At 30.3% G+C, this 576,716-nt stretch overlaps 9 protein-coding genes and 2 pseudogenes across 13 annotated transcripts; 6 read left to right on the forward strand and 5 right to left on the reverse strand.

Moving 5' to 3' along the window:
* The first annotated feature begins 2,954 nt into the window (after positions 1 to 2,954).
* Positions 2,955 to 6,412, forward strand: LOC132948047 (uncharacterized). The gene is made up of 5 exons (XM_061018312.1): positions 2,955 to 3,125; positions 4,519 to 4,833; positions 5,449 to 5,835; positions 6,143 to 6,211; positions 6,338 to 6,412. The coding sequence occupies exons 1-5, from the start codon at positions 2,955 to 2,957 to the stop codon at positions 6,410 to 6,412; spliced, it is 1,017 nt and encodes a 338-aa protein (XP_060874295.1).
* Positions 6,413 to 15,393: 8,981 nt separating this feature from the next.
* LOC132948234 (GTPase-activating Rap/Ran-GAP domain-like protein 3) lies at positions 15,394 to 400,953 on the reverse strand. Of its 4 annotated transcripts, none has more exons than XM_061018621.1 (23): positions 400,602 to 400,953; positions 360,663 to 360,959; positions 121,011 to 121,080; positions 107,271 to 107,357; positions 95,064 to 95,145; positions 94,783 to 94,901; positions 89,527 to 89,591; positions 58,831 to 58,897; positions 58,665 to 58,767; positions 50,335 to 50,433; positions 49,997 to 50,100; positions 49,717 to 49,828; positions 48,907 to 49,059; positions 46,848 to 46,966; positions 35,432 to 35,729; positions 25,847 to 25,945; positions 25,537 to 25,697; positions 23,243 to 23,356; positions 20,911 to 21,145; positions 19,728 to 19,811; positions 18,846 to 18,964; positions 18,599 to 18,716; positions 15,394 to 15,675 (listed from the first exon to the last, which is right to left on the reverse strand). In XM_061018621.1, exons 2-23 carry the CDS (start codon positions 360,914 to 360,916, stop codon positions 15,440 to 15,442), a joined length of 2,898 nt encoding a protein of 965 aa, XP_060874604.1. In that variant the 5' UTR covers positions 360,917 to 360,959; positions 400,602 to 400,953; the 3' UTR covers positions 15,394 to 15,439. The 4 variants fall into 4 exon arrangements, with proteins under 4 accessions (XP_060874604.1, XP_060874603.1, XP_060874602.1 ...); XM_061018620.1 differs by lacking the exons at positions 360,663 to 360,959; positions 400,602 to 400,953 and adding exons at positions 128,413 to 128,934; positions 154,019 to 154,391; XM_061018619.1 differs by lacking the exons at positions 360,663 to 360,959; positions 400,602 to 400,953 and adding exons at positions 128,413 to 128,934; positions 140,905 to 141,888.
* Positions 174,371 to 180,499, forward strand: LOC132948235 (uncharacterized). The gene is made up of 5 exons (XM_061018623.1): positions 174,371 to 174,541; positions 175,503 to 175,817; positions 176,840 to 177,226; positions 180,138 to 180,206; positions 180,338 to 180,499. Exons 1-5 carry the CDS (start codon positions 174,371 to 174,373, stop codon positions 180,497 to 180,499), a joined length of 1,104 nt encoding a protein of 367 aa, XP_060874606.1.
* Positions 232,990 to 240,216, forward strand: LOC132948842 (homeodomain-interacting protein kinase 2-like). Its single transcript, XM_061019502.1, has 3 exons — positions 232,990 to 233,844; positions 236,542 to 236,948; positions 239,986 to 240,216. Exons 1-3 carry the CDS (start codon positions 233,430 to 233,432, stop codon positions 240,214 to 240,216), a joined length of 1,053 nt encoding a protein of 350 aa, XP_060875485.1. The 5' UTR covers positions 232,990 to 233,429.
* A 4,661-nt stretch (positions 400,954 to 405,614) lies between the features above and the next one.
* On the forward strand, positions 405,615 to 406,077 carry LOC132949161 (uncharacterized; annotated as a pseudogene).
* A 9,411-nt stretch (positions 406,078 to 415,488) lies between these two features.
* Positions 415,489 to 480,341, reverse strand: LOC132948490 (uncharacterized). The gene is made up of 6 exons (XM_061018978.1): positions 479,890 to 480,341; positions 422,046 to 422,302; positions 421,777 to 421,914; positions 421,539 to 421,678; positions 419,076 to 420,848; positions 415,489 to 417,785 (listed from the first exon to the last, which is right to left on the reverse strand). Exons 2-6 carry the CDS (start codon positions 422,292 to 422,294, stop codon positions 417,263 to 417,265), a joined length of 2,823 nt encoding a protein of 940 aa, XP_060874961.1. The 5' UTR covers positions 422,295 to 422,302; positions 479,890 to 480,341; the 3' UTR covers positions 415,489 to 417,262.
* On the forward strand, positions 425,889 to 427,191 carry LOC132949554 (zinc finger BED domain-containing protein 5-like). The gene has a single exon (XM_061020500.1). The coding sequence runs from the start codon at positions 426,298 to 426,300 to the stop codon at positions 427,189 to 427,191; it is 894 nt and encodes a 297-aa protein (XP_060876483.1). The 5' UTR covers positions 425,889 to 426,297.
* LOC132949485 (uncharacterized) lies at positions 427,275 to 429,481 on the forward strand. The gene is made up of 3 exons (XM_061020400.1): positions 427,275 to 427,652; positions 427,720 to 427,908; positions 428,002 to 429,481. The coding sequence occupies exons 1-3, from the start codon at positions 427,604 to 427,606 to the stop codon at positions 428,310 to 428,312; spliced, it is 549 nt and encodes a 182-aa protein (XP_060876383.1). The 5' UTR covers positions 427,275 to 427,603; the 3' UTR covers positions 428,313 to 429,481.
* A 19,750-nt stretch (positions 480,342 to 500,091) lies between the features above and the next one.
* LOC132949162 (replication protein A 70 kDa DNA-binding subunit-like) lies at positions 500,092 to 501,902 on the reverse strand. The gene is made up of 7 exons (XM_061019934.1): positions 501,870 to 501,902; positions 501,600 to 501,772; positions 501,233 to 501,498; positions 500,918 to 501,119; positions 500,741 to 500,847; positions 500,392 to 500,656; positions 500,092 to 500,309 (listed from the first exon to the last, which is right to left on the reverse strand). Exons 4-7 carry the CDS (start codon positions 501,030 to 501,032, stop codon positions 500,092 to 500,094), a joined length of 705 nt encoding a protein of 234 aa, XP_060875917.1. The 5' UTR covers positions 501,033 to 501,119; positions 501,233 to 501,498; positions 501,600 to 501,772; positions 501,870 to 501,902.
* A 14,028-nt stretch (positions 501,903 to 515,930) lies between these two features.
* Positions 515,931 to 564,469, reverse strand: LOC132948277 (innexin shaking-B). 2 transcript variants are annotated; one of them, XM_061018688.1, is made up of 6 exons: positions 564,265 to 564,469; positions 553,880 to 554,567; positions 532,039 to 532,258; positions 528,334 to 528,622; positions 525,763 to 526,081; positions 515,931 to 516,444 (listed from the first exon to the last, which is right to left on the reverse strand). In XM_061018688.1, the coding sequence occupies exons 2-5, from the start codon at positions 554,237 to 554,239 to the stop codon at positions 525,841 to 525,843; spliced, it is 1,110 nt and encodes a 369-aa protein (XP_060874671.1). In that variant the 5' UTR covers positions 554,240 to 554,567; positions 564,265 to 564,469; the 3' UTR covers positions 515,931 to 516,444; positions 525,763 to 525,840. The 2 variants fall into 2 exon arrangements, with proteins under 2 accessions (XP_060874671.1, XP_060874670.1); XM_061018687.1 differs by lacking the exon at positions 564,265 to 564,469 and adding an exon at positions 561,287 to 561,788.
* A 7,607-nt stretch (positions 564,470 to 572,076) lies between these two features.
* The window catches only part of LOC132949616 (uncharacterized), a 5,094-nt pseudogene continuing 454 nt past the window's right edge, over positions 572,077 to 576,716 (reverse strand).

A 576,716-nucleotide genomic window follows, 5' to 3' on the forward strand; every position in this document is an offset into this window, starting at 1 on the left:
TTGTAAAATATATCCATTTTTTGAACTTATGGTACCTATGATATCAACAAACTGTGCAATTGGAACAGAAGTTTTAAGTTTTAAGTAGCTAGTACATAATATTATATAATATATAGGGGTCACTAATTAATATTTTTGAAGGTCCAAATTAGGAATCTGGACGTTGTTGGCGACCATAAAAATTTCAGACGTCAGTAACACCCAATGAACAAAAATAATAAATTGCAACACTTTCAATTATTGTCATTAAATAATTTTTTTTTGCTGAATCAAAAAACTTTAAAATTTACCCATAGACCATAAGTCATTTCATATTAGAAGTTCAAAAGTAATGAACATATAAAAATTAATGGCACACATTTTTTTACAAGCATTTTAAATCCAAATTTTGACAAAATCCATCATAATCGCAAACATTATCAAATTATTTTGTACTCAAAAATGTATATAATGGTCAATTTTTATAGAAAAGTTTAAAACAAGGTTAAAATATTTATAAATATAAGTTATACCTATTTAACTATTGCAAATAATAGGTAACAACTTGGCAACAAAAAACAGCAGTAAAACAGAAATATTTACACGACACCAGTTTTGAATTAAATTTATTTTGATGTTTTTGTTGTAACTAAAATGATTAGGTAACTCTAATGAGTTAAAATCTTAATCAAATACTTAAAGTACATACATTTTATATTTTTATATAGACCTGATCTTATAATGTCTAAAATATTTTACATTTTGTAGAGTCCTGCATAGTACCTACCTAATAACTTATTATCATAGCAAAATTACATTAAAAATACAACATCTAGGACGTTACCAAACAGGCATGTGATTTTTATTTATTAGATTTATCGTTACCAAATGTATTCATTTATTCTTTCCATTATTAAGTTGTGTTTTGCTACTTTTATAATGTATTATGAATTTTTTTCCTTTTTTTTTTATTATGATTGTGTTTTTATAAAAAAATGTTTATATTATATTAGCACCAAATCGAACTCGACAAGAAGAATAATATGAGTTCTAATATTTACTACAATAACCATAGGTGGTCTTAGGATTTGAATTTTGAAAGGAATTTAGTCTCGTATACATTTTAAACATAATATAACAAGCACATATTATAAAGCACACAGCTTATAAAATCCATCCTAAGTGCTCCTATAATTGTATGATTAATTTTGATTAATGCATTCTAAACAACGACCTGCAGCCACACCTTAATTGGTTGACGGAATATAACTTCACGCGTGAAACTTATTAGCACGGTAAGTACTGTGTTGGCAGCTATTTTAAGTCGAGGAAAAATAATTCAATTAACTGAAAACATTACTTTGCTTCACTTTAATTTAAACACTATACATAAATATTAAATACCAAACTTAAAAAAAGTTAAATGCTTATTGGAAACAATTTACTGCCAAAATATTACACTATAAATAAACTAATTCTATTCGATTAAACAATGTATCGTCGTCAACAATACTAAAGCCAACACAGTATAATATCAGTATTATATGCGACATAGTGTTTACTGTTTATACGTCATAATAATATAATAATAATAATAATGGGGGACGGAGTGGCCGAGCGGATTAAGGCGTCGGTTGCGACGCACACCGGTTCGATGCCGGCCGCGGGTGGCATTTTTCTTCGGGTAAGTCACGGTGTTCGGAGAAAAGTGCCGCCATCCCCCACCCGGGCACGGCAGATACCTACATGTACCCACTAAAAAATCTGCCAAAACCAAAAAACACACGTGTTTAAAATTTACAGTATATTCACCCTCACGGTGGAAACCACCCAATGGCCTGAGTCGCCAATAAATTATTACTAAACTTTATAATATAAAAATGTTTGGTTTTAATAACACTATAAGACAAAAATGTCAATTTTTGACTTAAGTCATTTATACCATACGCCAAAGATTTATCTTATTGACAATTTGTAAATTATTTTGCTGTTAAAAATTTATAAAATGTTCAATTTTTGTAGCTAAGGATTGAAAAGTTTAAAACAAGGTTCCGCGTAAGTAGTTCAAACTGTAATCAAAAAATCTAAAAAATATATTAACACAGTTTTTTTTTTATAATTATTTGAAATTCAAGTTTTGACGAAATTAGATATTTAAGCGAAGAAAAACGATTTTGAAGAAAAAAACAAAATTATTTTATACGTTGATAATATTATAATTTTACTATATTATAGCATAATACAATAATTGTACTATATTAAATGAAACAGAAAGCCGGATATTAGTTTTTTCTAGCAGTACCGGAATCGTTAGAAATCCATTACCTAGTGCGAATTACAAAAACAAAACAAATCTTACTAAACTAGACACACACCCGACTTGGTTCGTTGGGGCGTTGGTCACATATATAGTAAACTACCTACACATATCGACACACTAAAAATAAGAAAAAAGTGGATTTGATGATTACACGAAAAAAATCATTTCATATATTTTATTATTGTGTAAAGAGTAATGAGTAATGACTCATATACAAATGAACACATTTTAAAGGCAATTATTTATTAGTAAAAAAATATGTTATAATTTTCTATATGTGAAAGTAGGTACCTACTTTATACTAATTGAGTAAGTTCTATACCTATTTCGATTTCAGCAAAGTATTTTCAAAATGTATTATTCTCGGTATAATATAAAACAAATAACCTTCCACAGTATTTGTGAGCCACTTCAACGATTGTTCTAATATACCCACATTGCAATATAATAATTTCACTAAGAAAATGATTAAATTATTCATTCATATATACACACATTAAAAAAATTAGTTTTCAATTGGTAAAATCATTACAATCGTTCAAACGTGACAAACTCAGAAACACTATATTATTTATTTATTTCTAACATTAGACAGTGTTGTGCCTAGTACCTACCCACTAGATTTGTGAATAAATAAAACATATAATCAACTATTATGAGTGTACGATCAATATTAAATACTTTTAACCAGTTATTTTTGATCTGCGGTTTGGGTAGTATCAAGTACAATCAAAGCGATCCAAATACGACAATGGTGTTTTATACCTGGCGATGTACAATAATTTGCTGTGGATTCAAAACATTTTACGACGCAAACCGTTATTGGGTAAACTATATATTGAATTTGATTCAAATTTTTACATACCATAGTACAAATTACATCATTCACACAAATATTTACCATTTTTAAATTTTTCATCGAGGTACCTATGCTGCAGTTATTAGTTATTACCATTATTATTATAATAATATTAATATCTTTTATTGTTATATACTTATATCCATTACTTTGAAGATACCCTAGAGGCCTAGACTTTATAAATAACAATATTTTTGGACTGTACATATGAAGAAAAAAAACAGCTTCATATATATGTATAATTTGTACCTTATATGACCTGTACAAGTTGTCGATGATGATGACGTAGACCAAATTATAACATGTTTTTTTAATTTAAAATAAACCCTTTTATTTAATTTAGTTTTAATTTTTTGTTGAATAAATAAACTATGTCATTTAAATTAATTTTATATTGATGCAAAAAAAAAACCAATAAAAAGTGGCCGCAACATAAAAAGTAAATTTTAATACAATATAGACGACGACGCGTATGAGTGTAAGACGTGAAAGTTATAACACTTATATTAGCTGTGCACGATGCACCTCGTTACCCGTTTAAAATGCCAAATCTATATAATTCAAACATTGTTCAATTCGTTATTTAATATTCAGTCTAATGATGTTCAAAGCTTAAAAATCGTCTGCTATTTCTATTATAATCTTTAACCAATGATAACAATTATTTATAAACAAAAAAAAATAAATTAAATTTCGATTTTTATCGACCACCGTGTATCTCAAAATACTTGTGCAAGCACCACTTACACTTACATAGTGGTACAAAGATACCATGCAAATTTCAAGACTCAAGCTATCATTGTCTAGGCTCTACGCGTTAACCAGTCAGTGAGTCAGTCAAGACACGTTCGATGTTATTATACTATAGGTTTAGAGTCATCCAAATAGGGGACCACGAGGGGCGTACGTAAGTGTACCTATAACGTCTAACTCTAAAGTTTCACGGTTATACCGAGTTTGTAATTTTTACCTAATTCACTTACCACGGATTGGATACAATATTGTGCCATAGCTTGTCCGATGGTTTTCGACATAGTTGTAGATATAACCGGCTGACTTCGCACGGGAAAAAATGATTAATTAATACAGAATACGTCAATATATCGGTTTTGGTGTACCTCGGTTGTATCGTGTTTTAATATGTGTTTGCGGCTGTCTCGTATGATGTCAGTGTCAACGCCATAGCGCCATCACTGGCAGTTTTCGAATATTCGTTGATTGGTGTGAATTCTTTGTTGCGCGGGTTAGCGGTGTTGCCGTGTGTGTGCGGGATCACACTATTCACATATATTCAATATTATATAGAATTTTGTAATATGTACTAATATGTATAATAATAAAATAAAATTATATGTTGCAGGCCAAAAGATTTGATAAAGACATATTCGACATTACGTCGTTTGTAATGATTTGTTTTTATGAGACGTCATACATTGGGCGAATCTTATCCAATATGTGGCGGCTATTTTTTGATAATAAACTATCTGCGGTATTGATTAAACTTGAAGGAATTCACGACAAATTGATACGTCTGAACGTGATCAGGCCGATGAAAGTTAAAATGCATTGGCTTTTATGTTTTGGTATTCTTGTCCATTTTATAGCTTATAATATGCGTACAATGTACTGGATTATAGTTCAATTAAGATTCCCAAACATGATTATATTATCTTCGGTAACCATCAACATATGAACATATTTTAATAATAATTATATTTATACACGTTAAGGTGAATGTCACATTCGCCAAAATGTCTGGTGAATGTCAATTTCTTCTTAGATGTAAACATTCACTGTTCAATTTTGACATGTACCTATACTATCTGTTTTTGAGGAATGTTAACATTTTTTTAAAGAATATGAATAAACTCAAAAAGGAACTTTTATATTAATATAAACTTAAAAGATAAACTATACGGTATCATTAGGTATTTAACGTTAGTCTAGGTTAGGTACTAGCTTTTAGTTTATACTAACTAATAATCTCTAACGTGTCTCTCTAACCTTCATCTCTAACCTCCACCTGTGAGTGTTGGTATGTTTTTAATATTCATTCAAAATGTTAACATTTACCAAAAGTTGACATTCACCAAATGTCCAAATGTCTATATTCACCTTGACATATACGTAATAAAAAATAAATTGTTCGTTCTTTATTTCTCAATAATATCTTTGTCTTAACTATATAATTTTTAAAAATTTTAGGGTTTAATTTAAAGTTTAATAGTATATACTTTAAATTATACACATTTAATTGAAATTCACTCATATCGTTTATATATATTTTTAGATCACTTGGTTGATTTCAAATATTTGTGCATGCGTTGCGTTTTATGAATACATATTACTTATATCATACATCAAGTGGATGGTGTACATAATAAATGAACAAATTCCGAAAAATATATCAACCATTAGTACCTTCAGAGACTTGTATATGGAAGTTCTAGAATGTTTAAACGATATAAATAGGTCAATATACGGTTTGCCGGCCATAGTGTGTCATGTTGCAGCAAATGTTGGGTTTATCGTTATACTATTGTTCTATAAAGTTATATTTGCTGATAAATACGGCAGTGGAGACGTTAGTCTTGTAACCATCGAAATTGTAACAATAACTATAAGAACAATCAGTGTTATACTATTATATGGAATTGGTCACGCCACGGAAAAAGAGGTTTTTATCATAAAATATTAGATTTATACAATGACTCTTTACAAAAAATAAAAATATTGTGTGTTGCAAGTACGCGCGGATGAAGTGATACTTCTTTTGGAGTTGCGTGTTGATGAATAACGCGTGTGTTCTATAAAAAATATTAATAATAAATAATTTAGGCTTCTTCAACAATACCTATATTTTTGAATACCGATATCGTTTGGTTTCGTGTGATATGGAATCACGATACCGAAAGAAAATAATATTATTAATATTATTTAAATTATGTATTCATTATTTTTTAAACTTATTTTTTGGTTTTCAGATAAATCGAATGAGCCTTGTTTTACATCAACGGTCCTTAATAGAAAGAAACCCTAGAATAAAACGTCAGGTAAGTTCATTGCATTTATCATTTTCGTAATACAATTTAATATTAAGTTTCTAACTATACTTACTTAAGTGGCTAAGCCATTTCTTAAATAATTTATTTACCTATATTATTTTTATTACTATTTAGATCAAATTTTTTATTTTACGAAGATATCACGAGCACTTTCATTTTGAGTTGTTGGAATATTCAAGATTAATCTAAGACAACTACTCATTTTATCACAAAAATCATTTGCTTACTTGGTCATTCAAATTCTGTTTGAATTGAATAAAAATAAAAATCAATAGTTAAATGGAATTGTAATATAAAATATTTCTAATGAAATAAAAACACGGGATAACTAATGACGACGGGCCATACGGGATGTGAGATGATTCTATATTATATTACATTATACATACACATTACACATTTATGTACGCATTCCTTATACACACCGTACACACGCGACACATAAATTATAATCCACAGCCTTCCGAACGGAAGCCCTGTAAAAACAACACGATAAATTACCATCCGAACCTTTGTCACACCACACAAAATAAGATCATAAACATGTCATAGCTCATCAGTACTTTAACATTACGCTTAAGCTACTACACACGTCAAAGATAAAGTAATTCCACCAAAATTGCCCCATTTAAGGATGTGACAAAATCGACACAGACCCCAGGCTCTAAGTAAGAAGCCGCATGACACAACGTCCACGGCAGGTGTGCACTACGATATATTTTTGGTATTTGTTTAAATGCATTCACACTTGTACCTATGTATTAATATTGAGTCATTCGAACATCCGGTATGATCTTTTGACTACTTATCTTCTACTATACTGACCAAATAAAATTGTTAATTACTTCATTCCACGTAACTTAAGACTGTCTACCATGTATATTACAAATCATCAGTCGTAACATTAAATAGCAGTAGTTCACAGGTTAGATTACACTCGAATAGTTATCAATGTCCGTATGAGGTGCTATATGGTGACCACGATCGTAATAATCTCAAAAAACTACACATGTAGAAGCATTACATAGGGATATTATTTCGAGTAGTTTACAGCTTGGTTCACGTTAGAGTTGTTATCAATGTCCGTGACAGGAGCTATATTATGGTGACCAGTGATCTCTACTTTTCCCCTAAATACTCATGTAACTTTCTTGTGTATTTAAAATGTGATTGGAATTTATTCCGTAATAAATAATATTATTATTATTATACATATTATGTTTTTGAATGAATAAATGATAAATATTATATTGTTTCACATTTAAAAAAAAATGTTAAATCATTAAGATTAGTTGATATCAACACAATAGATATTATATAGCAATCAAATTTGAAGTTCTTTGGATAAAAATACTAATAAACACATTAATATGTACAATGAATGCACAACGATAATATTATATTATTATGTACCTATACAATTCATTTGAGAAAAAATCTGTGCTAAAATTGAAATTTTAAATAACTACTTTTAGATTCTGAGCGGTGAGATGAATGTATTGATTTTACAAAGTTGTGTATTCTTATTTTAGAGTTATCACTACTTCCGAATAGTAAAAAAGCTCTATTACCGTTTTATAGCTCTATAGAATGCAAAAACGTCACATTCAATATCATTTTTCATTTACCCACTAAAAATATGTGTCAGTATTGATTATCTATATTTAGTCTTTAGCTAATTTTTTAAGTATAGAGAGCCATATTTACTTAAGGCAGTATATTTATTTTAATTTATTCAATTAATCACTGAAATAGTGAAATAATAATTCAAGACTGCCTTATTTCAATTTGTGGCGTTCTTGTCATAGTAAAAAAAAAACTATATTTATCGTGAAGTTGAGTGAATAACAACAATATTTTAAGTGTTGGTGGTATTGGATTTTATAATTTGTGATATATTTTAGTATATGGCTGTTCTTAAAATAAATTTCTGTATGCAATACAGTCACATCTCAAAGTATTGCAGTCCTGCATTTACTTAAAAATTGTAAAATGCCACAAGTCTAACTTTTTGGGTTTAAAAGAGTATTTCATAATATTTAAAAAAGTTATAATGTAAAGTATGTTTATAAGTATTTGAGTTTTTATTTTCAAGCGCATAGGTAAAAAGCAGTTTAAAATAGCTTAGATTCAAACTTAAAATCGCATTTTCTCAAAACCATAGGTGTAAATAGTGTTTGAAATTTGGGGGGGCTAGATAGGGTAGATCAGGTCAATACTTGATACTCTTATGATGCTTTTAAATTATAGTAATGCAATCATTAGTTTTGGGGGGATTATAGAAATTCTAGGGGGGGCTAAGCCCCCCCCCCCAATTTGCTACTATGCTCAAAACTATACATTTTGTGTTGTGACATTTTTGTTCTAGAGGTGCGAATTTTATGATCACTTCGGAGTTTGTTGATTGTGCATCATTGATCACTTGACATTAAATTGTATGTGAACTATATCCATAATAGTCATAACTAAACAGCTGATATACTTGTTCGATTCAATCGATTCAGAAACCTGCTTAGTGCATTTTTTAAGCCAGATATCTATTACACGAGTACACCTACCTAAGTAGGTATATATGATCACGTAACGTTTAGCAAAACTGTATAAGAATAACGCTTGCCAAGTCAGGGATCGGCATGTAAACTTTCTTGATTTTTAATTTTTAGAAATGTATTAACTGATATCACACCCAAGTGGTATAGAAATTTGAATCCAGAAAAATGTCGGCGTGAAAGGCCCACACAAAAAATCATTTTCATTTTCATTTAGTGAGATAGATCCCCGAAACCAGAGAGCGTATTTCGTTGTTTAGGGTCTTGTTGGATTCACATTAGTTAGGAGAAGTGCAGTGAAGATTTTCAGAACTTTATCTTTAATAGTTAATTCACTACAGAACATAAAAAAAAAAATTAAAACAAATTTTATTGGGCGTTTTTTTTATGTTTTTCAGCATTACAGCTTTGTAGTGAACTAACGATTGGAGATAAAGTTCTGAAAATCTTCAATGCACTTCTCCTAGCCAATGCGAATCTAACAAGAACCCAAACAACAAAATCAGTTTTCCAGTTTCGGAAATCTACCTCGCTAAATGAAAATCTAGCGAAAAATAACTCTTTTTTTTATCTGTGTAAAATTAAATAATTTAAAAATATTTTAATTCCACATTTAGTATCTACTTAATAATTACTTTTTAATGAGTTATCAACTAACTTTTTAGCTATCATAGTTTAGGAGAAAAGTAAAAAAATAGAAATTTTTGGACTGGTCACGCCGACGTTTTTATGGATTCAAGTAGTTATACCGCTTGGGTGTCATATCAAATTTCTCTCATTAATATTTTATATTATAGCTAGCTAAATTACCCACCTACTTATCATTACTGAGTCACATATTTATTATTTTCCCATTTAACACAAATTCTTGAAGTTTTCAAAATGCAGACTTATTTCATTTCAATTACCATACTTACTTGATTAAAAATCAAGAACGTAAAAACCATCGTTAATCGACGAGTTAATGAGTTAATGTTCAAAACACGCATAAAATCAGCTGAAAAATTTCGGTAATACATATAATATACGCTTTTTAAATTTATTTTTAATCATAATATTAATACAATATTTATATATATATGATTTCATGATACATTTATAATAGTGTTATAGGTATATAATATAATATAATAGTTACCTAATCATTCCTCAATAATGGTATCGTTATTGTTTTAATTTGATAACATGGTAAATAAAATGTATACAAATCATATTCAATAACGTTTAAGCGGTAGGTGTACATAACATAACAAGGTTCATAAATTATATAGATACATAACTCGAAATAACAACCGGTATAAATTAAAATTCTTTTATATTTTAATAACGATTATGCTGTATATACTGTCTAGCGTGACGCAAGTAATATCGGTTAACGCCGATTTATACCTGCGATTTACAAATTATAGAATACATATACACGTTAACAAACATCGGTTCGAGATAAATGTTATCATCGAATGAAAAAAAAAAATCGTATATCGGAATATAATATAAGTAAAGGTAAAACTATTTATTACAATAACACTATAGTATAATTATTATAATAGTCTATAATAGGGAAAAAATTGACATTCATTTTGATTAAAACATAATATAATATGTATCTTATATTACCCCTAAACACGTAAACACACAATAAGTAAAAATATATCGGTTATAATATGTATCTAAAATTTCATGACGTCGAGTGGCTGCTGCAGGAGCGGGATTGTTGAATTATAATAATTTTACCGGTAAAATATTTAGAAGGCTACGTGAATTTACGTGTGGTATTCACACGTCGTATGTACAATATAGAAGGCGATCAAGTATACTCATCTCCATTTTTTCTTTAATAATTAACTCACTAAAATTCTGATTATTGAATTTTTTGAGTATACCCACTTTTATACCATATTTTCAAGATTTATTACCTATGCCATTTGAGGATTGTCTAGTGGTGATCAAAAGTTTTTTTTTTGTCATATTAGAGCCACTTTTGTTTTTCATTGTACGTTGTTAAGCAGATTTTTTTTTTATAAACTTTGATGTTTACCAATTGAAACTCAAACGAGTAGTTTCTACATTATTTGACTGCATGTGGCCATGTAGAGGCACCTACTAAGAACATCATAGTCTATGGTAGTAGGTAAAAGGCATGGGAGTAAGACGATTTAAATATAATGATAATAAATTTACATTTTATAATTTGTAAAAATTGCTTGACTATAATTAATAAGTACCTATTAGACTCAATATAGCATCCATTTTACATTTGGTGTAAAACTATTATTTAGGCTTATTGTCCTTGGTGCATAAAGTATAATATCTCAGAAACTACTCGTTTGAATTTTGATTAAGATGTAGATTTTAGGTATCAATATATTTTAAAAAAATCTGCTTCGAAGTAAAAAAGTGTGGTTTTCATATGAAAAGTGAGTATGTTTCGTCACTAAACACTCCTAAATATTATACAAAAATATAAATATCATAAAATATTGTGTATAACTACAGGTACTTAAAAGTTCCAAAACCAGAATTTGAGTAATTAGATTATTAAATGATAAAATGGGGGTGTCATGTCGGGTGTACATGATTCGTGAATCACTCTGTATATATTTTCAAATGTCATTTGAAATATGTACTGTTGTGGAAATAATAAATTAACATAATCTGAAAATGTCTATGTACCGATATCGGAATATCCCGCTATAAGTATCAAATATGAATATAAATCTGAAATAGAATTTATACACTGCCACTCGATGCGATAATAATATGTACGTTTATTAAATCTTAACGGCTTTATACTTTATATTTTCGATTTCAATATTGTACCTACTCGCATTTTTATCGATACCGCTAAATTCTATTCGATAGGAAAGGTTACAAGTACCTATACCGCCATTACTATATAGCTACTTGAAAAACGATATGATAATTTTTCACACATTTTTATTTTCATAATAATAATATTTTATATTCGTTTTATCAGGACCCGTTCCCAACACTATGGCTGGAAAGATAGATTTTCATTTAAAAACTAATATTGTTTAATAATAATTATTATAATATAAAATATATTATAAATGTTCGACTACTGCGCTGCATACTCGACGGACATGTCGCCGACAGAACAACAACGCATAGATCGTGTAAATATTAACATATAATTTTAGTATAATATTGTATATATATATATATAATAGGTAACTCAAAACGTTAAAAAAAAACATCGAAATCTTTTAGGTATAAATGTACATTTAGGTTGAACCCTGTGTGGAGATACGAAGGATACGGATTTATGTGTGCCGGACGTGTATTATAACGATTATCTGTCGAATGTTGATTTCAACAAATGGAATGAGTAGTACCTACGTGGAGAAATTCAAAATTTTAGAAACGTGTGACACGTGACTTATATTGTCCGGTTCCGTCGGATAAAACCGTATTTTATCCATTTAATCCATCAAACGGGAAAAGCCACGGTTTTATATGGAACCATAATAATTATTAAACGCCTTCAAAAGTGGTTGGATGTGGATCGATGGTTATATTTCCACTATAGTAATATATACAATTTGGGTAAGTATACTTGATAGCAGTTTCTCTGATAAAAGCCGTCGCTGAAACTCTGAAAAACCGCGGTGGTGGATGGCGGACGTTCTTTGAGAATTATTTTATTTTTCCGGGCATTGGGTTTCTGTTAAAATACACTGTTTCCTATATAAACACGAATCGATATATGATGGTTTTCGGCTAGAAAAAAACGAAAAAGGCTTCTGAAATTTGGGCAGCGGCTCAATCCACACCCTGCGTGTACGGTCACCGCAGTTTATAGATACATTATAACCACAAACTTACAATTGTTATGTATGACGACTGCGTAAATAATACGTGAACGTTCAAATCATGCGTATGATATAATATATATTAATGCATAATATTATAATATATAGAAGAAGTACCTGTATACAGTTGTATTTAGTATTATAATATGTATAATAATAATAATAATAATTCAGTCGGATGAAAAATAATAATGTAACGCACTCGAGATATCAAAAAAAAAACGAAAAATAAATAATGTCAACATAATATTGTGCGTGTAATTTTGGCGGTTTTTGTATTTTTGATCATAATATACCTTCCGACGATATTATTTCGTCGCGGACGAATAGAGATACGCGATCGCGTCTATTCGGTCCAAATCTAGCTAGGCTCAACTCGAGAGTTGTGAGTAGATAGTTCGAAAAAAAAAATTGAATCGCGACATCCGGAGACAGAGACTTCGTCAGGAGAAGGGCGTTCCAGTGCGACGCATGTTCTGGAAATGTTGTGCAGGTGGTTAGGAGGGATGGTGGGATCATCCACGGATGGGCTGTTGAAAATAATTAAAATAACTGTGATCCCGAAAACATAATGCCGCACTTACAACAACGCTTGCATGTTTAATACCTGACATATAGTGTCGATTCCATATTAATTCCCGACAACATATATTGTGAAGTTGTAAGATGTCCTTTTTATATTCGGATAAAATTGGTGTATATGAGTGATTATATTATTTTTCCAAAGTAAATTTCGTCGTAAAATCGATCAGTGGCGCATTCTGTTAGCAGATACCATAATAATATAGGTTTGACCGTTTGGGTAAGTTGTAACTTGTATGTAACAGGGTACGACTATGAGAAAAAAATAACAGCGTATTCAAAATGTACGTGCACTATTATACATACAGTCAATTAAATTTTATGGACATTGAGTGCTTTTGACATTTACTTATTCTTCTATCCGATTTCATAAATGTTTTTTTATTTCTACTACAATTAATATTAATATACTCGCGCGTTGTTAAGAAGTTGGGCACCGGAAGACAGATCACAGACAAGTTTTCATATAATACATTGGTAAGTATAATAATACCGTCGTATGGAATATATAGTTTAATTTAATGTTTTTGAAAATACACTGTTGTTGCATTTAAACAAAAGATGTTAATTCACGTGAAATAGTATTTTTTAAGTACCAAGGAATTAAAAAATATTGAACACGGGCGTTAAATATTTTCCACCACGTGCGAAATTTAACCAAAAAATAACGATCCGAATTCACGAGTCCCGAGTCAAACGATGCGCGCGTCCAACATTTGCGACTGGAACTCTATATTATATTCAGAAATTATGACACAAATTTAAAATTAAACCTTATGAATATTATAAGAATTTTTAATTTTATAGTATTTTTATGTGTTTTATTATACCTACCTATAATAATATATATATATAGGTATAGGTATTTGTGGCTCGATGTCGAGTAATCCGATGACAAAATGAAAGAATAACGGTAGGTAATTAATAATTTAATTAAATATTACTAACTAAACTAAATGTATAAGATTTATCATTTAATTGACAAAAATAGAAAATTGTTTTTCCCATAATCTTATATAGTACAATATAAAGAACGGCAGAACGTATGTACCTATAATAAATTTATTTTTATGCGGTATGTATGATAATATACGTAAAAGATGGTAATTTTTATAGTTTTTATTTCAATATTAGGGAGAGGGGGCTACTTTGTAATCCAGAAAATAATATTTAAGTATAATTTTTAAAGAAGACTATAGGAGATGTGCCCTAACTTGTTGAACATAACTTTTCACACAGGTTAGTATATAGTATAACACTCTATAACATTACATTTTAAAATTTTAACAGTATTCCAATCATAAATTAAATAATAAAAAAAATATATCTGATCACGTTTTTAAAATTAAAAATAATGGTTGACATTTAAAAACCTAGTCAATAAATTTGATTTAGGGTACAAAGAGAGGTTTACTAACTACGAGACTTTCAGAATATTCATGAATTTTGTGTATTTAAAAATACCAAAACATAACATTTTACACAAAGTCAATATTTTAAGGTATTGAATAATAAATAGCCTAACCTACTTATCGGAATAAAATATTATTATGCACTTAAACATTTCGATCACCATATTGTACTACATACCCTTAAATTATTGTAAAATAATGATCAGAAAACGTTCGCGCTTTCGATACACAGTACTGGAAAGTATGTAGTTGATTATGGGTCGAGTCAAGTTATTTTCGTAAGTCAGCGATTCGCAACGATTCAATGTAATAAAATTTAGTAAATGTTTATTGATTTTATGCGTTGTTTTGTGTTTTCTATTTTCAAACGGTAAATGTGTATAATATTTGTATTTATAACATAGAAGGATTTTTAAGAGATAATATACAGTTAATAATAATAATAATTATAATAGTTTTAAAGGACTGCAGTAGGTAGCGTATCTATACGGTTTTGGCACGAATGCACTTATTGTGCATTTAAACCGCATTATGATATGGCGCGCTCCTTTTCCGCTATCACGGTAGTATAATATATTATTATAATATAGGGGTATACGGTATCCGTATGGGTGTCGGGAATGGGATTAATCTTTTTTTTTTTTTAAATTAAATCATTAAAATCTTCCCACCGGGTCTGTGGACAACCACGGCTGGTCAATGGCGGTGGCGGACGGCCGCCTGAATATGCCACCGAGTGATGCGTGGTAATAACAATTTTTTTTAAAAACATAATATAGGTACGCGTTAAAAAGTATTTTTGCATTATTTTTTTATTGTGAGTAACCACCGGCGGAACGTTTATGTCTTGTGCAGCAGCAGATTAGTCGCGTTCAGACCTGTCGTCGGCGATGCTGTGCAGCTCCTGCTCGCCGACGTCCGGGACTTGCTCTCCGACAGTTTGAGGTTCTCGACGGTCTTGTTCTCGTTCGAGTCGTCGCCCTCGTTGACGCATTTCCGGTCGTATGGACCGACCACGCCGGTGAGCGCGTTCAAAGGTATCCGGTACAGGCGAAGCGGTTTAGTTTCCGGAGACACTGAAAACAAGAAGCGTCTGGCATTATGATTCGAACGTCGTATCTACATTATTTACCTTCTACGGAAACTAATAGTAAAGTAATATAATAATATTTTACTGTAGACACCGCTGATAGTGTATTCGGATGTACTCTACAGGTGGTGGAGTCGGATCTGTCGTATATCCGAATATGATTTAGATTTTCGTAAGTGTATTTTTCGATTACCCCATTGTATTATATTGAATTATTGTAATGAATATTATAATGAGTTGCAATGAGATGATAATTTCATACGCTGTCATCAAGATTATAGGCATAGTAAATAATTGATTAATTTTATTACTATTTAGTTATAAAATTATCATTATACGAATCGGTATTTTCAGAAAATCTATGTTTTTCTGGCTATCTTTAAATCCAAAATCCAAATACCTAATTTTATAATATAAATGTATTATATATATCCCGGTATTATAGTTTATTTACTCAGAACCACATACGCGTTTAGTCACACGGGGATGTGCCAAATCTGTGGTATTTACGAGAAGAATATGGTATTCACCCAAAATTCTTCCCTATCGATAAATGTATTTTTATAGTATAATATAACTTATAAATGCACATGTGAAGTATATGATTTTCACAGAGGAACAGAATAAGGAACAAAAAAAAAAAATGCGAGTAGGGTAATGATAAGTTAGTCACAGGTTTTCGTTACACATTTAGATGATGAGGAAATTATTCATTAAAACTCTGGACGTAGCATAAGTTAGCGGGAGTTAGGTTGAGTTAAGTTTAGGCTGCGTTAGTTAGCGGGCAATTCAAGTACCTATTGTTGTTATGCAGTCCTGCATTCAAAACGTTAAGTTTTAGCTCCACATCAACGTTTTTAAGTATCTAAAGTTGATCGAAATCCCATATGCGGCTGTATTTTGCACGTATATTTATAGGTTAAAAATGAATTGGAATAAAGAGAGTTATTTTTTTTTTTAAAGTTATTCTGTATCTTTTTAAAATATTCAATATATTATGGCTTTGCATTTATGGTAATATTTATCTTTAGGTCATGTTGATTAAATATATGTTTGATAGTATAATTAATGCAGACTGCTTTCCCGAATTGTTATCGCCATTGTGCCCGAGATGTACTTATTGCTTCATATAATAATGCCGGTATATTATTATAAGTATAGGTACAATATGAACGTCACCTCATCCCGATAAAGCAATATTTTGTATAATATATACACTTTTGATGTTAATCGAATAAATATAATTGAGAATTTGGTTGCATTGTATCTTCTATATTATGTTAATGTTATGTTATACTACCGAACAATAATTATTGAAGTAAGGTGTTAGGTACGACACGTACGTGTATCTTCATTGGAAGTGCGCAGTATAGTCTCTCGCAAATGAGCCATCGCTGTAACTGGGGAAATCAAATGAATACATACAGGATTTCCCCGTATGAACGTGTACTAAAAAAGTACTATTAATTGTCCAAACATTAATTGCTCCGATTGGCTAATACCATTCATAATTTTTCGTTATAATATGATGTGCAACAAACAAATTGATAACCCGTAAAATATGCACTGTTCTTTAATCTCGGCCGTGTACGATGTACCTACTCAAAAATATAGTCTCTGAATGCCCTTTGTCGTTTTTAATTGAGATACGGTAAAGCACTGAATACAATGTCATATACATTTGCCTGTTATACCGCGGTGTGCTAATAAAATATTTCCATAATACCTATAACTAAAATAAAATATGCTAATATTAATTGTGTATTCACTATTGTTGTCGAAACGATTTAATGACGTCTTGGCCGCTATACACAGTAGTCTTACAATATTTCGATGAAAAAATTCTAAATTCAACGGTACCTATTGTTTTTTTTTTTTTAATATTATTATTATTTTATCAAAAGCATAATAACTAAATAAACTTCGCGGAATAAATCAAACATGGCAAATTAATTGAAGTCAATTTTGAATTGAGTTTCTACGAGTGCGTATACAAATCGAAATATATTTTCGCTAGACCCTCGAAACGAAGACCTACCGTCGCCGTGGGTCTTTAGTTATCGATCAAATAATGTTAATACAGAATTTTATAAGTATGTTCAGCGGTATTAAATCAATTTCAAAAACAAAGAAATACTCGTTTGATACTTCTGATTTAAATAAAGTATACAGAGAGATGGAACGTAATACAGCTACTGTATGATTTTCCAACCTTTGATGTTAAAATGCACGTTTTCTTACATGGCCTTTGATTTACCTCATTTATAAGATTCGTATATTATGTGTTCAGTAATAATGTTGCTTTTTCAGCCTTCCTTCTCTACCACTTAAACTTAGACCATACAATTAAAATGTTAAGCATTGTTTGTTTGTTAATCGATTACGTTTATATTTTATTTAGACAAACTTATGGAATTATTTATTATTTTATGTTGAAAACCTGAAAGTGTAGATAAGGATAGATTATATGTAATATACAATATTAAGTTCATTGTTTCGTGAGAATATGAGTCTTAAACCTACTTTACGGTTAAAATTCCGCTGAATATAGTGTTTATTCAAACGACCCAAGTATATTGTAGTCTGTAGGTACTTATAACTATGGTGTATATCAAGTTATATATTTTTCACCATTTTTGATATAATTTATCACGTGTCAAAACTTCAGTACCTAATGGCGTAGCCAAGGAGTGGCTGGGGCGGAGGAATTGCCCCCCGACCCATAGACCATAGATAACAAATATATTAATATTTAACGAAATTTTAAATTTAAGAAGTAATAGACACTAAAATAATTTTTGATAAATGGTAGCCCCTCCTCCCCCATGAAATTTCTAGCTACGCCCTTGTGACAGCACCTATATTATATTGAACTGTACCTAGCTGCATAATCAAATAAACATATTTACAGTGTGGCGAAGCAGGCGGTGACATGCTTTCTCGTTCTGCTTTCTGTTGGTCCATTTGCAGTCTCTCCATTTTCCCATGGAAAAATTCTGGAGCAGTAGTTGCAAAATATATGTCGTTCTATGTTAAAAAAAAAATAATTACAAAATATAAAATAGAATACCAGTTGTAATACGTAATTGGAAAATATATTATCCGAAATGCGAGATTTGATAAAAAAAAAAATTGATGTAATCGATGACTCGGTACCTTGGAACAAATTAATTTTAGTTTCGGCATAGCCATAGTCTGAACAAGATTGCCATTGATTATAAGTCTGATTTCCATTGTATCCGTGGTAAATGCTATGATGTACGGGAAGGAACACACTGTGGAAACACAAATAATTATATTTTTTATAAAATATCTAAATATCATATAGTAAAATTCCTTGTGAGGTATATGTTTATTATTTAATAATATTATTACAGTATTATGTTATGGCTATGACCAACATTTTTGGAAAATTTCTAATTCAAGTTGGTTCAAACAGTATGATCGCCATTGATCGGTATTGAAAAATATTATAGCAATTAAATAACAAAATAATAATAATAATAATAATTATTATTATTAAGTTATAGATAATAATTTGGTAGGTAAATTAAAAATATACACCTATTTGGATGTCGGTTTGATGTATCCAGATTTTTCATTCTAAATTCAAGTCTAGGTATTAGAATAAATTCACTGCACTAAAGTGTGATTAGAGACCGTGAATCGGCAAGTCGATTCCGTACTAAAAAGCTGTTCTAAATGGAAAATTATTCTTAAAAAAATGATAGGTAGAGTACTATAGTATATAATATGATCGTTCAATATATGTACTTATAACATACTTTTAAAATATGTATAATAATATTATGTAGCTGATAAAACGTAAAAAAAAAAATTGTTGTCTTGTCGTTAAAACAAAACTGTGTAATGTCACGTCAGACGGATGAAAAAAAATATAAAACCGTCAGACGTTCGACTAAACGATTCTGCGGTCTCGTAAAGTTTGATCTTTCACCAACACCCCAAACCGCAATGCTTAATTAAACGGGTCTCTTATACGTACGGTTCATCACAAAAATGATTCATTATAATTACCTATGTCTTTCGGAATGGAATTCCAATGGAAATCAAATTCGGTCGTATTGTTCGTTTCGCTAAGTTTTTGAAAATGACAAGTGTCTGTAAAACACGAAGAGCGATATTAATTATAAACTCATTATACAGCCAACATTAATATACTAGAAAGAAATCGAGCGTGAATAGATCATATACAGAACCTGTAATGAATTTAAACACGAGTAATTTCATCTAAATTTATACGTGACGTATGCGAGTGTATGATAATTTTTGTGTGTGCTTCCATATATGTATGAATGTATGTATGTATGTATGTATGATGTATGTATATAGGTACTATTTTTTATACGTACAAAGGCATGTGTGGGTGTATATATATTTTTTTTAAAAATGGTAGCCTAAAGCAGATTATTACTAAAATGTTGGTTTAAAAAATATCGAACATTGAAAATCGAATTGTTTTATTTTTATTCATAAGCTTTTAAAGTTTAAATGAGTACCTTCAGGCTACGACTACTATTAATTATTATTACAACAACAGTGGACAGTTGTTCGTAGAACACCTCTGCATTTTCAATACGTTCTGCATGGAAACTATTTGATATTCCCCAGAATATTTAGACTGAACAAATTAGCGTATTCGGTTAAACTGATTATACTGCATATTATAAAATGCAGTATAATCCTATTCATGCCTATAATATTATTGGTTTTATCGATGCTTTTTTTACTGTAGCGTGTGCGTGACATGATCAGGACGAGCTGTGTTGTTGCCGTGCGGAAGGCGAGACGGGTAATTGACACGCTATATACAGCACCTCCGATATATAATAATGCACGCCCACCGATAAATTATATTTTATCATTATAAAGTTTAAGCGAGTTTTTTTTTTATTTTTTTTCAAATTGAAAAATATGACGCACACTGGGGGGTATAATTTTTCCATATAAATCGACATATTGTACTGGCAGAGCCGTTCAAACTTTTTCTGGATGAGGTGGCTGTAGTGTACACAGCTAAATAATGCGAACTGAATAAAAAACCTATACTATAACCTGTATGTATATTGTATATATATTACATTTTTAACCGAGAACGGGCGTTGTACTACCTATGTCCTATATAATATACGTTTCCAAGTGTAAGTATGTGTGTGTGTGTGTGTATGTGTGTTCACGAATGGAAATAAAAAGTCGTTACTGTTATAGCACAACAGCAACTCAGGTTCCTCGTCCTCGTAGAGATCGGTGGCCGACACCAGGTGAGCTTTGGTGCCCTCCTGGACGGCGAACAACCGCCGGGCGGTGCCCGATCCGTCGGTTATGATGTCGAATTGATGTTTGTATCCGACGCATATGCTGCACGCGTCCGAGTTTCCACCAACGGCCGACTCAATCAGCGTGATGATCGACGGCTGTTCGGCGATTTGGAATTCCTGTAAAACATGTCAATAATGGTTGTATTATCGATCATCCAAGTACGCCAGATCTCCTTTTTTTTTTTTTTTGTTTTAAATATCCACTGCGTGTCCGCCCTCTTCTCCCTTATAGAAGTAGAATAACCAAACTTCAACAGCCTTACCCAATGACTCGCCCCTAACAGTGAAAGCATTCCATAATACCTATTTAGTTCCTATACAAAACCATCGAGGGTAAAATTAATCTAAACCACAAACCATTGTGCAGAAAAATCTAATCAATAATATTAATATAACTGTATGTATTTTATTTTTCTATTAGTAATGCAGGGGTTGAATTTGAACTAGTTTATGACAAACTCATCGCATATCAGCGTATAAATTTGATATTATTTATTATTATAGTATTATATGATAAAATATTTTCATTAATTTTTTTAACTAATTGGTCAATACCAACGTACTGTAGAATGGTAAAATGGATTCAAATTAGTCTGAATATTTTTAAAAATTTATTGTATGTACACAAACACAATACTAGTATATGCCTTTATGTATACAACTAATTTCTACAATAAATGTATTTTGAATTACAACATAATAACTACAATCGTTGAAGGATAAACGTTGTTTAATGTTTAAAATGTGTAAATATTCAATTTTATTTCATAAATTTATCTTCAAAGGCTTATAATAAATGTGACTATCTTTTTTCAATATTTGTAAATAAACTGTTTAACTGGTTAAAATATATGAGAAAACATTTATGTATTTCCAATATATTTCTAGTTCTTACAGATTATTTTGAAAATTACTTACAAGTTTATTTTTACTCCTTTTATTAGGTTTTTATTCTAGTGAACTCGTAGTAAGTATATGTCCATTGGGCTATACAGTGTGTTCAATTAGACGCAGAAAACCTCTTTAAATATTGGCTTAGTGAGCTGTATAGTATAATTAATCGTATTCAGTATTTACACGTATTCTGGCAATGTGGAATATACCACTAGCAGAGTTTTGGGGACACCTAATAAGGTCGTGAATTGAAAATGTACGAGGCCTCACCATATCATATTACATACGGATATGGGACTCAAATTGCTTTATTTTGTTTCCGTGCCTGTGGCGGTCACAAAATCCTAATTAAGTCTACAAAGATATACCACAATTGTAAAAATTAATAACCTTTAAGCACGACCAGTTGAAAACACGAAGCAAATAATTTCTGAAAAAGAAAGCGTGCGTGTTCAATTTAAAAACTAGAAATAGGTACTATAAAATTACAGAATGCTGAATGATGCATAACCATATTATTTTTTTATATTATCAATTAAAATAACACAATTACTGAATTACGAAATAAGTGTAGGTAGTACCTATATTGTATTATTTTAATAAAGTCTTTGAAATAAAATAAAAGTGTTGCGGAATCTATTAATAATAATATTATAATAAAAGTGTCAACAAATATAAATCAAATCAAGTTTTAATCCGGTTTACTTAAAATCGTTAATCATACTTAATAATATTTAGTATTTACCCTATAGGATATAATTATTCATTATGGCATTATAAATAGATCCCTGGGGCCAACGCCATGAAGGCTCTTGACAAGGGAAGTTGACTTTGTACGGATGTTGCAGCACTGACTTTCAAGACAATGCAGTGGCATTATCAGAATTTTTCAAAATGGGGAGGGTTTTGTAATTTTAATTAACTGTAAATTGTAATAAAGTCTTATAATTATAATTATAAAGGTACAAATGTAAAGTGTAATATGGTTGAATATTAGCTATCAATTATTATGTATATCGAGTGAATTGGACAAAGATAGAGAGCTAGTGTGAACTGTGAAGTTTGCTTTCCGAATTAATTTTGATCACAACTTCGTGCTCGTTAACTAACGAACTTCACTTCTACATAAATGTCAATGATTAGTAAAATATATTTGAATAAAGATAAGACGTAAAACGAATTAACCCGTACAACATTTAATATAAATTAGTTTGTTTGACTTATTGTTGTTATTTTCCGAACACCCGAGTCCCGACTATATTATCAGTAGTACCATACCTGTATTTATACGTGTATTATGCATAACAATATTATATTTACCCTCAGATACATGAACCCTTCGACCGTGTCCGTGTCGCTGGCCGGGCACCAAGCTGTCCAGGCGGCCGAGTGTTTCCACTGCATCAGCGTCAGTTTTCGGTTCACACAGATTACCTGTCGAGCAGAAAACCGAAATATTACAAGGACCACCTACCAGGTATGGTGGCGATAGTTCGAGTTGAAAACGCGGCGGGTCGTTACCATGGCGGTTTAGACACATACATATATATATTAAATTATATCAGATGAGTACCACCCGTCCACCTACCTACCTATCAAACCGGCCTATGATATACGATAATTATGTACCTGAACCATATATCATAATACGTGATGCTGGCAATATACGAGCAACATCGGCGTCCGAAGGCCGAAATTCACGGTGTATAAACTTTTCTCGACTTCTCTCTCCGCCTACCACCACCCGCACTCAACACCACAATAATTAAGTGATTGTAGTCACTTGCTGTAACGTCGATGTCGTGCAGTTTAATGTGTATATACGTACTTTTTAGTGAACAGCATTGGTCACGCAACGGGATAAGAAGTTTGCACGGTCTGTATATTTTATGTAAACTATAATAATGCCGAGTTACACACTCCAAACAAGGTTTAGTTATCCACGACCGCTTACGTGCATCTTGACGATTTAAAAGTTGTATTTGTCATCGAAGTTGTGATGAATGGACGTGGTACAGAAACCGGGGAGATTTAAAAACGGAGACGCAGATCTCAAACTCGGGACCGTCCTTGCAACACGAGGCATGCCACATGTCTGCTTAGATCAGTGGTTCCCAACCTTTTTGAGACTATTACCCATAAGTCAGGTTAGATATTAACAAATACCCCTCCCTATCAAAAAAAGGTTGAGTAATAAAAAAAATAATGATCATTTACATGAGTAAACTTAAAATGAGTACTTAAAATAAAAATAAATAATTTAACTTTTACCCCTCAAAAAATCGTGTTTTTACCCCTTAGGGGGTAATTACCCCCAGGTTGGGAACCGCTGGCTTAGATATTATATAGTACGGTCGAACGTGTGTATATAGTGTTTAATAATTATTATAAGACGTTTATTATGTATATACACATATTATATTGGTGTGCGAATTATTGAATATGGTGCAGTATTCGTTGAGAAAAAGGGATGTTGACATCAGAAATAATATATATGATTAATAATGAATAAGTAACTATCTATATTAAAGCAATTATTATCCTGTCTTCAGTTGCAAACGTATTAATAATATATCTTCAGTTTTTAATTGATTTTTAAAATCTTTTTCTATATTTAACAGTGATTATAAGTTTGAAAATCGTTCATGTGTCATGCAATCCTGTAGCCATTTTTTTATTCATCGCATTATACGAATGAATACATTACTATAAGTACATTATCAATCAAGTTATTTGGGAATGGGGGGGCTTATAAAATATTTGAGGATACTAAGTGCACCGTAGCCCCCTCTTGTGCCTATGGTCCAGTGGAATTTTCCCTACAGTTCAACCTGCAGTGTACGGTTAACGCGGTAAAACACCCTACCCCTACACTATTAATAGTGGTCGTATATTAATGCGTGTATAATACAGTTTGGGTATAAACAAAAAATGTTTACTTTTAATTAACCAACATAAATATTAAAACCGTTGTTGTTTTCGCTTCTGCCGCAGAGATTAATTCCGCCGAAAAAATAAATGCGTATTATAATATGCATTATAGCTATAGAAATAACTACTATTACACAGTGTATGTACCTTATGAGTTATGGCGAACGCGGTTCACCGATTTTACGGTAACCCTGTCCATCACTGCAATTTGATCGTACAATGTTAAATACTCGCAAAAACTAAACTTACACTATTATCATTATTATTATCATTTGTGTTTATACGTTAGCGGTCTGTGTATCTTTACGCATTTACGCGTTATTATATATCGCTCCAAATAAAATATGTTGTTGTGTTTCATTATATGGAAGACGAGTTTTTTACCTTGTACTAAATATACTGTATACTGAATATATTGTATAGGTACAATTACTGTACTGCAGCGTACAGGGTGTTTTTTAAATGAAATAATAAAAATGTATCATTTATATTATATGCTTTTTCACTTTTAACTTTTAGGTGAACCTCACATAATATTTAAATCCTGAAAAAATCTAATATCTATTTAAAGTATTTTATACCAGCTATTAGATCCTTAAAACTAAAATCGAATAAGATGTTGTCTTGTAAACGAAATGTCGCAGTAAAACAATAATAATAATAATAATAATAGGCGTTATTACCATTTTGAGCCTCGAACCACCGGGCTTACTAATCGCGTACATACTGCAGCCCCTCGTGCGTTCTAGTTTATGATCTTTGAGGTCCGGTTTGCTTTTTACTTCCGTCTGCATGTCCGCATCGAACTCAGACAGTCTGAACACGTATATCTTGCTGTCGCGCCCTGCAACCGTATAACAAAACAAAGTTTAACAACCGTAAACGACGACGACATTATCCGACCGGTGATAACGCGACGCGTTTTCGAAAGGACAGAGCTACTCGTCGGTCGTCATCGTCACCACTCACTACTATAATAATACACATACGAACCTTTTTCGGTCCTGAACAGAAGGATACCGTGGGCTTCCACGATGTTCAACTGGTTGGCTTGTATCGTCTTGTCGAAGATTTGCCTCTGGGACACGCTGTCTGCGGACCGATATAAAAGAAATGCAAATGTTATGGATTGCAGATCAAACACGCGAATAATAATCAATATCTACTTATATATTGTCAGAATCTAGAACATTTTTGTTTAACGACCGATGACCAGTTTTTAGTGGTGCCATAATATTATGTATAATTTGTGTGCGTCATGAAAACCACAGAATGTAAGTAGGAATATAGATAGGTCAGTGCGTACACTGTGCACTTCGAAGAAAGGTTCATATGCGTTTAGCGCAGAACAGTTTTGCAGACATAAGTAGATCGATAGCGTATAATTCTATAATGTATTAATGTATATATAGGAGTGAGGTTTAATGATATATAATTAAATAAACTTAATTCCCGCGGCACTCAGATCCGCCGGACTACCAGAGAAAATCGAATTCGCGCAGTCATAAACCATTAAAATTAAAGGTGATACAATGGCTCGCAGTTGTAATAGGATTTGTATTTAAAAGAGTTAAAGGCTAGTATAAATTTGGTAGATTTTTAAAACGTATATAGAGGTATTTTTGTATAAATTGTATAAATTATATAATATTTAGTCGAGAAAACAATAACTTCTACCGAATTTCCAATAAATTAATAATTCAATTTACAGCCATTGTTGTATGTGGTTACAGTGGGAGAATAATAACTTATATACAAATAAAATAAATTCAAATTTAAACGAAATATTTTTAATTAATTTTATGTTGAAACCACTACCAAATGCTTTTATTCTGCGATAAAAAAAACATCTTCCGTTATGATTTCGGTAATTTAAAACGAAATATTCTAAAAATATATTTCAGAAACCTTTATTTTCTTTTGTGTTGAATAATGAAATCAAGAGTAATTGGTTTTAGTTTAAGTTATATTTCTAAATATCATACAACAAATAAACACCGAATAATACGTTTTACCTTTCAACAATAACACCAACTATTGTATTAAAGAAAACGAATGCATTTTCGTCATCGAAGTAAATTTTCATTGTCACGCATTGCAATACAAAATTATTATAAATGATTAAATTGTTGCACAAATCATATTATCACTTATTTTGTTTCTATTGTTTTTCGAATCAAACATATCTGACACGTATATAACTTGAGCTTTTGACCTAAAAAATAATTTTGATACGTGTGGGCCGCTGGCATATTATCATATACGTTTGTTTTCCTCAATTATGTTTTAGTTGTACTGTTTCTGAAATTTCATAAATACACAATAACAATGTCGGAGTAAAATGTTTGTAATCAAAATCTGAACGCGAACATTCAATCATGTGAAATTAATTGATGTCGAAACTATTTTGACCATATTATTAATCAAGTTATCCGGCATAAACATTCGAGTTACAAACGTTCAATATTTTACTTATACGTAATACCTAATCTATGAACTCAATTATAACGAAATATATCTAACTCAGAAGTCATAATATTTGATCATATAAAAAATAATAATATGATAATAACTCTATCTTAAACCTCTGTGTAAAAAGCCATGAAATCATCTGACACTAAACAATACATTTATTAAATAAATATATTTTATATTTTAATGTTATTTGCGGTACAATTAAATAAGAAAATAACTTTCGTATAGAAAATACACTCACGCTTAATAGTATGATGGTACTTATCAAAATGTTGATGTTTCTCACGCCTTATTAACCTAATAATATTGAATTATGCAATTAAATACTAAATAAAAATAAGTTTTTGTAATTATTATTGTCAACTGTAATATCATAAAGTAAAAAAGTAACTACCTACTATAATTTTGTTTATTAATTTATTATAAAACAAAAATTTACTTTTACATCGGTAGGTAGTAAAAAAAAAAAAAATTGAATCTTTATTAAAGTCATATTACTGTGATATGTATACAATATAAAATAAAGTTAAATTAATTTTAAAGTATTTATTAATATAATAATAATAATAATATTTTTTTCTCAAATTATTAAATTAATATCTTATAATCTAATCAAAAATATACATTTCACAAAATTGAAAAACACTTTATTTTTATAAAGTTTTCTAAACGAACAAGGGTTTTGAGGATAAAAACTTAAAAGATTCTTGTTAAATTAAGGTTTACATGAGAAAAAAAATTGAAATTTTAAACTGTAATATTAGAAATAAAAATTAAGAAAGTTTTTAATATAGCTGCAGGTATAAGACAAACAGGGGACTTAGCTGCTCAATTTTTCAATACATAAACTTTTTTTATAATATACTACATGGAAAAAATAACAATATTTAAGATATGGTTTTGGTGAGGACGAGAGAGAGCCGATCTTATCTTTTGATGTATCGCTATTTATTTTTGAACGAGTGATTTAGGCTAGAGACACTTGGTTGATATTTATGGGTAGGAGAAGGAAGTGTCTTCACCAGTATAATTTATTATCATCCATTTAATGACAGCCCACTCAGCTCGTTCACCCTTGAACCACTTGTTCGAAAAGTGGACAGAGATTAATATATATAATATTATAATATATATATATATATTATATCTATATAATAAACTGAAGGGCGGGCCGCCGTGTTTTCTTATAACAAAATATAGATTAAATAGGTAGTATATACGTCGAGAAGCTAAAAATAATGTATTACTAACACTTTGTTACAATTACAAATATATAAAATACCATTGATAAAATAACGCCACAGTATACTTCTCAGTAAAAACTTTACTAAAAATAAATATTATGTCTCCCATAATGTTGAGAAAACTTAATGATTTTTTTTTTTTTTTTTTTTTTTTTTTATTGAGTAACCCGCGGCAACATAGGCCATTGGGTGTGGGGAGGGTACTGTAGGTTTTATATTGGGTAGGTTTGGTAGGTTTTATATTGGGTAGGTTGGTACACGTGTGTGTTGTGTTTGGCAGAATTTCTAATGGGGCACCCGTAGGTTTCTGCCGTGCCCCGGGGTGGGGGGATGGCGGCACTTGTTCTCCGGACACCGTGACTTGCCCGAAGAAAAATGCCGCCCAGTGGCCGGGAGTCGAACCCGCGACTGCCAGCGCCGCAGTCGACGCGTTAGACCGCTCGGCCACCTCGTCCCCCCTTAATGATTTTGTTATACTTACGCAAAACATGTTATAAAAATACACGCGATTGTATTAAATCACTTGTGTTATTTGTACGTAAATAATAATACTAATGTCATTATAACAATACACTCGTAAGTCGTAACACGGTTGAATGAACAAGTATTTCAATGTCCATTATGAATTACAAAATATTGTAAAATCGTATTTGTTGAATTGCCTACTAGATTTACTAGCCAATGGATAGGGATGAGAAAAAGACAAAAAAAAAAGTGAATATTAAAAGCATATTATTATTCTTCTTTGAATTCAACGTCTCCGCAGTCGTAAGAAGTCTTAGCCTCGGATGAAATGTAAAATAATTAAACAGTAGTGTTTATTAGTTCATCGGCAGTTGTGGACGGATTAATTTAACATACGACCAGTAATAAGTAAACAAAACAAAAACCCAAGCTAACGGTTAACTTCTGTGAATAATTTACTGTTAAACTGTAAGACGCGTTGGTTATAGTTACTAATAAGACTTTAAAAATATATAATCTTACAGTGTAAGACTTACACTACATTATTATGTATCAATAAAACGCTTTATACTGAAGGATATATACATATATAGATACATAGATTCACTTTTGTATGAAACTGTTAGTTACATTTATTATTGTTTAAATTGGTTTCCTCGTGTTTTTCAATGTCTGACTCAACAGTAGTTGCTTCAATGATTCGATACATGTAAATACATTTACATTATAGTAATTTATGGTATTCAAGTCTTAATAGTATTTCTAAATATGATTTAAAGGCTAAACTTTAAAGTTTAATGATTGCTTGTACTAAAAATTATTCAACCAGGAGTGAGTTTTTTGGGCCATAATGTAAAACAGTTGTTTTTGTTTTACTACCTTTATAACAAAATAATAATATATATATATATACAGCTTTTATTATTTAATATTATGGCATCGTTTCAATTTTGATTTTATAACATAAATTTAATTAAATTTTATGATTGTGCACCTCGTTTATTCCTGGTATCGTAAAAGTATGATAGTAATATAATGTATTTTAAATTATTATATATTATTATAATAGAATATGCACTGACTGATTAATCAACGTACATAAACTAATAACTACGATAGCTAGAGACCCGACATTTTCATGGTAACTTCAAAGCAGTAAATATTTTATCTCGTGTATCATAAATATAAATATTATTTAAATTGAATTTGATGTGAATTCGACACTATTAATTAATATAATATTCCACGAAACGCGCACATATACGTTTGGTTGTCTACATGTCTGTATGTCCAGGAAAGACCGAACAATGGTTGTAACGATTTTGAGAAAGTTTTAACAGATATTGTATTGCATAACAGAAAAATGGAAAATGTTTAATAATATATTTAACTTATTTAACTAATTAAATAGTTTGTAATAATATAGAATATTATGTCGATCCTAAACATTTGATAACACGGCTTTTTGGATAGGCAATTTAGCTACACCGCGGTATTGAGTTCCTATTTTTCCTGTATCGCTAATATCGGGTAGTATGAACAATCACTAAACATTTAATGATTCAATAGTGAGTTAATTGCCCCTTAAACATGTTTTAGTGGCCACCGATTGGTCCATTAATTTTTATTGAACAATTAAATTAATATATTTGCATGCAACCCGTCACATTAGAGTACCTATTATTAACTTTTGATACCATTTATATACATCTGACTTATACCTACAAATAAATTGTTCATGTATATCACAATAATAATAATATACAAATTTATAAGTAGGTATAGAAGTATCAAAATATCATCACGGAGACTTATTTTACAGTTATTCCTAAGAATAGTATTTGACCAGACGACATTACGGATGTAGTGTTGCAGATCGGCGAATATCTTCAAGTTTTGAAAACACGTTCGTTTAAATAAAATTATTTCATAGTTACAAAAGAGATTCACCCGCATAGAACAGATAAATTGGTTTTTATTGATAGTCGATGAATTCTGCGTCTTCATATTTATAATTGTATTACACTTGTCGTAGTTTTAGGTAAATGCTAGGCCAAATATTAAAATGAATAAAACGTACAGTGGCTACGGTTTTTTCCAAATGAAGTTGCACGATTTTGAATTTTGCCCGTAACATGTTAACATTACGTGTACAGTTTTATTTATTTTTTGCTGTTACTGTCAAAGAGAAGAATTTGGTATTATACATTATTCAAACATTTTTTTGAACAGTACACCTTCTAACTTAAAAAGTATAAACGTTTTTTGAAAATAATTTGAATCTATGACAAAACAATGGTTTAGAAAAAATATTTTTTATTCGGTACCCCTATCGTTAGTTTTTAATTTTTATCAATGACGACATACATTTTTTAATTATGTGTTTATAATATTTTACTAAGAATTTTAATTTTAATTTAAAAATCATGTATTTCAACACGAGATGTTAATTATTTATCACTTATGAGTATTTGAGTGAACACTTCACAGGGTATTCTTGTGCTATTCCAATCCACTCGTCAGCACTAATCAAATTATACAAAAAATAATATGCTGTGGAATATGAAATTAAAAGTGTATGTTATATTTTAAAAAAGTAAAAATAACATAATATAACAATATAAACATTGTAAGAATATAGAAACAAAAATGTTGTTTTGTAATGAATTAAAAAATATTATGTAAAAAAAATATTTTCAAAATCATTTATATGTTTCTATACCATAATGTGTGTTAGCTGATTGTCAGTATGTTGTGTCGTATAGTTAGTCGATCGCCGACTTTAATGTCCAACTCGTCTATATAGCTAGTAAAGTAGTTACACGTGAAATTCCGAAAATCGCTATGCACAATAATTAATATGTACATATACTACATAGCACAACCGTTGCGGGCCAAGTCTAGTAATTGCGTGCAATGTGTACAGAACGCATAGCGCCGGTAATATGGGAAAACATAAATCGATAATAGCAATAAACGGTTTTTATCGTTCGTCGTAAGTTTGGCACACCGACAAATTATTATGTGTTTGCAAACGAGCTGCAGCCGACGGACGCGTGGCGTGGTTCTCCGAAATTCACGATAACTCAAATCGAAACGCCTTCAGTCGTTATCGTGTCCAAACAAATACAGACGACACATAAATTTATTTCCACTGTAAAACCTGTATATCGTCGTAAGCATAGACGGACGCACGGAGTGTGTCGTAAGCGACCAGCGCGGGTAGAGTGTCGAATCCCCGTAACGTCACACGGTTATCAGATTCGATTCATTCATCCGGCGGCCACAGGGCCATTTAACGATTCAACGCCACACACTGTTCCGACAATGTTTACCCTCATTGACCCTTTAACGAAAACAAAAGTTACCCCATACAGTGCGCTAATGGTCTAGTTGCTAAAGTGTGAATATAATACACGTATATTGTATTTATTCATACAATATATATATATATACAATATACATTTTATGTACATACATATACAATATACATACAAAATATATTATTATTTTTGTGCTGCGATAATATTTTATTTCACCCAGAAGGGAAAAGTGTGAGAACTTATTTACAACACATTTTTCCTTTCTCACAATTATAACCGCGTATGGTTTAATGTGAAAATAAATAACTTTGTTTATCTACCGGAAAATTAGTGATATAAATTTAAATGAAAACCGTGCTTTTTTTTCGTAATTTGCCCACCAGTGCAATTAGTGCAATTAAAATTAGTAAAATTTGCGGAATCTGCAAGTGTCTTTTTTACATTTTCATTTAGAATAATTAATTATTAATCTCGAATCACAATTTATTAACATATATTTTGAAATATATAAATAATATGGTGTAGATATATAATTAAAATATATTAACAATTACCTTATACGCTCATAATTAGTAACTAAATTCTGCCGAATTTTTCCATATGTTGGTCGCTTGCCTATTAGTTACGCATTGACGCATTGTGTCATACGTAAATACATTTTACGTACGTCTTGGTATTAACTATTAAGACTGATAATATTTTATAACTCATGTAAGTAATATATTGTGAACAACGAGTTAGGTACCGTTTATTTGATTTATAACGTATGGTTTGTATAATTTATTCTAAATAGAAATTATAAAATATGTTTTGGTAGCCACCTGCGGGCTTGTATTATACGAGGCCACTGTATCGTAGGTACCGCACTATTGCGATATTAATAATTATATTACACTCTATGTATTCTCATTTCTACAGCTGCAGGGACTACACGATTGGTTTACTACACGACTTTCATGTTAATTAATTTTCAGCAGATATACGTGTTATATGTATAATATTATAGTATTATAGTTATACTGTGTACACGTATTTTAACCACTGATTTGCATGGATCAATTTATTATTACAAACAAAACATACAATATATTTTTACGAAATCGAGACGACCGATGATTTCAGCACACATGAACTAAGAAAGTATAATAAAATATAATAAAATAAAAATGACATCAATAAACGAAATAAAGTCGACCTCTGCATATTTCGACGGATTTTGCACCATTATAATATAATACAGGATGATTTATACGTCTTCTTCCAATTTTAAAAATGTATATTCATTTTATAAACGAAGATACAGTGATGGAGTGAAGAAAAAAAATTGTTCTTAAAATAATCAAATTGTAACATTTCGTGTTAAACATTTTCAATATGACCCCACTGGCCACCTGACACATGCGTCTATATAGTATTTTTTTTTTCATCCATCTCAACAATAACTGGTGGCAGTTCGTCGATTTTATACAAACGCTCACAATACAAGTTTGTCAGCAATGCAAATAAACTTGACCATCTTATTTTTACAAAGGCATGTATATAGGTCGTTTATCTGCAATAATCTACGGTTGCTCAGCTATATAAATTGATAATCGGATGGTGACTTTTGATTCACTCTGTACAGCATGCGCATTATAATACAAGTTGTTGTACACCCACAGCAGTATACACTGGTATTTTAAAAATATATTTCTTGAGTAGGGTAATAATGCGCGCAACTACTCGGTATACTGTAACAAAGTAATGATTAGGATGAGGGACATTTGCGACACAATTAGATATTATACGTAGCAGACCTGACTATATTATGGCGGAGAGCCGTCGTTCGTGTACATTATGAAACGCAGTCCGGCGGCTAATAGAATAAATGGTTTTCTTTGAAAAGAAAAAAAAAAACGTTAAGCGCAGTCTTAACAATTCGTCTCGCCGTACTTCGAAAGTTTTCCGGGCGAGTACCAGTTATTAAATATTATGACCGTCAATTCGAGTCGTTGTCAAAAAGTCGCGGTGTAATGTGTGCTGAGGGTCGAAAGATCAAATGTGAAGGCGTCAAGTTTGTTGAATCAACGAATCGAAAAATATTTTAAATCTAGAAATCCCCGACAACGTAAGACGAGAGCGTCTATTTGTACCGGTGTCCATAAAATATGACTTGTGTTTATTTTTGAGTTGACCAAATTCAACGAGATTTTATCAATGAGATAATTTTGCACCAATCTCCACGGAACCAAAGACCAACCATTTCAAAGTCAGTAGCAGTAATAACCGGTGTGCAACCGTATATGTCTTTAAGTAAATTCCAAAAATTGTAAGCTCTTTGAGCAATACAAAATTAAAAGAAAATAATGCACCTTAATAAATGTAAATTATATGTAACCATGTAAAATAAAGTAATAGATGATTACCTACAAAAAATGAGAGTAATTCATTCACTTACAATCTATATACAATATACCTATAGTAGTAGTAGTAGTATATACAATATTATAATATATAAATCGAGATAACGGACAACTTATTTGTTGTATACTTATAAGTTATAATATTTTTGCTCGAGCACGCCTACCAACATGTTGCATAAAACCATAGCGTATAGGTATTATAGTACATTATATAGTAGCTGTACCTTATATTATATAGTTGACCGATTTTTCTGGGGACTGTGTAACATCGTAGGTATTAAATGTCTAACCCAATTTAAATATTTTGTTGAACAAAACTATCAATATTGTCTGCCCGCAGTAGTAGACATTAGGGTAATTTTCTAGTCATAATAATTGTAAACTATGTATTGATAAAATATTTAAATATTAAATTTTTACAAGATTGCAAGATAATATTATCTACGTTATTGCCGCCTGAGTTGCATCATTGACGGTGACGTCATAATATTATAATATATAAAATATATTATATTATTGAACAATTAATACTGTAGCCAATTAAAAAATGAGAATTTCTTCCATTTTTAGTGGTTAACAATGGTGTGATCGGACGTCTACATCATCGTTAAGTGTGCGCACGCATTACCTAACACAACTATTACAATATACTGCGCAGTTTACACTTGCCTTCGATTACGAACACGCCGCTGTTCTCGGTGCTGATGACCAGCCGGGTGTCGGCCCACGAGTCGCCGCACACTATATCGTGGCCAAAGTCCGGGTAGAAGCACTGCGGTTCCCAGGGCGCCCGCTTGAACAGCCCCGTGGTGGCCAGGCTGGTGGGCGCATCCCCTTTGACGATGGTGTCCAGCTTGAGCGCCTGCCCGATCCGTACGAACTCCACCTGCCGTGCCTCCTCTTTGCGCCGCGAGCTTCGCGGCGGGTCCGGCAACACGTCGCTGAACGCCCGTCTGTTCAACATTGCCTGCGACAAACGCATTTTCGTTACGATATTTTTTCGATACGTCCCAATGTATTGTATATTGTAATATTATTATGAGCATTTGGGTGTGATATGGTTCGCGATAACCGTTGGCTTTCGAGGCACGGTATAATGTACATTTTTTCAACACGTCTTTTTTTGCGATTCAACACGCATCGTCAAATACATATTTCGTCACGGTGACAACTATAAAACATGTATAGTCCTACTACTTACGTCCCCATCGTGCACGACCACCTCGTACCCGATCGCCGAAATGTTCAATACCTCGGGGGCATTAAAAAAATCGTCTTTGCGCTACCACTGCGCGTTTAACTCGATCTATCAGCAAAAAGTCGCTAATGCAGTGTCTCAAACGAAAACATTTGTTTTTGTTATCATAGAGCAATGACGATTATCATTGAGGATTTCCAAATAAAGACTACGATTTGAAATACGGTGTAAGATTTGATGAATATTGTATGCACTTATGTTATATTATAATATAGTATATTACCGATAGATATAGTTTAACTAATTTTTTTTTAACGAGAATGATGTAGTAAGCCAGTTACTACTTAACAACACCATTGTAATATAATAGTAATTATACTATACTATAGATTAGCTATACTGTACTTCGGCATAAATCGGATATTAGAAACGGAAATAGGATTTCCTCCTGTTTAGTATGAGAAGACAGGCTCACTGAATAATATAATTACTCGGGGAGTCCTGTGTACGACAATAGTCAAATATAAAAATATAAAATGGTTAATTTAATTACGACGCGGTACGCGACAAAGTTCAATATAGAAACATAAAAGAGTAGAATGATTATTCAATTGAATCATAGATTAGCATTTTTAGCAATACGTAGAAATATAAGGAAGTCATAAAATGCGTGGGCCGGAACGCTGGTCACACACATCACATCCGTGAGCCGAGATACAGTATCTATAGGCAGGGGGTACGGGGAACTTCATATATAAGGGAGCCCGAATCGGCCTGTTTTCAGACGTGTACTACCACCCATTAGTGCAAGCACCTTCACGCCACTCTGTACGAGCATATTTTGGACTTAGAAAAATTATCAACAATATAATAAAATTCACAATAAAACACAACTGTCTTTTATTTATTATCAACCACGACTACAACATCGAACAAATTGTCTGCGACCCGCAACTATAATATCTCGGCAGCCACTTATCTGCTATTAGAACTACGATAGTGGGTACCAAACTGTCGAGAACATTACAATGACATAGATGTAGCTCTAGCATATTATAATTAATCAATCACCAACCTCATAAAAATTATTAAGTTATTTAGTACAATTATTTAAAAAAAATAAATAGCAATTCAATTTTTTAGATTCTGAGCGGAGCGATGAATGTATTTTTATATTATATTTATTTGTCTAGATTTATTGTAGTAAATCTAAAAATTGAGTGCAATGGAAGTTTTTAAGATCGTAAAAAAAATCCTATAAATAATATTCACTAATAATTGCAAAATTTTTTTAAATCTTGTAGATAAATGTTCTTATTTAAAAACCATTTACGTTATTATAGGCTTAATCTTTAACATATCGATGTAGGTAAGGAAAATCCAAGGAATATAATACAAAATATCGTCAGTTCAAGATTTCAAGTGCATTATTATACTAGTGATGAGTAGGTATTTAATACATTATTATATGACAATAGTTTTGATATTTCTTACAACTATACCTATTACAAAAGTACAAAACACATATAGCTATCGGAAGAGATATGAGTCTCTAACTTTACGAAAGAGAAGCCTTTATTTTTTTTTCTTATTTGACAGTCGCAGTATTGTATAATAATATTATTATTGTATAATATTGTGATGAAATCCACTTATTTATTATATAATAATATTATACGAATGACAAGCAGAACGTAATACTAATACATAATAATTATTTTAACGAAATAACTGTTAGTGTAAAATATTAAATTTGTAGGTAGGTTAAAAAGTGAATTCAGTATTTATATGATGGTGTACCTATATCAAATTGATTAAAAATGGATAAATAATAATTTTTACTGTCGCACTATATATGCTAATAATTAATTGGTTAATTGTTAATTTTTTGACAACATTTTTTTTTAATGCAATAAAATTTTTGTTTTTTTTTTTTAGGTTGAGCCTTTGACAACTGAGTTCATTAGCCGTGGAACTGTGGGGGAGGGTACTGTGAGTTTTGAACACGTGTGTGTTTGTTTTGGCAGAACTTTAAAGTGGGCATAAAAGTAGGTATCTGGTATCTGCCATGCACGGGTGGCGGATGGCAGCCTCTCTCTCCGGACACCGTGACTGCCCGAAGAAAAATGCCACCCATGGCCGAGTTCGAACCGGCGACGGTGTGCGTCGCAACCGACGCCTTAGTACGCTCGGCCACTCCATCCCCCACAATAAAATTATTTTCTTACTTTCTTTCAAGTATACATTATTTTAGAGCGGAGCGATGAATGTATTGATTTTACAGTTATATAATTATATGTGTGTTTTGATTTTTTTTTCTATTATCACATTTTTGGGCAGTAAAAATGCTTAGGTTTTCAACTTTGCGGGTGATTTCTGATAGAAAATTGGACTTAATTGGTACCTACTTAGAGGAGGGGGGGGACTCAAAAGTAAAAATGCCCAGTTCTCTTGAAATTGATAAGAAAAAAAAATAAGGAATATCGGGAATTTTTACGCAAAACCGGTTGTTTGACAAAATCTATTATATTTTTCTGATGTATGTAACTCATAAACGAATAACCTTATAGATACTTAAGCTTGTACTAAATGTTTGTATTATAATTGTCTAAATTATAATATCATTGAATTTAAATTAAAAAAAAAAAAATTATAAAAGTTAATCATGGACCACAAGACAATTTCACTGAGGGAGGAAAAAAAAGTTGCCTAGTAGTGGAAATTTTGAAAAATCCGTCTCTGTGGTGTGCAATATATAATATTATATCACACGCCAGCTGCTCAACACGAATCGAACAATATTATCATCATAATAACCACTGTTCGTTCGGTAGAGCGTGTGGTTAACCTACCTCTACGTAAATATAATACTATAATTTATAATACATAACAATATTACACCAATATAATTATGTACCGTATGCGTATCGCGTTGTCTTCGCCCGCATGCTGTGTTCGTGGTCGGTCGTTCGGTTATCGCGTTACTACACCTACATAATATTATACAATATACATATTATTCTCATCCACCGGTGAGTATTTATAGCCGACGGCGAGACGGGCTCTACCCACGTCCCGTGAAAATTATACGATCAGCAGGAAAAACGCATTCAACGATATCACGCTATATAGTGTGCCGCCGACGGTGTCGGTTTCGAAATAATATTATTACCTCAACGTCCAACAAGGAAATAAAATATAATATTAAAAAAAAATCCGTCTTAGATAATACAATACCTATAAGATACAATACTATTTAAAATATGAGGCTATATCATAATATGATATATTATGATATTATATAGGCAAGCACCCGTTATAGCTTGGCAACCAGAATTCGAAATGTTGTATTACCATCCATCATACTGAAGGATTTGGGTAACCAATCGACATACTCAAGGTACTAGGCTGACATTTTCGTTACAAATTGGTTAGGTACTATCACGATTGAAGATAGTATGGTTGCCCAACGAATCTAGAAAAGTGTCTACCGAAATGAATCTCCATTATCAGTATTAAACAACTGGAGACTTACGCAATAGCGCTTATTTGTTGTAGTGACTATAAATGCAATTACCTTTCAAATGTAAATTGTAGTTCTGTGATAGCCACTATGACATTTAAGCGCTAGTGCTTAAGTCTCCAGCTGTTTAATTTAACTTTAATACTGATTATAGAGATTCATTTCGGTAGACACTTTTCAAGTATGGGAATCGTGGGTCGATGGGCAACCATACTATCTATAGCCGTGGGTACTATTAAAACCTTATAATATTATGGGTATAGTTCAAATACTCAATTCGGTATGCTAGGTCTATGGAGCACAACAGATTTCTAAGTGTTAATCGAGCAAAAGTAATACTAAGGAATTGTGAAAAAAAATTGCCTAAGAATGTGTGCATTAGTTTTTGGTAGGTTGTGCATGGTAAAATTACTAAAATGTAATCACCACATTACGATAACCTATTTATTTAAAGCTGTAATTAGCGCTGATAATGGTTCAAATAAGTACGTACTATATAGAAGCAATTTACCAGTGTTGTAGGTCTTCGAGGGTTAACTTCAGCCAATTCGAAAATTAATCAAAACTTCACCTTTAAGAACTTCAAGGCTTTGAACAATTTCTTTCAATTTCTGTCGATATATATTTTAGATAGGATTGAGTTTTCACGATACAAATGGAAAACTACCTAATTATTTTAGAACATGTACCTAATACTTGTGTCCTCTAGAATTTATAATAATAGTATTATGTATGTAAAACTTACCACGCTATATTGTGTACGTTTTCGTAATAAAAATTGAAACACATCGAATACAATTGAATATATATATATAGATTGTGTGGTGGAGTATACTCCATAGAGCATCCAATGTCTATTAATCCAATTGAATTTGGTAATTACGGTGATATATTATTGATTAAACCGAAAAAATGGGTATAAGTAAATTGTGTCCAAACGACTTTTTTTATGTTAACTGCGATCGGATTATTGTCTTGGTTGAAAAGGTATAACGTTAACTGAGCCCCACTTCTTATCATCGTATCGGTAGAAAATGGGATTGTAAACTGCGCATGAAACCAATATTTGAAAATTATAATTCAATAATAGTCAAAGTTAAAAATAAGATAGTTTAGTAAATAAATATAAAATGGTAAAACCCCAATCAAACAATATGTACCAACAATATTCTATTATAATATTAGCCTGTATATTTAAATATTTTTTTATAATCATTACCTAATTAAAATATAATTATTTTATTACTAAAACAAGTGTTCTGTGACAGTCTACAAGAATGTAATTTGTATTTATTTATATATTTATTTTTTTTATTGATCGTAAATATTTATACATAGTCGATAATTGTACGTTTGTAAACTCCCAGCTTATGAGTTATTCACGCGTGAACTATGGCGTATAATATGGCGACTATGGCGTATATACATGTCATAAGTATCACCATTTTTACTAATTTTAATTCATGACCTTATTAATTTATTTTTATTTTAGCTGGTGGCGCAAAAACAATTTTATATAATTCGTTGGTTACCTATCGTTTGTCGAATAACGTATTCCTAATTAAGAACTTGAATGTTTACCAGTTGGTTATAATAATATATTTTATATTTATAATAAAAATGTTTGTTTAAAATATCTATATTGGTTAAACAAATGACGCTTTTAAACACTCAATCGTGGACGGAAAAACAATTTAACGAGAGGGTAACAATTGTGTAATCTGTCTCTGCAATAGGTACCCTATTATGTATGTGCGGCGAGTCGCGTATATTGAGGAGACACCATAAAAGAGTCCATCGATGACGCAGTTATTATTGGTTTCAATAAAACTAAATATAATACAATACTATTATAATATATATATATATATATTGTAAATTTACATATGCCTGGTACCATCACTGCAATAAACGAATAATTATAATAACGTAATACATATTATTATGTACATACATTACACACATATATATACATAGGTATACGTATATTTTATAAATAATAAACACTGGAGCAACGCGTTCGTTAGCAATTTATTCGCTATGGTGAACTGTCGAAACGTTCCTCGAATTTTGCTACGTCTATATACAATATTTGGTGTTATTTCACCGTAGTGGTTATAATGAAAATATCTAATTTGACCGACCGACATGTCGATAACGCTCGCGTAAAATAATATAACATCACATGACCAACAAATGCCGACGAGTGGTCCACTTTAAGTGCCCAAGCATAAAGGTGTAATCACCTCATTCTAAAATTGGATATATTTTCAACTATACTTTCATGGACGCACAAAGTCATAGCGCAGTAAAAAGTTTCAATCGACTATATTATTTGTATTGTAGTATCACAATATTATCACGAGATTTTAAGGACATTCAATAATAATAATTTATTTATTTAAATATTTATTTTATTAATTTATAATTTTGTAACTCAAGACATTACGAGGTATTTTATCTAAAAGGAAATTATTAAGATTTTGTACAGAAAACTTTTCAAAAAAAAAAAAAATAGTAAAATTCTGTAAAATATTTTTGTAAAAAATTAATATATTATAATATGCATTTAACAGCAACAATGACTGAGAGGTCAAAAGTTGTATGTCCAATTTTTTTTAAATATTTTTATAAGTCCTTTGGGTTAGTTTGGGTCGTAACTTTCTTTTGGAAAAATATTATAAGTCTATACCATTGTTAAACATGTTTTCAATACTTAAATTTTAAGCACACTTACAACTAGACACCTATAATGAGACATATAATACATATTTTATCAAGGTCTAAATATAAGCAGATAAATATAACAAGTCCGGACTTGATACTTTTGTCTAAATCAACTCATTCAATTAATTCGAGTTTTATTAAATTAGCGATTCTTAATAATATGTCCATTAAAACCTTTTATGTCTACGGTAAAAATACATTATTATAATTGCCATTTATAACAAATCCTATTTAAATTTAAATAAATGGAATAATTATTCATATTGATCATATCTACAATATTATAAGGAAGTTTTTTTATATTTTTAGTATACCAATAGTAATATTTTGTCACCTGAAAATCTTAAAGTGGTAACTTTTGTGAGCTTGGTTCAATATATTATTAGCTATGGTGGTTGCCTTTATGGAGAAGCGCATATAACATTGATGTAAATAAATTAAAAGTTACAACCAATAGAATTTTGAAATTTATATTTTCAAGAAAAGGTTATACCCTAGCAATAATATTTATAATAATTGTTGTCTAATTTGGATACTTTGAATTACAAAAATGTATGTCTGTTTATGTTTTAATACAAGACATTAATTAAATATTCCGTACATACTTATGCTACTAGATATAATAGTACCAATGGGATTGTAATCCATAATGTGAAAACTGAGTTGAATAAGTTTTAGTCACTGTTATTGTTTTATTTTTGCGAAATTTGTGTTTGATTATAAATTATTTTATCTGTTTTTAGTACCTAATAAGTAGAGCGCGGATTTCTATGCAATTGCATATTTGTTTCCTTTTAATATTTTTGGATTTTTGTCAGTATTCTCTACGAATCATCATAATTTGAAGCAAATGGTGACATTTTTTTTTGCATATTTCTGCATATTTCAATGTTTTTGCATAATTTTGCATATTTACGCAAAATTCAAAATGTATTGCATATTTATTGCATATTGAAGCAAAAATTTAAAAAAATGTATAAAATAATATTTTGTCAAGTAGAAAAATTAAAATACATTTTATGGGCACGACGTAAATTTAATACCTCTTGCTGTATCAGTCAACTATCGACATACCACCGACTCAGTAAATTCAGTTTCATCGTTTGTCGTTGTCCGTAAATTGTTAACATTCCGAAAATAAGTAGTTCAATTTGCAACAAAATTCGAGGATGGATTTCTTCAGCAAACCAAGACACCGAAGTTTTCACTACAGACGGAAAAGTAGTATTTTGTAATCCTTGTGGAAAATCTATTTTTTGTGAGAGGAAGTCTCAGGTAGATCAACACTTAAAAACAGTTTAGTACTTATACAAATAGAAATAAATTTTGTTTATTTATTTTCTATATTTTTTATATTTTTCAATAATTGACGAAATCAAAGAAAAAATTAATTCTATTCCTGGGCCAAAAGGTGCAACACTTACTACAAAATTAAATGAGCTTTCCAATAAAAATAAAGGTCTAGAAATTCTACGAAAAATAAATGCAGTACTATCAGGCGAAAACGTTCAGCTCGAAGATGTTTATCAAGACCCGAAAATAATAAGTTGCTTCAAATATGCCCCAACAACTTCGGTTGACGTCGAACGTTCGTTTTCAGTATTTAAAAATATGTTAACTGATAAACGTCACAGCTTCACTGAAGAAAAACTTGAAATGCATCTGATCATTCATTTTAATAGTAAATAAAATTAAAAAAATTTAAAGAGAAATTTATATAAGTATTTAATATTTTAGTATTTAAGTAATTAATTGTTATAAGAAGTTTAATTTGTAAAATTTTAAATAAATAAAAAAAATGAATTTCATGATTTTTACTGCATATTTTTGCATATTTTCATGATTTTTACTGCATATTTTTTGCATATTTTCATGATTTTTACTGCATATTATATGGCATATTTTGATACTTTTTAGTGCATAAAAATCCGCGCTCTACTAATAAATAATAACTATGTCAAATTTAAACACTTCATTTATGACATAAGATTTAATGATTAGAATATAATATTTATATTTGATACCTATATCGATTGTAAAATAATGTTAGAATATAGTATTGTATATTTGTAGTTTATTTTAACATAAGTATTTTTTTGGGCTGGGTACAGATATTTTTATTTTCTAACCGACTTTGCATAACACTTTAATTTTAACCATAAAACCGAATAAAATGCAAAAATTACATAATTCCCACTAGGTAGGTATATATACAATTAATGGTTATCTACTTATTAATACATATTTATAAATTTTCTTCAAAGTGGAAAATATCGAGTAGTTTCTCAAACTTATTATATATTTTTTTTGTTTTGTTTTAGCTACATCATAGCCATAGTGGATAGACAAAATATGTAATTTTTGTGTGAAACTTTATTATATAAACCTTTTGTTATTGTTAAAGAAGTATATATTGATGGCGACAATGCAAAAGGGCTTAAGCGACATTTTTTATGAAATCGACTTTTTGTTATTAGGGCATAAGCGACGTCATTCTCTATCGATAGCTCTTACTCATTTATCGATACGATTATTATTTACAATATAAAACGAAAATTTAGATTTAGACATAAGCGCCGAAAAATGTAAATTAATTAACAGGTATGTGTATAAATAGGGAATAAGCGACATTTAGTTTTAAATGTTAGCATAAGCACCATAGGATTTTACTTTATGGGGCCTAAACGACAACATCATTATTATAGTTAATAATAGATTTTATATAAAAAACCATTTTTTGTTATCTGTTCGGTTGACGATAAATAATCTTAATCTTAAAAATGCAATATCGTATGAAGTTATTTTAGATCATATACAATGGATGGAGCTATGTGTGTGTTTCTCGTATACCGAGCTGTGTCCAACATAACCCCCCACCACCCATTTAATTTCAAGGTACAACGAGTTTTAAGTTTAGGTGCTTATGTTATTAATATAAATTTTTTTTTTATTAATTACCTACCTATAGTATATTATGTGATACACATTTTTGGTAACAAAAAATGTTTTGATATTAGAATAATTATAGGTATTAGTATGTATTAATATGATTACTTATATGTAAGATTTAAAGAAGATGTATTATCAGTTTCAATCATTTGTATTTTTTTTAAATCTAAGCAATGCCTATTTTACTATTTAATATCTATCCCTCAATAATTACGTAATTACCTATAAGAAATCGATTTATTTTATAATAATATTTTACATTTATAATTTAAGTTATATAAGCTTATTTAAAATATTTTTAGGTGGATATGGTGCAATTGTTGAAGTATTTATTTCCACGACAGAATTCAAGGGAATGAGTATGGTAAAACAGCACCAACTTATTACCGAAGTATATACCTAACTATTATTTATATAAATTATAAACCAAGCATGTATACAGAAATTAATTCTAAGAGGGAGGCGTGTGTATATAACTAAATTAAATTTCAAATTAACCATAAATAGCCTTGTTAAGAAAAAAAAAAAAAATATTTTTAAAATATTTCGAAGGATTGAACCCTTCCCTATCTATTCTGTTTATGATGAGCCTGTTATTAATTATAATTTATAATCATATAGAAACCTTAGGTAGACAAACTTATGAGGAATCTTATAATCAGGGCTCGGGACTTATAGCACTTAAAATCATTAAAATAAGCGCTTGAAAATATCATTATAAGCACTCAAATAAGCATTTAAAAAACTTAAATTCAAGCAAAAATATTTCATCAAAAAAAAAAAACTTTTTTTTTACATTATGAAGTAGGTACTATAGACATAATTTGTACAACTGTGCTAAAAATAATGATTAGGAAAAGTTTCTAACTAAAAATTCAAAAAAAAAATAAATAAATCTTCATATTATAAAAAAAATTAATTATCACTGTCGAGACAATTTGCATTATTATTTATAATTTTTTTGAGGGATTTTCCGAAAGTTAAAATGTAAACGATATTTACAAATAATTGAAAAAAAAATTTAATTAATTAAATCTTACTATCATTATTGCATTAAATGATTTAATTTTAATTCTATCAAAAACAACTTTGCAGTAAAAAACCATAAAAAAGTAGAAAAACTGGTAAAAAATTTTATAATTGAACGTGTCGTAACACGACATACACTTCCTTGCACTCTGCTACATTTTAAGTTAATCCATAATAATAAACAAATGCTTTAAGTTCCGAGCCCTGCTTATAATACAATGTAAAATCTTAGAATTGAAAAAAAAAATTTTATGAATTTCTTAGTCAAAATAATTTGCACATTTTCGTGATTTTTGTCAAGATTTGAACTTTAAATGATTATAAAAAAAAAATTGTGACTAGATTTTTAATATTTTTCAAATGTCATTGTAACAATATATTAAGATCCTTGTATTAAATGTTCAAACACCAAAACTAATATAGTAATGGTTATGTCTGTAATCGATCGGGAATGACTGTTATAAACCATTCCTCAGCTGCAGAAATAATCTAAGTCTGTACCATTTACACGAAGACATTACAAAACACACACGTGGTATGCACACTCGTATATCGATTGTCATATAATATTATACTGAATACTCATTATTTAAATAATATAACCTAACATTTCACATGGGTACATAATATTTATTATAGTAGATTTATCAAAAACTTACCACTTTACTAGAATCCGACATGTAGTCTGAGTACAGGTCTTTGATGAGCATGTCGAGTGTTCGCTCTCGTTTTTTCGCAAATGTGGGTGTATTGAACGTTGCTTTCTCACCGTTTATCACTGGAATGGAAAAAATATAAATACAATACAATTTCGCAGTTAATGGCATTTTTATTGCAACAACAGCTGCAATTGCGACGAAATGGATAATTGAATCCTTAACGTAATTGCAATATCTTATTGCATTAATTTTTATGAGATTATAATACAAGTATAAACCTATTTTTTTTCACAAGAGGTGTTCATTACTATAAACTAAAATCAAACGGGCACCAAAAACTAACGACATTAGTTGTACGTGTCTGCGACAACGTTATAGTATTTGCCGTATCGGTTCATACTTTTAAATCGCCTAAATGTGTTGATTTTATCAATAGTGGTGTGAAAAATGTATCATTGAAAAACAACTCAAGGAAACCGAAACGATAACAATAAAAATGAATTTGTCTGCATTTGAATATTTCTAGTAATTTTTGGAATATTACTTTTGTAACGATCAGAATTTCTGTTAAACATGCAGTATTCCAACTATTGATAAAAGTTCGGAATCTTAATACTTTATACAATGTACTATTAGAGAATAATACATGAGTTATTTTTTATTATTTTACTTTTGTTTTTGTCAATTTTAGTGTTTTTGAAGTTAACAAATTATTTACAGTTATGTTAATTAATTGTACATAATATATACGATTCTGCAAAAGATGTTTGACAAAAATTAAGACAATTATTTTGAAAATGTATTGATACTTTTTTAATAACACTAACATCAACTTAAAAATAGGTATCTATTATAACTGTCCTAAATACTATTTGTGTATCAAACAAATACTATATTTATATAATAATATTATAATTATTTATAATATTAATCCTGAACCTCAAAATTTGAACAAATACATTATATAGAACTATAACCACAAAGTTAAGTAATATTAAGAAAACAAAAACTCAATTAATGTCTTAAGTTGTAGTTTGTTCCTTATGTGGTCTCAAAATAACAATAAAACTTTATGAATATAAAATATTACTTATAAAATATCGTAACAAGCAAAAAAAATATTAACGTCCATTGTACATTTTTATTTATCGGAATATTTGTATTTTAAATAACGTATGGGAATACGAAACTTATTCTCGACAAGACGTCATGCTACAGTTTGTACTAACATTTTTATATATAGCACGTTAGATTAACATGACATTTTTATCGTTTATATGCCTTTATGGTAATGATTTTGGATTTGAATACGTTAAGGTATATTTATATTCCTTAAGCAATACAATCACCTATTTGAATATTATATTTTCGTCACAGCTATAAACGTATATATATATATAATATAATACCAAATTATGCAAGAATAATTTGAAAAAAATATTTAATTGTAAATAAAAAACCCTTTGATTTAATATACTATTTTAGTTAATATACAAGGGGTATTCAAAAGTAAGCTTCCTTATGGCTATGAAATATAAGAAAATATATTGAAATCGAAAATATATATTTCCTTACATCAGGTTGTATACTATTTTCCACATATATTGTCACTGTACTTCTAAATATATTTTTAGTAGGTTTTTAACCGGTTGGTAACCTCGATGGCGACTTTGTTTCACTCCCGAATGATTTTCTACCAGAAAAAGTTTATAATTTCGAAAAATATAAAAACATAACGAAAGTTGGCTTTTCCTGGTATTAAACACATTTATTGGAGAACAGTTGTTCAGGAGTGAAACTGTAGTCACCATTGAAGTTACTCACTGGTTCTCACCCTTTACCCCGAAGGTTTGAAGAAACTTGTGCCACATTACAAAGAATTTATGTAGAAGAACGGCGATTTTTCAATTCACTTTTTGGTTTTTCCTGACATGCTGAAAATTACTTTATGGATAGTTATGTATCCTTCTTAGAATAAATATAAAATTAAATTTATTTTTGTATGATAATTATTTATTACGCAGTATAAAAATCTTCTCATAAAACAATCATCGCTTACTTTTGACAATGAGAAATTCTCTGAATTCTTGAGGCACTTTGAAGACTGGAGGACACGGTAACGATGGACCAAAGAGTGGTACAGATTCTTCGGAGTAAACCACCAACTTATAGCTGTTGTCCGACGAATCGTACGCGACCAGCGCAAAAACATCTGATGCGAAAAGTTCATAGGAAAATCACTATATATGTGGTCTTGTATCAATCTCCTTATATTGTGTGTATTTTTTCATATAAGTTATAACGAACATTTATTAATATATAGGAAATGGTATGAAATTATATATTTGCTTATCACAAATAACATAATATTTTTTATGGTTTTGAGATTTTTTTGTTAATGTGCAGGTTTTATAACAGCATATACATAATTTATTATTATTACAATATACTTTTAATATTAATTGCGTAAGTACCTCATTACTATACTCCCGTCTTCAGTTTTTTAAATTTATCTTTCACTTTAGCTTATCGTCGTCACCAACATAATAGACATATTAATCTCCTTTCCTTTTTGCACTTATAAATATAAATTTGTTTAGGAACCAATAATTCGAAACACCAGCAATAATTCTTGTTTTGTTATCCCACACCACTCAACCGCAATCACTAACGAAGATCCGTCATTCCTCTTCTAAACTAAATTCGTTTAATGTAATTTATTTCACTTACATTTTTACTATGTACTCATAACCTATGTCTCTGTGTATATTTTTTATAATTGGGCTCTTGCCCGTAATTATTATAAACTAAAATAAAATTTTATTTATTTCACCAAGGCTTTATAAAGATTTAAGTTTTCAAAGGATACGTGTAAACTGTGACTTGATGAACGCGGGGTTGAACTGAGACATTTGCGTCGCACCCCCGTCCACGTACACAATGTTGACGATGTCGTTTCCAATGTGACGTTTGCGTTCCACCTGTTTAAATTGACGGGACGACAACCATTATAATATTATTATTGTAACATACGGGGTAGCAGTTGTGTGGTTAGTGTTCGTTTCTTAAATATATATTTTTTTGTTTTTCCTTCCCATTAGTTCGATTTTCGTGATATAGGTACCATAATATTATATTATTATGTTTACCTGCTGTCGGTTGTCCTTGGAATACGGCAACATTGTGGACACGTGAAACATGATTTCGTGCCCTTCGTATATCGTGTACGCCGAATATTCGCCCGTCATGTCTCCTGTGTGTAAAATAAATAGTTATATATAATATATTGTCATAGCGTAATGTCTGTATAGACGTACAGTGTACACGTTTGGGAGGGGGGGGGGGGGGAGGGGGGACGATAGCAAACGAAAGCCGTAGAAATTATTATGGTCATCGCTGGTGGCTAAGGCATATAGTAAGGTATATATTTTATATTATGCATACGACTTGCGAAAAACACACCCACTGGGGTATCACGCACACTTACCTTTTACGTCCAATCCTCCCCGGTACTTGTCCCATCCTTTCAGTCGTACCCTGTTGCCCAATAACGATACGAATTGATTGAATTCTTCGCTGCCGTTTTCTACGAAACAAAATACGATTATATTAAACATATTTTATATACTCAATACATACTGGTTAATGTATACAGGCTCTAGCAATATTATTCCGATTTTCATTTCGCATTTTATAATCCGGTGTTGGAAACACAATTATACAATGTTCAACGGAAGTGTAGCTGGGATCGTGGGTAATTCTGACAAAGTGGCTAGACACCTAAACTATATGATTCACCAAATTTAATTAATTTATTATCATCAAATTTCAAATAATGCAGGTTCTCTCTCACTACCTCTCTCTCGCCACACAAAGTAGAAACGAAATATAAAAATAAAAACATTCAAACTATTTACCCTAAATTATTAAAATATTTGGGCCCCAATATGCACGTGCCAATGTGTCTACCTATGCATAAATTCGTTTAGGTTACATATTATATCATTAAATTCGTTGTGTACGATTACACGTAATTATTAATATTTATATATGTTGTTTTCAGCAGTGATAAAATACACACTAATGTTCGAATTTTAGCCTACTGATCGCTTACTAGTTACTTTGGTGTGTGTGGAGCCTAAATTAGGCTAATTAAATTTACTAATTTAGATTTAAAATATACATGGACAATAAAGTGGATGATATGATAAGCAGCCGAGTATTAAACAAACGCCACTGTTTTTTCATGATAAAATAATAATTAACAAATAATGAACTATCAAAAAAAATATTTTGAATATTTTGGAATTTGTTCTCTAAAATATGTACACTGGCTTGGTATTTACACACCTACACCTACACACACACACACACACACACACACACACACGTATATATATGTGGATGATTTTATTGAATTGAATTTCCATTACTTTTGTATACATACACTTAAATACACAAACATATTATATTGAATACATAATCCTCAGTAGAAATGTTTCATGATAATATTAAAATATTACCATCGAAGATACTTATCGAAATGCGCTGGTTTGAGTTTTTGTATGGTGTATAAAATACTTGTGCATGTATGTATAATATGCGTATTTCGTATGAATAAAGTATAAACATTAAACATTAATTTTAATAAATTACTTATACGCGTTAAAATATGTTCATCGAGTATCAATGTTAATGTACAAACGTTGTATAATCGGTTTGTAGAATAATATATCATGTCCGCGGATATTATTTTAATATGAGAAGTTCGCACAATATTTACTTATATATAGATACGTGAATAGTTTTAATAGAAACGACGAAAATGTGTAATGTTAGATGACAAAATATGCAGTGCATTAAAATAACATTTTTATCGTAGAACGTATTAGTGCTTTCTGACCGTGATAAAAAAAAGTAATAGTATAGTAACAATTAGAATGATGAAGTTTTTCTGTTTTTTTGTTTTATTGACACTCGAATACGAGTCTCGTTTCTGTTGGCGAGAAAATACCAATAACTCGACGTTTAAATTTCAATGGATATTTTTATGAATGTTTAGGGGTGAACATGGTCGAGTAAACTATCACAGAAGGGTTAACGACACAAAAACGAACGAATTTCATTCAAAAGTACTTTAAAAGGATGAAAAATAACGTGTTTATAATATATATTTAAAAAGAGGATCAGAAATATTACGTCTTCGGGGGTAAGAATTTATTTCGAGGAAGTGTATGTTTCCACTTTTCAGTTGTAAATCCTAGTTTTTATTTTATGGCGTCGTCACATTTATCACTTTTTATATAGTTTTTTAATAAAATACTTATTGGAATATATTATCTGTATAACAAGCACCTATTGGGGCAGTATCATAACATATCAAAATATTTTTGGTTTTTTTACCCTTCATTTAGCGATGATCGAAGTATATGCATTTGATACTTGAAGATTTACTTCGACACGATTTTTTATTTTTAAAAACTGTTTATCACTATAATATTCACTATTTTTCGGTCACCCAAATAACTGTCAAATCGAATTTTTTACACCTCGAGATTCAGAACGTTTTAGTCACTCTATCGAAAGATGATATTATATATTTATATTTAATCCACCAACTTATTTCATTCCGATTACTTTTGATAGTTATGCGTGCTGAAATAGTAATGCTAAATGAGATTTAGACGTTAGTAAAATATAAACGCTTGCCAAGTCAGGGATCGGAATGTAAACTTTCTTGATTTTTAATTTTTGGAAATTTATTAACTGATATAACACCCAAGCGGTATAAAAATTTGAATCCAGAAAAATGTCGGTGTGAACAGCCCCACAAAAAATCATTTTCATTTTCATTTAGTGAGATATATCTCCAAAACCGGAGAGCGGACTTCGTTGTTTGGGGTCTTGTTGGATTCAGATTAGTTAGGAGAAGTTCAGTAAAGATTTTCAGAACTTTATCTTTAATAGTTAATTCATTACAGGACATTAAAAAAAATTAAAACAAATTTTATTGGGCCTATTTTGATGATTTTCAGCTTTACAGCTTTGTAATGAATTAACGATTGGAGATAAAGTTCTGAAAATCTTCACTGCACTTTTCCTAGCCAATGTGAATCTAACAAGACCACAAACAACAAAATCCATTCTCCAGTTTTGGAAATCTACCTCGCTAAATGAAAATCTAGCAAAAAAAACTCTTTTTTTTATCTGTGAAAAATTAAATAATTTTTTTAAAAAAATTTCAATTCCATATTTAGTATCTACTTGATAATCCATTTTTAATGAGTTATCAACTAACTTTCTAGCTGTCATAGTTTAGAAGAAAAGTTAAAAAATAGAAATTTTGGGACTGTTCACGCCGACATTTTTATGGATTCAAGTAGTTAGACCGCTTGGGCGTGATATCAAATCGCTCTCATATTAAAAATCAAGAAAGTAAAATAATATTAAATGGATATTTATTATCAAAAAATATAAAAAAAAGTATAACCTAACCAGTGTTTTCCAAACCAATTCCGTTAATGACGGTTTAGGTATCCATTTCATGAAATCATAGGTTGGTAATTACGTGAAGTGGAGAAAACGCGGTTCCATTTCTTGAAATGGATCCAAACTTTGTACAATTCACGAAACGTACAATAACGCGATATGGATGTGACATAATATATAAAATGTACTGCATAATACGATGCAAGTGGAGGATAAAAAGATTTTTGTTTTTACATAATAAAATAATCTTTGATAAAATATATTAAATATATAATATATTTTATCAAAGATCATATATATTATATATATATACTATACATATAGGTAAATAGGTTTATAATTAACCTTAGTAATATACTATTGTTCTTAAAATTGAAATTATATGTACTCATACGTTTAATTTTTAGATTCTGAGCGGAGCGAGGAATGTAATGGTTTTACAATGATGTTTATTTCTTTTTCTTTTTTATTCATACACTTTTTCTCCCTCTAAACTTGCTCAAAAGTATCAAGTATAGCATCTTTTCTGAAAGGTAATTTTCTTGAGCTGGTACTTTAGAGAGATCATTTTTCGATTTTCGCAACGCTACTCGAAATAAAAGCGGTTAAAGAAGAAAAAACGTACGATTTCATGATTTTATAATATTAAATAATTACGGACGACGTTTTTTACCAGGAATATTGCTTCAAATGAAAAATGACAAGAGATATTTTTTGTTGTATTTTGGATTTTGTTCCTTACGGCTTAGTTCGGAAAATTTTAGCCATTTTTGAGCTATTTAAAAATATTTTAATTTTGGTAGTTTTTTAGTTGTAATTCGGTTAAAAACATTCGTAAAAACTTGAAATTTGGGTTGTTTACTTATATTAGCCTTACCTAGACATGGTAAAATTTTCAAAACATTTGAGCGACTTATGAGCTTTTTCTTTTCTTTTATATATTTTTTCATTTTTATGATATTTCATAATTATAAATTATAATTATAATTATATAAATTACATATTTATATAAATCGTTCTTAAGCTGTTCTTAAAACGATTTATTTATCACCATAGAAACGAATAAAATTAAATAAAAAAGATTCCCTCGTCCGCTCAGAATCGTTTTTTTATCGAATGCAATCATTGCATTCAAATCGAATACAGTAAAATTACACTATCCTGTCCGAGGCCCGAAGGGACGATGGACAAACATCCACCACCGAAATGCGCTGACCTACTTATTTCAATATTATAGGATAATATATTATATATTATAATATCAATACCTCTATGTAAAAAAAATTGTTAATTATTAATTATATTTTATAGTACATCCATTGTATTAACTACTGAATTCTGATGAACTATTTAAGTTATAGTCACTCACAGCAACATGAAAACATGATATTAACTCAGAAATCTAACATTTTCTAGCAAAATGTAGTGTTGAAATCAAGGATAACTTACAGGTTCGAGTAATTCTCTCGTAGTTCCTTTGTAAGTACCGTTAAAACCATACACAATATACAATATCATATGTTATAATTTTAATTGCTTATAATATACATAGTTAAATAATAGATTATTCTTAAGTGCATGCAGTAAACACTTATAGTGTTATATTCCATTTAAGTAACAAATGATTTTCATTTGGAATTAAATCAAATTAATTTAACTCCGGATTATTATTTCTATTATAATGTCATTAAATAACATATAAAAATCCATGGAATCTAGTAGTTAGGATTATGAAATATTCAACTGCAGGTACATAACCTTAATACACTTTATAAATGTTTTATTATATTAAACAAATAATAAATCGATTTAATAATTATCATGTCTTATGATGATTTTACGACTGTTACATCAAAAATTACAATAAAACCAGGGCCGATACTCTTGGTTGGCAAGTATAGGTATCACCACAATTCATAAGCAATATGAGGAGTAATCAGTTTTTTTTAGCTAATAAGCGAAGTGAAAAAAGCGTTTAAACATATAAAAATAAATGTTTAATTTTATGAGGTACCTAGTAAAAATTATTATTTTTGAATATTGAATAAAATCCGGTAAATGTATTATGTCAAGTTACATTATATATTTTTAAATTCCACACAGCTTTGTCAGTTTGGAATTTTTAAAATATTTTTTGTACAAACTACCATTTACAATCGACCGACGTTATTGCTTATTAGTGCGTATACTTGTTGAGCGGAATGTTTGCCCCTATAATGCATACATCGAATTGAAATATCATGACTCGCTATACCGTATATACCTACGTTTGATTAACAAAATACATATATGGCTGTATAGTTTATTTTATATTTTATATTTTTTGTTACGTTATTGTATGATCTTTGAGGTACCTATGTGTGTCACTTTAAATTTTTACAAGTACCTAAATGAGTAATACTAAATGGTCTATGAGTTAAAAATATATAATACTTCACCCAACATTTCAAAACTCAGCGAAGTACAGATATTTGAAATCACTAATTGTTTTTTATTTTTAGTTTGGGGTGTATTAAAAGTTAAAAAAAAATATTTGATGGATATCAATATTATTAGAAAATAGACATTAAAATATCAAAATGGTGACAATTTATAGTAGTATACAACTACGTACTTTGGCTGAATCACTAAACGCTGAGTTAGTCCATCGATATTATAATAATATAGGATAGACAATAGTTGTAGACTAAGATATAATGTACGAAAATGTGTTGTACATTAACTTAATTAATTAAACGAATATTAAGGCGTCTTAATCGGAATCGAAATATAATTGATGTGTTCGAAAATAATCGTCCTATAATACACATTTGGTACAAGAACGATCACCTCGAAGGCCAAGCCTTAAATTTGATAACAAGAAGGGTACGGTGCGTCATAATATGACGAAAATGGTATAAAAAGACGGTCGGAATGGATGATGGAGAAAAAAAGGTCAAGAGAAAGACTCCGACGCAGATGGTTGGACAACGGTCTATATATTATGTATACATGAGCACGTCGTGAGGGGACATAGTCCGCAGCCGATGAACTGAGTGAGACATAACATGTCATATAGAAGGAAGGCAAGTGTGTGAATGGTGTTGTGGGCGTAAGCCTATAAATAGTCAGCGAAGTGTAAAACAAAGTTTTCCCGAGAAAACACATAAGTAGCACATAATATTAATATGATATAAAACCGGAAAACTTTTCCTTCAACTTGGAACATAAATTCTTGATATTTTACTATATTACATTACACGTACATCGTTATATATATCATCATACATATTTTAATCTTTAACACATTTTTTTAATCATTTGATAGTCGCAATATTAGGTTTAGAAATTAGATACCTAGGTATATATTATAATTTGTTAAATGCAATTGTAAAATTGTTCTCCATTGTCATACCTATTACATACATATCTACCTAATAGAAGATTCGTCAAAAATGTATAGACACAAATTTGGTTGGATCAATTGGTTAGTCTTGTGTACAAATTATAAGTAGCTACAATAGACATATTATTTATTGATCCAGTTCTTGGTAGTGTTCACGAGATTTGAGAGCGCTGGCTGTTAATTTTTATATTATCTTTACTCTTTAGGTTCATTGGTTGATAATTGTATATTGCGCTACTTTAAAATATAAAGTTATTATATAGTTTGAAATTAAACACGACCGGCAAAACTTATGCCGGAATATTGCTTTTTTAGGAACATTTTTGATTGGTAAAAGACATAAATTAGTTGTCTATGTTCAAACTTTAATTATAGTGTTAAAGAAAATATCATTGTATTTTAATCCAGTAAATAATTAATTTTAGTACAATATTTAACTGGGAGTTTTTAAGTAGGTAGTCAAAAAACTTATTCGGTTACGTACATTAACATATTATATATTAATAATAATATGATATACCTAATAAATGTATTAACTTTATATGTCTTTAATATTACTTATGATTTTTAAGTTTAGAAGTGTGCCCTATGGAATATATTGGTTACCTATCGTATGTTTGATATAAGATTGTACCTAATTAGTCACTTTCAGATTAACGAGGAAAATTATTGTTTATATTTTATTGGAAAATAATAACGTTTTAGAAATCATCTAGTTTGATATATTACTAGTATATTATAACACTATAATATAAAGTGCATTTTTTTTTTAGATTTAAAATTATTATAAACTGAAAAACCCAATTATTATTATATTGAAAAGTAAAAAAAAAATCACAAGTCAATTATTATTTGGAGCTGTTGACGTGAATAGAAACTTTTTTAAAAATATATATAATATACATAATTTAGTTGTTAGGAAATAACTTTGGACCGACACACGTGTATCAAGTCCATTAAAAGTTTACAACGAGCTTATAACGAGTCCGTACATGCAGAATCTATATAATAATGTATTCCCTGTATTTTTATGTTGATGTATATAATATTTCCACAACGTTATTGAAAAAACATATGTGAAATATCACACGTATTAAACACGTAGACGAAGTGTGTCAAAGCAGCAGTGCGGTGAAAAAATAACTTTGCAAAATGACATATTTCATTTTACAGTCAAATAAATTTATTTTATTTTTTCTTATATTTATTTATACTTTAAAAATCTCAACTATAATTGCAAATTATAACATTTTAATATTTGCTTATATTTTATAATTTATTTTATATAGATATTCAGAACAGGAATTTTTATACTTGAGATGGTATTATTTTTAAAGTTAGGACCTCAAAAGTCGTTCGGTCGTAAATGGAAACAGAGATAAAAAAAACTTTTACGTTTCTTAACTGTTACACGTATGTCTAAACTTTAAGTCACTAATAATTAATGATAAGAGTTTGTTCGATAGTAATTTTATGTTTACATCAGATTTAAAAAATCACGTTTATCGCAAAAAATGTAACGGCAATAAAATAATATGTAATCCAACGACGAAAACAGCCAATTTCAAAAGTCTGTAATAGTTTTTTCAGCCTTCTGCAATCAGTATAAATAAATATTGGACGAGCCTTAGACGACACCAAATTTATTGAAGTAAAATCCTTTGATGTGATAGTGTTGTTTCACGAAGATTTGGTCAATTTAATTTTATGATCGAAAAGCACAAAAAAAAAATTAATACCACGTTACAGTGGTGTAGATAAATTGCTGAATATCTATGACGCCATGCTAAAATAACCGTATCATTCAATTGCATTGAATACAAATCATTCTAATTTCCAACGAGATGTTTTCTGGAAAAATAGATTTAATGGGGATACCAACGCTAGGACGAAATGTTTTATTATAAGAGAGCTTAGGTTATTTCAAATTCTCGGTCACTTACCGTTGCTTAACATCTCGTCGTCGGTTAGTTGACAGGGTTTGGTGTACAGCACGCCGAATTTGAAATTCACCGATCCTTCTTGTTCTTCCAAAAGCAACAAATCCTGCAAGCATAACAATTTAAAAGGTTATAGATTTTTCAACATTTCACGAATCATTTGCTTTACCTTTTGAATTTCTGGTGAAAATATTTCTTTTGGACCTTTCTCTAACTTATCCATAGCCGGAAAATTACTGTAAACACACAAATGCATAATAATTAATGATACGTTTTATGTGTACCTACAAATTACAAGATAATTGTTCACGTTTATGCGTAATATTTATTTGTATCAAACTACGGTATTTATAGACTCTATTCTAGATTAGCGGTTCCATCAAACGTAATTAATGTTTAACACTTCGTGGTTAGATTTCATATATTTAGTCAAAGTGGTTACCAATCAGATTTTTCTCGTGGTGCATTAGAATTATTTACTGAAAGTTTCGACACACTGTCGATTAACATTTCTTACTTTTTAATAATAAGTTAAATCAATCAATATCAAACTCAGACAAAAGTTTATTCATTGATAATGATTATTAGGGGCGGTTATAGATCATTTTTTCATTTTTTTTTTTGGTACTTAGAGAACGCGTTTTTAGTTAAAATCATGTCTCAATAACACGCAATTACGCAAATATAAATTACTTATTTTAATTTATATTCAACTATTTGAGAAAAATTAATATTTTTCTGTAGAAATTTTATAAATTTTTATAAATTTGATAGGACATCGACATGCCAGCTCGAATGATTATTATTGTTACCATTGCATTATAGTATCTTAGTGTATGTCGGGTAGTGGGTACCTTATAGACGTCTTTTGTTCTCATAATTGATGATCATACAAACATGACATATATCGAACTAAAGCTTTGCGTATAGTTAAGTTGAACTTTTTTGAGTGTCAGGACGCAATAAAATCAATATATATCATTCGAAATACTCGAAGAAAATTGTAAGTTCGTATATATTAGATATATATAAGATGTACCTTCCGACGGTAATTAATGGTGAATGGTGATAACACTGTAGATTAGGGGATTCAAAACAGGTTTATATAGGTATGTTAAAAATTGTAAATAATAATTATAATTTTCACCTAATCAATCAAACATACGAGGAATGGATTAAAAAAAATATTAAACCGTGTAACTGTTACAATTTTGTTTTTGAATCAACTACGCGTAAATTCAATAGTATAATGTTGGTAGCACTGTAGTCTATGAAGCAGATAAAACTGGTGAGTGGAATTATTATTTTTTGCTCAGCTGTCATTATTCACTTAATAATTGATTAGTAGCTCGATTCACAACGTGAATTTGCCATGGAGGTATTTAAGGTAGTTCCCACTTCCCAGAGAGATGTTACAAAGACCGGCTATAAGCACAATGTCAGCGTACTTCATAAATGTACAACATCTTGCGCCAATTAATTAAAAGCATAAGATTTTTAATCTCGAGATACTTAATGAGGAATATTACTTAATTTTTGTATTCAATAATAACTTGCAAATAAAAAACAATGAAAAAATGCATAAAGTTCGGTTATTTTTCAAATAAATTCTTTTAACATTTTCGTTTTCAATTATGTACACCTGTCATCGGTGTAAAATGTAGATGGTGTATGTTCACTTGCCTAATCTAATTTTCGAAAAAATGAAATAAAAAAAGTACAGTGATTAGCATCGCGAATAACTCAATAACATCGATACTCGATAGATATAGATAATAAATAATAATACAATATGCATATTATTGGGTACCTATTATATTCTCACGCGTCATAGCGAATACATAGAAAATACCATAATCATAACTAAGAATAACATTTTAATGCTACGGAAGTCACAAAAACAAAAAAGACATAAAAATCAATTAAATAACTAAAAATTGTATTTTATTCAGTTTAAAATAGTGAAGACTTCAAGATTCTAAAACCGCAAAATTGCACAATATTATATCCTATGATAATGTTTGCTTTATTCTTTTTTTCGCATTTTTTTACTTGTTCGTTAGAGGTCTAATAATAATGTACAATTTCATTAGTGTCAATTATAATATATATAGGTACTATACCAATATATCTTTTTTTAAACCATTAAAAAAACGCTCTGAAAGTTGAAAAAATTATGCAAAATATATAACTTGAAACATATTTTCCCTTGAGTAGCAATATTTTAACTCGTTAGAAAATCAAATTTAAATCGCAATAAAATTCCGGTCCTGAATAAATATTATCGTATAGCCATGTATTTCAAACAAATATCGTGCCACAGAATTTTAGATGATCACAGAGGATGTCTTAATATATCATGGCATGTATAAACAATAAAATAATAATTGTATATCTCTACAGGTGGACGTCCTCGCAGGTACATCACATTATATTATATTACACTATTATCATATAAAATACATCGCAAAACAGCCGTCTACAACGATCACCGCGGCAGCAATAATAATACGTGTCGTCGTCGTTGTTGTCTTCGTCATTCAATTACTTCACTTCCGACCGAATCTTTTCCCACTTCGCGTCGCTGACACACACACACACACACACACACACACACACACACACACACACACACACACACACACACACTTACTTACGATAGTTTCAGGCCGATCGATCAACACGTTGTCGTCCGTTTATCGTTCGCGTAATCCGTCTTTGCGTTTGTCGCGCACTCGGCTGGTTTCCAGAACGGATGTATCGAACGGGAAATTCAACCCCGACACCGTGAACAGGGTTGAAACAATCCATTAATACACCCAGAAAAGTCGTCCAAAAAAAATATTACACCCAACGTCATTTTATACGACAGGCGATGACGTGGGCCGGTAGTATTATAATATTACTATTGTATATAATATATATGAATATTTTCCTGTATACACGGTGTATGTTTGCACACTACACGATGATACAACAATGATATTATTATACATCGTTATTATTTTTATGATCGAAATTTTTTGTCCCAGCTCGATTTTCATTTCAGAAAAAAAAATATTTAGTTTCCCTACAACTATACATATTGATCGAAACATATTTCCAAAATTATTTTTTGTTGATCATTTCATTCATATCGTACACGGAATAGGACTTTTTGTGATAAAACATATTTTATTTGTCGAATGACTCAATAATCATTAATCAACTGTGTAAAATTCGTAGGATTATAATTAATAATCAATTAATAATAGAAATGCCAAATTTATTATTATCTACGCAATATTAAGTTCTCTTTTGTATACGCTTATCATGCTAAAAAGTATCTCGAATCTGTTTTGTAATAGTATACTATACAACAGGTGTCGATGGCTCACAATAACACACTGCTTCGTGTTTATGTACCGCGGTAAAATATGCCAGTAGATTGTAATTTTTCCTTCTCCTCGTCTATTTTTATTCCACTCTCTCTTCTCTATCCATCTCAATAATATCGTAGGTTTCAACGACAACGCTTTATTGGCGAAATTATATAATATTATACTTGTATAATAACTTTGCAGTCTTGGGTCGCGAGTCACGACGAGATTATAAAATAATAACACAATGGAGGACACGGGGTATGTATAATGACATTAGTCGGGATTTCTTCTTACCTTTTGTCTCATATACCCCCACTGCCCCACATAGTAATATCACACGTATTATATTCTGTACCATAAACACGTATTTTATTATAATGCATCAATGGTATTAATATTGTTTAAAATCATGCCGGGTTTTCACGCTAAACACCGTGATAATGAGGAGAAACGTATATCTTATACGTATTCTATAATAACATATTATAGCATTAAGTATTGTTATAATAAAAACATTTATCCCCACGTTTCTGCAGCAAGAGATCAGAATTTCAGGAAGACAATATTGTTGCGTGAAATTGTCAGATATCACATGGATATTTTATCACCCTTTATCCTATTTGGCTAGAGTAAAATAATCATTATACTCACGTTAGAATACACTTAAAAAAAAGAGTAAATTTAAGTATTAAACTAGCACAATATTTATAATAAATTACAAACTAGATTACTTCACAGTTAAAAAATGTTCTAAGACGGTTTTATAACTTAGTTATTATAAGTTAAATGTATAGTAAGTACCTATTTTATAAGAACTGGTTCGAGATTATAAGTCCCAACTAGTTATAATAGTATAAGATTGGCTCTCGTAGTCTCGTGAAATGGTGGTCAAGTTGTCGACCACCAGACGACCAGACTCCGTTATATTATGTAATATGTACAACTATGGTTGTTCGCCAAGATAAAGGCTACTTTTTCCTTGGTTCACCCGATTTCTCAATTTCGTGATATTCGGCTGACGTCGATAATAATATGTTTTACACGATTTTTAAAAATTAGAACATTGTTATCATTCAATTATATGATTAATGTATCCAATGATAATAATTGCTCATCATATTTAGGGTGACGTTAAAGTGATTGGTAATATATTTTGCGTTTAACAAAAAAATGTAGGTATTATTTATATTGATAAAATATGATTTTGTAGTCCATAATTACTGTAGATACTCCGATTTCTCCTATTGGTCATATACGATATTTTTATAGTATTTTAATTTAAAAAAGTTTTTTAAATTATAAAGTACAACAGTATTTTGAAAAAATAAAAGACTTCATTATTTTTTTTAATCTTAAGTAAAACATCTAAATTGTAAACATATTTTCAAAGGGTTATGTCGTCTATATTATTAAAAAAAAGAATTCTGAAAACAGATTTGAATTTGTTGTCAAGTAGTCTACTTGAAATCGACTTTCCCACATGTATGATATTATATTCCCCAAATTCCTACAAATGTCATATTAAAAAAGAGTATTTAAAAATTTTCGTATTTTAATTTTTGGAGAAGTTAAAAACAAAAAATCAAAAAGTGGGGAAGTCAATTTCAAGTAGACTTAACGACAAATTCAAATCTGTTTTTAGAATTCTTATCGCTTCATTAGATCAATTGGTATGATTGACCAGTCTAAAATCCTATGTCGCGTGTGTTAGACAAAAACAGAAAATCACGGTATCGAATCCCCTTAACTGTGATAAATCATTTAGATGTACACCAGGTACCAACGGTTTTGTGATTCCATTGGAAAATTATAATATTATTGCGTATTAATACCATGATTGATCGTACTATAGTAAATGTATAAAAACCATACGTACGATATTGCAATGAGTATATTATAATAATAAATTAGCACTGGAAAATTTCAAAAATCACAAACATAAGTAGGAGGTGCCACTATTGTATACGATGATTGATATTATGGTTTCTAAGCTCGTACACCGTTTAAGAAGTTTCAAATTAAATAAACGAATGAAGCGAATGTAACTACAACGAGATGCCGAAGCAGCGGCTGTCGCGCGAGGTTTGATGGTACATGACATATTATTTTATTATCTTATTCGCCGTGAAATAATAAAACTATATTGTTAAAATTTACACCGTGTTGCTGCGGTGTTGGCATATTATAATATTATTATGCTCGCGATTAATTGCGCACCGTATCGGAATTCCCGTGATCATAGCAACTGGGATAATAATATATAATATTATATTGTAGAGTTGAAGTTTAGGCAATATGAAAATTTTCGTCAAGTGTGAATGGGCGTCATTAACGCACGCGCCAGTAGGTATTATATTATGTGCCGCCGCAGCACTTCAAAGCTTTCTGAGAGTTCGGGTGATAATAAAGTCTTAGTTGACGGCCCTCGGTGGGTGGATAATGTTTTGCGATTCACCGTGTATCATGCACAAGGCGATTAAATTGATTTATGGAGACGCGCTTGTCTTTTTTCACATCACCTCGCGATTCGCTCGACTACGCCTATAGCAGCCATGTATAGGATCTCGATTAAATCGGATCGAGCCGCAACCCACTCGTCGTATTCGAATGAGCTATTATAAGCCGCGACGATAATATTTTGCGATAAAATGCAGTTACGTTCGTGAAGTTGGCCTAAAGTACAATTCATATTTTTTGACAACGCGTTTTTAAGCAGTGATGAAAAAAAATAAAGATAAATAAATAGAAATGGAATTTAAATTTAAATTTAGCATTATTTGTTTTGTGCAGACTGCTTTTGTACTTATAGTTTTATATTATACTAGCTGATCCCGTGCACTTCGTTACCCGTTAAATGTACTTTGTTCAATGCCTTATTTAATATTCGGTGTATGATGTTCTAGATTCATCTTAACTTTTCTGTTAATAATATTAATAAAAATTCTTATTCGTAGCAGTATATTATCAGGTAGGCAATCTATCTGCGGTAGATCGCGGACCCCGTGTTGTTTGTACGTAAGTGTATGATTTAACTCTAAAGTATCAAAGTTATACCAAGTTTGTCGTTTTTACTTAATTCCACCTATGGTGGATTAACCACCGTTACATATAATATCAAAACACAGCATACAAAAAAATTAAATGCATTGAATGAATACACTGATTTCACGGCAACCAATAATTATTATTATAATAGCTTTAAAACCCATGGCAACCATTTATAAACAAAAATGTCCACCGTAAATCTCTAAATCCCCATTTCAGCACATCTCCTGGTTGGACCTAGGGGGATGATTTGAGAATCCAAACCATCCGAGGCGTCACCCAAACGCATACAAAAAAATTCATTCAAATCGGTCCAACCGTTTAGGAGGAGTTCAGTCACAACACACGTACAGTAGAATTATATATATAAAGATAACTTATTATTTGATAATAATATAATAATAATAATAAATATTATAAAAAAATCGTATGATCTCAATACTTCGAAAGAATCAATTCAAATACATTTTTTTGAGTAATGTTAAATAGGTAAGTGATTATTATTATTATTGCTATAGTTATTATCTATGACATACATAATTTTTTTTTCGCATGATAATATGGTTATTGGTTAATTACTCATAAATCATCGTTTTTGTATTTAGTTTTTTAGACTTTTTTTTTAAATTTTTAAATTTTTCTCTCTGTAAAAACCATCCGCGTACTTCAAGGAATATTATAAAAAAAAATTAGCGAAATCACAATATTTGCATTATAAATGTTTTTCTGTATAAATACAACACGACGCATTGTTCATCCTTCACAAGGCAGTACCCAAGAAAATGTGCCCGTTGCTCTTAAAATCAAACCATGGTTTTTAACAGCAATATCGTGTAGAAAGTTAAAAAATAGTAATAATAATACTTAACATTTCGGGGGGGGGGGGGGGGGGGTGGCGTGTGCGTAAGAATATCAAACTCACTATATAATCTCCGATTTGTTATAGAGGCCGTCGAGGCGATCCATGAAACATAATATACACTACATACTCAGTACATAGTATACATAATTGAATTGTGATTCACCAAGTATGTTCACCCCCATTTTGCTCGTTAATAATAGATTTAATCAAATTATGATTTTCAAATCTTTTAAATATACTTCGTTAGATTTATGATAATGGGTTAGGTAAATATAGAACGTATCATGTTTTTAAATGTTTAGTAATATTAATATTAATCCAATAAAATGTTATGATTTTAAAAAATGATTCAACCAAGTATATAAATACTCGATTCAATATTACATCTATTTTATATTTTCTTAAACCAAACTATTGCCTTGAGTACCTATATGTATTAAAATCTAATTTTAGATACAATTTTATAATTGTATCTAATTTAATAACTCAACAAATACCTGTTTTTGATTTAGATACATTGACATTTTTCGAAAAAATCGTCTACCTAATTAAAAATTTACAGTAAATAAGGATGGTTCTCATTTGAAAATAATTAGTTTTTATCGTCACGATAAAAACTAATAGATCAACTGTAAAGTGTTGACGAAATTTTCAAAGTAGGTGCTGTGGTTCAGTAGCTGTATAATGTATAATAGGTACAACATTTAGGCGTATATTGGATTTCACTGAAATTATAATTATAATCATATTTTTTCTATGACCACAGTACATAGAACACGTCATCGACAATATGGATTCTGAGTATATAATTATGCTGGTTTATAATAATAATAGTCTGATTCTATATATTACATAAATACATAATATGGGCGTAACCCGTTACCACAGAAATTATACCATACTCCGTTATCCACCGAATAATGACAAACGATTCCAGTTTTCGATAAACCGACTAAGCTCCAACCACGGATCAAATTCATAATATTCGCACGTCTGAAACTCATCATCTCGATTCTGCCAATCCAAAACACCCATATACTGGGAGTGGAAAACAACGAAAACCATATACCTAACTTATTATACACCACATTTTGAGTCTTCAGTAAGTGTTATTAATTTAATTAGATTTATACAATAAGTAGGCAATTTAGTTCTAATAAAGTTAAACCTCTAAATGAAGAGTTGTTATAATGTTACGTAGAAGGTAGTAGATTAAATAATATACATTTTTCATATAATGATTATTGCGATATTCGACATCATTGTTATAGGAAGTCATTGCAAAAAATAGAAGTATGTAATTATAGAAGTATCTGTAAATACTGAATAATCCAAATTAAACTGACTTTTTAAAGTTTCATATTACTTTAGTTTATATTTCCAGCATTACGACGATAATAATATATTATTATAATATCTACGCTATATACTAGGAAAAAATGTTATTTTGTTTTAAAAGTTTAAAAATGAATATTAAGTATTAAGACTGTGGAAATTATTTGAGAGAACGATCAAACGCGAGTTTATTATGCTTCTGTGCACAGAGACGATTTTCTAGAATACAGGGTGATTTTTTAAGCATATGCTTACCCTATATATATATGCCTAAATTATAAATATCTTCAAATTATATTTGAAATATTCTATTTAAATTATAAATATACATGGAGACCGTATTTTCGAATACTTGAGATTATTTGTACCACTTAAAGATTATCCTGTGACAATACAAACTCCTGTTTTTCAAATAAGAACCCTTTTTTTCACTTTTAATTATGCAGTAGATATTTTTTTTGAGAATTTTGATGTATCCAAATCAAAGTTTGAACGGGGTTAGTAGATTTGGGGGTTTAGATGATTTGAAAATTTTGGTAAACATTATTGATTATCAATATAAATAATTTGTAAAAATGATCCAAGTGTAATGTATACTACATTTAATATTACATATAGCTTATATTTTTGTAAAACCATATTTAAGGATTATTATCCTTAGTACAAACATTTTGATAACTTAGAAACTACTTATTTGAATTTTGATTTAGATACATCAACATTTTCCAAAAAAAATATCTGCTGAATAATTTAAAGTGAAAAAGAGGGGTTCTTTTTTGAAAAAACAGGAGTTTGTATTCTTTGCTCCCGGGTAAAAAGGGCTTAAGTCAATTTTTCACAAAAAATTTTTTTTCCGCAAATGTAAAGCTTAATTTTTGCCGAATTTTTTGGTACATTTGGTATAAGCTAGAGACGAATATTACTCATATCATTGAAGAAATAAATAGGGCATATCTAAACATAACCGTTTCTACGTCTGGTAGAAAAGGCGTAGGTATGATGACTTATGCCTGGACAAAAAGACATAAGTCAAAATAAGTGAAATCAAAAGAGCATAACTACAGTTATCTCGTTAAATATTCATAGTAACAAGAATTTTAATGGTTACATGCATTAAGAATGTAATATATATAATATAAAAATACCCTAAATATGTATGGATATAATGCACTTACAAGTAGGAATTTTCAAACTTTGATACTGCTGTCGCAAAAAGTTGGTAAAATGTACTTAAGCCCTTTTTACCCGAGAACAAAGTATTATTATTTGAAAAATAAATGTTTGTATCGCCACAGGACACTCTTTAAGTAGCACAAAGAATATCATGAATTTGAAAATATTGTCTTTAGGTATATTTAAAAAATCTAAAGATCATAATTTGAATAAATTTAATATTAAGGAAAAAATTGTCGTGAGCATGTTTAAAAAATCACCCTGTATAATGTATACATGTATACTATACATATAGGTATATATAAAAAAAAATAAGGGTGGCTGACCTCATATAGTTGAGAGCGAAGGGCGACGAGGGAGAGGAATTGCCCGTAGCATCATTTTTTCCACTACCTTATTCGTTTAGGTACAAGACAATCTCGGATTATGGTAAAGGAGGAGATTTACCATTTACCCAATACACCGCTGTATATAAATTTATAATAAATTACACCTAAACACGCATTTATAATGAGTGTCATTCAATTTGTGTTTCAACTTACATAAAAAATGTTCCGTGGCGTACAAACAAAGTGCTTTGGATAGGTACCTATATTTATTTATTCATTTTCGCATTACTGCAGTTGTCCCGCTACAGATTTTCCGTTAACAAACTACAGAAACCGTACTTCAAATATAAATTATACGAGGTCGTTATATGGTGGTGCAACAACAAATATGGGGGAAACTAATGAACGTTTAAAATTCAAAGTAGGTACAATACAGAATAAAAGTATAGTTAAACCGTTAACGCAAAATATCTATAATTGAGATTTGACAAAATACTATAAATAAATCAATGATTACATAAAACCTAGCTAGTTTTTTTTATTAGTTATTAGATAGTATATATATATTACTACAAATATTACAGTAAGATATGTTTTATTGATTTAACTTATAAAACAATGTATATAAATAAAAATATAAAAATAATGCTTTTAAAAAGATAGTTTAATTGTTATTGTAATTGTTCAATGTTCGATAGTTTTAACAGAAAATAATCATTCGATACTCAATAAATTAAAGTTGATACTTTTTAGTTCTTTTAAAGTCAGGTAATTAATTTTAAGTGAAACAAAAACTTAAAAACAACCTAATTTGATATAATATATAAAAAAAGTTTTCACTTAATGAATTGAGGTGAAAGGAAAGTTTAACTTTCATGAAAGACATTAAACCTCATATAATATTTAAAATAAAATAATAAATTATAGAAATCCATTTAACTTTGATAAGACTATTAATAAAGCATAATGAGCACTTCAAGTTTTATAGTCGAGTTTTGAAGTATAAAAAGGTTTACGTATAGTTTTGTAATTGAAATAAATAAATAAATAAGTATAGGTGCCTGCTACGAGTTTTCACTATTTTAACCTGGAAATATATTCAACGTCAGAATGAGTCTTTCGACGAGTTGATAACATTTTGCGACTTTACGTAAATTTGATTCAATCTTTTACTTTTGATCCACCTATACATATTACTGTTTTATCGTGTTTTTAATTCGATATCGGTAACGCAAAATAGCAAGAGGGGACTTAAATAGCTAGAGCTTTACTACAAGGTTGGTCGTGTTTTCATAACTCAAGTATGGGTATGGTAATTGGTAAATTATTTTAAATCAATCCTTACGTCTTTCTCGATTGTCAAAATTCAAAGATATTCAATATAGGTCGTAGTACCCTTGCTTCACGATTTTAGATGTATGACATTGTGTTTGAAAACCGATGATGAAAGAAGCAGAATATTATGGATAACGAAATGAAGTAGGTAAATTATAAACTATAATAATGAAAATAAATAAAATGTTTCGAATTCAACTATAAAACAATGTTATTGTGGAAGTCTATACACAATACATTTATATTGCTATTTAGGCGGACGCCTAGGCGCGTCAGAGCCATAGAGTAATACTGTTTAACACTAGGCAAAAATTAAAAAAATACGCCCCTTCCTTATCTAAACAAATTGAACATTATATTATATTTTGATATCTTAAAATGAATCAAATAAACTCAACTAACTGAATTTTTAAAATGTTCTAATATAATATTAAATAATATATGTATTTAAATAATAAATAAAATATATATTTAAATAGTCTAAATAATATTTTTAATTTAGCTTTTTATATTATGAGTTAGGACTATATAAATTTTTATAATCACTATAAATAAAACATTAATTGTTTTTGCCATTTTAATTATTATTTAATACAAATTAAATAAATATTCAAATTAATTTCCGTTGATTTAATATTAGTGAAGTTGTCAATGGTATCATCATAATTTAATTTATTTTAAATTTCCGTTTCAATTGAATAAAGTATGTTCATACTAGATAATCTTACTTAGCTCATTATAAATCTTATTAAAGTAATCTTTTAATTAATTTAAGTTAGCTGAAACTTCTTTCATATGTCTATTGTAATTCTGTACGCACTGAGGCAAAAATCCTAATAGAAATTTCAATGTTCTGATAAGATTATCGAAGTTTATAATCATGAATCATTCGTAGTAAATTCAAAAACGAAGTTGATTCAATACTTGTAAAATATACTGATAATGCTTCATGTTTAAAATATATTATCTTCTCAACAATTTCATCTTTATTATATTTTATGCTTAAGTCGGCAGTTGATTATTTCAAGTTGCAACGCACTTTCATTTTAGTAAACGGAGATAAATCCGAAATCATTTAAGATATCTATACTACGGTTATCTAGAGTAGATAACTGTGGCCTATACAAATATATTGATTTAGATATTATATTTGATTAATTAAATAATTAATTACCCACTAAATTTTAAAGACGTGTTTACTAAACTATAGTTAATAACAACGTGTTAAACAATATGGTACGTACCTGCAGCTAATAATAACAATATAAAAAATATCTAATTAGGTAATAGTTTATTTAATAGGAACACTTGTAAATTATACGAACTATACGAGTCAAGTGCCTAGCTCGCCTCACCGTATTGAGCAGCTCTGTCAGACTATCAATACTGACAATAATATAGTGATGATCGCGGGAAACTGTGAAATCGGCGTCGGATTGAAAAGAAAAATAATAAAAACCCAGAGACGAACTTTTATTGCATTTAAAATGCAATTAATTACTCGCCGTACCAATTATAACAGCGGCGCTATTATACTATCGTGGTGGCCACTATTCAGTTATCTATAGGTTCTGACGCATCGCATAGTATTATAACATAACATATTATTACCCTGGTACAATTATACGTATTATTATTATTATTATTTTTATTTTTTTTTTTATTAGATTTTAAGGCTTTGATGACTGAGGTCATTAGCCTGTAAGGTTGGTAGGGTTGGTGCAGTAGGGTTGGGACTGTTGGTACGGTCGGTTAGGAACATATACGTATTATTATAACTATGTAAAATGTAATATGTGACGCGCGAAAAAAAGCCCAATCCAACTAGTTGCGCCAATGCACTTTAAAACGATACACGTATGTACAGGCAGACGATATAATACCTACGCTTTTAGCCAGGATAATCATATGTATTATGCACGTATGTGAGTGGTGTGTATATATACGATGGGCACGCTTATTCAAATCGGATTACACAAGAATACCGGATCTACGCAGTTTTTAAAAAAAAAATCTATTTTCAGTGTGTGTGTCCCCGGTAAGCTCGACGACGTCCTCTCCGGATGCATATAATATTATTATGTATTGTAACGTCATCTGCTTATTACGTTACCGCCGCCCAGTAAGATACTGTATAATATAATATGCATATTTTATTCAACAACCGAATATACAGCGCAGGTCTGAAATACAATAAACGTATATATGGGCTGGCAATATACGTTGTCATCAAAGTATAGGTAGGTACTTTTAAAAAAACGCCTAAGGTTATACATTATTTCTCATATTATTATGTATTGTACACGCCATATAAAATATAAATTATAAGACCAGATTTAGTATTACACAGTAGGTAACGCACCCTTCCTCATTCCTTGGTAACCATAGTATTATCTACTGGTAGTGCCTACTACCCAACTGCGATAAACACAGCTCGCGGATATCATGTCATTGAGTAATTTTATGTTATAAGTCCGACGGTTTTTAGTAACACACGGTTTTGAAACTCTTTTGTCACTTCGATATTTAGTACTTACGAATGTTTTTTTCATAAAATAGAATTCACCACCGAAGGAAAGTTAAATCGTATACTTTAGTTGAATTATTTTACTAACTATTAAAAGATTATATACTACACCAAAATGAAAACCAACAGCTACACCTAGTTCATGATTAAAATTCTGTGGAGAAGATTTTAAACGTGACTAAGTTGCACTATTCGAAAATAAACACCGCTCAATATTGTACGACTTTTCAGTTTTTGAATATTAGGCATGACTTTCATTTTAACTCATTTTAAGCTCTATTTCTAATTTCTATAGATTTTTACAGTCAGTATTGTAATAGTATATGCATATGCAGTTTTTTTCGATATTTATAATTTTAAAAACTGTCATTAGTTTATAATAAGTAAAATGCATGGTTAGTAATTACTAAATATTAATAGATGGTGTATAGTACACGGGTATAGAAATTGCCCATTGAACATTGATAATACAGCACAAAATAGTTAGTTTTTATTTCTGTTTTAATTTGTGTGATATTTTAGATATCTGACACCAACGTCGCTTCGATCACATCGGGTGGTAAACAGGTATAGGTACCTATTTTTAGAGTAGTATAAAAATATATTTAATTTGTGAAATGTTGTAATAACGTTGGTCATTAGTAATTATACACAAAATAGCGTATTATAAAATGAGTATATAATTGGTATATATGTAAATATGTAATAAATAATTTAAATTTAAAAACTATTTAAAATGTTTGATATTTTGAGTAGGTGTACAAAAATCAATTTAGGTAACATGACATTTATAAACTAAACGATAGCTTAATTTTAAAACTAATTTTGAATCATATTGTACTAAAAAATGGGTAAACTTCAAAAGTAAAGTCAAAATGTACTTGAAAATGTATTTTATGATTAATTCAAATTGCAAGGTATATTGATTTCAGACTATCGAATATTTGTTCAAAAATAATACCAAACCACGTTAAGTAATCAAAAAAGATTCTGTTGAATAAGAATCACATCAGAAATTGTTCAGAATCAACCGAATGGGGATTTAATTGTATGTTATTTTAGTATCCTTTACCCGGGCGCTTATACATTTACTCGAATTCGGCTTAAGTGCGACACTCCAGCTTTTCATACAAATCCTGTTCAGACTTGACATATTATTTCGACGCAATTATTATATGTGACCGACTCGCCTGCAGATTACAGTCTAGAGTCCAGACATAGACACGCACGCACTCGAGGGCTGAGAGCTAATATTATATATATGTATTATATTATTATATCAGATCCAATCGGATAACTCAGCTTTAATCCTACGCATATGATCGTTACGTCTTCTTTATTTTATCCAACCAGTAATTACGCTAAGGAAACATGCTCTGCAGGCTATCCCGTTTTATAATGTGTCTTTTCAGCGACTTATGAGCGGGCAATCAACGTATAAGATAGAATGACGAAATCTTCTAACAATCTTCTAAGCCATAAAAACGTTTCGGAAACTAAAACACTTGAGGTTCAAACGAAAACGATTACAACTCCGAGTGAAAATATAATTAACGATACAAAATAAACGAAACCAACCCTTTTGTTTTCGAGATTTAGTACATGCGCGAGGTATGCATAAGATATTCAAAATTGTAATGCATCCGCATTGGTCCAAATCAAAATGTATTCGTCACAGAATATGAAATATTAATGTAATTTTTATTTCAGACGATAACCTGCCACTGAATAGCTTAAGTTTAAATTGATTGAATGCCTAGTGAAATGTAGGTAACTACACTTTAATCGCTGTTATGAATAATTTTGATACAGCACGATTATATTTTATAATGAAGCATAATATCATATGTTATTAATATAATGCGTGTGGGGTGGACACTTTTAGATAAGATTAATACTAAAGATAATTATTATAAATATGATAATTTATCATCACATGACCACGGGATGATATACGTTTTAATAGGTGCACGAGTTATGTATATATTATTTTAGATGTGTAAAAAAAAACGAATTTATATAATTTAATCGTATTTATGACCATTATATTTCATGATGAATACTTCACTGGGATGTAGTAAAAATAAAAATCCTTTAACAAGGATTGTATATATATATTATGTATTTTTTGTTAAAGTCATTAATTAAAATCATTTTATAACATTTGCGTTTGGGGCGTGTAATATTATATTATATAGGTACAAGTACTACAACTATGTTCAAAGCTATAACCGCGTGATTAACACAAACACAACGACGATATCGACGGGGGATTATTATAAATGAATATTATAAAAATGTAGGATACCACATGTAACATAAATGAGATGATCACTTTCATGATTACATCCATGAATTATCATTATTTATTGATACAATTTAATGCTATTTCATAGTAATTAAAATCTTTATTTTCGAAAACATCACTCCACTCCTTAAGGGTAGACGAAGGGGAATACCTTTGAAATAATTATTCTATAATACAACGAATAAACGTTATATTAATATGTACCTATAATTTATTAGTTTTCGAAAAAAAATTCTCATAAATCGAACTCTTGTCGATCTCGGCAAAGACGATACGATACAATATGTATTATTCAAAGAAGAAAAACGTTGTGTGTTTATATTTACGTGTAAGGTAGATTTAATCATTGTGCCAAATATTATAGGTCAAATAAACAACTGTTTTATATTCTTTTTTTCTGTTTGCATTTAGGATATTGGGATATTATAGACTACACGTATTTTAGTGTACAATTATAATAATATGTTCTAATAAATTTTACATTGTACATTATTAATTTACAAAAATATTTAGCTTAACTTAAACATAAGCTGCGCAATTAAAACTTATTCAGACTTTTTGTTTTTTGGTAAAAATTAATGAATAAGTTATGACTTATGAACCACCTACCTATTGTTGTGTTTCAGAGAAAAAGAATCTTTTATGAGCCAATATTAATATCGAATACTACGATGTCATTATATTGTATTTTATGACTTATTGTCTTATTGTATAATATGTCGTTTATTATTGTATTTTATATTATTGATATTATTTAGTCAACAATGTATATTTTACTATCTATATTATGAAACATTGTACAGGTTATGCTATATTATATATTTTAAGCGGAGCGAGGAAGCTAGTGGTTTTACAATGGTGTTTATTATTTTTTTTTTAAATATATATCCTGTATACAAAATGTCTACCAGAAGGAGTTCTTCGATTTCAAGATATAGTACCTTATCTTTTAGCAAATTGAATCAAGATGGTACTTTAAAGAGGTCATTTTTCGACTTCGATAGTTATTTAATGCCACGGAAAAAACTACTGACAAATTACAAATTACCGCTTAAAATGAGATTTTAATTTCTAACGCTTTATTTATGACCGTAGCAACGAATAAAAAAATTGTAATATTATAATATTAATTTAACTTAAAGGCTATAATAAATAATAAAAATTTAATAAATCTAGACTGATAAACCGTCTCCGCTCAGAATCGTTTTTCTTATACAATGATATTATATCATTGAATTCATGTTTAATACAATCCATTATACATTGACTTACTTGTAACCTATTGTACAGCAGAGCGACATCCACTTACTTGGTTTTTTTATACACTTTTACTATCATTATTTTTATAACAGTAAACAAGAAATTAACAGCTTCTCATACGTCTACCAAAATCGTGTTTGTCGATAACTGAGAAGAAAATGAATTTCGTCTTATCCCAAGTCCGTTTTAATTAGAGAAACAAAAACACAGGTACCAACACTAGCTAATTAAATTGTATTTATCTTCATAGAAAATTTATAATCAAAATCAAATTAATTCGATACCAAAAAACCAAATTATAACACTATTATTATTATAATTAAAATAAAATCAAATATATATATTAAAACAGTACTGTAAAATGTGTTGTTTGTGACAAACCAACATTATTCGATGTTTTAGCCATACAATTTTAACCTATATTTCAAAGGTGCGTGATCACAACACGAAAACAGCTTATGTACGAAACAACTAGCCTATTTCGAGTCCGTATTTCGTCTATAAGCAAACGCATCGGAGAATCTACTGAAGTCTGGTGCTTACAATATAGTTGTACATAAAATTCGGAAGTAAAACAATATTATTATGACATCATTTTATGACCGACTATAATTTTCTGCTTATGAAAACCAATATTTTAATATTACAATACTGCGCGTGCATCACTCGTTTGTGTAATAGGTATTATGATGTTCTACAAGGTACCCATTCCACTAACAATATTTATTCTTAAATCGTTACCAAATGGAAATTATTCCATTCTTTTAATATTGTCTGCTTAAAAATCTACAGTAAAAAAATGGTGGTTCTCAATTTTAAAAACAAGTAGTTTGTACCGTCACAGGACATTTTTTAATTGGCATATAAAAACTAAATGCAATCTATAGTTTATGACGTATTAAAATGTGGATAGTCATTTCCAGAATAAAGTATCATGAAGACAGTAAAGAGTTTTTTTTATTTTTTCCGATCATATTAAATCGTCTGTCGCCAGCAGCTTTATACGACGAAGCAATTTTTTTTAATCAAGAGACAGTGATTATAATATCTGAGAAGATTTTAAATACATTTTATTTTAGATTTTTTGCTATCATAATGCAATCATTGTAGAATGATGCTATTTAGTATTAACAACGAACAAAATTATTACATTTAATAATGGTGTTTTTTTTTTAGGTTTTGAAAGTTTGGTTAATCAATGTAAAATTATTTTGGATAGTTTAATTCCCTAAAATCCCCTTAAACTGTACCGAATACACAAATATATAGACCACCGCAGCGTGTTATAATAACGTATTTTTGACATATTATAAAGCCTAACGGGAGACTTTTGGGCAAAGAGTAGCATTAAATTCCACGTCGAACCCAACACTACCCCCGAACTCTACCACATACCGAGAAATATTCATATATTTAAACCATAATTCATTTTTGTTAAGTACCCGCAGCTTGAGTTTCAACCGTAATAGCATTTTAAACATGAACAATATACTCGTTAAAAGTACTATTGCACTTTAATGTTATATTCATTGGATAATATGTTTTTTTTTTCGTAGATTTTTATGCAAAAAAAAAAATAATATATTAAAACTAATAAACAATTTATAAGAAGGGCTAAAATATTAAATATCACCAATCAGACCGTACATATTCGACAAAACCTGGTGATTCATTCCTATAAGATATTAATATTATAGTCAAATATATTAAGTTTTTATGTCGACACTGATTTTTTATCAACTCTATCGGTTAAAACTGTTAAAACTATACTACGATTCTGACGAGCTTTAATTTTAATACTTAAAATTATAAGCTTTTAAAATGTTGGTAGTTGGTATTTGGTAAGTTGATTCGTTCTATAACATAATATACCTTTATCATATAAAATATAAATCATAATGTAGTTATTTTAAATAAATAGTATGTTTGAATACAGTATTCAGTACTAATTGAATACCTACATTTGATAATATGAGTTATAATATTATGTTATAAAATAATTGTTTTATTAAAAAATTCATAAATAGATATAAATATATTCATGCAATCTTCTAGTCTGTTTCTATACCACTTTCTTTTTATAAATTTAAGACTCGGTGAAGTCAATAGTTAGATAGAATGAACAGTGTAGGCCCTTGTATCAATAGTCGGTGGAATTTATAAATAGTTAAGTTTCTATATAAAAATGAGACAATATTTAGTTTCCGTTTTTGAAATCAACTAAATAATAATGTAAAAGATTATTTATTAAGCACATATATGTATATAACTATAGTTGCCACGCTTATCAATGATAATGATTTGACGGAATTCTTACAATGAGATTGTAACCAAAGAGTAGTTAATATAACCACATGGCAAACATTTTCATCTGCCATATTCTATGTTAACAATTACAGAAGTATACAAAAACACCGAATAAAGTTGTAAATCACTTGTAATACGTTTTAATTTATTTTAAAATTGATTAATTTTTTTTTATCACGTAATCCACGCATACCTATATTTATTAAATGTAAAACGTATTAAATACCTTCACGTTTGATTAACTACGAGTTTTAACAGTTATAATATGTTATACAATAATACGGATAATAATATGGATTTAAATTTAAAATTTAATATACATTTAAATTTGTATAATATCAGCTGTCATTACAATTACGTAAATAAAATATCAATACCTAATGGTTTTCCAAATTTACTGTAGGTATTATATAATATGATTTACTGTATTTTCTAAAAGTAATTTAAACCTTACCAGGAAGTGTAATTTTGAGAAGCAATGTTGGTACCCAGAAGGTGGTGTGTACATTTGTACTAATTGATCCATATTTCTGGGTCCGGTCCACACAATTTAGTTTGCATACCAAATGTTGTAGGTACCCAATTAGAAACACGACAAGAATAAATTTAATTTATTAAAAAACAACGTATGCTTGAATTTAAGCCCAATCTCCAAAAATGACACAACAAGTATAGAAAAAAATAAGTCAAGATCACACAGTTTATATTGTTAATACTTTATAATGGTTTCATCGGGCTTAAAAATAAATACGTACCTTCCTATCCCGCACTTACCTAGTTTTTACAATACGCATCGTTTGAATACTGACTCAATTTGTTTTAATAATATTCAAATTTATTAATATATGGAGGACAAGTAAACAAGTAAACAATGTTTATATTACCGCTTATAAACAATTATGAATTGCTGTTTAAAAAATTACCATCTTTAATTTATAGTCAAAAAGATAAACTTGGAACAAAATCAAAATGGTTTAGCTTTTAAAATCAACTAAAATTTGAATACTACCTGTTAAAAACAAACCATTTTTGTATTTTGATTCTTAATGTATTTGAAATAATATTCATACATTTATACGGGTGATGTTGGTACCGTATACATTGCTTACCTACCCTAGTACCTACTAAATTTAATTTTCAAAAATATCCGTATGAAAAATAATTTTAAATCAAAAAAATATGTAGTTTACATATTTATACATATGCAATTTTAAATGTACTAGATATCAGTTTAAGTGATTAGGTTAATTGAAAATAACATTCAAAACAATTTCGTAGATACAACACATACCTAATGTATCTATAGCAAATGTTGTTATAACAACAAATTTAGCACTATAATAATATATGCTACCAATTATTTACTATGTAGCTTAAAGGCCGGCTTAGGTGTTTGACCATCAAGAGTCGGGACGACATTTGTTTGCCGTCCTGTAACAAAAATTAAATACAAACTTATAGTGAGTAGTGACATAGGTAATTATAGGAAGAATCCGAGCTTCACCTCTAAAAAAATTTAAATCTTCCTCGTTCACTGTCCACCAGATTTAACCGAATCAATTCATGGGGCGCAATGACACCCAGATTAAGTTTATCAAGATTACTCTTAAATTTATCAAAATTATTTTACTTTAGACTGACATTAAAAATAACACTAATAACTTTCTCACTAATAATAAGTACATGTGTATATGCATATACCTACCAATATTTTAGATTTAAGGTGGAGTGGTTTATTTATGAAGTTTGCATTTTATTTACCAATATTTTTTCTAAATATGATAAAAACTAATTAACTATATTATGTATAGGTATTATAAAGTATATAATACAAATTTATTAAATCTATTTTAAAACTATTTAGGTATAACTATAAATAAAAATAAAAATAATTAATTTAAACATAAATTATAGTCATAAATATATTTTCTGTATTTTATTTTCAGTATAAAATAGGGTTTTATTCGCTTTTTTATTAGTTGAATTATATTAATTTTATAATTCTTATCTATCTACTAAATGTCTTATGTATATATTTTTATATTCTATTTGTGCGTCATTTTTTCACATACATTTTTCTGTGAATTACTTAGAATAAATTGACTTTTCACCTCTAACAAATGCGCCTAAGTTGTCAACACAACACTAACTTTTAGAAAAAAAAATATTCAACTCGTATAAATCCAAATAAATTAAATCAAATTCACGATTATGGTTTATGACATGTCATTATGAATTTATTTCATATTATTATTGTTTAAAATAATTTAACATAATATCTAATACTAACATATTTTATAAGAGATTTAAGATCGAAATTATTACACGAGGATGAGATGAACATTAGTCTAAGATTATTGAAACAAGTAGCATATTCACATAATACATGTACCATAACAGAATATAACAAACGGTTAAGTAATCAATTCATGTATAATGCATAACCTAGTAATTTGCATAATTCTATACGATATCAAGCGATGTGCATTACACTAATTGTTAATAAATTAAGATTTTCCTAATAACAATAATAATTGTATAGTAATAAACAACATATTATGAAAAAAATTGACATCTCATATAATACGGAATAATTAATAAATTATTATTTCATGACAAAATGTTGGTGCTTATCCTATCTCTCTGCGAACAATGATATTGTGTATGACTAAACTTGTAATAACCCTACAATAACAAAGAATAAATGAGAAAACAAATAGAGACGGAGACTCGAGATTTTTAGCGTAGTATAAAAAAAAATTTAAGCAAAAAGTAATTAGTAATTACAGTGCTTTGGTTGGTTAACTATTGTACTGTTGTTGAAAAATAAGAACATAAGGTCCTAGGCATAATGTAGGTAACAGTTTTTAAAATAAAATTTACATAGCCATACAAAAGTTTTAAATTATAATAATAGTGGTAAAATAGAGGATTAAATACAATCCAATTAGAAGTTTTCTTTCTCTTGACTTTTACTAGATAGGTTTCAAACAAAGATTTCGTACCTATTTTAATTTAATCAAAAGTCTATTTAATTTTAAAGACTGTTATGGGTGGCTTTAATATAATTATTTTCCAAATACCACCAAGAGAACGAATTACAATTCTTAAGCTTAAATATTCAAAACTACGGACTGTTTTTTATGCTAAAAAACCTATTTTAATTCCATCTATGCAGTTCGATCTAATTACGTGACATGGGTTTTGAAAACAAGTTTGGATTTCTCATATTGTCTTCTTTAGATCCTACTAATACCTACATTTTAAATAAATTTGGACATAAACTAATTAAAATTAAAAAATGTAATATAATTTAATATATATTTTTGTATATTTAGCAGTAAATTAGATAAATAAATGGAGAACATTTTTCATTGGATCCAAAGTAAATATTAAACGTTGAGACGTTCAATATCAAAATCACATAATTGGTATGATGGAATGAAAATTGATGTATTTAGTAAAGAAAAAATATGCGATTATACGTGACATGCCAAAATGTTGACATGATGTGCGAGAACAAGACGTGTCCCTTTTTTAAAACCACATCTAAACGCATACACGCTGATGATTATTTACTATGCACACACTACCACGATCAGCATGCAGAAAATCTTATTATAACAGAACTCTTTACTGACAGTGCCATTTTTAAAATCCCGATAAATCAATTCTTCCTCTACCCCAGATGGTGCAAATTATTGTAGTATCATATTATATTATTTTATTTTGTACAGTTTGAATCAGATAATATAAGATGCCAGACACTATCACTATAATACTGTATCGAATTATTTTATTATAATTCATATTCATTACCGAAACAGTTATTAATTATAAGTTATAACTATAGTTAAACAGCCTAGTATTTGCATTTGGTATTATAATCAACATTTCTATCAAACGTTACAATCAGTGTTGTGATTTAAATTTCAACAGATTAAATAAAAGCTTATGAACCATTGTCATGAAATCATTTTGCATGTATTAATGTTTATTTCAAGACAGTTATTGATGCTGCAAGCATACAATTTGTTTAAGGGACCCTGTAGAATTTTAGAATCCGATGATGTATGAATTGAACAAAATAATTTAGCATCATCTGCAAAAAGTAATAATTTTATAGAATTATCAAATATTCGGGAAAAATCATTTAATAAAAACTAGAAAAAACAGGGGACCTTAATGTGAACCTTGAAGAACACTTGGCGTATGTTAAATTCATTAGAAACTTGGAATGAAAGTTTAACGGCTTGAGAACGGTTTTGTAGGTAGGAAGCGATTCATGATAAAAATGAACCATTAAAACCAAATGCCTTTAACTTATGTAATAAAACACCATGGCTTTTTGTATCAACTTGACAATTTTGATCATATATGATTCTAATAGATATTATGTTTGATAAGTTAAAAGATTCGTTAGAATGGAATGTTTAAGTAAAAAATCATGTTGATTTGGACTTAAGTAATTATAGCCAATAGGGTTGTTAATTTTTTTGTAATTATTGCCTTAAATAATTTAGGAATAACCGACAATTTAGAAATAAATAATAAGCGTATATTACTTCTATCCCCAGATTTATATATTGTTGTATTAAATGATTTTTCCAAATATCCGGAAAATTCCTAGTAGTGAGTGTCAAATTAAATAAGTAAAACAAAGGTTTAATTAATGATGATTTACAAGCTTTTAAAATGACTAAAGGATTTCATCTGGTCCTGTACCAGTTTATACCTATACTTAATGAACTTAGAATACCAACAATCTCAATCTCCAAAATAAACCAAGAGTTCAAATTAAGATCATAATTATTTAACAAAGAATCCTCATAATACATCAGTATTTTTGGAATAATCAACGAATACGAAGGGAAAATAATCAGCAAATAATTTAGTGGTGTCATTAATATTGTCAGAAACAATATTATCGAAATAGACAGTAGCGCAGGAATGTTAGTTTTGTTTGACCTTAAGGACTGGATATATTTCGAAAACGATTTTATATTACTATTTATATTATTTTAAATTTTTAATATAAAGTTAACTTGGACATGGATATAATACATATATACTAATATGAGTTTATTGGTCGGTGGAATATGTTTTGTATATAGTAAACAAAAAAATACAGATAAAGAGAATAAAGTAACATATTTTTATTCATAAAGGGAAACCTGAAAACGTATTAATATGTAAATTTCCATTTTGTTTTTCTTGGGCATACACTTGGGAGAAGTAAAACTAAACATGTTATATGGTCTTTTTTTATTATTATTATTATTTCGTCAAAATTTCCTAGTTAATCCCATGAGTGGATACCAGACAAGTTGTTTATAGAGTATATATACATTTTTCACTATAAGGTGAAAGAAAATTTTTTTTAAATAAAATGAAAAATAAACATCGACTTATTTTCTTGGTCAAAAACGTATACAATTTCACATTGTGTTTCATATATTATTATGAATATACTTAAGTATCTTAATACCTAATACCTGTTTTGGGCATACCTAGAAAATAATATTATACTTGTATATACAATCATCGGTGTATAAGTTAAATATATACCGCATTGGAAAATCAATAATAGGTCTACTATGTTCAATCTAAATATTAAAAAAAATTACAAATTGCTTAAAATGATAAACTCATTTTATTAGTAATTTTTTTCTCTCAATCATTAACTGACATTTCTATTACACAGTTTTCCCTCGTACGAGTTGTACGGTACAGTAATTGTAAAATGATTATGTCTGTCAGGTCATTGTATGAAACAAACCCGAAGAACAAAATGTAAATAAAATATAATCTCGACCATACACAGTACACACAACAGAGTATACATGGGCGTTTCCAAAGTTTTATTTCGAGGAGAGACTGGTGAAATTAATAAACATGTACCTATACCACACATGTCTGACACTGCAGTCACACAGACAACATATTGAAAACAAATTGTATAAGCTGGGTGTTATAAAAAACAAAGGTAAATATATAGATATATAAGCAAGGGAATTGATAAGGAGTAAAACAATATGTTCAGTTTTGGATTTTAGTTTTTTTTTAATTTTTTAATTACCAGATGATTAAAATAAAAAACTAATTAAACCACATCAATGTACGCAAAACTGTTAACTAAAATCATGTGTCACTAATTTTATGTAATTGAAGGCACCATAATGAAACTAGGTGGTGCTGATTGTAGTGTTCCCCTTTTTTTACTCATTCGGATTTTGCGATTTGTTTCTTTATGTTTAGAATTTTAAGTTTGAAAAAGAATGTTGATGATAGTGTACCTTTTTTTTTGTTTATATATTATTTAAGTCAAACCTTAAGACTTAAACTGAATTTATTGTTGCTATAAAATAAGTAAGGACATAGTTTTTAGATTCTGAGCGGAGCGATAAATGTACTGATTTTACAATGATTTAGGTTTTTTTTTTTTTGTGACGATCATCACGGTTTGAGGCAGTATAACTGCTTCGATTTTCTTCAACAGTATCTTTTCCGATGGGAAACTGAATTTAATTGGTGCATTTAGAAGGTCAAAATTTAAAATTGACAATAGTTTTCAAAAGCGCCGGGAAAAACAACATAAAAATTAAGAAAAAACGGACATTTTACGCAAAATAAGTTTTTGTCAAATCGATTTTAGTTTTCGGTGTAACTCTAAAACAAATGAACATAAATACATGACATTCTCACTGGTTGTTTATATTCGCATTTTATATACACGATATAATTTTCAAAATATTTTGACATGTTTTGAACTGTTTAGGAATATTTTCAGTTTCTAATTTTATTAGACTTTATTTTCTATAAATGTCAAAACTTTATTTGTTGGGAAAAAAAGCGTTAAATGTAATACAAGGCTCCTGATATAAAGTTACAATAGCAGTAACTTGAAAAATATTAAAAATATATAGGCACAATTTTTTTTATAAGCATTTTAAATTCAAATTTAAAATTTAATAATTATTCTGTAGCAAAAATTTATAAGATGTACAACTTTTATATCTAAGTATTGAAAATTTAAAAGAAGGTTCGACGTAAATAGATTTTATTATATATCTAAATCACTTTATTCACAATAATATCATCAAATATACCTCGAAATATACTTAGTAATATTATAACTGACTGACGCTCTGTATCTTCGCTCAGAATCGTTTTTCTTATTCAATGATATTATATCATTGAATTAAAATATTACACCATCCATTACAGTGAACCACTTGTAACAAACTGTACATTAGAGCGACACCCGCTTGGCAGGCTTATAGGCAGGCGCGTCCCCAAGGGGGGGGGGCGAAGGGGTGTTTTCCATAACTATAACAGTTTTTAATGTATAAAATTACTCTCATTGTCGTCAAAATAATAATGATCAACATTTTAATTTACCGTTATACCTATAAGTAAAAAACTAATCACCACAAAGATAATAAATAATAATTATTATCTATGGATAACCATACTGTTTAGATAAAAATAGTAAGTAATTGTACTTAATTATGTTAACAACACTAAAAATTAAACATTAAAGGGGAATTTATGAAACAATACTTTGTTACGTAAACTTATTTGTAAAGTAGTCACATTAAAAAAATAAATTAAGTCAGTAAAATTGATTTAAGTTCGCCCAAACTATTGAAAAATACGCTAGAGTAATTATTGATTTAAAAAATAAATTCGCTTATTTACAATTACTTATTTGTATTAAATTGAATATAATATTATTACTGTATATTATTGCCTGTTTGATCCCCCTAAGTACCCAATAAATTTTTTTCATTCTTACACGAGAATACAAATCTAACTACTATATTTTTTACGTATGTATATTTATTGCAATAAATAATATTTAATTATGATCGATATTTTACTATGCCATTGTTACTATTATTTTTACTGTTGACGTCCAAATAACGGCTATAACTATTCTGTAATGGCAACGTACATTTGCCCTAGATCGGCGGACTACGGCGGCACACGTGTAATAATGTTACGAAATATCGACGAATCGCACGAACGATGTGAATAACTTAGTTTGGAAGATAAAATATAATACAATATACCTGTTGATTTTGCATACGTGTGGTAGGGTGGCCAAAGCACCGCGGGGACTCATGGTCGTTACGGCGGCCATCCCTGCGAGCACACCTCCACGACGGCGTGGCGTTAGATTGATGAAGAAACGCATTATTATACGACCCAGTGAGGATTTCCCATTGATATAACGCTGCGGCCTGTGATTTAGTTTGTTTTTTTTACGCTTTTCGTTATTATGATAATAATATAAATATATACGTAAAATAAAATAAATAATATTATTATTATCTCAGAGAAATGGTGGTGGTTTTCATTTTTCATCGTAAAATAACCATGGAACCACAATTTTCACGCAAACGTTCGCGTATTATTAAAAACCATCAACATTTTACAAATTCAACTCTATTCTACTTCTTGTTATTATTGTTGTTGTAATGTATTTTATGTGGTTTCTACCAAAATAATAAGTATAATAATAAATCTGCCAGTTTATACAGGTATTTTGTGTATTATGCCAACAGTATGACGTTCCTAGGAAATATAATATTTGATAAATCAATTTTACGGTACGTATTACTGGGGATCGTAAAATAATGGACGTTTTACACATGTCATATACATCACATGAAATAGGCGCGCATAAATAAAACTTCTAATCATAAGCACGTTGTCCGTGAAAAATCATTTATTAACCGCATATACCTTCGCTTAATTTACGTTCCTTCAAAGTACTTACAGAGTTCCGATTTTGCAATATATAATAATGTATTATTAATAATTGATGAGTAGCTACAAAATAATTATTAATACTATTTTGTTTTGTCGGGAAAAAAGAGCTGAAAAAATCACTAGAGAATTTTTCAGCGGCTAAAGACTTTTTTCATGATGTGAGTGAAAGAACATGGAAAACTAAAAAATGTGAGTTATTTCACACAGGTAGGTAGGTAATAACTAATGACAATGGTTTATGTGGAAGTATAAAGAAATATAGTAATAATATTTACAATAATAACGATTCTTCAAGATTGAGAATTCTTAAAGGTAAAAACTAGATGCACGAATATATTTTATTTAATCAAAAAAAAAACCATAATCGAATACAAGATTATATTAAGATAAGTTCCATTCTATATTATAGATCTACGAAATATAATATCGATAGTTCAAATTGTTATCAAAAAAAAATCGGTATTTTTATGTGTTAATCACGATTATTTTGTATTATTCACATTGACTATTACAGGCCACATAATTCGAGAATCACAACGAAAAGTAGACTGAGTATATTTTGTTTTTATGTTTTAACAGAACATAAATTTATTAGATCCTCTCTAGGGACAATGTTAAAATGTCACACCCCAATTAAAACCTAATCACGGCCATGTGTGATTCTATAAGGTCTCCTGGGACCACCAATGTTAAACGTTCTGAGTCGTAAAGTTTCGTATGGTTTTACTATATAGGTTTAGATAAATAGTATATTATTATACGGTATATATACTGTATAATAGCGTATGATCTTTGATCACATGAATAGTCCACTAAATTTATTAGAATGTATCATGGTAAAACATAAATGTGACGGTTAGAATGAAAAACAATTATTCATAAAACAGAAAAATTGTAGTTTATCTAGAAAAGTTGTAGGCGAGAGAAGTAACCTAACATAATATTGGTAAATGTATGGTTCTTGTTAGTAATTTTAAAATTAATTATGAACTACAAACACATTATTTAGTTAATAATTTATTATTTTAACAGAATAAATAAAATATACATCAAAGAAATCATTTTGTTAAAATAAAAAAAAAAAATCCTAATATGTATATAAATAGTATTATATTATTTTATCAGTACTTTAGTAGGTACACAGAACATAGGCAGTACTTTACTGTATAACTTGTCAGTTTTGACGAAGGTATTTGAAGTTATTTTTAAGAGAAATTGTTAAAAATCCTTTATATTTGTCAAATTAACATAAATAATTTATAACAATAATTATAAAACATAAACGACATTAAAATATACGTAGGTACCTGCCTACACATATTGTTTTAGAATGGGTACGAATTAAACGTCGATGTAAAAGCTTTTTGTTTATTTAGCTTATACATGTTTTTTCCAATCGATTAATAATAAATAATTATCACATATAATTAAAAATAGTATTCAATAAAATATTTATAGAATAACATCATAATAATATAATGTTTTTTTTGAATTAATAGTATTTGTATTGAAAAATTATACTACTTAACTAATTTTGATAAAAAAATCAATTAAATTTAGTATGAATTGTTATAATAATCTATTCTTTAAATTAGAATAATAGTATTGATAAGTAGGTAATAATATTTTAAGATTAGATAAATCGTGAATTAAAAATTTTAATTGTTAAATTTAAAACAGTTGAATCTGAACACAATGATAATAATGATCATACACGTGTTGCCTATAACAAATTGTTTTCCAAGTACGTGATTTGTAAAATATTTTTTTAAAAGGTTTCTAAGTTAATACCAAAGTTAAAATTCTATGAATCAGTACTTAAGTTACGTGATAAATACAAATGATACTTCTTCATTAAGACTAATTTATTGGTTCTTATAACTAATAAGGAAAATTAAGGACTAAAATATTAATTGTATTTTATTAATTTATCATCGTAGAATACAAATTAATTCAGAATTATTGTAACAGTATACAATACAGATTTACTACAATAATTAATTACAAATTTACTAAAATTAATTATCATTGCTGAATACCAACGAATACTTAAATTTTTACTATTTAGTGTTATCTAAATGTTCATGTGATTAGTGAACAACACAATTTCTGAGTATATACTTTCCGAGTATTTTTACTCATATAATTGATGCTAGAGTTGTTAGAATGTAGGGCCTCGCCCAAATGACTAAATAAAACTGATCTTCGTGCCAATGTAATAATCGTATAATATATTATGCTTACCTCAAAATTTGCTTGACTGTCATTGGCTTGTGTGGAGTATGAGGTAACAGGATTTTTTGTGCTCCCTAAAAATAATTATAAAAACCAATTCACATTACTTTTTGTTTCCATAATGATAATAACATATCAGGGAGAGGTGTCATTGGTTTTGTTGACTGAAGTTATTCTTATAGTTAATAGTATATAAGTTATTTCTTATACAGTTATACCTTAGTTATTATTTAATGGTACATTACTCGAAACAATTGGTTATTAATACCAATACCTTTCATACACGTGAACCCCACCTATTTTACTTGATTTTTGATATAAACAGTAAGTTAATTATCTTCGTTTCTATTGACATATCTATGTTTATCAAAAATCGGTCATTTGTTCTGTCAATTTTAAAATAAATTGAAAAAGTATAAGAATTATTAATTCATAGTTTGTTAAATATTATTTCTTTTTTGACATGTATAGTTTATAATAATATGTAGATGATATAACTAAGTATGTTAATAAACTAACTTTTCGGGATTAAAAACAGTTTATATTATGTTGGTCAAAAATACCAACGACACAACACATTAAATATTTTAACATGACATCTCTCCCGTGTAAATACTAAGTCATAATACAAAATACGAAATATTATATTATGTTATATTCGACGGTTGATTAGATGTTATTAACGTTTTCATACGTTGTTATAAGTATTTTATATAATTACAATTTACAACCATATTATATTAAATATACCAAAAGGTCTCATAACTTGTTTAAATGCTATATTATAAGCTTTTAAGTAAATTTATTACGTCTTATAAAATAGGTAGGTAATAGGTACTTACACCAGTTTCTTAAATCAGTCTAGATATAACTAAATACTTATCTGTAATTTAAACGGAGAAATTCTAGAATGGTATCTATACCAGAATAGAAACAGTTTAGTATGTTCTAAGCTAAGAAAACGAAAAATGGATATTCTGTAATCAGAATTCCTATTGATGTTTAACATTTTTTAAATTCATTACATTTCAAAATTCTTGGATAAAAGTATCAAACTTTGTTATAGATGAAGGATATACAAAATGATCCAGTAATGTATCGAATATTGTTCAGTATTTACTTTTTTATGGAACATTGAATGATAAGTACCTAGGCATTTATTGATTTCGTATTATTATTATTATTATTATTATTATTACTAGACATAATATTATTGTTGTAAAACCGTAATAAGTATTCAGTATTATCGAAAAACGTAACATAGGTAAGAATTATTCATATTTAAAAAAGTATGGATAAGTATAATATAAGTAGTACATAAAAAAATTAAATATTTGTATAAAATATGTTCGTAAGACAGAATTGCGTTTAAAAAAAACTTTTATTGGAGAAATCAAAGTACTTACAATATTTATGTACAAAGTTATTTCGATCTTAATTCAATATCGTGTAGATTTGTTTTTAAAATAGTGGACAATTTGTCGAATAATTACCACAAAAAAATAATTAAGTAGGTATACCTACCTAGAAAAAAGCTTTATCTAATGATCGTACTTCGTCAATTAAAACATTATACTTGGTATACAATTTAACCATAAAGTAAATTCTAACAAAAATGCTATAAATAATGACATAATATTATATTTTCATTTTCTATAAGTACACCATACAATTTTGAAAATATGTTAACTCATTTTGAGCTGTTTACAGACAATTTCAAATTTAAATTTTAGATTCTGAGTGGAACGATGAATGTATTGATTTTACAATGAAGTGTGTTTTTTTTTATTTGTTTTTTTTTGTGTCTGTCATTAACTTTTAGGACAGTAAAAGTGCTTGGATTGTCTTCAACAGTATCTTTTCTGATAGGAAAGTGAATTTAGTTGGTACTTTGAGGGGGTCAAAAGTAAATTTTTTCCAGTAGTTTTCAAAAGCGCCGTGAAAAACAAAATAAAAATTAAGTAAAAACAGGAATTTTCACACAAAATCTGTCATCGAAAAAATCTATTTTTGTTTTTGATGCAACACTTAAATAAATGACCGTAGGTACATGAAATTTTGACTAAATATTTATGTTAGCATTTTCTATACACCATAATATTTTCCAAATATTTTGAGTTGTTCACGGACATTTTAAGTTTATATTTTTTAGTTTTTTTTTCTATAAATATCAATAAAATTTTATTTGTTGGTTAAAAAAATTTAATAGAAGGCTCTTAGTATATTATTTCAAAGGCAGATGAAAAAAATTAAAAATCCATAGTCACAATTTTTTTTATAAGCATCTAAAGTTCAAAGATTGATAAAATACGTAAAAATTACGAAAATTTGCAAATTATTTTGAGTTGAGAATCCATAAAAATTTTTCTTATTAAATCTAAGATTTGAAAATATAATACAAGATTCCCCAAGTTTGTCTACCTTAATCGAAAAAAAAATGTCTACAAGAAAGTCAAATTAAATTTTTATGAGCGTTAGAAATTCATATTTTTACAACATTTGATATTCACTCGATTTTTCATGTAACGATTTTCTTATTTTGTTGTAATTAAAAAACGAATGACTGTAGATACTTCAAAATTTCACTGAATGTTTATATTAGCATTTTCTATACAGGATAAAATTTTGAAAATAATTTGACTCTTTTTGAGCCGTTTACGGACATTGTCAGTTCACAATTTTTTTAGTTTTCTTTCCTACAAATATCTATAAAATTTTATTTTTGTGTAAAAAAGCGTGAAAATGTAATGCAAGGCTCCTGATATATTGTTACAATAGCAGTTGAAAAATATTAAAAATACATAGGCACAATTTTTTTTTATAAGCATTTTAAGTTCAAATTTTGACAAAATTTTTCAAATAATTATTATGTAGTTAAAAATTTATAAAATGTTCAACTTTTATAGCTAAATAGGTTATATATAAATTACTTTATTCACAATAATATCATAGGCTGAGTGACTGTTTTCGCTCAGAATCGTTTTTCTTATACAATGATATTATATCATTGAATTCAAATTTAACACCATCCATTACACTATTACAGTGACCCACTTGTAACCTACTGTACAGCAGAGCAACATTCACTTACCCACCTTTTTTTTTGGTTTTTTTTCTATAAATATCAATAAAATTGTACTTGTTGGGTCAAAAATCGTGAAAAATTAATACATGTCTCCTGATATATTTTAAAAATACATAATATGCATGTTTTTTTTTTTACAGTGACCCACTTGTTATTTACTGTACAACAGAGCGACACCCACTTGCTCGCCTTTTTTATCATTAAAGTAGGTTTTCATTTTAAATTGAATCAAGTAAATTTATTTATTTCAGATTTATAGTTTATGTATAAAAATGTATTTAAACTATACGTATATAACTTTCAATATTAATTTTTTTCAAGTGACTGTCATTTCGTTAAGATATGTAAATTTAATTTTACTATCCAATAGTAAATCTATTCTAGTTCAGTACTGACAGTCATTTCAGTTTACTTTTAATTGATTTAAACGCATCTTAAAAAAAAAACAACAAAAAGAGCTTTTGTTTGTGCTTTTGAGTGGCATCTTGAACCCGAGCCACTATCATATTGGCAATCTAGTTTAATCATAAAAACCTATCAGCAATCAATCGGAAAATGTAGTATTTCAAAAAAATACACTACTTAAAGTGTTTTCCAAATAATGCATCAAAATAGCATATTTTAAAATATATATGATCTATAAAATATATTCTTATTTAAAGTGTTTAAACTTGTATAAAAAAAAATATAAGTATTAAGTTTAAAATTTACAACATTAAGCCAAAAGTGTAATAAAAATGTATCTGCAGGATCAGGTATACGTTTTATAGGCCTATATACGATTTAAGTGTTGTGCCGTCATCGAGAATATGATTCATAAAGGTTAAGTACAGTAGTTAAAGATGCATTTAATATTGAATTTACAAAAAAAAAAATATATAATATTAGAAACATTAACTTAATGCTTGATATTATGTTTAATACTTTAATAGTAAATAGTTCGTATAATGTGTTTTAATAGATTAAAACATATTATCTATATTATGCTTGCGACTTTAGAGGACTTCTATACAATATTTTATCACAACAAATTAACATTTGTTTTTAATTTAATATATTTAATAAATATAAAGTCACTTGATAATTTTGTATAATAATGCACAATTTAAATTGGTTATATTACTTTTACGATTCAAGTAAGTTTTAAATGTTTTAAAATTAAATATATATATTATTTTAAAATCCGAAATCAACAATAAATACATAACATTATGTAAACTTTAACGTTTTAATTATAATTAATCCTAGGAAAATAAGTGATTAAAGTTGTTTTCGAAGGTATTTATTACTTTGTATAATTATAGTGTTAGAAGTTTTTCTTAGCTGTTAGGCTACACTGAAGATTGATGAAAAGCCAAGTAACTCAATTCTCAGGCGTTTTTTTTATACTTTACCTATCATTTATAAATAATTTATATCATAATAACTATAGGTAGGCCTATTAACCATTTGACATTTATGAGACAGGATTTAGAATTAATTGAAACAAACAATAATAAACGTGTCAATGTTATTAGGTTAGTCATTGTTATTTAATAATATTTAATTTTTTTTCGTATATTAAGTTATTTTACAAATTGTAAAGCAGTAATTAAAATGAATCAGAAACAAATTAATATTAAATATTTGAATGTGAATCATATTAGGATGATTTTGGAACATCTAGAATTGTAGACACTTATCTTTTATATTTTATAATTTGTGTTTCAAATCCACAAAGTTAATTCCATATTCTAAATATAAAAGTAAAAATATATTGTTAATAAGTTAATTATTATTTATGAATTGCTGAAAGTTTCTGTTGTTAGTTTTAAATATTATTTAGTGTATCTATTGATATTTATCTTCATAATATATCACCTACGCTATGTTATTCACTTAACTAAATTATTATAATGATACGTTGATACAACATAATGTAAACAATAAACATGACTAATTTAACAATACATATTCTATTCTACTTTGCAAAATGATTTACATGCCAAAAAAAAATTATAAAAATTGAAATATTTCATAAATTATTATTTATTTTGAAAATTGTAGGTTCCATGAATTTTTCAAACGTTGTATAATAATATTATTATAACATCTTAGTAATAAAAAAAATGTTTTGGAAAACATGAGTTTTAAAAATGTACACAATTTTTTTAATAATAATATATAATTGAAATAATTACCGTTTTGCGCCATAATATCGCTCTATATTGAGGCACGCACTGATGATTAGCATCCGTCAGCACAATGGATAAAAAAAATGGAAACTTATCCACATCCGATCCAACATAATTCTGGTGCACTACGCAAAAGTATTAAAAATATTCTTTAAGTATATAAATACAACAAACATTTAAACAAATTTAGGTATGGCTTTCGAAATGTCAAACATAATTGAAAAAAACAACAGTTGGTATGTTAAAATACGTAAGCAAGCAAAATATGATTTAAAATGTATACTTACATTTTCCCAAAAAGTATTTAAAGTACCATCTTGTCTGAAATTCTGGATTTTCCAGAACTGGAGTACAAGGTGATCCAAATATCTGAAAAATGTATTAAAATACAAATTGTTATTTCTAAAAAAACATAATTTAAAATAGAGTGAAAGAGAAGTATTATTATAATGTACCTATTCATGTAGATTTTCTAATATATAATATATATATTTATAAAACAGTGATTTTACAAAAAAAAAAAGTTTATTCCAACAAACAAATAATAAATGAAAAAATCTTATTTTAAATTATTTCTTTTATAGAACGCTTAATTATAATAGGGATATTAATATATATAAATACATTTAAGTACATTATATTTTTATTGTCACTGAATTATTTTGAATAACACAATTTGTATAAGTACTGAAATATTATTAAAAAGAACACATCATAATTTCAATTATTATATTTATTATATTATAATCACCATAATATTATAATATTATTATGATTGTTGTTTATTAATTGTTATTGTTAGATTCAAATATAGAACCAAATTGTCCAAATGGAACAATACTTAATTAACATAATTTACTCACAGACCACAATCGTAACTTTTGTTACGTAATTCTTGAACGTGTTAAATATGTCTTATTAATGATATATTATAAAAGAATCATAAAATAACTGTCCATATTTCATAATAAAATACAGAATAATATACTTAACATTGTTAATTATTATACGTCGGAACGCAAATAGTAAGAACAATGGTATAACAATGGTATAACAATTTAATTTTGATTATCAAATTACGCCATGAATGTACCTATCTGTAGTTTTTCTTATTCATTTGTTTTAAAATAATCAATATTGTATTACTCTTCATCTTTATCAAAAGCTTGCTTAAAAGAGATAGATATTCATATAAATAATGTACTCATAAAATATAATGTACTATGTTAAATTTTTATTGATGATAAATAAAAAAAAAAAGAAAGTAAAACGACGGATTAAAATTGTTCATAAAATACTCCATATATGACCTTATTGTGTAATTTAGTTTTCATTCTCGATAGGAATAAATATATCATTTTGCACTTCAATAAAGCATTTATAAAATAAACTTTTTTCGACCCTTGAAAATCGATTTAATTGAAAAAATATTTGTAATTCTATCTCTCTTTCTCTCTTTTTTTTGTCGATGGTTGTTGACAAATTTAATGGAGAAAGCCAATAGGTGTTATGTGTTTAATCGAATTGTTTTTTTTATCTAATAGCTTGCCTAAAATATATATCAAAAATAAATATTTGAAATTATCAGTTTACATTAGAGGTAGAACTAAACTCAAATAATTGAAGTAAAATACGTAAGTAGATATATTCTTGAAATAACACGAGGGTAAGTATATAGGTTAAGTTAGTATTGGTAGTAAAATAAGTACATTTGTCCTCTAGCTTAGTGGATCTATTGTATTTAACGTTATTATTATTAATTTATCACAGACATTAATTAAAATAAATATCACCAGCAGAAAGTGTACAAGTTTATGTAGTTACTTGAACTGTAATATGTTCAGTCATTATGATGAATTACAAAATCTCTTACTTATAATTTATATAAGGATTTATTTAAAGTAAATTTTGATTCATCTACTTATCTATTCAAGTGAAAATATTTTAAGTTCATAAAATATTATTAAAATGTTCAATTTTACGTCATAATACGATTTAAATCGATGGGTTTTTACTTATCTTTAGCCTTCGAATTAGGTAGTCAAAATGATTAAAGTGTATGTAGCTTTTAAAAAAAAACATCATTGAATACTATATTATAATACGGTATAATAAGTAGTATATTATTATGTCTATTATAACAATTTTAAAATTGAATTATGTAAACGTCAAACACATTTAAATACATTTATCAACTTTTCATGATTGTACAATGTTTTTGTAGTATTGTTTTATTTTTATTTTAGCAAAAAACAAATGTTTTTGAAAATGTTTTGCCCCTGAGCCTGGATTATGACATACAACACTAATCAGTGTACCTAAACGGTATATCACTATACCATATTATGCAAAAGCGTTGATGGCATACTATTATATTATTAAATATATATATATACAGGGTGATTCACCAAGCATACTCACCCCCTTCTTTTCTTGAACAATGCATTTATTCAAAACATGATTATTTTTATTTTTAAATATACTTATTTAAGACCATATCAAAATTCATGAGATTTTTTCATTTTTGTACTACTTAAGGAGTACAAAATATGCAGATACAAACTTCCGTTTTTCAAATGAGAACACCCCTATTCAACTATAAATTATAAAGTAGATAATTTTTTTGAAATTATTGACGTATCAAAATCAAAATCTGTATGAGTAGTTTTTGAGTTATTTAACATTGTGTTCTAAGGATAAAAGGTCTAAGGTAATGGTTATAAGTTATGGGGGCTATAGTGATTTGAAAATTCTAGTCATTAATATTAATCCATCAATATAAATAATTTGTAAAAATGGACCAAGTAACTAGTATAATAAATACTAGATCCAATTTTATATCTATTCAATACAAATTTATTTAAAACCATTTTAAAGGACTATTATCTTTAGTACAAACATTTCCATAGCTAAAAAACTACTCATTCGAATTTTGAATTAGGTACATCAACATTTTCAAAAAAATTACTCACTAAATAAATTACAGTAAAAAAAGGGGGTTCTCATCTTCTCATTTGAAAATATGGTCTTTAAGTGTACTTAAAAATTTTAAAAATCAGAATTTTAACAAATGTAATATTAAGGGAAATAAATGGGCGTGAGCATGCTTGGTGAATCACCCGTATATATTATTTTATTCAATCACGATTTTTTCAATCATGTTTATTGAATGCATATTATGACAATTAAAATATTATACTGTAATATTATACTGTATTATGTAGGTACGATATACATTATACATAATTTACATTTTTTTTATTCACCTGTACCCACTTTGCTTAAATAGTAATGAGTCCCATACACTCTATACATATGGCTTATATATTGTAGTATAAATTCTTCACATAATATAACACATTAATTTAAGACCAAGACATATACCATTGATTAATTGCAGAATTTCCAGTCAATTTTCTTTAAAAGGAAGATTTAGTATCCATTTGTCACTTACGTATTCGGGAGGTAAAATATTCATAGTTGTTAAAATGAGAATGATTAATAAAACACTATTCGCGTAACTAGGTCAGGGGGAATGAAGCTAAATTTAAAAAAAAAACGTTCAATTGGTAAAAGATTTAAAAAAGATTTACAACTGATAAATACGCAATGGTATTGTGGTTCGCGTATAATAAATTAATTTAATATTTAGAACATAATATAACATGAATCGGTATTGCATTTGCATGTTACTGTGGTTAGTCGTGGCCGATGATGATATCGATTATCTATAGCTGTATGTCTGTATTAATGGCAGTACGAGTTTATTATTACAATTATTATTTGTACAGTTATTCGATTTATATATATAAAAAAAATACATCGGTATCTAGTAGGCACTTACACATTATACAAGATTAGCGTTTTTATTATTACGGAAGGGTGCAAAAGACATATTTTTATCAATACGTATAGGTTAAAAAACCGTTTTTCACAAAAAAAATATATTTCTGTATAGGTAATTTGAAGTATTATTACATTTTTAATTTTATCACTTCCCCTTACTTTGTCTAAATGACGTCTTAAAACTCAAAAGTGAAGAAACGAAACAAACATTTTAATACACGTCAGCGTTCCGGTTATTTCACTCTATTATACGAACTATATGTGATATTACAATAGGATAAATCAAAATGGTTAGAACTTAGAAATCTGACTAGAACCATATTCTGCTCTATAATATTGGAATATAAAATAACAGATTAAAACGATAAAAACCCCACATTTAAAATATAACAACTAGTATACTAATAAAAACTCGTTAACTCTCTATGGCGTTTCCTCAAAATGTAGTACAGGATGACGTATTCATTTTCAACGAAACATGAAAATTGAAATCGCTTTTATACGCACTCACATGAAAGTACTAATCCTAAGAGAACTGACACAGGCCACACTCATGGACAAGCGTGGATAGAGATTTTCACGCAGTGAAAACTGTGGTTTTATGCGATGACGTCATCGACAATAACGATAAAGCACCACGTCCCGAAGTGACGAAACCACCGATTTGTACTGTACATCAGTGTTCGGTCCGTCGATTCATCGAAAAAAATTGTAGATTTCAGACATAATTGTGTATATTATTACCAGAATATCATACTGAATTCGTATTAAATTTGCTGCAGGTCGAATACTTCGAGTGTGACATAGCCGTACATATTAGCCGTACCTACTACCTGCATCACCCTAAGTACAAGACTGCCACAACTCAAAAATTATAAGTTTTTAAGATAGTTCAATTTTAAAATTGAATCCACTCGACCAAGTGATTAGTCCTAAAGCTTTAGTTTTAAAACCTTACTGCGGTTATTTATGTTATCTATATAGCTTACTTACCTATTGTTTTCATTTTAAACAACGCTTATAGTTAAATCTCAACCAGAGATAATAATCATAATATGTATTTGAATAGGTAAAACAACTGGCACATTTGGTTTTGTGTTAGTGTTCCATTTATCTGACCACAGGTATCAATTAATTGTCATGTGACAATAACCTGCAATATCGCCTCTATTCAGATTGTTCTGAATAAAACAAAAAGCTAGCAATTCGTGAGTGCCAAAAACCGAAATATGACGGTTTATTATTTGTTCACGGGTGTCAACCAGTCTAGAATTCACTTTAATGTTAAAACGCCTCAAATAAAAAACGAGGTAGTGTTTGTTTCTCATATTTAACTGTAAAAAAACAATACCACTACGCAACAAAACAACAAAGCAACATGTCAAAATGTTTTTCAACCAAAATAATGAATAAATCTGATACCTATACAATAGGTACCGACATAAATGTATTATGAAATCGTAGGTTGGGCCACGATTTTTGCCTGTTGGGAGTATAGTCGTAGGTATAGAATTATTTAAATAGAATCAAGGATACCTGCAGACTAAAGAAAGAGGCGAAAAAATTCCGAGTTGCGTCTGAAACTCCAGTCCTGTACCAATAGAGCAAGGGTGCGATATTTCATCGCACACGGTGAACTTTGAAGAGTTTGATAATAATTAAATAATATATACATTTTCACTATCACGGAGGGAAACAAACGACGAGGTTTGTAAAATAAATAAACAGAAAAGTAAATTATTCAAACGGTATATTGTGTATATATGGAAGTGGTATAAAATACATAGGTATAGCTGTGCTATCTACACATTTAATTTGTTGAAATTTTATCGTTGTCTGCGGCGAGATATTATTGTATTAATAAATTAATATATTACAGTGATAAGATGCACAGCGATTTTTCTAGGTACTGCTACTGTGCACATAACATAATAGACGGACCCGAAGACAAGTGGTCCGAAATGGTTTCGATCGAATCATTTTAATTAACAATTTCCAATTTCCACGTGGGCAATAGATGTACTAAATTGATTTATTTATTTTTATTATCTAAGTATTTACCTGTATTTAATTTTACTTTAAATTATTAATACAATTGTTATTGTCATTTTTATGATCGGACCCGGCAAGAAGAGGACATGGGCAATATTTACGGATCTATTAAAATCAATTCTAATCGAAAAGATCAAACTGGTATTAATTTAGCTACGAGAAACACGCATTTATATATACCTTATGGCACCTGCAGTGGAGACATGAATGGTTTATAAAAAGGTTTATTTTTATTGGTTTATTATTTTTTTTCTGCTCTGCAATATTCATTACTCGCACTTTCCCGTCGTCTGGCGGGGGACCGATTGATATTGTGAAATAAATTTAATGCAAATTTCCATAAGATAATATTCACCGTGGAAACGCGTTTGTACATGTATACACGTACCTAAATGGCTACATGTGAACGGACGTGTGTATAACAAACGGATAAGGGAATCGGAGGTTCCTCCAATCGTGTTTTACCACGGTGAACAGTTAAAAACGATATTAATGTTTGATTTAGAACCCTAGGTTTAAACTAGTAGCCAGTGGGTAATTAATCATCAGCATAATATTTACACTTCCTAGTATACGTGTCGTTGCACACGACATTGAATTTAACTTTCAAATATTTGTTATGTCTCCACACCGTGCATATGGTGCATGCACAATGTATCTACATCCTATATTTACAGTAGTTAGCATTATACTTCCAACGAAAATGATTGTCAAAAATCACATTTTACATTTTTAATAAAATCAATTCAATATATTATTATATACAGCTGACACAGTAATTCTTCGCTATTGCTAGGTTTTTGTGATTATTCAACTCCTTTTGGGTGTAACACGCTGTGGAAATCATGTCTTTTTAAGCATAAATTATATTATATTTTATTTGCAGCCATCCCAACCGGCGTTGTCCGTGAGGTTCGCTTGTGACTATGCGAGCAATATATTATCAGGTAGGTGGATCGCGAACCCCGCGTACGTAAGTGTATAATTTAACTTATTTAATTTAATTTAAATTATCAAAAAATGCAAAAAATTCAATCCACTGAAACCGTGGTTAGAACTCGATACATTCTGTTCTAAAATACACAAACTTATCTCATTAATAATTAACACTAATAGCAATCATTTATATACAAAAATATCCATCGTAAATATCAAAATGACTGTTTGAGAACTCCACCGGGTTGGATCTCTTATTTATCTTTTTTCACGACAACATATTATTATGTAGCCTATCTTCTTCCCCAAGGTCTAATCTACCTCCTTACCAAATTTAATCGAAATTTGATGAACGGTTTAGGAATGCATAAAGGATATAGCTAGGTAGAAATAATATAAATATTTTTTATTTATGTATTTTTTTTTATTGAACTTAATTCCTAAAAACACTTGACTTAGGATTTATAATCGATAAGTTTTATTACTTTTATTATAATATTATGTGGCACATGATGGTTGTGTAATATAAAAATGACAAATATTGCTTCAATGGTTTTCTCTTAATTAAAAATGTATTATATTGGCTTTAAAAAAAAAAAAAATCAACATTTTATTTTGTATAATTAACTATTGGTGGGGGAACGGTATACGTTACTATAAAATAAGAATTGTATTTTTATTACCATACAGTATTATTCTATTATTTTGAAATTTATATTGACATTTCATCTGTTATTCCTAATTGTTTTTTAGAAATATATAAACTTAAAATGTTTTATTTGACGGTATTTTCACAGTTAAAATATGCTTCAGAGGTTGCCTAGAAAAAATATGATTATTACTTATTGGATTTTATTTGATACCCCGATACCACATATTATAGGTGCATTACGAACAAATTAACCACAAAACATTGCAGCTGTAATAGTTATAGGTGGATTTTAAAAGTGTTTCCTATGATGTTTTTTAAATTGTTGTATTTAAGACTTATAAATATATAGGTATCTAAAATATATTATTTAGAACAATAAAAAATTTAAATATCTAATAAATAATAATAGTAGGTAGTAATAAAACTCGGAGAGGATGAAAACAGAGTTATGCATTCCCTATCGATTCACCCATCATAAATATAAAAAAACTCAGCATAATATAATATTATTGTCTGGCATACGAATACATTTTTTTTTTAATTGATTGAAAAAAATAATATATACATAATTATTTTAACAAATATAACATTTTAAATTATCTATCTACTTTAAGCTAAGCTTGTGTGGGAGATATACAGTTACAGATTTTTAAATATAACGATTATAGATCAGGGGTGGCCAAACGGTCGATCGCGATCGTCTGGTCGATCTTGGAAGATTTCTAAGTTGACCCCCTTGTTAGAATTTATCAATTATTCTTATACATTTATAATTTAGTATAAACAGTTATTAAATACATATATTTCGGATTAATCGCTTTGAGTGAAATATAGTAAATAAATATGTAAATTGTAATAGTTACTAAACCGGTTGCTTTTAAACCAAAACTGAACGAGAAATCGGGTAAATATCCAATGTTGTAAAAATATGAACTTCAAAGGCTCATAAAAATTTAATTTGAGTTTCTTGTATGCATTTTTTTTTTGATAAAGGTAGACATGTGAAGAATATTGTATTACATTTTGAAATCTTAGATTAAATTCAAAATAATTTGCTAATTTTCGTGTTTTTTCCGTATTTTGTCAATATTTGAACTTTAAATGCTTATAAAAAAAACTGTGACCAAGGATTATTAATATTTTTCAAATGTCATTGTAACAATGTAGTAGGAGTTTTGTATTACATTTTCAAGCTTTTTTACCCAACAAATAAAGTTTTATTGACATTCATAGAAAAAAAACTTAAAATAGTTGAAAACTGAGTATATCCGTAAACAGCTCAAAACAAGACAAAATATTTTGAAAATTTATTCATGGAAAAGGCTAATATAAACATTCAGTGAACATTTCATGTATTTACGATCATTTGTTTTAGAGTTACGCCAATAGCCAAAATTCGGACAGAGTAACCAACGTAGATGTACTGGAAAGGATGTCGGATGAAAAGTTACTATGGAATAACATAGTCAGAAGACGGAACGAATGGATCAGCCATATCATGAGACACGAAGGATTGTTGAAATTGATTATAGAAGGAAGAGTAGAAGGAAAAAACCGTAAGGGTAGACCAAGATTAGAATTTTTTCATTCAACAGATAATAAAGGACCACGGATGTGACTTATATATGGAAATGAATAGGAGGCGGGTAAGAGAGAAGAGTGGAAGATGGCTACAAACTAATTTACGGATTGAAACCATAGAGAGAGAGACATTCCAAAATTGTGATACCTACTATCAGAAATGATAAAGAAAGTGCGTATTCATATAATAATTTTTAAGAGTTTATAATATAATATATTTACTAACGAGGATTTAACATTATCATACATTATTACATGAATAGTTTATATTTTAAATAATTTAAACGTATTATGTTTCCCTTTTCCAATGAAATATGTACGATTTTAATAACTTTAACAATTTGTACGGAAGGACAATCTCTGTAAAAATTATCTATTATAATCGTTGGATATAGTTTTAGAGGAGAAATCAGTTGATTTTAGATGCGGTTTATACTTAATATATTTAAGCCATATAGTATTATGATTGTAAAAATGAGGATGATTACATCCATCTCAGTTACAATATTAATAAAAACATTTTTACGGGTATAATCTCTTTATAGAATTTTTACTACACATCTAAGTATACTATTACCCGAACGGCCGGACACAGCAATAGTTACATTATAGGATTAATATATAAAATAAAAGATATTATAGAATATTGTTATCCATAGAATTTCATCTCTATTGTATAATCATTATATTATATTCATATATTCATAAATTGATTTTATTCGTTTAGTTTATGTTCCAAAAGCAATAATACGGAGTGTTTTAAATAAGTATTATCTGTTTGAAACGATTGCCCATTGCCATTAATAATTCATTTTTTCAAAAGATCTTAATCTTGTATTTTTTATATAAACCAATATTGTTCTGTTAAAAAACTAGTTCAGCAAAAAACATTAAAAATCGAATAACCGCACGCGTTAAATTGTCATCTAGGTTAAGTTATAATATCCAAAATAAGATGTAATCGTTTGAGAGTATATGATACCTCTAGGTATAAATATTGTGTATGGCCATAAAACAACTAAATTTAAGGATATAATATGTTATATGATACCGTGGTGTTAATAAAAATACATGTAGGACGTAGGTAACTATAATGTGTTTTTTTTAGTTATATCTACAATCTATATACGTTAACATTATAATAATATATTTCTTTAAGCAAATGTAATAAAATCATATAACTTAACTCTAAACCAAGCATTCATTAACATGAACTCTATACATATAGGGTCCCTATAAGTATATATAATGTACATATATATATTAGTATATTACTATAATATACAGGTTATATGCATTTTTAAATATGATACATTTGTATTATCCAAGTAATTCGAGTCTTGTGTTCGTTATATGATCACAATACAATCGTAAATACCTACCTAATAACGAATTTTATTTCTTAGTTGGATTATAAATTATAAACTGTATGATATAATAATGTCTAGTTTATAATAGAGTATACATCATATACATAATAGTATTAATATTGCTTTTAGGCCATTCAATATTTTGATAAGTGGGGGAAATTACAATTGCCTGGGGATAAACACCGAAATTTTGTTTCACTTATCTATACGATTATATTAATTATCATTACTTATAAATAATTAAACTATAAATGATTCTATAAAGACCGTACAATATGATAATAAAATTTTAATAAATCTTTACAAAACAATCACTGACTTAATAAAGAAAATTAAATCCCGGTGTATAGCTGTACTGATAAATAAATAAATATTAAATGTAATAATATGTGGTAACTCTATAAAAACTCGATATGGAAAAATAACTCATTAATCTAAAAATTTTAAATTTTTTGACTAATAATTCTATACTATCGTGATAAAAGCAGCCAAGTGGCAATTGCCAGAAAGTCGATGGAATTTAGCATAATATGTGAAAAATACGGTCAAAATTTTACTGTGTCAACAATTATATCTCAGGTTTTATTAACGTATCAGTTGTAATTTCAGATATCAGAATTCGACAACGTACAATTTCGACCGTGTTCTTTACACTTCGTGTTTAATCCCTAAAGCTAAAATTGATTTTTTGGATACTTATCAGCTTTTTCCACAATGGCACAAAATTGATGCTGATGAAAATCAGTCGAAACAGACAATATTATTGTTAAAAGTTAACAGTATTAAAAAAAAAATAATATATATTCATTTTTAAATCAGCAAACGAAATATGAAAATGTGAACTTACTCAGACCATACCCTCCATTTATAAATATTGTGTTAGAAATCTGATTCATAATGATAATCAAATTGTATACTACTTATTTTTGGATTTTGTTCATCATTAATGCATCTATTCACACTTTATTTTATTTATGCCATGTATCTTTAAAATGTTTACAAATTAAGTATAGAAAATTATTTACAATTTCTCTCATAAATTATTCGAGGAAAAAGAGGTCAAAAGCTTGATGATACGACGTAGATAGAAGGTACTTTATATTTTTTTCCATACCCTTTAGTTTCCGAGAAACCGAGAAAAACGTCGTAATAACGATGAAGAAATATAACCTAGCCTTCAGAATCGTATATTTTTAGAATTCAACGACTTAATCATCATTACCTTCAAACATAAAGATAGATAATATACTCGCTCATGTGGCTCATTTAACTACATTATTGTTTATTAGCACTATTTGTGTAATCGTGTATAATATATAAAATATATAATATAGATATATAATTATGATATATTATTATAATATAATATTATTATCATATACTTTGTGATAAAATGAATGCAGAACAACCCGGAACTTCTTACCTTGAAAACTATTGTTCATTTTTAATTAATAATTATTATACACCACCAAAAGGACTAAACCTATATGTATCTGACACCAATTAATTATTATACATATTTGTTAGTATCGAAAGGACATAACACTATCCTGGAATATCTTTATTTTCACCATATTAAATATGTAATCGACAATCGTAAAACAAAATATTACATTACGCATAAATGCAAATTTGTTTAGTAAAAATAATATAAAATATAGACTTAATGTATTATTTTATACAAACACTTTTTTTGTGACAGACGACAGTATAAGTTCTCCACAAGATTAAGAGAATTATTCATATCTTACTTATAGCACAATGCTTATGTAACATATAGTTATTATGCATTAGCTTATATTTCAATTTGTAAGCATAATATAATAAGGTTTGGGCCACACGATATACAAGACAGTTGCAATTTCAATAACGCAAATGCTCTATAACAGCAGGAACATGTACTTTGTAAACTCAATTAAAACAACATTTCTATACGTACACGTATCACGTGAGTGTATATGAAAGCTTGATACATTTTACTAAGAAATTATAACTTAAGTTTTTGTTAAGTGTTTGATTATAATTATTTTAAATATATAAATGTAGTTTTTAGTTACCTCTTCTTTTTCTCCAAGAGAATCGCCATTTTCGATTCTAAATCTTCTTCCTCCCGGATCTTGGCCAGATGCATCCAATTGGGGTAACTAAAATACAAATCATAACATTAGGATATTTAAAAAAAATATGTTTTACAATTTATATTAACTATAATTAAGTAAAATTATATTTGTATTGATTCGTAGTATAATATAATAATTATCACACGAATATCCGGTACTAGGACGTGACATGTCTCTGGTTTTTCAATATTGTCAGGTTTTTTTATTTGCAATTGAAAATGTGATAATTTAATTTTTTGCAAACATACGGAATTTACGACACGTAAAAATAAAAATCCCTGATAGATGCAGAGAAAGTAATTTTACACATTACGCAATGATAATAAAAAAAATGATCTACGACCTTCTATACGAGTTGTATCCGTTAAAATGTTCAAGGACAAATTTTATGATTACACTGTAGGTAATCAAAATTGATACTGACAGGGTATATACTTTTAAGTGCCTTAAATGTTGTATTGAAACATATTATGTAATCAATCAATTTAAATTGTATTAAATAAGATGTTGCTGAAATTCATTATATAATTGAACATCTTTAAAAATGTATATTATGTAATATTATGTTGTGTGCAATTATTTTATTTTTAAACAATTTAATCAACATTTGTCTGGAAAACCAAATATCTGAAAAATATATTTTTATTTTGTTTTATTCAGTTTAATAACCGTGTTCTTCACGTTAGTGACGCCAAACATGGTCTGCTGGTGACAGCTACCGTTGCATACCTAACATTCTTTTTTAAATTAAGCAATTTCCAATGATGGTAGATTTTTTATGCAAAATGGCATTAAAATGCTTATCTAGATAATATTGATACAATATATATAATAGAAAAAGGAAAATTATTTATACATAATTTGAACCTTGCATTTAAAATATAATGTAATTTTTCTATAAATATAATTATACTAATTAATAAAATCTTATAATATTATAGTTTTATACCTATTATGATTTATTTTCTATGAATCCATAAACATTTATTTATTTATACAAAGTTCTCACTATAAATCTTTAAGATAAAATGACGCTATTGCCAACTCAGTTAAATATCTGATGGGGCAGTCCCCCCCCCCCTTGCCACCCCAGATTACGCCTACGATTTAGAGGCATAAAATGCGTAAGTTTAGACCCATTTTTTTTGTTAGTAGGTACCTCCCTATCTTTAGTTCTTTTAACATTTACGACATACATTAATACCAATTGTTTTAAGATTTTCTATTTTATAATACCTAATTTAAAATATTAGTATGAATATAATATATATACCTAAATATTTAATTTAACTGACCTAATATTTAAGTATCTTTAAATGTGCATACCTTTCTACATGCCCGTGTTTACTGCTGTCAGTTTGGTATTTTTATTATTCAGGTAGTTCACTGTTATTTTATCCATGATAATCAAAATGTATAGGTTGTAACTTATGATACATTCCAGCAAGTTAATCAACGTTATATGCTGCATTTACATTTGGATAAAATAAAAATGAATTATATTTGAAATGCGTTCATTAAAATATATTTGAATATTTCGGCCGTGTAAATAATAATACGAATATACGATAGTAATAAATTATTGCACATACAAAATACAACTGTATAGTTGTATAGAACACTATAGTTCAATGAAAATTGGCACCATTTAATGTTTCTACGATTGAGTAATATTTCTTGCATTAACACTAATAGTATAATTTTTACACTCGTAAAGTCGTAAATACCATTGTATTAAACGCGAATAAGCTTAATCTCCACCCTAAAAATATAAAAATAAATAATACATCGGGGCATGTTTAGTTTGGTGGTTGGCCTCAGTGACTATCCTGTTCTTAGATCAAGCATCGGCCGATCGTTCCCGGATGGGTGATCGCACGGGTTTTTAGTGACGAATCCTTGCTCCGCATACACGTGTTCTATAATCGACCGTAACCCCCTTAAAAATGCTAATGGCCATAGCTGCTGATGCCTACGATTTAGTTTTATTTAAATGGATGTAACAAAAGACATCTTAAATTATTTTTATTTAGATAATATAAACAGATACCTACATATTTTTCATAAATCAATTATCAATAGGTAACGTTTAACACTGGATTGCAAATATAATATTTATACGTAACTACTCAAATAAACGTTATTAAAATAATACTCCACTAAAACCTACCGAGTTCAAGGATACAATGACTTTTGTTAAACTGTCAGTAAAACGAATATACATGATATTATACTTCTTTATTTACGCAATCTAAGTAAATACGAATAGTATACAAAACGTATTAAAAACATGGTGTTAAGCCGGCCTATAGAGCCTGTATACAGTGTATGGATAATATGGATCGTCAGAAGCAACGATGTCACATAATTTAATACTTTGTACGTACTAGTACAACGGTTTTACCTAGTATTTGTGTACAACAAAATGAAACACACTAGCACACCCTCTTAACACATAATTGGTTCATATAATTTTATCATTTGCGTATCCGATTACCTACCTATATTATGCCTACTCCAATATTATATTATTGTGCATAATAGAGTTTTTAAATTATATGGAAACGAGCTTGGTACTTCCATAATATATTTTTAGATATTATGATATATCGACAGCGTAAATCGGAATGCCTACTGTTTAATAAAAATATATTTAAAAAAAATAATTGTGGGACATAAACGTAGAACGCTATTAGAAATTTTCCACTTCGAATAAAATGTATGAATCATAAATAATATGTTTTCATAAGCAACCATTAATTGTATATATACTTAGTGAGGATTAGGTAATTTTAACATTTTATTCGTTTCTATGGTGATATACAAAGCGTTAGAAAATATCGGTTAGAAAAATAAAATATCTGTCGCCAGCACAAAAATATATGTACGTTAAAAAATAAAAATAACGCATAATATATTATATTTGTATATAGAAATCATCGGCTTTTATTTCGTCGATAGAACAATTATTATTAACAAAACGTTCTTAGATATCATTTTAATATCAGTCCTTGTGCGATTGCTGCTTTCGCCGGCATTTCATTTAAATCCTTTTACAGCAAACGCGAGCAATCGAGCTTTCGTCTCTATACATACGATATCGCCATCATCGCCATTAGTCGAAAAATAGCAACCCGCATATACGTTACGAATTTTAGTGCCTCTTTCTTATAATATAATGACACGGTTGGCATCATCTTCCCGGCAGCCGCGTACTCGACAACTGTTATATTATAATTTATAATATATATTTATGAATATTATACGCGTTTGCGAAATAAAAAATCAAAAAAAAATCGAAAACCAACGATGGGGGGTGGTGCTGCTGTAGTGGGTCGGTTAACGACAGCTAGGATTAATCATGGACGCAAATAATGATAATTATTTATCGTCCGCGTCGCCGTGCGCATAACCCCGTCAGGCAAGTTAATGACGTGACGGTAGCGACGCGAGCTCACGCTAATAGAGTGAATTCGGTATTGTCAAAGAAAAGGAAAGCGAAAAAAAATGAATTGAAATACGGCAGTGGTAACAATACGAGCGAGCGCAACTATGGTGGCGGTGCATAGGTGGTGGTGTAGGGGTGTCTCCTTATCTCTGACACACGCCGCCGACTTCGATCGATAACCCCTTTACTCGATTTTGATATAGCATCCTCACCCCCACCCACATTTGAACATTCGTCAGAATTCAGAAAATATTTCAACACATAATATTATTACCTATGTTCTAATAATATTATCAATTGTCGGTCAGATAAAATCCCTGTCACTAAAATAATACGATATTTAAATATATGTTTATAAACACACACACCTCCTGTGGGTATACTTCCGGTGAACACGTCATCATCACCATGACCTAAATAACTAAACACACTTTATGTACGATGAATATTACAAATTGAGATTGTCTATATACATGCAGACCATAGATACTACCTTAACAACTATTATGTGATCGGTTAGAGTAATGTACTAATTACAACAAGTGAGTAGACGTTTGAAACTGTATATAATATGTGTAACATAATAACTTACAAGCAACATATTGTATTGAATCCTAACTAATTCACGAATGACTACGTTTTACATTTTGAACAGACCACACTTTTCTGTCCGTCATCAATCGTTTATTGAATATAAAGATAAGGTAATTTCACTTTGATATTCAAATTTATAAACATAATAGGATTTTTATTATGTTTTAACATGATATAATATAATAAAATATATAATATTATGAATTTATATGAAGGTGATGAATAACTTGTCTCCATAAAATATTTTTAATCTTTTAAAATAATGAAAAATGAAATGAGATTAGGTGAATTCTAATTATTTTATAAGAAATGTGTTGAAAATATTAAACTTTAATAATCCGAAAAGTGTAATTATTTATAATTTTTAAACATAATACGACGACAATTTTTATCTTGATAAATTAATAATTTAATGATGAGAAAAGATAACTAATTACCTAAAACTAAAATAATCCAAATGAATGGGTTCTATTATTTTTTTCAAAATTTAGTGTTTTTTTAGTATTGTATAATTTATTTTATGGTATTTTGTAGGTACCTCACAAAGTTGTTATGTTTAATCGTAAACGTTTGTAACCATAATATTTTATGTTTTTCTTTTCAGAGTTTTTAAATTATAGAAAATGTTGCGTGTCTAAATATAAAATCCTGAACTAGTGGTTCATTAATCATTTAAAATTTAAATATAAGGAGTGGTGAGGTATGTTTCTTTGTTTACCTAAACTTGAAAACTCATATATAATTGATCAATATTTGATAGTAATTATTAATTAACATTTTAAGAAAAGTTTGATTTATAAAAATTAAACTATAGCGTGTTGCTATGAAATTAAATCTAAATAAAACAATTTTTATTTAAAAACATTTGATAATATTATAATACATCAAAGTATGAAACAAATATCAGTTAAATAAAACTAAAAAAAATAGATACAAATAATAAAATGGCGATCAGCCAGTTCTGTATTTATCAATATATTTTAGGGAATAAAAGTGGACGAAGAGTGTAATAATAGTTCCTCTGTAGTGAAGTTAAATTTTTAAAATTTTGTTTGTTCATAATAACATTTGAAATGTTTGCTGATGTTATTAATTTTTTTCCTGTCTTTTATTTCGAACGATTACGCATGTAAACTAATGTATATAAAAGTGTGTGGACCAGAACATAGCTAGGCTTATAAAAAAAGAAACAGTGGAATTTAACGACCATATAGGTTTATGTTGTATTACCAACAAATCATACTCGTATGAAAGCGAAAACAGACAGTTAAATTAAATATTATGAATATGAATGCCGTTATTGTGTTTGAATATTAATGTACCTATGGTCTGTGAATATACATACAATAGTGATTATGGTCCAGTAAAAGTATCAACAAACCGAAGAGGCCATTTGGCATTTGCTTACAACTTTAAAATTACCTACCCATATTATATATTTTATTTTTTTTTTACAAAATTCTTCATTAGGCCATCTGTTACAGAGCTGAACAATAAGCTTGATTAATAAAATAATAAAAATAATGACACAAAAATAAAAGAATGAATGGGCTTATCAATAGAGGTACTTCGTCATGAAATATGACATATTTTAGAATTAGAATTTTTTAGTTGTACTCGACATGTTGTATATCTACCATAAAAATATACAATGATATGTTTCAATAAATATAGACACAATGTACGTTACTCCTGCTATTCCATATAATATGATATTTAAAATTTTGTTTTTGCTTATATTTAGTATGCTATTTGTATACATTTGCATGAAAACTTTCTAAATGTGTACGCTTACAGTTTTCACTTCAAAAACAAAAAACTGGGGAACTGCTGGAGAAACGTTTCCCTAGCACCCCACAAGAGTATATGGCGGTGTAGAGTTTTTTTCGGTCCCATTATTTAGTACCTACTTACGCAATTCGCTTGAAATTATATGCCCATCTTCGAAATTTGACGATCTTCCACCCAAGTTCAAATAGTGATAAAAACATTTGGGTATTTGCCCAGCACCCCCCCCCCCCCCCTCCAAATAGAATCGACTGCGTTATTGAGTTTTTTTGGTATCATAATTTTAGAATGCAGTTTGTTTCAATTCGTACGCTTGTCGCTTGTTTGAAAAAATAACGGTTGTAGATAAGAAAATAATTTTTTTTTGAACATTACGTGAGTTTTTAATATTAAAAAAAGATTTGCAACTCAACCAATAAACCTACAACCCAACACCATAAAGATAATCATGGAGGTGCTTTCCATCCATTCTTTATGTTATTCGTATTTGGGGGTAGTAGGGTATCGTATGTCAATGTAAACTTGTTTAAGACAATTTATTGTATGCATATAAATATTATATAGCTAGGTAGGTACTCACTCTTAATAATGACTTGTACCTACTATAATTATTACTCAATATTATTTACTTATTTTTAATTAAATTTTTGATTGATAGGTTATACCAACTACGAGTTAGTGGTATTTTTTGTTACCAAATATGAAGGTATTAAATACATTATTATATGTATGTATTTGGAAATATTTTTATGGACCACTTAAAATGAACCATACGTTTACTTATAATAGTTAATAAAATCTTTGAGTATTAAATATTTCTTTTATAATAAATGATTCATGGTAAAGCTACAGTTCTAGTAGCTACACAATTTAACCAAAATCCTCGACTGGCTCCTGTTAGTGGTATACGTAATTTCACTATATTCAAGTGGCAAACATTTAAGCGTCAGGAACCTGCGACCGTTTAGATATGTATCTCCCTGCGTGGTTATGTCCTGCGTTCCAAAGATTTACGGTTCCAACGAATCATCAATCTTCAAAGACTTCAAGGGTGTACACAAAAAAATATACCCAAGTTACGAGATATAGGGGTGGAAACTTCTAGCCTGAGTTCTTCACATTAACTCTCCGACTTACCACGGAAAAATCGTTTCGCAAAATACAATTCAACACTGTTTCAGCTCTGTGCTTACCAACTTAATACTTGAGAAACTAAACTATCGGAATTACAACAAGACAAATGCGTGTGTTATCCAAGAGTAAATGTACATATTTTGTCAATACCTAGTTTTTAAGTCAACACTATATAATTATGTATACGACGTTGTGCTTTCATAATACGTCAACACGTCATATTATGATATATATATTTCAATAAGTTGAACAATCATATTTATATAAGTATAAAGTTCTTGGTAAGCGACTCGTAGAATAGAACTTTTTTTCTAACACTAGTAACACAAACTTTGCAAATTCCAACTCTTAAGTGTACTATAATTTTGAAATAAAATTAAAACATTTATCCAATGAAATTTCAAAAGCATGTTGGACATGATCAACATAAATAATATGGTGTGAGTATCAGGTACGTTTTAAATCTGACGGACGTCAAATTAAATAGTTAATACGTAAATTTTTCAAAAATAAAAATAATAATCAACATTTCTAAAAATTGTTTACTTATATATTATGTCTCATAGTGTCTGTATCGCTTTATAGGTATCTACATATTGTGGTATTTTCACCACAAAATCCTATTCATGAATGAAAAAACAGTGAAGATTATAATTATTATATTCATAAAGTTATGAACTATATTTTAACTCCAGATATATTTTCTTAATATTATATACATATCGTATATCATCTGATATATTATTGTGCATTGCCGGTCGCTTAAAATGAAAAAAAATGTATTTAATAAAGTTATAATAAATGTATTTATTTGTTAAAATTGGTAATATTTTGCTATCATATTTAAACAATATAGGATTAAATTCTTTAAATAAGTTATATATATATAATATGTATTATGTATGTAATATGTATATATTCATAAGTGCAAACTAACATTATGATTTCTATGAAATTACCATAAGGGTTAAATTAATATTGTTCATAAGAAATAATAATTAATTATACACTTTACATATAAACAGCATTAAATACTTACATTAAATCCGAATTCGATGTAATAAAATAAAATTTAGGTTTATAATTGATTTATAACACTTTAAATCCCTGAGAACAATAATAATTATAAAAAGCAAATTGGAAACGTCAAACAAATACTTCACACAAACCTAGACAAGCTCTACATATAAGTACAATATATGTGTATTTCTAAAATATATAGACCAGAAAACAATTGTCATGGAATTCTTAAAACAATTTTAAATGAAGCCATTTAGCATAATCTAGACAAATAATTGTAATGAAAATTTAAAAATACACATACAACATTTATTTAAGTAACGATCGCTCAAAAATTTCTAAATTTGTTTTACAAACACCTATATTATGTTATTGTGTTTGAATTATATTAAAATCAACAAAATCAATTATAATATACAGAGCTAAAATAATGTGTCAACGGTTTTGATTAATCTTAAATGCACTGTTCGAAATTCGAAATAGAATTAAATTCTAATATAATTTTGTTGTATTTCTACTTAAAATTACAATTTCCCATATTTAAAGTATAATAATATTATGGTCATTTAAAATAGACTACAATCGTTAGTTAGCCAATTGTTGTTGTATTAATACACTATATAATATTATAAAGCATAATATTTATATTTTTGTGTTCCTATAGTTTTATATTTATATGTGAGATTAAGTATCAACCTATACATTGATTTTTTGTGTATTTCAAATTTTATTGATATTGTATTATTTACTTAAACTATTCATGTATTTTTTTACCTATACAATGACTACAGTACTAAAATATAAGCATTATAATAGAATCTTAGATATTCACAGTTCTTTGAAATTATTTGAAAATTAAGTAACGACATCGATCACTTTACACAATTATATGTTATTATTACACGCGAATATTAAATTAATAGTAAAATGAGGTTTCAAAAGTTCTGTTAGTTTTGGTGTGCCCATACGTATTTGTTCAGATGCTCTTAAATATAGTTGTGTATTAATAGGTTTATTTGTAAGCATTATTCTTGAGTTGGATTAATACATTCATTTTCGTTGAGTTGTTTTCGTATGACTGATGGTCCTATCCAACGACGTATAATAAATAACCTGGGCATTCTACTCAGGTTCATAAATATAATTGGAGCAATTTATTTATTTGTTTCGTCCATATAGTTAATAAAGTATATAATACAATATTAATTAATATTATATTATTATTCATACACCCACGTATATTATTTTAATTAATTTATCATAAAAGATTATAAATATATTAATTTAAAATATTTTAACAATGAAACCATGTATTGTATTACCTTACTTTATCAAACTATTAAATCACTAATTAATTTTAGCATTGTTTATTCTAAATTAAATATATCTGACCAAATGACACTGCGGAAGAAAAATGATTTATTTTAACAATTTAGGTATTGTATTCCTTATTAAAAGCTTGTATTACAACACAGAAAAATAACTAAACCAAAACAACTTTAGTAAGTTTGTAAATATTAGGAAATATAAATATAAATACGATCAAATATTTAAACATACTTTCTTAGTTGCTGATTGCATTTCCATAAACGTCATGAACGTATAATATATAAACGACGGCAAGTTTTTTTTATGCAAATTTGTAAACCCCATTTCGATAATGTTTGAGGAATTGTTAAGTAAAATCTTTATAAAAACACAAGACGGAAATTTCACGAAAAAATTCATAAAAGTTACATTTAGTAAAAATAATGTTAGGTACCTACTTATTTATAATATTATATTCAAATTTCTTGACTAAGAAATAACCCAAAAGTCTCAAATCTTATAAAAAAGGACATATTTGAATGATAAACAAATTGCACTCAAGTAATTCTTACTAATAATAAACTCGGGTACTAATTACTAGGTATTTTATATTTACAATATAACTTAGTTGTGTTTATTGGTTTGTTGAAAAATCCAGTAGGTACCTACTTATATTACTATATTACTATTAAATTATGTAACAGTATCTGTAAATTTAAATTCGAGAAGTCAATATTTCATAATAATATGTCTTCAAATTGAATACAATATAATATTATGATAATGTATGAACTATTTGTATATTTTGGTCTTATTACTATTATTTAGTAAATGTCAAATATTGTCTTAATATTATATAAATATATATGGTATGGAACTGTTATATAGTACATTATTTCTCGTTTTAAAATTACTATATTAATGGTTTGATAATAATAATCATAAAATGTTCATGGTTCTGTTGTTAGTTAGAGTTTGTAATTTAAATTTTCAAAAACGATTATAAATTAACTATTTACTGTCATGTACATCAGCTGTTAAATAGTTTATGACAAAACCATGTGTGTTAAATGTTTACAAGATTTTGATGTCGAAGAATGACGAACAGTAGCCACGCTCGAAAATAAAATACAATATCACACTGTTTATCACACCGCCTGAGTTGAATTTTTATGCAAAAAAAATTAGGAAAATAAACATTTAAAATTCCGGACCAAGTATATATTTAAATTATGTGCTCATGTTATTAAGTTATATTATTATAATATTATACAGCGTATGGGATGTTTGGCATTCATTATGATTCACTGATATCAACCCACAATAACGGAGCATTATACATTTCATAAAATTATTCACAACGTAGTTCAGTTTACCACGGTGTTTATTGGTATAGTTTAAAAATTTAAAAATTTGTTCGAAAATAATTTATTAAATATTTATTTTAAAAATATAGGTGCGATTAAAATATAATTTTATTAAAAATAAAATTACGGGTTTACAGTAACATTTTCTATTTTTTTCAAACATTAACATCTGTGGAATTTGAAAATTACGTTTTCCGAGTATAGTTCTCACATGAAACATTTTGATTAATCTTTCTATTAGGAAAAATGATAAACGTTGAGATTGTAAAACCGATTAATTAACTTCACATATCACAGGATCTATAATACACAGTACCTACGATAAAAAAATATGAAAAATATTAATTCCTATTCAGAGAAAATTTTGTGCATAATATACCTATGCATAGTATATATTCGAACGTTATGCGTAAGTGTGTAAGTTAATTAACACCACCCAATATCGAAGAATTGCATTGTGTCGTTTAACGGCTGTCGACCAAACATGACAATTAAGCTTATACAATACAAGATGCTGCAGTAGTAGTTTGGTTGTGTTCGATTTATGTCAGAGCTAAGCATCGATAAATTTTACTAAAGAAAGAAAATGGGTTGTGTAGGGTAGACATTAACGAAAACAGCGTAGTGCTTATGTGTTCCAGCCTTACTGCCAACAGAGAAAGAGAAAATATCACCCAGGATGATTGTCAATAGGTAACCCAAAAACCCGACCCCACATCCCAATAATACAACCTCGACTTTTGATACGAAAACAATAAGATTGGTAGTTACTTACAAAACACTGCGAAAAAATGATTGCAAGCACCGTGATTTGTCTTGCACATAGACACATAGTGAAGGTTTTTTACCATCAATGAACGGAGCATTACTTCCTAATAAATAATAGGCAGAGTCTGCAAGTTCTCGGATATATTATGTACCTAATTATTACTTAGATAGTAACGAATGGATTATTAGCAGATGTTTATACGACCGTAAGAGTATAGATATAATACAGATATAATATTATACAGCATTTTGTTGGTCTCGTTTCACAGGTCCACAAATTATAAAACAGTAGGTTGTACTATTGTCTATTGTGAGTTGTGACAAATTACCAAAAACAAATTTCGGCATCGAAATGTGCTTTTAAATTGTATGGTTGGACTAGATGGATTTTAATATAAAATGGTGGAGCCCCTTTCATCTAAATATGTACAGACAATACAAGGAAACTACAGATAGTTCCTTGTATGTATTGAGGCTCAGAATCCATACTTCAATGTTCACTATCTTAATGCTTATGAATAAAAAAATTATTCGTTTAATTACCAACACTTTGAGAATATAATTCAGAGTATAAAAAAAAACTTGTGTTATATAATTAATTACCAAATCACTATAATATGATAAAAATAGTAAGGAATATCAAAGCTTTATTTTTAGAAAATACTTTTCTATGAATATATTTGTTCAAAGACGTATTGTTTATAATACATAATATATTAATATGTATGCATAGGTACCTACCTACTTAATTAAGTACAATCGTATAATAGATTAATAATTAATGGAACTTTTTCAAACAAAAGCGTATTATAAATACCTAATCACATTATTTATACTGGATAGAGATATTATCATATTTAATAAGGTTCGTTGATTAGTTACCTACCTACAGAAAAAAAGTTGTAATCAAATTATTTTATACTATACAACTCTCTAATTATTAAGTACTAAAAATGCGCTCATTTTTTTTCTTTAAAAGAAAAAAATATATTTACGATACCTTAAAATACAATAGATGTGTCTATGATAATTATTCAGTTAATCTATTAATTTAAAAATACTATTGAAATGTATGTATAGTTAATTCAATTTATAAAAATATGTTTCATTAGTAGGTACCTAATGTTTTTAAATTGTTAGTGTGTCATATCGAATAAATTTTGCAAGCAGGTCATGCGTTACACTCATTCTTAAATAAAAAATAATAATATAAAAATACTTAATAATTTTAAATTATTATTTTATTTTTACAATATTTATTGCTGCAGTGGAGTAAGCCGAAGGGTCGTAAATGTTATAACGCGCATACACAGTGCACTTAAAGTAAAAATTAAGTATAGAACAGTTAAACCATATTTTCTACTTATATTATAATAATATTTAGAATGTACAACAGTGCCGTTTAAAATTCATGAACTCTGAATCAGGATATAAACTGTTAATGTCTCTTGATTTAATCAACAGTTTTTCAATCATAGTCATTTCCTCGATTGAATTATATTCTTACTAATTTAATCAAGTTGAATAAAGGAACCTACCTACCTTATTATTTAGTATAAAATTATATTATATATACATAAAAAAATTAGTAATGTTGACATTACAGCGTTGGCTGGGAATCAGCTATAGCATAGTGGCTTCGAAAAGGGTTTGTAGAAACTCTCATACCCAATGGCTACCAAAACGGTTATGATATAAAACGGATATTTAATATTTTTACCCTCTAAAAGAGTTAAGCCGAGGAGATGACAATTTTGGTGTAATAGGTGGAAGTTACAGAGGAAAACGGATAAAACGACTAATGGAAATCTCTGAGCAGTCACACTAAAACGCTTTTGATAGAGCTTATATATTTTTTATATAATAGACACAAACGTAAGCCTTTCTTCCGGAACGAATTAAATCAACTATGATGCTATATACGAATTTCTGCAGTCTTTTTTTATCAGTAATTCAGACAAAAAGTGTGGACAACAACACAATGCTATATACCTACCATCAAAAATACACCTTATATGTTTACCTACAAAATCGTATCACGAATTTAATCATTTATCTTCAAATTCTCTTTTTTCTATTTATTCTCTGAAATATCTTCCTAATGTGTTTATTCTACACAAGTTTAAATTGGATTTCAAAAGCACTTAAATGTTAATCATTTTTACGCAGATCCATTCACTCTTATTTAGTATTAAAAAAAATGTTTTCCCTGTATCTCCCTATATTAGTTAATACCGATAATTTACTTACTAATTCAACAGAACCGTAATGACGCCTGCTGAAGACACCACGTCTAGATATGAGATCATTAGACGACGATCTGAAAAAAAGTAAATTATTATTTTAAATTAATATATTTTTTAATTTTTAATTTTGTTTAAGTGGTAAGCTTTAAAAAAACTTTAACTACGATAAATATTATCCAGAATTAATTCAAATTAATCTACTCATAAGATGTTAAACGCAGGAAAATAAGCAGTTACACAGTATTTACTTATTTACTTATAGTCTAAAACTAATATGTGTATAATGTATATATTATATTATATTGTGTGAGTATAAAATGTAAAAAATCCTTCAATAAAAATATTTATAAATATTTCCAGTTCATGAATAAATAAATTAACTACCTATTAAATATTATAACAACTTATACGAAGACTATACTATTATCAGCCTAACTAAACAAAATATATTCAATATTATACACAGAGAAAATAAAAAAAAAATATGGTTTCTTTAACACAAATGTATTTATTATACATTTATACTAACTACTATTTTAAATTAAATGATTTTTTTTTATTTATTATTAATTATTCCGCGGAAACTTAGGCCTTTGGGTGGTTTTTAACTGTGTGGAGGATACTGTAGGTTTAAACACGTGTGTTTGTTAGTTTGGCACAATTTTCTAGTGGTCACCCGTAGGTATCTGCCACGCCCGGGTGGGGGATGGCAAAATTAAATAATATATGAGGTGTATTGCTTATGTGAAATTGTAGTTGGTGTTTTGTCGAGTATAAACAATAAACAAGTACCCAACTAACAATAATCTCATATTTTAAATTATAAATAATTGAAAAAAATAAATATAGTTCAGCAACAATAAAAGTTACTACTACATAAACTAGGTAAGAATATTAAGACGAAACAGATATAATCAATGAAAGAAAATCATTTGAAATGACATGAATCATAGCATACAATTAATTATGATAATATTATATATATTATATTGTAATTGAGTACCTAACTATTTTTATCTAGGTATTTATCAAGTTTCATCTGAGTTGAGATATGCGTAACAATAATTAATTGATAACATATTTTATTTACCCGTAGGGACATATTTTATAATTAGGTATATAAGAAAATAAAATTACTTCTTTGTATTTAATACAAGTCACTTAACACGTGTACTTTACACTGATATATTGCAAGTAATAATATTTGGTAATAGATCTACTATATTGATATTATTTAAAATTATGGTATTCACCTTAAGTTCACAAAAAAGGTAGGCTGTACATTTTTTTTTTAAATTAAAACATGTACTATAAAATAAATCAACTATTTTTGCTTATTTACTTATTTGCATAATTTTCTTTTAAAAAAGGATGAAAATAAGACAGTAGGTAACAGTTGTAAAACAATTTATTGAAAAAGTTTTTTCTAACATTAAACTTTAACAAGAAGCCATTAAAAACAGTGTTTTTGGCAAGCTTTTGGGTTGAGCTTTCTTTTCCCTACGGGTATCTATGTGTGTACATTATATTATTTCCCTTTGATAACACAAAACCAAAATATTTCACATCAATAACTTATGTTACACATTTAATTAACTAGGTAATGTTCTATACCAGTAGGTAGTTAAATATTTAAATGTATTACATATATATTTGTACGTACTATAATTTTAATTATACGATTAGACAATACTATTTTATAGTTTATAATACTGAAATTAATCAAAATAACTATTTATTTTTGTTTTATATAAAAATCACTTTAAGAGTAAACATAGTAGAATACGTATTTTTTAAATATAAAATGTTGTGATTTTTTTAATTATATCTAATGGTTATCCTATACCGCTATTACATTAATTGTCACGTCTTAGCAATACAAATTGTCAGTTTCAAATAATATAATGTAAACCTAAATTAAAATAATGAATGAGTTACTCTAACTGTTAATCCTTTATCAAAAAAAACTGTTCGAATTATATTTTAAATTTTTTTTAGTAATAATAATAATTTTAATAACAGTATAGTATAGTTACTTTATGTTTTTTTAACCTATGTCGAACTTTAGGACTAAGCCTGGATCCATGACCAGTGTCCCGTACTCCCGTTACGTTTATAAAAACAAATTTTTAATTCATTAACCTAAATCAAAATTAGTAAATATTACTTAACAAAGCTATTTATAGTAATATCAATATTATGACATCAAAAATATCAATTCGATGTAAATTAATACAAACAATGTTTTGAATTGAGCTCAAAACGATAACATATTATTATTTAACATTTACCAGTGAAAAAATTAACCGCATTCATGAATTTGACAAGGTTTTCAAATCCCCGTGCTAGTGCACATGTTGCAAAGCTTCAAAACACGAAATCGAGCATTCATAAGAAAATATCAAGTACATGAGAGTTTACGCTTGTATGCATTTTTATGACAAAAATTCATAAATAAATTCAAATTTTCCACTTGAATTGATACCGTAAAATATACAACATTATGTACTCAATAAAATTCTTAACGACTCAAGTATATTTGCATTTAGAGGGATTCAAGAAAAATATGTATACGCCTAATGTTTTATCTTATAGCATTATTTAGTGTGCATAGTTGATTCAGTATGTCACTATTTTACGATGGAAATATTGTTAAAAATAAACATTACCCAATGGAAATGTGTTTACAAAAAGACAAATCTAAATATTACACGTGCTATGAATTATAATTTATTTTTATTTTATCAAAAACTATTTGCTATAAATTACAAACATCGTGTTAACAATTTTAATTGTTGAATATGACTGGTTTTTTTCAATGAATTACAGCCCACAATGTAGTTATTAATATTTAAATCCTAATCATATTCAATATACTACGCAGTACACTGGCTAGTACGTACTCATAATTACATTAATTCTCATCCGGTAATTATACATTATGTTACCGACGTGTGGATGAAATAAATATTTCGTGGAAAGAGGTGTGCCACCCGTGTGTACTTACCTACTGTTGTTTGTTTGTTTTGTTTATTTATTATTATTGTTTAAGAGTTATTATTTTAAACAATTACGATCAACTGTTCTTCGTCGTTACTAATTTTGTTACTATTTAACAATGTACAATTTAAACAATAGGTATACGATAAAATTAATCTAAATTATTACTTAATACATTATTATTATAATTTTTTTAAAATAGAATCTAAATTGTGTGCCCTGATTTATAAGAAAAAAATATTTTTGAAATAACTATGGACGAGGAGGAGGTCTCTAGGTCTCTTCTGTAAGTAACCCTTACGCCGTGTCCAAAGTAAATGCAGCGAGTGCGTGCGATTTATACTCAGACCGTGCTGTTCCAATTGCGTCCGATGCGGCGAAGCTGTTTTGTTTATAGACGCATCGGACGCATTTACTTTGGACACGGCGTTAGATTTCCAAAGTTGGTCGGTAATTTTTTTTGTTTTTTGGTTGAGGCTTCGACAACAGGTCATTGGCCTGTGGGGGGAGGGTACTGTAGGTTTTGAATAGGTGCGTGTTTGTTTTGACTGAATTTATAAGTGGGCACCCGTAGGTATTTGCCATACCCGAGTGGGGTGAATGCCCAAAGAAAAATGCCACCCGTGGCCGAGTTCGAACCGGTGACGGTGCGCGTTGCAACCAACGCCTTAGTCCGCTCGGCAACTCCGTTCCCCTCAATAATTATTATTGTAAATTATTAGACAGGAAAAAATATGCTTAGTTATTTTCAATACCAAAGTATAGTTTAAATTTCCGTTATTCTATACAGAGTCTATACTTACTATTTGGTAATAAATGTAATGATTACTATTGGAAATTGTTTTTTAGTAAATATATTTCGTAATGTTTAAGTGCAATCTGAGGTGGGTGAGTAAAATGGAATTGGAAGAAAATGGAATTTTCACATGATTTTCTAACCTTAGCCTAACAAAAAATGTAAATGGACGAGCGAATTATGGGTTTGGTCGTGCAAATACGTGCTGAATAATGATGGAAAAATGTGGGAAATCCAAATATTTCACTTCGGGTCGGTGCTGAAGACATGTGCGAATTAGGACAAAATATAATTTATTTCGATGCAAGTGCCATGCAAATACATGCTAATTACTAGGGATCAAAATTTCGATAAAAATTGAAAAAATTTGGGTTCATTTAAAATTTCCGAAAAAATGGTTTTGACGAAAAAAACTGTTTTTTTTTTATAAAATATTATCATATACCTCCAATGAAGTTGTGTTGTTCCGTATTTTCCTAATAATTAATATTTTCATTACTCATTTGTTAATCGTGCGCTGTCTATATTTATCTACAACTTCATGTAATATTAATTATAAAACATTTAAAAATACAGGTGGTTTATTTTCAGGGGAATAAACTCTTCCATATAAATATCTATTTGATATGTAACTACGTTATTTTTAGAACAAATATTGAAATATCCGTATTAATATTTTTAATAGATTAAATTTTAAATTTAATAAAATGAAACATTGATAACTGTATTGGCAAATGTGAAATTACAATTACAGGTTCCTTATATATTTTTTTTTAAATGGTTTTTTTTTAACTTAGAATATTTTAATTTTTAAGCGTAAATAAAATTTTATTTTTCCGAAAATTCAGATATTTTTTAATTTTCCAAAAGCTTTGATTTTTTTTGGAAATGTATTATTTTAATATTTTCCAATTTTTCCACATTTTTCAAAGCTCTGGGAAAAAAAGATTTTTTTCAGAAATTTTCCCAAATTTTCCCGGCATTTTGATCACTCCTAATTACGTCCTCAATATCAGAGTTGGGTAGACACAAATCACTGACCCCCCCCCCTCCCCTTATTTATCTTTGATTTACGCTTGAACCAAATGCATTCAAATTATGAAATTTGTCGTGAAAATTCTTGTTATTTACATGATAAATAATTGCATAAGAAAATTTTCAGTTGTGGTGGATTTGGGGACATGCGTGTTATATTTCTCAACATACAAAATATTATAAATTTAAGATATTGAACATCGTATATAAAAAAAATGCTGTATTCAGTTTAAAAATAGGTAGTCGATACTTTTTAAAATTATTTTAGTGTTTTTACATTACTTTCACTAAACGTAAATCTGGAAATATCAAACAATATGTTAATTTAATATTTTTAAACATTTGATGACATGCCAAATATTCAGTATAAATCAATATAGCTGATATGATCTATAATTCCATTGAATAAAGTGTACTATGGGGTATAATTTTTCTTTTTATGATAGCGTATAACATTTTTTTACGATCCAAATACCACTTTGAGAAGTATGATAACCTGATGCACCGTGGGAATTGAAAACGTTTTTATGGATTTATCATGAATCTGGTAAGTAGTCCCATGCTACGACTCGCGAAATAGTACCTAATAATTAAAAATGTTTGTAGCCAGCTTGTCATTCGTCCAATAATTTCAATGTCTTGTGTCCACTGTGACAATAATGAACATTTGGTACAACGCAAAATTTAAAGATTTGTTTAAGATAAAACTACTATGTAATCCCATAAAGGTTTTTAGATCTAAAATCTAAATAAAACAATTTCTGGAACTTTCTACATTGGGTTTCATATATAAGAATGAAATGTTAAATTAACTTTTTGAAAATTGTTGTTAAACCCATACAATTAACAACAGTTCCATTTTATAAATTTTAATCAAAATAAATTTAAGTATTACATAGGTACGATGTTACCTAATCATTCAGAAAATTTTTTTTGTGAATTACTATGTCTCTACTCTAATCAGTATGTATACCTACATTGAATAAAAAAAAATAAACAACATTCTTATCAATAATCTAATAAGACTAACATTATAATTACATTTAACTTAAAATCTTAACCTATACAATTTTAATTTTACTTTGACTAATATTATGAATAGTTTCATTTTAGAAGTACCAACAACATTAATAATTAAATACAAAATAAAAATCCTATTGTTTTGCAATTCGTTTTCAAACACAATATATAATATTATATACGATATTATAATATGGACTGAAATATTTTAAATTACTATTATAGCCTATTAAAGATAACCTACTGTATATACATGTATAATATTAGTATGTATGTATTTTCAACGGAATTAAATGTAAAAAGCGGTATATAATCACTATAAATTGAGAATTATATTTAAGTACTTACATATAATCTATGAGAATGTTAATAAAAATGCAATTTATTGACTTTCACAGTAGATTCTCTAAATGTAAAATAATACCTACTTTGAAAATGGTTTTTACAATATTATTATTTATTATGGGTCACTGTTATTGTGATTCAGAATTCAAATAATGAGGACTCATTATTTAATAAAAAAATAACTTACAAATATTAGACACTATAATATACCGATATCTGAACACAAGAGATAAGTATCAAATATCCGGTCTCTAAGTTTTTTTTTATTTTAATATAATTAGTAAACAAACAATAAAATCATGTTACATTTTCAAGCTCCTCGAATGGTTAGCTAATTTCAAAGTTAAAATTCTTTGTTGGAGACACCTTAGCCGAGTTGTATTATTTGAAACTAAAATTAAAGTTTGTTATTAGATGAAACTATAAGAAGTCATTTACTGATTAATAAATTATATTTTATTTCAATGTATTAAAATAATATTTTTAACATTTATAGAACCTATTTAAAACTTAACATTTTAACGACTCTAAATTACAAAGTCCATTTGAAGCCGATAAACGGTTAACTTTTTGATACATTATATGTTAGGTACTTTTAGAATACCTAATATTAATTTTTAATGTGAGTTTTTGGAAAATACCTACAAAAGAATCAATAATTATTTTTTCTACACAAAACTTAATGCATGGGTAATTGAATTGGGGTTTGCTTATTGATGATCTGAAAATCTTTGAAAACGCAACACAAATATTATCTAAAATAATATCTAAAAATAGCAATATGTTACTTAACTAAATATTTTTCACGAAAAAATAATGTAATGTTGTGTTGTTTTTTATGGCGTGTCAAACAGAGTCTATAGTATAGTCTATACTATAATAACATGAATAGTCATTCGACAAAAAAACCAATACGCTATTCATGTTTTAATATAATAATATCGCATTTGGCCGAATTATCTAAAGATATCAAGATTAAATTCTTTTTTTACGGTGCACTTTCAAAAATCCAAACCTCCCGCTACAAGTCATAATAATAATAATAATATTGTAGGCGTTAAGATTTTGCAAGTTCAGGACCTTAAATCAATTATCTTACACCACACACCGCGCTTATTTGTCCCAAACGTCGAGTGTATATCTTAAGTATGCAACCCCACGCGGACGGTGTTTCGTTCGCGAACAGCTTTAGTAAAATGAAAATACTCACAGTGCGGACGAGGCCCGCCTCCTGTTGAGCTCTCTGACCGGTATGGCGGCCGGGTGAAGGAGCGTGGCCAGGCCCAGCCGTTCGACGCACAGCGACCTGGACCGGTCCCTGGCCGCTATGATGCCAGTGGATGACGCGGCGCGGGGAGGGGCGGCGGCCACGCTCAGCCGCCGGCCACCCGGTAACGTGGACGGCGGTGGCGGCGGCTGCTGTTGACCGTCCCTGTTGTCCACGCCTCGGAGACGCGACACCAGCTTCATGGTGGTCGCCGACGACGTCCGTTCGGCGTCGCCGGCTGATCCGTCGCCGCCGCCTCCGACGGACGACCGCCGTCGCCACGCTCGCGAGTCCGTGTTGGAAACGACAACAACGACAACAATGATATTACGGCAATGACAGTCCGACGGGTGTTCCGGCACGCGGCTCTTACAAATCGGTTGAACGTCGCGGGCGGAGGAGAGTTTGTCACGAGTTTCCCGCGATTTTCGACTTTTGTTATATTTGGAATGAATACTCGAATACCTTTTAAAAAATAGTATTCAAATATTTCATAAAAATAGTATTCCGAATAAAGTATTTAAAATACTTTTTAGTTTTTGTTTTAAATATTATTCAGAAAAATTTGATATTAGCGCCACCATATATAATTTAGTAAATCCAAATATAATATAATTTAAGTTGTTGATACTTGATTTAAAATATGTATAATAATTAATATTGTAAACATTTCCAGAAATACAAGGAAAAAAATTTTTTACATTTTAGGAAATGGATTTTGAATACTTTAATCGGAATACTACCCAAGATTGGTAGGTAGGTTATAAGTACTATAATATATTATAATTCGACATAAAGATAATATTTTTTAGTGTGAAAACTGCGATGTGTGCGTGTGTGTTAATGTGAATCTATGTCTCCACTTATCACCCACCCTAAAATCCCGCCACCACAATCTCAGAAAATTCTGAATATTTTTACATAGAGATAATTTAGCAACTCAGTATTGTAATGAATAATAATATCTGTATCGCCGACACTTCATCACCATCGCCCTCCCGTCATCCGTTCGGTAAATACAATAACAATATTTAATATTATTATCAAGTTAACCAAAGTTGTCCGTTATTGGTTTAGAAGGTGCCATTACACTCTATCGTGTCCTCCATAATTTAATCACAGTTTTTTAATTTTCTAGATGCTGTTCTTATTTTTTTATTATACCCACCTACTATGTTCCCATAAAATTGAAAAATATTAAATTTATCGACGTGCGGTTACAGTGGCCAAACGTTCAGGTCTGACCATTGAATTGTTACTACTGTTTAAACTCTGAAAGGTTACACTGGCTAACCTCTAATCAGGTTTTAAGTATTTCTACGAAAGTTATGTAAACAGATAATAGTAAGTACTAGGTACTTGAAAAAAAACCGTTGAACAATATTTAAATATTAAGTACTTAAATGTACTTTTAATTTTTAACTTTAACTAAACCAAATTTAACAACTAATTGTTTGGTGCAATAATTTACAAATCGTTGTGAGAATTGTATATATTTGGATACAAAAACCAGCAGTTCAATAATATTGGAAGTAGTTTAACAACACGTGCCATTCTTGGAAAAGACTCTTCACAGGTAATAATCCAAAAAAAATATAAAATAGTATTTTATGTTGATAATCAATTTTATTTAGTTTCAGCCCAGCTACCAAACACAAGAGATTTAAAAATAACAATACAGCGAGTAGGTACGCCACGCTAAACAAATTGCCCCAGCCAACCCAAATTCTTTACATTTCAAAATACCAGATTCATTCACAAAAACATAATGTGGAGAGCAGTTTCTTTTTTTTCGACAGTGCAGGTAATTCTGGAAATTTTGATAACTGAATTTTAATATTTTTGACATGAAAAAATTAAGAACTTCTAACATATTCAAAACATTGGTTTACTGACGGTACATTTTCATGATGTTCCAATTTATTTTACCAATTATATACGAACCATACAATTCAGTTTTCTAATATCATACCGTTGGTATATATTTTGTTACCGGACAAAAAAGAAAGCACTTATAAATTAGTTAGAATACAATGTTTAATAATTTAAAATTAATAAAACCAGATTTAAATCCAACTTCATCCAACTTGCATCCAACTTCGAAAAAGCAGTAATGAATTCTATTAAAACCGAATTTCTACTACGTTTTGTCCACTTAAGTCAATCCATATGGAGTTATATTTAAGAATATGGTTTATCAACTGAATATTGTAATGATCCTGTATATTTGTTCTGAAAAAATTAGCTGCGTTTCCCTTCGTTTCAACAGAAATGGTAACAGAATACTTTGAAGGCCTTTTATAAAATGAATTTTACACAAAATATGAAGAACTGTTGTCACCACTAATTTCATACTTCGAATGTACTTGGATTGGAAGTTTAGACAGAAGAGGAAAACGAAGATCTCCCTTATTTGCAATTGATATTTATAGTTGTTTTAATTGTTTGAAAGATGATCTCCCAAGAACCAATAACAATATTGAAGGTTGGCATAATGGATTTTCTGCGCTTTTAACACCTTCGCATCCTACCGACTATATAGAAATTTAATATTTGTTTGAAAAAAGAAGAAAGTATTAATAAGAGGGCTATTGAACATCTTATTGCTGATGTACCAGTAAAAAATCAAAGTATAAAACTACAGCAAAAAAAAATGTTACATTTTTGCGAAGATTTTGAAAACCGACCACACAATAAATAGGTACTTACTTAGGTTAGCCCATAATTTAAATTTAAATAAGTGATTTATAATATAATATAATGTGTATTAAGCAATAGTAATGATTGTAACATGGTTTTAATTAGGTATTTTATTATATTTCTTATGTTTAATTAATTTAGTATATTTTATTAAACATGATGCGCTGACTTGTCTTGCGCTGAAATGTTATAGCTGAATTGTTATGCGCTAAATTGTCCGCAACCTTTATAATCATTAAAGGCTATTATTTATGTTATTTTTACTATCTGAACCATCTTGTATTCATTTAGGGAGGCACTGTGATTCATAAATAAAATCATTTTATAAAAAAGTTATGAGCACATAAATTCAAATATGTAGATAAATTTGTCCAATAAAATATATTTTTTATCCAGGGCACAACTCGTGTATCAGTAATTTTGTCAGGACACAAATCATTAACTGCAGTTTTGTGGCGTTAATCATTAATATATTAAACATTGAAACAGCCTTTTTCGTGCAACTGTGTTACCAAGGAGAGGCAGAATAAGAATCCAACCTTATCTTTTAAGACACGGGATTAAAATTTAAAGATAACAATAACCACTTTAATTTAACTGCGTGGTGTACACAGACATTAAATAAACCGTTAATTAAAACTAATCTTTGCATGTTGCGATCATGTGTGATCTTTAAAATATAAGCATTGAGGATTTTCAAAATTTTTAGTTTCTAGAAACACTGTACTTTCACCATAAGTGTATTATCCTCCTAATACGTTTAATATGTCACATAATATGAATACGTTTTTTTTTTTAATTGTTCCTGAAATGTATGAGGGAATTTCGTGTTACTGTTATCTGCTCTACCGGACCATTATTTCTGCAAACGAACTTCGCTCCCCCCTCCCCTCACACAGTTCCGCAGAATAATTAACTCCGTACATTGTTTTGTTAATTATTATTATGACTATATTTATCCCCACTGTTCTATTTTTTGTCTTTTGACGAGTAAAAACCGGTAAATGATTTTTTTTTAAAACCAACTTAAATAAAACGAAACTATCCATTACAGGATGATTAGTAGTTGCATGAATTTCATACAATTTGTAAAATGTATTTACAAAGGCTAATTGTAAAAATTAGAAATATAAACTACCAAAATACTCCAAACGCTTTGACTATAGTTCATGAATATCAAATATTTAATTTACTACTAATGCGAAATATACGAATATCTCGAATAAACACAATTAATTTATTCAAAACAATAATTTGTTGTTTGAACTACGTATATAAATATGATAATAAAATGTAATTAGGTATATATTATATTATTACTGTAAAAGTACGAATAACTGTGAAACCTACCAGTGAATCGATTAATGTAAGAATTTCGGAATGAGTTTAGTCCCCGAATGGTTTTTGTAGTTCATACTTTTACAAACGAGATTTGGTAAATCTTAGGATAAACGACCAGTGTTGGTGAAAGTCTAAAATTGTTTACCAATTATTGTGTGATATTTTTCCTCTTGCTTTATACTCAGATAATTTAATTAGTTATTACAAATTACAATAGCATACGTTATCATAAAAACAACTACTATTATTTTTTATGTATATTAGGTACTACATTATAGCTACTAGTTTATTAGATCCCCCAAAAAACAATCCACCAAACTCCGTGTAAAAAGAAAGATAAGTATGAAAAAACCAGCTCTAAAAGTTGTGATATAATTTTATAGCTAAGTCTTTGAAATTTATCATTTATATTAAAATAGTCTGCTAGATAATTAAAATTAGCTTGACGATAGAAAATTATTAAATAACTTTTTTAAAACACTTAAATTTATTATGGTAGTTAAAGTCGAGTACTAGGCACTAGCTAATGTAATATCTAATATACTTAAATAATAATAGCAATAATTTTTATGTTAACGTATAGGTACTATTGTAATTTGTAATTACTAATTATATTATACGAGTATAAAGTAAAGGGTAAAATATCAGTGATTGATAAAAAAATTTGGACTTTCACCAACACTGGTTCTTTATCCTAAGATTTACCAAATCTAGTTTGTAAAAGCCCGAACTATATAAGTCATTCGGGATTTGACCAAACTGTTTTGTGTACCCTAGGCTTCACCGGTATTCGTACTTTTACCATAACATAAATTTATAATATAGGTATTACCTACTATGTAATAATAAATATAATATCATATAGTATGTGTAGTGCACTCGACAAAAGTGTATCCGTGTTCATGACAATAGAAATATCTAACAAAATAACTGGACATTTCAAAGAGGAAATGCAAAACAATTTAAAAACATATTGTGATAGAGGAATTAGAGTGTTTCGAATTGTCTATTCGTTGGCAAACATAACGCGATATTCTGCAGTTAACATATCTACCATGGCATCGAGTATGGATTAAACATTACAATCTGCACTCGATGTTTAAAGTAGAGTCAACACGTAATAATTTATTGTTAATCAAAACACGATTTGGCCACGATATAATACTGTGTAGTGTTATATTATTTTAAAACCAAAAGTTTTTTGATGATATTATTAAAACACGTATAGTATACTATAGTATAGTGTGTATGCAGTTCATACTAATATTCTATACGTCGTGGTAGATCGGCGGCGGTTCCTTCGTTTCATGGAAAAAAATATTTGTCAACGACTACAACAATGACGACGGCGTATAGATACACCTACGGTGGTTTAGAAAGGTGAGCGGATTTGATTTTTCGATCAAACTGACGATATATATATAATATATATTGGGATATGATGTTTAAATGTATAGAAGGTATATTATAATATAATACCTATATAATAATATATTTGATGAAAGACGCCGTGGCGTTGGGAGATTGCGAGCGTTTGATATATTTTCTTCGTTGAACGAAAGAGGACGGGAAAACGCGGTGAAAACGAGAGAGGAAAATCGGAATAGAAAATAAGACCAATCTGCCAGCTGAGTAAATCATTTTACGTACGTCGAAAATATACGCGAGCCGCTTTTTTTTTATCTGCGTTCGACGTGCCGACGCCGACTGAACACTACAAACGTGTGAGGTATAGAAATATATTGTGGCGAGCATCATATACGTGTACTTCGAATCCTACGACGTTGCGTGGGGTAGTTGTGTATGACAGAGTAAAATTGAAAAACCACAGGTTAAATTGGCCGTCGAGCGCAAAGTCGGTGGAATTTTTTCTGTCAAATTTTCGGATAAAATGGTTTTTGTATATCGTAATATTATTGATATGTATGATTTGAAATAGTTGAAAATGATTGCTTTATATTTTTTACCATTGCTTGTCGTGGTGAATTACACTTTTAATTATTCACTTCTCGTATTATTGTAAATTATTGTAAATATTACGATTTTGAATAGTTTAGACAAGTGGAGTAATACAACTATGATTTTATCATAATCTATTAACAAAACTTTAAATTGTTATAAGAAGTTCGAATTACAATGATAATTCCATAAAATGGCGGTCACCGAAAGAACCAAAAAAAATTATCTCTATTATTAGGTGATTTCTCTCTCTCTCTCACACACACACACACTCTCTCTCTAACTCTCTTTCTCTCTCAAGAGACAATACTCAACAAATCTAAAAAAAAAAAGAAGTCCACTTTATAAAAGATAACAGACTGTCGGAGACGACCGTTAATATAAGTTGAATGTACTTAGAATGAAGAAAAAAAACATGAAAATTGACTGAGAAAATGAGGCTTATGTTGAAAAAACTCGTATGTACATCGACCGGGCACTTAGAGTTTTACGTGCCCGAAAAAACCGATGCCAACGATGGCCACGCGTAAAGCTATTGAATTAAATGTGATAAATATTATTACATTCGTACCAAAATCGTAATGAAAAACATAAAGGTACGTATTTTGGCGTAATGCGTGCAAAAAGTAACAATAGACTGGTATCGAGATTTATTTTTGAAATCACTATTAGATTTATAGGTTAAATCAAACATTATTGTTATTTCTTATTGAACAATTTAAAATTGTATTTGTATTGTATTGAATTGGTAATAAGTAATAACTATTAATAATAAGGGACTAATTCGTAATTACTCTACAGATTGTGTATTATTTTGTGTGACAATATTTCGTAAACGTTAAATTTTAATGTGAATGCCCCGTTATTATAAAGATGGTGGGGGTTTAATATTTTTTGGAACTTGTCTTCAAGAGATAAATCCTAAAAACAGTTTTGATAAAGCTTTGCAAGCTTCCCATTTCATCTAAACTTAATAAAAAAAATATCAAGCACTATATCCGGCGCGAGACGGGACCGGAAACTGGGCTGGAAATGAAAATTTCAACTGTATATTATTATTGTTATTATTATAACAATAACCAACCGTTAAAGAAGCGGCATTTGGGTTTTCGCGAAACCTGCAGATGTTATGATACCTATATGAAATTATTGATAAAACTCGCTGCCGATATATTATGACGGGACAGCGAGGTATGGGCTAAGAGAACGGATGGATGGACCGCACGAAGAAGTAGAAGTATTATTCTTATTATTATTACTATCATTATATTATATAGATGCGTGTGTAGTGTTGCGCGCTGCGTGCGACCGCGAACAAGTGTTGCTGCCAGCCGAGCCGTAATAATCTGCGAAACGCGGTTATATAGGTATATCTCGCGAAAAGGACCCCATTTGTCATGTGTCGGGTAACCGTGGTAGTGGTGTGTAGGACGGGCATTTTAATAGAGGGCTGGAGGTCTATTATAGGAGTGCGGGTGGATTGTGTGTCGAGGAGCAACTCTAATTTGTGTGTTCGTACGCCACTGTGGCACGCACGAGGTGCTTCAAATCCTCTCGCCGCATATACCAGAGACAATTATTACCCCCGACGGAGGCGCCCACGGAATGCTTGGAATGTCCGATATCATATTATATATATACACACACACATCCAATGAGACGGTATAACAATAGCGGTACCTACGATATTTCCAATGGCTTTGACGTAATGATGGTGGTCGGATATGGACGAGACGAAAGAAAGAAAAATGTATTACTTTGAAGCATTTAAATGTGCCCGAATGATCGGATGGAATTCCGTTGATACATAATAAATGCAAAGAACGAACTATAGAATTAAGATTTAAAAAAAAACAACTTGTAGTTAGGTACTCATAATATTATATAATACTCATTTCTCGAAGACATCTGCAATAATTAGAGTATCGCAAAAAATACCAAAAACTTTGGATGCAGTGCAGCCTAAATCTAGAAAATAATTAGAAAATAATATAATTTATAAAAAAAAAGTGGGTAAGTGGGTGTCGCTCTGCTGTACAGTAGGTTACAAGTGGGTGACTATAATGGATAGTGTTAAATTTGAATTAAATTATGTAACATCGTTGTATATTGTATACGAAAAATGATTCTGAGCGGGGACGGTTTGTCAGCCTAGGATATTTTATATTATATTTACCTATATATTTTTTTATTAATATACAGTTGCCGGTTTGTACTGCAATTTAGCTACACTTTAAATTCTTCTTAATTAATAGTATACTCATTTAATTTTAGCAAAGTATTTGAGTATTAGCTAGTACACATAAGAAAAAATTATATTACATTTTTTTCCTTCACCGACAGTGTAGAATATTTGCATGACAGAAATAAACGAGCTAATGCGTTCTTTAAAACAAATAAATTACGACGTTTTCGTTATTGCACACGGGCGTAATCACTTTGTGGATACACACGACACACCATATTAAAATAGCAAAACTAAATACTAATTCCCCATCGACAATTTGTTTAAAGCACAACTAAACACTATAATATACTATGATATAGTAGTATGTATTACAGGTATATATTAATGTACTAAACACAAGTTTAAACTGGGGTATTGTTCATGATAATATTATACTTTTTGAACAACAGTGTGCAGACTGTCACACACACTTATGATATACACAAGGACATTAAGGATAGGGGACACCAATAAAATACAAGTATCGAGGTTGTAAAAAAAAAAAGAACTATTTAAAACTAGTTTTGTTTACGATATTATAATTTAAAATTCACATGAACTTTAACTCGTGTTTTAATAACGAAGGGATATACCTATATATATATTTATAATTTATAACATTATATTTTAATGTTAAAAAAACGACAATTGTATGAGAACATGTGTCATGTTTAAACATTATTTATACCATACACACGGATGAGTAGTAAACACCTAATAATAAGTCGAGAATAAGTGAAAACAAATAAATTTGTGTTTTACCTAATTTAATAGAATAATATTGTATAAGTATATGCGCGATAAGTAGCTACGCAAGTAGTATAATAATATTATATTGAATTTATTCGTTACAGAAAAATTTAGGCTTTATAAAACATATTATTATAAGATTAATTGAGTAATTTTATTTTATCTTATAAAATGTCTAGATTGGTGCGATGTATTTTCCTAAAAGTATATGTATAATATTGACAAGTGAATAATGGAACTTGGGTAATACAATCTGATTGTGTAAACCTTAAAAATCGAATATCATATGAACCACTTTCAAAATTCCATTCTCGTATCACTTTGTAAGGAAAAAACAATACTGACATTTTATTTATTTTTATGGATGTACATGATGATATTATCTTTTTCAGTCAACTAAGATTGATGTTTCAGTACATTTTACATAGCATATTTTTTCAATACTAAAAAAAATTAATTCACACGATAGAGTCGGGAAGTTACACACATTAAAGAATCAAGCACATATACTAACATTCGCTATTTTAATTCAAAAAATGTATGCCTATTTATTATATTGAGCACTAAATTGGTAAAAGTTAGAAAATTATATTATTATAGTAGGTACGCGTACGAAAACTAAAATTAATGTTTAAAAAACTAATACGAACAAAATGATTAGTATAGAGATGTAAAATATATATTTTCTACATGGATCGAATATGTATTAAACGTTTAAATGAGACCCAACTAATACTTTATTTTAATACTAAAGGTATAGTTATTTTAAGCATATATTTTCTGATTATTTTTTAGTACTAATCATTTGTACATTTTATATACATCTATAAAAATTAATCATGACAATTTGAATAAGTTTTAAATATATGTATATTTTATACTTGACATTTTTAAAGACAAAACTTTTTTTACGATTTGAAAGTTTAAAATGTATAAAATAAAATATGATCCACAGGTCAATCAAGTTTGAACATTATTATAAGCTGTCAAAACGTCAGGTATAATAGAATATATAATAAGTTTCACATTTTTATATCGTTATTGTGTATAGCTAGGTTACTATTATTATAGTTACACAATCAGTTCTTAATAATAGACTATTTATATTTTGAAAACATTAAATAGGTGGTTAGGTACCTTTAATTAAAAAAATTAAAACTATTTTTAGCAACGGCAAATTAAGTTAATGCACATAATATTATATTAAATAATTCATTAACATTATATATATATACATCGTATAGGTATGTTATATTGTATGGACGTACCTATGGTAGATTTTTATAAAATTTATAAATATACATTTTTGGCAAGTTTTAAAAAAACCATCATAATATCATAATAATGGTTGGTTTTAAAAATATATCTAGCAAAAGTTCCAGTTAATTGTAAGGTATTATTGATATTACAAATAACAATAGGTACCTACTTAAAAACTAAAATTATATCAATAACTAATAAGATAAGTTATTACTTTTATTAACTACAACATAATTTAAAAAGTAAAAAACAATTACATGAACCATTATGTCGACAAAAAAAAGTTAGAAAGAATATTTTTCAAGCAATAAGTAAATATGAGATTGACAGTTACAATACCTATATAAATATATGTTTAGCGACATTGTATAACAAGTATATAAATGCAATGGATAATAATTTCATACCACTTGAACATACATTCAAGGTAAATATTAAACTATTATAAAGCACTCATTTGAATAAATTATATATTAACAAGTGTCATTTAAGCGAGTGATTGATATTGAGCAATTTTTTACAACGATATTAAATAAAATAAAACATGAATAAAATATAATACAATATATTTGTATTTTTAACATTTATTTTGAAATACACAACCTTTAGTTACAATAAATATATTATGAACTTAATATAATTATCACACGAATTATTTGAAAATAGCAACCACTCAAAGGGGAAATTTTTATTATTCGAATAATTTAGTTCAGTATTAACAAAATAATACTGTACAGAGTAGGTAGGTAGTTTTACTTTACCAAGCAATAATATTTTCTTTTCAAAATGGGTTAATTTTCTATTTTTATTTATGTTTGATACTTATATAAAGCGTTATTTTATACAAGTATTATATTTCGTATTATATTATATATATTTATAGAATGGAATGGATTTATTTAGAATATTTTTGTAAGACTGTAATTAGGTAATATTAAAAAAAAAATTAAGGTATGAACTCGAGATTAATCTTTTACGTAGTTATAGTTGAGCAAAGGCTTTTCAGTTTTGATATGACCTACCTAATAATATTCAACCATTTGTAGATGAAACCAAATTACAAAAATCATGAATGTTGTTTGAAATAGACTATAGAGTTCAAATGATTCGTATAATTACATTTAAGATCAAAAATTTAACTTAAATAAGTAATTATATAATATATTCAGTTGATTTAAGTTATAACGATGAGCATATTGTCATTGATTAATAATTATGTATACATAATGATACAATAAACAACTAATAACTTATAATGTTTAAATGCCGTATAATAATATAATATATTTTGCTATCACATTTAGTTTAAATAAAAACTATATACCAACTAAACTTACTGCATAAGTTAGTAGATATTACTAATATATATTTTATTTTGTTAAAGAAAAACATAATTCATTTATCAGGTAACATATTATATATATTTTGGCATCGTGTTTTATGTTTAATTAGTTGCAAATGCAATCCCAAGAAAAATTCCTAAATCCGTCAATGACACACACACACACACGCACATGCATTTTCTCGAGAAAATTATCCAACACGGTTGACAATTTAGCATTTCGATAGTAATCTATTATTCCCCTTGGTTGGCAAGCATACTATATGATTAATTATTCCTTATCTTGCATAATATTTCTTATGGTACCGATACTATAATATTATATCGGTATATAGTAGATTATAAGTTATAACACCATATTGTTATGTAAATTGTATAATATATAATATGAAGTTCACACAAAAGCCATGTTAGGAAAAAAGATAAATCCACTAGAACGAATATGAAAACTTTTATTAAAATTGTCAGGTACTTATTGGTGTGCTTGGAGATCAGCTTCTAAATATTGCGTGTTATGTAATTTTGTAGTAAGACGAAAACTTATATTCGCACGTACCTATACCTGGCACGTACAACTTTCCCGTATGAAACCCTAAAGGGTTGTTTTTCTAAAATATTTCCGACATTTTCTGGAAACAAAAACAGGAGGCACGCGTGATAAACGGTTTAAAAGTTTCATCCGGGACAATCATATTATGCACATTGCATGTTATCATAGCTATCTATTATACATAATAATGCGATACGTCTGTGTACCCGTGAGTTAAATACGTAGCAGGACATCCCTATATTATTCTGTGACCCGAAATTATAAAATATTATGCATTCACATCCGTTCTCTGCAATGTCAACGTACCTTTATATTGTTACTGTTTTTTTTTTTTTTTAAATGTTAATATCACATAATATTTTCTATCCGATCTAAGTCGTCTCAGCGACAACCAAACACAGAACGTTGCCGGGCGATTGCCAGCTAATACCCTAAAATATGTGCACACATAAAGCGTGTACGTACGGAGTTTTACGACGACATTAACAATTATTAATTCGCGAACCACGTCCGTTTTTTGGGTACAACGAAACCGGACGGCGGACGAATCGAACTGGGGAGAAAAAAAATACTTCGTCGGCGGCGGGAGGGATCGCGTATCGGACGACAGCGGTCGACCGACGACGGATTTGCACTGTTCAACACGTGCGCGTGCCGCCCTATCAACAGCCGGCCGGCACGCCACGGCGTGACGCCCGCGCGCCGCCACCTAGTGGACCGCGACCGCCGCCGCCGACCGTTTTCGGCGCCCGTCGGCGAACAGCCGATTGTTACCCCAGTCGCCAAAGTCCACCGACAGACGTCGCCAACGTTGTCTAAGTCCGACCGAACGACTTTCCAAAAATAATTATACCCGAACGCACGTTGATATAATATAATATGGTTTTAATGGTTTTTGTATTAGTCATTTGTTGTCTTTCACTCGGCCACAATAATATTATTATATACCTATTGTGAGATTCAAATAAATAAAAGTTTGTACCCCATGTCAATAGTATGATATTTATATTATCAGGCAAGATGCCGATTGTCGAGTAAATAATTTTATGTAAGTAATTTCAACTTTCAAGTATAATGTTGAGTAGTAATGTAAGCGTCAATATACTTATAACAAACATATACAATACCTACAACATGTTTTGCAGACTAGTGCTGGATAGATGTATTTAGAAGATATTATAATAATAACAAAATATATAATTATACTATAATAATCGGAAATAATTTCTCACTTTAGTCGTTCGAATACAATTTAAATGGAATAAGTGGAAATCACTAGATAACATGTACTTAACCACCAGGGGCCTTGAACTCGAATTAACCGAACCCCTAACGCCTCTAAAAACCGTTAAAAAATCGAACACTCGAAACCCATATAACCCGAATGATTCTGTTTTAAAAATACCCGAAATAACCAAAACCTGAATAAAACATTCCGGTTAAGCCAATAACACGAATAACTTTGTTTCCTTACAATCTCATGTGATAAATCATTTTGTATGTATTCTCTATACTAAAATATTTCTTATACTTAATATTTAAATATATTTTATTACTTTATTAGTACATAAAATAAATCCAAATATAGCAATATAAAATAATAAATATAGACATAGCCTCAACAAAACTTAACAACGTGTTGACAGTCGTGACCAAGATATACCAAATACTAATAAGTATTATATACCTATAATTAATACCTATAGTGTTATTTGCTAACCAACTTCCCAATCCGTTTTATTATAATTTAGTAACGAATATCGTAATTCATGCCTATATTTACTAGTTTCCAAAAATCGAAAATTCGTAATTTTTATTTTATTTTATTTCTCTACGACTCAACGCCCCTATATGACCTACCTTTTTTAAACACTTTAGTTAACTTAGTTATAACAGTCACTTGGTAAGTGGTAAATAAATAGGTAGGTATCTAATTAATTCCCATTGTCTTAGTTCTTGTAGTTTCTTAGAAAAATGTAACTACATTAAAAAAACTGAGTTTGGTCTAGAACAAATGTTGGGCATTCGTATTAGAAATTTATATTTTACTATAAATAACATAAATCCTTTTTAGATTCTGAGCGGAGCGATGAATGTATTGATTTTACAATGATGTGTTTTATTTATTTTTGTGTCTGTGTACACGATTAATAGTCGAAATAATGCTTCGATTTTCAACTAATCTTGTTCGATGGGCAAGTGAATCTAGTTGGTACTTTTGGGAGGTCAAAAAGATTTAAAATTCTCAATAATTTTCAAAAGCACCCGGAGAAACAAAATAAAAATTAAGGAAAAACGGGAATTTTTACGCAAAATCGGTTTTTTACAAAATTGAATTTTAGTTTTTGGTGTAACTTTAAAACAAATTAACGTATATACATGAACTTTTCACTGAATGTTTTTATTAGCATTTTCTATACACGATAAAATTTTGAAAATAATTTGACTCTTTTTGAGCTGTTTACGGACATTGTCAGTTTTCAATTTTTTTAGTTTTTTTTTCTATAAATATCTATAAAATTTTATTTGTTGGGTAAAAAAGCGTGAAAATTTTATGCAAGGCTCCTGATATATTGTTACAATAGCAGTTGAAAAATATTAAAAATTCATAGACACAATTTTTTTTTATAAGCATTTAAAGTTCAAATGTAGACAAAATTTATCAAATAATTATTTTGTAGTTAATAATTTATAAAATGTTCAACTTTTATAGCTAAGGATTGAACATTTAAAACAAGGTTCCACGTAAATAGGTTATATATAAATTACTTTATTCACAATAATATCATCAAATATGCTTGGTAATATCATAGGCTGACTGACCGTTTTCGCTCAGAATCATTTTTCTTATACAATGTTATTATATCATTGAATTCAAATTTAACACCATGCATTACAGTGACCCACATGTAACCTACTGTACAGCAGAGCGACACCCACTTATCCACCTTTTTTATTTTAAATTTGTTTTTGGCTTTCGGCTTGACAATTTTTGGGGGGCCTCAGCTTTCAAAAATTGTGTCTGTTCTAGACTATTGAACATCCGTATTAACTAATATTAACCCGAATAATTAAATTCCGAACGTTTGTTTACATTTTTTATTCCGGTGTTTGAATAGTCGAATACTTCCAGCACCCGAAACCCGAATAAATGATTCGGGTGCTAAGCCCTGCTTGTCACACAAGACTTTTAATGCCCTATAATTAAAATCTGAACCAACTTTACAATTAAATATTATATTATACAAAAATGGTGGGGATGCTAATAATTTTATATATTATACTCGCTGTGATTGTCTTTCTGTAATAAATTTAATTTATTTACAAGATAGTAATCTAGTATAATATTTTAATAACTTTATTGTCTAAAGATGAAATCTGAATCCTGCCAGCTGCTATGTATAATAAAGTTTCGCAATGCAATTCCATTTTTCGTTTCCCAAAATCATTTGACTTTCGGTTGTTGTAGATTCTGAGTGGAGTTATGAATTAATTGGTTTTACAATGATGCTTTTTTTGTACCTATTTATTTATTTTTGATTTTTGTGTCCGATAAAACATTTGTCCACCTTCGGGAACAGTAAAAATTCATTGATTTTAAACTTTGAGAATCGTTTCTGGTGAATATTGGCAAAGTAAATTAATTTGTTTCTGTGTTATTTAAGACATCATTTTCATTATAAATATTATTATATATTAAACATTAATTTTGTGATGTGTATAAAAACCTCAAAAACCTGTGTAATATTATTAATTGAATAGGTATACAATTTGTTTCATCAAATGTATCACCAATAAACATATTTGTTTATTATACTCTCCTGAAGATATGCAATATTTGACTTACCCTTGACAGTTACTTTAATTAAAAACTAAATAATATTTACAAAATATAGGATACTAGATAGTTTTATTTTACAAATTGATTTAAATTATTATGATATTAGAAAATTTAAATGTCTATATTATCATAACACTGTACATCTCTGTAGATCTCTTCAGATTGGTTATCGGAATCTCGATGACGCGTGATATATTTGTCAGCACTCAGCATACCTGTTTTAACTCGTGTTTTAATATGAAAGCTGTGTTTCCTATATATTATATGTTTAGGTTAGGTTACGAGTTACCACAAATTAAGCAAAGCTCTGTCTATCTAACGGTATTAGCTTGGTATATGTGTTCATATTGTAATAATATTGTAAAATACATTGTATAGTCATAGTGTATACGCATGTAAACTCCGCCACAGCCCACAAGTACCTTTTTTTACTGTAAACTCCGCCAGAAAAAAAAAACAGGTAAAATTGGGATTATGTAAACTCCGCAAATGAAAAATATCAGGTAAAATTGAGGTTATGTAAACTCCGCCAGTGAAGAAAATATAAAATTAATATAATTATTATTATAAAATAAAAATAATAATAATTAATAGTCGTCCACATTAAAATATAATAGTTATAAAAGCCAAAAATAAATAAAATTAAAAATTATCTAACGGATAAGAGCATACAGTAAATTGATATAATATAATATTCATAATAAAACAGGCGGAGTTTACATTAGACCTTTTAATTACCTAAATAGCTTCTTTCAGATATACCCGGAATCTTAGAAATGAATACAACTGCAGTAAGGATAATAATATCAAAGTCGGACCTGGTTATTATAATATCATGTATAATATATTATTAAGCATTGTAAACATTATTTGGCCCCAGATAGGTGTACCTATTCCATAATTTCCCCAACCCAGGAACAGTTTAAAAGTTTTATAATTGAGAAATTTGGATTGGTCCATAATTACTTCATAAAATAACGTATTATTGACAAAACGTGACACATGCGGCCTATATTGTGAATATTTAGAAATTATAAAAACTAGATTTTGTAATAATAAAAAATGTACCTACAATATATTCAAAAACGGGTTTTGAGCAGTACCTACCTTAGGTATTTAATTTCTTTAATTGACGGGTATAATATAACCTTAATATATTAAAAAGAATCAAGTCTGTTGACCTGTCAACTATAACATTATACGACGCTAAATTAAATTTTCTTGTCGGGTGATAATCCCATGTGTCCGCACCTGGACTTAATCCCAAGGAAGTTTTTGTCTGAGTTCTCCAGGTCGGGATAGTCGAATTGCACTTATTACCTAAAAAGAAATGGTCGAATTGCACTTGGGTTCAAAAAAGGTAATGGTCAAACTGCACTCAAGTAAAAAACAGGTAATGGTCGAAAAGCACTCGTTCAAAAAAAGGAGTTAAAATTGCAGGTTAACTATATGGACGTTCAATTTTATTATTATAATAATATTTGATGATTTAAAAAAAGAATTACTAAAAAAATTATAAAACTTTAAAAAAATTAATAATATTTGACAATTTATGACATCAAATGCTTATAAAAAAAAATTGTGCCAATGCATTTTTAATATTTTTCAACTGATATTGTAACAATATAACAGAAGCCTTGCATACAATTTTAACGCTTTTCTACCAAACAAATAAAATTTTATTGATATTTATAGAAAAAAAAAACTAAAAAAATTGAGAACTGACAATGTCCGTAAACAGCTCAAAAAGAGTCAAATTATTTTCAACATTTTATCGTGTATAGAAAATGCTAATAAAAACATTCAGTAAAATTTTCAAGTATCTAAAGTCATTCGTTTTTTAATTACAACAAAATAAGAAAATCGTTACACGAGAAATCGAGTGAATAATGAAAAGTTGTAAAAATATGAATTTCAAACGCTCATAAAAATTTAATTTGACTTTCTTGTAGACATTTTTTTTTGATAAAGGTAGATAAACTTATGGATATTCTTGTATTACATTTTCAAATCTTAGATTTAAAAAGAAAAATTTTTATGAATTCTCAACTCAAAATAATTTGCCAATTTTCGTGAACTTTAAATTCTTATAAATAAAAACTGTGACTAAGGATTTTTAATTTTTTTGATCTGCCTTTGAAACCTAGGAGCCTTCTATTAAATTTTCAAACTTTTTTATCCAATAGAAAAAAAAACTAAAAAAATTGAAAACTGACAATGTCCGTAAACAGCTCAAAAAGAGTCAAAATATTTTCAACATTTTATGGTGTATAGAAAATGCTAATATAAACATTCAGTCAAAATTTCATGTACGGTCATTTGTTTTAGAGTTCAAAAACCAAAATCGATTTTCTCGAAAACAGATTTTGCGTAAAAATTCCCGTTTTTCCTTAATTTTTCTTTTGTTTTTCACGTCGCTTTTGAAAACTACTGGGAAATTTTTACTTTTTACCCCCCAAAGTATCAACTAGATTCACTTTCCTATCAGAAAAGTTACTGTTGAAGAAAATCCAAGCATTTTTACTGTCCTAATAGGTGATGACAGACACAAAAATAAAAAAATAAAAAAAAACACACATCATTATAAAATCAATACATCATCGCTTCGCTCATATCGCTTCCCTCGAACTTATATTGTTTAGGAATTATTTTTCATTTCAGCGCAAACAAATAAATTACAAAATCATTATCATGATTATTTTTAATTTTTCATTTTATGCCTACTCATAGTATTATTTTAACGACATAAAACTAGTAATTAAATTAGTTTCCATAAGTAATTTTAAGAGGACGCTATACCCGCATGCGTTGTCTCCGTCTTAAAAATGTACAACATATAGCAAAAAACTGTTTTGCGCGGGAAAGAAGCGAGAAGGTTACAGTCATAACTAAGAAACAAAATTTTCACCACATAAAAAGGAGAACATTGGCTGTACAACGTTGTTTTTATTTTTTTGATATCACTTATTTGAAAAAAATTCGTACTGTTTCAAAAACTTACTTGTTTGTGTTTGTTAAACTTGAAAAACTTTTTTTATTTAAATGATATCAAAAAAATAAAAACAACGTTGCACATCCAAAGTTCTCCTTTTTATGTGGTGAAAATCTCGTTTCTTAGTTATGATTGTAGCCTTCTCGGTTCTTTCCCACGCAAAACAGTTTCTGCTGTTGTACATTTGTAAGACGGAGACAACACATGCGGGTGTAGCATCCTCTTAACTAATGACGTATTTTGTAAAATAATAAATTGTGGTAATTGAGATAGCGTAAGACTTTGACAGTTTGACTAGTGACACGCATAAAATGAGATAGCAATAGGTACCTTAAAAGTTAAGAGTTAAGGCAAAGACGCCAAGCGATCTAATAACTACAGTGGAGGTTTAGATGTTTGAACATTAATTCTTATAGTTGGCTATAGAAAGATTAAACTAGCTATAAATAAAATTAGAGCAAACTGCTAAACTTTAATTGAATTAAATGTGATACAATTATTTATTTTTGACTAAATTCAATTTGGCTATACATTAATTTCCCATGTCAAACCTTAAACTTAAAATTATATTATTTACTATAAACAGTTAGTGTAATAGTATAACTATAATATAATTTATTATAAAGTCAACAAGTATACCAAGAGCAATGCAATTATGATGATAATAAAATAAGTATTTTATTATTGTGATATAATAATTTATAATATTAATTATTAATAATACACACATGAATTTCAAGTTGATCTATAAATGTAGTTTATATCTTATAGGTTAATAACAGGTTTAATGATCAATTATCTATAATTCAAGCTCACATTCAATCTTGTAGGTCCATAATTCAAAGAGTTATCCAGAACTAAAAGGTGCTATGTCAATCAAATTAACACATTCGTTATTTGATAGCAATCTAAATAGCACCTTTTGGTTCTTAACAATAGTGGTATAACTAAAATGTTCTATCTACATGATAATATAAATTAGTGATAACCAAAAAGTACTATCTTATATTCATTATATCAACCATACAATAATAATATGATGGTACAATATTATTAATTATTGTACATTTAACAACCAAACAAAGATTTCGGTTCTCGGGTCGTACTCGGGAAAATAATTGTGGGAGGGGGTGGAGGGGATCTTATGAAATTTAAAACTATATATAACTTTAATGTTTAATTATTAATAAGGTTACATAATCTGAGTAAACTTCGTGGGGGTAATGGTTGAACCCTTAACCCTCGCTAAGTTTGAAAAACTTTATCATAACTTTTCACAAATGACTGTTTTTTAAATGACCTAACATCCATCACTACATGTAGTATTGAATTTTGAATTTCCAAACCACAAAACAATAACTGTAGAACATTTATTTTTACACATCTGCTGAGGTGGGCGACAATTAATTTTAATTATATCTTAAGTGTTTTCCTTTATAGCCTAGTAAAAGCTCCGTCATTTTCACGTACGGAACACTTGAAAGAAAACCATTAATTTATTTGATAGAATAATTTATATAACTTTATATATTTTATATAACTCGGCTCAGTGATTATCGTACGCACTCCATAAATAAAGTAATAATATCATAATAAACAATTTTCAATTTCTCATAGTAGCTCTTTTTCCACAAAGTCAAGACGTACCATCTATGCGATTTTCCCGTACGAATAGACCAATAGATCTGAACCAATGCTTTATAGAATATTATATAGGTCTAAACAATTAATTATGTAATAGGTAATTAAATTATACCGAAAACTAAAATATAAAAATATACGAAGCTCATTAAACATTTCTTAGAACAACAACTATTTTCTCTAATTTGTACAGCTGAAATTGAAAACTGAAACAAACCAAATGTATTAGTCTTGTTTTAGTAGAAACATTAATTTAATATTTTACCTACAAATTGTATGTTTTAAAAAAAAATAAAAAAAATAGTCCATTAAAACATGAACTCGGCTGTTTAAAAGTAGACATTATTTACACGTCATAAATACGAAATTCTATTGCTGCATAATATTGCTCACATTATTCATTATCGAAAAAAACAATTTGTTGTGTGTTCAATGGCGCAATTAGGGGCGTGCAAAAGGGTCTTTATCACCCCCAATTTATAATTTAGCATCCCATGTTTTTTTTTAGGTCTAACTATTACTATTAGTGAAATACCATCAATTTTAAGTTTTTAAAGTATGAAATATTTACTAAAAAAAAATCAAATCTATTTTGGTTATATTGGGGCTTTTTTTGCAGGTTTAGCACAGTGTAGGTTTTCCTCTTCACATAAGAGGTCCATGGGACAACTTTGAGTGACATAGTCTATTAATAATTACTTCATCTTTGCGATTAAATAAATGGTGTTTAGTATATGTGTATGTGGTAGTATTTTTGATTTCTCTGAGTTTGTTGTACGTCGCCATTAGGATTCCCATGAATTGGTGCAATAGGTGCAAATATTCATATGGATGTCAATAATTGAGGAGTAGGTACGTAATTTCGTCAAAGGGTTATTTGATGATTCTCGAGCTATTCTGTTAGATTTATTATTGCCATCAATTCCACAATGACCTGATGACCATTTTCTAGAGTTTATAATATATAAGTGCATTTAATAACAAATAGATTTTGAATTTAAAAAAAAAATCGTCTGTTTTTATTAAAGAAATTATTTAATTTAAACTCTCTGTATACCATATTAGTGGGGTCTATACCATACCTATTATTTCAATAATTATAATATGGGGACAGGAGAGATGTTAAATAAGATCTTTTAAAGTTGAAATGTAGTAAAAAAAAATAAATAAATACCATAAGATCACTTTATGAAAATTTGTTTTTAATGTTCTAAGTTTTATAAACACTGTAAATTATATGTTTCAATACGTCCAACTGTACATCACCGATAACTATTTACTATCTAAAAAAAGTTTTTAATAAACTTTTGCCGTTTGAACTCGACAACAGTTGGAAAGTAAGTTTTATACTACGTGTTCCGTGAAATTGAAGTTAAGAATCAAGTTAAAAATGTTTTTTGTAGGATTAATAGCTTTGACATCAAAGATACTTTATAATATCCTTTTCCCAGTGCATTATACATTTAAATCAGTGTTATATTACAATAATATAAAAATATAACATTGTATATTTAATTAAATTTTACTTATTATAATGCTTGTTAATTATTATTATTATTATTATTATTATTATTATTATTATTATTATTATTATTATTATTTATACATTCATGTTTTTTACAATTTGGTTAAACATATGTGTACTGTACTACCGTTGTTTGTTTGAAAAACATGATCAGATTATACTCATTATAGGTTCTCTGAATTCTTAATCTCACATTATATTTCATCATGAATTTATTTCGATGAATGTATTATGTATCCTGATTTAGTTTTAAATACTTATGACATTTTACACACTGTTTGTATATTTTCACGCGACATTAAAATATAAAAATTAAAATTGCATTTAGATAAATTAAATAACATAATACTATTGGCTGAAACCCACATTTGTGATAAACAGGGACGAACCGAAGGTGGGTCATAGGGGGGGGGGGGGTGTAACACCCCCCCCACTCGGCAATATTTGATTTTCAGTCGGAAATATGGAATTTATTTTTCACCTGAATTAAACCAATTTCTTTAAGACGAGGAGAGGAAAATTAAATAAATTGTTTAAATGTTAATATTGTATTAACTCAATATTTTCGTAATGGGTTATGAAGCGGATTCGCAAAAGCACATCGAGACTGCGAGAATCAGCAGTCGGCACAAGATAAAAACTTAATGAACGGCTCATAACATAACACGCATACTTATAACGATATACCTAAAAATATTAAATCATGCATATAATATACAGTAGAAAATCGATAAACGGTCTATTTCTTCCATCCGTCATCGCCTCGCTCGTCGCATTTAAGCGATGTGGGTACACTACGAGCTTAGATCATATACTAGTATAATATGATTTAATAGCATGTGGCGACGGTTGAGGCGGGCGATTATAATACGTTATCGAGTGAGGGTACCTATACATTTTTTTTGGAATATCCAAAATACGCGATAATTGCGTTTCAAAGAAACACTCAATAGACGAAGATTACCGATTATCTTGTATCGTATATAATGTATGTGTTTGATGTCCGTACAACACTGTAGTTGACAACAGTCTGTTGTACGTCTTATTTGGTATTTTAATAAATAATAATTGTGCTTACTTCACAAGTTATTTTCCGGTACAAGGTTTAGAATGTACCACGAGTTGTAAATTGTAATTTTTCATTTAAAACCTACCCAGTACCCTGTTTATTTCAAGGCTTAAAATATCTTATATCTATATAATATGGTTCATCACTTTTATAATATAAAAATATAAATTAATTAATATAGATATAAAAATATAGATTTTAAAAATATTATACATATTTCATTCAGAATCTAATATTTTTTATTAAATTGAATAATTTATTAAAAGATTAAAACCATTGGTAAATAATTAGGTACCTACCTATATTTTATGCAAATACAATTATAGAGATTATTTTATATTTATTTAGTTTATGATAGAAGAGGACGATTCTTATAATGTAGATAATGATTTGGCAACAATAATAATAAGTGATGAATTATAATTATTACCTATTTCAATATTTCATATTATGTTTGTTGATATTATTTCATTCTTATATAAATTAAAAATAATAAGTTAGGTATTTCTAAGTTTCAACTTCAAATTTAATTTAAACATACATTGAAACATAAGGTAATAAAGAAATTATAAATGTATAGCATATTGTAACTAAAAATAACCTAATAGTTAACAAACATTTTGAATTTAAAATTCTAGTCGGCAATTTTGAAGAATACACCCCCCCATGATTTTTTTTTTTTGAGATCGTCCCTGGTGATAAAAGTTTGTGTACATTGTGTTTATTGATATTAATAAATAATAATGTGTTATGCGTATAAATATATAATGTTTAGTGTATAATGGTACCAACAATGGCTACACCTATAAACAGCTATTTAATGAGGATCTAAATACAAGTGTACAACATACGTACAATAATATTCTTAAAACTTATTCATTTCATTTCACCTAGTTATAGGACCCAACAGAGTTGTACACTGTTTACAGTTCATAATACCTATATATTACATGTGTGTAAATTAATTTTATTTATAATTATATAGTTATAATATTATACTTATATGTATATATTATAACAGGTACACCGAATGAAATTTAAAATGGAACCACATTTTTATTTGGGTGAAATAATATCATAATATTATTATTTTAAAACACATCACTATTTTGATGTTGATCTTAATATGCTGTAATAATTTAGACTTAGTCAATACCAGTAACCTTTTCTGATGACGCGTATTTATAGAAAATAAAAGTAAAAGATATCACTATATAAAATCAATTGTAAAGTACATTTAGTATGAATATCGTAATCAATTCAACTAAGTCAAACAAATTCAAATATAATGCTCAAAGAGTTTACTGCGTGCAATTATTTTAATTTTTTTTTTAATTTTACTAGTCTTTAGCATAAGAGTTGTAAGACTAGGTACTCTAGATTCTAGCATTTATATCACTAAAAATAAGTATTAATACTGCAGATTAATTTGTTGTACCTATACTACCTATCAATGATAAAAAAGAAGCTCATTAGATTTAGTAGTATGAACACATACTATAATATTACCATACATATTCAAAAAAATATATACATATATGTTGGCAATAATATGTTCATAAACTATTATCTTATCTACTATTTTTTTTAAAAATTTTAATCTATATGAGTAACTATGATTATACGCAGACCAATTACTACGCGTGTACAGTCGACAATTATTGTTTTTATACAATTTCACTAACTTATAATAATATAAAACTTTTTTTATGGGATCTTAGTATCAAATGTTACATACATTATTTTACTAGAATTAGTATTAAAAAAGCCAAGCACATATCTCGATTGGAGCTACTCTATCAAAGTCGAGATTAAAGTATATTATTTGATGAGGTGTTTCGATATACATATAGGTATAATACATTCGTGCACTGTTATCTAATGATTAAAATGGACATGGTACGTTCTGGTTGTTTTGTTTTTAACTTCACTGAGTTCAGATCGGTCTATCCAATTTCACCGTTGTCTATTGTCACTGCAATAATGTTATAATAACGCTGCAAGTCGGCAAATCCATTATAATATACTTATATTGACGATCTATTTTACTATTATATTGTTAAGTAGATCGTGAATGTTATAGTTAATAACGCGAAGCCATAATTTTCAATAATAATAGTGTATAATAGTATGTACTATGTGTCACGCACTCGCCCGACCATTTTACCGAGACCTACTCGGATTTTCCAAACCTGGACGACTAATAGTCGACTATATTAGCTCACCTATACGTTTATACATTTTAATACAATACGTTATAAATAAGCATCGTAGATGCTTAAATCATTTTTACTATTCCTACGAGAAATCCGTCAACAACATAATATTGTAAGTAATCAATGTGCACCCTACCTTATGTGCGTAAAACTCGGGAAACGTGTGTCGCATTTTGGTCAGGCTGTATGTGATGCGGATGCTCGTTGGAGACTAGTTTCGCCGAAATGTAGTTGAATTGCACGGCATTATAACTACTTGCCTATATTATGACAATATTACGATCTCGCGGACGGTACCGCGAAGACGGTTATAATATTGTTATCGATGACATTTGATGGTGATGGAATTTCGTCTCACTGCAAGACACGATATAAAATATTTGCGGACGGTGATGAGAAAACGGTTCGATTGAATTTAATCATCTGAAAATCGCGGAAGTCGGACGTGGAGAAAACGGATCGTTGTCACAAGACCGACGGAAAACATCGTGGTGATCGGCGTTCCTCGAGTATAATTATATACGCAGACAAAGATATGGACCGAGACCACGGCGGTCGAGGTTACTGCGGTTGTCGGCGTATACGAATGGCCGCGGGTTTATAGAAGCTCACTGTCGAAAATCCCCACGGAATTCTCGTTCGGAAAGTTGTCGGCGATAAACAGTTATCGACGGAATCCAGTGAGGTTCTAAACAAACGTGGTCCAACAAGCACATACTCATAATGGTATAATTACCTACTCGTCGAGACACTTTCCGTTCGTCAGTAAATTGACGTATGAAACGATGACCGGACCGTCCATTTTCACAGATTATTTTTCGCGTTCATAGGTATTGTATATCTATTGTGTTAAAGTGATGTGTAATGTGACAAAATACTATAGCCATGGATTCCAAAACTCCGGCCTACAACTAACCGATTACAAAGTCGTACGCGAGTGCATATTATAATTTAGTGTTTAACTGTATTAGAGTCTTAATCATCTATGGGAGTGTCGAGGTAGGATGCACTAAATCATCTTCATTATTCTCGGGTTCCTTGTAGGAATATAAAGTTTCATACTTTCATCCGCCCCGACGGGACTCATTTAGAAATTAGGATTTATTGTACTTAGATATTGTTATAAAATTGGGGGATTTGGAAATTCCTAGGAATATCTTGGTAAAATAATTACGTATCGATTTGTTCAACACATTTCGCAGTTATAGTTAACATAATATAATTGTGTAAAATATATCGATTATAGTTATTAATTATCATGCATTATCCTTTGTTTGTTTATGAGCAGGTGACTGTAAGACGCAAATGTATACAGTTGGTTCACAAAGTCGGAAGTATCCGATATAAACGTTATTAGATTTCTAAAGGAGCATCACCCTAATCATAGGAAAATCAATACGTTTAAATGTAAATTAGTCAATATTTATGTTTGAGAAATTTCCGATTTAATGACCAAAATTCTATAAAAACAAATGACGAGCGAATGTTTTTTAATCTCATTTTATTGAATGTTTGAAAAAAAACTAATTAAAATAAAAATAAAAATAAAAGTTAGGGATTTATGTCGGAAAAAAAAACTAATAGGTTCTAGTCGTATTGGTCTGAAATTTAAATACATTTTGTTGTAATTGGAATGTTTTGCTGATATTGCTAATAATCCAAAGAAATTAGTTCATTTTTTAAAACTGCAGTTTTCGTCCGCCATAATAACAAAAAAATTAATTTTTTTCTATTTCAGTTATAAAATAATATATCTGATATCGTAATTGAAATGTGATAATACAAAGCGTACTGTTTTCAAAATAGTCAGTAGGTATTGAGTTATACATAATATTATTTTAATAAAAATAGTAGGGAATTATATGGCTTGGTTAGATGTTTACTATTTGTTTTTACCTCGATGGTTCAATATTAATGCAAAACGCACAATTTCCATCAACAAAATCATGTTACAATAAACTATTTCCAAATTGTATACAACGTATCTTAAATACGAATAATATCAAATAAAATACCTTATTATTTTTTGTTACATTTTCATATTGAAAGTGAAAGCAAAATAATAAATTAAACACGTATTATATAATATAAGTGCTACAAAATTAAAATAAAATGATGCCCAAATTAACTATAGTGTAGCTGTGGACCAAGATATTTCGGGATAGGTACCACTGCCAATTATTCACTTCACTCATTAAAACTGGAATACCTGTCTTATAAATATTATTAACTATACTCATTCAAAATCTGATTATTAATATTATTTTATTGTATTTAATCCTCAGAAAAACATTGAGCTTGGAAAATGAAATTATAAGTTTATAAATGTATGGTGTGATTAAGAAAAATACAAATAATTTAATTCAATAACAATGTTTTGTAATAACTTCAACTTTAAACTAAATAAGTTAGGTTCCTCAAAATATTCGTTTAAAATATTATTAATATGATTCGGTACTAGCCGACCTGTGATTGGTTATTTATTTTGTCTTCGGACGATGAAATGTGTAATTTTTTATTCAAATTGTATCGTTTAATGTGATCGGCAAGTAAATATAAAAAAAACGGTTAATGAAAACGTATTGAAATGTTTCTAGCGGTATAAACGATGCATATATTTTTACTAAAACTAATACAGATACAAAAGAAATACATAATTAATCTGTTGTCGATGAAGAATTTTATAAAACTTCTGAGTATATAACGTTTTTTGTTCCATCTCCTGTTGAAATCAAAATCATTAGATGATTCGGGTCCCCAGTTCAAGAAAATCCCACGTATAAATTATTGTCCATGTGAAAAGCACTCTGAACGAAGATCTACGCCAACGTACCTAAATGTTTGACCTTGAGCTTTGTTAATCGTAATCGCAAAGGGGATAATATAATATAAAATCATAACCCGACAAAGGGCAACTCTTTCACCAATCACCTTGGTAGGCAGTGTTCAATAATTTGATTTGATGCAAGCTTGTATCTGATCAGCCCAAATAACCAATGACAACCGATGGTAAATAAACACTGATTTCTACTGTTAACTGTAACCAATGGGAACTATTAATAAATAAATATAAAATTTTCAATGTGAACCTCAACGTCCTTGTTTGAGCACCTCTTTAAAATGTGAATTTTGGCAAATCCTTTCTTATTGTATGGTGAAAGTACTAGACGAACCACTATTCCAAATTTCAAGTTCGTATGTTGAGTAGTTTTTGGGATACAGCGATCAGTGAGTCAGTGGTATTTGGATTTTAGGTATATAATATATAGATCCCCTCTCCCTCCTCTCCGACAAAAAAAATGAAAAATCGGGCGACGTGGTGACACTCAGGAAGGTATTTGGGGAAAAAAAATTGGAAAAATATTAAATAGTGTAGTCACAAAATTGGAACATAAAAAAGGCCTGTTCTTTTATATATATATAAGGATTAGATTAGCTTTGTTTTTAATTTTTCAAGAACTTTATTCTTATTTGTTAGCGCGATCGTAGAAAACCCCTTACAATTTTATATAGTATAGTAGTATATATTAGATAATATAGATATTATATTTAAAATTGTTATATTTCCATGTTTATGAAACAATTTTATTGACCTAGTATTGAATTCCTACAACTATTAATGTACGTCAACTTGTATAGAATAATGGTCTTTATATTAGTACAAATTGTTCCATTATTGTTGTTCATGGAGTGAAGTGGAATTGAAAAGCTTTCAATAAAAAGTGGCCAAAATGTAGAATTACTTCTCAAACTATCTCCATAATAATTTACAATATACATAAATAGGTTGCATAATCAGGAGAAAAGAATTAATTGTATTTTAAAATCAAAACTTTTTATTTAAGACAAATTTATTTTCGAAATTGAATGAAAGCTTTTATTATTATTTAATTTATTAATTGAAAGAATATGAAGTAAAACTTAATAGAAAATTATTTATTTGAACACGTTGTAATATGTGTAATGTACATTGTATGTGTATACATTTTATTATATTATATTGTAATAGTTATTTTAAAAACTAAAAAAATAAGCTTACATCAAATAAAATTAAACGTTTTAATATTTATTCATCGTGATTATAAACGTTGATAATTTAATATTTTACTTTAACTATAATATCATGTTATATATAAATAATCATAAGCTTATTCTAAAACCACACATATTTTAATAATAATTGAAGTATGACTAAATTGCGTTTCAAGTTTCAACACACTTCAGATCAATTGCTCCAGTACTTATGTTAACCGTGTTACGAATGTTGTAATTCACTGATTTATAATATCATTACATTTTTTACTTTTTATTATAATAATATATTAATATGCATATAATACGTCTCATGTGGCATAATATTATTGCAACGTAACAGCTACTGTATTGTTACAGATTCCTAACATAATAAATTATTTTATTGATTACTTTATACGAAATGTATAATAATTCTTCGGCCAGCTACATAATACGCACGGCGAGTACCCATCTAGTAAGATGCGTTTATCGCTATTGGTCCGGGTATTGCTATTTGTCACAAGCTTAATCGGTAAAATAAAATAAATAACATAAACATTTTATTTCAACATAGTACGTTAAATTTTACTCGGTATAACTAAGTGTCTTGTCTTATTTAACCCCGAAATTCTCTCGTATTCCCCCGTTTGGTAATTACCTGTCACTGATGGGTACTTTGTATCAGAGTTAAAAAATGTTTCATAGATACACGTAATAATATATATACACCTAATTTAGTTTGCGTGCGAATGGGCACAGATTTGAAACCGGAAATTTACACACAGATCTGGATTACATTTACTCAATTGTTATGAATAAACAAAAATCACCTAGATAATTCCTTGAATAAATGCCAATTATAGTCAGCCAGTAGAAACGATTTATCTACACACTTTTTTTGCAATTCTGCTGTTCACATCAATTGTGTTTAAAGAGTTCCTTGGGAGTTGGGACCCCATTATATCATCGCGATGACCTTTTTAATCCTTTCTTATGCTTAATTTAAAGTTTAAAATTTCTTTATATAACGTTTAAGCGAGTTATTAACAATACAGCTAAACCCATTGAAGTATATACTTAATTTTCCAAGCACTAGATAGTTTTACTCTGATTGGTATTTCCTATAAAATAGGTCAACTAAACTAAAAAGAAGAGCATAATAGTGTTTAAAAATTGGTAATTAATTTCAGAACTCCCGAAGAGCATATAGTAATGTATTATATTCATTTTAAAAGCAATAAGTGTAATTAAATTTAATCAAAAAAGCATATTTTTGAGAAATAGTATTTTCTCAAAATGTTTGATATAGATATTATTGTATAAAATGTGTAAATCACTCAGCAGTATTTTATTTCAAAATTTACATATCAATGTATTATTATGTATTTTTTTCGTTTTATCGTACTGTTGGTGTATAAAATATGTACAAATTCAAAATTATCGATTTATTAATAAGTTTAATTAATTTAAATAATATCTTACAAAAAAAGTATACAGGGTGATTTTTTTTTATCGTGAACCAGTTAATATCTCGAAAGTATTAGGAATTTTAAAATAATTTTTTTTTTTAAACTTTCTAGGTTTTACTATTTTACACTGTGTTACAATTTTGATAGTTTTAACTTTCTCCCTTCTTTGATAAAACACTATCAACTTTCGATTTTCAAATGTGGCAATACCTATTTTTGATAACGAAAATCTATAAACATACTGAAAAAAATAATTTTAACGTTTACAGAATTTAATTTGAGTAATCTGTTTGCGACTTATTAATGCCTAAATATTCGTTAAATTTACTGCTACTGGGCAATTTAACAAACCTAACAGTAAAAACCAAAAGTCAAAAGGAAATCATATCCCAATTTAACAATACCCATAAGTCGTAACGATCATAATCGATAATAACTAATAACTAATAAGTACAAAGGTCACGCGAATTGGACCTTAAATCTTATCACCACTCCCAGACGAACACATCTGTGATGTTAACCGAAATGTTTCATAACATGTGGTTATTTGTTGATAACCTGATAATTGATAACGCTTGTCACTTCATACTTCATAATTTTTATATGACAGTTAAAACTTAAAAAGCTTATAAATTATAATCTAAGACCGTGCTTAAAAGTTAAATTATATTAAAATACATAATATATAATTAATTCATTATTTCAATTAAGTTGTTTTTATAAGTCATGGTAGTTAGTGCGTTTAAATTTTTGTTAGCTAGTTCTTATCGTTTGGAAATGTTTGCATTCGTTTTAAACTGACATCAGAAGATGTAATTTCGATAATTTGGTATATTTAACTATTTACACTAAGACTTAAAAGGTACTCTATATCTCATAGAAAAATTATATTTTTATTCATTACCATCATTTAAAATTGGAGAATGTTATGTATAGTTTAATTATTTATCAATTTGTTAATGCCTTCAATGTCATATTTAATTATGATAGTATAACAATTTACTAAGGCATGATACATATCGAAGACTTCATAATACACCTATTATTGTATTTTTGTTTTTCTCTGATTGAAAAATTTTTTTATTTCTCTAAAAGTCATTCTTAAGATTTCAAACGTGACATTATTTTTTTTATTAAACTATATTCTCCATATTATTCATATTGTGTCATTGTGATGTCTGATGATATATTTTTACTTTAATGGTTTAATAAGGTTATTCATACAAAAGCAACTATTTTGAGAGCTTATGAATGCCTTATAATTATTTTCTACTAATTTGTTTAAACATTGGTCGCATTTAATAGTGTAATAAATATAGAAACCAATACAATGTAGAGGATGATTGAACTCATTTAAACCTTTGGCATGGACCAAAATTCTGCAAGTCTAAAATGGCAGTCATAATCATATTGTATTGAGAGTGTATAACTTGTTGCAAATAAAAGAATTGCGAGTGTTTTGAACAATTAGTTGGTACTTATATTAATATAACTTTTTAAAGACTTGTAGACTGTAGTTTATTTTACAAGGTTATTTGCACAAAACCAACTATTTTTACCCAATTTGAGCATATGAATACTTTAAAATACCTATTTTTTAAGAATTGGTTTAAAATTAGTTTCATTTAATAATGTAATAAATATAGCAAAATAGTAAATATTATACATATAATTTATTATTCGATTGAACCTATTGTACGAAAATGTTTACTAAGTTTAAATTAGGTATGAAGTATGTTTTTATTAGGCATTTAAAACTGCTAACTTTCATAAACTCTACATTTCTTTAGATACCTACCTATATTGGATATTAATGAATAATGAATTTGCTTTTAAATTTAGTTTACTCTGCATAATATCTTGATTCCTCGGTAATTTTAATATACTAATATTTATTAAATGGTTCAACAATTATTTGTCTTTATATTAGTGAATGTTGATCCTTGCTTATCAAAATTGTACACATTTCAAATCTATACATTAATTAATATTAAATTAAGAATTTAAAATTTGCTCTAAATCCAGACGGAAAATGCTTCTAAAAAATATCCAATCCCGGTCTAAAACCTAACCTTATTCACCACTCAGAATATATTACAATGATTTTTTACTGATGCAATTGATATATTTAAAATACTTGATAATTATGTTTGATATTATGATTGGGACTTTGATGTTGTTATAATTAATTTAAAAACTCATATTATAAAATTTATAATAATATAAAACTTTATTTTGCATATTATAAGGTTTCTACTTATTAGAGCAAAAAAATGTCATAAAAATCTAGTTTAAATTGCTTACACAAATGTGATGTATTTTACCAATGTTGTGTAAATATTGTGTGACTAGGAGAAATAGGTACAATTTTTTAAAAAAGAAAAGTTTGATAATACATTAATAATTATTAAATACATTTTTAAATAAATTCTATATTTAGGTATCTGTATATTAAGTTAATAAAGTTGTCGGAAAAGTATGAAATACAATTCCCATATTATACATAAAAATATTGCTGATTTGATAAAAGTATATTTTTAATTAAATTCAAGTTTGTTAACCAAAGTACAACATTAAAACACTATCAAAAAATATAATATGCATTGGAATAATTGGTTTAAACTTTAAATTTATATTTTAAATAATACACATAATTTAGTATTTACTTAAAACGTACTCTGTGGTTAAACGTTCAAAGAATAATAATTAATTAATAATTAATATTCGATATTTGATAATGGAAACTAACATTAACAATCAACCAATAACCACATGTTTTCAGAAACAGTTTACTGGCATTTATTATCGTTTATCTACTTAGGTACGTGATGGTGATAAGACCATATACCAGGAATCTGCAACCAGTGCTATATTATGTAACCATGATAGTAAATTGTAAAATTATTTTTATACTTTATATCTGATACAGCCGCGCTGCTGCTGGCTAGTCGTTCACTGACACTCGGTGTTCTGGTGGGAGTGATGATAGGATACTTTTTTTTTCTAATAGTATTGTTTATCTATGATATATCTTGTTATTATCGATTATGACCGTTATGGGTATTGTTAAATTGAGATAAAATTTCGCTTTGACTTCTGGTTTTTACTGTTGGGTTTGTTAAATTGCCGAGTAGCAGTAAATTGAACGAATATTTAAGCATTTATAAGTAGCGCAAACGGATTACTCAAATTAAATTCTGTAAACGTTAAAATTATTTTTTTTCAGTATGCTTATAGATTTTTGTGATAGTACAAACTTCTATTTGTTTCAAATAATAACCCCCCTTTTTTATTGTAAATTATTTGGATAATTTTTTTGAAAATGTATTGTCGTGCCTAATTCAAAATTTGAACGAGTAGGTTCTCTGCTGTTATTGAAATGTTAATTCTAAAGATAATATTCCTTAAGAATGATTTTACAAAAAAAAAAAATTGGAATATGTAATATTGTCTACTAGCCACTAGGTCTAGTATTTATTATACTTGCTCCATTTTTACAAATTATTAATATTAATTACGAAAATATTTAAACCCTTTGACCTCCATATCTTATATTATATCATCATGGACTTATATTATCACAATGTTAAATAACTCAAAAACGACTTGCATATAGATTCTGTTCCGTCAACATTTTTCAGAAATATTATTTACTTAATAGTTTACAGTAAAAAAGCAGGGTTCTTATTTGAAAAACAGAAGACATTATCTCCACTGAATACTCCTTAAGTAGTACAAAAAATCTCAACAGTTCAAAAATATGGTATTTACTCTATAAGTATAATTAAAAATTCCGAAAATCAGATGTCGAATAAATTCATTATTGTAAAAAAAAGGGGGAACAAGATTATTAGTGAACCAATTTTTATATAATATTATAATAAAGCATAACTAATGATTAAGTAATGTAATACCCGTACAGGTATACTTAAGAGGTTGTTTAAACTATATGATATCAAACATCAAAAAAGTATTAGGAAGTAACATTATTAATATTTTTTTATAAAAATTACAAGAATTGTAAGTACAACTATAAACGAATACCGAACCTATATAATGTTACACAATACAACTATAAATCTTTGCATTTTCTATCTAGAATCTACACGATGTAAATTATAGTACTTTTACGAGCTCCAAAGAAATATTTAAATAAATATAAGGACAAGAGAACAATGAAGGGATGAGACTGAAAAAAAGAGACTGAAAAATGTTTGCAATAAAAGTCGTTTTAAATCAAATAATTCATCATTAAAATGGGTGTCATGGTCTATAAAGGAATTCCTTAAATTAAAATTTCCCTACATCTATTGATTAAAATAAAATATAAATAAATATATTTTATCATTTCATTTTTAAATATTAATCAATTCATATTAGTATAATATTTTTTATAATATATGAAATTACCTATACTGAACGATAATGAGATAAATATGATTTACTTATATTTATTCAAATAGCTTTGTAGCGTAACTTTATAGTAGGCATACCACATAAGTTCCATTTGAATGTTATGTGCTTAATTATAAGTCCTCATTTATACAATCGTATTTAAATATTAATTTTATATTTTTTTTATAAACCAAGCAAAATGTACATACATATACATTTTTTTTTTATCGTTTTGAAGTGTTTCGCAACAGTCAATTGCATTAATAATAATAATACAAAATAGTTAATATGTTTTCATGCATGATAATATTATATTATAATACATGAACTGTTATTAAATAATTCAATTTAATCACATCACTCTTTTATAGAACTTTTTAATTTAATTAATTTCACTGAAATTGTAATTCAATATTTTTACTAGACTAAACTTAATTACTTAATTTGCTATCTGTACCGTACTTTTTGAAGTGTGTTTCATAATGTTCGCAATGAAAGAACTTACTATTAAAATTAATTTGAGATTATGAAATTGCATGTAGCCGTTAATACTGGTTACTTATTTTCCTACCGCTACCAGTTAACCGGTTAATAAAAATAGTACTTATTACATAGTTTTTTTTGTTCATTTGGTCATATTATAGGCATGTCAGTTGTATGCATACAACATTATAAATGAAAATATAATTTATATGTCCAACCAAATGCCGTAATAAGTATAATAATATAAGTTTAAAATGTTTTTATATCCATCAAACAACACCGGTTTATAGTATGCTGAATGCCTGAATACATAGGGTTCTATGAAAAACTCGAGGAAAAACTATAATAAAAATAATCGTTGACGTATAACATTACTTGAATTCTGAGCGAGTGCCGTGATGTATTATGTACCGTCAATTTACACGTGGACGGTTTAAGTAAATATTCTTGTAAGGAAACTCTTTCTGGAGTATTTTCCCAGTAAATTCCGTAAATATAATATGATAAATAATTTGTGTATAAAATACCGAGAATAATAGGTAAATCATATTTTGTTTATTAAATATAATATAATATCCGTATATGATAACTGTCAAATGCTGCCGGGTGCTTTCGCGAAATTTCATGAAGGCACTTTTAGAATTTTACACTGCAGTCACAAGTCCATATTATATACAGTATGCACGCAATATGGGCATTGTGTTGTCTGTTAGGTACAAAAATGTCCCCATGGGTGCCCGCTTTAGGTACTGGGGGGGGGGGCATGCCTTCTCCACTATTTTAATTAATATTAATTGTTTTATCACAAAAAAATAGTATAGTATGAGATGCATAATCAGAGATTTTTGACTTTGCTCCCAACCCTCGGCTTTAATTCCGCGGACGCCTTCATCAAATATATCTTTTCCCTTGAGCGTAAAATCGTGTTCATTTGTCGTTCAGTGATTATTGATTAATTAAACAACATGTTGATTTACTGTTTTTTTTCAAATTAATATATTCTGTTTCTCAGGAAATGATTCAAGTTTTTCATCAAATGTTCTTCCTTATATTGATCCTAAATAAATATTTTCATCCGGTGAGTTGTGTCCAAAATGGCAAGAATTTATTAGTTAGTTTAAGTCCTTCTAAACTCTAGAGTGTCCGCTGTCAGTGGTTCAAACCTTTTAAAGAAATTATGGACCGAAGGTAGTTTGGAACCTAGAGACCCCGCTGAGAGGGGCCTTTAATATTTTTACTCGTCAGTCTCGATTTAACTTTCCTTAGAGATAAGTTGTTTTACTGTTTAAGTTATTAGTTGTGTTAACTATTAATTGTTACAACGTTGATTTAACTTATTCACTAAAACAATAGTATTCATAACATTTTATGTAAATCTGTACATTACTTCTTCGCTATTATGTCTGCGTACGTCATAATTATCAATCAACCTCTTCCAAACAGTCAAAATGCAAATAAAAAAAATAAGTAAATAATAATAATCATTTGCATAATGAATTAAATTATTCATAAAACCTTTTAAAATGTGAATTGAATTACATTCCTATTAATTTATCTGTTATTGTTACCTATTGAAATTAATTTTAACACTAAAATTAGTAAAATTACGTTTCAAATAATATTACATTCGAGGCTTAAGCTGAATAATAGATTTATGGTGAAAGGTATTTATTGTATTAGTTATAGTTCCCCTGTTTCAAAATATTGTGAAATATTTTTACGAAAAATGTTAAATGGCTGTCGTTCTTTATTATAAAAGTATACCACGTGTGTCCACGCTGGTAGTTACTGGTTGTGGTCGCCATTACGATAATCAATAACAAATTAATATTTTATCGATAATGCCATAACGGTTCTGTAACAATTATAGACCATACCGTTTAAGTTATGATGTCGGAAGTGACGAAATTGCCTAAACATCGCGCCGGCTAATTATTATTAATATCGTAAATAACAACTGAATTAAACTAATTTCTAAAGAAATACCTTCACCATAGCTCGGTTTGGCGTATGCGTTTTATATTCTGTCGGTGAAAGTTCAGATTCAAATTTTTCGTAAATACCTACTAGATCCAATATAATATGTGTTTCATATTTTTTTAAACCTATTTTTAAGAATTATTTTCTTTAGTATAAACATTTTGATAAGTGAGAAAGTTGTTTGAATTTTGAATTTTAGGTAAGTACATCAACATTTTTAAAAAAACTATCCACTAAATAATTTACAAAAACAGGGGGTTCTCATTTGAAAAACAGAAGTTTGTATCGCAACAGCTAGGACACTCCCTAAGTACGAAAAATCTTAATATAATTTGAAAATATGGTTTTTATAATATATATTTAAGAATGTTAATAATCTGAATTTGAATAAATTAATTAATAAAGGAAAAGTTGGAGGTGAGCATGATTTGTGGAACACTTTGTATATAATTTATAAATATTATCAATGTCCACTATGTTATAATAGTATAAATAAATTTACTTTACAGAGGACCAACACTGTCGCAGAATTCAAATTTATGAGTAATATATTATAAGGTTTGTCATAAGTTTTTTATTTTTCAATTTTAAAGTGACGCATGTACAAATTAGTACATATTAGTTATTTAGAAAAAAAAACCTTAACACGAGAGGACACAGCATATCTATTCATTTGACGTGGGATTAATTAAATATCGATCCAGAGTCCAGCTCACATAGTGTTGTCACTGGGTCAACATTTAGTTTTTCATTTTATGCGTGTCTTAGGCAAAGATATTATATTTTCTTTAATACCTAGTCAAATTGATAAATTGTTAAACTTGGTTTTTAAATTTAATCAAAAAGTGATTTTAATCTCACGATGGTTTAAGTTTTTCTATAAACACAACAAAATAATAATTTTTAGGGGGGTGGAGTGGCTGAGCGGACTACGGCGTCGGTTTCGACGCGTACCGTCGCAGGTTCGAAACTCGACCACGGGCGGCTCCTCTCTCTGGGTAGACAACCCGCCAGGGTATGGCAGAAACCTACGGGTGCCCAATTTGAAATTCTGCCAAAACCAAACACACGTGTTTACCAAAAACTTACAGAATCCTTCTCCACAATTGAAAAAACCACCCATAGGACTAAGTGTACCGTTACAATAGTTACAACCGTAACTTCCACAATAGCTAATGATCATAGTATTAGATAATATATAGAGCCCCTATAAAACCAATAAAAAAAAATAATTATAATATAATAATAATTTTGCATTTTTGTGCAATGAAATCTTTAATATTTACAAGCTGCATAGATTATAATAATATGAAAAAATATGTCGTGATATTTAAGATAATTAGATAGAACTTATTAATGAAACAGTGGTGGTGGGGTACATGAGTTAGGTATTTGCTCGAAGGCTCACCGTAAATGTTTATCAACTTACTATAGACAAAGTTATGTGCGTAATATAAAAACGATTTAGATTATCGAGTACAGTGTCGAATATAATATTATGATGAGATATTTAATGCCTACGATTAACTACAGTATTATAATAATATCATCTGATTACCGCAATACAAAATTTATCAATTCAGTATTGTATTATAAGTGAACATTTTACTTGGGTAACGAATATAGTTCAATAGCCGACAACAGTACATTTGTTAACGAATTGAGATAGCATATCATTATCTAAACCATATTTTATACGTACAGTAAAAATAATGATTAATATTGCGGGTGGAAAAAAATAATTAAATTAGATCTTTAGTCATTCCAGGACGAACTTTGGTGATACCCTCCTCTCTTATAGTCGCTGCTGCTAAAATATTTCATATCACGTATTCAATTTGACTAGTTAAAACCGGTCGAAAAATACATGATTTATAGAAATAATCACAGCCGATACATGCCATAGGCTTTCAGCGTTTCATAAATCAAAAACTATTTTGCCGATTAGTTTGGAAATTGCACACGCATACGCGCATAAATAAAATTTAATTATCCAAGTTTCGTATTTTATTGTTTTCAATCTTTAGCCAAACTTACAAAAAGTGGCTGGCTGTAGAAGGGAAGAAACAACAATGTTCAAAACTAACGCCTTCCAATTAGATGGTTTCTATAAATATGATGTTATCGAGATTTTTAATACAAATTTACGATTTATTTTGCGGGATAAGAAATAATCAATCGATTTTCTGAAAAAGGCTAGTTGGTTTTTCATGTATTAAACTTGACCAGAGAACGCGTCTCGCCAATTAATGAATGAAAAAAAACTATTTATCTTATTTAGTTTATATTTATTGTTCAATTGCTCAATTATTGAAGCAAAAAAAGCATTAAAGGCAGAGCATATTATTGATTTAATATTTTTACGCGATTTTCCGAGCCACGATGATTTATTACGTAATAAATACTATATGCTATCGTATTTGATTTTTTAAACTGATATCGTAATTTATATATTTTACTAATAAATAAATAAATTTTTTTGTACGATTTTTGGAGACGGCTATTTGTCAATTTTAAAAATAATAAAGCAATGGCCTAATGGTCCACCCAAACCATGCCTTTATTTATGTGAATATTATGTAAATTACCATTTCTTTTTTATTTTATTGTATATGTATCGAGAAAATCAGTCATTTATTGATTATTATTTGGTTAAAAGAATTATCGGATATAAATGAGTTGCCATATTCGATTAGTAAATGATTTATTCATATAAATCAACAAATCTACTTCATTTTTTTACTGATTTGAAAACTTCCTTAGCATGGAAGTGTTTCGTGAAACGGGTGTAATGCAATGCTATACCAAATCGTTTAAATTTTTAATAAATTATATTTATACCTTTTCTTGTATGTTTTCATAAATCATTATAAATTTCGTACATAAATTATTCTGTTGTAATAATTACAGTAAATATGAATAAAAATTGTCTTTATACTATAGTATTATGTACGAGTATATTATATTATGTACTACCGCTAAGGTAGAATTTTCATTGAATGCAATATTCTGAAAAAATTCACGACGATACATTATTATGTTTTTTTCTTTACAGCAAAATATTTTTCTTTCATTGAGAATAGTCAAATGTCATTTATGTCGAACAAAATAAGGGTGAGTTATGCAATTGCATATAGCAAAATGTATATAAAAATCATATACGTTTACTTAAGGGGTAAACCTCAACGGTCCGGTCGTTTCAAGGATTTAAATTTAAGGATTTTTAAAAGGAAAGGTTATACGATTTGCACCTAACCACAATAAACGGGTATGCGGTATACAGAGTGAATTCACTTGTTTCCCCTTGTTAACGTCTGAATGCTGTAAATTTGTAGAACAAAAACACTACGGCACGTTGTATACAAAGCAGTATCATAGGTATGTAAAAAATATGCACATTGCACATGAATACAATACTCACTTCACTGAAAACACTTAGTAAAAGTATTTTATTTTTGTTGTTGTTTTTTTCCACCCCCGGCTAAGAGGATTCATTCAAACCTTAATATTCAAGAAATATAATAAAGACAAATATAATAATATACAGATCTTGTAACATATGCGGGGTAACGTACTTAATGTAATATTTTATACGATACAACAAATATAATATATTTTTATAGTATTCTACTATAACTTTACTATTATAGTAGAAAACAAAAAAAATAAACGTAATTTCTACTTTACAGTCTGAATATTATGTACATTTTATAATGTTCAATATGAAAGAATAATGACTTAGAACTCCATTTTTTTTTTGATTTTGGGATTATTTTTGAATTAAATTAAGAAAAAAAAAGGTGGATAAGTGGATGTCGCTCTGCTGTACAGTAGGTTACAAGTGGGTCACTGTAATGGATGGTGTTAAATTTGAATTCAATGATATAATATCATTGTATAAGAAAAACGATTCTGAACGAAAACGGTCAGTCAGCCTATGATAGGAGGCTATGAAATAACTATATTTGATGATATTAATGTGAATAAAGTAATTTATATATAACCTATTTACGTGGAGACTTGTTTTAAATTTTCAATCCTTAGCCATAAAAGTTAAACATTTTATACATTTTTAACTACTAAATAATTAATAAATTATAAATTTGATAAATGTTGTCAAAATTTGAACTTTAAATGCTTATAAAAAAAAATTGTGCATATGTATTTTTAATATTTTTCAACTGCTATTAAAACGATATATCAGGAGTCTTATATTAAATTTTCACGCTTTTTTACCCAACAAATAAAAATTTATTGATATTCATAGAAAAAAAAACTAAAAAAATTGAAAACTGACAATGTCCGTAAACAGCTCAAAAAGAGTCAAAATATTTTCAACATTTTATGGTGTATAGAAAATGCTAATATCAACATTCAGTGAAATTTTCAAGTATCTACAGTCATTCGTTTTTTAATTACAATAAAATAAGAAAATTGTTACATGAGAAATCGAGTAAATATCAAATGTTGTAAAAATATAAATTTCAGACGCTCATAAAAATTTAATTTAAGTTTCTTCTAGACATTTTTTTTTTGATAAAGGTAGACGAACTTATGAGTAATCTTATATTACATTTTCAAATCTTAGATTTAAAAAGAAAAATTTTTATGAATTCTCAACTCAAAATAATTTGCTATTTTTCGTGATTTTTCCGTATTTTGTCAAAATTTGAACTTTAAATGCTTATAAATAAAAACTGTGACTAAGGATTTTTAATTTTTTTCATCTGCCTTTGAAACAATAACCTAGGAGCCTTCTATTAAATTTTCAAGCTTTTTTACTCAACAGATAAAATTTTATTGATATTTATAGAAAAAAAAACTAAAAAAATTGAAAACTGACAATGGCCGTAAACAGCTCAATAAGAGTCAAAATATTTTGTAAATTTTATGGTGTATAGAAAATGCTAATATCAACATTCAGTGAAATTTTCAAGTATCTACAGTCATTCGTTTTTTAATTACAACAAAATAAGAAAATCGTTACATGAGATATCAAATGACTATCAAATGTTGTAAAAATATGAATTTCAAACGCTCATAAAAATTTAATTTGACTTTCTTGTGGACATATTTTTTTTTTGATAAAGGTAGACAAACTTATGGATAATCTTGTATTACATTTTCAAATCTTAGATTTAAAAAGAAACATTTTTATGAATTCTCAACTCAAAATAATTTGCTAATTTTCGTGATTTTTCCGTATTTTGTCAAAATTTGAACTTTAAATGCTTATAAATAAAAACTGTGACTAAGGATTTTTATTTTTTTTCATCTGCCTTTGAAACAATAACCTAGGAGCCTTCTATTAAATTTTTAAGCTTTTTTACTCAACAGATAAAATTTTATTGATATTTATAAAAAAAAAAAACTAAAAAAATTGAAAACTGACTATGTCCGTAAACAGCCCAAAATGTTTATATTAGCATTTTCTATACACCATAAAATTTACAAAATATTTTGACTCTTATTGAGCTGTTTACGGCCATTGTCAGTTTTCAATTTTTTTAGTTTTTTTTTCTATAAATATCAATAAAATTTTATCTGTTGAGTAAAAAAGCTTGAAAATTTAATAGAAGGCTCCTAGGTTATTGTTTCAAAGGCAGATGAAAAAAATTAAAAATCCTTAGTCACAGTTTTTATTTATAAGCATTTAAAGTTCAAATTTTGACAAAATACGGAAAAATCACGAAAAATAGCAAATTATTTTGAGTTGAGAATTCATAAAAATTTTTCTTTTTAAATCTAAGATTTGAAAATGTAATATAAGATTACTCATAAGTTCGTCTACCTTTATCAAAAAAAAAATGTCTAGAAGAAACTTAAATTAAATTTTTATGAGCGTCTGAAATTTATATTTTTACAACATTTGATATTTACTCGATTTCTCATGTAACAATTTTCTTATTTTATTGTAATTAAAAAACGAATGACTGTAGATACTTGATAATTTCACTGAATGTTTATATTAGCATTTTCTATACACCATAAAATGTTGAAAATATTTTGACTCTTTTTGAGCTGTTTACGGACATTGTCAGTTTTCAATTTTTTTAGTTTTTTTTTCTATAAATATCAATAAATTTTTATTTGTTGGGTAAAAAAGCGTGAAAATTTAATATAAGACTCCTGATATATCGTTTTAATAGCAGTTGAAAAATATTAAAAATACATATGCACAATTTTTTTTTATAAGCATTTAAAGTTCAAATTTTGACAACATTTATCAAATTAATAATTTATTAATTATTTTGTGGTTCAAAATTTATAAATTTTTATCTTTTATGGCTAAGGATTGAAAGTTTAAAACAAGGCTCCACGTAAATAGGTTATATATAAATTACTTGATTCACAATAATATCATCAAATATACTTGGTAAAATCATAGGCTGACTGACCGTTTTCGCTCAGAATCGTTTTTCTTATACAATGATATTATATCATTGAATTCAAATTTAACACCATCCATTACAGTAACCCACTTGTAACCTACTGTACAGCAGAGTGACATCCACTTATCCACCTTTTTTTAATTCGTGTCTGTGTACACGATAAGTAGTCAAAATATTACTACGATTTTAAACTTCAGTATCTTTTACGGTGGGATTGTGAGTCTAGTGAATGCATTCTGGAGGTCAACATTTTAAATTCCCAGTAGTTTTCAAAAGCACCTGGGAAAAAAATTAAGGAAAAAAGGGATTTTTTGCACAAACCCGATTTTGGTTTTTAGTAAAACTTTTTTAAAATTACCATAGATACATGAATTTTTCAATGAATGTTTATATAATTAATTTTTATGCATCACCGTACAAGTTTAGAAATATTGTGACATTTCGAGTGTTCGTAAGGTTTTTTAAAATATTGTCGATAGAATATTTTATGGTCGATCAAACAACTTGAAAATATAATACAACATTCCATATAAGTTGTTAGTAGAAATTTAAAAAAAAGTTGAGCGTAAATCTGAAATAAATTATAAATATTAATTATAGGTACTATAGCAAAATTTTTTTTCATAATCATTTTAAGTTCAAATGTTGACAACATTTATCATATTGAAAATTTATAAATTATTTTTCAGTTACAATTTTATAAATTGCTCAATTTTTATACCTAAGGATTAAAATTTTAAAATAAGGTACCACGTGAGTAGTACTGTAACCAAAAATCTAGTAAATATATAAACACAGTTTTTTTTATAGTTATTTGAAGTTCAATTTTTGACAAAATTATATATTTAAACGAAGAAGAACGATTTTTAAGAAAAAACTTACCTGATTATTTTATACGTTTACAATATTATTATTTTATTGTATTTTAATATTGTAATATTATTTTATTATATGAAACAGAAAACCGGGTATAGTTTTTGCTAGCATTACCGAATCGTTAGAAATCCATTAGCGTGAATTATACAAACAGAACAAATCTTAATAAACTCGCCAAACACCCGACTTGAGTTCATTGGAGCAGACAGATGTTTAATAGATACCTATACTTATAGATACTCTAAAACTTTGAAAAAAATAAATAAAATTGATAATTACACGAAAAAACTTTGAAAAAAAAATATTTTATAATTGTATAACGAGTAATGACTATACACAAGTAAATACATTTTAAAGGAAATCATTTATTAGAAAAAAAATCTTAGTAAGAATAAAGTATACCATTAAATGAATAGAATAATTAATACTATTGGTAAATTTTGCTTTTGAAAAAAATAGTGTGTACCTTTTACCTATATAATTAAGATACAATAATATGTGAAAATATGTTCTTTATATGTAAATACCAACTTCACCTACTCTAAACTAATTGACAAGTTCCATGCCTATTTCAATTTCAGTATAGTATTTTCAAAATGTATTCTCGGTATAATATAAAACAAATAACCTACCTCAGTATTTGTGATCCACTTCAACGATTTGTGATACATTATATAATAATTTCACTAAGCAAATTATTAAATTATTCATTTGTATACACACATTAAAAATATTAGTTTTCAATTGGTAAAATCATTACAATCGTTCAAACGTAAAAAACTCAGAAACACTATTATTTCTAACATGAGACAGTGTTGTACCTAATAGGTACCTATACCCACTAGATTTGTGAATAAAAACATAATATAATCAACTATTATGAGTGTACGATCAATATTAAATACTTTTAACCAGTTATTTTTGATCTGCGGTTTAGGTTGTATCAAATACAATCAAAGCAATCTAAATACGACAATGATGTTTTATATCTGGCGATGTACAATAATTTGTTGTGGATTCAAAACATTTTATGACGCAAACTGCTATTGGGTAAACTATATTATATTTAATTTGATTTGAATTGTTTCATACCATAATACAAATTACATTATTCACACATACAGGGTGTCCCGTGAGGATATACCCATTAACCGTAAAAGGGGACTTGCCGCCCGGGAAAAAAACAGAATTTCGTCGTTTACCTATTAACTAAATCAATTATTAAAAATCATGAGATTAACGAAAATAAAATGTTGAATAGTCAAAGTAACAGATTTAATGGCTCTTGGTATATTTCTAAACGTAATTCAAACTACTGTCTAAACTTTCCTGATAACTCTAAGAAGAATATCTCTGAAATGTTCGTTAAAATCGGTAGTTGTTTTTGAATTTAGGCAACAAACATAATAATATAGAAGAATAATTTTATAAATAATCTCTCATTGTGCTCTCACTCTTTCCACCGTGAATCCCAAATCCTTGTTTGAGCACTTCACTCAAATTCAAATTTCGGAAATTCCTTTCTTATTGCACATCTATAGATCATTTGAGGAACCACTAAAATTCTAAATTGTAAGTTCGTAAGTGTTGTAGTTTTTGTAGCGATGAGTGAGTGAGTGAGTAAGTGAGTGGTGTTTATATAATATATGACTTATATATAATTAATAATTGTTGGTCTTAAACAATAAGAGAATAATTTATATTGAACATACACGAGTGGAGTGGTATTATTAGTTTGATAACGTTATGCCAGGTTACATAGAAAAAATCAATTGAATGAATCACTTAAATTCAATGGATCAGTCGTGGCCAGTGGGCCACGAAATCATGTTTAAGGGATCATTAACTCACTATGTTGATTGATTAAATGTTTAGTGATTATTATAGGTTCATGGAATCTGATATAATTGGTTATATTGTTCTATTTTTATATTATTTAACATATTAATTTATAATGTTTTGTACTATGTAATAATATGGATTAACAATAAAGTAAAATTATATTTTACAGGCCACACGATTTGATAACGACATATTCGACATTACTTCGTTTGTAATGATTTGTTTTTATGAGACGATATACATTGGGCGAATCTTATCCAATGTGTGGCGGCTATTTTTAGATAATAAACTATCTGTGGTATTGATTAGACTTGAAGGAATTCATGACAAATTGATACGTCTGAATGTGGTCAGGCCGATGAAAGTTAAAATGCATTGGCTTTTAAGTTTTGGCATTCTTGTCCATTTTATAGCTTTCAATATGCGTACAATGTACTGGATTATAATTCAATTAAGATTCCCAAACATGATTATATTAACTCCGGTAACCATCAACATATGAAAATATTTTTATAATAATTATATTTATATATTATGTTAAGGTGAATGTGACATTCGACAACATTTCTGGTGAATATAAATTTCTATTAGATGTATTATAGACATTTACTGTTAAATCAAAAACACTATCTGTTTTTGGTTAATGTTGAAATTTTATAAAAAAATATTTATAAACTCAAAAAAGAACTTTTATATTAATATAAAGTATAAACTATAAATTTATATCAAATCTAGCTGACCCTCGTGCCCGTAAAAAATCGCAATCGGATGAATATTTTAGGAATACATAAAGGGCCAAGGTAGATAGGTAGAAGAATTGTTTGTCTTTAATATATATTTTGTATAGATTAACTATTAATTAACAATAAATTATTTCATTTTATTTTATAAATTACTTGTTGCAGCAAGATAAACTCTTATGATACTTTGAGTTACATAGAAGGCCTGAGGATCAAGCACTACATGTCTACATTTATTTAATACACATTTTGTCTTACGAGTTACATATTCTTCTAGTATTCTCAAATATCCTGTTCGGTTAGGTTAGGTACTAGCTTATACTAGCTTATATTATACTTATAGTTATAGTAGCTAATAATCTCTCACGAGTCTCTCTAACATCCATACAGATAAACATTGATAAGCAATAACAGAACAACTGCTAATTATCATAATAAATTATTATGAAAATCAAAGTTACTAATTCTAACATTCACCAAAACTCAATTGTGAATGTCGACACTCACTGATAATCGTTATGAATTTTGAAATTTAACGTTGACTGTTGGTATATTTTTTATATTCATTCAAAATGTTAACATTCACTAAAAACAGCAGTAAATGTCAACATTCACCAAATTTCCAAATGTCAATATTCATCTTAACATAAACATGACAAAAAATAAATTGTTCGTTCTTTATTTCTCAATAATATCTTTGTCTTAACTATAATTTTTAAACACATTAAGTTGAAATTCGCTAATATCATTTAAATATTTTTTTTAGATCGCTGGGTTGATTTCAAATATTTGTGCATGCGTTGCGTTTTATGAATACATGTTACTTATATCATACATAAAGTGGATGGTGTACATAATAAATGAACAAATTCCGAAAAATATATCCACCATTAGTACCTTCAGGGACTTGTATTTGGAAGTTATGGAATGTTTGAACGATATAAATATATCAATATACGGTTTGCCGGCCATAGTGAGTTATATTGGAGCAAATGTTGGTGTTATCTTCGTACTATTGTTCTATAAAGTTATATTTGCTGAAAACTACGAAGTTAGAGATGTTGGTCTTGTAACCATCGAAATTGTAACAATAACTATAAGAACAATCAGTATTATACTTTTATATGGAATTGGTCACGCCACGGAAAAAGAGGTTTTTATAATAAAATATTAGATTTATACGATGAAATTCTTCAAAAAAAAATTAAAATAATATATGTGCGTGTTGCAAATACGCATGGCTGAAGTTATACTTCTTTTACAGTTGTGTGTTGATGAAAAATGAGTGTGTCCGATAAAAAATATTAACAATAAACTATTTAGACTTCTTCAATGATATTCCGAATTATCGACATCACTAAATAACTAATAAATAAATAATTAGACAAATACGATTATCGATATCTAAATTTCCGAAAAAAAAATTCATGATATTGATAATGTTGAAGAAGCCTAATTAATATGATTAATAAACAATAAACAATAATACTTAATATTATAAAAAATAAACACGGATACTGTAAAAATGTTGATGCTAACTACTGCGTACGGAACAGCTATCAGCAACGATTACGCTCAAATCTGTCGTGACGGTCTTTTTTTTTTTTGTTACCCACCATAAAGAAGTATAGCTTCAAAAATCTCAACCATATTTATCATTAAGACAATAATAGAAACATAATACTTGAAGACTTTATTATTAAGACTAATATTACTTAAAAGTTAAATTATAATAATACTAGCTGATCCCGCGCACTTCGTTGCCCGTAAAAAATGACAAATCTTAAAAAAATTGTGATTATTCAACTCTTTTTGGGTGTAACTCGTTGCAGTAAGTGCAACTCAGACACTTTGGTAGGCAATCCGACTATGTTGGATCACGGACAATGTGCGACAGCATTTCAAGTAGGCAATCCACCTGCGGTGGATTGCAGACACGCCAATCAGCGGCTATAAGTGCAACTCAGCCATCTTTGTAGGCAATGCGTGAAAATTCGATTTGATGCATGCTTATGTGTACCTGATCTGCCTGATAACCAATGGCAACCAATAAAATAATAAATACTAATTTCTACTATTTATTTCTCCTATAACCCATAGAGCAACCATTTATAAACAAAAATGTCCAACGTAAATCTCAAAATTCCTGTTTGAGCACCTCATCGGGTTGGGTTTACCGGGTAAAATTGCGAATCCAAACCATCCAGAGAACCACTCAAACATTCACAAAAAATTTCATCATCATCGGCCCAGGTGTTTTCAATTGATTAATTACTATACATATTTCACACCATTTTTATATATATAGATACATTATATAAAAAATGATATATTATATACGATACAAATTCAAAAGCTACTTAATAAATTGCATTATTTCCACTTAACCATACCATGGACTTTGAACCAAATTAATTACTTAGAATATCTACCTTCAATATGTTGTACCTAATACCTATACGTTAAGTAAACAAAATACGAATATATATTTTTATTTATTTTTGACTTAACGCTAAACAGTTAACAGTAATTATAATATAATGTATTTATGTTTACTTATCATTATTAACTTATTATTATAAGAAACTTATATAATGTGTTTTTAAAACTAAGACATTTGAGTAGGTAACAAAAAAAATAATATAAGTGTATATATATTGTAGTGGTTCACTTATTAGTTATTATAATGTCTAATGATAAGTTTAAGAATATAATTTAATTTTTAATAAAATAATCCCAATACTATGATAATTCAGAGATTATACCTATATTAAAAACGAATTGTACGAATTGTTTTCCGATATTTTATCATAATTAACAATATTGATTTAATTCGTGATAGGATTATTACACGTTTCATACATCATAGTTTGAAGTAAATGTCAAACTTAGACTTTAAATACTAAAATTAAAAATTAAATTAGAAAAATATTTCGGTAAAATACGATTGAGAACGTTCGATATTTTATTTTTTTTCCAACGTTGCCAAATTTAATCTAATGATAATTTGTTGATATTGAATTAGCAATATATTATGTTAATTGTTATTAAAATTCTAACTGAAACTCCAACAGAAACAATATTAAAAATAGCTATGATAGGGTACTAAGACTAATATGTCTATGCCCTATGGCAAAAGCCAATAGGTTAAGTAGATTTGGGGTCTTAGATGATCTAAAAATATTAGTAATTACTAATGATCTATGAATATAAATAATTTGTAAAAATGATTGAAGTGTAACAAATATTACCTACATTAAAATATGTCATATAGTTTATATTTGTGTAAAACCATATTTAAGGATTATTATCCTTATAGTATGAATATTTTAATTGTTTTAACAATTATTAATTGATGACTTTTTTTCAAGAATATTTATTTTATGCATACGGGCATGAATCAATAGCCAAATAAATGATATGGCAACGTTGCACGTAAATTCATTCTCAATCGTATTCTTTTTTGGGTTTTTTTGGGTTCAGTGGTAAGTTCTTTGTTATTTTTAAGTGTTCTCAATCGTTCGGCCAAAAAGGTATAACGTTCTCGATCGTTCGATAGCCAAATATTTTACATTTTATCTAGTTTAGGTATCTAATTTTATTTTCTCGGAACAATTCATATCTACACGCCGATAAAACACACACAAAAAAAAAGGTCAGGTTGCAGGTAGCTTGAAACCCAACTGTCGCCGTGCCACATATAGGTATACAATTTACACGTTTATTTTAATTATTCATAATAATTAATAACTAATTATTTATTCACTTTATCGGACTAAATTTATACTATATGACACTCACAAAGAATGTAGCTTTATATTGGTGAAAGAATTTTTGAAATCGGTTCAGTAGTTCCAGAGATTACCCTCAACAACGTAAACTAACAACACCTCTTTTATATAATAAGTATAGATTATAATAATATATATTTTATATAGGTCGATCTAATTTTTAACATTTAAAGTAAAAAATAATTATACAGTAAATGATTCAAATTTAAAAGTAAAAAAATATAATTTAAATTATTAATTCATTATTTTTAAACTTATTTTTTTCATTTTCAGATAAACCGAATGAGTCTTGTTTTACAACAACGGTCTATAATAGAAAGAAACCCTAGAATAAAACGTCAGGTATAATTCATTAAATTTATTTTTTTTGTAATACTATATAATATTAAGTTTCTAACTATACTTACTTAATTGGCTATGCCATGTCTTAAATAATTTATTTATTTGAGATTATTATTTTTATTACTATTTAGATCAAATTTTTTATCCTACGAAATTGTCACGAGCAGTTTCATTTTAAGTTGTATGGAATATTGGAGATTAATCCAACGCAACTACTTATTTTATCAAACAAAGCATTTGCTTACTTAGTTATTCAAATTCTATTCAAATTGAATAAAAATAAAAATCAATAATTTAATTGTATTTTGTAATATAAAATATTTCTAATCAAATAAGAACACGGGATAACAATTAATAACGATGGGCCATACGGTATGTGAGATGATTCAATATACTTATACATACACATTAGACGTTTATACTTGATATACGCATTTATTATACACTACACGTGACACATAGAACACATGAATTACAATCCACAGCCTTCCCTAAACAGAAGCCCTGTAAAAACAACACAATAAACTACCAGTCGAACCTTTGTCACACCGCACAAAATAAAATCATACACACATCATTGTAACGTTACGTTTAAGCGACACACATCGAGGGACGAAGATGATGGAATTTCACCAAAATGGTCCTATATAATAGGTAATAGGAAAAAAAATCCCCAGACTACGATATTACTCACAACCACATGCAACATGAACAAATATTTTTTAAACGTTAATTAGCATCTATAATTACCATTTACCACATTATTAATATTTAATTACAAATACTATATTATATTATATTATGTTATTATAAAAAATATATATTATAAATAAAATTTTGTTTTAAATTACGATAATATATTATGTGTAATATGCCTCGTGCCTACATTTAATAAATTATTGTTTGATAATTATTATTATTATTACCTATATTTTGTATAATATTTTTGTATACTATGTTTTTAATAGTGATGGGCACTATCGAATAGTCACTATCGAACTATTCGATAGTAGTTCACTATTCGAACTATTCGATAGTCATTCCAAAACTATTCGAATAGTTAAAACATTCGAATAGTCACGATATATTCGATAGTTTTAAAACTATTCGAATAGTTATTCATTCGAATAGTTCGAATAGTCGAATAGTCGAATAGTTCGAATAGTCGAATAGTTCGAATAGTCGAATAGTTCGAATAGTCGAATAGTTTATTCATTCGAATAGTTGAATAGTTCGAATAGTTTTTATTCATTCGAATAGTTCGAATAGTTCGAATAGTCGAATAGTTCGAATAGTCGAATAGTACGAATAGTTTCTTTTTAGAGTTTTAGACCATTACATTTTTTTTCATTGTTTTTTTTCTAAGTGAATTTAGAATTATCAAATAAAAAATTCGTAATAGAGTATTTACTATTTACTATTTAAACAAATATGAAGTAATATAATCATGTTATATTAAAATATAAGTTTATCCACATTATCTGGTAATAATCTATTTTAATTGAAACTTATTCGAACTATTCGATAGTACTATTCGAATATTATTCCGAATTATTCGATAGTGCTATTCGAATATTATTCCGAACTATTCGATAGTGCTATTCGAATAGTCTTCCGAACTATTCGATAGTACTATTCGAATAGTCTTCCGAACTATTCGATAGTTTATCAACCTATTCGATAGTTTTTATTTAAAAACTATTATTCGGTTATGTAAAAAACATTCGAATAGATATTCGATAGTTTATTCAAACTATCGAATACTATTTGATAGTGTAAACTATTCGGTAGTGCCCATCACTAGTTTTTAACTTTAATATTTGACGTATCGATCATTCGAAATATTTTTATATGCTATATTTGTGAAGTTGTTAAATTAATTAAGTTGAATTACACATAATAATTAAAATAAAATATTATTTATAATGTATAATTTTTTTAATAATATAATATAATTTAATATACGTATTTGTAATTGAATATTAATAATGTGGTAAATGATAATTATAGATACTAATTAACGTTTGAAAAATATTTGTTCATGTTGCATGTGGTTGTGAGTGATATTGTAATCTGAGGATTTTTTTCCTTGGGATTTTTTTTCCGGGATTCATATAATAATATGTGACAAAATCGACACAGACCCCTCTCCATCGGTAAGGTGCTTCAAGACCCAACGTCCGCGCCAGTATGCATGTATATCTTTGGCATTTAAACAAATGCATTCAGACTTGTACCAATGTATAGTGGATTATTCGAACATCCGGTATGATCTTTTGTTTACTTATCTTGTACTACTGACCAAATCAAATTGTTAATTATTTCATTTTAAAGAATATAATTAGATATTAACATAAGATATTTAACTTTTATAGCTAAGGATTAAAAATTTAAAAAAAGTTCCATGTGAGTATAGTTAATTCTGTAATCTGTAACCATAAAATCTAAACAATATATTAACACAGTTTTTGTTTTGTAGTTATTTTAAGTTCAAGTTTAGACGAAATCACATACTAAATAACCAAGAATAACGATTTTAGTTATTGTGTTGTAATTTAAAAATATTATCTGTGGGTACTTGAAACTTCTCAAGTATATTATTATATATAAACATTAAAATATGATAATGTGCAAGTAATATTAATTCAACTTACCGGCTACCTAACCTAACCTAACCGTATTACTAATCCCGATATGGATATAATATAAAATATTCTAGGCTGACAAACCGTCTCCACTTAGAATCGTTTTTCATATACAATGATATTATATTTTCATTGAATTCAAATCTGTGGCTTAGTACAAGAGGGAACAATGTCATATTTTGACAGTGTTCAGGAATTAAAAATATTAAAATGGCCAATTTTAAAAATGTATATAAATATCTTAAATTGTATGTAGGAACTCTAATAATGCTGTTACCTAATTACATTTGTTTTTATTTCATTGTACGGCTCTCATTTTGTTTTTAAGTATAAATATGTACGTTTTAGTTTGACATTGGCCCCCCAGAAAAAATAATAAAATTACTTTGGTTTGACATTGGACAAAATCTAAAATTTAAAAAATACAATTTTTAATAATTAAAGAACTTGACTTTTTTATGAAAACCTAATAATAATAATATTCAATTGAGCATAATATTAGTAACTTCTACTTTTATAAACTTTATTAATTTATTTCGAAATGGCCAATGTCGTGGCTATAGATTATACGTGACCAATGTCGACATATTAGGCCCATAATAAATCGGTTATTATTTTATCGATTATTGTCAAAAAGGCCAATGTCAAATCTAATTTGGTCATACAGCATAAGAGATATGGGCTCTTTTAACACAAGTAACATAAGCAAATTTTAATGACACTTGTAACCTACTGTACAGTAGGGTGACACCTACTTACCTGCTTTTTTAAAATTAAATCCATACCCACTAGCATATATTTATATTATATTATACATCTTAATTGTTGTACACCTACCAGTGAGTCAATATGATATTATTATTATTATGTAAGTATAATGCATTCATGGATTACGGATATAATTGTTAATTATTATTTAGGAGTCATCTAATAAGGTACGATTTGATAACAAAGTAGGGATCTATTTTTATTTATTCAAACGGGCTAATGTCAAATAACAATATTTCATTTTAAGTATGATAACAAAGATGCATTTAAACAGAAAAAATAAAGATAATAAATAACAGAAAAATCATATAGAATTAAGAATACTGAACAATATGATGGAAATAATTTCACACAAAAATCTTATATCATAATTACAAAAAATAATCAATAGAGTTAAAATTAAATAAACTAATTTAGGAATCATAAGTTAATCTCGTCATTCTATTTACATAATATTACATTTAAATATTTGTACACAATCTGGTTGATCGTGTCATTTAATTAGAAAAATGTCTCGCCACATTTTATGAACTGTACATCATGAACATAATAATATTATAATACACGCGTAGGTAAGTACATTTTTAAACACGGTGAAAATCAGTTTTTCAATCATTGCCAACTGCAGTCACAAGTACTATCACGATAACGATGCCACGATGATACTTACTAACAACCGTATCTTTTACATATGATCTCAATTGACTAAACGTCATTGTATTACACATTTATATGGAAGGTTCATGACGTATATTATTATGTTTTTGAATATTGTGTGTAACCGTTACGCTGTTGAAACGACTTCTAACGAACGCGTCTTATCAAATGCAAAACTATACAGGTAATACCTATATACGTTACATGAGTAGGTACATGAATATTGTACGTGCAAATATTTTACATAATAATACACCCCGAACCAACCCATTTGAGATGTTCGAAAAAATTGTCTGCATTTCAACGACTTATGTCTTATTCCTAAAGTTTGAACGATTGTCCGATTGTCGATAGGTAAATTATAGTTTCCTATTGGTATCGCAAACAACAAATAGAAGGGGTTGGAGTGACATGATTTAAACCACACCCATAGTTAATAAGATTACAATTTATTGCATTGTTCCTGTGCTAACAAAATTTGCACTCCACGCCCTTTCGTCGGGAAATCCGTTTTTTTTTTTTAATATTGCATCACCCCCGCTTCATCCACTATTTTTAGCGATATAAATGAATTGGGAAACTAAGGACGTACCTATCAACTTTAGGAATGGTCATACAAATTACATGTATACTAAATCTCTACATGATTTTTTTCCGACAATTTCAAATGGGTGGGACCGGGGTGACATAAGTACGTGAAGAAATCCGGCCTGGTTCTGACGCATATAATTTTCGGGTCGAGTTCCGGTTTCCTGTTTCCTTACATAATATTACATTGTCGGGCCTCGAGAGCAGGATAAATCAATATGCGTTTTGGCGTTTTGGTATTTCGGCTGCAGCACCCGTAGAATGAAGATTCGCTGTTGTTGTTCATTCGTGTGTTATATTAGTGGGAAGAGCATACGAGAATATTTTAGAGGAAATAAATAATATTATAATATTTTTCTAGATATTATACGCATGATTTAATGACGTGATTTAATCGGTTATTCGGATGATATTTGGTAGCGTGTATAGGGTGCCGTTTATTTAAACGAAGCACACTCGATACCTATAGTCAATAAACTAACCTAGATGTTAAAGCGAATAGCGGTTAAAAATATCGATGTCTACGATAGTCGATAATATGAGAAACGCTCTGTAAATTGCATACATTTATATTATTGTGTACAATAATACAATGTCTGTCACCTAGAGAATACGCTCTACAATTTCACAATTTTTCGAATATGTGCTGACAAAGAAAAAACTTAAGACAGACAGCATGTATTTTTATTTAACCAACATTTTTTATATCTTCCCTTATAGTACACATATAAAATAAGTAATAAGACTCCAACTAGTTAATAATATTTGTTGAGAGAAATTTGTTGCCTACGATTTTTGATTTGTTTTGATATTTAATAGAATTACGCATAATATTTTTCTTGTAGATATCATATTACACAAGTTATATGACGTAATAAATAGTATAGGCGACCCATGTTACTTAAAAACTTTACCAATTTTATATTTGTAAGTACTTAATATTGATATTAAATAAAAACTTTGTAATAATGTTTACCTAAGTCTTAAATAAATTATTTTTGTGTTCTAATTTATATTTAACATTCTTTAGTTTTTATTTTTTAGTAACGAAACTTTAAGAAAGCCAACTGCAAGACAATGTAATTAAAAAAAAGCTTGTTACATTTTTCGTACGGTGAATCCATTATTGATATACAGGGTGATTTATTAAGCGTAAAACACTCATTATCTCAAAAAGTATTAATGTTTTTGAAAATATTTTTTTGCACAGTTTCAAGTTGTTAAAAAAACAACATTTTTATTAAAAAATTATATTTTTAAATATTTTTTATCCTTATAATTTTTTAAGTTTTTTACTTTTTTGAATGACAGCCTAGAGTTTTAATTTCATTTTCCAAAGCGAAATATTTTTCTAAGTATTTTAATACATAAATATCGAATTTAGGACGAGTAGTTTATGAGTTATAAGTATTTAAGGTTTAGACAAGCAGAGTAGTGGACATACATTTGCGGGGTAACCCCATACCACTCCACTCCGCCCATCTAAACTTTAAATGCTTATAACTCATAAACTACTTTATTAAATGTCCCTTAAATGCCCATAGACTACTCGCCCTAAATTAGATTTTTATGAATCAAAATACTTAGAAAAATATTCTGCTTTGGAATTTAAAACTCTATGCTGTCATTCAAAAAAGTAAAAAACTTAAAAATATTATATAGATAAAAAATATTTAAAAATATAATTTTTTAGTAAAAATGTTGTTTTTTAACAACTAACTTGAAACTATGTAAAAAAATATTTTCAAAAACATTAATACTTTTTGAGATAATGAGGGTTTTACGCTTTATGAATCACCCTGTATGATGGGCAGGACCGTAAGTTATATGCTTATTTCGTCTCTTGGTGGCTATGATAATATAAATAAGAAATGCAATGATTTAGTGCCAGACGTATATCTAAAAAAAAAAATCACACTTAAATGCATAAATATGAGAAAAATAAATTATCTTATTTATATAAGTGTTTATATAATATGTTTAAGATAATATTTAGATGTACAAACTAACTGTCTCTATATAATCATACAAGTCCTTTGATTAAACATTTTTATATGGACACAGTTCTAAGAAATTCTCCAAGATAATTTTACACGCCACTGTGCAAAATTTATAAAAAAAAAGTATTATTGCTAAATCATTCATTTTTCCTCTCAGTCATCATGCCTATGATAATATATTAATTGAGTTTTTTCACATTCGTATTTCGCAATTTATCTGTAACCATATCTATAATATTCTAAACATATTACCTATAATATAAAAATAAATCACATTATATTTTATAAAAAATATGAAATATAATATATTTATTGAGTTAACGTGATAATGGGAAGTGGTATTGGTAAATACTAAATGGTAAGTACTCGTATACTAGCTGATCCCGTACACTTCGTTGCCCGTTCAATGTACCAACTCTATATGACTCAAACTTTGTTCAATTCGTTATTTAATATTCAGTGTATGGTGTTCAAAATTTATCTTAACTTTTCTGTTTCCTGGAATAAAATTTCTGATTCGCAGCAGTATATTATCAGGTAGGCAATCTACCTGCGGTAGATCGTGGACCCCGTGGTGTTTATACGTAACTGTATGATTTAACTCTAAAGTATCAAAACTATACTAAGTTTGTCGTTTTTACCTTATTCCACCTACAGTGGATTAATATATTCAATTAATACAAAATCCTAACGCAACCGTACTAAAATCCAATGAATAAAAAAAAAACAAATTTAACACTTTTTAAATTAGCCTATCTTCTCCCCAGAGGTTTAATCTACACAAAAACATTCATTTTTATATTATATAAATATATTGACAAAAAATAATAATACAAATCAACAACCATGCCCGATTAACCAATAGCAACCAATATATAATACACTATTATTAGTTTAATTTTCAACAAAAAACTAAATTTTTATTTTATTTTTTTGGACAGATGGCGCCACTGTTGTATTTTGGACATCCAGATTTCCTACTTTCTCGGTGGATTTTCCTAAAATGTTCTTTCATAGAAACCTTTTCCGTGATATACTCTTTTGTTTAAAAAAAAAAATCAAGAAGATCTGATAAGTAGATCCAGAGTTTAGCCTGTACAAAGATTTTAATTTCATATTTATATAGTTAAATAGCCAGTATATAATCATACAACAATATAGAAGCGAAACTCGGTCAGCTGATTGGGGTTTTGGTTACCTATGATCTGAAGTCTGAACCTATGAAAAACATGAAAACGGTTCCACGCACCAGTATGATGTTAGACCCATGGTTACCAATATTATGAAAACGGTTCCAAGACTATGGCGGAATACGCTACGCGGGGTCGGCTTGTTTACCATTCCCTATTTCACGTATGCCACGCCCCCCTTGACACCGTGTTTAAGGCCACAATCGCCCGATCGGTCAAAGAATTCACGGAGTTTCATACCCCTGATATAATATTGCATCCAAACTATCATAACTATACTAATATCGTCTGATATATTTTAATTAATTTTAACATTGATTCTGTAATTTTAATGTAATAGTAACTAGTAGATATTTTATATTTTTCATTGGTCTTAAGCCCGGCAACTGAGGCCATTAGCTGTAGGATGGTACTGTTGGGTTTTTGGTACGGTAGAGAATGGTCGGAGGAACACGTTTTTGAGTTTGGCAGAATTTTCCGTAGGTATCTGCCATGCCCGAGTGGGGTATGGCGGCTTCTCTCTCCGGACACCGTGATTGCTCGAAGAAAAATGCCACCCGTGGCCGGGATCGATCCGGCGTCAGTGCGCGTCGCAACCGACACCTTAGTCCACTCGGCCACTCCGTCCTCTATAGTGGATATTTATTAATTATTATCTAACCCTAAAATACATTGCACAATATACGAGAACAGACATTTTGACATCCTCGTGTTTATATAACATGTAGTTTTGTCACGTGTATATAAGTGAACAGCGCATGCGCTCTAATTACTAGTGTTTAAATATCATCAGAACTCTGTATTATAATAAAATTATTTGTTTTTAATAATAATAATAGTGTCTGTATCATATTTATCATGGATCGTGATGATCGAGTTTAAAATTTTTAATGCTATTCAAGGATTTTTAATAGCTTATAAAACGCAAATTTGAATTCCTTATACTATAGACAAATAATGTTTTATCCATTATCAAGATTAGCGTTTAATTCAGAACAACTGCGCAGATATAGATGCACAGCGTAGTAGGACATATTTTATTTTAACGGTAATCTTATGATCGTAATAGTACGACGAATATCACGTCTTTTTAACCGGGTGTAAAATATGTCCGATATGTTCTACCTACGACTGCGCTGCATAGTGCACAGTCGGTCAATACATATTATTTATGGACTCCGCGGTTAACGTATTAATAGTATTGATAGCTCCAGATAATTATCAGAAAACAGAGCCGGGAGGGGGGGGGGGGGGTAAAGCTCCCACACCACCCATTTACTTTTTATTAAATAAATATACCATATTTATAAGATGATATAACATTTTTGAGTTTTTAATTATTAAACAATATGTACAAAATAAATTTAAAAAAAGCGAGTCAGTGGATGTCGTTCTGCTGTACAGTAGGTTACAAGTGGGTCAATGTATAATGGATTGTATTAAACTCGAATTCAATTATATAATATCATTGTATAAGAAAAATGATTCTACGTAATTTCACTAAAACCCATACATTTCAAAATGGTGTATACCTCTTATATGAATATATTTTTTGGAACACCAAAACGTAAATTACAAGAAAACGTAGTTTACAGTCGATAAACCAACGCACTACAAAAAAAGATCAGAAACCTTCGACACAGACCACATGATGTTCTTTTTTTTTATTATTTAAAAATATATTTACAGTCTATACTACAGGTATAATGAGTAAGTGTGGTGACATGAAATAACATTTGACATAGGAATATTAATTGTAAAGTAGGAAGGCTCCCAGCAGTGCCACCTAACAAGAAATTCATAATAATGTTAAATGAAAAACAACTGTAAGATACATTCCAAGAGACGAGAAATATGAACGAAAATATCGTCCGGCGAAACAATACAATAAAGCATGACCGTCGTAGGTATCACCAGGCAATATAATATTATATTCGTTTCCACCAGCTGTGTAGGCATGGTCTTTTTTCCCCTAACGATTAGGTACTATAATTAGTATTAAAATCTGTTATACGATGAATTTATTTAAAATACATAGATACTATAAAATATTGAAAAACAATATAGGTAGGTTATTATTACATAATATTTTGTATTCCTTTAATTATTACCTAAACTGAATGTGAAATATGTTATGGGCTATGAATTCCATGTATTCATAAAACCAGTATCATAACGAATATATAGAATAAGTAACAAATTATCTTATTGTATAGAATATGTAGCTTTTTTAGTATAATAATATTTTGTCTACTTAATTGGTCGGCGGCCTGTATTAATCTGTTGTTATTTTCTAACCATTATATGTCTGTTAATAGACGTACAATATTAGTGGCAGGTGAACAAGCGTTCATACGGGACCACCAGGTTTACGTCATATAGCACCGTGATAACATTATACGCATACGTAATCAACGAATAAATAATAATCACCCACATACCACATTTTATAGCTACAGTTCTTCGGTTGATTTTAAACAGTCGATCGGAATTAAAAGACGGCCTAACCCGAATAACGCATGTGCATTGTGCACGCGTGAAAATGCCATATAATATGTTCCCATTTTGGAACTCAGTACCAGCAATGTAACTATCTATAACCTTTCCTAAAGTTTTTCCTTGTTACCGATTATTGCTGTAACAGCATAATATTATAATGCAGACATTAAAGGAAAATGTTTTTGAGTACCTACAAGAAATTACGTCTGTTGTAAATGATGATGTCAACGGTACAATATAGGAATAAAATATCTATTAGATATAATAAACAATAAATAATTCTTTTGTTAAATATGAGTATAAATAATACATTATTTTATTGTTGACTTGGATCGATGTAGGTATATTGATAATGGGTGGGCGGTGGATCATTAATAATATATTTTACTATATCAACCGTGTGCACTGTGCATCTATGGTACGATAATTTATGTACATGCGCGTAGGAGGCGCAACCCGCATAATACGCATTGCATATTATATCGTATTTATTGTATTGGCCTACGATATACTATTATATTATGCGTAATAATGAACGTCCGTGTGGTGAATAACCTACCCACTATATAATATAATACACTCACAGCTAACTCCGTACAATATAATATTATTATTACGGGGGTACAAAGCGGGGGTTTACTAAAATATTATTTTCGAACATTTACCCGGTTTTTAAGTATTCAGGGCAGAGGTCGGTACGCGTCTCGTTTAAATTACCTTCTTAGAATTTGATTTCCACGGTAACGCATATTCGATTAATACTTCTGTTGGTTGTTGCGATTGGCGGACACAACCCGAAGGAAATAAATAAAGAAAATCAAAGAACGCACGCATACCTACATAATATTATAATATGTATACTACAAAATTGAAGGTATTGTAATGTCGTGCTCGCCACAGTGGCGGTAAAACGATTTTGTCAAGGGAGTGGGGTATGGCTGATTTTTTAACATGTACTATATTATGATTATTAAAAATATAATTGATTGTTATCAGATGTTAAACATTTGAAAAAAGGTCATGGGGGGATTTACTGCTGTATTCGTCTTAACCTGTACCAATACCGCCGTAATGTATGATTATTGATTATATAATATGTTATATTACTATGATTTTTGTGATCATGAACAGGAAACAGGTTATACCTACCAGGTAGAGTTTGCAGAATATTCGTCTTATAACATGTCAAGAAATGTCGCAGAGCAAGTTTAAAATTATTCGTAATTTGTATGATACAGCGAAAATAAATTCAAAATTATTTATTTCCCCAATAGCTTTGTTTTCTGTGTTATTTTACCATTAGAAAACAAATTAATTACGAATATTTACCAAAACATTATCTAAAACGATTGCACCAGAAAACTTCCATGGAGTAGGTGTCTTGTTTCGTATTTATCTATTATTATAAAAGATATTGCGGTAGACACGTGACAGTTTGCATTTTATAAGTGTGGCAATACTGCGTAAAATCGAATTATGATAATATAATATTTCGAAAATGAAAAATACGCTTTATTATTCTACATGCACACTAGTTCGCATGAAAAAAAATAATCAAATAACCTTCGCACCACCATTTTCTTTTTTATTATTTTTATTATTATTGGAAGTGCGGCCGCTTTGCAGAATCTCATTCGTATTATGCTCAACCCCCGTCACTACTGGATTACGAAACAATAAACACGTTTTCAATCTCAAATTTAAAACGTAAAAAATTGACACATCCCTATAATGAGAACCTATACGTATGGTACATAGATTTCTTAAGAAAAAACTTCTTCGATACGATATATTATATTACCGCATGTAGGGTTTATTATGCAACAACAACAGGCTAGATATGCGAATGCAGCTGTAAATGTACCCTACATTTTACCATTTTTTTTTACTGGTAAATTATTTTTTACCCAAAAATTTGTTGTGGGCCCCTCTAATAAAATTCAATCAAAAACGCCTATCCCGAATAAACTGTAAAGAGATATATTTTTTATCAACTGATAATAAATAACAATATAATACTTCAGGGGTGAAAATCCTAAACGTACTATTGCCAAAATAAAATTAACATAATCGAGAATAATAATTTAGAAAAATCAAAACGTACTTTTTCCAGTTTCACGCCAAAACGTACCATTATTCATATTAAAAGAATAGGAACCAATCATTAACTATACAAAAATGAACTATTTCCAAAACGTACTATTACCCATGGTGTAGGTATACCTTTAAACATATAAGGATGTAAAAAGTTAATCTAAAACGTACTAAAATGTTAATTAATTTTGAAATATAAACTAAAAATAAATCTCTAGAATATTTAACATATTTGAATCGTTTTAAATATAAATAATAAATTATTAAATAACTTTAAGAAAAACCTTTTCTTCGAAATGACTTGTCTATTTATAAATGGTTTGTTTTTATTGGAAATGCTAAGATACAGAAAAAACGCTTCTTCTGAAAAATAATAATAAAGTTTAGCTGGTTGTGGCTGGCTCTGGTAATATAAGCATTTTATATGCTCGGTATATATTCAGTTATTATAATTTATAATGGGTTTTATAATATTTTGTATCTGTTTCATAATATTATATTTATAGATGCAGGTTAAGCCATATTATCTAACAAAAGTCACCAGACGAAGCACCGAACGGATGCTTTACATTAGCTCGACCTGTCACTTAAATTTATATTCAATTCGTTTCTACTGATAAAGTCGTAGGATGTTTAACATAGTTATTAAAGTCACTTATTAAAATATTTACTGAGTCAAATATAGAATGAGAAATAGTGCAATTATCAATTTGATTCTACTCGTGTATTATATAACTTAATTTTTAGACTTAAATCCACATTATTGATGCTTCAGAAGATTGAAAAGTATAAAAGCAAAACCTATTATAATATTAATTACTTCTACAATTTGAGATTTTAATTTAAGTAGCTACTCGTAGGTACAATATCAAAACTGTATTATAACGATTTATTATAAAAGGTAAATATGTATATTCATATCAAAAACTGTATTTTAAATTCAAAATAAGTAAAAAAGGGTAACAAACACCGTGATAATATAAGTACATATCCTTAGTCCCTTAGTGTTAATTGTAATGTTTTTTTGTAAAATATGCACCCTAGGAAAATACTCTAAGTTACTGAGGCCAATAATAAAAAAAAAAAAAAAATAGATTACTTGAAATAATATCTGATTGCATGATATGTCATATTATATGTGATGAGAAAAATAGTATGTTTAATAATATTGTTTCTAATCTAAATTCACTATTCATGGCATGCCAAAATCACAATGCATATCGCGATGGTAATGGATTCCAAATTTTTCTGTTGAGAAAGTTACTGTAATAAATTCTTGCATTCTATTCTTTTGACCAAAGTTTGGAGAGTTTTGCATAGAAATGTGTATGTAGAAATGAAATATTTCACCAAAGTTGTCTGTCGAATATATCAGTTATCATCACAGTTCATAGAATACAGATCATTATTTTAAAGTTTCTCTTTTAAAATTACGACGGTATTTAGTATTAAACTATCGATTAGCGTGTATTGTGAATAAATGTATATAATATGTATGTAGTAAATATTTAATATAAAATATAATATACATCAGCTTAATATTAAATCTCTGACATGCTGTGGAAATAGTATAATGAGGGAATGGAAACTATAATAAATTCTTGATTGATTAACCAGAACAACCGATAACTCGTGTTCCACCAGTATATATACTATAGTGGCAGAGAATATTTTGGATTTTGAATGATATAAAATTTTAAACGTATAACGGTAATATGATATTCTAGTAAGGTATTTTAAAAGGATATTATTATACGGTGCACAGTAAAATTTTTATTGGAACGAAAAAAAAACTTAGGTTCATAAATTGGTGTGGGACTTGGTTGGATATGGGGGAAGTGGGATATCGGAATACTTTTTTTTTTCAAAATTCGTATTTAAAAAAAATTCTTACTGCTCCACTCGTTTGTTGAGGGCGTGCTTAGACTTATAATCTATTTGTGCCTTATAGTAGGCCTCTCTACATCATACGGTGGGTGGATATATTATAATCTTCCCCCAGTAGTCACTATAATACGTCACTGCAGTATGCGGGCAATTTACTATTGTCTCAACATGAAATGGATCGACGCTTACGTAAAAAACGCGTAGGTTCTCTTCGTCGCATAATATTATACCCATCATCTAACCTGTGTATTTTAGTATAATGAGTCTATAATACCTTTGGGCACAGACAATCTATTTCAACAGAAACTACAATGTCGACAATTACAGGTACAAGTCGTAATTACACTGGTATATTATATGGCTGCCGTATGGCTAAGACTTATTCTACCAATCTGTATCACCAAATTAAAATACCATACACCCTCGTATATTTATAATTATATTGTACAAGCTGTCCCGACTGACTTTGCTCATGCCAAAATTATTATTATCAACTGTAGACTGAAAGTTGTAACTACTGGCAACTTTATAAATAAAAAAAATTAATATTTTTTCGTGAGACGGAAAAAAAATTCAAGTGTGAGTTATTCTTTTGCTACTATCTACAGGAGTTGAAATAAGCTTACCAGTTACCACCTTCTCCATGACATACTCTATAATTAAAAAAAAATCACATGATTATCGGATGACTGGTTTCCGAGACCATTTGCATCAAAGATTCTCATTATCTCATTTATTATACCTATTATATAAAATAATATATCAATCGCTAAAAAAATGTGTCGTTGTTTTATTCGACGTGATAATAATTATAATATGACATTATTAATTGAAACACGTGGTAAAACGGCCGTTGTCCACCGTGAAACTGTATACGGTAGTAGACTGAAATGTCTATGTATAGCAAAAAGAGTCATATAATTGTACATAGAAATTGTATACCTTATAAAAAATTAAAAACCATCAAACCACCCCGAGGGACTCGCATTATCGCCCGGTGTCGTTTGCGCATCACTATTGTTAATTTGGACCTTTTTTGTAAGATAGTTACGCATCGTTCGATTTTTGGGTTATATAATATCATTTGCGCATCAAAATTATTTAATAATAGAACTGAAAAAAGGTGTATACCAAAAATCGCAAGTTGTTTTCTAAACTTCTAGTGATATCTATCATTTACAACGAGATCCTGAACGTCAAAAACTATACTTTAAATTAAATAAAACTTTTTACTAATAAAAAAAATAAAAAAAAAAATGTCGAGATTTTGATGAGTTTAGTCAAAATTTGAATTTTGAATGCTTAATAACAAAAACTTATTGCTATTTATCACTATTATTTTCAAATTTAGAAAATTATATACTACTCATTATCTATATAATATCATATTATTTATGTACATTTATAATATAAAACAATTGAATTGAATTAACGCAATTTATTTTTAATTGTTTGCATATATTTATTACATATTATGATATATGACAATCATTGAATTTTCAACCAAAAATTATTTTTTATATCCTCCTATATTGTCCACTGAGCGAAAAATACCAGTCATTTTAACAAAAATATAGATTAAATTAATAATATCATTGTTAATATTCAGTCAACAATTATTGATACTGAGATGAAAAATTTGTTAAAATAAGAATTAGCAAATTATTTGATTTAATATTTTTTTTGTTTGGTTTAACTAATATTTCATCTTAGTATCAATAATATATTTGATCGACATTTTGTTAAAATAACTCAGAGTTTTGTTAATTTCATCAAAATGGTTATTATTGAACTTAACTAAAATATACTTAGTTTAATAATATTAAACAATTGAACCAATAGAATATTTATGATTTTAAAAAAGTAAGTATAATCAATTTAATAAACAATCAACTAATTTTATAATATTATTATAAATATTATTATATTAGTATATTATTGGATTAAAAAATGAAATTAATTGCATATTTATTTAAATTTATATTTCATAGATACCTAAATACAATAAAATACCTGTATAGTCTGTAGATATTCTATTTACTCGCAAGTATGTATAAACACAAATTATATATAATCTAGAACCCACTAACATACAAACATACCATTTTTCTGATATAGTGAAAAAAATAACCAAGTATATTATTCTATTGTAATGAATATGTTTATTAATGATTTATATAGTTAAATTTATTTATAAAAATAATTATGATAATAGGTATCTATTATGAATATAATTAAAGTTACATAAATTAAATAAATAACAATTTGTAGGTAAATTGTTATATAATATTAGGTAATGGGAGGGGGGGGGGGCATTTTCATAATAAAAATAATTATATACAAATCAAACAGGGTTCCTATATATATCTATTAAAGATAGAAAAATTATAACATATAATAATACATTACATAAATATAACAAAATAAGTATATATGATTTTGAAAAACTATTAGGTTGGTATCTAAATAAACATTATTAGGTATTGTGTTATAGCATTATCATATACAAACAAACAACATTCAAATTATAAATTATAAAATATAATAATATGTAACTACATTAAAAAATAAAAATAAAATAAATGTAAATAGGTACCTATATAAACATCATTTTTAAAAATTATAATTTATTAATTATTTTTAAATTTATTAACTTAGAATATTAATATTAAAACTAATTTATCTTAGTTTTGAAAGCACAATAGATACAGCAGAATGTTAATTACTAGTATTCAATGTAACTGTGTAAATCAGAATGGATAACAGAAATGACAATTTTTATTCTTTATTAATTAAAAAATTTTAAATTATCTATACAAAATATAAGTTAATTAATCAAGTAGCTTTTGTATTGAAAAAAAAATATGGTTTGGAGAAAAATAATATAGGTAATGGAAGTAATTTTGGATTAATTATATTATTTAGTATTTTACAAAATACCTAATTGCACATAATATTATATAAAACATTATATTAAATTTAATTATTTATTATAAATGGTGTTATATCTTATATAAACCAATAAAATTATTATTAATTCTTGTAGAAAAAAAAATGTATAGTTTTATAGTATAGTGGATGTAACAGTGGCACAACCAGGGAGTGGGGAGGGGAGGGTCCAACAAAATCTACAGAAAATCTATTTAACAATTTTTTAGCATACTATTAAGATAATATTTTAGTTTTTAAGCTAGATATATGTATTGATTTTACAATGTGTGTTTTTTCCTGTCTGTACACATTTTTATAGTGTTTCGATTTCAATGTGACAGCAATATTCTCACAGACTAAAAAAATTTTGTCATAATATTATATTGTTATATCAATCTATTATTTAATTTATATTACTGATATCTATTATTCCTAATGCCAAAAATGTGTACGCTATATATTATATTATTAAAAAAAATTGTATATGATAATATAAGGGAAGCTTTAAAATATACATAAATAAAAATAAATACATAAGTCATGTGAGGGGGTCTACGCCCTGGGTGCGCCACCGCGGTGTAGATAAAAGTTTGAAACATATAGATAGACACATAGGTAGGTACTTACGAATTACAAGCAGCCAATGGGTAAAACAATATATTCACAAATGAATAATTAATTAACTGCAGGCAACATATTATATATAATGTAAGTTATACTATAGGAAAGTCCGAAAGTACGTACACGGTTTAAAACGGCGAAACAGTGAATAATGAAAAATATACTCGGCAGAGATTGAGGAGAGATGATTCCTCGTCAAAATCAAGAAGGAAAGTGTCCATAATATGAAAAAAAAAAAATAGGCATAAAAATCATAATATTATTAGTTAAAGAACACAATACACGATTGTAGCCCTTGTATTCCAAGTATCAATAGAATCTCCGAGTATTTTACAGTTTTTCCAATAATAATATTGCTGATATTTCTTGATATTTATCTATACGTTTATGATATAAGTCTATAAGTACCTGAAGGTACTTATGGAAAATATTCTTAGGAAGTCATTATGATTTCTACAATCAATTAATTAGAATATCTACGTAGTGAAATTCTAAAAACAAGAACTACTGCAGTAACTAGAAGCAAAAAGTGGTTAAATATTAAATTCCTATTAATCAATAATAATATTTATAATAATATAATATAATATAATATAATATATTAAGTTGTATGCTTATTCATCTATGTTACGACGAAAAATACAAAAAATATTATTGATAAACTATTATACTTACCTACTCAGTACTTACCTTTTTAAGTTTGACAGTCGTAAATAATAAGTAACATTAATATATTATGATTCTCCATTTCACCAATCACCTTGAATATTAATAGGTAAATTATAAATAAAACAATAAACTATTCCACTTCTCTAAATTCCATGTTTATCACATAACGGTAAAAAAAAATGTTGTCTACACTAAAAGGTACACTGCAAAAATACGGGTATCAACATATTATATAGGATTTATTTTTAATAATATTATGTTGAATTTAACATTAATATTGTTAATAATAAATATTAGTATGGTTATTTCGATAAAAATATTTTGTAATTTGTACAATTTAATATTTATTTAATTTTTTAAATTTTTTGTAAAAAATGAACAAAAACCTTATTGATTTAAAAATGCTTTTTATAAATTGAATGACCCCTGTCTATTAATTCAACGTATTTCTTTCTTAAATAAATGTTTGTGTGTATAATTAACTATACTGATAGTATTTGTTGATTTTACCTATAAATTTTCTTTATATATTTTTCAAATTAAAATAATAATTTTTATTTTAACATATTACTATTTGTTAATAAATGAAAATTAAGCATTATTGAATTTACTTATGAATTTTCGTTCAGTGTTCAGCACGTTGATGCGCATAATATAATGTACGATAATTTGGTGCAAGTAAATAGACCATGCGCAAATGATTTACGGCCCGCATTATATCGTCGTAATCCGTCCTATTTTCGAAGCGTATTATTGTCAATATTAGGAAACCATAATGATCGTCATACGGCACATTTTATAGAAACACAGTGTCAAGTCGCACTCCGAGATCTAATAAATCTTTTATCTGCACACGTTTGGTGTTAGGGAGTAGAAGGGATCAGGGCTGTAACCAACATACAAGCATAATATATATATATATATCCATGTTGACTGGCCACTAACTCCAAATTGTCTATTTTCGCTTTTACCGTCAGTACAACGCAAAGCAATCGGACAAGGTTTGTTTTTTTTTTATTGTTAAAAAGCATTCATATAAAATCGAATATATACTGTCCAGAGCAATCTGTATTATACAATTGCTTGTGTTTGTCAAATAAATGTGCGCATTTTTAAATTAAATTTGCTTTTGTATCACAGTTTCAGTGAACCTGAAGCTTTAACCACGTATGTGCACGGCACACTAAACTACTAATAAGTATTAGTAACACTGTGTTTCAGTACCGTTTGTACGGAATCAATTTAATTTCGTTTTACACGTTGTGTTGTAACTAATTCCGTGTTAAATATAATAGGTCGCTGATTCCATAGAATAGACCACCAAATGATTATTGTATATAAATATATTATTATCCGATAGTGTTTATACGAAAATCATTCATAAAGTCACGTGTAGTGAATCACATAATAATAACAACGACGACATCGTAAAAATGGTATAAGTAAAATAATCCAAGTAGGATTAAACACTTAGTTTAATTTGCAGTAATATTTAAGATAAATTTGGTAAATCATGTAAAACCAAAATATTTGTTAAAACGATGTATACGAAATTCCAATCGTATACGATTTTCATAAAAATAAAAATATGCCCAATTTGTACAGGCCATAAATATATTTTTAATGAAAAAAAATTACGTCGAATGACGTGAAAAAAAACTAGATACTTAATGTAGAAATACGTACCGTGAAAAATACAATAAAAAAACATATTATTTTATTTTGTGGATCATAGTCGGATATAATATGTATTTTTACTTGAAGTATATTTTTAAAAAAAATGATCATGACGTGCTAAAAAACCTGACTCCAAATATGAAATATTATAAATAGTTACCTATCAAATGAATAACTCCTTTTTTTAAATGCCAATTATCAACCAGACGTCATTGTTATCATGTGTACCTGTGTAGAGTTCCGAAAACCATTTTGTCAGCATATCCGAGAGAATACACGAGATGACACGATATAGTGTCTGGACTTATTGTACAAGTTTTTTTCAAATCTTCTTTTTTTGCGTGTGCTGGATTTGTACTGGTGTCACTAGATTTTCACACTGCGCGTGACAGATCAATCGTGAATACGCAGTGCAAACGCTTAACATTATAATGAAATAGTTTAATCCAAGTTTATTCTGAATTATAGAGGTAAGTTTGTGTTGTATGTCAAATACGTTTATTATAATAATATTTTTTTTCTATATATTGTATTTTAGATGTAGATTAAATATTATATACAATAGGTACCAATACACAATAATATCATTCCTATACGTATTTAAATATTTATTAGCTTTAAATTGTATAGTACCTGTTTCAGATTTTTAGAATATCATAATATACATATCTCGTATATAATGGTTATACACTTATTGTACGTAACCAAACGTACATTTACACGTTACACACAATAACGGTACCTTCTAAAACATATAAAAACACACACAGAAAAGTATATCGCTTGTAATAATATACATACATATATATCATCCGAAGTTGTAACATTAAACGGGACTAAACTTATATACAAGGCCAACACAATAGAATTTGTTGTCTTATGCCGTTATGTCTATCTCGTGCACAGTATACTAAGATTGATTTCCATGCGGAAAGTTATAAGGAATAAGTTTATATTATAACGACGTGGGGTTCCATGCGTTATATAATTTATACGAAAAGTTTATTTAAATGCCCTGCTGGGTCCAACGTTGCCTATATATTATATTTTATAAATATCTTAAAAGACCGTCCGAACTCATATAATATTTGACCCATTAAAAATGGCTGTGAATATGCAATAATAACATCAAAGGAACGCATTGAGAGCTTGCATGGTATAATATGCGTATATATTTTATCAAACGAATTGAACATTGACCCTATGGCCTATATCCATTATAAAAAATTTGGTTCCTAGTCAGATATAAATGTGTTATTGTTTGTGGTTATATATATATATATAGTTAGGGACATGGGAATTTATTATTTTGGTTTTTATATTATGCGTCGGATAGACGATATTAAAATAAAAACGTATAATATAAACAAACAATATTCTACCGTCGAGATTTTTTTTTTTCAAAACGTAACAACATAATAACAAACGTAATGAATAATAGGTCTATAATAATATTATATATGTAATACGAACCAGTATCCGAAATACAGAACAGAATAATAACGCAGTGATTTTGAATCACAAATTGATAGAATTATAGGGTATTGATTTTTTTTTCAGCAGTTTGTCAATACACGGAGGAAATAACAAAACAAATTGTTTTTGTACACGATTTGTCGGACATTTTTCATTTTTATACAACGTAAAACGAAAATATATTTATAAAACGCACGTCGTATTGGTAAAACGTTTCATTGGATTTTTTTGTAATGCGTATTATCATCCATCTTATTTTTAAAAGGCTCAAAGTCGGCGGGTCAACTAAATTCTAAAAATGCTGTTGTAATTGTTTTTGTAAATTTATTTTTTATTCAGTAAAATTGGCCTCTATTGTTGTATATTTTCCATTGTAAACACATTTAAAGATAATTAAATAAATGTTATTCTTTTTCTGTTTTTTTTTTTTTTATAACACAAAATAATATTATATTAAGGCGACGGTTATATAAGATTATTATAATATTGATATTGCTCTTTTTTAGTCGTTGTAAGACCGATGTTCAATGACAGAAATGCTCGGCAAATATTCATCACTGGTGGTGACTATGCCATTTACAATAGCTTACCTGTAAAACTGTTAATAATTTTATTATGATTGATCTCTTACATTAAATGTATTAAATTTTAATAATGCAATATTATAATGATGACACGGCGATATAGATAGGCAATTTAGCTACACCAGTGTCATGGTTCGATTTTTCCTATAACATTATAATTATATTATTATTAATTATTATTATCATATTTTTTTAATGTATTGTAATAGTAAAATATAAGTATTATAAGTATTTTTGGGCACAGATTAAAAAACTATCAATGTTTGATGGATAAATTAGAAGCACAGTATTATGAATTATTTATTATGGCGCAATTACTAATTATTACTATATACATGCTCAATGAAATCATATACATACTTTTTCTATATTATCAGAATGCTATTTTGGACTATTTAGAATTTAATAATAAAAAATAGCTTTTATTTTATTGGCTAATCGTAAATTAATAATTTATCATTTAGGTACATGTGATAAATATTAATTAGGAGCTTAATGTTTTCAATTGTTATTTAAAACTGTTTTAAAAGTAGGTAAGGTACAAATTGTTTATTGTTAATACAAATCGTTTGTACCTATATAATTTCATAATAACTTTCAATTAAAACCCCTTAGGTACTATCATAAGGCACAGTTCACCGTGTTTTTAGATGATACCTGCAATAACCAATAATATGAGAAAAGAATATGTATTTTTGAAATTTTTTTTGTACATATACTCCAAGAAATAACTTTAAATTTCTTTTATATTTAAATTTCCAAACAGAAACATCTTTTATAGTTTTTGATTTTTAAATCTTGCACTAATATAATATTTTAAAGAAATAAAAAATGCACTCTACCTAACCTCTCCACGCAGACAACATATAATCGATCACAAATCAATATGTGCAATTCATATTGGTACCTACTAGAAATGTGAAATCTATCTATGTTTTATCTATAGTAAAATGTTTATTTTTTGGAATTGAATAATATTCTCTTACATATACAACAAAAATCAGTTACTCAATCGGAATAAGTAAGTATCAAACCAGAATCGTTTTTCGAAAGTGAATATAAATCGTCTACTTTCTCTTGATACATTTAAAAAATTCAAAATCCATGTTAAACATATAACAATTCACTTTTATACAATACCGTACGTGTACATAATATAATAGCATATAATATAGATGTAATACATTATTATGATACCTATCATAATCATCTCGTTATACAGCCATATAACCCGCAGGTGCCAATATTATCACGGAATGCCTATCGACATAATATCTGTACGTTGAAAATATTATCCGTGTATAATACCGTGTAATATACCTAGGTACGTGGTGTATTTAAAACACAGTTTTTTTTTTTCCGTTCCGTATTCTCGAACCGTCCACAGACCCAAAGTCCGCGGTCGGTATCCCCGAAATTCCTTTTTGCGCCACGGCCGGTGCTAACCGATCCGCACGCGAAGTTTTCAATGAGTATACACACGTCGTATTTGTATATAATATACGAGAGTCTGCAGTTGTGTAGTTGCAGTGTATATATAGATATGTACATTGTGTATTATTTGCGCACGGTACGTGTTACGGTTTTTAGTGTTGTTCGCGCTCGAAAACTTGTTCTCGTTTTAGTCATTCATCCCACGCACGCTGAGCTATAGTATATAATAATACGTATAATATCATTCATACACCGCCAACACAATTTTAATATATACACCGCGTACTCGAAATCTCGTGCACACATCTATCGTTTACGGTTCAACTTTTACGGCAGTCAGGCCACCTCATCGTCGTCATAAATCTCGACCGGGCGTTCTTTTGTACTACGCATTTCTATACGCGTGAGCCAATAATATTTTGACTTTTAACCGATACGATAATTATGCAGCAAACGTGCTATATTCAACACAATAAAACACCGTTTTTATAGGAACATAATATGAGTGAATAACCATCAAACATATTATATTAATATTATTATTATAGCGGAAGAAATGTTGAAATAACGGAAAAAATCAACGCACGCGATGTACCTAGTCAATAGAACTATACAATTGGGATACCTATATATTTTGTAATTTATTATTTTTCAACTCAAAAAAACGTCTACAATAATACGCATTATTAAACGTCATTGTACTACGTTTGAGAAATTTTTTAGTAGTATATTCACGTGTTTGCCACGCTTTTATATTAATACGCTTGTACCAAGCAATTTCTTTTAGTTTTCGTCATTGAAACCCGACGCTCGTCTAATATATATTACTTAGGTAATTATTTTTTTAGGATATTATAGTATTTTTATACTTGATACCTAGTGTAAGACTATAATATTTCCATAGTAATTTTTGGAGCACTTCTCCTTGGATTGCTCTTTTAACGTCTCTATAGTGCTGCGTTGGTTCGTGGTGTTTAGTACGAACATATTTTAACCACCCCTCCGTTAACAACCTAATTTTGTTATACTCAACGCTAGCCGACAAGCTGACCTAGCGAATATATAAATAATAATTATTCAGTCCAATGAAGCTAAAGTGTGCTGAGGCGACACTAATATTTGTGCATATAACACCGCCACACACGCAGGCACAAGGCAGTCTCGCTGTAGTCGTGGAACTCGGCGAGAGCATAGGTGCGATAGTTGGACGTGGGTAAGCGACAACTGTAGCACGGGCTAAGTGTTTTATTTTGCGATTGTTTTATACTTGCACCAGTAAAAATGCTTATAATTTATTGAATAATAATACTTTTGGAAAATGTAACAAGACACTTAATTACTTACTTTATCTTCCAGTGTATCTATTCGTTACCATGGGCAGTCAAAAAAGAGTAAGGCGTTGTCAAGGTTAAAGAGATCCTTGAACATCCAGTATACTCGTTATCGTGGCCAGTTATTCGAGAGTAAAGTAACCTTAGAGTTGTAGAGTGTAAATCCTGTTGGACCTTGTTTAATTATCCTATGGTGCAGTACTCGTGATGGTCACCAAAAGGAGAATTTAATAAGCTTTTACCACAGGTGTCGATAATTTACTCGTTCGACGGTTTCGGGAATCGGAAACTTAAATATAGCTGCTAAATACGCCAATGTTTTGCGTGTCGTATACGACAATGTCATACATTATCAAATTGTTTTCAACCATATAAGGTAGATACTATCGTCGCTAGGTCAATAATAAACGCTTTAATGCTGTAGTAAATTATTATAGTTTTAATCTTGTTATATCGAAAAATATTGGTCGTAAGTTATAGTACCAGTTAATTGATGTTTATAAGATTGATATTGATGCATTGAAGAAAACGTTTCCTATTACCTATTTTCTCATTATACTACATATTGCTACTATACCTATAATACCTTCATATTGTATTGACCTGTCTTCTTATATTGATATTAATATAGTTATAGGCCATTTATTAGGCGAGGAGTACTAAGTTTTTATGCTGTTTATCATAATAATGTTTGTCCAATTTCGTTGTAACACATACACAGTATAATAATATATTGTAGCTTGGCTTGGCGCATTGGCTGCTCCCAGTCGCGCAATTCGACTGAGAGTAAGTAACGCCCGCAGCTACTAGCTCCCGGATGGGTGACCACCCGGGTTCTTAGTAGTTACACATACACGTGTTCTCAAGTTAAATTAAATATATATATATATAATTATATAATAATATATTTAATATACAAAATATAACGAAATAGGGCATTTTAACGCAAAGTGATTGAGCGATTCCAGAAGCCAAAAGAATAAACGTTTGGTATCAGAAATAATTTATATGATAGTTAATATAGGTGCAGTACCTACATGTATAATTGTCATGATGTTTATGCAATAAATATATATTTAAAATTTGAATATATTTATTTTTTAATAATTTTGCACGACGACGGTGTCTTTTAGCGTGTTTCTGTGATTAGATTCTTAAATAAGCCCATTTTACTAACGGTAGTTCTACGTGCTTCCTGGAACTTTGCCACTATTTAATTTGTTTTAATAGCGACAAGTGCAGCCGTGCAGGTGTGAAGTGAATCGTTTCCTACCATATACATTACGCCAGCATAATAAAAGGACACACGTACAACGAATGGGAATCTTTATGATACACTTTTTAGGAATTAAAATGGTTTCTGAAACATTTTAGAACATTTTTTTTAAATATCATCGTTACGCGAATTTTTATTATTCTGGGAACAAGTTCATTTCCAAGTGCTGTCTGAGGAGGGTTGTTTTTCATTCGGGAAAAAGCTATTATAAGCTTACAATCACATGGTTTTATTTTTCAGAACCGATGATGGTAACAGCTTAAGCCCTTAATAAACTTTCAGCTAACTTTTGTTAGGATTTCCACGTCAGCTTTGCAAGGACAACCAAAAACTCTGCATGACCATCCCATAATAATGCCAGTATTGCGCTACTGTTGTACTTAACTAAAGTTATCATTAATTGCATGTACTGAGAGTATTAAATTATCTTTACACATTAAAAATGTACTACCTATGTGCATATTATAAGATTCATTTTAAATAAAACATTTTAAGCATTTATTAATTAACGTAATTGTGTTTCAGGCATTTAAATTTTAAATCACAATGCAAGACGAAAAATAATCAAATCTACAAAAATTAGTTACTGTTTATTATACTACTTTATATTTACGTAGAACTTGTGCATAATAAATTCATTAAGAAACGTATATATTATAATTAATGTAAGGTAAAGTAAAAAAATGTATTTAAAATAAAAAGAGCAAAAAACGTTTAACATAATAAGGCATTAAAATAATAATAAAAAAAATGATTGGATTCTGAATAAATTATTATTTTATGTCTCGAGTTAACCAAATTAATGCATTTCAATTTCCTGCTGCAAGATAAAAAAAATTGTATCGAAATATACCTGTTGAAAATTGTTGACAAAATATTACGTTTATTATCATAAATTATTTTATATACATTGTAAGTATATGTCATATAGTGAGCGCTATTATATGTGTTACCGACATTTTCACCAACAACTAATGTGAAAAAAAAAACATTTTACATTTAATAAAAAAGTGTGTGCATCAAACATTGAACGCACATTGTTAATATCTTCCAATCGATACATTTTTTTCTTATTATTAATTTTGAATTAAAATTATTGGAAATTATTATTTTATTAAAGGGCGAAGTTTTTCGTTATTATAGTTTATACCTGTTACGGTATATAGTCATTTTTGAAATACCTAAACATGGAGGGATATAAAATTGTGATCTTATGTTTCCTATTAAATATCTAATACCGCTAGGTACAACCAATTCATAATTTTCAAAAGGTTATCACAAGTTGAATTATTGAGTTTCCTAATAAAAAAAAAGTAATATTTAAAATATTCTTTATATAAGTGCCAACACCGTCAGTTCAGCTGTCGACACTGTCAAAAAGCCCTACAAAATACAAGCACAACAAGTAATACGAAATATGGATGATCGGAGAGCAAAGTTATTTTTATATTTTATTTATTTTAATACTTTAAGTAGTTTTGCGTAGAATTTACTACAAGAAAAAGTTTTACAATTATTCAATTTCTCTCTCGTATTTATTTATTTTGTTGTTTATATTATTTTGACTGTACACGTATGTCGTATATGACGACGAATATAACCTATATTTAATTATGAAAATAATAGTTAGTTAAGTATATACCAGTTTTGAAATAAATTCTGCTCAGAGCATATCGATTCGCACTTGAATTTTGTAGGAAATACCACGAAATATTAAATTAAATTTTTAATTTTTACATTTGAGTTGTTATTTTTAGGAAAAAAATGAAAATTCTCTTCTTGTGCAAATAAAAAGAAAAAAAATTCCAAATATTTTGTTTTTGGTCAATTCGCAGAGTATAATATTTTGTTTATCACATTAAATTCGCGACCTTCGTTGTACAGAATAATCCTGTATGGCTGTATAATAATTAAAGACCGGATTTAATTGATATTGCAACTTTTTTTGTAGTTAAGATAAATCAAATCTGGTCAAATATGTACACGATTTGTATTAATTACTGTCTTTCTGTTTAATTTTATGTTGCAATTTATTGCAATTTTTAATGTTTTTGCAATTTTTTTCAATTTTGTATATTTCACGTAATCAAATGTACAAATCAAATTACCTTTAGGAAAAAAAGCTTTCCTAAAAGCACCATCGAGAATAAATAAATACAGAAAAGAAATGCCGGGTATACCTTTACCACCCGAACCTATTATTACAAGATGGGGAACATGGTTAAACGCTGCACTTTTCTATGCAAATAATTTTGAAAAGTTTAAAAACGTGATTGAAAGTTTAACAGATGATGCTTTAAGTGTCGAAAAGCTGAAACTGCTTGTACAAGATAATGCAGTCAAATGTGGTTTAGCATTCATAAAATTACACTTATCTGAGTTATGCACGAATCTCAAAAATTTGGAAGAATCTAATACTGAACTACTGAAAAGTATGGATATTTTTAGAAAAATTGAAGATATTTTAACAAATATTCCTGGTCCAGAAGGGGAAAAAATTAAGGAAAAATGTATGTATGTAATTGAAAAAAATGAAGAGTATAAAACTTTAAAGTGTTACTATGAAGTCATGTCAGGTAAAGCAAATGTTAATTTAGATATAACGCCTACTTTATTAAATTGTTTTAAATATGCACCAATAACGAGTGTTGACGTAGAACGTAGTTTCTCGTTGTACAAACATATTTTAACTAATAGAAGATTTAATTTTAATGAAAATAATTTAGAAATGTATTTAATCATCAATTTTAATTCAAAAATGTAAAATTAATATTAAATGTAATTAATGTAATATTAATTAATGAATATATAAATACGACTTGCATTTTTATAGTGCAATTTATTTTGCAATTTTTATGGGATTTTTGGTGCAATTATACAATTTTATTATGCAATTTTTGAGTGTTTTTAATGCAATTAAATCCGGTCTTTAATAATAATATACCTACGGCGTATACATGGGTAATATTTGTGTGTATTGTGATGTACACAGTTATCAGCTAGTGTTACGCGCCACTGTCGACAGATAGGTAGTGAATCCTCGAAGTTTGTATAATATTATATACTGAGTTTGGATATTTTAAGACTTCACACTACGCGTTGAATAAGATATCTGTTGCGCACTATAGTCTCCAGCCAATAATCGTACGACGAATTTTAATATTGTTTGCATTTTTAATACGATATTATAGAATAGGCTTATATAGTAGACAATAGTACAATAAATTATAGGTTCAGTGAAATCGTCACCGAATATAATATGATGTGGCTATTTGCGAGTACCTGAATCGTTCGTTTGAAATGGCAGCGTCCGATAAAACGCAACGGTGCATGGAAAAAATGCACCAGGGCAGATTAATAATTATCGACGTGGTCACATCGCCGACTAAACAATATTATTATGTCTCGCCATTATAAACAATAAACATACGCAGTAAATCAGATTATAAGTAATATTATTTTTGTTTTATTAAACCGGCGGTCGTCACTCGTCATAACCGCACAGTTTACACCGTTCAATAACGCACACATTTATTCTATTGTTAAAAAGGGAAATTTGAAAGGTCGATAGTTCAAAACCGCACTTGATTGACAAGTAAAAATTAAACATATTTTAGTGTTACTAAAAATAATTCAATATATAATTAAATTGAAATAAACTTACATCCTAATGTTTTTAAATGATCAATTAAACTAATTTCGTTGTTAACGAAACGATCATATACTTTTAAAATCAATTTTTCTTTCTCCCTACATACTTTGCGTGTACGATTCACGTTGCTGTTTCGTAATGAGTCGAAATTTGGTTTCAGTAATTATCTGTTGTTGATTTAACACATCTATCTAAAAAAATTAAAATAAACAAAAATAAATCAATGATAACCAAAAGTTTACCGAATGAAATATTGTTGGATGTGGAACATACAATTCATGCCTAATAGTTGACTATGGTAACTTTCTGCGCCGTTCGTCGTTCTTGTACTTTTATTGGGCTCTTCTGCCCACAATATTGGGAAAAAAATTATCGGTCTCAATATAACTATCCAATATGTAATCAGCAAAATCATAAATGATAATTGTATACGTTATTGATATTTATCAATGTGTGCGGTATTGAACTGTTTGATTCGAGGAAAATATGCGGGGTTAAGGTAGAAAAGTGTGCGGTTTTGAACGAAGACCTTTTTTTGAAAATGTGTGGTTATATGAACGACGCTCTATTATACGATACACCATTATGGTTATTGTAATATTAATAAATTACAGTGAAACATCAAATGCCGTGGCGTGTATTGTTTCAGATATTATAATAAAAAAAAAAAAGTAAATTCAACATAATATTATTATACAACGAGTTCATACGAACGGATATCGTGTACATCTGACCATTATTCAAATAAACGTCGAGGTTGTCGTATTATACTTTGGTGTACCGTTTTCTCGGACAATTCGCAGTAATTTTACGGCTGATACGAAAGCAGACAGTGGCGTAGTTTATTATTATTGTAATATATTTATGTATGGTAATATTACGTAAGTACATTGTTTAATGTATAAGAAAAAAAAATTCGAAAATATTTGTTACTATTTCTTTTGTCAAAAAAGTTCATTCCCCAAAATGTGTTTTTAAGATTAGATATGAAGAGCAAGGACGTGACTGTCAACATAATATATGATAGCAAAAACCGTGGCGAATTTTCGGTGCACTTTACGTCTATATCGGTCTATACCTAACCTATTTCGACACTCATAAATTGTATAACAGGCGCGGATCCAGAATAAATTTACGGGGGAGAGGGCATCTTGGATAACATTTCAGCCCAAGTCTTATAAAAACAGTGTAAACACTATAATAATAGCTAATAGGTAAACATTATTATTCAAATTTCGATTTTAATATTCCGTTATTTCGTTAATAATCCTTAGGTTGAATTAAAATTTTACATAACATATTATATTAATTAAATATATACATTTATGTAATAAAAAAAAATGAATACATTACAAAATCATTTCGTCAGTATATACAGAGTATAAGCGCTTATGAAGATGTAAATATGATTAAATGCATTATAGTTCAGTGTTAATATACATAAATATTAATTATTATACATTGCATGTTTGTAGATAGTCAAATGTTTGAAAAAAAACGTACACATTACTATGACGAAAAAAAAGTTGAAAAAAAGTTGAAAAGTGGGTACCACTTTGCTGTACATATTTTGGTGTCATGAAAAATACTATTACATCTAAATAATATATTATATTTTCCTAAAAATTAATTTAATTTTCGAACAGTATTATAATACAGTAGGTTGAATTAAGTTTTTCCCAAAACATTGCTTTTTTTAATTTTTTTATTGTTCGTATAAAATATAACAATATAGTTCAAAAGTTTCAAGTACCCATGATAATATTTTTAAATTACAACAAATAACTAAAATCGTTATCCTTCGTCTAAATTTCGCTAATTTCGTCCAAAACTTAGAATGTCTATAAAAAAAATAATTGGTGCTTATATATTTTTTTAGATTTTTTGGGTCAAATATGAACTTTGCATTACATTTTTAAGCCTTATTTATAAAAGTTAAAGATTTTATGCATTTTTAACTACAAAATAATTTAATTATTATATTTGTGATCTAAGCGAATATTGTCAACATTTTAAATTCAAATACTAAAAAATTGTGAATTTACTCTTGATTTCTCTTCTTTATTTATACTAATAACATCTTATGAGGAACCTTGTATTCAATATTAAAGTTTTTTGACCGAACAAAAAATTATTTCCAATTTCAAAAAAATAGAAAATTTCTCATGCCTATAAATAATAGCTCAAAAAGAGAAAAAATAAAAAAAATAAAATATATACGGGAAATGGTCATATACACATCTAGTGAAAATTTAAAATATTCACAGTTATTTGTTTTTAAATTACTACCAAAAAAACAAAATTTACTTTGTCGAAAACTTGGTTTGCTTAAAAATTCCAGTTTTTTATTAATTTATTATTTAGTTTTTCCCGACGCTTTTAAAAACTTAAATTTTTACTTGGAAATTTGCTCCACACAGAACGACAGAGTCTAAACGTACATAACTCGTTGTTTAAAATATACCAATTGGTACAAAAACATACAGGTATGCCATTTAAAATCATAAAAATGTTTACAAAAAAGAATACAATTTCACACAAGCGATTACAGTATATGATGAATAAATTATAATTTAATGTATAAACTTAGTTGGTATTGTGCGTGGACGTTAAATATAATACATTAAATGTTTCGTTTTAAATATCAAAGCGAGTTAAATTAGAAACTCAATCAGAAAGTAGGAATAACAAGACTATATTATAATAGCTATTCGTTTAGAATAATATGTCTCACTCTGATTGGGAGTGAATCGCTTATTCGGTTCACGTGTTTCGCGTTTATTATACAGAGTGATTAAATTAACAAACACTAACGCGTTACTACGAACAACATTAATTTTTCTTGACATTTTGTTATTAGAAAATTGAAGATAGATATTTGAAGCAGTTCTAACTTTGTTTCCTAACATTTTTAAATATAAAACAAGGAAGCAAAAATGCATTATTAATTTTTAAATCTAATAAACCATTATTATAAAGAAATGATAATTGTAATCACATACAAAGCACCTAATTGTATAATATATCTTCAAAAAATCTAAATAATAATTGCCCGTTTTCATTTTAAAAATCACTCTGTATATACATGGTATGTTAAAACGGAAGTATACGCATGTTCACGTAAGTTGACATTTTCAAACTGTTAGGTCCAGTCAGTTAATTTTAGTGTGGTCATCTTTATTGTGGGTTGTACCCGTAAAACGACAGTAATGAAACTCTCCGGTCGGTTACTCGCTTTCAGTCTTCGGTTTATGTGTACATAATAATATTATATAGCAAAACATATAGAGTCCACATCGAGGGTGGGCAAATTAAAAATGTAAAACTCGATAAAGTTACTCGATATAATATAATCATAATATTGTCCGCGATTTTAAAATAGTTTAAGGACATTTTGATGGGTAAAATAATTAATATCTGATATTCTGATATAATATTAACGAAACAAAAGAAATTACACCTAGGTACAACACATTATGATAAATACCTAACCTATGCAGTTACAATTTAAACGTTCATAATATTTTATAGCTGGTTTTTTTTCTACGCCCAGACATTTATTTTAATACTTCAACGCGTTGTTCAAAAATAATATATTATAAATTTAGCTAGGTATGTATGTAGAAAAAGTTTAGAAAAATGTAAACGGTCCATATGTATTTATGAACAACGTTTTATTAAGAACATGCGAGTATTTAATAATACACGCGAAAACCAGGACAATGAATGTTAAAAGTACGTAAACATAGTAGGTACATTTCCCAACTACTTTTTATAAAAAATAATAAGAGCTAAGTAGTAACTGTTCCACTATTTATTATTTTTTATTTGCATTAAAGAAATGAAAAAGCTAGAACTATAAATCTAAAACCATACATATTATTTAGCAAAACGGCGTTTCTCGTACGATTGTATCTTTTAATCTTACAAAAAGGTAGTAAATAATCTACACCTTAGAATTGTAAATATGTATAATAACTATGTAGGCACTGCGCAATAGGAGTATACCCCTTTATTGTTGTTATATTAACTTTATACACTTATAACAACCACAATGTTCCTATAGTCTTAACGCAAACATTTTTAATGGCGTTTAGTGTTTAAATCGATAGCTTTTTCGAAATTATGCGCACCTAGGATATTTATTATTCGTATTTCGTATATCCAACAGACGAACGAGACAACAACACAACAATTGTGCGTTCAACCGGAACCATGTAAAAAATCGACGGCTGTCAGATCATACTCTATATGCATTATATGCGATGTCGCCGTGATTATATCGGTCACATATTTTATAACTCAACTACTATCGATATTTTCTACAAGAAGACTTTATAGCGGAATTCAAAATAAAGGTACGTATAAGTATTTTCGACAGGCGGTTTTGTTTAATAAATCAAGTTCTCTTCTCTCTCTCTCTCTCTCTCTCTATATATATATATATATAAATGTTATGTGTGTATATTATGTGCGTATGTTGTTGTAAATAGTGTCGATAAAGGGCCCCATATATAATTTTAAATCGATTTTTTATTACGTCGTAAAGAAAATATTTCAAATTTGTGACTTTAAATATTAAACCTATTGTGCAGTCGCTACAACGCGGATAATGGATTACAAATATAAATATATTGCGCTGTTTTGGGAGTACGTTATTATTATACTTCGAAGTGTGTTTGGGGTAATATTCATTAGGCGTTTCTGTCTATTGAGGAGGAACAGCGTTGTGGTAATGTTTTCCATTACCCTATTGCGAAAAGTCGGACGCGTTTAACACGAATGGCTCTAATTTATGCAAATTCGTATAAATTATATGTATAATAAATCGTTATGAATAAAATCACCTCGATCCTGGTAGCAGGTATGTATATCTGGTTTTATACTGGGTACTCTTATTAACATTAGAATGATTAGAATTTTTCCGTCGTTAAACTTCGATTGATGTTTCCATTTGTATCTACTTCCTATTGTTTTCGTACTCCGGTTGTTCATCTCAGCGTGAAAGACCTTATTGCAAGTGTTTTTGGGTTTTATTCCATTGCCAGTGAACAGTGATCCACCAAATAATATTTTACGACAATATAGTTTTCAAAACCATGATATTGATTTTTATTTCAGTGACGGCCAAAACGTAAAATCATATTATGTTACATTTTAAAAAAGGAGGGGGTAATCTCTATAACTATACTTAGTCGATTCTAAAAACTATTACACTAATTGAAAGCTACACGCTATCTCTGAGTACCTTAGTAGTTTAATTATACACATATTTAAATGACACATGTGCATGCGAATCCGTGGCTAACGGCTATTATGAAAATTGATGCAATGAATAGATATACATATTTATAAAAATAAGATTTATAGGTGTTTTTAATTGCCTATCAACCTAACCTAATATATCATGGCTTCAAAGTTGGACTAGGATTGATCGAAAAAAAAAACTTCAATAACGACAGAAAAGCCATCACGATAGTTTCAGAAACAGTTTAAAGCAACTGGAAGCAACTGAATTTAAAAGGAATCTATCAAAGGAAAACCATTGCTGGGCCACCTAGTAATATTATATAAAATTAAAACTACTCTTTTGAAGACGATAGCTGGTAATAATTTGCAAACACAAATCATAAACGTGTCAAGTGGTTAGTAGATTATTTTTCAGAGCGTTTTCGACCGTACAAGCCACAGAACACTATGAAAAAAAAAAAATTACGTCGAATACAGAGAACACATTATATTTTAAACGTTTTAAAAATACTATAATATTATACTTAATGTCTTAATCGTATTACGTAATAGATAAATTGTATATAATATGTACGTCACGATGTACGTCCTCCACGTGTATAATATAATATGACTTATGATTTTATACAGGTATGTCGCGCATAATAATATGGAAGATTTGACAGAATAGTTTTGAACCGCAGTTGCATTAAAACACGTATGCTATATTATCTTCGCGATACACTCTGTATACAATTCGTACTCAAACTAGTACGGCGTGCTCATAAATATGTATAATACACACAGCAGAATCGACGGTATGTGATATTACTATATCTGTGTATTGCTTTGGATAATAACAATTTATATTACGTTGCAGGTTTCGGGCCGAAGAAGTGCATTAAAATACCTCGAAACCCCAGAGACTATAATATTATTATTTGCATTTCAAATGACGCGCGCCATCGATTCAAATATTCATGTCGTCTTCATGTAAGAATTAACGGCTCGCTCATATATAGCATACACTATACAGATTACTGCAGGTATTACATTATCACGAGGCATAACAATATAATAATATGACGTATATGTATAGTATTGTACCGTGACAATAATATGTGTGAAATGTATATAGGTCCCGACTGGAGCATCCAGTGTTCAGTAACAACATGTTATGTAGGCGGAATTCTCATCTTTCCGCTTTGGACTCCGCGACCTTGTGTACATGCGCCGGGTCATTAAAATACAATATTTTATCATTTGCGAATATTACGATTATGAGCACACGAATGTACGCTGTACAGTTTACACAGTATTGTGCATATTGCAGGGTATCTGTACATTTACCAACGCTTGCTGCCCAAACGTTAAACTTATGTACAACATAAACACGAAATCTCCGTGTTACAAGACATATAATATTAAACTATAATGCGGGTTTCCCGGGTCGCATGTAAAATCGATTAAAATAATGGTTCAATAAAATGCAATGTACCAATCATTGGCCACTAAATCGTGTTTATGGGACCTTTATAGCTCGCTATTGGTTCGTTAAAACACGTTTAGTGATTGTTTGTTATTTTTTGATTTTGAGTTTCAGTAAATGAAAATAATATCGTAAATTGCGATAACTTCGGTGGCGGCTATCCGATGTAAGTACACACGTTATTAAAATCAGTTTTTAAAAACCGTGGGCAGTGATACGGTATGTCGGTCAGACCTTACCAAGTAGTAATATATTATATTTGTACAATTATGTCCTACAGCGAATTGTTGGTATTCTCTTCTGTAGAATAGTTTCCGATTTAAATCCAATCAAGTAAACGTATTTTTAGTTTAGCAACTTATACTGTATATATATTATTCAAATAACACAAATTCGAATTCAAAATATAAATGCGGATCTAACGCAATTTAACAAATGCGCTCATTCGAGACTTCTATAAATTTGGTTAGAATACCAATTGGATATTCCATGTAGGTACATAATATACGGTATACGCGGATGATAGACGTTACCAGCCGGGTTTCCCGATCAAACTTATTGCATTACAGTTATCTACAAACTCGTCATTTCGGGACACGATGTCGTATGTATAGCGCATATTATGTATTGTCCCGGATACGAAACTATCACAGCCGTCCTCGACAGTGACCAGAGTATACGGTCTTAATGGCAACCGAAATGATCGGATGAGACTTTTGCTTTAGAGTACGAAGCTAGGACGAGTAAAATACGGTTACACCCGGTAAAATGTATCGTAAATTATACAATATCAATTACACTTTGTCGCAAAAATTAAAGGTTTGAAAAAAAAAATATATATAATACATTATATCAACTAACTTATTGGTATTATACGGCAGCAAGTACATGTTATATTTTCTAAAAACAAAAATAGTAAATACCATGTGGAACTACACGTATAATTTGATAAAAACTTTATGCTGTTTCGGAATATTGTATAACCGCTCCGCAGACGTACACACGACATGCAATTTCCGTTCAATTTGTCATGACATTATACAAAATAATACGTTGCAATATTAATAATAAAAAGTGTTTGCACTATTATTGTGCATTATTGCGGTAAAACTTCAAATGACGTATTGAAAATAATATTCAAATCGTTGACGTGACACAAACTCACAATGTGGTTCACACTGAAAGGACTCGTCGACTAAAGTTTAACAACAAAAATAATGTGTATAGTGATGTCATACGCAGGGACACCAGCAGTTTTATATCAATGTACAGTGATTACCGAGAAAGTTCTGCACAAGGATGGTCTTTTAGCTACTATTATTTGAAAATGCGTGGTGATTTTTGCGGCCAATAGTTTTACAATCCCAACGGTCTTTCGTTAACCTAAATAATGGTATAATCTGTAAGGGCTTGTGGCGGGGCCTATCCGTTTATCCCTTTCGGGTTCAGCCGAATGCTCTCAAATTTTGCACCCTAATGGATCCACGAGTATATGCATACAAAGTAGTGCATGCTAAGGAAAGTAGTCCTTTAGTAGGCCCTTTAAGGGTCATCTAACGTTGTATGTATTATTGTGTTAATAAACGATGCTACGTGAGCCACGGGGGTCAAGCAATGGTCAAACAGTTCGGTCCCCTTGTGATGCACCCTATAATGCCACAAGGGAAAAAAAAGAGTTTTACGATAATATATTCTCGCGTGACCTGTATATGTTACAAATAGTATGATTTCAAATGTATGGATTAAAATATAAATAAAATAAAATATTATTTAGGAAATAAGCTATAGGAAAAATGTCGTTTATAGTTTAAAATATTATGACCTATGAGAATAAAAAACAGCTTGTAAAATATTTTTTTTCGTAATCGTCACTATGGACCATAATAATATGTTGTAGAACGTCTTCAGATTATAATATATAAAATGTTTTTAATTGTCGCCTACCATAATGTTAGATATTAAAAACAAATTTATTATTTCAAAAATCATCATTTCGAAATTAATTAAATAAACTCTAATAATAAAAACTATTTTAGATACTTACCTACTATAAACAGCGAGTGAACCATGATTATAAATGCGATAAATTATTATTTTTAATTAAAATTTGGTATTTAATTTATTATGGCACGTAATTTTGTTTATCCATCATATTGTTCAAACGGTTCTTATCTTTGTATTTTTACTATTGTACGAAATAAAAATCAATATTTTTCCCGAAAAAGCGGTAGATTCTTATATAATACGACATTAATTGACAATTTAAACATTACGTCATGTATTTTAATTAATATGATGTTAAACCAAGCATGCTCTCCCCCTTTTTTTATTTAATATCTTAATCTGATTTTTGGAGATTTTTCGTACAACTATTGGAGTGTCGTTTGGATATACAAACTTATATTTTTCAAATTAGAACCTCCCCTCCTGTTTATCTAATATATAAAAATCTCACAATGTTTGTTACCAAACTTCTCCGAAACGGCTGGACCGATTTTCACGAAATCTTTTGTGTATATTAAGTAGGTCTCAGAGAGTGATGCAAACTATTTTTCATACCCATACGTGTAAAGGGTGGCTCATCACAAATATGTTTTAATATTTAACATGTAAATTGTATATTTATATATTATTAGATTACGTTTCCACCTACCTGCAACCTGACCTTTTTGTTGGTTTTTATCGGCGTGTAGATATAATTGTTCCGAGAAATTTATCCAACTATATATTATTATTATACCGATTATGCAATATGTATACCCATAATATTAAACGACCGCGTATTTATCGCATTTAACGAATTCATCAGAAACGACTCGACCGTTGAATGGGACGGTCTAACACAACAAGCTTTCTCTCTCATTTATAAGAAAGGTTAATAATCACATAATATATGAACTTAAATTGGATCGATTTGTGTATTTTGTACAATGCCAGCAAGACGCAAGTGCGTCTGATTTGGCCCGTCGAACGACCAAAAGTACAATCATGCGAGATAGAAGAGCACAAAGAAGAGACGTACAAATCCAACCGAATAATGAAAATGTACGTGTGAACATGGTGCGATTGCGTGAGGCACAAGCTGAACAAAATCAAAAAAGACGATTAAAAGCGCGTCAATTCGTAGTTGACACACGCAGAGCAAATGGCCGACAACGCCAACAAGTACATAGAGCATTTGCATCCAATTCATTCCTTCGTCTAGCATTCGAGTATGGGCCCGATATTAAATATTACGCTCATTCGAAAGTAGAGATTGGTGCTATGGACGAGGAATGTCCGCATTGCAATGCGTTTGAGTTCAAAAATGAGCCAGCCGGTATGTGTTGCGCGTCAGGAAAAGTGCAACTACCGGAAATTGAAACACCACCTGAACCATTGAACGGTTTACTTATCGGTACGGTTCCAGATTCTAACCTGTTCCTGGAGTCAATTCGAACATTCAATTCATGTTTCCAAATGTTCGGAGCAACAGAAATAGTTAAAAATAATGCTGCAAATGGTCAACAATTTAATTCAACATTCAAAATCAAAGACCAAGTTTATCATAGAGTGGGCTCATTGCTACCAATGCCAAACGAACCACATAAATATTTACAAATTTACTTTATGGGCGGCGAGGACTCCGGAAGCGCACTTGCCAATCGCGTGGATGCACGTTGTAGTTACAATAACCTTAATTATTCACCTTTTGCCGGACGCATCGTCGGCGATCTGGACGCTTTATTGAATGAGCACGATGAATTGTTGAAATTATTCAAATCACACATGCACAAATTACAAAGTGACAATCACGCTATTGTCATCGATCCTGATAAAACACCAGCTGGAGAGCACAAGAAGTAGATTCAATGCACATGTAGTTGACGACGTTGTTGGAATCATGGTTGGCGACCGTACAGCAGCTACACGAGAAATCGTGATTCGAAGAAGAAATATAATAATATTGAGTTCATTGCTGATACACACGACGCTCTCCAATATCCGCTAATGTTCTGGAAGGGACAAGACGGATATTGCATAAATATTGAACAGCGCGATCCCGTAACATGTACTTCATTCATTGTGAACATCATTACTTAATTTGAGTTAATATTTATGAATATATTATAACAGGAGACGAAACAAACAAGAACGTTAGCTCGAAAGCTTATTATGCGTATCGTATGATGATTAGACGCGGTCAGGACAACGTCGTTCTACGTTATTTTTAAATTTTTATAATTTATGATAGAGATGTAATTTTAAATTTATTAGTTAAGATAAAAAAAATACAATGAATTCAAAAAAATTAATATTTGGTGTATTGTTATTTTTATGGGCCGTCATCTTTCACAGTGCTCCATTCATCTCTCAGTCATAAACCAGTATACGACATTCCCACGCACTTACAATAATTTAATTATTTTTTATTTGAATACCGAAATATTCATTAGATATAATTTATATGGCAAAACAACGTTTGCCGGGTCAGCTAGTACTACAATATAAATACTATCAAAATAAAAATTGAAACGAAAAATGTTTGATCTATAATAATATAACTTTGTTTACGAATATGAATCTGTTACCGATAAGTAATTCGTTTGGAAAATATGGGGACTAGCAAAGTGATTTGAGAATTTTAGTAATCAGTAAAAAATATGGTCAAAAGTATAATGAATATTAGATACATTATAACTATTACATCTATTTTAATCAATAAAAACCATTATGCGGACTTATTCCTCGCTCAAATTTTGAATTAGGTACCTATTATTTATATCAGTATTTAAAAAAAAAATGTTACACTGAAACATTTACAGTAAGAAAAATGGGTTCTCATTTAAAAAATAGAAATTTGTATCTCCACATGATCCTTAATAAGTAATACAAAAATCTCAAGAATTTAAAAATATGGTCTTTAAATATATTTAAAAATTCTAAAAATCAGAATTTTAATGAATTCTTTATTAAAATTAAATACGGGGATGAGCATTCTTGGCGAATCATACATTTTTTATAAAATAGTTTTTATGAATTTTTAAAATAAGTTTAAAAGTACTCTGGAATCTGAATGGCATCCTACATAATATTATTATTGTATAGACATTGATTTATTAATCATAATTTTATAATGTACAAGCCGTTTAATTCGTGTATGCTTAATACAAATTATTTTCCTAAACGTATTCTAATAAAACAATTTTACGTTGACAGTACAGCAGTGTATCATATTTTATGGAAGACTTAAAAAAATTGTTGTGTGATCAATTATACGTTTTTAATGAACCAAAAATAAAAACGATGTGGTTGAAAGTTTCGTTCACGTCTTGTGTCACGATAAATTTATTGTGTTGTTGTAATTTTTTTTTTTAACACTATACCTAGGCTTATGTTATTTATAGCTTCAGGCTGTATTCCATTGACGACACAACAGACGCGACCTTTTACGTTTCTGCCAATAATTACCTTCCATACATAAGTACAAAATACGCGTGTTCGCACAACGCACAGGTACGGTAATTATTTCAATGTAAATAATAATTTTCGTATAAATAAAGGCAGCTATTGTTGATTTGAAGAGAGAACGAGTAAACAATACGATTAACGCACTATCGTACACACTACACACGTATTATAAGTGTAGGTAAGTACACGTGTTTATGCACTCCGCCGTTATTTAACAACTGCACTACAATAATATTAAAACAATTTAATAATATTATAATATCATTACAAACGGACATGTGTTTTTCGTTTTCAATGATACGGAACACGATGTTCAACACTTAAAGCATTTAAATTCCGTTTATTTTTTTATCACGCGGTTTTCACACACGCATGGCGCACGTGTTTCACACACACATAAAATGTTTTGTTTATTCACGCTGTATACAATTATCAATATAATGAAAACTAACAAATGAATAAACGTCTAAGCCACCAAAGCTATAATAATAAGCAGTATATTATGTAATGCCTGTAATAGTATAAAGATAAGTACATTGTTTTTTTCAACAAAATATTTAGTTATCATACTTCAGAAATTTTAAAGTCCCGCAACCCCTATAATATCATGTGTGTGCTAGGTGGTATTTCAAAAAATTAACTTTTTTTTTTTTAATGAGTCAAGTATATTTTTTCCAAATTGACTTCAAATGTTTAACTTTTAGATGTTAATAATATATTGTTAATGTTTATATTTATCTTATAACTAAACGCCATTAACGTTAACAATCAACTCGGTTGACTCGAAATCATTTTTTTTCATTAGCTTGACAGCCTCTAGATGGATGAATATAAAATATCAAATACATTTCAAACTTCTAAGTTTCTATAAAACTAACTTTATGATGCGTGTGTCGTAATTCATCTGCGTAGAAGCACTTGATGACTTCAGTAAGGTTTAGTCGAACACGAGCGAATAAATAAATAATAATATCGTATAACAATGCATTCACACAATATTCGTACAGCTATGTTTTTCGTTAAACAAAATAGGGAACTTCTTGTTAAAACCGCACTATTGCGTCATTTATTTTCGAGTTTAAACGACGGTCGATCTATAGCCGAGGTGTGACATATGAACGCCACCCATGCCTCTATAAAGCCATAGATATAGGTACGTCATATAAGCAATATTATTATACATAAAATATTATAACATTCACACGCAGATCTGACCTTTATGTTATTATATTATTATAGAATATATACGACGACGACGACGACGACGACGACGACGTGATCGATGGCCAAATGCGAAATTACAATATAATCTCAGTGTCGCAGCCCTCCTCGATCGGTAATATGCGCGACACCGACTTTCACGCTCATCGGCCATTCCTGCATACGCGCGGGTATAACGACCACGACTGTCGACTGGAATATCTTCGCGGCCGATTACGCCATCAAACACACTCCATCGTTCGGTTTGTGCGTATTACAATACACCGTAGGTACGAGACGATTGTTTCGACAGCGATGAAACAATACTAACGAGTTGTGTCGACAAATGCCTAGTGTTCACTCGACATGTCCACGTTTTACTCTCGGGAAACGCGAGGCACGCGCGCGAAATCCTGCAAATATAGTATGACACTCATCGCGTCACAATCGCAATGATAATTATGGTTTTCGCCCATATAACACCTATGCTTAGTTTTTAAATAACAAAAAGATATAGGTCGTTTTGATTCATCTAACTATATTATATTCGTTGAAAAATATAAACGGTTGCTTCTGTATTTTTTGCTTGTACGTTTGGATGTTTATAAAAAATATGTCTCACTTCAGATAAATCCAAAAATATTGGTAGACGTCAAAACATATATCGTTTGATAATTGTCTCGTGTTTGAGCCCAAGGGCGAAAAAATAACAATGGAAAACATACGAAGAAATATTGTCCAAAAAGAAAATGTGGAAAAAAGTAAATTCTATACCATGTTTTCTGATTCAACGAGACAAGTGTTGAGTGTTAACCGTGGAGTTAATGTCTCTCTATGCATATTTGAGTATAATATACAATTCAGACACTTAAAAAGAACCAAAAACGGAGTTGAAAACTTTAAAATATTATTTTTCACAAGGGCGAAACCTACATCTCCATTTTAAATGTGTAGAGGTACACAAACCCATGTTTCGATATATTCTAGCTACAGCTAGAGTATGATTGATACTTGTTCGTGATAATGACGGACTTCTACCTCGAACGAATAAACGTGTGAAAACTTCGACGAAGTACTGAAATAGAGTGGACACGTGAGTGTAAGTGACTACATATAATTTTATATTAAATTATATTGGATGATCAATATAATGATGTCTTTGTAATAAAGTTTGCCAGGATTTTAAATCACTTCCATTCTACTTAATCATGAAAAATCCGTTTTCCTAAGGTCTTGCAACTGCCATATTTATATTATTAAGTTTAAATTTCAACTCGTTGTCCCACTTTAGAAACTCACTCTTCTCGACCTTTCCCTGTCACCACCCTTCAACTCAGTATGATAAGACTTATCCCATCATTATCCCAACGCTGTTCTAATTTCGAAACTGTTTGATGTAAATTTATTTCTGACCTTAATTTAGAGATATTCATCTACTAACGACCCTTCGTAGATTCACATCCATTATTAATACAAAATATAAGTAATTGTATTTTTTTTAAGAAAAAATTCAAACATTTTTCGCTCAGAGTTTAAAATGTAACGTTGAATTGTTCAGTTTTTAATTTTTAATAGATTTTCTGAGAGTATTTTGTTGACAGACAAACAAATATCGATGTAGTTAAAAAATTCGAGGAATGGGCCAATTAATTATTCAGTTTTATAGTTATATTTTATTATTATAATTATCCATTAGGTAGGTACAATTATAAAGTAATTTGAATGAAAAAAAATGAATTCATAATATAAATGTTCATGTGTTTTTAAGCGTAGGACATAATAATAGGAACTAGCAAGTATAACAAACCTAATTTAATTTGAATAAAACCAAACAAATACAGTTTTTGTGTCTTTTTTTTTTTGTAATGCATGATTTTTGTGGGATGACATCAAATGTATTTTTCACATATTTTAGAGCACCTAAATGTCCTATAGTATATTTATAAATAATAATAAATCATCATTGGATCATCATACCAGAAAAAAAAACAAAAATCCAATCGTAGCAGAATGCCAAAATATATCATTAAATACAATTATAGAGTGAAAATCTTAAAAAAAAATCACCAGTAATGAATCAATGTAATAAAGAATGATTTCTCGTAATGATGCAATATTATCGAAAACTTCGAGGCTACCGGTTTATAAATTATAATGTTTATATCAATCGAAGGGCTCTGTGCAATAACCAGACAGCTCCAATTTTCAGAATTGTTTAGGGCGACCATTTGAAAAATCATTATCTCATTCAAGTACTCCCGTAGAAAATAATTAACGATATTTATGATAGCTACGAAGATAATAATCAGATTTGTATGGTTGTTGTAGGTACCAATATAAAGATATTTCTTCCATGAAATCGTTTTCACGGTAAAGTCACTTTTGGGAAAAAAAGTGGAGCTCTCTGGTTATTGCACAGAGCCCCGATAATTTATCGTGCTAATGCACAGACTTATGTGCTACACTCCTGTATACTACCTATATAGAAATCTGTGTGCTAACGTACGAAAATTGCCCGTTTAGGTGGTCCGCGTAACGATAATATATAAAATATAAACGTGTATGTAATATTTCAATTTACAAAATAAATATTTAAAAAAGTGAAAATATTGTTTTTATGATAAAACCGTGTCTCCATGCAGAACCCTTGTCAATATAAGACGGTGCGTTTTCCGCGATTTGAACAATTAAAACTCGATCGAATATTAAACTCTCGTTTACACGAGAATGGTAACCTCGCTGAACCGTATCGACTTAGATTTGAGGTTGGTGTACTTAAATATATCTTAACCAATGGGCCTCCTTCCCCCCCTACCCCATTCCATAAATCGCGTTTTCATGTGCCGTTTCGCTACGGCGTGTCGCTACGGATTATTTATGCTGATTAGTATAATAAATATCGTTATACGCGACGATAACGCGGAAAACAATCTTACAATGCAACATTGGCAAGAGAAATTCGTGGTGAATTTCTTTAAAAATGTCTGTGATAGCCAAAATGATTCTGAAAAAAAAAAATCACTGTCGACAAGTTCCAAAATTGTTACGAACAGTGGAATCAACATATCCGGTGATGTGTATGGCTTTCGGAGGCTATCATCATATTGAGTTCCTTTAAAAGATTCAATTTCATATTGTGAAAATATTTCCATTGCTCTTCTGCCACGACGTCATTACCACGTCGCACTGCAGTGGTTTAAAAATGAAAATAGTTCGCCAAAAGTATAATTTCCACAGAAATCTTATAAAACGATCTGTTACTTACATAATAATTATTTTAATAATACCTAATTCGTGTTCGTATACCGATTTAACGGGCCTCCATGTGACCTGTTTTTTTCTCAAAATCTTTTCTTACCGGAAAAACTCTTAAGTCTCGTAAAAATATTTAAAAAGATCATAGTTAGAAATTTTTTTTTTTTGGTAAGAGAAACACTTCTTAGTTCTTACAGAATTGAACTTCAATTTTTGATTTGTTTTCCTTAACCATAATAAAATACGATTTTAAATTTTCAAACTTTCAAACTTCAAGTGTTCATTACAAAGTAACAAGCAAATATGAGCAAGTAATGATAATATTTTTGTAGTCAGTATAGATAGTGATTTAATTGGTGGTGTAATATCGTCGGGTAACTAGATTAAAAAAATTATTAAATTTATATGTTTATAAAAGCTAATAGGTTTATCATCTTATTATTTGTAACATTGTACATTTCAATGACCATAATATGCAGGTTATAAAAATTGTAACTTCATAATTGGGTCATTAAATACTATCTTTGTAACTTATCCAACATATAGATAAATTGATGAACACTTCAATTTCATTATATTTTATTTATTGTAGACAATTAAACTATATGACAGTTATTGACAAAATATTATAGTTTTTAAGAAAAAAAAACTATATTTTGTCTACTTTTATATTATTTTATGAGTATACCCAATAATATTTTGCAATACGTTTTTACATATTTATACGCCTTGGGTAGTATACAAAACCATTTTATTATCTTTATTTGAGTATTTTAAAATTCAAAATATCGACTTTTGGCCAACTATCTTCATTTTTGAACCACTGTGCGTCATTTGCTTGGGTTTTCGTGAAACCTTTACATATAGTTATTATAAGACATAATATCAACAACCATTTAATCACGTTCCACGTTCATATTTTGATTTCAACACGAAATTGTAGAAATTGCAGGTGTTGAACAATAAACAATATTATAGTGCTATTGGTTGTTATTATATTATTGTTAATAATAATAAAATATTATTTTCATTTCGAGGATAAAGAAATATTGATAAATCACTTTCATAGAAAACATGTTCAATCTAATTTTTAAAGGAATTTGTAAACAACGAAAATATTCGTTAGAAAAAAAATGTTATATAGGTAGGTTATATGTTATACTATACTAACCAATAATATAGCATAATCTATTAAACATTGAATTAAATTTATATTTTTTTAATTAAATTAAATTGTCTATAAAGAAAAATTCATCACGACAAATACATTATAAAACTGGCCGATTTTCATCACAGTTGAAACTTTTAGTTTTGAAAAAAGTCACGTTAAAGTAATTGTTATCAATGAAGTTTGCACATGTTGATGTAAAACACTCGTAAAAATGTTAATTTTTTAAGTAACTTTCAGCATAAAACAACCGTATCCGTTTTAATACATTTTCATGTCTTTTCCGACACACACACACACACAAAGATACCCGTATTTAAAGTGGTAAGAATATTTCAATAAAATATACCAAAAAAGCGATTACCTATTATTCGACCTCTTTGTTTTGAGCCTACAATTATTTGACAATTATAAAATCCAACTAATGCCTTTAAAAACCTTTGATACTATTAAGTGCCATAAACCCTCTCATTATCATTATGGTCTCAAATATATTGTATTACTTGTTTTTTGTTTGTTTTTTGTCATTTTATGCGCAAATATCTCAAAAGTCGTTGGTCATTAATAAATATTCGTTAATAGTGTGCTTGTAGAATTTGCAAGGTTGTAAACTTTCTACTACGCATCACCAACGAGAGGTGGGTACTGAGCCATATATTTATAATAATTTATTAGTTTACGAAACAGCAGTCGTGTGGCTGCGGACGAGGACAGACATTACATTATCACTCTGTACATCGATCGTCTGCGGTCTGGCCGCATATTAGGATTTAAGAAAAAATTATAATTGCTTTTGTATCAAAACTGTGTAGTCTTTGTAGGTTGCACACACAGACCTATAAACTAACGGACAGCGCTAAGAGAGACAAGTCATGGGTAAGGTATAGAGTGAGCGATAAAAGAAACAAAGTAGTAACATTTATACAGTTCCTTATGCGGGCCGTATACGGGTTTCCTTCACTACTTTATGTTCTTTCTCTCTCAGTTATAATATGGTTATATGATCACCTAGCACTGATGGCAGAGCGAAGTGGAATGCGCTGTCCATTAGTTTATAGGTCTATGGTTGCACTTAATCAGACGTGGATACAAGTGGGAGTGGTTATGGGGGCTGAAACCGCCTTTTAGGCCTAAATATTTCACTCTTGCCTACGTAATTATATAATATATACAATAAGTCCCTCTCTTTTTTCATTTCTAGGTCGACGCCTGCAAATAATAATAATATCTTAATCGTGATAAGTAATATAGTGTGCAGATAACATATTATTAAATAATACACAACGTTAAACGCCCGTGGTAAACGGCTACTGCAGCTGTGATATATAAAAATATTATAATAATATTGTGGAAAATTCATAACTGAATATAATGTATATAACGCTATTATGAATAAAGCCGTGACCGTGTGGGTATATGGAGTTTTACTCCTCCCATAAGACGTTTAATATTATTTTCAACGTCCCTAGGTACGTGCTATAAGTTTATAATATAAACATACAATAAAACAAATTATAAAACTATGATTTTTACTTTTTAAACTTTGATTTACCAACCCAATATTATCTTAAATGGGCAACTTCTCCCATCAAGCAGTCTTTATGTTAAATCAAATCTTGTTATCGTTTAAACCTACTTTACAAAAACTGTATTGATCGTTTAATCCAACTTAAAAGTAAAAAAAACTTTGATTAGGTAACTAATACAATAGTCAATAACAAAATGCATGATGTCGTAATATTATTATGGTTTTATTTGATATTTTTAAATATACGTTAGGTGTACACGATAATATATAATTTTATTTTTATTATTTTTATTTGAAACAAACAATTTATACAAAAAATGCACAATCATTAGCGTAATATATAATAAGAGTAGGTATATGAATGGGGTTATTAAGAATTCACCCATTAGTGGAACTTCACTTGATTAATTATATATTGTTTTCTTTGTTGTACATTTTCATTTTTATTATTTCCAATTTTGTTATAAAATGATTAAAATATTATTGTATATTCGTGATGCCACTTCGAGGATTTCCTGTTAGTGTATGATGGAAAAATCCTTTGTAAGAGAATATCGGAATGAGTTTGAGTAGCTTATGAAAGCGCATATAAAATAAGCGTGCTGTTGACTGTGTTGATTGTTGCCATTCGAAGGTGCATTAGGATAGACCACGGCGTTATTATCTTGTGCGCAAAATATTATGTCGTGTATGGCTCGTGGCAGTGATAGCGCTACGACTTAAATAGTAAACGTTGCTTGTTGTTTTATACCGTGCACTTATTTACGTTTACATTTTATAAAGAGTAAGCGTGCATTTACGGATTCACAAACTATCTAATTAGATAAGGTTGACGATAGGTAGCGAAGATTTGTACGTTGTAAATTTGTTACAATTGGCCACGAAAAGAAATGGGATCGCACAATCAGATGCGCCTTGGATAGGAGCAATAAAGCATACCAACTACTATGGAACCACGAATCTAACAATAAACTCCACCAAATCAAGACTTCTTTAAATCCGTATCCCTTCTCCTGCACAAGACGAGAACAAACAATATAATATGGTCGTGTGTAAAAATCGGTCACACAAACATCACCCACGTACACTTAACGAAAAAGGAACCAAGACATATTATGGGCAAATTCTGCGACACATCTTTAATATTCAAAAAACAACTCCCCTTTGAATGCCCATACTTTGCCAAAGAGTAAAGTCTTTCCACAGCCAACGAATATAGAAGATATTTTATCAATAAAAAACCTTTAATTTATTAAGGTATTTCCTTAAAAAATCTAATCTCTACAACCACCACGTTTAAATATTTCATATGCGTACCTACTATTATAACTATTATTATTCTTATTACCCAATTACACTTGTAATGTATGATTATTATGATGAATGAACAAATTATAACGTAAAATATAAAATGCAAATTCATATTTTCCTGGCTATAATGACTTTATTGTTGAAGTCGTAATAAAGAGGCAAAAGTAGACCCATACACGCATATTGCGTAGGTAGGTGCTGATGTGAAAAATTATTATATTTCTCCATCAACAAATCGTAAATATAAATTTTAAAATTAGTCCATTGTTATTCATACGTATTGTCTTCTATAATCTTTAGACACATAATTTATTTATATTTTCCATTGTTTATGATTGTACTTCTTCTAGAAAATCTTAAATAATGTATTGTTCATGTATAATTTGTTGTTGGAAACGATTATTACTGTACCAAAATATCGTTATAACTCCTTGTTATATAGGGCATAATTCAAAGATAAAATTCTTTTTTTGTCCATCCATCAAATAGGATTAAGGGCATTTTGCTATTTAAATGATTAATAATCTGTGTTTTCCCGCTTTTCCATAAATTGAATCAGTAATACGGGAAAACACAGAGGCCCAACATTACTAATGTGTACACATATTATATTAGTTTATATAATACTAAACTATTATATAGGCAAGTAAGTATAGGGTTGGGTTGGTCCCTTAAAAATAAAAATTTTAACCTTCTACCTCTTATTATTGTGATTCGTAATATAATGAAACTAAAATAATAAAATGTGTACAAAATCTAATCAGCATAGCCTCGAGAGTCAAGAGGGTTGATAGTATTGATATAATAATAATAATTTAGGTATACATAATATAGTATTTACATATTCTTTGAGTTTAGATCGCAATGTATTCATATCCGTGGTTATTTATGATATTTTTGTTGTTTTTATTATAAAACGCTTCAATAATGTGTAACGATGACACAATCATTATTGATTTGCCCGGTTACCGTCATTAGTGATATCCGTTTGTTAAACGCGCATTATCGCCAACGGTTCCTAAAAACATTTTCGGCATTGTCACACGGTGGACAATTTTATACTATTATTTCGTAATTATAATAATAGTATATATTATAAACGATTTGAACGTAATATTTATTATAAGTTCACATTCAGATCAAACACGAAATTATATCATAATACGGCGCTTCGAGTTTCACACGCGGAACTGGAAATTGTAGAATAATAGTTCTAACAATAATACCCTTCGTTATTATTCATCTTCTCGCACTGTGAGTATAATATTATTTTTATTATTATTAATGTGGTTGTTGTGTCGTTTTCTCATGACTATTATTATGTTATCGAGCAATGTCCCTGATGTACTAAAAAACTAAAAACAAAAAGGTTGGTTAAAAAAAACATAACCAAGTAGGTACTGACGCGCGTTTTTAATAAACATTTTCATTTTAATTTTTAATATAATTTGTACGAGTCCATGGAAGTGATCAAAATTAATTATTAGCATCGAATGGGAAATGTTTTATTTTAATCTGAAATATTTAAATTAATATTTTTTAGATAAACATTTTTTCATTATATTGTCTCGTGGCTTTTTGCGAAGACTCATCGGACCTCGGATTGTTCAATATCTATAGTAATACATAGTTTTCATGTATTAGGTATTACTATTAACTAATGATTATGAACTATTGAGTATTCATAAACAATAATAGTATTACGTATTTAAAAAATATCTCCAGTTTCTTTTGATGTACAAAAAATATTATTCAGTAACGCATTAGACAAAACACGTTTAAGAATAGATTCTAGGTCCTTATCGTACAAAGCTACTGACAAAATACAACTATTCAATATGCCCCCAACTAGTTTTCAAAGTCATTATTTTAGCGACTACATTAAAGTGAATTCTAAATATTTCGTGCTATGTGATTCAGGTACGTTTGATTATTGCAATAAATCACTATATCAATCGTCATACGATTAGGTGTAAACAATTATAAATTCACATTAATTAAAGTTAAATCAATTTACGTGAATTTTTTCAATTTTCTACTATAAAAAATGTGCTGTTTAATATTGCAATGATTAAAAACAAAAAAATCACATTAACCATTAATTGTTGGATAACATTCTAGCTCAAGGCGTGACGAGTGTTTTATATTTATTGAATTTTACCGACAAATTGAATGTGAGGGTTGATCGGATGTGCTCATGGATTACATGTAAAAAAAATGAACGGTATTTTAGTGTTTTCATTTTATTTTATAAGTGGAGCGAGAAATGTATTGAATCAACGAAGATCTGTTTTTTTAGTTTTGTCAGTGAATTATTTTTTTCTAAGTAGAAAAAACGGTCCAAACATTTTACGTGGTCGTCAATGTATTTTCAGTCAGTATATTTTATTTAAATGTGGTTAATTGAATTTATCATCGTAATGAAAAACTACCGATAAACTATATAAAAATAAACGTATAGTGATTTGGTAGTTTTGTCCTAATTCGAAAAGTAATAATCCTTGAAAGTCTCAATTTCAAATACATTTTGGTCTTGGGAATTGGGGTTTTGGAAAAACTAGTTTTGAAATCCATACCAATCGCAACGACCACAATAATTGTAGACCGTTGCAGATGGCGTTGGCTGGAATAAACGAAGAGAACGTTCTGCAGGAGAACACGACCATCCGGTCGCTTAACGCCACGTACGCGGTGCACAAAATTATCGGCACCGGTCGTTTCTCGTGCGTCTACAGAGCGACGGAGTCGGGCACGGGCAACGCGGTGGTGATCAAGGCGCCGAACGATTCGGACTCCAGCAGACGGCTGGACCGGAAACTGTACCTCAAGGAGCTGGACTTTTTGAACAGGCTCAAGTCCAGTCAGTTGCGGGCCCGGTACGTCCGGTTGAGGGACACTGTACTGCTCAAATCGGGAATGATGTGTTTCGTCATGGAGAGACTGAGCATCACCCTGCAGGCCGTGCTGCACAACATCGGCCCGCTGCCAATGTGCATGTGTCGGCCGATCGTCAGACAGATCGCACAAGGTACGTGTGCAACAGTAATAACGGGAAATAATACCATGTGAAAAACGTAGAGCTAAGTACAACAGGTACGTCTAAATCTGCAGTGTATACGCATGTAAGTACTCGACGCGGTGCGCAGCGTTTCGTCACATCATCACATGAGTCAAAACTCAGGAGAAAACTGAGATTTTTATGTTAAAGCGATAATATATGACCAAGGTTCCGTAAGAATCACGGTGATATGGCGAAATTTGACTTGTTTTCGAGTAAATTACATTAGGCATGGTATACCATAATATTTTCTATATATTCTATAAGTCCAACTTTTCCGATGAGAGATAAATGGAAACGCATTGATATTATTGCTAATCGTATTTTGTGGGTCTTAATATTTTGCGATAAGCATTGAATATTTAAAAAAATTTATTAACATAACTTGGCGTGGTCCAACTACAAATCTATTTATTTTTTTTATATGATTTATTATTTCTGTTTGCGAGGCGGTGTCTGGATATATTATAATGTGGCCTTGTTGTAAGAATGAAAGATAATGATTTAGTGATGATAAAGAATGGATATAGGTAACCTGTAATATATATACAATATGGTCAAATTATTTTTCAAATATGTAAATCATATTGTACCAACCATTGGATTGTGAGTCTATTTTATTTGAAATATCATCTGTTTTCAAAAACTTCGGCACCACTGATGAGACATGAGAAGGGACCGGATGGAACGTCGCTCTATATATTATTTATACCTATTATTTTTTTAAATTATCTGAACAAAACTAATTTATTAAACTAGTCACTTAAGTTAAATTATTAAATAAGTTAGGTAGGTAAGTAATTAGAAAATTAACTAATTAATTAATTAAAACATTTTTAATTAAAATAACTTTAACAAGTTGATTTAATGATGCCTAAAATATAATATGCTCTGTAATAATGCACAGTGTATAATAAACATTGTACATGACGATATTAAATTAATTAAGAAAATTTCATTATCATCACTATGTCAGTCAATCTTTGTCCTGTATTTGGTCAATGTCCCTCCATAGTTAATCTTTTTATAATATTTTGGTTTTGATATTATCCATTAGGTAGTGTAGTATTCGCTTATTGTTATTACATATTAGTTCTTGGAATTCTCTTCTAATAGACCTAATATCCGATTTGTACAATTAATTACTAATAATGTTTATTTTGGACTTTGTTCAACCTGGTCATGTTCTGATCATGAATATGTTTATCTATTATCATCCCGAGGGCATTGTTTTCAAAGGTTAGTATTAATATAACAATATACAGTTTTTGTGTGTTTAGTAATGTAACCCGAAGGATAAACCAGGTTAGTCCGAGCACATCGATTTTTCCCATTCCAGCTTTACACATCCGTTGGCTTAAAATATATATCGACTGTATATCATATGTTTAGGCATCTGCAGGTATACCTATATTATATAAATATTATTAAACGTACTCCTATTCGTTTTAAAATGTCAGACTTTACACTGTTATAATGTACCATCAGAAACTCTCACGTTCCTGCATAGTACGTCGTTATGTACTTTATTCGGGGATAACGTCGTGAAAAAACTAACCCAGATAATGTTCAAATTGACCCATGCTTACCTTTTCTTTTGGACGGGTAAATGTCTGAAATTGGGTAAGATCAATCTCGCCCGGGTAATGCCGACACAAAATCGAGGATTGCCCGTACGATAATACATTTTACGTGCACAATTAATTTTTTTTTTTAATTGATCTTAAGCTTCGGCAACTATGGCCATTAGCTGTAGTGGTTTGTTTGTGGGTTGTTAGTGTCGGTAGGGGAAGGAACACGTGTGTGTTGGGTATTGGCAGAATTTTTTATTGGGCACCGGTAGGTATCTGCCATGCCCGGGTGGGGGATGGTGGCACTTGTTCTCCGGATACCGTGACTTGCACGGAGAAAAATGCCACCCGGTGGTCGAGGATCGAACTCGGACCGGCTGTGCCGAATCCCTCGCGTTAGACCGCTCGGCCACCTCGTCCCCCGACACAATTTATTATTGACCAGCTAGTGACTGTCGGTTCGGATCGACAGAATAAATGACAAATCAGTGTATTATGTTTTAATGTCTTTTTGATAAGGTGGTTTTACAAAAAGTATTACTCATTTTAATCAGACAAGCTACTCCCAAAAGCATTGCACACTATAAAATAATTCTTTGATTACCTATGTCCTATACCATTAATTTCGTTGTTATTCAATAAGTTTACAATTTTATCATTATGAAGCACTGAAGTATTCACCGACTATTCAGTAATTTTGAAATTTTTATTTGGGGTGTTTGGCAATGAATTTCCAAACATATAATTTAAAAATTTGTTCTCAGTATATTTTTATAAAATCTAATTTACATTTTTTATTTCTGAAAAAACTTCAACACGTCAAGTACAATAATACAATTTAATATTATAATGTAGTACCTGTAGCTAAAAAAAATTCTATAAAAAGGTCTATGATTTGTTTTTAATATGTTTATTTGATTTTAACACAAATTGACAAGAACCGAGTGTAAATGTCGAAAAAGATTTTATATACTTTTTTTTTTTTTTTTTATCTTAACGTCTTACAACATCTCGATCAGCTTTTGTTTTTTGATTTGATTTATGATATTGTGTTCGCTCCGTCGGCTGTCCGTGTTCACGACGTACGCGTAATAAGGCTTGGCCGGTCTGAAAGTTTTCGGGATCGTGCACGCCGACCTCAAGCCCGACAACATAATGTTCACGTCCGGCATAGGGACCGATCTTCTGGTGAAGATCATCGATTTTGGTTGGGCGTTCGACATGAAGAACGTGCACACCATGCACCAAAAGCAGATCCAGGCGATCCCGTACCGCGCGCCCGAGGTGTGCTTCCAAGGCAGCCTGGACCACGGCCTGGACATGTGGGCCCTCGGATGCATCATGCCGGAAATCGTTACCGGCGTCAAGCTGTTCGACGTGGACGAGGAGGAACTGTTGATCAAAATGATTATACGCACGCGGCCCGTTCCCGAGTACTTGATATCGGATTACCCAACACATTTCTACGACACTCAACTCCCCGTCGGTTGGATTCAATTTCAGGTGATTTTTATCGACACAACACAATATTATTATCGCCATCGCCGTCAATCATTTTACCCTCGGCGTGTTATAAAATATCACGTTTTGGTCGCCGTAAGGGTACCCACCATGCGACCACTCCATATACCTGAGGTAGTCGTCTGTATCCATCCGACGCCGAACAGTTTAGTTCAATAGTTTAATTAACACTCACACTCACATAATATCGTATGCTGTTACATTTAAATAAGTAGTAATTTATGAAAACTAAAAGTTAGTGTCTTAAAGCATTCACGTTTATGTTGACACGTTAAGTAAACCAAGAAAATCTACATGACCAAAACGAATCATGATAGATACCACTATTATACCACAATGTTTATACAATTTTACTACAGTTTATGCACTAATTTTTACAATGATAAGCATCTGCGAAAACTCACTATAAAAATATTAAATAGTTTTAAATAATCTATAATAACTACTTTAATAACTACTCTTTAATACTACTATATTGTTCGATGTACTGATGCACAATAAACATATTTGTAATAAGTCACTATAAAAATGAGTTTGGAAATCTTCCGCATGTCTCTGCCGTACCATATTATGCGTCATAATATCGATTAGGTGTATACGATTTTCAAAAATGTAATCAATATAACATATTATTATACATATTATGACATTGTACATTTCGTTTGTTGGACGTTTAAATACAACATAGGAGTTTAACTGCAGTCAGTCACCCCTAGCACTAATTATTGTGCCTACCTATTTCGCACTGAGTTTTTTTTTTTTTTTAATCCTATCGTCGCAGTACAACTAATTCAGAACACGTCGCTAACAATAATTATTCAATTCCAACTTTCGAGTATGGTTGTTAATAATATGAAACGCCTACTGCTTAATATGTAGAATAAACGGCAATAATAAACTATGACGTGCGTGTGTTGATCACATAATAATTATAGGTAGTGTCATTCCATCGTGTTCGTTGCATACATTTCACTAATTGTATTGTGCACAATTAATTACCACTAATTACATAATAATATTATGTAGCCATGTAGGTAGGTGGTATACTCTAAGTAAATTTAAAATATACACTACTATAAGTAATACTGGTAAGAGCATAAGTAATAACACGCTTTATAAACTTGTTTTTTTTCACAGAAATCAAATTAAATGTTTGAAATGTGCTATGTACGATTTTTAATACTCGTTCCGTCGAATCTAATTGTTTTTCCATGTTTCATAAATTTTCCTCGTAGCATACCTGTATTTGTATGGTGTATATTATTAATACTGATTTTTTGCTTTCGGATTCTACTCGATTTTTTTTCCTCAAAGAGAAACGTCTGATATGAACAGTGTATATAATATGTATACGTCGTATATATCTATAAATATATATATATATACTTATATGCGTTATTATTAAAAGCTGGATACGGCCTATTGTAATACGGAGGAATTGTTTGATAATAAAATGTATATATTATTATATTGTTTGCGGTCCGTTATTGTAAAGTTCTCACGAAACTGGAACGGTATCCGACTGCATATACATTGTTATTGGCGAGAATCTGAATCCGTTTCGTGAGTAGAAAATATAAGTCGAAAAAAAAATAAAACAAACTGTACGTTAAAAGCCATTTCGAATTTGTGCTACTGCGGAAGAATTACTTAGGACAGCATATTTTATTCGAGACATTATTGTTATTGAGAATGATAGTTACGGTTTTATCCAAACGTCGTCCCGTGCAATAATATTTATTGTTCGTGATGCATTCCGTCGGGAAAATGTGTGCGACTTGAGGTTCCTCCTACACAAACTCAACAACAAAAATATGCGTTCGTAATGTTCGATTTTTGTCGGTATATGGTTCATGGTTCGAATAAATATGGTATATCATATGGTGTAAAACTGAAACGTGTACCGAAAAATTTGCTATCGATAGTCAACAACTGTACAATTATTCAGTATAATATAAGTACGAGTTTGTTATTGTATTTTCAAAAAACGATGTAAAGAGAATAATAATATTGAGATGTACATTTTATCGAAGTGAATGCAAAACTAAACTGTTTTTTTAGTTTTTAAAATTAAAATAATAAACTAATAAAAAAAAATTTGGTAATATTGTCACCTATAAATTATAATGTGTTGATATTGTATTTCATACTACTATAATTATTGCAAAATGTATTAACGTATTTGTACCTATTAAACTAATATAATACATGTTTGCATTTATACAAAATATTATAACATGGTTATATAATATCTTAAGATGCCGTGAATCAACGTGATTAGATGTGCAGTATTGTATATGAATACAAAATATTTATCTCACGACTTGATATAATTAATCGTCAAAAAAATGCAAGTACGAAATGTTTTTTGAAAAGATAATATTAAAATACAGATATACATATTTACTTCCCATACTTTTTTTGATTTTAAATCATCATATAGGTTAGTAATTTCTAATACAAAACCGTTATTTGAGTAGCTTATAGGCCGTTGACAATATTATTTTATGAAAACACTACATGCTTAATAAAGTCAAGATTGTTCAATAATAATTCACTGTCGGTCATGGCATCTTATTCCATTTTATCACCGTTATTATTATTTCATGTAAATAAATTTTGTTTTTTTTTTTACAAAATATCGTTCCACCATTTCATTCGTAGCGTTTATCAGGAGTGCGTTGCTGATGATTTACATAAAAATCTAATTTTATATGCTAAAAAAAAAACCAAAAAAACGAGAAACGTATAATATTATAACGGACACGTATAACACCCATCGTCGCTTCAGTTGACATACGATATACGAAGTTGATTTCCGGTCACCAACTCGTATTAGTGTTACTATTAGTGTTTAATAATATTGTATAGACATCTTAAGTCGAGCCATTTTTTTTTTAATGCGTATAATATAATGATTAAATAATGTATTTTATAATTGCACGCGTGTAACGGCATTGAAAAAAAAAATACCTACTTTTTTTAAAATACTTTATGAATACTGTTTTTCCATTTTCAGAATTTGCACTATGACGTGATCGAGCAAAACGACCAGCAATGCTGTGAGGACATCAACTGGTTCATGGACTTGGTATATCAAATGTTAGTTGTAATGCCGGATACGCGTATAACAGCGGTCGACGCACTCGCGCATCCGTTCCTGACGATCATGCATTTCATCAAGTACCCGAGCACAGCGATGACCAAGAAAAACGCCAAGTTAATGGAATCATGTAAGCTGGACATTTGAATCGACTTAAACCCCTGCAATTTATATAGTTCTGGCCCCATACTCCACACTTCTGATCTAAAAATCAGCCAACACTGCCCGCACCGATCTGCACCGTCGGAGAAAGCTTTGTTATTTTTTATAAAAATATATTATATTATATTATATTGTGTTGTATTTACTGTACAAGATTACGATATCGTCTCGAAGATAATCGAAGACATCGAACGTGATAATAATACGGATTACTGTGTGCAATACCATTCACGCTGTGTTAAATATTGCATATTATTATACTCGATAAATTAGTTCGGGAGATCACGGTTTATATTTAATTATGTATAGCTAAATATGTTTGTCCGTCGCGGCTGTGCCTACACGATATAGACGAAAGTATGATATTTCGACGTTTTGCGTCCCGAAATCACCTATACTATAGTGATCCCTTGATAGGATAACGGTCTGAATATTAATCTCCGCGAGGACTCAAGGATCAAGTATAATATAAGACGCCTACCGTATGGTTTTATATCGTACTCGTGCGGCCGCGGCGGCGAGTTGCCTGCAATAAATTCCGTCAATTTTGTCACGTTTTTTAAATCGCCTGACTGTTATTGTTACTGTAGGTATACTTTGTACGTTTGTTTTATATTTTTAATAAAAAAACAAAAAAAAAAAATGCTTACAAATGTTCACAAATGACAATAAAGAACCTTTTCAACTGTAGAAGCAGGATTTGAGAAAAAATGAACAGAATATGAGATTGATGAAAATCTCCACAAAATGGGAAAACGATAGGTAACCATTCTGCTGTACCCATAGTAGGTGTCGAGTGTATCTGGTCTTTGAGTATGCCACTATACTATGAGTGGAAGATAATGTTTTGAATTCAACGATAAATCATTGTATATGAAAAAATATTCTGAGCAAAGATGGTCTGTTAGTAATTAGTATGTATTAGGTTCTAAGTACATTTTATGATATATTTATACTGCTATGAAAGAAATGTGTTATACTATTTGTAATACGGCACGAACTACTTATGAGGAACCTTGTAATAAATTGTCAAGGTTTTTGCACGAGCGAAAATGTTTTTATCGATATTTATAGAAAAAAAAAAATGAAAAACTTCAAATATCTATGTATATGATTAGCGTAAAGAACTCATATTTTGAAAATTTTACCATGTATAGAAAATGCTAACATAAACATTTGGTGATAATTTCAAGCGTCTACGATTATAAGTTAATCGTTTTTGAGTTAAACTAAAAACAAACCAAAATCAAATTTCTCAAAAACTGGTTTTGCGTAAATATTTTGAAAAATACTGGACATTATTTACTTTTGGCCATTGCAAAACTAATATTGGTATTAATCGCTTTGTCCGGAATCTATAATTGCGGACAATAGCATGGTTGTCGTAATCGGTGAAATACGCGTGTACTTAATTGAAAGTCTTGCATGCACTCATAGTCACGGATAATCATCGCACCAGCTTGCGTACAATATATTATATATTACGATACAGTGTAACGGCGGTGCGTTTTAAAATTCCACCACGGAAACCGCCCTCTTCAGAGTCGATCCCTCGGGGTCGTAACGGTCTAAATATGCCTAAATATGTCCCGTTGTACAAACTCACCCCCGTCCACTACGCCGACGTCGTCATTGCCACCGACCACTTTTATGCATGCGTATAATAGTGGGTGTATTATACCTACGTGGTTGGTAAAATCTTTATACCCCGCTGCTAAATACGTGTATATTATTTTAATAAAATGTAATATCGTCACGGGGATATATATTACAATACAGACCATTAGTTGTGCAGACCCTGCAGCCGGAGATCAAGCTGCAGAGGTCACATAATATAATATTATAACAGCTGCGGGCAAACGCGCCTCCCCGACGAAAAAGTACCCACAATATATTTACCGTGCAGAAACGGTGCACTGACGATACACCTAACTCGACCTATGTGTGAGCGCGTGCGTATATGCATTATAATATTATGGTATAACGTCCGTGGTACTCTAATGGTATATAATATTATAATACGGATGGACCGCGGACGGACGATATTCTACATTATAGTAAACCCACGGTGGAGTGCGGCAACAAAAGAGTCCGGCCGGGATGCTTTAAACAAACACACCCGAGGGGTGTAAATTAGTAAATTACTTCCGTCGTCCGGTCGTCGCCGAAACAAACAGAGTATTAATAAGGCATGCCGGTTACACAGCGACGGAAACCATCAGAAGACGACTCGACCGACCGCCAAGTATAACGTCCGTTTTCAGTCGTATTATAAAATCTTATGAATTTTTTTTTGTGCGACATCCTACATTTTGATTTTCATATTCCAAAGCAGAATATTTTTGAGAGAAACTATAATAAACACAAACTGAATTTTCAACAAGTACTCACATAATTGTGTGGTTATAAATAAGAAAAAGTCCGGATTTGCATGCACTAAATAAATAATAATAAATAACAATCTTCGTAATATGCACTTATAGATGTACAAATTATGTGCAAGAAAAATCGAAAAATGTGCAATATTTGATTATTTTATTAATAGATTGTCCCTAATACATTAATTTAAATGCTGCAATTAAACCACTCCCCCTTCCCACCCAAAAAGAAAAAAAATTGATATATAACAAGCATAAACATACAAAAGTTGTAATGCTTGTTAGGAAAAAAAGTTACAATAGTGAGTAAGCTTATACACCAAATTTTCATTTATTAAAAAGAAAAACTATAAGTCATAATAATATGCTCTATATTTTCTTTTGTGAAATTTTATTGGTGATTTGTTAATATACGAATATACCTATATACTTGTATGACAAAAAACTGCGCTGTACGTCAGAACTTGTGATTGGTGCATACTACAATAGCCAATATTTTTATTTCTGGTGAATAATTTTATATGTGAAAAACGTTAAAATGATTACTTTCACCTTTAATTATTTTTGAAATGTCTTTCAAGAATTTTATTCCAGTACTTTTTACTGATAACGACGTCACATTTCGTTTGAACAACTGCACTACAGCTTTTTTTTTTAGGAAGAATATATTTTATTGAATTTTCAACTGTTCTATTATTTATAATTTTTCCTTGAGTAATGAATTTTATATTTTGAGATTTTTAATACTTTCAATATTAATTGTAATGTTATTTTAGTTCAGGCACGATCGGGTTTCACATTAAATTTATTCAAAATTAATTTACAGATTGTCATGCTTTTTGAATCGTATTGAAGACTTTGAATAATACTTGAATTTTACAAAATTATATGAAGAACAAATTTCTGATTCTAGCCAAGTGCCCCACCGCATAATAATCGGCCGTCGAGGTAAAGGATTATTTGGCAACATGTCTTTAATTTTGTTGCTATATTAATACGAATAGCATTCTGGATGATTTGTTATTTATCTATATATAATATATAGTTATGTACACTTATATGCTTACCCTCGAGGTTTTAATAAATGAAAAATAAATTCAATATATAACTGAATTCTATACAGATCTTTTAAAAAAAACCTTTTTTGCACTATGTATTTATTACCTAAATAATCAGCTATATCATGAAAAGTGTTTATAATTTTTTAGCCGCTCGGTGAATCTTATGTGTCACACAAGTCATCACGGACAAGATTAAGAGAAAATGGCTTTAAATGGTTCGTGGCTTTATATATTATGGTGCAGGGTGCCGTATCAGAAAACATCAACAAAACCACCTAAAGGTATCAGCTATAAAATATAAACCATACTATATAATATACTACCTTTATATAATGGTGAATCTTTAAAATAATATAATTATTTCTCAAAATAATATTTGAAAAATAAACATTATGAAAACGTGGAGATTTTTGATTCAAAAATGATTTTATGAATCGTTAAACTATCTAGTTTGTTTATAAAACTTCTATTTAATAAAACTACTAATTATATTTAATTTGGAAAGTTATAGATTAAATGTTATAAAAAAACTTCCCATCTTTGAGAAATAATTAGGTATGGTTATTAATTATTTTTGCTTCCATCTGCGTAGCAAATTATATCACTTTAATACCACAGCAACTGATAATATTATCAAACGTTAAAAAAAAATGTCTAGTGAGTTTTACATCGAACCACTATCAAAAGACATATTTGTGTAAAAAAAGAGGCCAAACATTGTAGAATCCCCTTGTTTTTAAAGTGCACTTACATTTTAAAGGGTATTGAAATGTCCACTCCACTCCATACAAACTACATTTTAAATACAAATAAGGATTCACGATGTTTAAAGCTTATTTATCATCGATATGTTTATAAATTTAAATTTGACGAGACTAGACTCACATAATATTGTCACTATGCGCGATCGATCAATTTATATCGATTTAAATATTTAAATAATATAATCACTGCAGTTGACCTGACTGTTATTTTTAACGAAAAATAGATAGGTACCTAACCGCTGTTCATATTATTAAACAGTAGATAAATCATAGTAAAAATGTCAAGTTACAGCTAGAGACATTTGAGGGGTAATTAAATCAAATTGTGTATTGAACAAGATACCCTTTAAATTTAATAAAGTATGTTTTAAATTTAAAACAATCGTTGGACTTAAAATTAAATGCCATTTATGTTTAGAAAGTAAGTTTACTTAAGTTTAGAAAGTAAGCGATAAAATAACACATATGTGTACAAGACGTAACTGTAGTATTTCTCGTCTATTTTGTATAATCTATAATCTTTATGCTTAATTATATGTTTTCGTTTAGTTCTATAGTTTATTGTCAGTGGTAATCAATTTTACATGACAGATATTATAATTGGCAAGGATAATATTTTTAATCAAGACACAAATACGTATAAGTGTTATTGTGAGAATATCAATAAAATAAAAATGTAATTTTTCAAATATACTGTATTGTATTATAACTAAAATGTCGATAGGTACCATAAATTCAATACGCCTTCGCACAACTTAACTTTATGTCGTTGTAACATGTATTGATCGAATTTCAATAAAACGTTGAAAATAAATAATGAAAAATAATAATTTCCGAGTGTAACATTTTTATATAATCTAATATAATGTAAACATACTACACAACATAAATTTTCAAGGGAAAAAAATTATATTTTTTATTAAAAAGTAAAATACCAGAATAAGCGTAATATAAATATATACTTTTTATTAATATATTTGTGTTTTTCTTTTTAATTCTGTTTGTTGTGTACAGTTTATTTACAAATAATGCGTGCTACGTTGTATACAGAATACTTTGTGATCCGTGAATTTTAAGAAAATAACTTCTATGAAATTTTATCTAATATAAATTCAGCTCCGTATCCTAATAATATTTAATTTTTTTTTTTTATTATTGATCGTGAAGCCCGGCAACTATGGCCATTAGCTGTTTGTTTTTGTTTGTAGGGGAGGGAACTGTAGGTGTAACACGTGTGTGTAGTTCTGGCAGATTTTTTAGTGGGTACCCGTGGGTATCTGCCATGCCCGGGTGGGGGATGGCGGCACTTATCTCCGGACACCGTGACTTGCCCGAAGAAAAATGCCGCCCATGAACCGAGGTTTGAACCAGCGTCGGTGTGCGTCACAACCGACGCCTTAGTCCGCTCGACCACTCCGTCCCCTAATATTTAATTTATGTCTTGTTTAATAAGTGATATTTTTAATATCGTATCATCGTTGCTAAATAGTAGTGTAACGTGAATACTATTTGCTTGGTAAGGAGAACGAAAAACCCTAATATCGTCAATTAATTTCATTAATAATATAAAGGTATTAAATTGTCGGAAGAAGGAATATCATTAAACTATAATAAATTATGTTCTGATATAAATATTAATGTAATAGGAGATAATTAATCGTTAGTACTCGGAGAGCTGAAATGAGAAGACAAAAATTATTCGGAAATAAAAACAACATCCGATCGAACTCATAATATTATTATAGTCATATTGTAATACAAATATAATACTTTTAAGTAAATAATGGATGTAGAATATCCGGTGTGCCCTGGAACCTTTAGTTAGTACTATCTGTGTATGTACTACAAATGAGAGAAAAATACCAGAAAATGTAATTCTTATAATATAATCGAACTTGTATAAGTTGGATAATCATCGTAGAAATAATACATATACATAGTATCATATTAATTATCTTATATACGTTTTTTTTTTTTTTTTTTCCTCTTCTGTATGCTCTAGTATCTTTAAGTAAACTATAATTAAGCTGTAACATGTATATCTTAAACGCCAATAACCCTGGCAGTTGAGGCGTATTTCTAAATAAATAAAAAAAAAAAATACATATACAATAAATCTAACTAAACAATATGTCCCTATCGATTGTACGTCATATTATCGATTTGATTTGCATAAAATCATTCGCCAAAAGGTGGCCTGATAGTCTCAATAACGAAATACATTAGTGTATGTTGTTCGCAAACATACTAAGTTAAGCGCATTTACAGATGTGTACAAAATAAAAATAATTTGGCAAAAGAAGAAAAAAGATATTCACTTTGATTTAAATTTCTAAAGAAAGAATTCGACTAAGGATTCAGAGATGAAAACATTTGCCCTCGTACATAAAAAAAAACTTTTTCATTAAAAGAAAACAATGAGTAATTTTGAGTATTAATAAGAATTAAAAATTATGTAACGGCAAGTTAATTTATTATGAATCATAATAATATAAGTCTATGCATAAATGGTATTCATTACGTTTAGTTGTAAAATATATCTTTCTTACAAACAACACGCAGTAAACGTAGATTTCCGCGCAGTATTGTATTTATCTGTCTTAAATGCAATATAATAGAACTTATCGTTATTTTATTTCATCAAATTTAAACTCAGTCGAGTTTTCGCGAAGTAAGACTACGATAATGATGACCGACACTCGATCTCTGCATCCCATCCACCCTTTTTGAAATTTACATTTTAACATTTTTATGTTATTATTTTTGTTTCGTTTTAATGGTACAGCGACTTTTACTTTTCAAAACAATTATCGTCTTTCAATGTATACTGTATAACTAACTACATTTCGTCAATCCGTCCTGCCGCGATAATGGACAACCTTCAAACTTTCGAGAATACGGTTATATTTATATTATATATATGAGCTGTATAAGTAAATATACCAGCCATATCCACCGGAACACTGCTGAGTCTTATAAATACCGGGGGATTCTGCCGCTCCCAGCCGGCAGACACAAAATCAATGGAAAACATTGAACCCGGTCGGACATAGGTGCTGCAATAAAGAGACGCACGCAAACTTATACGACTTCGCGATTCTTAGACGCCTTAATAATATAATATAGCAATATGCATGCGGCGTGTTTCGCCGTTTACCTACCATGTTTTCCCAAAATAACAATATATAAAAACGCCCCCGAAAAAATGACTATTTTCTCAGCTCCCGACAACGTTTTTACAGTTTCATTACCCTGCAGCGGTGCACCCCAATATTTTTCAACTAGTGAGCTACACTTTTAACTTGAACGGTTCTAGTGATCGACCCATAATTAATTTTTAATAATATTTAACCCCGCATTTTCTGTAAGATTGTGTTAAGTTCAATTCTGATTATGGACTCGATTGGTTCACGTGAATGGTTTGAACAAATTGTACGGACCCTATTGTTCAATTAAATTAATGATCTATAATGGTGATTGAATGGTTAGCGGGGGCGGCGCATAACTTATATTTTAAAGCTCAGCGGAATCGATAGACAGATATTATTATGAACAGAGTCGACACAAAATCGGTTGAATTTAAAATATAGGTACACGTTTTTTTTTTTTACATAGATTATTTAAATTTTTAAGCGTAAACAAAATTCATTAATTTTCCAAAAATTCAAAAAACTGATCGCATAATCGCACTATATTTGTATGAATGTAATAGACCTACAATTTTGCAGAATATGATAATTGTGACCCAAATACGTCGAGATGGTATTAAATATACCTCTAAATTTAGATAAAGTGCCTACATTATTTTATCTCTCCTAATTTAATATTTGATGGGTTAATAGTCCCACTGCAATCATCCTAAAGCAATACGATCATATTTCCACGTCTTTGTCAATACATTATTTCGATTGATTTATGAAAATATGCTATACTGTTATTTAATATTTTATCACAAGGTCAATATAGAAATATTCAAGTAATTATATTTCAGTTAAACTATTAAATTAAGTTTTACAAATGCATTAAAAACGGATATTATTTTGGCATACAAATACATAAAAAAAAAGATAGTAAAATATCACAGGTATCGGAATACCTATATTATATTTTTATTGGTTATTGCAAGATATAATTACATGCATTATACACAAGTGTAATATTTTTACTCGAAATTACCATTGCAAGCTTAAAGTTTTGCTCACGCCGACAAACTAAAAAAAAAATGTAATTCCAAACACCGATGATATAGTATATTATGCCCCATACTGTTTTTACTACCGCAGCACATACACTTTTATAAATATATTATGTTGTGGCCGTAGGGAAGTTTTGCTCGATAATTTCTGCTGCGTATGTACCTAAACTGATTGTTATCATTATAATAGAAATGTATACAAAAAAATAAAGTCTGAAAAATATTCGCGGTTTATCGTGATGCCATAGTTAACGCACTTCGCATGCCTACTTATAGATATTAAGTACCTATCTACACAGGGCGATTATTTTGACAGTAAACACTCATTGTCTCGAAAAGCATTTGAAAATACTTTGTTACATACCTAGTTTATAATATACAATTTTCGATAAAAGAATTACATACTTTTCTTTTTTTTTTATACTAACTTATTAATTATTATCTTTGTAATTAAGTCATAATGAGTGGAGTAGTGGATAAAAGTTTTAAAGGGTATCTCTATGACACTCCACGCCGCTCATTATACCTTATTATATTCCAAATGCTTGTAACTAATCATGTAGGTATCTACTATAATGAAACTCGTTCAAAATTCGATTTTTGTACAGAAAGATGATCAGAAAAATATACTGCTTCGGAGTATGAAATCCTATAAAGATAGATACGTTCATCACCTTTAAAAGTAAAAAACTTTAAAAATAATCCCGATAAAAATAAATTCGTTTTCTAATGCCTTCAGAGCTCAAACGTTGTAATATAAAATAATATTTTCAAAAAGTTAATACTTTTCGAGATTAAGAGCGTGTTGGACTTTATTCTTAAAAGTATCACCTAGTGTAGTAGTTGAAAAAATATTGTGGATAACATAATATTATTAATATATTTATAGTTGGACACAGCTAACGTCAGCATCAATAAAAATAGACATACTCGTTATAACAAAATATTTCGCGTTTAACCTTTGTGTTATATTTTATAAAACATTTTTTTGAGTTGTTTATGTTGCAGATATTATAGTGTATATCTTTGTACAAAACAATGATGCATTTAATGTATATTGTATATATTTAAAAAGAAATAAACTATACATCGTCTCGCATCGAACAAACATTAGTAAAAGATGGAAGTATGATAAGGTTTCAGAACAAAAGTGTACATGATATCGGATATAATATATTATTTTGTATAGATTCAAACAGCGACAGATTTTTATCCATAGCACACATTATATTAAATTTAATGTACGTATCTGACTCGTAATATACTCGAGAAGACATTACTTTTTACAACTGTTTAATAATCCTTAACAATGTTACCAATTGTTTATTTGTTGGTACAATTTATATGAACACCAAATCTTTTATTAGCACCCCTATTTTAGTTGTGTTTCAAGAATCCCAAATATAAACATATTATTTCCTTATGGGTAGTATGAATATAAAAAGGAAGAATAAGTCAATATCAGTGATATCACTACTATTCAGAAAACAAAACACCGTATCTGTCTTCTTCATAATGGGTTTTTTTCATTTTTCATAGATTATTTGAAACGAGAAAAATATAAGATTTTGATATTACTATTTGTATCATTATTATTGAAAAAAATGTATAATTTAACAGTAGGTATGTATAAAATAATGAGGTACAATACGTAATTAATATGATACATTGTAAGAGAGATGAATGAAATAAAGAGGGATATTAAACTAGTTTAATAAAAGCTAGGTATACATTTTACATATTAGAATATGCTATCCTTTTATGTATATAACATACTTTGAGTCTTCCTTTGTTCAGTGTTTTTTTTTTTATTATTAATACCGAGGTATATTCTGTTTGGTCTTTTCGAGCTGAGTCCTAATATTTTCTGATATGATGCTAAGATTTAATTACTACAACTGCTTTGTTCCTTTAAACATTATTTTCTTTCTAACATTGCAATCAAAAAAAAAATATTTCCTAAGGGTCCGACGACCAATTTTCTAGAAGTTCGTACCCAGCCCCGAATGAAAAGCTACTCGGACGCCGTGTCAAACAAAATTTCAGCGTCAGAAATCGTCTTTAACATGACGTTATCACAATTAGTTTCAAACTTAAATTTAATCATCAGTCTACTAGTTTCTTTTTTATCCGCTGTTCTAAATGCATTTATCGCTAAAAGTACTATTCACCTCTAGTCAATTCATAAATTTATATTATATATACTATCGGACGTGCCCGGACTGACCGATCAAAGGAGAGTCTAAAGTATGATAGCTGGATATGTCATACAAAGTTTTTGAGATGAACGATGGAAATCGAACTTTTTTTTCATTTATAATTGGTTAACATTGGTTAATTAATATTATAATAGTAATATAAGAAATAGTTGGTATTTTTTTGTATAATATCTATAAATGGTTGCCATTGGTTAATCGGGTAAAAACATTCATCAACAATCATCTCGTTTACATGGTCTCAATTAAAGGAACTATATCTTAAAACTTAATGTTTATTTGTAGCTTATTCACTCAAAAAATCCCAGGAGTGTTCTTAGAGATATCGGAAACGTTTAGAGATTAGGTAGTTAGAACCACGTTAAAAAATATACCAAGTGCCAATCCTATCTTATCCGGGACTCGTGGTTGTCCATTTTGTTCAATTTATTTCACAAAGCTAGGTAAACCGACGCCAATTTGACCGTGATCTGAGGTGAAATTAAATTGAGATACGTCTATTTATAGCGTTATAATATATATTTGTTCATTTTTGCCCGGACGAAGTCATCGGGTTATACAACTTGTATTCCACACCTATAATTATCTCTACTATCAGCACAATAATTGCCTCATTACTTCAATGTTCATTTATAATCTTTCATGTTAATAACTACCCCTATTCAGTATTCATTATATACTTTACTATTAATTTAGTATATATAATGTATAATCCATGACGGTTTATCATTTTATTATTAAATATATTTTAAATTAAGTTGTATTATTAATTATTATAATATATTATTATCACGAAAGTTATAGCCATAATTAATATTTATTATACCGTTATTTTGTATGTACACTCAATTCATTGTTGAGCTAATTATTGCTTTTGGTTAGAAGCTAATAAAAAAAAATCTATAGCACATTAGTTATCTCGGTTATACTATTATTTTCCAACTTATATAATATTGATAAGTATACATTATGCATTATACATGTTTTGTAAAAAAAATTGTTTGGCGCTAAATAAATTATCAAAACGAACAAATAAAAATTGATTTATACGCTCAATACATTATGAAAATCTTTAATCTAAATTTTTTTTCTATAAGCAAATAATATTTTATAAACGCTCCATAACCGTATATATAACCACTATATAAATGATATATTGTTATGTTTATACAATTATTGTAAACCGAGCTCCGCTGATCATCGATTTCCAAATGCGGTGATTTATCATCGCTTTCAAATATCTTTTAAAATGTATTTCATTTCTCGAAAAAAATTCATTTTTTTACGCTCCGTTAAAATATGATTACGATATTTATTCAAATAGTTGCCGTTGGTTGTGGAGTTAAGAGGCCAGAACCTTTGAGATGGTACATTTTAATGGAAATAACAAAATGTATAAAAAATAATATTTCAGTAAGAAATTGTATAACTTTTCAAACCGTCATAAATTCACAACTGTTTATACAATATATAAGCAAAAACTTGCGGATTCTTTGAATATTTAGAATACATTTTATGTTGTTTATTCAAAATAATTGACGACAATATTGTTATAAATAAAGTAGTATAATTCCGTTATTCGAATATGCATATAAATGATGGGAATATCTACTGGTTTTCTCGAGTTATCCAGTGTATAGTTAATTATAATTATTTCTTGAAAGTATTCTGCCCGAGTTCGGCGATCGCTTTGATTTATAAATTTTAATCATCGTTAAAAATGTAGTTTTAAACGTGGCAATTACGTACACGTAACAAATTGTTATTGTTGACGAAGCATTAAAAAAAATGTTATGATCCATTTTGGATTATTATATTAATTAAAAAAAAAAAGCGCACCTAACAACATAAAACCTCCGATAATTTATCGATTAAACGAGCACCGGCGTCAGTGTGCCTACGAACCAAACTATGTATAATAGTATTTACGAGTTTCGTTACATTATACGACTTATTATAATATTATGATTTCTACCAGTGGTGTATTTTGGCAGGGGTGGTTGGTGGACAGGCAGGGGTGGACTAGCAAAACTCTGTTGCGCCGTTCTAGCTTATTGAATTCCTAAACACACTATACTCGATGCGGTTGGACAAAGACGCACACGTATAATAGGTATTGTATAATATATAATATAAGTACCTGCTAAGCAGTAAACGTATTTACAGGCGAATTGATACGGATCGTACGACGCCGAGGACATTCTTTAATTATTCAATGTAATGCTGTGGCCACCGTTGTTGTGCCTCGGTCGGATACGTTTATATTTACGTCGATTCGTCGCGAAATTGCATTACAGGTCGGTGGTACCTACAGACATTCGGCGTATTTTATTATTGCAAACGGGATTGCAAGCTGCCGTGCAGCGGCTCATAAATCTCAATTTTAATCGGCAAATACTGTGCAGCTGATGCAGTATATACACATAGAATATATTGTACAGTACTTATCCTGCAGCACCACGGTCGAGTATGAGCTGAATAAAAAAAAAAGATAGCGATAGATAGTGTATAATATTATAATGTATTTCGGAAGCCGAGTTTGGCCATTTAAACCGTGTAATAGGTATCGTCATCGTTTTGTACACGTCGTGTCCGCATTAATAACTCACCACTGAACCTATTTATTTCAGACATGCATCAAAATAATATCGGTAATATTGTGCAGATTATACGCTTGTATGAAAATACGATTATGTCAGCGATGTAAACTAAAGTGGAGTAATGTAGCGAAATGTGGCGACTTTTACGAGTAAAAAATAAAATCAATAATCTAGATACGGCGGCCGTGTTTCTTAAACGATCCGACGACTGTTCCGAATCCATCCGCAATGATAATATTATGCTCACGCCGCCGCTCTAAGTCCGTTTTGTGGCGGTGAAAATGTTATCGTCCACGGTGGTGTCATATTTTACCCACTCGAGACTGGAAAGTCGACAGTATTGTTGGGCCGTTGCTGTTGCAGCACGTAATAATATGACCACGACTAGACACCTGTACAACTATTGTAATATAATATTATATTATCATCGTAACACGCAGCTTATTGAATGCTGTATATACGACATTTGGAAAAAAGAAATTAAAATAAGTGATAATAATATCACAACAAGTCATCCGCGCCGTTCCGTGTCAAAAAAGCATCATTTTCTTTTTATTCTCTAAAGTCGTTTATTTTCCGCATTGTACATTCGGAACTGTAGTTATACACTAGCCGAGAGCAAATTATTTTCACTAAATTAAAAATATTTTATAATACGTTAGGTGTTGTGTTCACTTCACAATGATTCTTCATCTCTGTAAAATGTTTTTTCCAAGTAAATAATTTCAGTATTGAGTACATAATATTTTCAGTTTACTCGGCGAAATACAATATATATGATGATATAATATATCTCAACGTCTTAAGGGTGCAAGAGATTTTTGTTTTTGCTCAGTATTTTATGACGCGGAACGGCGTGGAGTAATTTGCAATGCTATATTATTATTGTCTTCAAGACGTATAAAATAAACGTATCGAAAATCATACTTTTATCACATAAACAAAATTCTAGCGATCAAATTACTTACTCAGTCCCAATGATAATGTTACAGCTTTGTTTGTATTCTTTAACGAGATGTGTTTATTTTCCTTTCCTAATCCCGAGTGGAAGGCCGAATGTATTATAGCAATAATAGTATTATAGGTATATATATTTTTCTTCTGCTACAATCGGGGCGGCGACATTAGTGTCTGCAGGGACGCAGTGCTGCAGTATCAAATTTCCGGCTGTCGGTGTCGCTGCGGATCCATTTGAAATTTTTTCCCGACGAATAGGACTCATATTATATAGTATTAATCATCGTATAGCACGATAATAACAATAATAATATAGGTAATAGGATGGCGCATAACGGTCGCGTTTGCGACGAAAACAGGAAATAATATGAGCTTGTTAGTCGTAGGAGCGGCGCAAAAGAAAAAAAACAACCGTCTGTGTTTGCTTTGAAGCAAATTCATTTAGTAATCGGATGATTACGAGAAAACACGCCTTGTTAACGCAAGAGTCTTTGGTGCATATACGGCATGGCGATCCTCTTACACCGAATAAACCCGCTGGATACATCAGCTAAAGTATAGCGCGCAGAAGGCATTTCGAAATAAGTTTATCTCAGACGTATAATCATTTAAGAATATTGAGAACTCAGAAGTGAGAACACACTATATTATATTACAGTACTATAATATAAGTATATTTTTCGTCTGCAATATTCGCAACTATTGACGATGATAGACCAGTGTTACATCCCTTATATTTCTGACGGCATCATGGCTGGATAAATCACCCTGGATGTCGATATATCTAACGAATTTCCACCAACTTCCAAGCATCCGCACACTGATTCCGAGTGAAAAGAACTACGAGACGTTGCGGTTGACGTAATGACGTGTGCCCGAAAAATCAAAAGCCAGACAGTGGTTTTTTTTTTTATATTACTCTTTATCGAATTTATTTTATAATAAAACGCATTGGTTCACATGTCACAAGTGACATTGTGATAACTGATAACTATAAGGGATCTGATTTATATGTAAATACTTATTTTTTTTTTTTATGAAGTACGACATTATTATATAAACCAATTCTGACATGCATAAAATCCGTTTCAAAAGATTCCTAACAAAATGTGCATACTTTTCATTTATATATTTTATTGATGTATAAGACGTAAAATGTATAAGATGTCAAAAATCCGATCAAATAATACTACACTGCGTATCATAATATTAATTTTACATTGAAAGCAAAACGATATGTAATTTCGGCTCACGTTTATCTTTAACTCACAAAGTCAATTATGCAGTGCAGGTGACGAAAAGGTCGCGACTGAAAACTCAGACCGGAGTCAGCAGGTACATACCAAAAGCAAATTTGATTTGTAACCTGGGCTTGAATTATTTTTTCAAGTCTTTCCTTGACACGCACAATTATGTTATACTCATAGCAACTGATCCAAATATATATCCCGTCATCAAACGAATCACAAATAATACAATTCGAAACCAAAACTAAAAACTAGAAAAAAACCCAATAGAAATCACACTTTGTGTATTTCTTAGAAAAACAAATATTATATTATTTTTATTCTGCTTGACAAGGTTTTGTTTACTTTGAGATAAAATTAAAATTTAAAAACAAACATTTATTTTGTGGTCGATGAAAAATATTATGAAGCGTAATGCTAAATAATTCTCAAAAATAAAAACATTATACCTACCCTGCAATAGTATAAAAATTAAAAATCAGTGCCCAGCTCACATAATATTATCACAAATATATTTTATATTCCCAGCAAAATAGAGGTCGCGCTTTCGTGACATACAATAATTTTTTATATTCGGTACCTACCTGAATAATCGGGTCCGAGATTACGATTGGTCCTTTTATTATATTTTGAGCATTGCCTGCCGATTTTAAAATCACCAATAACAATAATATTATGATTATTATTACAGTCGCAGCGTGGTCTGTCACGGCCATCGCTCCGTCGGGGCTTTTACTTTTTGGTGACGGGATTGGATTCATTCAATTTACCAAAATCGATCGCTTACCCGACGCATTGTGAAAAAAGTGTGTGTATTACACATATTATTATTATCACCGTTTTATTTATTTATTTTCGATTTTTTTTTTTTTTTTACTGCCGATTGCATGAAAAACGACCAACGGTAGGTACAAAACAAAGTAATAATATTGTTATATAAAACGAAGAGCGCGTGTTGAAGTAGGCGCGCGCACACATACACAATTATTATGTAATATGTGTAAAGGGTCGTCGACATTTTTACGACGGGCGTTTACCTGCACTCTCCGATGGTCGGCCCAGTAGATGTGTAAAATAATATAATAATATGGTATATACGTACATAAATTGTATGTTTATATATTATATTGTTATACAGGCACATCGGCACACGAATTTCGTATTAAACCACCATCGGCCGCCACCGCACCTCCAGTTGTCGTTAAGTTATGTTATATTTTTTTTTTTTTTTTTTTGGTTTTTGGCTCGACCTTTCGGTACTTGACGGAAATATACTATAGTTATGTAGTATATTATACATGATATTATTACAACGGACTGAGACAATTATGAACGTTGTGCGATTTATGAAAAAAAAAATACTGTATATATTAAATTGTAATTACCTAGTAAGATATACCTAATAAAATGATCAAACTTTATTATAATATTATGTTTCTCATTAAAGACTATATTTTCTCATCTCGTTATGTACTATCTATTTGTATACATTTGTTAGGGCTGCAAACCGATTTCGCACAAAGTGATATATGTTTATGTTGAGGTGAATGACATCATTCAACATTTCTGGCGAATGTTGACATGCACTATCGGTTTTTGGTGAATGTTGACATTTTGTAAATCGAGATGAATAAACTCAAAAAGGAACTTTTAAATTAATATTAATTTAAAAGATAAATTATAAATTTATATTAATATAGAATTCAATTATTTATTATTCAATATTAATTAACCATACATTATTTTAGTTTATAAAATAAATCTTGCAACAATATAAACTGTCATTGCATTTTGAGTTGCATATAGAAGTCCTTTGGATCAAAAACTACACTTCTTTTTGATGCACACTTTGTCTCACAGTCACATCTCCTCAAGTATCCCACCAGATCGAGGAATTGTAGCGAAATATTTCCTCGAGGACATGGACTGAACAGTAAGCAACTTTTTCAGTAGATAACAGTTTTTCTTTGTATACACCACATTTATTACGGGTTAACCTATAATTGTTTATTACACCATCCTTTGTTCCTAGTGTGTAAAATTCACAATCTATAGACTATTGTGGTCCAGGCGTATATTTTGACGGGTAATTTTCCACACAAGCTTCTGCATGAAATTCATCAATTAGTGGGCAACGGTGTACGCGACATAATTGAAAAAACAAAGTGCACCACAAACCAGCGTGGTTGTACAAAAATTAATGTTGGCATTTTTTTATGTAGTACGAAACGTCATGACAGTTTGTAATGTTGCAATATTACGTAGAATAATTTTCCCCGTTTTTTTTAAAACCATAATTTTCACACGGTAAAATAATCATAATTTAAATTGATAATACAGGTATAATATCGTTAAATAATAATTAATCATAACTAAATGACATTAATTTACAATTAAACATATTATTGTTTCTATTTTATATTATTATCTATAGTGCAAGGAAAATGGGAAATTATAGCGCGCAATCGTGCCGCACCTCATTTTTAGTTCAATAACCCAAAACACGTGGAGGGGAGGGGGTTGTGCCTTTATATTTAAATTAATTATCTAATAATATAATGTTTTTGAACTGTACACTGTGTCCTTGTATATTTTTTTAAATCATTTTTTATATAATTATGTTTACATATCCGTTCAATAGTTATATTAAGATGCTGTGGTCTTGACCATAAGTTTAAAAGACAAATTACAGTCACAGCCATCAAAACGTATGTATTATCAAAGCTTATCAAATATTATTTTAGTTTCGGATTGCAATTTTTTATAAACTAAAATAAAACGAATACTGCCACAAATCAGTTTATGTACACTTAATAATTTCGAAGTGCACAGTAAAATAAATCTCGTATTCCACACAGTGTGGCGTATCACAAAAGTAGACATTGCGCCTCCTCTCATAAATACAATCAAATGTTCTTTATCGCATGCAATTGAATGCTATAATTGCAGAGGCGGGTTATATCAGTAGGTACTTAAACATTGGAGAGCACCAGTTCGAAAAACTAAAGGTCAGTGGGCAGGCTCTCAAGTAAATCGAGCCTTACAAGAGCGAACAAATTCGAACTTATTCCCAACAAAAAACACCGCATCTACCACCCATCGCATATATTACAACATATTTTGATGAAATAGTTGATATGTCATAGGTACGTTTAATATCTAATAGGTATATATTGTGAGGTTGTTTATTTTCCGAAAGTCAATCAATATGCCCCTTACCCTTCACGTCAACAGTAAAATCTTAGAATCCACTTTAAGGTAGTGGCTCTCATAGTACGCCGTTATTGTTATTACGGTGTGAGTATGTACACGGCATATATCTTCAGTATAGAATATATACGTATATCTAATATCCATACGCACGTTTGGCATGCGATTTGCGTTGTGTTTTCGGGCGTCTGAAACAATTGGATTGATTCACGTCGTTTTCAATCTCACCAGACAATACAATTTTCCAAAGTATATTTACACACACACACACACACACACACACACATTAACACACTATGAATAATATAATAAATATATATATATATTTGTGCAGCTTGTACATTTCGATAGGATAAACCCGCCATCTGTGGTTACATTATATTCCTATACCATGGCAGTGGTCATTTACAATATAATATAATACCATTCGAGGTACTCGTGACTCGAGAGTGGTCCAAAAGGATAAGCCACACGTGCCTGGTCGATGGTTGTATATAATAATGTACATAGTATGTACATAATATATTATTATAATTTATACCATGATGGTTCGCAGTAAAGTCTCTCCATTATCATCGCTACGCGCGCACCTTATAATGGTATGGTCGTAGGTACTTGGTACAATGATACTATATAATACACTGTAATATTATATAATTAATATAAATATAATATTATTAATTATTATATGTTTTTTATGCACCCGACTACTGCAACGTAATCCTAAACTGGTAATACGTACGTTGAATTTTCTATATTCGTCGTCATCATGGCTTATACACTTTTTACCATTTTACAGCGTTCGTTTAATATGCACCCGAAGTTATTAATATAATAATATGTGCGCTTGTACATTATGTATACAGGCCGCGGACGAGTCATTAATATACGACTTAAACGTGATCACAAGTCGACTTTCGTTCCTTGTATATCTGGTCTTTGCCCTGTATAGATAACCGGCCACTCGTTATTTAAAAAATATAATTTTTCTAACACAATTAAGTTTTTATTTAAATTTAATTTTAAACATGTTATATAGTTTAACAGTTTTAAATTATATGTCAATAAAGTTGAGCAATAGTGCAATGCAATTAATTGAGCCCAACTTTTCAACATGGTAGACATTCAAAGTTTATATTTTTGTTACTGACTATCACTAGTCTGTTTTATTCAACACCTAAAAACTAAAGATCGTACTTGGGTATTTGTGCATGGCGACGAGATCGCAAAAGAGGCCGATTCCAAAACTGGCCATGTATCAAGCAATACAAATAAGAGCATTGCTGCTCACGAAAGTAGGAGTGAAGTGAAATCATAAACAAAAGAAAGTGTATACTTAGCTACAATAGTATATATATCATTAGATATAAAGTATTGTTTGAAATATATAATTTGGACAAAAGTAAAGTTTGTTGTACCACTGCATCTAAATATATACATAATACTATTGAAAACTTTAAAGGTGCAATCATAAGCTTTTGACACGGTAATTTAGGTGAGTGTCTAAATAATATGACCCATTCACCCCCTTTGCATTGATCTGATTTAACTATTGTTGGGTATACCAACCGACAGGGTTTCTTTGTCACAACAGTTACGTTGAAATGGTCGTTTACTATGCCTTTGTCGTAATCGTGATTTTAAGAGTAGTATATACCTATACAACTACCACCTATTGTATTATTTTATTATTTCTTTGTTTTTCTAAAAAATAGTATTTATTAAGTATTCATATTACTAGTGTACATCTCATACGCATATAAAATTGTAACCTACAATATACTAACGTATGGTTGAAAATAAAATATGGACATTCAAGTGAAGTGAAAATAAATATTCAACTTATAGTAAATCGAGTGGTGTTTCCATTTCTTAGCCACCGTGATAACTGTTTAACCCTTATTCGTTGTAAAAACTCAAGATAATAATACCTATGTGTGATCGACTTATTTTGTTATGTTTATGACAGTGGATAGTTTTTACATACTATTGGGAATGGTGAAAGGGTATGGGCTCAAAAACCGTGTTACATTGAAAACGAAATAATTGACTGTCGACCACAAAATGGTTACCTACTTGGATGATTTAGCACATAATGTGGGGGCATGTCTTATTTTATAAATAACGCGAATCATATAATGTTATAATATTACGCAGTGATTCCGCTCAGAAATTACAAATATTTTAAAATTGTCCGCGAACGCGTTAAATCTTTGATACATTTCCCGGTTGAACTCGTGTCCCTGGGTTTATGGCTGGTACTGCGAATTCGAACAATTAATGTATGATAATTTCCTATAATATGCAGTATAGTATAATAATACAATTGTGTTGACGCAGAACGAGTGGTAATGAATTAATGTACTGCATCTCACATTGTTATACATGCTCGCGTTTCGAAAGTTTTCGATTTATTCAGAAAAAGAGAGGTTTTATAACTTTTAAAACACGTTATTCTACGGTCGGAAAGAAGAAAAAAAAAAGGTGGGTCATGGGTACGTAAGTTAACATAACTTATAAGTTATAAATAACCGAGCTCATCGTCGTTGTTTTGGCGGACCTCCGTCGATCGGCGTGAACGACGAACGCGGGAAAACCGGGTCAACATATTCGTGCACATACTACACACGGCTGTGGCGGCGGCAAGAAGGGATCGGCTCCTTTTTTTTTTTTTATCCCATCGGTTTTTTCCCTCTTTTTTTTACGGCTTTTCCTCGCGCTCCGAGTTATCGAAATTCGGATCATACGCGAATACAATATACTATTGTAATACCAATAGCTATATAATATGCAATGAAATACAATATTTTATTAACGTGTATTACAATATTGTACGTATAGCGTTAGGTACATAATATACCTACCCAAGTACCTGCCTAAGTCCTATAACCAATGCAGTCGGAAGAGGGGCGGTTTTCGCCCCGCAGAACTGTCTCTCGCCGAGCCGGAGTGGCTATAGGGGCCGTCCCACACGCATTTATCTCACCGTGTGTGTGTTTTTCTCGCCCACTCAATTATATTTTTACCAATATAACATGATATAGCTCGTTAGTTTCACTACAATCTCACAAAATTGTCTTCACAGGACCTGCGCCGCGGGGGCCAATCATCCCGTGGACGATTCGACGGAAATCAATTCGCAATCTTCTCCAAATCTACCCTCCCCCCCCTCCCCCCATTTCTCATATTCACCAACAAGCAAGTGTGTACTAGTTATGTAATATGTATATAGCAGCTAGTTGTACAGATGGATCGCGGCTCATCGTATGCGAAAAAAAATACTTTCCTCCCGAAAATGACACGAGACGTAGGCACTGCGACATGATTTATGGTCACCGGATTTCTATTTCAATTTTGTTTTAGGCGGTCTGTTATACAACAGTATTATAATACAATAAAATATTATATATTATACGCATATATATGATTATGGATTTGTGTGTGCCTCGCTCTATATAATAAATCGATGCTCTGATAACTGAGAATAAAATACATATACCCAACACATAATATTATGAAAAACCATACGAGCACATAATATGTATATGTATTATTATAATAAATCATGTCAAATAAATAACAATCGACTCTCGTGTTTTTCGTTTCCGAGTTGTACATCTCACCTCCGACGTATTTCGTATAATCAGACATGGGGAATGGACGTTGAAACGGGAATTTGTGCTTCGTATTTTTTGCAACGTCCAAAATTCCAGTTTCAAACTAGCACTCTGCTAGAATAATAAAAACACACGTCTGACATCGATTTTTCGGTTTTTTTTCTCCTTTGTCTCCGACGACACGGAAAATTTATACCATGTTTGTTGTTACACCGACAGCACCTTTCAGAGCTATCAGTTTGGCACGAGATTATTTCTGCCACTAATCAAACTCGATTTTTTCATCGGCATCGGGGTCCTCCCACACTGTTACGGTAAACATTTAATTTGTTTTTTTTTTTAAAGATATTAACTTTTTATATTATTTGCGACTCGATGATAATATATTATTTACCGTGTCAATGCGTCATTACGTCATATACCCATTTATACAGATACAGATGATACACTCGATACCATGTTGCATAGTATGTACGTCATGGTTCTTGATTTGGGGGGGGGGGGAACAACAGTCTTCTTTATTTTTTTACTTTTTTTACCACTTCTATTTTTTTTGAAACGGAACGCTGTGAACCTAACATTTACTATCATGATGAATTAGTAAATTGTCGGTTTTTCTGATACAACATATAATAGCCATAAAAAATATATAATATTTTTACCTTGTACCTAACTAAGAAAAAAAAATGAACTGTTCAAATTCCTTTTAACTATATAAAATACAGTGAAAAGAAATGTTAATGTGTATTAAAAAAAGAAAAACGGAGTCAATTCATATCAACACTTATGGACCATGTGCAATGCATCATTTATTAATAATTGACCGATTTGATGTTTTAAAAGAAATATTTAATAAATAAGTGTTTTTTCCTATACACATTATTTTGTAGAACAAATTTAATATTCTTTTGGTGCGATTGTTGCTGGAGGGAAGTTAATGACGTGACGGTACATTTTGTGTTGGACGCGCTCTTTCATCACACACCCGCTGAGTTTTTTTTTTCCAAATCAAGCACTGCGTATATAAATTTTATTATAAATTTTAAATTTGAGGTCCAGTACAGACACCTGCACGTCGCACATTAGATAATAAGTCGCGTTTCTACGATATGGTTGATTTATTGCCATATAAATAACTACCTAATAATACGATAATACATAAATAAATAAATAATACACGTCGGCCGTGTGACGTAACAATGTTGTACACATTACACACGCCCACCCATACACAGATAATAACATGACAAATCGACGTGACGTGCGGCATACTCCTCTGTAAGCGTCTTCGGCTCGTGCACCATTATAATAATATATTATATTATTATATTAGGGTTTACACGCTGGCTGCCGTAGAGGGTGGAATAATAATTGAATTATACTGCTGCTTCTACTTCGCGACTCCGAGTGTAAGGAGGCGATGGGTACCTACACGCAGCTCTTGGGGAATACACATTATTTTATCAATATCTCAACATTCCCTGTCCGCATATTTACCACCGCCGTCGTAAATATCAAATTTGTAATATTATACGCGGGGGGGGGGGGGGGGACCGTTTATTTCTTACATTTCGGCTCGGCGTATTATTTTTTATTTTTTCTTTGGCCGTTATAAACGTCCGTCTAAATATTGTGATACGTAAAAAATACCTCGTGACATTATGATATTATTATTGTGCGACGGGATAGGCAGCTGGCGGGATGATTCGTTTGAAAAACAACAACTTAAAAATTGTCGAAAAAAACTCGAGCTCACGAGTAACCCGCCCGCCATTGATGTAAATAGCAGCGACGTGTATAAACTGCATAGTAATATAATTAATATTATAATATCGTATTTAAGAAGGTAAATAAGCAATAACTATACAAGCCACACCGACACACGTAAATCGTTCGGCGGTTTGTTCTTCTTTTGCGGTAATTAATTTTGGAGAGAGAGTTATTATATTCAACTGCAGTATACCTACCTTCTGCATATTATCATTGTATTATGTAAAACTTAATATACTCGTACCGCGGTCCCTTTACATAATATTATGAACACTTATATAATAGTCCTTACACAGTTGGGTATACCATTGGTACTATTATAATATTATTATCTTGGAATGAACGCGTATTACTTAGACTCTCAAATTGATTAATGATGGGCTAAGCGTATGTTTAGGCAAAGTTTCCGACTGAATTACAATAACATTGTGGTGCGAAATTCGTCATGTTTGATTTAATTTACATATAAAATACATATTATTATATTGCCGCTGTATATTATTATAATATATGACGTATTTGTTGTAAAATATAACACGTTTTTGGTACAATTTATGGTAAAAAAATTGTAATTATTTTAAACATTGTACTGTGGCGACAGTAAGAAAACGCACCTTATTTAACTTATTTACTTCACAACAGTATTGTATTTTAAAATAATTAACTATTACAATAAAATATAATATACATGTATATATTATGAACAGTTTATGAAAATGGCATTTAATATTATGCTGAATCTAAAATAATAATTGAGTTACTGTCAAAATATAATAACATTAGATTGTAGAGCCGATAATTATAGTACCTTATTGTTTTTAAGAGTCGAACATTTTACTCGACCAATTCGTTTTTATTATCATTAAATTATTTTTATCATAAATTTAGATTGGATTTTAATATAGTTAAGTTAAAAACCATTTATAATAATAAATTATAATATGATCGTATTAAATTAAAATAATTTTTATAAACGTTTGTTACGGATTTACAACAATGTTTGATAGTACTTGCAAGTTAAGGCAATTACTTTAGTTAAATAATAATATATACAATTGTAAATGTAGACGCAATAAAATATTAACTTGTGTATTGTGCTCTACTTCACCATTAGAACAATTAGAATAATAATTACACACGGTAAGAAAGTAGATTATCATAGTTATAACATAAACAATGATCGTGGTTTGTTTAAATAATAATATATTCACCACGCGTTAGGAACTACTGCCAGCAACAATTTTTGTTCGTTGACTTACTGATAAAAAAAAATGTTTTGGATCGACAAACCGACTATAGCAGTACTATTACTTCGATGATTTTGCACACATAAATCAAATATTTTCTAACTAAAAATACGAAGAATTATACGATAATAATATGCAGTGGCGCACAGAGGTATTTTGAGAGCACTTACAGTTATAACAAGTTACCTGTGCCACCTCCCATTTTTTTATTTAAAAAATTATTCTTACGGAGATTAATATTATTATAGACAACTAGCTGAACCCGTGCACTCCACTGTCCATTAAAAATGCCAACTATATGAATGATATGTTTTAAATCAATGGCAACCATGTCCATTTATAAACGACAATTTCCATCGGAAATCTCAAAATCCCTGTTTGAGCACCTCCCGGTGTTGGTCCTCTCCCTTTTTAAATTGGCCTATCTTCTGCCCGGATTTCTAATCTATCTCTTTATCAAATTTCATCAACATCGGTCCAGCCGTTTAGGAATGCATAAAGGACACACACACACACACACAGACAAACGCTCGTTTATATATATATATATATATATATATAGATACCTAATATAGTTTATATTATTATAAATGTATGCACTTCCCTGTGACACCACACCCACTCACAAACCCCTAAACAATCCTCGAGAGAACATGCAGTTGCAGTACTTGCACTGTCTGGGCGCCACTGATAACAATGCGAATGACCCAATAATATCGGTGTTTCGCGAATAGAAGGGTAATATATTGTTATAACAACATAGATCCTCAGCTGCCAACGGGGTTTAAAATTGTGCGCAGTAGCACGCGCTGTATACAATAACAGCTGATGTGAAACGTGCAGTAGCAAATTGAAAAGCGCGCAACACTTCTGATTCATACGCATCATACTGCTCAGTCAGCGAGTAGGTCTTTCGTTTTAAAATATTTTGGTGAGTGAAATCAGGTGTGCGGTAGCAGCAAAACTCGTGAATTTTAGGCACGGTCTCCCAAATTATAATATATTATAATTACCTACCTATATATATATATATACACTGCAGTACGTCGCCGCGCGTCAGATACAATTTTTACATTTTCATAAAACATTATTAAAGACTTAACTTATTTGCACTGTGCGAAATCATACAATACTATTTTAATATAGTGTCCGTGTTGTATAACGTGTTCGTGAAACTAGTTAAAATCCATCAAACTGTCGTTTACTGAGGTATTACGTCTGATCGTAGTAATTCTCAACGACCAGCGGCTTATTGTTGATACGACTTGACGTAGCGTACCATATAATATTATGTTGCGTGCTGGATTGTATCGTACAATATAATATTTTTTAATGTCACATATTTTTATTATACTTATAAATGCTCCTTCCGCTCTCTTTACGATATGTATTTTCATCTGAAAGGATTAATTTCCGTTTTGTTCGATCATCTACAACGGCTGCAGAGTTCTGCGAAATATAATATTACAATATATTATAGTGTATACCTATATTTTTATAAAATGCAAAAATGTCATAGCGTCACACCTATTACTATACTGGCTGCAGTAATATATCTATTTTCTAACAATTTGTTTCTGCGGCATAATATAATGCGATACTGCACTGTTATATTATTTTATATAGATCGTTATAGGATCAGAATATAGACGCTAAGAGAGTATCAATAATACAGTTCGTACAATATCGATTAATTCCCCAATAGAAAAATATGAACTACCAATAAAGGGTAACAACTATATAATATATATATATATATTATATACAATAGTTCTGACGAAATATATAATAACATAGTTTCTTCTGCAAATAAATAAAAACGATGACCTACATTTCAAGGTTTGAGCGATTTTTTTATGCTTCACGTATGATATATATATATACTATATTATTATACGCGTGCAGATATCGCGAGCATTGCTCGTTATGAGATCGGTCTTTCGAGAAAAATCACAGTTAAAAGACTATATTTTTTTTTTCTGCCTAAACAGAATATTCGAACCCTTCAAACGATAATAAAAATAATACTGTGATCGTAAATCGTACGTATTATTAAATGATGCACTGTACAGTCTACAGATTGTCTCATACGTAGTTTTTTTTTTATTTTTTTTTTTGCTTTAGACACCGAGAATAGGCAACAAACGCGTGTTATTGGTGTGTTTGCACGCCGGTGCCAGCTGTTCGAACTAACTCAATATTTTCCACTTTTCGAGTCTGGTCTTAGCTCTTAGGGCGTAAATAATATTATTGTTTTGAATATTGAGCAATTGTGAAATTGCATTATTGTTGTATTATTATCTACGATTTAAAATTGTAATACTCGCAAAGTTTGCATATTGTGTATGTTTATTTTATTTATTTATTTTAATTAACTCACGACCAATCGGGAAATTAGATAAATAATGTAAGGATATAATATACAACGTTTAGTACTTATACAATAATCAACCCTTTTTTTTATTTCTTTTAATTAACTTTTTTTTCTGTTGAATAATATTATTTAATTGGATATTTTTTTTTATTCTTTTAGTTCTTAACTATTGTTTCTATTTATAATCCTTGTTAAATAAAAATACCATGCTGTCATGGTTATCCTTCAGCATTACAACAATGTTATATCATATATTAATTATAATTTATGGATAATTCGATATCGGTTTTCGTGGATTTATAACTTAAATAAATATTTTTTTTCTCCAGGAACCAGTTTATCGTCGACGGCGATCGAAACGGTACGTCGGGACCTGAATTAGCTTATTAAGTCAATAACAAAATATATATTATGCGATAAGCATTTGCTTAACAGCTATTAGACTTTATAATTTAACAGTACGAAAATATTATTAGTACTACCTATTTTCCAAGAAAATGGTTATCAATATTACCATTATCGTTTATGGTATATCTAAATACATACCTATACCTAACTAATACAATATATAACTCTCTGTGGAGAAAAGTTAATTGTTGTGGTGCAACCATCATTAAAAAAGAACCCAACATGAGTGATCAGCATTTTTATTATTGAACGAATCACGTTTTTAATCAAATTTATGATTATAAAAAATTATATCGGAACTAAATAGAATTTTTTTTTTGTGTGTTTGAAGATTAATAAAAAGTATTATTTATAAAAACTATTTGAGTATTATTCAAATACCTGCTTAATTATTTATAGTATTTGGGCGGTATTCTAAATAATTTATTTTAAAAGTATTTTAGTAATTACTTAAAACTTTACTTTACTGTACTTTTGAAAAGAATTTTTAACAACACTGATAATATGAAATAACAATAGCAATACTCCTGAACAAAGCTACATCCTCACAATATTCAAATTCATATCAAGAACTGTTACCTAATCAGTAAAATATAAAACAGTATGAGAATAGCATACCTACGTTATATTATAATTTCAATAGTTTGTAAATACTATTAATAATATGGGTAACCTATTTTGATCAATTCAGCTTCTAATCATATATAATACATTAATAAATATATGAATACATCAAATCGTATTGTAGTGAATGGAGTAGGTATATTAAAGTTGAACCCACGCAGTCCTCGGAGGGTTATACAGAATTATCCGTTTTGGAAATGAGAATAAAACAAATATCCTATACACCGAGACATCGAGTTAACAAATATGTTCCAATTTTGATTAAAAGTAGGCAACTCTTTGGGGAGACACGACTACAAAGGATTTACGTTGTCGATATAATATGGGAATATGCATATAACGTTATATACATATTATACGAATTAAAATATGGCGGTATCGAATTACTGATCATCCTTTGGTGTATAACGCGATGCATAACGCTTCGATTTCGATTTTAATTGGCTATTTGGGATGCGGACGAAAATAATTTTGAATAATATTGCACGGGAGCACGATGAAAGATAATATAGGTAATGTCATATACCTATGACATATATTATTTTAATATTTTTTGCCCTAGAGGATTTAATTCCACGAATATCTATTATGCAATACATGGATTGTAGGTTAGGTATTGGATTGTAGTTACACGTCTAGGTCGGTAGTATACTAGTATTATAGGTCATCTGCTATATAGCTTATATTATATCTATGTTCATTATTAGATATTATTCGTAAAGTTAGTGTAAAACTTTACACATTTGATTACTTATTACGTCACAAAATAAATACTTCGTAATTTCTCTTGGTACCTACGTGTTACACAATCGAGTCATATAAATTATAGCGTATTGATTGGCACAATTTTGAAGGGAACGAAAAAAAAGAAAGAATATAGTACAATAATATTATATACGTTACATAATAAAATGTTTACGCTGCATCGAGGGTTTTATTTTTCTTATTCTTGAAAACTACCTATGAGGAATTGACCATTGTTTTATTTTGTGAAAAGCATTACACCTGTGTCCAATTACTCGACGATCGATTATAATTTACAGGACGGGATAAATTAAATCTTTATTGTAAATAGTACACTATACATATAATAGATATATTATAGTCACAAACGCGCGTAACAACAATGATGAATTTTAAATGTCTCTATATGTTATAACTTTATGGCACAGATCATCAGAACATTCGTTCCATGTCTCCGAAGTCCACCTAAAAAAGTCAAAACTTAAATTAGTTTGTGTTTCGTATTTGATTTTAGACATTATGATTACGATGACCGTAGTCCGTAGATGGGGCAACATGTAACCTGACTGCCAAGACAAATTATTGTAATGCGTATACCGTTTTAACACAAAATCTATACACATATTATAACTTTGTACCGTAGTTGCGGTGAAGTCCAGAAACGCGGTATAACACTATAATATTATAGTTGTACAACCAACTTATTTTTGTCGTTCGTGGAAACAATATCTCGGCGGTTGGATGTCAAAAGTATAAGGTCAGGAGATATTTCAGAACATTTCGAACCTGAGTTTCGGAAGCTTATAATATTAAGCGTACAGGATATAAATTCCAGCAGGTACAGTTAAGTTCTAAAGCTGCGAGCGTATATTCCACATTAAAAAAATTACAACATTCGGTTAGTTGTAAACCACCTGTTTAGTACCCTCTCCCCCGTTACGTATATTTCAAACTTTAATATGACGACCAGAAAGAACAGAAAATATAATAAATTTATAATGAAAAACGAATTAGTCGAATAACTGTATGAAAAGTAGTCATGTTTGTTGGGAACTGTATGCACACCGTATTAAATTGCAATACGATGTCTATATAGTATAAATTAGTGAAATTTTGAATTTCATCGCATCTTTCGCATTTAATTTTTTAATACTATAATATTAAATGTCAAAATAATAGTTATATGAACGATCAATTTAAAGAAATTATGAGGGGAGGTTCGAAATGTTATATTGTATTAGAAGGCGTACTTATTCCTATTTTTATCGAGCCCTATAGATATCATTTTATAATATTATTATATGTACAATTCATTGTTAACATTGGGTTATCGACGGTTGGCCCGTCGTTTTGTCACTAACAAACAAAATATATAAATAGAGAAATCGCCTACACGAAACTCCTAAAAAAACATAATTCTTTGAGTTCCGAGTACCTACTATAAAATATAAATAGAACTTATCCTCACGTTCAATGGTCCTACAGATTATTTCATCAAATTGGCTTTTTCACGCATGCAAAAACTAATTGTACCAATTCATTATTATTATTTTGTTCAATGCTTAAGTTATAATTTAAAGTGGGTGTCCATAAATCCCCTTTCGACTATATAATATGCCCTCGAACGACCACGGGATATATTGTGTTTGATTTTTGTTTAAGCGGTGATTAGCTGTCTCTGTCAGTCACGCGCGTGACATAGGAATTTGTTCGTAATTCCATTATCCGACGTGACCCGTTCGATCTAGTGATGTGAATAATGATTTGGGAAACAAATTAAAGTTTGGGTGAATTCTAACTACAGGTCTATATTTTCCATCTCCTGTCATTTTTTGTTTTTATAGTTTTCAAAAACTTGAATCACACGATTAGTACATTTTGAAAATTCTTATTTGAAATTGTATAATATATTATATAGGTAATATGAAAATTGCCGTAAACGTGGAAAATAGAATTTTGAATAAATTCCTGTGTTCCGTCGCTTCCAGTCCACTCGAATTCCGTAAGGTGGATAGTATGGCTTTTGGGTATAAAACAAATATTATTATTATTATTGTTATTATTATTATGCTACCCACCTGCAGCTGTAGGATTAATAATATTATGTTCTGGCGCCATCACTGCTCGTGGCGCAAAGATATAATCATTCTTGTTGTCAGGTTGTTCGATTACTACAAAGCTTCGATTATAGCAGTTGTTATAATTTTTATATTCGTAGTAATAACCAATAATGTATATATATTACATACCTTAATTTATTATGACGTATGTAATATTATAATACACATACCATATATACGAAAAATCATAAGATATGAATCTGTATGTAATATAATATAACAGTAAGAAATAAGTGTAATATTAAATAAGTACATAAAACTATGTTTTATTACTAAACTTTGCATAAAAATATATTTATTAAAATAGTTTGATGTATTTATCATTCAAAATTAAATTATTTTCATTAGTCAGACTTATTTTTAAAAAATATCGCATTTTTTTTTTTAAACTATTTAAGTAGGTACCTAACTCAACAGTACAATATAAGGACTCTCAATAATATTGCATTGTTTTACAATCATAGTTTTTTTTTTTTTTATATAATCCGTCTATTCATTATTCTATACCTATACTAATAATACAATATTTTATTTTAAAGCTAAGCGATACACCTTATTTAAAATATTGTTATGAAAAAAAAGCACGATTTCTTCAACTATATAATACTATTGATTCAAATGAAAAAAAAAACAATAGGTACTAAATATACTTAATTAGCTACTTAATATACTGACAGATTGATCAAGTCCGCAACAAATTGTGTAGAATTAAATTCGTAGATCACAGAATAAGATACTTAAAATGAAGGCTCTTTATTAAACTATTATATGAAAGCGTTTTCAAAATTGTACAAAATTTATACTCGTTCAAGTCTCACGTTGTATTGCCTACACGCCAAAATCGGCCGATTTCAATAACCGTCGAAAAAAGGCAAGCGCGCCGCCAAAAATAATGTATTTATGCCTATGTAAGTACGCGTTTATCGACTTACCCGGTCCACGGTAACACCTTGCCCGAACTCTCAAAACTCGAACTCCTCACGTCGTACTTGTGACCCTTGAACCCGATCTGATTGTGCAGGTCTACGCCGAGACGCTTCATAGGTCCATCGGACCCGGCGGCGGGTCTGATGTTCCTCTGCAGGTGCAGTCTACCGGTGGATTTCATCGGACGACCGGCGACGCGACGATTTTCATCCTCTCGCGTATAAACGGGACGAACGGAAATGTCGAAACGGTAAAAAAACGATCGCGTCCAACACAAATTATATTATTGTAATAAAAACAATAGCGGCGGCAAGTATGAACATAATATCATTGGAAAACGACGACGTGAAAATATATGAAAATATTCTGTGTCGATATCACAATATCATTTTTGTTACTATATATATAATATCAGACACTATTATTTGGCTTTTTACGACGGCGGCGGCTAAGCGATGAGCGCTGTGATGCACACACACCGGACGAGATCGAGTTCGGCAAAAGCCGGTCGCGATACTGAACCCGACGGCGCGGCACACTTGTTGTGAACGTCGGCGGCAGGCGACGCGCTTGCGTTTCACGGGCGAATTAGTCGTGTAGCTGTCGCCGCCTCAGCCTCCACCACCAACCACCGTCGTCGTCGTCGTCGTCGTCGTCGGTACCAAATTTTTATTATTTTTTTCGTCACCGGGTCAGATGTTCCCAACACCCAACTCCACACCTCTCAGCCCGCCGATCTTGTCCGATAAATTTATATACACGCACACGTCGTACGCATTATGTTCCACGACGGTGGTTGGTTTGGGTCTATCATATAGAGTAAGTACGTTACGGTCCTACCATTATTTTACGACCGTATAATATTATTATATAATTATATAGGTTACAAAACAGTTCTAGGCATCGCGTTAAGTAGGCAGGTATACATTACAAATATAATATAGGTGAGTATGCGGTTCACAACGGTTTTGTCATTGTGCATTTCGGACGCATCCGCATCAGTATATAATATCATGACTCATGACGTAAATCAGAACAGCTGTGGTCTTAACGTCAAAAAAAAAAAAAAAATTATTATTTTCCTGGAAATATGATGCAATGTAATGTTGAACAGGGATTCGAGCGCCGATTGTTGGGAGATAAGACAAACATTTCATTTAATCATCTAGGATTAAGTATATTGACAGTAAAATGTACACACTGAACAGACAATATTTAAAAAAATGTACATCTACTGTAATAGCTATGACAAGACAGGCTATAATATTATTATAATAAATTTTTGGCGAACGATTACTCTATTGTTTTAGGTAAGGAGTATTTGTCTCAAAAAATATCTCGATTATATTATGTAATATAAAAGAACCGAGCGAGATCACTTCCTCAGACGGTTCGCAGTATTTAGATATTTTGCAGAATCAATAACCCTCCCCCCCCCCTAGAAATGTAATTTATTGACCGTATTATATTGCAATTATTATGTCTGTACTCTGTAACATGATATATTACAACAGTATAGAATACGATGAGGTTTAAGTTCAGGCTATAAACATATTAATTTATTTCTTATTTAATTGTATACGTACGTATAACACGTGTTATAGCCTATATATTATGTACCTCTGCAATGACTGTATAGGTACAATAACTACCAATAATTATTATAAGATTCGCGATACCAAAAATGTTACTAAAACAGTCGTTTTACTAAATCATATAACAATATCAACCTCACAACGATATAAGGTCAAACGTATTCGAACAAAGTGCGTAAAACCAACATTGTAGAGCATGTCAAATTTGTTTTTAATTTCGCTACATTCGAAAAAATCACTAGAAAAACAAGTGAAATAAAATATATTACATGGCTCTGTTGCAATGTCCTATCATCGTACCGTTGGCGATCCTTTCGGTGTTCAATACGATTCAAAGTAGTGCGTGCCCATAGTCTATACATTTTATATAATATGGAGACTACCCAGGCATGTACACCACATGAAAAACGTCACGTGTCCTGCACATTACCCGCGGACTTTGGATCACCGTACTCAACTCGAGACACGGTCGACGAACGACGAGCCAGCTTGTACTCTCAGCTTGCCGTTCCGGTGGACCGTGATGAAATGGACCTACCGTGATGCAGATATTTACGACGATGGAATAGATGTGACCACTATAATAATATGCCGCTTCCTCAGTTCCACCGCCGCCGACGTCATCCGAACCCTTTCGAAGACTCCGTAAAATCTCGGTCGATGGCCGAAAATAAGGAAAACAAGGAAAAAGGTAAGACTATGTCTAATGATAGTTTTAACTTATAACCAGGATATATATATATATTAATATAGATAATTTTTATTACTTATACTTTGTGCAGAAATAATTATTAGGTTCGATCAATGTAATTGATATTACTGCCTACCTATAATACTATAGACACACGAAATTCTAAGTTTATATTTTCGACATTTTAGTTCATGCCACCCCACTACTCCAGCAACATTGACAACAATAACTATATTATTATTTATTTATAAAAGTTGTATTTTGTAATATTATTAATACATCTGAATAACGATTATTGTATTTTCGAATGTTTTAGATGATGAGCGGAGGGATAAATGTAATGATTTTCAATGACTTGTGTTTATTTATTTTATTTTTTCGTGTCTAGAGACACTTTTTCGAGTAGAAAAAAGATTTCATCACCTACTTTGGGGGGGGGGGGGGAGGAGGAGGGATTCTGGTAGCTGATTGGATCTACTTTGTACTTTGATTAGTAAATATCTCATTGCTATTTAAAATAATCGGGGGGCGGGGAATACGCACATTAGTTAATATTTTTTTTATTATTAAAAAAACGATATGGAGTAATCTTGGTTAGACGTCTCTAATCGTATTTTATCGTGTACAGTAAGTTATTATATTATATAATTATCATTGAATTACAATTTCACACATCCATTACAGTGACTTCCTCAGTGACGAGATGCAATCGACTTCTACTGTATAACAGAGTCACTCTGTGGTTACCTTCTCGATGGCTTTTTTTTAAATGTTATTTAGAAAGTTCACTTTGCAATTTGTATTTTAAAATGCATATTTTCCATCTTTAGTATAGTGCATGCTTATCCCGCAAGACTATCAGCTAGGCCCCAGCCCTAGCTGTAAATAATAATAAATAGGTACATTATAATATTGTTGTAACATATTTGTGTCGTATATCATTAATCATTGTCTACGTCTAATATTATTATAAAATGTGCAGCTAGGACATCATGCATATTTTGGAGCGTGAGAAAATGTCGGTCTTCGTTGCGTTTATTCGAGATAATTTCAATAATATATTATTGTAATGCATTACTCATTATCTCACATAATATCCGATCTGCTCTTGGTCGTTGCGAACGGGTCGATGTCAGACTAGCGTGTTAAAGGCCGATATACCTTACCATACTTTGTAGTGCGACATTTGTACGGCCTTACAGGTGATAATATACGGTCTCTGCGTGACTGCGTGTCGTGTATATCCGAATATCATATATTTTAGGTAGGTATACACACATTATACGCACGTCTTTGAAAACAACAATTTTTATTTATAGTACTACCGAAAACCCGCGTAGGAAAACGATTTTTGTCGAGGATAAAAAAGAAAAATGAAAAGTTTTACAATAACACCTCACGATTGTTCACTGTCGTCGGTGTATGGGATATCGACGAACGATTTGGTATTCAAACTACAAAACGAAAGACAATGTAAAAAAAATATAAAACAATGTACCTCTATAAAACGTGCGATATAATAATGTATATAATATATTCGTTTCCTACGTTATCTATACATAATGTATAATATACAATATAATCAACAAATAAAAAAAAGAAAATACAATTTTTGTTATTTTCGACCTAGGTAGTAACGAAATGGTTTCCGTACACCTTCTATGGTATCATTGTATTAGGTATTTGTTGCCACGAAAATATTTTTCGGGTTTTGGATCTAAATACGCGTTGTACTATATAGGTACTATAAAATTGTTCTCATGATTTTAACCGTTTGGTCGCTCTAAAAGTTGGAAAGTAAAAAAATAAAAATGTTTGTTTTTGATAATATCCATTTCAAAATATTATGTCCACGAATGTTTAGAACCGTTTTTGTGTTATGTTTTGTATTTTTTCCAGAGGTCGACTACTTATAAAGGCCTTAATCAGGAGGATACATCTTTTTGTTCGAAACTTAAACCCGACGCAAGATAATATCTCTTTCGTTGTTTGACACGTATATTGTTCCTCAGATTTCATATAGTTGTAATAACTTGTAAACATAAGCAGTAGCTTTACAAATCCGGAGTACACAACAATGCATCGTTCTCATAGTACAATTATTATTATCATTATCATCATAATATAAAGTCATATAATAATAAATTTGTTATTATTTAGGTTTCCAATCCATGAATATAGATGTTTCTATACCATAATATATTTTTTTTTCGAGCTTTTTGTTGATCACCCAAAAAAAGTGTTAATTTATGTAATATTGTTTTACAATTCATTTGAATCATAATATAACAATACAGTTAACAAAAGAAAATGTGTTTTAATCACATACCGGCTACCGTAATATAGCCATCATGTACTTATATTGTAGGTATCGTTTTTAGTATTTTACACCTCATTGAATTGTTAATAAATTAGAAGAGTCGTTATAAAAACGAGTAAAATGACTTTATCAATATTATAGTTTGAGGCGCTTTTGAATCGATATATGCGTGTTTGGTTTAAAGTTAATCTGTGACAGTTTCAAATACAACAACAACAACAACAATAATAATAAAATATATTAAACCGTTAAAATTTAATTCACTCGTTTCCTTCGGGACTTGTAAATTGTAAATTTAGTTCTCTAATATCACAAAATATTTAACAAAACAACCATAAAACGTCATCAACATTATTAGTTTTATTACGATCGTTATAATAAAAGTTTGGCTTTTTTCTTTTATCGCGTGCACACTATAATTTAACATCAGTGCCTGTATTATATGTATATACACATACATGACAGATGATAGCTGGAAGGTGACTTCGTTAATCATGATTTCTTTACATCCGTTGTTATTTCCTAGGTAGGTACCGAGTGAATATTGGAGCTTTATTTTACTATTTCGCGTAACTGCACAACTTCCATGTTTTAGCTACCTAACACATATTAGAATTTTCATAAAATATTATACTACCAAATATTAGGTATATTATAGTTATTATTTTAACGCTGGTATTGTATGAAACGGATAAGACTCAAAAGAGAGCCGTCGATGAAAGAAAATTGTCGTATTAGATAACATAAAGATATATTATATAATTATTATTTAATATTGTTGGCTATTATTTTTACAACCGTCACAATATATACAAATATATTATATAATATGGAGTCTATCTAGAGTCTACACAAAGCTGGACAAGTTAGTTATTGTTTTCAACTAGTTAAAGTTAAGTAACAAAAACTAACTATGTTAGAATATAGCTTGAATTCTGAAATTTTTTGAATTTCCAACTTAGATAGCTAGGAGTTAGTTTAGTGAAAATAGTAACTTGAATTAGAGTAGAAGTTAGAAGTTAGTTTATTTTTTTAAAGTTTAAAATATAAATTTAAAAACTTGTTTGTTAAAAATATGTAAAGCGTACTACACAAATGAATTACTTGGTATCTAACTTAAATTATTGGTAACGGTAGAAAAATTGTATTGAAAAACTGATAATTTAATTCAAATGTTTCAAGTAGGTAGGTAATAACTAATAATGTTGATTACACACCAGCTATCGTGCAAATCTCAATGACCTTTCATTTTATTAATAAATATTTTTCAAAATTAAATGTAAATCTCTGTTTTATAGAAAACTGCAACGACTCAATAGTTATATCTATTAGGTATTTTACGCAGGGCTGCAATATCGACGGCTGCGATAAGCCTTAAAATATAATACCATATATATCATACACGAAGTAATAGTTATCGTAGTACCTGCGTGTATCTCTAAGTATACCATGAAATTAGTTTCGAATTTACCAACCAACCGACAGGATAATATTATAATTGTCAATTACGATTATAATATAATTTATAGTAGGTAATATACTGCAGAGGTAATTGAGTTATATACCTATATTATTTGAATTGAGATTGACGAGATAACTTATTATATATTATCTGTTATAATCGTCAGCATAAGCCAATTACAATAATGAAAGATTTTTATTTTGATATTCAACAAATTTATTTTTATAGAGGTAACGCCGTCGCAATGTAAAATGCACAGCGAAATTCAAAGACTAGAAAAACGAAAAGAAAAGGGTATACAAATCTCGTCCGGGAGGAGTCAATAAACCTCATTCTTACCGCTTATTAAAAATCGTTTTTTATCCAAATATTTAAATCCGTACATAGGAAGTGTGAATTATTAAATCAGCTACCTACGTTAAATATTTAAAAATTAACCTGACCCAACAAAAATATAAATATTAATTTTGTGCTCCGTAAAGATAGTTTAATATTTATGATATACTTGAATATTTTTCTACTACTTTTTCTCCTACAATCGATAACTTTATATATGGTTTCATAGGTACCATATTATGCCTAGTCGTATATAAAGGTATTCACTATAAGTGACAACAAAATTACTATCAACTCCCTTACATGAATAATTCCGTTTTGAATAACAATTTATTGAATACGATAACGATTTTTTTATTAGGCCCAACAGGCGTACAGTTCACTATACTGTTAGGTTTTGTATCGCAACAAAATTGTAAGTTTATGCATCGAGGAATTTATTTGAGTTTGCACACAGTCGATTTATATACCTATAATATACGTACATTTATTCAAACTCCTGCATAAAATCAAGACGATCCTAATGTTATGAGATCGACGGGTAATACATTTCGGGGAAAAAATATTGGTTGGTATAATTTTATTCGGATGTACAAGTATAGATTCGATTTGCTTTCGAATAAATTACTAGTGCTCGTAGGTTTGAAACACATATTATGTGAATTACGACAGTACGATGATACTATACAGGGTGATTACTTTAAAGGTAAGCACTAATTTTCTCGAAAAGTGTTTACGTTTTAGGTTTCAGCATGTAAAAATTCATACTAGTAGGTAGTTATTTAATAATATTATTATTTATGGATGAGATTAGTGGAGTGGAGGGTACTACAGGCTAGCCCTCAAAGTGTAGATGCACTACTCCGCTCATCCAAATTTTAAATATACATATATTCAGTTATAACTAATGAATACTGGTGTTTAATATCATATTATGCGTTATAAGTTAATAATATTCAATATGTACAGAATCAAAACCAATTTTTTAAACACCCTATTATTATGTTTACATATTGGTTACTTGTACGTACAGATTGCAATTAATTCTTGTACGCAATATCGTGGATTATAATATTATAATAATAATAATAACGTTAAAATAAAATTCAGATGTATCTTCCGCGAACAAAATTGTTCAAGTCCAATTTGAATACCTACTATAGCAATATTTTAATATTTTTCTTCTGACTTTAGGTACGGAACGATCACGTCGTGGTAGATGTCAGTTGGTTCGTCAATAGATTTTAAATTTAAATGAATGCACATGACCTCGTTCGGAAAACATGTTTCGAACGAACAGCGTAATATACTGCAACCGTGTAGAAGGCGAACGCAAATGTGAGTATGGGTCTTGATTGGAAGTGTGATTTTTTTTTTAGTCATCTTCTGTAGCGATAACTGAGTACAGATTTGGATATGTTTTGTTTCTCATCCATTACCTTGGGTGAAAGTGAAGATGAAAACAGATTTATTTTGCTAGGAGTTGAATTTGCATTTGTTATACCACGGTTATTGGATGAAGTCTACCATTATACGTAATAGCAGATATAATTGGGCATGAAAAACCGATTATACTAGCACAAATAACAGGGGCGCTAAGGATGCATAGTACCCAAAATTTTAATCGTGTTCCTCGACCAACCGGACCCCCTTTTAGCCATAGCTGCCAATGCTTAAGATCAATAAAAAAAAGTGGGTAAGTGGGTGTCACTGTAAATTGCCACTGTCATGGATGGTCTTAAATTTGAATCCAATGATATAAAATCATCGTATATGAAAAAGGACTGTGAGCGGAGATGGTATGTCAGCCTAGGATTTGAAATCGTTATTATTACTTAATACCACGGCAGCTGGTAAGTTAAATTAATATTATTTGTATATTATCATATTTGCTTATAGTAAAATACTTAATAATATACATTTTAAACTGCAAAATAGTTTGTACATCATTAATTTGATACATTTTGATAAACTTTAAAGATTATAAAAAAAAAATCTTGCCTATGTATTTTTAATATTTTTAAACTGACATTGTAACAATGTGTGAGAGGCTTTGTGTTAAATGACCTATATAAATATATAATACAATTTTTTGACATTTATAGAAAAATAAACCTGAAAAAATTAAAAAATCAAATATATCCGTAAACAGTTCAAAACAAGTCAAAATATTTTAAAAACTGTATAAAGTATAGAAAATGATTTAATAAGCATATGGTGTAAATTTTAAGTATACGGTTTTTAATTTTGTACTCCAATTTGGACAAAATAAGAAAATCACTCCATAAAAAATCGATTGCACATGTTGTAAAAATTTGAACTTCAAACACTCATGCAATTTAATTTGACTTTCCGGGAGATATTTTTTTGACAAAGGTAGACGAACTTATGAAGAATCTCTCATTCAATTTTCAAATCTTAGATATAACAAGGAAATATTAATGAACTTCAAACTCAACATAATTCGCAAATGTTCGTGATTTTTACGAATTTTTACGAATTTTTACGAATGATGTGTGTTTTTTTTTTTATTTTTTTTTTTATTTTTTTATTTTTGTGTCTGTGTACACGATAAGTAGTCGAAATAATGCTTCGATTTTCGACTTCAGTATCTTGTTCGATGGGAAAGTGAATATCGTTGGTGCATTGGGGAGGTCAAAATTTTAATTTCCCAGTAGTTTTCAAAAGCGATGTGAAAAACAAAAGAAAAATTAAGGAAAAACGGGAATTTTTACGCAAAATCGATTTTTAACAAAATCGATTTTGGTTATTGGTGTAACTCTAAAACAAATGACCGTAGATGCATGAAATTTTCACTGGTTGTTTATATTAGCATTTTCTATACACCATAAAATTTTCCAAATATTTTGACTCTTTTTGAGCTGTTTACAGCCATTGTCAGTTTTCAATTTTTTTAGTTTTTTTTTCTATAAATATCAATAAAATTTTATCTATTGAGTAAAAAAGCTTGAAAATTTAATAGAAGGCTCCTAGTTTATTGTTTCAAAGGCAGATGAAAAAAATTAAAAATCCTTAGTCACAGTTTTTAATTATAAGCATTTAAAGTTCAAATTTTGACAAAATACGGAAAAATCACGAAAAATAGCAAATTATTTTGATGAGAATTCATAAAAATTTTTCTTTTTAAATCTAAGATTTGAAAATGTAATATAAGATTACTCATAAGTTTGTCTACCTTTATCAAAAAAAAAATGTCTAGAAGAAACTTAAATTAAATTTTTATGAGCGTCTGAAATTTATATTTTTACAACATTTGATATTTACTCGATTTCTCATGTAACGATTTTTTTATTTTATTGTAATTAAAAAACGAATGACTGTAGATACTTGAAAATTTCACTGAATGTTTATATTAGCATTTTCTATACACCATACAATTTTGAAAATATTTTGACTCTATTTGAGCTGTTTACGGACATTGTCAGTTTTCAATTTTTTTAGTTTTTTTTTCTATAAATATCAATAAATTTTTATTTGTTGGGTAAAAAAGCGTGAAAATTTAATATTAGACTCCTGATATATCGTTTTAATAGCAGTTGAAAAATATTAAAAATACATTTGCACAATTTTTTTTTATAAGCATTTAAAGTTCAAATTTTGACAACATTTATCAAATTTATAATTTATTAATTATTTTGTGGTTAAAAATTTATAAAATGTTTAACTTTTATGGCTAAGGATTGAAAATTTAAAACAAGGCTCCACGTTAATAGGTTATATATAAATTACTTTATTCACAATAATATCATCAAATATACTTGGTAATATCATAGGGTGACTGACCGTTTTCGCTCAGAATCGTTTTTCTTATACAATGATATTATATCATTGAATTCAAATTTAACACCATCCATTACAGTGACCCACTTGTAACCTACCGTACAGCAGAGCGACATCCACTTATCCACCTTTTTTTTTTTTATTTTTTTTTTTATTTTTTTATTTTTGTGTCTGTGTACACGATAAGTAGTCGAAATAATGCTTCGATTTTCGACTTCAGTATCTTGTTCGATGGGAAAGTGAATATCGTTGGTGCATTGGGGAGGTCAAAATTTTAATTTCCCAGTAGTTTTCAAAAGCGATGTGAAAAACAAAAGAAAAATTAAGGAAAAACGGGAATTTTTACGCAAAATCGATTTTTAACAAAATCGATTTTGGTTATTGGTGTAACTCTAAAACAAATGACCGTAGATGCATGAAATTTTCACTGGTTGTTTATATTAGCATTTTCTATACACCATAAAATTTTCCAAATATTTTGACTCTTTTTGAGCTGTTTACAGCCATTGTCAGTTTTCAATTTTTTTAGTTTTTTTTTCTATAAATATCAATAAAATTTTATCTATTGAGTAAAAAAGCTTGAAAATTTAATAGAAGGCTCCTAGTTTATTGTTTCAAAGGCAGATGAAAAAAATTAAAAATCCTTAGTCACAGTTTTTAATTATAAGCATTTAAAGTTCAAATTTTGACAAAATACGGAAAAATCACGAAAAATAGCAAATTATTTTGATGAGAATTCATAAAAATTTTTCTTTTTAAATCTAAGATTTGAAAATGTAATATAAGATTACTCATAAGTTTGTCTACCTTTATCAAAAAAAAAATGTCTAGAAGAAACTTAAATTAAATTTTTATGAGCGTCTGAAATTTATATTTTTACAACATTTGATATTTACTCGATTTCTCATGTAACGATTTTTTTATTTTATTGTAATTAAAAAACGAATGACTGTAGATACTTGAAAATTTCACTGAATGTTTATATTAGCATTTTCTATACACCATACAATTTTGAAAATATTTTGACTCTATTTGAGCTGTTTACGGACATTGTCAGTTTTCAATTTTTTTAGTTTTTTTTTCTATAAATATCAATAAATTTTTATTTGTTGGGTAAAAAAGCGTGAAAATTTAATATTAGACTCCTGATATATCGTTTTAATAGCAGTTGAAAAATATTAAAAATACATTTGCACAATTTTTTTTTATAAGCATTTAAAGTTCAAATTTTGACAACATTTATCAAATTTATAATTTATTAATTATTTTGTGGTTAAAAATTTATAAAATGTTTAACTTTTATGGCTAAGGATTGAAAATTTAAAACAAGGCTCCACGTTAATAGGTTATATATAAATTACTTTATTCACAATAATATCATCAAATATACTTGGTAATATCATAGGGTGACTGACCGTTTTCGCTCAGAATCGTTTTTCTTATACAATGATATTATATCATTGAATTCAAATTTAACACCATCCATTACAGTGACCCACTTGTAACCTACCGTACAGCAGAGCGACATCCACTTATCCACCTTTTTTTTTTTTATTTTTTTTTTTATTTTTTTATTTTTGTGTCTGTGTACACGATAAGTAGTCGAAATAATGCTTCGATTTTCGACTTCAGTATCTTGTTCGATGGGAAAGTGAATATCGTTGGTGCATTGGGGAGGTCAAAATTTTAATTTCCCAGTAGTTTTCAAAAGCGATGTGAAAAACAAAAGAAAAATTAAGAAAAAACGGGAATTTTTACGCAAAATCGATTTTTAACAAAATCGATTTTGGTTATTGGTGTAACTCTAAAACAAATGACCGTAGATGCATGAAATTTTCACTGGTTGTTTATATTAGCATTTTCTATACACCATAAAATTTTCCAAATATTTTGACTCTTTTTGAGCTGTTTACAGCCATTGTCAGTTTTCAATTTTTTTAGTTTTTTTTTCTATAAATATCAATAAAATTTTATCTATTGAGTAAAAAAGCTTGAAAATTTAATAGAAGGCTCCTAGTTTATTGTTTCAAAGGCAGATGAAAAAAATTAAAAATCCTTAGTCACAGTTTTTAATTATAAGCATTTAAAGTTCAAATTTTGACAAAATACGGAAAAATCACGAAAAATAGCAAATTATTTTGATGAGAATTCATAAAAATTTTTCTTTTTAAATCTAAGATTTGAAAATGTAATATAAGATTACTCATAAGTTTGTCTACCTTTATCAAAAAAAAAATGTCTAGAAGAAACTTAAATTAAATTTTTATGAGCGTCTGAAATTTATATTTTTACAACATTTGATATTTACTCGATTTCTCATGTAACGATTTTTTTATTTTATTGTAATTAAAAAACGAATGACTGTAGATACTTGAAAATTTCACTGAATGTTTATATTAGCATTTTCTATACACCATACAATTTTGAAAATATTTTGACTCTATTTGAGCTGTTTACGGACATTGTCAGTTTTCAATTTTTTTAGTTTTTTTTTCTATAAATATCAATAAATTTTTATTTGTTGGGTAAAAAAGCGTGAAAATTTAATATTAGACTCCTGATATATCGTTTTAATAGCAGTTGAAAAATATTAAAAATACATTTGCACAATTTTTTTTTATAAGCATTTAAAGTTCAAATTTTGACAACATTTATCAAATTTATAATTTATTAATTATTTTGTGGTTAAAAATTTATAAAATGTTTAACTTTTATGGCTAAGGATTGAAAATTTAAAACAAGGCTCCACGTTAATAGGTTATATATAAATTACTTTATTCACAATAATATCATCAAATATACTTGGTAATATCATAGGGTGACTGACCGTTTTCGCTCAGAATCGTTTTTCTTATACAATGATATTATATCATTGAATTCAAATTTAACACCATCCATTACAGTGACCCACTTGTAACCTACCGTACAGCAGAGCGACATCCACTTATCCACCTTTTTTTTTTTTATTTTTTTATTTTTGTGTCTGTGTACACGATAAGTAGTCGAAATAATGCTTCGATTTTCGACTTCAGTATCTTGTTCGATGGGAAAGTGAATATCGTTGGTGCATTGGGGAGGTCAAAATTTTAATTTCCCAGTAGTTTTCAAAAGCGATGTGAAAAACAAAAGAAAAATTAAGAAAAAACGGGAATTTTTACGCAAAATCGATTTTTAACAAAATCGATTTTGGTTATTGGTGTAACTCTAAAACAAATGACCGTAGATGCATGAAATTTTCACTGGTTGTTTATATTAGCATTTTCTATACACCATAAAATTTTCCAAATATTTTGACTCTTTTTGAGCTGTTTACAGCCATTGTCAGTTTTCAATTTTTTTAGTTTTTTTTTCTATAAATATCAATAAAATTTTATCTATTGAGTAAAAAAGCTTGAAAATTTAATAGAAGGCTCCTAGTTTATTGTTTCAAAGGCAGATGAAAAAAATTAAAAATCCTTAGTCACAGTTTTTAATTATAAGCATTTAAAGTTCAAATTTTGACAAAATACGGAAAAATCACGAAAAATAGCAAATTATTTTGATGAGAATTCATAAAAATTTTTCTTTTTAAATCTAAGATTTGAAAATGTAATATAAGATTACTCATAAGTTTGTCTACCTTTATCAAAAAAAAAATGTCTAGAAGAAACTTTTTTATGAGCGTCTGAAATTTATATTTTTACAACATTTGATATTTACTCGATTTCTCATGTAACGATTTTTTTATTTTATTGTAATTAAAAAACGAATGACTGTAGATACTTGAAAATTTCACTGAATGTTTATATTAGCATTTTCTATACACCATACAATTTTGAAAATATTTTGACTCTATTTGAGCTGTTTACGGACATTGTCAGTTTTCAATTTTTTTAGTTTTTTTTTCTATAAATATCAATAAATTTTTATTTGTTGGGTAAAAAAGCGTGAAAATTTAATATTAGACTCCTGATATATCGTTTTAATAGCAGTTGAAAAATATTAAAAATACATTTGCACAATTTTTTTTTATAAGCATTTAAAGTTCAAATTTTGACAACATTTATCAAATTTATAATTTATTAATTATTTTGTGGTTAAAAATTTATAAAATGTTTAACTTTTATGGCTAAGGATTGAAAATTTAAAACAAGGCTCCACGTTAATAGGTTATATATAAATTACTTTATTCACAATAATATCATCAAATATACTTGGTAATATCATAGGGTGACTGACCGTTTTCGCTCAGAATCGTTTTTCTTATACAATGATATTATATCATTGAATTCAAATTTAACACCATCCATTACAGTGACCCACTTGTAACCTACCGTACAGCAGAGCGACATCCACTTATCCACCTTTTTAAGTACACTTATACTTAAAACCAAACTTTTAAATAATTGTTGACATTGTATTTGTTTCTGATGAAAAAATGAATCTAGTTGGTATTTTAAATAGGTCAAAGTTAAAAATCCTCAGTAGTTTTCGAAAGCGTCGGGAAAAAAAATACTAATTTAAAAAAAAAAAAAAACGATTACATTTTTTGGTGTAACTCAATAACTAAAACTAATTACCATAGACACTTGACATTTTCACTAAATATTTATATTAAAATAATTTCCATATATTGTAATATTTTATTTTTGACTTATTTGTAGAATTAAGAAATAGAAATGTACAAGACATTTTCTTTTCATGACTAACATAATACATTTTAATTGAATGTTTCCCATAAGTTTTTCTAACTTTATCAAAAAAAAGTTCATTGAAATTTACGCTATTTATAGTCATGAGATATTTTACTTGATTATTTAAACAAGTATGTAAGCGACACACCGTCTCCGCTCATACTCGTTTTTTTGTATGCAATGATTTATCATTGAATTCCATTATAAAACACCCATTACAATGAATTGTTTGACAATTACTTTACAGCAGAGCAGCACCCACTTGTGCACCTTTTTTTTTTTAAATAGTACTATAAGTATGATTGTTCAACAATTATAATGTACTAGATAGACTAAAAATAAATATACTAAACAATAAACCCTGTTTCCACAGTAAATTAAATTTTTAATTGACAGATTTAGAATATTAATTTTTAAGGGTGCAGGGGAGGTTGTAAAGGATGATGACGTATAGTCTTTCATAATGGATTTACATCAATTAGGTATAAAGTATGTGTTTTATTTAGCCTGGTACCTATAATTATACTTGACAGTTCGTATAATTCGTAAACAATAAATGTTTAATAAATTTAAAAACTTTTAAACTACTATTTAGAAATATTACTTTGGTACATCAGTATTTAAAAAAAAAATGCCTAAAAATGTATTGATATGCGATTTGATATGATATACTTACTGTAGACATACCTTATGATATATATAAGGGTGGTTATCAATAATTCTCATTTGAACAAAAAAGTTTGCATTACCCCCAGGACACTCCTTAAATGCCATATAAGATCTGAGTGTTTAAATGTAATATTAATGTGGTCCTTGATGCACATAATTTCAAAAATCAGAATTTGATTCAATTATTATTTTTAGAATATTGAGAATTCATTAAAATTTTTTTTTTTAAATCTAAGATTTGAAAATATAATACAAGATTATCCATAAGTTAGTCTACCTTTATCAAAAAAAAAATGTCAACAAGAAAGTCAAATTAAAATTTTATGAGCGTTTGAAATTCATATTTTTACAACATTTGATATTCACTTGATATCTCATGTAACGATTTTCTTATTTTGTTGTAATTAAAAAACGTATGACTGTAGATACTTGAAAATTTCACTAAACGTTTGTATTAGCATTTTCAATACACGATCAAATTTTGAAAATAATTTGACTCTTTTTGAGCTGTTTACGGACATTGTCAGTTTTCAATTTTTTTAGTTTTTTTTCTATAAATATCAATACAATTTTCTTTGTTGGGTTAAAAGCGTGAAAATTTAATATAAGGCTCCTGATAATATATCGTTCTAATAGCAGTTGAAAAATATTAAAAATACATAGGCACAATTTTTTTTATAAGCATTTAAAGTTCAAATGTTGACAAAATGTATCAAATTTAAAGTTTAATAATTTTTTTGTAGTTAAAAATTTATAAAATGTTCAACTTTTATAGCTAATGATTGAAAATTGAAAACAAGACTCCACGTAAATAGGTTATATATAAATTACTTTATTCACAGTAATATCATCAAATATACTTGGTATTATCATAGGCTGACTGACCGTTTTCGCTCAGAATCGTTTTTCGTATACAATGATATTATATCATTGAATTCAAATGTAACACCATCCATTACAGTGACCCACTTGTAACCTAATGTACAGCAGAGTGACATCCACTTACCAACCTTTTTTTAGATTTAAAGTCTTAATTGTTTTATTGGTTTTTATAAAAAAAAATGATTTTTAACATTTTTTTATAGGTACCTACATAAACTTTTTTTTTAAATGGAATTTTATAAATAGCTTTTTTCAGCATGAAAAAATATTATCTGTGAAGTGGACCAAAAAATGATTTTGTGGCTTGTTTTGGAATATTAGTCCGAGGAAATAACATTATAGCGAACACCCGTTTAAAAAAAATCCTATTCGTATATTTGATTTCATCATACCAAACTCGGTTCAATACAGTTTTTTACCCTTTGTACTCGTACTATGATTTCTTTTGAACTTGGTCCCATTTCATGAAATGTCGCATAATACTAAAATAAATATGCGTTTATATTCTGGCTGATTGTGGTATGGTTCCGGGATTAAACGAGAAGCCGAATGATCCACGTCTTCAGTGGATTACACAGTTCGCGCGTTTACCCTACACTATAATATAGTATCGGAGTAGATAATAATATTATGAAAAAAAGGATAAATCTCGAAGGAATTTAATATGTTTATAAATTAATTTTAAAAAAAAGGATGAACCATACTTGTTAGTTCTTCTTAATTTGTCCGTGTAAAAAACAGAGAAAGGATGATAATATAGTGTGTTTAGATTCTTTTTTTGATTCTATATCGATTATCAGACTATATTATACGAGACGATTCATTACCATCAACATGTTGCGTTCGTCAAGTCGATATTATGATGTCAATACCTATTAATGTCTAACCTACCAATAAAACAAACCAAAAATCGTCATCCCGTAGAACACGCATTCATAACAGGTACGTTATAAACCTAAATTATATACCTAATTTGGCTGTACATTACGAGAGTAACCCAATATCGATTGAAATACATACTATTGTCAAGGCTGGACATTAACGAGTTAAAAGTTAAAATTAAGTTAAAACGTTAAGTGAATTAATTAAGTTAATTAACTCGTTACTTTTTTTTTTTTAAATTAACTTTTAACTTAATATGTAACTTTTTTTTCAAGATTAACGTGTTACCTTCAAGTTAATTTTATTTCAAAAGTATCTAAATTAAGTTAATTTTTGTCCGAAGAATAATGCAAATTTTTGAATGGGTTTTTGCTTTGATGTATCATTTTAAATTTCCCCAGTAATTTTCTTGAGCGTAAAGAAAAACTATCTAATAATCCATATTATGTGTCTGGAATTTTTTATTTTTGTAAATTAGAAAATTTTAATTTTAAACTAAGTTAAGTTACTTTTTTTTCAAAGTTAACTCTTAACTTAACGAGTTAACGAAAAAAAATATGAGTAACTTTTCACTTAACTCAACTTTATTGTTTTAAAATAACTTAACTTAACGAGTTAAAAAAAATCGTTAACTTTCCCAGCCTTGACTATTGTTATATTATAATGAGAAAATCAATGTATTGTTTTCTTATACAGTTTACTTTTCTTCGTATTCAGTTTCTGAATTGATAAAGATAAAATGTTTGCGGGCCATTTTAAAACGACAATCATTGGTCAGTGGCCAAATGGTATAAAGCGTTTGCAATAATTTTAGTTTTTTTAATAGGCGAAAACTTATGGTACGCACATGCATGCCCGGTCGGACTTTCTAGACAATTGCCTGCCCAAAGAGAGGAGACGCCCGTGGTCGAGATTCGAACCGGTGACGGTACGCGTTGGAACCGACGCCGTAGTCCGCTCGGCCACTCCGTCCCCCGACAGTAAATTTAATATTGATAAATGATTATATTGTATAAAGATGAAAATGATCTAAATTATTATATTGCAATAATTATAATAGTTATCGTTATATTATCATTCTATCGAATATCAACACAACAAGCAGAAATAATATTCTAAGGAAATCCTATAGGCTATAATTTAAAAAATAGGTACCCACCTATTGTGTTGCAATAAATATTCTTAATTTTAACCAACTACTTAACACTCGTTTATAACAATATATTATGGGAACACATTTCTTGATTTTGAGTTATTAATATAAATATCTATACATATATTTATATTTCGACATCAAGTACAAAATACTTCCGTTGAGAAATGAACATAAACTAAAAACAACTGAACTACTTCACACTGAAGACTGAACTTAGATTTCACGAGAATGATATATTACCTCAAAATTGAAAAATGTTGCCGTCCTTTTAAAAGTGGAAATGCGACGAGAATAATATACCGAACATCCTATACTTACGAAGAGTTTATTCCGGTCAAGGCTATAGAATAACATGACAAGTTCTCGTGACGCTCATCAATGACTTACTCTGAACTAATGAAAAAAAAAAGTTATCTTAGTAAATGATATTGTAGGTATTTGTTATTAAAGTTTTCCTGAGATATCCCTACGAAACTATCAATTTTTTCACATAGAAATGTTAGTCAATCTTATTTATATATATATAGGACGAATAACATAATTAATAGGCACAGCTGCATTGTGATCCGTAGAGTAATTAAATTGTACGCAATATTTTTTCAGTTGTTCTTAAACTCAGGTTTCTCGAAGACCGAGTTTCATCAAATTGCAGGGCATTATTTAACTGTATATTGTTATTTAACATGTACATTTAACCAAATATTTTTGAAACAGAGGAAAATCCTTTTTCCGCAGTCATGGCTGTTGATTCATATCTATAAATATAATATTAGACACAACCACTAAATTATCTTTAATAATATACCAATTTCTCAACGTGTTAAACGTCATGTTATGTTCCCGCAAGTTCAATACATAACACTATCTACACATAATTATTATTATTATTATTATTATTATTATTATTATAATTTATAATCGTAAGTTTCGGTTAACCAACCTACCTCTAATATAATCAATTGAACATATTTCGAGAACATATTAACAGCGTGTCGCCATCGAATGTTGGACAAACACGTGGTATGACACTGTATGTTATATTATTATACACAATTATACGTAGGTTAGGTTTGGTTAAGGTTACCTTATGCCGCAAACCTCGTGGTATAACGAATGTACTCCTATAACTTGTCTGAAGTACCACAAACTTTATAACAAAGTTCAAACCGTGATACGACGGTGAAAATATGGTGTTATATACGAACATTTGTATATTTTGTCATTAGAAACTTCAAACAGTTTTCGCTGGGTAAACTCGCATTTTAAGTACACAAATTGTCTCGTTACGTGTAAAACATTACTGTATGTCTGTATGTGCCTACAATTATTATTATTATACAGTTATTATTATCATTATTTTAAAGTAAAATTCGCTTATGACGTAAACAAGTGGTTCAGGGATTAATATTAAATTATAATACAATTATTATCTGCACGACTGCGCAGGACAGATTATTATTTGAAGAAACGATAATAACCATAATAATACAATGTAGGTAGGTCTTTGACACATAAACAGTACGTCATGTTCATTGTTTCGAAAATTAAAAACAATTATCGACGTTTTGTTTTTGGGAAATTCATAGTGGACATCACAAATATTTTGTATGCTGCCCTTGTTTTTTCACCCTTGTTACGGACTTCATATTTTTAATGTAATAATATTAATAATATTATCATACCCGAGTGTGGGACATCTGTAAATAATAATCGTCTATATTAATATTCCACTTTAACCTAACTCACAATATTACTGTGACAGTGAAACGATTTCAACACAGTGGACAAGACTGCAGCACCTACTGTATAATAAGTATTAACTTAAAATCAGTACAACACTTTTCAGCTTTCACATAGCCACTATTTTCTTAACCAAACGATATGTAAAGGATCGAAGGATATTTTAAGACGGATTTCACAAATATCTTAGAAACAGTCTCAGATGGTTTTCTATCATAGAATTGTCAGTATACTTTAGAGATAGGTAGGTCGTAATATACTTACAAATCACTCATTAGTCTTGCGGTTATAATTTAAAGATTGGTCTTCACACCACTAAACAATGTCTTGCAAATATAATAAGTTCTACAATGTATATATATTTTTTTAAAGTTAAATATATCATTTAATTTAATATACTATAATATGTTAATAATAAAAAAAAAACAAGTGTTCATATCTTTGAATATTTGGAACAAATGATAGATTAACACGCAAGTACGCAACACGCGTATGCTTGTTTCTGAAACTTTTATCAACTTGTAATTTTTAAATAAAATATTGTAGAACATTGAAAATTAAAAAAAATATATACATTAAGTAATTACGATTTATTTATCAAATTATAAATATAGATTGCGTATTTGAATTCAAAATTCTATAGTAACTCACGACATTTACCTATACCTATGAACATGGCGCATTTAGGGGGCCGCCCATTCACGGTATTTTATACTTTTTATTACATTATTTTGAGATGGATAATATGAGTTATAACTTATAATTTGAATTTTTTATATTTTTTAGTTTGTGCAACACAAAATTGGTTCAACTTAAAACATTTTTGAGTTAGTGAGGGCACGTGTGGGTATGGCGATTTCTCGTCCTTTTCAAGCGACAGTGTTATATTAAGTAGGTATAGTTTGCACAATTCCGGAAACCACAAGCTACTAAATTTCAAAATTGAAAATAAATGAAAAATAACTCAATGTTATTGACCTCAATAGAATAATATTATTATAATGTAAATACATTACACCTAATAAAAATAAAATTTATTAATACGCTCGTTGATATTATGTACAATTTTAAGACAATAATAAATAATAATACTATATTATATGGTTATTGGAAATTCATGTTTCCCAAAAATGTCTCACAACAAATTAAAACTTAAAACTACGTTTTTTTGTAGATGTAGTTTGATCATTATTAGCCGATTTTCAGTGTTGGTGACCTCCAGCAAGTGTTGTGCAAAAAAAAACAGCTTAATGATGATTAAAGTTTCTACGGATTTTATTGATAGATAAAAATTCGTAATTTTAATAAATATATAATGAATGTGTATATATACATATAATTTATATGCATGAGTAAACAAATACTTTTATAATACGGTTAACAATAATTAAAAATGCAATTAAAAATGCAATTTATAATTAATAAAAATTAAGTATTAAGTGAAATATTTATCGTTGACAATGGTTAGGTACATATTATTTAATCACAGTGTAATATGACTAATTTAAATGATTAGTTTTGTCACTCAACTTTTTCTTTGTTTTAGCATCAAGCATGTGAATTATTTTTAGTACTGATAAAATAAGCTTATGTAGTTTTATTGAATTTTTTTAAAATTTTAGATAATAGATGTAATCATGTTACAATGCCTGCAGTATTTTGTTATCATCGAGTAGTTTAGGTTATGTATGAAATGTACATACTGTGAACATTTTTACTTTATTATGTTGTATACACATTTAATAATAGTATTAATGATATTATGTACTCCAGGGCCGTTTAACACGTCGTCGTATCCACCAAATTCTAAACTAAGAATTATTACCATATTGTAGTATAATATGACGATCGTTTGCATTCGTATTCCTTTTCTTATATTATGTGTATGTTTGTGTGTGAACGTGGATGAGACAGCAGAATAGTACGTATTTTATTTAAAAGGATGATATTGCTCAGCCAATCCGTGTAATCCAATATAAATAATGGCATTTTTATATATTATCGACATCGTGTAGATTATAGGTATCTATGTATTATATTATATATACAAATATATATGTGTATATTATATATATATATATATATATATATATATGCGAGTATATCGTGTATATATACACATAATTATGTATAATAATATATTATATACTGTATATAGTAAAACCTAAAGTATTTTATCTTCGTGACTTCGTTACGGAATCTCAATATTTTCGGCCATACCCCTTCCCAACGCCCATTTCTATAACTGTTAAGAGGTGCACATGAACTAAATCGTAGACATTACTTGACACAAATTTTAAAGTATACCTATAAAGACCATATTTTCAAATTCCTGATATTTTGTGTACTACTCAAGGAGTGTCACGTGGCGATACAGAAATTTGTTTCCCCCCTCCATTTTTATATAATCAATGATACTACCAACGGGTTGAAAAAAAAATGTTTCAGGAACAATCGTTTTTCCGTTGCTCGTTATATTATAATAATTGTATTTGTACTTATCCGACTTTTACCTATACCTGATAATAAATGCACACTGTTTACTGTAAATATTAATATAATGATAACGTCCCATTATATTTTTTGGTAATTTACTATACGTCATAGTGAGGCTTATTTCAATTATTTCAAACTATATTTTCGTCTAGAAATATAACCCATCATTTGTTTATACATCCCATTGGGTTAGAAACATAAAAACTTTTTTACTTTTCCTTGCAGTTTTAAAAATTAAATTGGATCCATGAGCGCTCCATACAAATACACCAGTACGATATAATTTATTATGCACTATCGTATCAAACTGTTGAATAAAAATGTATTCAAAAACTCATTTGAAATATAATTTAATTGACATATACTTTGAAATAGTCATAAAAATGTAAATGTGCCATTTTTGAATTTAATGGACAAATATTATACCTATAGTAGTATAGTATTATGAGTTATGACTTATGAGCTTATGACATAGTTGCGCGTAAATATATGATTTTATCGACTGAATGCATGTTACCTACGTGCAACAATTTTCAAAAATGTTATCGGTTATTTACTGTAATAATATGTTTATAGAACTGCACCAATCTGCAATCGTATTATTGAATATTATTTGGTAGGAGTTGGGTGATTTTAGGGATTTTTTTTATTTCGCCATTCTCACTACTCGTTGCAGCAATGGATTTAACTTCACGCATCTCGAATTAGCTAGCTTGTGTGAATATAAATTATTGAGTATCTTGGGTATCGTTTCATATACAGTACCTATACACGCATGGTCCAAATGTTATCAATACCTCATTATTATAGGTATGCTAGTAAAATCGATTTCTATACATAGGTTAGGTTAAATAGGATAGGATATTAGGATATTAGGTTAGGATAATGTATTCATGTAACGTGTATATTAAATGGCAGATTTAATTTTTCCAGTAGAAAGTCGACACAAATTAAATAATGTCTTTTAACAAATGGCGACGATGTGGCGTGCGATTAACAGTTTCGAATTTCCACATAATCTATATATATATACGCTGCGTCTAACTATAGTATAGTTGATATGTGTAATTATCAATTTCCATTCGTCTCATGGAAGTAAATATAATACAAATATGACATTACCATCATGGACGTCTCCCGCGAAAATTGCTCTGGAGTTCTGAAAAGTCCCCTGGGGGCCCGTACGAAATTTGCATAACGCATTAACGCGACAATGTTTTTTGTTCTCGCTTCACACCCGTACACTCTATTCGTCCGCGACTATTGTGCAGATTTAAATTAAGTTGCCGAATAATTTACAATAGTATATACAGGACGTCTCACCACGTGAAGTTTGGGGTCCTCGTATATACACCCTGAACCCACCGGCTATATCTATGCAATACTAATCTATGCGACGGACATATTTTACAATTTTACATCCATACCACTTATCCCGACAATACACTTACATTTATCTTATAATTTCGCGTACAATTTTTCATTAAATTTACTCGCAATACGGATGATCTGCAGTTTCAACTACCTATACTTTCAAGTCACTGAAGCGGAAAAATGCGTATAGTAGGTCGCACGCTGTGCCCTGCATACACTGCAACATTTATTTTGCAATATCGTTCAATTCGGACCAATAATACATTCATACATCTTGTTATAGAAAAATAATAAATTAGATAACGTAAGGTTGCAATGGATTATACATATTATATGTATTAATTTATTCCTAAACATGTTGACGTGTTGTTATCGTTTCCACAGTAGTCGTAAAACTCTGATGTACACATTACAAATAATATATTATATACCATATTATACACCTAAATGTAAAATTATTATTGAGTAAAAGCTATCTATGTTATATTATTATACTATAGGCCAAGTATAGTATGGTTGAGGTTTAGATACTAAAAAAAAATCCACTGGTTTTGACAAAAGAACAATTATTGAGATTATTTTCAACTGAAAATCAAAACGGAAACGATATATGGGATCGATCATAATAGATAGTATTTAAATCTAAATAACGCATATTAAATTCCATAATTGTTGACCAATTGGCATCAAATTTCGCACACATATTATTTGGGAAGGGTCCCGGAAGGGTCGTAAGCGTATTATAATAGAAGCCACAGGTGACAGCTATTATGCAATATAAAGGGACAAGTGTATTGCCTGGCTTATGGAATCAATCTAAGAGCAGATAATTACAAAAAAAGCTATAGTGTAATCATATAATAGTTTAGATACCTAAAAAGGTGGGTAAGTGTATGTCGCTCTGCTGTACAGTTGTAGATGTCAAGTGGGTCGCTGTATATTATGTATAATGGATGGTATTAGTGTATTGCATTTGAATTTAATGATATAATATTATTGCAATATACGAAAAACGATTCTTAGCGGTGACAGCTTGTCAGTGTGGATATTTTATATTATATTTATATTGTTACTAGCCGGTAAGTTGAATTAATATTATTAAATTACAACAAAATCACTTAAATCGTTATACTTGGTTATTTAATATGTAATTTCCTCCAAATTTGAACATAAATAAATTATAAAAATAAAAACTGTATTTTTATATTTTTGAGATTTTTTGGTTACAGAATAACCTACTTACGTGGAACCTTGTTGTAAGTGTTCAATCCTTAGCTATAAAAGTTGTACATTTTATAAATTTTTAACTGCGAAATCATTTTTAAATTTTGAATTTAATAAATGTTGTCAAAATTCGAACTTCAAATGCTTATAAAAAAAAATGTTGCCTATGTATTTTTAATATTTTTCACTAAAATTAGTATTGGATATAACATTATGTAAATTATTTACCATAATATACTCATTCGTATATACAGTCATATATCAAATTAAAAAAAAATAAGAAAACGAACGTTACAAGTTGCATATTAAATTAAGCTCGTAGATCCAAAATCATGCATATTATTTACCATAATATTGAATTATTAAATAAGACGAAATAAAAACCTATATTACCCATAAATATAGTTTCTAATAGCTAGTGTCTTACTCCTTAGTGTATAGTTTATGAATTTGATATTTTTGTAATAGTTAATATATAATATTTATTAAAAGATTTGGTCTTTGCACGTAAAGTGTCTTTGAAATTCGCTCAATAAGACAATACTCAATGTTATTGTAGTAAACGTATAAAAAGACTAAGAAGATTTCTAAAGATAAGCACCATTAGGCAGAAACTCTGGCATGATATTTCGATACAGACGATGGCAGAGGTGTACTCAAGAATTTTGAATTAGGGGGGGGGGGGGGGGTGAAGTTCAACAACGAATTGACTAATCAAAAATTGAGATATACAATAATTATAATTATAATATATATAAGTACCTACATAATATATTATATTTGTCAAGTAATCATGTGGGGAGGTTGAACCCCCTACTATCTCCTAGACCACGCCCCTGACATATGGCGTTCTAGAATATGCTTAAGGATTATCTACATATTGTAACGAAATAACAATAACAATGAGATTATTTGCTCGTCGTTCATCTTATTTTAAACGTTTTAACCAATTTTTTTTTTGTTGATATTACTGTGTTTTTCGGTTACACATAATATACAAAGAAGGCGTTAAGTTGGTCTATAGACTTATTATATATCAGTCGCAGAAGAACAAATTGTATTTTCGTTTGTGTTCCTATTAAATGATTGTCGATCACTTTGGGGGCCATTGTATGGTTTTTTTCGATTGGAATCTGAAGGAAATTAAATGTTTTGTATAGGTAAATAAAACTAATACCTGGGTCATATTATTTCGTCAATAGTTGTCAGAAATAACGATTTGAATTTTTAATCGACTTATTTTTGTGTCTATATTATAATTTATGGTATACTCGCAGTAATTATAATTTATTCCTGCCAATGCAGAACTTCCTTTTATAACTTAATTGATATTTGAGTATTCGGAAGTTGAATGATTTTCGTTTCATCACTGTTTTAATGATATGCAACTTATTCTATATTTTTTCCTAAGTTACAATATAGTCGTTAAGCGTAATAATTATATGCTTAAATACATCAACGATTGCTGTTTATTTAAAAGATTGCTTAGGAAAAGTGCATATTTATCAACCGTGGGGAAATTATTTTACATAAATAATGCACAATATTATGTATTTATGTTGAAAATATTATTTATAATTTATATGATAAATTGTTGTTTAAGTATAAAACATAGTCGTTGATGCAAAACATTATTTATTTAACTATAGGTGGCTGTTTGTAATATTATTTTACGACTCAACTATAAATGGTCCTATTGTTGTTAAAACAATAATTTTCGTCGGTGATTGCACCTTTCCCATTATTATATTATTAAAATTTGGAAATAAAATTTTTATTTACATCTCAGCGGACGTCGTGATGAACGTGTATCTATTTATGATTAACACATTAACACACGACCTACCTATTTATGGTTTCCAAATAGGTATAATCCATGTAAATAAAATATAATGTTTGTGTTTATGTATAAGCGATCCACATCGGCCAAGTATATCTCACTAATAGTTCTGAAATTGAATACATATGTAATCCTGTATAAGAAGATAACGAGCACCTAGAAGCCAATTTTAAAATTTTGTATTTTTGCATGAGTGGCTCATACGGGGATTTGGTGGCTCACAAAATACGAATTTATCTTTTTTTTTTATATATGGTTGTCATTGGTTACATGAAATAAAATGGTTATTTTAAATGTATATTAGGTATATAACTTCAGGAGCGTAATTAGTGGGATGGATCCCCCTCCCAAAAAAAAAACTTTTTTTTTACCGTTAACATTTTGATCAAAGTATTGATAATGACCATTCGATTAGGTTAGGTTGATGATCATGATGATCATGTTAGGATCAGCTAGTATATTATTATTATGTGCACATTTTTCAATGTTTATTTTTTTATTATTAATAACTAAAATACGTGATCATTAAAATTATACCGATTTATTCTGAAAATATAATATATCATAACAATTATTTTATAACTAATTATTTTTAAAAGTAAAATCCCGCTTTACTTATCTAATACGATGTTTTGATAATTTTTTTTAATTTTTCTATCTCTAAACACATATATTCAGACACGGTATATTATTAACTAATATATTTACACTATGCCAACAGCTCGCAACGTGATCCCGTCTGTTGTTCGTTTATTGTGCAAATTTGGTGTTTGAGAGTATAACACGCTTGGTTGTAATAAAGGTACCAATCAAAAAACATATTCAACAAATATAAACAGGTTGAATCAACAGACAGTTTGTTTTTAGTATGTAATACCTATAAATTGTAAACCGTTTGTCGAATACTTATACAATATATACCTACACTCTGAACCAATATTTAGATTTCGTTAATTACACATACATATATTATAGTAGTATGATATACATATTGTACTCGGAATCAATAACTATTCATATTTAATGTTTGTAATTTCAAAAAAGGTGGATAAGTGGATGTCGCTCTGCTGTACAGTAGGTTACAAGTGGGTCACTGTAATGGATGGTGTTAAATTTGAATTCAATGATATAATATCATTGTATAAGAAAAACGATTCTGAGCGAAAACGGTCAGTCAGCCTATGATATTACCAAGTATATTTGATGATATTATTGTGAATAAAGTAATTTATATATAACCTATTTACGTGGAGCCTTGTTTTAAATTTTAAATCCTTAGCCATAAAAGTTAAACATTTTATACATTTTTAACCACAAAATAATTAATAAATTATAAATTTGATAAATGTTGTCAAAATTTGAACTTTAAATGCTTATAAAAAAAAATTGTGCCTATGTATTTTTAATATTTTTCAACTGCTATTAGAACGATATATCAGGAGCCTTATATTAAATTTTCACGTTTTTTTACCCAACAAATAAAAATTTATTGTTATTTATAGAAAAAAAAACTAAAAAAATTGAAAACTGACAATGTCCGTAAACAGCTCAAAAAGAGTCAAAATATTTTCAACATTTTATGGTGTATAGAAAATGCTAATATGAACATTCAGTGAAATTTTCAAGTATCTACAGTCATTTGTTTTTTAATTACAATAAAATAAGAAAATTGTTACATGAGAAATCGAGTAAATATCAAATGTTGTAAAAATATAAATTTCAGACGCTCATAAAAATTTAATTTAAGTTTCTTCTAGACATTTTTTTTTTGATAAAGGTAGACAAACTTATGAGTAATCTTATATTACATTTTCAAATCTTAGATTTAAAAAGAAAAATTTTTATGAATTTCAACTCAAAATAATTTGCTATTTTTCGTGATTTTTCCGTATTTTGTCAAAATTTGAACTTTAAATGCTTATAATTAAAAACTGTGACTAAGGATTTTTAATTTTTTTCATCTGCCTTTGAAACAATAACCTAGGAGCCTTCTATTAAATTTTCAAGCTTTTTTACTCAACAGATAAAATTTTATTGACATTTATAGAAAAAAAAACTAAAAAAATTGAAAACTGACAATGGCCGTAAACAGCTCAAAAAGAGTCAAAATATTTTCAAAATTGTATTGTGTATAGAAAATGCAAATATAAACAACCAGTGAAAATTTCATGCATCTACGGTCATTTGTTTTAGAGTTACACCAATAACCAAAATCGATTTTGTTAAAAATCGATTTTGCGTAAAAATTCCCGTTTTTCCTTAATTTTTCTTTTGTTTTTCACATCGCTTTTGAAAACTACTGGGAAATTAAAATTTTGACCTCCCCAATGCACCAACGATATTCACTTTCCCATCGAACAAGATACTGAAGTCGAAAATCGAAGCATTATTTCGACTACTTATCGTGTACACAGACACAAAAATAAAAAAATAAAAAAAAAAATAAAAAAAAAAACACACATCATTATAAAATCAATACATTCATCGTTTCACTCAGAATCTAAAATCAATAGCACAGTTGAAAGAATTCAGTACCTATATTTAAAGCTGGAATGAATAATGATCATATACCCCACTGCATGTATATTATTATAGTTTATTAGGTAAAACTTTAAAATTTAATTTATTTTATAATTCTTTTATCATATCCACACTGATAGGTACAACAACATTTCGTCGAAGGTCTTCAGCACATTTAGAAAATATGTATAGTACAATATATTTTTTCTATGATGTTAGATCAAATAAATTCATAATAGGAATACATCTGCAAGCGCACATAGTATAGGTCTACATCACGTCCACAGTATTTTGTGTGTGCAACAAAGAGTAAGTATATTATTATGTTTGTGAACGGCAATCGTGATTGCAGATTTCCGACAAAAATCGACTCACGGTGTTCGGCCTGGAGTTAAAAAATGACGTCGATCCCTCGTCGGAACCACAACGGCCATTTTCGAGGTTTTTGTATGTAACGTCAAATGGACCTAAGCTGGCAGGTAAATGGCGTTGATTAACCCATGAATAAATCAATCTCGCTTGCAGCCGCCCGGCAGCCATAAATCTGAAAACCAAACTCATCGGGCGGTGGCGTTTAAACGACCCATTGACGGGTGCTTTTGAAGCATTTATACATTTTTCAACGGTTCGTCATCACGTCACGGTCGTTTCGCAGTCTCTGCCTACATACACATTGGCAGATACGATATTGTTCTGTTATCAGTTATTACTAAAGGCACCGCGTGAATGTAAAACGCAGTACTTAATAACTTAGTAACTATAATATTACTGTCTTCTATATTTGCGCGCAGTGATTACTGTATATTTCAATTTTCAGAAGCTTTATACGCTTCCGTGCAGTAACACTATGCATTATAATTTACAAGTAGTACACATTTGTATGTTTACAGTACGATTAATGTTTTCTCCACGGTAATTGCACCATGCGCAAGCGGAAATATCCCCCTCAGAGCACACACATTTTACCGTATTACACATCACGGGGAGATTACACACTCGTTGTCCACCTATTTACACTATTTACACCGCAATTTGAGATGGCTTGGGTGTGCTCAGCATCCCGAAATTTTAATTTAGCACACCCAAATTTGTTAATGTCAATTTACATTTTAAGCTGATTTCCGTAACCATAAAATAACATGTGAAAGAATAGAAAGGCTTTAGAACCCCCAGATTTTTCGTTGAAATTGCGCCCCTGCGTATAGCATTTTACTGGGAGATTTCACATTTTTTGTCCACTTACACATAATATTTACTGTATTTTAAAATTACAGGGAGATCTCCTACTCAAAATCGGTTTTGCCGCTTACTCAAATATATTTACCATGTACAAACCAATTTATTTTCAACTTATCTTATTATAAAACTGAAATAGTTTATCAAGAACACAGATTATTGAATAAAACATTTTTTTTTTTATTGTTTTAAATTAATTCTAAATACACAAGTTTTATAATAAGGTTTGTTGAAAAAAAAAATTTGGCGTGTAAACGGTAAATGATTTTGAGTAAGCGGCATAACCGATTTTGAGTGTGCAATCTCCCTGTAATTTTAAAATACGGTAATTATTTTGTGTAAGGCGAGAATTTGTGGACAAAAAATGTGAAATCTCCCTATAAAATTATGTACGGTTAATATTTTCGCGTGCGTGGCAAATATAGGTAGACAACGAGTGTGTTATCTCCCCGTGACGTGAGATACGGCAAATCAGTTTGCTCTGGGTGGGACATTTCCCCTTGTGAATGGTGTATTTACCGGTAAGAAAAAATCAACCGTACTGTGAACATACAAATATACACTACTTTAACATATATTATATATTATTAAATTATAGTCATACGTTTTGTAGAACGAGCAGAGAAGCGTCCCCTCTCTCTCAAACAAAATAAAATGTTGGGTGATTATTCAGCAAGCATACTAATCGAACCACTCTAACAGTTGTAAACACTTTCATTAAAAATTAAATGCATTTTTCACTCAGAACATCAAACAGTTTTATTTTTGTTGAAGCTCTTCTGGGAATACAGTCATGCGTTCGGCTATGAGTACTTTGATTCAGGGGCGGATTTAAGGCACGGTGAACTATGCGGCCACATAGAGCAGCACATTTTTGGAGGGAACAAATTTTCATTCGGCATAGGGGTGGTAAATTGTTAAATCCGCCCCTGCTTTGAGTAGTATAATATTATAATTTATAATAATAAACTTTAACCCTATAAATTCGGCTATTGTGCACTACGAACTTCAAAGATTTTTATAGAAATAGGATGTACACGAATAATTATCACTAACAGTTATTTGTAAAAGGGCCTTTTAAGTGGACTACGCACGCGAACATAATATGTGACTCACGACACTGATAATTATGCGTCGTGGTGTCGCAATCCGACATCCTGTTAAAAAAAAATCGTAAAAACAGATACAAAACGGGTCTTCCCTCGATCCCTTACCCCCCTCCCCCTCCCTTCTCACTATAGTGGACCAATAACATGATGCCGTTCAAACCGGATGCTTAAAAGTCTCTACTCTCTGGACATAATTATACAAAGCTAGGTACTCTGCAAATAGATCTCTGTCCGTCTCTCTGTCTCTATCACTATATATATTTACGTAGGTATCTTGTAGATCCGAAAACTGTAACCCGACATCGTGCTACGATTTGTAGATTGCCGAGCGTCTCGTCCGGATTCGCCGCTGCCGCCGCCGCCACCGCCGCCGTCGTATTGATTTACCGGCGCTACGGTTAACGGTCGCGACCGGGAGACGACGGTGCGTGTGGTGGAAAACGGCGAAAAAAGAGAAACAAACGAAAGAGAGAAAAAAAAAACAAAAGTTTTCCGCAGAAATGCAGTACAATATACGCACACACAACGTAAATAAGTAGTTTGTTAATGAAAACACTCGGAGAATAGAAATAATTAACAGTTCCCGACGGCCGAGCATAATGACGACGACAACAATAGCAGTAAGTTACAAAAATAACAATAATAATGGACTAGTTTCGTCACAAAAACAATATTCATACTACAACTATTATATTATAATATATATAATACAACTGCTAAAGTATACATACTATAACAGTATCGTATAATAATTATAACATGTATTGTACAAAGTGATTTATTTCATCATTTTTCATTACTGTAGATAATATATAATATATATTTTGATATTAACATTTAACAGTGATTTTCTCAGTAAACTGTCAGTGTGTTTAATAATTTCTTTTATCGATTTAGGTAATCTTGTTCATAACTTTTTTGCCCGTTTTGGGTCAACTATTAGAAGTTTTTTTTTTTTTTTTTAATAGATAATAATATTGCGTACATATTATTATATTTACTTCATACATTGTCCATAACCAAAGCAGATTATTATTTTCCCGGCGATTTTAATTAACACAATTAATTATTTTCTGGTTCACGCATAGGTAACCAAATTGTAAAATTAACCCACGGATTATATAATATTATGTGTTTAGGTGATATAAACATATACAATAAAAATGTAGTTTTACAATATTATAATTGTGTTTGACAAATGTTGAAAAATAAATGAAAGCTTTTTACGGACCTGTCGTCAGTTTAACACTATTACATCGAATACAAAAAATAAAAACGAATTTCAGCGGTATGGCTGCAGGACATATTTTGATTTATTGGCTACACAAATTGTTATGAGTTTAAACCAGAGTATAGGATATTAGTAATAGCATATTATAATATACGCTTTTACGCGTATATTATTATTTTATTGCGGAAAGTCGTCTTGAATCTTTGATGTAAACATTATCTACATTCCATCAGTTACAGCCTGTATATGATATCGTGTATTATGTATTAACCACGATTAATCTCAGCACAAAACAATTTATATTCGTATCCGGATCCGGTAATTTTATTCCAATCCCCAGTATTAATTATACAATATTATATTATTGCGCATTATATTATTATGAACACATTTCGAGACTTCAGATCTAAAGCCTTTGCTCCGACGTACACCTACATCGTATAGGCAGCTGGTGGGTAGTGTATAGCATTTCGATGTACCATATTATACACTATACGTCATCTATTATACAGAGTGATTCAACAAGCATATTATTATGCTTAATGCGCATACCCATTTATTCATTAATTAGGAATTTAATCATATTCTGGTTTTTGGAATTTATAAGTACCACGTTTTTATCACAAAGGGACCACGTTTTCGAGTATTTTGATTTCTTATACCATTCAAGGAATATCTTAACGTAGAAATACTAACTAATTTTTGTTCAAACGAGAATCAACCTTTTTTTCATATTAATATTTATGAGCAGACGTTTTTTTTTTAAACTTTCGATGTATCTAATTTGAAATTTTAACGAGTGATTCAACTTTGCAAACTAATGATAGTGAGCTTAGACAATTTGGGATTATTATGATGGTTTAAGAATTAAAGCAGTCAATATATCAGTCTATTAATTTATAATCATTTTCCGAGTAAAAATATAATGTTAAATATTACATTTATTTTATACCTATTTGTGAAAGATATTTTTCAAGGAAAATTAGTATTTAAGAAGTCCGATCATTAATTATTTATTAATTATTGTGAATCGCTCTGTATATGCGAACAGTTCACCGATTAATGTGTATACATAATATAATATTAATACGGCTTATATACTTGCAATCAAACGAATATATTCTCTCGGGAAATCCTCTAACCTCACATCCCCTGCTGTCACGTCCATAAAATATCTATACCACACCATTTCCGATAAATTCGATTGATTCGATCACTCTCCGTATAATAATATCATCACGCTTCTACAGTAATATTGCGTTATACCTAATTTATATACGCGATGGTTCACTCGTGTGTGTTTGGAGTGCAAAGCGTAATAATATATTGACCACAGGTGGTGTCATTCGATCGCGTTATAAAAGGTGATACCTATAATATACGACGTGATAAATCAACGTCAAAATTATTGACATGACCGTTTTTTTTTCTGGTCTCCAAAATGACACCGGCCAATTTACTAAGATAAAACACTAAAGCTCGTTGTATGATATATAAACTATATTATCTATGAACTATTAATTGGCCATTAAACCGTTGTACTAGGTGTATAAATATACACGCAAGTACAACTATGTAATACAATTTAAAAAAAAAAAAAAACCTTAACTATTATGGACAGGTAATCATGTTATTGCTGATTAATCAAATTTATTTGAAGGTTTTATACTACCAAATATTCTTAAATACCTTTAAAAATATTACTTGTGCCGTATTTAGGTATATCATATACCTATACTAACTGGCTCACTAATGGTATGAGTAGACTATTCGAGGTTGTGAAGCAGATATTATTAATTTAGTATTAATTTAACTCTAATGTGTTCAAAATATAAACACGTTTTTATTTTCCTTTTAAATAAAACAGTGCACGCCATTCTGCAACGTTCACCAGACACGTATGAAAAAATATTAGTTTTAGCGGCCTACGTAATATTTACACTCATCAAAACACATTTTATTCAGTCATCTCCAACAATTATCCACCATGTACTAGTATTATTATATTATATATTATAATATATTATGATATTATTTTAACTACTAATGAGACATACACATTTAACATCCTTAGAGTAATACTATAATTTAAAATTCAAGTCATTGTGGCAATTAAATAGCTGGTATTTTTTTTTAAAACATTTAGGAAGCATTATGCACTAATATTTAATACTTAATATTTACACATATTTTATATTATATAAAATATGTGTTAAATAAAATAATTACTTCGTCGTATCATTAGCATACTAAATTTTATTTTATCTGTTTCTTCTACACTGTCATAATAATAATATATTAAATAAATATTATCCAGTCCGATCCATCATACTTCTCGACAATCCGATAAATATGATGTTATATACCAATATACAACTAACGTTTTAATCAGTTTATACGATATGTAATTCTACCTGTACGACTTTGGTTAGTGTTGGTACTTTTTTTAAATAATTTTATAGCGTTTGCTGATTTGATTAAACATTGAAAACAAAAATATCGTCGATAAAAAGACAAGAACACAATTAATTCCATGTGCGATAATGATCTACAGATACGCCAAGTGTAAGAAAGTTATAAATAATACTGTATGATAAGTAGACCTCGGATGTTTATGACTTAGCATATTTTTTTCGCGCAGTCAGAATTACACCGGATTGAGATATAAATTTGATTCTTGAAGTCTATATTAGAAATAGACAAACTTTTTTGCATATTTTTGCATATTTGACATTTTTGCGCATATAAATGCATATATTGCTAATTTCTAGATTTAGTGGCATTTTAAATATTTAAATATTATATAAACATAACACTTTTTACTACCTAATATGTATTTTAGTTTATACATTTATATTTATAGCATTTTATTTCTTTTATGTATTTTGCAATGAAGTTATTTTAAAATCATTCAAAACAAAAGTTATTCTGAATCACTATTATCCCATTTTTTGTAATTGTTTAAAATAGATATAATATTTAGTATACATTTAATAGTGTTCATAATTTGTTTTGAATTAATATTAACACCTTTTTTGCGTATATTTTTTCATTTTTGCATATATTTGTTGAAAAATAGGTATATTTTTGATATATTTAAAGGCATATATAGCATATTTTGAAATTATAAATGCATATTTAAGCATATTTTTAAATTTTTAAATGCATATTTTAATGACATTTTGGTCATTAACATCCGAGCTCTAATAATAAGTATTGTTTGGAAAAAATATAATGCATAATAACAAACAAGTAAATTCATCTAATTATCAACTGAAGCTGCATCGTTATAAATGGCAGCTGTCCTGAATACAATAAATAAGTTTAATTAAATGATTTCTTATATTGAAGGGTGATTCGCAAAATATACTTACCTTAATGTTTTCTTTAATTAGATGCATGTATTCATAATCTGAACTTTTTGATCTTTTTTCAAATTGTTGATGAAAGTATATTGGTAAATAAGAATTCGAACGAGTAATTTCATACGATGATTACCATGATATGACCATTATTTTGTCAACATTATCATCAATGTAAATCTATTATTAATAGTTCATTATTTGTAAATCTTATCCAAGTACAATAGTACAATTTACATGTACTACCTATCACTCAAATATTCTCAGTAGGATAAAACAGAAGCTACTTGGTCAAATTTTGATCTAAATTTTAGGTACACAAACATTTTAAAAGAAAATCATTTGTTAAAAAATTTATAGTAAAAAACAGTGATCCTCATTTGCAAACATGAAGTTTGTATCACTATCATATAAGACACTAATGGTACGAAAGAATCTAAGCGTTTAAAAATATGGTCTTTAAGTACCTATACTTCCCCTAAAGATCCTCTTTACCCTTTTACAATATGATAAGATCTTAACGGGGCATGGCTGTTTTTGGCAATATCTCCAACAGAGCACCCGATCTCTCACCAGTCCATCCATCACTACAGAGCACAAATTATTCTCTTGTCTGAGTGGGGACACGTCGAGAACCGATATCCACGGTCGTTTGAGAAGCACCCCGATTTGGGCTCTCACTCACTAAGACTGACATGCCGGAATTATTGTGTACACCGGTTTTTAGAGATCTTCCCACCGATACGGATGATAGGGCGTCGGTACTATGCGAAGCACGAGAAGCCTTCATATTATTTTTTTTTTTGTAAAACGGTCGAAGAGATCATGTAAATCTGAAGAGGAGTAGTGAAGGGTACTACTACAGACAGTTGCTAGAAAAGTGACCAGTAAGATATCAGATCAATATTGCGAAGTCGTCGGAGGTGCCACTGACCTAGTCTCTTCATCCCCCTCCCCCCCCCCTCCTCGTCAGATGGGGTTTTAGCCCGTTCTAGAAAAAGTTTGATGGGCATTTTATTTTTACTTTGCATTGTATACATTTGTCGTGCTATTGTAGCTCTGTCCAATATTTGATACGGTTTATTGACATAGCTCCCACCACAGCTGTAATACCACAAGAAAAACAAAGAACCTATCTATAACTACTGAAAAATTCTAAAGATCAAAATTTAAATAAATGCAATACTATAGGGAAAAATAGGATGAGCGATACCATTTTGAATATAATATGCTCTATTCTATAGCTCTTCAATAATACAATTATCGTTATTTCATCATCACTATTCACCCTAGAGGAATTCTCCCCCCTCCCCTCCCCCCGTTGGAAACCACTGCCTTAGGACATAGGTTATATCTCATATAATATATACCTATATATTAACATAACACATAACCTGTGATTGTATAGGGCATAGGCCATAGTGTATACTCAACAATAATAATGTGGTTCATAATAGCTGAAGCAGATCAAAAGCCATACGTGTGAATGCAAATTCTGAATATCCTGTGTATTTGATGTTTCAATTTTGATTTATCATATATTAATATAGTTTATAAAATATTATATTATTATACCGTACATAGTTTTAGTGCAACTGTTCATGCGTGTTCATAATATTTTAGTAAGTTTAATCATCGGGTTAGGTATTTGTTATTATGATGCACTTACTCATCGTATTTGTTAATTTATCAATATTCGCTATTTGTGTTTTTGGATATTGTATTATATCCATACGGAGTAATAGCTATGGACTATGCAGCCATTAGCAACAATATAATGTGTGTACTCGACCGTTTTGAAAATTCAGAGGTCCACTATTTCAAACTTTTAGGCTCCGTTACCATGATCACATGTGTTTTCGACAAGTTTACTTTTTACGGTGATGTCCGCAGACCGTGGTTTGAATTCATAATATTATACACATTAAAAGCTTATACTTATGCAAATCGACTTAACATTTGAAATTCGTTGTGGATACTTAGTTATAATAATACTGTCGGTGATTTATTTTATTTTAGATTAAAAATATTCAACGCATGGCAACATTAGCAACAGTAGTGCCGGAGCGTAGAGTGTGATTTTATTTAGTCTGCTGGAACCTGCAGCTATTATTTTTAACATCTCCCATTTTATAACAGACTGTTAATAATAAGAACAACAAAAAATGGTTTTTGAAATACATTACACCGGCACATTATAACATATATCATGCCAGTATAGGGGAGTCGCATTTCGAAGTTTTACTTATAAAACAATATAAGTACGAAGATGTGTGTCCCAGCTATTCAATATTATACACAATTCAACAAACGTACTTACATAGTTCGTAAGTTGAATTATGGCTACTTTATATTGTATCCAGTTATTCATCAAGAATCTCGTAAATTAAATAACTTGCTCGTGTAACATAAATATAATATTATTATGAAACGTATTAAAAAATTGTTATATGATAAAACCATAAATATAATATATATTATTATAATAGACTATTGATCATTATCGTATTATAGTGCCAAAAAGTAGAGGTTAGAGGCACAAATAGTATATAGGTATGTATGTTGGAATTCAATCACATTAGCATTTTTTTCTAATTATATATGTTATATAACTAAGACAACATATGTTTTAGAAACATCTACACCAAATTAACTTTGTATGCAGATATTATGCGAAATTATTATTATTTAATATTTGCATTATACATAATATCTTAAACTTTCGACTATTACCTATATACAATTATTTATATTATTACACTAGCTATTCATATTGTTTTATTATTTTTTTTTCGTAAATTTATTTTAAAATCTGTAAGTTAATAATTTTACAATAAACGAAAGTGATGTGTTGAATAGGTTGTTATGTTTCAGACTTGTGTGAAAAACCTATACACAAATGGAACTTCAGTAGGTATGCCAATTAAGAAATCGCAGCACCATCTTTGATTTAGTCGTCTCCAGGGGGGTCACCTGGGATGTTAAGAGGAAATAATTCGGAGATGAGAGGGTTGCGATGGTTATGGAGGTTAGAGTGAAATCATTTGCAGAAGGTTTTAGCTACATTTTTTAAAGTTAGAATTGAGAGGTCTTTGTGCAGAGTCTGATTTGAGACATAAAAGAGTGCTCTAGTAATTTGAAAGGTTTGGATTTTATTTATGTTCGAGTGTTTGGCTGAGCCTTTATTGGCATAAAAGAAGTTTTTGTTCGTCGCTTTATCACCACATGGGGGTGAACCGTTTCCACAATACTTGCCCCTATAAGCATAGTTTAATTTTTCAAGTTAACATGTTTGGATGTAAGATGAGGTAGTAATTCGAGAGGTTAATGTAAGGCGTAGATTGTGCAAGTGAGGTAACCAAGTTAATATAGTACGTTCTAGATGTTAACCTAAGTAACATTATTATATTTAATAATTTATTACGGTGAAGATGCATTTGTAATAGGTATATCGTTTATTAGAATCAAATATAGATTTCTGTGTTTTTTTTCTTTTTTAGTTTCATCGTATTTAACTGTATAAGTATTTGTAGTAGGTATCTACCTTTTTTTTTACGTAAGACTAATTAATATTAATGTTCAATATTACAATGTATTTATTTAAACAGAAATTTATTAAATGTATTATTATTGTTTATAAACTTAAAGTTTCTAATACTGTTGTTAACCGTTTTCATATTGTTCAATGAGTTAAATCATTTTTTTTAATGTAGTTTTAGTTGTTTTAGTAGTCTCTAAGCTGTACATGCGCAAAATTACATGTCTTACAATTTAACAAATTATTAATAACATATAAATGCATATAATATTTAATGTTTATCAATTAAATATTTTTATAATATCTTATAATATCTGTGTGGTAATTGTAGTAAAAATGCGTTATTGTAAAAAAAAAATTGTAGCAGTTGTCCAAATTCATTAGGAGTATAACAATAATTTTATGGTATACTGTTATAAACTATAATAATAATCAAAGGCGTGGTAAAAAAAAAAAAATAATTAAATAAATAAAACCAGTGAATTTATTTTTATGTACCAAAGTTTATAATATGTATAGAGCTGCAGTGCTGCATATGGGTAGTATACCGAAGTTTTCACTTTGACCTGTACACGCGTGTGGACAGCTACACAGCGAATAAATCAGATTTTTTACGTTACTATGCAGATTACGCTCATTTATTAATTAATAGATAATTGTTCATCAATGGAAAAAAAAAGGAACCATCATTGTATTATAATATGATTATGTCACGAACCGATGAAGTGTAAACGTGTGAAAAAAAATAATGCAAACCACGTTGTATTACCTACTGCAATGTGTCGTTTTTGTGATTTTATAATATTAGCCAATATTCGATTTGTAATATATTTTTTTTTTTTAATGCGACAAGCTCCCATTTTCTGACGAATTGTGTTGAAATAGGTGATGAGTTTTCGGAGCTTACAAAAATATCAAATTCCCGTTACACAAGCTTTCGCCATTTACTGGTTATTGTATTACGACTTTGATTTACTACAGTAGATTACTACTGACATGTTATTATCATAGTAAACGAGTGTATCAATTATTATTGTGTATTAGTTTTATTTTTAATCGACGCGTCCTTATAGTACAACTTTAGACAATATAGACGAGGTTGTAATTTTTATGGATCCAATAGTGACGTCACTATGAAACGGAAACTCTGACGAAAAACAATATGGTAGGGTAAGCAGACAGATTGTCCGAAAGTAACAATAACAATAGTATGTCATTAATGTACATCGTGCACGCAATGCAATATTGACCAATAATCGGATAGCGGCTGACGGATCACGATCCTATTGGTCAGCGATAGGTACATCAATTATATGTTTGTGGATATTGGATATTTCGTTGACAAAGCTCATGAGAATTTTTTTTCATTAAAACGCGAATGGCCAACCGATATAATATGCTAGGTACATTACAATATTATTATGTCCAACGTCGTGTCATATTATGTCAACCAGCGTGTTAGTTTCAAAACCAGCAAAGAGCAAATATTTTGAAAATTGGTTTTTACGGATTTTCTAGAAAATCACACTGTGATACAAGTCCTGTATAAACATATTGAACATCAAGTACGGCTATAACTGGTATAAACCGACAGTACAAAAATTGTGGTTGGTTTTATAATCACCTATTTTACAATGTTTATTTCAAAACTAGCCATATGACGAAATTTGCAACAAAACCAGCTATATTAAAACTAGAAATGTAATAGCTTTTGTAATAATATTTTTTTAAAATACGTATTCATGCAGAATATGTAATTTGTATATATTATATTCGTTTGATATATTTTTATTATGGTATGAATTATAATGACATATTATGATGATTACTAGTATAAATTATTATATATTCATATTGTTTTGATAAATTACTTATCAATTATTATGCTATTATGATTATATTATATTAAAAAGTACTCCAAACAAAGCATTTTAAAAATATCTTCCTTCCAAATGTCCATAATTCTTATAAACGTAATAGTAATATTTTTAATCTTTACATATTTGATATATTTTATGAACGTGATAGTACAGTTTGACGTACTTACTTAATAATTAAAATTGATTATGACAATCATTACACATATTGGTATTATAATAATTGTACCTATTTCCGTTACATATTTTACTAATTTTTCCACTTAAATAGGAGTAATTTTATCACAGTAGGATGGGATAGTAGCTATAGAAGGCCGTATAAGCTCACCATATTTTAGAAACCATTTACTGCAATTCTGTTTAAGCGTATAAGCAAAACTTACAATTTTTAAATATATCATGTATTTAATAACGGTATGTTCTTTTAGACCATGGTTAAGAGAAATCAAAAAATGTTGAAAAACGTTTTCGTTCATTTAAGGGCAGTATAATAAAATATAATATTTTATAATGCCGACATGTCATTTCATTATTATTAGCTGTCGTAAAAGTTTTTATGACACTACGAGCTCTGCAAACGACCTTTATATGCGTCAGAGTGCGTGTACCTCGTTTTTACTGGTTATTTTCCAGTTTAATTGTACCACGTTTTATGTCTATATAATATTATAATAATATACATAGTTAAATATTATAGTCATATTCATGCATAATCTATACACACATGTCACATACATATTACACACAAATAAAATTGAAGCGTCTGTCTGTTTTTCCGGGGTAATCTTCCAGACTGCCGATTTGTATTTTTACATTTCTGGTTGCCATTGGTTACAAAAAATAAAATCACAATATTAATTAATGTTATTTAGTCTGATTGTCACGAGCGAGAAAATCTCTTATTACAAATATCATAATGTTGAAATACATCCGGTGAATAGCCCATTTCGTTTTGATAATATGTCCACAAAGTGAGGTACACTGACATCGACTTTTTTTTTTTCAGTTTGGAACCGACGGCGCCGCGGGAGTTGCTTTCGCATTACTTCCGCGAACACTGACATCGACTTACTTGCCTGTGAACTGAGGTAGAGGTATACTCATACTGATACACACAGAGTTATATTATTATGCACTTTAATATTTGTTTATTTTTTCTAGGATGGAGTCGGGTAGTACAGCTAGTATTAAAATTTGTGTTTTTTTACTACATTATTGAGCCATCTGTTATAAATTTGAACATTATGCTTGCTTATTAGGTGATAAATTATAAACATTAAAATGATGATATTGAAGTAACAGAGTGAATAGAGACCTTTCAGTGAAGGTACATCATCGTTTGTAGAATATAATAGTATATTATAATATAACACGAATACATCAAGTGGGGTCACTCTTTATATAATAAAAGCCACAAATCAGACGTTAGTGATGTTTTTATAATATAAAATATCTTGATATATTTACCTATGTACCTATAATATATTATGTATTAGAGCGATTTACAATACCTAATTTGTCGCTAGGTATGGCGTAGTGCATTCAGTCACGAAACGTGTTCTGAGTGCAAGCACCGGCCGATGTCAATAGTTGTTTTTAGTGACAAATCCTTGCCACACATACACACACGTGTTCCAATCCAACAAACAGTTAATGGCTATAATGTTTCTAGACATAAGATCAATAGAATTTTTTTTAAAAAATACCTAATTATTAATAATGCGTTCCTTACACAAACGCAAATTGCTTACTATGAAGGCACAGACTTGCAGAGATTCGATTTTTAAAAGGGCTTTACATAACATATTATTATGATATGTTACAATTTTCAAATATATTCAATTATTGAATCGGTTTCTCTTATTTAGTCTGGGTGTATATTTTTTTATGGAAAAACATTGATTTAATACTTATACTTATCGGTTATTTCGAATTTCTCGGATAAGAGTTACTCCAGGTTATGGCGTTTTATATTTTCAACGAAATTATAGTCATATAATACTGCAGTGGTAGGTAGTAGGGTTTTAGCGTATAAAATATTATAGTAAATTTATGAATACGAAACAAAAGGAAGATTATTCAAAGAAAAGTAATTATACTCGACCTTTACACTGTGGTTATCGCTTAAGCGAAAACGATAATTAAGAAATATTGCAGCCCGGAGTGCGACATTTTAATTTTAGTTTATCGCTGGGCGCGGGCAGACACTTGCGGATGTATTTAAAAAACCGTTGGGATAAAACAGTCAAATGAACAACGAACGGCGTATAAAAGATTAATCCCCTGCAAAACCTACGAAATATATTTATTTTATTATTTTTTTATCTTTTCTTTTCGTATTTCGCGTTAAATTTAAAACGTGACTCGCACAATGTTTGCTATACTTATAAACGTATAATGTTCAGAGCAAATAATATAAATATACATTGTAATATCGCGGTGCACTTAAAACACGAATAACCGCACACTGTATAGGTATATGGGTATTATAGGTATACTATAATAGTCTATAATCATTATGATTTTACGTCGTGGCGTATAATACATTAACACATAATATTATATTATAATATGCTCGCAAAGCTGTTTTAATCCGTCGCAGATTACAAATGTCTCGTTGAAAAAGGTGTCGACGAGCATAAACAAATTCAAACTGCTAAATCTGCTGCAGCGTTTTTGTCAGATATAATAATATGATATTATCACTCGGCGCTCAGCGTGACGTGTTTTGTGTCCAATAATATAGGATGTATTCATTAGCCATACCTACGGTATTTCATGCAAACGGACTTATGGAAACGGAAAAAATAAATTAAAATTAAACAGATATTATTAAAAAATTATCCATACAGTATACGGAAGTCGCCATTGAGAATACGGAAGTTATACGTGCACACGCATACACGCATATAATATAATTTATAGGTATAACGGAAAACCGGGCGGGCCGGAATTTAATTTCGTAGTAAATCTCTTCCCGTTCACGTCTTTTCATTACGCGGACCTTATAATCTTGTACAGTTGTGCATTTTCTTCTCGTATATTTTTCGTCACACCCGCGGAGATTATCTCTCGAAGACTACTGGGGATTGTGACGAATAAATACCTCTTCAATGGAAACGCCATGTATAGCTATATGTACATACCGTGTGTTTCGTTTACCGAATGATGTAGAGGGGAACTGCTGCACGGACGGAATTATTCAGATTTAATTCCGCTCTCTAATTACTATTGTACAATATAAAGATGAATGATACAAGAGAAAGCAAAAACATGTGAATCGTTATGATATACCGTGAACGGACGCCGGTGTGCTCCACGAGTACTCCGTACGATATACAACCGCCTAACCGTCGAAATAATCTAAATCACTCTATTTCATTAAATTATAATTCATTTTTAATACACATATTATAATAATAAATAATAATGTGTACCTAATGCGCGATGTCTGGCATTTTATAATCGTAGACGTACATCGTAATTTGCGGTTTTGCACTTCTATGATTATGGCTCCACTTTAAAATAATTTCAATAAATTGCGTATCATTATTTTATTTGCATTAACTTCGATTGCATGGCCAATAAGTATCATAACATACTCGGCGTGGAATGACAACGTACCTGGGCGGTGGACCAAAATAGGTTCGCCGCGAGCCGGTCGGCTGCGATTGACCTACAAAAATACTTTTATACACGAAAGTTGTGGCCTACTAATTATGACAAGTTGACGGGGTACAAACAGTACACCAATTGTGTGAATTGGTACGTTCTTATTCTATGACGAGTATAGTTTATTTAAAAAATCTAGAAAATATAGCACTATAATATATTCTTAATTTCAATTAGGTACCTACAGTTTTATACACGATTTACATTTCTGCAACTATAGAAATAGATATAACTGTCTTCGTATAGATATGCTTTTATTTTATTTTTGGAAAATTTGTAACTTTATTTCGCGGTTAAGGTTTGATTCATGCTGCATGGGTATGATGAGGTCGATGAGATAGTTGCGGTATACTGGTGACCTTAAGTTGTCATGTGTTTGACTATAATATGTTACTATCAATCCACAAGTTCCATAGTTTATTGGTTAGTTATATAATTAGTTGTGAACAGGAATCCATGCATTATAAATTATAATCTTTAGACCAGTATTACTTGTATTTTATAATCATTATTGTAACCATGTGCAATTTTTACTGTACGTTTTCGTTAGGTAAATCGTTATCATAATACCTTAACGGATTCGTTTTATTATTTCCTTGTTAAAATAACAATATAGCAAATTAGATGGAGACTAAATTTTATGCGTTCAATTTGCCGAGTTTAATCTAAAATCTATTAAATTTACATAATATAATGTTATATGATTAACCCCTAAATATTCCAATAAATATATAATATATTATTAATCACGATCGGAAGTATTTATATTGTTATACCAACCGAAGACTACGTTTTAGTGTGGCTCATCTGCCATAATATCAGGGACCTATATATTATAATATATTGTACAAGTACTACTATAATTATAGCGGCTGCATAGTGTAACAATAAAAAATAATTATATTTATTGTGAACTCGGACAACGATGTGTTAACGTGCAAGTTAAGTATGACAACATCTAATATAATATTATGAACTTTATATGCTTAAATTACGTTAGGTTGACTAATCGAACAGGTTATGAATTCAGCATGTACCGATATAGACTGTAAACAAATGTTATTAACAGAAGAGGGAAAAACCACCAGATCAGATCGATGAGTGAACTTGAAGTGGAATTTATTTTAAAAAAAATAATACCGGCAGTGAGGTAATAGGTATAATCATGGTGCGCCATCTATTGGCGTGCCGAGAACGCTTCAGTTAAGTCTCACGCAGATAGAAATGGTGACAGTCGTATCTAAAAATCCATTCGACAATAATATTATAATAATATATCTTCTCAATTTTTTATTCATCGGATTTTAGTACGGTTAGGTTAGGTTAGGATTTTGTATTAATTGATTGTATCAATTCGCCGTAGGTTGAATTAAGTGACAGTTACACATTTGGTATAATATCTTTGATACTTTAGAGTTCAATTATACACTTACGTACAAACCACACGGGGTCCGTCGTCCGTGATCTACCACAGGTAGATTGCCTACCTGATGATATACTGCTTCGAATCTCACGGATAACGCCGGTCGAGATGGCTATACACTAAAATATAATATCATTTACACTTAAAAATACATTGCTTTCACAGCGTGTTACACTCAAAAAAAGTTGAACAATCGGAATTTTTTTTTCCGGACAACGACGGGTAATTCAGCTAGTTTAATATAAAAACCGATGGAAGATGGGTATCGAACACACGGTGTCGTATATAACGTAGATAAGTTTTAACACAATAGCACAATATGGGTAGTGATGGAAACTGTTGAAAGCGTTTTTGCGAATATACAATACGTCATACCCGTCCTACCGTATTGACTCGCAATTATTTGGTTTTCAATTTCTCGGAGAATTGTTACTTAAATTTCGTTTAGTTATAATACTATAATACAATATACCTAAATAGATTTTTCAGCTATCGAATCATCGTATAACGCATAATACTAATCATTATGTAAATGTGTAATACACTGACTGTTTGTTGAGTTCGATAACACAATTTGAATTTCACCGCATAATATTATCAATACATTATAAAAGGTAACATTTACTATATAATATACATGCGAGTACCTATACAACATCACAGTATAATAATATATTGTATACAACATACGCACCATTTTAAACCAATCTATTGTAAGCATCAAATATATACTTATTATTAGGTAACGTATAATACGATTACTTCACTAATAGTAATAATAAAATTTAACAATGACAGACTTAATGAAAAATGCATAACATACACCATAATTTTAATGAGATAGGTAGGTGTTATATCGCAATATTATTGTAACCAAATTATTTTGTTTTATTCGGTTCATCTTTATTTGTAAATAAAAATGCATCTATTACGTGTGCAACTTTTTTTTTTATGATAAACAGTGTAATTCAATTTCTAAATTTGCAAGTTTTTAATGTGAGTAATGCAGGGCATTCAACCAAATATATGTTTTTCAATTTTGATTTCGGTTTCAGTTATCGGTATTTATTTTTACCGATTTTTATTTTGGGTTCGGATATTGATATTTATTTTTTCGATTTCGGTTTTTAACCGATTTAACCGGTGTTTGAAGTATCCAATATCGGTTTCCCTGGCGTAAAGAAAAGTTACGAATGATATTATAATATTATGTGTAAAATATTATTTTGTATCCGATTAGAACATTAATTCGAGTGACGGCGTTCTGAATAGGCAAATGTGATGCATAGGTGCGTCGTGCGTAGATGTATAATACTCGCTTGCTAGCTTTCTCTCATGATGGATATTTAGTTTTGATTATATTATTATTATTTTTTTTTTTATATGTAACAATATAATATAAAAATTTATTTTTATTATAATATAGTTTAGGTTGCTCAATCTTTATTGGTGATCGGACAATTTATTGTACACAATTAAAAGTGAACTACTTTTTTTGTTGTGTGCATTCTCGCATGCGTTTTCTCATGAATCAATAATACCTTTTGTAATTTATAATATTACTTATAAAATATTTCAATCGAATTAATGTTAATGTTATAATTTAAAAAATATATCGTATTTATTTTAGCCGTTAACAATTGAATTTATTTTGAATGTTTTGATAAATTATACAAATGCTACAGTTTTCAAGAGCCAGGCCGTACTCGATTATCTATAGAAAATATGTATTCCTTTGCACCCGATTGATTTATTCATTATATCATATGCCTCATCGGAAAGGTTATAAAAAAATGAATACTAGAAAATTCCACATGAACTGTATTTGTGAAGTGAGTTGGATTTTTTATACATACGATAAGTTATTAATAATATTTGCGTATCTAATACAGGTCGTTAAACAAAACCATTTGCCAATATATGATCCATACATATAACGAAAACGTGAACAACAATGTGATGTACGCCTGCAGCATTATTGTATTATGCGTCCATGAGTGTCCCGGCTTAAAATTTGGTTTTCAAAGATTTCAAATGACCGTCGATACAAATTACCCTCTACAATTGTCAGAGGTTTCGATATAGATCCATGCCGATGTGATAAGTACATATTTGAAAATCGCCGATCTAATGATCCCAAAATATTATTACCGTCATATCATAACCGTCATATTATGATGCAAAACGAAAATGTTTTTAAAATGAAAGTTATGCTCGTATTTCATGTATTTTAATTTTAAAACGTTGACTCAAATATTATATTTAAATATAATTAATGTGATTCCCATTCTCTGTTATTAAAAGTAAATTTTTCGAAATTCTAAAAAAATGGACTGGATGACGAATTCTTCTTTAAACCATTCAAAATACCACTAACTGGATCTGATTTTCTACCAAAAAACTCCCTCAAAGTTGAAGATGTTAAAGAATTGTTGTTGCTCTAAAACGTGATGTAATGCACAACCAAAAAAAAAAAAATATAATATTGTAAAACCAATACTGTATTTTGAGATTTTTGTTTGGTGTGATCACAAAACTATACTATAATATAAACATTATCATTTATAATGATATAATAATGCACCTAGATACTGTATTATTATTATGACACTGTTATTTTTTCGTAATTAATGTCATTTCTGCCGTTCTATTGCGACGTCCTCGAAGTGTGTGTCTATAATTATAATGATATGCGTTTGAATGATCCGATTCGGCTTAAACACGTGGTATTTTGTGAATCCGTGAAACCCATAGTTATGAGAATATAAATCAGATAAGAAAAAAAAATCGTGGTTGACCTTTATTTTAAATATTTCGTATTATTATAAAAATAATTGATGGTTTTATGCTTTAAATTATATTTTTACGTAGAAAGTTCTTGCACAAAGCACTTTGAAAAACGGTATTATGCAGAGTTTTTAGAACATAAGACCGCGACAACTTTTATTTTAATAAGATTTTTTATTTTTTTTTTACTAACAGACATTTAAAAAATGTACCTCATAATTTTTGTTTAGTGTTCGTGTAATTAATTAAAATAAATACTAAAACTTTATTACATCTGATCAAAATTATATGTTCACGATAATAGCGTAGTCGATAACTTACTTTCATCGTTTTTTGGAGGGTAATGGAATTGAGATAATTTATAATAATAAAATGTCGTCGTGCATTATGTTTCTTTTGATTTCTTTAACTGTTCAGATTTCACCAACGAAATAAATATCTCTCTTTTTATTTAATACCGATTAAACCAGTTTAAGCGATTGATCGTTATGGAATCTGAGTTTTTTAAATTAATATTTATGACATATTTACGCATACCCAGAATTATGTATAGGTACGTAAAGACAGTCTGTTTACACCACTCTTATCACTCTATCACTTTTAAGTACCCGTTTCACGCTAAGTTTGTAAGCACCCGAGGAATCGAACGCATTTATCGTAATCTTTTACAAGAGTACCAGCTAAATCCAAAGGATGGGATTCGTCCAAATTGATTATAATAATCTAGTCGTGTCGTTTATTATTGACAACTCACATTTCAAAGAATTTTCTAACTTTTCCAACAGCTCTACAGCAGCGTATCTAACTTATTAGTAGATATAATATAATATTGATATAATATAATTATTCATTATAAACGTAATGAATGTAATAATATAAAAACAACGATAGGTTTAAATTATTATATATATAATATATATAAATATGTTTAAAACACTCAAAAGAAATTCAGCGGGACCGAGAGAAATTCAAATAGGATTAAATGTTTTTATATTGAGTTTTGCTTTTGCTAATTTTATAACAGTTATAATTCACTATAACAATTTTTTTTTTGAACGAATATTATAATATGTTACACTATACCATACATAAAGCATAAAATAATTCATTCAAAATTGTGTTGCAATAAGTCGTCACATAACCATTCAATTTCTCGAGTTGTCAATGAGAATAATAGAAAATAATGTTATTATGTTATGTCTTTTTTTAAGATCATTGTTAAATAACAATAATAACAAAAGGCATTGTAATGTTTATGAGATGCATAACATGTACTACAATTAATTAATAAGATATCGCACAACAATATTATAACCAAACTATTTAGTTTTAATCGGTTCATCTCTGTATTTAAATGATGTAATTTAATATTACGTATGCCGCTTATTTCTTTATGATAAATGGTCTATATTATATTCTTTATCTACATTTTGAAGTATTAATGCGAGCGTAGAGATGCGTTACGAATGATATTTTCACCCGATTACAATATAATATTTTACAACACGATTCTAGTGACGGCGCTTTGTATGGGCAAATGTGATGCATATGTGCGTAGATGTATACTTTATCACACTCCACTCTCTCCCTTACATGCTCTCGGTCTATTTCTCTTTATAATATATTATTATATTTCTTTCCGGGTATAATAGTAAATAGTAATTAATTTGTAGTATACTAATAATATTATTATTAGTATATATTATATAATATGTGTGTGTGTGTGTGTGTGTGTGTGTGTGTAATATACAACAGTATAATATTATACTTAAGGTTAGAACGGTTATATATATTTTATTATCGTGCCGAAAATCATACACAATTAAAAGTAAATTATAGATTGATTGATGTTAAAAGTACTTATGCTATGTAATTAGCAAGGATAGGCAAGTTAATGTTATTTTTTTAACTCAGTTAGGTTAGGTTAATATTATTATTTTTTCAATTAAATTAAAAATTAAGTTAATAGACATTTTTAATACATCAATCAATTCGAGGTTAAAGTTTTGGTACATACAATTCGTTAAAATATGTAATACTCATTAAATAGTTTGGGTTAAGGCTAGCGCACGGTATTAGTTGGTAAATGTTTTGTTCGTAATTTTATATTTGACGAATTATTTTTTTTAAATGCTTTCACGAGATTTTGTATGGAATTGTTCAAAGATTTAGGTTTTAATGCTTTTGATGAAATATACACAGAGAGCGCTATCTAGTACTACAACGAGCCTTACGTATATATAAGAATCTGTTCTGAACATTATACTATCGATTTTAACAAACTATTGATCTCATAAAGTATCAACTTTTATATAAAAAAATAAAAATATATTCTAACAAACATCGTGCCAATAATATTGCGTGACCATATTATTATAATGTGTGTGTCAAATAAAATGTTGTTGTCGTGATTAATCTGATTACGCTTACATTATATTATTTAAATTATAATCATAATAAATAATAATGTGTGTATTGTATATAATTATACTTTCAAATCAGTGCATTCACATGCAGCTTGATCAATATGTTGTCTAAAGAAATACAAATTATCAGTGGCGTTGTAATCATATATAAAAAAAAAAATAATAAAACCAAATCGTTAATGGCTGAACAATGTCAAAATTTTAAGGACATATCCGTATAATATTTTATTAAATTTTCATTACAGAGAAATGCTGGAACTCATTGTAAAAAACAGTGGGTAAAAACATATGTATTTGTATTGTTATCAGGGGTGGACTTACCATATTTTTACGCACCTATAGGCATTACAACACTAGCGCTCTGTACATTGGCGTGCTCCCATGTTTAATCTTTAATATTGTAATTGATGTTTTCTTATAGGTAGCCAGGTAGGTACTGATTAAAGTGGTGAGCACACTAGTCTCTATGATCGTAATCGATTAGCAGATTTCTGAGCAGTATGCACTATGCAGGAGACGGGCGACAGTGCCAGCGTCGCGCGTCGTCGCAATGTTTATTATTATTAATTACTTTATCAAGACATCCGATTTCCAGAATGAATTCCAGTATTATAAGAATAGACTAGTTTGGTGGCCGCTCGCCCGCGCACACTTATTGTGTTGCCGGGTACGGGGTGAGGCGGGTCATTCCATTTAATATCAAATAATTTACTTGCTAATGACTGTGCGAGCTGTCCCCCACTTAGCTAGTAGACCGGCTTTATACAATGTACCCGGCGGCCCGAGGCAGAATACTTGACTGCCTTGGCTGGCGTTTTGCGCATGCGCCATTCACAATATTGTATGTGTTTACGCCGCACACCTCGAATACCACCTCCCACGAATGAACATAGGCAACTGCCTCGTCGAGTGTCGATGCAGACCCTCTAACGGTCGCAGGGTTAAACTCAAACAGCAAGGTTAATATAGCTTATAAATAATTAAAGCGTTACTGCGACGTGACTACGTGAGCCATTCTCCGGTTTCGTGCAAGTTGCATACAAAAAAAAAATAATATAAAATATAATAGTGTAAAACATAGATACTTTTTAAAATTTATATTTATGTGTTGGGGCAAAAATGTAAAATCAATTAATTTACATTGTTAAATTGTATTAATATTTAATATTATTATTATTATATTAATTATAATGAATTACAATAGACTAATATATTTTAAGCATAAAAGAAATTTGCATTGCAGTAATTATATTTTTTAAATTATATTCAGGAATCTAAAAGTTTTAGGTTGTTAGGTCAAATGCTATAGATTCAAACCTATTTGTATTCAAAATCTTTTGTACAAAACTCATTTGGTATAATATAAATTTATGTTCAATGTATATTTAGGTAATATTTCTATTATACATTTAACTCAAACATCCACCAACACGAAATACATAAGTAGGTAATCAAAGAAATAATTATCTGCCATATCAACAATTGACTACTATTATAATATGACGGTAACGAATTTAACTCGTATTTTTTTACAGATTTTGTACATTATGTGTATTGGGTATGGTTTATATATACTAAATTCTTGGATTGGCTAACGTCTGGTTATGCATGTGTAATTATTATAATATAGGAAAAAATTAAAATACTTTATTGTTTTCATATTTGATTAGCCCATGGAATTTAAAATAAATAAATATAAATTGTTTACTGTTTCATTTTTACAGTCAACATATCATAAGCTGTGTACCTATGCATTTTTATTATTGTGAATGTAGGTATGTATTTTATGTGTAGGTTAATACTAAATTGTAAATACGTATTGTTTAATGAAATTCACAAAAAAATTACTCGAATGGCTTGGCTTGGCGTGAGTAAGTAACGTCCACTGCTAATAGTTTCCAGATGGGTGACCACCCGTGTTCGTAGTAGTAAAAATCTTGTCTCACATACACGTGTTTGCTTACCATAATAACCGTAACAACACTAACCGTATCAACCTTGCCAACCATAGTTCATACTCCATATAACAACTAATGGTCATAGTCACTAGGCTTAAGTTCAATAAAAAAAAGGTGGGTATGTAGATGTCGCTCTGCTGTACAGTAGGTTACAAGTGGGTCACTGTAATGGATGGTGTTAAATTTGAATTAAAATGATATAATATTAAATTATAAATTTTGTCAAGATTTGAATTTTAAATGCTTATAAAAAAAAATTGTACCTATGTATTTTTAATATTTTTCAACTGCTATTAGAACGATATATCAGAAGCCTTATATTAAATTTTCACGCTTTTTTACCTAACAGATAAAATTTTATTGATATTTATAGAAAAAAAAACTAAAAAAATTGAAAACTGACAATGTCCGTAAACAGCTCAAAAAGAGTCAAATTATTTTCAAAATTGTATCGTGTATAGAAAATGCTAATACAAACATTCAGTGAAATTTTTAAGTATTTACAATCATACGTTTTTTAATTACAACAAAATAAGAAAATCGTTACATGAGAAATCGAATGAATATTAAATGTTGTAAAAATATGAATTTCAAACGCTCATAAAAATTTAATTTGAATTTCTTGTAGACATTTTATTTTTGATAAAGGTAGACAAACTTATGGATAATCTTGTATTGCATTTTCAAATCTTAGATTTAAAAAGAAAAATTTTTATGAATTCTCAACTTAAAATAATTTGCTAATTTTCGTGATTTTTCCGTATTTTGTCAAGATTTGAACTTTAAATGCTTATAAATAAAAACTGTGACTATGGATTTTTAATTTTTTTCATCTAACTTTGAAACAATAACCTAGGATCCTTAATTTAAATTTTCCTTTTTTTTTAACCAACAAATAAAATTTAATTGATATTTATAGAAAAATAAAACTAAAAAAAATGAAAACTGAAAATGTCCGTAAACAGCTCAAAATAAGTTAAAATATTCGTTATGGTGTATAGAAAATACTTATATAAATATTCAGTTAAAATTTCATGTACCTACGATCATTTGTTTTAGAGTTGCACCAAAAATCAAAATCGGTTTTCTCGAAAACAGATTTTGCGTAAAAAATTTCCGTTTTTCCTTAATTTTTCTTTTATTTTTCACGTCGCTTTTGAAAACTAGGTACTGGGAAATTTTTACTTTTGACCCCCCGAAGTACCAACTAGATTCACTTTCCTATCAGAAAAGATACTGTTGAAGAAAATTCGAGCAGACATAAAAAAAAATAAAAAAACACACATCATTGTAAAATCAATACATTCATCGTTCCACTCAGAATCTAAAAAAATATTTGAAAACTTTTAACTTTAAATAACAAATACATTTTAAAAAGCTGGGGAAACCGTTTAAATTTAAAGATGGTTTTGAGCGTGTCAACTATTCATTGGGTAGGTATAACTGTTATAGTGTAATGGATGTGATCAATTTTACAAAGTGTTAAATCATTTGATACGAAAAAAAAATCTGAGCGAAGACGGTCTGTTGCCCTATATACATAAGAAAATTGTATTATATATTTATATTACACTATATAAGTAATTTATTCTTATAATAGAAATTCGATGGGTTAAAAATCATTTTTGCCAAAATCATAATATCATAATATATTTAGTTTATAGTTATAAAAATAAATTAGGTATATACTAATATTTATTGGGGATTAAACATTTAATGTAAATAATATAAAATTCATAATTCTTGCTGGGTTAATCTTAAAACCAATCACTCCGCTAAGAATCTGAAATCCAGCACAAACATAAACTATTCATTTTTAAATATAAATATTTACCTATAGGCTATAGTATAGTAGACAGTGGTATATTACATAAATAATTAGATACTGTTTTATTTTTTTAACAATGAAAAATATAAATATTTTTTTTGCAATAGAGATTTTAAATGTAATGTTTAACCAAAGTTATATCACAAAACTCGTTAAAAAGCTTAGCGTGAAGTTTTCGGACTGGTTTAAAAAAAATGATTTACAAATATTTATGTAAATATAATATGATTATTAAACATTCTATAAAAACTAAAGTGAAATATGGTTATGAACTTTAAAATAATATAAAACATGAATATACATATCTATGTAAACACTTAGTCCGAAAAGCAACTTCAATACAGGCCAACATTTTTTTTTGGTTGAAAAAGTTTAATGAACTTTTTATATATTATTTAAACCTTACAATATAAATTTTTAGCGAAATTTTTAGTGAGATTTATTTTAAATGGCATATAATGCGTAATACGCTGTCGGACCTTAATATTACCTATAATAAATGAGTTATAAATTACATGGTACAGTCACTTTAGCTAATATATATTCTTTAGTCTTGAGTATTCTTGTTTTGAAAATTCTTCACTTAAAAAAAAATGTATAATAACGCACAACATGTAAATATTATATTCTATTCATAAAATAAACATATCATTATAGTTAACGTCTTCACGGTGACCACGTAAAGGGAAATAATCGTCTTATTTGCGGCCATAGTGCGTCAGGTATTATCCTGCAGTGGCAATGCGGTTGCGGGTTCGAATTATTTTTATGAGTGTATAGTGTATATAATTTAAATTATTATATTATACTTTCGAACAAATTTAATCTCCAGCAAAACTTTGATGTGCCGTATTGGATTCAAACAGCTGTATGGTTACAAAATCTCGCGAGCTTTCTCGGGAGTTAACCGTGGAGTAAAAAAAAAAAATATACGCTTTTAATAAATGTATATATTATATTATGAATAAGGTAAAATAAATTATATAAGACCAAGTCCAAGGAAAAACAAACTTCGGTTTTCTGTGAATCATTTGTTCGTCAAAATATTATTGTGTCGATGTGACAATATTATATTGTATAGAAAATAATTGTTTTTGTTATGCAACAATATTTACGATTTGTACGGTCATACAATTATTATTAAACTCCATAATATACATTGATTGATACAACGTATGTAAATGTTGTTACTACTACTATTGTTAAAATAAAATAAATACTCGAAACTTGTTGATTTTCTAAAGATATTAATTAGGGTTTTGAATTGTTTGATTGCGTTTTATTGAAAAATAAATTTAAATATTATGTATCCAGAAGTCATCTATATAACCGGACGTTATTTTTACTGGAATCTCCAAGTTGAGTCTCTAAGTATAATTTTAAGTTTGATTAAAACCGACTTATTATCCGAAATTTTTTATTTATTTATTTTATTTATTGATAGTATACTAATATTATTTATCTACCTTACTTAATCTAATTTTTTTTTTATCATTCTAGTTTTAATCTTTTAATTGCGTTTTTCATAATTAAACATTCATAGCGGGATTACATTTTTTTCACCATCCCTAAGTTTATACCTAACATCCTTGGATTTTTTATTAACACAAAATATAAAATCCAAAGTATAATTTTATTACGATCAGAATTCATTGTTTGTGATAACACTGAAATAACAATATAATATTGCTTTAATACGTCGCAAAACGTTACTATTGTTGCAATTCGAATTGCACAGCAATGTTTAAGGCCTCAAAGAAACCCAGATCGAGTTGTTCAGGTGAATTATTTTTACACGGTTCACTCAACTGTGTAAACTCGGATTTATTGTGGCATTGTGTATTAGATCTATGTAAGTACACTATACAGTATACGCGAATATCTGATAAAGATGTTAGGTATCCCAAACCGTATAGTATTATGGTTTTGGGCGTATTTTTTTTTCAGTGAACGTATCTTGCTAATTTTTAATCAATACTTCCTAGATAAGAAAAAAAATTGTATATTTAACGGTAATTCGTTTATTATCATACATACCTATTATAATATTACGTTATAAGGCAGATAAGATGACAATTTTGACGGTGAATTCCAACAAAAATTAAAGCGTATTGCTCGTTAAAAACGCAAACATCGATATTATAATTTTTTAGAATGTGACATGCATATTAATTGTGTAATGTCCCCTTATGATTATGTACGATAAATTAATATTCAACACCATTAGATTACTATAAGCTTTGATAGTTTAAATATTTATAGTTGATTTGTACATCCAGATGCCGGCGTTATAGGTCTAATCCTATACACAGCAATGATTGCAATTATTGCAGCGATAGATGAGGGTAGGTGTGCGTCTAATCCACCCATCTCAGTCCTAATGTTAACTGAGAAATTCTATTTATTAAAAATATGAACAGCTATAAGTTAGTACTACACATATTTTTGGTCTAAACTATAAGCAGAATGTGAGGGGACGCTGTGTGATATGACCAATGTCATTCATTCAACCATTCTTAACACGGCGCATTGTATAGGCAAGACCGCTACATGGGTTCAATTCTAAGGATAACGACATTTGTATGCTTCAATATAGGTACTAAATGTATATTAGTTATTCATAGTGTTATGATAATAATATAATTAAAATTAATTTTTATAATAAGTTCTTCATATTATTACTATATTGACATGTATAAGACCGCAAATTGATGCCGTAGTATTCAAACATTAAATATATTTAAACAGTTTATTATAGTTATTGTGTTTCGTAAAGGCAAAAAATATTTTTTTGATTAATTAAAAAGTATTATTACTTTAATTTTTTTTGTCAGAGAACAATAGCTTTCCAATTAGTGAAGATAATAATTTTTTTGAAGAAATTGTATGATGATTTTATTGTTTCTTTTTTCTAAATAAGTATTATAATATATTATTATTAACTTTTTTCACTCAAAGACATTTTTATAATTTGTTCTTTTCTTTATTTTAGACGTTTAGGTCCGGGTTTTTCTTTTCTTTTTCACTGAATTTTATATTCTTACCGCTTAATATCATACGCTAGTCTTCTTACCAGTTTCATAACTGTATTTAATTTAATATAATATAATTATAGCAAAACTCTGCACGAACGATTTCCGCCGACAATTCAAGATATATAACAATATTTACTCTATTTAAATGTGAAATGTAACTCGCGACGCGTCATTTTCTGACACGATTTCACACATTATAGGTATTAGATATGTAATTATAATATACCTTATCACGCTTTTGTATAAAACATATTATACCATTAATTTTATCATGTATGTTTTCGTTCCGATAACTGACGTCACTATGTAAATAATACGGATGGTTTATTGATTTCATCAATATTTCTCGAAAAGTATTCTGCTTCGGAAATGAAAAACGTATATTATTGTAATTTTAAAAACCTACACACTTACATAATAAAAACAATACAAAAAAGGTAGTTAATAATTTTATATCCTTCAAAAAAAATTTCATACTGTAACTTTTTCAAATTATTTAAAAAAAATATATTTCCAATAACGTTACTGCATTTTTTTATAGAGTATTTTACTATTCAAAGAAATAAGAATCAACCTGCACGAATTGCACCTCCTATAACCGAAGTACCAAACATAATAGTAACAATGTAAAGAATACTAGGGCATATTTAATGAATAATATTTAAATAATTTAAATAATTTAAAAACATAATTGAAATAATATAAATAACTAGTCTGATGCGTAAAACATTCGATACTGCATTTTAGTGATGGATATCGGATTACAAATAGTAAAAATAAATACCACCTGTAATACTATATTTATTGTGGATCTTAATTCAGATAGTGACGAACAATGACTATTATTTGTTTTAATATTATAATATAATAAAAATATTATCCCTATTATAGTGTAAATATAGTGTGGTATAATGTATAAAATAATTTCACGATGTACCTACATAATAATATAACACAAATAACATGGAGACGTGTTCAAAATAGTAATAATATTAATATGTTTTCAGTGTCTTAATATTCGACTCCCCTTTCCCCCTCTCAACCATTAGGTGATTGATTACCGGTTCACATTCAATAATTTAACACCAAGTTCAATTTTTTTCCCCATGTCTAATCTATATATAAATATAATATATGCAAATACGAAAATAGAATATTAGGTCTTACATAAGAACGTGACAAAATCAAACTATATAAGATCTGGACCACTGCATCGTTGGGAGTTTCGATGAGAATTTTACTTTAGCTGTCTGTGGCTTAGAGTATCCCAAACTTTGTGCTGTGATTTGCGAGAACCTTTTCACTGGTAGGTTGCAAAGGATTTTGAAATGCTTAAGGAGTTTTTATAACGAATTTTGAATAAAATCAATGAAAAAAACACGAGAAACATTTATCTTATTTTTGTATAATATTATATTTATTGAGCCTACTCGACACAAATATCATGGCACACATTTAGCAATGTAGGGCATGTGATATGACGTGTTTTCTCATGTGAATTCGTAAGCTTAATACCACCCTACAGCATAAATAATATATTATATAATATATACGGTGTACACGCGTGGCGGTAGGTGGTAGTTAGGTGTGCATATCACCCACGTGTTTGTTTATTAATTATTTATCAAACAAAATATTAATTACCGTTTGAAGAACGCGTGTGTTTCACGGGGTCGTTATAATATAATATTATTATGTACGAAACAATTCTCTATTTGTTTAAAATACGTGTATATGGCTTACACGGTTTTCGTTGAAATGGAATTGCGCTAGCCTGTTTGTGTACATTACAGGGCACACATATTATTGCAATACATAACAATATCTTTATATGTTATGGTACGACATTTTTTTAAGGTATTTAATCAAAACGTTCTTTTTGGAATGTCATAGTGGTTTAATCGAATTAACGGAGACACGGAAAAAATCCTCGGTTGGCTCAATTTCAAAAATTAGGTTAAAATAAGAATGCTAAGTAATTTTTACATAACCAAGGGAACCCGAAATATTATAGTGAATATTTGTATTTGTATTAATTACCTGTCGATACTCCATTAATATGTTTATTTGCAAAATTTAGTACAAACAATTTGTTACGGTTACAACCCAGTCCGTTCACACACACACACACACACACACACTCACCACACACTCACACACATACACACACACAATGTGTGCGTTACATACTATATATTATTATTAGTTTTTAATTCATATGACTCATCATTAATAACTTATAAGTGCATATTTTGTGTCTGAAATGTATCCTTTTTTCTTTCCTATATCCACCACTCGATACTATATAATACAGTAACTTAGATATCCAATTAAAAAAAATGTATCGCAATAATATGGACCGTAAATTTAGAATATTACGACGCGTGTGTAGGGCAGAGCAGTGGTTCTAAACATGGAGGGTCACGAGAGAGGGCAAAACTAATGTGTGTTCTTTTTCACTAGCGTTATTAATATCCAGGACCGTGCGACTTTAGAGTAATCGGGCAGATGAAAAACGCACGCGATTAACGCACCTTCAACTTTCAAGTAGCCCGTCTTGTATTATGATATTATACGTCATAATATAGCGTCGTACGTATAATACTATAACGTATAATATAATATTATGTACACTGCGAGAATGATATTATTACGAAAACATTTGTTCGTGTCGGCTGATGTCACTCTAAAATGACTGAAACTGGATTACACGCATATGTTGTCGTAATAATATAAAGCACGCGTGTCGTGTATGTAGTAGCTACGTATTAAAACAATAACAAAATATTATACCTTCGGTTGAGATTATTAAAATGAATATATAATAAATGAAATATACATATTATTATCTTGTTATAATTTTACAAGATAGCCACTGTATAAAATATGTCTATACTGACGTAGTATATGCTATGGCATAGCACTATAATATTAGAGCAAAAAAAAAAAAAAAACCAAGAATTAATCGTTTGTCAAAACGCGGGTAGTATACCCATGCAAATTTTATTAAGTGAGTATTGACATTTTTAAACTACGTTCAACACTTTATTCATAATAATTTTGTTTTTATTTTCATTCGTCCGACGACTGACACACATTTCATTGTTATTATTATTCAACATTCGTCTAATCCTTTGCTACGGTATAATATAATACCCAGCTAATTACGATTGAATCGTTCTTCTGTCGGCGTGCTGATTGATAGGCTTCATTCGTTATACTACGAATAATATCGTCGAACCTACATAATCTTCTTCTTATCGGCTCCAGGCTTTATATAGATGTTTTATTATATTTCTACCTATACATAATAATTACACGCGTTACAGTCACGATTACGACGTTTTAAACATCCGTGTACAGAAAATAACTAACGAATAAAATATGTTTGAAAACCGATGATGTATTCGTATACCTATATCAATAAATTGTGTTCGTACAGCTATGAAAAATATGCATCATTGTAATATTTATTTGATTTCTTTCCAGAGTTTTGTGTTCACATCAGGGCTTGCAAACGTTATAATAACGTTATGATTATAACGTTATGTTTGATAAAAACCGATTGAAATTTGTAAACGTAATTATAACGATAAACGATAAACATAAATAAATAAATAACACAAAACAAAACGTAACGTTTAACAAAATATATGATATATCATTAAACAAAACATAACGCAAAACGGTATATATTGTATTCCATTAAACAAAATAATTAATTTCCAATTATTTAATAATACTTAGTATTATTCAATTATTTATTCGATCCAAGAATTAATTTTATCCCGTATCCGGCCTATCCGGGAGACCCCGTATTAGATTTATTTTAAAATTTAATAAGAAGGTATTAATAGAATAATTTAATTACCAATAGCTAATAATAGTGATACTCAGATAATATTGTACTGTACTATCTGTACTACGGTCGGAATTTATACCATTCAAGTTATTCAACTATTGTGTTCGGTGATCATTGGTATTTATTTTGTTGTTTGTGAATGTTCTATTTAATAATGGTAATATGGTAATAAGTATAATTTAGATAGTATAAATTATACTATGTTGTCTACACTCTATAGTATATTAGCTATGTACACACTTTTATAATATTGCCAATACATATTATTTAACTTTTAACAACATAAATTATAGATTCTGATTATTTTGTCAATTGTAGGAAGGTATAAAATAAATGTTGACAAAGTATGTCGAAACAATCAGAGTAAAATATGTTTGAAACATAGATTCCTGCTTAAATGATATTCTCAAGCACAATATTGTAAAACTTACTAAATAATTTTAACATTTAAAAACCTAATAATACGTTCAAAATTTCAAAATAATGATCATGATTTTTTTTTTTTATATTTATTATTTTATAATAAAGTCCTTAGAGCCTAGGCAATTTATTAAATTCAATAATACATTATCACTTATAACTTAAGATTAATTATCATCATACTGTTTTATCATTTATTTTGTTTCCATTTCTTTACGAACTATGTATATTGTAATTTAATCTGTATCACTGTACTCTACCTACTTAAAACTCAGAATAGGGAAATTATGTCCCCAAAAAAGGTCATAGTCATATACTTTTAAATATTAAATAACGATAAACGCAAAAATTGTATAACGTTTTAATTATGAATAACGTTAAACGCAAAAATTGTATAACGTTTTAATTCTGAATAACGATAAACACAAAAGTTGAATAACGTTTAAATTTTGAATAACGATAAACTCAAAATTTGTATAACGTTTTGATTGTAAATAACGTAAAACAATATTTTTTTTTCAAATGCAAGCCCTGGTTCACATGCATGATAAATACAACTGTTTTAAATGTAACGGAATTTCGTGTGATGTTATAAAAATATTCAAACGTTTTCGCCATCCAATAATAATAATAATATGATATTCAATAAAAACCTTCGTCTCATCACAAATGATTCATAATAATTGAATTATGACGGTGCGCGCGTACTTGTCTATACTGCATAACGTTTGCTCTAAAATAATTTTTTGTATCGCACGCATCAGTGACGCGACCTCAAAAAAATATTAGAAAATTGCTTACACCCGGGCCCCGTATTGACATAAAAAGTTCCCGGGAACCACTGACACAACCGCGTTCACAAACCCATTAATCTCTCTAACCAGCTCGATGGCGGTTTACTCGTATACTTATTATAATATATTTTAATTTATAATGTACCCGCGCCGTCTTCCCGGTCGTCTTTGAAATGAAATCTTTGCCGTTTAAAAAAAAAAAAAAAACCATCGCTCATTATATAATAATATTGCAGTGTGCACATATTTATTATTATCGTGTAAATAGTGTGAAATACATATTTTCAAAGAGTTCTGCAAAAAGTATGATAATATATAATGCGGAACACTTCAATGAAATATAATGTGTGGAAAAAAAAAGTGATTTATTGTGCGAAATGTGAAGTATGAGATTGAAATTATGTAGTTGTGCGCGAAATCGCGGGGAAATAAATCGTTGGTTTTGATTCGTAACGACGCGCGAAAATAAAAAATGAACCCGTTGTTATTTGAACGAAATATATATAAGTATAATAGTTTTGCTGAATAAGAACAAAGGTCGTATGAATCGCATTATTTCAAATCATAATTCCATGCGGTCGTTAAATGGTTATTCATAATATAACGAACTGTATTCATAAAATAGCCCAACGTTAATTAAATAATCGTATTGAGGTGGTATAATATTAATATTATACATTATAATAATACGTTGCAGTGATGTTGGCACACACCGTAATATAATTTAAAACGGTAATATAAGAACAGACCGTCCTCGTTATAATATTATTAAATTTTCGCGAAAATGGTAATGTGTGCACCATACACATAGATAGGTTATACCTACCAATATAAAGTGATGTTATTTCAAAATAAAAGACAATTTTACAAGACATGTTACTAAAATTACTACGTACGTCGGTACTACAATTTTAATTTATAATCCGTCGAAAACAGTAGCAAAAACAAATATAGAAATATTTCAAAATTACATAATATTATTAGTTATAAGTTGTAATGATCAAACCAATCATAAAAGAATCTGTAAATTATTTGATGAAACGCTTTTTTTATTATGGCCAGAAGGAATAAAACGATATAATATATTGCATTATTGCTATTTGTTTCTGATGCAGCGCCGTATATGGTGAAAGCAGGAAAAGCTTTGTCAGCTTTACACACAAAAATGATTCAAATCACATGTCTCGCTAATGCAATGCATAAAGTTTGCGAAGAAATTCGAAAAAATTTTCCAAAAATTGATTTACTGATTGCAAACGGAAAAAAAATATTTTTAAAAGCACCTTCAAAGGTATTAATTTTTAAAAATAATGCTCCTGGAATACCATTACCTCCTCAACCCATAATTACCAGGTACATGGCTAGAAACTGCGATATATTACTGCGACAATTACAAAGCATTTTGCGAAGTTATTAATATGTTAAATGAAGAAGATGCAGTATCCATTGAACACGTAAAATATCTTATACAAGAACCAACATTAGAAGGTAATTTAATTTTTATAAAAACTCATTTTAGTTTTATCCCAAACAAAATTACGTTTTTGGAAAAACAAAACGTTTTATTGGCCAATTCTATTTCGTCTTTTGAAGAAATTGTAAAAAAAATAGATGAGACACCTAGGAGTATAAGAAGATCAATCAATAATAAATTAAACACAATTTTCAAGAAAAATACCGCATATGAATCATTGAAAAATATAACATAATATATTATTTACGGTACACAAGAATCAATTTCCAATATGGACCAAAATATAATAGTGATAGTTATTCCAATTTCAAGTATGCTCCCGTGTCTTCAGTGGACGTCAAAAGGAGTTTTTCGACGTATAAAACTGTTTTAGCTGACAATCGACGAAGATTTACCTTCGCAAACTTGAAAAAGACAATGATTGTCCAATTCAATTCAGATTTTAATGGTAAGTCAATTGAAAAAATTAATTTTAGTAATAAAATACATATCTTAAGTAAATAATGTATTCAATTTTGTAACAGAAAATGAATAAAATGGTTTTTCTTCAAATTTTCTAACAAAATCGACTATCAAAACTCTGTTGAACTCTGGCTGAAATACACTGATCTAAACAGAAAAAATGAAGTAATTCAATCGACTCAGAATCGGTCACACGAAACTCACACACAGACATATTATGGCAAAGACAGATCCACCCCTATGCGGCTATGCCCAACATGCAATACAAACTACTCCATTAAACATATCATCGTCCACTGCCCAAACTTCAACGAAGCTAGAAAAGATTTCAACATCCCAGACAACCTGTCACCTAGATACCGGATATTCGGCAGAAGCTCATGTATCGTATCGGATCGTTACGACGCTTCACGACGAACCTACTAATTTCGATATTTTTCGCGTATCCAAATCCGCTGACTTCTATCCGAAAATCTGCTCTGCTCCCACGAGTCACGACAAATTTCGAAAATTCCGAGGGTTCGAATATTTAAATGAAACAAAGATAACTGTGCGTTCACTAGATGACCATCAGACATGATTAATGTGAATTCTGAAAGGGGATTTTTGTGATACTGTTCGTGTTAAAAAAATAGATTTATTTTTATTTCTAATCACCGACATATTTTTTCGGAGCAATACAAAATATTATTAAAGTAGGTATAGGTACTACTGCTATACAATTAAAAAATTGATGGCACCAAAAATTGATTTTTATTATTGTATGAAGTGCTTCAAATAAGAATAATTTTAGTGCTCAAAAAATTGTTGGAAAAATTTTTATTTCCCTAAATATAAGTCGTGTTTTACGCATGACGTCATAAAATCACACCGTCACGCAGCCCGTATCCAAACTGTAGACGATTAAAATAATTACTCGACGTTTAAGTTATAAAAGCAGTAAGCGCATTTCTAAAAGGGTTTATATGTTTCTTCATAATATGAACGTATTATTTCCTTAGCATTGTTTTATGGTACCTATAGTTTGTAGGAACGATTCAACATGAAAATGTACAAAATAGCAAAGATAAATATAATATTATACTTAGTAATTTAAAGGTTAGGTTAAAATCATGATTTTATGGTGACAAACGTTTACGAAATATATGGTTTGACTTCGGACCGAAATATTAAACTACCAACTCTATACTATATGCACGGTAATTAAAAACGGATAGTCATAGATTGTAGAGAATATGATCCCAACAAGGAGTATCCGAAGGGTTTGGCGATTATTTGTCTTTACATTGTTACTTAGATTTAAAATCATCACCTGCACACACACCCCGCCGAATGGGTTGACGGTTGTATAGTATATCATTATTGTTGTGGTGCATAAAAATCTTCGCACGCGCGCTAAACCACCACCGCCGCCGCCGCCGCCGCCGTCCTCGTGTCGATAATAATAATTAATTTCCTCCTCTTTGGGTGAACGAATCTCGTTTGAAATATTCAATGTGCACTGTGTATCATATTATACCTATACTGTATAACATATTATATTATAGTATGCATACTTATTATTATTATTATTATTATTATTACGAGTGCAGCGGAAGACGATTTAATGGAAACCCGTGAATTCGAAAACGACAGACGGCGCAACGGTCCCGGGGGAAGTAGCAGATAATATTATTTACAGTAAACGCGGAGTGTACTAAAAGGATTAAACATGATGTATTATATTAAATTTATAATATTTTACATGGATATATAAAGACAATATTATTATAATATGTAATATACAATGTCGTATCCAGGTGGTTTGACGGGTTACAACCCAACCTCCTGAACATTGTTGAATAATAAAAAAAAATGTTCACGAATTTATTAATCATTTTTAGATAAGATTTGTTCAATTGTGTGCCTACTTAGGAAATTGTTAATGACAACGATAACACGAAATCTAACACTTTATACCTGAGTACTGAGGTTCCTACATGAAACGGAATTGATGTGCAACGATACGAGCCGGCACAATGTGTATAAGTTACATAATAATAATTGCGTACTTTGGTTTATTCATCGAGACCGAGTGCCACCACAAAGTCTACAAAGTTGCATTGATAACATTGAAAGGGTCTTACAATAAAATACATTATTGTAAAACATTACTGTAGTTTTTTCATTAAATCCGTTTTATTTGTGAGTTGTGAGTATAATAAATTGTCAATTATTATAGGCTGTATTATCGTTAAAACTATAGGTTCAAGGTATATGTATTTAATATAGGTACCTATCTTAAGTTTAGGTTAGATCGGAAACACTTGGACCACCACCGTTTTCAGGCTTCATACCTATTCTGGGCTCTCGAAAGATGTTCTAGGAAGATCAGAAGTTCTGGATAAAGTAAAAGAAAATTGTTTTTGTGTACATGCATGCCTGCATAGTGCTTATACCTAATTCGAACGGTACCTACGATTAGATTAAAATCTATACAATTTCAACTGTATCGTTACACCATATATTTTGTTCATAAGCACTTATTAAATTCCTGATGAATGTTCTAAAAGTAATATTTAGTGACAAAGGGGAAAAAAGCTTAATTTTTATGAATACGAATATCGATGAATTATAATTCTTAAATAAATTATCCCGTTTAATAAAAATATTTTGATAAAAGAAATTTTAAAAAACGGTTAAAAATTTTGATTTATAATATACACATAGAAAATATAGAAATTATTGATTTTTTATTTTTTAAAACCAAATATAATATTTAGTAATATAGACTGACATACTAGACTTGGCGCAGAATCGTTTTACGTAAATGGGTACAATCATTTATCATGGTATTCAAATGTATCACATATTATATTACGGTGTGTTACTTAATGACAAATTTACTACTCTGCTGTGATAAGCCACTATAAGCGGGCACTAACGCCAATTTTTGTATTTAATGATAAATTTACCAAACAACCAATTTCAGACGATACATTTTACTACGGTCCATTGACTGTACCACATAATAATTGTTGATAGAGATTGTATAAATGTATTTTATTTTATGCTTACCGATATTTTAGTTATTATAATGAAATCCGAGGAATTATTAGATGATAATTTTTAAAGCGAAAATCCTAATCAAATTTTTATTCATAAATAACATATTATAATAAATTACGATGATGATATAAAATAACTTAAATAGTATATTGAACATTCGCGACAAACCTGTTTCGTTGACTACAAAATTGAATTTTAGATTTATTTAACAGGAGATAATGTTTGACATCACTACATCAGTATATTTAATTTTGTTGTAGTTATTCTAAAAAGCATTCTACGGGGTTCGAAAATATGTGATATTAAAAAATGGCATAAATTCTTGCAAATAAAATTGTGTAAAATGTATTGTTTATTTAGCCACATCATTACATTTTTCGACTAACGAAATATTAACTAAATATTAAACAGTTAACGTATTTATTCGATTGCAAAAATAGTTTAAATATGTCTAATGAATATGTTATTCAGAAACAACGCGATAATATAAATGGACGTCTGTCATAACTCATAATAATCATACGTTTCGTTTAAAAATAAATATTATTATTTGAATGATTGAAGTACTGCCAGTTTTATGGTGCCAAAATATAATAAAAATTGATTTAGTTGATGTCCATGCCAATAATACATAGATAAAGCGGACTTTTATGAGTTTTTATACATTTCTACTCGTTGCCGGTTAATATGTTACATAAAGTGTTGATGAAATAATAAATATTATTGTATATTTTGAGCATTTTTAGAAATATTTCGGTTTGTTAAGTGCTTATTTTTAAAATAGTATTTTAAAAATCCAAAAATGTAATTGATGTATTTCGAGTGTTTGTGATCACCAAATAGTAAAATTAAATATATACCTATGAAAATGATAAGAAAAACAAAAATTATATTTCTAATTTCCATTGTATCTCTATACGTTTCGTGAATTATTTTTCATTTTATATATTTACAATAGTTTATTGCGTTTATTTCATATTTGTTTTGATCTTTTTTTTCACCTGTTAAAATTAAAATCGAATGGATTGCGGTGGTTCGTTTTTATTTGGTTATTTATTTGCTTTAAAAAAGAATAAAGCTCCTTCTTTTCGAGTTCCGTCGGATTTCAGCGTCAGTCAAACGGCTCCTCTCTATTTTTACAACAATTGATGAGTGTCAGTCTTCCAGTCAGATATACGTACATCAGTATCGTCCAAAATCACGATTATTCTCTCACGCAAGGGCACGAGGCATGCTTTTTAGAAATACAAAACAATAACCGTTTAACACCGTAACGGTATAATATGTCTCACCAAAAAAACTGTTATTATTATTTAATATCTAACAATTAGTCTTAATTAGGTCATTGTAATATAACGCGTGGTAGACTATATAATATACACAATTCATTCTATAGTGGGGTTAGCTTGATTCAGTGAGGCTCAATATTTATTTTCCTCATAGCTTTGATAGATAAATGAAATAAATTTATAAATACATAGTTATAGGTACGCTATATATGTCAAACAAATTTACATAGAATATTGTGTAGGTATTACAATATATACCAACTATTGTTTAATAAGTGTAAATTGTCAGGGTTTCACACTTTCATTAGGATAAAGTTTAAGTATTTTTCAAATCAGAAAAAAAACAGTTCTTGTAACTATACAAAATACAAATAGTATAGTATAGCATTAACTGTTATTTTTTTATTTTATTTTTCACAAATCAAAGAATTAATTTAATATTCGTAAGTTCTAATAAATTGTACTAATGAAGCATTTAAAAGTAGTAAGTTATTTCTCTTCACCTAAATCATAGAAGATAAATGATTTATTTAATTTATATAATTTAACTATAACAAATTTCATTTTTCCCGTACATTTGTACGTTTTTCTTCGAGAAAAACAAATAAGTAATGGTATTAAGTCCAATGGACTTAATAAAAATAGAGTTTAAAATTATGACTTAACAATTCATTATTATCAATCTAGAACATAAATTCTAATCTAACAGCACTAACAACCAAATACTAACGATCCCAAATGTTTATTCAATTAATTAATCTGAATTACATTTTTATTTTACAGTTTTAATAGGACCTAAAATATCGTAATATTATCTGCATCATATGTTGAATTTCATAGGTATATTTTTCTGAACATGGGATACCCGACATTTAATATCAATAATGTGCCATTGGACATTTACCCATATAGCCATATATTGTATGGTAAATATTTGCGATAAATTGCACAAAAGTTTGATAAAAAAATTTAAAAAAAATACTAATTGAATATTTGAATAGATTATTATGGTAGACATTGAGTTTGAGGTTTAAGCACATATTACACAATAAGATTTTAACATTTAATAGTAAATATAATATTATTGATCACCCAAACACTAATATAATATACTTTTGTAAATGCAGCATACATTTATACACAAACTTAAAAAAGTAAAAAGACTAAGTTATTAGGTACCTCAGTAGTAATTTTATTTACTCTCTCAGTTATGTGTTAACAGTCATATTGATTTTTGTTTGTTTTATTTTTTACTTTTCTACATTAGGTATAGGAATACTTAATACAAATGAAAGATTATTTTTTGTGATGAAAAAACTATCTTGGCAAATTACAAATTATTCTATTTTACCTACTTATAATAGGTGCATAATATATTATTATAAGTGAGCTTGACAACGGAAACTGTATATAATATTATACACGTAGTTATATAATGTATATAATATTATACAGGCGAGAAGTTAACGTCATGTTTCCTCTTTGTATTTTATTTAATGATATTATATATATGCAGCACTTAGTTTTAAACAGAATAAATTATAAATCGGACGAGAATGTCCCCATTTAGTAAATAATTAAAATATAATACGTACATAGAATAAAATTAAAATTGTATACAATAAAAATAATTTTTTTCTTTTGCTTTTCGAAAATTATAATATACCTATATGACATCTGACCATGTCTAGGTGAAGTATAGCAGAATAAAAGAGCATTAAATCTTTTGAATGTTAATGGGTTAATTTTTTTTTTCTGCTACAGTGTTGTAGTGTCTGATATTATAATAAACTCATTCGAGAGGAACTTTTTTCATACATAAGAGTATAAAGCATAAGCAGATACACACATTATCCTCAGTGCTAATGTGTGTAGTTCCGGAATGTACTATAGGGAATGGTAAAAAATAATTAATTCTGTGGAAAAATAAATTTCAATTTAAAACTCTACTCAACATATTATTCTATTTTTTACGAACCAAAATTATGACACAAACTCCGTAGGTTAGTATGGCTATCCCTACAGGCATGGTTATATTAGGGCATACTTATATTATTATCAAATTATAATTATAATCCGTTTCGGCTTAATAAGAGTTTGATATTTGTATTTGATAAAATTTGAAACATTGTACGCGTGTTTGAATATTAAAAACTAAAAGAATTTAATTTGGCTATTGTTAATCAATTTGTCGCAGGCTCTTTGTGTAGAGTTATTTTGAACCCTATGCCATATTCAAAGTGGATTTAAGACATAACTACACAATCAACATTTTCATACTAATTATGTTGAATGAAAGGACGACTAGATACATATTTTTTATAGTCTACATGGTTTTCACATGTAATGTCGATATATTTTTGAAATCAATGAAAACTGAAGGAGAAGTTTAGGAAGAAATAATCAAAAGAGCGTTTTGAGTAAATGGGTTTATGGAATGTATGCTTTGAGCACAATATGTGAAGATATAGAAACGTTTTGCAACATTTTCTTAGATACCATTGATCAGCATGTTGATATAAGAGATTCGCGTATCAAAAGACATAATGACGACGTAAACAAAATTATTGAATGGTTAACAATCCAAAATCCTTTCCCCACAAACGAATAAAATTATGTTATTATCAAATGATGAGATTATAACTGTTATGATCTTTATAACATAGGTAACGTCATTATGAATAATATAGTTTGATTAAAATTTGATAATCCAAAATCCTTTCCCCACAAACGAATAAAATTATGTTATTATCAAATGATGAGATTATAACTGTTATGATCCTTATAACATAGGTATCGTCTTAATGAATAATATAGTTTGATAATTTCAAATTCAAGCAAGCAAACTGAGTTCTCCCGCTTTTGAGTGTTAAAGCTCAGCTAAAGTTTATTATCATTCAGTTCCTATTGATCCTCTATTACTATTTCAACAAATTATAAGATCACACACACGGTTTTTGCAATACGTATCGATATTATTATGATATGATACGACTCGCCGATCGGTAACAAGATACCACTGGATACTAATACACACCACGCGGGACGATACAACGAAATGGCGGTTCACTGATAGCACACAACGGCGGCGCATGCGTGTCGTGAACCGCATTCAATCATAATTAAATTCTGTGGCGTCGTCTATTTTGTATGGTCTGAACACGCAGTAACCACCGTAGACTGTAGGATTGCCCATATCACGAACATAATCTTGATCAGTGGAAAAGTTGTCACCATGTGAATTGTATGACATATTTATAAATAAATTCCAATTATCAGAGGCATACGCAACAATTGTATTTCGGATACCTGGCATCTTTCTTGAGTGTTAAACAAATGAAAGGAAAATGCAGGCACCATCACCGACATCTGGTACAACAAATTTCTTCAATGGATGACATTTATTTATAAATAAAAGTGAAAATAACTGTAATAATAATAACAATAGCAATAGCAATAACAATAACAATAACAATAACAATAACAATAACAATTAATAACAAAAATAAACAAATAATAATGATAATAATAATAATAATAATAATAATAATAATAATAATAGTGGAGGTGAAGGTGATGGTGATGGAAAAGTGAATAAAAATGGAAAATAGGTGATTGAAAAAGGTGAAGGAAAGGGTGGCGAAGATGGGGAAAATGTGATTAATTTTGGTGATGTAAAACAAAAAAGGTGATGTAAAATAAAAAAGGTGATTGAAAAATGGAGAAAAGGTGATGTAAGACAAAAAAAGGTGATGGAAAGGGTGATGCATAATAAGGAAAATGTGATGTAAAAATGGTGATGGAAAAGGTGATGGAAAATAAAAAAGGTGATTGAAAAAGGGGGAAAAGGTGATGGAAAGGGTGATGTAAAATAGAAAAGGTGATGGAAAGGGTGTTGTAAAATAGAAAAGGTGATGGAAAGGGTGATGGAAATGGGGAAAAGGTGATGGAAAATGGGGGAAAAGGTGAGTAAAATAAAAAAGGTGATGTAAAACAAAAAAAGGTGATGGAAAATAAAAAAAGGTGATTGGAAAATGGGAAAAAAGGTGATGTAAAATAAAAAAAGTGATTGAAAAGGGGGGAAAAGGTGATGGAAAGGGTGATGTAAAATAAAAAAGGTGATGGAAAGGGTGATGGAAATGGGGAAAAGATGCTGTTAAATTCAAAAAAAGGTGATTTAAAAAGGTGAAGGAAAGGTTGACGAAGATGGGGAAAAAGTGTTTAAAAAGGTGATGTAAAACAAAAAAGTGATGTCAAATGAAAAAAGGTGATGGAAATGGGGAAAAGGTGATGGAAATCAAAAATTTGATTCTAAAAAAGTGATGGAATAGGTGATCAAAATGGGGAAAAGGTGGTGTAAAATAAAAAGGTGATTAAAATGATGATGGAAAATGGAAAAAAGTGATGAAAATGGAAAAGGTGTGATGGAAAAGGTAGAATTGATGGTTGTGATGAAAGTTGTGATGGTAATGGTAATGGTACTAATTTAATAATATAAATAAATAAATATAGTATAAAGATGATGGCGCCACTGTTTTATACTTATAACCTCTTATTAGGGGTTGAATTTCCGAAAATCCTTTCTTAAAGCATGGTGAAATTATAATATTTATCCATCCTGAAAATTTCAACCAGATAGGCCGGTGACACACATGAGAAATTTGTTTCATAAGATTTGTTTCTTACAATGAATCACACGAAACATATTTCATGGTCAATACACACAGAACAAATTTGTTTCATAAATATTTTTTTCACCTACCCACCATTTAGTTCACTTAGTTCATTTTAGTTGGTCTAAAGATGTCGTCCGATGATGACATTATTGTTCTGCAATGGTGGTTAAATCGAAAGAAGAAGATGATTAAAAAAAAAAGAAGATACTGGGTGCATCCTGCGAACCTAATTAATTTAAAACATAGTGCTACTATTGTTGCAAACGAATTAAAGATAGTTTAAAAAGGTAGTTAATACTATCACATAATCATAATCAATATAAACAATATAAATAAACATAAACAATATAACATAAACAATATAAATAATTATAAATTATCATATTTGTACATACCTATTTACGTCGTTAACTGCGCGGGAGTTGATAGTGAAATGACGAAACAATTACAAAATTGTTTACAAAATATTTGTGCGATAACGTTTCGGAAACAACAGTGTGTGTTGCTCCATTTAAATACACGCGTTTTCAAGTAACGAAACAAATTTCTCATATGTGTCACCGGCCATACGCTACCAGTTTGGGCGCTACGTTGATCCCTCAGGAGGACAAATTCCTTTATATATACAGACTTTTTTTACATCGCTACAAATTACATTAAAATAAATAAAAAATTATTAGATTTTTACCGAATTAATTTCGTATGTATCTATCATAATGCAGTATGAACCAGGGTAAACGATAAGAAAATTATCGATTCGTATATTACATATTCATCTTCAACTTATTATGTTCTAATGAATAATGTATAAAGTTTCTTAATCATGGTCAACATCTTCAAAAATGGTTATGACTTATGAAATATTATGATTGACTGTAAGTAATTACTCATTGGTTTGTCATTTAAATAGTATATTGTGTGGCAAGGGCAGAAATTGCCTTCCCACACGAGCCACGCATACTAATTTTTGTCACGCCTCTGCGTTAATTGATCATGCCATCACGATTCACGGCAAAGGTGATTCAGGCTGGGATCTACTGCAACAACCAGACTATTATACGAAAACAATTTCATGAAATAAAAATGTTTACGCGTCATGCAAAGAGGTTATAATAAGAATATAAGATGTAACCAAAAGTTTATATTTATAAGAACCATAGTATAGATTTTAGTGTCTTTTTGTGCAAAGGATACACGTGATATCTCAGCTCAGTACTTTTGGGGATTTCCACTTTACCACCCGGTACTTTTGGGTATTCCCACTTTACCGCTCGCTGGACGGAAAGGATGCTTTCTAATGCTTCAACCGCTATCGAAAACCAAACTTTCGGTGCAGGCGTGACAAAAAATATATTTTAAAGAAATTGATCTAAACAAATTAAAAGATCATCGATGAAATAGCGTATTAGACTATCGTTTCCAGACTTCCAGTCCATTCTATCTAAGTCATAAATATTATAAGAATGGACATTGGGCTTATCAACTGAGAATAAAATTAAATATTTTTTGAAGTTATAAGGGTTCCTTTATAATTGATGATTATAGTACCCTTGCCTCAAAAAAGGCCTCTTGTAGTCTATCTCTCATTCTCTCTCCTAGATATTGAACTTTCTCTATTCCCCAAAAAAGACTGCAACCTCTAGTGAAGCCAGTATAAGCGTTTCATTCTTCATTTTCCATTCTTATAATCTTAGTCCGTGATATATAATATGAGATAACAGATAACGAAAATTACAGTATTATAATATAATATTATTAGGTATGTCATTATGAATGTATAAAAATAATAAATAATAAATACTAGTATATGCTATATGGTATTTTCAGTTATTACCGAGGTACGGCGTTCTCGTTTATTGCCGGGGTACGGTATTTTCAGTAATAGCGGTAATATTCTGAAATACCAAAAATACCGGTAATTATCTGTATACGGAAAATACCACCAGCTGACATTTTATCCTCTATTCAGAAGGTTAAGTATGGAAAAAGTTTGTGGATGATTCCAAAGAAAAATTCCTATATTTGGAGGTGTCGCTATTTAGAATTGTCCGTTAGCAGAGGTTTCAATAATATTTTTATAGCCTCGCGATTTCCGAATGTAAATCTCCTTAGCAAACCGGCCGCGGTGTCGTTAATATTCGTTTATCGTCAGCTAGCAGAAGTCTTCGAACTTTGCGATAGTATAAGATGCCTACGTAATATTAATACATATTATATGATTAATTATCCGTCGTGTATCCATCATTATATCGAGCCATTTTCGCGAGTCTGCTGCAGTGATCGTCTCCACGGCTGGTGGTTGAAATAAGTACCCTACTTTAAAAATAAATAAATAAATAAAATCGCAATATAGGTTTCTATAAGGCTATAGCTCTATATAGTAGGTATGTGAATACACCGCGCACGACAGACGGTGGCAAGAAACATTAAAAAAGTTCCATTGTGACATTGACGAGCAACACGTACCTACTATACTACACACTTCCGATATACACTCTAATCGCATTGCTGCTGGAATCTCACGCTCGTTGTACAAAAATAAATAAAAAATAGTGACAACGAAAATTGAGCTCCGATCGTGATACGTCAATATGGTATATTATTGTACAGGCACACGCCTACGCTTAGTTATGTTGACATTTTGTTATTTCGTAAAGCGGCAGTGGCTAACGCGTTGTTAGCGAAACAAAACCATTTTTAATCAAAAATATTTGTTTTTTCCATAAGGTTGTGCACGTTGCGTACGATCGGATATTCCAAATCAACAAGAAAAAAAAAACTCTAGTAAGTTAGTTAAGTACAAGCGTATAGAACGTAAAGTTTTAAGTAAAAAGTTACCAAATAACACGTATTTACCTCTACAACTTTAAAGTTAACATAGTTGTTATGGAGAAAAATATCAACTTATACTTCAGTTGAAAACATTTTTTCCATAATATTTACCCAGGTAACACAGTTATGATTTCGCAACTTTCAATTTATTTTATATACCTAATAACTTAACCTACGATATACCTATAACTATAATAATTTGGTAAAAAAAAATCCGTCCTCCTACATTCCTATTTCATATTATTTCACACAGAATTATTATTATTATTTTTTTTTTATCGATCCTTAAGCCTTGATGCCTTTACATCTATAGGTATTTAAGACTTCATCAGAATAACAGAATCACTAGACATTTACGGTCACCAACAATGATCTTTTTCCTAATTGATATTTTTAATTTAGATTTTGGAAAACCTACACTTAAGTATGTTAGAATGAGTAACGACATTTAATATCTATTAAATATTCAGTTAAGACTACATTTTTTTTAAGATTATCTTTTTTCATGTAATTATTACGGTGGCTTAAAAAAATATATCAGCAGTAAAGTTTTCCAGAAGAAAATTAAACTTGGGTGAAATCAGGCATTGTTTTTCGGATAAAAAAATACTATATCTCTATTATAAAAACTTTAATAATACAATATTTAAATAAGTTTATTTTTTATTAAATATTACAATATTTACATATTTGTATAAATATTGTTGAGTTACACGTTATAGTTGAAATACATTTTTATCAGGTCCGTTGAACAAATAATTATGGCACATTCATTTCTTAAGAATATGTCTAGTACACGTTAAGATACATATTATGCGATATGCAAGGTACTATATAGGTATGATATTATTCTGTCAATTTTATTTACGATCGATTTGCCCAAACCGTTAGTAATATTATGTGCATTATAATAATGAAATATCCATTGTAGTGTTTCTTGTATTACCTAAACTCAACAAAAAAAAAAATTATGTCCGATTATGTCAGAACAGTCGATTCATCATTTGTGTAAAAAGTCGGTTTGTGTATATATTTCCAAATTCAAATTACGGCTGATATTAATATCGAATATGGCCATAACTCATGAACCCCTTATAATATAGTTTGAATAACATGTCGTGGTCGGCGTGGATGTGTACGAGATGAGCCAAACACATGTTGAACCATCACGTAAAAATCTGACACACTTAGACAGGACGTATTACGCGACCAAAGACAATAAGTTTGAATGTTCAGCGCCGATATGATATATAACTTCCACGTGGTTTGCTTATGCACTTGTTACATTATATTTTTATAACATGCTCACGTTCACCCACTCACCCAATGATCATATCGCTGAAAACCCAAAATCCATTCTTGAACGAACGCCGCAACATGTATGATTGTTGTACCTATATAGTGCTCGGTGGAACGATGATATTGCGAGTTTTACATAAAATATGATGACCCAATGCAATTTATAGTAGCACGCCCTTATCTGGCAATTTATTTTTACGACCCAACGCTTTGGTACACCGTTGGATGTGCGGATAATGGCTTATAATAATAATAATAATAATAATAATCGTATTAATATAATAATAATTATAAAATCATCGAACCTGTGTTTTGGGGAGATAGGTACCTATAAATATTTCATGTTATGTGACACGTCCGTAGCGAATGTATTATCATTTAAAATATTATCATAAAAAACAAGATTCAGTTAAAAACGCTAAAAAACACAGATAAATTTTTTTTTGTACTGCACAGTTATTTGTTTACATATTATTTTATTATAACTTTTCATAGTTTAATGTATTTTTGTTATTAAATATATGTAATGAAAAATATTGTTACGTATACTTACATAAAAATAAAATAGTTTTAACTTAATATTCTATCGATAACGTATAAATATTTAAATAAGTAATTCCACAATACTCTTAATTAAATTAAAAATAAACTAGAATAGTTATAACTGTGTTAAAATCAGGTGATTATTTATAAAAACATCGAAACATGTAGTAAGTATATAAATAATAAGACAAATAGTGGGGGACGGAGTGGCCGACCCGAGTTCTATACCTTGGTCGCGGGCGGCATTTTTCTTCGGGCAAGTCACGGTGTCCGGAGAACAAGATCCGCCATCCCCCACCCGGGCATGGCAGATACCTACGGGTGCCCAAATTAAAAATTCTGCCAAAACAAATCACGAGTAAACAAATGGGTAAATGGCCACAGGCTAATGACCTAAGTAGTCGAAGCCTTAACCCAATTAAAAAAAAAAAAGACAAATAGTACACATATTATGAAGGTTATATTATGGTACCTATAATTTGTTTACACTATCTAAGAATAGGTATACATTTAAAGCATGAACAATAACCTATTTAATTAATTTTGAATGATGTATTTAGTAGAGATGTTCCGGGTACCCGGCAATAATTACCCGATGGCCGGGTACTCGATATCATATTTTTTAAGACTCGGCTCTTATACTCGGTACCCGGCGTAATACCTACATTTTTACACGGCCCTTACTCGCCCGGCGTAATACTACATTTTTACTCGACTCACATCCAATGGCAAACGCTGATAATCTATATTTTATAAATATATGCATACCTATAATTATGAATATAACGGGAAAAATCTGAAATTCTAGGGTAATGAATTATAATTTATTTCGGTACCTATTGGAATAACTGAACCGATTTACAATAGCCAGTTGATTATAAGCAAATAAAGTTTTTAATCTATGAATTACAAAAATAAATCTCGTGTTTGCTGTCTAATGTTTATACATGAGTTATATGATAACAATCTGCAATCAAAACCAGTAATAAAATATAAATTATTGCTATACAGTTAATATTCTCAGTTATAAGTAATCAGTAATCACTTTACAGTCTACACTCTACAGCTCGCACAGCGACGCACTCGTTTGATCTGAAATCTGTATTTTTCCGATTTTTTAAATTTTTAATCGGCCAATACTCGATACCAGGTTAGTATGAACAATTTTACTCGGCCAGTACACCGAGTACCCGGCTTAGTACCGAATTTTCTACTCAGAACATCTCTAGTATTTAGTATTATGTGCCGTTTTTTTAAATTTTTTTTTTAATCGTTTATTCTTGTCTTCATGTCAACCATCGTTTAAATACATAATCGGTATTGTCTTTTGAAGTTTTTAGTATGGTATTTTAGCGTTTTCTATTTATCCGTTTTTCTTTAAACAGAATATTATACCGAAGTTAATTAAATATAAAAAATTCTCAAAAAATGAAAATCGGATAACTTAGAAGTCCTATAAATCAATAAAAATCTGTAATTATATAATTATAGTTACTAATAATAATCACACGAGCCACGAGGTATTCATTGTTAAAATATCTACGTTTATAATCGGTTTCATTATTGATAATTGCACACAATGAATATAACAAACAAAACCTACCTAATCATCAGCCAAACAACGTTTCCAAAATACGCACACGATTTAAAAAAAATTATAATTGTAATCAATAAATCCGAAATTCTACGTCAACTAATAAAAATCAAACTATACCACCAATGTATAGATTGTATAATAATAAAAAGCGGTTAAGTGAAGCAGTGGTAGAATTTTGTCCATCGTCCCTTCGGTTAGTGTATTATTAAAATATTCGATTTATATGCAATGATTACGTTCAATAAAAAACGATTATGAGCGGACGAAAGAAAATGTATAAATTACAATTAATATGTATTAATAAATAAACATTAATTGTATATTATAATAAAGCTAATTGGAATTATGTAATTTTTAAATTGTATTTGTTTCTATGATGATAAACAAAGCGTTAGAAAATAATAGATTAGACAATAAATGTTGGTGGATTTTACCATGGCATTAAAAAATTATAGAAAAAATCGGAAAATGACCTCTTCAAAGTCCCATCTTGATCTAATTGTCTAAAAGATAAGATACTATAATATGTTGAAATCGAAGCACTCCTGGTAGAAATTTTGTTTGCAGGATAAAAAAAAAAAATAAACATGAGTAAAACCATTAGCTCAGTTCAGAATCTAAAAATAAAATGTACATTACTTATATAATGACTATAATATTATCTTCAAACGTCTTATATGATATATATATATGAAGTATAATATCACTGACTATTGTGGTGCGTCTCTACTATAGACACAATAGACTCTACGGAAACAGTTAATGTATATAGTGTTATGTCAGTCATCCATTTTACTTATTGTGTTACGTAATACAGATTGTAAATTTTCTAAAAATAAAAAAAAAAAAAAAAAAATAGTCCACTACGTTATTATTTCCGTCTACATAATATTATTAATACGTGTACCGTGTACTCACTATGCGTTTTATTTCGCCAATTTCCATCACGGACGTCCTAATATACGCTGTGTGTCAATGTTCACAGAATGATTAACCGGCAAGGCGTGTTCGCTCAATAATAATAATATGTACCTACAGCTGCATATACGTGTATTGAAACATATACCTTTAACTATGGTCGTACACAAAACAATATGCAAAATACAATGTGGTGTATAATTTTAATAAGCAGGTATGTGCTTACATATAATTATCGACGGTGAACACTTTTCCCATTTTCAGTGACATCATTTCGTACAGATTGGTAATAAAAAAATAATTAAACGCTAATAGCACACGAATTCTCGGAACACGATCAGTTTTTTTTTTATATAATCGGCTATTTAGGTGAGTTGCGGCCCGACATGTCGTTAACGTGTTGGACACCGGTGAATCGCGGCCCGGTCATATTTTATCACTAATTTAATTGCGGCCCGGGAAATGTATTTATTTTGTGTCGGCAGTATCGGCAGTATCTTTTCTAAAGTAGATACCATAACGTCGATAGTTCAAACGAAAAATATTACAATGTTAATCTGTTCACCACTTATTACCTATACCTACGAAGACTACAAATTCTGTTTGAGTGTGTTATACAGTATATATTATAAGTGCGTTATGGAGTTTGTAAATAGTGAAAAATCGAAGTCAATTATTGTCTACGAATGCTACAAATTTCGTTTCCACAAAACACTAAGAAACGATGTACAGCGGTGGCCTTGCAGTGTCAAAAGTTGTAAGTGCTTTTTAAAATTATCTCCTTTAAATATAATTGTTGAGAGTAATACTAATCATAACCACAATAAAAACGACGAAAAAGATCTAAATAGGCAAATATTAAGTAATTCGCTGAAAAGAAAAGCCATAGAAGACATTTCTTGCAAACCTTCAAAACTTATTCGTTCAGAATTGAAGAAAGGCAATGTATCGACTTTGACAACGAATGATTTATCATTGATTCGACACAATGTTCATCGTGCCCGTTCATTTGTACACCCCCCTCTTCCAAAATGCATTAAAGAATTACATGCTGCTTTGGAGTCTATGAATATCAAAACTAACATAGGTGAGACATTTTTGTTTATTAACAACAGAGAAAATTTTATAATTGGTTTTTCTACGACACAAAACATACAAGTGCTGTGCGATTTAAATAAATTTTACGTAGATAGAACATTCAAAAGCTGCCCTAAACACTTTTATCAACTTTTTACTATCCATGGCCTAAAAAATTATGTACATTTACCACTAGTGTTTTTTTTACTACCCGACAAGTATAATACCACGTACAAATGTGCATTTCAACATGTGATTCGCCATTCCATGTCCATTGGTCTAACGTTCTCTCCTACTGAAGTTGTTATAGATTTTGAACAAACTATCCACAGTATACTGTAGCGGAAGTCTTTCCTAATGCAAAAATAAGAGGATGTCAATTTCACTTAGGGCAAAGTTGGTCGAGGAAAATTCAAAGTTTAGGACTCACGAAAATGTACAACACAAATACAGATGAAAGTTATGATTTAAAATTTTTTTTTGGTTTGCCATTTTTGGATTCTAACAATGTCATTGATTGTTTCACGGATGACTTTTTAGTAATACTGCCCGCTAAAGATGATCAGGTTGTACAATTTACCGACTATGTTTTCGAAAACTATATATCCCCGGACGCCATGTTTCCCCCCAAATATTTGGGCACAGTTTTCTGCTAGCTGTAACCATACCACTAACGGCTATGAAAGTTTTCATTCACACCTAAATTTATCGTTCTACTCTAGTCATCCTAACATCTATAATTTTATTGATGTGTTAGTAGAAATTCAATCAGAAACGTATATCAAATGTAAAATCAATGGAATAAAAACGAAGAAAATATGTGAAAAGAAGCATTTATAAGACAACAGATGACAAAGCTAGCACAAAAAGAAATAGAGCAGTTTGATTTCATTCAATCATTAAGTTTTAAGTTTTTGCCCAACCAATAATCTAAAAAAATTAATTTTACCATAAATTTTGCCATTTTCACATAAATAATAATAAAAAATAAAAAAAAAAACAAAACAAATTTTTGGGAGACAATTCAGCCAACCTCCTCGTGGTGTCTTCTGGGTAACGCTGATAGGCTGATATGAAGTGATAAATAAAATGTGGCCGCAACTCGTACTTAATTTAGGGATCGGGCCGCAAATCACCAACACCGATATAATCATAGTTAATTTTTACTTCTGAAAATCACCCTCAAATATTATTATTTTCTATTTGTACGGAGTTATTTTTGTAGTTAGGTACCTATTTGATCAAGTCGCAAATTTATGTTAAGCACCTTGTGAGTTGCGGCTTGATTGTCTTGATTTCTCCGGGTCTTATGAATTTCAATATTTAAGGTGCCTATTGATTTAGCTAACTTTTCCACAGCAGCAATAATATTATAATGACGTATTTAAAATTTCTAAAACTGTTCGTTATTATTCGTATTATTTTATATGCACTTACCATAATCTTATATATATAAATCCCGTGTCTCGTCTTTGTCCGGAATAAACTCCGAAACTACTGGACCGATCTTGATGAAATTTTTACAATGTGTGTAATTTGGCCGAACTTAAAAGATAGACTAATTTTAAAAGGGAGAGGATCAACCCCGGGAGGTGCTCAAACGAGAATTTTGAGATTTCAGATGGAAATTTTTGTTTATGAATGGTTGTCATGAGTGACGTCATATAAAATGATTCGTTCTAAAAATTTCAATTCAGAATTATTATAGTGAATCGATAATTCGTTGCCAAGAGAATAAACAAACCATTTATTATATACATCGACGATTTGTTATTACGTACATATACATATTCAATCTGTATTATTATTATGCGTCTATAAGCAATGATGGGTTTTTAATCTATAGGTATAATAATAATAATAAAAAAAACTATTTGCTTTACAATTTTAAATATAAATTATAATATAATATCTAACTATAAAAATGTGAAATGAAAATCTCTGTACAGGCTAAACTCTGGAACTACTTATCAGATTTTCTTGATTTTTTTTTAACAAAAGATTATTTTACGGGAAAGGTTTATATGAAAGAAAATTTTAGGAAAATCCACCGGTGTATAATAGTTTATAATAGTTTATAATAGTGTATAATAGTTTAGTCTGTATAGTTATAGTCTGTGTATTTATATAGTTATATAATATCTATATTATTAATTTATATATAGATAATAGATATGTTTGGTGGGTAGATTATACCTCTGGGAAGATGATAGGTTAATTTACAAAGGGTTAAATTTGTTTATTTTTTATTCATCGGATTTTAGTACGGTTAGGATAGGATTTTGTATAAATTGATTATATTTATCTACCGTAAGTATAATTAAGTAAAAACGACAAACTAGGTGCAACTTTGATACTTTAGAGTTAAATCATACACTTACGTACGAACAGCACGGGGTCCACGATCTACCGCAGGTAGAGATTGCCTACTTGATAATGTACTGCTGCTAACCAGAATTTTTATTCGGGGCAACGGAAAAGTTAAGATAAATCTTGAACACCATACAGCAAATATTAAATAACGAATTGAACAAAGTTTGAGTCATATGAGTTGATACATTTAACGGGCAACGAAGTGCACGGGATCAGCTGGTATAATATATAAATTATAATCATGTATATAGTTTTAGATTTGACAACAAAATTATATTGCGTAATATTTATATGTATGCATTGTACGGCATTACGGTTGGTATATTGTTTATAAATATTTAAAAAGTACCTTCCTAAAAGGCGTACCTTATCTGTTCTTTTTCTTTTTTTTTTTTTTGAATAGGTACAATGACAATATTATGATACTATATAGATTTGTCGAATAGGTTAGGTTAGATGGTTAAGTGTAAAAAATTGTTCAATAACAATGCTTCACTCCGTCTAAACCTTGATACCGAAAGTGGTGTTAGGTACAACGCGTCTTGTAAATTGTATATTATTTAATATTTGTATGAAGTTTTTTTTTTTGTTTAAACAATTTATTCGTTAATTAAATTACAATACAAACAAATGTTTGTCGTAATGAAAATTTCACATAATCGGAATGCGTTTACTGTCTAACTATATTTTACCAGGCGTCTAAAATATTATATTTGCTACGACTGAGCTTTGCGTGACGATATTATGTCATGTAGTTCTCATTTAGAAGTTATAATGACATACATAACTGTATATGTATATTATATATAGCTATTACGCCTAAAAAAATGTGCCACTTATTATAAAATCATCATAAATTGTCCACACAACGTTAATTACTATAACGATTATAAACGCTTCTTTAATACCGGAGTGCATTTTATAACCTTTTTTTTTTACTACGCCTGTAATCCTTTTGGGATGTTTACTCTTTGATGATTATCTCTCAAAACATTAACACCGCAGTACCTACTTATAACATAGCTACGTAGGTATATAATATATATATAGTATGACATAGTATATAAACCAAACTAATTAACTATTCGATAAGATTTATAATATAATCCTACTCAAAAAGTATAATAGGATGATGATTGATGAGGTTAATGCGTTTTATAATAAACTATTTGATGTTTTGTACGAAAAAAAATCTTAATTTATTTAACCGCTGAGGTAGTATTTTCTATTGAATGCCCTGAATGTTCCTAAAATATTCCGAATAATACCAATCTCCGGTCTAACCGTGATGGACTATACTTAGCAGGTACACGCTTGTACCCAGGTGCAGCTCATATTATTATACATGTATTCATAAAAAAAAAAAAATGCTGTGAGCAAATAAAATGTTCGAGAATAATTACAATATTTTTCTCATGTTCACCAATGTTTTGAGAACCAAATCATTTAATCAAAAACAAATATTTTTATAGTTATTTAATACAAAATTATTTTATTTTATTAAATTATAAAAATAAACGTATTACTGGTTCGCATCACAATGCATCAATGTAAGTACATAGAATATTGATATTGAATTCAACTATTATGAGTTATGACGTATTTAATAAACATGTGGTTATTAATTTATGATGAAACTTTTGAATACTGTTCTGCTTTTTTCAGAACATCATCGAACTAACCACCTCCGACTTGTCTACAAAATATTGATAAAAGATTTAATAGTTGTAAAAAATTAAACTGTTGTGTCAAGAATAAGATGAATCAACATTATACATTTGGATACATTTGGAACCTAGTGTAATGAATGATGTACACTTGGGTACTGAAATAACAGGCTGTAAATCGTATGATACTGAAATGTGTGGAGCAAAATTATTATAATTATCCTTCTCCTCTCCTCGAGTTAGGTTAGGTTACGTATCAAAACGTTGATGTGGAATGACTATAGTATCATCGATTTCATAATTTTTCCACAGTATCATTATCGTCATGAAAAACAAGTCCACTCGCTAGCTTTATAAAAATATGTCATCTAAAATGCAACCTGACGAAAACACAATCGCAAAGATCAACCGGTCCATGATGCGCGTCCGACCGTGATCCGGATGTCGGATTACAATGTAACTATTACTATAATTATATTATAATTTTGATGCGCTTACCCGGTAACGTACAGCTGGTCCAGCGGAGGTCCGACCGGCTCGGATCCCAACGACATAGGCCAAGCGATGTGCAGCAATGAATCTCGGACGATCACGTCCCAGGCGGTGACGTGCGCGGTGCCGGTCCATTCGGATACGCGTTCCCAACGGACCAACCGACTGCGGTTACCGCGGTTTCTCCGACGCAACATGGTCATCGTGTCCAACCTGTGCTGCTGACTGTTTCCGCCACCGCTGCCGCCGCCACTGGACATGGCGTCCCTGACTTTGTCGTCGTTATGATATTACGGTTGCATCCTGTAAAGCGGAAAATGCAACGATTCGGTATTATAATATTATATTATTGCGTCTATACCTACATCGCGGAAGGACGGCGAATGACGGATATTATGATGGAGGTTTTAAATTTGTTTTTCATAGGTAAAGTGGAAAAATGTTTGAGCGGGCCGTGTGTATCACAAAACTATGATGATACCCGTGTATTTCGTCATGTATATAATATATATATCACTACAGCCAAATGTTTTATATCAACGAGTGTATAACATATACATTCGATAGATGTTTTTAAAAGCGTCGAAAACATGATTGGGAAACATGAGGTTAGACCCATTAGCGTGGCGACGACGTAAGACGGAAACTTCATTGTTCGTCCCCTTTTAAACAGCATTTATCGGAAGTCTGCGGGTTCAACACAAGAATAATTCAGTGAATCGGAGAGACAGAGAACTGAATTAATCTGCGGCTTATATTTTCTTCGCGCTAACGTTGTATTCCCCTTAAACCACGCCGACAGTCAAACAAACATACGAACAAACATCGTAAATACTATTCGATCGTATATTCGTGTCGCGTAAAGCATGCTTAAGATCAGATCTTTATCGAAAATGGCTTTATTTTTTTGCTTACGCACGTCATCAACACGCCTGAGAAACTAGCCAAAAATATGTAATAATTCCAATATTATTGTACCAATATAATAAGTATATTATATTATATGGTTTGAAAAATTGTTTTATCGCTACTTTTATCTTATTTAACTTAATACCTATGTAATACTTAATCTAGTACTTTTTGTACAGAAACAATTTTTACAAAATGTAAAATACTGATCAATTAATATTCGTATCTATTATTTTCAAATCGTTATAGCCCCCAACCTATTATCGTGGATCTATTATTCTTGATATTCAAAGATAAATTATTTAAAAAATACTTGACCAATTAATTTCAAATAGGATGCATCGACATTCTAAAAAAAATCATAAACTTAACAATAGTTTACCAGCAGAAAGAGCGATTGTCATTTAATAAATAAGCTAGGTATTTCCACAGGTCACTCCTTAAATGGTATTCAAAATCTAAGTATTTGAAAATAAGGTCATTAAGAATTAATCATTAAGAAAGTATACGTACTTAAAAGTAACACAAAACATGATCAATCGAATACAACCACTATTAAATTTAAAATGTGGGTGAGTAATCTTGGCGAATCAACCTGTATACATACAAGGGTCAATTCACTGTACCTTTATCGTACTTCTGAACTACGCAAAGACTTGAAATAGCTCTACATTTCTTTAGAAAATTGTTTTCGAAAGTAAAATAAATATTTTCAGGCGAAACAATAATGTTTACAAAAAACGAACCACGTATAAACAAAACGGTTAAAGTCGGGTACATAACATCGTAACGCAAGCGTGTTGGAAAACATAAGAATGTATTTTTATAAAATCTAAACATGCTTTTAACATCGAAGTTTGTATACGGGCTGTACGGTATTAATATAGCAGATGTTTGTACTATTGTTTTATTTATTTATTTTTTTTTTTTCATTTAGGCGATAGGTGATAGGTTGGTATTTTGATTTTTGTCACACTAATGTAATACGACGAGAGAAAACACCTGGAATAATAGTTTCTATGCAATAAAGTCAATGGACAATGAGAGTTGACGCAGAGAAAGAGCTCACTGGGAATAAGAGGTATACATGCGTGCATTATAATTTATTATATTATGTATAGCTGGGGCGAGAATTAAACATTAAAAACAACCGTAATTATATAATACTGGGTCAATGCTTAGTTCACAAAAGAAATCGTACAGTATCCTTCCTCGTTGAAATTAATAAAACGTGCGAGGGTTGAAACATTTTATAATATTGCATTAAAAGCGCTGTGCGATCATTTGTCACCTTCAAAAGACGATTTTAATCGAAATAAAGTCGATTGAAACGACACTGCAGATTATCGCGAAATTTTAAGACTATAATATATACACACATATTATATATATGTTCTGTACATATTATTCGTTCGTTCGATAAAATGGAATTAGCAGAAATTTTAATCAACAGCCATATTTGAAAGTAAATAAAATATTATAAACAAATATTAATTGTTCTACCGATGCGAAATTTAATTCAATATTGTAGTTTAATATTGATAGCAACATATCGATTACACACACTAGTAATGGGCTATAAATATCCACAGACTTCGATGTTACATAACACGAAATGCTATATATAAGCCTATTAATCTCCTATACAAACTGCCTTGAAATAGGTACTCTATCATTTTTAAATTTTTTATTCGACTCATTCAATATTAAACGTTTTCAAATATATGCTCCGCGATACCTAAGCTGTGCACTTCATGAATATCTTATCGATTCCCTTATAAAATATAGAAATTCGCAATTTTATTTCTACTTTCTAGTTATACTATGATAAAAGGAGTAAAAAAGTAAAATGTACGAATATACTCGAATATTAAAAACATTGAATGATTATTATATGTGTTAGGTATTATTTTTAATAAGACAATAAAACCACTGTGTTTTATATTACGTCATATGTACACTAATACGATATTATACCCGGGCACTTATACTTTTTTATTTCTTGTATAACCTACAACAGAGGAGACTCTGTGTGAACAATACTACTCATCTGCTTTATGCTTATTAACTCTGTGGTTGAGAGCCAAAACATGATATGTGCAAAAATTCGATTTTGAGGTTATGTATGATAAATGTTGTTTTAATTCTATATTTTATTGTGTCAAAATATGGTATCTGTAGCTCTAATATCAAAGATGTTATAACAACAATTATAAATGATATCTTTTATTGGATGACAAATTATTTTGTGGCATTATATGATATTTCACTTATCAAAATTGATGTTTTTTTTTTATTTGGTCAAAACCTGATATGTGCTGATTTTCGACGAGTATCATATTTTGTCCATTTCTATTTATAGCACTTATCATTGTTTGACACAAGCTATTCTTATTATTGTATCATGGTTTTACAATAATAATATTTATTATTTTCCCGCTATTGCTTTGTTTTTGCTCATTTAAAGCGGCAATAACCAATATCATGTACCTACTCATGTGTTTAAAAATTAATACTTCTACGAATGATAATAAAATTATATTTGTTCATTATTATCAGGCATCAGTATTCACTATTCACTATATTTTCAGTTGTTAATGTTGTTATAATAATAATATATTTTTATTTAACGTAATTATTTATGAAGTGTCAAAATATATTATTCGTAAGTTTGTGAAAAGACGTGTTTGGTGTTCATTGTTCATGATTATAACAAAAGTATTATTTTAAATACCTAAAATGTCGAGAAGTAAGAAGTTACTGACTTTAGCTTTAGCTAAAGATTCACAAAGTTTTCATGCAAACGAAGGTAGGTGTATTATTCTAAAATTTTAAATCATGTTTTTGATTATTATTGGTTTGTTTTATGTGCCATATTATATTATTATAGTTTTTATTAATTTAATTTAACATCTTGAAATTAAATACTATTCATTTATTATACATGTTATAGAATTATTGAAATTGCAAAATAATACTATTCACCAGAAAATAGCAAATAACAGTAATAAAAGTGAGTGTTAGTAAAAAATTTCAATTTAATAATTTTAATTTAAAAATATTCTAATATGTATGTATACTAATAAAATAATATATTATTCTCCAAGTTCAAATTTATCTTTATTTGTATAGTGCATTTCTAAATTCATTAGACTAATATAGAGTATAAAAAATTAACAATATTATTATACTTGCAGAATAATAATTTTATTAGGCAATATAATATTGTTGAATGAGGGATAAGGATTTAATATATTTTTATTGTAGGTATTTAATTTACTTTCTTTTTGTATTTTCATACAGATTTCAGAAATGTAAATACTGATGTATTTAGCAGTAAAGATTTGCCATTGAAATTTCCTTACCAAAACACCGACAGTGAATATAATATAGGTATGTTAATTATAATATTATTATGTCTCGATATTTTAATTTACTATAACTTCATTAATACATTAAGGTATTATGGAAAAATTTGATCTCTAGGTGCCTATTATATTTTTAATTTTTTTTAGAAAAATCCTATGACTTACGTTCCATACCAAACACATTATCAGCACATTTAATACATGACCCAGGAGATGGAATTTTAAGCAGTATGTTATTAAATATTACCTTTCTATTATTAATAAAAATAATACTAAGCACCACATAATATTAATTATTTTACATGGATAGAAAATTCATCATCATCAATATTCGATGATTCAGATGCTGACCAAACCTATAATCCATTCATAAAACAGAAAACTACAGAAGTGTGTAGCAATAATAGTCCAGACTGTATAGAGGCATCCATCGATTCGTTTGGTAATTTACATATTCTCTATAGTATATACACTACCTACACAAATACAATGTGCATACAATCTACTTAAGTAATATTATAAACAAAGACACTATATTTCTAATTTAGATTTTTTATCCAAAAGTAATGAGGTAATAACTGAGTCATCTCAAAATCTTGATTCTACTAAAAATATTCAAGCTGAAGTAAATATAAATGCATGTAGAAAACTTTCATATTTTACGAATGAAGATTGTGCGAAAAGAAGTTTTGATGAGGTATCATGTAGTTACTCTCTAGGTAATGTACAATTTTAACATGGTTCGAGATTATAAACAGTACAATAATTATTAACTAATTAAATATTTTATGTCAACAGATACAATTTATTTGATTAACCAACCATCTACATCATATCAAGTAGCAGATATGATTGAAAACAATCCCAACAGTTTATTATTACAAAGCAATGAGTCAACTGCAAACAACCAAAATATTATACATGATGATGGTGATGAAATTGGTCAAGTTGTATGTAGTAAGAATAAACGATACAAAAAAGGTAAACGTAATTTTATGAGTAATTGTAAATATCTTGGTCAAGAATATGAAGACAGAAATGGGAAACAGAAGCCAAAAAAAGTATTTAGGACTATCAAATTGTGTTGTAAAAAAAATTGTTTTAATCTTTGCCCTGAAGATATACAAAAATTAATATTTGAAGAGTTCTACGGATTAGGAAACTTAGGAGCACAAGATCAAACATTAATGGATGGCATTCAAATAGAAGAAAAGAAAAGGGCAACTACATTTATTAGAAAATCAGCACCTAAAACTACCCATAATAGGCTTATAACTGTCATGTATAATCTACAAATAAATGGTAAAATGTTGAATGTGTGTAAAAAAATGTTCCAAAATGTTTATGGTATAGGACGTGGAAGACTAGATGTGATCATTAATAAAAAAAAAAAATCTAAATCAGGAATTTCACCTAAATCTGGGAAAGGTAAATCACAAAATTTTCAACAGGAAGAAAGAATAAAAATTTTGAATCATATTCAAAGTTTTCCTGCTTTTGAAAGCCACTATTCAAGAAAAAATACTAGTCGTTTATATTTATCACAGAATTTAAACATTCAAAAAATGTTTGATCTGTACAAAGAACAATGTTCTAAAAATGGTGAAAGTTCTCCATCAAATTGGCTGTATAGAAGTGTTTTTGCAGAAACAGGACTTAAGTTTAAGTTACCATCTGTTGATACTTGTAAAACTTGCGATGAATACAATATTAAATCAAAACATTCTAGTGGTGAAGAGCTACAACTTTTAAATACCATGAATCAAAATCACAAAGATATGGTAGATGCAGCATATAAAGCAAAACAAGAAGATAAAAAACTATTAAGTACTATTCCTAATCTTAAAGTTATTGTTTTTGATTTGCAGCAATGCTTGCCCACTCCAGATTTGAAAACAAATGTAGTTTTCTACAAACGTCAACTTTGGACTTACAATGAAACTATACGAGATATTGGACTTAAAGAAACATATTGTTATATGTGGCACGAAGCTTTGGCTGGACGTGGATCAAACCAAATTGCTTCAATTTTATTTAAATATATTTTAGAAAAAATACCTAATTCAATTACTCATTTGGTAACATATTCTGATACTTGTGCTGGACAAAATCGTAACATAAATGTAGCAGTTATGTTTATGTTGGCTATTCAAAATCATCCCTCTTTGGAAATAATTGACCAAAAATTCCTTGTACCAGGTCATACACACTTAGAATGTGATACTGATCATGCAAGAATAGAAAAAGCTAAAAAATTATCTGATTCTGAAATATCCATACCCATAGACTGGTACAATTTTGTGAGAAATGTAAGAGGCAAAATACCTCTTAAAGTAGTTGAAATGGAAATGGACAATTTCAAAACATTTTCAGCTCTGTTATCAAGTACTTTTGTTAAAAGAAACTTGGATGTGAATAAAGAAAAAGTAAATTGGTTGAAAATTACATGGTTACGATATGATAAGAATTTTGGCACTATTAAATTCAAAACTACACTAGACCCTGATGCCCCATTCCGCATTTTAGATTTAAAAAAAACAACTGGTAAAACAAGAGCTGGAAAAGAGACTATAAGTGCATCACAACTGGTAATTCCACAGACATACAATAAACCAAATCCAATTGATTTTGAGAAAAAGAAAGATCTCCTTAGTCTACTACCATTGATAGATCCTTTGTATCATCCGTTTTACTATGGACTCAAAACCAAGTCCAAACAAACAGCTGCAAACTTAAATGAAAGCTCATCAGATGATGAATAGTTTTCAATTATTTACCTTTTTATAAGTAGGTTACATTTTAAATTGTTAATATTATATTATTATTATATTTATATTATTATTTTGTTTAATTATTTATATAATATGTTATTTTTTAAGTCTAAAGATACAAATAATTTATTTTAAATTACTAACCATTTTTTATGAATACCTAGCCACCTAGGTTACATTTTTAATAATATTGTTACTTATTTTTTATTTTAAACTACAAATGTGGAGTATCTACTATATTAATTTATTACAAGTCTGAGTTTTTATTTTATTTTTTATTTACATATTATGTTATTTTCTATGTCTGAACTCTAATAAATTGAGATTTTAAAGCAATGATAATAACATAATAATTTTTTTCAAATATTTAGAAAATATAAATTTTGTGTCAAAATATGTTATGTTATTAATTTATGTAAAAGAAAAAATGACTAAATATGATAACTGCATTTTAAATTCTTAATGTTACTAAAAATTATAGAGAATATTATTTTTTTTCTATTATCAGTTATTTATATGAATATTGCACATGCATATTGCACATTTATATGGTTAGACAACAATAAACAATGAAAAAAACACTCATAAAGTAGAATTTTTGTATTTTGATAATTGTTGATTTTTTAAAATCGTTCTCCTGTAAAGTAATCATTTTGCACATATCATGTTTTGGCTCTCAACCACAGAACTATAACTTCATTGAATATAATATCGATTATTTATCTTTAAAATGAAGAGGTATAGGAAGGTAGGTACTATCGTTAATCGAAAAACGTGAAAGTGACGACATCGGATTTAGATTTTTGTTCTTTATCGAGCTGTTTTTCGTAACTCGACTACTATAATAAGAATCCGCAGAGTTTAACAAACGCGATGCAATTGTTTAAAACAAGAGATAGAAAATTAAAACAATACGATTATACTAATAATATTTATGCAACATAGTTTAGCGCGTAGACATTTTTGGATGTTCATTATGCGAATTCGGGTGAATATAAATGATTTGACGACATAATGCTTAATATATAGGTTTAAAAATATAATCAATGTATATACATATAGGTACAGTAATACCGTACAGGTTCGTTTTCGGGAACCTTATAATAGGATCCGCACATTATAAGCTCATATTATCGGAGAACATTTTTTTCCCCAAGCTTATAGTCCTTCCGGCCGCGACTTCAGCTGTAACGCGCGAAGGTATATAATGATATAATATGTTATTATGGATTTTTGGTATTACTATATACCTACATAATAATAATATTATCATGTTGTACTCGTATGGTATTTTTTTTAGAAAATTAAAAAACTTTTTGTCAAATCGAATACGCGCGTGTCGTTTACCAGGTCCCGTTATATTATGGAACAATACTAATCGATAACGCACGCGTGCGTCGCCGTCAGAAGAGGAGCAAAGCATAACAGCAAACATAATGATATTTTCATGGCGAATTTATGTACGAATGGCGTTTTCTCGGCCGTAAATATTTTATAATAATAAGATTAATAATATTTCGATAGAAGGCAGGTGGGGATTAGGAGGTAGATACGACTTAACATTATGCAACGAAAAAGACGACTTGAGATTTTATGGTATATATATACCTACAGCAAACCGCGTATGACTTGACCTGTGCATACGTTTTTTACCGAGACAGATGTCCCGTTTAACTGAATAAATACGAAAATGTATTTGCATACCGCGTGAATTGTTTCTGTATAATAACAAAGTTAAAAACAACTCTATTTAATTAAAAAATTATACATTTTGAGAAAAAAAGATTAGCGAATACATTTAGACTTCAACGGTTTTGACGGGACGACGCGAAAGAATGATGTTACAGTTTATCGTCATTATTAATAATATCATAATCTTCAACATTTATACAAACTTAGCTTTCAACCATACTTTTTTAATAGGACGTTCGCTAATTGTTTTCCTTCTCTGACCAACAACATAATAATATACGAAAACGCGTTTACAAAAGTATAATTTTTTTTATAGTTTTTGAGGAACAAAATAGAGTAAAATTACCAGTTAAAAAAATTTTAGATAGTAATATTTGTGAGGATTTTATGCTTTGGTTTTATATTAAATGTATTATGTTTCTTTATAATATAGACCTTTAAAAATAAAATACATTTTGTAAATTTAAATGGATATTCCATTTTACAGCATTTATATAACATTGTAAGTTAAACACTCAAAAATATTATTTAATATTTTCAAGAATTTCTATACTATGTTATTGCTATTATTATTTTTTTTACTCCAATAGGTATTACTAAAAAACCATTTTGCATTAGTGTGTTTTGTGTATGAATATGTTTCATGTGAAGAGAGAAAACAAAATAGTGCGCTGACTTCCTCTTAATTATAATTTATAACCATCTTTTTTTGTGTTGTTTATTTGAGTTCTCATGTGTTTTAATACGTATATTTAGTTTAAGACTAAAACTTTTATTTTATTATTTAAATTTAAGTACGTTTTTGCGGAAACTGTCATTAAATTTTAAATAAAAAAAATATCATCAAAGGACTTCAACATTATAAATCTCAGTCTCTACAAAATTATACAATATAATAATGCTGGGTATACAAATATATTTGTTTAATCTTGGTGTAGTCTATGAATGAGTGCAAGACTATTATTATACGAGTGAGGGTTAATGTGTGTATAATAATACATTTTGATGATCAAAGAAATTTTTATTTTTTATTTCAACATGCTTTAAAATTTGTTTTTGTTTTCCAGGATACAATTGTCGATTATGTTAGATGTTAGCATACATTTTGATATTTAATAAAATATCATTCATAGTTTGGAATTAACATTATTACACTGTAGATACTATTAATTATTATTACACAACTTTACTTGTTTAATAATATTGTTATTCAATACATTTAGAAAGTATTTACTCGTTTATATTTTCCCCATGCACACTTGACATTTGAAAAACGTTCAAAAAACACGCTAAGTACCTACCTGCGTATAATAATAATTATTATTAATATCACTCAGAATGGTTTTTTTAATGCAAACATTAATTGTAATTTTTAAGTTTAAATAACAGGTACAAGTACATTGGCATTGGTTTATAATATGTATACTGTTTGAATGTTTTTATTTTTTAAATTCAATCCTCCGTATACATTATATTCTAGTACCTACGTACAACAATATAAAAAAAATCCGTTATCCGGTTTAATATGTTATAATCAGAGCTAGGATTTGTATGCAATAGAAAACGGTAAAATATGCATTTAAATTTTTATATGATAAACGCAAAAATATAGTTACAAAAAAAATATTTATTTGTTGAAATACATAAGTGATTGGCTGTTTGTCAGTTTTTCAAATTTTTCACAATTCTATACAATTTGAAAATTAAATTTTATATTTTAGTTGCCCCCTCAATTATAAGACTTTTACACTAATTTACTACCAATATTTAGGGGAGGGGTTGATAGCGTGTATTATATCGAAAAAAAATGACTTTACGGGAATAACTCTCAAGCTTTGTAGAATTGTCGGATTTTATGACTATTTTTTTATCTGAAAGAAGAAGACTTCCTACAGCCTGCACCGATCTCTGATTTTGTATTTTATTTCAAATAATTGTATTCAAAAATTTGTAAAAAAATGCTTTTTATCTTGTATTTCCTTCTAGCAATTAAAAAAAAAATTATGAAATTTGATTGATTCTAAAAGGTGGATTACACCACTAAAGACTACAAGGTTGTTGAGAACAAAACGGCATCGGCACCGGCCGCCTTAATATAATGATATAATTAAGAAAAAATAAATAAAATAATTTAGAAATAAAATTTATAATTCACATTTACTACGTGTGTTAGATGCTACGACTACATATTTTTTCAAATTTTTGAAAATTAATGTCAAACTATTCAATCTTTTATCGCATACCTATTGTACCATAGGATTGTATTTATAAAAATAAAATTTATGTTTGAAAAAAAAAACCAAGTTTTATGAAATATACTATAAAACGTGCATTTTTGCATTCTCATAATCGAAATATGCAATAATATTAATTTTATTCAATATATGCAATAATATACATTTTATCCAAAATATGCAAAAACATGCAAAATAAAAATACCACCAAGATATATCATCATGAGGTGATTCGTGGACATTAATGACAAAATCATTAATCAGAAGTCGCAAAAAAAACATGCTGTTGCATATAAATCCTAGCCCTGGTTATAATGTAAATCTAAGCCTATACAAGTATATATTATAATATGCGTAGCTTTAAAGTTATCGTCGGATAATGATAAATATGCACTTTTTAGCCTAGATTGAAGTTTATACGTTTTTGTGGAACCTATTTATTTTTAAACTCAATGGTTAGTCCATAATTGTACCATCAACCTTCGTTTCCAAATATTATAGTTCTATGAGCCACACAAAATATTTTAGTATATTAATTTATCAGGAAATTATTATGTACAATATAATTGAAAGCAATTTGAAAACGATTTTTTTATCATAATATATAGGTAATGTGGTTTTTATCCTTCTTTGTAGTATCAGTTTCAGAAGTTATTATTATTATTGTTATTATTATTGTTAAACATCGCTTTTATGATAAGTACTATTAATATTAATAATAAAATCGCTGAAGAATTATTAAAATGATGATATAAAGCATAAAATCTAGGTGGAATACGATTGTATTGAGAAAAAACCAATCTATAATAATAATAATAATATACAGTATAAAAAAATATAAAAGACGTAAAAATGACTGTTAGATGTTAGTTTTTTTCATCTGTAATTTAGTTGAGTGGTAAATTAAAATATATACGAAAAAAAATAATGAAAAATTTATTGATGAAAAATTTAAAAGTGTGTGGTGCTCATACACTTGACATATATTCCCAGTCACTATCTTATAAACATGATTGAACAAAGAAGTGTATGTGAGACTTTCCTTGGCTTTTAAATTTTTCATCAGTAAATTTTTCATTATTTTGCTCTTATACTTGACATATACTGCCAGTCACTATCTTATAAACAGGATTGAACAAAGAAGTGTATGTGAGACTTAGCTCGGCTTTTAATGTTTTGTATGATGCACCACACACTTTTAAATTTTTCATCAATAAATTTTTCATTATTTTTAAGTACAGAGAATTATTTTTGTCTTTTTAGTGCAATTTTTAAAATTTTTTTTTAAATGTTTTTATGGAAAAGTGTGTTTTTAAAATTTTTTTTTTTATTTTTTATTTTCTACTTTTTAGTTGAAAGTAAATATTTTTATTAAACGTTTAAGAAATATGTTATCCGGTGTTTTCGGTACCTATATCAGAATACCGGTATAATGTTATTTGGTAATAATTACCGTTGTTACCATAGATATTATAATAATGGATAGGACACGCCTATACTTGCTTCGTAAGAGGTTGCGGTTTTTTTTGGGGAAGAAAGAAAGTTCAATATCTGCGAGAGATATTACGGCGACGTCGTGGGGACAATCCTTTTTTTTTTTTTTGGTCCATGTCCCAAAATGACAACGGATTATTGTATTGTCATCCAAGACCAAGGTCTATACCAATTTTCAGAATTTTTCATCTTCAAAAAGTGCCTCAAATCGAGCGCGCAAGATTTGATCACAGACAGACGTGAAACCAAACTTAAGAAAAGTGTTAATAAAATCGGGTGACAGAGAACGCAAACCTAAAAAAGAAAAGTAATTGCGTGTTTTAATAATACCATAATAATAATAAAATAAATAATAATATGATCGTCGTCGGGTAGCAAACAGGTGTCTGGTCTTTTCGTATATTATTTCAACAGCTCTGTCAGTTTCCTGCTTGGTTTTTTTTTTTTTATTATTTTTTAATTAAACTCATCACAAAGCCGAAGCGTGCGTTAAGCTAAAAATACACTGGTTTACCGATAATACTAGTAATAATAATTAAAATAAACAAGTCATTTTTAAAAACCATGTAAATTTGATTTTCGAAAACTGACCCGTCATACGTTCTTATCTAGCTATTTCGGCTATTGCATTTATTATTAGTATTGGTACATATTATTATGACGAAGACAGATTAAGCTAGGGGTAGAAAAAAAATTAAAAATGCATAATATGATACCAATAACATAATTATGTCACTATCATAATAACGGCCGAGTCACAGGTGGCTGCGATGAACGGTGAGACAAATGAATTATCGGGGTAGCCAGCGATATCGAGTATAAAAATATTTTTATAATCATATTAATCTTATCGGTTTTTAAATAAGACGAAACGACGGGGAACGTGATAAAAAAACATAGATAATGGATGATTTGCTTATTAGACGAATATATATATATATACCTGCAATACTTTTATAATTTAAATTTATCGAATTAATCAAAATTAATTAGTAAACTGTCAAAGTACCTACCTGTATATTCAACGAGTGGAAGAACTTTGAAATATTAAATTGAGTTAGACCGACAATGAAACGATTATTTATAACATAAGCCTAAGTGGATACGATAATACTAATTATATACATATTAAAATAGTATTTCACGTATAATATTAGATATGTGCAAGTAATAGGTATAGTTTAAAAAACTGTTGCGCATCATTAAATTGATATTATAAATATTATACACGGGTGTGATCGAGAGAATAACATGAATTATATTACGATATCGGATGACTGTCCAATTTGTTAGGTTAGGTTACCCACTAATTAATGTTATATACGTTTAATGGTCTCTGTAATATTATAATAGTAAGTGCCATCACCAATGAAAAATTAAAAACTTCAACGACAGTACCTCATATTATTATATTATGTATTTACGTCTGAACGCCTCGACGAGTATAACGCAAAATGGCATTTTATTTTTAACCCACCTGCTTAGAGTCTCTTTTTATTTGCCACCTACATTCTTTTCGTATCTTTTAGTATTCATTCGCACACACTTACACACACGCGAAAAGTCGTCTATTGAATTTCAGTACAAACTTTAGTTTAGGTTTCATAATAAGCCTTTATATTATTTAAATAATTCAAACCCGTATTTCGTCTATTACCAATGGATGTGTTACCACTCACTGCATACAAACAATCCAAAGTACCTGCACGTAATATTCGTAAAACGTACGATAACGCGACATTATCACAAGATTCCCCAGCACGTGAACTCGAACTCTAGCGCGAACTAACGCGAACTAACGCGAACTCTGACTGATTCATACAAATAAAATAGAACTTCATAGTAACTTAAGCTACAACAATATTGTCATGCCGTGGTCAAAAGTGCAACAGTAACAACGATATAGCAAAAAATATTTCTTATTTCTAAATGTCGATTTCCGTTCGATATTTCTGTGATGCGTTTATAAAATATTTTTTAGGTCAGTAAAAAAGTTTGTTAAGTGCAGGGTATACCATTAGGTATACCGGATATAATAAAGTTACTTATACACCATAATAATACGTCCTACAGTCCTACAAAAAAAAAAAACCCAAGACTGGCCTGGGCTTTTTTTCACGTAGTGTTTTGGACTGGACCGGGCTTTTTATGAGTTAACCATTATTTTAGGGCCGGGCCTGGGCTTTTTTTCACAATATTTTTAGGACCGGACTGGGTCGGGCTTGAGGATAAAATTGATGGACCGGACCGGGCTGAAAATGTACTGCCCTTGCAGGTCTATAATAGTTGTTAATACTAATACAGTAAATAGGTTAAATTAATTTTTGCTAAAAACATTGCGTTTTAAAATTTCATTGGACGTATAAAATAGAATAATATACTTATGCTGTGTTGCATAAGCAATTTATTAAATTTAATGGTTCACTAAAAATTTAATGGACCAATCACGGGCCACTAAATCTTGTTTAAGGGACCATTAGCTCACTATAGATTCATTAAATGTTTTGTGCAATCCGGCATTAACCACTTAGGTAAATGCTTTAAAAGCGCCAAAAAATAAAACTGTGTTTATATTTGTTTTTAGATTTTTTGTTCATTGTCTGAACAACTTAAGTATGAGAAACTTCTTAGTCGTAGAGTCTATCGAGTCTTCAATGAATTTTGTCAAAATTTTAACTTTAAATAATTATAAATTTAAATCGTGTTAATGTATCCTTAATGATTTTGAACTGATATAATAAAAACGTTGGCGGAACCTTGTTTTAAATTTACAAGCTTTTTGACAAGGTAAAAAAAAATGTCCACATTAACAAAAAACTAAATACAACATACAACATGCATTTACATCGAGAAAAATAAAAATTGTTTACGATCTACCAAAATATACAGTAAATAGTAACAGGTACATAATTCGTCAGAATACGTGTTTCAATTATTATTGTATCAACCTGCTTTTATAATATATAAATATAATACATTGTATTTTTTGGTAAAATGAATTTAAGAGTTTTTGTGTATTTCGTACTGATAACACCTTGTATTTTGACAACTATAAATGTCCACTCACACAAGTGGGCGTATATAAAAATTACATAAGAAAAACATGAAACTTGTACAATTTATTAATCTATAACAAAATTTTAATATGATACGTACTATGTTAAATTACTATTATATTATGCATACGTCATATTCTTACGTACATATTATTAGTGTGACGGTACGCGGTTATAATACGTCCTGCTGCTATAAATTATAATATATAATTCATATAAATATTACTACACATTATAAACGTACCGAATGCCATGTATACGGTTATATTATTATATTATTCATATCGCTAACTGGGTCGTTTGAATTTAAATAATGTTTGAACAGCAATAATGATTTGGAATCTTAATAATTCAAATCCGAACCGAATAGGTAGGTATTATAGGGGAGCTACGCAATATAATATAACGTATACGCAGACACATTCCCGCGGTGCGTCGTATATTGACTTTATGTGCTTTGTATATACTATATTATGCATATATATAATACTACATTGAATTTATAATATATATCTATATAGTATTATATAAACCGAAAATAATCAAAAGTGGACATCTTTGTTACGGATTGGCTCCAAAAATCCTCATTCAATATTGCCATGGAGTTGATTTTTAAATTTAAGAGGTTATCACGGAGCAGGTTTGGACATACATTTAGTACGATAAAGTTAATAATTCATTAGTTGTTATAACTGTTAGTTTTGTTTTTAGGTCGATTATTCTTTAATATAATATTACTATGTATTAATAATTAATAATAATAATATTAGGGTTCTAAATTTGAAATATTTCAAAATTGAAAATTTCACTGTCCTTGAAATATTTCAATGAAATTATGAAAAATATTTTTTCTTCTTTTAAACGTGTTCGGTTCTAGATGATTAGAAACAATAAATTGATTACACACTTAGAATTTAAAAAAGAACATATTATTTTTGTTGATTTATTATTTCATATTTGTATATTATATATTATATAGTGCTAAAAAATATTCCCGGCATTATTTTGAGAATAAAAACATTTTTTTACATGAGTTTTAAAATATTGTTGTATATCAGCGATCCAAAAGATAATGGTTTGTTATAAAGTTGAAGTCAATTCCAACAATGAATGAAATAATAGTGTATTTTCAGTAATTATAAAGTGTACAAAAGTCGTATAATATGTGTGTATATGTGGCTGAGTGATGTGTAGGTGCTCTGGGCTCATTATTTAATACTTAGATCATATAGTTTGTAATGACTATTATAGATTTGTTCAACAACTTATAAATTATATATGAATATGTTACATATTTTTTTTGTTTCATACAATAAACCAACTTTTAAAAATATTCACTTAGAAGTTGACGAATATAAACTTTTAGGTATAATAAACATTTTATTTTTATTTTTCATCAAAATGAAATATTTCAAGAAAATAAATTTCATGAAATTTTAAAACCCTAAATGTATAATAGTCGTATGACGAAAACTTAGACACGGAATAATACTGTGAGGTGAGATGATGAACCTACTATTTAACATATATTATATCTATATTTTCTCTCTATATATATATATGTAACAAGTATATATAAATGAAAAGCTGTTCGTTAGTCTGACTAAGACTCAAAAATGACTTGACCGATTTGCCTGATTTTTTTTCTGTTGTCTTGTAATCGTCAAAACAGGGTTTCTATGAAAGAATTTGTATGGACGAAAAAGTAGGAAATCAGGATGGCAAAAATACAACAGTTGTGCCATGTGTCCGGAAAAAAAATTAACTAAATAATAATATATTTTTTTTTATACTCAGTCATTTTTTTCAAATTCTTGAATATTTTTTGTATTACTTAAGAAGTGAAGTATCCTGTGGAGATACAAACTTCTGTTTTTCAAATCACAACCCCCTTTTTACAATAAGTTATTAAGTGAATGATTTTTTTTTAAATGTACCCAATTCAAAATTTGAATGAATAGTTTTTTAGTTATTAAAATGTTTGTTCTAAGAATTTATAATAGTCTTTTACAGACAATTTATATTGATAGAATTCTAAGGAAAAAAGTGTTTTACTAAAATTGGCTATCTTCTTCCGATTAAATCCGGGTCTGAAAGGGTTAAAAATGGTTTTATAAAAATATAAAATGGACGTAATACACTAATACCTATTGGAATTAGTATTTATTATACTTGGCGGATTTTTACAAATTATTAATGTTGGTAGATTAATATTAATGACTAAAATGTTAAATCACCATAGTCCCCACTTCTCATATCTTATAAACCCATAACGTTTTATCCTTAGAACACAAAGTTAAATAACTTAAAAACTACTAGTACGAATTTTGATTCTGATACGTCAAGTTTTTCAGAAATATTATCCACTGATTAATTTACCGTTGAAAAGGGGGGGTTTTCATTTAAAATGAGGAAAACCGAAGTATGTATCTCCACAGGATACTCATTCTAGGTAGTACCTAGTACCTACAAATAATCTCAATAATTTGAAAAATATGGTATTTAAGTATATTTAAAAATTCCAAAAACCAGATTTTGATACACTGCTTTATTAAAAAAATATGGTGATCATGCTTTGTAAATGAAGCTGTATATATTATAATTTCAGCGGCAGGTTAGTGTAGGAACAAGATATCTCGCAGAGCACGTGCATCTTAATAATATGTGTATAATAATAATATTATATTGATCGAGTATCCGAGCTAAGTCAAATACAAAACATTTGCACCAAAGATTGTTTGTCAAACAACCATCATGTTGCAGGTACTTATTTGTTATACGACTAGCGTTTGACGTACATATAATTAGATCTAAGTTGTTAGCCAATTAGATATATTAAGTCAAATATGCAATAAAAATATGATAAAATATTCAACGAACTATCAATAATTTCTTAGCTATAATTAAGTAAAACAGAAGCCCCTTCCAATAAAGGGTATATTTTAACCTATTTTAATAGATTAAATGGAAATACTGAAATTACTTACATAAAATAAACTAAATCATCTTTGTCAAATATACTCTAAGCCATATCTATATCGAATATCTAAAGCATTTTGAATATTTTTCGTCAGCGACTAAATCACTGAAGAATTCAACATTAATATAAATTATCACCGTGGTATAATAATTGTGATGTGAGATCCAGCATGACCATTATAATAATTTCGTTCAAGTATAGAAATGTCGGGAAATGAACAACAAAACCTCGGGACAGTTAGTCATCACTAAAATAATGTATAACAATATACTTAATACACGAAAAATAAAAATAGTTAGTTTGTATATAAATAGCAGACAATTCGTTTATTTCGTAAACATTTCTGATAATTTTAGAAAATTGTACTTACAACAAAAAAAAAAATGCATACAAATGCATTTACATCTTACACCTAATGATAATATAAATAAACATAGGCATTGCCTGTGCCATGGTGGTTGACCGCAGTCACTGATGTGTGCTGTAGTTAGGTAAGGTGGCCAAGTATCGTCCAGTGTGGACGGCTCTCGGATGGGTGACCACCCAACCCGGGTGGAGCTTTACGACGAATATAAGCCAACCGTACTAACCGTAACCCCTGACGCACCAAATGACCTATTTTTCCGAGGTTTAACAAATAAAAATAAATTAACGTTAACATTATAAATGTAGGTATCGTATATTAGTATTTACAATAGAAAAAACTATGATTTACTGTTTTTTTTTTCTATTTTTGTAAAAAATTGTTCAAAATACCGTTTGATTAAACTTGTTTGCGAATAATAATAATTTTTCTCGTTTCGGTAGGTACGTCATTTATACACAAATATAATACAACCGACATTCGAATGAGATCGTGGTAAAAATCCAGGAATGAAAAATATAATTTGTTAACAGACGAAATCGTGCCACTGTATGTCATCATAATACACTTAAGATAAAAATATATATACCTTCGTTTATTCGGAATAAAAACAAACCTCTGTTTTGATTTAATTTAATAAGCAAACAATCGCGTATTTGTCTAAGATGGCCTGTGTAAACTATAAAATATTCATCGTGGAATAGATGGTTCTATTCAAGTTGTTTGCGAAAAGTATAGTGCTCGTTATAATGTTATGTACAGTGTACCTACATAATAATACTATATTATTATAGTACGTGTCGATTAAGTTACAAACGATTTGACGGGTACTATAGAATAAGCACACGTTATTATATAATAATAATAATAATCTTTATTACGAAAATCAACTCCATTTACAATAATATTTGTAATAACAGTATAATATAATAATTAATAAATAACATAGGTTATAGGTACAATAGGTACATATTATAATTTTCTAGGTGGTACCATTTAAAATTTTTTTTTTTAAATTTAATACCTTGTTTTCATTAACGTAAGAAAAATATATTTACAATCCATAAAGTATGATACGATAAATAAGCTTAATTATAGGTAATTAGATTAATAACATTCATTGTTAGGTTAATAACTAAGTAGCAATGCTCTCATCACTCATCAGTTCCACATGACAAGACAATTATTAAGAATTTATGTTTATTTAATATATTGTTTGTGTTTATTTTTTTGCATTTAACAAATTTCCGAGTTAATGTATTTTTAGTATTTTGGTAGGTACCCATTAAAACTTTTTCTACGGTATGTTTTTATTTGCATGCATTTGAAACAGGTTGAAAACAAAATTAATATATAACAATAATATTAACAATTAATATTGTTACCATGTAATTTCGATATTTTTAATTTGTTAAATGAACACTTTATGAGGAACCAAATATTACATTTTTCATACTTTTTGAAACAGCCAAAAATTTTAACAACGTTTATAGAAAAAAAAAAGTTAAAAGAAAATAATAATTTCATATGTCTATATAAAGAGTTTGAAAGATTCAAGATATTTTTAAAACTGTACAGTATCATAAAGTATCATATAAAGAAAATGCTAATATAAATATTTTGTGAAAATTTCAAATATCTAAAGTTATTCGTTTTTGGGTTACACCAAAAAAATAAAAACATTTTGTCAAATAGTAATTTTGTGCACAAATTTCTGCTTTTCCTAAATTTTGGTTTTTCACTGGTTATTTTGATATATACTTGGAGTTTATTAATTTTAACCCCTACATAATATTCACCAATTAAATCCAAATTGCCATCAGAAACCACCCCCAAAGTTGGAAATCTAAGCATTTTTCTTCCCCGAAAAGCGAAGACAGGTAGAAAAAATACGTCATTGTACAATCATTAATCATACATTAATCCCCTCGGAATTTAAAACAATAATTGAACTCCAGATAACTTACAATAAACATGTTATCATTACTTATGTATATTATTATCATATATAATATATAATAGTAATCGTACACTTAGGCCATTGGGTGGTTTTTTTTTCAATTGTGGGGGAGGGTACTGTAGGTTTTTGGTAAACACGTGTGTTTGGTTATGGCAGAATATCAAATTGGGCACCCGTAGTTTTCTGCCACGTCCGGTCGGGGGATGGCGGCCTCTCTCTCTAGACCGTTTTGCCTGCCCAGAAAGAGGAGCCGCCCGTGGTCGTGATTCAAACCGGCGACGGTATGCGTTGAAACTGACTCTCTCGGGCACTCCGTCCCCCCATATACTATATTTTGTGGAGTTATATCAATGGATATTATTTTTCTCTGATTATATGAACCGCATGTAATTTAAATGTTTTCTGATCAAATTTGCTTATTTTAAAACTAAATATAATAGATTGCGAATAAAAAAAATGTAATATAAAAAAAAAAAAAGAAAATTGTAACAGTCCAACCTAATCTATATATATTATGCACCCAATAATATGTCACAATAATATATTTATTTTCCATTAAACTCGCTGATTTAAATTGTTTAAGTATTTTTACGACGTTTTCCGCTTCAGTATAGGTAATACTGTATAATATTATGTATAGGTAGTAAATATTTAGTCGAAATTCTGTTAATCAATTATAAGACACGCGCAGTATTCACGCAGTTTTTATCAAATTATTTGATTTGTAGTTAAAATTAGTGAAATTGAATATCGCACGAAATAAACATCTTAGATGTTTGTAAGTTGGGACGTAGAAAAAATATATAGTGGCCTGGTATTGCACGGTGTCATATGTGTTCTGAGCGCCAGCGCCGGCCGGTGTCACTAGTTTCCGGATGGGTGACCACCCGGGTTTTAGGGGTTAACACGTGTTAATATCAACCGTACCCATCTCGACAGTAACGGGCTAATGGCCTAATGACCTTAATTGTCGAAACCTTAACTAAAAAAAAAAAAAAATTATAATAATATACCACTAATCAGATATTATTATGTTCGTCTCTTTGCGTTCACTTTCGTAAAGTTAACGTAGATATTTTAACGTTGGTATAGTGGCAGAGCCGTGTCAAGCAATTCAGCGCCCCTTCCCTACAATTTGGGCCACAGGTAGCTTATTAATCGCAAATAAAGAAGGCACCCAGAAGCAACTGCCCCCTTAACACGGCTCTGTATAGTGGCAAAATTGGCTATTCGTGAACTTTAACTACGCGATGCAAAAGTGATTATTTTTTTCGTGAACCCGGTAATATCTTGGGATTTACAGTGGACTTTCACAATTTTTTTTTTTTTTCTTAAACATCAAAAGACCATGCCGTCTTAGATTTGTTGGTGATTGCCACCAGTAATTGAATTTATTAAAAGTTAAAAATTCATAAGGACGTATATTATGTGCTACGACAACATTTCCGTTGCTCATAATAAAATAACCATCCTATTTTTTACTGTGTGACTGTAATATTATGTGCGTGATTATAGTCATCTCATTAGATCTGGTAAGGAAAAACACTTATGTGATGCACCTAGGTACATTAATAATTTCTGTATTGGACTCTGTGGCGATCTGGAAAATATATCAACGATATGAACACACAATAAGCATTATTCACCATTCGTTAAAAAGCGTTGCGGTGATGATGACAGTTTCATATTTATTACAATCAAAAAAACAATAACATTCGAATGGGTTTTTGTGTGGGCAAAAAAAAAAACGAAAACAAATTAAATTGAGTTAGGCACCTCAAGGCGATGTAAAAACGTTAAACTCAGTTGAAATAAATAAATTGTATTTGTTTTGGGTCACACAGAGTGATTTGTGAATTTTAATTTTTTTAAAGACCTTATTTATTTTCAAATGTTATATAATATGCTATAAAATATCGTAAAAATTATTTGTGGTATAATCTTACTCAAAAATATACCCTGATTCCTGGAGGTAATGTTTGAAAAAAAAAACACGGTAACGGGCACCAACTCGGACTGTTGCATAAAATGTCGGGAACTAATAATATTCGGATGTCGATGTTCAGGTATATCGTATACATATATATGAACCAATTCGGATGTAACTGAATATTTAATACTTATATTATTAATTTATATGATTGTTGACCTCGAGCAGGTACCCGTACAATATAATGTATAATGTACCTGCCGATACTAATAATATATATTATATTATTCGCATATACGTGCACTGCACTATCGAGACGGAATTCATCCGGTTGGTTGTTCGAGTGTTTCGTCCCGGTCGCCATTTTCCGATCCCGCGTGTACTGTTTATACGACGAGCCGTTTTCGAAATACAACAAACACAATATTATAACTCGTCTCTAAAAGTTTAGTTTTCCATTAGCCACAGCAGTTATACGTTACAGCCACTTGGCTTTCCATTCCAGAAGATGTGTAGCAGTATTGATTCGAAACTGCCGTACGTGTAGTCTGTTGTATAGCAGGTACCTAGATAACATAATATTGAAAACATTTTTTACCTCCTACGGGAATGTTTTTTTTTTTTCAATAACGGTCTCGCAATAATAAGCAGGTACGATTCAAGACTAAATCTGGAGAACTTCGTGCGTAACATAATAATATAATATGATGTTTGTATCATTATTGTTTTCGTTTAACATTTGGATTTGAAATTTTTTTTCTAGTTATTAAAAATCCGTTGCTATAATCATATGTATTTTAAATCGTGCATCTCTACTGCCAGTGTACTTCCTCGATATTATAAATTATAATGTTTAGGTAAGACAAGTTAAAACCCGATTTCAACTAGTTATATTACTAATGTATGAAAATGAAAATATGAGAAAATATTCCCGTAAAAATTAATGAAACTAGTGTTTATATCATATATTATGATCAATTGCAATTAATAATAAGTATCTATATATTATTATAACCAATAATAGTTTGAAATTTTGAAACGAACACGAACTTAAAATAATTTGTTACTGTTGTAGTTTATTTATTTTTGAAGTGCTCACAAACACACGCTCGACATAGATATTAATGTTATTATTAGACGTAGGTATATATTTTTATACTTTCTGATCGCGCACCTCCGCCGCATTTGTGTTACGCACATCGACACAGTCCACAATAATAGACGAAAAGCACATACATGAAGTGGATGAATAATTCAAAAACAAGAAATAAACTGCATCCTTGTCTCTAAAGAATCGTGAGTTTATATATATATACATATAGATATAAAATAAATAAAGGTAGTTAAGTGAAACCGAATCAGCTGCGATGCATGGATTTAGGATACCAAGGATACCAAGGATCCGCGACCGTGGTTTGTCAGTACTCGAAGCGTGTATGTGTGTACTGTGTATATATAGCTGGTATATATCTTTATAATCCTTATGCGTGTGTGTGTGTATTCGTGCTTGTGCATGTTTGTGCATGTTTGTGCGTGTGTGTTCATGTAACGGAGTACCTAAAGTTCTTTTTTCACGTCCCATCACTTTTTCATTACGATTTTTTTTTCATTTTTTTTTTTCGATGAATAACAAGTATAATATTGCTTTTTTTGAATATTATATAACCCACACTAGGAAAAACTAAACTTAAACCAATTTTTTTTTATTGTTATTTAAGTCGAAAGAACACCATTTTCGACGTGAAAAATATCGACAATTCCGAAGCTCTATGAACGTTTCCGTGATTTAAATTTTTAAACTAATTTATTCAAATGTCGTTGTGTTAAAATGTATTTTACAGTGATTGTGAATATTATTATTAGTATTAAATATTTATTAATATCATTAGGATTATTATTTATATATTAAAATATGTTCTCGCTCGTGGTAGCAAGGCTATCACTCTGTGATAACAGAAATAACCAACAAATGTAATCAACCATTTATGTTAAAACTGTTCTTCTAATCAATATATAAAAACAAATTTTCAGAAAATAATTAAGAAATAATAATCATAAATAACATAATATAGGTATTTTTAAAACAAAAGGTGGGCAATTGGTTACCACTCTGCTTTACAGTAGGATTCGAGCGGATCACTTTAACGAATTTGTTAAATTTGAATTCGATGATATTATATATTATACACGAATACATAATATTTTTGAATAACGACAATATAACTAACATTGCTATCTTCGTATAAATATATATACCGTCGTCCAAATTTGAACTTAACAAAACCATAAAAAAAAATCATGCTCGTTTATTTTTATATTTGTTGGTTTCAGTATGAACCACATATTATGAGGAATCTTTTATTACATTTTTAAGCTTTAGCTATACAATTTTTAAATGGGATGAATTATTAACGAAATATTTAGTTATATTTAAAACAAACATATTATTAAAGTTACACAATCACTATACATTTATATATTATGTACGTATAGTTTTTAACTAGGTTAGTTGATATTTTCTCAAATTAACTTTAAACTTTTAAATTACTATTGTTAAGTAAAGTTTACTTTACTGGGCTAATTGTACCTATAACAGTCTCAACAATGACTTAACTTAACTATCTCAATGTAATTATTTTATTAGCTTCCCAACATTTGATATTATGGAATATTATAATGGATATGTTGTACATTATCCGTAGTAATCATTTAAATTTTTATCTTGTAGGAAGATTATAATATGTAGGTACATGCAATATATTATATTTCATTAATATTGTCATAAATGTATCTATATTCTATAAATACCATACTTTTTTTTTAGGTGCCTACATATTTTTTTTTTTGTTACAGCTTATTTTCTGCACGAAATTACAGTTGTTTTTATATTATATAGGGCCAATAGAGTGTATCACGAGTCGGAAAAGATTTGATTTATTATTTATAATTATAGTATGTGCATTGTGCATAATATTTTAGTAGGGTACTAGGGCAGATTTTTTAGCCCGGTTCGATTCGCCCACGATAAACACCCAGGCGGACGAATCCAACGATCCGAATAAACACAAACTGATTTATACTTACATAGTTGCATTTTAAACAATTTCTCATAACCCACTCTCGCCTGACTTATTGTTTTTAAATAAAACATTACGAATTTTCATAACACATTTGTGTTACGTGGCAATAACTTTAAAACGTTGTCCATCTCTAAATTGATTATTATAATAATATACATTTATCATAATTTATTTAACAATAAATATTAATAATAAAACCATACACATACAGCCAGAATGTAAGCCAGATATTGTTTCAACACTTGTCACTACGCATCGATACGTATTAATTATTATATAATACAACATCTTTCTTTGCTCTATGCGCGTCCACAATACTGTTATATTTCATTACGACTACACTTTTACGTATTATGTATCCCGTGTTATTTACAATTTTTTTTAAAAATAAAAATGGAAATGGTGAAGGTGTTTTTAAATGTACGTGAACCAATAATATAGGAACTGTGGATCCGATGTATTTGTCGTGATAATGGTGTACACTCCACAGTGCAGTTAAAAAAGTCACCAAAGCCAGTTTTATGATAATTAATAGTAGGTAATCCACGTTTAAAGTATAGTCGGTTAACAAATTAACTTAATTTTTAAAACATCGCAAAGAAGTTATATCATCACATAGAAATTGTTGTAGGCATTACATTTTGAGCTATGTAATGAATATATCGATTTTACAATGTGTTATTTTATTCATATTTGTGCCTGAAGATACTTTTTAAAGTGAAAACAAGTTTTGATTTTAAACTTTGAGGGTGATTTTTGAACAAATTGGATGTAGTTTGTACGGGGGTCAGTAGTAAAAAATTCCCACAGCTTTTTAAAATAAAAGGTGGACAAATAAGGGTACCACTCTGCTGTACAGTGTATAGTATAGTTGTCGAGCATGTTGTTGACTTGTTGTATAAGTCATGAGATGTGTTCTATTTGAATTAAATAAATTTTGAATAAATAATCGCATACCAAAAATGAATCTGAGCAGTGAAGATGCGTCAGCTAGTATACTTGTTTAAATAATCAAATTTAATAGTTAAAAAAAATGAATAAAAATCGAAAATATCTCGTAACTTTCCGATGAACTTTTTCTTTTTGATAGAGGACGAAAAACTTGTTTGGAATCTTTTATTAAAATTTCTAATGTGAGCTGGGTATGTACTAACTTACAACTTATAAGGAACCTTGCATTACATTTTCAAGCTTTTTTACTCAGTGAAAAAGTTTTTATCGAGAATAACTATTTGAAAAATGCTTGTAAAAAAGTTGTGTCTATTTATTTTCAATAAGTATTTTTAAATTACAATAATAATGACTTATGAGGAACTTTATACTATACATTTTTAAGGTTTTACCCAAACAAAAAATGTTGTATCGATAACATTTTCAAAAAAAAATTTGGAAATTTCTATGAAAAATAACTATGATTAACAGATCAAAAACAGTCAAAATATTTTTAAATATTTATGATGTATATAAAATATTAACTCAAACTATTTTTAAAGTATCCATACGGTTATTTGTTTTTAAGTTACACTAAAAAATCAATACACTAATTTTTATTAAAACTGATTTTGGTAAAAATTCCGATTTTTCCTTAATTATTTTTTATTTTTATTGATTATTATTAAGAACAATACTGAACATATTTTTTCTTATGAAAGAAACGATTTGGATTTATTTATTTTAAGCCATACATGGAGGTTATAATATGAATACAAGATGTAACCAAATATGTATGTTTTGTAAAGACCGTGATATAAATTTCAATATAAACAATAATTATTATATTAAAATAAAATAAGAATAAAACAATTTAAACACGGCAAATGTAATGCACTATGCAGGGATCTATGCAACAATTATTATATTATACTACGAAAACAATTTCATGAAATAAAAATGTTTACGCGCATGCAAGGAGGTATTATAATATGAATATAAAATGTATACAAAAGTTTATGTTTTGTAAGGACCGTGGCATAGATTTAAAAACCGTTTTGTTAATCCATGAATCATGCATAATGGGTAAATATTATCTATAATACATCGGTTATTATATCCATCGTTATTTTAATTTATTGTATCAGAACCTTCACATTTATAGGATGTTAATTAGATCTACTCATTATAATATACCTAATGGTGTTTTGAAATAATATTAGGCATTAGCTGAGTATATCGACTTCGCTCGTGTAAAGTTTTTTTTTTTGTGGAAAATCCTATATATAGAATATACGCTATATACGTGTATCTCGGTTTGTGTGTATCTCAGTTGTCGGCGGTTCACCTCAATTAACGGACAAATCGGCGTCAGTGTATCTAGCTTTGTGAAATAATTTGACCTAGATGAACAACTGCAAGTCACGAGTTATAACACTTGGTATGTTTTTTTAACGTGGTTTGTACTAATTACTTTTTAAACGTTTCCGTCATCTCTAAAAACAATTTGTGAGATTTTCGTCAAAGTCGAAATCAAGTAGTTTTTGAGTATACATACATTATATATATACAGTATAATATGATACATACATACATTTAGTTTTAAGATATAGTTTCTTTATTTGAGGACATAAACGCGACAATTTGATGCATATGCTTGTATTGGATCTGCCTGAGCCAATATCCTGATCCTAACCAATGGCAACTATTTGTAAACAAAAAAAATTTGTATTTCCATCGTGAATTTCAAGACCCCTCTTTGACCGCCTTTTTAAAATGCGAATATCGGAATATCCTTTCTTATTGCACATCTAGATCATTAGAGGAACCACCATTCCTAACTTCGGGATCGTACGTTTTGTACCTATAGTTTTTGAGATATAGCGATAAATAATTGTGTAAGTGAGTGAGTGAGTGCGGTATTCGGATTTTATGTATATATAGATTATAGCTAAATGACTTATACCAGTATATGATTATCAGCTTTTACCAATATCGTGTTTTTCAAATAAAAAATATAAGCACACCGATATTCCTCCGTAGACTGTGTTTATTTTTTCAATTACGAGAGGTTTAATAAAAACGTTTTACTGACATGTTTTCCTTGCTTTTTTTTATTGTAATCCGTAACAATTTATTTATAAAACGATCGTCCCTTCGTTATCGTATATGTTTATTATACAGGTGTACGTACTACGATAGATAATATAATTTATTCTTTGAAAACAGAAACCGTTTGCTATAAAACAAAATGCTATGCATAATTTTAATGTCATGACTTCCAAACTCCGTGAGCTAATTAGATTAATAATTGTCAACGTTTATTCTGGAAGGTTCGTTACCTTAGAAATAATATAAACATAAACTTTTATATAATATACTCAACTGGAAGTTTTACAAGTTCAAATTATTTTGTAACAATCAACCGAATCTTATGTACCCACACTAAGTATATAATAAATACATATGTAGATACTATATAGATTATATAAATATTATATAAAAATGGTCGTCACAGAACAAGACTAAATTCATCAGGTTATGCACTAGTTTATGACTTATATCTATATGTATACAGTACATTTGTTATTATACTTTCGCCACCTCAACAAAGCGTATTTTTCTGTTTAACGTAGTATTGGTGCTATGTTTCGTTCGAGAGATTAAATTCAAAAGTACACTGTAGGTACAGCAGTAATGACCTTATAAGGTCTTCAGATGCAGATGATTTTATTTATTTTTCCATCGTGGTTATTTTTTTCCTCCATATTTTATGTGATCTATAATATTATTTAGCGAAATTCCGGGGACAAAAAAAAATGAATAAACTACGATCACATAAATAAAAATGTTCTTTACGTCACCATACGCATTTTTATAACCCGACGAGAAAACTGCCACCGCGTGCAGTCTGTCCCCGGCGTGCCTGACCTGAGTCCACATATAATAAAACAATATACCTATTATAGTGTCCACCGCGAATCCAAAAGTGCAATATTCCTGGTTTTTATGTTGTACATTAGAGTATGTACAGTGCGTATGTGGATCGTATAAAAAATAAATTATAGAAATTCGTGCGACAGAAAGACAGTTTTAGAGCAAGAGCGAGAGAGAACTGTTTTTAGCCTTGTTGGACTTCTATAATATTGTAAAAACGAACATATAATCATTACTTAAAATATCCCACGATGTCACTAAAATATAATAGTATACCCATCGCAATAATTGTCAATTTCAACGTGTACATCAAGATGGAGTTTTCCACGTTACATTCTACAATAAATTTATTTCTTATACACACATTGTATTGGGATCCCTTCCAACAATGAACCTGCAGTATCCAAATACACGTAATAATATGGATTTTCATAAAATATTTCGTCGATTTATTCAATTTCACGATGATAATAGACAATCATAGCTTGGCATTACTGTTTTTTCCTGAATGGATCGACACGAATTCACTGCTTGATGGAGTGGACATTTAACGTTTTTTTCGAAATCAAATAAAAATCAGCCATTAGATTGACATTTTTCAGATTTCTAGTTGATTACAGGAAAATCACGAAAAATCTTAAAAATTGTGAATACTATTTTGTTTTGTTATGCTGCAAAGAGCAATTTTCAAAAAATCACAATTAACTTTAAAAATAATAAACAATATAATGTATATGATTATAATAATATGCTCTTTATCACTTTATTTAGAATCCAAAAACAATTTTCATTGAGGAGAATCTCGAAACATTTTAAAATAATATTAATTTTAATGACGCATAATGTCTACCTACGTTATAATATCATATCATTGTATCAATCCATTGTTCATTGTTGTATGATTCTTCAATAAATATTTAAGTTGTACAAATTATACAAAATAAATGCTAATTATAATTAGTTATTTTTAACTTTTTTTTATTTTTATACTCTGGCCCACTAGATTTTAAAAATTAGCATTTTATTAACTTTGAGTTGCACATCCCTCCATCCCTGATATATAATATATAGAATACGGTGTAGGTCACTGTAATATTATAGAATTAAAAAAAAATATTGTTACAGTTTTTTTAATTATTGATGAGTTAATCAAGTGAATAAATGTAATCATAATATTATGTTCAATATCATAATAAAATAATACGCATTATATAAAGGTAAGTCAAAAGTGGATGTAAATGTAAAATAATATTTTTATCTAAATAAGAATTATTATTGGAATTTCAATTATAAAACAATAAGTACTTGTTTTTGAGAAAAATCTACCCTTGGGTATAAAAAATTCTTCGCATTTCTATCGGGTATCGACAACCATATATTTATAGAAACTTCTCGTCTGGAGTGTTACCTACCTTTAATTACATTAATAATATTTCTATAACGCGTGTTCTGCGCTTTCACGTACCAACATACATCCACAATTCATCCTGGCTATTCGAACAAATCGAATAACGCTATTTCATCGTAATATTGTATTATCACTTAACCGTCGAAACAGCTAGTAGTTACCATTATTATTTAACCAAATAATTTCAAAACCTAATTATAGTGTAGCATATATTTATTTACTTTACATTTGTTGTACAAGTCAATTAATAGTTCATTACATTAACATAAAGCCCCTATATTACAATGGGTATGTGTACAGAGCTAATCTACGTGAAAATATTCTATATTTAATGTCCAACGAATACGAATCCAGGGTAACAAAAACCAACTAATAGGACAACAAATACAAATAAAAAAAAATATAATAATAATTCATATTTAGTAGGTATAACGTTATAAAAATAATAAATAGCTTGCTTGAATATGATTGTCAAATGATAATAATATTATATAGGAGCTCACGACTTAGGTGTAAATAATAACAAAAATAAATACTAATATTATTTGAGTAGGTATATGATTTACATTAAAATCTATTTAATTTATAAATTAATTAATTATTAATTAATTATTTTTTATTTAATAAAAAATATATAGATTACAAATCATTAATAAGATAGAAAATATCATTAACCATTTAACTACAAAAACGGTGATAAAATTGTCGGCTTAAGCTGAATCTTTATGACGTTATGACTATAACCTAACTTATATTATACGATAGAGATTTAAATATGATTCTTGTATAACACCAATAACCAAAGCTATTGTTCGTTCCTTGTGAATTGTAATGTTTGTATTTTATTTTATTTTATAAAATAATATGATATGTAACATATTGTTATTTACTTTGATAATATTATTATATAATATGTATACATTATTGCAGTGTTCTACTGTTCTCAGACTTGGGTAGTTTTCCGAATACTTTTAAATACTTTTTTTTTTAAAGTATTCAATACGGTATTTTGAATACTTTTTACAAGTATTCTGAGTACAGTATTCGGAATACTTTTTCCTTACATAGGTATACTCTTATATGTACATTACCAACTAGTTATTACTTGTTAACAGTGTTGAGCCCAGATAACAAAAATAATATCTAGATAAAATAAAGATAATTTCGTTAACAATTATCTAGATTTAGATTCAGATGATCATTTTTACTTTTATCTAGATAAAGATAAAGATACATATTTTTTTATCTAGATATCATAATAGATATTTTTATTTTTTGTTTAAAATGCGCAAAAAATAAATATATTGCTTAATTATTTTATACGAATTCTTTTAGTATTTTACTATTTTATGACCATTAATTTTAATAAACAAATTTTTCTATGCAATTCCTTATTTTAATTGTTAAACAATGATTTATTTCTGTGTACCTACTTTTTTACTTCGACCCGAACTGAATATGGAAATACTGTAAGACTTATTAATTTTTTTCAATCATCACTAATTGGTAACTTATATTATATTTTTTAAGAAGTCAAAACTCCGAACGCTATACCTACAATTATTATCCTAATTTAATAAATAATAATTGCATGCAAGTATCATTAGGATGACATTCACTTCAAAATAGAATTACATGTAATAAATTATAAAAAAACAATTGGTTAAAACATTCTTAAATGTATCCAAACATTGCAATATCAAAACAAACTTTTTAACTATCAATAAACTTCAATAACATTTTTGAATTGTAATATATAACTAGATATCGTATATACCTAGTATTGGAATTGTAATCTATAACTAGGTATATACGTTTAGTATCTTAATTAAAACAAAATTCCATTAATATGATGATTAAATATAATATTTATAATTTTAAATATTAATTAAACAAAAAAGATTTTAAAAAAAGATTTTTTTTAAATATACTAACAAATTATTTTAAAATAAATCAGCTGACAGTACAGTTTACACTTTACAGCTAATATGGAAGTATACATAAAAACGTTCAAGGTTGAAGGTTCAACGTTGAGCGACGACTGCGAGTGAACGTTAGCAATTGAATATAATATTATTGTTTTCGAGATATACCAAATATTATTATGTTCTGAGCTATTTATGTTCGATTTACTCTCCGGACACCGCCTCACTATCCAAAAATCAAGATAATATTATTATTATAACGTGAAGTTGTGAACGTCTAGCGGGACAGTGCCGAATTCCGAAGACTATACTATACTATATAATTTATAATAATATACTATAACTATATAGATTATAGAATATTTCCATTACGAGTTCACGAAATAATGTGCGCTGCTGGACGAGGGTTTTACACTTTTACGTAATAACAATATTAATTAGCTTTATATAAATAGACAAGAACGATATTATTTCATTGAAACCATTTCTATAAAATAGTAATCAACATTAGACGAGAAACGTAATAATAAATAACAAAACACATTCGTATGAATATTATATTATAAATAAATTATAATATTGTGATTTTATATTATTAGATTGTTATCATCAATACAATTACTGCTATGAAAAAAATAAATATATTCACGTTTAATTCAGAAATAGTGTAATAATATTTTGTTTGATCAATGATAAGATAAAATTAAAAATTAAAAGTACCAAACTACCAACAAACCAATCGAAACTAAAAATTATTTATTTATCTAGATAGGTATACAGTTTATCTTAGATGACAATCAGATACCTAATATTTTATTTATCTAGATGAGATAAAGATGCTGTAATTTTATCTAGATCCATTATCTAGATACTGCTCAACGCTGCTTATTAACTATATTAATTTTAATATAAGTTATAACTAATAGACAGCCAGATAGGTGTGTATTGTCGAGATTATAATAATGTTCATTTATAAACACACGGAATTGAAAAAAATAATATTTTTGATTTTGAAATCTAATTCTACTAAAAAAAAGTATTTGAAAAATATTCGGAATGCTTTTTGTGAAGTATCATAAAGTATTTGAATACATGTTGTGAATACTTTTTTTGAGTATTCGGAATATGTATTTGAAAAAATTTTAAAAAGTATTTTACCCAAGTCTGAATTTTCTATAATTTATTATAAAGCTTATAAGCTCATTAGCTTATAGCGCTTATTAATCATTACAAAATTAAATATTTTTTTTTATCTGATTTACCTAAACTGGCTAAACTTGAATGATTATGCAATACGTTTTACATTTTTATTTACAAACTAGCCAACCCCGACAAGCGTTTCTCATGACAAAATTATTATTAACTGTCGACTGTCGCCATACTATACATAGAAACCCTATAAATAAACAAAAACAATTTTACTTATTCGTGAGCTGAAAACAAACTCATTTGTGAGCTACCCTTTTTATACCTGTGGGGGTTGAAATAGGGTAAAAACCAATGAAACCTTATCCACGGTATACTCTATCATTTAAAAACAAACCACATGACTATCGGATAAATGGTTCCCGAGATCTTTGGTACCTACCTATCATTTTCACATTTATATACCTAGGTACCTAATATACAGATTATAAGAACAATGTTATTATTATAAAATATTATATTCTTGAAGCTAGCCACTTTCAATTTTTTTTCGTTACTTGAATTATTTGTTTTATCCGTTTGATTAATTTACCTTTGAAATTTTAGTATAGACCTTATTGTCCTTGGACATTTTTTTCCACTATACCGAACAGGACGGCAATCGCGGAATTTCGGTGTTGGACTTCAATCAATAAAAACATGAAAAACGCGGTGTCCCATCACCTCGTATAGCGTTCATATTACATATGATTATATAATATTACAAAACAATCGGTTTGTTTAACATGAATATTAGACAACGTATGGCGCGTGATTCGTATAATTGTACGAGTATTTCGTAAAAAACAATTGAGCACAGCCGCTGTTTTTCCAGTGCAAATTATAAACACATTCACAAATTCACAGTATAATAATATATTTTGTGACACCAACCGAAACTAGTCGTATCGACCCGAACGGCATAATTTCTCATATCTGTAAACGCGTGAACGTTCAATTTATATATTATTATGAACGAGTAAATAAGCAGGCGATAAAGTAGACAATCAATTCCACGTCCACTGAATTTCCACCCGACAGTAAATGCGATAATTGTCATAATTAATATTATAATATCGGAAATTCGCAGGACCGCGAATAGAATTGATCCATTTAAATTGTTATTTTCTACGTGGATGATATTATAATTATAATATATTCCCCACCTTGCATTGAAACATATACATAACGTCACCTTCAATCGACGTTCGCAAGTTTTAAAATCGAATTAATTATGTCAACTCCACATATAAAATTGATTCAATTTACTAAATAATTTTACTTGCGATCAAAGTTGCATACAATGTATAACGGTTATGTAGGTTATTCTGTCTGAAAAATCGTTTCGATTAATTCAATGAAATTAATGGTCAATTTCTTTTGATCGACTTATAAATCATAGACTTGTAGATACTCCATGCGTCATTATGCAACGAAATGAAGTATTACAACTATATTTTGCCTTTTGCCTGTCTACCTAGGTTATATGTATTAGTTGTATTACGATTGTCTTATCGCTATGCATGTATAAAGAGTCGAGTAAGACAATATATCTTTTCAAATATGCAGTATATTAAGTTGTCAGTAGGTATAAGTACATCAAAATATTATATTATGAGTATATTATACCCTTAAAAATTATTATTCATGGATAAAAAAAAGTTTAGTTTCAGTAAACAAAATTCCAAAAGACAGCAATAGTGTATTAATCAGTCTCTTGTAAAAGGATAATATAATAATATACTAATTCATATAAGTACCAATATAATAATATAAGCATTAAGTATATAACTATAAATATTATTGCCTTACAGTTTCTATACAAATAAATTATAATTACACTTTTTGTCAAATTTAATTTTATGATTTATACGTTCGTGATAAACATAGTGTTATTACTCAATTGTGCCATAGGTTAAATTACTCAAACGTTAAACATCAAATAAGTCTCAATTTATAACAGTTTTGTATCATGTCCACATTTTGATGTATATTATTTGTATATAGCTTGTATTATTAAACTTGAGTAAAGACACTTTAAAAATCGATTTTACGAAATTATTACCACTATACGTGTCTGACAATAATACCACCATAAACGTTAAACATGTATTCATATCGATTATTATCGTACTTAATTATTAAGTAGTCTAGTGTGTCATTTTATATCAAATTCATTAATTCCATGTTATTATAATAAACACGTTTTGTAGAGTATACAATATAATATGGTTAAATACATGGAAAAAGCATAGCATAGTAAAATATCTACAGTGACTTGAATTATTGATAATATATTTATTATATTTTATGTATGTATGTAGTATTATGCCATAATATTGTATTAGATATAAATTATATAATACCGGCGTGTGACGTACAAAATTGCCGAAATCGACATAAGGCTCAAATGGGTTCCAGAGACGTGCGTCGACGGCTCAGATCATCCAATATTCCGGAAAGTGTACCAAAACGTAATGATTTTTTACAGTGTATTTGTGACCTCCCTAGCGATTTCCGCGCATTCGGTTACGGTTGAAAAACCATCTCCCGTTATCGAACGGCGCGTTGTGTAGGCAATTTGACTACGGCAATTGAAACACAGCTCGGGTCGCGGTCGTTATTATACCTAATAATAATAATAACAATAATCCGAAATAATATAGGTACCGTTTTCTTCAATATTCGTCTACGAAATCCATTTGCAGATTTCCTTTCGCCTCGACGTTCCCGATATAATATCTTGACGGTTACCGTCACAGAACCAGCTGATTCACATGATATAAAAACATCGATATATTATCAAACCGAGCGTATTGGACATCATACTAACAATATTATGTTGCGTGTCATTTTAATGTCGGAAATCGAATTCTAGAGGTTTCGTGCGATGCCGTCGAATTCGGTTCGGTAACGTCCCCCGATATCATATAATATTATAATACAATTATTAAAGAATGATGTCGTTCGTTTCGAAAACGTTTAAAAGACATGATGTGGTTAGATTTTGATTATTTCTCACCGCACGTGGGAGAAATGAAAAAAATAAAACCACCTCACGTATTTTCGTTTTTGGTCCACACACAACACACACACGCACCCGTCCGATATGGAAGATCGACTAGACAGTCGATGGAGGGGGGGGGGTCTGGGGAAAACCCTGTACGTGGGCCATAGTCACGTACTTGGAACGGGACGGGCAACACGGTGTGGTTGAGTGTATGTACATAATAACATATGCATACTACCCCTATAACGGATCGGGGGTGGAAAATTTAAATAAATATACGTAGCCACGGTTTATCAATTATTTTCGTACCCGCCCGCGCGCAACTATGATATTATAAAATACTATTTTATAATAGTGTTCAATTTACACTACAGCTAGGCCACATACATAACATCGGTGAGAATACATTTTGTAGTGGCGTGCAGAGTCTGATTTTTAGCGACGAAAATATTATGATTATAGTGTTATAATTACCCGCGAATCCCCCCCCCCCCCCCCGAGTTTCTGAGGACGTGTACAGCGCTTAGAACTTTGTGGCGTTTACAAATCATGTCAGTCGTATGCGGTGTGGATGGTACACTGCACGCACTATCAAGTTTGATAATAATCGGCGGGTAATGCATCGGGCAAGTCGAGAAAACACGAATCCAACGCAACGTCTGCACTATACGAAAACGATTATAATTCGGTGCTATGCGCAAATACGATACCTGCAGCTACAACAATAAGTTCACATAGTAAATTATGACGTAATTTAAAATATAATATAAACAATATCATTATATCGTGTATAGTTTCGGTACCGTTATATTATTATTATGCAGTCGATATAGTTTGAAAGAGAAATCTCGCAACTACACCTGCGCATAACTATAATAGTCGAACGGTTTATTTTGTTCGACTCGCGGCAAACGGCACTTCGCGAAATGCACTTTTAGGTGTATACAAATAATTACAATTTATAATATAGGATAGTGTAGTTTTTAAAAACAAAAGAACACGCGCATACAATCGCGACTGAGGTCACGATAAAACGCACATGTGTCAATGCGTACGTACAAATTCGTGCGACCACAATATATAGGTAGGTACCTATAGACAATATTATATTATGTACGTATGTATATAATATGACACGCTTTAACTGCGCCGGCGGACAAATTAGTTTTTAAATGTTGATCCCAGGTGTGTTTGGATCGCTCGCGTATTTACATATTATTTCGCGTGTACGCACACGTCCCACGTTCGGGTTCTAAATTGTTTTCCGACGCGTTTAATTCCAATGTAAAAAAAAAAAAAAGACGGAGAGTAGGTAACCACAACTCTGCTATAGGTACTGTTGTAGGTGTCGAGTGTAGTCACTGCAAAAATGTATGTTGTGTTAAATTTAAATTCAAATTTGTTCAATCATCGCGGACGAGAAAAGAGTCCGAATGAATACGAACGAACACGGTCTGTCTGACTATATATTACCATAAGTATATATTTTAAATGATATATTATTTATGTCCAAATGAAAGTAATTTAATTTACCATTATTAATAGCAATACGGTATGTTGAATTTATGGTTGCCGAACACATTGAATTTTAAAATATCATTGTGTGTATAAAATATATTATAATAATAATATATAGATACATCTAAAAAAAATTCTAACAATAACAACTAACGAGGAACATTATTGTATTCAATTTTCAAATCTTAGCGCTTGAATATCAAACAATTCATGCATTTTTAATTATAAAATAATTTTCAAATATCCGTGATTTTGATGTAAAAATGTATATACTGATTTGTATAGAAAATGTTGGTATAAACATTAAGTGAAAATTTCAAGTATCTATATATTTATTATTGAATTATAAAAAATTAGATGCATAAAATGTCCATATTTTCCTAATTTTCTTTTTGTTTTTCCCAATAATTTGGAAAAGTTCTTGGAATTTTTTACTTTTAACTCCCTAAAGTATCAGATAGATTCACTTTCCTATCAGAAAAGATGCTGAAGTTGAAAATCAAAGCATTTTTTTTACTATAAAAAGTGTCTCCAGACACACAAAAAAAAATATAAAAAAATACACACATCGTTGTAAAATCAATACGTTCTTCGTTTCACTCCGAATCTAAAAGAAATATATTATATTACATTATACGAGAGTATGCAAAACAAAAATAATCCATTCGTTTGATTATGGCGGTCCACCATCGTCGTCTAATAGTTTCCCGATAAGGTTTTATTTTTTTGCTAGTATCATATTATAATATTATAATATTATGTAAGTCGGTCGAAGGTTGTATAACATCATGTGATCTGGAACTGCGATTGTGCCCACACCTGCATTACGCCGAGATATATTATAGCATAACAATTAATGTAAATGGCTCAGTAAACAATATATTAGAATATATTATTATTGCACGTTCAAATACGCATTTTTGGCGTATACGTCATTATCAAACGCTAGCACGCATACCTAGTACCTACAGGGTGGGCACAAATAGCTTCACTTGGTTCTTTTTATATCCGAATGACAGCGACTGCACCGTATAGAAATAACACTCTTACCTATATGATATATTATATTTATATGGTATAACAATATAATAATCTATGAGCCAATAATAACCACTGTTGTCGCGGCTTTAATCGAATAAATAAGAATAATAATTATATAATATACAAAACTATTGCTGCTGTTATTGTACTAACCTGATTGCGGCTATGTGTTTTCGGCGCAGAAGTCACTGGTATCACGGAGTCACGAGCTCTATACGTCATATATTATTATTGTACTGTAAATATAATGTTAAAAATTATAATTGTATGCACTGCACACGCGAGTCGAACGAAAATTGTTTTTTGTTTTTTTTTGCAGTCAACGCGACCCCCCCGGAGCGAGCGATTGATAATATTGTCGTCGTACACTTGCGGGAATGTGACACAATCATTTACAATTTTTTTACGATGTTCAATGTATGACGATGATATTGTCTACGGCTAAATATTATAATAATCGTTTACCTACCTACGAGTACGTCGCGGCTCGCAACGCGATTCAGACCGTTAATTCGGCGCTACTGAAACGAAATCCTTTCGGAAACGGCTTTCCGTGTAACAGGTAGCGGCGGCGTCGTCGGCGGCGACCCCTCCCCTACCATCACCGAACGCACTTTCCCACCTGGTCGATCACACCTTCCCCTCGTCACGACTCCTTCCCTGCTCGCCCACCCGCCAACAACAAGCATATACCCGCAAACCATACACCCCCAACCCCCACCCAACCAAAGACCGACCGTTGCCGAAACTTTGCGACCGACTGCTGCAGCTCATTGGTGACTGGCGGTTGGATGGTTGAAAAAAGGTGGTATAATGATAGTATTACCTATATATAGGTATGCGGCGGGCGGTCAAAACACGCGCTAGGGGACGACGCGAATTACTTGCATAATAATTAATGTTATTAGTTGTTACTAGGGCTCGGATTTAAATTCCCTAAAAATATCGAAATTATGCCCTTTCAAAAAATGCATTCAACATGTCGAACGTATCATGGTATTTTTTTTTTCACATTAGACATTAATACGGCGTATGGAAAATATTGAGTATGCTGGAAATTGGACTGGATCTAAATAATGCCCCGAATTGTGTAGGTACTTATTCAATCATTTTTTCTGTGATGTCGACTTCATCTTTAGAATTGGGAACAGTATCGCTTGGCTTTTTGAAGTTTAGATGATAAGTGCAACAACAAAACGTTACACCAAAATACTTGCCGGTAGACTTCCAATAAGGATGGAATAATATTATTGTAGTATAATTTTTAATTTAATTTTAGTTTTAATTATTACATTAAATTAGGTTTAAACTGTTTTGAATGCATTGAATATGAAAAATGTGAATGATATAAATTATAATGTGTATATTGCTTACACATAATATTTTAACGTTTAATGCCGGATTGCACAAAACATGTAATGAATCTATAGTGAGCTGATTAGTCCATTAAATATTTAGTGAACCATTAAATTTAATAAATTGTTTATGCAACCCAGCATAAGTATATCATAATATTAAGTTGACTAAATAGTAAATAAATGTTTATTTAATATAGTAAATAAACATAAGTGTAGGTAATACCATGCTGGCTAAAAAGGAGAATAATATATTGTTATGTATAGTACACTAGTACACTGTGTAAATGTTTAATCGAATACAATTTATTTATTTATTTATTTATTTATTTATACCGTAATATTAAAACGGTGAATTATTTTAATATACCCAATAAGTTTTGATTTTTTGAATTTTATATTTAAAATTGAGTGTTTAAACTTAAAAGTAAAGTTATAAATTAATTTAATTGTTTTTCCTCCACTTAAAATAATCAACATTCAACACTGCAGGTCGTATAAAGAAGTCCATATTTTACTGCTCTCTTCACATCTCACTGATTATGATTAAAAAATGCATGATTTTATTTTTTACGCATTATTAGTAGTTTTCAATGAGAATAGACGAGAATATGTGACGAGAATAGTATTTTAAATGTTATAATAAGGGCTCGGAAGTTGTAGGGATTGTATATTATTCTATAATATGCTCTCGATTTATAGCATTAAGCTAGAAGAATCCAAGCTATGCAATGGTCAGTTTAAAAATCGAAAATTTAAAATGCATATTTCGTCGATTTTAGGGGAAAAGTGCATATTTCTTGATCTTCATACGCATATTAATTTATTTTGCATATTTAATATTTTCTAAAAAATAAATTGATCTTTTTCTTTCTTAAACTGCGTATTTTAATAATAATATTGAATATTATATATAACTCCATATGAATGTAGGTAGGTATTTATTATTATCACTGCAATCGGCTATAAATTTAACGACAACGGTGCGATGCGCATTTAATCTCTATCGCGCCTATATTCCGATGTACTATCTTTTCGAATATATTTTTTACCATATTTTTCAGTTCAATAAAATGTCAAAATGCCATACAGTTTTTCACCATATTTTATATATTATAAATTTATTTTTCCAAATTTTACATTTCTTTTAGTACAATATTTAATAACAACAGAAAATGGCGCTTTTTTACAGTTTTAAATTTGTATGAACATTTATCAAACTATTTGCATATTTGACATTTTTTTCATTCATATTTTACAATTTTTTTGTGCATATTTACATGCATATTTTTCCTTTTTAGCTCCTATAATTTTTGAGTACTATAGTTATAACTTATAATATACATATTTTTACTTGCCGCTACTTTACAGCAGTTTAATTGCAAATGAAGTGTCAATTTAATTTATTTAAAATTACTTGGTTGGCTTATATATTTATTGCCACTTTTCTAATATTGGTTTATTGTTACTGTTACATTTTTCACAAATATCCATATTATGTAAGTATTAAAAAAAATGAAGTTCCTTATAATAATAAACCCGTGTAACTTATAACTGTATGAGTGTTGGCTGAAAAAAATAACAGTAGGTACATATTAAAATAAATTATTTTGAAGAAAAATGCGTTTAATAATTTAAATAATTAAAGTCTTGTTATATTTCTTATTGATTTTAAAAAAAAAATCCAAAAATTCATATCTATATACAAAAATATTCAAGCTGCATCATCAAATTCCATAATGTTCAATCCAATCATGGACAGACTTTTTCAAATTTTACCATCATTAAATTATTATTTTTCTAACTATTGTCAACCGTGACGGTCCTTCGTCAAAACACATTCCGATATTAACATACATACCGTCTACCGAAGTATTAAACAAATCTTATATATGTACATTAAAAACAAAAACGGATCCACCATTGATTGTTAACAGTAAATAACTTTGTGGTGAAAGTGTGGATAAAATTGACACATTATTTGTGTGTGTGTGTGTGGATTAGGCCTTACCCGTTAAGGTACCACATTAAAAAAAAAACGCGCCATGTGTAATACCTCATGCACTGAAACGGACTTCATTATTCCAACGTTGTCGTTTTTGAGCAAAGGAGGTGTGGAAATTTGCACACAACTACCTGTTGAATAAAGAAATTACGATGTATATAATGTAATAATGTTATAGGTATACCTAAGTTTACCTAAACGTCTTGTCTTCGACGCACATTTTTAGCGTTAAGCTATAGGTTTTGTTATAAATAATTTGAGAACTTATCGTGTACCTATTGCATGCTTACCCAATTTGAATGCTAGTTAAGGATTTATTAAAATTCTGGTTTTTGGAATTGTCAAGTATAATATACGTAGTCAAACTCATTCAAATACTATAATAGTTATTGATAAGACTATATATTACTACTATGTATTTTCAATAATGTGTATTTCACGACGTTTAAAAACTGTATTGAGGCTAGGTATATCAATAGTTATTTTTCGAATGATAATGTATAGATATAATTATGTCCATATCGAAAATAAAATAAAAATGTCACTAAGTTTCATAGTTATTATACAATGTATACTTTATATCCTACTAAGAACAAAGGCCAATGACGTGCTTGCCTACCAGGGTGGCTAAGTTGCACTTACTGCAGCAAGTTACACCCAAAAAAGAGTTGAACAATCACAATTTTTTTAAGATTTGTCATTTTTACGGGCAACGAAGTGCACGGGATCAACTAGTAACTTATAAATTATAGTGAATAGAGTTTTTAAAATGCATATAAATATAATTTTCTGATATTATACAGTTACATACCACTTCTTTTTAAATGCTCAGTCAAGTCGATTGTACAATTTATAAGCTGCAACAAAAATTGTATTATTAATAAACATTTACAAGGATTTAGGGTTGAATATTATAAGAAGATTTTAATATTATTTAAAAAATAAATTATAATAATTATGAGTGGAACTAACTGGAAAGAAATACCTTCGAGCTTCGAGAGTGGTGTAACTAAATTTCCTGTCTAAGACTACACGTTATAATTGTCTCAAGATTGGAATAAATGTACATTTACATTAACTTTGCAACATTAATAATACTATTATCATAACTTTGTAAAATACCGGGAAAAACGGATCTACTAAAGCGACACACATAAATAAAACAGTTGCTGTAGTGTTGCCACTGATTTCCCGTAAGGATGTGTCTCTAATAGTTTAACGATGCTACTTTACGACGCGACGTCGTTCCAGGAATACTGAAATATCAAAGGTATATTAAGACATTTCCGGTGTTCACCGATAAAACTAGCAAGATTAAAAATTAAGTTATAAAGCAAATGTACCTACAGCATTCATAATATATTACATGAGTGTATGAATACTTTATAACGTCCTCGAGCACCTTATAACATGTATGAGTGCAGGGGTGTATTTATGGGGGTGGCTGAGAGGGCTTTGCCACCCCCCCCCCCCAAAAAAAAAAAAAATCCAGGAATTGTTTATTAAGTCTGCTTATTATGTCTTATCAGATGTAAATCGTAAAAGTTCAATATAATTTTATAAAGAATTATTAGTGACAACGAACAAGTTATTCATGTAATGTGAGTATGTGACTGACGATTTTGATCGTAACGATTATACCTTTGAGTTCGGTACATAGTGCTTAATTTTCACGTGTGGTACTGCTGCATTATCGTAATTTTGATTTATTTTACCTAGAATTGATTTACCGATATACTCGCGTTGTTTAGTCTCAATCACCGTACAATAACTACACGAGCCCGTAGGAGCTAAAATTATATATTTATACCTCACAATGAAACTATAACTTCATTGCAATATTAAGTATTTCAGTTGAAAAACCATATTCTTATTTAAAAAAAGCTGTTGAATTTTATTAAAATGATTTACCGGGGCTAAATGACGTTATAGAAGCAGAGTACGAAATTTGGCAAGCTAAGTGGAAGAATATTGAAGAAAACTTAAGGCCCACAACTGCTATAGAGGCTTTGAGTATCTGTGATAATTTAATGTACCCAAACATGTATGAATTACTAAAAATACTAGCTATAATACCTGCAGTATCCACCGCTACAGCTGAACGCAGCTTTTCGACGTTGAGAAGACTCAAAACGTATTTAAGAAATACAACTTCAGAATCCAGACTAGTGGGACTTGCACTATTAGCTATTCATACAGACATTGACAAACCAGATGACATTTTATTAGACAAATTAGAGGCAAAGAAAGAAATTTAAATTTAATATGATTTGTTATATTTTTATTTTATATTTTATTTCATTATTAATTTTTTGAAAACATAAAAAAATCATAACAAAAATTAAAATTGTGGACTAATTTTCTCAAGTTTTTAATAAGCTGATTAGGGAATTTCAGTTGGAGAAAATACCACAGCCTCCCTCAAAAAAACAATCTAAATACGCCCCTGTATGGGTGTATGGCTGACCGGGTTCGATTGTAACGCGGAAACGTACGGAGCAGTTGTCGACATTAATTGAAAACGATTAAGGGCCGTTCTTACAATTACTGGTATAGTGTCGGTTATCGCTAACCGACTAATAAAGCCGATTTATTTACCGGAAGAATTCAGCCGGTTGAGTGTTGGTTTAACTGGACATTGTATAAACGGCCCTAAGTTGATTCAACCGAAAGCTAGTATTCAAGTATTCATGCCATTCATTTTAGTTTATCGAATACTCTTATTGTACCCATTAGGAGTAGACTGTCTATACATCAATAAAAGAAAAAAGAAAAATTCAAAAATTTAAATTAAATTAATAATTCCTTATTTAACCAGGAAACCATTTGAACATTTTTTTGACTTTATGAGCGACCAAATTGATAGTTTTGAAAATCAAATTAAAGAATTTTTTTGTTTTTTAAGACAAATTCAAACAGAAAATAAATTGATTAAGGATCAGAACATTAAATTATCCGAAGAAGTTTTACGCCTTAACAAAAAAATTAACTCATTGGAACAGAGGTCCATTGAAAATAATATTGAACTTGTTGGTGTCCCCGAATCCCCCGAAGAGTCGCGTGCTATATAGTCGTGTGTTATATAGTTAAAAAAATCGCACCAAAGCTAAACGTTGAAATTGTAGCTCATAACACGTACAGAATATTCTCTGCAGGTAAAAAAATATAATAGTATTTGGCCAATTCAATACTAACTACTGAGGTATAACCTCGTTCGATGAAAATTAATTCTATATAGGTTATGTATTAAATACTAGATATTTAAATTAAATAAAAATATGGAGTAATATTTTTTTTTTTACACAGTATTATTACTTTTTTTATAATTTACCTTATTTTTATTATTAAGACTCATCCAGTCTAAAACAAGTTTACTTCGAGATTAGGACTGAAAATATTTTTAAAATAAAATAATTTCAATATTTCCGAAAAAATGTTCTTGTTCTTCTTCTTATTATTATTATTATTATTAAACGAAAATAATGTTGTGTACGCGTTAACTTTTAACACGGTGATATTATGATGTAAACGATATTATATAGTGCTGGTCTAATAAATCAGTGTTGACGAATTATAAACAAAACACTGAGGCAATAATACTATTAAATAATAATTTCAGTTTGACCGATGGGCTGAAAAACTCGACTAATGACGTACGCGCTTGCCCGGGCCGCAGACTTAAATATTTTATAACCATCCAAGTAGATAAATAATTAATTATATGCGTATACATTATTATATTATTATTTCGTATAAACTGTGATCGTGAGCGAAAAGTTTGAGTTTCAGTGAGAATAAATAGTCTGTTTCGACATTATAATATTATTTATTATTTATTAAATGAAGTTACGATAAAAATCTAAATTATTTCAAGAAAAAGCCAGTTTTAACATTATAACAGTACCTATAACGGGCTAATAAATTAGATCTAATAAGTTAATAAACTAGATAAATGGCAAAATAATTTTTTTTAGTTACCATGTAGTTTAAAAACCTCATGTACTACCTCTCATTGATTATGTCACTGTAAAATATGTGTTAAATTTGAGTTCAATGACGCATTTATTTTATAATTGCATATGAAAAACGATTCTGAGCGGAAACAGAACTGTTCGTTGACCGTCAGCCTTTTCTTCTAACGATATTTTATAATAAACGTACATTGCTATAAGTAATTATTTATTCTTCTATTAGTTATAAAGTATATTGAACTTCTTTATTCCAAAACCAATATTCACATATTATTATGTTGTATACTTAGTTATTATTAATATATTATTGTTTTAAATACAATTACTGGAAATTATTAAAACATTTAGATGTAATTCAATACTGTAGCGAAAGAACGGTGTGAATAGATTCGTTATCCTTCTAATCTAAATATTTGGTTAATAAACCAACAACATCAAATTTTCTACCAAAAATCACGCTCAAATTTGTAAATCTAAGCATTTTTCTATTTTTAAATTATCGTTTTCACCCACTGGTACGTCAGCAATCTCTCCCTCCACTCTGACCTCAAAATCCTACCCACTCATACACTAGCCATCCACTATTATAAATCATTTCATAAAAACACTTTCAACCATTCAAATCCTCTAATCTCAAACCTCTCGTCTTTTACTCTTCTTGATAACCCACCCCGCCGTCTTTACTGGAATTGGCCCAGGGACCACCTTAACATTAAAAAAAAAAAAACCCCGCTTAGAATAATTATGAAGATGATCTATAGTTCAAAGAATTAGTTATAAAATGATATCAGAACTTTTAGAGCCGTTTTTTTTTTTAAACGGAGTTTGGCGGAGTGTTTTTGTTGAGATAATAATATTCGTACTTAACAATAATATTAAGCTAAATAATTCAACTTAGCTTGGTGACTTTATAAAACTTGATTTGGAAAACACTGCATATTTCAATGATATAGTGGGCTATATTATTATGTACACGTTATGCTATAGTATTTTGAAATTTTTAACTTAAGTCGCCTAGCTAAGTTCAATTATTTAGCAGACTATTTTAACGTAAAGGGTATCTATATAGTTCAAAGACTTTGCTATTAAATGATATCACAACTTTTAGAGTCGTTTGTTTTTTACATGCTGAGTGTTTTTAGTTGATATCTTTTTATTTCGGGAACACATTATTTTTACAATGATGTTTTTTTCTTTTTAAAAAAAAAAAAAATTATTTTATAAAATAAATGTATAAATGGTTTCCATTGGTTGCAGACTATAACAGTATATAGTAGAAATTAGTATTTTTTTTTTTTTTTGTATATTGATTGCCATTGGTGTGGGATAGTGCATTGTAATGCGGGCCGCGGGGAATAGTATCTAATAAAATATTGAAATCACGCTACAATAATGTTTAGTTAAATTAACTCTGTTAATATTATTAAAAATAAGTTGAAAATGAAGCATGCACATCCACGTGAAATGTCCAATTAGATGATTGTATTTTCAAACTCAATTATTGAACAAAAAATTTGTTATGCTTTCTCAAGAGATTTTTTTCGTGAGTCGTGTTGTTTCCCGTGATTATAATAATACGTGGCTAGTTTTCGCGTGTTGCATTGCCTATGTGTGTGCATTTTAAGGCGCTCTTTTATTTTTATACTATTATCACGATGGAACGCCCACGCATGCGCATGTGACGTTTTATAACTCGTATAATATTATTATAATGTACAATATATTAATAATAATAATATTCTATATCAAATGTAAGATATCAATATTATTAAACGTAGTGCGAATGAATTATGTTTTAATATTCAACCTCGAGACGAGCCAAACACGAGGACTGGATAACAATATACCATATTATTATAATATACGAACGGATGCCCCAACGTCGGATTAAAGTTAGTAAGACCGCGCTGGTTTTGCTGTATGTATATTGGTAATCGAGCGGAAATCCTCGGCTAATCCCACACTAGTGTATTCCCAATAGAGGGCTGGATCTATAATATAATAACGCAGTGATATTAGCGAAAATCATATAATATTATATGTATATGAACTGCTTTCTCGATCCCACTTCATATTATTATTCAGTAGAAACACAAATCCGTGGCAGCGGATTACGCGGTCGGGTCAATAGTATGTATTATTATTATGTACCATAATAACACGATAAAATGAAAGTAATAATATTCGCGTGTTCCTTATACATTGGTATTAAACGATATAATACAACGCGATATTATACGAATATGATTGACTTATGTGTACGTTTTGTACGATCATTACGATTATAATAACGGATTCTTTATATTTTATCCTGAAAAATATTTAATATTTTAGTGGTAGGTACCACCTACCTTAATTTACTAATCGCTACCTAAAATACCTACAAATTAAATTGCCTACATGATTATGATAACTAGTTTATGATTGTAAAGTGACAGTTATATTTTGTTTTACTATTCCTGATATTTTAATCCCTCGTCAATTGTATCTTATTTATAAAATAACACTCATAATATATTAAATACTGCAGTAATCCAAATTCGATGAAAATGAGTGTAATACATACGTCTTAGAACGTGAAATAAATATGAAATTAAATATTATATGTTATACTAATTAATAATTATACAAAAACTGTATATTTATGAATGATACAATTTTTCAGTAAAATTTTTTTGCAAATTAATAATTTACGTTATTTATTATAATTATTTTGTCCAACTTGTCGAACATTCATTCATCAAAAAAAAATTAATATGATAAATTGTATAAACAAAATTATCTTAATTTTCTAAATTGTATTGACATTACATAATATAAAATTATATTCTACAGGTAGATTTATTATGCTTGAAATCAAAAATGTGTTCATTTATTGTAATTTGTAATTAGTTCTTTCGTTATTTTGTTGCATTTTCAATTCTTGCTGCGGGTTACCCAATAAAAAAAAAATATATCTATATGTTATATGTTCTAATTATATAATTTTCAACTTGTACTTTTCAACACCACATTTTGTGGTGTTTTAAAAATTGACACTGTCTTACTTTTTAAGCTTTAGTTAATAATCATTAAAATAACATCAAACACACAACAATTTTGAAAAATAAATGACGTGTGATCTGGTACACTTTAAACAAACATTTCTGTGGTACATTTTACCTACCTATCAAAAAATCATCTAATATTTAATCTTTTTTTTATCTTTATCTTGATACCTATTTCAAAATTGGAACTTTAAACACCACTGTATACTGGGTGATTCATTTAGAGTAAACACTTATTATTTTTAAAAACAAACGTTCAAGAATATATTTTTTTTACATTATTTATTTGAATTCATTTCAAAACAACATATTTTTTTTAGACAACATACATTTTTAATTTCATAATTCACAGCAGATTAGTAATCTGATAATTTTCAAGTATTAAAATGGAATTTTGACCGAGAAATATTACCTGGTTATAATAATTTAAGTTCAGATGAACGAAGTAGTAGACAGAGTCTAACAAAACATATTTGAAGTAATCTGTGGTACTCAACTCCGCCTATCTAAACTTAAAATACTTATAAGTTAGGTATAACTAATTAATTCCGCATACGTAATTTATTTTAATTTTTAAACGGTCGAGCCCTTTTTAATACAGACATGCAATATACATAAATTATAAAGTTCAATTTACATATTATATACACATTAGAGATCAAACGTTCATTGAATAATTTTCAAATCATTTCCTACACCAAGTCAACACTCGTCAGTGTGTTGTGACTTTGTGAGAATCGTAGTTGTCGGTGTCTGTGTATAATACTGTTATACAATATTAGATTGCTTTTATAGGACTCAGATATTATTATTTGAAATGAAAATACTTCAAGTTTTTAAATTTCTTGATTTATTATCGGATTGAGACTGTACAGTGAACAAAGGTAAATTGTCACCTAACAAAAAATACCTATTGAATTTAATAAATGATTTTAATTTAAAAATAATTTAAATCGCAATCCCACTCGATCGCATCGATAAATAGAATATTTTTAATTTGTACAATCTGTATAATATATTTTTACAATAAGCACAATAAATGAACGGGAAATATCTAAGCCGTATTTACTTGATTGGAGAAACTATTCAGTAATAGGACTTCGTGACATGGGTCTTTACGATTTAAAAAATAAATTAATAAATAATGTACATGGCTACACTTGATATTTATTTTTGTTTTTTTCCCCAAAATCCAATATCAAATCAAGTTATCAAGTTATCAACTTACCTATATATACATGGTTTCAATATTATTTCTGTCAAATGTTTTTCTTACCTATATGCGTAAAAGTGCCTACATAGGTATGCATACAACAGTACCTACAATGCTATAATAGGTACTTGTGCAATCGAAAACCAAGTCCATTATTTTCATACATAGTTTTCGCCATATTTTAAAGTCTACAGCTACAGTAGTCACTAATGTTTTATCAATACGCACCTAACTCAATAATATTGAAAAAAATTTTTTTTTGGAAGTTTTTACGCAACTGATAAAATAAAAAAATAATTATTGTTGCTACGTGGCGGATAGGATATGTATTTTAACTTTTAATAACGCATAAGGGTTTGAACATTATTGAGCTCATTTCGAAAACGAGACCAACTACAACTCCAGCATAACGGAAATAACAGAAGGTCATTATTATTTATAGCGTTGGGTAATTATAACTCCGGAACTGTTTTTACATACGTCCAATAAATACAAAATGGAATTTTTTAATATTACATTTGATTCGTAAATACGGAAATAAAAATAATTGCATTGCATTTTCAGAATAATCTTCAAATTAATAGCACTGGAAATGTATAATATTTTTAATTAACAATTATAATATAATAATATAATATTATTATTCAAAATAAAAAAATCTTTTGAAAATCCACAGATATTAATCTTTAGTTTTTAAAAACAAACAATTTTTAAACTCTAACAAGAAATATTGTATGCATTATTATAGCATCGAAGTGTTTTAAATTTACCGAAAAAAAAATAATAAATAACAGACCAACTTAGAGATTCAATATTTTGTGTTTTTAATTCAACCATTTAAAAAAAAAAAAAATATTTATGTTTAAACTATTATAATTTTCATCATTTCTGTTAAGTACATAACCACTGGACAGTCGGTTTGTATTGTTTATAATGTTCCTATATATTATATAGATTTTAAAATAATTGGACGTTATGTATAGAATAGTGCCATGAACTCGAAACCAAACGATTTTTACGCATTCATTATGCATTGTACTGTCACAGAGGCGATCATAAAAACGTTTTTCCCCGTTTGGTCGGAAAACCATTATCAATTATAATTTTATTATGGCCGATTGATAATAATATTCGTTAATCATACATTCAGGCAAAACCGGATTAAGGGTGCACAGGGGCCACGTCACTGGTGCTCACGTATGCAAAGGACACAATATTATCATACAATGTTGTCTGATTGAAATTCAATATCTGACTGTTCATGTGGGACCCAAGGCGGGTCTCTTATTCCTGGCTTGCATTAAGACTTAGTCTTTTTACAGACTCCTTGAATATAAAATACGAATTTGTAAAATGATTGTCATATTAGAGATTTTAGAATGGTAAACTTATTAAGAGTTATGCATAAAACGTTAAAAATGCAAGTTCTGTAACCATGGTTTTTGGATATAGAACGAGGTAAGAGATTATGGTTCACGTGACGCATAGTGTTTGTACATGTCAGAGTGTGCTCCAACGTATCGGGTGGCAGAACCGAAGATTTTCAACAAAATTCCTTTTTTTTCGTTTTGGTGTTTTTGCTTATCTTAATATCTTATAACACGTACAATATCCAAAATACAACAATAGAGATAACACAATATTTTCAAAAAGTTTTTATTTAAAAGGCTTTTTTTGGGGTCCATTTTTTTAAGTTTTAAAACAAAATGACACATTTTTAAGGTCGTATTGACTTGATTGTTTCTTATAATTATTGTTTTTGCCGTAAACTCGTGGGAAGGAACAACGGACACGATATTATGTACTTTAAATTGAAAGGCGTAATCGATAGGCAATAAATATAACTACAAGCAGAGTTTTCTTTCCTGTATCTATTATAATAAAAGGAGCGAAAAATAATAATTTTACAATAAATCAATAAGCAGTGTTCAGACTTATCTAGATGATTATTTGTTCATATTTTAAATATTTATAAAAATTTCAAACCAAGTTTATGGTTTATAAATAATGTAATTATTTTTATTTATATCATTATTATTATTATGTTCCTAGTGCCCAACTAAAATATACCTACATTTAAAACCCATTTAAAAAAAAATTGTATCTATTTTTTATTTAGATAAATAAGTATTCATCTTTATATCTTTATCTAGATAAAAAAAATACTTATCTAATCCGAACACTGTCAAAAAGTCTTAAAAAAAATGTTTATTGTGTGCCAATAAAACAAGAAAATTTATCATCGGTTTTGAACATGCGGACTGTTGTTTTTCTATCTTCAAAGCGATCATATTATAAAAAAGTACAATAACTGATATGTGGTTGCGACATTTACTCCGTTCATGCACATGCCCTACTTCACCTACATGAATTAATTTCACGCCGTGAACGTTTATTGAGTACAATTAATTTTAAAATTCACGGTTCAAACCGTAATTTTATAAACTCACAATATAATAAGCTCCACTGGTCTAATCCGACCACTATACCCAATACACGTTTAATTGATTTAGTAAAGCTTTGTTTATTTTTTCATTCATTTTTTATATTTAAGGCCCGGAACTTGATGCATTTGCATTTTTTATTCTAACTCATACATTTGGGGCTAGCCCTTATAGAAATCCGACATAATGTCACGCAAGTTTCGATAGTACAAATTTCTTTTTTAAATGTTTTCGGTATTTCTTGGTTGAAATATAAATTTTTATAAATTTAGGTAATAATCGTTACCTCCATCCGTTCACGGACAAATCGGTGTCAGTATACCTAACTATAGTAGCTTTGTGAAATGATTTGACGTAGATGGGCAACCTGCACAAGTCGAAGATAAGATTTAGCACTTGGTATATTATATATTATTTGACGTGGTTTAAAATACTTACTTAATTGAGTATCCACTTCAAAATACATTTTATTAAATTTAAGATCTTAAAGATCGTATACATCATAATAATATTATTAATATTATATATCAACAAACTTGCAGCAATATTGTCAAATATTTTACATAATAACATGTGCACTAAAATCGATTTTGTATTTTTGTATGTTTTTACCACTGCATAATTAAAAGGTTAACCAGATAATTAATTTGAGTATTATCAACAATTCGGCGAAGGAAAATATTGTTGAAGTGCATTCAAAATTGGGTTACGTCATGATGGTTTTAACCACATGGTATTATTATTATAGTCATAATTTAATTATTATTATATAGTAACATATTATGTTAGTGTCAAACATATTATATCACAATAACATTTCATAATATTTTGTTTTTAAGAATTATATAGGTATTAATATTATAATACTATAATATGAATCCAATAGTGTAGTAAATGTCAATTTACAAAATTATATTGTTCATACATTTGAATTACCTACATAAATTATTAAATGATTCGTTTTAAAAGGTTATAAGGATAAAATTAAATCAATAAAGATGATCATTTCACAATGATAAATATTTTGATTTATTATTTTGCATATTATTATAAATATTACAATATTATTAATAATGTATAATAATTAATAGTCTATGCACTGTTTATAGTCAATTAAGATTTTCCAGTTTTCACTTTAAAAAAAAAACAAAAAATTAGTACAAGTGAACAATGAAAATTCTTATTGAACTTTTTTTAGATTTCATTAAACTTACAAACTAATCGTTAATAAGTTATTAACTGTAATAATAATATGACTTTTAAGACACTTTGTATTTAATAGTACTCGTTACATTGTACAACTGCAAGTCAACAACCGACACGTATTATATAGGTACCAAGCGAAAAGTATAGAATCTTCGTAGAATATAAACCAGCAAAACAAAGGACAAAGTTATTATATTATAGGCAATGGTTAATAGTATATCAAAATTATAATATATTGTTGTGCAGAAGTTATGAAGGATGTACACAGACATGGGCCATTCGCGTTTGGATTTCGATTAAACGATTGCGCCCACATTATCACAGTTTCGTTTGAAAATAAAAATCGGTTAAACACGATATTCGTCTATTATAATATAATATGGCTAAGAACACGAAACGATTTATCGCAGTGAAATCGATGAGTGTAAAGTCGAAAGATAAAAAAAAAAAAAAACAACAAAAAAAGTGTCAACGTCGGAACGTATAAACACACGCGCTAATAATATTATTATATTATAATAATTTTACCTGTACAAAGGGTGATTCTATTATCGTGAACCTACAGACAGTGTCTCAGAAAATATGAAAAATTAACAAAATAATTATTACAAAAACGATTTCTCACGATATCGCAATCGGTAGCCCTGTTCACGATAGAATAAAAACTCTGTATTTAAGACTGCTGCGCGTGTGTAGAATAACGGTATGCGTATAACGATTAACGAGTACGAGTCCAGCGGCTTAAATATTATATAATATATAATATTATTATAACATTATTAGTTAGTTTGGCACATTGCGGATCGCGTGGTATCCTGATCGTAAACCTAACTTTGTTAAAAATAATAATAATAATAATAATAATAATAATAATAATAATTGTATTATTATATCGATAAGGTCCCGTAGAATCGACGGCGATGTAACGGCCATCGATATTTAGTCTGTTTCGCGCGTTTAATGCATTGCCTACCGTATAAGTATATTATATGATTATATGAATATAGTATAGTTAGTAAAAATTAATAAAACAATTAATCAATATAATGACAATCAAAATAATAATATGTCGCGTGAGTCGTAGTGTGGGCGATATAATATATGGTTGTACATATATATGTACATCCATAATATATAATGAGCTGCGTGCGGGCCACTGTTAGAGGGGTGGGGACAGATTAGGGAGGGTTCACTCGACATAATTTATTATATGACGTATAGTACGCGTATTATTGCACCTGACCAGCTGGGACACACACTAAACAATGTGCCCCGTCAAAATAATAACAATAATAATAATATATATAGTAATAATAATAATAATAATAATAATCATAAAATTAATAATCGTACAAAACGAAAATCGAAAAAGAATTGAAAAACGATTGCCGGGAACAGTGTTAGGTCGGGGGGAGACCGGAGCTATCGAATATGTATGAGGTACACATTATTTAGTATTTATATATATATATATATATATGCGAGTACGACAGAGGGTAAATTCTCGCTATATAAAATTATACACATATATAATATATTGTCTGCAGCTGGCGGGTGTGTGGGTGGTTTTCGTTCATCTGTAAGTGGCGTCGTTTTCGTCCGAGTCGTGGAACCACTCTGCCGCGGACACTGTGCGACCGCCGAACATCCTCCTCCGGCCAGTCGTAGTGGCGTGCGTGCTCGTGGCGGTGGCGCTAGATCCGTCGAACTCCGTCTCGGCGGAATACGACGACTGCTGTTGCTGGTGCTGATCCTGCTGAAGCTGCTGTTGTTGGTGACGTGGACCGCCAGTTGACCTGAACGAAGACCTGGGCGTGTGGTCCGGGCTGCTGAGGTCGTCTCCGTCCTCGTACGACCGGATCCGAAGTCCCCAGTTGTTCTCGGTGAACTCGGACGCGGACCGGGCCAGCGATGGTTGGCTGAGTGACCGGACAAGACTGCCGCCGTCGTCGTCAGCGTAATAAGACGAACCGCCCCGGCGGTACTGGTACTGGTGCTGGTTCTGCTGGTAGTTGTAGTTGTACGCCGAGCTCACGTCACTGTAGTTGTCCGGCATTTCCGGTCGCCGGAAGTCCACCATCATCTCGCTCATCGACCTGCGAACGCGAAAATAAAAACACACCAAAAATTACTCGATTTTGTAATATTATTATACGATTTGGAAACACAAACACACGCAAACATCACTCTCTCTCTCTCTTATCTCTGTCACTCGCCGATTTACATAAAACGTGACTTTTGAAAATGGACCTATGCGTTATAAATATATATGATCGCGTCCTACATCGTATTATATTTTGTGAATATAAATAATATTACTACTTATGTTTTAAATTTTGTCTGCATTAACTTTTCACTGATAACCTAAGACTCTATGATACTCAAAAAGTATCTAATACGATTGCTCTACACTCAATGAGTATTTAAAAAGATTTAAATAAATGGTGAAAAGCTATTAACGCTTCTAAATTCTTAAACATATAATTTTGTCGAACAAATATAAAAAATTACCCTCTTTCCTAACCAAAACCCACTGAACAATAATTAGGGTCAACATAACCATCTTGAGAAGATTTTGGGGTTGGGAAATGAGACAAGGTTGGAATATTTCCATTATCGAGATAATGACATGAATTGTTCGGAATTATATAATGTTCGCGTGATAAGTAGAAATTACCATCTGCTTAAATTATATTATTGTTATTTATGATGACTACAAACAAATAACAGATTCGGCCAACTATACATTAAAAGTATCCACCATCATCTGTTTTTTTTAAATTCTGTAAAGGTTTTGTTCAAATGAAAAAATAATAATAAGAATACACCGCTAACGTCTGTTATAAGAATTTATAAACATATCACTATAAATTCGATTTTTCATACACCGACATTTATGCATCTTAAAATATATTTATAATTTATAATTATAATGTGTTCGTGTCAGGTTATCTGTTATCACGTATCGATGTGTATTAATTTTTATAAACCTTTAATGTGTTATAGAGTATAGTTAATTTAACCAATAAATTAAATCGAAAACTATCCCCTTCCCTTTTAATCGCTAACCACGGTTTATTAGCCTCAGGATGTGACCGTGAGTGGGAAAAACAGATCGTTAACACATAAATCATTCCTAACTACAAAGTTTGACTGTACATTTTTCTGAATTAATCATATCTCACGTACAGTCCCATGAACACAAAAGAATATTGTTCGATTTCTTAAGATATTTAAAAAAAATTAGTTAAATCACACTTTAATAATATAATACAACCACGTGATTTTAAACTACACTAGTTCTTTAGAAAATAAACGCACTGCCAAATGTCATTATCACTCGGTGTGTTGATGTTAAGTCAAATACTATGCACTCAATATCTTACCTGACATCCATGTCGGATTTGAAGCTCGACCTGGACGTTCTCCTGGACCGGGCTGGTCCCATTGGGCCATGGTCGTCGACCGCAGTCAACGTCCTCACGCTAGACCCACCGTCAGAATCGTATTCGTAGACTGTAGGCAGCGAGTTCCTTCTGGTTCTGGCGCCTTCAAATTCGGTCTTCTTCTTAGTGTACCTGTTGGATGACCCAGCGGCCTTCTGGTCGTAGTGCTGTGGTGGTGCGATCACGCGTATGATAACGTCCCACTTTTCCGGTTCGAATATCCTCTCGTACTTGGGATCGCTGCGGATGCGCTCAAAGTCCTCCCGAACGGTGGCCTCAGTGATGAGCTGTCGGAGCGTCGACTCAGTTGTGATAATCTGCCGCCATTTACGTTTGTCGTCCAGGGTCAGTGTTTGCTCGACCCTGTACCTGGCGTTGGGTTCCAGCTCCGGTTCCGGTTCCAGGACGCGGACCAACGATTCCCAATTGTCCGGCCTAGGCACCGGCACGTCCATGGTGCTCAGGTACCTGATGTGATTCTCCTCAGAAGTGGCCGCTGCTGACATCACGTTGCTGTTGTACGACTGAATCCTGGACTGGCGATCGACGCCAGCTGGTGGATAACCGGTCACCGACGACGCCTCGGAGTAACTATCCCAATCCGTTGCCGTGTCTTCACCCGACTGCGGGTACAACGCGTCTGGGTTCGGGTAGTTCTTGATGGTCACGTCCCAGCTTGCCGGCGGCGGAACTGGTCGTGGCTTGTACTCAACCACCTCGCGGCGATGCCGTTCGATATCCTCGATTGTTTTCTTCTCTGTGATCGTCTTCAGGAACACGTCATCAACTGTATGTGACGTGATTTCTGGACGTTTGGTCGGTACCACAGGTGGTTCAACGACGTCCAATTGCATCTCGGTCGTGTACTTGGACGTGGTGGCATACCGATGGTTGTTGTCCATTGTATGCAGTTGCACCTGTGGCGGGGGTGGCGGCGGTGACCTTCTTATATCATCATTGGTAGCCATCACGTTCTCCTCCGTCCTATACCATTCGGTCTCGTCTCTGTCCTTGCGCACCACCGTCGAGTACACCGGCCGATACCGTTCCTCGGCCGCTGCCGTCGTCGTGGTTGTCGACATCGTCTCGTCCTTTTCAAGGATGGTGGTCAGGTTCCGTTCCAACGCCGCCACGCTCGTCTCAGACTCGGACGGTGGTGGCGTAGGGCTGGGCGTGGGCGGTGGGGCCCGTTTCACCCGGAGCTGAACGTCAAACTTCGGTTGAACTGGTGGTGGCGGTGGAGTGATGGTCGGCGCCGGCAAGTGTTGATACCGTTCTCCGTAGTATTCTTGCTGGAACGCCCGATTCTCGTACGATCCACCGGAACTCGGCGACCGTCTCAAACTGCGACCGTCCACGTCTTCCGCTTCTGAGTGCCCGGAACTGGGTGATTCAGACGGATAGTCGCTGGGCAACGTGTCACCAGCGCTGACCAGAGCCATTTCCGAACCGGAAGAGCTGTCCAGGGTCGGGGCTCGAGCCCGCGGTATCTTCAGCCCATCGAACATGGACAGGCTGGAGTCGGACAGTTTATCAGACCCGACAGACGACAGTGGGTGCCGGCGAACCACCTGCACTTGCTGGTTGCGCAGGCAGTAGTACGAACAACCAAGACCCAGCAAGACCAGTGACAGGAACAATATGCCGCAAACGATCAGCAGGATCTGGAAACCCTTTAGTGGTGGTTCCAGTGGAGTTGACGGTAAATCGATGCTGCACGAGCAAAAAAAGTCAAGTTAGATATTTACGTTTGGGTGAATGTACACAGAGTATGTTTAAAGGTGTGCTGCTAATTGAGTGGGAGGGGGCATTATTAATCATTAAAATAAACATTTATCATTTGAATCCTTGAAAGTACCGAATTTAAAAACAGTTCGTTATGTATTTTCATATCATTCGAGTATATGTATTATAATATAATGCACATTGCATCTAACCTTTAATTATGTAGCTACATTTTTACATAAATCCTTGGACCAAAAAAAAACTAAATCTTAAAATAATAATTATTATCAATGAGTAGGTATACTTCCCGGGAATTTTGATTCTTTAAGATAAAGCACCCGGCACATAAATTATTATTGTATTGGTACTAAATTAGTTTCCGTTACATTTCAATACATTTTGAATTTATAAAGATCAATGATTTAATTAAAAATAATGTCGAGTCAGTTGTATTAACTACCTGTATTATACATTAGGTATTATTATGTAGGTAACCTTGATCAATCTATAACTTTAATATTATATAGTCGATGTCTGCTTTCAATGACAATACTATGATGTTTATTTTATGATATGAGTTCGGATCAATATTTATGATTTTAGAAAAAAATATAAAAATTATATATAAGTACTGGTTATTATACACCAAAAATACGTTTAACGTTTATATTCACTTACATTTTGTTAGGAATACCAGCCGGCGGTGGAGCAATGGGTGGTGGATACCTGCACACTATAGTTACCACTTCGTCACCGTCCATTTCTAGGAAGGGGTGGAACCTGACTACGATGTTGTTGGTGAAAACTCTTTGTGGATCCTAAAATAATAAAACACAAAACAAAACATCGATTTAAATTACAGGTAGAATAAAAAAATATAATTGCAAATAATTATATCGGATTTTATCCCGCGTACTTGTCTTGTACCGCATCCTTTTAGCGGCAAGTCGATCCTGGCCGTGTTGTTGCCTTTGCCAGTCACCATGCAAGCGCTGCTCCGGTCGAAGTCCGCGTAGGCCCTACCGTAGAACGGTTCTTCGAACTTGAGTTCAATCTGAAAACGAAACACGGTCCAATGTAAATCACACAACCACGTCGAAACAATAACCATATTTTAATATCGCCATTAACGTATTATATTATTTATTAATGTAACAGGTACTACAGATGATGTGCACGGCTAACCTGCATAAATCCGGCGGCACAGTTTAGCGCCGCTTTGGTCCTGTTCAGAAATATCACTGGCGACAATTCGTCCAGCTTGGTGACCTTGCCGTCCAGCACCGTGGACTCGGGCAGGCCCCGGTCTGGACTCGGGAAATCGATGCTGTTTTCGACCTGATCGTAGTTCGACTGGGCTACGGCCACCGTCGCCAAGGCCGATGACAGCAGCAACAGCCGTAGTGGCAGTGACACGCCGCCGTTTTTAGTCATTTTCAGTTCTGGAAAAATAATAACATCCAAAATATCAGTGACGGGTCGGGTTTTTTCCGCAACTCTTTTGTGATTATTAATTTAGATATATTTATAAATAAACTCAAATCTTTGATTCGCTAAGACGATGCTATATAATAATATTATTTGCACGTCTGGCGCGTTAAGGTTGTTTTATTCGCGCCAACGCGCCTGCCTATACGTCGTCGAACCGCAGTGATAAACACGGCGAGCGACGCAAGTCGAAAGTGAAACGTCTATCTTGTCAAGGGCGGATTACTGTTTACCATATACATATATATATATATATTATATCATGATTTTTTTACCATTCACTGGAGCATATACCGCCGCGACATTGCACAACGTCCCGCGCACATCCGCCCACCGTACTACCCGACGCCGTTAAAAATACGTGTCTGTGTGTACACACGATTTCATGCGAACTGTTCCGCCCGTCTATATCCTTGCACACATACGTCACACACACATACACACGTACTTGCGACGACTTACACGCAGTCGTCGACAGTTTGACTATAATAATACATACCCACTCCGAGAGATGGTGCAGTATGGGCGCTGCCCTGCAGAGACGCTCTAGCTTTCGAGGAGGACGCCGTGGTCACGAAAACGAATCTTGAGATATATACCTACCATAACTTATTATAATATACTTATATTAACTAGACTATAATATTATTGTATTGTATTATAGCGGGTGTGTATAAAGCAGCTATACTTTGGTGGCGATCGCGTGTTAACTATAATATTTTTAAATTTGCACGTTTTTGTTTTTTTTTTTTTTACGACTTGTTAGATTTATTGCCGAGAGCAAGCTGTAAATTAATTTCACGACTTTACAAATAAAACATCAAAAGTGTTTCTAAGGCCATATTTTTGCGAGCTTAGAGTGATTTTGATTTCAAGGGCATATTTACAGCTTTTACGATTTTTCAGTCCATTAAGTATACTGTTTTTAGTGCATATTTTTGATTTTTACGTGCAGAACTAATGCGTTCTTAAAACCTTTAAATTGAAACTTCTAACCTTATAGTTGTCAGTTATTACAAACCGTCGAGTAATTGACACAACATATTATAATATTGTTAATTTTTTTAATTCGTTTTCAACACAGTATACGGCGATGCAATCGTTACTCATTAATCACAAAAATATATCGCTGCGGTGGCGTAAATGGTACCTAAATCTGTTAGAATACTTGTCCGACATCGATGTGTCAAAAATTGGGTTGTGTAGACACGATTGTCAAAATCCCATCAATAGTAAGTAATATTATTGTTCTCTTACAATGTGTAGTCGTTAAAATGAGAATGAGAATCGGTCGGCAACACTGTTTTTAAGGCGCAAAAAATTACACACAGCGTTGTAGACTTTTTCGATCGGATGACTGTAAAACACGCGTAAGTATTAATAATATATATTTCACGACTTAACGACAGTTGTACGACGAGCATTATTCACACGGTCATATCGATTTCCGAGTATGACATTTAAATACCAAAGTTCTTACACCACGCACAACTAACGACAGTTCCGGTGTGATTGTAATGTACGTGCAAATAATGGGGGGAGGAAGGGGGTTGTGCGATTTTTTTTCCCATCGTCGTTATGCTCGTGAAAATCTTCCACGACGACTGCTTTAACGATACATCAGGCGAAGTATTTTCTCATCGCATTTATATCTGTCTAGTCACCGAAAGATAATCATAAACTCGTTTGGGCAGGCCTTACAATAATATTATATAATAATATTTTACCTACGCGTATTTCGAGGGGGGGTGGAGGTGACACGAACGACGGTTAAGGCCAGAGGTGCAGCGTAACAAGTTGTATATTATGAGAAAAAATAAACTATATCAATATCATATGCACAATGTAGGTACCTATATAGTATTATAATATAATGCATTGAAGGTTTGATAGACTTTGCACCACGAACTCGATATCGACTGCTGCGACGGAGTGCGCGCATATATATTATATACTATGTATAAAAGCAGGTTTTCAAAAAATGGAAGAAAAAAAATGTCGTAAAAACCGCACTTAACCTATTAATATATTACTATGATATCGACCGGCGGTATAGACGAGCGCCACGTCCAAGGACCTCCACTTCCCGCCCATCCACGGAGACCGCCGCCCAATACGCTCACCTATATAATATGTCCGCTAAACCCAATAACACACGCGTCGTACACAACTAGTCGGGCACATCGTTCACGACTAATTCGCGGTGATGGATACGCACGTACGATTCATAATGGCAATGATAATTATTGTCGGAAAGAAATAAATTGTGAGCGTGTATGTTTTTTTTTTTTATTTTTATTTTACGACGTCCTCTATTATTCAGGTGCGTTACCCTGGCACCCCAAGGTAAAATTTTCGACTTGAAAACTGTTGGGTATTATGTTATTTGTTATGTAACAATTTGTAACCACAAAAAAAAATTTTGTAATCACACCGGTACCCCCGAAAAACCACTTTACAAGTTCCGGGTGCCAGGGTAACGTTACCCCGGCGCCCCGTGCAACAAAAAATGAAAATTTCGACTTGAAAACTGTTGGGTATTATGTTATTTATTATGTAACAATTTGTAACCACAAAAAAAAATTTTGTAATCACACCGGTACCCCCGAAAAACCACTTTACAAGTTCCGGGTGCCAGGGTAACGTTACCCCGGCGCCCCGTACAACAAAAAATGAAAATGTCGACTTGAAAACTGTTGGGTATTATGTTATTTGTTATGTAACAATTTGTAACCACAAAAAAAAATTTTGTAATCACACCGGTACCCCCGAAAAACCACTTTACAAGTTCCGGGTGCCAGGGTAACGTTACCCCGGCACCCCGTACAACAAAAAATGAAAATGTCGACTTGAAAACTGTTGGGTATTATGTTATTTATTATGTAACAATTTGTAACCACAAAAAAAAAATTTGTAATCACACCGGTACCCCCGAAAAACCACTTTACAAGTTCCGGGTGCCAGGGTAACGTTACCCCGGCACCCCGTACAACAAAAAATGAAAATTTCGACTTGAAAACTGTTGGGTATTATGTTATTTGTTATGTAACAATTTGTAACCACAAAAAAAAATTTTGTAATCACACCGGTACCCCCCGAAAAACCACTTTACAAGTTCCGGGTGCCAGGGTAACGTTACCCCGGCACCCCGTACAACAAAAAATGAAAATGTCGACTTGAAAACTGTTGGGTATTATGTTATTTATTATGTAACAATTTGTAACCACAAAAAAAAAATTTGTAATCACACCGGTACCCCCGAAAAACCACTTTACAAGTTCCGGGTGCCAGGGTAACGTTACCCCGGCACCCCGTACAACAAAAAATGAAAATTTCGACTTGAAAACTGTTGGGTATTATGTTATTTGTTATGTAACAATTTGTAACCACAAAAAAAAATTTTGTAATCACACCGGTACCCCCGAAAAACCACTTTACAAGTTCCGGGTGCCAGGGTAACGTTACCCCGGCGCCCCGTGCAACAAAAAATGAAAATTTCGACTTGAAAACTGTTGGGGATTATGTTATTTATTATGTAACAATTTGTAACCACAAAAAAAAATTTTGTAATCACACCGGTACCCCCGAAAAACTCGATGTACAATATGTATGATTAGTATTTTATATACTATACCAGCGGTTCCCAAACTGTGCACCGCGGTGCCCTAGGGGCACCGCGAGCACTTTCTGGGGGCGCCGCGGTCTACGTTTCATAAGTTTAAAATGTATATAAAAACCATATGCCCAATTACTGGGTTTGATATTTATCAGTATAATATTATTACTAGATATGATTTTATGGGTAATAAATTATTACAAATAATTGTTGATTGTTGACTGATTGTACCTTTATTATATTCTAATCATGTCAGACGATGTATTCAATTAACTATTACTTATTAGTCTGTTATTTCAAACTGACAACGAAAATGCACTGAGAGCTTCCTACATGGTGAACTACCGAATTGCTCAAAAAGGTGAAGCTCATACTATTGCTGAAACGCTTATAAAACCATGTCTTATTGATATAGCAACTTGTATGCTTGACGAAAAATTTGGCAAGGCTCTTACGCCGTTAATGGAATTACGAACTGAAGTTCTTTCATTTTTAATGGACCACAACGTTACATTGGGTAAAATCATGAATGATGTAACACGGCTCTGTCAATTTTCATACTTGGCTGATATTTTTAGCAAAATGAACGAGCTCAGCCTTTCCTTACAAGGAAGGACTATGACAATTTTTGATGCCAGCCACAAAGTAAGTGCATTCAAAAGGAAAATTGATTATTGGGCACAGTGTACTACTAAAGGCAAATTTGAATGTTTTCCAATAATGCAAGCCTTTTTGGAAGAAAATGATGAGCAGGCTTCTACTAATATTGTCAACGAGATTATTGAGCACCTCAAACAGCTAAAAAATTCTTTTGAGCAATATTTTCCTGCAGATCGGGAAGTATTGTTGAAAGACCATGAATGGGTACTGAATCCATTCTCAGTTTGTATGAAACCTTCAAGCTTATCTTCAAGTGATTACGAAAGGTTGATCGATTTAACTTCTGACTTAATATTAAAATCTTCCTTCAACAGCAATGCGTATGCCGAATTTTGGTTAAGTTTGAAAGACAAAAGTTATGAAGGTTTAAGCGAGAAAGCGAAAACACTATTTTTACCCTTTGCCACTACTTACTTATGCGAGTCAGGATTTTCGTCATACGCTGCAACTAAAACCAAATACCGCAATCGCCTCAATGTTGAATCTGACCTCCGACTCCAATCATCAAAAATAAAACCTGACATTGCAAAACTGTGCCAAAATAAGCAGCCACATACATCACATTAATTAAAATTAAATTGTAAATATTTTTCATTTGTTATATTTGTATGTAATAATTATAATCATAATAACAATAATTTTTATTTATTTATCTTTTTAAAAATGCATTAATTTATAATTAAATTAGTTGTGTAGCTTAGAATGCTTAGATTGTATTAGGTTTAATAAAATTAATAAAATTGGTTCTCAATGAGTACTTTTTTTGTTCTATCTTTCATGTTATATACAGCAGGGCACCGTGGCTAACTTGGTGCCTCTAAAAGGGCACCGCGGAAAAAACAGTTTGGGAACCGCTGTACTATACGATATCGGACATGGCTTCATAATTGGAGAGCAAGCTATATTTGATGGTCAAATGAAAATGGTCATAATTAATTAGGAGGTACTCATATAAGATTACCTCGGCAATATTAAATTAATGGATGCAATGGATACAATTTCATCAACAGCCAATAAGCTGTTAAAAGGTATGCCATCATACATACAAGTTAACCGGTGTTCCGAACCTAACCTAACCCGATCTTTTCTGTCCAGAATTTTCTTTAGACAATAGATATGAAGTAATATCATTGACTGCTTATGAGGGGAAAATAAACATTCAAGAAAATATTAACAACTTCTTAGATAAGGAATTTATTGAGTGTAAAAGCTGCAAAAGTGAGAGAGTTATAACTGCCAGCATAAAAAACCATTTGTTGATAGAACTACTATCATTACCTACAGGTACTTTATACATTTTTAAATAAAGATAAAGAAAATCAATAAATTTATGTTTTTTAATCATTTTAATTCTTATACATTGTTCTATATTCTCAGATCTAGAAGCATCAATAAGCATATCCAATCTGAGTGATATAGGAGCAATCCAAAACAATTATGCAGGAGAAGTCCATTTGTATTTAGATGATATTCCAAAAACAATAAAAATTAATGATATTTATTTTTTGAGAGGAGCTATAGGGTTTTGTGGACAAGACCGGTGGGGATTAAGAGTGACCACAGGACACTATAAAGCGTTTGCATACAGATCAAATGACCAATGGGAAGTGTATGATGATCTCAGAGATGGCATATCATTAAATACAAAAAAGAAGGAAAATATTGAAATGCTATTGTATTCAAAATAAATTGTAAATATAAAACGTCAACATTTCGAATTAATTTTTATTTAAATATATTCCGTTTCCAATTAATACGTGAGGTGCTCAACAGGCATGTGACATTTATGTAAAATAAAAAAAAACATAGTTATCTTACTACAATTATTAGCAATTAATTAAAAATAATGCTAAAGAACACTTTACTGAAAATTAGAGTGAATTAGTAAAGTATAAGTTTAACTTATTTAACTATAAAAATTGTATTCAATGTAAATAATATAAAAGTATACTAAAATTAAATAAATAAAATTACAGGTAAATCAATATAAATTAAAACGATAGTCTGTCAGTTCATACTACTAAGTATATATTTTTAGTATACATTTATATTGCTGTAATTAATTGTATTAATCGAAACTTCTCTTTAGATCTAAATATATCACCTCATATTTCTCAATTGGTAGTAAAATGAGGCTATTTCAGCAATAATCAATAGTTTGTCAACAATTTGGGAAATCCATCGAAAATTGGATACAATTTTTTTTTAACTTAGAGTTTTGTACAACCTAAGTGTAAAATTGTATTCAAAATTTGTCCAAACATGAAAACTATTTTAATTATTCATTCATAACTTCAAAAACAATGGTCTAAACTCTAGATACTTGAAAATTGAAATGTAAACACATCTATATAAATGTCTTCCAAAATATTGAAAAACACTAAATACATATAATATATATAAAAGGAAGAAATCAATATTTAGGGACCACAAACATAGATGGAAAACTTTTTTTTTGAATTTAAAATGAATGGTTCAAATTGTCAACTGAACTGGACATAAGATATTGAGTTTGGTTCTAAAATCTTAATTTAGAAAAAAAATCCTATTCAACTTCTGAGACTCAGGTAAGCATATAATTCAAACATACAATTTTCAATTAATTTAAATACGAACTAAATAATGAATGTAAAAAGACAGTAGTTCCGAAGCACCGATGTGGTTACAAATTGTTACATAGTAAATAACATAATGCCCAACAGTTTTCAAGTCGAAATTTTCATTTTTTGTTGTACGGGGTGCCGGGGTAACGTTACCCTGGCACCCGGAACTTGTAAAGTGGTTTTTCGGGGGTACCGGTGTGATTACAAAATTTTTTTTTGTGGTTACAAATTGTTACATAATAAATAACATAATACCCAACAGTTTTCAAGTCGAAATTTTCATTTTTTGTTGTACGGGGTGCCGGGGTAACGTTACCCTGGCACCCGGAACTTGTAAAGTGGTTTTTCGGGGATACCGGTGTGATTACAAAATTTTTTTTTGTGGTTACAAATTGTTACATAATAAATAACATAATACCCAACAGTTTTCAAGTCGACATTTTCATTTTTTGTTGTACGGGGCGCCGGGGTAACGTTACCCTGGCACCCGGAACTTGTAAAGTGGTTTTTCGGGGGTACCGGTGTGATTACAAAATTTTTTTTTGTGGTTACAAATTGTTACATAATAAATAACATAATACCCAACAGTTTTCAAGTCGAAATTTTCATTTTTTGTTGCACGGGGCGCCGGGGGTAACGTTACCCTGGCACCCGGAACTTGTAAAGTGGTTTTTCGGGGGTACCGGTGTGATTACAAAATTTTTTTTTGTGGTTACAAATTGTTACATAACAAATAACATAATACCCAACAGTTTTCAAGTCGAAATTTTCATTTTTTGTTGTACGGGGCGCCGGGGTAACGTTACCCTGGCACCCGGAACTTGTAAAGTGGTTTTTCGGGGGTACCGGTGTGATTACAAAATTTTTTTTTGTGGTTACAAATTGTTACATAATAAATAACATAATACCCAACAGTTTTCAAGTCGAAATTTTCATTTTTTGTTGCACGGGGCGCCGGGGTAACGTTACCCTGGCACCCGGAACTTGTAAAGTGGTTTTTCGGGGGTACCGGTGTGATTACAAAATTTTTTTTTGTGGTTACAAATTGTTACATAACAAATAACATAATACCCAACAGTTTTCAAGTCGAAATTTTCATTTTGTGTTGTACGGGGTGCCGGGGTAACGTTACCCTGGCACCCGGAACTTGTAAAGTGGTTTTTCGGGGGTACCGGTGTGATTACAAAATTTTTTTTTGTGGTTACAAATTGTTACATAACAAATAACATAATACCCAACAGTTTTCAAGTCGAAATTTTCATTTTTTGTTGCACGGGGCGCCGGGGTAACGTTACCCTGGCACCCGGAACTTGTAAAGTGGTTTTTCGGGGGTACCGGTGTGATTACAAAATTTTTTTTTGTGGTTACAAATTGTTACATAACAAATAACATAATACCCAACAGTTTTCAAGTCGAAATTTTCATTTTTTGTTGTACGGGGTGCCGGGGTAACGTTACCCTGGCACCCGGAACTTGTAAAGTGGTTTTTCGGGGGTACCGGTGTGATTACAAAATTTTTTTTTGTGGTTACAAATTGTTACATAATAAATAACATAATACCCAACAGTTTTCAAGTCGAAAATTTGACCTTGGGGTGCCAGGGTAACGCACCTCTATTATTCTTCTGCACACACATCATGCCTATAATAATAATATATTGTTATTGTCATTGCCACGGTCGCCGTGGGTAGTGTAATATTAAATTTCGGTTCCACCGCCGCCGACGGTGCTACTGCTGCAGTTAAACGGTCGTCCGTGTATCTCGTAATTGCACAACATTATTACGATCGTAATATAATAATATTATTGTTGTATAACGTGCAGTTTTACTACCTATCCTATAGGACCTATAGTATAGGTATAGTTAAGTGATGCGAACGTCGAAATGCATAATGCACGTATAGAATACCGACCGCCTGTTATAACAGTAATTACATATTATTTATTGTACTAATAATTATTAGTATAATATTTCATCGTACATAGTGCCTGTATATCCTGCAGCGAAAAAGGGACAAAGCATAGCTCGAATTCTATCCCCTCCAAACGCATTTATATAGGTATAGGTACAATAGTAGTATTGTTGTTATCATTATTTACTCAGTTTTGTCATTATATCAATGATTCGACAAGTTCAGTACTTACCGATTTAATTCTGTTAACCGACTGTTTACATTGTTAATTAGTAGTTGCGATTTACTACGAATTATAATGTCCCATTTAATGATATTAGAACAATAGAACGCAGGTAATCTTTATAATATGGTGTAAGAATTTCGTAACAACCGTCTACCAGAGCCCTTGCCTTCAATCGACGGATCCTGCATAATATGGGGATACACGCGTCTTTGCGTAAAATGGATTTTCGCGTGGATCTCTGCCGAATTTTCACCGATTTTATAAAAAATTAATGAAGGATCGACCTCTTATCTGACCCGACCTGCACCATTGAGGCGTCGTCGCGGGACCGAATTTCGTCGGCGACTGTGACAAATGTAATGACAATATTTGTATTTCGTATACATACATAGGAACATATTATATTATATATTATTAATAATAAATTATTATTACGAGAAGAAAATATAGCTGGACGCGGGTGTAGGACATAAAAAATTCGCGTCGAACGCGGTCTTACGATACCTTCTCGTATGGCGGATTACACAACTCAACAATAAGCGGCGACAGCGTGTAAAACGTTCGATTTACACACGGTCCTGCACCGATCTGTGGCCATCGACATTCGTGGTTTCGTCAGCTATTCATAATAATATTATTCACTAATCGAGTAAAATATAGTGTCGTACGCCTGTGGCCTGTACACTGTAAACACTTCACTGTAACTATTATAGGTACCTGTATATTATAATATTATACCAAACGCTATTATAAAAAAAAAACAATGTTCGTTCCATAAAAGTGCAAAAAACCGTTCGTATGATATACCTGATAATAATAATGGTATACCCACACCGAGTATATTATTTAATATATAATATAAACGAAATGGTATATTGATGCTGTAACCGTTTGAATATCTTACACTGTCTTATCTAATAAATCTGCATAGCGTGTATGTATATGTATATGAATGTTTATTACCGGTATAGGTATATAATAACATGCGGGTGAACAGTTATCATAAATCGAAGCGTGACCGGCCCATAAAATGGAACTCTCTAATTCAATTTTACCACACTTACGCAATTATTCGCGGCCGGTCTTGGCCGGTTTCGGTTTCGTCCGAACCCTTAGGTTATTGTTATTCATTATTTCCTATATTTGACCATAAAATATGTATTCTGTTATTTGTAGGCCGGTCAGTCAGACGGTCAGTCGAACCGTGTCACTTCCCGGGCACGGGGTACACAACGATTTTATGCGACTATTGAGCTAATAGTCGCACATTCTGATTCTTGAACAAAACGTTTTTTCCTCGCCCATAACATCAATCTGTATACTGTTTTGAACTCTGCGCTAAAAACCTATGTGCCCGTGCTCCATGATTATAACCTCTGCATAATATTATGGTATCTACTTGCAGCAATCGTGTATCGAATACAATGGCCACCTTCTTCGTTTGGTGAAAATAAAAATTTACTATGATATAATAATATATAATATTATTAATATACATTATATTATATAATGGTGAATTTTAATTATATATTATTAATTATATAATACGTGTAATTGGTGCAATATTATGACAGAATATAAACGTCGTCCATCACTGTCGCGTGTCGTACAATATTACACATCTATACTATAATTTTATAACCATAATATTACATGGGCGGTATGTCATTTTTATGTATTTTGACGCACGAATTCTACGGAAAATAAACCACCTGTCCACGTTTCACAATAATATTTTACACGCATATCCGGATGGATTTCTGTAGGATCCGCGGCCTGGGGGTCAATCATTTATTGCACTGCGAACCATTGAGTTATAGTCCAATCGCGTAGGTATAGGTATATATTATAGATGTACCTAATCTATTATATTCGGACCCGGCGATTTTACGATACGCGTAGACGTGCTCACAATAATCATACGAGTGATATCAAAAATCTGTCAATATCGTGTATATTATGCAACATAATATTATACTCATATTATATGCATAAATTATTATGTATACCTACTGCACGAACCCGTGCAGATGACGTGACCCTGAAAACGTCCTTGAGAATCCGTAACGTTGTATTAATACGGTAAACTCCTTTTCTATATGGCTTATGATATTATAAATAACATTATTACATATTATACGCTTATACGCTATTATAGGTCATGGATGGACAAACATTAAACGGTCGATCGATGGCTTAAAAGTAGATCCGAAATTTAAAATACCTGTACACGCGCATATAAAATGTGATTATAATATGTCGATGTATGTCTATATTTTACTGAAGATTTTATATCTTAATATATTTGCCTATTACAATATGAAGTTTTAAAAATATTATTATAAATCGATACACTACCCACCTAAATAATATACGAAAAAAGTCCTATTTTGTTTTTACGGTGGTTTAACGAAACGCCCTCAAAAAAGGTATAACTTAGGTATAACCTATTTTAATATTAAATCAATTTTCGAAAAAAAATGATTCCCGTAATCCCGTATATAACGTACGACCGAGGTGAACACAATATTTGGAGGCACAAACACGAGCTCGTGTTTCAGCTGATTATATTAGTACTGTATTACAATATATTATACAACCTACCCAATATAAAACCTACCAAACCTACCCAATATAAAACCTACAGTGCCCTCCCCACACCCAATGGCCTATGTTGCCGCGGGTTACCCAATAAAAAAAAAAAAAAAAATATATTATACCCTCACTATATATATATATACGTGCAATATGTGATGTTAGCTCGAGGAAATCACGGTGTTATATATATTAATCAGTATTATATAATAAAATATATTATGTTCATTGTTCGAGATACGACAATAGTCAGTATAATAATAATAATATATTATAACAGTTTTCCTCCCCAGGTATGTATAATGATGTCGTTTGTACTTTACTCCTGTAAGCTGGAACATGAACTTGGAGGCATAATAATATGTGTATGCGACGTTAGATTGATTTACAACGGACAATCGGTTGCGTGCAGGCATATTATATTATTATATATATTATATTATGTAGGAACTGCTGCAGGTCTTGTGGACACAATATGTGTATTGTTCGTATAGACGCATATGTGATATGTCTGTTACCTATATTATACACTGTGATCACAATAATATATAATATTACCGTCGTTCTTTTCCTCGTTCTTGCTGCCAATAAACTCGCGTTATGCAATGCTGCAACTATTATAATATAATATTGTTGTATGTTATTATTTAATCGGTACGCGCACGGTAGGAGTTTACATCGTCGTGACATCGTGCGTTACACACGACTAAACGAATTAAATAATAACATAGTAGTATTATAAGGACAATAAATAATATCATTGTGTGCGTTAAGGAACCGACAAAACGAAAAAAAAAATTTAAACCTCATCGGCACATATGTAGTTAAAATAATATTTTATACACATTATTATGTATAGTGTATATACAACACCTCTGGAGTGAGTATAATATTATCGCGGCGTTTTATCGCATCGAGAGAGAGAAAGAATATTGTTATAACGATTCAAGTTCACGTATCTATAATGCCGCGGAAAGTGTTGAAAAACGTCATGTCGTATCACTTACTGTTGTTTTTTCGTTGTTATTATCGTATGGTCACATGCGCATATTCACCATAGTATTATACGACGCGAAATTGAAAAAAACAGCGATTTTCTCGTATATTGTATTTGTAGTCTATTAACGTGTTTAGACGGTTCGCGGGGCTCGCACGACGATACGACGTCAGCTGTATATAATAATAATATTATGATTATACTTCGTATATTAAAAACGGTTTTATCGTCACGTCGCGCGGGTATGCTACGGTATGATATTATTCGTTGCCTGCGATTTACTAAGCGACAGCGTTTATATCCATCGAGAGACGCGTCCCGCGAAAGACGACGAATAATTAATAATATATTATGTACCTACCTATATATATATATACGCGTATGTCGCGCGCCGACGGTTTTTTCGTCTCACCGGTGAGCGAATTTCCGGCGGTGCTAACGAGTTCATATACATGAACAAAATGAGTATTCGTTAAACGGTTTTTTTAGTTATATAATAATAATAATAATAGATTGGTATTGACGGTATTGACTGCATATATTAAACAGGGTGTCTCGCCTGCACGTTTGTGCTCGTCAACAAATTTTTTTTCCAATTAATATTTCGTAAAACGATTTTTATAATGTTACTATTTATTGTTATAGGTATATATTATAGTTTGTGTTGTTTACCACACAATAGTTCGTGATAAAACAATATTAACACCAATTTTTTTTCTTTAAAACACATTAATTAGAAATAATATAGTACACTGTGGGTGTATGTTAACATTTAAATAAATTCTAAAATACCTATAATATATCCATTGAGGGTATTCGGTATCCGTTTTAATTTTGTAAGTTTTAAAGTTTAGGCAGCAGGTCGATGATATATATGATAGATATAACCGTTGATATATATGAGCTTTACTGTAGGCACAATATTTATTGTAACCGCATAGTATGAACTAAACGAACAGACACCCTGTACATCTATTACATCTTATAAAATATTTAGTGACGCGAGCAAACGACGATCATCCTGTTTCACCTGCAGCGAGACCTCTGCTCGGCGGCACGGGGCTTTTGACCCCAAAATAACAACCGTCGGATGAACGGGAGGAAACGACGATTGGTCTCGGTTACATGTTTTACATGGGAGGGTATTATTATATCAGCTCTCGTTGTGCTGCACGATCGACGTCGATGTAGAACGAAGAGAAGAATTACGGAAAAACGTTTCCCGCTTGCACTTCCCTAGCGGTCACGAGTCAATTTACCTAACCACTGCACCACGGCCTTATAAAATATTAATATAATCTAAAATATATATTAAATAATATCGTAGAATCTACAAGAGTCACCTCCGGTCGGATATAAGCAGACAGAAATATACATATACGCTGTGGGTGTGAAAAGGACGCAAGTGCAGCGGCGTCGTTAACACCGCCGATAGCTGTTTGACGACGAGAGTATAGTTTTCGAAGTTTAGACTTATATACTGAGACCGGAGGGGGTGATGAGCTGTCTCCAAAATCGTATCGCCCAAAATCGGCGGATGATTTTAATTAGGTTAAAACTATCAACTGCTGCGAGGTATTATAATAATTTATCACTACGATACGACATATTATATTATAGTCTGTATAAATACTATAACATCTAACAATATTAGGTATGCGTGGGTATACACTATATTATACACTATACCCGCGGGGACTGAAAATGTAAACAACTTATACGAGTGAACTACGTATTTTATATAGAGTTAATCAGCTAAAGACCTGCTGCGTAGGTATTTTTCAATATTTTAATTTCATAAATATAGTTATAAATTATAATATTAATTGGAAGTCGACAAGAAGTATATAATTACTATTATAGTGATTAGAATAATTTAAAATAACGATTCGAAATAGGTAGGCCTACGTAGAAGTCTGCAGCACTTTTTTTTTTAATGTGAAACAACGTTTTCTATAAATTATAGTAATAATAATTGGGGGACGGAGTGACGAAGCGGATTAAGGCGTCGGTTGCGACGCACACCGGCGCCGGTTCGAATCCGGCCGCTAGCGGCATTTTTCTTCGGGCAAGTCACGGTGTCCGGAGAGAAGTAAATATACAAACGTAAGCGAATATAATATTATGTATACAATCATAGGTATTGCTGCGCCCAATATTATGTACCCGCAGACATACTATCGCGTAATATTTAAGTATCAATGGCCAATGTACTGCAAAATGTCTCGCAGTGTTAGTGGAAAAACTATGAAATTCTGATCTATATAGTGATTATTTATGTTAAATCTTAAAGATATAAATTATTGATATTCACTAATTTTTAAAATAATAGGTAATAATAGTATACATAGGCACATAGCCGTTTAGGTAAGTATAATTTGATTTTAAAATATTATGTTTATAGGCATGTCGTGCGCCTTAGGATAGAGATTAGAGGTGTGCATATTATATAACGTGCATATATAAATATATATATGTAAAGCGGTTAAATGCGAGTACAAACACGGTGAATACCCTGCAGTACCTACCTATAGGTGCACACGATATTATAATATTTTTATACTCGACGTCGAGCTGCCGCAACATTGCAGCATCGCAGCGTGCGTTAAAGTCTCCGCCGACCGACGACGGCACAGTCGGAAGGTTCAAAGATCGTTTGCCCGCGACCTACGCTTACGACGCGCTATATGCAGTACGCGCGGTGCAGATGTGCACATCCCGCGGCGGGCGTGCTCGCGTAATCGATCATCGTTCGGATATTATATTAATATATATCTATCCTTCTCTAGACGAGGTCAGTACGATGTGGGTTATTATTATTATTTTTATTATACATAATATTATATTATCATGTTTTAATTTATCAGCGTTTCGGGCCACGCGTATATTGCAATTTATGATAATATTATTATGTTATTTTATCGTATAGATTAAACGAATCCGATCGTCGCGGTTCGTCGAATCATATAATAATCATATTATTATAATATATTATATAGATGGTACCTAGGTATATTGTATATTATTATATACGAACCTATTATAACTATCGTTACGAAATTCAATTTTACATAATATTTTAATGGAATATTATCATGTTATTGTTGCTTTATACATTTCCCTCCAAATATTTTCACCGACTTGCGACCACTTGGAGGTTGAACGTTTCGCGAATTTTAAGAGCGGCTGCAATTACGTTTAATTCTCTTTGTTAAACACTATTAAAAAAAAAGTAATAAATATCCCATACCTGCAATTAACACATAACAATACTCCTAACATGGACATTGGACACCGTATGTACATGTAAGATATTCAGCGCGTCGTCTCTCTTTACAATTCATTCGGATTTAAATTCGAAACGCACACGGTTTATACATATAGTATTATATTACTATATTGCAACTATATAATATGTGACTGTAGGTATACTGTAGGTAACCTCGAAGTGTCTTCTTGAATATATATTTTACAACGCGATTCGTTCAACGGATATTACGCACTTTAACGTACGGTCGCACAAGCTTTTTCTCGATAAATCACTCGCGTGTCACGCAGGAAACAACAGTAAATTAAGATAAAAAGATTTTGTCTCAAATATTACGCGTATCACGTATACCCCTTTACAATATGCCATGTGATGCTTATCCGTCTTGTTGATATCTATACGTATAGGTACCTATATACACATATAATATTGAGTAATATTTTTACCGTTTATATATTCGAAGATTTCATTTATGATCGTCTTCGGTGTATAGATCTCACATACGAGTAACAATCATCTAAATAACGTGACTATAAAATATATTTAACATTCACGAGTCACTGAAGCACTATATAATGTAGTGTGGGTACATAAATCAAAAATTATGAATTCAAAAAAAAAATAATACTGATAATGATAGAATTACATAATACATAGTAATAGCAAACCCATGTATTATTATGACGTGGAAGCATTCTTTCGAATTATAATTGAGTTCTATTTATCTTCGGATATGCGGGGATAGGAATTCGTGATGAATTGATCTTTGATGGGTAAACAACAAAGACTACCATTATAATGTTGTCGTAAACCAGAAAAAAAATACTTTAAATATTATTAATGATATAACAACGCGTAATAAATTAATGTATTGAATATATTTTCATCGTTACCCTTTTCCGATCTCATGTAGCGGTGTACATTGTGAGGGTCATATGTGACTACCGAGTGCAACTGAAAATGTGTCGGGTGTGTGGTCACCAATAAACTATACATTTTAACATTACAATGATTAATATTAATTGCAGTTCTCGGTAACTGACTAATCGAAAACGAAACACGTTTGTATACGCTCTGTGTGCAAGAATCCAAAATTAAAGTATAGTCTGTAACACTATCCGTTATTGTTTCGTTCCATCGACGAGATAACATAATATGTGACAAAATATTTTGTTTAATTCACAAAAAACACGAAAATTGTAATTAATTTATCCGAACGACATCGACTATAAACAGTTACAATATCGTTAAATTCGGGTGTGCTATTGAAAAAAGAGTGCTACCGAAAAGATATAATATTATCATGTACGGTATATGAAATAATATGCAATTTAAAACAGCGCGTGACACTACCGATCCTAATTTTACATGTCTGTCAAATAATTGGTACAACCACTTGAATAAAAGAAATTTAAAAACGTTGCTGATATTCTAAAAATGAATTTGCAAAATATTGGCGAAGGTTTTGAGAAGACCACATAACACATGGAAGTGGCGTGTCTTCGCAAGAGTGTGCTTCTACAGACGCCTTTAAAATATATTATAATCAAGCCTCCTGCAGCGCGAAACTCCTACGAACACACTTTTGGATCACACAAAGACGCCTGCACCTGTTTGAGTGATAGCAATATCACGAAGACGTCGTGTATGTTTTCAGGTTTTTTACAATTTTTTCCGTTTTATTCTTCCACTCGAGTGGATCGTCGAGACCTCACGCGTATATCGACCACTTCACACTCGGAAATTTTTCACCAGAAACCGATGCACCGGCCAGTGGTTATAACCACTCGATATACTGCGGCAAGCCATGTAGATATTTAAACGGTATATTTCATAGGATAAAAGTGGTGTAATGATAATATTATTGTGATGGACTCGCGGTAGATGGTACGTTACCGCACTCGACGTTATTGAACGATACAATAAATAATTATTGTAAACGATAATCGCCGATTATTATTATTATTATAACGAGATGGATTTGTGATTATTCTTTACGAACAATATAAATCGTCATGGTTTCAGCGGGGGGTATTTCTGTATGCCTGCCTCCTGCAGTCGTCACAGCCACGCGCGAGCTGTACCTACTCATAAATAATAAGTAATAACGATATAATATTATATAATTAATTGCTATGATAATATTATAGGTACCCTGTCGACTGCGAGGTACATCTTTTTTAAATCACTATATTATGTTGAATTCGGTCGAATAGATAAGATTGAATGAAGATTGAATGACAATTCACACGATTTCAATATATATATACAAGTACGAAACAGCACTAAAGATAATAACAATAAAACACGGACATAATAATATAACATTACGGCGAATTAATCATTATGTCATGTATAATAGGTATAGAAATCCCTAATTTTTTTTTCCTAAGTCTTGAAAATATGAATGATAAGTTGGAACTATTATACCGTCCGTAATGGTATATGGACCAAAAGAGCCGTTATTGAAAATACCTTAATTTGTCACATTCAAGATCCCAAACTGGAACTTAAACCAGCGCATATAAGATCGTTTCAATTCCAATCGCCCTGATGCATGCATTTAGCTGACCCATTGCGAGCGTACCTCGGAAAACAAAACGGTCGAAATCGTTATTATCATTATTATCTCGACTCCGGTCGTCACGGTGGGAGGGAGGGGGTGGGCGCAAGTGACTTACGATGACGTTGCCGAGTCATTCGGTTTAACGCAAGTCAATTTTCGAGCGCGAGCACTAAACAGTTCATTAGGCATTCCTTTCGCGTGTGTGTGTACACAGCGCGCCCGATAGCTATTATTATAATAACAACTCTTATGTACCTATGTGTGTGTGTGTGTGTATGTGTGTGTGTGTGTGTGTGTGTGTGTTTGTGTTTGTCATGCAAATGTCGTCCGGAATATTTACACTGAGGCCGATAGACGGGGCCCGGCAACAATAAATATAATAATAATATGACCTCATCCAAAAAACGCGCGCCAGCCGAAAAGTTGCGTTCTCTGACGACCGCGACGTCTTGTCGGCTGCACGGTATAATAATTATATCTATGTACTAATAGTTGCTCAACTGTGAGGCGGCGGCGCGTATACCGAGAAACACAACGCCATAAATAGTGTCAACTCGGCGCCGCCTCCGGACTAGGATATTACGGACGAAACGTACACTCATAATACGTGTTGAGGGTGGGGGGGGGGTGAGGAGAGGGGTAGAGAGAAAAATAAAAATAAAAAACCACATTCTTTTCTCGTCCTATAGGTATAGGTATAATCCGTTGTTTTATAATATTTTTTTCTTCGACAGAGTCGTCCTCACGATTGTTTACCGCGTTTTCATCGATCGATCTCGACAGTTATATAATATTTGTGTTTTATTGTTATGCGGTCGAACGTCGAACTATTACAGGTATAACTAAAATATCCAATCCCGTCACTGAATTCAGAGCAATCCAACCCAGCAATAAAAAAAAGAAGCAGGTTGAAAGAATTGGAATTGTAGTTTTCAAATTCGAAACGGCTTACTGATGACGAAACCCTTCAAAAAAATTCTCACTAATCTCTGTACAGAGAACCGCACCACTATATATGTCCGTGCAGACGCGCACCTATTGTACGTACCGTAGACGTACAATTATTTTTATTATAATATATACATAAGGCACTTAAAATTGTTTTTCAAACACAAGGTTAACACATTATATCGATCGAAAACGCCTCAAGTAAGACAGTTTTGTCGACTTCAGGTGGACTGTCTACGCTTTGTACCTATACTAAACTAACCTTATATTATACTGCAGTATTAATGATATATTGACTTCAACACCACTCGAATCCAAAATATTATTCGACATATGAAATTAATATAATATTGCAGCTTTTGAACTGGGTACTTGTATACTATTTGCTGTACGATTATAGTTGCGAAATAAATCGCTCATAATACATAAATTACTATGAATATACATAATATATTACGCGAAAACAGTGTTAACTCCCATCCGATACGACGCGGGAGAGATTTGTGCAAATTATATTATTATGATAACGATGATGTACCGTTGCTTTGTGCCGTCGTTGAAGGACTTTGGGTGCTCATAACCGCGGCAGCAGCAGCCCAGATGACTAGCTATATATATATATATAGGTATGTATAATATTATATCGTTTGCATAATCGGCTATACCTATTTTATTTAAGTATTCACGCGTACCTCTGTACGATAAATATATATAATATTATATACCTATTGCTGAGCATTGCGGTTTTGTGACGACTTCCTTACCTACCCGCCAACCCGCCCACCCACCAACGAATACAATATACAATGGAAGTCTGGTGTTTCCCGGTCGCGATTGTCGTTCGTGCCATTCGATGTCGTTCCGAGAAAACCACTGCACCGGTGCATCGTCCGTGATGGTGTCGTCTCTGCGGTCACGCGGGAAACTAAATAGCTGCAGGATTTCGATATAATAATATTATAATCGTCGTATATCATGTAATATGTGCGAGCGCCATAATGATAATGATGTAATATTCTTATATTATCTATGGTGCGCGTGCGTTGGATTCAACGACGGATATCCCTCGGCCTGTACGGTGGATCGAAAACATTACAACATTGTTCCAATCCGATTTTCGTAAATCATCTCGAGCACACGCCCACGCACGTTCGCGTGAACACGTGCCGTAACATTATCATCAGACGTGCACTCGAAATGTTATAAATATTACTATTATTATTATCATAATATATGGTATAGGTACGGTGCGCAGTGTGAGTTATACCTACAAACTGATAATACACACGCGGAGCAGCGGTATACCGTCACGGACCACCGCAAGTAGTATGATGTGCGCAACGAACGCGCGTGACGGCAAAAATCTTCGCGGAGACCCAGTTTGGGGGGGAGGTGAAAGTTCGTTAGCGCCGTTGCGGGGGAACCCGAGCAAAACGGCGCTTCTTTTTTCTACACAACACCATGTCTCGCCAGCGGCGCGGACGCGTATAAATAATATATTATTCCTATAATGATATATTGTAGTAACAACCGCGCGCGTCTTAATACGATTTATAATGCATATAAGCCTGTCGAGTGTATTGCCAATAATTGTATAATATCGAAATGTAGCCTGCTATAATACATCGATGCGTGATAAACGCGAGCCGCCTCTGCGCCATCGTCTCCACGCCAGGAAGTCGGCGAACCCGCGATACTCTTAAAAAATAATATAATACGCGCGCGCGTGTGTGTGTGTCGTGTAAATAGTCTATCGACCTTGTTGTTTGTTGCGCGGACATTATAATAATATTGAAAATCTGTGCCACGCCTCATCTTGTGTATTTAAAAGAGTATAATAATATATGAATGTGTGTGTGTGTGCGCAAAAACCGTAGGCGTAAAGATTTGCCGCGGGACGTTGTGTTTTCCTGCCGCCACCGCTGCCGATGTTTTTGTTCTGGTCGGTTAAGATATAATATCATGTACGATACACATGCCTATAGTTAAAATGAGCACAGCGTCGCCATATACGCGTAGACATAATTATATATAATACCTATATAATAATAATAATATGTATTTAGATCGACGTCGGCCAGCTAGTCGTATACCTATTATAATTAATAATATTATCGTTTTGATAATAATATTAATAATATTATAATATGGTTTTCGGGCGTAACGCGCGTGGTTTTTATTTTAACAACCGCGCTCGTCAACGCCACCCGGTCGGATTATTTTTTAAACAAAAACGAGTTATTCACGGTTTTATAATCGGTAGCTGCTGATATTACGGTAATTACGCGTCAATATAATAATATGATTACGACGTGTTGTGCACTTTTGCAAAATTACAGGTCCAGCTTAAGAAGACAAAAACCAGATTAAAAACGAGATTATATTCACCATTTTCTCGCTGCGAATCGCGATCGTCGTTTATAAATTATTGTAATACTTAAATCCATATTAAAAGTTGTATTGTAAAGCATCTTAGTACGGGGTATTACGTTATGTTATGGATCAGCCGCGGTTCCCAACCACTTGTATACCAGCTGCCGTACCACCTGCTAAGTTTTGAAAAATGTTCGCATACCAGTTTAAAGAAAAGCCTTTAAGATATATACTTACTTCAGTTATGAGTAAATGAAAGGCCTTTATTATGAACTAAATAAATATTGTGAACACGTGTTAATAATTTTTCTAACTTTTTCATTCGCCGCGTAGATACGCCTAGTTTATACGATCTACTTTCTGCGTACCTTTGGCATAAGAGAAATATTTAATACAAAAATAAATTTAAGCTAAATACGGCGACGAGTAAGATAATATCTCTTCGTGATGAAACACAGTGACGTTAAATATTTTGACACGTAGGTAGGGCGTGAATTTATTTGTATTCGTAGGTGTTTTTTGTATTCAAAATCGATTACTATTTTAATCACCGGCTATATATGTATTATGTATACAAGAATTGCAATTTAATTTTTCATTCATTGAAAAAAAAAAATATTAATATTAATATCACGTGCGGAAATGTATTAAATACATTACAATAGTACATATGTGTATACCTAGTACTTACTATAATATATTAATAGACGACGGTAAAATAATATCTAAGACGTCACGCGTACATATGTTTAGGTGCGAAACATAACTTCGATGGTTATTACTTATTATTATATTTTTATCGAGACATTCCGTTTCGACGGTATACTTGTTTGAACATATATATTATATACGATGCTCTAAGACGCGGAGATGCATTCCGTCCGCTCGAGCATTTTATTATTATTATTTTTTTTACATTTTTCTCTAAAAATTATTTATTTTTTTTAAACCTAGCCGGGAATTTAAATAGCCGCTCCGTCTTATGAAAAAAAAAATGTTTCACCGCCATGCCGCCCCTCGCCTTTGTTACACACTTACGTGACATCAACGATAGTGCATGAACGCAACCATGAGAGCAGTGGACCGTGAGAAAGTCGGCTTGTGCCAATGACGACAATAATAATAATAATAATAATAGTAATAATGTATAATAATACAATAAAAAATGGTATTTTTCCCTACAACTATTATATTTATTTGTTGTCCAGGAATTCCGGACATCCTTCACTCCGGCCCGCGTCGTCACCCTTACCTTAACCCACCCCGTCATAAACGCCTATCACGATCGCTCGTATAATCTCGAAGGCTCGAAGCACTAGTGAATCGCGAGCAAAAATAACACAATCATATTGTTATCCGCCCCATATTCGCGCACACGCGAGTTTTCGTACTTAAAGTCTATATGTGACTATATTATGTATGCATGCCAATAATGCACTGGCCGCTGCGAAAGTGGTTATGTCAATCATCGCGGGAATCGAGTTTGACCACTTTCGGTTTTCGGCAACTTGTGCACCTATATAAAATATAATAATATAGCATAATTCATAGGTACCATATATTATACACATTATAGACAGTGAACACTATAATGACCAAAAACGGGAATATTGTTAATTTGATCGTCGTCGGACGTGACTACTCTTCACTTTGTACAATATAATCTTCTCTAGGTATTCGTCGCACAAAACGAATACGTCAATTAACTACCACGCGATTATGATATTATATACATTACCACCAGGTTTTGAAGTGTACAGTGCAGATTATAGGTCCCAAAAATTGTCTAATTATTTAACTATACTATATGTAGGTACCCTTATGTTATAACTAAAGACCGGATTTATATGTTTTTACATATCGTTACTGGGTCTATGCAGTCTTATGAGAGTAAGAAATGTGGATGATTTGTTCAATTCTGAATGCATAGAAAAAAGTTTTTTTTGCATATTTGGGAATATTTTATGGGTTAGAGAATATTTAACTCATTTAGCATATTTTGGAATATTTCGTAAATTGTGAGAAAAAATTTATATTTATTTTTAATTTTAATATTACGGTACCCAGAAAAAATTTTTTTGAACATTTACAATTTTTTATTTTATCATTTTCAACTCTTACTAAAGTGCAATAATATTCCATTAGAATACGAAACTTTAAATACCTAATAATTAACTCACTATTAATATAAAATTGAAAAAAAAAAAATTTTAAATGCATATTAAAGTAAATATAATGATGTTTATTGATTATTTTTGCATATTTTTGTTTTTTTTTTTGTATATTTTGCATACCATATTTTTTAAATTTTTAAGTGAATATAATGAGAATATTTTAAGGTTTTTTCGAGAATATTAGCATCATATTTAAGGTATTTTAAGAGAATATAAATCCGGTCTTTAGTTATAACTCATATTCATATATCTATAACAATCTCATCGTGTGACTCGTGAATATAAATATCAACAGCGCGTAATAAATGATTGGACGTCTGTTGCATTAAATAATTTTCATCGCGTCATAATCGAGTCGATAAACGTACGTCAGCAAACGGTTTTTAACGTAGTATTCCGAACACGAAAAACTGCGTGAGTATTTCAAAATGAATGTCCAAGAAGAAATAATAAGGATATGAAGAACAAATTGGGATTTGGGCGAAGTTAACGCAGCCACAGTTTTATAATTACGTCGAGTTTTCATTTTTATTTTTCGTTTTATCAAAGCAATATAAACATCATAGGTTACGTTAGACGTCATATATTATGCGGCTACACGAATTTCACGTGTTCGTTATTGTTCGGATCCACGGTACCGGAAAGTTGAGAATAAAATAAATCGTAGGTATATGATAACGATTTTACAACTCTCTGTTTTTAATTTCTATCTGTTATAATAGTTAAGATATGATAATTACTAAGAGCATTCTTTTTAATCTTGATTTAATGAACATTTTCCCTACAAGTTTTATGAGGTTTTTACTTTTGATAAAATCGCTTTCAAATAAATATGATTTAATGTAACAACCTCATCGCGGATGTATATATAAATACGTATGTACATAATATTATTACTGTTTACATCAAGCCTTCAAATTAAAAAAACCCCGTAGCAACCTGCAGTAAATATGTCCATGATGCGATAGTTCATTTATCGGCCAAAATTGTAAATTTTTTTCCAAACACGATATTGTCACAATAGGATATAATTATTATTAATTTATATTAATATTTATTTTTAGCTTTTAATAGCTGTTAATGTGGGCTTAAAACCGCTGTAATTGAACTTGCTTTTATCAAATATAAAAATATGAAAATATATCGTATATATATATTATATTATTGTCATGTATGTGAATTGAACGCGTTGGTATTCGTCCGTTTGATTTAAATGTTTCCATCTGTTCGAAAAGTGTCCCGCACGCGCGGTGTCGGACGGAAGAAAAAAAATCGGGCAAAACGTGTTTTTATGTTGTAACGGCATTTATGGTGTTATTTCAATAGTTGTTTGTGTGTGTGTGTGTGGGGGGGGGGGGGGGGATGAAAGGAAATTATATCGAATTTCAATCGTACGAAAAAAAAACTAATAATAAACAAAAAAAACCGTACACTGCACCCAAAACAATGATCGCCGGGGACAAATACAAAAATAAAATCGCACATTACCATTATACGGAAGACGTGCTGACGCGATCGCATTGTGACACATAACCACGGGGACGGCACACAAATACGTCATATTAAATTATTTTAGGTACCGAAAAATCGGAGCGAGTGCTAAATCGTCGAGCGTTTTCCGTTTATGACGTGGTGCGTGAAATAAAATATATTACTATATTGTGCGGTGAGAGATTTATAATATTATATTCACCGTAAGAGTTTTCCATATAATATAATATAATCCAGGGGTCACCAATGAACACTTTCCGCGGGCCACATTAAGAATTTGGAAAATTCTCGCGGGCCATACAAATTCAGAGCACATAATATTCATTGTCATACGCCGATTGGCCCGAACTATTTTATTTCTTGATAAAAAAAAATATACACGCGTTACCTATATAACTATCTCACTAATGAAAATAGAATTACATTTAATAAATAATTAAAACAACTATGAATATAATATTTTTATTGTGAAAAATGGCAGATCTTGATCTCAACTAGCTGCTTCAAGCCGGGGTTATGGTTTGTGGTCCCTATCATCATCATCGTTTTAAGGTGTTCGTTGATGAGTCGGGATCGGAAATTCGTTTTTAACCTAATAATGTACAAATAAAAAAAATTACCTGCAACATTTATTATTACAACAGTGGCTCGTGATAATAATTACGTATTAAAATGTTTTTTTTTCTCCTTATCTGCGGGCCTGTCAAAATTCATCCGCGGGCCTCCCATTTGGTGACCCCTGATATAATCTGTATTAATCGTCAACGATGAATATTGTGTCCCGGTAATTTTTACCGTACGAGCACCTTTTAAAAATAATAATAATAACAAAACTTTCTTGTCTTATTCAATTCACATCCTTAAAAGTCTGACGTTGAAAACCCGCCCGAAAACGTAAACAGGGGGTTGGTGAAATTTTCATTTCACATCGCGAACCTGCATCTGTTCTATAAAATATCATGTGATAAATATTTTACAATATACGCATAATATGTATAATATTATGATGTGGTCATAAATTGTTATAGTGTATTTGACGTTATATTTTATTGTTATTATTACCATTATTGAGTGTTTATAGAAAACCGATTTGGCGTAATCGAAGGGGTTCAGCTCTTACATGTTACATCACTATAATATTATAATATATCGGTTGAATCAATAATTACTATTATTTATTGATTCCAGCAAAGTCGAAACCACTCTATGCCTTTCAAATTATGATATAAAATATGTAATATAGGTGTAACTACATATTGCGTAAATTGAGTACGTTGAAATATATGATTATTGATATAATGAGTTGAAATTATTATGATTATTATTAAAACAACATTATATTTTGCTGCACGCGGTACGCTGTCTCTGATATATCGTTCATATCTGTCCGCCTGCCTAACAATTAAGTAATATTATATAAACACACAGTCCTGTCTCCACTTCCAGCCAATATTTTAAAATGTATACATTTACCTAACTTATACGTACTTGAATACTTCATGGAAAATTATGTCCTATTAAGTTTGGAAAACCAAAAAAAAAAATACAATAAAATGTGGCCATAACTTCCGATAAATATTAAATTTTTTTTTTTACTTTTCATAATGCAATTTACAATCTGTAACAAACAATAAATAAAATACATTCATCGTTCCACTCAGAATCTAAAAGATGAATGATTTGATGGCCTGGAAAAAAACGGATTTAAAGAAGCCTTCCCCATCACTGTGGGCACTTAGTTTTATGATAATTTTTAAAATATTAACTGGAGATAAAACAACATTAACGGAGACACGTAAGTACAATGTGATGCGAAAATACTCATGGTAAGCTTTCCAACATATTTTATATTATTGTATTTATAGTGCTGTGCAGCAGTGAAACCTACATGGTTTTCGGTTTCGCTGAAAACCGTAATAATAATAGTAATATTATGTTACACGGCCGAACGAAAACCGCGGTGTGCAATATCGTCGGTATTATCGACATTTTCCGGTGTATAGTACCTAATACCGCTTTGGGACCAAACTTACTACATAATAAATAATAATATATTATTATATGGTTATAATGTATAACGTATATTATAGGTACAGTCTTTGTATATATTATACTCTCGTAAATACGACGAAAGTAAGCCGTGATAAGTTGTAAACGGGTGGCGTATTATACCTGTTGCTCGGTTTCGGATGGTTGCAAGTGGGTGGAATGATCGTTTATATTATATTTTTATTTTCGCCGTACCCCACGACTTATGATCTTGCCCCTAACGGACGCACACGACGTCGTATTGATTGAAAACTGTCGTCGCAGTCTGCTCGAACTGAAATTTTTTTCCACATTTTGCGGTCGTCAATCCGCAATTTGTGTACTTGCCGCTTATACCCATTCTAATTATATAATTTACACGGTCTTAAGTTTCGCAGTCAGCACCGAGTGCGTGTGCTAGTGTGTCAACGAGTGCACTGCACAGGTATTAAAGTTGATGTTGTTTTCGTGAGCACGACGACCGTCTCGGCCCATCTGTTCGGTCCGCTTGAGGACGACCTCCTACTAACGTACGTGCAGGCGAGGGCAGACCGCCGATATTATATTAATGATATATGCGACTGCCCACGCGTGTCAACATTTCCTTACGTGGATAGATAAACGGCGGGTTAAGTGCCATTTGTATGTAAAAAAAAAATAATAATAAAATAAAGATAAATAAATACAATTTGAATTTTAAAAAGAATATAGATATATAATATTATGCAATATCTCGTTTATTATTACCAAACACTGCTGATGACATACACACTCGACTTGGCGATACAGTTGTTTAAATATTATAATGCATCAGTTGTTCTAAATGTTGTCGTTCAAAATATTCATTATATTATTATCATGACGGTATAAAAAATATATTGAAATACCAATACGCACATTATAATGTTATTATTTATTTTTTTTATTTGAATTGTTTTATTAATTTATTATAATGTTACATAATACCTACAAGGTATGTTCACCACCCCAAATCATTCTTATAATAATACAATTAAATTTAAATATTATGCAATTTAAGGATTGTCTTTTAGCGTTATACACTTCTTTTTTAAAATAAAACGACCACCTTCTTTTGTAAATTATTGATTTTTTTTTTTTTTGAAATTTGTGACGTATGTAAATTTAATCAAAACTCGAACAACTATAGTTTTCCAGTTATTAAATTTTAAGTGCTGAGGATAATAGTCAATGATAAGAGGTTTAGAAGATATAATAATAAATTGTTAAAGACATGCTTGGTGAATGTGACCCCGTGTAGGTATTAGAACAACAAGTCAATGTGATACCTATAATATAGGCTATAGACTGACTATAATAGTCAGGAAAAATACTCATTGTTCCTCAGGATGAAGAATCCTCCAACTGGAGGAACTTCGAGTACTTGATAATATAATATTATATCATAAAAGTGTGCGTAGCGACTAGTGAGTAGACTATACCGTACATGACGTATGCTGGTCGGGTTTTACGGTGACTGTACGTGAATTAGAGTTTTTACTTTTTATTATTGTATGGCAGGCGAGACGGTGGAAAATAAAATATTTAGCGACGGGTCGAAACCGCCGAGAATTCAGCTGGCGGTCCAGCGACGGGTTTAACTGCCGGAATAATTTGATCCCGGGAATTTCCGGTAGTAATAATATTGCATAATACGATCGGTGGGTGTTACGATGATGAGTGCAGCCGGCTGGGTGTGTGGGTCGTAGCAAAACGGTCTTATAATCCATCCGGGTCGTGTGCCCGACGATAGTAATTTTGTACGTAGGTATTAATTATTATACGCACGTTATCTCACCGTACCTGCGCGAATAATTTTGTCGACATAGCTCTGTAGTGCATGATATATAATATTCATTTGTGGGCCCTATATCTCTGTTCATGGAATGCATTTATTCGTGGAAATCTATAATAATAATAATCAATCACTCGGACGTTTCGAATCGGATAGCGGGGAAAAAAAAACTCGGATTTATGTAGTTTTATAGCTCAGCGCGACGTGCGCGTGCTTTACGGCAGCCGCAGGTCGTAGATCGAACCAGCGAATACCGCCGAATAATATCATCGTATTTCACACAACGCTCACGTGGCCGACATTATTTTTATTGGAAACAACATGTTTTTTCAGAGATTATCGTCAAATTTGTAATAACCGTTCAAGGACGAATATTATTAAAAAAAAAAAAAATAATAATAATAATATAACCCATTCATACGCGTCGTGAAAAAAATCGTAAAAACCTACAAACACACACACACACACACATGTTATGCATAATATACGCGCCCGTGTATAGTCCGTATTATCTTCATCCTTTTGTTTCACTTTCACTTTTTATTTTATTTTTTCCTACGGCCAACGCTGCCGCCGCCGCCGCCTCTATTGCTAATTGCAGCGACCTACTTATGCAACGCGCGCCGCCGCCGTTCTTCCTCAATAACAATAATATAACATAATATACCCGCGAGAACGTATAATATTTACGCATTAGACCTAATATATACGGTCCGAGCGTGTACCTCGGGTGTATAATACAAAAACAGGTATGATAATAATATTATTCTATGCGAGTCTCTGCGTATACGGTCCAAACGCATGTAATAATATCGTTGGTGTACAAACAGAATACGGTGCAGATATTATTAAATGGCTACTGTTCGTTTCCGCGGTATAATTTTGAAACCGCGGCCTTTTTACCATTATGTGCGTATGATGATATTATTATTATTCAAATATTGTGTTTTTATGTTTTGCGTTTTAATATTATTAGGTATGCTGTATGACATAATATAGGTACGCGTGATGAAAACAACGCTGGCGACGGACCGTGGTTACTGTTATTATTTATCTAGCGTAGCCTTTAATACCAGTAATATTATAATATGATCGCAATAAACCAATTGTTATTGATATTGCACACGACGAGACGAGGCGAGTATTTAGCATAACAATAATAAAATATTGTACTTATTACACGTAGGCGCCTTGTTAGCCGTTGATACTCGTCTTATGCTTTTACGTTGAAAAATGTGCACGTCAAAGGAATTTCGCAGAATTTTATTACTCGGCAACATTTAACGACTGTTGTAACACAAGCCGATTTATAATAACAATATTATATTATTATAATACACCGATATCGATGGCGATGTGTATCGGCGCCGCCAGCAGTATATATACATTGAAAACCCGAACGGCGAGTTAATAGTTTGAAAAAAATAATACCTTTTTTTATTAAAACTTAAAATACAATGTTATAATATTAATTTAAGAGTATACTATTGTTATAATCTGCTGTTAGGTCATTTGTTTTAAAAATATTTTTCGAGTGATTTGACGTTAAAAACCGATATGGGTAGGTACGTCATAAGTTAGGTGTAACTAATATGCATCTACGATAATATACGATATAGCTGTGCGTTCTCGTCACCGTGAAATTTATCTGAAATTACTATTATCATATTATTACTAATATTATTGTACCATGTGGTATTTAACTATTTTTTTTTTATCGAATTCCGATGTACCCACTATATATTCTCGTTTTGTGAAATTTTCATGAAATTTGAATAAAATTCCATGCGAATAATAATACAACAGTCATATTATATTATGTACAGTAGGTGTTAAACGTATACGAAAACTCGCGTACAGAATATCATAATAATATAACAATCGCAGAATGTTTACCGTAGTTTCAGACGAGAATATAATAATATCCTATATCGAACGAAATGCCAACAACAGTATTTCACTTTGACGACTACGTATATGGGCACCAGTTAACATATAATATGATCCAACAAATGGTTGCAAATATTATATTATAATGTTATATACCTCTAAAATGACGATATTAAATGGAACGCGATATTGTTCGTGTCTAGCGTCCCTGTAGATCCGAATTTAAGGCTTTATAATGCTTCCTCCAGTAGTCCTTCATTATTACCAACGTGGAACATTTAATTTCATGCGATCTCTTCTAAACTCTTTCAGAACCGCCGCTTTTCAGAAATGAAGATCTCCGTCCAAAATGTTCAATATCTAAGTACTGGCGAACAACAAATGCATTTTATACGATGTGTCAAGAAAATGTAAAAAATGGTTATTTTCTCTGCATAACAAGTTATATATTTACCGTCAAGTTTGTAACTATTGCAGTATACAAACAAACGGAGAAATCGGCAACAAACGGTTCCACTGAAATGATTTTGAATTTTGATAAGCCCTTAACGTGTAAAGAAAAGCACACTCTGCCAGCGTGCCAACATTTTTCTACCAACTGTTTTCTTTACATATTTAATTTATTGCTCGTGTCTATTATACAATTTAAACAATAACTAAAACGTCATATTTCTGTGGTGGAATTCGATATAAAAATATATCGTTCAAGTTTAAAATATAACATGGTTAGAACAATAAAATGTTAAACATGTTACACATTTACAAACATGCGTGAAGAAAATGCTGCATGCTCGAGTCAATCAGGTGATGTTTGAATAGGTAGGTAGTAAAATAATGAAATATACAAAAACGAATTTAGTAAATCAATTTATCACATTCTGCAATACTGTTGACAATACATTGTAGAATTGTGTGGATTTATTGAGTAAGAATATCGTTGAAGAATAATATTTTGTTTTTTAATTTATTATAAGACGAACAAAATTTTCGGTAAACAACACGACACAAAGCTAACAAGTCTTCGTGGTCATGCCAGTGGTCGAAATGGCTCAAGATAAGTGGAGGGATGCCTTACAATTTAGATTTCCTGATATCATTATAACATTCTTCTACACTAGTATAATATTTTATACATTTTTTCAAATTTTAGTCAAAACTGATTTTTATTTCTAATATTTTTTTGTATAGATTTAAGGTTATATAGTTAAATTTGTAATTAATACTAAAAATATGATATGTAATATAACAAAATCTATTAATATTCAAGTAAAACATTTTTTCTACTTAATTTAGCATCACTTTTTCTTAATTAAGTAATAAAAGTAAATAAAAAAAAAACTTAAGAAGTAACAGTATTCTACCCATGGGCTAAATTTAGAAATTGATCGACTCGCACATATTACACATCTACTTATTAGTTATCAACAAGATATTGTCAGAAATTACGTTTAGATATTTTAGCATATTGCTAGTTGCTACGTCCCTACTTATTATCATCAATATTGTTATTTTTCTGTGATATACGTGCAGAGAGTATGACGTAACATTTGTTATCAACGCTTATCAATTTTAGTATAGGTGAAACTGCTTATACTAAACAACACGATATAGCCGGGCCTCAATGTTATAAAACAATATTATTTTCACCGAAAAAATAAAAAACTTTCTTATATATAAATATAAATATGATATTTAATTGTACAACACAAGTCTTAGGAGGGATGCGTTATTCTAGACAAAATAAGTAGAGGGATGAAAAATGTAAGTACAAAAAAGTAGAGGGATGCCATCTGGGTCATGTTATGTACATACGTGTGCAGTGTGCAGTATTACGTCGGCTTAGCCATGAGCCAAGGGAGAAATATTTAATCATTTGGCGAGCCTGCGTGGAAACATTTTTTTTATTTCAAGCTATTTATGATTTTAGAAATGCAAGTTTGTATTTTTAGTAGCAAAGTACTCCAAAAGTTCGTCGGCATGCATGAGGTATCCAATTAATATATTTTATAATATATAGAGCTGGTCAGATGGAACACGAGGTTCACACTCTTTAAACTAATTCGTTAAAATCTTTATTTATCTGTGTGTGTTGAACATCAAAAATATCTCCAGTGTGCCAAAAAAAAATGAAAATATTAATCAATCGGTTTCGTGATGATATTGTTTGACAAGAAAGCTGCAGCGTACAGCTCTAATTAGTTACTATCGCATAATATACAACTGCTATAATACATATTACAGTAGGTATTCTCAAACTGCGTATACACTTTACGCACTTATCCTTATCTATATATACACGGTGAAAACCTGATTATACAATACCTGTAGCATACGCCCCGATCATATATTATAATATATTGCAACATCATTTACGAGTAAAAACCAAGTGGTACCTATTAGAAATATATAATATTATGTATCATCCATATACGACTGCGACGTTCACACTTTTGCAATAATATCGTGTACATATAATATGCGCGATTAGTTTCCGAGTGGCGACCGTCCATTGTTGTTAGCGAATTAGAAACCCGTTTAGCCCGTATGAACAATGTACCTTCCTATGTTCTGCAAGTATATGATGCCTATGTAACATATGTTTTCGATCCTCGCCGAGCACATTATAACAATAATCGCCAGTGAGGCAGCCGAGCGCAGCCACGGCCCACGTGCGAATAAATGAAATTAAATTTAAAAAAAAAAAAAATCAAGTCCCGACGAAAACCTTCGTAGTAACAATATGATTACCGCACGTGGGGGGGACGCCGGGCTGCAAATGGCATCGGCGGGTATCGTACGTGGGCAAAACGATATTATAGGTACGCGTGTATTATAATAACGTTTATGCAAAACAACGTCCCGGAGACACTCGAGATAATATATTGTTATTATTATTATTATTATTGTGAAAAAGGAGTAGTGCGGTGTTTCGAGAAATAAATGCACATTATTATTATATTATACGAATATACTTGGTATACGAGTGTAACAGCAGCGTAGGCCGAAAAATCCTTGCCGATCTCCGACGACGGCCCACGCCGGTAAAATCGCGTTACCGGAGAGGTCATCAAACCCCGGAGACGTCATCGGCGGTGGTGTGGCACACGATCCGGCTTTGGTTCTTTGTAAATTTGCACGAAAACAAAAATTATGTAAAGAAAATATTCGCATTGTTTTGTCGAATAATATTATCGTTCAGATCGCGAGAGATTTCCCGATTTCCGCATGAATTTGCGACAATTGAAACCGATATGACACTCGGAGCAGGACGAAGCAACCGACGACCATGTGCGAATCGACAGCTGTCTTCCGTCATTCGTATAAAACGCTCTGCTTTATAATATATCCGTCGCCGGCGTAATATATTTTTTCATTACCGTCTTCGTTATCATCCTCGTCGCATGTTATCATATTATTATTATTATCATCCTTGTGTTGCATATTATCGTATAGGTAATTATTATAATGCAGCTGCATTCGATTTTCGTCTCCTTTACCCCGCCCGAATCAATGGCAATAAACCGTTCACGATAGGTAATTACGAACGCCCGTGCGCGGTTTACGATCCTGTCGAATTAAAAATGTATTTACGATTTCCTCATAGGTTTTTGTTTAACTAATCAAACAAATAAACATATCCAATTTTCGGCGTAAAAGCAAGTCTGTATAACCGTATACCTACATATAGATTCTGCATCACGTAGGCGTAGGTATGTAACCTCCACTGTGAATTTTTCAAAAAAACAATCTATTTATAATATGTATAAATTAGGTAATTGCACTGAGGAAAAAAAACATATTGGCCATCTGTCACTATGTTTGAATGCGAAACGTCAATAAAGAGAATAGAGATAAACACTTTTGAACACGATTTTCACATCGATTTGAATCCTGCGCCGTAAAATCAGAATTCCTTAACAAGTAGTTGAGTAACAATGGCTATTAGAACGAACCTATTATATATATATATGCCTACCTAGCTACGATGTCTACTGAAAGTAATGAGACGATGTGAAATAGGCACATTCCAACGGGTTATTATATACGCGTATATACGCGCTGGACTGTAGGCAAAAACGTTAGACGAGACTTATACGTCATTATATTATATATGTATATAGCAAACGCTTTAAAAGTTAAAACGAAATAGTTCACAGGAAATTGATGACCGAAGATTACTTCGGTAAATATAAATTTTTTTTTTTAACGACCGGTAATTTCATCTGCAAATCAGCAACTTTATTATTCTTCCTTCCACGTTGTTATATGCCGCAGAACACCGACGGCCGACCTATCTATACATAATAGTAAGTCGTGTTAATCTGCAACTATATAGGTGTATGAACTAATAAAGATTCAATGTACCTATACAATCATTTCTGTTTGATAATCATTGACCTTCCTTTGTGTTATTAATTAAAGCGGATTGTATACAAAGATCACTGTAATTCCGAAACTATATAGAACATATTATATTAATTTTAAAAATGCACCAATGTTCGGCCTTGGCGAACGTTTTGTGAAACACGTACGTGCTATAATCATATCGTTTGTAAGAATCTATTTACGCATATATTATAAAATATTTTAATAAGGGCTGTCGTCTTATTTAAAACAAAAAAAAAAACTAAATAATACAAAATTATACAGATAGCGGATCTAAATAAGAACTAAATAACTGAAATGATATGGGATCTGTGAGAAAATAATATTGTTCTGTCCGCGGAGCAGAAAATATATAATATTGGAAATAAAATTTAAAATTTTATTGCATATGTTTTCTTAACACATCAAATTACGTCGTAAATTATCGGACTATGCAAATCGTGTGCCGAAACTCCAATTCCAGTGCGTTTATATCACGCCGGAGATCTTTTCAGCTGAAAAAATCATAGAGCAAGCACCTTATAATTATGACAGATTAAAAACGTAACTGTGTGTCGAAAATATATAAGCAGGTAGGTACCAAAATAAAGGTATACGCGTATGTATAAGATAATATGATAAATTAAGATATACTGTATATACATAGACGCGTCTGTTTGCGATGGACGGGAAGATAACGTTTTAATGAAACATTATGCAAGTAAATACACAAAAAGGCGGTGTCGGGGTCAGTGCACAAGCGTGTTAAGAAAACTCGCAGGGCACAGCGTCCTGCAGCATTAACGTCTCCGGTGAATAATCTTCTTATAATCTTATCTTATATAGGTACAGTTTCCTACATAGATGTTACTGCTGATTCGCTGCTGTAGTGTGTTCACCGTGACGTTTTAATACGATATTAATGTAATTATATTTATTAATACAAATTATGTAAGAATCCGGGGGTGGTATATATAGTGGCCCATTTACAAGCGGTGCGGAGACGGCGGGAGACCACGGTGATTTATCATCCTCCCGAGCCTTTTTTTTTCTATTTTATTTAACAATTTATTTGATAAATAGTTATGTTGTAATACAATATCCGAACCGTGGTTATTGATGGGCTCAGGGTTAGGATGTGTATGACTTCAAAAACATTTCCATGACAAATATATACTCGAAACATATCAGAGTATAATATGTGCTTAACAAAATCAAAAATCTCATTATGAAATGCGTTCAAAATTGTAGTATTATTGATCTAACATAATATACCATAGTAATTAATATATTTTATAATATTTTATATACAATATATACAAATATACTTAATTCGATTATATTATTAATAGAACCTATAATAACGTTTCATATTCATAGAGTCAGGAATATGACGCCAACAATATAATACATATACCTCCCATATAGGTAGTATATCCTACGGGCGTATGTCAGTAAAAGCATGCGTAGGATACCTTTATATAATATAACATGGTAATAATCTATTATTAAAAAAATGTTCTTTGAAATCTAAAATTTAGGAAAAGTAAAAAAAAATTATACTTTTGATATTAAAAAATGCAAAATTATACGAAAAAAAATGTAATATTGCTGTTTATGGATTCAAATGGATTTATATTTTGGTCTGCATCGTACACGGCTGAAAGGAAAAAAAATGTAAAAGTCATCAAAATCCTAACTTTATATATTTATGATCATACATCCACAAATACATAAATCAATTTGTATTTAAGATTTTTTTTACAACTAAATTAAGAAGATTTTTTCATCTGAATAAAGTAGGCTGGTACTACAAACTATAGGATCCAAAACAAAGAATATATAGTATAATTATATTATATAGTCACTTACAACCTCAGCTGCTATTATAATATGCCAAGATACACCTACTCCTATCAGATGACACTGACAACTCTTACGATGACGAGACATACATTGCACACAGACTTATAATCTTTTAATATGTTATTTAATCCTACTATAATAAATTACTGTCACGACACACTTTTTATTACTAAATCTTAAACTTTTAATATTCTATTATTATACACAATATGACAACTAAAATTATCAATCTTGTAATATCATTGATAATATTATATTATTATGTTGACACATTTTAAATTTAATAAATAAAAAATACTTTTACTTATTATTTTAGCCGTCGATTAGATGACAGTTATATTATAGAGAAGTACATTTTAGACTTGTCTTCAATGCTTAAGTACCTACAGCGCAAGCATGTATTTTGACATTTTGTTAAACACGCCACTATCTAACAAACTGACTACGCGTTTCCATAAAACGCTCACACTACACACATAATAATAATATAATGAGCGTACAATTTTAATATTGCAGTGACGTGCTTGCATATTAAATCTGTCGTCGTGTCGGACGTAAACTGTCATTTCGTTCCTTTTTACATATTTTTATCTCTGCCTACGGCACGACATGTGTTCGGTATACCTATGTGGTGTATATTTCATTCTAAGCTCGGTGCTATATATTGTGTACGATTTTTTTCGGATTCCATCGCATCGGACGGAGCATAACTTACGAGGACGACGACAATACTGTACCTAAGACGTACGGCGCAATAATAAAAATAATAATAATAATACAATGTCTCTCAGACTACATCGTATAATGTTTACGCGCGTGTGTGTATAAAACAACAACCTTGCAGGTGCTCCGGTCGGGGGTGCGTGCAACATGCAGCCGAGTGCAAGACGCATACAAATTGGACGTGTCTGGTGTCCGTTTGTTTATGTGTATCGCCCCCCCCCCCCCCCCCCGATCGCGATCGATAAAAATCCGGAGACTTTAACGCGACCGACGACGGCGTTGCGATAATTTATTAGCACGTTTTGTGCTCGTGATGGTAGCGGATAAAGTGACGAAAGGACAAATATAAAAAAAAAAAACCTTCACAGTATCTTATATAATATTAATATATAATACAGCAGCGATTTGTGTTGGTCTGTTTGCGAGCACTGGTGGCGGTCGTGTCGTCGATGTAGCCGCCGCGACGCGTTATCGGCCAGAAAGACGAAAAAAACATTTTCGGATTTCCGCGAATTTCCTTCGCGGGCGCGACGAAGAAAGCAGAGAAAACAATAATTGTGTGGGCATAATATAATAATAATTTGCGTTTGTAGTTTGTACATAGTACGCACAATATAACATACACGTATATAGATACTACACATATATCCGGGCAAGTGAATAACGCGCGAGGTACTGATCCGTGATGCGTGCGCATGTTTATATTTTAACCATCGTTGCCGTTTCACGACGATAAAAACTCTCATCTGTACGAATTACATACCTACATAATAATATGTTTTCTCTGCCTCCCTTCGCGGAAAATAAACCCCACTGCAAATAAACTATTGGATTTCCATTTATGTAATTGCGTTTTTCCTGGCGTACAGTTACGCAACATACATAGGTACGTATATATATTATACATACACGCTGTATATGTATACCTGCGTGCAGCTCCGCAAACCGTCTGTTTATAAATTATAATCCACAGCGACAGGGCCATGGCCATTTTACCGAAATCCAATACCTACTGTAAAATTTGAAATAAAATCCGTATACATCCGTGCACGCTCTCCAATTTGTGTGCGCTAACGAGTACCATTACCTGTACTATATATGTTTTGACCGACTTTAAACGATACCATTACCCGAACACCGGGTGTACTTATATACGACAATCTCATGACATAATATTGCAAAACCCAAGCCTCCTTAAAGTTACAATAATAATGCGTTTATTTTGATACGGCCGCAACGCGCGTGGCGTCCGTTCCATTGTGACCATTGTGCGTGTGCTTTTTCGCGTTTATATAATAACAATATATAATATAAAAGGTAAATCTTTGTTATTCGCGTGCCCGCGCGGATTCGTGTTTCTCGAGGTTTTTCGAACGGTCGACCGATCATAATTATTGTGACAACTATATATAGTGCCTATAGCTGCGACGCTAAATGACGTAGTGCGCGTGTACCTATATAAGTAATATGTGACGTTACGATTTGTCCTTACAAGGAACTGCTCCCAATCGGCGGCACACATTCGGTAAAAGTGAACGTTTCAAAAATGTTGTTGACCCTCTGAAAATTCGTAATAATGACACATTTTACTCGAGACGATTGTATTCTACTCGCGCAAAACCGCCAACAGCCGTAATTTCTTCGACGGTATATTATAAGCGATCGGCCGCCTACAACATGCAGGTGTATATAATATTATATGGGCCGTTGTGGGTATTATATATAAATGAATACATTAAATGCAATCCGATATCCATCATGATATCATACGATATGAGCATAATATTTTCTCACATTTTTTTCCACTACAGTTTCAAACATTTAGTATAGGTATACATAGTATATTAATATATATTTTTACCTACGTAATATGCACATATACATAAATACTGTCCAGACGATTGGGTAAAATGTATGTCTATAATATTGTCGTATTGTGCCAACTACTAAAGAGTGAAATTCCGGCGACGATTTTACAATTATTTTTTCATACGTCCGACGCCATATTATAAATCGTACTATGAACAGTTTGAACTATCGAAATTCTACTCAGAGTTCTCTACAGAAACACGAGTGTTTTAAATCCAAGTCATTATTGTATTCGTTCGATCGGCAGCATTCCGACTCGACAGAAACCGCGGGGTGCTCATTATACGAATCAAAGATGATTATTTCGTACACTTCAAAAAGTATATAGGCACCGTATTATTATTATATATTCTAATATTTGTCTATTATGCGCGGGGACTACGGTAATATTATAATAATGGGTCGTGCGATGTGAAATAGGATCTACAGCCTGTATATTATGCGCCTCCGAGACCTGACAACGAGTACCCCTGCAGGCCTGCTATAATAATATTCAGTGGTGTAGTGGGGCGTATACGCGGGTATACGGCGTATAACGACTTCTCCAGTTTTTGGTTGATGCGTATACTTATAATATAATTTGTGATACGCAGGTATACGGGTATACTGTATAGCTATAAATCAATAATATAAATAGTATTAACGAATAATCAATAATACCAAACATATTTCCTTGTTATCATGTTCATTAGGAACTGTTATTATTTTTACATTTTACACATCTATTTTTAACTTCATTGCATTGATTTCTATTTATTATATATATATATTATACGTCTAAAATTATAAGCTTATCGATAACGATAGCCGACGCTGAGATTCACGGTCACATGCATTACTGAAAATAATTTTGTCAAAAAATATTGTTTTATGTACCTACACTGTGTCACACAATAATTACATAAATATAACAATTGATCTACAAAAAATGATATTTTCATTTATTTTTAGTCATTCAAAGTTGTGATACCTAATTTATATACTACCGAGTATACATTTAAGGCTATAAATATTAATAAATATTTAGGTTTTTTGACTTAAAAAGAAGTGGGGATAGGGGGGTTAAGAAATTAACATAGGTAATCATAAGCAATTTAAATGTATAATCATATATTTTAGGAGTATGATTGTAAACTATAGAGACTCAATTGCGGTAAGGTAGTAGTAAAGTGTATGTAATTATAAATATATCATTAGTAATAGCGTAGTATATATAGCGGTTGGGGGGGGGGGGGAGGGGAGCAGCCCCCACGTTTACATATCAAGCACATTAAAACGTATACTCAGTAAAAAAATTACGACTACATCACTGATAATATTGTATTATAATGATTATAATTACTGGCGCACGCGGCGAGGAATAACGCGCGCGAGCTCGCTCGCCCGTCGGAGTCCGCGGTTCCAGTCAAAGGTTGCCACGGCGAAGTCTTTATAAGAATCCCGAAACAAAAACCATACACTCGTTCGTCCTGGAGCTGTTCAGCGTAGGTATAAGTCTTGTGGATGGACATAAAGGAATTTTTATTTTCTAATCACGTATGTCGGGTACGCAGGTCGTGCACGCTGCGTATTGGGTCGACGACGGCTCGGATCGTCTTCGTCGTACACACAACGATGAATGAGTACAACTACACATTATAATATTATTATAGTACCTACGGTGTTCATATTGTTATAATAATAATATTATACACACGCTCGAGCACAATGAGCCGTGTCACTGATAATGTATCCTACACTAGTCGCCGCAAGCGTATAATCACCCCCATTGGTTGATAGGTTGTGGTGGAACATGAGAGGGGGTGGGGGGAGTTGGCGGAGCAATAATAATAATATTCTCATTTCGGTCGCGCCGAAAGTCGAAACAATAGACCGTCGATTAATGAGATCGATAATATTAATAATAATCGACCTTTCTGCCCTCTCATTGCTTTATACGGTGTTCAATATACATAGTACGATTATACTTATACAGTATTATAAGCCAGTCCATCACTTCGTTATATACCCTTGCAGTGCGTACTCGCGACACCAAAATATATTGTGCTTTCTTTCGGCAGATATTTGGAGGTATATTCACACACATACACACTCACAACACAATCAATCATCTTTTCATCGTATCAATATTTTTCATTTTTAATTAGCGCTCTTTAACTTTAACTTCAAATGACGTTAAAAATTATGTCGACGGCATCGGGAACGATTCACATCTAAATAACTCTGAAATGAGTTCAATGGCATAAATATAGATGATATATGCAGGCAAGCGACTGCATTAGGATTTAGAGAATCCACTGATTCGCGCACCTGATTCCGCGTCCATGGGTGCTTTTGGAGTACATAATACATATTGAGTATTTTTTAGGTAATTAACAAAAAATAATATTAGGTACTTTAAAAATGCAATGATGCACTTGCAGATCAATATTGACAAAATGTCCAAAATCAAAAACATTTTTTATGAATCCCATAATGATATTTATAAGACATCAAGTATACCAACAACCATGATAGAATAAACATTAGTATAACAAAAGAAACAGTACCTACTTTTATATAGGTAATAAGATTTCATAATATGTATACATATTTAATTTAATAAAAATACACTGACAATTGCACTATTAGGCATGTATTGATTGCGATCTTAAATTTTAAATTTTAATTGAATAGAAAATGAGTTCTTTTGGATTTTAGCATTGTTCCTGAAATCGTATAAAATATACGCCACTGAATGAATTTCTTGCGTTGAACGAATCGCACCGCACATTTGATATTATTACATACGCGTATAATATAATAATATTATACCCTGGGCCACCGTAAGTCAGTATTGTAATCGTGACGGTTTTTTGTTTTTCATCCGAGCAGACTATTTTTTTTCGATTCGACTGCTGTTTTTATCCCACGCGCCACGCCACGCGTTTAAAAACGCGACTGCTACATGCACGTTATATTATAAACAATAATAATTTATATATAATATATATATATATATATTATATATATATATTATATGTATAGCATACCCGATGACTATACCGCCGACACTTCCTATAATGTAATATATATTATATTGTTATTATTATTATTATTATTATTTTATAAAAAAACGTGTCTATGCGGTGTTTTCCCGGCAGCGACAGAACAATGGCTGACGAAGACGACGACGACGACGACAACGACGATGATGATGATGATGATGACGAGGTAGGTTATATCCTTGGCGTTTTGTGTAAACGCATCACACCGGTGCAGACTTCCTATACAGATTTCGCACGGATTACTGCGCCGGAGGAAGAAAAAAAAGCCCAATAAAAAATCAATCTGTTCGTCAAAGCTGAACAGAATATCCAGCTGCATACACACGGGTACAGTATACGCAATCGACCAGCGCCGCCACATAAAAGGGTTGACCATGAGACCGATGGCTACATTTACGCTACACGCGACGACCTGGAATAACTATATAGGTATAATATCATATAGTGTAATAGTATGCAGTATTATATTATATTGTCGAGTCCGCGCGGCGATATTTTAACCGACCTTGACTTGTGATTTAATTTTTACCTCGTTATTAAAAAGTCTTCTGTATAGGTATCGGTTTTTTATTTATTTTTTTTTGCCAATGTCGCGAAACCCTTTACATAATATTATGTATTTATGTAGGTACCTACGCATTATACCTACCTACCCAGCTTGTCACAACAGTAATATCGATTATCGTTTTTCTCTCTCTCTGTATATATATATATATATGTGTGTGTTTGCATTATATTCGACGATTACAATACTATTATAGGTGCGAGTAAAAAAATATTATCATCATAAAACCATATATGCGATAGTAATGATAATAATATGTATATCGTAATAAACCCTTGTCCGGAGTCAAACAGGAGAGAGACCTGTTGTCACATTATAATATTATTATCAAATCAATTGCAATACCGACCAGCTGTTATGTACGAACAGCGGTGTAAAAATGTCGTGATATGTGTCAAAAAAATTATCGATACCTACATTTTTTTTTTTAACGAAACCCAACATAAGTACAGATATACCACAGTGAATAGGTAGTCAACAATAATATTGAGTAAACGATCTTTTTCATCCGCCGAATATTCAAAATCACGTCGTACATATAACATCGGTTCTTATTTTTGTGAAATATGGGAGACATTAATATCGTGTAACAGCAGTGCATGGCGACTATATATATTATAATATTATAGTCCCGTTTTACACGGAAAAATGCAACGACGGCGACAGCAACAACAGTAAAATATAATTAATTGAACGTCGTCGGTTTCCCGGTCGAGAGAGAAATGTGTCGTTTTTCGAAGTCGTCGCCGACAATGGGTACACCTAGCTAGTATATTATTCTTATTACATCATAATAATAATATTATACAATACATGCGAGCCCGTTAATACGGCACACGCGCGCAGATCACACGACGAGATAACACTAATTGTTTATATTATAATAACCCGACCGCGCCACGCCGCCTTTTACACAGCTGCAGCAGTTACGATCTACAGGTCGTCGCCGTCGTCTATGTGTTTGACGTACCATTTCGTATTGTACGCGTTGCCGGCGAAGACGTCTGAGCCGGTTGTCGTGTTAAGTACAACGTGAATTACGCTTTTAATAATCGACGACTTAGCCCATGATATAGGCACCTTATGATATAATATTATATTAATATAACACGCTCGCTGCAGCCCGTCGATCTCCGGCGGACTCGCAAGTCATTTCATACACGAACAAGGCCCGGCTCGGCCGTTACACCTGCGGCGGTGCGCAATAATTGCGTATATTATATTATTATTTTAATACGTTGCGTATTATATATAATGACAGCCGACGACTGGTTTACTCGGGCGCCGCCGTACCCCATACCAGAGCGTGATATCCTCCGACTACTGATGATGAGTTCCGTTTGTATCATTCCGCGGTGGTCGTATATAGGTATGGGTGCGAGACCCCCGCGTGGTCGTCTCCTGGCGCGCCGCCGACGACAATGTATATTGCATAATATATTATCATATACCGATCGACTTCGATAAAAAAAAATTAATGTGCGCACATACGCGGAGTGTATCCCGGTACCTGGTATTTACCGTGATGGTAAAAATGTGTTTTATTTGCTAGTAATAGTAGAAATGCACACTGCAGAGTACAGTATGACGGTTTAATTTCGGTATAACAAATTCAGCAGTAACTGCAGTCTTCTCCGAGATGCGTGTATAATATTACTATCGAACAATATTATAATATTGTACATACGGATAACTTACACAGCTATACGAAAAACACTGTAGCTGCAGCTGTACCGTAGTAGACAACGCGAGAGACGCATTTGTACCTTAAACGCGTACACATAGTGTTTAGAACTCTGGTACTATTGACTGAATTATTTTGTTTAACGTTCGTTGCAGGTGGATCATATTAATTAATATAATATGAAGAGTTTATCAGTCGTCGATTTAACGAATATGACGTGTATCGTCTATATATATATACAAACTGCAATGTACAGACGCGCCTGCGATTATAATATATAATAGAGGTGCACCGCACATAACACGTCATAGTAATATTCGAGTCATTCCATTTCCCGGGAACTTGCGAGTAAGCGATACCATTATAATTCTACTACCTATACGTATACAGTGAGTTACTGCTTACTTTTTAAGTTTTCCACACTGCATACTTACTTATTTCGAAAAAAATTTACTCTTCTTCAAATATAAAATAACATTTTATACTTAACCGTTAATCAATCAACCAACTGTTTTTTGGAGAAACAACTGATGAATAATGATTCTATTTATTCTATAAAGATTTTGTACAATATATAGACCGAATATAGAACGAATTATCCTTAATTATGTTTCATTACCTATTAGCAGTTAGTTTTATTTTTAGATACCTAAGCTGAGTACCAACTATCATGCATTTTTAAAAAAGGTTACATTAAGATTGTAAAATATATTCATTTAAATACCAGTAGACGATGGAGACTTGGTGGGATACCCCTTGCGGCTTGCAATCATTTCATTCCTCGCCAGATCTTTAAATGCAAACTCACAAAAAAAATCGATTTGTTCGAAATTGAACACAGAAAAAACTCAAAATAATCAACCATTACATGGGTAATGGGTGATTCACCAGGCATGCTTCACTCATTTTTTCCTTTAATAATGAATATATTCAAATTCTGATATTTAGAATTTTTAAATATACTTAGACATTTTTTTCAAATTCTTGAATTTATTTGTACTACTCAAGAGTGTCCTGTTGCGATACAAACTTCGGTTTTTCAAATAAAAATTCCTCTTTTTTACTGTAAATTATTTAATAGATAATTTTTTTTTTTTTTGAAAATTTGACGTACCTAGTTCAAAATTCGAAAGCGTAGATTCTTAGTTATTAAAATGTTTGTACAAAGAATAATAGTCCTTAAAAATGGTTTTACAAAAATATCAAATAGACGTGATAGATATTAGAACTAGTATTTGTTATACTTGGGACATTTTTACAAATTATTAATGTTGATAGATTAATATTAATACTTCAATTTTCCAATCACCAGAGCCCCTATATCTTATAAGCCCATTGCCATGGACTTTTTATCCTTAGATCACAAAGTCAAATAACTCAAAAACTATACTCGTACAAATTGTGATTCGGATACGTCAACATTTTTCAGAATAATTATCCGCTGGCAAAGAGGGTTTTCGTTTGAAAAACAGAAGTTTTTCGGACACTCGTCAAGTACAGTACAAAATATCTCAAGGATTCGAAATTATAGTCTTTAAGTGGGATATTTGAGAATTCCGAAAAGCAAATTTTTAATAACCGAACTATCGAAGAAATAAAGGCGGTGAGCATGATTGGAGAATCGCCCTGTGTACATTTGCGTGCATAATCAATCATGTCATATTTCGAATAGTTACACCACGTACGAAATATGTATAAATAATGTATAATATGTGTGCATGAGTATTTCAAGCGTTTGGCTTTACCGTTAGCCACTCGAGTCCTGCGCGGAATGACTTTGATGGGCTCGGCGGGCGACGTGGGCACGTCCTCGCCCAAGACTTTGGATATTTTGACGTGTCAATACAACGAAACGCGTAGGAGGTATATACGGATTGAAATAATTATTACCAACTCGGGCGGACCTCTGCGGTAATCGCGCGGGACGCGAGTAGGTACGCGACAACAAAATATATAATATAATTGCCGTGTCAGCCGTATATCATAGTAGTGCCTATGTATATGTATAATAAATACGTATGAATAATTGGATTTCGCGGGAGCGCTTGCGATGCGTTTTGTTTGGATTTATTGTTATCGTTTTTATTACATATTATTATATTATACAAACGTCGCGCGCTATTTCAAAATAATAAAAAAAAAAAAAAAACCAAAAAAAAAAAAACCGTAAACATAAAGAGATTAAGTAACATACAGGTTTTCGGCCGTGTGTCATAGCCAAACGGTCGTACTGCTCCTTTCGCGAGATCGAAAAAATGTAGATATAAAACAAAAACCCACATAATAATATTATATATAAACATATTATACACATATAGGTGTATGGTAGTGGTCGTCCTTTATAATATGCTGCGGCGAGCGTATACATACGGGGCCGGAGGAGACTAGTTCGGTATGACCAAACATGGTCGGGACTGGTTGATTTAGCGCATTATCTAACCAGATACTTTATCTCGGCTTACACACGCCCCGATGTTCCCACCCGAACGCCGCCGCGAACCGAGGAGAGGAGATATACGCGTATAATACGTTATTACGACGTGCTCCTTATTTTTTGTTTTTATCTCTTCGATCCAACCCCCCCCCCCCTCCTCCCCACTTCGAGCCGGTGCCTTATATTATTATTATATATAAAATAATATAACCGAGCGCAATCGCTGTCGCCGTCGTCGTCGCATACCGCGGTACAATATAGTGCGGCGCATATATTATGTATACCTATATATGCGTTACGTATAAGTATAATAATAATACAATATACGCCACGTGGTATCCTCTATATATATATATATGCGCGTGTATAACGATACGGACTCCGGAGTGACTTTGTATATAATATAAACGCGGCGACCGTATTATACGCGACGATAATAATATTAATACTACGCGGTGGCGTAGGTACCCCCCCCCCCCCCCCCACCACCCAGCCACTTCTCCGGACACCGTGGCAAAGATCAAAGTTCAACCAACTCGCGGTTCATCGGCCCTGCAGTGCGAGCACATATTGTATACGATTACGCTATAGTATACACATAGATATAGGTGGTACTCTGTGAGCTAATATACGTGCGGCGGCGGTGACTTCAGGACTTCGGGACTTCTGTGTGCGCATCGTATGCTGGTCTCCGTCTCCTCCGGCTCATTACCCCCCCCCCCCCCCCCCCCCGACACTCTATACCTCGACAGTCGTCCTTCGTCACCACGGTCGACACGTATATTATATCGATATATAACCGTACGATATTATATTATACGGGGTGACGCGGAGGTTTCGTGCTCGGGCTGGTCGGGCCTTCGGGCAAATCGCCTGGCCGGGCGGCGAATCACACCGCGCGTGTAATAGTACAATATAATATTATAACAGTATCGGTTCCCTGCCGGAGCTCCCGAAAAAAATCGCGAGGTCGTGACGTTCGGTTTTTTTTTTCCAGACGAAAAAAATATAATAAACGAATTATACGTCTTGGCCGCCGCCGGATTAATCGAAATGCACTCTTGTTGGCTACAGTACAGTACGCAATATAGGCACGTTGCAGGTGCGCCTACTATAACACGGTATATAATATTAATCGTCCGGTCGATCGGGAAATGGTCGAGACCGCGTTTTCCCGCCCTCGTATAGGTACGTACACGTATTATACGTCATAATAGGTATGCGCTGTGCGCACGTAATATATGTTTTGATATTTTACCATCATTATCCGTCGGCCTGGCCGGGAGGGCGTCCGTTTTATCGTGGATTGAGTACACGGGGCTGCAGCCGTGCAACACAATACGCGATGGTTCACCATGTCCGATACGGCAATAAAGACGATAAAATAATAAAAATTTTTATATTATATTATGCTTTGGAGGGTACACCGGTAACATAATACCGAGAACACCTGATGGACATATGCACAGATGGGAATAGGTAAATTAATATATGCATGTGTAACGACCACCTCAGCGCCAGACAGGCGTGATATCGAGTATCGATTTAATAATATAATAACGTCTGAAAAATAATAACACGTCGTCGTATAGATTCCCTGTATATCGATATATACGATACGACCACGCGTTTCGAAATATTCAACGCGTTCGTGTATACTTACGAGAAAACAAATTAATAAGTTTATTCGATGTAAAGTCATAATAATATGTATAATATGTGCGACTCAGTGGCGTGTAGAACATTTTTTGAGTGTGAGGCCCAATGCATTTTTATTTTTAATACCACCACCACCGCCATTACTTTTATAAGTACAAACTGTAAGTCCCCTACCTTCCCTACGGTTTGCTATTTGTTAACATTTGATTCTCTATTATGACAAGTCAATCTCATATTATTCTCATGGCCTCACATCAGTACACCCCACCACCCACCCATTTATGTTGAGGCACAGGCCTCAAAAAATGATGTTTACCACGCCACTGGTGTGACTATGTGAGAGTGTTACACGATCACCTGTAAGTGTGCATATAAATAATAAACTAGTCTGTACTTTTATGCACGGCGCGGTTAACAACTTAGTGCCTATACATGGACGGAGTGGCTCCAAAATTATTACCGAGCAAATATCAGGTACTTTCAGGCCACTTTTCAATTTTACCCTTGCTCCCGTTGATGCGGTAAATTAACATTTTGGTTATTACCATTATCTTTTATTTATTAATAAATTATTACATCATCACGCACGCGTATACCTTCCATATTATAATAAATTAATAATACAATTATCAACTATATACCTATAACAAAAGTCAAAATGATTTCAAATGGTTGAAAAAGTTTAAGTGTGCCTTAAATTATTTACACGGCTAACCTATATTTCGGGTATCTATATATGCGTACCACCGTATTGGCACATTTTAATAGGGTTTTTTTTAACAATATATTGCAGTAAAAACATTTTCTTTTGTATGCATTTAGACGTTTACGATGAACCTATATCTATTGTATAACATCTAAAAAATGCTCAGTAAAATGCCATGATTGGGACATGGTTGTAACATTAACAGGATTTTAAATTTGAACTGTCTATCATTTGCAGGCACGATATTATGTAGTGCAAAATCAATCGATTCCGCCATTCTCGTGGGTTCGTCTTTGAATAATAATAATAATATTGTCGGACGACCAACACACTCTCTGTTATCATTTCAACCCGTTACCGTGATAAGTCGTGTATATAATATTATACCATGAATACCACGATTGCGGGGCTGCTATTTCATGATTGTTATGTGCACGTACCGCGGCGCACCATACAAATCGGAAACACTTACCAGTGTATTGTATACGTGTGGTAATATTCGCGTGTGAACATTAAAATATGACATTGTCGCGTGGAGACACCGTAATCGATCGTCGAAACGAATATAATAGGTACATGGATATGCGTCGTACAGATGTAGTAAAAAGGGTGCAGGACAATCAAACACGCCAGCTAAGTCGATAGTATAAGTCTCGGAAACGCGTCTGCGGGCACGGCGCAAGCGTACAAGTTACATGCCTGATATTATAGTATAATATACTATGTGGTTTTCTATTTGTTTTTTGTTCCGGATTACCTTATAGACGAGAGAAATTCACTGAAATTCTGTTATCGTTGTTTTTAGTTTTTTAAGGAGTCCTATATTATCATCAGTATATATTATTAATTCAGTTATAACCAGCGCACAAATTAATATATTTTAATGCGATAACATCACACGAGTCACTAATAAAATATATATCAACAGTATAATATAGTTATTATACTTTTCGCATTTTCACTTACAATAGAATCTCATTTTTGTTACGAATCGTTTCAAATCCGCGAATCGCGAGTTCCGTGTCATATAATAATATATACATACTATAATACGTATAGGTACAAAAAACCCCGATATTCGTGATGAATTGTATACATTATTCAAATTATACAGACATGCACGTTGTTGTAAAGATTCCGTCCCCTAGCTGTCTCGCCATTCCCACACTTACCCCCCCCCCCCCCCCCAAACCCATTCGTCCGAAAAATATAATTCAGGAGGTCGCGGACAACGATTGACAGCGGTGCAGGACAACAAAATGTGTGACCTACTACGGCAGCGTTAGATTGACGTCAGCGTGCGATGACGTATCTGTACAACCATCACGCGATGCACAAAGCCGCGTGTCCGACATTTAATATCTTATTGGCCGTTTGTATGTCGCCCGTGACCACAGTCAACCGGACCACACCTGTTGTTGTGTTATATAAGTATGTGTTTAACACGTATATATTCATATTATATTATATAGGTATAAAATATACGGTGACCTGCGCCGCAGTGAAAACAAAACGTCGCGGCGCTATAGTCGTATATTATAATAATATATAGACGTACCGCCAGCTACCAGTATATAATAATAATAATATTATGTACGTATAGGTACTATTATAAATTACACACCACCAGCCACCTGTTCAGAATAGTTCAGAAACGCATAAAAACGTCATCGTCGCACTGCGCTCCGTGTTGTTATATTGTTTTTCGGCCGTATGGTGAACCAGAAAAAAAATGTGTACACAATTCGGTTTATTTTATTAACTCTTTTTTTGTGCTTCTCGTTCTCGTTTCCAGACGCGCGCGTGCCGTCCCGTTTCGACGGAATTCGGGCGTGATCGTGCGATAAACATAAATAATATATTTTATTATTCAATTAATGCGTAAGATAATATGTACTGCCGGCCGGAAGGGAAAAGCAAAAAGACACGTCGTGTTCGTTTAATACCGATTTCAAATAAAACGATACACGCGTGGTTTTCCGATGAACAAAAAAATAAATACGTATACCCACGATATTCATTTTTCGTACCTAACTGTTCGTAATGAAGCTTCGAAACGTAGTACCTATTATACGGTCTACGAGCAGATAATACACGATATTATAACAATATGCGTAAAAGCCAAATTGGAATATCGACGAGTCCGTTTCAACCGCAACGTACATATGCAACAACAGTCGTTTACACATATTATTATTATTATGAATCACAAATCGAATTTCTACGTATTTGGTCCAATTTTATACCTGTGCATATATTATGATACATATATTATAATATATTGTCCGAGTGACTCAACGACGGCGGCAAGGTCGTCGTCAAAACAAGTGCCTACGGCGGACATTGACGGAAAGAATAATAATAGTATATAATTGTCGACGGCCATAAAGTGGAGAGATCACGTAAAATCGTATCGCTCTTAGGTAATCAAATAAATAAATCGATCGCGTGTCCACCATCATATTGTGTACAATAATAATAACAATAATAATATAACGAGGACGCGTAACAATAATGTTTAAATACATAGTACGAGTGCGTCAAACAATACACATTAAACTGCATAATGCGGTATTAGGACGTATATGGAAAAAGTGTATGTTGTTTTTATTTTTTTTTTGCGGAAATGAAGATTTTGCGTACATAATATAGTGTGTCCGGTGACCTTCAAACGAAGAAAAAAACCAAACGCGAAAGTCACACATTTTCCAAGTAAAATAAAAAAAAAAACCGTAATGGCAGAATTATACGGAAATCGTAACATCGCGAGATAATAATGTAACAATAAATTTATCGTAATGTCGTATAAAAATATTACAAGAATAATCGACAGACCTCGAGAGATCTTCGTGGATCGCTATAGTATGTGCGTCAGCTTGTTAGATTTTACTCGTCACGTCTTCGAGTGCATTTTATTATTAATCGGGACGTATAATATATTATAATGTATGTAAACGTTTCCGGTCCGTCGTTTCCGGCGCCTCGTAATTTTAGATAGTAGTACAGAGAAGATCTCTATACCATGTTACCACGTGTCATAACCAACGTCCACCAACGCCCGTGATTTCGCACCGATTCAAATTAAATCTCAATAAGTGGTTACAGAAACTCGGCATTGGTAGACCCCGAAAACCATTAAAGCCCATATTATAATCACACGTCCTGTGATTTCGCACAAAAATAGTCGCTAACGTAACAATTTAATGTATTATGTATATATTATACGTGAAACGCTATTATAGCCGCAGGTTCGGTTTTTCAATATTACAATACCGACCTTCGACCACGCCCCTAGATTTCCCGTCCGGTCCGGCGAGTCGAGACTATACATAAGATAGATATATAGATATAAATACTATATAGATCCGTACACCTGCAAGACAGGCGGCGACGGAAATCCGCAAGAAATAATAATAATATAAATTATATGTATCATATTATAGGTACATACCGCCGTCAACAGGTCGGTCGATTTCTGTTTCACCAACTATTTACTAGCTCACATAATAGTATAATACATATAATATTTTAATAATTATTACTTATCGTACGTGACAAATGTCGATCGATAATTGTGCAGAAGAATAAAATGTAACGACGGCCACTATTATGGGTAAGTACATTATAATATACGATGTAGTAGTTTCCGCCGTCGTCAAAGTATATACAAATAAGATATAAATAATTGTAGTTTTAGACTGTCAAAATCGAAATATCGTCACCAGTTATTACAATGAAAAAAGGGAGTGCTGAAGCCCTCTATTTGTTCAGTTAAATAGTCTTATGACCACGATTACGCAACGAGGAACTCCCCCCCCCCCCCGTCCAATAATCACATATTTAATTATGGCTTTGTACTGCACATATATTAATATAAAATAATGACTAATCAACCATTAATGGCCTAAATTATGATTCAGTTCTTTAGGTTCGCGTCTTCTATCATCAAACATACTTTGTTTCGTCCTAATACGACAAGGGTGTACAACTGCCGTAGAACCCATGAGCAACGTAATCGACGCCTTTTATATTTTATGATCGATATGAAGAAATCGCACGTCTACACGTTTATTCGAACTATTCCATTTTGTACTCGCGCCGTCTTACAAATGTACAGCATGGAAAATTTGCGTTCAGCAGAACCAATTTTCGTTAACTAAAATATATTATGACATCATGTCCATAGAATATAAGAACAATATCGGTTTTTAAGATATTTTAATTTTTAAGCGAGTTATATGAGCGTTTTAAATCGTAACGAACAAATCAATAATATATAATATTATTATGTTCATAACTCGCTTACAGATTGGAGTACCATAAAAAAAAATCAATACATACAAACACGAAAAGTGGTCTTAGTCCTTACCTTATAGTTTTATAGTATTATTTGACTCATCTTACAGCAGATGTACCTATGTATATCATATATATATATGCACGTGTGTACCGCTATATCGTAATATGCGTATTTATATAATGATAGAGGCAAAGAAGACCACACGCCCGGCGTGTCAGATCGTTACAATTTCGACCGCACCCCGTATTTATTTTATTATATACGTTTTTTTCTCCTAACGACCGACCCTCCCCCGTCTACAACACTGCAGTAATATTGGCCGCGTTACGACAGTGTTATTATTGTGTTATTGTCGGACAGTACCTATATAATCTTTGTTTTTTTTCTATACCCTATTCCCCCGTCCCTCTGTACGGACACTAGACAGTATATAGACACGAACCCGAACGAACAGCCGGAATACGCATCATGATGTACATACTGCGGTGCCGCATCAGAGTTACACCGCCCCGCCCGTCGTCGCACATCTCCGTGCCAACACGCTGTAATAATATTATTATATACTCTGTCGTAGGCACTGTTATTACTCTAATATTATTGTTATAGCTATATACCCGCACTTTCATTGCTGCGCACTACCCGTACTATATACTACCGGCAAGTGGCAACCATAATAATAACGATAATACCCGTCGGTCGTCGAGACGGCTTCTGGCGACAATACAATACAATATTATACTATATACATGCGATAAAATAAAACGCAAATGGCCACCGCAGTTATGTAATTGCAGCGCAGGCCGTACAGGTACATCGCCGTCGTAACCGCCCCCGTTCGGACCGGTCGCGCGACGTGGACCTGACCGTGGGAACGGGAAGAGCACCGTCCGCGTCTACCGATTTCGGCGGGAAATGTCTCGTCGGAGTCGGGGGACTGCGGGTCTTTCGGCAAACCTTCACATCATTAGGTGTTCTACAAAATGATAATAATACGGTAGTCGTATACGCGTTTCGTGGATTCGAAGAAAATAACGTAAAAACGTATCGGCAGGTAGGTATACAGTAAAAATTAAAAACTAAAATAGTCGCGTCTAGCCGCCCCATAATCTAACTGGATCGAAAACGCGCGGGTATCGGTATCAAAAGTGGTAATTTTTTGCAAATCAAACACGAAACTTAGGTAGGTTTTCCCAAACATTAGATCGCACCCGTTTTCTTATCTTTATCGTTTTCCGGGTGACCGAAATCCGTACGAAATCGTAATTTGGAACGCGAACTACGATTCACCGACCATTTAAAGGCGCCATGCGTATTATAGTGGCCCACCCATCTCAAGTGTGTCGCATTTCTCGCCTATTGTTGTAAAATTGTATATCTTGTGACTTACGAGTTACGACCATCACGATACGTAAAATACATATACTCTACCGTCGAGAATAATGTGCGTGTTCCACTGTTCCTATTGAAATCGTTTTGTTATAATATTAGATCGTATTATTGATATAGTTGTCTGAGGGTTTTATTTTTTTTCCTAACGAAGCAACATTTTTTTATTACGTAAAATGTGTATAAGTATACCAATAAATGTGCACATAATATAATCAATAAGGCAATTAAAAAAAATCGATATCAATATTTTGTATAACAATGTATTATAATTTATTAACATTAATTGTTTATATAAGACCTATGGATTTCTAAAATGTAATTTCAGTCTGCGTTAGTGTTTCAGTAAAAAATGGTATTCGTAAAATATCATATATTATTATTATAATACTATAATAGTATAATTTTATCATTATTACCCAAATTCCAGGCATCTAAACTGTTTAAACAACCGGCAAACAATGCACTAAAATATCTAATTACACTCGTTTTGTTGTACGACACATATACAGTAGATATTATAATATAATATATTATACAGTTTAAACTTAACATTTTTAAATTTACTCATATAATGCTTTTTGTGTAAATAATTCGTACTGCTAACGATTTTTCGGACACTTCAACCATATTCGTTCGTGTCTTGATAAAACCTAATAATATACTATATCTGGGGTCAGTAACTTGTTCACCGCTGAAATTAAAGGAGGAAAAAAAACGTCACGTTTTATCGTGTGGAAAATAATCCGAAGCCCTCAGGAGCAACAACTGTATCAATATTTAATAATAATAAAAAAAACATTTATCGAAATATATTTACGGTTAATGTGATTATATAGATTTTCATTTCACGAAAATACCACAAACTCGTGCAAATTTAGTAGGAACAGTCATTCAAATTTTGTATTTTACATGAATGACAGTCGTTTTGTATATTATAGAACATGTTCCAACGTAACTTTTTTTCATACTTATTCGTTTAAATGATAATTTTATTCTATAGGTACCTACTATTTACTAATCAGTACGTTTTTAAAAATGTGTCATATTCATATCAGTAAAATTGAACTTATGGAAAAATTTGTGTAAATACCATATCCAAATTTTAATTTTCAACAGAAAAAATAAGAGAAAAGTGTGTTTATTAGATCATTTCGAAAGACTTACGTTAACTTCTTGGAGTGTGCCGGTATATGACACAGAACATGTATAGATGTATACTGTATATATTATATTATGCACTCTTATCCAAACAAAGATAACGATATTTTCGAAAAGTAAACATTTCTTTTTCATTATTGTCATTATAACTTAAAACTTATATGTATTACTGTATTATAGGACTATGAAATATTAAAGAACCAATGTCGTATAACACAATATTGACAATATTTGTATATTAATAGGCGTGTAAATACACAATACACAATACACATGTAATAAAATACTACACGGTGTATAAATTGTTATATTCTTACAACATAATGTATCAATGTAAGACAGTAATGCCTAATACCATAACCTTATTATATCAGAACGCCCGCAAATGTGCATAAGACGCAGGAGAATATGAACAACCAAAACAATAATACAAATTTACGTAGTCATCCTCAAATAGTCAGTTGGAGTGTGTTCAGTGATATTATAGTGACCAGAGGTGGATTTCTTATTCGGTCGTTTATATTACAATCTATCGGAGTGTACTTAATACATGATATACATACGACCCTCGAAGGACGACGCGTAATCCTATCGAGAGCGAAAAATGAAACCTACCTGAGCGACGTCGATCCTCAACAAGTCCGCGACTCGATTTGATGTAGTTGCGATGCACACCCACGGTTAATATGGTAATATGGATTGGTGGCGGCGGTCGTCAACAATCCGCGGTCGGCCGCCAAGTCCGGATCATTACTTGCTGTACCACGAAAACGTGACTAAACGACATTCGATGGAGTACAGTTAATTTATGTATATTTTAAAAGAATTACGCTATTTCTCGATCGAAAAAAAATAAAAAATAAAATGTTTATTCGCTTTTCTGTATTCTTACGACACTCGCGATTCACTGTAGGGAAAATTTACCCGCCGGCGGCGGAACTGGCCGATTATACCTAGACCAAGTGCATCCGACGGGGGTAGTCGCAATGAGGAGATGTGATCAAAAAAAAAACCGTAAAACACGCGTGTCCGACGGGCGCAACGTCACGGGTAGTACTGCGTGCAGTATTGCGGCGGACTCTTTGATAACGCGGCGGCGGACCCCCACCGTGAAGCCGCCGCCGTCGCCACCGGTTCACCTGGCCTCTCGCCGCAGACCGTATGTCTGCCGAGCGCGCGCTCGCGGTATCAGGTAAGCCTACGGGTGTAACCGCGTTTATACGACCGCGTTATTATGCATTTCGTCACTGCCACAGTTTATGGGTTGCCGAATCGTCGCCGTCGTTCTCGTATGTGTAACTGGTAGATTTATTATAATATTATTATATATTATACCCGCGGACTCGGCGGCTGAATAATACTGCATATCGGATTAGACATTCGTTCAACTCTCCACGCGTCATCGACGAATTTGTCGGTCTTATTTGTTGATGACGAGGTGGGACATTTCTCTGCTCATTGTTATCAACTGTCAAAAATGTCCACAAAGATCGCCACTCTATATATTATTGTGGAACGCTGGAAGTAGACGCTTTTTTTTGGTTCGCAGTACTTCGGAAACAACCTACGACGGACCAACATTTCAAACTAATAGATACTAGCTAGCACATAAATATTTTATTTATTAATTAACCCGCGGCAACTTAGGCCATTGGGTGACATAAATATTATATATTGGTTGATTCCACGCACTTCGTTGCCCGTAAAAAATGACAACTCTTAAAAAAAAATTGTGACTGTTCAACTCCTTTTGGGTGTAACTCGTTGCAGTAAGTGCAACTCAGCCACCCTGGTAGGCATTAAAGACCTGCAAGGGCCGGGCCGGACCTTTGAAATAAAATAAAGGGTTGGACCGAGCTTTTTAAGTCTTGGAACTTTATTCCGGACCGGGCCTGGGCTTTTTTTGTACAATTTTGCGGGCCGGGCTGGACTTCGAATAATAAATCAAGGATTGGACCGGGCAATTTCTTTGACAATAAATAATCACAATTTAAAATAATAATTGATAATGATAAAACCGACGTTGGTATATAATAATATATTGATTGGTGGGTATAATAAAGCTATTTATATGCCATAATAATATTATATACCTATTTTTTTTCACAATATTTTTTGGACCGGGCTGGGCCGGGCCTGAGGATAAAATTGATGGACCGGACCGGGCCGAAAATGTACGGTCCTTGCAGGTCTATAGTAGGCATCCGACTACACCGGATCGTGAACAAAGTGCAACTCATCCACTTAACACTTTGGTAGGCAATGTTCGAATATTCGATTTAATGCACGCTTGTACCTGATCTACCCGAATAACCAATGGCAATGATTGTTAAAAAATAATTATATCTACGGATTATTTCTCCTATGACCATTACGTATAAATAGGTATACAATTTACGAGTAAAATTTTGTTTTTTGCCGATATTTACTCCTTAAAATCAAAATTTTGCAAAATCCTTTCCGAGTGCACGGTGAAATTATAATATTAATCTACCATCATCGTTTCAAATCGATAGCTCTATTAGTTTGGCTCTGCGTTGATTATGAATCAGTCACTCAGGACAGTCTCGTATATATTATATACAGATATTGAATATCATATGGATTGAACGAGTCCAAACATTTTTCAGTACAATATATTTGGTACATCGTACATTTTAGGCAGGATATAGCGAGTTCCTGATAGATTGGCTGTAGTACAGAACGTTATGCCATATATACTTGAAACATTTTTTCAATACGACTTCGGAAAGCACCTGAAAAATGTATAATGATTGTTTGTCGAGACAGTTTTTCGCTGCAGCTAATGTGACTGCAGAGTATGTATAAAATAAATTAACTTCTTTTGTTATTTTTTGGTGCCATTAATCACACAGAAAGCAACTTTTTATCACTTAATTTATCGTTTATTTCGATTATTTTGATATCAAAATTCATTTTTTTGGAATACGTCCTAATCTAATGAGTTTAGGGATGAAGAAATGTATACCCATATACATATATCTATCACAATATGTTTTGTTGATTTTCTTTTCAAATACACTCATATTTCCAAACTCTTCAATTAATTAACAGTATCTATTACGTTAATCCACATTACGCTTTATGATTATCACATTTTTCTTTTAGACTTTTATCTAAACATTCTAATCTATACGCATTCAAAGTAACGAATACCTAACTAACAATTCGCATTCAACACACAGCTGTTTAATTAATCTCGAAAACATTTATTTCTAGTCGGGGAAATCAACTATGAAAATTACACAACTGTGAGATGTATTTTCACGATTCTTGCGGTTTTTTAATTAATGTGCAATAACGCAATACAATGTAAAGTTATACAATGGAGTCTCTCCGCCTGCAACTGCAGCAAGTATAATCGGCGCATTATATCCCATGAACTACGGTCTACGAACAAATACATTGTAATGTATAATATTATTATATTATTTTTATTATTGTTTGCGCTAAACAAATTATTTCACTGAAAATATTCAAAACTTTAAGTAAATGGTAAACAAATCGTATCAAAAAAAAAAAAAAAAAAACACGCAAAAAATTAACGACACCCGTTTTTTAAGCGAAATATTTACATCTCAGGTGCTGCAATAGCTAATATTAGATATAGGCAATTACTGTAGACGTGTAGCGAATATAATTTTCCCGTTCGTCAAGTTTTTTATGCCTAAAATGCCATTGACATTTTTACGGAGTCTGAAAATGTCTATCTTGATCAATTCTATAGTCGTTTATATAATTATATATATCGCACAACATGAAACGCTGCAGTGTTTTTCATGGAAAACCCAACGGAAGTCACAATATTGTTTTTAATAGGAATCGCCTACATATTATCTACGTAATCCGGACAATCCGGTTACAAAGTTATTTACAATGTTAAATAAATTTAATATAAAAGTCTCGTTTAAGGATTACCAAAGATAAAACAGATATTACATTTTATTGAGACATAAAGTCGTAAAAAATTCGCATATTAATCACATTAGAATATAATAACGTTATTGGTTTTTGTATGTTTTTTTAGCATAAAACGATGTCTCCAATGCTCGATGTAAGTAATTTGCGACCGAAACTATAAATCATAGCTCAAGTACTAATACTCGAACCTGTATCTATTTATAAGCACAATATAACGTTCTATGCAATTTATAGCAGTTGTCAAATCATTAATTCAAAACTTAAGAACTATAGGTAGGTACTATTGTTCGGTAACAAAAATCCAAATAAACTCATAATTCCATTGTTTAAGTATATATTTTTTCTTTTATTTGAACGATTAAAAAAGTATAACTTGTATGATGTTCTAAATTTTAAAAAAGAACTTGACCCAATTCCCACCATTTTTGCGATACAACATTTGAAAGGTCTATATATATACGTAGTAGGTATGGAGCAATTTAACGACTTGAGAAATTGTTCAATATGACAATATGTACAACATATATAGGGACGTACACTCATGTTGTACACTGAAAATTGTTAAAATACGTGCAATATAAGATTGTTCGTACTACATAATACTTTTTATCGTTTTTTAATACAATTTGTAGCCAATTAACGTTCATGATATTCCATCCATAAATTATTATATTATTATAATATCATACACACACGTGTAATGTAATATACCATGGTAATAGAGATATACAGCATGCGTGTGTACCGCCAATCGCCTCATAATGCAGTTGGCACAATTCAATAACTTTTTCCCGTTTACTTTTCACCAAAATCAATAATTGCAACAACAATAATAAATAACAATATTAATAATAATAATGAAAACAGTTGGGCACGTCATCATGCATTGATTATAATATAACGCGTTATTACGTCTGACGATAAACGTGCAAAACGGAAAACATTAATTCATATTTAGAAACGGTCTGCGACCCTAACCGGATTCGTATCCATCATCAGCTGTTCCGTATATTATTAATTGCGATTTCCGATACAAATCGGTGCAGGGTATAATATTATGCAAAATACCGTCGAGTTCACAGCCCCATGTGCATCCGCGGAGGAGGCCTATATAATACATTATTCTACAGGTATTGAGGTATTATTAATCTATCATTTGTAAATGTGGTACAAGTATAATATCTAAATTCTACATCTACTTTATATTTTTGTAAAACCTTTTTTATGGACTAATAATTATCCTTAGTATAAACATTTTAATAACTCGTAAGCTACTCGTTTTTGAGTTAGGCACATCGACATTTTAAAAAAAAAACATTTATAATATGCTTAATTTGAAAAATGTCAAATAACAATATTATGATTTTAATTCATATGTCGTTCGTGGTCAAAAGATTGTTTCCGTTTCTATAATTTCGTAATTCATATTTAGAAACGGTCTGCGACCCTAACCGGATTCGTATCTATCATCAGCTGTTCCGTATATTATCAATTGCGATTTCCGATACAAATCGGTGCAGGGTATAATATTATGCGAAATACCGTCGAGTTCACAGCCCCATGTGCATCCGCGGAGGAGGCCTATATAATACATTATTCTACAGGTACACTAATAATATTATGTATATGTATATATTTTTTTTTTTTATAACATTATGCGGTTCTCGCCCAGAGCACTGCACTCGGATCCGCAAAGATTATTACGTATGCATAATATAATATATATTATAAGTAATGTATATAATACGCGCGGGTTGTTCCAGGGCGTTTCCTCCGTATATGTCCGACGAGCATATAGTAGGTAGGTAGGTAGGTTGTAAGCATAATAATATAATATATAATATAATATAATATCGCCCAGTCGTGTGTAGTGTGTGCCCGATACGTGTACACGGATTCGACGTGATATAACGACTGTATACACAAACAGCAACAGCATCGACAACAACAATAATAATAATAATATGAAATTCGCCATCGGCTGTTTATTATTTATTTATTTATTTTTTTTGTTGCATTGAAACGTTTCCTATGTCCGCAGACGTAATAAATTCGTTCGGGCACATTGACAACGAAGAATAATAGTAGGTACAGTCGCTATCGTTATTTCACCACCGTACAACTTAACGTAGGTATACAGTGTGATTCACCAAGCACGCTCACCGCCCCCCCCCCACGATTTTCTTCTTCAATGATGTGGTTATTTAAAATATGACTTTAATAAAATTTTTTATATTCTTGAGGACAAATTTTCAAATTCTTGAGATTTTTTGTACTATATATAATGTGTGACCTGTGCAGATAAAAAACTTCTGTTCTTTGAATGAGAACCCCTCCCCCCCTTCTTTTTGAAATAAAAATTATTTAGCGGATAATTTTTCTGAACATTTTCTCGACGCATCAGAATCAATATCCGTCATCGTTCATGTTAATGGGTTTGGAAGACACGGGGACTATGGATAAGTATCATGATGATTTGAATATTTAAGTGATTATTATTAATCTATCATTTGTAAATGTGGTACAAGTATAATATCTAAACTCTACATCTACTTTATATTTTTGTAAAACCTTTTTTATGGACTAATAATTATCCTTAGTATAAACATTTTAATAACTCGTAAGCCACTCGTTTTTGAGTTAGGCACATCGACATTTTTAAAAAAACATTTATAACATGCTTAATTTGAAAAATGTCAAATAACAATATTATGATTTTAATTCATATTTCATCGTAAAATTAAAAATTATACTAAAACTGACAATACCATGTATAAAAAACATTGAATAAATTAAAACGACCGTCGTTCGTGGTCAAAAGATTGTTTCCGTTTCTATAATTTCGTAATAAAAGAGGGATACTTACACGTTGCCAATATTCTATCAAATTACGGATACGGCACAACTTTTAGAGTCCATTACTCGGTGTTGTACAGTTATAGTTGTATTTGAGTTAAAGTATTTGAGTTATACATTTTTCCGTATTGAATACGTTTTGAAATAATTTTTATTTGGAAGTATTTAAATTATGGGTATTTTAAATACTTTTTTAGATTCTGAGTGGAACGATGAATGTATTGATTTTACAATGATGTGTGTTTTTTTTTTATTATTTTTATTTTTGTGTCTTTTCTGATAGGAAAGTGAATCTAGTTGGTACTTTGGGGGGGGGGGTCAAGAGTAAAAATTTCCCAGTAGTTTTCAAAAGCGCCGTGAAAAACAAAAAAAAAATTAAGGAAAAACGGGAATTTTTACGCAAAATCTGTTTTTGAGAAAATCGATTTTGGTTTTTCGTGCAACTTTTAAACAAATTACCGTACATAAAATTTTGACTGAATGTTTATATTAGCATTTTCTATACACCGTGACAATTTTCAAGTATTTTGACTTATTTTGAGCTGTTTACGGACATTTTCATTTTCCATTTTTTTTAGTTTTTTTTCTATAAATATCAATAAAATTTTATTTGATGGTTAAAAAAGCTTGAAAATTTAATAAAAGACTCCTAGTATGTTTCAAAGGCAGATGAAAAAAATTAAAAATCCATAGTCACAATTTTTTTTATAAGCATTTAAAATTTTGACAAAATTGATTTTGGTTTTTAGTGCAACATTTACTGTAAATACATTACATTTTCACTGAATGTTTATATAAGCATTTTATATAGATACACCATACAATTTTCAAAATATTTTTGCTCATGTTATTGCTTATGGCTCATCGTTTTTAAATACAAATATTCGAATACTTAACATCCTATTGAAGACCACGAAGACCAAACCGACCGCTATTAATGCTGATGAGCAAATTTCTCTACTTTTTTTTCCAACATACTCAATGTATAATGTACAAATTATAAGTTTACTATAACGACCACGATGGTCCACAAGTACATATATGTAAGATTATTTTATAACATTGTAAAAACATCAAACCTATAGGTAATGTTAAAGCAATTAATTAAATTGATTAAAAATTATTAAATTCCGCTACCTTTGCCTTGGTGTCATTATAATGTTGTCTTGTTACATAGTAGGTTTATTAAATAATAATATATTATTTTATATTTACATTTGAAAACAATCTTAATATTTTGATATAGTTTACATTCTTCATTATTTGTTACAATAATTCATTATTTTTAACTGTCACATAACTTTCTTTTTACATTCAACACATTTTTGGTCATGCCGCTTTTCATATTAACAAACGATTAATATTACATAATTTTGTTCCTGAAAGTGAGTGAACTGATATTATTTGCACGTAGGTATAGGCAACTGCAAGTATTTATTAGGTATATGGGACCACCGTTCGAACGGATGTATCTTAGAGGAGTGTTAGTGTTAATATTAAATATATTCGTTTATAAAACAATATTAAACCGTGTTGATGATGAACTGCAGTGTTTTTGTAATTTTTATCGAATTGTATGACAGTTTTTATGAAGTACCTACTATAAGATATTATTATATAGAATATAGACATTTAATTGCATTTTTTAGAGCTCATTACTAGTTTAAATGTCTTATTGTCATATTCGACTATTAAATTGATTGAAGTCATTTTGAATGTATTAAAATATAACGCTGCACAACTGTTCAATGTATGCGTCACAATAGATACACAATAATTATATATACGCACACATAATTATACTATACACGATAGAATTATTTTAATTTCACGTTACAGAACTTTATGGTGATTACTGATTACAATACAATCTGCGATATTTAAAGACATATTATTATTATTATTATTATTATTATTATTCTATGAAAATCTGATTGTATGATTTTAATAATAATATACTGAAATACGCAGACATTTCACTGGGTAGGTATTTCAGGAATATTATATGGTTTTAAATATTGGGTACCTATACGTTAATTTTGTCAAACGCTACAGCTCTTTATGATATACTTTCTTTGGCCTTTAAAACCAAATTAATATGCAAGGTAACGCTAAATGTGTGTATTTTATATATATTTTATTTATAATTGAAGTCTCATTTTCGATTATAATTAGTAGTTAGACATGTAATACACTGTCTTTGGACGATTGATCAGAACGCGTTTCTATATTTTAAATGCACTTTAGTATCAATATTCATCAATTTTGTTTTACGTAAAATATTGATCTCGATAAATCCTAGAAATCGGCAATGTATTTTCCAAATAATTCAATATGAAGAATATAGGCGTGATTGTGGAAAGTGCGAATCAATAATCTTCGTGTTATATTTTATTTTCCAAGCCTTTAATGCAATAAACGTTTAATAATTAATTTAATAAGGTTTTCCGATTATTGATTAAATAATTTAAAAGGAACTAGATAATATCTCGTGTCACAGATTGATTTAAACGGTGACAGTCAAATATCGAATAAAAATTTTAAAATGTTGAGTTTTCCGTGATAATTAAAAATAATAATTAATAATTAGCGTATTGTAATGATATGCTCACAAATCGTTTCATTACTATATAATCATATTCTACAGCACTTATTAGCACCTATTAATCATCCAATATTACTATAACATAAATTAACAATTTTAAAATGTACATAAGTTGATTAAAAACCAAAACATCTAAAAATCCTATGAGAGGCCTAGATAATAATATAACTTCCCTTTAAATTCGTTTAAATCCTTTAAAATTACATCAGCTTGGAGTGGCAATATAATAATAATACAATATTATTTTATTATGATTAGATTTACTGTTTTACATGTCGATAAAAAGTTAAATTACCTTTATTTTGTTAATATATTATATTTACAGCCCAGATAATTATACAACATTTAAATTTTTAGTCTGTACCTCATCGAATCGTTTTTCTGAATTATTCTACAATTTTGGGATCAACAATTTTTTTATTCGCCCCGGGCTCCGCTAGTCATACAGACGGCCCGGAATGTACTATATCATTCCTTATGGCATTGTGATGTTCAAAAACTATAAACAAATAACTTCTATACAATACTAAGGTATAGGTATAGTTGGTACCAACAATAATTGTATAACGATGAATAATCGATTTCACGCGACAAGTGGATTTATGTGTATATGTATTCATACATTAGGTATATAATGGGTAAATGCAGCGCTGTAGTGACACGGTATGGGTAAATCATTAAGACAGTCGTTGTATGAATAACGTTGTCCAATCAAATGGTATTTGACCGTCACACCGTTTGTTTATATTACCGTACATAATAATATATAATAAAAAAAAAATAATAATAATACTATACATAGGTACACGCTCAATGGGTCTCCTCTGTGTACAGCAGCGCACTAGCGTGTACCTCCTATATTATTAACGATTTGAAAACGCGTCGAGTCATCGAAGAAATGCTTTCGGTTGTAACTTGTAAGTCAATGCGGTGACCGGGACTCGTGACGCGGACCATAAGCATTACGCTGTATATTATACAACATTATGTATACCCTGTACCTGTAGTGCACGTATAAAATAATAATATGTATAAATGTATAGTAATAATTATTCGTATTTTAACATCTCGTAATCATCGCGACTGCACCGGCACCGACGTCGGGCGGTTTATCTATTATTACGTATTGGTTGGTAGGTAGGTCCTACTCATTGCCCTGCGATGTCCTACGAGGGGTTATTATTACTGTTGAGTCCGACCGGTGACTTGTCTCTCGAACATCAATCAATAAATGACAGGCGGCGTCAATCATAATAATATATTATTATGTTTGGCCGCCGTCATTCGAGATGGACGCGTTTTCTATGTAGGTAAACCCACACGATATAATATCGTAATATTATTATTATACCGTATCGATTATCGGATTATTATAATAATATGTACATCGGAAACGACGACGATAACAGATCCCTTACGGCGGCGTTATATATTATAATATGCGACTGTATGTATCACAGGTGGTTTTCTGTAGATTTACCGCTGTTTGTATTGTAACATATTATGCAAATTATAATAATATAACATTCCTGTTGTTATCTATGTTATTATTGTTAACAGCGAATCATACAGGTTATCCACGGGGCAGTATAATATGTACCGCCGGTCCGCCGGTGGTTGATATTAGCGCCACCAAAACGAGATAAGAAATAAAACAATTGAATAATAGTCACCAACGTTCAATCTGGTTTACTATTAAGTATTAATATGAGATTATAACATGGGAATATAAGTTAATTTCGTTTCTAATTTTCCTTAACGATGATTAGATTTTACTGAGTAAAAAATTATAAAATATTATGTGCGAATTTGCACATTGTAATATACATTTGAGCAGGGCGATATGAATTTATTAACTTTATAATGATGTGTATTATTTTAGATTCTGAGCGCAGCGAATGAATTTATTGTATTTAAAACGATGTGTGTGTGTGTGTGTTTCTTAACATAATAATATATAATATGTTTTTGGGCTAGGTACAGATATTTTATTTTTCTAACGTTTTCATTGTTATGGTTACTTATTAAGGGAATTCGATACCGTGATTTTCTGTTTTTGTCTAACACACGCGCGACATAGTATTTTAGACGACGTGTTTTTTGCTAAACATTCCGATTGATCTATCAAAGTGATAAGAATTCTGAAAACAGATTTGAATTCGTCGTCAAGTCTACTTGAAATCGACTTTGCCACATTTTTGACATTATCCCCCAAAATCCAGAAAACGTCATATTAAAAAAAAGTATTTAAACATTTTTGTATTTCAATTTTTGGAGAAGCTAAAATCAAAAAATCAAAATTGTGGGAAAGTCGATTTCAAGTAGACTTGACGACGAATTCAAATCTGTTTTCAGAATTCTTATCACTTCATTAGATCAATTGATATGTTTGGCAAAGAATCCGTCTTAAATCTTATGTCACGCGTGTGTTAGACAAAAACAGAAGATCACGGTATGGAACCCCCTTAACAAAAACATTTATTTGATTCATAGAATGTAGATGAAAATTATCGAGTAGCGGGTGCTATAGTGTTTTTCTAGTTGGTGCATTCTGGAGGTCAAAATTGAAAACTCCAAGTAATTATCAAAAGCGTCGGAAAAAACAAACAAAAGAAAAATTAAGGAAATTAATGGGAATTTTATTTTTTGGAGTATTGAAACAAGGTTTCTCATGACATTGTAATTTTACTGTAACCGAAAAGTCTAAAAATTATATAAACACAGTGTTTTAGATAATATTTTAAGTTAAAATTTGGATGAAATTATATATTCAAGCGGAGAATAATGGATTTAGTTATTTAGTTATTCTTTTTGTAATTTAAAAATATTATTCGTGGATACCTACTTAAAATTGTTGAAGTACCTACCTACAACAAATTACATTTTTCGACAAAAACGAATTCAACCTACTATTTTACTGTTAGTAAAATAAATTACATTAACTGGTACTTTAACTAATGTAATATATTTAGTAACGTAGGCTGATAAGCCATCTTCACTTAGAATCGTCTTTCGTATCATATTTTGTATCATTAAATTCAAATTTAACACATCCATTACAGTGAAATACACACAACACCTAATGTACAACAGAGCAGTACCCATTTGCCCACCATTTTCTTGTTCGTATGACTTGTATAATATAAGTACTTACTCTACTTATACTATTAATATTGGCAAAGCAAATTATATTTGTTTTTTATACCTTTGGACTTTGACACGAATGACATATTTGATATTATAATATATTATCTTAATTCTTTGGCACTTTTATATCATATTTAGAGTCATGTCGATACACTATTAAGGCGACTCATACTACACCGTGAATCCTGGGAAAAAATTATTTTGAAATCAATAGTAATTTGTATATAATATAAAATGATTCAAGTGTTAGTATCGATGGACTAAATGGTAAGTAGGTAGTAACTGGTTTAACACATACCTCGAATAGGGTTGGATTCTATTTTCTGGTAGGCATAAATGGAAGTCCAGCATTGCCTGCACCCGATAGGCAGGGCCGCCAGCACGGGCTGCGATCACTGCATCAGTGACGCTGACACCGTCGACCACACTTTGTTCGAGTGCCAATATTGGTGTGGTCTAAGGGAGGATCTTGGCTTAGCCTAGGTCACCCTCCGGCCGTGGTGGACATGCCGGCCATTCTGTGCAGCCCAACCTTCGAGGACTGTCCAGTGGGGGCCGAGGTGCTCAATAACGCGAAAGAGACGCTCGGGATCTTCTACAATATGGTGGAGGAGATCTTGATTCTCGAAGAAGAGTAAGAAAGGGAGAGGCAGGCAGGGAAAGCTTCCCCTGGAGGTCCAGGATAGCCCGCGAAGTCGTCATCGTCAACATCAACGATCGATAACCACAAATAACCATTTTGATTTTGTTTCCTGTCCGTAGAATTATATCTTTTTTTATATTATAAACGATGGCGGCGCTGTCGACGTAATGCGCAAGCAGTTCTGGCCCTTGGCAGCGTCAACGATAACACGAAAAAAATAAAGGTATATAATATATATGGAATACGATGTATTATGGTAATATTATGGTATACCACTTACCAACCGCCATATTCAGCTAATCACATTTCCAAATTGTGTCTCGGAAATCACGGTTCACGAAATCACGACGGAGTGTGAAGTCGCATTTTTAACGCACTATATTTATTTATTATAATATATGTCATAACTGTATTTTAAATAAATAAAATTATCCAATCAAAAAAAAATTCCGTGTGATTTTCAAACATGCGTTCGGTATTTTTATTATAGTGTTCTTTGTTCTCGTACCATTTGGTCGATGATTACTTATTGTGTCTTATGTCACTGTACAGTTAATTAACAAATTATAATAAAATGTGAAAACATTTGAGACCATACTTAGCTCTAACCTGTATCTCCGCGTACATGATATATTATATATAGTATATGTATATGTACGCGTTTAACATTCATTATACTACGTGAATAATGAGCACATTTGCCGACTTCGAGTATAATATTATAATAATATGTAAATTATTTAAATGTAAAAGCTCTTAAGAGCCGTTCTTGAAACTATTTTTATTCAAACAATCGTCACTCGCATATTATGCGCTCTTTACACGTTTTACCGGCCAACATATTATATAACCATAATAGTATCTAATTAATGAGAAATAAATTATGTTTTTTAATTTTTTCTCATTTACTTTAATATAAACGCGTTATAGCAAATATGTGCCATACCCATTCTTTGTGAAATTACGAACAAATTATAAACAAATTTAAACATTTTTTTTTTTTTAATATCAAAATAAATCACTTTGATTCAACTTTTTTGTTCATTAAAGCTATTCTACTTCAAAGCTACAACTGCTGATATCAGTTTTGTTCTCAGCCGGTTATACTGTATATGTTTTATATTTTTTGCTCAATTGGTATGATCAGTACAATAATTTCGGTAGCAGACCGTATTTAGATGTCATAGTCTATTCTCTATAATATAGATACGACGGAATACGGATGGTTGTATTTAAATGCAATTGTATAGGTTATTATAGAGGAAACCAATCCCGTCGATATACAACGGGTCGTATTAGCCTAAACGAGGTCCGTTTAAAAATGCTTACATACTGTTACGCAAAAACAATCGGTTCGTTTTGAAATTTATGCAATACAAAAAAACACACGCACATTTTGAACCGACTGCCAAATCGTAACCCCACGACGAGGGTCCTCCCCATCACACATGTTTCGATGATAGTTTGATATAGTTGCGTATATGCCTATGACCGCGTTGCTGACCACTCTGGTATTATTAATTAGCGTACCTATATATAATATTATAATATACACTCCGCACTCGTGACGCCACGCCGTAAAACGATATTATTTCGACACGACCCAATGCTTGTAATATATTATATTATAATAAAAGCGAGCGGAGAGACGATTTATTCGCTGCAGCGTATAAATCCGCAAGTTATATATTATTATCTGTATACCCACCGAGTGCATTATGGATCCATTCACTTTGCACAACGCGTACCAGCGACTATACAGGTGCCCATTACACGTCGTGAATATCATTAAAACTACATACATACACACAGGTCGATTGTGCGTACAGCGCGATAATTACAATTTACAACGTACCTATAATAAGATATTACACTTCACCTGCAGCAGCCGCGGCACATCATGTATACTAATATTATATTAAACACACTGTATTACATTCTCGTAGAATGCGGTCGAAACGATTATTAATATAGCGCATATTATGCCGTATATAATATATATAATATTATATATATATATATATATATAATATATAATATATATATATGTAGCTTATGGCGGCAGCGAGCATCCAGCGCTCGTGTAAACGACATTTTCGCCCAACTCTGCGGCGATAAAAGCGCACTGTGCAAGTCTCTCTGATCGCCGACTGCACCGGCGATTATTGCTATGCGATTTATGTGTTACACGTTAAACGTGTTTAATATATTATTTATAATTTTCTACGTCGCTACCAATGGCCGGAGTAAACGCACGTGATACGTGCCACACCGACTGCTGCAGTTTTGTATCTGTAATCGCGGTATCTGCTGCAGAAGTATCGGAGTATATCTGAATAAGACTGCGAGGTTACACAATCTTTGTATATAGTCTCGTAGTCCGGATGAATAAATAATAATGGGAATATTATACGTTATAATAATGTTCGTCTACCCAATACCGCGAGTGAATCATAATGTTTCGTTGTTTTGGGTTTATATCAAAAATGTATTAATTATTTAGGTCCGAAATATTTTAATTTAATGCCACTTCATTTAAAAAAAACCTCATTTACTCTACAACTGGGAATCTTAAAATTGCATGTATAAAAAAGCAAATAAACTTATGGTTATTTTCTTTAGTAAGTGTTTAAAGATTAAAATGCAACTTTTTAAAATTTATTTCACATACTTTTTTTTGTTTCTATATGTAACAATCTTAGATTTAATATTAACATTTAATAGTGTAACTATAAATTTGTGTCTATCTTTATATAATGTAACTCTCCATACCTCCATCACAAGCATATGCTTAAGGGAGAAAGATAATATATTGTAAAATTTAATCTTAATGTTTTAATTTACTTGAATTATAAATATTTTCTTTACAATAAAATTTATTATGAAAAAAAAAAAAAAAATATCGATGAAATGGAATTTAAAAAAACGGAGAATAGTGTTTTCAATTTTTAATAGCAACATTTTTAATCAAGTTTACTTTTTCTATTAAACTATTAATGCAACTAAATCTGCATTATACCATATTCATTGAGACTTACAAAATTTACCTACAGACAACAATATTTTTAATGTTTAATGCTATATAATAATATTGGAATTTAATTTTACTAAATTTAACACCTAACTCACCGCGAATAATTCACATAGTTTCTCTTTTTTTCATACTCCATAGGATTATTAAAATAATACGAATTTAATTCGAAGAGCAATTAAGGATAAGCGAATGATTATTATATAAAACTACCATGGGCAATTTATTAACGTGATAGTATAACGTAGAACTCTTGAGTAGGTACAACTAAATTAATAAAACCAACACAATTTGCTCTCAAAATAATATACCTATACCTACTTGCATTCGACGTTTATTTTGCACCAAAGTATACGTGAATTTGAAATCCATAAATGGTTTACATAATATATCTCTCATTCCCCCATCATACAATGTTTTGTTTTTCCTAAAGCTTTAGAATTTATTTGTCCTTCATTAAATTACAGCTATTGTATTATCTGCGGGTAAAAAAAATATTGCCAAATAATGTATCTTGAGAAATACGTATATTTATGATTCACCTATACATTTATCAGGAGTTGCTTAAAAAATTGCATACTTCACAATTAAAATTGGTATAAAATAATATTTTATATTATTACAACTGCAATTATAATACGCATCAATTCTTATATCACATTATTTTTGTTGACTTTTTTGATAGTATTTCGACGATGACAGAAATTTAATTCCAATTCCGATTATAATAGTAGAGTAGACCGCAAACAACTGAATCCAATGGAGTTTTTGCTGCCATGAGTGTGATGTGGACCAATATTATTGCGTTTCACGGAGAATACTACCACGTGGTTAACCGTGTTTATGAAAACATAATAATATTACATATTATTTTAATATTTTATATTATTTGTTTTAATAGTATGCATATTGTTTATTGTTTATTATTAATTATTATTATTTCCCAATTATAATTGAATAATAGAACAATTTATGTATTTTGTTTTAAATAATTAATATAAAATATTATTAACTAACAGCATGCAATTGTTGACAAATTTCCCACAGATTTTCAAAACATTTCTGATGCGGAAATACAACTGCACGATTTCATTGTTTTAATGTTATGCAGATTGTAAATAGGTATTGGGTTTGTAATTAAAAAAAAAGGTACCTATATAATATAATATACATTTTATGTAGGTATTATTATATGATTCTATCATTATAATAAATTACTCATTTTTTAATTATTGCAAAGGTATTACTAGAGACAAAAGTACGTCGATTAACTTAAAGGAGAGAATATCTGATTATCTGATCATTATTTTTTATTAAGTTGTAACTATAGGTACTTAATACAATAATATCATATTATAGTAGGTAATTGATAATATATAATGTCACGGGTCTTCATATGAATATGAAATGAAATAAATAAATAATGCACCTACATCAACATTTAGCAAGTACAATTTGTTTAACTGATATTTAATTAAATACATTTATTTCAAATAAATAAAAATATTATTCAACGGATTATGAGGCATTGGGATACGCGCAATGTACCTATAGGTATAGTTAGGTTGACAGAAAACTTTTCACAGCGACCACAATTCGAAGCAAATAAATAATATATTATCCTCCAAACTTGACTTATTATAATATAATATAAATAATAATGATAATAACGTAATATAATGTGTATACGGTATACCAAGAGCTTCGACAAGTACTATCATAATAATATAGGTACAAGAAACATACTTTCATAAAAATAGCAGAACATTTTATATTTTTATGTTACTTACAAGTTACAATAATATTATATGGTATTACACGCTATCTTCAATTTGTAAGAAACATTTTTTTTTTTAATAATTTAACTGTCAACAGAGTAAATTATATAATATGTGTTAATTCGCCCGTTATTCATACCTACATTATGTTATTAAATTGTAGCCGTTTAAAGAGCAATAAACGTACGCGTTATCGGATTATTATAACATAATATATTATTATAATATAATATTGAAGTTTCAATGGGAAATGATAAATCAAGTACAAATAAACCCTCATATTAAAGTCGGTATTTAATATATCGTTTTCAAAAATAGTTACGTGTTATTATTATTGTGTATATATTATGTTATTATGGCCGTGTTTAGGACGACTGAAAAAAAATAACAATATAAAATATTATATAGCTCTAAATGTATATATTATATAATATAGGTACCTATAGTTTGTTTTATTGTCAGTATTATTAAGGGCATTCTCCTTTATAGACGCGTATTATCTATCCCTAATCGTAGTTTTAAACTATAACATTGGATATAAAATTATACACATTTTTTTTTCGTACATTAATTTGATGCTATATGTACAATTTGTAAATAATACTTTTTTAAATCCGTACATCTATTTATGGTAAATATAATATACAAGTAGGTAATTTATACAAACACGAAGGATGAGTTAAAAAATTATCCACCATTAACACGGTTTAGGTACGTGATTTTATATATTTTTTTTTTTTTAATGCTAAGTCTCCACATCAGTTTCTTATTTTACAAAACTTTCTCAAAGGATTACCTGCAGGAATATTATCGGAGTCAAGAGTAAGGACCAGTGCGCATGAATGATTTGCAAGGTGAGTGATATTAAACTGTAAAATGATATAAGATTAGAATTGGATACATTCAAAATACATTTTTCGTCGCTATAACACATAATTATAGGACATTTATAAAATTAAACTTATTTAGAGTTCAATCATAAAAAGTAATTTTCCATTAACGCAAGAATGTGTAAATGCATAATGAATAGTATGTACTAGGTAGGCAGGTATAATAATTGTTAATAAAACGAAAGTAACTGAAATTTCAATTACGATCGTATCGCTTTGAATCATATAAATCATAATTATATGTAATAATTATTTATATTTTCTACAGTCTATATGTGTATACATATTATACGTATCAAGAGAGTACAGAAACTCTAAAGTGGCGTATTTAAATTTCGATGATATTTCAAGGAAATATTCAGTAACAAATAATTTAACACTAATAGAAATTCTATAGAAATTGTTAAATAATAAATAATTAAACGATATTCAATGAAAAAAATTATAAATGTATTACTTGGTAAAATTAAAAATGCTGTACCTAATACTATTAATATTCGATTCCAGAGTATTACTATTTATTCTCAAATATTATATTTTTTTTCGTTTTCATGGTACGTCATCACGCACATATACACGATTCATACTGATATCGAGTCTATAAAATATATTATTTTTATATTTTAACTAGGTATCTGCAAACATCAAAGTTGGTGTTCCACAGGGAGGCATTCTATCCCCAATACTTTACAACTTATATGCTTCTGATCAACCAACCTCCACCAACACCATTGCGGCAGACTATGCAGATGACAAACTTATCATATCTATGAATGAAAACCCTATTGTAGCATCGCATAATCTACAAAATCATCTTTCCCTTATGGGAACTTGGTACTATAATTGGAGGATTAAGGTAAACCAAACCAAATCTAATCACACAACTTTTACCCTTAAACTAGAACAATGCCCCCCAGTCACTCTCTATGGCTCACAAATTCCGGCTACTTCAACAGTAAAAATCTTGACCTAACCCTTGACCGCAGACTAACTTGGGCCCAACATACACGTATAAAAATACTTCAGCTAAATCTACGACTTCGTATGCTTAAATCTTTACTAATGAATAACAGACACACCAGCCTTAATATAAAACTTCTTATGTATAAATCTCTCATCAAACCCATTTGGACCTATGGTCTCCAACTGTGGGGAAATGCAAAAAAATCAAATACAAATCGAATACAGACTTTTCAAAATATTGCATTAAGAAAATTAACGAACTCCCTTCATTATGTTTCTAATCATACTCTACACACTGACCTAAAAATCAAAACTGTTAAAGAAGAAGCAGCTACTTATTATAAAAGATTTCATAATCGGCTTGCAACTCATTCCAATCCTTTAATCAAAACTCTCTCATCAAACGTTATTCCGGGTAATCCTCCAAGGCACCTAAAACGAAATTGGTGTAGAGATATGCTAACTCAATATAAAATTTAAAAAAAAAAAACTAGGTATCTATTTATTTATTTATTTCTTAATATTATTAACATCACTTATGTTTATTATTGTTATTATTATTTTTACTAGGTAGGTATATAATTTATTATTTTGCTACTAGCTGCCCGATCTTCCTCCGGAAGAAATTATTTTTTTATAATTTAATTTAAAAACTTAAGACTATTTTTTTGGCTATACAAATAAATATAACATAATTACATATTGCAGTTATTGTTATTGCTAGTTTCTGAAAATGATTTAGAATTTTATTTAGAATTCAACCACTGGAGTGGTCAATTGTATTATTTTTATTATAGAATAGAGATAAGGTAGAAAAAAATGTAACAATAAATTATTTGTTCAATGAATAATATATATTTCAAATGGAAAAATGCAAGTGCAAACAAATGCAATAATTAATAATAATAACAATAATAAATACATAATATACAATCAAATTAAAAATATAGACAATAATAAAATTAATAATCAATGTCTTTTTGTCTTCTATTAATAATCCTATTCTCTACCACTTGACGTTCGAGATTTAATCTAATTTTTTTAAATGTAAGTTCAGTAATTTCACTTTGCAGCTGTTCTTGGAGGACGTATATCTCGTCAAAACGACGTTTCGTAGACTTTTCGTCTTTCACTATGTGTGAAAAAATCTTATCATCTACTGATGTTAAATATGCGTTATCTGTTATTGAAAAAAAAATACAATACACATTATAGAATGTTGCTATGTAAGTCAATTTGTTTAAACTATTTTAAAAACCTACCTGATTGATTTAACGTAGTGTTATCGATTGACGATGATTGTGTTAAATCCATTCTATTGACTTGATATTGGCCCTCCTTTTTATACCATTCTTTTAACACTTCTTTTTCAGGCCAATTAGGGTTAGTTTGTATAACCGTAGACTGCGTTACAGATAATTTTTTACCTTTTTTATAAACAACTAATTTACCCTTCTCAACTGAAAGAACGTCTTCTATTTTTCCACTAAATACAGAAGCTTCTTCGTTCCATAGCGTAAGTGTAATCTAAAATTAAATATAATATAAAATCATTTATAGGTATTTAAAACAGATAAAATGTTTATTGTAATATAAACCCTATTTAGGTACCTCGATTCCAGTATTATCTGCTATTATAACATCTCGTAGTTTCAGTGTTTTGGTTGGCTTCACAATGTCTACTATGTCTTCTATGCGAATTATTACTCCAATAGTGTCTAGAAAGTAATTAAGTAGTAAATAAAATTAATTATAACGGAAGACTATATAGTAATGTGTAATACATACCAACTATCGCATCATTATTTAATGATATAATACTATCAAACGTCATAAGAGTGACGTGTGTTGGAACTACATCCGATGTATCTTCTATTTGAGTAATAATTGTCATAGGTCCCATTATAATTTCATAATTATGATTAAGGCAATTGTATAATTTATTAGCTTTGTTAATTTTTCCATTTACTATGCTAAAAATCTGGTCTTTCTATAAAGGTACAAATCATAATGTTTTTATAGATATAAGATACATTTTTAAATTTAATAAATCGTAATTGACGATCGTAATATTATTATTTATTACTATTCTTCATATCACACCTTGAAAATTGAGCACACATTTTCGGCATCGTTATTAAAAGCGGTGAGACGTATTTCTCCCGTAGCATCAAATATATCCACACAAAAAAGTTTTCCTGTATTATTTTTGAAGGTATTTTCGTGTCTGTCTTGTGGGGTTTGACCATGTTTGAGTTCTCTTTTTATTTCCGTCCAATTTGGATTACTTGTAAAATGTACTGAACAAATTTGGAGTTCCAAAATTACGAACGTAAGTCATGGCATCCATAGTTTTTTCGTGCATGTATCTAAAAATTAATAGTATGTACAATTTTAGATTTTTAAAATTAATATTACAGTACATTTTTCGTAGCAATTTTAAGTTATAAGATACAAAATATTTTACTACCTTGGACCTCCTGTAAATGAAGAAGGTAAAATATAAAGTTGTCCAATGTCATTCACATGACCGTCATTTTCTATAGCATCACGTAAATGAATGTAATCTTCCGCTCTTAATTTTGACTGATTATTTCGTATAAATAAAAGCCGTTCTGATTCTATTTTGGCATACATATCAACCTTTAGAAAAAATTAAAATTAAAAATTACATTATTTTTAAATTCTTATAATATTTATACATGTTTTTGATTAAATTGAAAAAATATTGTTTACTTACCCAATATTTATTAATAAGTTTTCTATAATTATGTAAATGATTGTAGATATGATGCCTCACCATCATTCTATAAGCATAATACTGTTTTGAAGAAACAGTTTTATGACTATTGTATTCATTTAAATTAACATTAAATGACAAAATATCAATAGCATAACCATCTTCACCGTGTAGAAATATCAGTGGATATTCTAGAGAATCATAAGACCTTAAAAACACATCTGAAATGCATTATTATATTTATTAATATTTTCTAAAAAGTGTTTTGAAATATTTGTTGAATTTTCCAAAAGAGTTTTCATTGGTTCTGGTGGTTCATCGATATTTGGAATACGAACAGTTCCATTTGAACAACACATACCAGCAGATTCTCCTTTAATTAAGAAAATAATATAAAACGTTTTCAAAATTCTAAAAATGTATACACTAAGGTATAAGGTACCTTTAAATTTCATTGCATTGCAATATTGACAAATGACATCCATTACACCGATACAGACATCATTGTCGTCATAATATGGATGCTTAGGTTGGTATAAATAGGCAGACCGGAATTTTACCCACTTGAACGGTATATCACCTAAAGTATATGCATTTATAATAATAAATGGTAGTGAAACATAGGCGAAGTATAATAAACAGATATGTCCAAGTTGCCGAGGGTTATCTTTCTTTAATAAAAAAATAAATAAATAAACAGAAATGTTATTTAATAATGTATATACTATATATACCACATACCAAATAATGTGGGTTCAGCATTTGGTCTTAACCTCTTACGCTGTGTAGTAAAAAACATATTGGTTTCAAAGTGACAATTGCACACTCTTAAGTTTTTATTATTCGTACGAATATTGGTTTCGCGTTCCAACAAATCGGTCCTGTTGCAACTATTAAGCCATTGTATTAACCTATAAATATTTAAATCATTAGGTGGGCACACTTTATAAAATTATTAATTAATAATTACAATTATTAAGTATTAGGTGTTATTAAATACCTCTCTCCTCCATTTGGAATTGCATACGATGAAATTGCCTGATTGCAATTTGAACGATTTTCACAATGTAAAACGATGCACCTCTTATTACTCATAATAATAATTATTATTATTGAAATAATTATATATTTAAATAACACTTGACAAAAAAAATAATGTATAGTTAGTATAATGCTATACGACAAACTACTGAACGATTGGAGTTGGAGCTGTCGATCTCATCGATCGAATAAATAAGGGAACGCGCATGCGTATTTTTTGTACATTATTATTGGTCAATGATTATAAAATAAATAAACAAAAAAAAAAAAGAAACAATAGACATCGTTATTCGTGAATATATGAAAATAATAAATTGCTAATCAGTTAATTATTATTATTATTATTATTATTATTATGAGGGTTCAAAACCGGTTTCCTTCGTCTCCAAAATCAAGTTAGATTCTTATTATATAGATAATGTAGGTTACTTCTGAGACTGTTAAAACTTTTAAGTTTGATTAAAGAGATGATTCGATACATAAAACATTGCATTTATTTTGTAACCATACATACGACATCGATTGGATGGTTTGTATTTTACGTATTGAATTGTAACTATAGAAGTTATTTGCTAAAAAAGTGGATTTTTAATTTTCGAAAATGTATTGCTATATTAATGACATTAAAAACATTCATAAACTGTTTAATCTTTAATCAATTGATATATTTGTATTGTTTAAATTTAATTTACGATTGTTAAAAACGACATTTTAATTATTTTCACCATCACAATATAATATGGTATAGGAAAAAAGTTATAAGGATGTCAAAACTATAGGTTAAATAAATGCTATCAACACTCAAACAATTTGTCATTGACTCCCATTATATTATTATTTTTCATATAACATAATATTATGTACCTAAATGTTATAATTACCTATTATAGTAATTTGGAAATTTGAAATTTAAGTAAAATGAATGTATCGCGTGTTATTGCTAGGTATTTGATGAATAATTATAACATTTTTTAATAACACGATTTAACAATAAAGTTGTTGAAAAACTAAATTACTTAAGTTTAAAACTAAGTGGGTTCTGATAAAACTGTATTATACTACATAAGAGTATAAGACCATAATATAGTTTTCTCATTATTTTTAATATATTTTAGTAAAATGACCATGAACTAGCTATTAATATTATTATACCACGACAGTTTAAGTAGGTTATGTGTTAAAAATTAATCTAGTTCAATTTTGCATGAAATATTTTTTTTTCGAGATTTATGAAGTTTTTAAGTTGAAATATTATTTATGAACAAAACTTATAGACAGACATTATTTATGTATAATAATATTATGAACTTCTGCGCTGTATTTTCATTCATAGAAAATATCTTGTACACAAGTAATTACAAAAAAATAATAATTTACTTTTAAACGCAAACAAACATAAATGTGTGAGCAAGATTTTCACCTGTTCTAACATAATATATATGTATATATACATAGGAAATTTAAACACTAAGATGAATTATTGTTCACATTTATCAAGCATAAGATAATTCAAAAACCGGAAATTAAAAAAAAATTGAGTCATTCAAAATATGAATTTAAATTATAAATTTTAACAACTTTGGATTAAATATTTTATATTATACATTATATATTTATAGCCATCGGGTTGAAAGTTCATTAATGAGACTATATAATATGTTTTTGTTTTATATTAGGTAGGTACTTTAAGTTTATAATGTCAAAATTAAGAAAAACTTGTCAAAAATAAAATGCAAAGTAATATAAATCAATGGTTTTGGTTTATAATCTATAACAATAATAAACGATAGTCTTATATAAGTTACATTTGTATACAACTTAAGACTTAGGTAAGTACTGTGATTCACAAAATTAAAGATCCCAACACGTGTTTAACTTTAAATTATTTATCTAAGCTAAGGAATTTGAAGTTTTTGAAACTACTATAGACACATGATTTACTCCAGTCAACATGTCAACATTTTGTAATTAAATTGCTTGTACCTACTTAATGTATATTTTAACTTTTAATACGTTATTTAAAAAATATAAAAATAAGCTTTAAATTTTACGAATTTATCTATTCTTAATTTTTTTTTTGTTGGTACCCATATTATAATATACAATACAAATCTTCAACAGTATAATATTATATATAATTATATAATATTGTGTGGTCATTAAATTATATGCTACAATAATAGGTACATAACGATATTTTTTTAACGAATTCAGTATATACGCCCAGGACAGAGAACATTCTATGTTCCCGGTATCACTCGCAGCATCACTCAACCAGGACCCCAACTCTATTTCCGCCTCAATCAAATTTATCATCGCTGCCAATATACTTAACAATAATATTATATTACCTTCCCATCTATTATTTTAGTAGTACTTTTATCATGATTTGTGCATCGTTATCCCTGGTAATTTAGCCTTGTCAATATCACACAATAGTCGTTGGGGTCGCGGGCCATTATAAATGAAAAATAAAGATGCACGACAATATTGCACAGCTATAATATAGTGGGTAGTAGGTATAATATTATGTCGTAAGCATAAACATTATGTTTGTATATTATTAAAAAAACAATTTCGTTTTTTATTTTTGTTTCAGGTAGGTTTCAGGTAACTACTGAAATATCCAGTGGCATTATGTGTTAAATTATTAATTTCCATTAAGTATACTTACGGTTGTATAAGTTTTATTTAATGTATTAAATATGCACCTATAATATACTATATACCTACTATAATACACTATGAGAGAATTTTATAATAATAATATATAATATTATACCTTTTGATACAAAATTTAGTTATTTCACGCATTTGTTATAAAACTCCGAGCTATGGCGCTACCCATAATAATATGACGGTTATAACATGGACGGAACTAACTATACCAAAATGTACGTGAGATCACAAACCTAGTTCCTAAAATGTGTTTGTATAAGAGAACTAAATAATATTAAACAAGTGAACGTTCGTTGTCCTGAGAATCGATGGTAATTCTGGATGGACACATTATAAATATACAAAGTAATATTTATAATCGTATTATTTTATTGAAATTAACCACCGCCAAGCGCCATCAATAAATATTGAAAAAAAATATCGAAATCAAAAGGCGACGATTTTATTATAAAATATTATGTCCGTCGAGCGCCGCGCCGGCTGCGATTTATTTTTATTTTGGAAAACGATAAAATTCGCGGAGGCAAATCGGAAAGGAACGAACTATTAATTATCATAACTTGCCCATCGATAAAACTACATCAGATCCGGGTTAGGTATATACCGTATGATATTATATATACGACGTGGACGTGACGCGATCACGGAGAAACGCTCGTGGGTGGCGTAGGAGGCGACAGTCGTGAATGGCGAGGAGCGGGCTGGTGGTGACGGAAATCGATAGATCTTCGTAATCCGGGCAACAGAAAAAAATTACCAATTTTAAAGAGAAAACTTCGTGGTAAGATAAAAAAAATTACGCGTTGCCCCACAAAAAAAAAAAGTACGAAACTCACGGATTTCGTGACGTTATCTGAGCGATATTACGTCGGGATATATACCTACCTAGCTAGCTATTAATATACCATATTATACGTGATGGAGGTAAATGATTTGTATGCAGAGCGTCCTCTTCGATTGCATTTTAACCGATCGATTATCTTTAAATGTGATTTTGGAAAACTGTCATTATTATTATTATTATTATTTCCGTAAACATTGTTAAAATAAAATAATGTGCAGGAGATTATATATATTTTAATGTTTTTCAAAAGTCAATGTGCGTGTGGTTGTGGTTTATATTATACTCAAAGACTACTCGACCAATTTTCACGAACATTTCAGATGTTGTTTTTGAATATACAAGGAAGGTATATACAGTACTTTGAACACGGCCGAAGGGTGGCGCTGACCAGATTTTCTCTTTTTATATTATTATACACAGAAGAAAACCCGACCAAAACATATTTTAAAAACTTAAAATATTAATTGTTGCTATAAAATTAACAGAGATATTGAATTACGAAACTGTAAAATATAAACAGAATATGACAATATAGGCCACGGGGGTTCACAATATCACTATTTAACATTCAAGGAGATATTTTTTTTTTATAATAGTGATATATTTTTGAATACTACAAATATTTAAAATAATAATAAAACAGCAGCAGGTATTATAATTACCTATACCAGAAAAATATGGTCGAATAAATTGTTTCAAATAATGGTTTACTAAGTTACGTATATATCTTATATTATAATATACAGATACAATAGGTTGTTGTATCATAATATTTTCACAATATCCAGTATTTTTTAACTTGATCTTAAAATACCTATAGAAATAAAAAACATTGTACCTAGCACGCGTTCCTGAAAAATCCGAGACTGCCCAATTTGTAGAGTTAATAGTTCGTTATTATCTTATATTCTTATGTCAACATTTTAAAAGTTGTAGGGTATTTATTATAACTATTAGAAATAGTAATTCACTGTAATACTGTATATACCTAGTTTCCAAAATTGATCAAATAGCGTTGGTAAAGTGTGTCTCACAGGGTCGGAAGTCACTCGAGATGGTTACCTACACCTTAGATCTTAGGTGCATAGTATACAATATAAATAAATAATAATACTAAATCGCCGTTATAATCGGTTTTGATTTACGACCCGATACATCGCAAAACGCGTTCTATACGTGTTTGGTTAGCGTAGGTAAAATTCGCCAAAGGAAATCTGAAATCATGAATGTTATTTAAATATACGTCTGGAGTTATTACAATAAAGTTTATATTTATTGCTGTACGGTTCGGTTTAAACGCAAATATAATAACGATGGTCGATGATAAATAAATCTCGCCTATTTCCACGTCTTATATCATAAGATTTTGTTCTCTTATGACTTATAATATCACTTTTATAGTTATAGTGTTATTATTATTGTAAAATGTTATGTAGCCACGGATTATTAAAATATTAATTTTGTGTATAGCTATATATAACGCGTCGGGACGACCAAACTTGATCTGAACAGATAGCCGAAAAAGTGAAAGTGAAAAATGCTGTCTTTCAAATTTAATTTATACCAACCCACCTATTTTTTTTTCGGGAATCACTAAAATAAAAGTATGGCGCAGGTCATGTATAATACGACGAGCGATGTACAATCTCTTCCACGGATCGCTCTTAAATTTGTATATTCATGAGAGCTTTCTTCCACACATAACAAATATAATATTACAAACAGAAATATATTTTCTTATTAAAATTAGATAAATTGTACAGTTCGGAAAACGTCGTAGGATAAAAATGGTTTAATATATAGAAGGGATTAAAAACTAAAAGAGTAAAGGGTATTTATTTTTTTTTAAAACATTAATTTTGAGAGGTGATTTGATTTGAAAGGCAGGCAACTCGCATCTCTCCCGAGGACGCCAAAGTTGCTCAAAAATGCAGCAAAGTGAGCATTTCTGATGACATTTGTATTTATTGTGTGATGTCTTCGCTGTATGGTAGCGATGAAGTTACTGACCGGCGACCGCGGCAACCGTGTTCTCGGTATCTGCATTTTTTTTTTGGAGAAAATATTTAACTAACTGAATACGACTATTGTACGATTAACAAAACTACACAAGACGTATGGCGAGTAATATATTGGTGGACTGAGTGATTTTTCAGATGTTTTGGGGCTTCAGCTCCGCATGCGAATTATATTATATATACCTATCACCGTATACGCGTGTATTATAGTGCCATTGATCATTGTATTGGAACGAGTATCATTCATGAACCACCGGACCATGACCTGATAGTGATTTTACAAAGCGTTTTGGCCTTCGTCCGTCGGATAATAATACGGATGAAAAACGAAAACGGAAACAGCCGGACGGACGGACGGGGAGGAACCTGCGTTTATGGAACTACGTCGGAACAAACGAATTTTATCCCAACGAGGTATGTCTTACTTACGTCCTTATAACCAGGTTCAGTCATTTGATCGGTAAATTCTGGAGGGATTCCCGTGCCATAACTGTCGTTTTTAGACAATTTAATTTATCAAATTAAAAAGCTATACGGATTCGTTTTGCGCTCAAAACAAGATTGGACAAAATCACAAATAATCACACTTGTGGGTCGATTCTATCCCACGAATTCGTCAGCTGATACTTTTTATATTCATATCGAAACCATATACTCATATTTTATGTAAAGAAATAATGAATATCAAAATAATAATAATTATTATTATTATTTTAGTCATAAGTCCACTATATACATACGCATACCTATACATCATAATGTTGCTGTGAAATACGCATATAATGTGTGTAGATCGTCGTTATATAGACAGCCTTTGGGCCTTTCACTGCGGACAACATCGTGGTTACATAATATAATATAATATGGAAACAAATTACGATTTCAGATGTCTTTTACGAGTTTACGACTTGTTCTTGTGATTTGCATAATATACACATTACATACTGACTATACTATACGTAGGACGTGTTAAATTGCGTGTTGTCAACGAGTTTGGTTTTCCCATATATACCTAGTTTTGTCCAGCAAAAAAGTGCTCGCATTATAGGCATACGCGTATCGCATAACTACGTTGGTGTATCATATTATTATTATTATGTCCTATACGTCTATATAAGGCCGTTTTTAATAGCGTTACACATTGCTATCATATATTATCATAATACGGCCGGACTCGGATAAAACAGCTTTTTTCGTGTGTCGTGCGCCGCAACCATGTCGGACGACGAGAAATAAAACTAAACCGCGCTCCATCGTGGCAATAATAAAATATAACATTATATTATATTTATACGTCGTCGCAATGTTTTACCGTTTAATCTAAATCGTGTTAAAACGTTGTTACGAAATTCCGTTTAGTTATTATTTTATTATTCGTTCCATCGGTATAAATAAATACATATTATAATGAGTATAAATAGGTATAGTATGATAGTAGTACATATATATATATATAGGTATTATATTAATATCTTTGTAATCGTTGTTCGTAGGTACCTATATATTATAATATCATAAACGTTTTTCGATAATATTAAACAATTTATTATATATTATTGCGTTTCATGGTTGTAAAGTTAACACACACTGACACACGAATAAACCAAACAAAACTAGGTACTATTACCAGAGCCATAGCCATGGAGGGCATGAGGGCACGCCCTCCCCCTCTCGGAGTCCTTTTTTTTAGTGGCCATACTGTTGTATATAGATAACACTAATCCCTTGAATTATTATTAATTCTGCTGATTTTTTAACATGCACTATCTGATTATTAAAAATAAAATTTATGGTTATCACTTATCAGATATTAAACATTGAAAAAAAAGTCACGGAGGGGATCTTTCTCCCCTCCCCCCCCCCCTCGTTGGACTACCACTGATGGTCAAGTATTGTTTGTTTTATATTATATTATGTATATATTTGATAAAAATTATAAGTTATATGGTTTCGCGTCAGTAATACTATTGGAATACAAAATTAATAAAATTGTTAAGTTGACAATAATGTTAAAATACATTTAGGTATTGTTATGTTAAATACTTAAATGAATACAATACTTACAAACATAGTTGTACTGTTAAAATAAAATAGTACCAACCTACACATGTACTAACTGTTTTTGAACAAGGGGTTATAAAATAATAAATGATACCTAAGTAAGCAAAATAAAAAATTGGAGGAAAAAAAATTGAGTGCCCCTAAACCAATTGTCTATGGGTACACGGCACTTGTTCTTATACAAAACTTAATAAGCCTTCTGAGCGATTTTTGAATGATAAAATAAACGCAGATAATACATCGACCAAATGTCAAACGGAAACGTTACACCAAATTGTGATTTTCATTAAACAAAATGGACCTCAAATATTCGCACATTACGTGCGTCAGAAAAATACGATATTATTTAAATACATTGTTTAAATAAATTTAAAATATACTAGAATGACTTCCCTTGTAAAATTTGATACAGATGTAAATTAAAATTAAAATAAAGAAAAGAAATAAAATGTTCTTACGGTTCATGAAATATAAATTACATTGATTTGTCATTATCTGCTATGTCGTTTGTAGCAAAAAATAAATATTAATAGCTTTCCCAGGCACTTGGTTAACGCACGCTTATTTGTTGGTGTTTTGCCTATACAAAGTCTAATAAATCCATTCTCTAGACTTCTTATACTGATGTTGTTTTTTGATAAATACCATAGGTATCCTATTCATATACAGTATACAGTATACACTATACGTTTCTCGAATGCTTTTAGGTAATATATTATAACTGAACTTCGGGAGCGGCTGGGACGCCCCCTGGAGGCTGTGAACGTACAGGACATACTGTGCGGACTGGTCTTCGGGGATCACCCGGATGATCTCCAGGAGAAGGCAATAGCCCTTCGCGATGCAGAGGAGACGTTCAGGATCTTTTACAAGATGGTGGAGGAGATCCTAACTCTCAAAGAGGAAGAGGAGAGGGCTTGTCAGGCGGCTGAAGCTGCAGGCGAGTGACCAATCAAGCACGTGAAGCGAGAGCGGCGGGTTACGGTCGGCTCGAGAAGAAGGAAGTACAGAACGGAAAGTTTAGGACGGCTCGCTCAGGCCGGTCTGAGAAGAGGACCCTCTGAACGAGATGTCTTGGACGGCTGGCTTAGGCCGGTCCGAGAAGACTTCGAACACTGATGTGTTGCAAAATTGCAAAACTGCAAAATTCACCATGTCAAGGGATTGCCCGGGCTTTTCCCATTTGGCCTTAGCCATTGTAAAGACGTGTAAGGCATCGTGGAGCTCGTAGCATAGGAGTATACATATACCAGCGATCGCTGCGGAAGCTATATGTTATGGCGCATGCGAGCCGAAACCAACTGTTGTACACATTTATATGCTTACTTATTTAAATAAACGATGCTGCATGGGGGCCAAGGAATGTGAAAGCGTACGGCACCCATGTAGTGATGAAACCACAAAAAAAAAAGGTAATATATTATAATATTTGTACACTATATGCATTTATTATTATTTTTTTATACGAATGGCCAATTAGCAATATTACGCGATTTGTAACCAATTATTAGTTTAAAAAAATCAGTATTTAGTGTGTGCATCTAAATAGTATTTTCATAAGTCTCCACGACAAAAGTCGCCGAAACCGTTCAGACTATTCAAAGAAATATGAAAATGAAATTGCAACACGGGCGACTATATTATTAAGAGTTCGACCAACGTCACAGTGTAACACCATGTGTATGGTTGAATTTCAAATCATTAAAGAATAATTAATGTGTATAATATGTATGCTCGTTCGTATTATATACAAAAACAGTTACCTACTATTTTACGGTTGCTTTCAAAGGTTTTTAGGAGAAAGACTTTTTTCAAATTAAAATTTTAACATTTTAAATAAAGTTGTTTTAATTAATGTCCTTTACGTTACAAACACAAAGTTGGCCATTTCGTGTCGTACCCGTATAAATATATTATGCAGACTAAAACGAAAAATATACAACTCCCGGGCACGAAAATGGTTTAAAAACGAACAGCACGTGTAATGAGTACAGAAATATTATTATAAATTTAAAATCGTTAAACACGTTTTCCATTACAAAAAATAAAATGACATATTACAATAATTATTATATCTCCTCCGTCGTCGCGTAGGACGTCGTGTAAATATGGTAAAGTGCAGCAGATTATAATATGGCATCCGCATGTTTATTGACGTGATTTATTTATTCATTTGTCATTATGGTCGTAAGTGCTTAATAATAAGAATAATAATAATACGTATATTTCCAGTGGTTTAGAAAAAAATCAGGCCGCCGGCAAACACGCCTCGTCCCGATAGCGACCTGTGACTGCAACCGACTGATGCGATCACTTAAGTTATACGCGCCACGCGGGTTTTGTTCGGACTCGGTATTTGCATGACTTGTTGGGTTACACACTATATAGTAGCAAACAAACGTCTTCAAAGGTTTTACGTTAATTTTAATAAGAAATTTAATATACGATCTATCTATACAACAATAGCGCACAATACGTGAGATAGGTAATAAAAGCATTATTGGGGGGGGGGGGGGGGGGTTTAGGGATTGAGGAGCCGCCCATTAGCTGCACTTAGCTTAGGATTGGTACATAATTAGAGGATCAATTTAGAAGGTCACGACACCATTTTCTTTTATGTCTACGGCGAGGATTTTCAGGAAGTGGAGAAGGGATATGTAAGCCGATTATCTACAATGGATTTTGGAATTTTATTTTAATATATTAAAGAAACGTTTATAAAATATATTGCCGCTAATTCCTCAATTGAATTAATGCCAAGGTCTTTGTGGAAGGTCAGATTAGAGACAAAGAGCGGATTACATTTATAATCTTACAAAGTGTGATATTTTGGAATGCTTGAGTTTTGTTTAAATTTTTAATTCTTAGCCGAACCCCCGGGTTGAATCCCAATATCCCATGCCTCTATATTGGCTTTAAGAGCGTCTTATATATCAGTAGTTTAACTTCAAACGTTAAAACAATAAAAACACAATAGGTACATATTAGATTGTAGTATACGTCATCATCCCGTCTGTCGGTTGTCGTCAATATTTTAACAATAATGATTGAATGGTCTAACGGTTATTGAAGCAAAAAATTATACCTATCTGCAGAGCAGCATTATACTGTTATAGAGGGGGTGTTAACAGGACAGTCGGAGGTTATGGTATGGCACTCGCTCAGCTATAAATGGCACCAAAGTTATTAACAATTTATGTTGGGTATGCAAATTGTTCAAGAAAATTCCGCATCACGACGATTTTCACTGGTTACACCACCTATACGCGTGCATAACAAAATAAGCAAATTAAATTTAAAATACTAAGCCTACAGTCTGCTACAATGGCTATTTATATATAGATACTATTAAAACATATTTTTCTTGTTGGTATTATTAACATAAATCATTTTAGATTTTAAATAAATATAAAAACATTAGTTTTTGACAATTGGATCTCAAAAAATCGATAGAATGGTAACAAATACGAGTTTTTAACAATAATTCAAAATGTACTATGACACAACACTTGTTAAATATATACAAGGGGGGGGGGGGGGGGGTGGGGACAAGAATTAAATCGTTATAAGTGCATAATATGATTCAGTCTTAATATTACCTACTATAAATTATAATACTATTATAATTTAGTCGTGACCATTCGTCTAGCGTCCGTTCCCATCGAGTTCCAGACCACGAATGCGCTCTTATCGTCTTTAAACGTCTAGCGGTGTACCTGTAAAGTGAGTAAATATTGTTAAAATGTTTACGTAAATAATCTCCATGCCTCGGTTTCGGGTGACTCAACGATTAAGGAATAACGAAAACAAAATCATAATTTGAAAATTTCAATGAGGAAAAAATTGTCGGCCGAGACACACTCAGATTCGAGACAAGTGACAACCAACTCCGTATAGTATACGAAGTACGAACACGTATTATATTATGATAATTTATAGATAATAATATACTTTGCTGTTTTATATTAGTGTAATCGTTGCAAAACGCGTTCGCGACGTCTTCGGCTATACCGCGACACCGTTTAATAACATATTATGTGCCTATTATCATTTATCAATGCTATTATAATAGTACACGCGACGAAATAATAATAATAATATTACGGTTATTAACGATCACGATTTATTGTGCGCAGGCGAAACTCAGCGCGATATTGTCACGATTTATTGTCCGCGTCCCATTATATTTACACGCGCGTTACACATATTATATTATAATATTATTATGGTATGCAACGGTCGCCACCTGTAATTACTATTATCGTCGTTTAAATACCGTATTTGCATATGTAAACACACACATTTACGATAATATGTTGTCAATATTAGACTTATAATTACACATTATTGCATGTACGTATCCGGAAGACGCTGCAGGGACTGCAGGAATTTTCACGATTTCATAACACCGTGTTTTCGTTTGTCGAGATAAAAAAATTAAGGTCAAGTACCTTTACTGTATCTGTTTTTAAAAATACGAAACCCGGGCTTTGGTTGATCGGTATTTTATAATGGTTGACCATAATATGGACTTACCAACATTACATTTTTAAGAATAACAAAAAAAAATATAAGTGTCATTTAATTACATATTACTGCAATATTACGTCCTTATCTAAAATCTAAACATAATTTAGACATAACTTTGATCACAAAGTAAGTATATACAATACATTCAATACATATATTATAATTTTAAACTTTGTTCCTGGTACAATAATAGTATGTTTTATTTATATTAAATGTCCATAGCTAAAAGTGAAATAATAGATTTTTTTTCATTAATTTTATTAAAATTTAATAAAAAAAAAGAACTTGTTTAGTCTTCAAAATTAGTTCAGATATCGGTTTGAATTATTCAAAAATCAATAAACATGTTTTGATGGCCTATGGCTTTTAAACATTTTCAATAACTGAGTCTAAACTATCTGGTATTAAAACATTACTGCAGTATTTTGAAAATTATGGAACTCTTATTTACTTTCGAAGAACTCAGATACGATGTCTTCTGAGTTGTATAGATTCTAATGTTCTATAGGTTTTATATGTCGTTTTTGAACTGCACGAATAATCATATATTTAAAATGGTATGAAATTAATGACAATCTGAATCTAAATAACTTATAATAAAATACAAACAGATTAAGACATAAATATATATATATTTTACTTTTATGACCAAAATAAATGTATAAATTAAGTTTTTATTTTAAAATAACACATAATAATATAGGTAAGTACTGGAGTATTTAAATTTTACAGTCAGAAAGTATTTATTTTTTCTAAGTCTTAAAAAATTCATGAGGAAATACCGGTAATAACCAAAACCCAAAATCTGCACGTGTAAGTTTAATCACAAACAGTCCGTTTTTATGAATTAAAAAAACTTTTCTTAAACACAACCAAAATGAACACCAATATAATTGAGTATAATATATTTTTCGTATAATATTTTTAGACATTTTAAATGAATACTTGCTATTGTCTTCTTTTAGAATAGTATTTTTGTTTTATAATATAATAAAACCTCAGTAGGTACAAGTAGGTTTACTCATATACTTGGGGTGGTACGTCTATAATAACCATATCGGCATAATATTAATAATTAGGTACAATTACATAATAATATAATAAGCTATGAGCCATTTTGGGAGATTTATCAATAAAAACTCTAAAACCAAAAATTACAAATATATATTTTTTTAACAATTCGTTTGGGCGACAATTCACGAGTTTGCAGTGCGCACATTCGTTTGTTCCAATGTCCGACGACCTTTTTTTTCCAGGGCAACTTGTAAAATGGCAGCTGCACCGTTCTAAATATTATTATTATCTTCTCCTCCACAACCGTTGCAGACAAGATTCGTTTACAGTCGTCGAATAATATATTGTAATATAGTCGCCTGCAAGTCGGTCGTCGTTTACCCTGTAACTATAGAACATAATAATAATATAATAATATGAAAATAAAAATAATAACAACAAAACAACGTTACAATAAATTCATAAATATATTATAATATGTTGTATTCAAAGACATCCGACAAATCCAAGATTACAAGCTGCAGTGTTATTATTATTATAATTTTAATGATTTGTGAATCGTCTGATTTATTATAATATCATCGTCTCTATCTTTTATTATCACCCCACGGGTTGTCCGTATCTACAATATAATATAATAATATAACCCTGCACATTGTACGTCATAAACCTATATATATATATATATACGACGTGCGTTTATACGCGTTATAATCGGATTTTTATACGCGGAAAGCAATAAAAAAAAATTTAAAAACCGTCTTTCCTTAGTTTTCAAACACGCGTTGCGTAATCCAAATACATCTTTTCGGTTTTTTTTTCTTTTTAATGTCGTCGTAAACCGTCATCACACTCGATCCGACGAAACACGCGAAGACTGCGGCTGCCGATCCACATATAGTTTTTTAATAGTACAATATATTATAATATACCGAATACCCCCTATACCATACCTGCGGTAGTAGGTATATATTATTATACATCGCGGTTGAGCAACGTCCGCTTTTACTTTTTTCGAAGGTCGCCTTATACTGAATATTATAATATCTAAATACCTCATCTATCCGTGATAGTCGTTCCCCGACCCCCTACGGTTCGTTTATTATTACATCGTATTAATAATAATATGTATTATAATAAAATGTGTGGTTTCGTTCCCGGGAGAGTTGTAAAATAAACAAAAATTAACTATACACACCATAATATATGACGTCGAAATGTTTTCTTCTCGCTCCTAGGACACGATTCTATACGTTCCCGGTTCCCTGCATCTATATGTTAAGTAATACACAATATTTATGTACACGGAATCATAATTTACACCGTCTTAACTTTCGACGTATTCCTTACCGGCTATACCTATCTACTATGACAACATTTGACAAATGTCTTATACATGTCGTATATTCGTATTCAACGCTGTGCGGTGCAGCACACATCACAACGTTGTAATATACGAGTATTTAAATATTCTGAATAAGACACCGGTGCAGTGGCCGCGCGGAGTCGAAATCGTTGCTAAAGCACAATATTATATTTTTCTCGTAGGTACCAAAGTCCAGGCACGGTCGATTCGGCGTTTGATTACCTTAATTGATATACACGATTTGTGACGCAACATGTCTAGAGCCATGTGGCCGTTATTAGACGACTATAAAAACCAAACAATAAACATGCTGCACCATAATATTATAGTGGACCATTAAACACGTTCCTATATAGTGTCATCGGATTAAATATAGACGCGTGCACGCGAGGAAAGCAAAAGAATTCCTCGGCACCGCGCCGCATCGGACGGACGACAGAATAAATTCGTAGTGCGCAAAATTATGATATTATATATTTGTAATCATGACGTATAATGTTATTATAATATCCGTCGACTATGCGATCGTCATCGTCGTTTCAAATTGTCTGTCAAGTTACATAATATTATAACCATTAGTGCGGGGGGACAACTCTTGAAGAATAGTAATAACGCACGAGCACGGCGTGAAATGATGTGGTCAATAGTATACTCATAAATAAATAAGCGCTGATCTCCTCTGCAAGAACTGCAGCAATAAAACGAATTATGTTAAAAACGTATGGAATCTATTATTTTTGTTATTATGTTTTTTAATAAACATAATTCTTAGCGCGTACCACGACGAATATAACTGTTCTTAATATTAAAAAGCCTCCGTAGATTTTATATTTACTCTACTTCACCAGACTCACCACATGATGCGGTTTCCTCAGACTTCAAAAGCTAACCCCAAAATGTATTCGACGATAATTTAATAATCAATTATAATGTATATACCTAAGGGAAGGCGTTATTATAGATAAGGCGAAAAAATGGCGTTGCGTTGAATGGGTTTTCGTTCGTTTTGTTTGTATTGTTATAATATTAAATTCCCCCCCCCCCCCCAAAAAAAAAACTGTAATCACGAATGCCGAACCATAGCAGATATCTCCTGTGATGGATCCATTGTAATATCGTATTATATTTACAGTGTAGATTCTATACGTTTATCACATTTCTATACGCATCGACTGTTATATTCAGCAAAAACTACAATATAATAATGTTTAAAAAGAATAATGAAGCCTAAACTAGGAAGTGAAATATTAAAACCGCGGCAAATTTCTTTGAAAAAAAATCTGACAACAATACGTATTATAAACATAATAAATAATAATAATACGATGATCGGATGATATAGTATTATTTTAGAACAATATTCTAGAAACTGAATTCTGCATATAATATTATTATATACGTCAACGAGGACAAACTGTGAATAATAATTTTAAAAAAATTAGCCGGCAGGGGAGGTGGGGGGGTGTTATAAGTGTGGGATGGCCAAATGAAACCGCTGATAAGTATAAAGATTATTAACACTCAAGTCGGACCTGTAGGGTACCTACCAATACTGCAGTGGTTCTTATACTACACGATTAACGTCGGGGCGTGTACCCATCGAGCGTGTTAAAATATAAACTGAAACAAGCCGCGAGCCCTTGACATAATAATATATAATATTATATTGTATAAGCCATTATGTCCATCGAGGCATCGAGCCGGCAATGGTATCAAATACCAACTGGCAGGACATAAATGCGAATCGTCAAAAAAAAATAATATGGTCTGGTGAAACAGCCACATAACGGACGACGTCGTCGAGGCAAACTTTGTATTAGGAGATCGCCTTATTCGTTCTATAGTCCCCCTGTCGCTTCCGAGAAAACGGTAATAAATTGGCGGTCAAATTTTGGACGATAATCAAATTCTGTTTTATATTTATAAACTTAAAATTTCACTTTATTCAAAATCTATATAGTCCGAACCTCTTGGAAAATATTATACAAATTATCATTTATAATAATTATAAACAACCCAACCGACATGATTCGAAAATAATCAGAATAAACGTCGTACCTACATACAAAGTTATTTTTCAAGCATGCTCACCCCATTTTTTTTCCTTTATTAGTACATTAATTATTAAAATTTTGATTTTTATAATTTTTAAGTATGCCTAAAGACAATATTTTAAAATTTCTGATATTTGTTTAAATTACTAAATGAGAACCCCCTCCCCTCTTTTTTAATGAAAATTATTTAGCAAATGGTTTTCTTGAAAATGTTGTTGTATCTAAATGAAAATCCTAATAAGTAGTTTCTGAGTTATTAAAATGTTTATAATAAGAGTATTAATCTTTGAAAATGATTTTATATGAAAATAAAACTATATTATGTAATAGGTATTAGATGTAGTGTTTATAAAACTTGGATCATTAATTTTAAAAATGATTTATATTAAAAAATCAATAGTAATTACTAACTTTTTAAAAATTCTAAGCCCCCAATCTACTATTATATCTACTTTATACTTAACCCGTTACCACATAGACATAGAATCTTTAGTACACACAGTTTTATAACTCAAACACTACTCGCTTACATTTTGACTTAGATACATCAAAATTATCAAAATAAATATCTGCTAATTAATTAAAAAGGTGGGTTACTATTTGAAAATCGGGAGTTTATATTGTCACAGGATCATTCTTATGTGGTACAATAAATCTCTAGGATTCGAAAACATGGTGTCCAAGTGTCTTTAAAGGTTCAAAAAAATCATAATTTAAGCATAAAAATATGATGAGCATTGAGCATGCTTAAAAATCACCTGTATAAACATTATATAATTATTATGTTACGAAATTTAAAAATTTTAATCGTTAAATATAGTGTTTGTACAGGTACGTACAGGTACATATTATTAGAGGAAGTGTAACTATAGTAGCCGGTGGATATACTGCTTAAACTAACGGAAATTTAAACGATTTTCAACGATAACGGATATCATTAATTTATAAGTACCTATATATACAAGTGATAATCGGCAACGCTAATAATGATAGATTATAAAACCCTAAGAATTAGTCGATTAAGTAAAAAAATGTCAGCGATTCGTGGATATTTACATTTCAGTTTTGCGGGCGCGATAGAAAAATCTCAAACTGTCGTCGTAAAAGTCGAAGCAAAACGACATTATTATTACTATTATTGTTTATGTATCTGCACGCGCGCGATATCGTTACACTCGTGATCGTACCGCACCGGATGGAAGAAAATGCTAACCACATATGGTACCTCACACATTATTATATTTATACCATACTCATACATTGCCGAGCGTCCAAGGACATTCTATATAGAAACAAGGGTCTCTGCTGTGATGAATCCGCTAATGGACACCGCGCCTATAGCGTTATTCCGGGAAAACGTTAAACAAATTGGAATAATCGTTTCCGTTTGCGCGGGGCGTGCGTTGTTCCGGAAACGTGTTTATAAGACTTAACGCCTGGTATATATATATACATCGTGTGTGTGTCATTGATGGCGTTCCAAGTGAAAAAAATCGTTTTATTATTATTTAAACGCCAAACATCAAAAAGCTCGGCATCGCGAATAACTGTATATAATATTATGACAATAAAAAAACGTTCATTAATGGCACGATCGTAAACGCTGAAATCGACCCGCTAATCGCGATACCCGCTCAAAAATAACTTTTCCGCGCAAACCGAAACCGGTGCCAGTTCCGATCGTGCTGCGGCGGTAAAGTCGCTAAAATACCAGATCGTTTCCACAACAGCGTACGTCGTATATTATAATGTATTATAATAATAATTATAGACCCGCGTGTAACGACGTAACAGTAAAGTTGTACAAACTGTTTAGAAAACTGACAAAATAATAATGTGTCGTCGTCGGGGAAAAAAATCGCTATTTGACGAGACGCGTAAATACGCGTTATATACCTATAATATGCCATAATAATATAGCCAGCTGCAGCTGCGGTTGGACGACTTCCAGTCTTTCCGTCCCGGAACGGCTTTCGGTTGGGATACATAAATTTAAATGTATTCACAATTTTTGATTTTTTTTTTCATGACGAACGTGTTTTTTTCATCAGATTTTTTCGTACTGGATCAATTTTGTGTTTTCACCATTTTTTTTATCTCGATGGTTTTATTTTTATGTTATTCTAACGGTGGCCCTCATTTTTGTTTTCATATATATCGAAAAATCTTGACGCACTTACAATTAGTTACGAATATTGAAAATTTATGAAAATAAATCGTCTATCTACTATTATTTATAAGCCTTACAATAAATATTGGATTATCTACACTAATGTTGATGGTTAAAAGTAATGCAAGCTGCTTTAAGCAATTAAAACGCTTGTATAAGGTATAAGCGGCATATGTCTTGTAAGACATTTTACCTCGGAAATTTAAAAATACGGGTCCTATTCACTTTAATACTTTTTGGAATAATGTGTATCATAATATATTTACTGAACTTAAAATATAGGTACATCCAGAATAATTATAATACGTGTTAAACGCATACTCTGTATCAGCAACTAATAAGTTGTCTTACGAATTTCAGATGGACCCCTCCCTCTAACCAAAAGGCATTATATTATTCGTTTATTACGAAAATGTAAATTTGTATTTCACTTTAATAACCGCTCGTTACGGTCCATTTTTTTTTGTGCCTAGGTATATGCGCATAACTTATAGTAAATAAGGTACGTAGAAAGAAGACGAAAAACCACCGGTTGCATCGGCGTGGTTAAGTTATTCGTTCGAATGCAACGCGCTGTTAATCGCTATGTATTACTCTCTCACAAACACCCATATACGAGTCGATTTTGGTTATCAGACCTTGATGAGGTTACTCTAATTACTCGTTTAACCAAGTACAATAACATACAATATTGGGTACATATTATACATTCCGGCAAAATGTTTTTCCGTCGATCGCGGTCATTCGGTCAGATCACAGGCCTTCTTTGTATAATATACTGTATATTATATTATACTTTAGAGAAAACGAATCCAAGGTGAAAAGAAAAACGCACAGTGCGTTAAAGGTGTATCCAACAGTATGCTGCCGAGTAAAATATATACTATTTTCACGTGATACTTATAAGTGAACAAAACATATTATGCATCGTGGCGTGTGGAGGACGACTTTCGACGTACGATGACACGCGATTACGTGTCGATAAACTGTCCAAATAATCAATTTGCCCAAGACTGCAGATATTGTCTTCCCGTACGAGCCACACACACTATTTTTGTCACGCCTCTGCGTTCATCGATCACGGCAAAGGTAATGCAGGGATATATGCAACAACCAGACTGTTCTACGAAAATAATTTCATGAAAGAAACGATTTGGTTTTACATATTTATTTTAAGCGCCATGCATGGAGGTTTTAATATGAATATAAGATGTAACCAAAAGTTTATGTTTTGTAAGGACCGTGGTATAGATTTCAGTGTCTGATTGTTCATGGCATACGCCCAGCACTTTTGGCGATTTCCATTTTACCTCCCGGCATTTTTGGGAATTTACACTTTAACGTCCGGCACGGAAAAATGTCGCTTTCCAACGCTTCAACCGTCGTCGAAAACTAAACTTTCGGTGCAGGCGTGACAAAAACGTTGTTTACGACGATATATTATTATATATGACGTACTATCTTATTCTCTGGAGTATGGATAGATGGAGTAGATAGAGTAAAGACCGACTGTAACGCCAAAGTCAGCGCGACGCCTACATTTGATTGTTAGTATAAAAAATATTATAATAAATTATATTATGCGACATTATTCACTTTGTATCACCATAACAATATTATTTACACACGCGTGCATGGAGAGGAAAAATATAATATACGTCCACAGTTCAAAAAAATATCAATTGATGCTTAACGATATTATGTATTGCTCAACCAATTATTACGTGCATCTATTATATTATATATAGGTAGGTACATCTGTATACTAAACTTGTTTGCTTTGAATCGAGCGCTGTCTCCGACGTCAATATCTGTCTATTGTAAAAACGCCTATGTCCACAGATATACATTTATTCACGCCGACTGGATAATAATAAATAATTATTGAGGAATGCGGCGGTGGTTCGGTCCTTGGACTATTGTTACGATATACCTACAAACAAGCGTTTGCTCTGGCCACACACGGCATTTGAACGAAATAATGATACCTGCTATACTGGTGAACCGGTTCAGTTGAAAACCATATGGATAGATAACCGCGAGGTATATAGTAAAGTTCGAGGCGAAATCATGAGACAAAAATATTTTGAAAACAATGAAAGTGATATTATAATATCATTATATTTGTGAACAGTGAACACAATAATATACGCTCTCTGAGCCCAGGGGCTGACAACATTTGTCCTTTATACATGCACATTCATTGACTGCCCACAATTCGCCCTACTCCATGAAATCGACAAGGCTGAAATTCTACCGATCAATAAATTCTTTTACTTATTTGCGAGCAAATTGTTTAAGTAAATTCCTAATGCCTGTGATATTCGAGTCACCTGAGATTATCAACTTCGCAGTTAGCTGTAATTACAATATATAGGTCCCGGGTAGAAATTTTTTGTTTAAAAATATTAATCATTATTATAATGTTATACTTATAATAATATTTTTAAACAAAAAATTGCTGTCTGGGTATAGGAACGTTGGAAAATAATACAAAAGCGTCGCTCTCGAAATTATATGTAAACAGGTATATAAGTACAGGAATGTCTAGAAAAGCTTGGTATCCGAACATAGACATTTTTATTTCTTTTCTAAATAATTTAATACTGTAGCAAATAACGAAACGTTCGGTGAAAAATATCATTGTTTAATGACAAAAACAATAACATCTGTAAGTGTGATAGACGATTGTGTAAAGGCGTGATCATATATTCATAAAATATGTAAGCAATTTACAACATTTTGAAATATCTAAGTGTGTTATATAGCGATTATAGCATATGTACCTATAGGTATTAATATAATAAAATAGGTTTAGCTGTATGCCTATAGAAACGTTCGTAACGTCACAATATCGAAAAAGGATATAATCATAAAGCTGTTAATTTATTGGCTGTCAATGTCGGGGAAAAAACTATTTACTCATTATTGACATGATTAAACAAAGCAAATGAAAGACATATATTTATTGTGTTACGTGATAAAAAGAACAAACAATAAATTCAGTTTTAAGTTAACGTAATAACGCGTATACATAAAAACAAATAACTGCGTATAAAAAAGAAATATAACTATATACCTATATATTTTATTGTACTATATACCTATATTGCCCCCGTGTTGAATACAAAAGATGATTCAGGAGACATCAAATTTAGACTGAGGCAAAAATAAAACGCGAAATTTCGGTCAAGCTCTTTTTTATACTATTATTATTAGATCTATTAATAAACCCTTATTCAGCTCCGGCTTGAATAAACACTATCGGCAGACGGAACACAATGAGCTCGAGACAAAAAAAAAAGCTGTCTGCCAAGTATTACGTGTATGTGAGTATATTATATACTTAGGTAGATATACAATAAAACGAGAAATAATAAATCCGGCCATAATGTCGTGAAAAATCAAAATTTAATAGTCTGGACTTTATTTTTATTACTATAAATTTGGTCGGTCATTCCCGTCGTCAGACGAAAAAGAATCGAAAAAAATCGGTTCCTCGATCGGCGCAATCAGAGCCAATTTATACGCCAAATAGGATTGTTTTAGTCAATGGTGCCGAATGTCACACATCGTTATAAGAACACGCGTCATAGTAGTCATACATACCAGTAATTTGATATAGGTGGTTAGATTGTTTGATATAGTTGAATAGGCGTGCAGTATAAATCGGTATAATATAATAATAAGATGGAGTGAATCTGTTATGACGGTGATGACGGTGCTAATAATATCTTGCACTTGCAAATTATGTTTTTCAGTGCGGTCCCCATCACAGAATCACGTATCGCAGGGCTAGTATATTATATTAGGACATTCAGAATTATAAATACCAAAATAAGAGGAAAATAGTAAATATAATAATATTATATAGGTAGGTATAATATGTTTCCTCGATTCAGAATCCCGCGCGAATATTTATATTACAATATTTTAAATTGTAAAGTCTAAAAACCAACAAAGCAGAAACAATAGTAGACATAAAAATATATCTCCGGCGACGAACAATTATTATTATTTTCATGTAAAACCTCACACGTCTAAAATACCGTTTCCTTCCTACACAATAATATAATAGCAGTAATATAATAATATATTGCATTATAATATACTGACCAAATATTATACGTTGATTCGTTATCGATTTGAGCACAATATTATACTGTTGACTGCAAGCCACCGCCGCCGCAGCCGTCACGCGTCCACCGTCCTGACCGTCGAGTTTTTGTTGTGATACGCTTCCAGTCGGTGCGACAAATCGTGCACGATGTCTCTGAACACGACTGAGTCGACGTTGTCGCCGAGCACGTACAGAAGCATCCAATCGCCCAACTTCGACCGGCGCACGATGTTTCCGATGGCCTGCCGTTTGATCAACCGGAATCGTATGCAGAAAAGGTACACGCGCATCCGCGGTGACACTATTATGATGAACCTAAAAATTATGAAAAAAATGTTGGATATTCAATAAAAATAAATTGACCTAGCGCTCTTATACCCACCCTATATACCTATATAATTTGCCTAACCCATGCCGTGGACGAAAATGCGCTAAAATATGTATCAAACTTCATATCTATACCACAAATATAGGTTGTTGCGACTGAAATGAAATCGTCCGAGTCCCATATAATATGTATTAGGTACGTCATTGTTATTAACAGAGGCGGGGGCGTAAAGTCAATACACAATTTAACCGAAAATGTTGAAATATGTTTTCGATTTTTCTTTATTGCGATAAAATGTGTTCCCTACATTAATAATAGTTATATTATACAGTATACACGTCATACAAATTAAATGATACGCTCTTATGTCTGACATCTACGAGATCAAAGCACAGTTTACCGCAGTATAGGTGACTGGTATATAATATTATAGTTCACCTATAATATTATACCTATAATGCTAGTACACATTATTATAAATTATAATATACTGTTGAAATAGCGCGTATATTAATATCATCCTCCCGCTGTTAACGTATAATTAATAACGCCCTTATTGAGACTAAAAGACGGAAATTTCTATACGACGTTATAATATATTATACATATATTATGTATTATAAAATAAATAATATTATTATTGTTATTTTTACAACGTGACGTGTCTGATATTTGTTTTATTTAATAAAACTGCACCGAGAATAATTGTTCGTATTATATTGTTATTTTTGTTTTCACGTCGACAGTATTATTCGCGCCGCGGTCGATGTAAAAACAATAAGTCATCGGTTGATGTATTTTTCTTAAAACCGGAGAAAACAACGTCTGCTATATTAATCATTACCTCCTATAGTCCAACAAATGATATATATATACTATAGTTACACATTTTCTAGCGTGCAGCTTCGTTAACGAAGTAAAAGAAAATGAATGCTAATCAAATTATCACAGCTTTCGGATGGATACGCTCCGAAGAGTCGCGTACAATATATTTCCTCGGAGATTTATCTTTTCAGTTTCAGACACATAAACGAACCTACAACGGTAATTTGTTTTTGTTTATTCGGTAACTGGCATGAATGTATAAGCTGAAAAATATACACAAACTACAACCAAGCTATGTATACCTGCATATCATCTGTTTTCTGTTCTAAAAATATAGGTTAAAACACAATTTAAACATTACAAAATTGAACCAATAGTAGGTATCGGAGTGTCGTCGAGATCCTTCCAGTGCAACCATATCGTATTAATTATATTAGACTTAAATCAAACATTTTAAATTGATGCTATTGCATATAGGAACGACCATAAGCATAAAGTTGACTGCATGTTTTGTTATCGGGTTATTGTTGGGATAAACTTTTGTGCGACGCGATTGTGTATTTTGTTTTATTTTCTACTTGTAGTTAAACCTGTTATTGTATACTTAAACTGACGTCTTTTGTAGGGCAACATTTTATATTTTACTATTAAATCTTTAATCGTAATAAATAAATAACAACTGTCTATAAAACCCTTTTTGGAATGTATACCTGCAGAAAGTAGAAAACATTTTATACGGATACTAAAGAACCCTGCAGGACCCTAACATCCGATTCAATGAAATTGTGTATCTATTATAGTGACTATAATATATTGTACCTTCTGTGTAAAAACTAAAAGTTGTTTGGACGATCGTATATTATTGTGTCGTCCGATTTACGAATTTAAAAGAAAAAAATGTATCTTTCGAACATTTTCAAATCATTTCACTCCAACGAAATTTTTTCTTATTGTCTAAGAAATGCCTATTCTCGTTGGTACGATAAGTAACAATATTATGTTATAATAATTTAATAAAACCAAGCACGAGATAAAACAATTTTAAATTTTGGTACGAAAATATTGGTTATTGCACAACACAATATTACATTAATATATAACCTTTACGCATAGGTGCCTATATAAGAATCCTGCAGCAGTAGCATCAGACGCTATGTAATGTACGCCGAGTCTCGATAACTCGAATCTCAAGGGGAATAAAAATAAATTCTACTTACGTATGTTTCGCGTTATATACCTAAAACACTTAAAGGGACCAGGCAAAAAAATTGAGCTATCGAGACTCGACTGTAATTTTATATTTAAGCATAATTTTGAAATCAATATTTTTTACATGTAGGTATAATATATAACATGAAAAAAAACATTTCATCAGTATACATTATATGACACCAGCAAGCACGTATACCAATACCTGTAAACGATCACGGCTGCCGACAAGACGCCGAGGATCATGAACCAAAACCACAGGAAGACGTAAATCTTTTCGTTGACGGCGTTTAGAGGTAGTATGCATATGGAGTCGTGGGTCTCCACCTCGCCGGACACGCCGAATTTGTGGAAAATGCATTTTGTCATCCTGGGAAATATGAAGATCATTGGGTCCACTCGGTCTTCCTGGTCGCTCTCCAGAAACCGGATCACGTCCACGCCGAACGTCAGAAACGCACCATCGAAGAAGCGGTTCATCATGAACATTTGACCTGTCGTCGACACAAAAAAAATGTTATAAAAATTTGACATTTTTAGTATAATTGTAAGACATGTAATAAAACAACAATTTAGTTTTATATTTTTAATTGTTCAGTAATTGTCTCCACATATTAGTTTTATATTATTAATTGTTCAGTAATTAATCTTTGCATAGGTAATATAATATTATCGCCGTAGTATTATTATAAATTGTATATTATAATACATATTATACAATGTTACATTACACAAACGAGATGACAGATAAAACTATATATTTGGCACAAATTCATAATATCTTAAAAAGAAACACACAATTTAAACCTCAAACGTAGATAATGTACACAGTAAATAAATGTCATCAAATATAGTGCACTTTTCTCAATTCAAATGAGTTTGTAATAATTAACTAAACAGGCGAAATAAAGAGTATATATAATGTGTATAGCGTTTTAAATGTTATCATTCTTATTTCATAATATGAATATAAACTAATTTTATTCGTGTAACGTTGACGTTTACAAAAATAATTTTAGCACTTGGTTTCAGGACCACGTGGTTATGACCGTAAACCATAATAATAATAAAAACAACTAAAATGATTTCGGTAATTTGAATAAATCAAATATTCTTTTAATAGAAAACATATTTTATAATATAATATACAGCATATATAACTATATAATCGAAATTCTTTGGATTTTTAAAATAAATATCGAGATACGTCATTATTATCCACTGGGAGTGTCAGGAACTGGGCAAAGCGTCATAAATATATATTTTTATCTAAACATTATTATACTGCAAGAAAATTCTCGAAGAACGACCGCAAATGTCTAGGATTTTTAATTTTTAATAACTACAACCCGACGTTATGTGTATAATTGTATAATATAGTTTATAATTATTTAGTTTTTAGACAAATTATGTAGAACTCTAAACTATAATATGGATCAGAATTTTATGTGAATATTAATTAATTAATGTTATATACATAATAGATAAATATAAATCTGACGATAATGCTAATAACACTGAAGATCAATCACGTATTTGAAAACAAAATAATTTAATATTATGCACGATGTAGCTTAAGCCCAGAGTGTGTCTTTGATGTCAGTTAAAAATAAGTGATCTAAAACCTTTAGAAACTACGGTATAAAATAAAATGATGGACAGCAAAAAATGCGTAAATATTAATATACTAACGACGAACAACCTTGTTTCAAACACTGTGGACTCCTATACCCCCCCCTCCCTATTCCCTATCACCAGGAAATATGGTATCTATACTATTGTTTAAAATAATTAATAATAATATAATACAGTCGTATGTATATACAGGTGACACCGTATTTTGGTTCTTTTTATACAGTATACAATCAAAAGAGCACAAGTTCGTGTATAACAAATGCTGTAGAGAACTCCACCGCGTGCGCCGATCTATCCAATCGACCTCTTCCCATTATCACGCAGATATATAATAGATTGTGCTGATGCATAACAATAGTAATAAGACGGCAAAACAACCGCTAAATGGCCGTCGGCAGGAATTATATACGGTATAACGGTCGTATGTATGAATAATAATATATAGGTATATACGGGTTGCGACGGGTACCAATTTTATAAGAGATTAGTCTGACTATAGAGCTGCAGTGCCCGTTCATTGGGCGCGATTACGACACCGGTCGGGCACAAAACTAGTGGTAAAAAAAAATATTCAACTGACCGCTAATTATTCTGTTTTGACACAACTGTAGTTATAATGCACACCAGAAATCGGTTCCGAACCCTGCCGCCGCCGCTGCTGCCGCACGATAACATTATAAAATACGGTAATTCGTGAAAATTCGTTGTCGTTTTTATATATATTATTATAATACAAATATATTATACCTATACATATAAATATATAATTGTATACGTCGTCGCGACCCAATTGGTCGTCGGGCGTGAGCCGAATTTCGTTTGCACCGCCGCCGATATAGACGATTATCATTGTCGTAATAAGAAAACGACGCGTTTCGGATGTGATTTTAAAATATTATATTGTCACTGATATTATAAGAGCGTATTGTTTAGGTATTGTTATTGCAATAATTATTATCATCAAATTTTTATTTTTCAAAAAGCCAATGACACTGTTATTGTTATTACAATGACACTATGTCAGTATACATCGTTTACGAAGATTTTTCACGCGTAATTGAATAAAAAATTATATTAAGATATCCACCGCAGTCGCGTGCCCGTATAATAATTGTCTAATTTTTGATAATTTTGCAATAATTCAATAATTGCATACACTATTGAAGCTAATTCCGTCGGTTTTCTGTACGTTATATTAGCCCTGGCCGTCGTCATCACTCGCTGGAATAGTGTGAAAAGTGAAAATACGACATTTTATGTAATAATCGAGACGTAGAACAATATTTTACGACGACTATTAACTCAAAAACAATTTTTTTTAGATACTTTTTCTGCAACATGTATATTATTATGGCGCAACGTCTAATAAATTATCGATTCAGTTCAACGATTCGTTCGGTATTTTTTATAATTTTTGTACAAATTTGCATTGCGTATAAAAAATGTTGGCCTTAGAATAGAATATCATCCAATGCAGTAAATACGCGTAAAATTGAAAAATCGCGCATTTTGTATACGACTCCATCGAGATTAATGAGACAGTGGGCCGAAATCACGTTTTCCCACGCACCCGGATTGGACAGGTGGTCGTCGTCAGTAGAAGGCAACGGACATTATAATGCTATCGGCCAGCGGATCGTAGGTAGATATATACATGTTTATTATACAGAGTATACCTAATCCAGTAATCCATTTATAAACCACTACACTAATTTGCTATTAGCCGATGTCTGTGATTTCAAAAACAAAAACAAATATTTTTTGAGGCATATGGTTGTACCGTTACATTTTTTGGATAAAAATCTACTTTCCGTCGTAGATTTTTAAGGTTTTACCACTTTTTGTGGCGAATAATAGCAAATCATATTTTATAAAATAATTATGTAAATTTTATTTTGTGACTATTAAACGAGCATATAACATAAGGCAATGTGGGATGGCTTTAGTTTTTACATTAGACACAATTATACATCAATTTAGACATTTGTTTATTTGTATACCCATATAATCATTGCATATATTATGTAGGCGTGTAAACATGCCCAATGATGATGTCACATCATATTTTGCAGAATTATTTTGCATTGAATCTCTTTTTTAATTTTGGATAAATTTTGATGACCGCGAAGACAAATAGGTACATATTATTACTTCAAACTTTAAAAAAGGTTATCAGCCGGGAGTCGGGAAAAACTCGTTGAGACGTCGTGTACGTAAGAAATGCTATAATGATAAACGAGGTACGTTTAATAATATATATCAACACGAGACTTACCCACGACGTTCATGAGCGCCATCGTTTCGCACAGGTAGTACCTGTAGGTCCACCAGTTGTGGTACCGCAGGTTCTCCCACAGGTAGTCGAGCAGAATTTTTTTCTTCTGCTTCTTCTCGGCGTCCGTGCATATGGCCACGTCCAGGTCCATCATAAGCGCCCGGATTTTGCCACCTTCCCAGTGTTTCCACAGCCATCTGGGCGTGTAGAACAATATCGCCTGCGTGAAAAAAATAAAATAATAATGTATTAAATTGTATAGGCAAAACATAACATCATTACCTACAATAATCATTATACATTGCAAGGGCCGGTAATGATAGTATCTTTCCCACTGCAGTGCATGCTACGAATATCACCTTTAGAATAATATACATAACTTCGTCCTACACCTCACCACCTCCTAAAATCTCGATCGGAGCCTCTAGCTAGATCACGCCACTCATAAGCACTTTAATTTCTTTTTTCTCTGAAACACCGTGTGGATGCAATTACATCCCTATGCATCCTCCTCGTGGCACCTTCACACCACTGTGACGTTTACCGACATCGCGAGAGCATACCTACAAACGCGGGTGCACACAATATTAGTATAATATATTATATGAACCAAATGTGCGTCATGTATACCATATAGTAATATGACGAGCGACTATATTATTGCATACGACGAGAAACTGAGCACGCGGGACCGATCAATCATTTTGCGGACCGAACAACAAATTGGCCAACATCCCGTACACATATACACACCCCCTCGCGGTCCCCGCAGTGGACGTCGTTTTTATTGGCCAGTATATTAAAAATAATTAGAAGTAATTTTATATTTTCTTTGGCACCATTGTCGTAGTTTTGGCACCGGTCCGGACTATGTGCACATTGTGTCAATCTCCGCCGAGAGTGGACTTTTTTTATTATTATTTTGTTATTTCTTCGTTTGTTTGGTTCGGTTTTTTCTTAACTTTTTTATTTTTGCGTTAGACCGTTGAGTGATTTACGAGACGCATTTGCCGCGGCTTCTTTCGCTACACCTCCCCTCCTCTCCTCAACATCCCGTGAGAAAACGAGTTGAGAAACCCGAATCGGACGTATGAGAAATATTTCGACGGAATGTGACGGGGGACCGACCGTTGGACGGACAGCCGTCTGTCGACGCCCGACCGAGAATATAATAATATTAATATAATGATATTGTATTATAATATTCGGCAGAGCGCCCGTCCTGCATGCCGTCGCCGGTCGGTGAAATTTCTTAATTAGAATTGTTTCGTATGGTCTGAGGCGGTTGCGGCGGCGGGGCCAAACGGCGTCCAGTTGAGTTAATTTTAATGTTATAATCTTGTCTAGCCAGAGTGAACAGTCGTCGTCACGGCCGGGCTGTTGTTATTATTATTTGTTTTCTTCATATTATTATATATTTATCATTATTTTTTATTATTTTTATTTTTTGTAATTCCACAAAAATTGAGGCCAGCGCAGTTCAGTTACTCAAAGCTATATTATAATGATCCGGACCGTCACTATGTATACATAGTAATATTATATACTATATGGGATCACTGCGCGGATGCTTTACGACTATACCATTGTCTCGGAAACGATGGCCTTAATCCACCGTCACATTTTTAGGCTAATCTTGATAATATGGAAGAAAAATAATAATAACGTAAAAATGATGCATCCGGCGATCGAACACAAAACAGAGGGGTACGTAAGCTCATGAAGAATAAAATTAACGTACATCAAGCGAGTGATAAATTGAAAATTAAATATCAAATATTTTGGTGTACCTAGCCGTACCGTACCTAACTATAAAATTATAATGTTACACATAAAGAATATAATATACGGTTATTTACCTTGAAAATATTTTCTATAAAAAAATGTATTTTGATGATCTATGGGGTATTATAATAATATTATAATGAAAGATAATAATATACAAAATATACGTGTTAAAAGTAGGAATATGTATATTTTTTATTAATTACTGTGCACCTACCAAATCCATAATACACGTACATACTCGTACAGTATATATAACTGCAGTGTTGGGAATAGATAACTAAACAATTATCTAGATAAGATAAGATAATTTTAACAAAATATTATTTAGATAACGATAAATACAACAATACATTTATCTAGATTAACCCAACCTAACCCGCACGCAGGTTCTCGTATTATCGTAATACCGCCGTTAGCAATAATAACAAGAAATATATTCTTCTAATTTAATAAATAATTTATATTATATTAGAATTTTAGTAACATTGGTTTTATAATTTTGTAGGGGCACTATAATATTTATCTAGATACATTTATCTAGATAAGCCCATTTTTTATCTAAGCTAAACATTAGATAAATCGTAACAAAATTATCTAGATACTTTAAAAGATAATTTATTTCAAAAAATATTATCTAGATAATTACCAATACTGTATATAAGTAGGTAAGTATTGAAATTATTATAAACCGATTTTGTTAAATCTAACGGTTGTATTGCTATTGTTTCGTCGCGAGTTGAGTGTATAATATTTAAATTAATAATACATTATAAATTATAATATATACGTTGCGTATTATACAGTCATTTAACAAGAAAAAAATTTGAATAATTAATTAGAATAATATTATTATCTTCAACGATATGAAATCATTTTCAGTATGATGTAAAAATTGAAATATTAAACAATAACATTTTATTATGTTATAAATTTAAACTCGAGTTCACCAATAGCCATTTCGTCAACATAATAACATAGTGATCGAAGTGGTGGATGAGGCATTTAGGGATGCATCCAGCACATTCTCTTCTCAAGTCCGTATTTTATATATTATACATCACGATGTGGTACGATTTGGACACACCGTTAAGCTGTATTCAAATGTGTATTATACGTTCATTATTTGAGCATTGTGCCCACGGACTGGCGGTGACCACAAAAATGTCAAAACCTAATATAAATTTCCATACCTAAGACATCGTCTAACCTATAGACCGATGATAACGACTCTGTTAAATAAAACCACCGTGGGTTCAGGGTTGGCTTCCCGTCCATCGAACTGCGTTGTACACTAGGTATCTTATGTCACACCAAGGGAGCGGAAACTAAGGCGTCTCGTCTCTCGACGTCTTGTTACGAATTCAGTCGAGCGGGAATTTGCCTACGGCGCGGCATGCTTCGGGGCGAGTAACTTGATAGCCGACACGATTATAATATTAGCGAACGAGCCGAAAAGTAAACAACAGTAGGCACTGGACGAAATGCAAAAAACCAATAATACGACCTAACTTGCACGAGGCTTTAATATATCATGACTTTAAACCGTTTGATAACATAAAATAATTTTAAATAATACGTCACCAAAAAACGTTATAATCATTATGAAAGTCTTATAAATCTTGTACTTTTTTTCTATCCAGTTTTATTTATCGTGTTTCACGAATAGTCGATGTAAAAATGCCTTAGTTATTACTATATTCAATTTTGTTTCCTTTTTTTAGAAAACTTACAATAGTATTTTCGAAGTAGAATCCGATCGCTTATCCACCGTAAAAACAACTATATATAACCTATTGCCACAACGTTCAATGACAATCGAACGAAATTCCTGAGGGTTTTTTGTCTCGAACGTAAAAAATTGGACAAAAAAAGACTGTAGCTTCAGCAAAAGTTGAAAATATGATTCAACGAAATCTCGTTAAAAATTTAGGCTAACCTGGCTAAGGCTGACCTACGTATTATATACATAGACGTATAATTTGTATATTAATGGTATACCTAACTTTGTTATCTAAATCATGTTGAAAAATAAAAACATGATAATTAACGAGATCCAGTATAATAAACACAAAAATGAATGTATATAGTATATGCAGCCTATAACCTTTAAGGAATTCATTATATTCTCATAATTGATACGTTCACCGCGTGTCCAACTTTTATAATTGGAGCAGCATGTTTACCGGCTATGTATGCGCGGTCCAGTTGACTTGGATATTTCAAAACTAGAACATTACACACATCGAAAATTAAAACGAAAAGATCGAACGTCACGGACAGTCGTTGAGTATGCTACAAGTTAATTATCCTATATTTGGACATAATTATCAATGTCGAAAGTCCGTCAGATGGGCACAGTGAAAATACGAAATTTCGATTTATCACGACATTCGGTTTTTGTGGTAATAAGCGTAAATTCTTAACCCAAATCGCCCACCTCAAATCTTGTTCTTCGAGATGCCGCGGCGCCAAAAGTCAAATGTATACGAGATGAACAATTTTGAATTTAAGCGATTCAAAGTCGGGAGACATACTATTATTCTTAAGTCATTTCGTCAAAGGACCTTTTATTCACAACGCAGCAATCAATAATATCATTTTTCTCCACTGACCATTATTTCCTCAAAAAATAAATAAATCAATAAAAATATTGACCATTTTCCTCTAATAAGGAATTAAGAATATAATAAATATATATTTTGTAAGTCATATTATATTAACCGAAAAAAAAAATTATTTCTAAATTATTAACAGTTATTATATTTTTTTATAAAACTATGTTTAGTACAGATAAAATAAATAGTTAAAAGGACTAAATAAGCTAAATTATCGGCTATATTGTATAATATTTGGAGACAGACTTTTTATGTTTGAAAAGGAAAATAAACAGTGGAGGAAAACGGTATTTAATTTTTGGAGAAAAATGGACCCAATCATAATATAATTTATACCTGAGAGTTTGTATAATACTATAGTATAGGTACTATAATACTACCTAGTGGCTAGTATATACTATCGTTTTAAATTCGAACGATGCCGGCTGTTGTGTGACGACAGATAATTGATACCGGCCGATGCAAAATGCAAATACGCGCGTACAGGACACGTCTGGCCCGAAAAACTCTAAGTCTTAATGGGCTCGGCCGATGATAATAATATAATGGACGCCGGTCACAAATGCTTTTACCGACCATATGTTTTTGATCTGCGAGCGTGACAACCCATCCGAAAATCTATTTTGGCGGATAATCACGAGACGTGAGTATGGTGGGAGTATGGGGTATACCTATTGTATGGCGACCATACAGGTTACCTGTCTATAATACCAGCCAACCCAAAACTTTTAATAAAATCCATTATTTGTTAGGTGCTGACCGCACCATATCTATTTGACTTTCGACCAACGACAGTAAAATTGTTGTGCCGAATTTCAACGCGCAGTATTTTATTATATTATACGATTAACAGACAAATAAATTATTGAATAATGAATATAAATTACAATTTATTATGAAATAATAAAATTTGTTCTTTATTGTTCAATGTTGGGGGGCACATAATAATATATGACCAACATACACGTCGTACTTCCAACAATATATGTCACAGCCCATATTAATTGACATCACCATTCATACTGCATCAACACATATTATTTTGAACAATACACGGTAAAATACAATGAAAAAAATGATCGATAAGTAATATCGAACGACTTTTGTCGGGTTTGACCGACAAATATTAACTGAAGTTTAACATTTAAATGCCTACGAATACATTTAAAAAGTAAATGATACATTTAAAAAAAAAATTAAAAATAAAAATACGTGTAATGGCTCGATGAGTGACGGTTGATAAAGTTGAAAATGTATAATATTTTAATTTTTACATAATAGAAAAATAATATAAAATGGTAAACATGTACACTCAAAACATGAAATATATTATATTGATAAATAAAAACTTATACATTTTACTAGTTTAACCATACTGAAATTGGCCGTTGTTCACAATGATCAAACACCGTGTAGCGCGAACAATTATTATTCCCGAACTTAATGTGTAGGTATTCTAATAATCGTAAGTTATTATTAGACAAATTATTATCGCAAATATTATTTCAACTTTCAAGTAGACCTATGACTTAAACTTTTCGGATCAACGAAATCTCTAACAAATATAGTACGCATTATAATATTATGCACGTTTATATTTTATACTATGAACATGTTCAGTGGGGCTCATTATCTTCTTGAAGAATAAATGAAAATATTACTTATATAGTTATTTCTTCGTACAAAACACACATTGTCATAACCAAGTGACCTCGATACATTGGTGACTTTGATGGTTTTTAGCCAAAGATTATAAATCATTTCACCGCGTTTGTCGCCGTCAAGAGCTTCTCATCTATTGACTATATTATTAATATTTTCCAATCATGATCATGCAAAATGAATACTGTATATGCAAAGCTTTTATCATTTTAGTTAATAATATAATTATTTAATGATTTATCTATGAACACAGAATAAAATATTTCGTTTTCTTGACAATCGGAAATAATTTATGTATAAATATATTTTAAAGGTCGAATTATTTAATCCATTGAGTACCAGTACCTATTTAAATTGTCAAATACAAATTTTAAATTGTAGGTAGTAAACGGGCACTGGAGTGTATTGTATATTATATACCTTGATATGTGTACCTATACATATGTAATATTATGTTGAATACTTGTATTGTATAATACTATAATGTAAAGGACCACTAATTTTTCATCTTAAATTTTATTAATATGATTCGAAATGATTTAACAATAGGTATACCTACGACTTAATGAGTTGGTTGGGTAAATGGTGTAATGATGTACACGTGTGCCTATATAAGGTATACTGAGGTATGTTTAATTGTTTAAATAATTGTTTTAAACTCAACGAACAACGAAAGAAACGTGTTTTCAAACAAAATACAATAACGAAGAACTTAAACGGTTTTCCTGATTCGAAATGAAAAAAAATTATATCCTCCCCCCCCCCCCCCCCACCCCACACCATCATCACAACCACCATTCAGTCGTCACTCGTCTCACTGAGCACGGCGACATAGCTGACCTGCAGCTACATAATATATACAATCCACAGGGTTTAAGTTAAACACTATATAAGCGTCCTGCCGCTTGCTATCTTATATTTACAACATGTTTTTACGTATATGATGATAATAGATATCCACGGGCAGGTGTCACCGGAGATTTTAACCCACAGAATTTTACCGGCCAAACTTTTGGGCGCGATCTCTGTCAGGGGCGACGGCAGTCTTTACGACTCCCGTCCGCGGATATCAAAATATATATACGTTACACGCACCTATTATGCCAGGAAGTACCACGGTGCCTAAGCTGAGCGTACAATGTTGAATGTATAATATACATATATATATATTATACATATATATAGTTAAAGGAGTGCATGGGCATATATTTACGCATTACCGTCGAGCTCTACGGGAGTCGAAAAGAGTAGTCTTATTTTTTACTGCGCGTCGTAAAAAACGGAAACCGGTCGTTGAAAAAAGTAAGTTTTTCGTTTTTATCCCTCGTAAAACGAAACGACACAAACGCTTGTAACCGACGACTGCGGGCAGCGGGCGATAGATTATTGCCTTTACGACATTGACTGGTTTAAACGTGCGCAGACGCACGTGATTTCGAACGGGTAATCATTATGTTATATTACATAGCATATTACGTACTGTTTTATTTTTGTTATAACGGCGAGGGGACAAAAAAGAATAAAAAAAACTCCCTTATTCTGTAGAGTAACATTTTTTGAGTTGTTTATTTTAAGTAGTCCTTGTACATATGTATGCTATAGTAGTATAGTATACTACTACACTGTACCTAAATATTCCCCCGTAAAAGCGGACTTAAAGTAAATTTTTTGACGTGAATCTTATCGATACGCGCTCGCGGGATGTTCGTTCGGCGTATAAAAAACGGTCGACCGAAACTTCAGTCGTCCGCTCGATACGCGACTGCCCGCTCTAAACCATGGCACGAGGCCTGCTGCAGTTCAGAATATTGTTCACACACACACACGCACAAAATAATTTCGACTGGGACCCGAGTCGGCGGTCTAAATATAAATTGCCTAAAATAAACAATGGATTGTGTTTTGTTTAGTAATTTACTTGATTTAATGTATTATTGACCCTCCATTAACCGAAAAATTAGAACTCTCGATAGAGTGATCGTGCTGGAGAAGGAGTGAGAGAGAGAGGGAGAGTGTAAGAGAAAGACGGCGACTTATTCGCGCGTGCGTGTTTACGCAATCCGAGTTCGTAAAAAAATTACATAGTTGCAGCTGACTATAACTACTTTAATTCGCAGGTCCGAGAACGGCGCGTGAACCGTTTGTTTTCGTATTTTATCATTATTGTGACGAATGCAACGCGGTGGCGTTTGAGCGGACGTATAGAAAACATTCGAAACCGGTCCACGCGATTACAACAACAATAATATATTATTATTTATTATTTTATCAATGAATCGGGTCATATTAAAATATAATGAGTTTTGTGAAATATCTTTGTGTACAGCGTACGCCAACTTGAAAATAGACGGCATGACATAATATTATTAAAATATTACAATGATTGACGATATTGCGTTTATATTAAATTATATCACATATGGGCAGAGATACGACCAAATATTAGAAGGGAGCTTGAGTTTAAACAGACTTACGAGTTTCATCATACCTGAATTTATTTTTGACTTAATTTCGATTTTCGATAACGATTACTGACAACAAAATATAAAAATGTGTAAGCTATTATAAAATAAAAACACAAGTGCCTACCTAATAGTCTTCCAACAGCAGTATATATGACTTCAACCACATTATTTTATTTGTAATACATTATAATATTTCATAGCAAATGCAGCCTAATCAATTTCTGTATCGATTTCTTTCATAACGAATCTGTATAAAAAAATATAAATATAAATCCCTTCAACCTACAATTTCCTCCTAATGCCGTAACTATTACCAGATTTAAAACCTAACTCCAATAATCAAGTACCCATCAAGATGATGATTCTAATAAATATTTTTAAGAGTTCAAATAAGTAAAGACCCCAAAATCCCCCCTCCCAAATCTTCACCTTAGAGTTAGCTGGTATGGAAAATGAATTACTAATGAATCGATTGGTTCAATAGTATAGGCGTATAATATTGTACATACACGCAGAATAATAATAATAATAACATTCAGTATAGACTATAGATCGTAACACGCAGTAAAAAAATGCAAGAGTATAGTTGCAGAGACAACGAATCGACTAAAAGATTCATATACTATATTAAAAAAAATAGTGTAATATGTAGATACATCTTGAAAACTTGTATGACCGCCGCAACGTCGTCTGCGACAGTGTCACGCGAGTTTATTAACATGGCTGCACATTACTCAAGTTTGAAAGTTAAGTTTTTTCCGAAACTTTTAACTTTACTATACATTGACTTTTTTATGATGCACTACAGTTACAGTACAAGACATGGTTTATTTTTTATCGTGCTGAGGGGAAAATAATATTTAACATTTAATAAGATAAAAAAGTGTAGTTCTTCCTACGTATAATTTGTTTAACATAATATGTCGGCGTTGGCTATTTATTGAGGGGCAAAAATGCAGGCAATTTCTATATACTTACGTAGCGCGGAGACCATATAACAGGCCTTAAGGTATAAAATATAATAGAACAGTCTAAAATGACTTTGCAGGGGTAAAACCAATCACGCCTCGTAGAATAGTCAGATTTTGGTCATTTTTTTTATTATTATTTGAAAGAGGAAAACTTTATTTAGGTCGCATTAGACTCAGATTTTTTATTTATCTTTAAATAACGCTAGCAAAATACACTTAAAAATAATCAAAATTGTTTGTTACAGTCTCTGAATATAGAGTTTTGAAAATCGGAGTCCAGAGAGACCAGTGAAAAACCTTTATCATTTAAAAACAAAAAAAAAAAATCGAAATCTAACTATTTCACGCCGAAGCGTGTTTTGTTATACCAAAAACGCGTCGACTCCGACACCTTCTACCAGATGATAATGACGACCCAACCTCTTCCATTCAACCTTATTCCACTGTTAAACGATAACACTTTATGACAAAGTTGAATGATGGTGTACCTACACTTATTCACTTTCTAAAAGTGCAATATTTAAAAAAATGTCATTTTTAACTTTTTCAAAGTAGATTTCTTTTACAGGCTGATAATAATAATTTATAGACCTGACATGAATGCGCTAATTAAAACGAAAAAAAAAGGTGACTCGTCCTGCCTCCAGTTGTATACAAATTAAGCGCAATAATAATAATATGTATATTGTATACGTTGAACGACCTATAATATTATAATAATATATTATCGTAAATCGTAGTCGTAGTGCATATGGGCAAACCAACAACGCCCGAACGCGATTAACCTTTCAAACCCGAAACAATGTCAGGCGGCACTGAGGACATAATAATTATTTATTATAATAATAATGTGATGTATCATTGACTTGGGTCTAGGACACGTTGAAAATTTGCCCAATACCGTTATCATTGTTGTTATTGTTATCATTATACATACTAGGTGCACGCTTAGGCTCGCTCGTCCCGGTAAAACGTACGCGGTCAATTATCGTCGCACGGGTTACGAATTTTTTTTTCGTCAAAAATAAAATGTTATAAACTTATAACTATGTCATTGTACCGTGCGTTTGTCGCGTGCACAAATTCCTTCGAAACAAAATAATATTATTTTTATTATTACAAATCGACCGCGTTCGGCGTTAGTGCGTAGGTATACTAGCTGCATGCACAGGCAGCGGTTAAAAACATATGGTATAATATTATAACGAATAGATACAATATTAAATTACATCAAAACGAGTTTCAAGCGTTCAAATTGTTCCGATTGAACAAATCGTTTTTTGTTTCGGTCAATATGCGACTAAACGCGTGCACACAACCACGCTGGTATAGTTTTTAAGTTCATGTATGATATTACATCTTGGGTTGGTATAATATAGTACAAAATTACTTGCATATGCATCTCGTAGGTATGTGCTTAACGCTCCTCCCTCAAAGCCTTAGCGCAGATATGTGTTGAAATGTTGAATTGAGAAATAAGATTTATTATAATGTACAAACGCAAAAAGAATATATGATACATTGTAATTCATTTGTTTTATTCTCAAAGGTAGGTACGGAAAACAATTTATTATTTAGATTACCATACCTACAGGGAATACCTATCGATTATTTTCCTTATAGGTAGGTATTAAATAGGTGTACACGGTGGACCCGAATAAATTAAACTACCTACCTATTTATATTTACAAACTTACAACATAGTACGTTGGTGCAACAGGACAGGATCTGAGCCTTTGAAGAATATTAAAGTATTTATTTCTTAAATTCAGTTGAACAATTTTAAATGTTAACTAGACATTATTGTTTTTTATTGTTATCATAGTATAATAATATTATGTTTTTTAAAGACATCGAGGACGAATTTAGGACTCAACATCGTCATTAGTCGTATAAGTAATATATATATATATATATATTATACTGGCAATAAAGCCCGTTACTGCATGCACAAATAACAATAAAATAACATCATTATTTTATAAATTTATAATATGAGAAAATCTAGTTCTCTTTTAAACACGACGGACCGACTGGTACATAATATTATAATATACGTGGGGCGCTTCCGTTTGTATATTCGCTTAAAAGTTATTGCTGAGTGCGGACCCGCACTGTAGTGGGTGTAAATGTGCAATCGAATAACTATTCGTGTCGTACCCGTACTATACGACTTTAATGGAAGTGACTCATAATTTAAATAATATAGTAGGTAGGTACTTATGTAAATAATTATTTTCCGGCAACGAATCATTTTTTAGACGCACTTATAACGTTAATATATTTATATACAATTACAATAATTGTGTACTCCAAGTCTAACATCATAACTTGCAGACCATCATATTCAAAGCTGGACACTAACTAGTTAGAAAGTTACTTTTTAAATATCTTTCTAACTTATGTACTTAACTAGTTTGTTTTAATTCATAATAACTTTGTAACTTAAAGAGTTGAATTCAATATGTAAAACAACCTAATCTAACTGGTTAAAAACAATAATTACAGAACTAGTGATTTTTGTTTTTTTTTTTTTTTAATTTTCCGAAAATCCAAATGTTTCTTAAAATTGCTGGGGGCCGACTGTTAGTATCTATATTATAGCGGTGATCATAATTTACTAACGATGAATATTGAGTATTTTCAATTTTATGATAAAAACATTTTTCTCCGCATATAATTTCTAATTAGTTATTTATTTATTTATTTTTTTTATTTAAAGCCTCTAGTATAAACTATGATTGCTTGACAATTACATAATAAAAACAAAACAATACAAAATTAAGGTTAACGCATCATATCAAATTCTTATATACTATATAATGAAGTTCTAATTAGTTATTTATATTAGTTACATTTCTTGTAATGTACGTTAACCACGATACCTATAGTTATACTGGTCTATAGATTCACATTTTATACGAATATACTTTATTGTATCATACTGTTTATATATTTATTTGTTATACATAATGACTGATATTCCAATTCGAAATTAAGGATATTACTTAATACTTATTACTTATTAGTTATTACATACCTATACTTGTAACATTTGATCAAATTAGTCATCTGTTGTTTAATAAAAATGTTCTATTTTCAGCAATAATTTAAGTTTGATACCGAGTAATTAAATTATGTAATATTTTACATATTATTTTAAAATATCTGTAAAAAAACTAACTTCTAACTTCTACTCTAACTTAAATTATTATTTTTAACAAACTAACATATATTCTAACTTCGTAAGTATTAAAGTAACATAGATTTAACTACCTAGTTGAAAATAATATCTTACCCAGCTTTGAATTCATATTATACCTATTATCATAAAATACTATTGAAAAGAGACAACTGCAAATCAACTTCGGTTTATTGAGCCATCGCAAAAAATAAACTAAAAAATGACTTACATAATTTATTACAAACCATCATTCACATATATTAAATTAATTCAAGAAAAACGCGTGTAGGTCTGGCCGTCGTCTGCATACGACAGTATAATATATTTTATAATTTAATAATATGTAGGTATACACAAATATACAATATATTATATTATTATATACACCACGGGTGTCGCGAGCGATTACGTTATAATATTATGCTAAATTATAATTTATAATAATAGTATAACGTTATATTATTATAGTCTGTACGAAAGATCTCATCCGAAAACAATATCTCAACCGCTACTCTTCTATTTACGACCGGAGATAATCTATTTAGCTTATCGAATCCTCCCGTGAATTCCTGAATAACAATGTCACCGTTTCGTTTCGTTGAACTTTGGATGCTGTTACTTGATATCGTACGGTGAAGTGGAAATAGTGTTAATATAATACAAATATGATTTCAAAACAATAATACTGGTTGAGAATAGATTTAACTTATCCAGTGGAAGCATGAAAACGGTTTATATTTTAACACTACAATATTAAGTATATTGATCGTCAATCATCGAAGCGTGTAATTTTTTTTTTTACTTACAATTTTGTTTTGTCAAATAAATCAGTTTTTTTTGGACACTCAAGAAAATCAAAAAAAGAACTCTCCACAAAACACCTGCCAAAGTTTAAAAAAAGATGAACATTTTCCAATTGGTAGGTAGACAACGCGTCATAAAAATACAAACAACAATGTAATCTCTTTTTTTCTATTCTCTATTTGAACGGAAACTGAAAGTCACTATATGGCGACATTTTCTGTTTTATAATAATTAACTAAAGTGTTGTCTGTGCCGAATATTCGACGGCACCATTGCACTACACCACACGCGTAGATACATATTAATTGTGTATTCGTTCTGGAGAGAGAACCAATCATTTTTCTATCATCCCTATTGCAACGTTTAAAACCAGCTGGGGCCTCAATTTGATGACGATATCAAAAATTTAAAAACTCAATTTTATTTTAATGCATCGCAAAATGCATATTTACCAGAAACGGTTTTAATTCAGTAACTGCGCTTAACCATAGTAGGTACAAAATGTGAAAAATCGTCCGTGAAGTTTGTGAGCGAGCCACCAGCACACTTAAAATTGTATGATAATTTTGTACTACGACACATCAATACGAACATAATTGTATTTAAAATAAATGGTAAACTACGATGATAGTGTTGTTCTCGTAGCATCTGAAACCAGACGTTTACACAGTCCTGATCGGCCATTTCGATGTTAATCGCGGCACCGTTCTGTATCATAGCTATTATAGCAGGTAGTAGTGTATAGTATACATAATAATATTATAGGTACCTAATAATAATGATCGTGTTTAAGAGCGTAACGCGTATCGTGCATATACGTCAGCCCTATAACCCCCACCCCCACCGACGGTCTATTCGGCACGTCCCTGACGTTTAAAGTCGATATTATTTTTAGACGTAACCAGCACGTAAATCGCATTGTCCAAAAAAAAAAAAAAATAATAATAATAATAAAAAAATGTAAAACAAAAACTAAAAAAAAGGAACGGTACGCGCGTGCGTGTAAAAAAGGGAGGTGGAGAGATGATGGGTTTTAAACGGCTGTTCCGGTGGCCTCCGGCCAAACGCGGACCGCGGTGTAGGTATATATGGTATCGTTTTTCAACCGCACGTGCGATGATCTTTACCAGGTGGCACATTCCTCCACTCCCGCGGACGCTACAGCGTTTATTTTTTCCACCATATATATAATAATATTATATCTGAAAACGCGTTTGATGCAGCACGTGAATTCAAATCGTGTCGATACGTCATCATCATTGTTTTTTTTGTTATTATCGTTACGATCATTATTATACCGTGTTACGATCGTAACGGAATACGGCAAGACAGAACCGCATACGTGATAGTTGGCGTCTACTATGGGGTGAGAGTGGGTGCAGAAGAGAAGGACTAGAGGTGCTGGAGTTAGGACCAAAGGTTACTTTCGAGCGAACATGATTTTCTCTTAAAGATATAAACATACAGAGAAAATTGTGGATATACATTTGTGAACAAAAAATGAATAGTGCGAAATACGCAATAAATATTAGATTAATCATAAATCATTGCCTAATTATGATACAGGCAACTGTTACGTGACAGTGTCCACCATAAGAGGTATTGGTCTTTTGCTATCAAATTTTTCGTGATCAAATGTCCACTTTTTTGTAAACAGTTTTCGCCAAACATATTTGACGCATATCCATCACATATGTAATTAATATCTATATACAAATTTATGTTATAAATCTGATAATAAAAAACAATAGTACTTAAATCCGTGACTGGCGGTATAGTACCTACCCATAAATGCGATTGTTGAGACTGATCCGACTATAATGTAGTCTTCTCTTAAACGTTTTTAATAGTCATTCAAGTCATTGTTAGGTATACTAATTATAAACACACAAATTGATCGGATAAACTGATAAAACAATAATACATAGTAATAAAATACAATAGCATTGCAAATAATTATACACATCGGAGCACATGACGCGTCTCATTGTTTTGTCCATTAATATGACGCGAAAAAAAATTGTGAGTGTGAAAAAATGTAAAATGTTTCAAAACCAGACTTATAATATTAGATAGGTTCCTAAGTACTGTTTAAACGACTAATGTGCGTCGGAATATCGATTACCTCAATCGTCTACACAGGTATGAAAATATAGTATTTAGAATCGAAAATTCGTCATGAGTGACATGAGTTATTATATTACTCATTATGGTCTTAAAATGTTCAATGTGATATCGTTATAATATTATGTACCTACTAATTTCGCCCGTAAGACAATATAATACATCAACACTCTAATATATTATAATGAACAATTGCTTTCTATGACAAACCGAGGTCGATGGTTTGGCGCGTAGCTTTGGTTTTTGATTAAACGCAATAATAATTTTCTACCACTAAGCGTATCTTCGCGAGTCGCGACACATGTAAATAATAATAATTATGATGATTATGACGATATAGACGTTGTAAAAAAATTACTTAATTTCACGGTACGACTTTACGCGATTTAAATTTTAAAATAATGAACTTCGCCCGAAAGACATACATAATATTATGTTGGTAATACGTATGTGTGCAGTGTATAATATAATATATTATACATAATACATATGCGTATATATTATATAATAGTCACTAAGTTTTATACAGTAACAATATTATAGGTGGTACACGTTTACCTTCCAATCATAGTTTGTCGAGAGATCATTATTATTATTATTGTTATATATTATTATTATAATATATAATAAATATAATTACCTGCGAAATTTTTGTTTCTGCAGATTGAACGAGAAAAAATAACACCATGTCACCTTTGGGCACGTGTAAATTACATTATACATTATAAAAACTCAATTTTGTTTTTTGTGCAAATACTTCCATCGCATCTCTCACCGATTATCATTTATTGTTTACACGTGCCATTATAGTCCGTGTTCTATAATTTAGTATGAAATTATTAAGACACAATGGCTATATGTATAATATAAAACTGTAAGGCTATAGCCTATAACCTACCTATAGAGCCATACAGGGGAAACCTGGGTAAGACTAGGACTAGAGGTAAGATGGGACATCGCTGTATCTCGGAAACTTTATAAAATGATCTAATAGTCAGAAACTATTGACTTTTGGGAAAAAATGGTTAAACAAAAAATGCTTATATCAAATAATAATTCAAATTATACGGTTCACGGGTGCGTTGAATTTAACAGCAATATAATATGTGATGTAATATTTTACGAACATAAAATAGTTAGTAAGTAATTAAATAATATTATTTATTCTTAATCACTCTTATATAACTTTTAATGGCTAGTTTTGTTAGGTTTCAATTAATGTGACTTTGGCAGAGTTTATACTTATTTTAAGAATAATAGACACGTTATATTAAAATATTACAATTTGGGATAAGACGGGAAAAATACAATGGGGCAAGATGGTCCATGTCCCATTGTCCCATGTTATTATTATTTTTTTTAAAGTTTTAAATTACCTAGGCTTTATTTGTATCCTGTTGTATGAATATACCTAGTATACTCAAGTAAATGTTTTATAAGCAAATATAACTATAGATATTATCATTTAGACATTAGATGTGAAACTTAATACTATTACTATCATTTTCCTGATATATTATGTTAATGTACATCGATTGTATGTGTTTAATGTACTTGTAGTTTGTACAATAAAAAAATAAAGATTTTAAACTTGAATAACATTTAATTACCTATATGATATGAAATTAATTGTATTTGTTATGAATAGACCTATCTTACCTCAGCCATGGTCCATGATGAGACAAAAATAAATTTGTATATTTAGTAAAAATGTTTAATTAATAATAATATAACAAAACTGGTAGAAAATTTAGTAATTACACATAGTATTACACTATTACATACATTGTAATAAAGAATCTTTATTTTTTAAAACTAAATATTAATCTTCTTATTAAAGTTCGGTGTCCCATCTTAATCACCCCTATATTATATGTTATCCTATATACCTGTATTATAAAAATATACTGTACATGGTATTTAACTGAGCACGCTTACCCAGGGGGGGGGGGGGGGGGGGGTTATAATTAACTAGTTATTCGTATGCCGGTTTTTAAATTTTTTTTAGTAGGTATAAGTACTCAAAGACTCTATATTTTCATATACTTAGATTTGTATACAATTTAAGGAATATACTGAGGAAATTATAAAATTATAAGATTATAATAAATGATTACAAGTACATTTACAAGTGTAATTCTTAAATCAACAAAGCCCCAACATATTTTTAAACCTATTATCATGGACTATCATCCAAAGTCTATAAAGTAACAACAAAAAGGTGGTTTTCATTTTAAAAGACGTATGTACAGAGTAAAATATGTATCGAAGTATTTAAAATTTTAGAATGGTGTTCAAGTGTAGGCACTTAAATATTCTAAAAACCAGAACTTGAACAACTTCATTATTAATAAATGAGAAAAAATGGGGATGAGCATATCTGAGACTGAGTTTCACAAACTCCCTGTATAATATTAACAATATTTCTCATATTATAATGGTGTGAACCCCACTCGATTAATAATGTATCCAAAAATGTTTATTTATTTGCGATTTTTATTTTTTTGATCGTATACAAATTACAAAGACGATATATTTTATATTTGCTGACGTCAATCGTTTTTATGGAGCACAAAAGAGCGTAAATAAAATAAAAAAGCTTTTGTTTCATCATCACTGATTCTGCTGCCGTCTCACGTAATTTGTTAAAGCATTATAGGAACCCACAGAGACAGAATTCCAATCAAAATCTAATTCATTCATCATCGGACATATTATTATCATCCAAACACAAAATTGTAAATGTTGTTAGAAAAAAAACCCCCGACCAGATTTGGCGGTGTTGAGTAAATTTAATTATTATGAATGCAAATTTGGTTTCTTTGAATTATCCGAACTCCTCCGAACATTCAAAATTATTATTTTTATTCGATTACTGTTACAGCCTTTAAACTACCCAAGTTTGAATACTTACATTATGTATACTATGAATACTATATATATTATATATGTACCAATATAGGTGATGCACCTCGTAAATGTCAAAAATTAAATTTTTTTTATAAATATGTACTTTCATTGACGGGAATGCCACCTCCATGTAACGGTAATATTTTTTGGTCCCCGCAAGTATATAAATTTTTTAATTTTTTATTATTTACATAATATTATGTATCTAATATCATTTTTCTAAAATTTGCATGCACTCTATACAGAGGCCGGCCATCTCTAAATTTCAGTTCTGTTAACAGTCACCTCTGTAGGACGGCCACGAGTAAATAACGGCCTCTAAATAACGGTCATTATTTCCTGTCCCTTCAATGACCATATGACCGTTATATGGAAGTATTAGGGTTAGAAATAATAATAATATACTTACGTCTTACATATAAAACATACACGTCAAAACATTAATCAAACACGTTTTTGAGAACCTAAAAATGTAAAAAATCAATCGATGTCCAAATAATGTGAAAGCAAAATATTAGAGGCAATAAACTTTATATACATATTCCATATTATACACGTTATTATGGCAATAAAAATGTTTTTATGATGCAATTAAAAAGCATATTTTAACGTTTCGTTGTAATGGACAAAAAATAGGTTGATATATTAAAATATGTACATAATATTTTATGTTATTGATCTAATCGTATTACTAATTATATTAGAAAATCGTTAAGCATCATGACAAGTCGTTATTGATAACGCTAGGCCGGCTCTATATAATATACATATTGTATATGTATATATATTTTACCATTTATAAGTATATTATACATCCTAACAATAATATTATATACCGAGAAACGAATTCGGTTTGTCACGCGTGATTATGATGATATAATAATATAATATTTTGTCTTAAAAACAACAACGTCGACGAAACGCCCGTTTTCACGCTCGTAGGCCACACATTATATTGTTGTGCATTCGTGTAGCGACGTTTGTGCCTAGTTCCGACGAGGAGCGTTAAGTCGTGTCAAGCTAAACAACATATTTTAGTGTACTTATTATTATTGTTACAGCCCGCGATGAGATTATTTGTTTGGAATTCACACGATTTACGACCGATTACGTCGGTTGCGCGGGTCGACGTTTTACGAGTTTACTTATGTGTGGTCGAGAGTTTTCTTAGGCTTTTTTTCCGCTATTTACTTATTTATTTATTTGTTATTATAATTTTTTTCTTCTTTTTTTTTTTTTTTTATTGAGGTTATAACCATCGAAATTTACTATATTTAAACGTTACGACCGATACCGCGGTGTATACGAAACACGAGTTGCGCCGCTATATACATATAGACAAATATCGTACGAAAATACGCTACGTCACGCGTGCATAATATTATTATATGATAGACATTAAAATAGTTAGACGTATACACCGTAAACAAATATATTGTGCGTTTATTTTTTTTTTTTCCATTTACAGGGAAATAACGCAATGCGGTGACAGTGGTATGACAAATCGCATAGTGATTATTATCAAACGGACAGAAGGAAACGCGTTTCACTATATAAGTGTCTTCCAACATTATCATCGATCAACGATTACTGTTTAATAATATGAGCTCCTAAGCGGAAATAGTTTTCTATCTCCCATCGGTCACCTGCAGAAACCGTCACAAGGTGTTACTGCAGCGCCCTTCCGTGAGAAAACTGCAAATAAACTAGTAAGACCGGCTGCGATGGCCATAGGAGAAAGAAAAACACTTTCGGTCATCAATACTGTAGCCCGAATTCCAGATAATTGTTTGTACGATGACGTCCGATTACGTGATTTTCAAACGTCTCCATTAATATTCCCACGGTGTGCAAACCTCTACTCCGATATAAATATCTATATAATACTTTAATTTAGCAGCACGACTGGAGAACGTTTTGGGGGACGATTGTATCGCCCAAATCAGATTTTAGTCAAATCCTCATTACTTTCTCACCCACCCACCCCTCACATAACATATGTTATATGTATATGTGTATACCTTATACCTATAACAAAATAGTATCGGAATTTATTAGAATTACAGCATAAAAAGTAATTCATCTAATTTTATGCTTGTATAAAATATTAATATTAATATAAAAATATAAAAAGCGGGTAAGTGGATGTCGCTGTCGCTCTGCTGTACATTAGGTTACAAGTGGGTCAATGTATTAAACTTGAATTCAATAAAATAATATCAATGTATAAGAAAAACGATTCTGAGCGGAGACGGTTTGTCAGTCTGGATTTTTTATATTGTTATTATTTATTATAGCCTGTATGTTGAATTAATATTATAATATTCATTTTTTATTCATTTCTATGGTGAAAACAAAGCGTCAGAAATTAAAATCCTATTGTAAGCGGTTTTTCGTAATTTGTCAGTAGTTTTTCCCGTGGTATTAAATAACTATTGAGAAAATCGAAAAATGACCTCTCTAAAGTACCATCTTGGTCCAATTTGCTAAAAGATTAGATACTATGTGTTGAAATCGAAGAACTCTTTCTGATAGAACTTTTGTATACAGGATAAAAAATTAATAAATTAATAAAAAAATAAACACCATTGTAAAACCACTAGCTTCCTCGCTCCGCTCAGAATCTAATACCATATTAATTGGGTTAGTATGGTAAATTAATTTGAAAATAAATAAACATACCGCAGACAAGGACAACGGTCCTAGCAAAACGGAAAAGGAACTTCATTGGAGAAGAACATCGTATAGTGCAGCAAAACAAAATGGGGGGGGTCCATTGGCCATATTTATGCAAAAAATATATGTACCATAATATGGGCATATGGAATAATACGATTAAGATTTCTACAAAATATGTTATCGTAAATGGTTATTGGTTCTATTTCATATTTGATATAATTAATATGGATATTGATGATTTTAATGTCTATAGTGTGTAAAGCCCCCTAGCTACGGCCCACGTGTTATATTTAAATATAAAAAAAAACCTGGCTGCGAGGCTGAGTGCAACAGGAATTACCCACATAGCTGCTATATACTCTGCAGCACGACGAGATGGATCGACAACATACGCTGCTGAAGATCTATAATATTATGCAAGAGCAGAGAGCCCACTAGGGAATTATTTATTTTTGCCGAAACAAAAATGTTATGGTATGATACCTTACCTTTAATACCTAGCATATCATTTATGAAGTGCTGTTGAGCAAGTGCCAACTAACAAACTAATATCATTCTGTATAATAACATAAATCGAAAGGTGACTCGGGGAGGAAATGTGCAGCATGCAGCCACGCGGTGGTGTCCTTACGACCTTACCTGGAAGAAGAGGCAGAAGCACACCCACTGGTAGTAGCCGTACGTTTTTCGGTCGTCCGCCTTGCCGCGGGTGTTGTCCACGCCTGGGTACGGGACGGCGACGCCCACCTTCTTCTTGAACGCCTCCTTGATGGTGTACGTCGAGTGTATCCAACAGTACGTGTTGAGCACGTCCTCGGGTATGTCCTTGGTGTGCACGCAGTCAATCGGGTTGCCGACGTACTGCCGGGTGGTGACGATCAGGCTGAACGCGGACAACAGCATCACGGTCAGGCTGTAGTGGAGCCGGAACACGGGCGAGTCGATGTGCACGTGGCTGATTTTCACCAGGCTCTTCAGGCCCCGGAACACGTCAAGCATGGCGTACCGTGCCGGCGGGACACCCCATCCGTAAGCACCGCCGCATTCCCGCAACGGTCGCAATCGTCCGGGCTGTCAGCTGTCGCTGTCGGCGCCGTCCACGTCGACGACGACCAGCAGACGGCCGCCGCCGACCGCACCCGCGGCCGACATCATAGTGGCCACCGCGGTGCTGCTGTTGTTGTTGTTGTTGGTGGTGGTGGAGGTGGTGGTGATGATGGCGACAGCGGTGCTGCTATCGCTGTCGCTGTCGCTGCCGCGGCGGTCGTCGTCGTCCTCCGGCCTGCGGCACAGTGCCGCTCCTTCTTGTCGTTCCTCCGCCAGACACCTGCGAACGAAACGCCGGCACGTCATTAGAATTTATATTATACAATGACGTGTCTTGTCTACGAGAGAAAAATTGTGAAAAAAATATTAGAACCATTTTTTTATAAAACGCAAGAAAGACGCATCAAGAACGAGTAACAACCTATACTCAACAAACCACGTGTTAAAAACGGATCGAGGGAATAATATTCACTATGAGGTGGCCGTTTAAACCGACCGCCCCACAAATGATCACGGGACCGATCTCGCCAGTAGCGTATACTTTGATTTAAATTTGAATAAATTGCAGTGTGGAGCTACCCTACCCTATCCCGATTCCCGGCCACGCTAAGACTGCAATAAAGTGCAAAAAGTAGTTCGTTCAAATATTGCACGCGTTCAACGCTTCAACGACATACTATTAAGGTATCGTTTACATACGATACGACGACGAGTTTGCGTAACCCTAAGAAAACGTACCTACGTCTCGTGATCGATGTTCGCGTGTCATGATGATATTATTATATGATGCCTACACGCGGTGGATATTGTGTTTCCGATACGATATAATAACACGTCCGATCCGGAGACCCAAATACTCAGCCGTGTTCGCCTAACGCGTGTGGTAATATTTAATATACACGAACGCGATTGGTGGCGCCGCGACGACGACGTATAACATGTCGAAGGAAACGAATAATATATTTTGTTTGCGCGGGCCCGACATGCCGCACGATATTATTATTATATGATAATATACGCACTCGTATTTCAGCTTACGTCATTTAAGTCGAAGAAGAAGAATAATAATATGCTTGCACAAAACCCGCGAATTTCCTCACAGCGTGCCGCCACGATCGGTTCTAAACCAGCCGCGGACGACCGTTAATAACAATATTATTATGCGCGGCCGATTTAAAATTGCGCGCGGTGTTTCGTAATCCGTCCGTGTGCGCGTTTCCAATTAGACGAATTATTATATTATGTGGGTATAGGTTCCTTGAAATCGGCCGTTGCGGCAGACGAAGAAGACTTTGAAAAATAATAAAAACTTCTTACGATAATTATTATTATGGTAATCGGTAGCGTATATATTATAATATATAATACACGCCGTATGTACATTTTGACGTGTACGCGTATTTTAATTAATATAGTAATATGTATACAAGAATCATAATATATAAGCTCGTGTAAAGTGAAGACATACCCGGTCTGGGGAGGTACGTACCACCTATAGGCTATAAGTACACGTGACTCACGCGACACGATTATCAACGAGTAAAAAAGTATAACGACGACGACGACGACGGATAAGACGATAATAATAATAATAATAATAATAAATACGCATAAGACGACAACGTCTTTCGGATGTTTATGTATATATATATATGTGTGTGTGTGTGTAACCGCTAACAGGGTTAAGATATATTTTGTATTAATATGATTACTATTATTATTATTATCGCATACACATAATATGCGGTCGTGTAATAGACGTATATGCACAGTGTAATGACGACTGTCTGCTCACCGCCGCTGCCGCCGCCAAAAGGCCGGGACCCTAAGAATACAATATTCCTCGTCCCCCAGGTCGTAAAAAGAGAAATAAAGAAAAACGTTAAGACGAAGCCATTTTTATCGTCACCCGACGGACGAGTTTAGCCGGCGAGGGGTGACCGACTCGGATCTGGTTTCGGATTATGCGGCACAGAGAGTATACGAGACACAGAATAATATTATAAATCAACCTCTATAATACGCACGTGATGATAATAATTATGTACAACGCGTGTCGTTCACAGATTCTTTATACGGTTTATGTATTTATTAATATTATTGCCAGCTTCTATATAATATAGCAGCGCGTCTCTAAACGACGGTAATTATTTTGTTATTATTATTGTCGCCGTAAAATAATTTTAACAAGCTGATTCGACGCTGAGGGACAAGTAACACTATTATGGCGTACCCTGGTAGAGTCGGATCAAAACCGCTGTTGGCAACCGTCTCACAATCTCGCCCCGCGATCTAAACTATGTCTTTCTGAACATAATAATATTATTATCGTTCGGTAAACCGTTCTCGATTTACGAATCGCCTAATAACGATGGGCCTGATACAACCGATAGGTATTCGTCCTATTTTTTTTTTCGATCATTATTAGATAATATGCATTATGGCGGTGTTTATCGTAAACCTTTTAACAAGTGCGCACCGCCAACGCCGTCGAGTAAATAAAAAAATCGGTAAACGCAACCGCCGACTGACTTTATGTACCGCATAGATACAGCTATAATATTATTATTATATACCGGCACGAAAGCGTTTATTTCTGTTTTCACGCCACTGTACGTATTAAAACGGAAACGTAAATTAATCGACTAAGGTCCTCGACGAGACATTATTGTATATTCGTTCATTCAATAATAGCATATTGCAAGCGCGTGTGTTGCGGCTATCGTTATACCATCTACCAGTATTCTGGTTACGGTTTCAGAAGTGTACTCACCGTCGGGGTTATTTTACTCCACTATAGCGGCCTAAATTGAAACGCTTCTAAAAAATCACCATACGCAAGTATAAAATATATACGACCTATAACACTTACAGAGTGCTAGAGTGGTATTATCATCGTGCTCTGTCTGATGTTTAAGGAAGATGCACTTTTATTATTGAAACGTGGTCGATAAATTTAGTTGTTGACACACAAGTTTTTATCTGTAAAATAACTGATTAAACGCATTGTAGGTAAGTATGTTTTTGAAACGCATATTGTTCAAAAATTATTGCTTATGAGTTATGAGTAAGGCCCGGCGCCGGGATTTCAATGCAGAATGCATCTTTTGGGTGATTTAAGATAATTGTTTCCATGTACCAACAAATTTTGTTTCATGAAAAAGATACTTCAACAATAAAAACTTTATTTTGCAATTTTCAGTAATTTGGTTAGTTTTAATGCATATTTGTAGATTAAACAACTTACTTCTTTAAATTTAAAAATTTATAATATTATCAAAAGATAATTTATTAATTTATTTTCTTGATGGTGTAATGAATTTTCGGATTTTTCTATACAAATTGTCAATCGTTCTATAATACGCCGCCGCATCAAATCATTGATCAAATTTTTTTTTAATATAAATATGTTAAGTAAATTATTTTAAGCTATTATTGTAAATAAATTAAGGAGGTAACAAATAATTCATTGAATTAAAAAAATAATTTTATCTAACAATTTTTAAGGGAATTTTTTAGCTATATTTAAAGCTTTTTTAAGATTTTTAAAACATTTAAATCCGGGCACTACTGATGAGGTAATTTGTATAAACATAAACTAAAAAGTAATTCGTTTTATTATTCATTCCGTTGAAAACACGATTCAAAAACAATTACAGATAAACTTATTTCCCGCACCAAATCTATTTAACATTTTATTATACATTGGTCATAGTCGATTGAGAAAACCGTCAGTATCATATTATGATATAGATTATAGTTCAGGGTTTCTCAATCTAAGGTATGTAAAAGAAATCTTGCTTTATAAAAAAAAAATATATCATTATAACCGTTGAATATCGGTTTTGTCTATAGCTTCTAATTCCTATTTTGTGTCATCGACATATCTGTGCAAAAAATACACGTTTCCACTATATTAATACACAAAAAAATAAATATAGAAATAAATTGAACATAGAAAGGGTTTAAAAAAAAAGGTTAAATCATTTTCTACATTCTCAGTTCTTATCTGGAGTTCACCAGAGTTATAGTCGTCTCTAGTTTTGTTACGTTATTGTGATCCATTATCTCTTAGTTATCTTCTAATAAGATTTTTACGTTCCACTTATAATGCATTTTACCAGTACTAAATGTCTCGTGGCCTCAACTCATAAGGAATATTTACTCGAGTGTTCTGCATGCAAAAACGTTTTTCCCCTTTTTTCACACACGCTACTGAGCAAAGTTATACAAAATGTCAAACAATACGTTCAATTTATTTCTATGTTTATTTTTTATTTAAATTTCCCAACATGAACCCTGATATTGATGTCCTCGTTCATTCAAAACAATACCAATCATCTCATTTAAGGATTAAAACCATAATAATTATAATAAAAAAAAAATAATAACTGTAGGTACCTACCTAACCTACCTATTTCATTTTACATTTGAGCATTAAATATTTATATTTTCATAATTTTTTTTCTTCTTTTCTTTTATTTTTAGTATCAATTACAAAGGTTATAGTTTACGATTTTTTTATTTATAATTTTATAGTTAATAATCTAGTTCTTAATAAAAGGTTCTTGTACATGTAAAATAACGTATACATTTTTTAATAGACAACCAAAAAAGGTTATTAGTTCAAAATGGTAGAGTACGCGAAAATGTTTAAAATGTGTACCTTTAGTCTTTAGGTAGAACTTGGATATAAAAATATTGAGAACCGCTGTCATATGGCATAGGCCTAGGTACATTGATCAGTATTCATTATTCAACATAATATTATTAATTAATAAAATCGAAACGATATAGGTAATATTTTACACATATTTAATTGTAAATTACACAGAATACTAGGTACTACTAACTTGGATCGTGTCACATTTCCGTGTTCTTTTCCTTTAGACTATAAAATAAAATGATTTAAGTGACAATCTAGACAGATTATTGTTATTTTTTTCGAATGTTGACCAACTACCAATTATCTGTGACATTTTTCTGACCTGTAGTGTAGTTATCGCATTGTATAAAATTGCACTAAATTATTATTTTTGGCATAGTTCAAGATTAATGGCATACAATACACTTTTTTACATCTATCATTTGACCAAATTAAAGGAATGCTTTAGATTTTAGCTGTAAAAACAACATAACCCATTATAATAAAAACTGATGTGACACGCACTAATATTTCGTAAAAAGTTTTCGTAATAGACTATAATTAGTAAAGATACAAACTAATCTTCACGATTTTCGGGCTCAGTATAATATTATCGAATAATTTATTATCGTTGATGTCGAAACACGAGAGTAAAAAACCTATATTTAAAAACTCCAGTAAATAATCCTAGTGTATATTATATTTATTTTTATCAGATTCAAAATAAACATAAACTTGTAGAAATAACTACTGTGTGTATACTGTCACTAGTAGGTGGTATAATTGGTAATATTTATTATTTAGTAAGTATACTTCGAAAAAAATGACTTGTTTAACGTGCGCTCTTTTACTAATCAAAAAAACAGCATGTTAGTTTTTAAAGAAAAAACATACAGAACATGAATTATTTTTAGTGGTAGCTTTCGTTTTTTAGTTAATTTTAATACACTAATACCTGATTTTCAAATTCAACATGTTTTTGCATAAAACCCTTACTTTTACATAGGAACACAGAGCCCTTTGATTTTAGAAATGTGTAAAATATAAATAGTCTGAGCTATTTTCTAAAGATATTGTATCAAACATTATTTTTTAAATAATAAGCAGTAAAGTTAACAAAAATAAATAAATAATATTTATTTCACATTCCTGGTTTATAATTTTTTATTTAATAAGTAACTATAGTAAGTACGTATACTAACTAAATCAAGAGTTAAAGTGGCAATATTGTCAATAACCTAAGCCAGAGGTTAAAGTCGTCCTGCAGTCATCATTTCCAACTAATTTAATTTTTTTTATATTTGATTTGTATACAAACTGTATGGTACAAATGGGATACAAATCGGGTAAAAAAATATCAAATCTGCCCGAAATTGATTGGTCGTCTGCTGGACGTTCCGGGTGCCTACATGACAACATCATTACAGAACCTGAACTTAAGATTCGATTTTACGTCAAAAGGAAAGGGTATACATTGTTTTAAGAAGGGTATAAATTAATACAAATCTGGTACAAAAAGATGAAATTGGTTAGAAAGTAGAAATTATGAATTACGGGTAACTTACGGGTGCCAGAACAACCCACCTCCAAACCAGTGTGTCGCAACAAATAAATAATTGTAAACTGCTTCTCACATAAATTAAATAAACGTTGTTGGTTAATGTCGTGTTTGGTAAAATAATTTGAATCAGCACTTAAAGTACCAATCACCAGTTTAGATTATAAAATGTTGTATATTAATGGTATCAATAGAATTAATATTTACGTAAGACATAGGTATTTTTTTCGAATCAGGTTTTTTGAAAACCCGTGCCACGTGGTGAAAAGACTTTCCGATTAGTGATGATCTCACTAAACGTTGCTTTGGTTGTACCGCGGAAATGTTCATTCCATACACCAGAGACTTAGGTATGAAAAAATTGTTTTATTTAAATAGAAAATATGTGTATGTAAAATCAAAATGTAATCCTAACCTAACAGACAACAGATTTAAGATTCAATCCATAGTTTTTCGAATGCGAAAATCTCTCATCTCGTCGGACAAAACGAAACGGTGATGGTTCGTAATGATGTTATTATTATAACTTTATATGAGTATTGAATATAATAACTATTAAGGTATAATATATTTAGGGGTCAATCCATGTCAAGATTGTAGCGTATTACAATAGTTAAAAACTATTATCAGACGTGTGGGAACGCGAGTTGCTTTTTTTAACGGTGCAGATGTGATAGCGACGAGACGACGAGTGACGTTAAAACCCGCGCTCGATACCGATCAGGTAGGGTATAATAGGTCATAGGATTTGTTAGGTAAGGTAAGACTATAATTTTATTACATAGATGGTACTCACTTTTTCCGGTAAGGTAATACGGCGACGAGAAATCCGCGTTTCGGGGGTTGTGTTTTTACTCAGAAACCGGTTCCGATGTGCGAAACCCCGAGTATGGGCTCTTACACCCCCGATAAGAATGATATGATTATCAAATCCCACACTGGTGTATTACAGGACGTTATGATAGTGTATATAAATGACGCGTCGGCGGCTGAAGACGATGATCGCTGTCGAAAAGTGTCGGCTAGCGACGACCGCGGACCTCGCGCGATAAACCGAACCGAATCGAATCCGCCAGCGTTTAAGTATAATAATATAATATATTATTATTATAACTTACAATAATATTATACTTAATAATAATAATAACATGATATTATCGTACACTGCTGAAGTTATAATATTGTTTCGCGTGATTATGTTACTTGTTAATGATATTATTATTGTGCGTCGTCGTCGTCGGCTACACACGGCGGTGGCACTCGCACGACTTGTAGACGTACGCACAGACGCCTAAGTACGGAGACGGAATCCCCTGAGCGCGACCACGTCTCCGCCGCCCGCCACACACGCACGCGATATTCGCTCCACACACGCGTTCTATATTTAAATCGCCCTTCCCTTCGCCCCGTTCGCCAGCCAGACAGTGTGTGTTAGTGTCGGCGTGTAAGTTCGAGTGTGTGTGTGTGTGTGTGTGTGTGTGTTGGTCTGTAAGCGAATGTAAGTTCGAGTGAGTGCGTGTGGTATAGAGTTTGTGAGGTAGTGTGCGTGTGTGAGTGTTGCGGTCTCACCGATTCGATTGACTCTCACTCCGGAGCGCCTACAAGTTCGTTTTGTGTAAGACGTGTGTGATGCTTGTGCCTACCTAACTATAATAATATATATAGAAAAAAAACATGGTTATAACTTATAAATAATAAGTTATAATATTATCATAAAATATGTACTCTCGTCTCTCTCTCTCTCTCTCTCGTCTCTCTCTCTCTCTTTCTCTCCTCACTATCTCTCTATAGGTACTGAAACGATCGCGATTTTTCGAATCATTCGAGTCGAATGTGAAGACTGAAGCTGCAAGATACTAAAAAACATTTTTTAAACCATTGTGTGTTTGGTATGAATTTCGACGTACTATACGTGTATATAAATTTTATATGTATATAATAGGTATGTAATATTAGTTCTGGACTTCTGATAATAAATTAATCATTTGAGTGTCTGTTTTGAAACATATCAATAGTTCGTTCCATGTGAAGATAAACTTGCAGATCTATAAATTTACTATAAAGTTTTCTATAATTTTGTTTTAATTGCAATTATTTGCAGGTACTTCTTTAAATGTATTACCTAGGTACTATATTAGTTTATATAATTCTGATTAGTGATTGTTGTAAAAATTGTATTATACTTTGTTGGTCGCTTCTGTTTGTTTATAATTTATTGTTTTATTTGAACCTTTATATTATATAGTTGATTAGTATTATTTTGGACATGCGTTATACACTTACACGTATCTTATCAATGTCATACAAGTTTCTGCTAAATCGTCAAAGTTAAACGTACACCAATATACACTTTGTACTGAGATGCATTTTTGAGCCGAGAACTGTTAACAAATGAAAGTCAAAAGACGATGTGAGTGAACACGCAGGATCCAAGTGAATTTTGTTCTGCCACAACATTTTCCTACCATCCATTCATTATTTACACTTAATTAATGCTCGATGTGATATTTAAAAAAATATATAATTTGACTATGACACCAACGAAAATGATAAACACTTATTCCTATTTAAGTAGGATGTTCGTAGTCTCCACCACTTACAACTCCATACCACCATACCACGTTATACTTTTTACACCACTAAAAAACTAGGATACGTCTCATTGTGCCGATTTCTCAGACAAAATCGTAAAGCTTTCCCTTGTGTTTTTTTTATTTTGATAAGTGATAAATTAACGTTTGATTTTTATTTAATTTGGCATGGAAAACACTGTAACGTCCTGTTTAGTGTTCACATAATGCTTAAAATGCAAACATAAATGAAACGATTGAAGTGGACCAAAATGTATCTTATAGTCTTTAATTATGGTAAGTTGTTAAGGTTAACTATCTCACATCCTCTGCACCTATATAGTATAAACTGCATAGGTATACCACACGGTCCATACCGCTCTGGAGTTTGGAAAGCATATACGCAAACCCGAATTAAGGATTAATTGGGCCCCGGGACACCATACACTTAGTGGGCCCCCTTTCAACGTTAAGTTCAAAATAATTGTATCATTACATATTAACGACTTTAAATTATTGTATAATATTTTACATAATTGTCATTGTACACGGGATTTTTTTAACAATTATAGATCGATGTTATGGAATTTCGTTTAAACAAAAAAAATTGTTTCTTTATTTTTAACAGGAAATTTTTTTATAACATTTTTAAACACGCAGTTGTATACCAAAAATAAAATCGACTTTATTTTTTTAAATAGTAACCACTATATTTTTTGATGGATTCTGGTAAAGCTTTTTTTCTGAAAATTTTGACAGTCAAATGTGAAATGATCAATTTTGGTTCGCTAGGTTATTAACTATGGTCCTCTAAAGTTTAGTATAATATATGCATTAGTACTTTTAACAGAAATACCTAATTTACAAGAGCTAAATAATTTTTTCTTATGACTATCTTTTTATATACTTAAATAGTTAAATCAAACATCAGTAATCTAAAATGCTCAAAAAAAAAAAAACATAAACAAAATTGTTGGCAAACATAGTTGATTATTTATAGTAATTTTTCGAGGTATAAAATTGAGAACAATTTTATTTTATAATTATTAAAATATATTTTGGGGATAAAAATGGGCCCCCAAAATCAATGGGCCTCAGGACCATGCCCCCCTTGCCCTCCCTTAATCCGGGCCTGCGATATACGGTCCCGTTTTCAAACAACCACACTTTGTAGGTTTATTATAATATTCAACGTTGTACTTACGTGGTATTTCTTTTTAATTTATTCGAAAAACTGATTTCCAATTCAACGCCTACGCATGTACGGGTAGCACTTTGCCAAAATCACGAAACACGCTGTTAGTATAGACGATTCCGTACAGTATAGTTGCAGGTGACAGTAAAGAGTAGGTAATATTTTTCAAATATTTTTTCTTCGTAGGATCATATTATACACATAACCGTTGAATGATCAAATCTAGAAAAAACGTTTGATATTTATAATTATATATAGGAACATAAAAAAAAAGATATGCCTAACATTTTTAGTGTTACATAATATTCTATAAAAATAATATAAAGATTTTTTCAAGCGTATATATTGGTATCATAAAATCAATTTTTTTTTATCAATCGCACTCAATAAGTCAATTCACGACCACCAAGGGATATACATATGTATTATGTATAGGTAATTTTATATCGTAAGTAATACCAATCGGCAATCACCGACGTATAATTTGGTTGATAAATTAATTGAAAAACTTAAATATATATGTTTGTAATTACCTAAGTATTTATTAACCAACACCGCATTAAAAACTTTTTTTGTATATATTTTTAGGTAGGTTTCTTTTAAAAAAAAAGAGTGACAAGCCTATATTATTCTTATCAAATGTATAATGATTCAACATTACATAATATTTTCCATTCGGTAATGCCAGTCAAGTAATATGTTTTAAACCTATAATATATAAAGATATTTTTTCTTAGTTTGACTGCTCTATTATACGTGAAAATATTTGTGAATACATACAATTATTTACTATCTACTAAACCTACCTACCTATATACGAAATATGTAATATGTATAATGTATGGATATTATTCAGTCTGCCCATATATATGGATAAGTTTTTTTGGAATAATATCCTTCATTAGTTCGTTATAGACTAATTTAGTATAATATAGCTTGAGTGTGTATATGTATATCTATACTGCAGTTCCCCGCTGAGATTTTATATTGAAACTCGGAAGTTTACGCCATAGAAGGTTATAGTGAATCATATCAAATTTTGTTCATTTTATATTTGCAAGAATGTTATAACTAGGGACCGGATTTCAATGCAAAGTGAATATTTTTTTGGTAGATCATACACAATGCTTTTTAAGTACATAATTCGTTTCACGTAACCAGGGTTTGAATGCTACAAATTTTATTTTGCATTTTTTTACATTTTGTTTACATTTTTTGACGTTTTTTTCATTTTTGGGTCATTTTGTTGGTTTTTAATGCATATTTGTTCAATATAGATATACAATTTAGCAAAGCTGGGCAAGTTAATGATTTTTTTTAACTCAGTTAAGTTAAGTTAATATGCACCAATAACAAAAAGTTTAAAGTTAAAAGTTAATACACATTTTTTGTTAACTTTTTATTAAGTTAAAAAAAAGTTAATTTGTTTATACAACGCTAACGTACTTAATTTTTTTCCAACCCAAAACTAAATTATAGGATATAGTGTTAATACTTTATACAGATTTCCATATAAGTAAGATTCGAATGATATAAATTTTTAACTTTAAACAATTTACAATACATATTTTTTGACATGAAAACGAAATAGATTGAAATAGTGAAATCTTATAAAATTAAAAACAAAATAAATTAACTTAACTTACTTCTTAAAATGAAAAATTAATTCGTTAATTTCACGTTAATTAAGAAAGAAATTTAATAAGTTAGCAGTTAAGTTAATGAAAAGCCAAAAGTAACTAGTTAAGTTAAAAAGTTAAAATAAAATTAACTTTTTAACTTAACTTTAACTTTTTAACTCGTTAATGCCCAGCCTTGCAATTTAGCCTATTCAAAATATTATCTAAAGATAAATTATTTTCTTAATATTTAAGAAGGTTTATCGGGTTTTTCCATACACAATGTCAATTTTTTTTTCGATTCAGTTTTTATTTTATCTTAATTTATTATGATTACTGTGGAGCATCACCCATATTCGGTCAAATAACAAATAATCAGTCAGTTCGTGTTACATCATAGCAGCATCATAGCAGTCAATATTTAAAATTAAAATTTTTTTTTAATAAAATAATAAATCAATAAATAATAATTATATCTTATTTATAAATTACAATTTGTACAAAATATATATATGGCATTTTAAGGTCATTTTTGTGGTAAAATGCATTTTTGAAAGGCATTTAAATCCAGGCCATAGTTATAACTTATATTGTTATTTATATTATAATTTTTTCAATATAAAAGTAGACAGGGAAGGAAGGTCGTAGAATCAGTGTTATTTTTCCGCATTAAAGGAAGGAACGCGGATTTATGGGAGGTACAAGTGTACAACTACACTCCCCATAAAATTTCAAACGTCTAATTTTCTTTTCAATCGAAATTCATAACAATTTAGGTACCTAATAGGTTATTAACTATTATAATTGCAACAACTCTTTTATAAAGGAAAAAGATCCCATCAGGAAGAAAATCCCACGTACCTACTGCTTACAATTATAATTTATAGCTCATTATTTCAATAGTTGAGTCACTATGATAACATTAAAAATTTAAAAATAATATTTATTCATTTCAAAACAAAATTATAAAGAAAGAATAGGTACATCTGCGTTAAATTTGTCATAATTTTGTTTGTACGCTATATAGTATAATATACTAGTATAAATTATTATGTTATATACATCAAATTAAGTAATTCTATATACTGCTATCATAAAAGATTCGTTTATAATATTTATGTACGAGCATTAATATGTGTCCTTATTGAATAATAAAGAAATTGCTTATTTTTTATTTGTGTGTGTAAAAATAATAATTGTAACCTTCAACCTAGTACCATTTATTGTATTATACAATATACTATGTTTAATCAATGCTACTACCTATAAAGTTTTAAAAAAATTGGTTATTCGTGATTTACTATATCTTTCGAGTAGGTAATAAAATAATTTTTGCAGTATAAAATAAATTGATATATAAATGACATTTGACAATATGACATAATAAGCAGTAGTACGCATGCAGTATATATCTATAGTGATAAGTTAGTTATCTACTTCAGTGATATATGTGTATGTCTTGTGATACATGAGCGTGTGTGCGTAAAATACATGAACTAGTAAGTTTGATTATGTATTATAATTAATTACCTGTATTAAGTAATAATAGTAAGAATAACACCTTTACGGCTTTGAGTACCAATCCATACAGATTTTCAAAAACAAATCCTTACCTATCTATCATCTATGAGCTTTTACTTGTCAACAATCAACATCATCAACATTTCAAAACTTACTGAACTTCGTCGACTACTAATCACTATAATATATTATGCATCGGCCATCCAGCGTAGTGTAGAAACCCAACTCTATTACGTTACCTACCAATTTTTACAAAGTAGATAGGTAAGTAACTATGTAGGATGTAGGTAGGTACTCCATTCCTTTTCCCTAACTAAGTTCCAAATTTAAAATTTACATTTCATTATTTCACTCTGTAAACATGACAAAGGTAACACACATCGTGTTGGTATCTAATATATTATCCAATAGTTGAGCAAAAACATATACAATAGGTAATAAAATACGGTTAATAGAAAGAACTATGCAGAAGCTACAGAGAATATATCTTCATTTGAAAAACGGAAAAACGATAGGTACACCATACCGGACGAGGTGCGATTTTGTCCAAAAACGGCACAAATGGCAAAAAGATTTCGTGAAAAAAAACGGACAGTGCAGAACGACTCGCTTGTACCTATACATATAATTTTATATAGGGTTCATTGTGGTTTAATTGCTGAGCATAGAAACTGAAAACCAGAATAGGAAAGAACGGCTTGTGACGTCATAGAGTTATTTTAACTACGGGATTATCACTGGAATACATTTTTTCGTCCGCACACCGCGTTGTAGTATAGGTATATATCGTGTATAATATATATAATATGCTATTGCCGTAATACGCGATCCCCGCACGCTGGAACGGATTATTATTATTTTTACTATTACTATTATAACTATTATTTTTATTTTTATTTTTTTTTTAAACACCGCTCGCATTTTAAATAGACATTACGTCGCAGTATAACATACTTGGAGCCTGGAGGTGTCGCCTGACGGAGTCGATTTATAACTTTACGGATTTATTTCTCAGTGTCACTCTCTCTGTCTCTCTCAAATCTCTGAATGAATATAAATGTTTATGTATAAGTCACAGCTAGTATATAATATAGTCGCAGACGTCTTCTACAATTGTACAAAACTCTCGACAGAAATCTCCATCAGCAATCACACATTCACACTGAAATGAAGAAAACATTTACTATAAAATTATGTCTCGTAATGTGAGATTTTAATCTATTCTGATATCTAAACCCAATAAATTAATTAACTGTTACTTCCATTTAAGAGGACGTGATACCCGCATGTGTTGTCTCCGTCTTACAAGTGCGTAACATAGCAAATTCTATGCAAAGCAGAACACGTGTAGCTTCGTTAGTTTAACCATTAGAGTGAATTGACCTCTTATAAAATCTAAAGGTAAGATTATTATCTAGACAACCTCATAGGCTTTTTATTATATTTTAATTTTTAAGCGAGTTAAGAGTACTTTAAGATGTATAAACAATTTACAATTTTAAAATACTCATAGCTCGCTTTAAAATTGAAATATAATAAAAATCCTATGAGGTTGTCTACATAAAAATCTTAAGATTTTATAAGAGGTCAATTTACTCTAATTTTTAAATTAACGGAGCTACACGTGTTTTTCTGAGCATAAAATTAGCATAAAGACAGAAACAACACATACGGGTATCACGTCCTCTTAATGGGCGACTATTCATTCGTTCCTAACTCTGATATTATAGTGATCGCTGGAAAATATATAAAGTATAAACAATGCATATGAAATTAAAAAACTTTAATACTGTGGCACTGTGGATGAGAGGAGCATATGGACGCTCATTGTATGGCCAATGCATTTTAAAAAGTTTAAACATTTAATTAATAAATATCAAAATTCAAATTATATTGTAGTATATTAAGCTCATTTTAGCTCAATTTTGGGTTATAACCCTATAGGATTATCATAGGATACCGGAATCACTTTAATTCTTGGGAGACAAGCAATAACAGCCTAACAGCAGTAAAACTTTAACACGACTAAAATATTATGTGGGTGGTGCAAAGAAAAAATTCTTATCTCACTGGCTAAAAGCGTCGAGCCTCCACTTTATTATATAAGTTAGTAATTACTGTAACTAGCTACCTAACTATAAAGTAAGTTAGGTCAACATAACGTCGTCGCGGCAGTAATGCGAAAGCAATTCCCGCGGCGCCATCAGTTATAAACGGAAAAAAAAAAGGTCAACATAACCTAGGCACTAGATATACCTAAATATATTCGTTAGTTATTCATCAAGGCGATTGGTTATTGTATTTTAGACGTGCAGATCACATTATAATATAAATAATATAGGTAGGTACTTTTTTTGTTAATTTTCGGCGTGCATTACATATACGCCCGTCTGTTATGTCATTGCATAAGTACAGTTTTCAAAATGTTTGGAACCACCTATATAGTATTGTTTTTCTGGTTTTCTGATTATTTAGTAATCACCAAAAGTATTATGCATGACTACACCCGACGAATCCAACATGTACCTAAACATGCACACGCATGCGACTGTGAACAGAATGCAGATATATAATATTCGGGTGGTGTAAACTATTACTGTAAATAGTATAAAATAAATAATATATATATTTTATTTACTTTTTTCAGGTACTTATCGCCTATGTATCATGTGTGGAAATTCTGATTCCAAATGTTTGACACCTGCAACGGCACAACGCAATGCACATACGATTGTTACCTATTTGTTATTCACACAGCGAGCCCATTTTCACATCACATAACGTATACCGCAGGTATCTACGTGATAAACCAGTAAGATAAAAACTATAAATTTTATAGTTTTATCTTTCCGGTGTAAATCATAGATGAGTGAAATACACGCGCACCTGCTCAAGACCAAATAAAGCCGTAAAAACTTGCATTATGGTAATTTAAGGACCGAATCGTCGCAGGTCGCCGCAGGACATCATAATATTATAATATACGAATACGGTACAATGCAATATACACAGAGATGTCATGATGAATGACACTTCCTTAAATATACGTTTTATTCATACGCTATATTAATTTTAAAAAATAGCGATTGTAAGTTAGGTAGGTAAACGTGGAAAACGCGTTGCAGAAAATTCGACTAATACAACACCCGCAGAAACATGAAAGTATACGATTTTAATTCACTAATCGAAAATGTCCAACAGCCAATCACATGTTACAATCTGAGACTAGTAAGTACCTACATAATGTTTCTAGTAGGTTAGTATACAGGGCTGGCAGTATTTTGAGTATACCACTATACCGTGATTCGGTAATTACCGATGTTGGTGAAAATACCTGATACATTTAGAACTTACGATTTATATATAGGTGCCCAACTATAACAATTACAAACATAATTTTTAAAATAGATATACAATTTTCATGGGTTGAAACACTTATAAATTCATCGAAAATACCGATTATTGAGGTACGGTATTTTTGGGTATTTACCAAGATATTGTACAACCAGTAATACCGTAGATACCAGCAGTAAACAAATACCGAACAATTTCGAAGAACTATTCAAAATTTGAAACACCACCAGCCCTATGTTAACAAATATCAGGTACTTATAAGTAACTAAATAACAATAATATATTTGAACACATGTGCCTGTCATTCTAGTGTTCTGAAAATCAATAATTTGTTAATTTTTTTATCATTATACTCAAGGCTGGACAAGTTAATGATTTTTTTTAACTCAGTTAAGTTAAATACATATGCATCAATAACAAAAAGTTCAAAGTTTATTTAGCTATACATTAATTCAGTTAAGTTAATACACAATTTTTATTAAGTTAAAAAAAAGTTAATTTGTTTATACATTGCTAGTGTACTTAATTTTTTCCAACCCAAAACTAAATTACAGATTATAGTGTTTATACTATTTATACAGTATTTCCATATAAGTTAGATTCAAATGATATACATTTTTAACTTCAAACAATTCTATAAAATATAAATAAGTCAATATATATATATATTATGACGTGAAAACGAAATAGACTGAAATAGTGAAATATAATAAAATTAAAACAAAATAAATTAACTAAACTTACTTCTTAAAATGAAAATTAATTCGTTAATTTCACGTTAATTAAAAAAGAAATTTAGTAAGTTAACAGTTAAGTTAATGAAAAGCCAAAAGTAACTAGTTAACGTCCAGCCTTGAATTTATACTTATTATGATTACCTATTGAATGACATTTATTTTGTCTACTTTGACAAAATAAATTAAAATAAGCATATTGGACTAATTTACAGGAACCAAAATGTAAAAATACAACAAAAGTCTTTTTTACATAATATTCGAATATGTATTATTACATTATTCAATTTTTTTCTTTATGTAAAAAATATAAACTTAATATTTAACTTAAACACATTAGTTTTTTAACATTAAATAGCCCTGGAAACTCAAAAATTACATCTTAAGTTTAAAAGTGAAGACTTAAACATTAAATATTAATTTTATTAATAAAGTTTGGTATATTTTAAATATTGTAAAAAAATCTTGATATTGTAATCATATTATTAATACTAATTTTACTTACATAATAAATAGAGCTGTAAACATACTACTACCATTTACAACTATTACCATGTGCAAGCATTTGGAGTGGAATTTTCAAAAAAGTAAAATTATAAACAAGTTTTTTTATTATAATTGTCTTGAAAATTCCATAAATTGTATCTAAATATTTCTATATGTTTATGCTACAATGAGTATAATATAAAGGAATAGGTAAGAAATGCATAATTTGATATAATATTATTATATAATAGTATCAAATAATTTACCATATTATGAATCTTTCTTACTAAACATTAGATAACAAATTAAAATATAAAAAATATAAAAACTTCTCACTCGAAAAGGTGTGGATTGTCAAAATATTATTATTATACAAGTTTAATTTACATATAATTAACTAGTGTTTATGATGTGTTTCTTTGACATTCTTTGCTATCCAACATAGACTGAAAAAAAAATATTGATTAAAACTTGTACATGTAATGAAAAATTAAAAGCTTTAATAATATTATCAGACTAAACATTTTTTCCTAAAGTTACATCTTACTAATGATTTTTTTAAAAGGCAAACATATATAAAAATGTTATACACATCATTTTAACTTTAAAATATACACATTACACACAGTACATACTACATACATGTATTATACTTAAAATGAGGTATTTATGTTCAATTTAAAAATACAAATCTTAATTGATGACTTGACTATTAATTTTTTTCAAAATTGTTTTAACTAACTTTCATTTAAAAAATGTACATAATCATATTTATGAAATCAAATATTATGTGCTTTGAACATTTCACCACATAAATGTATGTATTAACACTACCACAGTAAATGTTATATATGTATAAAAATTGTACAAAAGTTTCTTACAAACATAAAAAATAAGTACAGTTTGATATAAACTTTTTTGGATGATTCTGAATCACTTACCCACATCACTTCTTCAACTCATGTAATTCAAAACTTTATTTCAAAGACTCTTTGACAAGAATTTATTAGTCACGTTCGGACGAAAATGTCATGCAAATGTAAAACCATTAAAAGATATAATAAGATTTGGCAACCAAACTACATAATTAATAATTCCTAATAAAATAATATGTTATATACAATTATCACCTAGTATTCATTATGATACGTAATCGTACCAATATCAATTAAAATAAATGTTGATGTAACTAAATTACTAAAGTGTTAATTTAAACATTTATCAAATTTAGATATTTGTATTAGTCTTAACTATAACAATAAATTTGCCTGGTCCTTTGATAGTTGTTATAACCAATTTCTATCGGATGTATTATCATTGTATAATACTAGTATCTATAATCAATGGTATTATAAATTTTATAACCAGCCTTAAATTTCCATTTTAATGAAATATAACTAGTTTATACAATTGTTCACAATATTTAAAATTGTTTGATCAATATATTTATGAAATATTTCAACTCAAAAATACTTTTATGCTAAAATGGCAATTATGATTTGTCCTAAACATATAATATAGAAATATCAAATACCTACATAAACTGTTAAACTAAGAAATACTTTTAAATTATACCATAGGTAGTCAATTAACACATGTCTTGTAAAATTAGTAATAATTTTATCCAATTAAATATTTGAGTTAGAGGGTACAATGCATTTAATTAGTTGTTATAAAAAAAAAATATGCAGTCATAGCTAAAAAAAATGTCACTACCTTTTAATTATACAATTTTGGATAGCCTACATCATATTATATGAATATTGAATAGTAATGTAAATTAATAGTAAAATAAGCTAATAATGTTTGATCTTACATGCAAATATTAATTTCATAAAGATGTAAAAATATTTTTTATTACTTTTCAACATTTATCATATTATCTTGTTATAATTGTATTATTAGTAAGTAATACAAATTTAATAAATAATTTGTAGTATTATACCTGTACTATTAGTAAATCTGCTAAAATTTGTAAATCTTGTTCAGCTTTCATAAGCTAAAAAACATAAAAATAATATCAACCAGTAATATTATTAATACGAACAGTCTAAATAAATTTATAACCTCATGGATATATTCTATTTTTGACTCTAAATTATCAGAATGAATTAAATTTTGTTTATCTATTAGTTCAAGAAACTCTAGAGTAGAAATTTTGATTGAGGCCTCATTATTTAATGGAGTTATATTTTTGTTATTTGAAATCTTAATACATCGATCAACTTCTATTTTTATTGATATCAAGTCCATAAATTCTGAGCTTGTATCTGGTGGTTGTTCCTAGGAATAGTAGAATATATTTAATATATATTGACAGTTTTGTACTGTTTATTTAATATGTATTGATAAATTTGTATTATTTACAGTGGTGTATTGGTACATGTACGCAAGTATACATCAACAGATTTTCGATTAAAGATATCTTTTCGAGAAAAGATACTGTTGAAGAAAATCTAAGCATTTTTACTGTCCTAAAAAGCGATGACAGACACAAAAAAAAAAAAAATAAAAACACACATCATTGTAAAATCAATACATTCATCGCTTCTCTCAGAATCTAAAAGAGTTGTGGTTTTATTTATGTTATTATATTTTTAAAATATAAATTATATGTAGTATCTGTTTACAATTTTATTACACTCCAATCCAATAAGTTGTATGAAAATAAAACGTTATTTACAATAATCTAATTTTAAATTAATATTAGAAGTTCTAAACATATTATAAGGGATTAACCTAATTTTGTTGAGCGTAGTGAGAACAATTTTTTTAGGTTTAATATAAATATTTTATTAATGCCTAAACCCATAAATATATTTACCAATACGGAAGGATGGGCAAGTTAACGATTTTTTTTAACTCGTTAAGTTAAGTTATTTTAAAACAATAAAGTTGAGTTAAGTTAAAAGTTACTCATATTTTTTTTTGTTAACTTGTTAAGTTAAGAGTTAACTTTGAAAAAAAAAAATAACTTATAACTTAGCTTAAAGTTAAAATTTGCTAATTTACAAAAATAAAAAATTCCAGACACATAATATGGATTATTAGATAGTTTTTCTTTACGCTCAAGAAAATTACTGTGGAAATTTAAAATGATACATCAAAGCAAAAACCCATTCAAAAATTTGCATTATTCTTCGGACAAAAATTAACTTAATATAGATACTTTTGAAATAAAATTAACTTGAAGGTAACACGTTAATCTTGAAAAAAAAGTAACTTAGTTAATTTGAAAAAAAAAGTAACAAGTTAATTAACTTAATTAAAATTCACTTAACGTTTTAACTTAATTTTAACTTTTAACTCGTTAATGCCCAGCCTTGCCAATACGGCAATACACCACTGATTATTTATTAGTTATTACTTTATTAGCAATACACAACATAAAATATATATTTTGATTATTTACATAATTATGTTTTATTCTCACAACTTACCTCACAATCTGAGGATGTTTTAAAATCATTATTTTTATAAGGTAATATTGGTTTATTTATGATCTTGATTAACTGGTCTGAAATGTCATCAATACTTTCACTGTTTTCGTTTAATTTCGTTTCAACTTTTAACTTAGATATAAGTTCTGGAGGAAGATAATTTTTCTTTTCAGCAGACTAAAAAAACATAAGAAGTAAAAAAGACGATTAAGATTTATTGAACATTAAAATTCTATAATGTAGTATTAAAACATGTAAAACGAACAAGCTCAAAAAAAGAATAGTTTATAGTGAAATACAATAAAATATCAACCTACATAAAACATTATCATTTGGTATTTATAATTTATATGCATAAATAATGTACCTTAACATTTCATTTTGAATTAAATATATATTATTTCCTTTTAGTATTTTGGCTGGTCAAGCATTGATTACTCCACAACCCACAATATATTAGAATATAATATAATATAATATAAAATCAATGGAATAATAAAGTAAACTTTGTTTTACCACTCAATACGTTTTACATAATAGTCTACTCTATACTTCAAACAAATAACAATATTAATGACAGATTTATATAAACTCTTACTCGAAAATAATTATTTTTTTCATAAATGTAATTCATTAGTTCATCATAACTCGGATATTGAATTGCAACTGTTGTAGTATCAAAGATTCAATAATTTTTTTCCACGTAGCTGTATGTAACTTAGTTGACATATTACCCTAAAAGTATAAATGTATTATTAGTTTAGTCAAAATTGATATTAATAAAATAATTAATTGATTAGTACTTCAAATAAAAATGTTTATATTAAAAACTTATTTTTTTTATTAAAAATGACAATACCCTAAAAAAATTATTTATTTACTTATTATTTATTTATTTATTATCTTTGTTTACTTTTAAAAAATTTTGTGCAGCTATTTTATCCAACAAACCAAATGACACAAGTATATGTTCTAAATCTAAAACAAATTATATATTATATTAGTAACAATAAGCATATATTCTAAAACTCATACATTATTCAATTAATATATAATTGTTAATTACCATATGTATTTGAGTATTCAGACTCAGGATCAGTATCCAACAACAATTTATACACCAAAAACTTTATAAATTCATCCCTGCTTAGCCCATTCTGGAATATCAATAATTGGAGATCTTCGTCATCAATATCAACTAAATGCATTAAGTCAACCTTGGTGAAACGGTCACGTACCAATTCCAAAAAAGCCTTCATAATGTAAAATTATGATGTACAAGTGATAAACTGTGAAATAGTAATAAT

This window comes from Metopolophium dirhodum, chromosome 7, assembly GCF_019925205.1.
Source record: "Metopolophium dirhodum isolate CAU chromosome 7, ASM1992520v1, whole genome shotgun sequence".
NCBI classification, from domain to species: Eukaryota; Metazoa; Arthropoda; class Insecta; order Hemiptera; family Aphididae; genus Metopolophium; species Metopolophium dirhodum.

Coding starts and splice junctions, on each gene's coding strand:
- LOC132948047 (XM_061018312.1), top strand. CDS start 2,955: ATGAGTGTACGATCAATATTAAATACTTTTAACCAGTTATTTTTGATC. Junction 4,834..5,448: donor ACATGATTATATTATCTTCG/GTAACCATCAAC, acceptor ATATATTTTTAG/ATCACTTGGTTGATTTCAAA. Junction 6,212..6,337: donor ACCCTAGAATAAAACGTCAG/GTAAGTTCATTG, acceptor ATTACTATTTAG/ATCAAATTTTTTATTTTACG.
- LOC132948234 (XM_061018620.1), bottom strand. CDS start 128,672: ATGAAGCTGGTGTCGCGTCTCCGAGGCGTGGACAACAGGGACGGTCAA. Junction 25,698..25,846: donor TCTGTTCAGGACCGAAAAAG/GTTCGTATGTGT, acceptor ATACGGTTGCAG/GGCGCGACAGCAAGATATAC. Junction 18,965..19,727: donor TTCCATTCCGAAAGACATAG/GTAATTATAATG, acceptor GTGTTTCCACAG/TGTGTTCCTTCCCGTACATC.
- LOC132948235 (XM_061018623.1), top strand. CDS start 174,371: ATGAGTGTACGATCAATATTAAATACTTTTAACCAGTTATTTTTGATC. Junction 175,818..176,839: donor ACATGATTATATTAACTCCG/GTAACCATCAAC, acceptor TATTTTTTTTAG/ATCGCTGGGTTGATTTCAAA. Junction 180,207..180,337: donor ACCCTAGAATAAAACGTCAG/GTATAATTCATT, acceptor ATTACTATTTAG/ATCAAATTTTTTATCCTACG.
- LOC132948842 (XM_061019502.1), top strand. CDS start 233,430: ATGGCGTTGGCTGGAATAAACGAAGAGAACGTTCTGCAGGAGAACACG. Junction 233,845..236,541: donor CGTCAGACAGATCGCACAAG/GTACGTGTGCAA, acceptor ACGCGTAATAAG/GCTTGGCCGGTCTGAAAGTT. Junction 236,949..239,985: donor TCGGTTGGATTCAATTTCAG/GTGATTTTTATC, acceptor TTCCATTTTCAG/AATTTGCACTATGACGTGAT.
- LOC132948490 (XM_061018978.1), bottom strand. CDS start 422,294: ATGACTAAAAACGGCGGCGTGTCACTGCCACTACGGCTGTTGCTGCTG. Junction 421,915..422,045: donor GTGCCGCCGGATTTATGCAG/GTTAGCCGTGCA, acceptor TTTCGTTTTCAG/ATTGAACTCAAGTTCGAAGA. Junction 421,679..421,776: donor AAGGATGCGGTACAAGACAA/GTACGCGGGATA, acceptor TTATTATTTTAG/GATCCACAAAGAGTTTTCAC.
- LOC132949554 (XM_061020500.1), top strand. CDS start 426,298: ATGGTGAACTACCGAATTGCTCAAAAAGGTGAAGCTCATACTATTGCT.
- LOC132949485 (XM_061020400.1), top strand. CDS start 427,604: ATGGATGCAATGGATACAATTTCATCAACAGCCAATAAGCTGTTAAAA. Junction 427,653..427,719: donor AGCCAATAAGCTGTTAAAAG/GTATGCCATCAT, acceptor TTTTCTGTCCAG/AATTTTCTTTAGACAATAGA. Junction 427,909..428,001: donor ACTACTATCATTACCTACAG/GTACTTTATACA, acceptor CTATATTCTCAG/ATCTAGAAGCATCAATAAGC.
- LOC132949162 (XM_061019934.1), bottom strand. CDS start 501,032: ATGGGACCTATGACAATTATTACTCAAATAGAAGATACATCGGATGTA. Junction 500,657..500,740: donor CAGATAATACTGGAATCGAG/GTACCTAAATAG, acceptor ATTTAATTTTAG/ATTACACTTACGCTATGGAA. Junction 500,310..500,391: donor CACTACGTTAAATCAATCAG/GTAGGTTTTTAA, acceptor TTTCAATAACAG/ATAACGCATATTTAACATCA.
- LOC132948277 (XM_061018688.1), bottom strand. CDS start 554,239: ATGCTTGACGTGTTCCGGGGCCTGAAGAGCCTGGTGAAAATCAGCCAC. Junction 532,259..553,879: donor GCTTCTGCCTCTTCTTCCAG/GTAAGGTCGTAA, acceptor TTTTTCACGCAG/GCGATATTGTTCTACACGCC. Junction 526,082..528,333: donor GCAGCCGTGATCGTTTACAG/GTATTGGTATAC, acceptor CATAATTTTTAG/GTTCATCATAATAGTGTCAC.